At 41.1% G+C, this 576,716-nt stretch overlaps 3 protein-coding genes, 2 long non-coding RNA genes, 1 other non-coding gene and 1 pseudogene across 11 annotated transcripts; 4 read left to right on the top strand and 3 right to left on the bottom strand.

Moving 5' to 3' along the window:
• Positions 1 to 59,231: 59,231 nt before the first annotated feature.
• LOC112579058 (atherin-like) lies at positions 59,232 to 63,999 on the bottom strand. Its single transcript, XM_044928458.2, has 3 exons — positions 63,994 to 63,999; positions 62,680 to 63,956; positions 59,232 to 59,608 (listed from the first exon to the last, which is right to left on the bottom strand). The coding sequence occupies exons 1-2, from the start codon at positions 63,997 to 63,999 to the stop codon at positions 63,408 to 63,410; spliced, it is 555 nt and encodes a 184-aa protein (XP_044784393.1). The 3' UTR covers positions 59,232 to 59,608; positions 62,680 to 63,407.
• On the top strand, positions 63,852 to 322,081 carry ZNF704 (zinc finger protein 704). 3 transcript variants are annotated; one of them, XR_006544925.2, is made up of 10 exons: positions 63,852 to 64,480; positions 123,287 to 123,528; positions 263,597 to 263,700; positions 269,004 to 269,236; positions 285,752 to 285,852; positions 294,826 to 295,093; positions 297,337 to 297,441; positions 308,303 to 308,400; positions 309,370 to 309,635; positions 309,746 to 322,081. XR_006544925.2 is itself a non-coding variant. In XM_044928657.2 (9 exons), the coding sequence occupies exons 1-9, from the start codon at positions 63,998 to 64,000 to the stop codon at positions 309,479 to 309,481; spliced, it is 1,746 nt and encodes a 581-aa protein (XP_044784592.1). In that variant the 5' UTR covers positions 63,852 to 63,997; the 3' UTR covers positions 309,482 to 322,081. The 3 variants fall into 3 exon arrangements, 2 of the variants coding, with proteins under 2 accessions (XP_044784592.1, XP_044784593.2); XM_044928657.2 differs by having other exon boundaries at positions 309,370 to 322,081; XM_044928658.2 differs by lacking the exons at positions 308,303 to 308,400; positions 309,370 to 309,635; positions 309,746 to 322,081 and adding an exon at positions 308,128 to 308,240.
• A 37,248-nt stretch (positions 322,082 to 359,329) lies between these two features.
• LOC102412644 lies at positions 359,330 to 361,112 on the top strand (annotated as a pseudogene).
• A 17,893-nt stretch (positions 361,113 to 379,005) lies between these two features.
• Positions 379,006 to 384,953, bottom strand: LOC102406647. The gene is made up of 3 exons (XR_003103598.2): positions 380,751 to 384,953; positions 380,404 to 380,545; positions 379,006 to 379,175 (listed from the first exon to the last, which is right to left on the bottom strand). It is a non-coding gene; the product is annotated as an uncharacterized LOC102406647 (long non-coding RNA).
• Positions 384,954 to 404,472: 19,519 nt separating this feature from the next.
• On the top strand, positions 404,473 to 430,145 carry LOC123329467. Of its 4 annotated transcripts, none has more exons than XR_006544928.1 (5): positions 404,473 to 405,636; positions 415,514 to 415,809; positions 418,196 to 418,304; positions 427,552 to 427,702; positions 429,407 to 430,145. It is a non-coding gene; the product is annotated as an uncharacterized LOC123329467 (long non-coding RNA). The 4 variants fall into 4 exon arrangements; XR_006544926.2 differs by lacking the exon at positions 429,407 to 430,145 and adding an exon at positions 427,863 to 428,088 and having other exon boundaries at positions 404,477 to 405,636; XR_006544927.1 differs by lacking the exon at positions 429,407 to 430,145 and adding an exon at positions 428,771 to 428,830 and having other exon boundaries at positions 404,478 to 405,636.
• Positions 430,146 to 448,086: 17,941 nt separating this feature from the next.
• ZBTB10 (zinc finger and BTB domain containing 10) lies at positions 448,087 to 478,494 on the bottom strand. The gene is made up of 6 exons (XM_025265204.2): positions 477,403 to 478,494; positions 466,640 to 467,528; positions 453,981 to 454,079; positions 451,322 to 451,498; positions 450,943 to 451,115; positions 448,087 to 450,700 (listed from the first exon to the last, which is right to left on the bottom strand). The coding sequence occupies exons 1-6, from the start codon at positions 478,369 to 478,371 to the stop codon at positions 450,395 to 450,397; spliced, it is 2,613 nt and encodes an 870-aa protein (XP_025120989.2). The 5' UTR covers positions 478,372 to 478,494; the 3' UTR covers positions 448,087 to 450,394.
• Positions 478,495 to 506,986: 28,492 nt separating this feature from the next.
• On the top strand, positions 506,987 to 507,057 carry TRNAE-UUC. Its single transcript has one exon. It is a non-coding gene; the product is annotated as a tRNA-Glu (tRNA).
• Positions 507,058 to 576,716: the final 69,659 nt, after the last annotated feature.

Below are 576,716 nucleotides of genomic sequence, written 5' to 3' on the forward strand. Positions count from 1 at the left end.
CCTGCTCTCTATTGTATCCTGCTCAGCTCAGTGTTCCATTTGAAAGATTTATTGTCACATCATACACACTCATTAGCAACAAAAACACACTTTATACCTTGACCCTGATGACAGCAAAACCATATAAAAAACCGTTGACTTAAAAAAAAATGCACAAGGTGAGAGTTGTGAGTTGTTTTATTTGGGGTAAAATGAGGACTATGCCCCAGGAGACAGCATTTCAGATAGCTCTGAGAAACTGGTTCAAAGAAGTAGAGGGGAAGGTCAGTATATATGTGGTTTTGGTGAAGAGGGAGTATATGCAGTCAAACACGTATTTTTTTGCAGAAGGTTTCTGCTAGTCACAAGGAGCAAATATCACCATGAAGGATTCTGGTGCTTTTCTGATATGAGGAGATGTAAGAATTGGGCTCATAAAATCAGCTCCTGAAAATATCTAACTATCTGAAGACCTATTCTGCTAGTTTTTCCCAGAGCACAGAGTACCTCATTTCTGCTCTCGACCCCAAACTCTTTTTAGGGGGTTTTGAAAATCAGCAGCTGCAGAAGCACATCATTTAATCCTTGTAGAGGTGGATGGCAAGTGACAATTTGTAGTTGACAACCATTTTCAGTCTATAGCCCAATATTGCACTTTTCAAACTGCTATCTCCTGCAGAATGTCAATAGGTGTGATGCTAAATGGGAGAAGAGGGGTTTTACTGTTCAAATAAGTTTGAGAAATACTGTATCGAACACAATTAAACCAATGTCTATCCTGCAGAGCCTTTGATTTGCCAGTGTACATACAAATCTCCAAGGTGCAATTATCCATGTCTACCGAAGTTATTTGACCACAAAATCCTTTAATTTAAAAAAATATCTTAGGATCAATGTACTAGGGAGTACATCTTCACTCTTTCCAGTCTTTATGCTGTCATGATGCTCTGGCCTCTGATCAAATATCCCTCTTCCTTCATCTTTCTCAGCTCGTTTTCCACCTTGATGGCATTGTCTGTCTGGTATCCCATGCTCTAACCAAAATAAGCTTGCTATTCTCCCACCTATGCAAGTACATTAAAAAAAAAAGCCTCAGCTTGGATTATGTTGCACTTCCATTTCTGCCTTGGGAAGCTTCCTTGCTATCTTAGGGGAAAAAAATCAATCACTGCCTCCTCTATGCTTCTTCTGCAATAAAGTATGCATTTATAATTTTTATAATTATACTTTGTTGTAGCTATGTATTTGTGTGTATTTTTCCACGATATTTGGAACTATCTATAGGCAGATAATATACTGCCTATATATGTATTTCCAGTGCCTAGCACAATGCTAGCTGTAGCAGGAGAAAAATTCTGAATTTAATTCAATTCATTATAATGAATTCAATTGAATTGAATTCGGTTCAGATAATCATGCAAATATCCATCTGTAGAAAAAAAGAGAATCTAGAAGATAATACTATTAGTTTTCTTGATATGAGTGTGTCCAATATAATATAATGGTTGGTTTATTGACTCATTCATTCATTTGAAGATTATTTTTCAGTGAATATATGTTTTGTGCAGGCTACTCGGGAGATATGCAAAGTTTAGTCAAGCATAGTCATAATCTCAAAGCTTTGGGAAAGTCTGAAAAGTAGACATCAACCTCGAGAATGCCCTCACCTGGCTGCTTGTATCAAATCTATCATCAGAGATCATCCATCTTAAGTATTTCTCAACTCTGACACTTTTCTCCATCACCACTGCTACCTCCCTCATCCAAGGGAGCAGCATCTCTCCTGGACCACTGTAATCACCTGTTTCCTCAAAATCACTCTGCTGCTGCTGCTGCTGCTAAGTCACTTCAGTCGTGTCCTACTCTGTGCGTCCCCATAGACGGCAGCCCACCAGGCTTCCCGTCCCTGGGATTCTCCAGGCAAGAACAGAACACTGGAATGGGTTGCCATTTCCTTCTCCAATGCAAGAAAGTGAAAAGTGAAAGGGAAGTCGCTTAGTCGTGTCCGACCCTCAGCGACCCCATGAACTGCAGCCTTCCAGGCTTCTCCGTCCATGGGATTTTCCAGGCAAGAGTACTGGAGTGGGGTGCCATTGCCTTCTCCACAAAATCACTCTAATCCCATCCAATCCCTACTCCACACATCAGCAGAATGCTCTTTCCTGAAAACCCTACAATGCTTAAAACCCTTCAATGGCTTCCTAATTGCTCTTACATAAAGACCCAAATCATTAACATACCCGCAGTATCTTAGATGGTCCATCCCCTGTTAATGGTCAATTTTTTCTTGCAACATTGGCCCCTGGCTTCCCATATCCTAGACAAACTGACCTTCCTTTCATGCACCATGTTTCATTTTTATTTTACCTGGAATGATCTTTCTTCTTACTAGATGCTGACATAATTCCTCATAATTTTGAATTAAACTCTAGCAGTTCTTCCTTAGGGAAGACTCCCTAACCCCTACCTCCAATCTAGGTCAGCTTCTTTCTTAATTTGCCCTCAACAGAGCCATGTTTCTTTCTTTCTTAGCAGATAATTCAGTTTGTAATTATACATTTATATGATTGTGTAATTAATATCTGTCTCTTCCAATTAATTACAAGCTTCATGAACGCAGTTAGTTTGGAGGGGGCTTGTGCTTGTCACTGTATACTCGGCATCTAGCACAAATACTGTATGCTGCTGCTGCTGCTAAGTCGCTTCAGTCGTGTCCGACTCTGTGCGACCCCATGGACTGCAGCCCACCAGGCCTCTCTGTCCATGGGATTCTCCAGGCAAGAACACTGGAGTGGGTTGCCATTTCCTTCTCCAATGCATGAAAGTGGAAAGTGAAAGTGAAGTCGCTCAGTCGTGTCTGACTCTTCGAGACCCCATGGACTGCAGCCTACCAGGCTCCTCCATCCATGGGATTTTCCAGGCAACAGCACTGGAGTGGGGTGCCATTATATAACAACATAAATAACATAACATAGAAATAAACAGGTGCCATAAGGAAGATTCATTAAAAGGTTAACTGAACTCAGACGAGAAGAGGTAACATTTAGCTGAAAGAAACAATTAAGTTTCTATGGCAGTAAAAGTCAATGTGGCTGCACCCTGGAGTCTCGTGGGGAACTTGAAGGCATACTGATGTCGGGGCCTCAAAATATTAAAGAATTACTATATGATCCCCTAGTTCCACTTCTGAGTATACACACAAAAGGATTGAAACCAAGGACTCAAATACATATTTATATACCAAAGTTCACAGCAGCATATTCACAGGAGCCAAAGGTAGAAGCAATTCAAGTGTCCCTCAACAGATGAACAGATAAACTAAATGTGGTATATACACACAGTGCAATGTTGTTCACCCTTAAAGAGGAAATTCTAACACATGTCACAACGTGGATAAAACTTGAAGACACTATGCTAAGTGGATAAGGCAGACACAACAGGACAATTGTATGATTCCACTTACAAGAGGTGTCTAGAATAGACAAATTCCTAGAGACAGAAATTAGGATAGTGATTACCAGGGGTTGGAGAGGAAAGTGGAAGGAAGAGTTGGTGATCAATGGATACTAAGTTTCTGCTTGGAATAATAAAGTTCTAGAGAAGGATGGTTGCAAAACTCATGAGTGTAGGTAAATGAATGATTTAATGAATTCTACCCTGAAGAATGGTTAAAGTGGCAAATTTTGTCTATTTATATTTTCACCATCAAAGAAAAATGTCGGAAAAAAGAAAACAATCCTGATGACCTGGTCCATTCTCTGTGGGTTCTGATTGAATTGGTCTGGGGTGTGGTTTGGATACTGGGATTTTTCTTAAAACTCCCCAAGTGATCTATTGTGCAACCAAGGGCAGGAAACACCGTTGCCAGAGCCGAGGCAACACACTTGTGAGAAACTTAAAAATGGCGGAGCAGGCAGCGACACCAGCACGGCAGTGGACCAGGAACTACAGGCTCTGTTCTCCCGTGAAACACCAAGTAAACAACACACACACCAAGCAGTTGTGTGGGAACTGTAGACACTAGCTGGGATCTACAGCAACCAGGCCCATCGAGAAACAAGGAGAAGTCACATTCAAAATGGTAGGACATTCTGGTGTTTTTGTTCACCCCTTTCCCATCTTCACCCCACTGTGGGGAACTGAGGAAGCCATCCAATTCCCAGTTCCTTTCTCAGGACAGAAGGAAAAAAATGAAAGCTGTTTGCACTCTTCAGGCTTGTCTGGGAGTTACATGAGTGACTGTTTCAGTCTTGCCTAACACAGAGGGCTGCTAGGAACCATGGTGTAATTGGAATATCCAAGTAAAGGTGGCTGAAAGCAGTGGCCACAGGGAGAGCTGCAGGAGGACTGCAGACCATGGGTGTCTGAACCAAGAGATTACAGGCAGAGGACTGCAATAAGACATCCAAGGCCCTGAGACGCAGCAGAGGTGAGACTCTAAGGGAAATTATGGCAATCTAAAAGTAGTCATGTTCGGGACTTCCCTGGTGGTCTAGTGGTTAGGAATCCACCTGCCAATGGAGGGCACACAGGCTGAGGTCCTAGTCTGAGGAGATCCCACATGCCATGGGCCAGCTAAGCCTGTGTGCCACAATAGGTGATGCCTGTGTGTGCTAAAGCCTGCAACAAGAGAAGCCATCACAATGAGAAGCCCACACGCTGCAGTGAAGAGTAGCCCCCACTCACTGCAACTAGAGAAAGCCTACATGTAGAAACGAAGACCCAGCACAGCCAAAAAATAAAAAGTAGTCATGTGTATGAGTGAATTGGGGAGGCAGGGAGACTGACAGGACACACACAGGCGTAGAGAGAAGGCAGCAACGATTACCGTGAGAACAGACATATAGCTCAGTGGAACAGAACTGAGAGTTCAGAGGGAAAAACACCTCCATATTTGTGGTCTAGTGATTTTGGGGAAGGATACCAAGACAGTGCAACAAGTAAAGGATAGTCATTTCAACAAATGGTGCTATAACAACTGAATATCAACATACGAAAGAATGAAATTGGACCCCTGACCTATGCCATATACAAAAATAAACTGTTTCTGGTCTTACACTTAGGTCTTTAATCCATTTTGAGTTTGTCTTTGTGTATGGTGTTAGGAAGTGCTCTAATTTCACTCTCTTACACGTAGCTGTCCCGTTTTCCCAGCACCACTTATTGAAGAGGCTATCTTTGCCCCGTTGTATATTTGTGTCTCTTTTGTCAAAGATAAGGTATCCATAGGTGTGTGGATTTATCTCTGGGCTTTCTATCTTGTTCCATTGGTCGATACTTCTGGTTTTCTGCCAGTACCATGCTATCTTGATGACTGTAGCTTTGTAGAATGGCCTGAAATCCAGAAAGTTGATTCCTCCAGCTCCATTCTTGCTTAATTATAATATTCACTTTTTTTGCACTTTTCACTTTTGTTGGTCTGGAACCAAACCTAAAATAGTTCTGAGATATGCCTGTACAAGTAAACCTGGGAAATCTGAATAAGATTGGATGTAGTAATGCCAATACGCTAGTATCCTAGTTGTGATATTGTAGTATAGTTTTTATGAGATGTTACCACTGATGGAAATTGACAAAGAATACCCAAAATTTCTCTATATTGTTTCTTACAATTGTATGTGCAACTGCAATTATTTCAAAGTAAAAAGTTTAATTAAAAATACATAAAAAGAATACAATAAAATAAAAATTCTGAAAAAAAGCATTAAGCAGAAGAAAATAAAGGGGGAAAAAGACATCATACTATGCAAAAGATGAAAATTCTAATCTAGATAAAAGTTTAACTCAAGCTACAGAAGCACATTAGTCAACTTCTTTCTCATTATAGTACAATCAAATAAAAAGATCAAATCAATAAAATAGAAAGGAAATGAGATTTTTAAAAAGATGATTTCTAGATGAAGTAAACAAATTGAAAGACAAACCAGCAACATTTTAGAGCTAATAAAATTAAAAGAGAATAAAGACTGCTGAAAATTAAATTACTGACCCAGTGGATACAAATGAAAATAACAAGGCAATTATACAGAAAACAATATATGGTAGATAGACATAATCCAATATAAGAATAAGGGATACATTTGAGTTGAAAAACCTCAAAATAGAAGATAGTTTCTAAGATATAATACAAGAGAATTGTCTGAATTTTAAGATGCTACTGAAACTATAGATGAAAAGTGAATACCATGCTCCAGGAACCTTTAAATTACAATATCAATATCAAAGTTTACCCTGAGTACATCACTGAACTTGAAGAAAATCTTCAAGCATCTACCAGGTAAAATAAATTACCTTTAAAGAAAAAATTAGGACTTCCCTGGTGGTTCAGTGGTTAAGAATCCACCCTGCAATGCAGGGGACTCAGGTTCGATTCCTGATCAGGGAACTAAGATCCCATGTGCAGTGGAGCAACCAAGCCCTTGAGCACAACTACTGAGCCCACGCTCCAGAGTCCATGAGCTGCAGCTGCTGAGCCCGTGTGCTCCGGAGCCTGTGTCGCAACTAGAGAGTCCATGAGCCGCAAGGAAAGATCCCACAGGACACAACAAGGACCTGTTGCAGCCAAGCAAATAAGTAAATAAAATTTGTTTTAAAAAAGAGGAAAATCAAGTTGGTCTCAGACTTGCCTCAACATCATTGACTGCCAAAAATAATGGAGTGAAGAAACTAGATTTGCTCACTACAAAATATGGCTCTGTATACTTCTTTTCCCAGACAAGTGTTAAGTAACAGACCCAAGAATCAGAATACTGGAACCATAAATTCATGTCATCGCAACACAGGGAAGAAGCATAAGACTAATTAAATGAGCTCATGTTTGGAAGGTGGTACAAAATTAATAACAAGCTATAAGATGAGTAGTTTAGGGAGTAAAATACAGATATTATCAATCAACAATTATTTTTGTGCCCCAGAACTTTGCCACAATCTTCCAACACTCTTATAAACACAGGTTTCTCATTTTACAGAGAGAAAATTAGAGAAAATTAATGCTTAAGTAGATGAATTGCTCTGAATCATACCATTAAACCCATAATTCAAATTTTGTTCTACCTAATTCAGTCAATTCCTACCTAACAAAACAGTGTTATCTTATATCTGGATAGCGAGAACACATATGATTTTAATGTTATTCTTTTTGCTTATTTTTTTCCTAAAGTTTCAACAATGATGTGTGTTGCTTTTGCTATTAAAAAAACAGTAGGCTTTTTAAGATGCACACAAAGGTTCTTTTTCATAGAAACAATATAGAAATCTAATCCTTGAAATTTTAACTCTCTAGATGCCAGCATGGCATCTAGTTGAAATTGGTTGGTCATTTGAAAGCTCAGTGCACAAACATTGTTTTTCTCACTTTTGAACTCATTCTTACGGAGATTAAATACAAAATAAGTATGGAAATAATGATCACAAATTCAGAAATTAAATTGGCTAGATTTTGCTAGTCTAGACTAACACAGTCTGTTTCCTGGAAATCTGTCTTAGCCTTCTGTCTTTTTTTTTAAACTGTTTGGATAAAACACACACACACGTGTGTGCACATGCGTGCACACACACACACTGCCACTACTCCTGCAGTACACTATGAAACTGTATGGATTAGGATTCTAGAAAGATCCAAAATTCGCCTCAACACAGGGCCAGTGCCACCCATGATGGGCAAAGGTCTTCTCACACAGAGAACAGCCTTGAGAGCCTGGTCGGAAACACGCTTCCCTGGAAGGAGACAGAAGGTGCCCGAGTGAGATGGCAGGCTCAGCCCAGCCAGTTCACATCGCTTCACCAGACAAACAGCCTCTGTCTGTCAAGTTCCTTGAACTTTGAGTAACTGGCTAGGGCGCCAAGCTAAGAATACGGCCAAGTCCTGAGCAGAACTCTTCTCCCCAAAGAGCTAGCGAGGAATCAATGATGAGGAACCTGCCAATTTTCTGTCACTTGGAGGGCTTCCAAACCCAGGATCATGCTCAGGGAAACAAAGTCCAAGAGGCCTGTGGGTGGAAGCAAACAGGACTCTTTTTCCTCTTTCAAAATATTGCTACAAGTATGTTTAAAATGCTCTGAGGAAAGAATGTATTTTTAATTTGTCAGGTCAGCAAAAGCAGGCAGTAAGTAGAGGAAAAGTGATCTTGTGAACTGGCAAGTTTTTCTTCCTTCCTTCTCCCTCACAATCGTTTGTGTTGGGGTAAATCATTTTAAACCATTTCCTCTGACGTGTATGTCTTGAAACATAAGGGAATTCAAAGTACAGTTTCGGGTTTGGTTTGGTTTGGTTCGGTAGTTCCCCAGAGTTCACTAAGGGAGGGGACAGTGGGAGGTTGAGAGATTTAATGTCCCAGACCGATTTTAAAGCCAAGGTTTAAGAAATATTACCTCATACATAAATAGGAATTTTTAGTTATACTCAGGCAATTGTTTTATACCAAAGCCTTGCAAAGAGTCCCCGGTCTGGGGCTGTTTATGGTTCCCTCTTATACCACCCATTCTTTAAACAGGTACCCCAGGGGCATTCCCTTTGATCACACAATGGATGAAGCAACAGCTAAAAGTAATCTTCGAAGAAGAAATGAAGATTTGACCAGAATGGGGGCTCTAATGACCAGACTAGGACCTTCTGAAAGATTGAAAGCAGTAATTAGAGTTATTTTCTGAGGGGCATTCTTTATTTTCTTAAAATAGAAAATTTTAAAAACAAGAAAAAGAACTGGATACCTTAATGAGCAGAGCCCTTTGTAACTATGGTCATGATGAACAAATTACATGAAGCTCTCAGCTAGTTTATAACCCAAACTTCCATTTCCTGAAATTTAACTTGGAAAGCAAGAAGGAGGTAGTAGGTTGAATGAATGTCTCTGGAATGTAATCTTCCTAAAACAATGGATCTCAATTTCTCTGAAGAGTTCTCTCAGCTTTTGAACTTCCCAGGATATCGCCTGCTTCTGTAACTGAGGATGTCTTACAGTTCACATTCTTGATGTAGGAGGGGCAATTTCTCTGCAAGAAACATCGTTTGCAGAGATACAGCTCCATCTGATACAGCCATTGAAAACCAGTGCCCTGCAAAGACAACTTCTTTAAGCATCTCAGTCTAAATCATATAGAATAAGTTTCCAATGTCTCATAATAAGGAGAGCTGAGCTTCTCAGAGGGACTTCCCTCGTGGCCCAGACGATAAAGAATCTGCTTGCGATTCAGGAGACACAGGTTCGATCCCTGGGACAGTGGTTTGCTTCTCCACATTCTAATATCATGAGCTAATAGGAACAAGGTTTAGGGGGTCTTAGTGTGCTAATGGGCTTCCAAAGAGGCTCAGTGATTAAAGAAACTGCCTACAATGTAGGAGATGCCAGAGATATGGGTTCGATTCCTGGGTTGGGAAGATCCCCTGGAGGAGGGCATGGCAACCCACTCCAGTACTCTTGCCTGGAGAATCCCATGAACAGAGGAGGCTGGCGGGCTACAGTCCATAGGTCGCAAAGAGTCAGATACAACTGAAGTGACTGAGCACAGCTTCTCAGAGCTATTGGCTTCTCACCGATCTTTATTGCAGTCAAAGATCTCTGCATCGTTTGGGTTTCTTTCCTTTTTTTTTTTTCTCTCGGCTACACCACACAGCTTGCCAAATGTCAGTCCCCTGACCAAGGATGGAACCTGTGCCACATCAGTGAAAGCCCTGAATCCTAACCACTAGGCAACCAGGGAATTCCCTGGGTTTCTTTCTTAGAAAAAAAAGAGACAATTTATACCAGAGGGTATTTAAGTCTCCACCTTTATTGTGTAACCCAAATATAAGCAGATCTCCTGTGTCTCATCTCTATATTCAAAGGGCTAGCCCAGCTGCCAAGTAGCAATTTAAGAAGACTTGAATCTTTATTTTCATCTCTCTCAGAGGTTCTAATTGAGGGCAAGCCCCTTCTTTCACACTCACAGGTTTTGTATACTCCTTCAGCATCCCTCATTTGCAAAAAAATTCCCTCTCCAGAATAGCCCACCCTGTTTTCTCTCCTCTTTTTTTTTTGTAGCTCAGCATTGCCACACTACCTACCCTAGAGGAGGAAATGGCAACCCACTCAAGTATTCTTTCTGGGACAATCCTATGGACAGAGGAGCCTGGCAGGTTACAGTCCATGCGGTCACAAAAAGTCAGACATGATAGAGTGACTGAGATGCTAACATTGCCACACTAAGCAATTTACCCTATCCCATTCCCTTTCCACCAACTTTTCCATTTCAATCCTCACTTCTCTGGCCCCCTTTTTATCTAGCCTACCCTCTTCAATTCTCCCAAGTTTTGTTCATAAACCATCCAGGAATCCAACTGGATTCTCATGTAGTAGATGGGTAGGGAGGCACAGAAATCCATGGAAGAGAGGAGGGCCTGAGAGGGAGGAAACTGAAAACATTTGCTCATAAAACTCCACCTACCACACTTGCAAGACAGAAACACAGCTTGCAAACACAACTAATACCACCTTTCCCCAGATCCCATAGCACCCATCATGGCCTCCTGAACCCTAACCTGCTGTAAGTGAGTGGATGCTCAGTCGTGTTGGACTCTTTGCACTTCTCTGGACTGTAGCCCGCCAGGCTCCTCTGTCCATGGGATTCTCCAGGCAAGAATACTGAAGAGGAATGCCACTTCTTTTTCCAGAGTATCTTCCTGACCCAAGGATTGAACCTGCGTCTACTGCATCTTGGGCATTGACAGGTGGATTCTTCACCACTGAACCACTTGGGAAGCCCCTACCTGCTATAAGTCTGAATTCTGTTTCCACCTTTCAAGGGAGCATCTGCCAGAAAGAAGCTTCTAAGCCCCAAGGAGCAAGATAGCTGTGAGTCCCAAGGGTCTGTAGCACTTATATCTTATTCCCTCTCCCTTCTCCTTCTGTGTTTTGACACTAAAAATACAGTTGTTGTTGTTTTTTCTCATATGCAGTTTATGGAATTCACATCCACTCTAACATGGCCAGAATATTGAGGCAGTTGGGGGAAGGGGGGGTAAAGGTGGATGGAGGTGACATGGAAATCTTTTCATTAAAGGACCCTCGGAGCCAATTTGTGTTGCAGTCGCAATCACAGGCTTGGTATTCTTCTCCCCAGAGTCATATCTTCTAAAGTGTTTATTGAAAACACTGTAATCAGAGATACTGCTCCACAGAGACGGGACTAAATATTAGAGACTCATGTCCTGAAATCTGGTCAATGTGTCCATGCTCACCAAAGTGCCCTGACCATTCTTGCTTTATGGCACCCTGCTGCTGCTGCTAAGTCACTTCAGTCATGTTCAACTCTGTGCGACCCCAGAGACGACAGCCCACCAGGCTCCCCTGTCCCTGGGATTCTCCAGGCAAGAACACTGGAGTGGGTTGCCATTTCCTTCTCCATTATTGCACCCAGGAATGTTAAATTACGAGGCTCCTTGATGTGAACATTCTCTCTGAAGCTGAAACGTGGATGACTTCACAAGTCAGTGCTTGCAAAGCTATGCATTTGGCTTTGAATTCATTGACTTTCTTCTCACCACAAAGTATTAACCATGCCATTGATTTTAAGATGGCTTACTATAAACTAGCCCGTTGCTTGGAATTTAATGGAAAAATTGCTCTCCTTCTCATTTAATATACACGTGGATAATTTGTTTTATATGTAATATACATGGGTAATTTGCATCACCGGTTCCATGTTCTCCTGCATAATTCCTGTGCTCATCACTTCTGCCCTCACTACCCAAGCTTCAACCTCTCTTTTCCCTCATCCACTTTTTCAATCCTGAATTATCTGACCCCCCACCATCACCCTTTCTATCGTCTTCCATACTTTATCCCGGTCAATACCATCATTGACAACAATTATTTTGTGCTTGCTCTGTGCTCTGCACAGCTCTATTCATTTGGAGAAACACCAATCAGAGGTTTTTCAAAGAGCTGCAGTATGAAAATAAAGCTCAAAACAGGCAACCTCATGTTTATGTGTGAATAAATCCAGATGTCTCGGACCTCATTGCTAAGTTTGGGTAAAGCAAGAAACCAGGCTCTGATTCAAGTCAGCAAAACTTAAAAGGAAATTAAGACAATGGGTGCAGGTTTAGAGAGTAAACTGAAGTACTTTCTATGAAAATCTCCTGGCCAGTGACTTTACCCCAGTACTCCTCCTGAGGGATGATGACTGTTGCGTGGATCTGCTGTTTTATTTGCTTGACTGACTGATTGTTTCGATCATCATACATTTCACTCATTCAAACCAGGGTTTCTTGAGTGACACTGATTTCCCAGAGTGCAGGTGTATCACAGGGAAAAGAAAGGGACTTTAATGGGGAATTAGACATACAGAGACCTGGAGTTCATCAAGTTCCTTAAACCTTGCTGGACCTCAGTTTTATCTTTAAAATGGAGAAGTCACATTGAGTGACCCCCTCGACTCCTTGCAGAGCTGCTGATCAGTGATTCATATTGGTTAAGAACTGCGATGTTGTTTGCTGGCAGTATAACGTGCGAAGTAATGCTCTGTATTTCAATGACTCTGCAGGTAAGTAGTGAGGAGCGGGCATGAGAAAAGCAAAGACAGAAAGTCTACAGGGTTTTGGCATTTGTAGATGAAAAGCAGTATATTCAAAATCTTGCCCTCACATAGGAAAAGAATGCTACAAAAACATTTATTTACTTATAATAGCTAGATTAGCACAAATTAGGAGTCCATTAGCTGTTTAGGTTGTGACTATGGTTGCTGAGGAAAAAAGCTTTAAAATGCTTTGGGGGCATCTAATTTAAAAGAAACAAATGGCTTACATTTTCCTAATTTAGCTGTCAGTTACTGTGACTCATCCTCCTCTCTCTGCTCATGTGACCAGGATAGTAAACACGGGGTATTGACAAGAAAATCTAGCCGCCAGTCAGCAGATGCCAGCCCTCCTTAGACTGAAGCCACAGTGAAAATGTGCTTGTTTCCTGTTTTCTTTGCAAAACCAAATTGCAGGGACTGTGCCAGTGTTTATTATAGTGCCCTACGTGAAAAGGGACTGATTGCTTATTTCTGACTTATGAACGACAAATATTGTGGCAAACCCTCGCGCCTTCCACTTCCTGCTTTTAGAGAGCCCTAAGTCTAAATGAATAGAGATTAAATAGGTGCTTATCTGCCTCTGATTCCCAAGGTGATCTGCCCAAGCTCTGGAAAAATTTCCTTCTCCTTCAAAATTTTTTTCAGCAATAAGATCATGGAGACAGATAATCGCTAGTTCATAGTTCCAGTTCTGCCTCCTACAGTCTGTGAGACTTTGGGAAAGTTACTCATACTTTCATTACTTGGTTTCTTCATCTACAATAAAGATAAAAGTACATTTCTTCCATACAAATGTTTAAACTAAATGGTACTATTTTTAAAGAATTTACAAACATTATATTTTTCGAGCAAAATCAAAGAGATAGTAACCACTAAGTGTAATCGTAGCTAACATTCATTGGTATGAGTTGTAATTGAGGTAGTAATGTGAATGTATGCCCACCAGTTCAAGGGAGAGAAATACAACGACATGTGCTTCCCAGGTGGCACTAGTGGTAAAAACCCTCCTGCCAATGCTGGAGACACAGGAGATGTGGGTTCAATCCTTGGGTCAGGAAGATCCCCTGGAGGAGGGCATGGCAACCCACTCCACTATTCTTGCCTGGAGAATCCCATGGATAGAGGAGCCTGGGGGGTTACAGCCCATGGGGTCGCAAAGTTTCAGACACGACTGAAGAGACCTAGTACTCACACATGTACCCATAAGAAGAGAAACTTCCCTGTCCTGTGCAGAGTGACAAGCGGGGGTTTCTATTTCCTCCAAGAGAAACTGTGGATCCACTAACTGTGTTTCAAACCAAAGGACTCCAACGTGAATTGATATTGTTGCATTTGAGTGATGACCAATAACGCTCTACAAGTGTTAATACCAGTGAGACAGGCTGGGACCTGGGACCTGGGACTCTTTGCTCTTTGCTGCAGTGCTTGCACCGTCTCCTTGAGCAACGAAATACAAAGAAACTATAAGGGACTGAAAATAACTATGTTTGCCAGTTGGGGGAAATTATGGACAAGGTACACAAAGACAAAAAACACAACTGCCACTTCTGAAGAGCTGGAGCCAAAACAGAGTACTGAGCATGCCCTCCGCACACAACATCACCAAAGGGCAAATGACCTAAGCCACCTCTCCAGCTGGACCCCCTGGATACACCCCTTCAGTTCAGTTCAGTCGCTCAGTCGTGTCCAACTCTTTGCGACCCCATGAATCGCAGCACGCCAGGCCTCCCTGTCCATCACCAACTCCCGGAGTTCACTCAGACTCACATCCATCGAGTCAGTGATGCCATCCAACCATCTCATCCTCTGTCGTCCCCTCCTCCTCTTGCCCACAATCCCTTCCAGCATCAGAGTCTTTTCCAGTGAGTCAACTCCTTGCATGAGGTGGCCAAAGTACTGGAATTTCAGCTTTAGCATCATTCCTTCCAAAGAAATCCCAGGGCTGATCTCCTTCAGAATGGACTGGTTGGATCTCCTTGCAGTCCAAGGGACTCTCAAGAGTCTTCTCCAACACCACAGTTCAAAAGCATCAATTCTTTGGCGCTCAGCCTTCTTCACAGTCCAACTCTCACATCCATACATGACCACAGGAAAAACCATAGCCTTGACTAGACGAATCTTTGTTGGCAAAGTAATGTCTCTGCTTTTGAATATGCTATCTAGGTTGGTCATAACTTTCCTTCCAAGGAGTAAGCGTCTTTTAATTTCATGGCTGCAGTCACCATCTGCAGTGATTTTGGAGCCCAGAAAAATGAAGTCTGACATTGTTTCCCCATCTATTTCCCATGAAGTGATGGGACTGGATGCCATGATCTTCGTTTTCTAAATGTTGAGCTTTAAGCCAACTTTCTCATTCTCCATTTTCACTTCCATCAAGAGGCTTTTTAGTTCCTCTTCACTTTCTGCCATAATGGTGGTGTCATCTGCATATCTGAGGTTATTGATATTTCTGCCGGCAATCTTGATTCCAGCTTGTGTTTCTTCCAGTCCAGTGTTTCTCATGATGTACTCTGCATATAAGTTAAATAAACAGGGTGACAATCTACAGCTTGACGTACTCCTTTTCCTATTTGAAACCAGCCTGTTGTTCCATGTCCAGTTCTAACTGTTGCTTCCTGACCTGTATACAGGTTTCTCAAGAGGCAGGTCATGTGGTCTGGTATTCCCATCTCTTGAAGAATTTTCCATAGTTTATTGTGATCCACACAGTCAAAGGCTTTGGCATAGTCAATAAAGCAGAAATAGATGTTTTTCTGGAACTCTCTTGCTTTTTCCATGATCCAGCAGATGTTGGCAATTTGATCTCTGGTTCCTCTGCCTTTTCTAAAACCAGCTTGAACATCAGGAAGTTCACGGTTCACATATTGCTGAAGCCTGGCTTGGAGAATTTTGAGCACTACTTTACTAGCATCTGAGATGAGTGCAATTGTGCGGTAGTTTGAGCATTCTTTGCCATTGCCTTTCTTTGGGATTGGAATGAAAACTGACTTTTTCCAGTCCTGTGGCCACTGCTGAGTTTTCCAAATTTGCTGGCATATTGAGTGCGGCACTTTCACAGCATCATCTTTCAGGATTTGAAATAGCTCCACTGGAATTCCATCACCTCCACTAGCTTTGTTCGTAGTGATGCTTTCTAAGGCCCACTTGACTTCACATTCCAGGATGTCTGGCTCTAGGTCAGTGATCACACCATCGTGATTATCTGGGTCATGAAGATCTTTTTTGTACAGTTCTTCTGTGTATTCTTGCCATCTCTTCTTAATATCTTCTGCTTCTGTTAGGTCCACACCATTTCTGTCCTTTATCAAGCCCATCTTTGCATGAAATGTTCCCTTTGTATCTCTGATTTTCTTGAAAAGATCTCTAGTCTTTCCCATTCTGTTGTTTTCCTCTATTTCTTTGCATTGATTGCTAAAGATGGCTTTCTTATCTCTTCTTGCTATTCTTTGGAACTCTGCATTCAGATGTTTATATCTTTCCTTTTCTCCTTTGCTTTTTGCTTCTCTTCTTTTCACAGCTATTTGTAAGGCCTCCCCAGACAGCCATTTTGCTTTTTTGCATTTCTTTTCCATGGGGATGGTCTTGATCCCTGTCTCCTGTACAATGTCACGAACCTCATTCCATAGTTCATCAGGCACTCTATCAGATCTAGGCCCTTAAATCTATTTCTCACTTCCACTGTATAATCATAAGGGATTTGATTTAGGTCATACCTGAATGACCTAGTGGTTTTCCCTACTTTCTTCAATTTAAGTCTGAATTTGGCAATAAGAAGTTCATGGTTTGAGCCACAGTCAGCTCCTGGTCTTGTTTTTGCTGACTGTATAGAGCTTCTCCATCTTTGGCTGCAAAGAATATAATCAATCTGATTTCAGTGTTGACCATCTGGTGATGTCCATGTATAGAGTCTTCTCTTGTGTTGTTGGAAGAGGGTGCTTGCTATGACCAGTGCATTTTCTTGGCAAAACTCTATTAGTTTTTGCCCTGCTATTCCGTATTACAAGGCCAAATTTGCCTGTTACTCCAGGTGTTTCTTGACTTCCTACTTTTGCATTCCAGTCCCCTATAATGAAAAGTACATCTTTTTTGGGTTTTAGTTCTAAAAGGTCTTGTAGGTCTTTATAGAACCATTCAACTTCAGCTTCTTCAGTGTTACTGGTTGGGGCATAGACTTGGATTACTGTGATATTGAATGGTTTGCCTTGGAAATGAACAGAGATCATTCTGTCGTTTTTGAGATTGCATCCAAGTACTGCATTTCGGATACACCCCTACCCTTACCCATATAAGGAAGCAGCTCACTCCCTACCTCCCCACACCAGGGAAGGAACAAGGGAACCTGTTGCTTGTTCTCACTCCCTCTCTCCAACAGGAGTCCCAATAAAGCCTTGCCTGAATTTCTTGTCTGGCCTCTTAGTAATTTCTATTAATTTAGGAGGCCAAGAACTGTGGTCAGTAATACCAGGAGAGCAACTGTCTCGAGCCAAAGATGGAAGTGCGTTAGGGAGCACCTTCCTACCATGCTGGGGTGGGGGAAAGGGGGAAGGGTGGAGCTCTTGGCATTCTTGGTCTAGTAAGAGAAGGAATTGGTTGTGGAGTTGCAATTGTCAGGAAACCTGAACCAAAAAATTTGAGGTATCTTGCCTCTCTTCTTCCCTTCTCTCTCACCACCAACCAAGCAAACCAAAACTACTCCTCCTTCTAGCCTGCTATAAAGCTTTATTTCAGTATAGTGATGATGTATTTGGAACTCAAAAGTTTGACATTTTCAAAAGTCTTCTATTAAAATGAAAAAGCTAATGGAACATGTAACACTCAAATCATAGTATTGAAAGAAACTTAGAGAAAATATAATGCCCTTATTTTTCCAAACTCAATAAGTAAAACTCAAAAGTGTTCAATGATTTGTTTAACACTACACATTGGGGTGGTGGTAAAGATGGGAGGAGTTGGCTCCATCAAATACTCTTTCTATTGCCCATTCAGAACCATTATCAGCTGTGAATATTCTCAGGGAGCTGAGGGGATTCATGGGTTGGCTTATAACACTGGTTTATAAGCTTAACAGGGGCCAGAGCAGCTGCTCTTTTGTTTGGTCCACTTATTGCTCCTATAAGACTTTGTTTCAGGAATATTCTATGAGGTAAGATATATGGCTTTGGGCTTCCCTAGTGGCTCAGTGGTAAAGAATCTGCCTGCCAATGCAGGAGACACAGATTCAGTCTCTGATCTGGGAAGATTCCACATCCCATGGATCATCTAAGCCTGTGCCCCACAACTATTGAGCCTGTGTTCTAAAGCCTGGGAGCCACAACAATTGAAGCCCACATGCCCTAGAGCCTGTCCTCCACAACAAGAGAAGCCACCACAATGAGAAGCCCGTGTACTGCAATGAAGAGCAGCCGCTGCTCGCCGCAACTTGAGAAAGCCCGCACAGCAGTGAAGATCCAGCACAGCCAAAAATAAATAAATAAAATTATAAAAACAAAACAAATAAAATATATGGTTTTATGGTATCGCTTTACAACCATGAGGTCCTGTTGAACAGCAGCCCTTGCTGAAGAAAATTTCAGATATGCTGTCACGTGCGTTGTGGTAAAAAGTGGAGAAGGAAACCCAGAGCTCTGCGTTCTGGACAGGGAAGCTTAGTAAAATTAGCACCATGAGGGGATCTGAGCAGTGTTGGCTAACCTGACCCATGGGAACTTGGCAGCAGAAGAAAAGTTAAGAGAGAGGGGGATGAAAAGGAGCAGGAAAAGGACCATAAAGTTTTCTTGACATTTACGTTGTAAATTCATGTGCATTTCAGGCTCCTTAATGGTGTGCAACAGAAATACACCCTGGGTATTTTTTTTACATAAAAGGCCACTTATTGTAAAGGATAGAGCTCAGAGAATCACCTAAAGGCTTGAAAACTGCAGACATTAGGGGAGTGTGAGGGTCAGGCCTCAGGACTGGATGACTCACCTAAGGACTCCTCATCCCTATTGTCTTTGTAGCACTCTCTCAGCTTGTTTCAGAGGAGAGCACTGATTGGTCAAATGAGGCCACGTGCTTACCCCCGGACTGCAGGAGAGGAGGCTCTGGCCCCTCAGCTTCCCTAGTAGGAGACAGGTACTACCTTCCGCCCAGGCCACATAGTTTGGGAAAAGGAGTTTCCCCCCTAAAAGAATTAGGGGCTCTTGGGTCCAAGCCTACATATTAGTCAGTGAACAGGAGGATAATTCTGAACACAGAATGTTACCTGTCACGTGGTCCTGATTCGTACTCGGGTCCCCATGCAATTACAGCTGAATCAGACAGCAGACAGGCTGTAAATAAAGAGCAAAAGAGGTTTTCTTACATTTTTAGGAAAACACTAAAACAATAAGCTCTAGACATCAGGGCACCAGGGCACCAGCAGCTCTGCCTGAGTGAAGGCTAATGTGAGTCCTTCTTCCCCATTTGCCAGAGGCCACTGGACTATATGGCCCCTGGGGGAGGGGGATCCCATGGAGGCAGTAGTGCCCCCACAGAGCGGGAGCAGCTCTCAGCAAGAGCAGAAGTGTGTGAGTGGGGCTCGTGCAGGTGGGAACGCCAGCCATTTATATCCAAGTTATGACTGTCAATATGACCTCATTAGACTCTGGAGCTTAATGAGGAAAAATCCAATACGTCCTCCAAAGAAAGCTTTGAAAAGAAATAAAAGGAGTGTGAGGGCTAGTTGGAGTGCCCAGGGCCGTTCCTTCTTACTAGCTGAGTAATCCTGGGCAAGTTACAGAATGCCTTTGAGATTCAGTTTCCTTGATTGTTAAATGGAAACCATAATCCCATTGGTTATTGTGAAAATTAAATGAGGTTGCCAGCTAAAAGTTGGCACTTGCCACCTGCCTCTACAAGGATTAAGTCACTAGCCAGTGTAATTGCTGACCTTCAACACACACAAAACGAGTTCAGGGTGGAGCTCAGAACTGAGGCACACTGTGGTGTGGGAAACACTGGCAGAACAGGTTTTCAGATAGTTAGATATTTTCAGAAGAAGATTTTATAAACCCAAATTCTTGCATCCTCTCATATCTAGAAAGGCACTAAAATTGTTATTGGAGACATCTGCTCCTCATGTCTAGAAGTAACCATCAGGAGACTAGCAGCAACCTTTTGCAAAAATGTCTGCTTGATTGCACATATTCCCCTTCACAAAATCACATATGTACTGGCTTCCCCAACCCCTCTTCAGAGCAGTTCCTCAGAGTTGAGATGCTGTATCCCAGCCTATAGTCCTCATCTTGCCCCAAATAAAACTTAACTCACAACATCTGTGAATTTTATTTTTTCAGTTAACAAGATGAAAGGGTCAAACACAGCCTAATATGCAGTACTACTCAATACATGGGAGAGAAATATTTGAACAATAATCACCATAGAATGCTAACAATTCACTGCGTGCTTCCTCTGCGTAGACAGAGTGTAGTTCTAGCTCTGCTATCAGACATCCCAGGTTCCCATGCACCTGCTACTCAGTGGCTAGCTGTAGGGTCTTAGGCATGTTCCTCAACCTCTCTGAATCCTGAGGGTCCACCTCACTGGATTGTTGAGGAGATTAACCGAGATGAAACACGTACAGCAGATGAAATAATACCTGGCATATAATAAGCATTCAATAATGTGAGACATACCAATTCCCCTGGTATTATCCTCATTTTCTACAATGCTACCTACCCAACATGAATAAATGGGGCTAAACTACCCTCACCTCAGTACACTCCTCCATATATTTGGCCCAACTGGGTTAAAGAAATGATGTCTGTTTCCCAAAGATGCTGACATCATGGAGGAGAGGAGAAAATAAGGCATGAGGAGATGAAGGCAAAGAGGAATAAGAGAAGAACTTTGTGCTCTGATATCTGATTGTGGAAGAGGAGTCCCCAAGTCACAATCATGCACCTATTTCACTTCCAGCATTTTCTACCAAGCCTTGTGGTTTAGAACAATCCTTTGAATGTGACTTTTTCTAAATTTTGTATGCAGATAGGATAGGGGCTCACAGAGAAAGAGAATCAGGCATAGATTTCTTGACAAGCAGAGATCTTACTTTGCCTACAAAGGTCTTTATAGACAAAGCTACGGTTTTTCCAATAGTCATGTATGGATATGAGAGTTGGACCGTAAAGAAGGCTGAGCATTGAAGAATTGATGCTTTTGAGTTGTGATGCTGGAGAAGACTCTTGGGACTCCCTTGGACAGCAAGGAGATCAAACCAGTCACTCCTAAAGGAAATCAACCCTGAATATTCATTGGAAGGACTGATGCTGAAGCTCCAACACTTTGGCCACTGATGCAAAGAGCCGACTCATTGGAAAAGACCCTGAGCTGGGAAAGATTGAGGGCAGGAGAAGGGGATGACAGAGGATAAGATGGTTGGATGGCATCATCGACTCAATGGACATGAGTTTGAGAAGACTCCAGGAGACAGTGAAGGACAGGGAAGCCTGGTGTGCTATAGTCCATGGGGTCGCAAAGAGTCAGATACAACTTGGTGATCGAACAACAACAACAGTTTTGTGATCTAAGCCTGGCCACAATGATTGCCCTTACACAGGTCTCAGTAATTAAGGATTTTGGCAATGGCACCCCACTCCAGTACTCTTGCCTGGAAAAGCCCATGGATGGAGGAGCCTGGTAGGCTGCAGTCCATGGGGTCACTAAGAGTCGGATACGACTGAACAACTTCACTTTCACTTTCATGCATTGGAGAAGGAAATGGCAACCCACTCCAGTGTTCTTGCCTGGAGAATCCCAGGGACTGGGGAGCCTGGTGGGCTGCCGTCTATGGGGACGCACAGAGTCGGACACGACTGAAGTGACTTAGCAGCAGCAAGGGAAGTAAGGGAGTGCAGGAACAAAGGAAAAGCAGTTAAGAAACAGTAGTTCAGTGATAAACAGAGTCCTAGTTCCTCTTCCAGCGATATAAATAATAATCTGGCCCTCAACCTTTGCACTAATTCTATGCTGAATTCTCCTCTTCTGCTCAAGGCCTTTCATGAATATGCATATATCCTTAGCTTAAACTTTCCCAGTTTTACTCCTTGGAGAGACATTGCTTTGGGAAAAATCTTCAATGTTCTCCTTACTCAGTGCAAGCAATAAATCTTTCCATCTCCCAGTCTTTGGTTTAGTTGTGGTTTTTGGCTCAATATCCACCAAGGGCCAAACCCAGCTTTCGGGTAACAATATGACTGATTTTAGGAGATGAATATTTAGCTAGTACTCTCTAAGTGTGAGGACTGCTACCAGAGTATTAAATTGGGTGGACATCCAGGCAAGATTTAAGGAGGAAGAGACTTATTTGGGGGGAATGTGATTCCAGTGCAATGATAAATGAATGGACTAGAAATATATAGTGCTCAAGGAGAACATCTATTTATTAAGATGCCCCGAAGTGCCTGAGGCTTCCCAGGTTGAAAAGAATCTTTTCCCAGTGGAAAAGAATCCTCCAGCCAATGCAGGAGACCCAGGAGATGCGGGTTCGATCCCTGATTGAGAAGGTCCCCTGGAGTAGGAAATGGCAACCCACTCCAGTATTCTTACCTGGAGAATCCCATGGAGAGAGGGTTGCAAATAGTCAAACACGATTAGCATACATGCATGCAAAGTGCCTGGTATCAAGACTGCTTACAAAACATTGTAAAATCGTGAGAAATGTATGTATGAGGATAAAGGAAAACTGAAAAGAGAAAGAAGCTTAAAAATAACAAGAGTACCAAACCCAACTGCTTGCATATTTGCAGGCTTTTAAGTAATGAGTGTAGGAGACATTTAGAATCAGACAGTTGATAGAAGAGAAAAAAGTTCCAGACGATGGTAAAATTATTAAACATATAACAAATTCAAAAGGGGGAACACACAGAAAACGTGTCATTTAGGAATACACTGGTGTCTGCTGTCTTGAACATCTTTGAGCGATTCAAGGAGACAGCAGGGCTCAAAATCAACTCATCTCCAAGAGCAGACTGATATTCAAAGAGGAATGGAGCAGAAGTCTTTGTTAATCATAATAAAGAATTTGCTGTATTCAAATGAAATAACAGCAAAGTGGAAGTATGCCAGGGCAATACCAGTTTTCCAAGCAGGAATAAAGGGAATGCTAGGAAATTACAGAGCCTTCATCTCAATGTCTGTAATTTGCAAAATAATGGAAACAATAGCAGGGTAAGTTTGCCAAATGCATTTACAAATGAGTATCATTCCCTTTAATCAAGCTAGAGATAACCAACAAGGCAGGATAGAGGACTGAGGGGTTTAAATCTCTCTCTCTTTTGATTGGGCTATGACACAGTTAATAATTACATATGACTTGTTTTAGTTTAATGTCCAGATTATTTTTACATAGTAGCTGTTTCTCATGTACCCATTAGAGAAAAGAGTAAGATAAAAAGGAAAGCAAAGAAAAACAAAGTACTCTGCTGTCTCCATTGTTTGGGGTGTGCTACTATATATTCTTTTTGCTTAACATCAGACTGTGGCATAGAGCTAAAAGGGAATGTAAAAAATACAAATAAGCCATCATCCAAGGCTGGAATCAGAACCACCTGAGGTGCACTTATTTCTAAGGATCACCGAGGCAGGTTGCTCTGTGTCCTCTTGTATTCTTAGAATATCATTCTTTCTTGACATCTGGCTGCAATTTAAGCCCATTGTCTATTGTCTTGTCTTCAGTGAAGACCAAACAGCTAGACAGCATTTTCTTATCCCTGGAACACCTGCCCTTGGTCACCAGTGGCCGAGTCCACAGATTCAGTGATCTCACCATACTTCTCTGGCATTGGTTTTATATTAATTCATTAACTTGAATACTTAACTCATCGGGAAAGAACCTTGAGCTTCTAGGAATTACACAACCTGCTTAAATGTGTGTCAGACCTGAGTTATTAGCGTGAGATGAACAAGGCACTTGAACCTCTATACTGCTGACAGTGTTTCCACTAACCTATGATCTCTCCAGTGGTTTCAACACCCTGTTACTTCCACTTTGTAAGTTTTGTCAATTGAAAAATATAGTCACAACGTGAAAATGGAGAGCTCTTTTCTTTGGTGGGAATGTTTAGGACTCTGACAGCATCTCAGTAGCTCTGAGAAAACTGCTCTAAGGAGGCAGAAGGGGAAGCCAGGCTATATACAAGTTTGCAACAGAGAGAGCAGGCAGCCTGAACATCAAAGATCAGGTATCCGGTTAAGGAATTTAGCATTCTACATATGGGAAGATGCAAGCCTCTGGGCTCAGTGAATTCATTCCTTTCATGTCACCTCAGCTATCTCGGGCCAATCCTGTTTCCTTGTTCATCTTAAGGAGTGGCAGACGGTGGCTTCTCGCAGCCCCCCAACTCCTCAGCAATCACCATGGGGGGTGGCAGCATCTGCTGGATCGCAGTTTTAGGAACCCTGATTCATATTTGGAGACCAGAAATCACTGATGTCTGTGATATTTCTTGTTTATTAATATGGAAGGAGATATTTTCATTTCAGTTTCATTCCTCCAGTGTCCATAGGACACATAAAAACATTGCGTGCCCTCCAGTTCCCATTCTCTTTCTTGATTCTTCAGCCATGAAAACAGACTTCTTGAGTAATAGAGGCCATCAGGCCTGAAGTTCCTTAATTTCCCTTACACACACACACATACAACCTTTTCTCCCCCACATGCAACCTTCTTACATCCATTGCCGTTCTTACAGTTTCAGGTGAAGATTTGTTCTTTTTTTTTTTCTTGAAAATTAATGTCTCCAGCTCTGCTTCAGAATCTACCCCCTTCTGTCCCTCTAAGAGCATCTGATTCTTCAGTTTCCTTTTCAACAGGCTCTTTCCTCTCAATCAATAAATACGTTCAAGACTCTGACACATAAAACACTTCCCCAAATCCAATGCCCCCTTCTATTAATAACTATTGGCCTTTCTCCCCCCATATCTTCAAGGTCAAGTTTCTTGATGGAATAAACTCTACTAATAACTCTACTCCTTTACCCCTTCACCTGAATGTACCTGGTTTCCTAGTCCCTACAACACAGGGAAAGATATCAGCCAGAGATTTCCAGCAGTTTCCTAACGGCCAAATTCCTGTCTAGCCTTTCTTAGTTACTCTGTAGCAATGATACTTTTGTCCACTTTCTCCTCGAAATCATCTTCACTTTAAGAACTCCACTCTCTTCTATATTATGTCTTTCCCATAATCATTTTATCTACGCATCCTGTGGATGGATGAAGCACAAGCTGGAATCAAGATTTCCAGGAGAGAGAGCAATAACCTCAGATATGCAGATGACACCACCCTTATGGCAGAAAGTGAAAAGGAACTGAAAAGCCTCTTGATGAAAGTGAAGGAGGAGAGTGAAAAAGATGACTTAAAACTCAACATTCAAAAAACTAAGATCACGGCATCTGGTCCCATCACTTCATGGCAAATAGATAGGGAAACAATGGAAACAGTGAAAGACTTTGTTTTCTTGGGCTCCAAAATCACTGCAGATGGTGACTGTAGCCATGAAATTAAAATATACTTGATCCTTGGAAGAAAAGCTATGACCAACCTAGACAGCATATTAAAAAGCAGAGACATTACCTTATCGACAAAGGTCCATCTAGTCAAAGCTATGGTTTTTCCAATAGTTATGTGTGAATATGAGAGTTGGACCATAAAGAAGGCTGAGTGCTGAAGAACTGATGTTTTTGAACTGTGGTGCACTGGAGAACACTCTTGAGAGTCCTTTGGACAGCAAGGAGGTCAAACCAGTCAATCCTAAAGGAAATCAACCTTGGCTATTCATTGGAAGGACTGATGCTGAAGCTCCAATACTTTCACTGCCTGATGCAAAGAACTGACTCATTGGAAAAGACCCTGATGCTGCGAAAGATTGAAGGCAGGAGAAGAAGGGGATGACAGAGGATGAGAAGGTTGGATAGCATCATCAACTCAATGGACATGAGTCTGAGCAAGCTCCAGGAGTTGGTGATGGACAGGGAAGCCTGACATGCTACAGTCCATGGGGTCACAAAGGGTCAGACACCACTGAGCGATTGAACTGAACTGAACTGAACCCATCCTGTGAGAGACTGGATTCTGTCTTAGGTTCTCCTGTCTTCTTTGCTTAGGAGATTTCAATCTCTCCCTTGGTTCTGACATCCAAATTCCAGAAGATTTTATATTTATATTTTAGTTCTACTTTCTCCTATTCCAGACATGTAGACCCAACTTTCTTGTGACAATCTCCACTTAAACGCTCCTTAACTATCTCCAGCAGAACTGATTTCCCACTCTCTCTTCTTCCCACTGTCCCTCTTCCTTCTATGTTTTCTATTGGCTGGTAATATCCTCATTTACCCAGTTTTCCTGAGGTGGAAACCTGAGTTTAATTCTGGACATTTTTCTTCAGTGCCTCCTACTTCCTGCACATCCAGTCACAAAACCTTCAGATTCTTCCCTGAAACCTTCTCAAGTGTAGCCTCTCCACTTCATCCCCAATGCCATGGACTTGCGTTTGACCCTCATCTTCTCTTGTCTGGATTCTTGCCATAGCCTTTCAGACCATCTCTCCACCTCCAGCATGGCTCCTACCTCATCAGTTTGCCGTGATCCTACCTGGGAGCTTGCATTTTCCGTATCTCTCTACTCCCTGTGGTCTTCTGTGGCTTCTCATCATTTGTCTAACTCTTGACCAGCACCTAAAGCTCTTCACATTGCTGCCTTCCTCACCTTCTCATCCACTCACCTCCACCACCATTCACCCTCCAGCCATATCCTTCTGTGTCTTTGTGTCGCACCTCACTGCTCAGAATGCTCTCCAAAACCCAGAGTAGATAGGTATCACCTCTTCCACAAATACGTCTGCAATTACTCTGTCCCATTGGGGAAGGGGAGCTGGGAGGAAATAATCACCCCCTTCTCTTTTCTGCCAGTGAAACTTTCACATACTTACAGTGTTGATGAATCACTCTGCACTGTTAATATTTGTTGATATGTCTGTCTCCCCTCCTAAACTCTGAACTCCTTGGGGGGGTAGAGTCTAGGCATTTATCTCTGTATTCTCTCTCACAGTGCCTGTAATATGAGAGTTGAGTTACAATGAACTAAAGACAGAACCTATTTTGCAAAGTACTCAAGGATGTGAAGGCCTGTTGGTGAATTTGGCTGCCTCCCACAGAGGCTGTGAGCAGCTTGAGATCTGGGACTCTTTCTCTTGCCCCCAGTACCCCTTGTACCTAGTGCCCAGGAATGCCCTGGGTAAGTAATACATTTGCCAAACAAAGGATGGTTATTCTGTCTTAAGGTATGAATGAGGCTGCCAGTCGATATGGTTGCTTAAAATGTCTGAGTGTTTGGTCACTGCATAAGAACATGTGGAATTCAATGCACTCTGCTCTGGGAGCCATCAGCGCTCATCTAATTGGTTTGCAGTAGTCCACTGGACATTTATTTATAATAATGAGATTCTTAATTGCTCTCATGTGCTTGTTTCTTTATTTGGTGTATAAAGTCCTTAAGGAAAAGAGTGTTTATATACACACACAGCACACACACCCATGTATCAGATCAGATCAGTTGCTCAATCATGTCCGACTCTTTGCGACCCCATGAATCGCAGAACACCAGGCCTCCCTGTCCATCACCAACTCCCGGAGTTCGCCCAGACTCACGTCCATCGAGTCAGTGATGCCATCCAGCCATCTCATCCTCTGTCGTCCCCTTCTCCTCCTGCCCCCAATCCCTCCCAGCATCAGAGTCTTTTCCAATGAGTCAACTCTTCACATGAGGTGGCCAAAGTACTGGAGTTTCAGCTTTAGCATCATTCCTTCCAAAGAAATCCCAGGGCTGATCTCCTTCAGAATGGACTGGTTGGATCTCCTTGCAGTCCAAGGGACTCTCAAGAGTCTTCTCCAACACCATAGTTCAAAAGCATCAATTCTTCGGCGCTCACCCATGTATAGATACTTCTGATTCAATCAGTGCCTGGAACATGAATAAGTACATACTATGTACTGAAAATATAGTAACTGTCAAGGAAAACATTTTTAGAATAGATATGACACTGTCTTTGCTTTGGGTATGTTGATAAGCACCTAAATCTTCAGAATATATATATATATATACTCCAGTATTCTTGCCTGGAGAATTCCATGGACAGAGGAGCTTGGTGAGCTACAGATCAAGGAGTCACAAAAAGTTGGACATGAATGAATGTCTAACACTTTCCCTTTTTTTCATATAATATACATGTGTGTGTGTTTTATATATTTTTATATGCACAGGGAAATAGTTCAAAATCTTTAGTTGATTTGTAAACATATGTGAATGTATAGAATGCACAACTACGTGTACTAATAAGTACAATGAGAGATCATAAACGCTGCAGAGAGGGTTGGGAAAACTTGCAGAAGCAAAAGCTGAGTTGGGTATTGACAAACAAAGAACTCCTCAAGGAGAAGAGGAGAAGGTGAGAGAAGGTGAGAGAAGAACCGTGCAAAAGCTAAGGGGAGACATAGAAAACCTGAGGTTAGGAGAAAAGTCGGATTAAAACAGAGATGCGTTTTAGTGAGACAAAGACTAGAGTTGGGTCTGCAAAGACAGGCTGGGACCTGTTTGTAAGAAATTTGTTCTTTACCCTACAAATAAAGAGCCTTGGGAGGCTTCTTGGTAGGGATGAGAAGGGAGAGACGATGTGTTTCAGCAAGATTGTCCCTGGCAGCAGTTTGGAGGATGATTGGAGGAAGTGGTTTGTGAAACTGTAGAGCAGTTAGGTGATGTGACTGATAATAACCTGGAAGAAGCAGTGGCAGTATGAGGGTGAGAATAGAAGGGCATCTCAGAGGAGGACCAAAGACCTGTGAGTCTGGGCAGAGAGGTGTGGAGGAGTCAGCAGTGAGTTCCCTTGAAACTGCACAGCCTGCTTGGGAACAGAATTCCTACATCTTGTAGAGCTATGGGTGGCTGAGTTTCTGCACCTATTAATAAAGGGCTGGCATCCAGGTTTTGAGTGACCTGAAGTTTAATTAACTTTAAGAGCCCTCTTAGGGAAAAAAAAAATACAAAATAGGTACAAAAATGAATATTCATTGGAGGGAGAGAGGAAATTGCAACAAATCACAAATAAAAAGCTGAAAAAGAAAATGACATAACTTTATTATAACTATTTTTAAAGATTTTTTAATATGGACCATTTTTAAAGTCTTTATTGAATTTGTTACGATATTGCTTCTGTTTTATATTTTTTGGTTCTTTGGTCCTGGGGCATGTGGGATCTTAGCTTCCCGACCAGGAAGGGATTGAACTCACACCCACTCCCTGGGAATGCAAAACCTTAGCCACTGGACCACCAGGAAAGTCCCTCTTATAATTATTATCATTTAGGGGCCTGACATCCTTTCTCTGAATATTTATTTTTAAATTGAGTTTTAATTTGTTTGCAGGAGACTTCTTGGACATTTATTTATAATAATTATGTAACATAAAGTTCACTGTTTCAAAGTGTACAGTTCAGTGGTTTTTAGTATATTCACTGTCATACAACCATGAAAGTGAAAGTGAAATTCTCTCAGTCATGTCCAGCTCTTTGAGACCCCATGGACTTTACACAGTCCATGGAATTCTTCAGGCCAAAATACTGGAATGGGTAGCCTTTCCCTTCTCCAAGGGATCTTCCCAACCCAGGGATCAAACCCAGATCTCCTGCATTGCAGGCAGATTCTTTACCAGCTGAGTCACAAGGGAAGCCCAAGAATACTGGAGCCGGTAGCCTGTCCCTTCCCCAGTGGATCTCCCCAACCCAGGCATTGAACTAGGGTCTCCTGCATTGCAGGCCAATTCTTTACCAATGGAGCTATCAGGGAACCATAAACAGTATCTAATTACAAACTATTTCTATCATGCCCCTCAAATCTCTGTCACTGGCATTGGCAGTCAGTCCCAACACCCCCAACTCCCTGTCCCTTAGGAATACTAATCTATTTTCTGTTATTATAAATTTGTCTATTCTGGACTTTTCATATAAATGGTACTTGTTGTTGTTTAGTACTAAGTCATGTCGAACTCTTTGCAACCCCATAGACTTTAGCCCACCAGGCTCCTCTATCCATGGAATTTTTCAGGCAAGAATACTGGAGTGGGTAGCCATTCCCTTCTTCAGGGAAATGATGTCATACAGTATGTGATCTTTTGTGTCTGGCTTTTTTCACTTAGCATAATGTTTTTAAGGATTTTGTTTTGTTTAAGCATAATGTTGTAGAGGATTTTATATGTTTTAAAAAATGTATTGAAGTAAAATTTATATCACATGAAATTAACCACTTTAAAGTGAGCAATTCAAGTGGAATTTAGTACATTCTCAGTGTTGTACAACCATCACCTCTATCGAGTTCCAGAACAGTTTTATCAGCTCTAAAGGAAACCCCACACCCATTAACAATTTTTTCCTTTCCCCCTCCCCCAGCCACTGGCAACCACCAATCTAATCTCTGTCTCTATGGATTTACCTACTCTGGATATTTCACATGAAAGGAATTATATGGTATGTTACTGTCTGTGTCTGGTTTCTATCACTTCACTTAAGGTTTTGTAAAATATATTGGTATTTTATGGCTTAAATGGCAACACACTCCAGTATTCTTGCCTGGAGAATCCCATGGACAGAGGAGCCTGGCAGGCTACAGTTCATGGGGTCAAAAGGGTCAGATACAACTTAGAGACCAAACCATCACCACCGTGGCTAAGTAATATTACATTGTATGAATGTATCATAATTTGTTTATCCACTCTTCAGTTCAGTTTAGTCGCTCAGTTGTGTCCGACTCAGTTGTGTGGACTGCAGCACGCCATGCCTCCCTGTCTATCACCAACTTCCAGAGTTTACTCAAACTTGTGTCCATTGAGCCGGTGATGCCATGCAACCATCTCATCCTCTGCCATCCCCTTCTCCCTTCAATCTTTCCCAGCATCAGGGTCTTTTTAAATGAGTCAGCTCTTTGCATCAGGTGGCCAAAGTATTGGAGTTTCAGCTTCAACATCTGTCCTTCCAATGAACACCCAGGACTGATCTCCTTTAGGATGGACTGGTTGGATCTCCTTGCAGTCCAAAGACTCTCAAGAGTGTTCGCCAACACCACAGTTCAAAAGCATCAATTCTTCAGTGCTCAGCTTTCTTTATAGTCCAACTCTCACATCCATACATGACCACTGGAAAAACCATAGCTTTGACTAGATGGACCTTTGTTGGCAAAGTAATGTCTCTGCTTTTTAATATGCTGTCTAATTGGTCATAGCTTTTCTTCCAAGGAGCAAGTGTCTTTTAATTTCATGGCTGCAGTAACCATCTGCAGTGATTTTGGAGCCAAAATAAATAAATAAATAAATAAAGTCTGTCTCTGTTTCCACTGTTTCCCCATCTATTTGCCATGGAGAAGGGAATGGCAAACCACTTCAGTATTCTTGCCTTGAGCACCCCATGAATAGTATGATAAGTATCCACTCTTATTCTGATGGAAATATGTTTTTTTCTGCCTTTTGGCTATTGTAAGTAGTACTACTAAAATATGTGCATGTGGATTTCTTTGATTAGCCATTTACAATTATCTGGGGTATATACTGAGGAGTGGAATTGCTGAGTCATATGGTAATTTTATGTTAACTTTTTGAAGAACTGCCAAATCATTTTCCAAAGCAGCAAAGGGATTTTAGCTTCTACCTGAATGTATAAGAATTGTAATTTCTCTGCCTCCTCCTCAACACTTGTTGTTTTCTGTTGTTTATTATAATCATCCCAGTGGGTGTGTACACAAAGAACTGTACAAAAAAGAGCTTCATGACCTAGATAATCACGAAGGTATGATCATTCCCACTCACCTAGAGCCGGACATCCTGGAATGTGAAGTCAGATGGGCCTTAGGAAGCATCACTATGAACAAAGCTAGTAGAGGTGATGGAATTCCAGTGGAGCTATTCCAAATTCTAAAAGATGATGCTGTGAAAGTGCATTCAATATGTCAGCAAATTTGGAAAACTCAGCAGTGGCCACAGGACTGGAAAAGGTCAGTTTTCATTCCAATCACAAAGAAATATAATGCCAAAGAATGCTCAAACTACCGCACAATTGCACTCATCTCACACACTAGTAAAGTAATGCTCAAAATTCTCCAAGCCAGGCTTCAGCAATATGTGAACCACAAACTTCCAGATGTTCAAGCTGGTTTTAGAAAAGGCAGAGGAACCAGAGATCAAATTGCCAACATCTGCTGGATCATGGAAAAAGCAAGAGCGTTCCAGAAAAACATCTATTTCTGCTTTATTGACTATGCCAAAGCCTTTGATTGTGTGGATCACAATAAACTGGAAAATTCTTCAAGAGATGGGAATACCAGAACACCTGACCTGCCTCTTGAGAAACCTGTATACAGGTCAGGAAGCAATAGTTAGAACTGGACATGGAACAACAGGCTGGTTCCAAATAGGAAAAGGAGTACATCAAGGCTGTATATTGTCACCCTGCTTATTTAACTTCTATGCAGAGTACATCATGAGAAACACTGGGCTGGAGGAAGCACAAGCTGGAATCAAGATTGCCAGGAGAAATATCAATAACCTCAGATATACAGATGACACCACCCTTATGGCAGAAAGTGAAGAACTAAAGAGCCTCTTTATGAAAGTGAAAGAGGAGAGTGAAAAAGTTGGCTTAAAGCTCAACATTCAGAAAACTAAGATCATGGCATGCGGTCCCATCACTTCATGGGAAATAGATGGGGAAACAGTGGAAACAGTGGCTGACTTTATTTTTCTGGGCTCCAAAATCACTGAGGATGGTGACTGCAGCCATGAAATTAAAAGATGCTTCCTCCTTGGAAGGAAAGTTATGACCAACCTAGAGAGCATATTAAAAAGAAGAGACATTACTTTGCCAACAAAGGTCCATCTAGTCAAGACTATGTTTTTTCCAGTGGTCATATATGGATGTGAGAGTTGGACTATAAAGAAAGCTGAGTGCAGAAGAATTGATACTTTTGAACTGTGGTGTTGGAGAGGACTCTTGAGAGTCTTTGGACTGCAAGGAGATCCAACCAGTCCATCCTAAAGGAGATCAGTCCTGGGTGTTCATTGGAAGGACAGATGTTGAAGCTGAAACTCCAATACTTTGGACACCTGATGCGGAGAGCTGACTCAGTTGAAAAGACCCTGATCCTGGAAAAGATTGAGGGCAGGAGGAAAAGGGGACGACAGAGGATGAGATGATTGGATGGCATCACTGACACAATGGACATGGGTTTGGGTGGACTCTGGGGGTTGGTGATGGACAGGGAGGCCTGGCATACTGCAGTTCATGGGGTTGCAAAGAGTCAGACAGGACTGAGTGACTGAACTGAACTGAACTGAGTGGGTGTGAAATGGTATCTCATTATTATTTTATCTTGCATCTTCCTAATAGCTAATGATGCTGAGCATTTTCATGTTTACATTTTGACCATGTGCTTATCTTCTTTGGAGAAATATGTATTCAGATCCTTTACCCATTTTTAATTAGGGTATTTATCATTGAGTTGTAAGTATTCTTTATTGTGTTCTTTGCTACTATCAATTCTTCTATTTCCTTGCTGATCTTCTAATTGTGGCCATTATTGAAAATGGAACATGGAAGTCTCCCACAATTAACAATTGAACTGTTTATTTCTTCCTTTAATTCTGCTAGCTTTTGTTTCAATATTTCAGAGTTCCATTGTTAGGTGTATGCATGTTTATGACTGTTTTATCTTCTTGATGGAGAGAATCTTATTATTATAAAATATCCTTTGCTATAGTAACAAAGCCTATTTTGTCTATTTCTATGGCCACTTGAGCTCTTTTAGTTACCATTTATACAAAATATCTTTTTCCATCCTTTTACTTTCAAGCTGTTTTTAATCTTTGAATCTAAAATGGGTCTTTTGTAGGATGACATACAATTGGATTTTAAAAATCCATTTTACCACTTTCTATATTCTAATGGGAAAGTTTAATTCATTTACTTTTAAGGTATCTACTGATAATGAAGGAGAACTTCTGCCATCTTGCTATTTGTTTTCCATATGTCTTAGATAATTTTTGTCTCTCAATTCCTCCATTAATGCTCTCTTTTTTGTTAAATAGATATTTTCTCGGTGCCATTTTAATTCCCTTGTCATTCCTTTTACTATATATATATTTTAAGGGTATTTTCCTAGTGGTTTTGGTGGGGATTACAACAACCCTCTCAAATTATAACAATCTCATTTAGATTAACACCAACTGAATTTTAGTATTCCAAATCTTTCCTCCTGCTTGGTCACTCCAGTCGTGTCCGACTCTGTGTGACCCCATAGATGGCAGCCCACCAGGCTCCACCATCCCTGGGATTCTCCAGGCAAGAACACTGGAGTGGATTGCCATTTCCTTCTCCAATGCATGAAAGTGAAAAGTGAAAGTGAAGTCGCTCAGTCGTGCCAGACTCTTAGCGACCCCATGGACTGCAGCCTACCAGGCTCCTCAGTCCATGGGATTTTCCAGGCAAGAGTACTGGAGTGGGGTGCCATCACCTTATATAGCTCAATTTTGCCCTTTCCTGCTCAGTGTTGTTACAATTACAAATTACATTTTTATACATTATGTGCCCATTAACATAGATTGAAAAATATTGCTTTATGCAGTGGTCTTGAAATAAGATAGAAAAAAACACAGTTTCAAACTAAAAACACAGCCATATTGTCTTTTCTATTTACTCATGTAATTATCTTCATCAGAAGTCTTTATTTTTTCATATGGCTACAAATTACCACCTTGTGTCCATCCTTTCCTTTCAGCCCAAAGGACTTTCTTTAGCATTTCTTGTAGGATAAGTCTGCTAGCAACAGACTCTCTTTTTGTTTATCTGGGAATATTTTATTTTCTCTTCATTTTTAAAAGATATGTTTGCCAGATATAAAACTTTTCATTGACTTCTTTTTTTTCCTTTGAGCAATTCAAATGCCTTGTTCCATTGCTTCCTGGTTTCACTCCATGGTTTCTGATGAGAAACCAGCTGTTTACCTTATTGAGGTGCAATTGTAGGTGATGAGTCATTTTTCTCTTTGTGCACTCAAGATTCTTTGTCTTTGTCTTTTGATTTGTTTAATTATGATGTGTCTTATTGTGGGTCTCAGTATTTTGGATCACCTAATGCAAACAGCTGACTGATTGGTAAAGTCCTTGATGCTGGGAAAGTTTGAGGGCAGGAGAAGAGGGTGTCAGAGGACAAGATGACTGGATGGCATCACTGATGCAACAGACATGAACTTGGGCAAATTTCTGGAGATGGTGAAGGATGGGAAGGCCTGGCATGCTGTAGTCCATGGGTTCACTACGAGTTGGACATGACTGCGTGACTGAACAGCAACAACATTGTGAATCTCTTTGAGTTTCTCCTACTTGGAGTTTATTGAGATTCTTGGATGTATACATAATGCTTTTCATGAAATTTTAGTTTAATATTTCTTCAACAATTTTTCTGCTTCTTTCTCTTTTTTCTCTCTTTCTAGGACTCACATTATACATATGATGGTGTCCCACAGATTTCTAAAACTTTATTCATTTTTTGCTTTTGTTCCTCAGAGTGCATAACCTCAATTGACTTGTTTGAATGTTGTAGATTCTTCTACCTGATGTTGAACTCCTCTAGTAAATTTTTTTATTTCAATTACTGCACTTTTCATTTCTAGAATTTCTATTTGGTTCTTATATAAAAAATATAATTTCTTTTTATCGATCTTCTTTATTTGGTAAGACATCTTTCTGATACTTCCCTTTAGGTCTTTCGATATGGTTTGCTTTAGCTCTTTGAACATATTTCAGGTAGTTCATTTAAAGTCTTTTACTAGGACTTCCCTGGTGGTCCAGTGGTTGCGAATCTGCCTGCCAATGCAGGGGACATAGGTGTGACCCCCGATCCAGGAAGATCCCACATGCCACAGAGCAACTAAGCCCGTGTGCCACAACTGCTGAAGCCTGGGCTCTACAGCCTGAGCGCCTGAACTGCCAAGCTTGTACACCCTAGAGCCTGTGCTCCACAGCAAGAGAAACCACTGCAAAGAGAATCCCACGCACTGCAACTAGAGAGTAGCTCCCACTTGCTACAACCAAAGAAAACATGCATGAAACATCTTAGACCCAGTGAAGCCAAAAAAATAAACAAATAAAAAGAAAGGCTTTTGCTAGTAAATCCAACGTCTGGATCTTCTCAGGGACAGCTTCTATTAATTTTTGTTTTCCCTGTGTTTGTGTATTCTTTATTCTTTGCATACTTCATAATTTTTAGTTGAAACTTGGACATTTTGAACACTATAATGTGGCAACTCTAGAAAGCAGGTTCTCTCTCTTTCCAAGGTTTTTTTTTTTTTTTATTTGCTGTTTGTTTTACTTATTGTTGTTTATTTAATGATTTTTATGAACAAATCCTGAAAACTCTATATTTTTTTGTCATATGTGGCCATTGAAGTCACTGTTCTGTTAGATTGTATGTGCTCAGGTTAGTAGTCCACTGATGATTGAACAGATATTTTATTAAATTTGTTGTTGTTTAGTGTCTCAGCCGTGTCTGACTCTTTGTGACCCCATGGACTGCAGCATACCTGGCTTCTCTGTCCTTTATCGTCTCCCAGAGCTTGCTCAAACTCACATTCATTGAGTCAGTGATGCCATCTAATCCTCTGTCCTCTCATCCCTTTTTCTTTCTGCCTTCAATCTTTCACAGCATCAGGGTCTTTTCCAATGAGTTGGTTATTTCCTTAAAAAACTGATACCAAAAATATTTCAAAGTTTTGGTCAAGGGGCTCTGTTGGGGGGTGTGGCAGGTGGGCAGGCCTTTGTCATGCACCCTGACAGTTTACAACTCTGGCTTAGCCTTCATTTTCATGTGCAGAACCTTAAAGTCAGCCCAACGGCAGATCCTACAGCCTTCTCATGTTGATCCTGAGCACCCACAGTAGTCTAGATTTCCAGGAATGTGTGTGAGCTTTTCAAAGCCTGTATGGACTCCTTATTTCCTGGCCTTTTCTCCCAAGATTTGTGGTTTATGCCAACTGTTATCTATAGCCCCAGAAGCAGCAGCTAAAACATTAGCCAGTAAATGCTTTGGACAAATGCCCCACTCCCTCCCAGTATCTTTTGAACTGGGCCAGTTCCAAAACGGGGCAAATAAAGACAAGCATTTTGAGTTAGTCTTCCAAGGAGCCACCAGATAAAAGGAAAGTAATTACAATTCTTTGCAAATGATATCCATTCTGTGCCTCCAGTACTGGAAGTGCAGGCTCTGTTTTCTAGGCTACCTCTGAGCTGGAATGTGGGGCAGGTCCCAGGCTAGAATAAAGTGCTCCCAATCTCAAATGAGATTCCCCCCTTTTCCTTGAATAAGCACTCGCTGATTGCTGCAAGCCATTAGTTCATTTCCAGGGTTGCAAAAGTTGATACTGACCATTTTTGCCAGGTTTTCCTTTGTTTTTATGGAGAGATATAATATTTGTATTCTTTTCCATTTTCACTGACATCACTCCTCTCTGCATACTCTTTTATTATTTATTCATATGAAAACAGTTTTTCAATGCATTTCTATTGAAAAAGTAGAAGGAGGATTGAGTCTTTCTTTTAGCATAGTTGACTAAACTTTAAAAAAAAATAGAAAATTTTGTTGTGGTCATAAGGAGTGCCACATTTATAACTTCGTCCAGTTTTTGCTCAGGCAGGGCTTCTTACTAGAGCAAGCCCTCAGAGAACTCCAGCTCTTTCATCATACCTGGCGTGGCTCCTGCAACCAGTGCCTTAGTTAGATTTGGTCAGGTCCTTTCACCTCTCCCTCATACTCCTACCCATGTTGGGGTGGTCCTGGGGTTGAGGGAAGACACTCGGAAGTCTGGGTCATAATGTACCCTGGGCAGGACACAGTGTTCAATCTTGGTCTCGGATCTTTCTCCAGGGCTCAAAAATAAAGCCCAAATGCTCCCTGACAACTGATAGAGGCAAGTTGTCAGAAAAGGGCAGGTGGACATGAAGGTAGTGCTGACAGTCTGCCAGCCGCGCCCGGAACTCTGGGATGACCGGGAGTCTGACTCTGTGACCCCATGGACTGTACCCTGCCAGGCTCCTCTGGCCATAGGATCCTCCAGGCAGAGATACTTGAGTGGTGGTTGCCATGCCCTCTTCTGGGGGATCTTCCCAACCCAGGGATCGAACCCACATCTCTTATGTCTCCTGACTTGGCAGGAAGGTTCTTTACCACTATAACCACCTGGAAAGCCCCACGCACATACGAAATAGACACAAAAGTGATTATACAATCAACCCAAATGCCCATCAGTTGATGGCCAGATAAAGAAAATGTGGTCTATCTGTACCATGGACTATTATTTAGCAATAAAAAGAAATAAAATTCTGATACATGCTGCAACATAGGTGAACCTTGAAAACTTTGGAGAAGGCAATGGCACCCCACTCCAGTACTCTTGCCTGGAAAATCCCATGGACAGAGAAGCCTGGAAGGCTGCAGTCCATGGGGTTGTGAAGAGTCGGGCATGATTGAACGACTTCACTTTCACTTTTCACTTTCATGCATTGGAGAAGGAAATGGCAGCCCACTCCAGTGGTCTTGCCTGGAGAATCCCAGGGATGGGGGAGCCTAGTGGGCTGCCATCTATGGGGTCGCACAGAGTCAGACACGACTGAAGTGACTTAGCAGCAGCAGTAGCATCAGCAGTCACAAAAGCACATATTGTATGATTCTGTTTATATGAAATGTCCAGAATGGGGAAATCTATAGAAACAGAAAGTAGATTAGTAGTTGCCTGAGTTAAGGGTGTGGGGGTGGGAATGGGGAGAGGCTGCTAATGGGTCTGGGGTTTCTTTAGAGAGTGATGAAAGTGTACTAAAATTAGATTATGGTGATGGTTGCCCAACTTTGTGAATATATCTAAAGGACACTGAATTGTACAGTTTAAATAAGTGTGTTTTATGTCCTGTGTATAATATCTCAATAAAGTTCTTAAAATTATGTATATACAGGTGGAGCCCAGGCTAGGGCAGCTCTCCTGGCCTCAGGCACAGGCTTGAGCTTCTGCTTCTTCTGCTGCTTTCTGGAGAAGAGCACAAAACCTTGGAAGGGGCATCGGCCAGCAAGGAGCCCTGATGTTTGAGCTACATTGTTACTGCTGCTGCTGCTGCTGCTGCTAAGTCGCTTCAGTCATGTCTGACTCTGTGTGACCCCATAGACGGCAGCCCATCAGGCTCCCCCGTCCCTGGGATTCTCTAGGCAAGAACACTGGAGTGGGTTTTCATCTCCTTCTCCAATGCATGAAAGTGAAAAGTGAAGTCACTCAGTCGTGTCCGACTCTTAGCAACCCCATGGACTGCAGCCCACCAGGCTCCTCCGTCCATGGGATTTTCCAGGCAAGAGTACTGGAGTGGGGTGCCATTGCCTTCTCCATTGAGCTACATTAGCTCCTAGGAAATCTGCCTTTGGGTGAACTCCAAACATTTTCTTTCCTTTCATTCTTTTGTTTTCTCTTTCTGTTCTTTCCCTCCCTCCATTCTTTCCTCCTTTTTTTCTCTTTTGGTTGGGTGACTGCTTCAGGTTGCCAAAATTTTCTTTAAAGTCATGTTGACAGATCCACACTCAGTTAAATAAACATTCCCACCTTCACTGACTGATTTGTTGGAAACAAGTTACAGTTTGAGATGAAGGGAGGGGGGTGGAAGGCCCAGAGAGATGAAAAGAGTGATATTTTTAAAAAAGTATCAATAGATGAGTGATAGCTCCTCAATTTAAAACAATAAAAATTGAGCAACTCAGTATTTCCTTTCCTTTTTCTATAGATATTGAAAGTCCCTCCCTTGGGGCAGCAAGGAGATCAAACCAGTCAATCCTAAAGGAAATCAACCCTGAATATTCATTGGAGGGACTGATGCTAAAGCTGAAGTTCCAGTACTTTGGCCACCTGATGCAAAGAACCAGCTTATTGGAAAATACCCTGATGCTAGGAAACACTGATGGCAGGAGAAGAAGGTGGTGACAGAGGATGAGATGGTTGGATGACATCTCTGACTCAAGGGACATGAGTTTGAACAAATTCCGGGAGACAGTGAAGGACAGGGAAGCCTGGCATGCTGCCATCCACAGGGTCACAAGGAGTCAGACACGACTTAGCAACTGACCAAGAACATAGACCCTGGACTGATGGTGACATTTGAGCAGCACCAGGAAAATGCGAGTTGGCCTCAGAAGCAACGACAGACTTGAGAGTGCCTTTGGACTCACATCTGAGTGATGCCTCAGATGGTTCACAGAATTCTACCCCAGACCCCATTCTGTGGTTCCCACATCCCCTTTGAAGAAGCATAGACATCTTTTCCTGATTCTCCCACAGTCATTTCCAGAACTGTGCCCACGTCTTCCTATGAATAATTCTGATTTGGTGAACTTTGGGCTCAATCATGGACACTTATAGGAATAGAATGTTCTGATAGCTTTGGTGAGTGGCCCTCTTGTGCTGGGAAGCACAGTCAGTCCCTTTCCCATTTTTCATCACCATCATTGCTGTTTGTAAAGAGAGCCTTGCCAGTGAGACCCTGGGATTTGGCAGGATCTCCAAGTCTGACAGTTTAGTGGGACTCTTTGACTGAGGTCTAACCAGTAGAACTTGGGCAGAAATGATACGTACCATCTCCAGCTCTCTTCCTCTACCAGAACACCTCCCCCATGGTTCCACTCTGCAATTTTCACCTTCTAGTTGGTGACCTAAGCAGCCGTAAGTGAAAGATGTCAAAGTCAGAATGAAAAAGGGGTTGAGCCTCTGAATCACCATCAGAAGACTACCCAGATTGAACTGTTAAAGAATGGAACTTTTATTACATTAGACATTGATATTCACCAGTTTCTCTGGATCTAGTGAGGCTCCAACTAGTACAAATGTCTTTTAAATGGGATGGCTCAGTGGGTAAAAAAATCTGCCTGCAATGCAGTAGATGCAGAAGACTCAGGTTCAATCCCTGGGTCAAGAAGATTCCCTGGAAAGGGAAATGGCAACCCACTCCAGTATTCTTGCTGGAAAATTCCATGGACAGAGGAGCCTGGCAGGCTACAGTCCATAGGGTTGCAGAAGAGTCAGACATGACTAAGTGACTACATCGCTATATAACAAATGTCCTCAAAATGTAGTGACTTAAGACAACACATATTCATTGTCTCATATTTTCTGGGAGTCAGGAATTCAGCATGGCTTAGCTGGGTGTCTCTAGCTCCAGGACTCAGAAGGCTGCAGTCAAGGTGTTGGCTAGGCCTGCAGTCATTTCAAGGCTCTAATGGCAGAGAAGTCACTATGCCATTAGAAAAGTTACTTTAGAAGGGTCGTAGATCCTTGCTGCCTGGAAACATCAGTTCCTTGTCTGAGGGACCTCTCCACTGGGAAGCTGATGACATGGCAGCTGGCTTTCCTCAGAACAAAGCTGTAAGAGAGTCATAGAAGGTGCTCCTGACAAAGACACGGTCTCTGTATAACCCGATCTTGGAGATAGCATCCCTTCACTTTTGCTATATTCTATTTTTAGAAGCAAGTCTATAGGTACAGCCTCCTTCAAATGAAGGGGATCTCACCCAGGGGGATCTACCAGGAAGCAGGATCATTGGTTGCCATCCTAGCGGCTACCCACCACACTAACTTTATGCAGTTCTTTATTCCTGAAGATTTGTGGGCAAATTCAACTTTCAAAATGCTTTGAGACTGCACTGTTCAACATGGGAACCATTAGCCATTCCTTTCTCCAGGGGTTCTTCCCAACCCAGGGATTGAACCCAGGACTCCTGCACTGCAGGCAGATTCTTTACCATCTGAGCCACCAGGGACACTCCATTAGCCACACAGGGCTATTAAAATAAAACAAAAATTTAAATTCATTTCCTCAATCACATTAACCACATTTCAGGGTTCCATAACTACATGTGGCTAGTGGCTACTATATTGGAACAGTGTGGAAATAGAACATGCCCATTGTCACAGAAAGGTCTATTGGACAGTCCTGCAAAAACAAAAGAAAAAATCCAAAAAACCTGCTCTCTTTAAAAAGCTGACTTTTCTCAGAATTGAAAACAGCAAACATCTATGTTCTGAGGCATCCAGACTCTCTTTCTGTGCCTTCATGGCCACTCATATTTTCCTTTGTATCTTTTCAGGAACTCAGTTGCAACTAGCTTCTCCCCTTCTTGAAAACCTGTTCTCAAGCAAAGTCATTGAACTCATTCACACTGAGGTGTAAATGACTACCTTTCAACCTCATAATTTCCTCAAAAACATTTCATTCCAACAAGACTGAATCTACAGCTGAAGGAATAAATTTTTAATCATCACACTTTAAATAGCAGCACCACTAATTAAGATGGAGGGTTTGTTTTCCTTTTTTTCATTTTCCTAGATTGTGTCGTGGATGGGGTGTGGAATGTTCAAGTCTTCTAAATGCTTTTGGAACTTAAAGAATCCTTTCTGAAATGAGAATGTGTGCTAAGTCACTCAGCTGTGTCTGACTTCTTGCGATCCCCATGGACTACAGCCCACAACGCTCCTCTGTCCATGGGGATTCTCCAGGCAAGAATACTGGAGTGGGTTGCCATGCCCTTCTCCAGGGGATCTTCCCGACGCAGGGATCAAACCGGCGTCTTCTGTTGGAATTTTTCCTGGAGTAGGTAGCAACTTGGATCTGGATGTGTTCTAACTTAGCCAAAAGCAAACAAATCATATAGTAGAGATTGTCTATGCATTTATAGAGAGTACAATCTCGTGAACTGCGTTATGACATTCAATGCCTCCCTTTTCTTCCTGGAATAAATGAATCCATCATTTAACTGTCTCGGCCAGAAGGCCGGCCTTTCAGTCGCAGAGGGAAAACAGAAGTTCTTTGACAGACAAGGCAGAGAGCGCTGAAAGGGACTTCAGTTGGTTCCCACCCAGGTGGATTTCCACCTGAGCTCATAGGCCGGTTATTAGAGCACGGAGCCCATATTCACCGGGGCGGGAGGCTTGAGCCAGGTCGTGGCGGGGACGCACCGTAATTTGCCACATTGCCTCCACAATATCGTTTAGAAATAGAGCGAGCTGTTTCTAATGACAGGTCACAAACATTCACCAGGCGGTTCCTTTCTGCCTGCCTCGCCGGGCTGGGCGCTGGCAGCTCTGCCATTCAGGCGCTTGTTTTTGTTATGGAACAAAAGCCTCAGTCCCCAGCTGTGGCGCCAAAATCTAGCTCACACCGTGCTGGTAACTGACAGCTCGGCAGCCGGCGGAGGGGAGGCCGGGCAGGGCTCCTCCAATCGCGGCGCCCCTGCCTGCAGCCCCGCGTGTTTACAGGCAGCCGCGGCCGGGGAGGGAGCCCGGGGAAAACCAGGACGTGGAGTCGCTCGCTCGGAGCGGGCGGGCGCCCGGGAGAAAAGTGTCAGTGTGTGGCCCGCCGCCCTAGGAAGCCACGTGGTCACCCGGGGCCTGCAGCAAGGTGCTGTGAGCTTATTTGGTGAACTCCTACAAGAAATTTCCCTGGTAAACCCTTCTGATTCCGTGCGTACAATCTCTGTGATCATAGGGCAATAGAGAGTTCCCTGGGCTTCCCTGGAGGCTCAGTGGTAAAGCAACAGCAGCAGCAGTGGTAAAGAATCTGCCTGCAATGCAGGATACCCTGGTTTGATCCCTGCATTGGGAAGATTCCCTGGAGATGGGAATGGCTACCCGCTCCAGTATTCTTGCCTGGAGAATCCCATGGATAGAGGAGCCTGGTGAGCTACTACTGTCCATGGGGTCGCATGAGTTGGACAGCACTAAGCAACTAACACACACATACACACACACACACACACACACACACACGAGTTATCTGGTGGCTCAGGCAGTAAAGAATCTGCCTGCAATGCAGGAGACACAGGTTGGACCCCTGGCTGGGGAAGACTTCCTGGAGAGGGGAATGGCTACCCACTCCTGTATTCTTGCCTGGAGAATCCCCACGGACAGAGGAGCCTGGTGAGCTACTGTCCATGGGGTGGCAAAGAGTTTGAGGCAACTGAGCGACTAACACACAGAGTAACAGAATGTGTCCTCTTTACTTGTAAGGGGCAGGGGACTGATAGATGAACAGTTAAGCTCTGAATACCCCATCACAGGTGCTCTGCAGTGGCACAGGTGAGAGAAACTGAAGTTGCTGAGAGCTTAGAGGTTTGAGATATTGATTGCTTCCTGCAACCCTTCAAAGCAAAATGTCATTGCCATCATTATGATGCTGCTTGTTAAACATTATATCGCTCTTGCCGATGCGTGCTTAAGCCAGAAATTCTTTTTATTTATGTGGTTTGGTAACATGAGCTTTGAGCAATGAATGGAGTAACATAGCAAACAAAGTTCCCAGAATGTGCTTTGCAAAATGAATGTGCAAGATCTGTATCAGTTACACAGGAGGCAAAATAAAACAGATTCATGCCTAGTCAGTGGAGACCAGGAGAGTAAAAAGCATCTAGCTTTGGGGAAAATTAAATGATTGTGAGTCTGGAGTTTCAAGGTTGGCGGCAGCAGAGCTCAGAGACAAAACGGTAGCTCTGGAGTCTGCTCACCCGAGGGCCACCACCAGGGCTGCGTCTGTTGGTCGTGTCGTTTGGGACAAGACCTTGCCTCCATTTTCTTATCAATTAAGTGAAGATAATAATCCAGACTCTCTGTGAAGATTTAATGGAATAAATTATGTAAAGTGGCTGGCACTTAGAAAGCACATAATAAACAAATGTGGTTAATCAATGCCAATATATCATGGAGAATTTTCCAGAAATAATGGGAGGATGATAGTCACATTCTTCCTCATGAAGAGAAATGAATTTCGGCCTGTATACCTGGCGCTTATGAGCATCAAGTTCTTGTTGGTGATGCTGCTGCTGAAATCAGAGAAATCTTGGCTCTGCCAGTTATAGTTGTATGTCTTCATCTCTCTGTGCCTTAATTTTCACATCTGTAAGGTGGATATAAGAATAGTATCTCTCTTGTAGGACTGTTGAGAGCATCAAATAAGATTCTCATGGAAAGAAACCGGCACTACCTGGTGGCACTCATTAAGTGTCAGCTATTACGATTATTGCCTGCAGCATATGGTGGAATGCTGGCATTCTAGAAATGATGGCTTGGTGATAGACTATATTTTGCTGGTACTAAAATTTAAGGACAGGAGGAGAAGGAATTTTTTTCTTAGGAACATATCCTATCATGTCTGTGCCTCCCTTCTCCTTAAATATAGGTCCTCTCTTTTTCTCTGGGCCGACTGCCCTTTTGATGCCCCAACTGCCCAGGACCCTGCATTCTGATGTTGACTAACTTGTCGTCTCTGCAGCACTTCTTTTTCATGTGCTTTTTTTGACATCATTGTAGATCCACGTGCAGTTGTAAGAAATAACACAGAGAGATCCCGTGTATCCTTCATCTAGTTTCCCCCAATATTAGCATCTAGGGTGATAGTATAATACAATAACCAGGATATCAACATCAATACAATCCACCTTATTCATATTTTACCAATTTTACATGCATTCATGTGTGTGTGAATTTACTTCTATGCAATCCTGTCTTAGGTATTCAGTTCAGTTGCTCAGTCGCTCAGTCGTGCCTGACTCTTTGCAGTTCCATGAACTGCAGCACACCAGGCTTCCCTGTCCAGCACCAACTCCTGGAGCTTGCTCAAACTCATGTTCATTGAGTCAGTGATGCCATCCAACCATCTCATCCTCTGTCGTCCCCTTCTCCTCCTGTCTTCAATTTTTCCCAGCATCAGGGTCTTTTCTAGCGAGTTAGTTCTTTGCATTAGGTGGCCAAAGTATTGGAGTTTCAGCTTCAGCATCAGTCCTTCCAATGAATATTCAGGACTGATTTCCTTTAGGATGGACTGGTTGGATCTCCTTGCAGTCCAAGGGACTCTCAAGAGTCTTCTCCAACACCACAGTTCAAAAGCATCAACTCTTCGGCACTCAGCTTTCTTTATAGTCTAACTCATACATCCACACATGACTACTGGAAAAACCATAGCTTTGACTAGATGGACCTTTGTTGGCAAAGTAATGTCTCAGCTTTTTAATATACTGTCTAGGTTGGTCATAGCTTTTCTTTCAAGGAGCAAGTGTCTTTTAATTTTGCGGCTGCAGTCACCATCTGCAGTGATTTTGGATCCCCAAAAAATAAAGTCTGTCACTGTTTCCACTGTTTCTCCATCTATTTCCCATGAAATGATAGGACCGGATGCCATGATCTTAGTTTTCTGAATGTTGAGTTTTAAGCCAAATTTTTCACACTCTTCTTTCACTTTCATCAAGAAGCTCTTTAGTTCTTCTTCACTTTCTGCCATAAGGGTGGTGTCATCTGCATATCTGAGGTTACTGATATTTCTCTTGGCAATCTTGATTCCAGCTTGTGCTTCATCCAGTCCAGTATTTCTCATGATGTACTCTGCATATAAGTTAAATAAGCAGGGTGACAGCCTTTCCTTATTTGGAACCAGTCTGTTGTTCCATGTCCAGTTCTAACTGTTGCTTCCTGACCTGCATACAGATTTCTCAGGAGGCTGGTCAGGTGATCTGGTATTCCTGTCTCTTTATGAATTTTCCACAGTTTGTTGTGATCCACACAGTAAGGCTTTGGCATAGTCAATAAAGCCGAAGTAGATGTTTTTCTGGAACTCTTGCTTTTTTGGTGATCCAATGGATGTTGGCAATTTGATCTCTGGTTCCTCTGCCTTTTCTAAATCAAGCTTGAACATCTGGAAGTTCACAGTTCACGTACTGTTGAAGCCTGTAGATGCAGATTACATGTAGATTTGTGTAATCACCACAACAGTCAAGATTCAGAACAATTCTGTTACAGTTCAGTTCAGTCGCTCAGTCGTGTCCAACTCTTTGCGACCCCATGGACTGCAGCATTCCAGGCTCCTCTTTCCGGGCATGAATAACCGAGTGGATACCATTTCCTACTCCAGGGAATCTTCCTGACCTAGGGATCCAACAAACATCTCTTGGGTCTCCTGCACTGGTGGGCAGATTCTTTACCACTAACACCACCTGGGGAGCCCATGGCTAGGGTTTAGTGGATGATATGTGTTGAATGGAGCAAACACCCACAATCACTGTATTCTCAGAGAGGTTCAGTAATTTTGCTCTGAGTAGTAGGAGACTATCAAGGGAGAAAGCAGAGGAAAATGGGGCTCAGAATAATTACTGGACTTTTAATGTACATGAAGAAGGTTGGGATGGGAAAGAAACACAGAAGCCTCTTATTGACCACAAGTATGCCAGGATTAACACACACACACACACACACATCTTAGTCCATTTGGGTTTCTATTTGACATAACAAAGTGCCCTAAACTGAGTGTCTTACAAACAACAAACGTTTATTTTTCACAGTTTCACAGACTAAAAAATGCAAGATCATAGCCCCGGCAAATTCAGTGTCTGTTGAGGACCATATCGTCTCCTTACAACCTCACATAGTAGGAAGGATGAAGGAGCTGTCTCTGGTCTCTTTTATTAGGACACTAGTCCCATTCATGAGGATTCTGCCCTCATGACCTATTCACCTCCCAGAGGCCCCACCTCCTATTTAAATCCCCTTGGGGGTTAGGTTTCAACGTATGAATTTTGGGAGGACACGAACCTTCAGACCATAGCACACATTTTTAAAATGAGGTGACTTTCAGAAACCTCCCCCGCATTACCACCTCCGTCACCTATTGGAATAAATAAGAAGTCTCCCTGTTGTAGCCCAAGAACTGAACCGCTGGTCTGCTCCCTCTGAATAGCACAGGTCAGAAGTTAAACCATCAGCCAGTGCCTGGTCTTGCAATCGCCACCGCAGAGCCCTGTTCGATTGTCTGTGGCCAACCACAGACTTTAAGTGCTGGTGACCCTGACATATTCCACAGGCACAGAAAGCACTGGCTTATAGCCTGACAGGGTGTGAGAGCGAAAAGCATTCCCTTTACAAATTCTAACATAATTAGAATGCATAATGTTCCACAAGCATTTTTTTTCCCATAGACTTTTTTATTTTTCTTTCAGAGCCTGACGATTACACCAAATCCCCAGAGTGAGAAGTGGGGGTTTTGTGCTTCATATCACAAGGACACCCTTTTACCCAGGAGCAGAGCCCAGGTGCTAGTTCCTCTTCACCACTTTATGTGATGCTACAGTAAGCCCCTACACATGAGTCCAGTCCAAGAGCGCATTCTTAAGTCCAATCTGTTTGTCAGCCTGACAAAGTTAGCCTAGTGTGAAAGTCCCTCAGACGTGTCCAGCTCTTTGCAACTCCATGAACTCTACAGTCCATGGAATTCTCCAGGCCAAAATACTGCAGTGGGAAGTCTTTCCCTTCTCAGGGGATCTTCCCAACCCAGGAACTGAACCCAGGTCTCCCGCATTGCAGGCAGATTATTTACTGTCTGAGCTCTCAGGGAAGCCCAAAATTAGCCTAGGTACCCAACTAACACAATTGGCTGTATTGTACTGTATGGCAATAGGTTTCTAATACTTTTCACACAAACAATACATAAAAACAAACACAGTAAATAAAACATTTAAAATCTAACATTATAATACCTTGAAAAGTACAGTAATATGAACTATATCACTGCTGCTCTTACACTTGTTTCTGGACATTCTGGACTTGGAATAAAGATACAGCGCTGCTGTGCTCTATATGGGACTGTTAAGTGCACAAAAGCACAACCAGCTGTTGAGGATGTACACATATGCCGATGTATGTCAGATGCATGAACTAACATGTTATTGGATGTGCGAAGGCACGTTACCATCTTTGAAAGTTCTCAACTTTGAACCTTGGAAGATTCGTGTACTGGCAATTATGAACAGAGTAGTGGGCTTGGGAGAGACAAAAGAGGAGACACACCGCTGGAGGGGATGTTTGGCACAGAGGTCTCTTACGAAAGTGGGGTTCCTGGATCAGCACTATCAGCTATACCCAGTGACTTGTTCGTGATGCTCCTTTCCAGCCCCAACCTCATTTTGGAATCAGATTTTGAGGCTGTGTGCCATTAACCTGTGTGTTTTTCTTTTTTGCTATTTCTTTCTTGGGTATTAAATCACAGTTCATACTTTATATGGAGATTCCAAGAAATACAAAGTTCCAAGTATAATTAAGTACTAGTTTTACTAATCTCAACACCTCCCTTGTTGTTGTCGTGTCTGACTCTTTTTCAACCCAATCGACTGTAGCCCACCAGGCTCCTCTGTCCATGGGATTTCCCAGGCAAGAACACTGGAGTGGGTTGTCATTTCCTTCTCTAGGGATCTTCCTGACCCAGGAATTGAACCCACATCTCCTGCATTGGCAGGCAGATTCTGTACAGCTAAGCCATTGGGGAAGCCCAGTCTCAACTCTTACTTATTACTAACTCATTACATTTGCTTGAATCTGTGTTTTAATAAGCCCTCCAGGTGATTTTGAGGCACAGGGAAGTTTGAGAACCGCTGAAGCTTGCCACAAAAAAGATGCAAATTCAGTTTGTCAGCTTACTAGACTGGATAATCATTTTTGTAGCAATGTAGATGGAAGAGTTGAGTATGACTTTAAATTCAGGAAAGAAATGTTTGAGCATCTACAAATTGTAGGTGCTATTCTAGCAAAACAGATGATGTCTCAACCTCATGGAGCTTACATTCTAGCTCCTGGTAGTTAGTGCTCTAAAGGAAAAAAGCATCGGATTTGGAGTGCTGTTTTTAGCAGGGTGGTGAAGAAAGGCCTCTTTCAGGACATGAAATTTAGCAGATGCCCAAGTGAAGTGCAATCGGGCACTCTGGTGGAAGGGAGAAGAGCAACAGCCTGCTGGGAGCCTGACTCAAGAGCCAGTCCGATCTAGAAAGGCTGAGAAGGCAGGGTGGACTGTGGACAAGGGGAGGAGAGCAGGGGGTTGACAGGTGGGACAGCGCAGGGTCTTCTGAGCCTCTCAAGAGTGTTTCCATTCCTTCTGCATGTGATGGGAAATTCTTGGAGGCTCTTGGACAGGAGAGGGCTGTACTTTGTTCTCTGTACTTAAGGCCATTTGGCTGCTATGTGAAGGCTTGCCTGTAGAAAGATAAAAGTGAAAGTAATAAGTCTAGTTTGGAGTTCTAGCACAGCGGTCCACCTTAGGGATGATGAGAGCTAGATCAATATGGTAACTGTGGAGGTGGTGGGGTCGGTTAGATGTAAGATGTATTTTAAAGATAAAGCTGGGATGGAGGAGAAAAAGGTCTACAGAGGAACCATTCCTTGTCCTGGGTAAACATTAGGGTGTTGTTAATCACACTGAGTGAAGAAAGTGTGACTCATTCAGACCTGTCCAACTCTTTGCCACCCCATGGACTGTAGCTCACTGGGCTCCTCTGTTCAAGGAATTCTCCAGACAAGAATACTAGAGTGGGTTGCCATTCTCTTCTCCAGAAGTTCTTCCCAACTCAGGGATTGAACCCAGGTCTCCTGCACTGCACATGTTCTTTACCATCTGAGCCACCAGGGAAGCCACTGGTGGAGAAAAGAGATTGTCAAAGGTTTCCAATAAGTGTATTCACATTTCTCTATGGTGCTGAAATCATGTTACTGGACTGAGAAGAGGAGAGGTGTGATGATGGAGGGGTTCCTCCATGGACCACCTGACACGTCTGGATTTCCTGCTCTCTGGACGGCTGGTTCCTGTGTGAAGTGAGTGATAGACGTGCTACTGCCACTGTTGAATCCTTCCAGCAGGCAGCTGAGCCACAAGCCTGCACAAAAAGAGTTGTGCTCAGAAGGAAGACAGCATAGACGTTGGAATGGAAACGCCAAAAAGGACTGTTATTTCAGTGAGATGTGTCCTGGCATTGCCACAGATGTATTCCCACCCCCTGGGCAGAATTCCTGAATTTTTGCTGTCCCTGTGCCTCTGCTCCCCTGCTCCTCTCCCTGGAATGTTCTTCCTGCCACTTCATTATCTGGTGGATCCCTACTCACCCTGTAACACTCAACTCCGGCAAGACCTCACTCCATAAACCATCTCTGGTCTACTCTGGCCAGCCAGCCTTCACTGTTCTCCGAGATTGCCAAATTCCCTTGAAGACCATGCTTATGTGTTTGCCAGGCTTCCCTGGTGGCTCAGAGAGTAAAGAATCTGCCTGACATGCAGGAGACATGGGTTTGATCCTTAAATCAGGAAGATACCCTGGAGAAGAAAATGGCAACCCACCCCCGTATTCTTGCCTGGAGAATTCCATGAACAGAGGAGCCTGGTGGGCTACAGTCCATGGGGTCACAAAGAGTCAGACATGACTGGGTGACTATCACTATGCATTTGTCAGAGGCATTGTACTAATGTCAGCCCATGACTATGTCCCCTGTTAGACTGGGAGTTCCTGAGTGCAGGAACTGAGCATCTCAGAGTCTAGCAAAGACCTTAGTATACACAGGAAACACTCAACCATCTTTGTTAAAAGATTGGCCTTCATGGTTGCAATTGTTTGGTTTGGTTTCATATTTTCAAATCTTGCTCTCATATATAAGCCAAGGAAGGAGACAGAATGTGCGCTGTGTGGTGTCATTTGAAATGTGCATGTAAATGGTGTCAAGCAGGGTACTTAGCCTCTAAATGTGACATATCCCTTCCCATCTAAATTGAACCTGAAATTACTCCATTAAAAGTCATCCCCCAGTTTAGACTCCATTGGCTAATCTATAAATACCCCTTGAGAACATAAACTACTAAGTTCAGTGCTTCTTAGTTAAATGTGCTTATGAACCACTTGGGGATCTTGTTAAAACCCCGACTCTGATTCTGGGGGAGGGAAGGCTGAAATTCTGCATTTCAAATTAGCTGCTTGTCTGCAGATCTCACTTTGATGGCCATGATCTAGGCAGTGCTCTTCAAACCTTAAAGTGTATCTGAGTCACTTGAAGGGCCTCTTAAAGCCCACCCCCAGATTTTCTGATTCAGTAGGTATAGATTAAGACTTTGCATTTCTGCTTCTTTTTAAATTAATTTACTTTAATTGAAGGATAAATACTTTACAATATTGTGATGGTTTTTGCCATACATCAACGTGAATTGGCCACAGGTGCATTGTGTCTCCCTATCCTGAGCCCCCCTACCCTCTTCGTCCCCACCCTATCCCACAAAATAACTCTTAGTTTCTAATGTGGAATTCTCCTTCTCCAAGGAAAGAGAAGAATCTAGAGAACAGGAGGCGGAAGAAACCATAAGGGTATTGTACCCACCCTTCCGAGCGTCACAGGGCAAACCCAGAAATGGGGCTTGCTTCACGGGCTGATTGTCACCTGGGCCTCACACTTAGAAGGCTGCACAATTGGTTTAGTGCTCTGCCATCTTGAAATGTGCGATCATCTGGAGCAAGAAGCCCAAATTACGGCTGCAGATTATGCAGCCAGTACCGGCTCGTAATATCTTATAGTCCTGAGTAACACAAGCTGAATGCTCTTCTAAAAGATGGCAGTTTATATACTTAGGGTGACCTCTGATTTTAGATTCTGAAAGATAGGGAATGAGTGATGAGTTGGAAGATATTAAAAAGAATACAGAGGTCATTGAGAACAGGAAATTGAACAAGAAGTGAGAATGGGAGAGAGGTCTAAAGCTAACAAGAAAATGATATCACTAACAGTAGAATGATATAGAAACAGTAAAAAAAAAAAAACAAAAAAAACTTCAGGGGAGGGAGGAGGGAGGAGGGTTCAGGATGGGGAACACATGTATACCTGTGGCAGATTCATTTTGATATTTGGCAAAACTAATACAATTATGTAAAGTTTAAAAATAAAATTAAAAAAAAAAAAAAAGAAATCAGGCCTCTCATCTGCAAGAACAGAGGTAAAAAAAAAAACAAACTTCATCTGATAGCATGGGGGAAATGACTGGCATTGTGGCTGAAATGCCGTATTGAAAATTGAGAAGGATTTTTAAAAAATAGTAAAGACCATTATTTTTATATCCAAGATCATAACTAGTGATTTTTTTCTTTTTACTGAGAATTGAATAAGGGGAAATTAGCCCTAGTTTTCTGAAGGACACACTTAGGATAAATAGAAGAAAATCTTTTACGTGTGTATTTTTATATATAACATAGTAAATTATCAGAGATCCAAGACTGTTATATTTTTTGCTGTTCACCCTTCATGTCCCTGCCTTTTTTTTCTCCTTCCTTTTCTGTTTCCCTTTCTTCTCTTCCCTTCCCTTAACTTCTGGAAAGGAGCAAGAAATAATAGTATTTGTACCAAGTTGTATTTGAAGCTTCGGTCTAGGCCAAAGGTCCTGGACATCAGTCTTGTCTGCCATATGGAAGTAGCACATCAAGTGGCAGTCGTGGCTGTGACTAGGTAAACAGATGCATTTAGTAGGGCTGTGTGGCTAGTGGGGTTTACACATGGGAAGTGGTTTATACACTGGAGGACAAGCAGCACCACCATCGCTTTTAAAGAAATGATAGAAAAAACTTACAGATAATCTTTGCATCCCTAATGAAAGAAATTGGAGATGATCAAGGCTGCTACTCCTTACCCTCTGCCCTCCTTCACTCCAGACATGTGACCAGATGGACAGTCTTTATAGCTATACTGGTTCAGGGAAAATTCTAGATCTTAGTATTGAGGGTATAGAGCACCAAGGAATTTTCAGACAGTTTGTAAAATTCTGTCTGTCTCTCTTTCTTTCAGGCTTAATAATATCAACAAAAAGAAATTTACAACTAGCTTTTAAGAAATCCCAGGGCTATTTATATCAGCATGTGTTAATGTCTCATTATATTGTATAGCTTTCAAGACTCTTATAATAGGTTACTGGGGTTAATTCAGGTCCTTCTTTCTTTAGAATAGCTTCAGAATAAAATAACAAACATAGAAACTAAAATGGGGTAGGTAAAAATAGTTCTGGAGGCAGAGGGGAGAGATTGGGTGCTTCTGACATCTCATCACCCTCAAACCTGAAAAATAGCCCAATTGGAAGACTGATAAAGGTAATAAATGAGAATTATAAAATATAAGCTAATAATTCAAAAACATTAGGTTTCAAAAATTGGGCAGGTAGATGAGAAAATATAGTTACGGTAGCTTTGATTTTGGATTTGCAGCAAAGTATCAGGAGTGTAGTTTCTGTTTCTTTAATTAGCTCAGTCAGGTTCACCTAAAAATGGATCTGGGAAGTCAGAGATGATCCTTGGAAGGTCTGAGCCTGCACTGTCCAGTCCTACAGCCACTAGATACGTGTGGCTATTCAACTTCATGAAAGTTAAATGCTATTAAAAATTTAGTTCTTCATTTGTTCAGTTCAGTTCAGTTGCTCAGTCATGTCTGACTCTTTGCAACCCCATGGACTGCAGCACGCCAGGCTTCCCTGTCCATTACCTACTCCTGGAGCTTGCTCAAATGCATGTCCATCGAGTCGGTGATGCCATCTAACCATCTCATCCTCTGTTGTCCCCTTCTCCTGCCTTCAGTCTTTCCCAGCATCAGGGTCTTTATTTGTACTAGCCACATTTCAAGTGCTCCATAGCTACCTGTGGCTAGGGGCTACCATATTGGACAGTACAGTTATAGACCAATTCCTTTTTCACAGGATGTGCTGGCAGATGAACTATCTGCATGTTCACATTTGTATTAATATTAAATACTTTAAAAGGGCTAACTTTGGTATTTTTGAAAACATTATTTATTACAGACATTATTGTTTGGATGAGAATTATTTAAACTTAAAAATATATTTATTTTAATGAACTATTAATTGAGTTATTCAGTAAAATACAGACACGAAGGCATGTGATCAATACTAAGTAAATGAGAATCAAGTCTGAAAACTTAATTTTAAGAATAAATAATAGCATATTCTGCAGTATGAGGAAATTATGTTGGATAACATATAAATAAAATTGAAATGAAGCCTTGCAGCAAAAAATAGGTAAATAAATAAAAAGAATTGAAGGAAAATGATAAGGGATGAAGTCTAGCAGAGGTTATTAGTGCAAATCTCGGGGAAAAACAGTGATAGGAATTTGTAAATAAAATCAGCAAAGAAAGGAAAAGAAAGGTTCATAGGTAAGTCTAAAGCTTTGGGAAAGAAAACTTGAAGAAATTTAAAGAGAAATAGCAAAGCTAGGAAAGTATCTGCAAAAGCTACGACAAGAGGACTTTTAATGTGGAGAGCTCATACCAGTGAAGAGGAAAACCCAGACTCTTGTAGGCATACGGGCAAAAGATAAGAAAAGAATTTGCAGAAGGGGAAATAAAACTTGAACACATGGGGAAATACTTTTCTTCATTAATGATCAAAGAAAGAAATTAAAACAAAATGAGATTTGATGGAACATTTATCAAAGTAGCAAAGAGCGGGAAAATGATGGAAAGAATGAGATATGATATGATCAAAGCATGGAAGAGTGCAGGAAATGGGCCACTTTCTCATGCTTGTCAGAATGTCCATTGCGGTAACTCCTCCAGAAAGCCGTCTAGTAAAATGTTATCAGGAAAATGTGCACAGCCTGGGACCACTGATTCCACTTCTGGCTCTGGTCCCAAGGAAGGAATCCAGAAGATGTCCAGCACTTTCTGTACAGAAGTGGCCTTGAAAATAGCAAGACATGGTGAAATCATGGCACAATGGCAGGACAGAATATTCTATAGTAAAAATAATGCTGTGAAGAGTTTTGACTTTATTTTAAAGTGATTCATATAATGGTGGTGATTTAATCACTAAATCATGTCTCACTCTTTTACAACCCCATGGACTGTAGCCTGCCAGGCTCCTCTGTCCTTGGTATTTCCCAGCCAAGAATACTGGAGTGGGTTGTCACTTCCTTCTCCAGCAGATCTTCTTGGCCCAGGGATCAAACCCACGTCTCCTGCTTGGCAGGCAGTTTATTTACCACTGAGCCACTTAGGAAGCCTGATCCATGCAATATCTGAATACAAATTCAAGTTTTTTAAAAACTCAAAATATAGAAAGTAAGAGACCCCTTTATCTTTTCCTTCAATCCCATTAGCCTCTCCCAAGATTGCGCAGTACCTTTGGTCGGTTTCCCATTGAGCTGTCCACCTTCCCATCTGAAATCACACTATGTAGAGTGTACATTATACTCTGTGGGGTTTTGCTTTAAACGCAAATGAGATCATGAATCAACAAAATTTTACAACTTGCCTTTTCCATTTAAAACTTTGAGTCTTTTCCCTTTTGGTATACAGTGACCTCCCTCACTCTTTTTAGCTGCTTCGTGGTGGTTCCCACATTGTCAAAGGCTTCTTTTTAAACCATTCTCTTTTTGATGAGTATTTATGCTGCTTTCAACATTCTGCTATTAAAACCAGTACTGCAACAAGGACCCTCTCTGTGCTCCTTTGTGCTCATGTACCAATGTTTCTCTAGGATCCACAGCCAGAAGTCAAATCGCTGGTTTCCAATGGAAAGTGCATTTTAGAATTATGACATATATTGCATATGAGGACCTGTTTGTCCATACTGTAAGTCACACTGAATATTTTCAAAGCTTTAACATTTCTACCAGTCTGGTAGATGAGCATTGTATCTAACTGCTTTAATAATGCTGAATTATTTGTATTTGGCTGCATATTAATCAATGATTTTATGTTGAAAGCCAACAATCTTTTGCCTTTTAAAACTCTTTAATGGTACCTTTACCATAAAGTTTAAAGGGGCTTTGTGGTCAAATTTATCAGCATTTTGCTATGGCTCTGACTTGATATCCTGTTTATAATGGCTGTCATTCCCCAGAGTTTATAAAAAATATTCACGCACATTTTCTTGTAATATTTTCATGACATTTCTTTCCTTCTAGCTCATAATCCATCTACAAGTTATATTGCCACATGTGAGTGAAAGCTTAAATTGTAAAAACAGGTGCAAAAGCAATATGAAACAAAAAAAGCATGCACAGAAAACAAATTAAAATAAACACACCAAAACAATATCAGTGGTTGTCTTCGGGTAGGGAGATTAGGTGTGTTTTTCTTTTCCTTTGACCTATTTTCATTTTTCAGATTTTAAATAGTATTGGTTATATTTATAAGATAGAGTGGTCTTTTATGTTCTTTTTCTGCTCAGGACAGTAACTACCCTTTTCCCCTTTAACCATGTTGTAGAGTAAAGGCCACCAATCACAGCATTCCACCCTTGGCCACAGACACAGACTCACAACCCAGAGGGCCTTCCAGGGTGTTTTGCTAGGATTTCCTTAACAGTTGCAGATGCAGAGAGTTCCTTTGCTTCTGGTTATAAGACTGACAGGTGCATGGTCAGAGCTGCCTATGAACTGGTTCTAGCTGGTCAGATAATGAAACAAGTCACACACACACACACACACACAGAAAGACAGACAACCATATATCATATAAGCCCTGAATCTAACTTTCCCCAAACCCAGGCTCATCTGTGGTTGAGTTGTTGTCCAGTCACTCAGTCGTGTCTGACTCTCTGAGACCCCATGAACTGCAGCACACCAGGCTTTACTATCCTTCACTATCTCCTTAAGTTTGCTCAAACTCCTGTCCATTGAGTCAGTGATGCTATCTAACAGTCTCTTCCTCTGTCACCCTCTTTTCCTGTTGCCTTCAATCTTTCCCATCATCAGGGTCTTTTCCAATGAGTCGACTTTTCGCATCAGGTGGCCAAAGTACTGGAGCTTCAGATTCAGCATCAGTCCTTCCAATGAATGTTCAGGATTGACTTCCTTTAGGATTGACTGGTTTGATCTCCTTGCTGTCCAAGGGACACTCAAGAGTCTTCTCCAGTATCACAGTTCAAAAGCATCAATTCTTCAGCGCTCAGCCTTCTCTGTGGTCCAACTCTCATAGCCATATGTGACTACTGGGAAAACCATAGCTTTAACTAAATGGATCTTTGTCAGCAAAGTGATGCCTCTGCTTTTTAATGTTTTAAAATTTTAATTTTAAAATGTGGTTGAGTTACCCAAACTGATAAATCCCTTCCCTCCTTTTTCATTTTGGGTGAATGGGGATTTCAGTTACTTGTACCAGAATGATCTTGGATTTTTTAAAAAGCAAAAGGATAAGAAAGATGAGAGCAAAACTTCAGAGATATGAAAATATCATTAATAGGAAGTAAATATACATCTTGGGTGGAGGCAATTCTCACTTTGTGGGAAAAGATGTTAATACAAATAATATAAAGAAGCAACTACTTGGTTTGTAGTCATTAGGGCATCTTACCACCAAAGATATAACTAGCAAAATAAGATGGCAGCAAGTGTTTGCACAATTTCATAATTTTGCATTCCCAGCAAAGCAGGGAGGGGCTATGGAATTAAGGGTGAGAGTGATCAGAACTCAGATGGCAGTCCTAAGATACAGCACAACACACTGGCTTAGAGGAGCTGTCTATAAAAAATCCTACATACATTTGTAGGTTTACATACTAGATGTCATTTGTGGATTTGAATAATGGGCATTTGGCTTAATCTTAAACTTCAAACATACTTCAGGTCCATATCTTCCATTATAGCACTCAAAAGTTAAAAGACCCTAAAGACTACAACTCATTAATCTTACTTTGTGAACTCTGCCGAGATTAGGGGACTTAACCAGTTGGTGGCTCAGATGGTAAAGAATCCGCCTGCAATGCAGGAGACCTGGGTTTGATACCTGGGTTGGGAAGATCCCCTGGAGGAGGGTATGGCAACCCACTTCAGTATTCTTGCCTGGAGAATCCCCATGGACAAAGGAGCCTGAGTGGCTACAGTCCATGGGGTTGCAAAGAGTTGGATACGATTGAGTGACTAAGCATATTACATAACTAGTCATAGAGCAAATAATCCTCAGATCAGGATTCAAACCCATGTCTCTGGGATCCCAGTCCAGTGTTCTTTCTATTGCCTTTCAAGTGCAAATGTAAGATGACTAACATGATCAGGAAACAAACAAAACCCCTCTCTCTCCCTCCACACACACACACACCCCCTACACACCACCCCAAAACAGCAAATATGTGTCTCATAAAAAAGTAATTCTATCAGTTTTACGCTCACTAAAAATAATAATAATGAAAAATTGAAAAAAGATCCAAGTCTCTGGGAGACATTTTAAAGAACTCTGTAGAAAGTACACTGTGTTGTTGAGAGTTTGAGTTAATCGCTCATGGAAGAAACATTTATCTGGGTGGAGGTTTATGCTTGACTTATACAGGCTTTTAGCCTGAAGGGTGTAATAGATGAGTGATTCTCTTAACCTTAATCTATTTTTCATACGGTAGGATGACAGTCATCATCTGAAACCATTTTTAAGTTTCCCAGAAGTGTGGAAAAACTAACTTAATCTTACTGTTATTACTTGTTTAAAGGGCAGATTTTTACTTTTAGTTTTAAAGTAATTTTTAAAAGGAGTTGCCACGCTCAAGGAATCCATCTATTTAAGGTTCTCAAGGACAGAAATGAGTTCTTGTGGGAGGGTAGGCATTTGTTACATGTCTTTCCTGGTTATGGTTATACTTTGTGGTCTCGGTTCAGTTCAGTTCAGTCACTCAGTCGTGTCTGACTCTTCGCAGTCCTGTGGACTGCAGCACGCCAGGCTTCCCTGTCCATCACCAACTCCCGGAGCTTGCTCAAACTCATGTTCATCGAGTTGGTGGTGTCATCCAACCATCTCATCCTCTGTCATTCCCTTCTCCTCCTGCCTTTAATCTTTCCCAGCATCAGGGTTTTTTTCCAATGAGTCAGTTCTTTGTGATCTGGGGAGTGTGATTATTCTTTCTCTGAATCTAAGATTTTAAAAAATTGAACAAAATGTTAAGTTGAGCCTGATTTTCTTTGTACAATTTCTTAGTACATGTTTTTTTAATAAATGCTTTGGGTATCTTTGGGGCTCAGAATTCAATGGTTTAAGAGTCATTGAGGATCAGAAGACCAGGTACGAGGCAGCCAGCTTCTCCATGGTTGTGGGGTGGCGCTTACTCCAAAGTCCATCATCTGTCTTCCTCATCAGCCCTTCTCCGGTTGTTCAGCCAAAGCCTACAGGATGCGTAAGAGAACTGATCCTGTTTAACAGAAAAAGAGTTCACTATAATGCTTGAAAGGACTCACTGCTGCAAGTTTCATTCAACTTTTACATTATGACTGTACTGTTTCTCAGTTTGTTTTAATATATTTATTTATATTAAATATAATATGAAATATATATTTATTTGAGAAATATATAAATTTTAATGAATATAATTATAGATAATTACAATAAATAGAGAAAAACAAGTGTCACATATATGTAGAATTTAGAAAAATGATCTTATTTAGAAAGGTGGTCTTATTTTCAAAGCAGAAATTGAAATACAGACATAGAGAACAAACATGGATATCAAGGGGGAAAGGAGGTGGGGATGGGATGAACTGGGAGATTGGGATTGACATATACACACTACTATGTGTAAGATAGGTAATTAATGAGAACCTACTGTATAGCTCAGGGAACTCTATTTAATGCATTGTGGTGACTTGAATGGGAAGGAAGTCCAAAAGGGAGGGGATATATGTATGTGTATGGCTGATTCATTTTACTGTACATGTTTTGTTACTGTACCGTAGAAGCTAACACAACATTGTAAAGCAACTATATGCAAATAAAAATTACTTTTAAAATAACTAAAAATAATAATAAGAAGAAATTAAGTACATTAAATAAATTTTAAGTATAAATATCTACTTCTTTTTGTTAAACTTCCAGCATTCTCCACCTCTGGGCTTTATTTTCCTCTGTAGCACTTATGGCATCTATGAAATCACAGAGTTCACTTATTTTCTTTGATGGTTGTCTATTTCCCCTCTCCAGTGAGGGTTATTTTGTTTGCTATTGCACACCGGTGCCAAGAAGAATGCATGGCATTTAGCAGAGCTCAATAAATATATGTTGAATGAATGGTGACGTGAATAATGACATGTTAAACCGGACTCTCTGGAGACATGCCTTCTGTATCCCATGACTTAGAGGCACACCTCATGCTCAATGGCAAGTGTTCCCAGTATTACAAGTAAAAATGTCTTATGTTTAGGGAATAGAGGAGAGGGAAGCAAATGTCAGGCACCCATGTCTGACATCATGAGATATTAATAGTTCTTGACTTCTGAGCCTATGAGTACCATGAGCAGTGTGCCATGAACCCATGTTATGACATAATTCTTGATTCCTGATGAATTAGGTAATTTGATTTTACTTCTTGCCTCATATGCTCTGATTACATGAGCTTGGTCTGCAGTGGCCTGCACTTACCTGGATAATACTGCTCTTCCTGCCCATCTAGATCCTTCTCTTCCCTCAAAGCCCAGCTGAGAACAAACCTCTTCTGGAACATTAACCTCAACTTAGTAGTACCAGTACACGAAAGTTAGTCTTTTTCTCCCACTCCGAGGGGAGCGTCTCGGGCCTAGTGGGACCAGGGAATGGGTATATGTGGACTTCATTAAGGTGGCCTGAGCGAAAGAACAGTTGATTTCAAAATACATGTAGCAATTTTGAAAGAAGGTAAGTGGTGTAAATTTGTACTTCTTCCACTAAACCATGAACACCAATCAAAAACTCACTTTACTCTGTCTTTCCTCTCAGTTGTCAGGAAAACACTCTTCATTATCTATGACAGTTTCAGACATAAAAAGCTTATCTTTGGCCTGTCCACAGCCCCTTGATAAGATCTAGCTGGACTTTAAAGGCAGGTTAGTATAGTTATTGACAGTTCTGAACTTGCTAAAGGAAAGTTACCTTGTTATTCTTTGACAGTACCCCCAAAACACCTTGTTTATCCACCACCATGAATACATTTAATATAATAAGCCCTTATATAGACCTTCCTATGCCAGGTACTCTTCTAAGACGTTACACATAGTAATTCATTATCCCACAAAACAACTTAACTATTAGGGGTGTATGTGTTTGTGTGTGTGCTCAGATGTATCCTACTCTTTGTGACCCCATGGACTATAGGCCACCAGGTTCTGTCCATAGGATTTCCTCGGCAAGAATATTGGAGTGGGTTGCCATTTCCTCCTCCAGGGGATCTTCCTGGCCCAGGGATTGAACCCACAGCTTCTGCCTTGCAGGTAGTCTCCAGCATTGCAGGTGGATTCTTTATCACAGTGCCACCTGGGAAGCCCTATTGGGTAGGTACTACTATTATCCCTGTTTTAAAGATAAGGAAACTGAGGCACAGAGGTAGGGTGAGTAAAGGCATATAGCTGGTAAGTTCAGAGCTGGGATTCAGACCCAGATATTCTGGCTCCTGAGACCTCATGGTTAACCATTAGCCCACTTGTCTCACCTTTGTTTCCCTCCATCACCCTCCTTGTATCTGTCAGCCAGCCCCTTGCCTCTGATCTTTATTCTTCCTGGTCAGAGATAGACTCCGCTGTCTTTCTCTAAAATCATTCTCCAAATCAACCAAGGGAGATTTCTTGCAATTGGGATGAAATCACTTCAGTGACCCCTCATTCTTCACACTCACTAATACTGATTAGTTTACTTCTTAGCTGACCCCTCTGCTGTCTCATGCTTCGATCAAGCACATCCATCTCTTAAAATGCTCAGACCATTTTATTCTCTCTCTCTCTTAATTCTCCAATGGAATATTGACACATGAAAAGTTCCACTGGAAAATGCCTTGATCTGAATGAAGTTTGGGGAAGATGAATCTGGTGCTTATGTTTGGAGAGGGTTAGGGGAGGGTGTGTTATTGAGAAACTAGGTATAGGAAGCTTGCTAGAAACGCTAACTTTTATGGTCATAAAATTCTGTAGGAGCTTGGGAATGAGAAGGAATGAGTGGATTCCAGAGGCATTTCAGAAAGACCAGTGGAGTTGTGGGCAACTGCCTCTAGGAATAAGGTAGAGAAGGGAATGAATAAAATAACGCTATTCTGGGCCTGAATGATTCTAATGAGAATGTCATTACCGAAATAGGTCTATCAGGAAGCTAATCTGATTCAGGGAGAACAAAAAGTTCATTTTAGAATCATCGTCATCATCCCAGTGGAAATGTTCAACAGTTGGAAGATACCATAAGTGAGCATTTAATGAGCAGCCTTCGAGTGTCTAACAGGGCATGCGATGTTAAATCTACAGTCATTACCATGAAAGGGAGCTGGGCAAAGGCATCATTTGCACTGGTCTTCTGGAGGCACCTGCATAGTGTTTGGAGATCCTCCAGAGCCTTCAGCGACAAAGGTGAAGTTGGCTTATAATTTGAATGTAAACAACGCGGTTTACATACAGCCTAACCCCAAACACTAGCAAATGACTTTTCTTTGTCACACCTAAAAATCCTTAGAAAGTGACAATGTCATGTGGCAATCTGGTTCTGTGCTTGGTTTCCACACGTGATCTCACTTCATATTAATTTTTACAACAACAAACTCAAGTAATCTTGAACCCTTGCCCCCGTTTGTTTCTCCGAAGGTCCGGACGGTGCCAGCAGTCTGCACATTGAATGGTGAGAGCCAAAAGCTGTTAGAATCAGGCACTCAAGGTAAAAAAACGCAGAAATAAAAGCTGCAAGATAGCACAGCGCCAAGAGAACTCAAAAGGCAGGGCGTAGAACGGTATGTTTAAGGAGCCGGAGAGATTGGCGGGCAATGTCCAGAAACAGAGTCTCAAAAATCCAAATGAGTCAGGTTAGCAATTAACCCCAAATCTCGGGTTGGTACACCTTCCTCGAGATTTCGTACAAGCTCAAGAGTAGTCAAGCCTGGCCCGGTAAAGATCGTCAAATGACTCGTGGCAAATCTCTTCCTTCAAAAGTCTGACTTGGACCGCCAACCTTACTTCTAGAAGCCCAGTCGATCCTCCTTTCGAAGGGAATCAGCAGCCGTGGGCTAGCGCGGGCCCCCGCGGCTCGCCAGGCCGACTGGTCGGAGGGACCCGATTTTCGGAGGCTGCGGGTTGGAGAAATAAATCCAGTCCGGGTTTTGTCTGCACGGGGGAGGGGGACTGGAGGGCTGCGAGGAACGGCTCGCGAAGAGGGGGGCGGTGGTGGAAAACACACAACACAAACAGCTCGCGCCGGGGAACGGCAGCTGTAGGCCCGGAGCGCGCGGGCCCGGCCGCCGGCCGCATGGAGCGCAGCGCGGCCCGCGGCTCCCGGGCGGCGGCGGCGGCGGAGGCGGCAGCGCGCCGCTCGCTCACACCCACCCCCGCCCGCGGCCGCCGCGCCGCCCCGCCGTAGCCGCCGGCGTCCCCGCGGGCCGGTCCAGCGAAGGCGGCGCCCGCGCCTCTGCAGCCAGTGGCAGCCGGCGGCCCCGGGGAGGCGGCTCCCGCAGCCCCCCGGCAGCTCCGCGCCCCGGGCGCCTTGCGACCACAGCGGCCGCCCGGGGTGGAAGAGGAGGAGGACGAGGAGGGGGAGGTGACCAACTCTCCGGCTCGGCGCGGCGGCCGGCAGCCCGCAGGCAGGCATGCAGGCGCGGCGTCTAGCCAAGCGCTCCAGCCTGGGCAGCCGCCGGGGCAGCGCCGCGCTGCAGCCGCCCGGCCCCGCGCCCGCGCCCGCCCGGGAAGGCGCGCTGCCCGGGCTCCCGCCGCCCGCCCCGGCCCCGGCCCCGGAGAGCTGGAGGCCGCCGCTGCCGCCACCGCGCAACGCCGGGACCGACCCCCCTCGCGCCGGGGCCGCCGCCGCCGCCTCGTCTCCGGTGCTGCTGCTTCTGGGGGAGGAAGACGAGGACGAAGAGGGCGGGAGCCGGCGGCGGAGGGGGCTCGGGCGGGCGCCGGCGAAGCCCCGAGAGGGCGCGGAGGAGGAGGATGACGACGACGAGGACGAGGACGAGGAGGTGGTCGTCGAGGTGGTGGACGGCGACGACGACGACGAGGACGGCGACGAGCGCTTCGTGGCCCTCGGCCCCGGCCGCGCGCTCCCCAAGGGCCCGGCCCGGGGCTCCTTGAAGGTGCGAGCCGGCTGCCCGGGCGCGCGCGGGACCCTCGGGCGCGGGGAGGGGACTGGCCCCGGGCTCCGGCGCGGCGCCGGCTGCGGCCGGGACCCGCGACCGCAGAGGCCGGCCCGGGAGGGGTGTGTCCTGCGGCCGCGCGGGCCGAGCGAGGGGACTGATGAAGCTCAGCGCTCGGGCCCCACACCTTCCCCGGGCGGCCGCTCCCCCTTTCCTCCAGGGCCGCCTGGGCGTGCTCGTCCGGGGTGGGTTGCGGGCAAAGGACGCTTCTCCCGGGTGAGGCGGGGAACTCGGAGGCGGGACGAGGTAGGAGCCGGTCTGCGCCTGGTGGGGACGGGCGAGGTAGGTGGCCGTGAGGTAATATTCCTCCCCAGGAAGTACGAGGGTCCCCCTTCCCCTTATTCCGAGGACTAGTCTAGCTCGTGGAAACTAGCAAACCGCTTCTCTTGTCAATCTCTCAACCCCTTCTGCATCCGAGAACAATTGTGGGTGAGTTTCCATCACCAGCGCCTGTGAGGGAACCGGTAAGCCCAGGACAGCAAGAACCAAGCCCTGGGTTTCTACAAACATTTTGCTGGCAGCTTTTGGCAGTGCCTCCCACCCCCTCAAGCCCCCAACCCCGTTTAAACTCGACATTGTTTAGCATTTGGGGTTCTTTCCCCCTCTCCTCAAAATTGCAAATAAGAAAAAAATGAAAAAGGAAACCAGAGAAAGTGGGGGTCATTTGGCATTTAAAATGGATGTGAGTTTCAGCTGAGAATTCAAGCAAAGTCCCTTGTGTACTGAAGCACTGAGAGATCTTTCCGTTTGTGTATCTTCAGGAGATAAGGGGTTTATTATTACACAACTGACTGGCTGGGCTTTCAGGCATGTGATTGGACAAAGCAAACCACGTTGAGGTTCATGCACAGTGTATGTTGCTAAGAAGTTTTGAGGGCAGCAAGTGGTAAGCAATGGAGTGAGTGATTTTTCTGAAGAGTGGTGCTTAAAATCCACTGAATAACACTGTTGATGGGAATTTTCACAAGATATTGCTATTTCAGGAAGAAAAACACAGGAGCTTAATAGATAGAGACTATTTAAAAAAAAAAAAACCTTTTAAAAAAAAAGGAACCAGAAAAAAGTCTACTCCTCAAAGCATGAGATTGCAGTTCCAAAGAAATGTTAAACATTAGCATTTAAAGAGCCCCAGAGTAGACACCGGCACAACTTTCTTTCCTAGACCACCCTGGAAGTACCAGCTCTGGGAGTGAGAAATTTTCAGCAAGTGGTCATTTGGGATGATAGTTTTTGACAGTTGCTTGTTGGAATCCAGACCATGACCACCCTCATTACCATGGTCTAATAAAAAGCCTGCATTGTATGGCCACAGGATATAGCTGGGTTTGGAATTAAATCACATGGCATCAGTGACATTAAGTAACAAGAGTAGTGACTCCTTACCATTTTTGTCCAGAAATACTGAAAAGATGTCTTGTAGTTTGGACAGTCATTGCACAATTTGTGATGGAAAAATTAATTATAATTTATGTCCTGTGATCAAAGCAAACCCAATATAGAAAAATCAAATTTATAAAAACCAAAGAACTAGAATGTGATCATTCATATTATCAGAAAAAGATTTTCACATCTCCAGGCAAATTTCTGTTAAATTCTTTCAAAATGGGCCTTATTTTATAACATTTTGGGTTGCCCATAACTTTTCAGGAATTTATATATTGAATAGTTTGAGGTATAATTTTATAATCTTTGCTGCTTTAAAGTCATCTTGACACTGAATCTAAAGAGGTTTTCTAATGAATAAAATAGGATCATTTTATTCTAATGCATTTAAGAATGTCAATTTGTTGTTTAGTCTCTAAGTCATGTCCGACTCTTTGCCACCCCATGAACTGTATCCTGTCAGGCTCCTCTGTCCATGGAATTCTCCAAGCAAGAGTACTCATGGGATCTTCCCGACCCCGGGATCAAACCCACATTTCCTACTTTACAGGCAGATTCTTTATCACTGAGCCACCTGGGAAGCCCACGAATGGCAATATTATATATATATATATATTTAGGCATTCATTTGGAGAAGGCAATGACACCCTACTCCAGTACTCTTGCCTGGAAAATCCCATGGGCAGAGGAGCCTAGTAGCCTGCAGTCCATGGGGTCGCTAAGGGTCAGACACGACTGAGCGACTTCACTTTCACTTTTCACTTTCATGCATTGGAGAAGGAAATGGCAACCCACTCCAGTATTCTTGCCTGGAGAATCCCAGGGATGGGGGAGCCTGGTGGGCTGCTGTCTATGGGGTCTCACAGAGTTGAACACGACTGAAGCAACTTAGCAGCAGCAGCAGGCATTCATTTATTCACATATTTATTAAACACCTACTATGTGCCAGGTACTATTCTAGAACACAGCACCTTCCAGATGCCCACATCCTGCAAGAGAATCCAGAGCAACAACCATCCAAACAAATAAAGAAGCCTGGTGCTTGAGATTGTGATGTATCCCCTCATAAGGGAACTGATGCTATCGAGGAGGAAGAGAAGAAAGCTAGTAGAGAGAAGGCCTCCCTGAGAAGGGGACATTTGATCTGAGATTTGAGACGTGTAGTTTGGGAAGATCATTCCAGAATAAAAATTGCAAAAGTCTTGAGGTGGGAAGGAGAAAAGGCGGAGTGTGGCTGCAGCTTCGTAGGTAGGCGATATGTCAGGTAGCTAGCTTACAGGCCAGCGACATAGAGCTTGGTGGGCCTTTTAAAAGTGGAGAAAAAATATTTGCAAGGTTTTAAGCAGTAAAGGCATACAAAGTGGCTTGTATTTTTTTTATTAATTTTTTAATTCAAGGATAATTGCTTTACAGAATTTTGTTGCTTTCTGTCAAACCTCAACATGAATCAGCCATAGGTATGCATATGTCCTCTCCCTCTCGAACCTCCGTCCCATCTCCCTCCCCATCCCACCCCTCTAGGTTGATACAGGGTTTGTATTTTTAATAGGGTCATGCTGTGTGGGGTATAGAGGGCAGCTGGGAGGGGCAGGGATCCAGTTCCAAGGTGATTGTGGAAGTGCATGTGAGAGGCCAAGCAGTTTGGACCAGAGTGGAGTTAGACATGAGGGAACAGATTCAGGATCAATTGTGAAGATCCACCTGCAATAACTTGCTGATGGATTAGGTGGCAGGAATCTGGGGTGAGACCCCAATGTAAAGGTTGGTTAGATGTGCCATTTACTGATATTGGGAAAGCTGGAGAACAACAGATTTTTGTGAGGGGAACAATTAAATATTCTCCCTGGGGCATGTTAAGTCTGAGATGATGCTTAGACATAGGCATGGGAACTGCAAGTAGGCAGATGGCTGTAAGGTGTGGAACTTAGAGGCGAGATTAGGGTTGGAGAGAAAAATATGGGAGAAGCAGGTGTGACCTGCTGTGTAGCAAAGATGCGAACGTACATTCACATGTCCAAGACAATTGACAAAAAGATGGTAGATGTCAATTATTCTATAACATGAATCATTCAACCATCAGCATGACTCTAAGGACAAGATCATGGAACATGTAAAGTCTGCTCTGCCAATGGTGTCTGCAATAATATTGAAGCTGGGGACAAGAAAGGGAGTGCAGCAAGCCAGAGGACAGTCTTGGGCCAGACTCTGGGGCACAGCACTATTTAAGTTTGGGTGTGGAAGGAGAAGCCAGCAAAGACAATTGAGAAACAGCAACCAAACAAGTCAGAGGAAAACTAGAAAATAAAAAGTACAGTAAGGCAGGAGAAGATATAGTTCCAGAAGTAGGGAGTAATGAACTGTGTTGAATACCACTGGGATACTGAGTAAGACAAGGACAGAGACATGTTCATTCGGATTAGATAATGCACAATGTATTGGTATTCTTAACCAAAGAATGTAAAGTCAGTGGTGTGACCTGAGTGGCCTGAGCAGTGAGCAGAGGTGAGAACACAGTGAAAAACTCTTTCAAACTCTTTTAAAAGTCCTTTGCTAGAAAGGAAAGTAGAGAGAAGGGGGAGAATCTGGAGAACATATGGTCTAGAATTTTTTAAAGATAGGATACAGTAGTCTCTGCAGTAAGCCTGCAAGGCAGGAGTCACGGGAGACATGGGCTTAATCCCTAGGTCAGGAAGATCCCATGGAGGAGGGCATGGCAACCCACTCCAGTATTCTTGCCTGGGGAATCCCATGGACAGAGGAGCCTGGAGGGCTACAGTCCATACAGTTGCGAAGAGCTGGACACAACTGCAGTGACTTAGTATGCATGCACGCACAGTAGGCTCTAATATAGAGACTGTAGCACGGTAGGAATTACCTGTTACCTGTATGGGAAGTATATCTGTTTTCTGTTGCTGTGTAACAAAGCACAATAAGCCCCCTACATACTAACCTTCAGGTGGCAAACTTTCAAAGGCGCGAACGTACATTCATGTGTCCAAGCATGTAAGTTAGCTCATGTGTCTGGCATACTTGGTCACTAGTGTGCATCCTCTGCAAGTGGTTGTGCTTCCGTATGCTTTACTGTACAGTACAGTATAGAGTCCAGTAGTACAGTGTCTTTATTTCAAGCCCCTGATGTCCAGAAGCAAGTGTAAAAGCAGCAGTGATGTAGCTGGTACTGCCAAGAAGGGCCAAGCAATAACAATGGAAACAAAAGTGAAAATAATTGAGGGTGGAGTGAGGCAAAGAGATGGTAGATGTTAATTATTCTATAACATGAATCATTCAACCATCAGCATGACTCTAAGGACAAGATCATGGAACATGTAAAGTCTGCTCTGCCAGTGATGTCCACAATAATATTGAAGAAGCATAGAAAAGTGATGGAGATGGAGAAACTTCTCAGTGTGTGGGTGCAGGATCAGAGTCCCACTCAGCTTAATGGTGATTTGAGAAAAACCTAAAAGCCTTTATGAAGACTTGAAGAAACACAGTGAAGAATCAAAGGGCACATCTTTTAATGACAACTATAGCTTGTTTCATTGGTTCAAGGCTAGAGCCAACCTTCATGATGTAAAAGTAAGTGGTGAGGCAGCGAGTGTGAGTGCAGATACAGTAACTGCCTGGGAAGTTTCGGAGATGCTTCCAGAAGTTACTGAAGTGCCAAAGAGCGTCACGACACAGGAGATGGTGAGGAGATGTTCTTTATCTGAGGAGGGCCTGTTAGTTTTTGAGTCGCAGGACTCAAAGGTAGAGCAGGGCACGAAGGTTGCAGCAGTTGTTCAGAATGCAATCCAGTGCTGCTGTGTCATCTATGACAAAGAAAATGAGAAAAAAAGAGCCACTACCTAGACATCACTGGATTGCTTTTTCAAGAGGGTAGATAGAATGTCTACGTCAGGAATGTCCAGTGGAGGGCAAGCTGCAATGTCACTCACGCTTGATGTCATCAATGTGGTATTGCATTGATAGGAGACTATTGCTGACAGTCCTTCAGCTCTACCATCTCCCACTTCCTCTTCCTCCTCCATTCAGTAACTCTTCTTGCTTGTTCACTCGATGCCAGCCCTTTTGTGCCAGCTGCTATACTGTACTACTGTACTTTTCAAGGTGCTGTAAGATTATGTCTTTGTTATTTTTAAAATGTATTATTTGTGTGAAAAGTATTATAAACCTATTGAGTACAGCTCCCCAGGTTTCCCAGGTGGTGCTACTGGTAAAGAACCCACCTGCCAATGCAGGAAACTCAGGTTCAATCCCTGGAGTAGGAAATGGCAACCCACTCCAGTATTCTTGCCTGGAAATTTCCATGAACAGAGGGGCTGGTGGGCTGCAGTCCATAGGACTGCAGAGAGTCGAACACGACTGGGCACGCACAAACACCGAATCCAGCATAGAGCTGATTGTATTAGTTGGGTATCTAGGCTAACATTGTTGGTCTTACAAACAAATTAGACTTACAAAAGCACTCTCAGAATGGAACTCCTTCATATGTAGGGGATTTACTGTACCATAGGCTTTTTGGCTTACAAACATTCTCCCAACATCTGTGGGTTAGGAGTCAGGGCCAGGCTTAGCTGGGTCTGCTGTTGAGTCTCACAGGGCTGTAGTCAAAGTGTTGGGTAGGCTGTGTTCTCATTGGGAGGCTTGACTGGGGAAGAATTCACTTCTCAGTTCACTCTGGTTGTTAGCAGAATTCATTCCCTTTCATCTGCAGGCCTGAGGATCCAGCTTCTTGCTGCCTATTCCTATGTAGGCTCCCCTCAGTTCCTGGAGCCCCTCTCCCTCAGCCCCACCTCCACTTCTCCAGTGCTTTGTTACATGATTTCCTCAGCATGGCCTCTTACTTCATTAAGTCAGCAAGGAGAATCTAAGTCCCTGTCTGCTGGTAAGGTGGAGTCTCATATAAGGCACTGTATTCACAGAAGCAGTACTCCATCATCATTGCCATAGTCTATTGCTTAAAAGTAAAAGATGGGTCCCACCCACACTTGAGGGGAGGAAATATGCAAGGGCATGAATACCAAGAGGTGAGGATTGTTGTGAGTTGCCTTAGGGAGGAGCCAAAGATGCAGAGATAAGAGGGATACTGCAAGAGGAAGTCCTTGGAAAAGGGGACCTGGAAGCCAAGTATTGATACTGGCCTTTGATAGAAGCAAAGACCCTTCTTCCATTGAGTTAGAGAGAAGATAGGGAAAGTGGGTCCTGATGTGAGTGGTTGTGCATTGGATGGTGGTCAGATCAGGTAGTACTCATCTGATGGCTTATGTTTCCCCCTGCAGCAGGAGGGAAGGTCATCAGCTGAGACTGAAGGAGATTTGAAGAGCTGAAGCCAGGATGTAGTGCTGTGGGAGAGCAGGAGAACAGATGTACCAGAGAAATCAAATAGAGCAGCTGGATAGTATCAAGGACCCACCTGATGTTGGTGCTTCTACATGGACAGAGTAAACACTCTGTCTGGGTGTGTGATTTTCCCAGCTTCATTCCATTGGTTCAAACACAGAACAACAAAAAGAATCCGAGCTAATGTTTATGAAGTTATTTAATGACTATGCTAGTGCAAATCTGGGCTTCCCCCGTGGCTCAGCGGTCATCTTCCTGCAATGCAGCAGACACAGGAGATGTAGGTTCAATCCCTGGATTGGGAAGATCCCCTAGAGGAGGGTGTGGCAACCCACTCCAGTCTTCTTGCCTGCAGAATTTCATGGACAGAGGAGACTTACTGGATACATTCCATTGGGTTTTCAGAGTCGGATATAACTGAGCATGCACGCGCAGTGCAAGTCTAAGTGTGCGGTCTCATTGAAACGTCATTACATATCCCTGTCAGGCATTATTATATCATCCTCATTTCACAGAAGTGATAAGCCATTTACTTAAACCTACGCAAGTGTTAGGTGGAGAGCAGGGGTTTGAGCCCTGGGCAGTCCCACTCCATATCTAGTACCATTAAGCCTCTTGGAGACAAAGCAGAGAGCTGAATTTAGCCAGGCGGTTGAGCAATGGAAAGAGAGAAAATATTGTTGGTGAAGTTGATACTGCTGTGACTATAATGATGGACTATGGGCCCTAAGAAAAGTAAGGACAGGAAAGGGCCATGGGCTGGTAAAAAGTTAGGGGTCAGTGGATTGGAGAAAACAAAGGGGAACCAATAAAATCATTAAAAAATAGGAATGAAATGCAGGACAGTTTGGATTCCAAGATAATGTTAATATGAATGAATATTTTCTGAATATTTATAAGCCAGGAACTGTGCTAAATACTTTATATGAAGGAGGCTTTCCTGAGAAATTATGATTTGAGAATCAATATGCCTCAGTTGGGGGCTTCCCCATTGTTTCAGCAGTAAAAAATCCATCTGCAATGCAGGAGATGTAGGTTTAGTCCTTGGGTAGGGAAGATCCCCTGGAGGAGGGCATGGCAATCCACTCCAGTATTCTTGCCTGGAGAATCCCCATGGACAGAGGAGACTGGCAGGCTACAGTCCATAGGATCGCAAAGAGTTGGACACGACTGAAGCGACTGAGCATGCATGCACACCTGCTCCAGCTGAATATACCGATTTGGACCTGAAATAGCACACCTGAGGCTGCTGGTCACAGCAGAGCTGTGGTTCACATCCAGAGCCTGTGCTTTTAATAGTTCCCTATTTATTTTTGATGTTTATGTCTATTTACATTGAGGATTTGCTACAGCTCAGGAAATAGAGGAATAGATACTAAGTATCTGAGATGCTTGGTTACTATCATGGACACTAAGTTGGGCTTTAAATGAGACAAGAAGAGAAACTTTGTATTACACAGTTGTCAATTTTTGATCAAAGAAGCTTTCACATTTATGGGCAATGGTAAGATACACACAGCCCCTCAAACCTAAAGAAACTAACCTCCTGGGTGAGGAATGATGAATGATGAATAGCAGGTAAATATCTTCAACCAGAACTTTATTTTTTATAAAAGAAAAAAATACAAGGACACTGTCAAACGGAGGAAGGATTCTAGTATAAGTTGTTACTTAGTGAAGGCAAAGCAGTAGGGGGCTGAGATAACAAGGCCAGACTTTGCTCTGCGATGCTGTATATTAGTTTAGGGATGAGAGCCAGAGAATCTGAAGAGATTGATCATGTACTGTTATATAATAAGTTTAGGAGAAATCTGGACCTGAAAGACTGCTTGTAGTTCTATTAAGAGTTCATCTATTGGAAAATTGGGAAGAAAGGTTTGTAAGTGAGATTGTTGTTGTTTAGTCACTCAGTAATGTCTGACTCTTTGTGACCCCATGGACTGCAGCACCCCAGGCCTCCCTGTCCTTCACTATCTCCCTGACTTTGCTCAAACTCATGTCCATTGAGACAGTAATGCCATCCAACCATCTCATCCTCTGTCATCTCCTTCTCTTCCTGCCTTCAATCTTTCCCAGCATCAGGGTCTTTTACAATGAGTTGGCTCTTTGCATCAGGTGGCCAGAAGTACTGGAATTTCAGCTTCAGCATCAGTCCTTCCAATGAATATTCAGGACTGATTTCCTTTAGGATTTCCTTTAGGATGGACTGGTTTGATCTCCTTGCTGTCCAGGGGACTCTCAAGAGTTTTCTCCGGCACCATAGTACGAAAGCATCAATTCTTTGGTGCTTAAGTGAGATGATATATGTCAAAGTGTCCACTTTCAGTGCTTAATAAATGTTAATCGAGAGGAATCTGCTTTGTGTGTGCTGGCTCTGTAGGGACATCTCTCAGACTATTTCTGGGCTATCAGATGACTTTACGAAGCCCTTGGCAGGGACTGAGTGCAAGCACTGAATTTCAATTTGCTAGCAAGTATATGTGCTGCACATGGTCTGCGTTGGCTCGAGGGGAAGGCATGTACCTGTGATACCAGACAAAGTTGTCATTCACTGAACTGTCGACTGCCGGACATGGAAGTGAAATAGATTATCTGGTAACCCAACACCCTCCTTCAACTGCTCAGGACACTGGGGCTAGGAAATCAGAAATGCCTTGTCCAGTTAGGGCTGACTAGCCGGTTAGGCAGGGCCAGGATTAGCACCTGGTCTGCCAGTGCCAAGTTATCACCCTCCTTGCTGAGTAGGTCCTTTGTGCCTGGAATGATCTGTCTGTACCTAGTTTACTCCCTTGGAGTTGTAGTTAGAAAAATCAGTTTCCTGAAGTGATCCACCACTCACTGTTTATCCACTTCTATTTTGGGAACACTCTGCTTTCTAAAATGCATCAGGGAGAGATGGTCTCACTTGTGGCTGTGGGAGGTAGGCAGGACCCTCTGTGAATCCTGTTCGGATCAGCCCCCCTCCCTGTGCAATCCCCAGGGCGCTTGTGTGCTCAGAGGATGACTTCTTGTTGTTGTTTGTTGTTGTTGTTGTTCAGTCGCTAAATTGTGTCCAACTCTTTGCAACCCCATGGACTGTAGCCTGCCAGGCTTCTCTGTCTGTAGGATTTTTCAGGCAAGAATTCTGGAGCGGGTTGCTATTCCCTTCTCTAGGGGATCTTACCGATCCAGGGATTGAACCCACTTCTCCTACATTGGCAGGCGGATTCTTTACCACTGAGCTTCCAGAGGATGGTAATAAATAGTAGATGAGCCCCATTTTACTGTGAACCAAATTCCCTTAATTTCTGGTGTGGTGCGCCTGGTAAACCAGCATGGAAAGCATAGTTTATACTCAGCCCTTAAGTAGGGTCTCTCCTCCTCTACCAGATTTTACTAGTTGAGCCTGCAGTGCCCCATAGCACAAGGGTTAGGAAAGGAGGAGGAAAGGTCAAAAGTCAGCCCTGCCTGGAATCTGCTCACCTGAGCTTAGTGAGAAGGAGCAGAGAGAGATATAGGCAGGATGCCTCTGAGAGCCCCTGGACGCTGTTCATTAGTAAATCCGTCCTGGTCTCATTACCCTGTCCTGCCCGCTCAGGGGGACTCCAAGGGGAGAGGTGTGGGAGCCTGTCCCTCCACCGCAGTGTGCACTGTCAGAGCTTCTGGTCTACATGGAGCAGCCAATCTTGCACCATGGCTTGATACAATGTCTGCTAAAGCTGAGGAAACTTGACCTTTCATTGCCCTGTCCCATATCTTCTAAGGTAAATGCATGGTTTCCATTAGACTTTCTGAAATATCTGAGACTTAGAGGCCCTTGGGGCTTCCTTGGTGGGTGGCTCAGACAGTAAAATATCTGCCTGCAGTGCAGGAGGCCCAGGTTTGATCCATGAGTCAGGAAGATCCACTGGAGTAGGTAATGGCTACCCACTCCAGTATTCTTGCCTGGAGAATTCCATGGACAGAGGAGCCTGGTGGGCTATAGCCCATGGGGTCGAAAAGAGTCAGACATGAGTGAGTGAGTAACACTTTCAGAGGCACTTGTAACCAACCTACCAGCTTAGTTGAATCTCTGTTTGAAATATGATTTTCTTTGGGTTTGCTCTCTAGGTTTCTGGTCATTCCCTCAGGAGATGTTTATTATAGGTCATTGCATGCCATGTTCCTGATATACATGTAGGAAAAAAAGAGTGAATAAGACTGATTTCCACTTCTGGGGAGCCCACAGCCTGGCCGATTCCTGCCGAGTTATCGATAAAGAGGTTCAAAACCCCTTTTCCTCTTTATCCCCAAGGTCAAGATTAGATCTGTTGGGAGACCTTGCATGGCTACTACAGTTTGGAATGAAATTTTGATATGTATCCTAAAGTATTTGTAGCCAATCTATATGAAGAAGATTATATGATTTGGACAGGTGATTCCTGAGTAATTAGGCAAAGGATGAGTTTAGATCACAAATTTGACAAATAACTTCTGTTGCTCTCATTTACTGGATGAATTGGAACAGGATATAATAACTCTGAGATTTGTGTAGTGGAATTAGAGTGATTAAGTTCTCACTTTTCATTTAAGATACTATTTGGAAAATCCAGAGTTAAAGCTTATACATAGGGGAAGTAGGCTCGACTCTGGAGTTTTGAGGGGCTTCCCAGGTGGTGCAGTGGTAAAGAATCTGCCTGCCAATGCAGGCACTGCAAGAGACGTGGGTTTGATCCCTGGGTCAGGAACATCCCCTAGAGAAGGACATGGCAACCCACTCCAGTATTCTCTCCTGGAAAATTCCGTGGACAGAAGAATCTGGTGGTCTACAGTCGATGGGGTCACAAAGAGTCAGACATGACTGAGTGCACACACATCCACACACACACTAGAGTTTTGAAGGAGAGTCTGTAATTTTAGGGTAAGAACTCTGCAGTAACATACAAGAGGGGTTCATTCATCTTGCAGAAGACCATGGAGCTTTGAGATGCAAAGAATTAAAAGGATTTTGCCTGTCCACAGCTCCATGTGGACTAAGAGCATGTTTCCCAGGCTACACACCACACTTAGCAGTGACACCCTTGCTTTCCTTATGTTCTTGTCATATTGGAAGGCTGAGTGACAGTAAAGTCTCCCTGATGAAGGACTAATTGGGGATGGCTGGTCCAAATAAGTGAATGTCAAAAGTGCTTTGACATTTTAAATTAAATCCAATTTTTTAAAGGCTACATGCCTTGAAATATCATGTAGTAAAACCTGTAAGCAGGATAATTTTAGTCCATTTTTAGGATCTGTGTTGTGGGCTCTTTAGTAAGGCAAGAGGGAACATGACTGAGTCAGAGCAGATGACCCTGCCCTCTGCCCCCTCCCCACTGGTTCCTCCTCGTAAATCGGGAAATGAGGTAACACAGGCTCTGGGTTTCAATTCTGACTTTTCCACTGCTAACTGCATGGCCTCATCAAGTAACTTGATGTCCCAGTGCTTCAGTGTTATCAAATAAAATTGGGATAATATTGTTTTGCCATTGCCTATTGTTATTTTTTAAGTTTTGTTTTTTTTTTTAATTATTTTAGCTGCACTGGGTCTTCTTTGCTGTGTCTGGGCTTTCTCTAGTTGCAGCAAGCAGTGGGGGCAGGGGGCGAGGGGAGGGAAGGGCTACTCATTGTGGTGGTTTCTCTTATTGTGACACATGACCTTAGTTACTCCATGCCACGTGGAATCTTCCCCGACCAGGGCTCAAACCCATGTCCCCAGGCGGAATCTTAACAACTGGATCACCAGAGAAATTTGCCTATTGTTATTAAATATGGCCAGAGACCTCCTGTAATTAAAGATGGATGGCAATTTATTTCCTTTTTGGTTCCGGAAAAGAATCTTTTGTAGAACTTTGTTCAAGGACCCAAAATCCTACAGTCAGTTTGACTGTTAGAGCTTCCTGCTTGTTCCACACTACCAAGGTATTTCAGAGAGCTGCTTCCTGAAGTGACTTCGATCTTCTGAACTCTGAGTGTTCCATTGTATCAGTGGTGAGCTTGAATCTTCCCTTTCATCTCAGGAAGCTGAGAGTCATTTATCTACTTGAGCAAAGAGGACGAAAACATTCCTGCTCTCAAGTTCATCAGTCTGTTCAGATGTCTAGCTCTTATTTTGGAAAAAGCCTGGTATTAGCCAGGCAGGAGGGGAAAGTCTTACCACACACATTGAATTTTGTGTCGCTAAGACCTGTGATGTGGATACCAATGATGTTACCTCTCACCTCTAACTTGCTTGGGGCTGAAAACCTCTGCATTGGTGTCTATGACCTGTTGTACTTTTGTTTGGGGAAGAAGTCATTGTTCTTTGGGTAAATGGGGATGCAGAGCTCAATGTATTCTTCTAAATGCTTGTACCTGCTTGCTTCCATTTTGGAAGATATCTAGTAAGGAGGAGAAAAGGACTCTAGTTTAACAATTTAGGGGAATTCCAGTTAAAAAGAAAGATACAGATTTTTTTTTTTGCAAGTTATAAAATGTTTTAAACATAAAAGAAATTGAAAGAGAAGTATAACACCTATATACCTATGAGTACATTATTGGCCTTAGATAACAAGGGCCATTTTGAATTTCTAAGAAGGTGAATACAAATTGTGGCATTTACATATTTATTGGACCATTTACATATTTATTGGAGCCTTTTATTTATTTATTTATTTTTTCTAGAACACCTTTCCCTTCAGATGCATTTTGGGAAATTCCAGTTTAAAATTATTTTTTCTAAATGGGAAATCCATGGATAAGTGGCTTATGCTTGGGATAAATTACTAAAACATCATTATTAAAGAAATAAATTGTCACAGAGCAAGGTTAAAATATTGTTAGTGGGTCTTGCAAGCTTTGAAATATATTTCCTCATAAAGCTGCTAATTTCTTCAATATAAAAAAAATGAGTATTATATGTGGTGAATTTTCACTTGTGTATCTGTGAACACCAGTCCTCCGTGTGAAGTTTAAAACCTGGTAGAAAACCCTACTTCTCTTGGTAAATCAGGCTCTGTGATGACTCCAGTGGGGGAGACAGGAGATGTGGGAAGTGCTATCATGACAGAATTACAAGGTGCCCAGGGAGCAGAGTATCACACAGTGCTGATACCAAGGCGGGTGTATTTAATACTATGGTTTTCACAAGATTGAAAGTATCACAGTTGTTTAAATGAAAAGGAACATATACATTCCGTAGGATATGCAGATTGGCACATTTTCTGTCAATAGCAGTATGACTACTGCAAATAAAGGTTTTGAGCATTTATGAACACTCAGTACCCTGTGTTGGACTCTTTATTGGCTATTGTTCAATATTTCAGTATTACCCAGCATTTAATGCATTATAATTTATAGAGGATGCTTATCACTCTCTTGGAAGAAAACCTATGACAAAGCTAGAAAACATATTAAAAAGCAGAGACATTACTTTGCTGACGTAGGTTCGTATAGTCAAAGCTATGGTTTTTCCAGTAGTCATGTATGGATGTGAGAGTTGGACTAGAAAGAAAGCTGAGAGCCAAAGAATTGATGCTTTTGAACTGTGGTGTTGGAGAAGATTCTTGAGAGTCCCTTGGACTGCAAGGAGATCCAACCAGTCCATCCTAAAGGAAATCACTCCTGAATATTGGAAGGACTGATGCTGAAGTTGAAGCTCCAGTACTTTGGTCACCTGATGCAAAGAATTAACTCATTGGAAAAGACTCTGATACTGGGAAAGACCAAAGGCAGGAGGAGAAGGAGATGACAGAGGACAAGATGGTTGGATGGCATCACTGACTCAATGGACATGAGTTTGAGCAAGCTCCAGGAGTTGGTGAAGGACAAGGAGGCCTGGTGTGCTACAGTCCATGGGGTTGCAGAGAGTGGGACATGACTGAGCGCCTGAACAACAACTCATAGCTAACTTGGTAATCTTGGAAGGTAGATTTTATTATCTCCATTTTATAGAAGTGAAAAATGTATTGGAGAAAAATGGGGCAGTTTTTGTGGACAATATATATATCTATATATACACATACATATAGAATTTTTTTTACCAAATGACATATTTGTCAAACATTTCAGAAAACATTTGGGGCCAACAGATTTAAAAAATAATTGGAATTGTTACCTAAGCAACAATGGAAATTTAAGGAGAGAAGGACTTTATTTTGGAGTTTAAAACAACATGAAATACAGTTTCTTAAATACTTTCGCTTAGCTTGTTTATGCTTTAAAAGTCACCTACAAGTGCTTGCTGAAGAAGAAACCATTAATTTGTATCAGTTTGGGTTAGGATCCAAAGTTTAGCTTAACAATTTTTTTTTTTATGTAAGCTTTTGACAGTGTTTTCAATTAGTAAGTTCATATACTTAAAACTCAGAACTAGTTTAACAAACTTAGAAAAATAGTAGAAATGTTAGCAATAAGGATCTTTAGTTCTGTTCAATGACTGAGTTGTGTCCGACTCTTTTCGACCCCATGGACAGCAGCACGCCAGATTTCCCTGTCTTTCACCAACTCCCAGAGTTTTCCCAGACTTATGTCCGTTGAGTTGGTGATGCCATCCAACCGTCTCATCCTCTGTCGTCCCCTTTTCCTCCTGCCTTCAATCTTTCCCAGCATCAGGGTCTTTTCCAGTGGGTTGGCTCTTCACATCAGGTGGCTAAAGTATGGGAGCTTCAGCATCAGTCCTTCAAATGAATTTTCTGAATTGATTTCCTTTAGGATTGACTGGTTTGATCTTCTTGCTATTAGGACTTATGAAAATGAAAATGTGAAGAATATCTGAAGGAAAAACAATCTTTTTCATCAGATATAACTCGCAATAAAAGTTGTCTCAGTAAAAGGAGGAAAATGGACCCTTGGGCCTATGTAAGCACTGGACACTATATCATCTTAGGTGGGAAAGAGGAGGTTGATCATATGGAAGAGCCACTGGAAGGTTTGAAATGATCCAAGATAGGGTTTATGGAAAGGGAATGGTGACTGCTATTTGGATTTCCCATTACGTGAGTACTTGGTGGATGTTTAAGAGGTTCTGAAAATGCGCGCTTAGCCATCTGTTGGGTGACAGCAATATTTTTCAGCTCTTTATTCTTATTCTAAAAGAGATTTCTATTCAAATAGGTCTCTCAACTCTCTGTATTGATTTTGTCACTTGAAATTTTCTTGAAATCTAGCACAGAGGTTATTAGAGAAAATTCTTTTTACTTTAAAAACCATAATAGAAATGATGTAGTTTTCATTGTTTGTAAACTATGCCTATTTTTTATGTGTTAAAATTGAGATAGCTCAAAGATCTTGTTTAGATTCAGTGACAAGTTAATGGTTTGATTGTTTAAAGAAATTTGCAGGGTGGGGGTTACTAACTTCATTCAATCCCATGGTTATTCATTCAACAGCTATACTCTTTGTCAGCTCCAAGGACTCAGAAGAAAAAAGACTTGGGAAGGGTTTCTACTCACATTCTAGCTGGAGAGACAGACAGTAAACTTTGTGGATGGTGGTCCATTGCTGAGCTCAGAATCTGTGGAGGAAGAGAAGATTTGGTCTGGAAAGTGCGAATCAACAGTTCACCCTTAACTGTTGTTAAGGGTCTTAACTGTGTTAAGTGTGAGATGCCGGTTAGACCCCCGTGTGAAGATGTCAGGTAGGCAGGAGGCAGGTGGAGAAGACAACCAGGGATGGACATCAGAAGTCATGGGCACGTGGACAATATCTACAGTGAGGAAACTGGGTGAGAATACGTCTGGGGGAGAGTGCAGGTAGAGAAGGGGAGGTGCCTAGGAGTGAGGAGCTCTGCAGCACTTCAGTTGTAGTGCTCCTTCTGTCTGTTTCTCTCTCAATACCTTTATTATGATATAATTCACATAATATACCATATAATGCTTCCTTTTAAGCACACAAGTCAGTAATTTCTAGTATTGTCGCAGAGTTGGTCAGCCTCAACCACAATCTAATTTTGGAACATTTTGTCACCCCCCAAAAGAATACTAGAGTGGGTAGCCATTCCCTTCTCCAGGGAGTCTTCCCAACCCAGGGATCAAACCCTGGTCTCCTGCACTGCAGGTGGATTCTTTACCAGCTGAGCCACCAGGGAAACCCTAAAGAAACACTGTACCCATCCACAGTCACAACTCCGTGCTCCTTTATATGCACCTATACTCATTTGGTTTTATTTTTCAGTGTCAATAAGTCATTGTTCATTCCTTGTGCTTTTTCAGGAAGGAAAGAAGGCAGGAGGGAGACGAGGGTTAACATATATTAGAAAACAAGAAGAGGAGGAAGAGAAAAGAAAATCCAGTACAGCAAAATCACCCATTTGATGAATATACCCCAGTGAGGGGGTCACCACAGCTCAAGGGAGTCCAGTCTCCTACAGTTCAGAAAAAAAAGGGGAAAGGAATCAGAGAAAGCACACAGACTGGTCCTCATTTTCCTTCCCTGCTCTTTTCCTTGTAAATTCCAGATAAAACTTGGTTTCTAGCAGTGAGCATGGGGTTGAATTACATCCAGTCTACATCCTACTAGATAATCCTATGTCAACTTTAATATCAGATTCTTGGCATCAGCAGAAAAGTCCCTGAATGAACTGGGCAGACTTTCTTTCCTTTCTCAGTCTCCCACTCTGAGTTTCTATGTGGAAGCCCCTTTCTGGCATTGGAAATGAGGGGTAGAGAGTTCCTAGTTTGTTTAGGTTTTGTGCAGATCTTTTACTATTTAGAGTCTTATTGTTTGTTTTGGCTAAAGGTGGGACAGGAGTCAAGTTTTCAGGATAAAAGAACTTGTCCGAAATAGGAAATAAGAGATGAAGAAGAATGAGCAAATGAGTGAGGAACTCCCACTTTGTGGAAAGTGGCACCAAGCTCATAGGTCATGTCTTCTTGCCTGGTGCAGAATCTTTTCACAAAAATGCTTTGATTATTTTTCTTTCAATACAAAAAGAAATTTGTAAGCAATAAACATGCCAAAACAACATGAGAAATGCCAGCACATAATACTTATACAAACTGGATCACATAAAATATCACACAAAATAGATCATACCAAATCATAACTTGTGAAGTTCTGCAAAGCTCATATAAGTCCAGAACTGGAGGCAACTGGCATCAAGGGTGATATACCTTGTTCACTGTGTGCTGTTTCATTTGGCATCTTTTAGCACACGGTGGTCGGCACAGTAGGTCTGTGCTGATCTCCTAATTTGTCCTTTCTCCATTAGCTACCCTGGCACTGTTGTTACCACTGCAGCAGAGGACACTGGCCCTGGAATCACAAAGAAGCTCTTGTTTAGAGGATCATCTGGGAGCCATACAGAAGTACAGAGTTTTGAAAGGTTAAGGATTCTAATTTTGTTCCAGGCATACATCCCAGGCAGCATGGGAGAGTACAGAGGTTTCATTCTTAAAATTTTGCTTCCCTAACACTATGTTGAGATCTTTATACTACAACATGAGTGTGGCTATGCACACACACACATACCCTACACCCACTTTTGTGTAATGTAGACAGCCTGATCCAACAGAAGATAAGATCTCATATGGAAAGTGAGTCGGTGTCCCAGGATTAAATATTTGGTCAGGAATTCTTAAATATATATATATATACACACACACACACATAAACATACACACACGCACATACACACACAAGCCTTACTCTTTGTTTTCACTCACACCATTTTGCCAACTCTGACTTATTCTAACCTCTGTGTCACTTCCTGTTCAGGGCTGACTTCCAGTCATACATCTGAGAGGTAAGTCAGAGTTGTTCTTTAAAGTTGCTCCTGCTCTACAGACCTGGAGCTACTGACTTACTTATCCCTGAGATTCCTCCTATACCTGAGAGCACAGTGTGCACATGAGGGCCTCTCAGAATAATGTATTCAAAAATACAAAGTCAGAAGAGTTATATTAAGAAAAATAAAGAAAAAACTAAGTACACAACGAATGTCATTCCCACATTGCTAGTGCTATTAGCATCCTGAGGGAAGCCAGACCCAAGTTAGAGTTATGAGCAGATGAATTTGTAATAGAGCAGAATGAGAGGCAGAAGGCCTTGAGATACGACCCCGACCCCTCCCCTTTTATTTCTCCTGCTATCATCTCCCGTGGCTTATGATCGTTCCTAGCACCCTGTACCAACAGTGGGTCGTGGAAAAGACAAGACAGGGAAAAAGCCCTGCCCTGCCCGGAGAGAGTCCTGTCACACAAAGTGGTAGTTTCTTGAGCTTATTAACCTGGTCTTATGTTTTATCTTCTTACTTTAGCGTGGGACGTGCATGCCTTTTCAACAGGAAAACAGCTGTCTTATCCAGGCCACTTTCTAGCCCTAGAGCCTAGAAACTATGATCAGAGATAAAGAAGAATATCTTGTAATGTTAGTTCAGTTCAGTCACTCAGTCATGTCTGACTCTTTGTGACCCCACGAACTGCCGCACACCAGGCTTCCCTGTCCATCACCAACTCCCAGAGCTTGCTCAAACCCATGTCCATTGAGTCAGTAATGCCATCCAACCACTCACCCTCTGTCGTCCCCTTCTCTTCCTGCCTTCAATCTTTCCCAGAATCAGGGTCTTTTCCAAGGAGTTGGCTCTTCGCATCAGATGGCCAGAGTATTGGAGTTTCAGCATCAGTCTTTCCAATAAATATTCAGGACTGATTTTCTTTAGGATTGTCTGATTTGATCTCCTTGCAGTCCAAGGGGCTCTCAAGCGTCTTCTCCAGTACCACAGTTCAAAGGCATCAATTCTTCAGCACTTAGCTTTCATTATAGTCCAACTTTCACATCCATCCATGACTACCGGAAAAACCATAGCTTTGACTAGATGGACCTTTGTTGGAAAAGTAATGTCTCTGCTAAGAGTTGGTTTATGAAGAAGACATAAAATCCTAAATATTTATACACCTAATATAGCTTCAAAATATATGAAGCAAAAGCCTATAGAACCAAAGAGAGAGGAATAGACAAATCTACAAGTATAGCAACGGACATGGGTTTGGGTGGACTCCAGGAGTTGGTGATGGACAGGGAGGCCTGGCGTGCTGCGGTTTATGGAGTCGCAAAGAGTCGGACACAACTGAGTGACTGAACTGAACTGAACAAGTATAGCTGCATATTTTAATTACTCTCTCATTTATTGATGGTTGATAGCAAAAAAATGTAAGAATATAGACTGTTTGAACGATACTGTCAACCAACTTAACCTAATTAACATTTATAGATCCCCACACTGAATAATTGAAACATAAATACTGCTTTTAATTGTATGATAAATATTTACAAAGATACACTATATCCTGGGGGCAAAGCCAAGTCTCAGTAAATTTCAAAGGCTTGAAATCAAACAGAGTATATTCTTTGACCACAATGGAATTAAATTTGAAAATCAATTTAAAAAAGTAACTAGAAAATCCTCAAATATGTGAAAATCAATCAGTATTCTTCTAAATAATCACTTGGAAGAAAGAAGAAATCACAATGGTAATTAGAAAAGAACTTTAATTGAAAATTAAAATGAATCCTATCAAAGTTTGCAGAACTTAAAATCACTGCTTAGAGGGAAATATATTGCTTTAAATCAGTGATCTAATCTTCCATCCAAAGAAGCTAGAAAAAGAAGAAGAAACAAGATATGGTAGGAAATCAGTGAAATAAGTAGAAAACAATAGAGAAAATCTATGAAGCCAAGAGCTGATTCTATGAGCAGATCAAATTGATAAACTCCTGATTTTGTAAAGAGAGAAAGCACAACCCAGAATGAAAGACAGGGTGTCATACGGAGCTACAGACTTTAAAAGAATAATTACAACATATTACTTGATGTTAGTAGAGAACTTTATGCCAATACATTTGACAGCTTGGATGAAATGGGTAAATTCCTTGAAAAACATAAATTAACAAAACTGACCACTAAAAGTAACAGGATGCTTGAATAACCTACCATCTGTTAAAGAAATGGAATTTGTAATTGAGAGCCTTTGCACATGGAAAACGCCAGACCTGAATGCTTTACTAGTGAAATCTGTCAAATATTTAAGGAAGAGATATGTAATACTAATCTTAAAAAGGTACAATTCCCTGGTGGCTCAGATTGTAAAGAATCTGCCTACAATGTGGGAGACCCAGGTTCAGTCTCTGGGTTGGGAAGATCCTCTGGAGAAGGGAATGGCAACCCACTCCAGTATTCTTGCCTTGAGAATCTCATGGACAGAGGAGTCTGGTGGGCTACAGTCCATGGGGTCGCAAAGAGTCAGACATGACTGAGTGACTACACTTTCACTTTCAGTCTTACAAAATCCTTTACCAAAAAAGAAAAAGATTGAATATTCCCAATAAATTTTATGGGGTCAACATAACTCTAATACTAAAAACATACAATAGCATAAATAAATAACATGTTAGACTTTCTTATATACATTGACACAAAAATACTAAACAAAATGTTAGCAAATCAAATCTAGCTATATAGAAATGGAAAATAGGTTATGCCCAAAGTTTTTTTTTTTTTCTTTCAGAAATGTAATTTTGGTTAAATACTTGAAAATCAATTGGTATAATTAACTATATTAATTAGATAGAAAGTAAAAAGCCACATGATTATGTTAATAGATGCAGAGAAAACAAAGTTCAACACCTATTCATGATTTAAAAAAGAAAAACCTCTCAACAAATAAGAAGGATGGAAAGTCTCAAATTGATAAACAGCATATATAAGAACCCTGTAACATCTTAACACTTAATAGCAAAAGATAATTTCCTCCACCACTATGAGGAACAAGACAAAGACATGTGTGCTAATTCCTTTATTCAACATGGTGCTGGAGTTTTAACCAGTGTGGTAAGTCAAGAAAAGTAGGTGCAAGGCATAGAGATTAGGGAAAAAAAGAAAATAAGACTGGTTCTATGTGTTGATGATATGATCCATCTTCAGAGAAAATCCTAACAAAACTACCAGAACGAATCAGTGAACTTAGTATACGAGGTCAGTTTACAAAAATTAGTTGTGTGTACTGCACTGGAAAAATGAAATTAAAAAAAAAAAACTGTTTACAGTGGCATCAAAATCTAAAACACTTGGAAATAAAATTAATGAAACTGCAAAAATTATGTGTGAAATCTACTAGACATTGATGGGAGTAATTAAAGAAGAGCTAAATGAATGAATTGATATGCCATGTTCAATTAGAAAATTCAATATGGTTAAGATGTCAATTCTCCATATATTGATCTATAGATTCAATGCCATCCCAGTGATAGCTCAGTTGGTAAAGAATCCATCTGCAATGCAGGAGGCCCCAGTTCAATTCCTGGGTCAGGAAGATCCACTGGAGAAGGGATAGGTTAGCCACTCCAGTATTCTTGGGCTTCCTTTGTGGCTCAGCTGGTAAAGAATCCACCTGCAATGCGGGAGACCTGGGTTTGATCCCTGGGCTGGGAAGATCCTGGAGAAGGGAAAGGCTACCCACTCCAGTATGCTGGCCTGGAGAATTTCATGGACTGTATAGTCCATGGGATCGCAAAGAGTTGGACAGGACTGAGTGACTTTCATTTACTACTTCTATGTGTGAAATCTACTAGACATTGATGGGAGTAATTAAAGAAGACCTAAACGAATGAATTGATACACCATGTTCAATTAGATAATTCAATATGGTTAAAATGTCAATTCTCCACATATTGATCTATAGATTCAATGCCATCTCAATGAAATTCTCAGCAGGAATTTTTGTAGAAATTCACAAGCTAATAGAAAATGTTTATGGAAACAAAAGAAAAATAACAAAGTTGCAATACTTACTCTACTTGATTTCAGGGCTTACTATAAAGTGAGAGTTATCCAAATAGTGTGCTACTGGTGTACTATAAGATAGAAAGGTAGGCTCATGCAACAGAAGAGAGGCCAAATATAGACCCACGCAGAAATGTTTAAAAGGCACCGAAGAAATTCAGTGGAGAAGTGTTTTCATGGCCCTAGATAGAAAAGATAAAACCTCTCCGCCTACCTTACACCATACCCCAAAATTATTCCAAAATGAAACAGACATAAATATCAAAGCCAAAACTTACAAAGCTTCTTGAAGAAAATAGAAGAGAAAATCCTTGCAACCTCAAGATAGGCGACGACTTTTGAGATATAAAAGAGAAAAAATTAATTAGACTTTATCAAACTTAAATATGTATGACCATCAAAAGACAATTAAGAGACTAGATTAATAATTAAATAGATTTCCTCTGTTACTGCTCTTTTCTGGGACTATCCAAACATTGCATTCATTTTGTGTTTACTCTGTACAGTCCCTTTGCTAAATGCAGAGAATATACTATTTAACAAGAAAGGTATGGTTCTCATGAAACATTCAATTTAGTGGGAGAAAGAGACAAACAAATAAATAATTGTAATATGAAATGACAAGTGCAAGGATGGTGAAAGTGTAAAACTCATATTATGGTTTTAGTTTACAAATGTAGAAACCTGGCAGTGGTTAATAATTTGCTAAGTTGTGAAGCCAGTCTAAGCTCATATTTGCTGACACCTATTCCCCTCTTGCCCTCGACCTTTTTATTTTTTATTTTTTTCTCTTCTAAGCAAAGGGAGTGGAATTTTAAACTTAAGCTTAGTGGCCAGGATCAAGTAGCAAACGGTTTTCATGCTTCTAGTTTACTAAGAAGAGAAAGGGGATTGGAGCTATTTAAAGAAATTCCACTTCAATGTTGCCATTTTAAAGCCTTGTTTTAAAGTTAGTTTTTCAAATTATGATGTCAACATCCAAGTTAGGTAAGTTTCTCTAAGAATATTCTCTTGCTGTATAATGCCCAGTGAGTTGCGAAGGAGAGCTCTTTTTAGGCAGGCCCCTCTCATCTGTGCTTTGCTAAGCAGTGTGTCCTTTTTCCAAAGTTAGCAGAATTAACAGGAAGGTGCTGGGAAGTACAGAGAAAAATATAGGACTCAGAGCATATCACTTGGGAGAGAAGACTTTACTTTTGAAAGTAAACATTTATTGGGAATGAATACATTTGTCCTTCTTTTTACCCTTGCGTTTGTGATGGCAAAATATCTATTGTGTCTGTGTCTTCAAGTGCTTTGTACTCTAGTACATTTCACATACAGTACCTTTTGTATTTCTTGTATTTTTGACAGTCACTATCATTTCGATTTAATCACAAGGCAACCCTGGCTAGAGGTTAAATGACTATTTCAAGATGACTTCATAAATGACTTTGAGTTCTTTCTGATCCTCCCCATTTTTGTCTCATCTGCCATATATTTGTAGATTTTCATGTTGACATGTTCAACTATGACTTATTCTTGCCTTAGTCTTCTGTTTACCCATGTTGAACTAGTGATACTTATTTTGTTTCCCAGTAACTTCCAAGCCGTCACTGTCTTCCCTTCCTCCAAAACCACTCTTTGATTCTGATTTTCTCCATTATTAGTGGTACTAGACCCCACTAAAGATACTTGAGTAGGAGTGGGTGCTCAATAAATGTTTATATGCTTGGAAAATGAAAGAACAAGCATGCCATTGTACAAACATTCTCTGTTTTTCCTCTACCACCTTCCTTCTCTGTATCTTATTTATTTATTACTAGGTCATATTTATTTTTTTTCTACCGTGTTTTCTTTCTTCCCTAAAAAAATCACTCTCTTCATTCCTCTAGTATCCCTCATTGTTTCCATTCCCTTCTCATTAAATTCTGTTTTCCACAAACCTGCTAAAATAATCTTTGGTTTTATGTAAGTTTTTCACATCATAGGAGCAATTCTTATCCTGATAATTCAAAAGTCCCCATAAGACAAAGAAGGAACTAATAATCATCTAGAATTACACTGATCCTTCACTTTGCTGTGTTTATCTTTCTGGACCACAAGAATAATATCATTTATAGGGAGATCACTTATCTTGCAAATTCTGTTCTTGGCAACCTATCTTAAAAAAATTTAAGCTTAAAAAAAAATTAAGCTAACAGTGTTTGAGGAGCTGAAATAGATGTAAAAAAACAGAGCTCATACTTGTTTAATTCAAATCAGAAAACATTTGCTTAGGGCCGTGGTATAAAAACACCATGCTCAAAGGTAGCAATGATTAGTTATTTTCTAGGAATACTCAGTCCAGTAAGAAGCACGAACCTGTTGCCTTACTCAATCTTAACATCCAGTTCCAAAAAACGTGGTTTCTTGCATGTGTGTGTTCAGGCGCTTCAGTCATGCCTGACTCTTTGCGACCCCATGGACTGTAACCTACCAGGCTCCTGTGTCCATGTAGTTATCCTGGCAATAATACTGGAGTGTATTGCCATTTCCTCCTCCAGGAGATCTACCCGACGACCCTGAGTCTTCGGCAGCTCCAGCATTAGCAGGCAAATTCTTTGCCACTGAGCCACCTGGGAAGTCTGTGTGGTTTCCTGGTCCACAGCCTGTGAAAACCTGGGAATTAGAAAGACAGTACATCTCTCCATTAACAGTCAGTGTCCTAAGAGCAGCAGGTGTATAACTGACGTTGATGGAACATATGGAATCCATATTTAAAACACTGTGCAAGTGAGCATATGAAATAGCTTTAAAACTCTGGAGTCATTTAACATGGTCGCAAGGAGTTCCTGAGGGCATATGACTCCATGTTACAGTTTTTTATAGTCTTTCTATGACATTGTACCATCAAGGGAAGTTTGTTCAGTAGAAAAGCAAGAAAGTAACTAATGCATTTCCAAGAAATGTACAACAAAAATTGTTAAAGTTTATTGGCCAAAGCAGTAGAAACTTCCTATATTAAAAATTGATTTATGTGGCATAGTTGCACTATCATCGTTAGACTTACTGTTTTTCCATGTGTACACCAGCATGGAAGTGCACCCCCAAATGACTTTACTCATCCTCAACAGTTGTCTAAGGGTTCTTGTCCGCAAAGCTCCATGTCGTTTTCCTGCCCTTCCTTCCCAGGGGCAGATCTTAAAGATCGAAGAGATGATATTCTAACCTTAGTGTCCAGAGTACACTGGACTTATAACAGAGTGTGTTTTCAAGACCAGGGACACTGGATTCTTTCCTTAGATATTGCTTTCCAACTTGTATTGCCCTCTAGATTCACCTACCAGAAAAACAAGTCCTACCCTCACAGGGCTACTAACATACAGGATTCTGAACAAACATGGATTTTCTGTCTCAGCTCTTCTAAATGGGAGTCCTGAGAGATCGCTGCCCGGGTCAGCTGAAAAAATAAAAAGTCCCAGCCTGTGTACTTGGCTCATGCCTTTTCCCTAGATCATGAGAATAAACTTGCCCCTGTTTTCCAAAAATGAAACAATAGCTCAGACCAGCAGGCCGAGGGCTGGGGCCAGTCAGGAAGCTGGCCTGCTCAGTTTGTCACCTGTTCTGTGTCAGGCGCATTCCCATGGTCCCCACCTGAGGTGTTCCTGTCAAATGGGGGAAACAGACACGTTTGTGATATTCACAGCCCAGCCTTTTGGGTTCTGCAGTAACGAGCTCCGATGTGTTCCAGGAACACAGAAAGGGGGAAGTTAACTACTCAGGGAAGCTCATAACGGCTTTGGGGTAAATGATGTTAGAACTAAGTCTAAAGCCTGAGAAAGAGATTGTAAAGTAGAGAAGGAGGAGAATGACACCCCTAGACAAAAAGCAAAACAAAACAACAGTGAGACACACAGAGCAAATGCAGAGACCAGGGGACAGGAAGGAGCCTGGTGCAAGGACAGGGTTGTGGTGGCCAGCCTTAGTGCCAGCCCCCATCAGCTTTGCTGACTTTGCTGGTGACATGCCATCCTGTGAGAAGCATTTCAGTTTTATAAGGACATGTTTCTTGTTTTTAAATTTTGGAGAGAGAGCGGTGCTTAAGTACTTTTATCCCATATGCGTATAATTATTTCGTATAAATACAGAAATATTATTTTGTATATGTACAGAAATAATAAGCTGTGGAAAGATTGTGATGGCCTATCAATTCTGAAAAAAAAAAGTGCGAACAGTGAGGTTTCTATTTTAGAGAATGCAAACAACCAGAAGAGACAACTTTCTGGTGAGTTTAAGTCCATGCCATGCATGTGATATAAAACAAATAATGGGGCTATAATTTAAAAGCAAGCCATAACAATAGTCAGTCTCTAAGAATGAATTTTTATCTATTACATGACTGAAAAGCAAATATAAAGGTACAAAATCAGCAACATTACAAAAAAATTTGAGAGAAGCCCTAGTTACCATTCAATATGAATGCAAAAATTTTTTTCAAAAAAGTATTTCAGGAAAAACTGATGTGAAACATAGTAGAACAAACGGAATGGAATCCTGGTGTGACACTCATGGTACAATAAAAGCATATCTTATTTCAGTGAACATGTAAGATACATAACAAGCTCTCAAAATGGTAACAAAAGTATCATAAAAGTTTTCATCTTCATCCTGAGAACTTGAAAGTTATCACCTTCAGAGCCAGGTAAATAGAGACTGAAAATCCACATCATTCAGTTTAGTTCAGTTCAGTCGCTCAGGCGTGTCTGACTCTTTGTGATCCCATGAATCGCAGCACGCCAGGCCTCCCTGTCCATCACCAACTCCCGGAGTTCACTCAGACTCATGTCCATCGAGTCAGTGATGCCATCCAGCCATCTCATCCTCTGTCGTCCCCCTCTCCTCCTGCCCCCAATCCCTCCCAGCATCAGAGTCTTTTCCAATGAGTCAACTCTTCGCATGAGGTGGCCAAAGTACTGGAATTTCAGCTTTAGCATCATTCCTTCCAAAGAAATCCCAGGGCTGATCTCCTTCAGAATGGACTGGTTGGATCTCCTTGCAGTCCAAGGGACTCTCAAGAGTCTTCTCCAACACCACAGTTCAAAAGCATCAATTCTTTGGTGCTCAGCCTTCTTCACAGTCCAACTCTCACATCTATACGTGACCACTGGAAAAACCATAGCCTTGACTAGACGGACCTTTGTTGGCAAAGTAATGTCTCTGCTTTTCAATATGCTATCCAGGTTGGTCATAACTTTTCTTCCAAGGAGTAAGCGTGTTTTAATTTCATGGTTGCAGTCACCATCTGCAGTGATTTTGGAGCCCCAAAAAATAAAGTCTGACACTGTTTCCTCTGTTTCCCCATCTATTTCCCATGAAGTGATGGGACCAGATGCCATGATCTTCGTTTTCTGAATGTTGAGTTTTAAGCCAACTTTTTCACTCTCTTCTTTCACCTTCATCAAGAGGCTTTTTAGTTCCTCTTCCCTTTCTGCCATAAGGGTGGTGTCATCTGCATATCTGAGGTTATTGCTATTTCTCCCGGCAGTCTTGATTCCAGCTTGTGCTTCTTCCAGCCCATAATCTAAATCATTACTGGGGGAACTTCCCTGGTGGTCCGATGGCGGACTCCACACTTCTAATGCAGGCGGCTGGGTTTGATCCCTGGCTCCGCCCCCCACCCCCCACCATGGGGCGGGGAGGGGGCTCAGCGGTAAAAACTCCACCTCCCAATGCAGGAGACACTGGAGAGGAGGGTTTGATCCCTGGGTCAGGAAGATCCCCTGGAGAAGGGCATGGCAACCCATTCCAGTATTCTTGCCCGAAAAATCCCATGGAGGGCAGGCTACAGTCCATGCGTTGCAAGAGTCAAGACACAACTTAGCGACTGAACACATAAGCAAACGAGATCCCAGGTGCCTCAACTAAGAGTTCGCATACTGCAACTAATATCCTGCACGTTGCAGCTAAAAGGCTATGAGTGCTGCAAATAAGACCCGACACAGCCAAATATATAAATAAAAATTAAAAAATATATATATCAGTTTTAAAAAGTCGTTATTGGAACTCACTGCAGAAGGAAATGGCAACCCACTGCAGTGTTCTTGCCTGGAGAATCCAGGGACGGGGGAGCCTGATGGGCTGCCGTCTATGGGGTCGCACAGAATCCGACACGACTGATGCGACTTAGCAGCAGCAGCAGCAGCACAAATTTAGTCCGCGCCCTGTGCAGGGGTACCACGCCTCAGTTCTTCATAGTGTTTTGTTGCAGGGTAACGCCTTTGTCTTCATCTCTGGGCCACAGATTGTTATAGTAATACATTTAAATCTTGACTTTGAGAGAAGTAATGAATTCTGCTTCAGATGGGCTGGATTCATTTGTTGCATGTGGATTATTTCTGTGACCAAAAGAGCGTGTTTCTTTTCTGGGATGTTTTGTGTTGCTGGACTTGCCACTGAGGAGGGTGGGGGCAGGGTAGCACAGGGGTATCTGGTAACCAGTAGCCTGTGGTTAACATCTGTGGTGGTCCACCTTCTGCCCACAACACGGTAGTCTAAGCGTAGAACATGCTGCTGCTGCTAAGTCGTTTCACTCTTGTCCGACTCTGTGCGACCCCATAGACGGCAGCCCACCAGGCTCCCCTGTCCCTGGGATTCTCCAGGCAAGAACGCTGGAGTGGGTTGCCATTTCCTTCTCCGATGAATCAAAGTGAAAAGTGAAAGTGAAGTCGCTCAGTCGTGTCCGACTCTTAGCGACCCCATGGACTACAGCCTACCAAGGTCCTCTGTCCATGGGATTCTCCAGGCAAGAGTACTGGAGTGGGGTGCCATTGCCTTCTCCGAAGCGTAGAACATAGCTGGAGGTAAATCTGAATAAGAAGCGTCTTGCCTGTGTGTTATTCTATATAAATGAGGTTACTTGCCTTGGATTTGTTCAGATTTGCAGTAAAATTGTGTGACAAATGTAAGTCTGTACCTTCTCTGAGTTCTTATTATATATATTCTTATTATGCTTAAATTAGAGCCGTATAATACTTAAATGTAGTAGTCACTTATTCCCTTAATATTATTCTGTATATCCTGAACTACATTTTTAGCTGCTTGAAAATACCTTTATTATTTTAATCCCCCAGTAGGGGTTGGACAGTAGTGATGGCTTATTTTATTGTTTGTGTTAAGATTTGTGGCTTAGTGGAAATTCAGAGGCCTAAGTCTTATTTTTGACCTACCTCCTAACTAAAAGACTACAGTGTCATATTGAGTACATTTCTTAACTGCTTGTTCCTTCGTTCATCTCTAAAATGGGAGTAGGCTACATATTTTTCTTTTTTACGTTTCTTTATCTTCCAGAAAAAGCTTAAGAAGATCGTAAATTCACCATAGGTCTAAGAAATAATATTAATACAGAGAGATGCTGTGTGTATTTCACGCAGTTGCCTCCAGTGAGAACATCTTGCATAATTCCAGTACACTGTCACAACCAGGAAGTTGACATTGATACAGTTCACTGACCTTATTCACATTTTACTGGTTTTACATGCACTTGTGTGTGTTCAGTACTGTCACCTGTGTGCATTCATGTGACCAGTGTCACACTGAAGGTACGGAGCAGTCCCAGCACAAGGGTCTCCCATGTCGCCCTCGTGTAGCCACACCTACCTCTTTCCTACCTCTGCATCCCTGGAAACCACTCCTGTTTTCCATGTCTATAATTTTTTCACTAAAGAATCTATATAAATATATAAATCTATATAAATAGATAAAAAAAGATTCTATATAAACAAAATGGTATAGTCTGTAACCTTTTGAGATTGTCTTCTTTCTTTTTTAAAATTTATTTATTTATTTGACCATGTCAGGTCTTGGTTGTAGCACATAAGATCTTTCATTGCAGTGTGTGGACTCTCAAGTTGGACTGTGTGAGCTTATTTGCTGCGTGGCATGTGGGATTTGAGTTCCACCACCAGGGATCAAACCTGTGTCCCCCTGCATTGCGAGGCAGATTCTTAACCACTGGAGCACCAGTGAAGTCACCTGAAATTGGCTTTTTTCATGCAACATAATTCCCTTGAGATCCACTAAAGTGTTGGAGGAGGTTATCAAGAAGATGTGACCCAAGGGTTGGACCTGGGCGACGGGAAGCTCCTCAACCCCTCCCCTGTCCTTGGAGTGTACATTCTGCCCACTGTTTGCACAGTAGGAGCTGTTTCTAAGCAGCCTTAGAAGAGTAAGGTGTTGCTGAAACCATCAAGATTAGATCGTGACTGAACTTGGTTATGGCCTCTGTACAACCCTGAATATTCATCGGAAGGACTGATGCTGAAGCTGAAGCTCCAATACTTTGGCCACCTGATGTGAGGTCAACAGAGGATGAGATGATTGGATGGCATCACTGACTCAATGGACATGAGTTTGAGCTAACTCCAGGAAATGGTCAAGGACAGGGAAGCCTGATGTGCTGCCGTCTATGGGATCATAGTCAGACATGACTTGGCGACTGAACAACAACAAGAAGAAGCTGTTAAGATTCTGGTGGGTGTGCAGAGATTTAGCCATCTGGTAGCCGCCCAAGGCAAGCCTCCTATGTAAATTCCCTTGCTTATTGAAATTACCACCCACCACTTGGAGTGGCTGCCTCTTTCTTCGGTTTCTCTCTGCTCTCTGTGTATGGAGACCAGTTCCAAATTTCACCCAGGAAGCTTCTGAGGTTTTGAACAAACCCCAAGTTGTTGCATGTATCGGTAATTTGTTCCTTTTAATTACCAAGTGGTATTCCATGGTATGGATGTATCACAATTTGTTTAACTAATTGAAGAATATTTGGTTTGTTTCCTGTTCTGGACTATTATAAATAAAGCTACTGTGAACATTCATATACACATTTTGTACATGAATATACACTTTTATAAAGTTTTGTTTCTCTAGGCTTAATGTCCGAAAGTAGAGTTGCTGGTTCAGTTATGGGAAGAACATGTATGTTTAGTCTTGTAAGAAACTGCCATAGTTTTACCTATAGTGACTATGTCATTTTACATTCACACCAGCAATGTGTTTTGAGTTAAATTTGTGAGGTGTAGGTTGAGGGATTCATGTTTTTGCTTATGGATGTGCAATACTTCAGCACCATTTGTTAAAAAGCTATCTTTCCTCCTTTAAATTGAATTTTCACCTTTGCAGAAATCAGCTGGACGTGTTTGTATGGGTCTTGTTTGGGCTCTGTGTTGTGTTCTCTTGATTTCTGTGTCTCTCCATCTGCAAATGTCACACTGTTTTGAGTATAGTAGTTATAGAATAAATCTTTATACATCGTGGAGTGACTACTCTCACTTTATTCTTTTTTATCAAAGTTGTTTCAGTTATTTTAGGCTCTCTGTCTTTCCATATACATTTTAGAATTAGCATGTCCATATATAGAGATTATCATGTTAGGTGAAGTAAGCCAGAGAAACACAAATATTAATATCATATATCACTTATATGTGGAATCTTAAAAAATGAATGATATAAATGAACTTACACATTTAGAGGTATAAATGAACTTATATACAAAGTAGAAATAGATCCACAGACATAGAAAATAACCTATGCTTACCAAGGGGGTTCAGTAGAGTTCAGTTCAGTTGCTCAGTCATGTCCAACTCTTTGCGACCCCATGAATCGCAGCACGCCAGGTCTCCCTGTCCATCACCAACTCCCAGAGTCCACCCAAACCCATGTCCATCGAGTCAGTGATGCCATCCAACCATCTCATCCTCTGTCGTCCCCTTCTCCTCCTGCCCCCAATCTTTCCCAGCATCAGGGGCTTTTCCAATGAGTCAGCTCTTCGCATCAGGTGTCCAAAGTATTGGAGTTTCAGCTTCAACATCAGTCCTTCCAATGAACACCCAGGACTGATCTCCTTTAGGATGGACTGGTTGGATCTCCTTGTAGTCCAAGGGACTCTCAAGAGTCTTCTCCAGCACCACAGTTCAAAAGCATCAATTCTTCTGCACTCAGCTTTCTTTATAGTCCAACTCTTACATCCATACATGACCACTGGAAAAACCATAGCCTTGACTAGACGGACCTTTGTTGGCAAAGTAATGTCTCTGCTTTTTAATATGCTCTCTAGGTTGGTCATAACTTTCCTTCCAAGGAGAAAGTGTCTTTTAATTTCATGGCTGCAATCACCACCCTTAGTGATTTTGGAGCCCAGAAAAGTAAAGTCAGCCACTGTTTCCGCTGCTTCCCCATCTATTTCCCATGAAGTGATAGGACCACATGCCATGATCTTAGTTTTCTGAATGTTGAGCTTTAAGCCAACTTTTTCACTCTTCTCTTTCACTTTCATCAGGAGGCTCTTTAGTTCTTCTTTGCTTTCTGCCATAAAGGTGTGTCATCTGCATATCTGAGGTTATTGATATTTCTCCCAGAAATCTTGATTCCAGCTTGTGCTTCCTCCAGCCCAACGTTTCTCATGATGTACTCTGCATAGAAGTTAAATAAACAGGGTGACAATATACAGCCTTGACGTACTCCTTTTCCTATTTGGAATCAGTCTGCTGTTCCATGTCCAATTCTAACTGTTGCTTCCTGACCTGCATACAGATTTTTCAAGAGGCAGGTCAGGTGGTCTGGTATTCCCATCTCTTTCAGAATTTTCCATAGTTTATTGTGATCCACACAGTCAAAGGCTTTGGCATCGTCAATAAAGCAGAAATAGATGTTTTTCTGGAACCCTCTTGCTTTTTCGATCATCCAGCGGATGTTGGCAATTTGATCTCTTTTCCTCTGCCTTTTCTAAAACCAGCTTGAACATCTGGAAGTTCATTGTTCATGTATTGCTGAAGCCTGGCTTGGAGAATTTTGAGCATTACTTTACTAGCGTGTGAGATGAGTGCAGTTGTGCGGTAGTTTGAGTATTCTTTGGCATTGCCTTTCTTTGGGATTGGAATGAAAACTGACCTTTTTCAGCCCTGTGGCCACTGCTGAGTTTTCCCCAGGTCGGTAGGTGCCCAATATGCTATTGGAGGTCAGTGGAAAAATAACTCCAGAAAGAATGAAGGGATGGAGCCAAAGCAAAAACAACACCCAGTTATGGATGTGACTGGTGATAGAAACAAGGTTTGATGCTGTAAAGAACAATATTGCAGAGGAACCTGGAATGTCAGATCCATGAATCAAGGCAAATTGGAAGTGGTCAAACAAGAGATGGCAAGAGTGAACGTCGACATTCTAGGAATCAGCAAACTAAGATGGACTGGAATGGGTGAATTTACCTCAGATGACCATTATATCTACTACTGTGGGCAGGAATCCCTTAGAAGAAATGGAGTAGCCATCATAGTCAACAAAAGAGTCTGAAATGCAGTACTTGGTTGCAGTCTCAAAAATGACAGAATGATTTCTGTTCGTTTCCAAGGCAAACCATTCAATATCATGGTAATCCAAATCTATGCCCAACCAGTAACGCTGAAGAAGCTGAAGTGGAACAGTTCTATGAAGACCTACAAGACCTAGAACTAACACCCCCCAAAAATGTCCTTTTCATTATAGGGGACTGGAATGCAAAAGTAGGAAGTCAAGAAACACCTGGAGTAACAGGCAAATTTGGCCTTGGAGTACAGAATGAAGCAGGGCAAAGGCTAATAGTTCTGTCAAGAGAATGCACTGGTTATAGCAAAAACCCTCTTCCAACAACACAAGAGAAGGCTCTACACATGGACATCACTAGATGGTCAACACCAAAATCAGATTGATTATATTGTGCAGCCAAAGATGGAGAAGCTCTATACAGTCAGCAAAACAAACAAACAAACAAAAAAACCAAAGGGGTTCAAGGGAGGGCTGAATTAGGAGTTTGCACACACATTGCTATGTATAAAATAGATAACCAACAAGGACCTACTGTATAGCACAAGGAACTGTACTCAATATTTTTGTCATAACCTATAAGGGAAAGGATTTGAAAAAGAATATTTTAATATATAAATATATATTTATTAAATATATATAACTGAATCACTTTGCTGTACACCTAAAACTAACATACCATTGTAAATAAACTATACTTTTAAAAGTCTTTTGCATTTTCAGGAAATAGATTATTCTGTGTGTGTTTTTGCTAGGTTTATACCTGTGTTTAATTTTATTTTGAGTGATTGTAAGTGTAACTGTGTTTTACATTTCAGTTTCCACGTGTTTGTTATAAGTATTGCAATATATAGAAATGTGATCGTCTCTTGCATTGTTAATCTTGTATCCTGTGACCTTGTTGAGCTACATTTGGAATCTTTTTAGCTCTGGAAAATCTAAAAGGACATCGAATAATTATTCTTTATCTTCAGTGAAGATGGAATGAGTGGAAACGAAGTTAAGTTTTCTGGAGTAGAAGCCAGGTTGTGTGTGTTAGTTGCTCAGTTGTGTCCGACTCTTTGTGACCCAATGGACTATAACCCGCCAGTCTTCTCTGTCTGTGGAATTCTCCAGGAAAAAATAGTGGAGTGGGTTGCCATTCCCTTCTCCAGGGGATAGTACCAACCCAGAGGATTGAACCCAGGCTGCCTGCATTGTTGGCAGATTCTTTACCATCTGAGCCATGAGGGAAGCCCAAGTTCAACCAAAAGAACTTACTAATCCAAAATGGGACCACTTTAGTAGACTTGCCTAGAAAACGCCTCCTTCTTTGAGAGTTCTGACAGTGCCATAGTTAGCTTTTCCTGGAAGACATACTGCTTGGATTTAGATAATCTACTTAGTTCCCTAGTAAACCCCCAAGATCTCTTGATTCCTTTAAAAATGTACTGGTAACAATATTCTCAAAGTAGAAGAATTAAGACTATTTAAGTGTGTGTGTGTGCGTATGTGTGTATTAAGTCTCTTTACTTTAAGAGCTGAGTTACTCAGTATGTCTGGAATGTCTTTTAGTTTGTACCCTCCAAGATAAATATCTATTATATTTTAAAGTTCCTGCTTAGGAAATGAACAGTTGCTGCTAGAAACTACATGTACATTTCCCTCATGAACACCTGGTAAAAAAACATCAGTGAAGAGTATGTAAGTCATTGTCAATGAATTGAGTCCATCAGTGAGATCAGTATGACCCCGGATATCCTAGAGAGGGATGCAAATCTCTCTAAAACCAAAAGCCTGATTTAGTTATGCATGATTCACAAACAACATTTCCTGGTAACAACCCAAGATAGCATCAACCTGCCCTTCAAAATCTTGAACATTCATTGCATAAACTGAGCAATATAGAAACCAACAGGAGCTTCTTTATTTCATTAATTTAGTATTACTATAAATGAAGTGCAACATAACTTCTGGTGTTGCAGAGGTTGAGGACTTAGCCATTTTACTTGAGCAATTTTTATTAAAATCTTCTAAAATTAAAGCACATAGTTCCCTCCCCACTGAGGATGAACACAGCAATTTAAGAACATCAGATACTGGGGTTTTAATGTGGAAACTCTTATGTCACTCAGAGTTATTAACATCTGAATGAATGGCTCCCAGTTGCTATAATTTTGCAGATTTTTGGTGTTCTTCCTGTGTTTAAAGATACTTGGGTGTGCCTCTTCTGCTTCAAAATCTTACTTTGAAACCAAGTCTAAATTCATGGTTCTGAGGATAGTGTCTTATCACTTTACTACAGCAAAGCCCACAGTCTTTAAGACTGATAGTTCCTTTCTCAACACTGAGAGGTCTACCAAATTCTCTATAATATTTGTAGGAGTTTGTGTCTAAGATACGTGGAGTGCTCATACCTTTAAAAGAGGAATGCAGAAAAATGAAGTATACCAGTTGTTTTCTGTTCTGATGTAAGCTAGGCAGTTAGTGTGAGCGAGGGCAACTGTACAAGTCACATCAGCACCACTTTTAATCATCAAGTGCATGGACTTCCTAAGTATAGCCAAGACTCTTCTTATCAGCAAGGTCAGCTTCCGGCGTGAGGAAATTGAAGTGCAAGTGCAGGAAATGACCTGCAATAGATCTGGCATGGAGAAGGCCCTGATGATTGTGTTTGCATTGAGCTCCGTGGGATCCGAATCACTACAAAAGTGAGGAAGGGTGTGGCGTGGGTGCTGTAGGGCTATATATTGCAAAGCAATATGCGTTCCTCTCTGTGTATTAGGTTTCAGTGGCCTTAAGAGGCTGAAAGTGTATTGAGGAGAGCATAAATATGTAGTAAGCAAATAGAAGAGAATAGGTCCTCTAGGTCCATTTGTGAATCTTTATGGTAAGCACCTCAGGGGCTCCAGGCTTTCTTGAAATCAAAGTCAAGAAATATTTCACATTCAGAAATACTTTTTAAACTAAAGGTTTTGATTGTACCCACATAAAATATTAATAGCATATTAGACTTAAAATTTAAACTCCAAGATGAAGTCTTGGGTTGGCCAAAAAGTTCATTCAAGATTTTCTATGAGACAGAAAAACCAGAACTACCTTTTTTTTTTTTTTTGCTAACCTAATAAATCAGGAAAACAGATTTTGTTTCCTGCCTTCAAATCATTAAATGCCTTGTCAGATTTATGACTCCCAAAGTGGAATGGTAGAGCCACTGCTCTGCCCGGATTTGAAGGTTGTGGTAGGAAGAATGCAAGTGCTTCTCACTGGCTCCCTCCCCTTCCCTCTCCCCCAAACCAAATCCAGCATCCACTCTTTGATTTTACTTCCTGTTTCTCAAGTCAGCCTCCTCACCATCACTATCCAAGCATCTCTCCATTAGACTGCTGCTTGCAGACCCCTGGCTCATCTCCCTGTGCATTAGGGTTCTGTTGCCCCTGTAAGAGTTTACTGTACCATGAATCTGGTTTACAACACAGGGGTATTCTGTTACTGATTTGGCGGTCAGAGATCCACAGGTTCTCACTGGGCTACAGTCAAGGTGTTGGCAGGGGTGGTTTCTTCTGGAGACTCTAGGGGCAAATCCATTTCCTTGCCTTCTCTGGCTTCTGATGGCCCCCTCTATGTTTCTTGTTTTGTAGTCTCTTCCTCCATTTTCAAAGCATATTATTCCATTGTCTGCTTCCATTGTTACATACCCCTCTCCTTATATCCCTCTGCCTCCCTCTTATGAGGACTCTTGTGATTACATTTAGGGTTCATCTGGATAATTCAAGATAATCTCTCTATCACAGGATCCTTAACCTAGTCACATCTGCAGAGTCACTTTGCTATTTAGGATCAGGTTTCTGGGATTAGGACATGGATGTCTTTGGGGGCCATTATTCACCCTACTGAATAATGCTGGAGAAGTCTCTTGAGAGCCCCTTAGGCAGCAAGGAGATCAAATCAGTCAATCCTAAAGGAAATCAACACTGAATATTCATTGGAAGGACTGATGCTGAAGCTCCAATACTTTGACCACCTGATGCAAAGAGCTGACTCCTTGGAAAAGATCCTGATGCTAGGAAAAATTGAGGGCAAAGGGAGAAGGGGACAACAGAGGATGAGATGGTTGGATGACATCACTGACTCATGAGTTTGAGCAAACTCAGGGATATAATGATGGACAGAGAATCCAGGCACGCTGCAGTTCATGGGGTCACAAAGAGTCAGACACGACTTAGTAACTGAACAACAACAACAGCATTCTGCCTACTGTTTCTTACATCCACTCAGCCTCTTTCAGTTCACCTTGACACCCCAGAGAGACAAATGGCACGCCAGATCTCTAACCCTTTCTCTTCCCAGTTAAAGCCCCATCTGTGAATTCTATGATCTCAGGATTAAGACCTTAGTTTTTACTGTTCCTTGTATAACCTTAGTTTGCTAAGGCTGTCATACTTTGCTATAAGTCCTATGGACTCTGTTGCTTATGCAACAGAAATTTATATTCTCACACTTCTGAAGGTTCAAAATCCATGATCAAGGTCCTGGCCAAGTGTGGTATCTTCAGAGTTCTCTCTCTCTTTGAGTTGAAGATAGCCACCTTCTCTCTGTGGTCATCCCTTGGTCTGTGTGTTCTTTCTGTCCTAATCTCTTTTCTTATGAGGACACCAGTCATACTGGATTAGAGCCCACCTCTAAAACCTCATTTTTGTGTTAATTACCTCTTTAAAGGCCTATCTCCAAATACAGTTACATTTTGAGGTACTAGGAATGAGAGTTTCAACACATGAATTTAGGAGGGTAGGGAGATACAATTCAGCTCATAACACATGATCTAGCCTCCTCTATCTCTTTGACCTCATCTCATGCCCTGTACCAGACTTTACTCTGGTTTCTAGCCTCACTGGCTTTCTTTTAAGCTCTTGAACTTGCTGTGGTTTCCTTCCCTAACTACTCTTCACCAAGATAGCTCCATCTCTCATCAGACCTCACTCCAAACATCACTTCCTGCTATGGACTGAGTGTTTGTGTCCCCTGGCCCCAGCTGCAAATTCATATGTGGAAGTCTAAACCCCAGTGTGATGGTGTTGCAGATGGGACCTTTGGAAGGTAATTGGATTTGGTTGAGGTCTTTGGTGGGTAGAGCCCCACTGATGTCTTCATGCAGTCCAGCACTCTCTCTCTGCCACAGGGAACACAGCTGTGTATGAGCCAGGAAGCCAGCCCTCACCAGGCACCAAACCTGCCAGTGAGTTGAACTTGGACTTAACCTCCAGAACTGTGAGGAATAAATGTTGTTTAAGCCATCCAGTAGATGGTATTTTTTTTTTTTAAACTTTACATATTTTGATATAGCAGCACAAACTGACAAAGATACTTTCTCGGAATTTCCTTCTCAGACCTCTCTGACTTTCCCCCTTTCATGTGCTCAGAGTTTCTCTGTATACTTCTCAAATTGGAGTATTTGTTGCAGTTGTTATATTATTTATGTTTGTGAGGAAGTATAGAAGTGGATACTTCCCTAAGAGCTTCCTGATAGCTCCGTCGGTAAAGAATCCACCTGTAATGCAAGAGACCCTGGTTCGATTCCTGGGTCTGGAAGATCTGCTGGAGGAGGGATAGGTACCCACTCTAGTATTCTTGGACTTCCCTTGTGGCTCAGCTGGTAAGGAATCCGCCTGCAATGCAGGAGACCTGGGTTCAAACCCTGGGTTGGGAAAATCCCCTGGAGAAGGGAACGGCTACTCATTCCAGTATTCCCGACTGAGAATTCCATGGACTGTATATAGTCCATGGGGCTGCAGAGTTGGACACAGCTGTGTGACTTTCACTTTCACTTTCATAGACATGAAAGTTAACACTTTCACTCAGTCACTCTCTTTGTGGCCCCATAGACTGTAGCCTTCCAGGCGCCTCTGTCCATGGAATTCTTCAGGCAAGAATACTGGAGTGGGTTGCCATTCCTGACCTAGGGATCAAATCCAGATCTGCTGTGTTACAGGCAGATTCTTCACCATCTGAGCCACCAGTTTGTGTAGCTCACTTATTTATGCCCCTCCTTCCCACTGATCTCAAGCAGCAGTATAGGGACTTTTGTACATTTTTAGTATCTATATATTTATCACTTTTAACCCTTATGCCTACAAAACCTAGTAAAAATATTTGTTAAATGAATGCCTACTTTTCAAGCCAACACTCTTTTCAAAGGTCTACTAAAATACCTTTCTTATTATCACTGGTTAAACAAAAGACATTGGTTTATGTGTGGGTTGGAATAAATATTCAAGCTTTAGAATTTTTATCTCCCTTGAAATCTTTTTCTGCAACCTCTTTTATAAAGAGTTCCAGGAAAATGATCTTTAAATAAAAAAATTAAAGAGATGTTTTAGTTGGAAATTAATGTATTAACATATACTTTAAAATTGTGTGTTACACAGAGATGCAGAAGGTGTTTATATAGTGTCTATCACTTGTCTGCTGTTTTCCTGGAAGACTGTACATGCTTCTGGCTGTAAACAACTTATTTGCCTTTTGAAGCTAGAGAATAAATTGTGGTTTATTCATATTTTACCTTCTTTTTATAGAATGTCCTTTAAATAGCTAACATGTGAACAAAAGACTTCAACTTTTAAAAAACTGAATGTGTGCCCGTTGACATTCATAAACACATATGAGTCATTTGGTCTGTGTAGAGTCCTGTGATAAGTGCTATTTGGCTGCCAGCCAAGTTTCATTTCTTATCCTGGGGATGTCAGGGCCACATAGTTGTGTTTATAAGAAGAATTTCAATATACATAACCTGTTAAATGAATTGCAGAATCCCAGCCTCCTAACTATTCTGTCTTTGAAAGCAGTATATTAGATGCCACCATTCTAGAATATACAAACTAATACAAAATTCCTACTAAATTAGTAAAGTTTATATCAGAACAGAGTTCCTGTTTTCAAAAAATCAAAAATTAAAGGTAACCCAGAGGTTAAATATATTTTTAAAAAATTGGTGGAACGTAGTTTCTTCTGCACAATTTGCAGTAGTAAACTGCTACCAGTGCATTTTAGCAACAGCCAAAGCAGGGTTGTCTGTTGGCTCATTTCTTGAGTTGAAGACGAAAGCAGATGTCAGTGGGTGAGAAGGTTCACCTCTGTTTGGCATGTTTCCTAGGCTGCAGCCTGCCTTCTGTCTCTGGTTTGGAGACTCATGCAGGACCCCATTGATGTGAAGAAGATTGTTACTGTTGTTGAATAAGCTTTGGGATATAGAGCAAAACAAGGAATGATGTGCTATCACTAAACACTTCCTGCTTCCTGCCCATCTTGCACTTCGGATTCTATTTCCTATGTTTTCTTGAGTGAGGTTAGAGTTCAGGAAGCGGGATGATTTGGACCATGGTCAGAGATGTTGATGACACCCATTGGGCTCACTCCAGGCAGAAGCTTTTAAGAAAGAGATGAGTTTCGTTATTTATCCCTTCCTGGTTTTATTGCTATTTTTATTTTTCTTATGCTCACTCAAGGTCCCCATAAGCCTTATCTACCTCTAGCTGCCCCTGGTGACCCATCTGTTCTGTCTGAGCACAGCCCCATCCTTTCTCAGCAGAGCCTCCTTTCTGTATGTCTGTGGTCCCTTTGATGCCTGTGTCGGATTGCTACAGCTCTTTGTCTTTCCTTTACCAGCAAACTGGATATGAACTACTCTCACAAACTAATTCTCAGTAAGTACTGCCAGAAAGAAAGGGTTATAGTTCATTGCCTATCCACCATGCATCAGTTACTTCACTGATATTGCCCTTTGATCCCTCCTACCAACCTGTCATCCTATTTTATAGATGAGGACAAGACCTTGAAATGCAGAGAGGTTAATAAACTTTCCCCTGATCAACCACCTAGCAAGTGGCAGGGCTGGAATTTATTCCAGTCATTTATTATTTCACAGCAAACATAGACTCCTTTTCTTGGGATATTTACAGGTTAACCAAGGATTCTGGGTTAACAATGCAAATATGATTTAACCCTATTGATAAAATTTCTGGCATCATTCTTAGCTATTGGAATGTAATCTCAACAAGGGATCTTTATGGCACTATCCCTGGTGGCTCAGATGGTAAAGAACTTTCCTGCCAATGCAGGAGACATGGGTTCAATCCCTGGGTGGGAAAGATGCCCTGGAGAAGGAAATGGCAACCCACTCCAGTATTCTTGCCTGGAGAATCCCATGAAGAAGCCTGGTGGGCTATATAGTCCATGGGGTCACAAAGAGTTAGACCTGACTGAATGACTAACACTTACTTTCACTTTCAAGTTGAATCATGTAGATAGTTGCCTACTTAAATGATTTTTTTTTAAGTTTAATGGTTATAACTAAAAACACTACTTTATTAGCATGAATTTGTATATGGTATGTTAAAGTTATGAAACCTTCTTTCTTATTTGATTCTCCCAATAACATTCTGAGGCGTTAGGGATAGAAATGGGTAGATTAGGCCTGAACTTATTGTCGTAGTCCAAAGAAATTGATGGTGGCAATAGAAATAAAATACATAGATTAAAAATATGTGTTGAGGGTAGCAGACAGAGGAGGCTGCAAGGAAAAAATTAAAAAGTCCAAGGTTGGACACATTGGGAGAATAGCACTGAAACATATGCTTTACCATATGTAGAATGGATAGCCAGTGGGACTTTGCTGTATGACTCAGGGAGCTCAAACCCAGTGCTCAGTGATGACCTAGAAGGGTGAGATGGGTGGGAAGTGGGATGGAGGTTCAGGAAGGAGGGGACATGTGTATACCTGTGGTTGGTTCATGTGGATGTATGGCAGAAACCAGCACAATATTGTAAAGCAATTATCCTCTAATTGAAAAATTAAGAAAATAAAAAAGTCCAGAAACAGGTGGTGGCATGGCGAATATTGTATATTGGCTCATTTAATACCTCTGCATCCCCTTCCTATATTATATTTCTGTGCTTCTGTGGCTGGAACTTCCCAGAATACCTTGCAGCTAGAATTCTGTGTGACTTAGGTTCTGTCAAAGCAGTGTACTCACGTGAGGCATGTGACAAGGCACAAGTAAGGCAGCGAGGGGTTGCTGTGTGCAAAATTGATCTTCTGGCAAAACGCAGTGTCACGGTTTCCTGGAGTTGCCGGGGCATCTAGCTCTCTGTGCCTGTTGTCACGGGATCTGAGCGGTGGGGGGCAGTGCTATGCTGCCTGTGCTACTGCAGGCTCGTGCATTTGGACCTTCCTTCCGGCTCTGTGCGGTGGTCTTGTTCAGCAGCCCAGCCTGATCCCCCAGGCTTCTTAGAGAATCTGTTGTCTTGCTCTGCAAATAAGAACTGCAACTGGTCCTGCTTCCCTGGTGGCTCAGAGGGTAAAACATCTGCCTACAATGCTGGAGACCCGGGTTCGATCCCTGGGTCAGGAAGATCCGCTGGAGAAGGAAATGGCAACCCACTCCAGTACTCTTGCCTAGAAAGTCCCATGGACTGAGAAGCCTGGTAGGCCCCAGTCCATGGGGTCGCAAAGAGTCGGACACGACTGAGTGAGTCCACTTCACTTCCCTGCTATCATAAAGCCAAAAGAAGATAAAGAGAGAAGAGGCTCGTTAGCTTCAAGGAGGCTAATTATGTTTAGTACTAACAGAATGGAAATTAAATTAAGAATGGAAATTTTAAAGTATATATTTATTAAATTTAGTTTATATATATATAGTTCACTGTGACTCGAGCAAAAGCATGGGTTTTTGTTGTTGTTGTTGTTTCTTTGTTTGAGAGTAAGCAGAAATCAGTAAGTAGAAATTAGGAGTAAACAGTAAGCAGGGAATAAAGGCAGCTCATGCACATGTCTCTATTGATAACTTGACTGTAACAGGGAATATAGTAGAGGTGCTGTAGTTGAGCAGGATCAGAGGTCAAAAAGTTTTGTTTTGTTTTTTTAAGGATAAGGGATAGTGGAGCATGTTTGATTGCTGATGGGATGTATGAAGAAGAGAGGAGAGAGATGAGGGGAAATACCTGTGAGACCTCAGTCAATTACATAATTTCTCTGTGCTTTAGGGCTTCCCTGGTGGCTTTGTTGGTAAAAAATCTGCCTGCAGTGCAGGAGACCTGGGTTCGCTCCCTGGGTTGGGAAGATGACCTGGAGAAGAAAATGGTAACCCACTCCAGTATTCTTGCCTGGAGCATTCCATGGACAGAGGAGCCTGGTGGGCTACAGTTCATGGGGTCTCAAAGTCAGACACTACTGAGTGACTTTTACTCACTCACTCTGTGCCTTAGTTTCCTGAACAAATTTAGATAATAAGATCCTCCTCTTAGAGGTTTTTTTGGGGGGTTGGAATGCAATAATGTACATGAAGAAATTTTAATACAATGTCTAGTACTTAATAAGGGCTTAATACCATACTCAGTCACTCAGTTGTGTCCCACTCTCTGTGACCCCATGGACTTTAGCCCACCAGGCTTGTCTGTCCATGGAACTTTCCAGGCAAGAATACTAAAGTGGGTTGCCATTTCCTACTCTAGGGAAAGGTTTCATAAGCATAGCCATTAGTATTACTGCTCAGTTCAGTTCAGTTCAGTCGCTCAGTCGTGTCCGACTCTTTGCGACCCCATAAATCACAGCACGCCAGGCCTCCCTGTCCATCACCAACTCCCGGAGTTCACTCAAACTCACGTCCATCGAGTCAGTGATGCTATCCAGCCATCTCATCCTCTCTCGTCTCCTTTTCCTCCTGCCCCCAATCCCTCCCAGCATCAGAGTCTTTTCCAATGAGACAACTCTTCGCATGAGGTGGCCCAAGTACTGGAGTTTCAGCTTTAGCATCATTCCTTCCAAAGAAATCCCAGGACTGATCTTCTTTAGAATGGACTGATTACTGCTACTACTACTATTTTTATTGTTACTGTCTTCTGTATACCTTAGAATATTGTGAATATGTAATCATTTTGTCTCCTGAATTTACAAGTCTTCCTTTCAGCTCTTACAAGCTGGCCTCATTGCCATCTTATCATCACTAATTACATTAATGAAGTAAACATTTACCAAGCACCTGTATGTGCCAAGTATGCATACATTAGGTGTCTGGGACACAAAACTGAGCAGAACTTGTTCTCCGCCTCTAACTAGCATCTGGAACACTAGAGGAGAGGACTGCGGGAGCATGACTACTTTATACCAAGTTTTATATTGTATCAATCAGAGTGCTAGCAGGAGTAGAACCACTAATAGATGTGTGTGTGTGTGTGTGTGTGTGTGTGTGTGTTGTATTTATTCATTCCTACATACATGCATGGATACATACATGCGCACAGATATTTGCATATTTATTATAGCTGGCTAAGCAAGCCTAAAGTCCACAGGCAGCAAGGCAGGAAGGAAGGATCGTGACCAGACTGAAACCCCACATGCACACTTTTCTATCTTAAGATCCTCCTGCACTCATTATCCTGGGTCAGCCCAGTTCTGTTGAGCCATCTACCTTCTCGTGAAGGACTGTGTTGAAGATATTTCTCTCTCATATTCCCATCCACTCTCCCAAATACCTGTTGGACCTTTATTCTAAAGAATTAAATTTATGATAAGCAGATATACAGATTTATTCTAATATGTACTGTTTACTTTCTTGAATACACTCTAGCTGCATTTATTAGCAGATTTTATTTAGTCATCTGTGCAGCTAGTAGAAGTAATTGGCTGTCTGTGAGTTAAGAGCACAACTCAAGCTAAAATGTGAATTCATTAGCTTTCAACTTCAGTTTTTAATTTCACCTGCTGTTTACTGCTCAAAGGAAGGACAAACTGTATTTCAATAAAATGTTTATTTCAGGAGGAAACCTTAGCAACCGGCATTCTTTTTTACTTAAAAATGGCTTCTTAATCTGCCGTGAAAAATTGAAGAAGTTGTGTTAGCCTGTGACAACCACTGATGAATTGGAGAAGCTGAATTTATAGTTTATTGCCAAAGGAATTCAAGGCATTGGGTTAGTTAGTCCAACTCTTTTTGTTGCAAGACATTGAAACAAAAAGAAACAAAAAATAAAATAAAATAAGGTTTTGCAAAAAAGAAAGGTAGGGTGAGGTGGGTGGTGTGGGGATGCTGGTCATGAGAAGGGAGACACAGGTGAACAGGCGCAGAGACAACCTGCAACCAGTGTGCTTAGCCGTGGATGCTGATGGGTGGGGAGGCGCCTGGGGGCTCTCAGATGCCTCGTCTGTCTGAGGGCCCCCGTCCCACATTTCTATTTCTCTCCAAAGTTGGCCGCACCCCATTCCTCCTCCCTCTATCCTGGTGTCCTCTACTTTCTCACATGCCCTTAACAGCCTGCTCACACTGTCACTCCAAGCCACCAAGGCTAATGGACATCCGTTTGTGGTCCCTCAGACTAGGCTACTGAAAGAAAGGATTTTCCTGGTCCTCTTTGTGCCCAGAGAAATTGTGCATTGTCTTTTTTGAAAACTGATTTACCCTTTGTGAAAGTGATAGTCGCTCAGTCCTGTCTGACTCTTTGCTGTAGCCCGCCAGGCTCCTCCGGATTCTCCAGGCAAGACTACTGGAGTGGTTGCCATTCCCCTCTCCAGGGGATCTTCCTGACCCAGGGTTCAAACCCTGGTCTTCTACATTGCAGGCAGATTCTTTTTTTTTTTTTTTTTTTCCCTTTGCAAATATTGTAGTTTATTAACAATACGGTGAGCTTAGAGAAACAAAAAATTTTCCGAATTATTAGCAAACTTCTTATTGTTATGGTTATTGTATGCCAGGTACTGGTATAAATGCTTATAACATATTTATTTATTTATTTATTTTATGTTTATCTTTATTTATTTTTTTTTTTTAATTTTTATTTTATTTTTAAACTTTACGTAACTGTATTAGTTTTGCCAAATATCAAAATGAATCCGCCACAGGTATACATGTGTTCCCCATCCTGAACCCTCCTCCCTCCTCCCTCCCCATTCCATCCCTCTGGGTCGTCCCAGTGCACCAGCCCCAAGCATCCAGTATCGTGCATCGAACCTGGACTGGCAACTCGTTTCATACATGATATTTTACATGTTTCAATGCCATTCTCCCAAATCTTCCCACCCTCTCCCTCTCTCACAGAGTCCATAAGACTGTTCTATACATCATTGTCTCTTTTGCTGTCTCGTACACAGGGTTATTGTTACCATCTTTCTAAATTCCATATATATGCGTTAGTATACTGTATTGGTGTTTTTCTTTCTGGCTTACTTCACTCTGTATAATAGGCTCCAGTTTCATCCACCTCATTAGAACTGATTCAAATGTATTCTTTTTAATGGCTGAGTAATACTCCATTGTGTATATGTACCACAGCTTTCTTATCCATTCATCTGCTGATGGACATCTAGGTTGCTTCCATGTCCTGGCTATTATAAACAGTGCTGCGATGAACATTGGGGTACATGTGTCTCTTTCCCTTCTGGTTTCCTCAGTGTGTATGCCCAGCAGTGGGATTGCTGGATCATAAGGCAGTTCTATTTCCAGTTTTTTAAGGAATCTCCACACTGTTCTCCATAGTGGTTGTACTAGTTTTGCAGGCAGATTCTTTACTGTCTGAGCTGCTAGGGTTAATTTATACGTATCAGAACTACATTTTCCAAAATAACAAAAAGTTCTTTTCTAACCACTTTGGGGAAATGCGTGGTTTGGGCAGAAAAATCACATTTTAGAGTGTGGTTTGACTCCCAGGTCAATGGCAAAAAACCATGTAAGCCCTGAAGAAAATGGACTCTAACACACTCCTTGAATTGCCAAGAATCTCTTCTTGTTTGCTGTGTGTGTTTGTGCCTAGGATTCAGGCCAGGTGGAGAAAGGGCTGCTCAGAGACACTCAATAGCTGTGAAGAGAGGAATTCTGGGAGATGGGGGGTGGGCTCCAGTAGGGACTTGGAAAAGGCTCTGTGAACTATTAGTTTCCGGAGTAGCCTCTCTGTATGAGGGGCTGAGGAAGGTTCCAGTGAATGGAGACTGAGATTCCCCTGGAGCAAAGTTGCAGTGAGGAGAGGTCAGAGACCGTGAAGCTTGTGTTTGGGGATCCAGCTCCTCCCAGCAGGGGCTGCAGGCAGTTTCAGTTCTGGGCTCTACATAGCAGTCACAGCAGCTGGAGTGGACAAGTCTTCTATAGGTCAGCAGCCCCTCAGCAACACAGCTGCCTGTTCTCCTTCAGAAAGAAACTTCTAAGAAAATACTTCCGGAGGGGCCCAAATCCCATCGGCAAAAATAGTCTCTGTGAACCAAATGTGGAAGAAATTAAAGATGACAGTGATTATCAGCATTGTTGTTCTTGACTGTGGATGTTCGAATTCACAGAGAGAGTATGTGGGCTGGTTGTGCTGTGAGCCTCAGACCGGAGGGGGAAGCATTCCTGGGCCTCCCTGGGGACCAGGCTGCTCCAGTCCTGCCCCTTATAGGAATCTCCGCTGCCAAGGAGTTTGAAAAGTAGAGAACTTTAACTGTGACTTGGTTCTGGAATTCTGCCTTATCTCTCAACAGGTTTGCCCTGATATAGCTGGGTGATATGTATAGAAAGAAGGTTCAGAGTCCCTTAATTTAAAAGCAAAACCAACCCTATTTTCTCTATGGTGGTTGAGTCGCTCAGTCATGTCTGACTCTTTGCAACCCCATGAACTGTAGCCCGCCAGGCTCTCCTGTCCATGCAATTCTCCAGGCAAGAATCCTGGAGTGGGTTGCCATTCCTACTCCAAGGGATCTTTCCAACCCAGGGATCAAACCTGGATTTCCTGCACCACAGGCAGATTCTTTACCAACTGAGCTTTGTAGATTGTATTATAAAATAAGGACTGTATGCCTGGAGAGAAAATCCTCCATGAAATGAAACTGAACACGTGGTAAAGAAAGGATTAATATGGTAGTCCTCCTGTAATTATTTTCCACCTATTCTCCAAATTATAGCACAATTCACTGTTTCTTACCTGGTAGCTTAGGAAATTTCTCTTGACTATGACTCTACTCTTTGCAGCTCCAGGAAGTTGGCATCAAGCCTCCTTAGACTTTTGTTAGTAGTTGCTACCATATAGCACATATAATCACCTGAAAATTCATTTATTTATTTATTCCCCAAATGCTTATTCAGGGCCCGCTCTTTCAGATACTCTTCTCTGTACTGGAAGTATCAATACATAAAAACAAAGCCACCCTCACACAGAGCAAGATTCTGGCAGTGCAGCCTGGACAAAAGACGTAGGAAATAGTAGATTATATCTTTTGTTATAAGTGCTGTAGAACAACGGTAGAATAGACTGTGGGACAGGAGGAGTAGGTAAGGAGCACTGAAAGTTAAATAGGAGGGGTCAGAGTTGGCTGCACTGAGAAAGAGACTTTTGAATGGAGACTGAAAGGGTGAGGAAACCAGCAGTGGGAGGTATGAAGGAAGAACATTCCTGGAAGATGGGGCAGCCACTGAGAATGCCTGAGGCAGGGGTGTGCCTGGCCTGATCGAGGCCCGAGGCCCGTGAGGGTGAGAGGGAGAGGTAAGGGTGAAGGAAAGAAGTAGGAGAGGGAGAAAATAAGGATATGGGAGGAGGGGCAGGGAAAACCAAACTGGGTCTGGGAGGCCATTGCAAGGACTTTCGATTTTATTCTGGATGAAATGGGGAGTCACTGGAAGGTTCTCAGCTGAAGAAGGGTATGATCTGACTCTGGTTTGTGTGGGATAAGGTGACTCTGGTTTGTGTGGGATAAGGTGGCTACTACTACTGAGAAGGAACTGGGGCGTGGGAAAGGCAGGGCAAGAATGGAGATGGGGATCCAAGGAAGAGACTATTGTAGAAATCCAGGCAAGAGATGAGAGTGGCTTGACCAAGATGGTAACCATGGAGGTGGTAATAAATGACTGGATTCTGGGTATATTCTGAAGATAAAGGCCACAGGCTTTTCATTTGGAGTGGGTGTGATTGGCGGAATTAAACTTTGACTTATATAAAATAAATGGAATATCTAATTACTGTGTGAAGTTCAAAATTCTCTAAAGTTAAATCCAGTGAGGTCAACCCATGTTGATATTTCCTTTCTCTCCTTACATTTGTTTGGAAAAATATACAAGTGACTTTAGCCAAGCCTGACCTTAATATTGGACTTCATAGAGATGGTTATTTCTATTCGGAATTTTTCAGAAAGCGTTTTTGAAATACTTACATACTTTGTTCTCACTTGCATGATGTTACTATTAATAGAAGGTTTGAAACTTCAGCCAAATTGTCTTCCACCAAATTTTTTGCAATGAATTTCTTAAATGTGTGGCTGATCTGTTATTAGGCATGCCAAGTCATGCTTTGTTGAACATTAAATTGTCAAGATATTAGAGGTGAAAGCTCCTGTAGGAATCCCAGCAGTAACAACATCGGTGGCTACAGTAGGGCAGCCCTGTGGTTGCCGTCACAGTGAGGGTCTCAACTCTGTTTTAGTTTTCGTCCATCATCACACTGCCAAACCAGGCTGATTTTCACCAGCCAGTTAGTCTGTGTTGGTACAGAGAAATTATAAACTTGAGGTTAAAGCAGTTAAAAAACACTTCATGCTTTTCAGGGAGCTTAAGGAATAATATAATCAAAGGGCTAGCAATTGGAAGCAGTTATTTTTAAAATGTTTCTACTACAGCTAATCTCTGGGACTGGATAGATTTGCTGTCCAGCTTATTTTCTTGTGTATCTAGCATGAAATCTGAAGAATTTAATCTGAAGTGATGAGCAGAGTTGTGTTGACTACTTTTGGAAACAGTCTTTATCACTTGACTCAAGAGTCTGGGCTTTCTTTAAGCGTGACCTTTAGTTGCAATATTTTAAATTAATTTAAAAATCAGTTGTTCCTATTATTAATATAACTTTTGCTTCTTTCGTAGCATATTTTAAAATGTGGGAGTCTGATTACATGCTCTACACTGTGGTTGATGTGTCCTTGTCATCAGTCACTAAACATACATATTTATGTATTCTAAAGCAAGTTTAAAAAATAAATTCTAAGGTGTGGAAGCACAATCTGAAATAGGGAAAATTCTCTTATAATTTGTCAAATGTGACTGTGTGCTTGCATGGTGAATGGAAGAGTCAGTTGAAAAAAGTCACTTGGTCAAGTGGTCTATTCCCTTGCCTCCCATGGCTTGCTCCCCAAGAGTGGATTTTGCTGTGGCCTGAATTTGATTCTCTTTTTCAAAATATCTCTACTACTTTCTTACTGTTCAGAAAGTTCCAGAAGGCAAATGGGTTGACTTTCTCTAGATTATTCCTGGAAATCCAATTAATCTCCAGAGCTAATTCCTCAAATTTTATTGGGTTGGGATGAGTAAATGAGGACAGTTTGCAAAAGTGAATGTTGACACATGCACTTTGGCACCTTATTATCGTATATTCATGGGGAGGGTACTGGGTTTAAGGTAGCCTGGAATGCACTTGAGTGTGGACAGAAGGAAGGATTGATCGAGTAAGTGGGCTGATGCTAGAAGCCATTCTCTTTCCTGTTGTGCTGCTAGAATCCTCCTATGGAAAGCAGATGTTTTTGTATTGAAGAAAGCCAATGAGCTTCAGTCCAGTTTACAAAGGACACCATTTAGAGAAATTCAAGATTGAAATACATACTGTTAGAGTCTTGTTTAAAAAATTGCAATTTTCCCAAGTATATCATATTTATAGATTTACCATTTATCTTTGTCTAGGAAAACAAAAGCTGTTCATCAAAATAGAAATTTTGAATTTTATTTGTTAGTTAACTTGGTAATTGGTAGTATTCTCATATAATTGAACACTGAAGCTTTGTTCTCTTGCAAGAAATTACACTGAATAAAGCGTGTGTCTGCGATGTGCTGCTGAAGGGCTCTGTGTTGGGTAGGAAGAAGGAATTCATTGTAGTACGATATAACTTCAAGTACGATATAAATTCAAGGTAATCATTGTAGTACGATATAACTGAGAGATACTGGTAATCAAGGGAAGTAATAGTGCAACTGGATGGATAATTTGTAATTAATTTTCCCCTTTAGTATAGGCAAATATGGGCTTCCCAGGTGACTCAGTGGTAAAGAATCTGCTTGCCAATGGAGGAGCCCCAGGAGACACAAGTTCAATTCCCTGGGTTGGGAAAATCCTCTGGAGGAGGAAATGTCAACCCATTCCAGTATTCTTGCCTGAAAAATTCCATGGACAGAAGCAGCTTGGCAGTCTACAGCCCATGGCGTTGCAAGGAGTTGGACATGACTGAGTGACTGAGCACACACACGTGCATATACATGTATACTAATAACTGAAAGCTGGTAGAAGAAAAAAAATTATGTAAATGCTGTATTCTTGAGAAACTTAATTATGTAAAAATAATGTGTATTTTTTTTTTAGAATAACTTTATATGTTTTAAAATACCAAACTATACATGAACATTGTAAAGATTGCAAACAGGGTAAAAGCAAAATTGGACTGTAAATCTGCTTCCAAGGAAAACCATTCTTAACAGAATTGTTTCTCTCTCTCTCTCTCTATATATATATATGTGTGTGTGTATATATATATATATATATATATATCCCTCCTCCCCAAGATTATATTACATAAGACTCATTTGGATTTCCTTTTTTCAAATAGTATATTAAATGTCTTTCCATTTCATAAACACAGAAATATGTCTGTTTTTAACTATACATTTTATTTGTTCATATTTAATTCCCAATTTATTGATGACTGTTTAGGAATTTGCATTTTTTAATATTATAAGGAATTCTGTGCTGAACATTCTTGTGTGCTTTTCTAGATACTTTTTTCCCCATAGACATAGAACTGCTAAATCAAAGGGATGTACCATTAAATTCATTGCCTTTTGCATGCTGGCCTCCTCCAAAATCTATGTTCCCACCAACAGCGACTGAGAGTGCCATTTCCCTCATATGTTGACCAGCAAAGAGCATTATTCCTGACAATTTTTGTGAGTCTCTATAAAATTGTCTCTTTGTTTAAATTTTTAAAATTTGAAAACCTTAAAAAAAGCTCAAAAATTCCCCATAATCTCACCACTTTATCTTGTTTGTGGGTCTGTATGTGTGTATGCAGTATCTAATTATATAAGGAAAGAAGTAGAACCTTCTTGGCCCATAGGTGTGTAACTTTTTAACAAACTACTTTGCTTTCAAAGAGCAGTGAAATCCTGCCTCATATATTAGTCTGCAGCTTGCCTGTTTCTGTTGGTAAATCACGAGCGAATGCGTTCCTGGTAACACATCATGGATTTATTCTGATGGTCTTTTTTAGTGACCCTGTGGTATGTCCACTGTATGGAGTTAGTAAATCACGAGCGAATGCATTCCTGGTAACACATCATGGATTTATTCTGATGGTCTTTTTTAGTGACCCTGTGGTATGTCCACTGTGTGGATATCTCACAGTTTGTCCCTCCATAAAGAAAAATTTTGGTTGGTTGACTCAGCAATTCTAACTTCCAGGAATTTTTCATACAAAAATGACTTGCACAAGTGTATAAAGGTACATGTATACATATAGCAATGGTATTTATTGTGGCATTATGTTTAATGATGAAAAATTGAAAAGTACCTCAATGTCTGGGAGGAAAGGAAGGGCTAAACAATATGATCTTGCGAAATGTTACCGTATTCAAAACTTAAATGTAGTACATTTACTACTAACATGAAAAGATGCCTGTGATTTATTGTGAAGTGAAAAAATAAGTTGCAGAATAATACATGCAGTACATTGGTGTTTAGACACCCCAAACAGACATATACGCAGTTAGGAATTTAATGCATTTTAAATAAGTGGAGGCTTTGCAGTAAATTGTTAAAAGCTGTTCTTTCTAGGGGTTGGACCTGACTGGGCAGGGTTGGGAGGAGAGTGGGGAGGAATATAAAGCTGTCCCCATATTGTCTTACACACATTTTTATGGAAATTTTAATAAGCATATATTTTGTAATAAATGAATGTTTGAAAAAAATGAAAAGTACATTCTGGCTCCACAGGAACAATGAAAAAGAAAACGTTGAAGTGAGACTAGAGTCTCTAAGATAATGCCTGCTTCACAGATTATGAGTTCATGAAATCACAGTCAGGTGAAAACTAGTCGGTCTTCTTTATAGGTACAGAGTGTTTCATTCACAATGTGGTGGAAGAGTGAGAAAGAACAGGAAGAGAGAGCAAACCGTATGGTCAAAATGGAGTCAGTTGGAAGCAGAAGTGGGCGCCATTGACCCTCGTTCCAAAGAAACAAGGAACTCAAATTTCTCTTCTTCAAGAGGGCTCTGCACATATTTAAGAGTAGCTATGTGGGCCTGCCCTGGTGGCTCAGATGGTAAAAAATCCACATGCAATGCAGGAGACCAGGTTCCACTCCTGAGTTGGGAAGATCCCCTAGAGAAGGGAATGGCAACCCACTCCAGTATTCTTGCCTGGAGAATCCCATGGACAGAGGAGCCTGGCGGGCTACAGTCCATGAAGTCATAAAGAGCTGGACATGACTGAGTGACTATTCCTACTGCTACATGTGAACCTTAAACTTTCTGTTTTCTAGATGAAATATTCCCAGTTCCTCCCAATAGGATCCTTTGTCATCCTGATCACACTGTTTTGTTTGTTCTGGTTTGTCAATGTCCATCTTGAAATTAGATGACCAGAATCAAATACTACTGCCTTCCAACTTACAGTCTCGTCACTGTGGGATACAATCAGATTAACCCTTCCTCGTGCAAGAGATGCATTTTTAAAAATCTAGACTAAGATTATTCCTAAACCTCTGCCTTGTGTTTTCTTCTTGAAATTCCTAATTAAGAGTTTTGCTTTTTTTTTTTTCTTCATTATTTGGCACCCAGGACTTCTAGATTTGGGGAGTGTGTTTATTTTCTCTGAGTATCTTCTATTGTTGAAACCTTTGCCTCCGTGTGAGCTGTGATACGAAAGATTTCTCAGATTTCCTCAGCTTTCTATTATTAAAAATATCAGCTCATATGAGTCACATCATTAATTGATACCAGCTTCAAGGAAGGAAGCTAACTTGGCCCAGGCCTTCCACACCTCCAGAAGGGTTTCCTTTTGTCACCAGGGCATTGTGCAAATTGGGAACAAAAACAAGTAAGAGTGCCCTCTTTGGGCAAATAAAGGATAAAAAGTTCTTCTCCAGATGAATGAATTAGAAAAATGTCCCTCTTCCATGGGTGAAGAGGCCTGGGGACCTGGCTTGAGGAGGGACTGGATTTCAGCCAGCCTTACTTGTGAACAGGATATATTAGCACAGCTACTCGCAGCAGCCTTCGTTGTCATAGCACTCGGTGTCTGCCTCTTGCAGCATAGGTTCCCAGTTTCTGGTCTAGGGGGTTCTTGGGAAATATACTTTCTACACCACTTATTCCTGGTCTGGTTCTTTCTTCTTTTCCTTTTTTTTTTTAAATCAACAATACTATTATGGTACAATTTGTATATCATAATGTTCATCCCATTGTAAGAATACTGTTTGGGTTTTTTTTTTTTAATAAATTTATAGCATGGTACAAATCAGTACAGTCTAGTTCTAGCACATTTCCATCACAGCACAAAGTTCTTTGGTGTCCATTTACAATCAGTTTCTCTTATCAACCCCAGTCCCAGGTAATCCACCGATCTGCTTTCTGTCTTTATAGCTTTGCCTTTTCTGGAAATCTCATGTAAGTGGGATCCTGTCTTCCTTTAGCTGCTCTCCTCTGCTAATCTAATAGGGGTTCAATTTGAATTGAGGTTATCTCTTCCTTTTGCTGCTTTCTTCTGCTGATCTGCTGGTGGTGCGATGGCTGGATGTTGGCCCTGCCCCGTTCTACTACTCCTGCAAACCCTCACTCATCCCTTTCTTTCCATCCTGCCTCAGCATTCAGACACACGCTCTGTTACCTCCTGTCTTAGAACCTTCTCCCTGGTTCAGCATCCTCTCCAGCCACCACTGTGTTTCTCTGGGCCATTTCTGAGCCCATGTCTCAAGATTTGACTTCATGTTCTCTCTCTACTCTCTTCTCTCTTGTGACTATTCCTTTTAAAATTTGAAAAAATGTAACATCTGATATGAGTGGAAGAACATTAAAAAGAGCATGTTTTTTATATATATATATATGTAAACTTTAAAGCATGAAGATATAATGAACATCTACATCTGTCACCCACTCCTTCCACCAGCCTTACAAACAGTGGAACACATGACTCAAAGTATCAAAAATCTCTTGCTCATCTCTGCATTTTTTTTTGTCCTCTTTGATCTTAGCTAACTCATTTTAACTCCACTTTTATAAAAGGAGTCTGGGCTGAATAGTCTTTGAATTTCATTACATTGCTAAACTTTCTTGATTACCATTTAAAGATTAATTTTATGTTTAGAATGTATTATGGAAGATTTATAGCTTACATTGTTGAATATTACCATAGCTTACTTTATTATGAAGTCTTGGCTAAGAGCATGATATACGATTATACTATCATTTCTGCAGGAAATTTATTCTACATTGTATTAGTTTGCTTCAAATGCTGTTTTTTCCCCTAAATTTTTGAAGCTAAAAGCTAACCTTCCTGTAATGTTCTCCCTCAACCCCACCTCTCTTTGGATTGAATTCTTTTAATCAGATGAATTGGTCCCTGGGGAGGTATGGATGTCAATTATTGCTACAACTTAATACTAATGACTACTTAAATATTTAATTAATGTAATACTTGACACTTAGGGAGAAACTATTTTTAATCATCAAAGCCAGGCCTTTGTTTTCATCTTTTGTGGCTGGTGTTTGGTGTATTCCATTTGTAACATAGCTGGGAATGAGCTGCTATAGAAGCGAAAAAAACGCCTCCCACTCCCTTCCACCTCCAGGCAGAAAAAGTTGCACTGAAAGTGATTAGTGATGGATATTTAAAACATTTATATTAGTTTTCCAGACTACATTTTTATTGAAAATGTATTGAATTTTAGAAGTATGAAATAGTTTCTTATTCCTCTCTATTGAGTATTGATGTCATTGAAACAGCTCTTAAAAGCACTCATTTTTCTTGGACTCTTACTTTTGTTCATTCATTAATGCATTTTAAGAAATATGGTAACTTTTTAATGAGTTGCAAATGTACCAAAGTGACTGACATTGTCCTGTGGAGCATGGGCTCAGTGTGGCAGGAACACCATGGAAGATAGTCTCTTCTGCCTGACAAGTGCAGGCCAATGAGAGCAGGGAGCTCCATTTAGGGCTCTGGGTTCATATGAAAGATACATTCCAGCCACGGTGATCCTGAGGCACACAAGTCACCCCTGGGCTCAAGGAGAACACATATGAGAGCTGGTTCTGTGGCTCCAACAAACATATAGCTTCAAGTTTTTCCTTAGTCTGAGAATTCCTAGCCATTCACACCATATTTTGCCAGTCTCTGCTTCACTGAACACACACACTTTCATTTCATTCTGAAAAATCCCCTGTATTTGTGGCTTTAGCTCTATAAATTCTAAATCTACTTGATCAAATTCTTTGTGCTTTTCCTCCTACCTAAAATCAAAAAGAGACAAACGAGCATACTTTCTATTTAAGTGGGTGAGTGAAGGTTTACTGACTCTACACATGGACTTCATGAGAGAGTGACTCTGACTTGTGAAATATCTCATAGACACGCATATTTTGAAACATTCTCCACTGATTAGTGAGGCTCCGGGTTGACAGTCCAGCTCTTCTTTGTACACTTAGGACTTTAACAAAGTAAAAAGTGAAAGTTGCTCAGTTGTGTCTGACTTTCTATACAGTCCATGGAATTCTCAAGGCCAGAATACTGGAGTGGGTAGCCATTCCCTTCTCCAGGGGATCTTCCCAACCCAGGGATTGAACCCAGGTCTCCCGAATTGCAGGCAGATTCTTTACCAGCTGAGCCATCTGGGAAGCCCAGGGCTTAACAAGGTCACTGCAAACTTCACAAACAGTGCCAGTCATCTTACAAGATACAAAATCCCTTTTTTTAACTTTAGTCTCCTTTTTCATCCATCACAATTCTAAACTCTGAAATCACCAGATATAATTCCTTTGACATTTAAATGTCCATTTGTCTTAAACATTGCATTTAGTTAAAAATGATAAAGATTATTATGACTTGCGGGGTGTGGGCACACCAGTTGTGGTACATGGGCCCCAGAGCTTGTGGGCTCCATAGGTGCAGAGTGTAGGTGCTCATTTGCCCTTCGACATGTGGGATCCTAGTTCCCCAACCAGGCATCGAACCCACGTCTCCTGCATTGGAAGATGGCTTCTTAACCACTGGGCCTCCAGGGAAGTTCCAGTGTTATGACTTTTTAATTGTCATACTAATGAAGGGATTTCCTTAAGATCAAAACTGCTATAGATAAAGAATAAAAAAAAAACAAACATTTTTCATGAGGTAAAGAGTGGGGTTAAGATCATTATTCATTGTCTAAGATTTAAGACTTGATTTTTTTATGTGTATAGCACTCTTCTGCTAAGCACGTGCTGTGCTTAGTCACTCAGTGGTGTCGACTCTGCAGCGCTATGGACTGTGGCCCACCAGGCTCCTCTGTCCATGGGACTCTGCAGGCAAGAATACTGGAGTGGGTTGCCATGCCCTCCTCCAGGGGATCTTCCCAACCCAGAGATTGAACCTCTGTTAAGCATAATCAGCATGAAATATTTAAGAATTTATTTATTTGAGTTTTCTCAGTTGTAGAAGAGAAAACAATGATGTTTTATTCTCATTTTTTTTAGAAGCCTCATGCTTTCAAGTCTTCAAAATCTTTGCCCATCCGAAAGGCTTCTCTTGTGCTCATGATGCTTCTTGCTTGCATTATGACAGGCAGCACGTCAATTGTACCTTTGTAAAGTCAGTTATTTTATTTCCACGTTAGATTTCCCCCATTTAAATTAAAAAATCTTCAAGATGAACAGGGACAGCAGTGTCTGTGGTCTGTCCTCTGGCCATCTGCACATAGTCATGTAAAGCTGATATTTTGGGTGAGTGAGAATTTTTGTGTTTTGTTTCACAGGTGGGAAGCATTAAGCGGGAAATGACCTTCACATTTCAAACAGAGGACTTAAAACGTGACTCTAGTAAAAAAATGTCCCATCAACACTTGTTTCCTTTGGCCATGGAGGAAGATGTGAAAACAGCAGACACCAAAAAAGCTAACCGAGCACTTGACCATGAAAAAGAAAACACTCGTTCCATCTGTCTCCTTGAGCAAAAACGAAAAGTTGTTTCTTCCAATATTGATGTTCCTCCAGCAAGGTAAGGGACCATTAGACCTTGTATGTGTCTGCCCGAGGAAGTCAGTGGAGAGCAGGTACTGTCTCTGCTGTATTCTCTGAAGTACACAGACGTAGAAGGTTTTTCTGCTGAGAACATCTTTCTGTTGCTTGTGTGAAATGGAGCAGGTGGTTCTGCTCTTCAGAGCTGACTTTGAGGCTGTAGCAGTCGAACTACTGTAGCTCTAGAAAAGAATGTTTTATTAGATTTTGGCAAATAAACAATAAACAGCAAGAGAAGAAATATAAAAAAAAATTAAAAGAAATACAAAGTGTAGGACTGAGTATAGGCACTTACAAGCAAGATATTCAGATCTTTTGGTCAGGAGTTGGAGAGCTGTGGCTGCAGGTTAGATTTGGCCCCTGGCCTGATTTTGTTTGGCCTGTCAGGTAAGAGGGCTGCCCTGGAGGCTCAGCTGGTAAAGAATCCACCTGCAATGCAGGAGACCTGGGTTTGATCCCTGGGTTGGGAAGATCCCCTGGAGAAGGGAATGGCTACCCACTCCAGTATTCTTGCCTGGAGAATTCCATGCCAGATAAGAATAAATTTACATTTTTAAAGGGTTAAAAAATGAAGAATATGGAGTATAGATCGTAGGTGGCCTGCGGAGCCTAAAATATTTATATGTGACTCATTACAGGAAAAGTTTGGTGATCCCTGGTTTATATCATGGTAATCCTTTTAAGACAGATCTAGCTTAGAATTGGGCCAAGAGGGCTTATCTGCAATATCAAGAGGCTTTTATCACATTGTAATTCTACTTAAACTGCATCCAACAGCACTGAATCAGAGGATAATATTGTGGCAGCATTACAGTGGAACAGTAGTGGAAGATACATGCTAGAACTTAACTTATTTTCTGGCCTCTCATGTATCTCAGCTAGAAAGTAAGTTCCATGTCGGCCGTGATTTTAGTCCATCTTGTTTATGCTGCATTCCTGCACTAGGACCATGTTTAATTATATATTAAGGGCTCAGTAAATATTTGTTGAGTGGAGAAAAGAAAGGAAATGCTGTAGCATGAAAGCTTGCTAATTTTTAATACATGAAATATATTTTGTTACCAAAAACCATCTATAATGAAACTTCATAAGCAGTTGTTGGAGAAGGTCTGCATTTGTGCAAGTGGTTTCTAACAGCTAACTAGGAAAATAGTATCTTTGGAAAAGGAATAAATATTCCTTTTCTACCTATTCACTGCCTGTAATTAGAATTTAATATATTTTTACATGAAATCAAAAGTATCTTCTCTTAAAAAACAACGTATTTTTCTATTCTGATACCAAATTTGTCAGACTTTGTAAAATTATAGGCCCCTTTCTTTCTCTTAACTTTTAATTGAAACTTTTCATATGTTCATTACCTCTGCTTAACTACTTGGAATTATTTGCTTGTCTAATTTTTTCATATAAAGTACATGCTAAATTGTTTAGGATTAATTCCTTTAACTGGGAGTTCACTATGAAATGTCTTATCATAATCTGAACCTGATAAGCCCTTCAATTCGTATCTGTTATTTGGTTGACTCACAGGTAAAATGAATGGCATGTAATTTGAATGTGAAGAGTTATGGTTTTGTTTTTTTCCTAAGCTTTTAGGACAAGAATTAGACTTCCCACTGTCACATAGTTTGGTGCCAACTTGCAATTCTATAGAACTTACTCTATGGAAAATTTTCATTAGACCATTTTATATGTTAAGAGACCTGGAATTCATAATTTATGCTAAAAATCTGTTAAGGATTCATTTATTTCCACTCATTGACCTATCATTCTATTTTCTTGGATCTTGTCGTGTGGTTCTGATATCAATTTAATGATGGCCTCATAAAATGGTTTAGGAAGTGTTCCCTCCTCTTTGTTTTCTGAATTTGATTTGTGGTATTTTTTTCCTTAAAAGGTAGGTCTACTGGTAAGGCTAAATGGACCTGGAGTTTTCTTTATGGAAGTGTTTTTTTAATTACAGATTCAATTTATAAGATTTGTATACAGTTCACCCTTGAACAACACAGGTTTGAGCTGCACAAGTTCACTTAAATGCAGATCTTTTTCAGTGGTAGATGCTATAGCACTGCATGGTCCTCGGCTGAATCTGCAGATGTGGAGGGATCATGGATGCCGAGGGCCGACTAGAAGTTATGTGCCGATTAACCCTCACATTGTTCCAGGGTCAACTGTAGTGCTATTCAGGTTTCACATTTGTTTTTGAGTCAATTTTGGTAATTTGTGTCTTTCAAAGAATTTATCCATGACATGTAAAATTGTTAAACGGCATGTAGCTGTTCATAATATTGCCTTTTAAAAAAATGTTGAGAATCTACAGTAATGTTCCCTCTCTCATTTCTGATGTTGGTCAGTGTGTTATCTATTTTTTAACCAGTCTGACTAGCAGTTTACCACTTTGGCTATTCTCAAAGAGCCAGCTTTTGCATATATTGACTTTGTTGTTAGTCCATTCTCTATTTCACTGATTTATTTTTTATTATTTCTTTCTTTCTGCTTATTTTGAGTTTAAATTCCTCCTCTTTTTCTAGTTTCTTAGGATAGAGTTCTAGATTGTTAACTATAGACTTTTCTTCTTTACAACTGTAAGTTATATGCTATGACTCCTTTGAAGCACTTCTTTATATTGTTGTTATTTAGTCTCTAAATTGTGTCCAATTCTTGTGACCCCATGGACTATAGCTCGGCAGCCTCCTCTGTCCATAGGATTTCCCTGGCAAGAATACTGGAGTGGGTTGCCATTTCCTTCTCTAGGAGATCTTTCTGACCCAGGGACTGAACTGACATCTCGCATCAGCAGGTGAATTCTTTACCTCTGAGCCACCTGGGAAATCACTTCTTTATATGCACTTCCCAAATTTTGTTCGGTTGTTTCTTTTTTAAAATTGGATTATTATAATTAGGTTTATTTTTAAAAAGTAAAGAGATATATTTTTCATCTTATTATTTGTAGTTGGGAAAACAATCCAGAACACAGAAATATAGAGCATATTCTTAAAATAGGATATTTAACTCATTACATTCATTATAATGACTGATATCTGATTCATTGTAATTACTGATAATTTTGCATCTTAATTTTTTTAAACCATGCTTTACTATGTTTTCTTTTTCCTATCTTTTGTTTAATTCATTTAGCTTGATTATAAAGTTATGTATTCTCTTTCATTTTTTTGGGGGGGGGATTTGCTCAATACCTTATTTTTAAAAGCTTTTATTCTTTTTCAGAGCTGTTCTAGGTTCACAAGATTGAAAGAAAGTTACAGAGATTTCTCACATACCCTGTGTCCCCACACACATCACACCCTTCCATCTGTCATTATTTTTGTCCTAAATTTTACTTCTATGCATGTTTGTGTTGTGCATTAAATGTATAAGGACATGTTTAGTATCATACAGAGTATTTATTTTTTTGTTGCCTAAAATATACTCCATACTCTGCTTATTGATGCCTTCCCTTCCCTGAACTCCTGGAAACCAGTCATCTTTTTACTGTGTCCATAGTTATGTCTTTTTCAGAATGTCTGTAGTTGGAATAATGTACTATGCAGCCTTTTCAGACCAGCTTCTTTCATTGAGTAATATGCATTTCTTTAATTTATTCAACATATTTATTAGTTACGTGGATTTTTATGTACCAGATACTGAAATACAAGGTAGAGTACATTAGATATATTTCCTGCTCTCATAGTATTGAGGAGAGAGATATTCTAAACAATACAAATATAAATATATAATTATAAATTATATAATTTATAATGTCCAGGACATTCAATCTATTAAACGTACAGGACATTATGAGGTTCATAAGTAAGAAGACTTATATTGAAGCATAAGGAAAGCTCTCTTTAAGGAAACTACGTTTTAGCTGACACCTAAAGAATGAGGAAGAGTTAGATTGACTAGGGAGGAAGGTGTTCTAGGGAGGGGAGAATATGCATGAAAACCCTAAGGTAAGAGGGAAGGCCTGTGTGGCTAAAGCACAGAGAATTGGGGAGAGCGGCGGAGATGAGGTTGGAGAGGCAGGCAGGAGCCAAATCATGTTGAGCTATATTGATTGTGGTAATGATTTTTAAAGTATATATTTAGGTTGATAAGAATTTTATGGAGAAGAATGGTTAATGCTACTTTTGTATTTAGGTGTTGGATCATTAGATCACATTACATATAGATTAGGTTCCCAGGTGGGCTAGTAATTAAGAACCCGCCTGCCAATGCAGGAGACATAAGACACGCGGGTTCGATCCCTGGATTGGGAAGATCCCCTGGAGGAGGACATGGCAACCCACTCTAGTATCCTTGCCTGGAGAATCCCATGGACAGAGGAGCCTGGTGGGCTATACAGTCCATGGGGTCACAGAGTCGGACACAACTGAAGTAACTTAGCATGCATAGATTGGGTTGGAGAGGGACAAGAATGGATTCAGCGAGACTAGTCAGGAAGCTACTGCTTTAGTACAGAAGAGATGTCATGGGACTTTGGACTAGAGTAGTAACAGCTGACATGAAGTGGGAAGACTCATGTGTATTTTTGAAGTAGATTCGAAGTTTCTTGGTTGTAAGCAATAGCAAAGGGCTCGCTGATTGAACAAAGGATGAAATTTCCTGAAAGAGTTATGAAGTTTCTGGGAAGGCTGAAGAATCAACTTAAAAAGTGGATAGGAGAGTGGGCAGCTAGAAACATAGTTGTGTTCATTCATTCTATAGAATTGGGGCCTACAACTGAGCTTCTTGGCTTTTGAAGCAAGAGATGTGTGTGTGTTTGGAAATTCTCCAGGCACTAGAAGTAAATTCAGCCGCTGGAACATAAATTTAACAAATGACAGACCGAAGGCGGCTAGGTTTCTGACCCCATGTGAATTTTTGTTTCTTACTATCATCATTAGTGTTTATCAGAGAACATTAACTTATTTCCAGTTATAACTGTGATGCCTTAAAATACATTGATTTCTAATGTCACTTGCTGTTGAGCCTCTTAAAAAAGAAAACAACACTAAACCATTAGGCAAACATTATTAGATAACCTGGACCCATTAGAGCATGGCATTTGTTGTTCTCTCTTTGCCAGACATTGTTTTTTTGGAAGTACTGATGCTTAAGTTGGTTGGATTTCACCCAAATAACAATTACAATGTGATTATGCAAAGTAGTAACTGTCTTCTAATTATAACTCTAAAGCTAAAGAAATCTATTAGCAAACTAGTTATAAAGAGGGAAAAAAAGAAAATTTTGGCCCCAAATATTCCTAGACCTAACAGCAGTTTATTAGAATACTCCGGATTGTTAGTTTGCTGTTGGAAAAAAAATTGAGCCATACGGCCCTGTTTGTTTTGCAGGGTTTTAAAATATAGTGATGTCAGATATATCACTTGCTGGGTAAAATGAAGTCATCTTCTCCTTATAGAATGCCTCTCTGGGAATTGTATCATTTAAAAAGAACTTCAGAAGCTTGTTAACCTTTAAGTTCAAAGTTAGGAAAGGACCTGAGCTACAAGCAATATCTTATGTGTACATGGAAAATTGTGAACTAAAATGGACCATCATTCTCAGTGGTGTTCCCCACATTTTCTTCTTTGTCTTTCATGCCCTGTGTATGACTGATAGAAAAGTATTTTATGTCTAACCTGGAATGAAGTGAGAGATAAGGCAAGATTGCTATCATTATTTCTGAATCACCAGACGCCTAGCAGTTTCTGGAGCAAATGTTTAATGTTTAAATATATTAAAAACATTTCCGGTCACAAGCTCTGTAACCAGTATGAAACTACTGAAAAGAAGGAAACTGTTAAAGGTCTCGAAGAATCTCACTGAACATTGAATATGTCCAATTTTAACAACATATCTTGGGAGGGCAATATAAATGTACCTACCTATGTTGGAGAAAGACTAATGCTATATAATTGTTAAGAACCAAAGCAATCTCTACAAAGTAGCTTTTAAGACCAGCTTTTCCAGGAAACCTTTATCCACTTGCATCCCTTCCTATCCTTTCGGTAATTCAGGTCAGCAAATAACTGTTGTTCCTATTTTCTTGCTGCAGTCTGTCTGTTTCTTACACAACAGCCAAAATGATCTTCCCAAAGCACAAATTCAGTAATGTGGATAGAGGACAGAGACAGGAAGTTGCTAGGAACCCACGTAATTGACATCAGGACTTAAAGAAACACATTGTGCCATCAGGACACCATCAAGTCACATCTTGCCGGGGATTTAAAGTCAACAAATAAATCAAGATTAAGTAGAAACAAAGTTATTATTTACAATGTCTTTGATCACCTGTGAGACCAGCACCCTCTGTTAAAGACGAGATCAGAAACTGATTGAAAAAAAGACAATTATTCTCTCCCTTCCTACACAAAATTTCATTGAACCGAATGGTGGGACTTCTGTGTGTTGTGTTATTTTTTTAGGTTCTCTCTTCCTGCCAATTGCTTATAGTTGAATTTCTGTGATCTAAATGCACATATGCTACAACTCTACTCTCATAATAGCCTATGAGATGATGAGAGTTGTTAATAAGGTGAGTCAGGAACCAGTAGTTCTAAAGCAGTGGTTCTCTTTCCTGTACTAACTGATAACATTGACTGGCAATATTTTCTTAGTGATAACTTAGAAAAGTTTGTCTTTTGTGGTATAAGTTTGGCTCAGATTGTGTATGTGTAAGAGACAACTTTACACACTTTTTGTGTTGATTTTAAATATGGCGTTTGTTGTTGCTCAGTTGCTAAGTCATATCCGACACTTTGCAACCCCATGGACTGCAGCATGCCAGGTTTCCCTATCCTCCAGTTTCTCCCAGAGTTTGTTCAAACTCATGTCCATTGAGTCAGTGATGCCATTCAATCATCTCATCCTCTATTGTCCCCCTCCCTTCTTGCCCTGGTCTTTCCCAACATCAGGGTCTTAACTCATTTACAATCATTTTGTTTTATATCTCTTTATTATAAGTACCACATTAGTGCCAAATTAGAATGTGCCACCTGTTTATAACTTCATTGTGAATTTTGAATTTTGCATATTAATGTGGATTTTTAAAATAATAAGTAATTTAAGTCACTTTGCTATTAATGAAGGATATGCTCTTTGTATCAGTTGGGCAGTGCTGAGTAAAATACTGGAAGAGTAACCCAGAGAGTATTTTGCTTATGGAAATAAGTCAGACAGAGAAAGACACAATTATATGATATCATTTATATGTAGAATCTAAAAAATGATACAAATGAATCTATACAAATAAGGAATGGATTCACAGACATAGGAAATAAATGTATGGTTATCAAAGGGGAGAGTGGAGAGGAAGGAAAAATTAGGGGTATGGGATTAACAGATAAAAACTACTATATATAAAAGAGATACACAACAAGGATTTACTGTATGGCTCAGGGAATTATACCCAAGATTATAAGATTAATTATAAGATTATTGTATTTCTTAATAACCTATCATGCAAAGAAAAAAAAAAAAAAAAAAGGAATCACTGTGCTGAACACGTGAAAGTAAAACAGTATTGTAAATCAACTATACTTCATTTTTTAAGAAGTGTGACATTCAAGCGTCTGCAGGCATCACCTCCAGGAAGTTCTTAGGTAATTAATAAATGCTCTTTGTGTAAATCATTTCTAGCAGCAAAATGGAGAAAATTTAACACCCAAAGCTTGTGGTGGACTGGTAGCTTTGTTGTACTAAGTGGATCACTGACTTTGTTGCACAGGTTGGGTATATGGGAATATTCCAGAATGCTTAAGAGTGCCATTATTCTGCTTTTCTGATGCCACTGGTTGCCTCTGAAGAATCGGTTTATGTTTAGATTTTACACATCTTTTTTTTGTCCCTCCCTACTTCTGTTCAAAATTTAAACAATGAGGGAGTAGAAACAGTTGGATTCCCACTACCTCCCACTCCCTACTTCCTCCTGCCAATATAAATTCTGTATTCTGTTCTAATTACAGAAAGGCAAATAATAATTAAACAAGATGTTGGTCATTTATTTAAAACGAATTGTGTCTGAGCAGCATTGTATAATAGAGTTTTCATATGAGTTACATATGTAAAATTTGAGCATATGTAAAATATGAGCTACATATTTAAAATTTCTAATAGTTACATTCAAAGCAGGATAAAGAAATAGGTGAAAATAATTTCAATACTACATATTATTTAACTCAACATATCCCAAATATCATTATTTCCCTTTAATCAATATAAAGTGTTACTTGCCTGGTGGCTCAGCAATAAAGAATCTGCCTGCCAGTGCAGGAGACACAAGTTCAATCCCTGGTCAGGAAGATCCCCTGGAGAAACAAATATTTTATTTCCCACTCCAGTATTCTTGGCTGGAAAATTCCATGAACAAAAGTACAGTCCATGGAGTTGCAAATAGTTGGACATGACTTAGCAACTAAACAACAGTGAGATATTTTACATTCTTTTTTGCATATTAAGTCTAAAAAATTCATTGTATATTTTACTGTTACACTACCTCTCAGTTTGGACTGGGCACATTTCAAACGGTCAGTAGCTACGGAGGTTGCAGTGGCTATTGGACAGTGCATGTTCAGAGTAAAACGCTGGGTATTATACCTTTCAGTCCAGCTTATCATTTATCCCCAAGACGGGGGTTTCTCTTTTTTTCTTGCTCCAACACACATGAAGAAAATGCCTCACTCACAGAGATGCAATGGAGCAGTAGCCTTCTACCGCAGTGTTTCTTAAGGGTTAGTTAGGGACAAAGGAATAGCCCATGTAAGGAGAGAGACATTTCAGCGTCTGTGAATCAGGGAGTATTTAGTTAGAAAAACAATCTGCAGCACAGATCCAAGTATGTCTCTTCCTTTCCAGCTGTGAACAACTAATGTTTTTGTACAATTATAATTGCTATGAGAATATTTAAATTCTATCCAAATAAAAGAAAGGTTAAGTTGATATAGCCACAGTTCTGGCTTTTTTTAAAATATGAAAGCAGCTTCATTTCCAGTTTGAAAATGGCTCTTTAGTTGTTACCAGATACTCTGACATTCCCTGCAGTAGCAGCTGTTACCAGTTCTAACAGACCAAGTCAAGACTTTAGGCTTGGACCTGGGTTGTCACACTTACTGCATTTCTTATGATTTTTTAAATATAGTAACAAAATAGTTAATGAAAACATACTACTGGTAAAGTAGAAAATACAACAAATGTATCATTTTTTAGAAAGACTCCAAAGAACAAATGGTTTACTTTGTTTCTAGCTTAAAGCTATTATCGATTCTTCTTTTAAATATTGACCTATGTTTTTTCCCCTCCTATATATAGATTTCTGGGTGGAAGAGGGCTAAGGGGTTAGGCTGGAGAGTTAGCCTTGACTTGAAAGACTTTCAGAATTTGATTTTTATCTGTTAAGTTATTCAAGTAATGGGTTGACATTTCAGAAAAGTCACCAGGTAACTGTGGAGATGAGAAGGTAGGGAGGACATCTGTGTAAGCTCTGACACTGAAGGCAGAAAGAATAAGAGGCAGATGTAGAAATCTGAAAGAGATCATTGTGAAACCTTTAACTAGGACAGAAGCATCACAGCAGAGGGCTATGTTCAAGAGTGTGAAGTGCAGACTCTACAGAACTTGGGGGAATAAAGCAGATGGGAAGCTTAAGTAAGTACTCGGGATGGTTCCAGAAACTGTGTTGTGCATATCTGGATGGATAAAGTGGTTGGTGATGCTGTTTAAAAAAAAAAAGTAATTCAGAAGTAATACAAGAGAAAATAGATTGGATGGAGGGAAGGGGTTTGGTTTTAAACATGTTAAATCCAAATTACCTTTAACAATAAAACTATAGTAACAAAGGCCTGCACTCTTTGAGCAAAAGTTATATGAATAATAAATGTATTTATGAAGAATAGTATATAGACCAACTGAAGCAGTCAAAGCACAATCATAATGTAAACACATTACTAGACGTGCTTGCTAGTTTATTTTATTTTAACATAACTATCATTTCTCCACATCTTGATATTCACATATTGGCTTTTCTTGGGGCAAGAGCTGCTCATAGAGTTTAATCTCTAAATGATGAAAAGATTTTGATGACTCTCCCCAGTTCAGGGTTTGTTTTGACCAGATTTGACAAACATTTGCTTCTTTAATGGAGTGCGTGCACTCCCCTTTCCTAAATCATCACTTTCAGCCACTTTCCTAAATAAGTTTCAGTCACTTGATAGATTTGCCTAATTTCTCTGCCCCTTTCTAAGAATAGCATATCATAAGGTTATCTGCTATTTTGTATATCCAATTTGTGACCATGTACTAGAAAATAAATAAAATGTGGCTTTCATCTTCAGAATATGAGATTTCATCAAATCACATTGTTGTTCAGTTGCTAAGTCATGTCCAGCCCTTTGTAAACCTATGGACTGCTGCACGTCAGGCTTCCCTGTCCTTCACCATCTCCCAGAGTTTGCTCAGATTCATAACCTTTGAATAAGTGATGCCATCCAACCATCTCATCCTCTGTTGCCCCCTTCTCCTCCTGCTCTCAGTCTTTCCCAGCATCAAGGTCTTTTACAATGAGTCAGATTTTCACATCAGGTGGCCAAAGTCTTGGAGCTTCAAACTTGGCATTTTTGTTCCCTGGGATTGATTTCATCAGGATAACTCTAATCTTTGAGGTTACTTGAATGTGACCACTGTACCAAGTTGTGCAAAAGCCACTGAATAAAACACAACTTTGAATCTTAAATATTGGTAATTGTGAAATGTTTTTGGAAAAACCATGCTCTCTAACCACTAATTGGTAAATATATTAACCATGTGTGTTTCAAAATATCACCTCAATTCTTTGCACATACAATGTAATTTCACAAATACTAAGCAGGTAGTGTTAATGATCACACAGAGCTATCACTGGCAAAAGTGCCAGACAGCTGCACCACATTTATAAGGAGGCTTAGAGGCATGGGGAGCATGGCATTTAGCCTGTATTGTGCTTTGTAATCTTCACAGAAAGCAGAAAGCTGTTCCCCCCCTGAAAAGGTTGGGGAAAGCTGTATTTAAGAATACAGTTCCCCCACATGTTTATTTTTCAGAGCTGAAACAAGCTTTATTTGTCCGTTTTGATTCATCCCTAACGAGTAAACTATGCAGTCATATTTTGCACATATCTACAGATAATGACACAGAGTGAAAATTAACATTTGCATTTGCAGAGAAACTGCTACAAACTTGAGAAGTAATGAATTTTTGTGATTTTCCACCAACATGTCTCAAATTTATCTTCACATTCAATTAATAACTGTCCCTTTCTCTGTAGTCAATTTAAACAAAATAAAGTAAAAATCAAATCTGCTGTCACTTTCAGATCACTTTGGGAAAAAATATAATTTTAAGGAATAAGAAAGTTCTTGAGCATATTTCTATATTAAAGTATTTTTGAAAATAGAACTGGTGGTTAGGAGGGAGGAATTTGGGGTTCTGCTACTTTGTGATCTTTAGAAAGTCCTTTGACCTTCTCCCATGTGTCCAGGGCCAGGCACTGTCCGTGCTTCTTCCCCTTGGAAGGTTTACCTTCTGGCTGTGTCTCAGCTTCTCTCGAGCTAGCCAGGGCGTTTCTCTTCTCTGAAAACGGTCCAAATCTTGTGAAATAGGCTGTGCTTCCCATAGATACAATCAGACTGGATAATAGAAACCAAGAAGGTTTGGGTCTTTATTATCTCCTGCAAAGCTAGAAGACTCAGCAATCTCCTAAGGTTAAAAAGAAGTAAAAACCCATTTCAAAAATATGAATATATTCAACTCAAGATTTCAAAGTGTTAGTTTGCTAAGCTAAATCGTCAATAGTTTTTTGTAACTAAGTGATGAATATGCAAAAAGGTCATTGTGCTCCTCGGTATATCAGTGGTATATTATATATGTCTTTACACTTTTTATGCTTCAACATTTCTCTATAAAAACAAAAAGACCATTAAGCACAGCTGATACATTTATAAGCTAAGGAAGCATATTCTGTTGCTCACACTTTCTACTCTGAAAACATTGGTTCATTGCCTATTGGAGAACTTTTATTAAAATCAATTACAGTTAACCTTAAACAACATAGCATGGGTTTGAAGTGCATGGGTACACTTATACACGGATTTTTTTTTTTTTCACTAAATCTGTACTAAAGTACTACACAATCGGTGGTTGGTTGAATCCATAAATGTGGAACCGCACATATTGATGGCTGACTATAATGTTATACATGAATTTTCAACTGCACAGAGGTTGGTGCCCCAAACCTGCATTGTTCAAGAGTCAACTGTTTGTATAACCACTTAGAAGTTTATTGAGTGTCCTCTTAAAGTGTAGTATGCTGTTCCAGGGTCTATCCTGTATAGAATTAAGTAAGCTTTCTTTCTCATTATTTGAAAAACACACTTTTTTTTCCCTAGGATAGACCACAAAAACAAGTCTCAGTAAATCTGAGAACTTTGACACCGTATTAAGCATCTCTTTCAACCATAGCAGCATGAGACTAGAAATCAACTGCAAGGAAAAAACTGCAAAAACACAAACACATGAAAGCTTTTTTACATGTTTACAGTGTGCTACTAAACAACCAATGGGCCATAGAAGAAATCAAGGAGGATTTGAAAGTGTAATGAAAATGGATACATAACAATCTATAATCTGTGGGAGGCAGCAAAAGGAGTTCTAAGGGAAATTTATAGTGATACAAACCGACCTGTGGAAAATCTCAAAGAAACACTCTAATCTTACACCTATAGGAACTAGAAAAATATAAACAAAACCCAAAGTTAGTAGAAGGAAAGAAATCATAAAGATTGAAGTAGAAATGGATGAAATAGAGGCTGAAAAATAAGCAGGAAAGGTCAATGAAACTAAGAGCTGATTCTTTGACAAGTTAAAGAAAATTGATAAACCTTTGGTCAGACTCATCAAGAAAAAAATGAGAAAGGGCCCACATAATGAAAAAGAAGTTACAGTGTCACTACAGAAATCCAAAGGATCATAAGAGATTACTGTGACCAAAATGGATGAACTAGAAGATGTGGATAAATTCCTAAAAACTTAGTTTCCCAGGATTGAATCAGTAGGAAATATAAAATATGAGCAGAATGATTACCAGTAATTAAATTGAGTCAGTGATTTTAAAAATCCCAGCAAATGAAAGTCCAGAACCAAGTGGTTTCATAGGTGAACTCTACCAAATATTTAAAGAGTTAGCATCTATCCTTCTTAAACTATTCTTTAAAAAATTGAGGAGAAGAAATGCTTCAGAACTCATTCTACAAAGTCTGCGTCACCCTTATACGAAACCAGACAAGGACACCACAAGAAAATAGGCCAATGTTCCTGATTTATTCAAAATACATGAATAGTTCAGTTCAGTTCAGTCGCTCAGTAGGGTCTGACTATTTGTGACCCGGTGGACTGCAGCACGCCAGGCTTACCTGTCCGGCACCAACTCCCGGAGCTTGCTCAAATTCATATCCATCGAGTCGGTGATGCCATCCAACCATCTCATCCTCTGTTGTCCCCTTCTCCTGCCTTCAATCTTTCCCAGCATCAGGGTCTTTTCCAATAAGTTAGTTCTTCACATCAGGTAGCCAAAGTATTGGAGTTTCAGCTTCAGCATCCATCCTTCCAATGAATATTCAGGACTGATTTCCTTTAGGATGGACTGGTTGGATCTCCTTGCAGTCCAAGGAACTCTCAAGAGTCTTCTCCAACACCACAGTTCAAAAGCATCAATTCTTCAAGCTCAGCTTTCTTTACAGTCCAACTCTCACATCCATACATGACCACTGGAAAAACCATAACTTTGGCTACAGGGACATTTGTAGGCAAAGTAATGTCTCTGCTTTTTAATATGCTATCTAGGTTGGTCATAACTTTCCTTCCAAGGAGTAAGCGTCTTTTAATTTCATGGCTGCAGTCACCATCTGCAGTGATTTTGGAGCCCAAGAAAATAAAGTCTGTCACTGTTTCCATTGTTTCCCCCATCTATTTGCCATGAATTGATGGGACCAGATGCCATGATCTTAGTTTTCTGAGTGTTGAGTTTTAAGCCAACTTTTTCACTCTCCTCTTTCATTTTCATCAAGAGGCTCTTTAGTTCTTCGCTTTCTGCCATAAGGATGGTGTCATCTGCATATCTGAGGTTATTGCTGTTTCTCCCTGAAATCTTGATTCCAGCTTGTGCTTTATCAAGCCTGGCATTTCGCATGATGTACTCTGCATATAAGTTAAATAAGCAGGGTGACAATATACAGCATTGACATACTCCTTTCCCTATTTGGAACCAGTCTGTTTTTCCATGTCCAGTTCTAACTGTTGCTTCTTGACCTGCATACAGATTTCTCAGGAGGCAGGTCAGGTGGTCTGGTATTCCCAACTGTTTGAGAATTTTTCACAGTTTGTTGTGATCCACACAGTCAAAGACTTCGGCATAGTCAATAAAGCAGAATTAGATGTTTTTCTAGAACTCTCTTGCCTTTTCTATGATGCAATGGATGTTGGCAATTTGATCTCTGGTTCCTCTGCCTTTTCTAAATCAAGCTTGAACATCTGGAAGTTATTGGTTCATATACTGTTGAGGTCTGGCTTGAGAATTTTGAGCATTAGTTTGCTAGCGTGTTGCTGCTGCTGCTGCCAAGTCGTGTCAGTCGTGTCTGACTCTGTGAGACCCCATAGACGGCAGCCCAACAGGCTCCTCTGTCCCTGGGATTCTCCAGGCAAGAATACTGGAGTGGGTTGCCATTTCCTTTTCCAATGCATGAAAGTGAAAAGTGAAAGTGAACTCGCGTGCAATTGTGCAGTAGTTTGAACATTCTTTGGTCTTGCCTTTCTTTGGGATTGGAATGAAAACTGACCTTTTCCAGTCTTGTGGCCACTGCTGAGTTTTCCAAATTTGCTGGCATATTGAGTGCAGCCCTTTCATAACATCATCTTTTAGGATATGATATAGCTCAACTGGAATCCCATCACCTCCATTAGCTTTGTTCGTAGTGATGCTTCCTAAGGCCCACTTGACTTCACATTCTAGGATGTCTGGCTCTAGGTGGTTATCTGGGTCATGAAGATCTTTTTTGGATAGTTCTTCTGTGTCTTTTTGCCACCTCTTCATAAAATCTTCTGCTTCTGTTAGGTCCATACCATTTCTGTCCTTTTCATGCTCATCTTTGCATGAAATGTTCCCTTGGTATCTCTAATTGTCTTGAAGAGATCTCTAGTCTTTCCCTTCTATTGTTTTCCTCTATTTCTTTGCATTGATCACTGAGGAAGGCTTAAGTCCTCAACATATTAGCAAACCAAATTCAAGACTACATTCCCTGGTGACTCAGACAGTAAAGAATCTGCCTGCAATGTAGGAGACCCGCCTTCTATCCCTGGGTCAGGAAGATCATCTGGAGAAGGGAATGGCTACACCCTCCAGTATTCTTGCCTGAAAAAATTCCAGGAACCTGGCTACTCCTGGCTAGTCCATGGGATTGTAAAGACTTGGACATGATTGAGAGACTAACACTTTCACTTTTACAGGCTTATGATGAAGTGGGATTTATCCTAGGTATGCAAGAATGATTCAGTATCCACAGTCAATCAATGTGACACACCACATTAACAAATTGAATAATAAAAGTCATTCATAGATACATAAAAAGATTTTGACAGAGTTCAATACTCATTTATGATCAAAAACTCTCAACAAACTGGGTATTAGGAAACATACCTCAACATAATAAAGTCCATATATGACAAATGACTCAATGGACATGAGTTTGAGCAAACTCTGGGAGATGGCGAAGGACAGATAAGCCTGGCATGCTGCAGTCCATGGGGTCGCAAAGAGTCAGACACAACTGAGCGACTGAACAACAACAGCATGACAAGCCTGCAACCAACATCATATTTGGTGGTGAGACGCTGAAAGAATCTCCTTTAAGATCAGGAACAAGACAAGAATGTCCACTCTGAACCACTTTTATTCACCATTGTATTGGAAATCCTAGCCATAGTAATCAGAGAAGAAAAAGAAGGGAGGAATTTGAATTGTAAAAGAAGTAAAACTGTCACTGTTTGCAGGTGACATAATACTATATATAGAAAAACTTAATGACAACACCAAAAAAAAAAAAAAAAAAACACCTATTAGAACTAATATATGAATTCAAGAATAAAGTTTCAGAAATCTATTCTGTTTCTATACACTAACAATGACCTGTCAAAAGAGAAATGAAAAAAATCCCATGTATAATTGCATCAAGAGGAATAAAATATGTAGGAATAAATCTAACCAAGGAGGTGAAAGACTTGTACTTGGAAAACTAAAAGATATTGAGGAAAGACATTGAAGAAGACACAAGCATTGGAAAGTTATACTTTACTCATGAATTGAAAGAATTAATATTGCTAAAATGACCATACTTTCCAAGACAATCTACAGATTCAATACAATCCCTATGAAAATACTAATGACATTTTTCAGAGAATTAGAACAAATAAAAAACTTGTATGGAAACACAAAAGACCCTTAATACCAAAATGATCTTGAGAACGAAGAAAGCTGATGGATCATGAACCTGATATCAAATTATACTACAAAGCTACAGTAATCAAAACAGTATGGTAACATGGCCAATTGCCACAGGAAAAGATGCTTAACATCAGGAATTATCAGAGAAATACAGATCAAAACTGAAATGCAGTGTCATCTTATACCAGTCAGAATGGCCATCATCAAAAAGCCTACAAATAATAAATTGCTGGAGAGAATGCAGGGAAAAGGAAACCCTCCTACACTATTGGTGGGAATGTGATTGATACAGCCACTATGGAGAGCAGTATGGAGTTTCCTTCAAAAACTAAAAATAGAGCTCTATTTTATGATCCTACAATCCCAGTCCTGGTCATATATCCTGAGAAAACCTTAATTTGAAAAGATACATATGCTGCAATGTTCATACCAGCACTTTTTAGAATAGCCAAGATATGAAGACAACCTAAATGTGCGTTGGCAGATGAATGGATAAAGAAGATGTGGTGTATATATACAATGGAATACTACTCAACCATAAAAAAGAATGAAATAATGCTATTTGCAGCTACATGGATGGACCTAGAGATTATCATATATGTGAAGTCAGAGAAACACAAATATGATATCATTTATATGTGGAATCTAAAAAAATGATATACATAAAATTATTTGCAAAATAGAAACAGACTCACAGATACAGAAAACAAACTTTTGGTTACCCAAGGGAAAGGTGGGGAAAGGGATAAACTAAGATTTGGGGAATAACATATACACACTGTTGCTGCTGCTGCTGCTGCTAAGTCACTTCAATCATGTCCGACTCTGTGCGACCCCATAGAAGGCAGCCCACCAGGCTCCTCCGTCCCTGGGATTCTCCAGGCAAGAACACTGGAATGGGTTGCCATTTCCTTCTCCAAAGTGTGAAAGTGAAGTTGTTCAGTAAGTGTCCAACTCTTCGTGACCCCATGGACTGCAGCCCACCAGGCTCCTCCATCCATGGGATTCTCCAGGCAAGGGTACTGGAGTGGGGTGCCATTGCCCTCTCCCATATACACACTACTAAATGTAAAATAGGTTAACAACAAGGCTACTGTATAGCACAGGGACTTACACTCAATATTTTATAAGAACCTTATGGGAAAAGAATCTGAAAAAGAATATATATAGCCAAATCACTTTACTGTACCCCTGAAATTAACACAACATTGTAAATCAACTATACTTCACGTTTTCTCAGACCTGTCAGAGAAAAACAAATACCATATATTAATACATATATGTGGAATCTGAAAAAATAAGTATAGATGATCTTATTTACAAAGCAGAAATAGAGACATAGACATAGAGAACAAATGTATGGATACCAAGGGGGAAAGGTGGGGTGGGATGAATTGGGAGATTGGAATTGACATATACATGGTATTGATACTATGTATAAAATAGATAACTAATAAGAACCTTAGAAAAAAACTATACTTCAATAAAAAAAATGAGTTTTTTTAAATACCAAAAAAAAAAAAAAAAAAAAAAGACCCAGTATAGTACTCACACAAAAATAGATACATAGTTCAATGGAATGGAACAGAGAACCCAGAAAATAACTCTGGGTTGTCCATGCTCTATGGATAATTTATCTGTGACGAAGGCAGTAAGGATCTACACTGGGGAAAAGACAGCCTTTTCAATAATGGTACTGGGAAAACTGGACGGCTACATGCAAATTGATGCTTTTGAACTGTGGTGCTGAAGAAGACTCTTAAGAGTCCCTTGGACTGCAAGGAGATCCAACCAGTCCATCCTAAAGGAGATCAGTCCTGGGTGTTCATTGGAAGGACTGATGCTGAAGCTGAAACTCCAATACTTTGGCCACTTCATGCGAAGAGTTGACTCATTGGAAAAGACTCTGATGCTGGGAGGGATTGGAGGCAGGAGGAGAAGGGGACAACAAAGGATGAGATGGATGGATGGCATCACTGACTCGATGCACATGAGTTTGAGTGAACTCTGGGTGTTGGTGATGGACAGGGAGGCCTGGCGTGCTGTGATTCACGGGGTCGCAAAGAGTCGGACATGACTGAGTGACTGAACTGAACTGAACATGCAAAAGAATCAAACTGAACTACTTTCTCACACTATGTAGAAAAAATAACATGGATTAAAGACTTTAAGACCGAAAATCATAAAACTTCTAGAAAAAAACACAGGCAGTATGCTCTTGAACATCAGTGGTAATAATATTTCTTTTGGATCTGTGTCCTCAGGCAAGTGAAACAAAAGCAAATGTGATTACATAAAGCTGAAGAAGTTTTGGATAGCAAAGGAAACTCTCAACAAAACAAAAAGTCCACCTACTGAATGGGAGATGTTTGCAAACAATATAACTGATAAGGAGTTAATATCTAAAATATACAAAGAGCTCATACAACTCAATATCAACACAGAAACCCAAACAACCTAGTTAAAAAACGGGCAGAGGATGTGCAGATGACCAACGGCACATGAAGATACACAACATCATTAATCACTGCTGCTGCTGCTGCTGCTAAGTCGCTTCAGTCGTGTCCCACTCTGTGCGACCCCATAGACTGCAGCCCACCAGGCTCCCCCGTCCCTGGGATTCTCCAGGCAATAACACTGGAATGGGTTGCCATTTCCTTCTTCAATGCATGAAAGTGAAAAGTGAACGTGAATTCGTTCAGTCGTGTCTGACTCTTAGCGACCCCATGGACTGTAGCCCACCAGGCTCCTTGGTCCATGGGATTTTCTAGGCAAGAGTACTGGAGTGGGGTGCCATTGCCTTTTCTGCATTAATCACTAGAGAAATGCAAATTGAAACCACAATGAGATACCACCTCACACCTGTCAGAATAACTGTCATCAAAAAGACAAGAAATAACAAGTATTGGTGAGAATGTGGAGAAAGGGGGACCCATGTGCACTGTTGGTGGGAATGTAAGTTGGTGCAGCTACTATGGAAAATAGCATGGAGATGCCTCAAAAAATTAAAAATAGAACTACCATATGGTCTAGCAATCCCACTTATGGGTATTTACCCAAAGGAAAGAAAGCACTCTTTGAAAAGATAATATGCATTCCAATACTGCAGCATTGTTTCTGATACCCAAACATTTGAAAGCAACCTAAGTGTTCATTGGTGGATGAATGGATAAAGAAGATGTGGCATATATACACAATGGAATTTCATTAGCCATTAAAAAAAAATGAAGTTTTGTCTTTTGTAACAATATGGATGGATCTAGACATTATTACACTAAGTGAAATGTAAAGGCACATCTCACATATATGTGTATCAAAACAAACAAAACAAAATATAAACTCATAGATACAGAGAACAAATCTCTGGTTGCCAGAAGGGAGGGTTGGGAGAATAAGGAAAACAGGTGAAGGGGATTAAGAAGCACAAACCTCCAGTTATAAAATAAATAAGCTTCAGGGATGTACTGTACGGCATAAGAACTATGGTCAGTAATACTATTCAATATCATAACATTGTATAGGGACAGATAGTTACTAGACTTACTATGGTGATCATTTCATAATATATGCAAATGTCAAATCATTAAAGAGTACACCTAAAACTAACATACATCAACTAATATGTTTCAATTAAAAAAAAGAAAACCACACACTTTTCTCCAGTGAGTTGGTGTTCTGTAGGAATCTGATTAAATGCGCTCTTATCCGTTGTTCTTGGCCGTGAGGATTCCCTGCTTCATTCATCACGTCATGACAAGCTCCACGTAGCGGTGACAGGGCAGCCGCCTTTGGTGCCACCTGAATGTGTCACCCAGAGACAAGGTTATGGGTACCCTCTGGACAAGCAGGAGGCCAGGGCAACACATCCAGTAAGGAACAGGTTTCCACAGCTTTTCATTCATGTGTTTGATGTTTCCAGACTTAGAATTTTCTATATGTACTGAATCAGTCCTTCGGCTACCACCCTTGTAAATAGAGGGAGACATTATTATGTTGGAATTATAAAGCTGCTTACACTTCTTTCGAAATCATGCCCAGCTGAGCTGACTGAGTCTGATGTTGGCTTCCTTTGATCTCAAATGTGAATCCACCAGTTTGCAAGTTTGCTCCAGCATCTGTGGCAAAAAAAAGAAGTAACTTCTGCTTCAGCCATTGCTTCATTGTATGTGATGAAACTGTGTGCAAAAATGAAAAACGATTTCTTTGTGTGTCTGTGGCATCAGTCTGATGTCAGCACGACCCAGGATAGCAGTTGTCAGATCTAGAACTTTCCCAGTGCTGAGGAGTTTGCCATGAAGGACATCTCTCTGCTTGGTGTCAGTCTTCATTAGCCCCAGTCAAAACTGGGCAGAATTCCCTGCATTTATGAAGTTCTGTCAGGAGCAGAGGGACAGTTCCCACTCATGGTTATGGTGTTTTGTCTTCACGTTATTGAAACTCCATGTGTCCTATTTGGCTGCAGAAGAACCAGCCTTAATAGAGGGAAAAAAACTCATTTCTAGTCTAAGAATAGAAATGGAAAAAAAAAAAAAAAAAAAACAAGTTTTTCAGAGCCTATAGCTGAAACTTCAAAATCCAAATATGATTGCTGCTTTCTTTTTGTTTCCCAGACTGTGAGTAATTTAATTATATAAATTCTAATTATCCAAATAAAGCGAAAACACAAGCCTTTTCTTCTGCCTTCCTGGGATAGCAATGAAACAGGCTATTTCGTCCGGATGATACCTCTAAGACGCATCAGGCATCTGCTCTGTATGTGCCAGAGTAGTGCTGGGTGTGATGGTCATTGTATGAAGCCAATGTCAGGGTTTTCTATCTCACAGAGCAGGAAGAAGTATGAACATCTTGAAAATCTTTCCACATTATTTGAAAGATGAGAAGATTGGTTTAAAAGTTCAGAGTTTGGGATTGGAAAATGGACTGAAGCAGTCTCTAAAAGCTGACTTTTCAGATTTTGCCACATTTTCATTTGTGAGGCAGCACTTAAAATTCATCGAGCAGGACTTTATTTGCTGATGTGCTAATAGTCTCCCTTCTTGTTTGAAAAGAAGAGACACTACTTTCTGCTCCATCCTCTGAAACACACCACCTGCTTTACCAAGCTGGAATGTGGTATTTTTCCGCTGAGGAGGGCACTTGTTTTTGCAGTGAGAACACAGCAGTGCTGTTTGAAGACTCCACTGATGATGGCAAAGGATCAAAGGTGGGAGGTGATAGCAGGTGGCGGCTTAGGGGGTGGTCAGTGTGATGCATTGCTGCGTGGAGATGTGCGGGAGCCCAGCGAGAATCCTAGAGTAGAGGCAGAAAGCTGAAAGTCAAAGGCAGGCAACAATTTCAGGTAAATTTGACCATTCTAGGAAATATGAAAAAGCCCACTGTTACTCTAGTCAGAATTATGATCATATGGGAAAATGGATGTTTAATTCGATGGATAGAACACTTTATCTTTGCTCTCTTTTTCCTTTACCTTTGGATATGAGAAACAAATGAAGAAAAATTTTCAAACTTAGTGAGAAAGAAACAAAAATTAGTAATCCTATAGGGAGAAAGATAGAATAGCTAGTTGTTTTTTTTTTTTTTTTTTTAATTGAAGTATAGTTGACTTACAGTGTTATTGTTTTAGTTTAAGGTGTGCAGCAGAGTGATTCAATTATACATACACATCATACCTATTCTCTTTCAGATTCCTTTTTCTTACCATGTGTGTGTGCTCAGTCCTGTCCAACTCTGTGACCCTATGGACTGTAGCCCATCAGACTCCTCTGTCCATGGGATTCTTCAGGCAAGAATACTGGAGTGGGTTGCCATTTCCTGTTCCAGGGGATCTTCCCAACCCAGGGGATGAACTGTGTCTCCTGTGTCTCCTTGCATTGGCAGGCAGAGTCTTTACCACTGAGCCACCTGAAAAGCCCTCTTTTTTCTTGTAGGTTGTTACAAAATATTGAGTATGGTTCACTGTGCTATACAGCAGGTTCTTGTTTGGTTATCTATTTTATATCCAGTAGTGTGTTAATGTTGAGGAGGGCATGGCAATCCACTCCAGTGTTTTTGCCTGGAGAATCCCATGGACAGGGGAGCCTGGTGGGCTACAGTCCATAGGGTTGTGGGGAGCCAGAAATGACTGGTGACTTAACATGCATGCAGTGTGTTTATGTTAATCCCAAACTCTAGTTTTAAGGTTCATCCCTTGGCTCTTGGGGGCTTTCTTTCCCTGAGTTGACTGAAATTGCTCCCAAGAAACCTTTTCTGTGTTATTTAAGAGGGCATGTTAGGTCAAGGCTGGGTCCCCCCGTGATTTCATTAAAGACCCTGCCGTTGAGTTAGTGTTGGTCTCAGGTTGTGGACTCAGGAACACAGAGCAGTGTCTTCTCAGAGAGCAGGGAATTTGCATTTCCTCTTTGTTCTTCATGTTCACCAGAACTGCAGCACCAAAAGCCAGGAATGCCGAGGAAAAGCATGGGTTGACTGCTCAAAGGCCAATCATGATCGTTTCGTTAAATGACAAGGTGGATCCCCAAGCTTGAAACTTCCACAGCAGGCAACTAGTCTGTTGAGGAAGAATGAGGTTTTATATACCCAGGCTTTACGTATTTCCTGGGAGTTGGTGATGGACAGGGAGGCCTGGCGTGCTGCAGTCCATGGGGTCGCAGAGTCAGACACGACTAAGAGACTGAACTGAACTTAGCTATTTCAGTGGTGAACTATTTAATGTTCACAGTTTAATCACACTACTGATAGTTACATCCCTGTAGCTTTTTTTTTTCCCCCCACTTAACTACTTTCTTTATTTTCCTTAGCCTGAATGCACTTTTTTCTGGTTAGTGGTAGAGTCTTTCTAAAATCATAACTCCCCATGGCCCTCCTATGAGTCAGACTAGTCTTGCTGTAAGATCTTTCTTTAATGCCATGTATGACTGAATATGATGCTGTTCCTTCTACTCATAGGCTAGGTGAATTCAAACCATGACTTAAATCTTATCAGAACTAACCTTCAACTGGCATAGGCAGAGTTACAGGGGTGTTGATTTCTTTTCTCCTTTTTGGTATCATAGTTTGAAAATCATATTTCTATTCAAAAATTCTTTCTTAATAGAATAGAGTTATGCAGATTGTAATGAATATCAGTGTTTTCCCCCAGTAGCATTTTTAAAGGCCCTAATAAACCTACTAGTCACTGACTGAATGCCTGCAACAGGGATCACAAATAAGAAATTGGTAAAATAGTCAAGCAGTATATTGGAGCCTCCACACCCTGGGCCAGGATGAAGTTTTCAGTCTAATGCGCTGTCCTTTGTGTAGTTCTACATTTTTTGGTGTTAGAGTGGCTTTTCTTTCATGACATCATGGTCACAGATGAGAGGTTGTTTTTCATATTTAAACTGTGGGCAATTTAAAACATTAGTGACCTCTTGTTGTCGTTGTTCAGCCACAAAGTCATGTCTGACTCCTTGTGACCCCATGGACTGCTGCACACCAGGCTTCCCTGTCCTTCACTATCACCCAGAATTTGCTCAAACTCATATTCATTGAGTCAGTGATGCTATCTAACCATCTCATCCTTTGCTGCTCTCTTTTCTATTTGCCTTCAATCTTTCCCTGGATCAGGGTCTTTTCCAGTGACTTGGCTCTTGGCATCAGGTGGCCAAAGTACTGGAGCTTTAGCTTCAGCATCAGTCCTTTCAATGAATATTCTGGATTGATTTCCTTTAGGATGGACTGGTTTGATCTTGCAGTCCAAGGGATTCTCAAGAGTTCTCCAGCACCACAATTCGAAAGCATCTATTCTTCAGTCCTCAGCCTTCTTTATGGTCCAACTCTTACATCCATACATGACTACTGGAAAAACCATAGCTTTGACTGTATGGACTTTGTCAGCAAAGTGATGTCTCTGCTTTTTAATATGCTGTCTAGGATTGTCATAGTTTTCTTTCCAAGGAGCAAATGTCTTTTAATTTCATGGCTTCGTGGCTGTCAGCAGTGATTTTGGAGCCCCCAAAAGGAGAATCTGTTACTGTTTCCACCTCTCCTCCTTCTGTTTGCCATGAGGTGATGGGACCAGATGCCATGATGTTAGTTTTTTGAATGTTGAGTTTTAAGCCAGCTTTTTCACTTTCCTCTTTCACCCTTGTTAAGAGGCTCTTTAAGTCCTCTTCATTTTTCTGCCATTAGAGTGGTATCATCTGTACATCTGAGGTTGTTGATATTTCTTCCAGCAATCTTAATTCCAGCATGTGATTCATCCAGCCCAGCATTTCACATGATATACTCTGCATATAAGTGACAATATACAGCCTTCTCAGTTCATGTATAATTGAAGCCTAGCTTGAAGGATTTTGAGCATAATTTTGCTAGCATGTGAAATGAGCACAATTGTGTGGTAGTTTGAACATTCTTTGGCATTGCCCTTCTTTGGGATTGAAATTAAAACTGACGTTTTCCAGTCCTGTGGCCACTGCTGAGTTTTCCAAATTTGCTGGCATATTGAGTGCAGCACTTTAACAGCATCATCTTTAAGTATTTGAGATAGCTCAACTGGAGTTCCATCACCTTCACTAGCTTTGTTCTTAGTGATGCTTCCTAAGGCCCACTTGACTTCACACTCAGGATGTCTGGCTCTATGTGAGTGACCATACCATTGTGGTGATCTGGGTTATTAGACTTTTTTATAATTTTTCTGTGTATTCTTGCCACCTCTCCTTAATATCGTCTGCTTCTGTTAGATCCTTACAATTTCTGTCCTTTATCATGCCCATCCTTGCATGAAATGTTCCCTTGTTATCTCCAATTTTCTTGAAGAGGTCTCTAGTCTTTCCCATTTTATTGTTTTCCTCTATTTCTTTGCATTGTTCACTTAGGAAGGCTTTCTCATCTCCTTGCTATTCTTTGGAACTCTGCATTCAGATGGATGTATCTTTCCTTTCCTCCGTTGCCTTTCTCTTCTTGTCTTAGCTCTTTGTAAGGCCTCCTTAGATAACCATTTTGCCTTTTTGCATTTCTTTTTCTTTGTGTTGGTTTTGATCACCGCCTGCTGTACAGTGTTATAAACCTCTGTTCATAGTTCTTCAGGCACTCTGTGTATCACATCTAATCCCTTGAATCTATTTGTCACTTCTACTGTATAATCATAAGGGATTTGATTTTAGGTCATACCTGAGTGGCCTAATGGTTTTCCCTACTTTCTTCAATTTAAGTCTGAATTTGGCAATAAGGAGCTCATGATCTGAGCCACAGTCAGCTCCCGGTCTTGTTTTTGCTGACTGTATAGAGCTTCTCCATCTTGAGCTGCAAAGAATAGAATCAGTCTGATTTTTGTATGGACCATCTGGTGATGTCCATGTGTAGAGTCATCTCTTGTGTTGTTGGAAAAGGATGTTTTCTATGACCAGTGTGTTCTCTTGACAAAACTCTGTTAGCCTTTGCCCTGCTTCACTTTGGAAATGTCTCAGAGGCAGTTTTAGTTGTGCAAAATAGTCCACCACAATGAGGAATTCTCCTGCCCCAAATATCAGCCCACCCTCATTGAGAAGCATTGGTTGCTTTTATGTTTATGACAAAATTGTAGAATAACAGCTGAATACAATTTGATTATGAGATTAACTGCACAAAATACTGCATATAAAGGGCGGTTTATCCTCAAGTGAGCCTTGCTGTGAATCAGAACACTGTTCAGATGCAGTCTTCTGAGACATTTTATTTTTTAGCTTAACATAATGTAAAACTGTGTTTTCCATGTTTCAGCCAGTCCTGGATATATTTGGCTGATAGTTTGAAGAAATAAAATCTTCCTGCAGCCTTCAGTTATTAAAATAGAACCAACCACCCACTCATTTTATTACATTCTGTGGAATGTTTTTGAATGACAGTCTAAGTATTTTAATTGGTCTCCTGCTGATTTATAACCCCTTGTTTTCTGTTTCACATTTTATATCTTGAAATTACAAGTTACAGTGCCATTTTTATACTGTGCCATTTAAACAGAATGCACAACATTTTTTAGAAAGAAAAAGTTCCATTCAGAAACCCAAGGGTCATTCATTTGAATTGTCTACATTTTGGGGTGCTGGCGTTTCTTGGCTGTCCCAGCTGATTATCTCTGCTGCTATTCATGTAGATTCTGTGTGTGTGTTGAGGTTGGGGGAGAGACAGCTGGATCCTCTCTGCATCTAGGAAGTAAGATGTCATTCATTTTCTGGTTTTGAATGCAGGCTTTCTCAGTTCTGTGTTCACCCTTGGCGGTTCTATCCCCACGCAGTGCTCCATGTGTGTGGGTGTGTGCGAGCTCAGTCACTTCAGTCGTGTCTGACTCTGTGACCCTGTGGACTGTAGCCCACCAGGCTCCTCTATGCATGGGATTTTCAGGGCAAGAATACTGGAATGCATTGCCATTCCCTCCTCCAGGGGATCTTCCAGACCAAAGGATTGAGCCCACGTCTCTTACCTCTCCTGCAGTGGCAGGCAGGATCTTTACCACTAGCACCACCTGGGGCCTCATGTACCATACATTTATGCTGTGGCTCCTCAAAGGTGTTTTCATAAACTTGCATGAAAAAAGTCCCTTAGAATTCTACTCATTGAACCATAGAGACCAGGCAGGGAAAATCATCCGAACTCAGAGCCTCCAAGTTTAGTTGCAGTTTCGTCATTTCATACATTTACCACCAGTGGTTCACTTATTCAGAGCTTTTTAACATCCATTTGTCGGTTTGTACCCAGACACAGCTTTGTGTGTGTCCAAACAAAAGCAGAATTTGTAAGGAACTCTGCACATGTCTGCAAAGACCTTGGTAGTTTTACTGTTTGAGTTCCTTAGTCTAGGAGCTGTTGCTTCATGGTCATAGCTTTCTCCCTGGGGATAAGGGAGACATGTTGGAAAATTAAAATAAATTTTTATACTTAGCTATTAAAAAAGAATGAGATAGTGCCATTTGCAGCAGCATGGCTTGACCTAGAGATTATCATACAAGTGAAGTAAGCCAGACAGAGAGAGACAAATATTGTATCACTTATATGTGAAATCTAAAAAAAAAAAAGATACAAATGAACTTATTTACAAAATAGAAATAGACTTACTGACATAGAGAACAAACGTATGGTTACCAAAGGGGAAATAGGTGAAGGTATAAATTAGGAGTTTGGGATTATTGAATACACAGTACTGTATATAAAATAGATAAAAAGGACCTACTGTGTAGCACAGGGAACTATATTCAATATCTTATAATAAGCTATATGGGAAAATAATCTGAAAAAAAATATATATACCAATGTATATATATGTATGTATAACTTAGTCACTTTGCTGTATACCTGAAACATTGTAAATCAACTATACTTCAATATTTTTAATGCAAAAAAAAACCTTTTTAGCTTTTTTCAGCATATCTTGCTTCTCTAGATAGTTAATTTGTCTTCTAAAGAATATTTTTATATTGGGTAGTCTTTTTGAAATATAGAGCAACAAAATGAACAATAGTTTCCTTTGTTAGTTAACTTGATCTAATATTTTTCTTACATAATTATCATTAGAATCAAACTGAATGATTACTGTATGGGTATGTTTCTTCATAAGACCAATAGAATCAAAGAAACTCAAGTTTCTGCTCTAAAATGATCTGTATACTAAAGAAAAAGATCAGCCAGGCCCAAAAAAAAAAAAAAACACCAATATTAAGATTTCCTTACCATCTTCCATAGTGGCTGTATCAATTTACATTCCCACCAACAGTGTAAGAGTGTTCCGTTTTCTCCACGCCCTTTCCAGCATCTATTGTTTGTAGACTTTTTGATGAGGGCCATTCTGACTCGTATGAGGTAATATCACATTGTAGTTTTGATTTACATTTCTCTAATAATGAGTGATGTTGAGCATCTTTTCATGTGTTTGTTAGCCACCTGTATGTCTTCTTTGGAGAAATGTCTGTTTAGGTCGTTTTCCCACTTTTTGATTGGGTTGTTTGTTTTTTTGGTATTGAGTTATATGAGCTGCTTGTATATTTTGGAAATTAATCCTTTGTCAGTTGTTTCATTTGCTATTATTTTCTCCCATTCTGAGGGTTGTCTTTTCACCTTGCTTATCATTTCCTTTGCTGTGTAAAAGTTTTTAAGTTTAATCAGATCCCACTTGCTTACTTTTGTTTTTATTTCCGTTACTCTAGGAGGTGGGTCATAGAGGATCTTGTCTTGATTTATGTCATCGAGTGTTCTGCCTATGTTTTCCTCTAAGAATTTTATAGTCTCTGGTCTTACATTTAGGTCTTTAACCCATTTTGGGTTTCTCTTTGTGCATGGTGTTAGGAAGTGTTCCAATTTCACTCTTTTACACGTAGCTGCCCAGTTTCCCCAGCACCTTTGTTCACTGCAGCACTATTTACAATAGCTAGAACATGGGAGCAACCTAGATGTCCATCGACAGATGGGTGGATAAAGAAGGTGTGGTATAGATACACAATGGAATATTACTCAGCCATGAAAGGGAACATATTTGAGTCAGTTCTAATGAGGTGGGTGAACCTAGAACCTATTATACAGAGTGAAGTGAGTCAGAAGGAGAAAGATAAATACCATATTCTAACACATATATATGGAATCTAGAAAAATGGTACTGAAGAATTTATTTACAGGGCAGCTGCACTGGAGAAGGAAATGGCAACCCACTCCATTGTTCTTGCCTGGAGAATCCCAGGGACGGGGGAGCCTGGTGGGCTGCTGTCTACGGGGTCACACAGAGTCGGACACGACTGAAGTGACTTAGCAGTAGCAGTAGCAATGGAGAAACAGACATGGAGAATAGACTTATGGATATAGGGAGAGGGGAGGAGGGGGTGAGATGTATAGAAAGAGTAACATGGAAACTTACATTACCATGTAAAATAGATAGCCAACAGGAATTTGCTGTATGGCTCAGGAAACTCAAACAGGAGCTCTGTAGCAACCTAGAGGGGTGGGATGGGGAGGGAGATGGGAGGGAGGTTCAAAAGGGTGGGGATATATGTATGCCTGCAGCTAATTTATGTTGAGGTCTGACAGAAAACAGCAAAATTCTGTAAAGCAATTATCCTTCAATAAAAAAGAAAAAGATTTCCTTAGCAGTAATACCTTTCTCTTCCTCTGTCCTGTGTATACATCTTATCTATTTGTGTTTACTCTTCTCAGTCCCTCTTATTTTTGTAATTTTTTACCTCTATTTTGTCCAGTTGATTTCAATTCTCTTATTTTTGTATCATGTATCAATTTCAGATGTTGGCTATCAATCCTATCCATTTGTAACAGTTATGATGTCTTTGTAACAGTCTTTGAAATTCTTTCCTTTCTTTATTTATGTTGTATACTATTAGCCAGTCCATTCTGAAGGAGATCAGCCCTGGGATTTCTTTGGAAGGAATGATGTTAAAGCTTAAGCTCCAGTACTTTGGCCACCTCATGCGAAGAGTTGACTCATTGGAAAAGACTCTGATGCTGGGAGGGATTGGGGGCAGGAGGAGAAGGGGATGACAGAGCATGAGATGGCTGGATGGCATCACTGACTCAATGGACGTGAGTCTGAGTGAACTCCGGGAGTTGGTGAGGGGCAGGGAGGCCTGGCGTGCTGCGATTCATGGGGTTGCAAAGAGTCAGACACGACTGAGTGACTGATCTGATCTGATACTATTAGGTGCGTTTAGCCAGTCAGAACTAATCCCTTACCCTTCTTCCACTGATGAAGAGGCGATGCCACGTGGTCTTAGTTAACCAGTTGTTCCTTTCCTGCATGGTGCTCCTCTGGTGGCTCAGGTGGTGAAGAATCTTCCTGCAATGCAGGAGACCTGGGTTTGATCCCTGGGTCAGGAAGATCCCCTGGAGAAGGGAATGGCAACCCACTCCAGTATTCTTGCCTGGAGAATCCTGTGGACAAAGAAGCCTGGTGGGCTACAGTCCATGGGCTCACAAAGAGTCTGACATGACTGAGTGACAGACACTTTCATTTCCACTTTATTTCCTGTCAAGTTAAATCAAATAACTCTTCTCAGTTTTCATCCCGGCACATAGAAGGCAAATGATAAAAAAATGAATGAGACCTCCTTAATTTATTGTGGTATTCTATGTTGTTGATGTTGTTGTTCTTTTTCTCTTACTCATGCATTTAATTGTGCTTTTTTATTATCATGTAGTACACAGTCATTTTAAAGAATTTGTGAGTATAGATCAGCAGAAGAAATAAAACCAAAAAACCCAAAACACACTTAACGCAATGATTTGGTGATAACTACTGTTAGCACCTTTCTATGTAGAATTAATTCTACTCACTCTTTTATATTTGCGTATAAAAAGACATTTATTCCAAATAATGCTTTTATAGCACAGAGTATTTTAAACTTTAAAATATGTATTGTAATGAATACACTGCATATTCCACAAATATTTATCTATATTTGTCTATAGCATAATTTTAATGGGTGAATTATATCATGTCTGTATACTTTTTACTTCAATCATTACCTGGTCATTTTAGTTTGTTTCCATTTATTTCTTATTAGAAATAGCACTGTAGTTAACTCAGTTGAATATTGTTGTATAAAAAATTACCTGCAAACACAATTTCTGTGGGTCAAAAATCTGGGCATGGCTTAGCTAATAAGTCCTCTACTTCAGGCAGACTTACACATGTACAGCTACGGTGTTAGCTGGAACTGGATTTCATCTGAAGACTCAGCCAAGGACACATGCCCTTCTAGGCTCATATGTTGCACAGTTCCCTTCTTCCAAGGTTGCTGAAGTGAGGGGCTCAGTTCACAGCTGGCTATGGACTGGTGGTGGCTCTCCATTCCTTACCATATGCATCTCCTCAGCATGCCCATTTGCTTCAGGAAAGCCAGCAAGAGGAATCCTTTTTCACACTGGACATGTCAAAATGATAGCATGTGCTTACTATACCGAGGAGAGAACGGCAAGACAAAAGGCACAATCTTATGCCACCTAGTCATAACTCAAACAAGTGCCTTCTGTTTGTTAGAAGCAAGTCACTGGCACAGACTACACTCAATTGGAAGGTATTTTACAAGGGTGTGACTGACTACCAGGAGGCAGGGATCACTGGGATTCATCTTAGAGCATTCCAGCCATATTAACTATCTTACAGCTAAGCCTCATGCATATTCATTCATATTTCCAACTGATAAGCACAAGGGAAAAAAATTCTGATTAAAAGCTATGCGTACTTTGGGGAGGTTTTGATGTCTATTGCCAAATTGCTTTGCAGAAGTTATTCAAGCTTGCATTCCCCAGCAGCAACTGAACTCTCCAAAACACTGAGCAGCTCTCTGTTTCCAGTCTTTATCAGTCTAATAAGTGAAAAAAATGGGACTCCTTTGAATCTCTCCCCTTGACTTTTGTGGTGTTGAACTCTCTAGTATTCTTGCCCATTGACCATCTCCTTTTTATCTCTTTTCTTTACTCTTCTTTCTACTCCCCTTACCCCCATAAGATGTGTCCCAGTCTTCTCAGTCTGAAGACCCGTTTTCCCTTCTCCAGTCTTTCAGCTGATGTTTGAGGGCTGACAGTGTGCTGTGCCTGTAGGAAGCTCCACCCACTCATGGGACAGGCACACCCCATTGTGAGTGAATTTCCAAGCAGAAGTCCAGCCGGGCCGTCTCCTGGGTTCTGCTCCCATAGTGCAGCCACCTTCAGCCGTGCCTACCTGGATGTCCTGGACATGCCTCAGACTTAACCTCTCCAACCAAATGCATCTTGGTCCTCTCTCGGTCCTCTCGGTCCTGGCGACAGCTGCTTCCCTTCTGGCTGCCCCCTATGCTCTTGCTGACAGTATTGCCAGCCCAGGTCACTTACTGCACACAGAAAAGCCTCAGCAGTGACAGCCTCAGCTGATTCTCCCTGCACAGGGTCACGAAGGATTTTGGAGGTGTATGTAGGAGTCGCTTTCAGTGTAGGGGAGTTCAGTGAGCTATGTACGCCTACAAGTCGGTCTGCTATTGAGAGCCATAAGCCATGGGCTCCCATGGCTGAGATTCAGTGGTCACCTCCCCACTAAGAATGCCCCTGGGTGAGCCACCAAACCCCCCAGCCCCACCACCCAGCTCATTTCCTGCAGTTGTGATGGGCCTCGCCTCTGATCATTTGTAACTCCGGGTCCTGAACTTAAAACCTGCTCTGACTAGAGACGGAAATCTCTTTACTGTTTTCTGGGAAGATTCTGCAGTTTTTTTTTAAAAAAAATTATTTTTCTGCTTCAGGATCCCTAGGGACAAGGACTGCATTAGCTAGTGACACGCCATCATCCCACTTCACCCCTGTACACACTCCTCTCTCACCAGCGCAGAGCAAGAACAGGAGGTCCTTGTTAATTACCCCCTTACCCCAAAGTGCAAGTAAGTTTGCACAGGGAAAATAAATTCTTTTACATTCTGTATTCTCACCTTAATTTCATTTCACCTGAATACATTGAGCAGAGCAATTGTTTTTCACTCTCCTTGAACTGATACATTTAGCAAACCAGCCCCACGTCAACCTGTAATTCTTGGCCAGAGTTTCCCTCCCCCAAGCTCATGATGGGTTTCCCAGGTGACTCAGTGGTAAAGAATTACCTGCCAATGCAGGAGACACAGGTTTGACCCCTGGGTTTGGAAGACCCCCTAGAGTAGTAGGAAATGGCAACCCACTCCAGTATTCTTGCCTGGGGAATCCCATAGACAGAGGAGCCTAGCAGGCTCCCCTGTGTCCATGGGGTCACAAAGAGTTGGACATGAATTAGTATTCTTGCCTGGAGAATCCCATGGACGGAGGAGCCTGGCAGGCTACAGTCTACAGGGTCGCAGAGAGTCGGACACGACTGAGCGACTTCACCTCACCTATCAATTAAACTATGCTAAGCTTATACTGCATCTTTGAATACTGTGGGGGCTCTATTTCTTCATTCACCCTCTCTCCCCTCTGAGATAGAATTCTTGCTGTGTAGTTTCTTTTCTCCCTTTCACAAGGCTCTCTCAGCTTGGATTTTTGGTTACTTCTTTCTTAGTTGTCTGTAGCTCCCTCAGTGTCACCTCTTGGCATTTTGTTGCTCGCCCTTTTCCTTGATGTCCCCAGTATCCTCCGATATCCTCTTGGTTCCATGCCCCCAGAGCGTCTTTTCCCCCAGGCTGTCACTCTGCCTAGGTTAGCCCTCTCAGGTCTGTGCCTCTCATTCCACCTGGGCCTTCTGCATCTGCCTTTAGCTGCTTTTCCTGCTCCTGTTTCTTGGCATTGGCCCTAATCCATTATGCTCCTTGACCTACTATTCTCATTACCTGGTCATTTCCTTGTCCAGAATTTCCCACTTCCTACCACTGTTTTCAAAAATGTCTGTGAACTGGTCCATCATACGTATATATGCCTCATATGTATGTGTTTTTTATTTTCCAGAACTTTCTAACACACTGTCTCCACTATTCATCACTGTCTTTTGTTCTTGGTCATTCCTTCCTCCATCCCTTTTCTATTTCCTACGATAGGAAATAGATACTAGGATCTATTAGATTCTATTAGAGTACTCTAAGATACTCATCTTCCTTCTCCCCACTGATCTATTGTGCTGTCCACCCTCAAGGTCCAACTCAAGACCCATCCCCTATTATTCCAGTCCAGGAATTTCAACCCTGACTGACAGCAACATCACCTGAGGTGTTTCTCAAATAATATTTTATCTGGACTGGGTCCTGGAACAATTGAAACCTGAACTCTTGGATGGGATTCAGGCTATGTTTTTGTTCTGCATTCCTGCCGAGATAAGCACTCAGGAGTGAGAATGACAACTTCTGGCTGATACAACATGCCAGCAATGTTACCACATTTTTAACCAGCTCCACACAGCCCCACACGGAATTTTTTCCCACTTTGTTTAGCTTTGTTCTCTGACCGGATGCTGAAGTGCACACTTATTACTAAATGTCTGTTGATTGACACGTTGACTTTAACATACAGATAACACATTTGAGATGATCTACGTCTAGTCAAGGCTATGGTTTTTCCAGTGGTCACGTATGGATTTGAGAGTTGGACTGTGAAGAAAGCTGAGCGCCGAAGAATTGATGCTTTTGAACTGTGGTGTTGGAGAAGACTCTTGAGAGTCCCTTGGACTGCAAGGAGATCCAACCAGACCATTCTGACGGAGATCAGCCCTGGGATTTCTTTGGAAGGAATGATGCTAAAGCTGAAACTCCAGTACTTTGGCCACCTCATGCGAAGAGTTGACTCATTGGAAAAGACCCCGATGTTGGGAGGGATTGAGGGCAGGAGGAGAGGAGGACGACAGAGAATGAGATGGCTGGATGGCATCACTGACTCAATGGACGTGAGTCTGAGTGGACTCCGGGAGTTGGTGATGAACAGGGAGGCCCGGCGTGCTGCGATTCATGGGGTTGCGAAGAGTCAGACACAATTGAGTGACTGAACTGAACTGACCCTTCCTCTAACTATTTCTTCTTGACAACCTTTGTTGAGTCTAATAATCTTTATCCCCATCAAACAGAAGCACAACCTAGGGAGAATGGCAGAAGCTTTGGGGACACCTTTATTTTATTCATCCGTATTAATTGTTGAACCTGAACCACAGTGCTTTGTTTTGATTATTATTTATGATCCTTGGACTATTCTTGATGTTCTCCAACTTTAGCAATCAATTTAATTTAGCCCATGACAAGACTTAATCTACAATATATATTCTGTTTGTTGATATACCAATCTAAGTGGGATAACTCAAATTAGTAATGAGAATCAAGAGCTAGTTCCCGTCCCACCAGAGCCTTTCACAGTTACGCTGAGACCCTCTCAGAAGCACATGCTGAGGTACCTGCTGCGTAACTCCCCACAAATTTAGGCCAGTTTTTAGTCATCTCTTCACTTTAAAACTCTCATCAAAAATGCTGTGAGAAGCAGGATCCTCTATGACCCACCTCCCAGAATATTGGAAATAAAAGCAAAAATAAATAAATGGGACCTAATTAAAATTAAAAGCTTCTGCACAACAAAGGAAACTATAAGCAAGGTGAAAAGACAGCCTTCAGAATGGGAGAAAATAATAGCAAATGAAGCAACTGACAAACAACTAATCTCAAAAATATACAAGCAACTCCTGCAGCTCAATTCCAAAAAAATAAACGACCCAATCAAAAAATGGGCCAAAGAACTAAACAGACATTTCTCCAAAGAAGACATGCTGCTGCTAAGTCGCTTCAGTCGTGTCCGACTCTGTGCAACCCCATAGACAGCAGCCCACCAGGCTCCCCCGTCCCTGGGATTCTCCAGGCAAGAACACTGGAGTGGGTTGCTATTTCCTCCTCCAATGCATGAAAGTGAAAAGTGAAAGTGAAGGCGCTCAGTCGTGTCGGACTCTTAGCAACCCCATGGACCATGGCCCACCAGGCTCCTCCATCCATGGGATTTTCCAGGCAAGATACAGATCGCTAACAAACACATGAAAAGATGCTCAACATCACTCATTATCAGAGAAATGCAAATCAAAACCACTATGAGGTACCATTTCACACCAGTCAGAATGGCTGTGATCCAAAAGTCTACAAGCAATAAATGCTGGAGAGGGTGTGGAGAAAAGGCAACACTCATACTGTTGGTGGGAATGCAAACTAGTACAGCCACTATGGAGAACAGTGTGGAGATTCTTAAAAAACTGGAAATAGAACTGCCTTATGACCCAGCAATCCCACTGCTGGGCATACACACTGAGGAAACCAGAATTGAAAGAGACACATGTACCCCAATGTTCATTGCAGCGCTGTTTATAATAGCCAGGACATGGAAGCAACCTAGATGTCCATCAGCAGATAAATGGATAAGAAAGCTGTGGTACATATACACAATGGAGTATTACTCAGCCATTAAAAAGAATACATTTGAATCAGTTCTAATGAGGTGGATGAAACTGGAGCCTATTATACAGAGTGAAGTAAGCCAGAAGGAAAAACACCAATAAAGTATACTAACGCATATATATGGAATTTAGAAAGATGGTAACAATAACCCTGTATGCGAGACAGCAAAAGAGACACAGATGTATAGAACAGTCTTTTGGACTCTGTGGGAGAGGGAAAGGGTGGGATGATTTGGGAGAATGGCATTGAAACATGTGTAATATCATATAAGAAATGAATTGCCAGTCCAGGTTCAATGCAGAATACAGATTGCTTGGGGCTGGTGCACTGGGATGACCCAGAGGGATGGGATGGGGAGGGAGAAGGGAGGGGGGTTCAGGATGGGGAACACGTATACACCCGTGGCGGATTCATGTTAATGTATGGCCAAACAAATACAATATTGTAAAGTAATTAGCCTCCAATTAAAATAAATAAATTTAAATTTTTTTAAAGAATGCTGTGAGAGACAGCATTTTCTTTCACCAAATCATTCTGGTTTCTTCCTAATGAGTGTTTTTGGAGTATGTTTACTGATGTTTTCCCTTGGGCTTAGCATTGTGCCATTGTGTATAGGAAAGCTCAATAGCTGAAACCAATTACTATACACATAACAGTATTTCATTTTACTTGAACAATTTGGCATACATTATCCCTCAAACAATGATGATATTAATTTTAAAGTATTCTTACTGAAAACAGTACATTACTTGCTGGAGCACATATTTATTCCGGCTCAGTCATATTTCAGAGTAGAGGTCCTCAGATCTGCTGTGAGAACAGTTGGGTAGTGGTTTAGTCTATTAGCTATTTTCAAGTGGGTGTTTTTAAATTACTTAAGGGTGCTCGACATTATTTTTATAGTTAAAATTGGTTTGGCAACACGTTGTAGAAACCTCACTAAGAGTGGCTTAAACAAGTTAGCTTTTTTCCTCCTTCATGTAATAAAATATCTTTTAAGAACCACTGCATAGTTTATGGAGTAACTCAGGATGTCACAGGAAGCCCATGCTTCTTGACTTCATTCTCTGCCTTCCTTCATGCATGACTGTCATCCACATAGACTCAAGATCCCTTCTTTAGCTTCCAATGCTGAACTTTTTTTCCAAGCAGAGGTAGGAGGAAGGGTAAAGAGTAAATGGTAAAAAGTTGAGTTTGCCCTTTTGAAGAGCTTTCCCTGAATTTACCTTCCCTGAAGCCTATCCTGTGCCTTCCAGTTACATGTCACTGGACAGAATTGTCACTTGGCCACTTCTACAATTTGGGAAATGTCATTTTTTAGCTGGGAACATTGCCATCTCAAGTAAACCAAACATCCTGGTAGTAAGAAAGAAAGGGAGATTGGTTGTAGAATTGGCAACGGGCAGTGTCTCCCATTCTAGTTATCGTTTTACTTTTCCTATCATAATTTGTTGCTAAAATTTATGAATTTTATCATCTTAAAAGAGTTACTAACTCATAAAGCAATTATCCCCTAATTAAAAATCAATTTTTTAAAAAGGAAAACAAATGAAAATATCAACAAAAAAAGAGTTGTTAACTCAAAACTGGCATTTGCTAGATTTTTATAAATTATAAATGTCTTGGGTTCAACTGAGTGGAGTTTTACTGTACTGATTTTCCTTTTTTCTATGTTTATATAGGTATTCAAGTACTTAATTGTCCCAACCCTTTTTAAAAATCATGTTACTGTATTTGTACAAAATTCTGATTATTGTCATGCATGGAATTTTGTTAATAAAAATAAAATGTGTCATAATTTCATGCTGCCTGGTGTTTTCATTTTGAGATTTGCAAATATTCTTGAAATCCCGTTAATATGGGAAAATAGGAACCTGCTTAATCACTATGGCTACAATATGGCAAAGAAACTGTTTCTCCCCTTTCAGCACAGTGGGCATTTTTTAGATGGAAAATATTTTGTAGTTAAGATTTTATGAAAGATCGTTTTTTAAAGAAATACATTTCTTTATGATTTTTTCTTCTCTCTACAACATACTGGTGTCACCTATGGGTCATTTTCAGTCAAAGCTCCATTTGGGGAGATGAGAGTAGTACTGAGTTGTAATTGTTGTTGCCAGAAAATATACTGGGAAGGGATGAACGCAAGGCAATAAAAATTTTGCCTTGCTGTTCAAGATTTCTTTTTAACTGAGGAAAATTAGATGAATCAGCCATTCTCATTGACTCAGTTGAAGTACTTCTTTTTTCATTTAAATTTCTAATGACTTCATCCTGCATAGTTTATAAGAACATAGCTAGCTGCCTGTGTAAATACAATTACCCTCTACATGATGCCATGGCTGTGGTTATTGAAAGCTTCACTTAGGAAGCTCTTTCATCTCCTGACTATTGTAGGGCTTGTGTTATTCTTTTCCTGAGTATGAACATCTGGGTTTCTGGTGATGTGTTGGTGACATGAGTGGATCTTTATCACTTATTTAAGGAGAGTGAAAGTGTATGTGTGTGCCTGCACCTACCTGTGCTCCCATATGCATAATTTTTGAGGAAAAGGAAAGTTAAGAGAAAAAAAAAAATCTGGCAGCTTTTCTGAAAAAGGTGTTCAGAATTGCCTGATTTCCTTGGATGTTATCCCAGAAACATCTCATCAGATGAACTAGCACACAGCTCACAGCAGATGTAAAATAGCACTTGAAATCTTTTCTCTGCATGAGGTTATTGCAATGGTTCAAATATTTGCTGTAATCTTAGCAATTAAAGTGTATACTATCCATTCTACTTCACTCATACTTATTCAATAAAAATAAACCTCTCTGTTCTTTAGTATATTTTACTTCCATATTTAACAACTAAAAGAGACTTATTAAAATATAGGTTTTTTATATAATAATAATCAGGAGTCATATTTGTTCATTCATTGATAATGAATCTCAATCTTGGGGGGTTAGATTATGGTCTTTGAATTTAAGACCATTTTTGTAAAAGCAGCTCTTGTTTTAAGACTCATGGTTCTCAATGAGTCCAGTTTACGCCCAGTACAAGGGTATCCATCATAACCTCCAGGACAAGCTGATGGTGATCCAATCTCAGAGCACATCTATTTATACAGTGTTGATGACTTTTCAAAACCAGTTCGTTCCTTTTTAAAATAACATTCTTATTTTTACATATTTTTTCCCTTAATGTTAACTTCAAATTGTCTTCCATAAAACTTAATGGTTGGTTCTGGTTCTTCCCTATGGAGCAACCCCAAATTATCTCTCTTTTATGAAACACTCATATATTTGAATACAACTATTAAAACATTTCTAAATATTTTCTTCTCCAGACTAAAAATCCCTGTGAGTGTTTGAGGCAAGGGAGAAGTAGTGTGGGACATTGTAGCAGGGCTTTTTTTTTTTTCAAGTAAAGGCCAGTAGGCTTCAGTTCAGCCGCTCAGTCATGTCCGACTCTTTGCCACACCATAAACCACAGCACACCAGGCCTCCCTGTCCATCACCAACTCCCAGAGTCCACTCAAACCCATGTCCATTGAGTCAGTGATGCCATCCAACCATCTCATCCTCTGTCGTCCCCTTTTCCTCCTGCCCTCAATCTTTCCCACCATCAGGGTTTTTTCCAATGAGTCTGCTCTTTGCATGAGGTGGCCAAAGTACTGGACTTTCAGCTTCAACATCATTCCCTCCAATGAACACCCAGGACTGATCTCCTTTAGGATGGACTGGTTGGATCTCCTTGCAGTCCAAGGGACTCTCAAAAGTCTTCTCCAGCAACACAGTTCAAGAGCATCAATTGTTTGGTACTCAGCCTTCTTTATAGTCCAACTCTCACATCCATACATGACCACTGGAAAAACCATAGCCTTGACTAGACAGACCTTTGCTGACAATGTCTCTGCTTTTTAATATGCTGTCTAGGTTAGTCATAACTTTCCTTCCAAGGAGCAAGTGTCTTTTAATTTCATGGCTGCAGTCACCATCTACAGTGATTTTGGAGCCCAGAAAAATAAAGTCAGCCACTGTTTCCACTGTTTCCCATCTATTTGCCATGAAGTGATGGGACCGGATGTCAGTTTTCTGAATGTTGAGCTTTAAGCCAACTTTTCACTCTCCTCTTTCACTTTCATCAAGAGGCTTTTTAGTTCTTCTTCACTTTCTGCCATAAGGGTGGTGTCATCTGCATATCTGAGGTTATTGATATTTCTCCCAGCAATCTTGATTCCAGCTTGTGCTTCCTCCAGCCCAGCGTTTCTCATGATGTACTCTGCATAAAAGTTAAATAAGCCGAGTAGGCTTCAGGCAGACACCAAAGTGGAATCTCTTCAAAGCTGGCCAGATAATTATGTGCAACTCAGCAGCTGGGCAGCTCATATGAGAAGAGGGTTTAAATGCAGATGCAGAATTTATAAACATGTCTGTTTATGTGGGTGAATAGACACACATATATCTCCTGTCAGCTGACATGCTCAAGAGGCAGCAACAAGCACACCTCACGCTCGGATCTTGCTTTTCGGAACCGAGGGTCAGAGAAATGACTGATGCCAGGACTTTGGCAGTAAATATACAGAATGAGCCTGGAGAATCTCATCATGCCAGAAAGTAAGGAAGAACAAAGCAGAAGTCAAACAAACAAAAAAAACTACATTGCTGGGTGCACATCAGTGAGCCCAGATTTGACAGAAAGCTCTTCCAATGTCCAAAGCAGAAACAATGTAAACAACAAAATAAAACAGAATTGGATGATAACTCAAAGTATAGGATAAATATCCATGAGTCCATATATATGTGTGTGTGTGTGTGTGTGTGTGTGTGTGTATGTATGTATAAAATTGATGAACTACAGGGAAGAAATTAAATAAATTTCTTGGCAGAAGAATTCGAAAGAATTTATACAAATATTCCCACCTCAAGGACATAGCGCATAATATAATCCTCTGCTCTGTCAGTATAAGCTGCTCAGAAGGTGACCTCCTTCTAAAGAGTATGGTATAGAAAGGAGGAAAAAATGATAACTGATGGAGAAGACTAACAAATATAGTTCATCTAGGTTATCAGCTGTGGTAAGTCCTATTATTAGTATGTACCCTTGATATGATATGATGAAAAGGCCAGTTTGCTTCTGTGGTCTTCCTCCCTAAACCAAAGATTTCAGTATAATCATGCAAAAAGCATCATCCAAATCCCAAATGAGGATGTTTTTATGACACTTGACCTGTAGTCCTTTAAACTGTAAGTTATCAAAAGCAAGGAAAGTCTGAGAAACTGTCATATCCAAGAGGAGCCTAAGGAGATATATTGCCTGTATTTAGTGTTGGTATCCTGGATCAATCCATAACAAAGAAAGGACATTAGACAGATTGAGGAAATCCTAATAAAAATTATGGACTTCAGTAAATAATAATGTATCAATACCATATGGGCTTCCCTGGTGGCTCAGTGATAAAGAATCTGCCTGCAATGCAGGAGATCTGGGTTCGATCTCTGGTTTGGAAAGTCCCCTGGAGGAGGACATGGCAACCTACTCCAGTACTCTTGCCTGGAGAATCCAATGGGCAGAAGAGCCTGGTGGGCTACAGTCTATAGAGTAGCACAGAGTTGGACACGACTGAAGTGACTAAGCAGCAGCAGCAGCAGCAATAGTAGTTTATTAATTGTTTCAAAAGTATCATACTAATGTAAGGAGTTTGTAATCGGGGAAACTCGATCAGGGGGTTTAGAGGAATGCTATACTGTCTTTTCAGTTTTTCTGTAAATCTCAAACTGTTCTAAAAAGTAAAATTTATTAAAAAAAAATAGTGAAAGATTCCCAGGAGAAAACCTGGAAGACCTTAGGGGTATGATGCATTTTTAGATACAACACTAAAGTCACAATACATAAAAGAAATCATTGATAAGCTGGGCTTCATTAAAATGGAAAAGTTCTGTTCTGTGAAAGACAATGAGAAAAGAATGAGAAGACAAGTCACGGACTGGGAGAAAATATTTGCCAAAGACACATCTGATAAAGGACTTCTATCCAAAATAGATGAAGAACCCTTAAAACTCAATGATAAGAAAACAAACAACCTAATTTAAAAACAAGCAGAAGACCTTCGCTGACATCTCACTAAAGATACATAGATGGAAAATAAGCACATGAAAAGATGTTTGGCATCATATATCATTGCAAAGTTGCAAATTAATTTTGTAATAAACTATGAGCTACCACCACACACCTATTAGAATGGCCCAAATCCGGGACACTGGGGACACGAAGTGCTGGCAGGGATGTGGAGCAACAGGAACTCGCATTCACTGCTGGGAATGCAAAATGATACAGCCGCTTTAGAAGACAGCTTGGCAGCTTCTCACAGAACTAAACATACTCTTACCATGTGAACCAGCAAACACACTCCTTGGTATTTACCCAAAGAAGTTTAAAACTTGTGTTCACACAAAAACATGCACACATGTTTATAGCAGCTTTATTCAGAATTTCCAAAACTTGGAAAGAGCCAAAATGTCACCCAGCAGGTGAATAGATAAAGAAACTGGGATTCATCCAGACAATGGAATATTATTCAGCACTAAAAAGAAATGAGGTCTCAAGCCATGATAACATGGTTATCATGTTATAGACATGGGGAAACGGAAATGCATTTTACTAAGTGAAAGAAACCAATCTGAAAAGGCTATATTCTGTATGATTCCAACTATAGGACATTTTGAAAAAGGCAACTCTGTGGAGAAAGTAAGAAGATCAGTGGTTTCCAGGGATAAGGGAGGGATGAATAGGTGACCCACAGAGGATTTTCAGAGTGAACCTGTACTCTGTGGTACTACAAGGATGGATACAGGTAGCCATGCAGTTGTGAAAAGCCATGGAATGTACAAGGCCAAGAGTGAACCCTAAAATAAACTATGGACTTTGGGTAATAAAGACGTGTCAGTGTTGGTTCACTGATTGGAGCAAATGGTCTGCTGTAGTGGAGGATGCCTGAGGTGCATGAGGTTGTCCATGTGAGGGAACACTCTGATTTTCCACTCACTTTTACTATGAACCTAAAACCATTCGAAAAAAATAAAGTGTATTGCCTTTTAAAATAATTTAAATTACATCCTCTCCTGGTAGGCAAGCTGAATAGAGGTCAAATTATCCCAGGGTTAACCAGGTTGATAGAACATGGAGTAAGAACAAGAAGAGACTTAAGTTGTATGACTTGTGCCCTGGAGAAGGAAATGGCAGCCCACCCCAGTATTCTTGCCTGGAGAATCCCCATGGACAGAGGAGCCTGGTGGGCTACAGTCCATAGGGTCACAGAGAGTTGGACACGACTGAGCATACATGTGCAAAATTAAGTACATTCTATTAAAAACATAGATAGTTAATTGTGAAATGACTTCAAACCCCAGTAATAGAGTGTGCGCATCTTTCTGGGATGGACAGGCCTTCTCTCCCTGTGCAGTGGAGGATGGGCAAGACGAGTATCTGCTTCCGTGACTCACTTTTGTTGCTGCCTCCTGATAGACATCCATACCTCTGCCAAAACACACATTTTGTTCTGTCCGGTACTTTCAGCTCTGCTTTCCAGGAATCCAAGCGTCTAGACTTTATACCTTTATGGCTTTGACCCTTTATGCTTAGATTGTATAGTTTACCTTTCAAAATGTGACATTTCTTTCATTGCCAAATATTTCCAAGTACTTCCTCAAAAGCACCATGACAGCTCCAACCCTTTCGAATATTCTCAATGTAATGTATTTTTCAGTCTCTCTCTTATTCTTTCCTTCCTCCTCTGTTTACATTCCTATTACTAAATACCTTTCCTAGTATTTTATTGTAATGTCCCTCTTAAAACCTAATGCCCAGAATTGCCAAAGACTCTACGTGTCATCTGATTATTTCAGAGCACAGTGGACTCTTGTGTTCATCTGGACATTGTCATCACTTTAATGCAGCCAAAAATTGCATTAAGGACTTTAGCAGCCCTATCTCACTAGCTCTTGTTGAGACTGTAGTTAAAAACATCCCTGAGGCCTTTATCCTGTGAACTGGTACATCACACAGCTGCTCAGAAAGTCTCTCCTGCAACTTGTGCTTTTATAATTGAATCTCTTTAAATGTAAATGCAGACAATTACATTTGTCCTAGTTAAATTTCATCTTATTATTTTCCAGCCTGTTGAGATCTTATTGAATCTTGGTTCAGTCGTGGATTTCTGTTATGTGTACTTGCTTATGTCTATGGCCCAGATAGAGGAAGCTTGCAAATAAATCTATCCCATCTGGGCTAACTCAAGGCCGGGAAACAACGAGGAGACAGCAGTGAGGACTGCCCAGGAATGGAGAAGCAACCTGTCTTCTCTAACAAAGTAGAAATTCTGTACTGTTCTGTGTGTGTGTGTGTGTGTGTGTGTGTGTGTGTGAGGTCACAATTTGACCTGCCACTGTGAAGTATACATGCTGCTAAGTTGCTTCAGCTGTGTCCAACTCTTTGTGACCCCATGGACTCTAGCCTGCCAGGCTCCTCTGTCCATAGGGTTCTTCAGGCAAGAATACTGGAATGGGTTGCCATTTCCTCCTCCAGGAGATCTTCCCAATCCAGAGATACATCTACTACATCTCCTGTGTTGGCAGGTGGTTTCTTTACCACTGGCACCACCTGGGAAGCCCCCAGATAAAGTATACTGAAAGTCATCCATTGCTAATTGCATTTAACAAATTGAAATTTTTCAAAGACTTAAAAACTGGAGTGAATTTGAGAGCATCTTTATCATTCCTCCCACTCCCTTTCATTCTCTGAGATACTCTTCAGTAGGAAAGAAAGAACTGGAATGAAACCAGTGGAAACCAAGTTTTCTCATATCGGCTCCAGCCTATACACCAGGTTTGCCCATCACTGCTCCAGCACAATGGCCCTCCTTCTATTTTGAAGTCCACGGTATGCCTGGGGGATCATGTTCCCATGCGTGGTGCCCTTTCACAGGGTGGGTGCATGTCACGGCTGCTGCGTTAGCAGAGGCTGCCAGCAGGCTGAGGCTGATCCTGGTGCATCAGATGTTCACCCCTCCTCTCTCTCCTGCTGCTTCATGGCATGCCGCTGGCTAGAAAAATCTCAGCTCTAACATTTAAAGCTGCAGTTTGCCAACTGCAGCATGTTAAAGCTTGGATTGGCAAACCATGGCCCGTGGACCAAATCTGGCTCACCACCTGTTTTTGTAGATTGTTAAATGGTTGAGGGTAAAAAAATTTTTTTAAGAATAATACTGTATGACACATGAAAATTTTGTGAAATTCAAATTTCAGTATGCAAAATAAAAATTTATTGGAATGCAGTCCCTTTCATTTGTTATATATTGTCATTGACTTCTTTTGTGACATAAGAGCAGATTCGGGTACTTGCAAGAGACTTTACAACCCATGAATCCTAAAATATTTATTATCTAGTCCTTCATAGAAAAAGTTTGGTGGTGCTAGTGGTAAGGAACCCTCCTGCCAATGCAGAAGACATAAGAGAGGCAGGTTTGATCCCTGCATCAGGAAGATCTCCTGGAGGAGGAAATGGCAATGCGCTCAAGTATTCTTGCCTAGAAAATTCCATGGACAGGGCAGCCTGGTGGGCTGTAGTCCGTGGGGGTCACAAAGATTTAGACATGAAAACACACACGTGTTAAAGGATCACTTGCATCAGACTCACTGGGATGTTTTTGAAACTGTTTTCCTGAGCCCACCCCTCACCAAAGGGATCAGAACCTGGAGATGGGGCCCAAGCTCATAGTGCACACCTAGACAAACACTAAGACAAAACTAAAGATAATGAGCCAGATTCATGGAAGGATGAGATGCTACCCTTCTTTTTCTGCCCATCTTACTCCCTTACCCTATGGGCCATAATTTTTCTACAAACTGCATAAGTTATATCAATCGGTTTCTAAGCACTTCTCAAAACCAGCTCTCATCCAGACTTGTCTATCTTTTAGTAAGAATGTTCGTATTCATTTCCTAAGGCTGCCATAACAAATCATGGCAAATTGGTTAAAATGACAGAAAGGTATTCTCCCACAGTGCTAGAAGCCAGAAATCCCAAATCCAGGAAAGCTGTGTTCTCTCTGGGAGGCCTGGGGTAGGAGTTCCTTCTTTGCCTCTTGCAGTGTCTGGTAGCTGTTGGCATTCTTTAACTTGAGACCTCATCACTCTAATCTCTGCCTTCATGGCCACATTGCCTCCTCTTCTTCTCTATGGCTTTCCTCTCTTCCTCCAATCTTCTTCTCTCTTTCTCTTGTAAGGCTGCTTATCGTCGGAAAGAGGGTCCACAGATAATCCAGGATGATCTCATCTCAAGATCCTCAACTTGATTTTATCTAGGAAGACCTTTTTTCCAAATAAGGTCAGAGATTAGGACATGGATGGACCTCTTGGAATGCCACCATTCAACCCAGTACAGTGCCATTGTCCATTCAGTTTCTGAGTCTTGAAGATTCCATCGCTCCCTCTCCAGTATCATTATGATTCCATTCTGTCAACAGGAATTCCTGACACAGAGATTTATGATGGTGTCCTGCATGTGTGCCAAGTCACTTCAGTCGTGTCCAACTCTTTGCGACCCTATGGACTGCAGCCTACCAGGCTCCTCTGTCCATTGGGTTCTCCAAGCAAGAATACTGTAGTGGATTGCCATTCCCTCCAGAGGAGGATCTTCCCAACCCACGGGATTGAACCCATGTCTCTATGTCTCCTGCATGGGCAGGTGGGTTCTTTATCATTAGTGCCACCTGGTCTTTACAAATTCTGGCTACATTTCTGAGCCTGGAATTAGTAGTTTCCGCAATCATGTTGCCAGTGGCATGTTCTATTTCATTCTCGCTCTTCTTCCTCATGTGTCCCTTACCTTCTAGCCACACTGTGCTATTTGCTGTCACCCTCTCCACTTCTGTCCTCTTCCTGAACTCATCCACACTGTTCCTTCCTCCTGGAAGACCAGGGGACTGGCTCTTCCTCCATCATCATCACCACTCTTGCATCACTTAGGACCTAAGCATCTTTCAAAGCCCATTTGAGGTTCCATTTCCCCTTGAGAGCTTCACCACATCTTCCCACTGGATATGAGTCTCAGAACCATCTGCACCTTTTATGGTATTTACCTTACCTTACCTCATGTCATAATGTCTGTACTTGCATTATCATGGCTTTAGATGTAAACTTCCTCTAGATTAAGCTCCTCAGGTCAGGGACTGTGAGAAACAGCATTGCTCAGGGGGTGAGAACTAGGGTTCTGAGTCAGACTGCCTAGTAGACCTCCAGTCACTTACACCATGTATCCTTCAGCAGATTATTTAATGTCTCCTTGCTATAATTTTTTCATTATAAATAGGGGCAATAATAATAATAACTCCTCTCTTGGATTTTAAGGATTAAATGAGAAAATGCATGTAAAGTATCTAGAATATAGTAAGCATGTAAAGTTTAGCTGTCATTATTGTCTTATCTCTATTTCCTGACGCCAACACAAGGACTGCCTTAGGTAGGTCCTGAATACATGCTTACAGAATTTAACTGATCAAATTCAAACCTGAAACAAGAAACAGTGACCTGAGTTTTTCTGTTTGGACCCCTTCTCTAGGTATGACATGTTTTTAGCAAAAACCAATAAAAGTAAACCAAATTTCTGTCTTTTGCTGGATATGAGAATTCTTAGAAATTCTGTTACAATGTTTTTGACTCTGTTTCTTTTCATCAAATGGATAGCGAAAGTGAAAATGTCTCAGCAGTGTCTGACTCCCTGCAACCTCATGGACTGTAGCCCACCAGGTTCCTCTGTCCATGGGATTCTCCAGACAAGAATACTGGAGTGGGCTGCCATGTGCTCCTCTGGGAGATCTTCCTGACCCAGGGACTGAACCCAGATCTCCTATATTGCAGGCAGATTCTTTACCATCTGAGTCACCAGGGAAGCCCATCAAATGGATAATTGGTGGTTAAATATGATTTTCATTTTTTGGTGATTTCTATCTTACAACCTAGTTTGTAGCCAAACACCAAATAGCCTGAAGTAACCACAGAGTCGGAGAAGGCAATGGCACCCCACTCCAGTACTCTTGCCTGGAAAATCCCATGGACGGAGGAACCTTGGGGGCTGCAGTCCATGGGATCACTAAGAGTCGGACACGATTGAGCGACTTCACTTTCACTTTTCACTTTAATGCACTGGAGAAGGAAGTGGCAACCCACTCCAGTGTTCTTGCCTAGAGAATCCCAGGGACAGGGGAGCCTGGTGGGCTGCCGTCTATGGGGTTGCACAGAGTCGGACACGACTGAAGCAACTTAGCAGCAGCAGCAGCAACCACAGAGTAGGGACTTTCATGAAGTCCTTTGATGGGAACAAGTACCTAGGAAAAGGAAAGGAGCCATGGGCCTATGATACTTGCTAGTCACTGGTAATTTATAGATTTCTTTTCAGACTATAGGGACACTCCTAAGGAAGAGTGCCCTCTTAGCAACTCCCACTAAATATGGCCCCAGAAGACTGCACTTCCTTCATGACCTAACAAGCTCTTCTGTAGGACGTGGGTTCCGGGCAGAGGACATTCATGGTGGCCTCAGGGGGTGCCTTGAGGACAGACTTCAGAGGCTGGATGAGTTTAGAAGGTGGCTGGTTTTAAGGCTTTTAGGCTTGTTGATGAACATGGTTCTACAGAGGATTGAAGGTGTGTTCTTCAAAATATCAGTTCTGGGTATCTTGATCAGAAGTAGTAAAGGAATATGGGCAGAGCTCTGGGTTAAAACCAGATTTTGAACACATTTTGGAGGAGTTGCTATAATTATAGAACTTGGCGATACAGTTGGATTGCCACACTTAGTCTGCCCCTGTACAGAGACTGCAGTTTGTACAGCAGGGACCTGATTAACCTGACGTTGGGTTCTTATGTCAGGCTTTCTGGTCCCACAGGATTTTGCTCTTTGGAAGTTCTCTGGGATTTTACTGAGCAATCCTATTGCAGGCCCTTTTAGATATTAATAAACTTCTTCCAGACATGCATAACTTCACCAACAAATGGATTTTCCTTCTTTATGAGTCATTTATTGTGGAATTTAATGTATATATTCCTCATGGAAGCAAAGTTATTAAATTCACATCTAATGATAAATAAAAAAAGAAACAAAAACAACAAAGCCACTTTAACCCATTAATGTAACCAAAATATAATACATTGACAATAAAATGTATCCTTAAAAGCATACTACTTGTCCCTCTTTGCCCACCCTACCTATCCACAGGGAGCATGTTGCCATCTGGCAAGAATCTCATCCTCAGAAACCAGGGCAGAATAGCCAAGTAGGTAATTTTCATCTTTCTCTCCAACTCTCTCTTTGTTCTGGGATTTGGGAAGTCTTTTGGCTGAAAACCAAAGCTGTCTAGATTTTAGGGACCCTCAGATGGTAGTTTCCTTTGCATCGTTTACATCCAGGTCTGACATGTGGGGTTTCTCATTCAATCTGGAAACTCTGTACCTGAAGAATAATTATTAAATGTACCTATAACACTTACTATATTCCAGATATGGTTCCAAACACTTTTTTGGATGTTGATTCATTTAGTCTTTACAGCTCTATAAGATTTGTTATCACCGTTTTCTGGATAAGGGAAACCAAAGCACTAGAGAAGTTAAGAAAGATGCTGAGATCAAACAGATAACAAAATGAGATCCAGGATTCCAACCCAGGCCATCTATCCCTAGCATCTAAGCTCCAGATCCCAGCCTCCCCTCATTCCTCCCTGTGCAACTTTATAGATGCATTTTTCTAGTTACAACTGTACTCCCTATATAATACTCTTATTTTGACCTCAAGGGGGGCTTCCCTGACAGCTCAGCTGGTAAAGAATCCTCCTGCAATGCAGGAGACCCCAGTTCGATTCCTGGGTCAGGAAGATCTGCTGGAGAAGGGATAGGCTACCCACTCCAGTATTCTTGGGCTTCCCTGGTGGCTCAGCTGGTAAAGAATCTGCCTACAATGCGGGAGACCTGGGTTTGATCCCTGGGTTGGGAAGATCTCCTGGAGAAGGGAAAGGCTATATGCACTCCAGTATTCTGGCCTGGAGAATTCCATGAACTGTATAGCCCATGGGGTTGCAAAGAGTCGGACACAACTGAGCAACTTTCACTTAAGACCTCCAGGCAATTATCTGTACCCACGTCCTGCTCCCAGGGATGCTCTACTGCCTCCACTGTATTACCTGCAGCTGCCATTGGTCTTTGCATTGCCCTGGCTCTCACTTGGACTTGACTGGTGATGTTGACCCTTCCCCAGAGCTGCTGCTTTTGTTATGGACTTTCCAGAACCCCAACTTCTCCTATTTGTCCCTCATCCATCTCCACATCTGTTCCCCTCTGCCCTGACTGCACCATGCAGGTGATGGTGTGGTGTCCCCAAGCCCTACTGATAACTGAACCTGAGCCAACTCAATGCCATTCGTTCAAACAAAGCAAGATAACACAAAAAGTCAACAAGATGAGCTTTCTTACTCTTGATGCTGATAAAGAAAAGTGAAAAAGTGAAGTCGCTCAGTCGTGTCTGACTCTTAGCGACCCCATGGACTGCAGCCCACCTGGCTCCTCCATCCATGGGATTTTTCCAGGCAAGAGTACTGGAGTGGGGTGCCATTGCCTTCTCCGTTAACAGCAGCTAGGCATATTATATTTACTTGGAGCTGGTATACTTGGTGAAAGAAAAGCAAGCTTAATTAGAGGAATACATAGAGTGAGAATATAGGTGGAGATTTGTGAGGGTCTACAGGCAGGTTCAAAGAACTCAAGTTGTATTAAGTCTCATTTCACTTTATTTCTTAGTGAAGTCTTCTTGGTACTTGTCCTAGTGAAGTAAGGGGTGATTTTCATGAGACACGTAGGAATGAGAGTCAGCCTGGGGAAGCTGAGCGTGGGTAAAGACTCTCATGCCCTGAGTAACAGTCTCTTGTGATGACTTTGATGTTCTGTGAGTGTTGGAAAGGGAAAACGTGGCTTGTACATGATCTTTCTAAGGGAGAAAAAATGGTGATGGAAGGAGGAGAGGTGAGATGGCTTGTGTGGGATTCGGGAGAAGCAATGTTGATGGGTGAATAGGGCTGGAATGAAGCAGGGGTGGAAGTAGAGATGGCCACTGCTAACTAATGTTTGTTTTATAAGCAACTTGACTGCACCCTGGGTTTTGTCTGTAAGTACATCCATCTGATTATAGACACAAAGTAACAGGAAATACTTTCTATTTTCTTGGTTAATGCATTACTTTTATTTTAAAAGTTCTTTGAAAAAGATAATATGCTGGATTTGGGCTAAAATAGATGTATGAAGAGCATCCAAAACTAACCTTTAAACAACAAAAATACAAAAATGTATTCCATCAAACAAGTTATAAATTAAAATACTTATATGGTTATTCAGTAATTATAGTTCCTGGTTTTCACTAAGCCTGTTTTTGTTAAAAATATTTTTGGAATTCTTTTAGAAGCACCTTTTTCAGTGTTTTTAAGAGAAGAATGGTCACTATCATCTTCATATTTAATACTGTTTTAGAACATTTTGGTCACATTAGTAGGATAATATGTATAAATGCTGAGAAAGAAGACATAAAATTATTACTATATACAGGTACTTTGATCACATACTAGAAAAATTTAAATATTAAGATATTAGTAGAAGTAATTCAAGAGTTTAGTAAACTGCCTACAAACAAGACCAATTTAAAAAAGTAATCACCCTCTAGTTGGAAATGCAACTTTAAAAAATTCTCAAAAAAGTTCTTCAATTGCAAAATAGTTTAACTGTTAGAAAATAATGTTTTTAAGTACATGTTCTATAAGAAGAATTTTTTTAAATTTTGAGTTAGAAGATGACTTAAAGAAATACACACTCTTTTAAATAATATAAAAATGTCCATTCTTAATAAATTTGTTGTAAGATCCAGTATAATTTTCTCTGGATTACTTAAACAATTTTATTTATATTATTGTAGTACTGATCAAAATTCCAATAGGATTTTGATGGTAGAATTACATGTGAAGAGAGAAACATGAGACTGAAGCTTAAAAGAATTCAAAATGTATTTGAAATAATACACAAGTAAGGAAACTGTCAGAGATATACAAATTTTAAAATATTCTGTGAAACAGCTGGGCCTGGACCTTTGAAAATGTCATGCCATGAACGTGAAAAAGAGAGGAAGAAACAGGGAGAGATGGGGACAAGGAGTGAGAGTGAGAGAGAGAAAGAACAAGAAGGTTGCTGAGGAGGGGAAGAAAGAGGGAGGGAGGAGAGGAGGGGAGGGGCAGAGAGTGAGACAGAGAAAGAGAAGGTGGTCAGATGGCCGGTAATGAGATCAGAGATATAACATCAGCTAAATGTGATGAATGGCTCTTGGTCAGATCTTTTTTGTTTGTTTTAAGCTATAAAGTTAATTTATATATACATATATATGTATAAATTAATATATAATATATATATATAAATTATTATATATAAAAATTTATATATATAATATAATTTTTATATATCTATATAAAGGTGGCTTAAAACTCAACATTCAAAAAACAGATCATGGCATCCAGTCCCATCACTTCATGGCAAATAGATGGGGAAACAATGGAAACAGTGACAGACTTTATTTTCTTGGGCTCCAAAATCATTGCAGATGGTGACTGCAGCCATGAAATTAAAAGACAGTTGCTTCTTGGAAGAAAAGCTATGACAAGCCTAGACAGCATATTAAAAAGCAGAGACATTACTTTGCCAACAAACGTCTATCTAGTCAAAGCTTTGGTTTTTCCCAGTAGTTATATATGGATGTGAGAGTTGGACCATAAAGAAAGCTGAGCCCTGAAGAATTGATGCTTTTGAACTGTGGTGTTGGAGAAGACTCTTGAGTCCCTTGGACTGCAAAGAGATCAAACCAGTCAATCCTAAAGGAAGTCAGTCCTGAATATTCATTGGAAAAACTGATGCTGAAGCTGAAACTCCAATAGTTTGGCCATCTGATTTGAAGAACTGACTTATTAGAAAAGAACCTGATTGGGTCTTTTCTATTGGGAAAGATTGAGGCAGGGAAAGATTGAGGGCAGGAAGAGAAGGGGATGACAGAGGATGAGATGGTTTGATAACATCACCGACAGTATGGACATGAGTTTGAGCAAGCTCCGGGAGTTAGTGATGGACAGGGAAGCCTCGCGTGCTGCAATCCATGGGGTCACAAAGAGCAGGACATGACTGAGCAACTGAACTGAACTGATAAAGTTAATTGTGGGAGAATTGGGGAAATTTAAACTGGATAATAATAATGGCTATGATAATGTATTGTGGTTATAAAGGAGAATGGCTGTGTTCATAAGAGATGTACACTGAAATATCTAGATATGAGATATCATGATGTCTTCAGGTCATTTTCAAAGAGTTCAAAAAAATAAAAAGTTTGTATGTCTGTGCTGTTGTATACAAATGTGTATAAGCTAAGCTAAGTCACTTCAGTCGTGTCCGACTCTGTGCGACCCCATAAACGCCAGCCCACCAGGCTCCCCCGTCCCTGGGATTCTCCAGGCAAGAACACTGGAGTGGGTTGCCATTTTCTTCTCCAATGCATGAAAGTGAAAAGTGAAAGTGAAGTTGCTCAGTCGTGTCCGACCCTCAGCGACCCCATGGACTGCAGCCCTCCAGGCTCCTCCGTCCATGGGATTTTCCAGGCAAGAGTACTGGAGTGGAGAAAATAAAATGTTAGTAATTGAATCAAGGCGAAGAGTATATAGGTATTCATTGTAGCCCTCTTTCAGCTTCTTTGTCGATTTTAAATGGGTTAAAGTAAAATATTGTGGGGGCAGAGAGTAACACACATGAGAGACAATGTTAAGGAAAATTCTAGAAAATTAGTAATGAGGGTTAGTAGCCCTGCCAGATTCTGTATTCACTGAACAAGTAGTCATTGACTGCGTGCTATGTTCTGTATTCCTGCAGTGGTTAAAACAGTAATGGCACAAGGTTAAATAAGGGTCAGTGAGCTGAAATAGACAGTCAAAGGACTTGGCATAACTAAAAATTTCTCACATGATAAATCAACAGTGAAGGGTAGGATTATTCATGAAATCATAGTGAGATAAATTCTTAGCAGTTTTCAAAAAAATATCAACTTTGCCCTATCTGCTCAAAACAAACACTGAGCTAGATTATATTAGATTAAAAGTTTAAAATATACATAAGTTTAAAAAGGAAAAGAAAAGCAGAATTATAGTGAATGACATTCTAAGCCTAGAATAAACTGAACAAATCACAAAGAATCAGAAATTTTAACTCTATAGCAATGAAAACCTTATGACATTAAAAATATGAAAATAATTTGCAGGTTAATATTTTGATTACTATAAGGAATTCATGCAAATTGATTTAAAATAATCCCCAAATCTGAGGCGCTGAATGGCAAAGGTCAACCACAGATATTTCATAAAAGAAATAAAACTAGTAAACAACTGCTAACTCAATCATTAAAATTAAGCAATTCGTCTTTCAACCTTAAAGTAACTTTCTTTTCTTCTGTAACAGTGACTTGCTGGAGAGGATGCTAAGCTCCTCTTCTCTTATGTTGTTGATGTCATTATAAAACCATACAAGTCATTTGGGAAATAATTTAGTGGTTCCTGTTATGAGTCATAAGAATCATCATACTGTCGATTCAGTAATTCTGTTTCACAGGCTCTAGCTTAAAAAAATAATCCAAAATAGTAGGGAGGGTGAAAACTATGTACAAAAACATGTCACTCATTATTTATACAAGTGAAGTGTTACAGGTGAATTAACTGTTTAGCAATAATGGACTATTTAATGAATTATGATATAATGACCAAAGGAATATTGTGTCCCTATTAAAATAATGATTATAGCAATTGCATGAAAAATATTCCTTTGAAATGTGAAGTTTTAAAATGTTGAAAAATTACATGCATAATACAAACGATATAGTTAAAGCCAAGTTTATGAGAAGCTCTTTATCATTAAGATAAAAATCTACTCATCTTACCAAAGTTTATCCCATTTAGTATATCTTTTTTCCTCCATCAAGGGAGAAAAATAATTCAATGAAGTCTCCTATGAAAGGCAGCATTTATCTGTGTCTTAGAGCAAAATTTCATCACTTGCCATTTCTCTCCAGAATTGTCCAGAAAGATAAGTATTTAAATAACTGTATTTTATTGTTGTACTTGCTATATAATTTTCTCATTTTTCTACCCTATCATTTTTACCACACTGTGAGTAAATCAACAAGCAGACTGAGGGAAGATATTCCCAGAGAATGATATATTTGGGATATTCCACTAACTAAAGGTTACTATTCTAAAAATTTGCCTACCGTAGATTTGGTCCCAACTGTGTACAGACCTCACAGGTCTACCCATAAAATTGAGTATATCTACTCTATAAACACTGAAAAATAACTTGTTGAAAGCAACTTTATAATTATTTTACCTTCAAGCACTTTCCATGGCCTCTCAGGTGCCATTTATTACAAATTTAGAAACAGACTTAGAGGACAGCTATGCTTATTATCCTACTGTAGATAGAAAAGTTGATATTCTAATTTAAAAACCATTCTATGTCAGTAGACAGGGAATGAAACAAAGATCACAAAATGCATAATCTTCTCTACGCATTAGCAGTAAATTCCTTGCAGTTAATCTAAGCAAGATATATGATGTTTTATAATTATGGCAAAAATATCAACTGATTTGTTGGGATTCACTGATTTTTTTTTTTTTTTAATCTCTCAGATGACAAGGTAGTTAAAAAATAGCTAAGTGGGAGACAAGTTTTCCAGAAGATGGGGTAAATATACTCTTCTGTATTTCCTTCCCCTAAGAACAACTAAAAATTCTGGACATTTTATATGAAACAAACATAAACATGAAAAATGGAGAGAAGGTAGACTGGCTAGAGACCTCAGGATAAGAGGAACAGCATGGGGCTGCGTTTTCTGGGTTTTCTTTTTGCTTCATATATTCCAGACTTGTTGTTGAAGAAACTGGGAGTCAGGAAATACCAATGGCACAGACAAAACAAAGCTCTAACAACAGAAAAGCCCGCTGTCTCCTAGTCCAAAGACAGGAAAGGGCAACCTCAGAAGACAGAAAACTTTTAGACAATAACCATTCTACTTCAACCAAACACCACAGAAAGAACCGTGGGCTCAGCCCCATCCACAGCACCGTGGAGGGCCTAGATCTCCACCCCTGTGAAGCTATGAGTGGGGTGAAAAAAAAAAGTTACCCACTGGGGTGTTCCAGAAAAGGCCAAGTAGGAAGCCTAGATTTTCATCCCTACCAGGCAGTAATGAAGCCCCCTCAGTGGAGACCATGCGGAGAACTGGAACTCCCCCCACCAACCCAGCAGGAGCCCCCTACCTCGGATGTCAATAGACCCAGGTAGGGTACCTGGACACCTTCTTCCACTATGCAATAGTCAGACAGGACCTCCCCACCTGCCCTGCCAGAGACATGTCAAGGAAAGTCAGTTAAAACAGGAGGCTTAAATGGCATCCAGAGTCTACTTTGCATACATAGTACACAAATGTCCAGGTTTCAATTGAAAATCAGTCATAACACAGGAAAGACTCTGGGGCTGGGAAAGATTGAAGGCAGGAGGAGAAGGGGACGTTGTCTTTGCCCTGGTTGTCTTTGTACCCTGAAATTTTATCACAAGGTCTAGCTTGCACATATTAGATTTCAATAAAAATTCGTTGGATGGATGGATGAATGGTTTTGTTGGTAAATGTTTAGTAATTAAATCTCCAGAAGAAAAAAAAAAGAGCTAATTCACATCATTTGCTGATTTCTCTGGTGTAAATACTTCTACTTGGTCATTTTCAATCAGTTCACAGTGTCTAACTAAACAGAGTCCAGAAGTGGTGTTAATGATCACCCTTCATGAGCCAGTATGAGCTGGACAAAACAGAGTTGGACAGTGTGTGTTACTATATACTCTTATTTTCTGATATCAACCTTTCGTCATCCAGTTAAAATTAAAAAGAGAACTGAGCATCCGGTTGTTGCCTAGTCTCTTCAACAAGGTTATTATATTGGTTTAAGAGATCCAATGAGAATTAGTAAATACTTGGCTCAGAATAAACCCAAGATCTCCATCTAGCAAACAGAAATAAAAAAGAACATGGCTTATTGCTGGTAAATACAGATTCTTTTTCATGATGGATATGACATCTGCATGGAGAGCTAAGAAAAGTGTGAATTACAGTGGTTTACACTAAGTCCAGTTCACAGTGGAAGCAGCAGAAGTTTTCGTGATTAGCCTTTTTATTTATTCTGGGGGGTGATGACTTATGGGTGATACACTTAAAAGGACATAAATAGAAAACTTTCTGTTTTTAAGGAATCCAAAAAGGAGAAGTCTGTTGGCTTCGTACTATGGGCTTGTTTCTCAGCATTAAAGACTTAACTTCTAATCACCCTTACCCTCTGCTTGTTTTCAGTCTTGTTGAATGTTTCTGAAAAGTGTTTCAAAGACAATATTTTCTCTTCACTCTGCCTTGCAGCTGCTACATAATCTACACGCAAAGCTTGTGTTGCAACACACATGCCCTTTGGCCACAGTCTCTGCTTGCTTTGGCATGGTGTATCTATTCCAAAGATATCTGTATATTTGGGTTGTTATAGAGACTTCAAGTGAGCTAAATGGTCCGAGAAAACCTCAGAGAAGCCACTTTAGTATTTTCTAAAGCTCAAGGTGTTTAGTAGACCTGGATTCTTAAAATTTGTGCTGCAAGCAAAGGAACCTATAGGAACTGTGATTTAATGACACAGGAGGGCAATTTTGAAAGCAGCAAAAAAGCTGAGTAGAGGGAAGTGGGAGAATTTCTTTCTAAACATGGTTATGAGAGAACACCCAGGGTATTGATTAACATATTAACATCTGTTTCTTTGGAACATTAGATTTTAACTACTCCGTATTAAAAAGTTTATTAAAAGCTAGCCTAAGAATTACATAATTCAAGGTCATTGCTTATATCAACTTCAGACATGTCATAAGTCATTGTTTTCTTTCTGCCTTTTCATATTTCCTTCAATATGTATTATTTTGTAATTGAAAAATCATACATAATTAGAAAATGAAAGAGCATTATTGATTATTAAATAAGTTTATTCTTATTTATGTAGCAAATACTACTCAGTCCAGAAGTGAAATGCTTGAAGTAAACCAGAATATGGATTAGTAAACACAGAGTTCCTTATATTTAAATCATTTGAAAACTGGTGACCATTTGTCTCTCATGTGGTTAGAATCAGGAATAAGTACTTTTATGGGTGAAGTCTAATAAACTGTTCTTAATTTTTATGTTACTTATTAATTAGTCAAGTTAATTGAAAGTCTTTGAGAGATGACAGATTTTTGAAGGAGCTTTATAACAAAAGTCAAACTCTTTAAGTTAAGCCTCTATAAATTCTTCAAAATAAAGCTGTATGATAGACAGAACTCACTGGAATGGGTACAAAAGGTCAAGTTTTAGGAAATTGTGGCACAAACTCACTTTTATCTTGAAAAGAAAGTGGCTTCACTTCCCTAGGTTCAGTTTCCTCTTTTTTGACTGACAGTCAGACCATATAACCCCTAGTGTCTCTCCCACTTTAACATTCTGTGGCACAGTAATCAGCTGGGTGTGGTGTAATTCAGTAATAGAACAGTTATTTTTAAACAAACATGAGGGGCCCAGATATTTCAAAACATCAGTAACATAGATCAGGAAAGGACAGTCTAAAACAGTGAAAAATCTTCATCCATGTGTTAACCTGAGTCTTTTTCAATGGAGGTGACTGAATTTTGATGGATGCTGGCTGGGATCTCAGAGTAAGTTTACAGTTAGGTTTCTGTGACCTGGAGAAAGGGCAGGGGCTCAGCTGGACTTTGGGGACTCCATCAGCAAGGACTGGAAGGAACCAGGCTCTTCCTGTCTGTCTCTGCTTCTGAGTATCAGGCTGTTCTCTCCTCCTGCAGAGTGTCTTCCTGCAAATGGCAGGGAACATGGCCATTGAGAATTCAATGCTGGGCTCTCACAGCTGTAAGACTCAGGAAAGACTCTCCATCACTCCTTTTGGTCCCACATGAAAACAGAATCTTAGAAAAAGATGCTTGTTAGCCCAGCCTTGTGTGATGAGATGCCCAAGCTTGGATCAGTCACTGAGCGGTGAGTGGGTTAGATAAGAAGAACATGACTGGAATTAGAGGAAGAAGCATTTTCTAGAAGGAAAGATTACATTTACCAAAAGAAGGGGAATAGGCAATAAAATGATAAAGTTCACTAACACTTTTTTTAAAATTGTGAAATGAAGAGAATATTTAATATTTCTTATGTATACAGTTAAATACTTCACTAATGAGCTGTTGCTTGGTAATTGTGGCCCTTCATTCACTAATACCATGCCAGAACTTACTTGGCACTCAGAGAATGCTCAATATGTGGTAGCTGATATATATATTTTTTTTAATGTAACCAAGAGATTGAAATCACAATTGGAATTTTTTGGTATCAACTATTTGAGAACATCATAAAGGTCCATGACAAACTTCCCTCCACTATCTCCCAGAGTTTGCCAAACTCATGTGCATTGAGTCTATGATGCCATCCAACCATCTCACCTTCCATTGCCCTGTTCTCCTCCTGTCCTCAATCTTTCTCAGCATCAAGCTCTTTTCCAATGAGTTGGGTCTTTGCCTCAGGTGGCCAAAGTATTGGAGCTTCACCTTTAGCATCAGTCCTTCCAATGACTATTCAGGGTTAATTTCCTTTAGGATTGACAGGTTTGATCTCCTTGCTGTCCAAGGGACTCTCAAGGGTCTTCTGAAGCACCACAGTTCGAATCAATTCTTTAGCACTCAGCTATTACTGCATAACAAATTATGGCTGATTTGGCAGTGCAAAATAACACATTTTTTATTTCATAGTTTCTATGGGTTGGGAATCTGGGCACAGCTTAGCTCCAAGTCTGTTTCATCAGTCTCTCTGCATTTAAGTTGTCAGCCAGGGCTGAGGTCTCATCTAGAGGCTTAGTTGGGGAGGGAATCTTCTCTCAAGCTCATCTGTGTGGGTGTCTGCAGGATTCACTTCCTTGAAGATTGCTGGGTTGTGGGTCTCAGTTCCTAGCTGACTGTTGTCTAGAGAGAGCTCTCAACTTCTTGCCATGTGGGTCTCCGCAACACAGCAACTTGCAAAGTTGCTAAGATGGAGTAAGGCATCTTACCAAAGGCAGTAAGATGGAGAGTCTGCTAGTGAGATAGAATTCACAGGCATGTAGCCTAATCACAAAAGTGACAGCCCATCACTTTTGCCATATTCTGTTGCCACAGAACTATTCAAGATCCTAAAGGATGATGTCATCAAGGTGTTGTATTCAATGTGTCAGCAAATCTGGAAGGCTCAGTAGTGGCCATAGGACTGGAAAAGTTCAATCCTTATCCCAATTCCCAAGAAGGGTAGTACTAAAGAATGTGCTAGCCATCAGACAACTGCACTCATTTCCCATGCTAGTAAGGTCATGCTTAAAATCTTGCATGCTAGGCTTCAGCATTGTGTGGACCAAGAACTTCTAGATGTCCAAGCTGGGTTTAGAAAAGGAAGAGGAACCAGAGATCAAATTGCCAACATTCACTGGATCATGGAGAAAGCTGGGAAATTCCAGAAAAACATCTACTTCTGTTTCATCAATTATGCTAAGGCCTTTGACTGTGTGGATCATAATAAACTGGGAAGAACTCTTAATGAGATGGGAATAGCAGACCATATCTTACCTGTTTCCTAAGAAACCTGTATGCGGGTCGAGAAGCAACAGTCAGAATCCTGTATGAAACAACTGATTGGTTCAAGATTGGGAAGGAATATGACAGGGCTGTCTGCTGTCACCCTATTTGTCTAAACTGAATGCTGAGCACATCATGAGAAATGCCAGGCTGGATGAGTTACAAGCTGGAATCAATAGAGGCAGGAGAACCATCAACTATCTCAGCTGTGTGGATGATAACCACTCTAATGGCAGAAAGTGAAGAGGAACTAAAGAGCCTCTTGAGGAGGGTGAAGGAGGAGAGTGGAAGAGCTGGCTTAAAACTGAATATTAAAAAAAACTAAGATCATGGCATCTGACCCTATTATTTCATGGCAAATAGAAGGTGAAAAGGTGGAAGTAGTGACAGAGTTCCTCTTCTTGGGCTCTAAAATCACTGTGGATGGTGAGTGCAGCCATGAAAGCTGAAGATGTTTGCTTCTTGGCAGGAAAGCTATGACAAACCTAGACAGTGTGTTGAAAAGCAGAAACATTACTCTGCCAATAAAAGTCTGTATACTCAAGGCTATGGTCTTCCCAGTGGTCACGTATGGTTGTGAGAGCTGGACTGTAAAGAAGGTGGGGCAATGAACAATTGATGGCTTCAAACTATGGTGCTGGAGAAGACTCCTGAGAGTCTCTTAGACAGCAAGATCAAACCAGTCAATCTTAAGGGAAATCAACCCTGACTACTTGTTGGAAGGACTAACGCTGATGCTCAAAAGCCAGTATTTTGGTCATCTGATGTATACTGCTGACTCATTGGGAAAGTCCCTGATGCTGGGAAAGATTGAGGGCAGAAGGAGAAGAGGGTGTCAGAGGATGAGATGGCTGGATGGCATCACCGATGCAATAGACATGAACTTGGGCAGACTTCAGGAGATGGTGAGGGACAGAGAGGCCTAGCGTGCTGCAAAGATCATTCTAGATCTTTGGGATCGCAAAGAATCGGACTTGACTGGGCAACCGAACAATGACAATCGGTCACAAGTAAGTCACAGGTCCTGGCCACACTCATGGGGAGGATATTACACAGGGTGTGAATAGTAGCAGGGAAATACCACTGACAGTCAACTCAGCCTCTGTCTATCATACTAAAATGTTGATTTACACAGTATTCACCCAGTGTACGGAGAAGGCAATGGCACCCCACTCCAGTACTCTTGCCTGGAAAATCCCATGGATGGAGGAGCCTAGTAGGCTGCAGTCCATGGGGTCGCTAAGAGTCAGACATGACTGAGAGACTTTCACTTTTCACTTCCACGTATTGGAGGAGGAAATGGCAACCCACTCCAGTGTTCTTGCCTGGAGAATCCCAGGGATGGGGGAGCCTGGTGGGCTGCCGTCCATGGGGTCGCACAGAGTCAGACACGACTGAAGCGACTTAGCAGCAGCAGCAGCAGCACCCAGTGTAAGGCTAGAAGTAAGGTATTTAGCTAATGAAAAAGCAGCTCCAGGTGTTAACGCTGGAGTCCATCAAAAGTGTATGAAGCTTAACATTCTAATCCATTGTTCAGATACCCACAGTCCTTAAATAGTGCTATGAAGAGGTGTCTTACCCTGTACCCGCAGCATTCCCAACTTGGTGACAAACTCATATCAGATGCTAGGAGCTTAATGAATGAATGTTTATTAAAGGCTGTATCTCCATGTGGTGGGAAGCAGTACAGTGTACCAGTCCAGAGCACTAACTTTGGAGCTAGAAAAACCTGGGATCACATCCTTGTTCTGCCATTTATTTTCTGTGTGACGTTGGGCCAGATACTCAAAATTTTCAGAGCCTCAGTTTCTTCATCTGTGAAATGGAGCTAATAACGCCATAATCTTTTTCATCTGAGGCACCCTGGATTTTAAAATACACCATTATTTGATACGTAATTCACAGAGAACAATGGCTACCAATTAAACTAGCTATCACTTTTTTAAATTAAAGTATTGTAGATTTATAATGTGTTCATTTCTGCTGTACAGCAAAGTGACTCAGTTATAGACAGAGAGGTAGATACATTCCTTTTTATATTCTTTTCCATTATGGTTTAATCCTAGGATATTGAATGTAGCTCCCTGTGCTATACAGTAGGATCGTGGTGTTTATCCATTCTATATATAATAGTTTGCATCTGTTAACCCCAAGTCCCAATACATCTGTCTCCTACTCTCCTCCTCCTTGGCATCCACAAGTCTCTTCTCTATCTGTGAGTCTTACACTGTGATATAACTTGATTTCTTCCAAGATGTACCTTATTTACTAACATAGAATGTGAGGAAAATGTGTGCTTTAGAATTTATGTATTGTCCTAGTGCTGATCTGATATGGTTTTTATAAAGTTTAAATTGAGATGGCATGCATAAAACACCTAGCAAATGGTACTTTTTAAATAGTAAGAGCCTAATAAATATTAGCTATTTCATTGTCATTAGCAGTTATGGTCATCTTGGAAATTCTGAAAGCAAATCATTGTACATTGTTTTCTTTTTTAATGTCTGAAATTGAGTTGCAGAACAGATCTACAAAGCCGGTGTTGATTTTTGCAGATAAGGAGTGGAATATTGGCAAAATGTCTGTCTCAGAGCTATGACTCTGTCCAAAAAGCTTAATAAGTGTAACAGTTGACAAAGGGCTTTTGGTGGGAAGCGAGCTTCCCACATGTCTTGTCTTAAACGAAGGTAGAATAAAGGCCCAAATTACGCTTAGTAACCCAGCAGGTTGAAAGCCAGCTTTTAATGCAGCTCCACTCGGTTGCCTGCTCCTGTGATAACTGATAACTTAGTGACTGGCTGAGCAATTGCTTCACAGTAAACCAAAGGAAGAAGGCCTTTATGCACGAAGCCGGCAATGCTTCCAATGACAGTGAAGAGCTATTTGAAGCAACGTGGTATGGATACCAGTTGCTTTAAAGGCAGAGCTATGACACAGCACCGGAGAAGCACCAAGCCTGGACCCAGAGGGTATGTGTTAAATTGGCTGCGTGTATAGGAAGCAAAGCCCAGTGCACTTCAAATGTTTGGAAGGACAGCTGGCCATTCTTTGTCTCCGTGTGTGTGAGTGTGTGTGTGTGTGTGTGTGTTACTCAGTCGTGTCCAACTCTTTGCGACTCCATGGACTATAGCCCGCCAGGCTCCTCTGTCCATGGAATTCTCTAGGCAAGAGTACTGGAGTGGGTTGCCATTTCCTTCTCCAGGGGGTCTTCCTGACCCAGGTATCGAACCTGGGTCTCCTGCATTGCAGGCAGATGCTTTACCACCTGAGCTACTAGGGAAGCCATGGACACCTTGAAAGACTTCATAATACTTGTCCCTTCGTACCCCTTAGCACAATTTTCTTGCTATTTAATTGTCTGTGTGTCTAGCCAGACTATAAGCTCTGAGGGGGTGGTGATTGTGTCTTTCCTGCTCCCCTTATATATACAGTAAGAAACACTCAGAAGGTTCTAAAATCTTCATGGATGGTTGAGTAAATGATGTTTGCCCTTAAGCAGGGGAGTGAATTATATATACTGATGCCACACTTTATCAAAATTTCAATTTAAAATAAATACATTTGAACAGAAATAATTATTCAGGGATGTCTTTGTCAAAATTCTGCATATGGGTCTACCATGAGGGCATGCTGTTTCAATTATACCAAGTTCCTGCTGCTGCTGCTAAGTCGCTTCAGTCGTGTCCGACTCGGTGCGACCCCATAGACGGAAGCCCACCAGGCTCCCCCGTCCCTGGGATTCTCCAGGCAAGAATACTGGAGTAGGTTGCCATTTCCTTCTCCAATGCATGAAAGTGAAAAGTGAAAGTGAAGTCGCTCAGTCATGTCCGACTCTTAGGGACCCCATGGACTGCAGCCTACCAGGCTCCTCTGTCCATGGAATTTTCCAGGCAAGAGTACTAGAGTGGGTTGCCATTGCCTTCTCCACCAAGTTCCTAGGAAATAGGTATTGTGACAATGGGAAGAGCAATAGAGAATTGTTGTAAGCCGCCTGTCTCTCAGCTTTCCTCCACATCATGGGGCTGATTGTGAACCCCTGTGTTCTCTTTACTCCTCAGTGATGTTCATGGCCATGTGATGGTGGGCAGGTCACTTAAACTTGTAGTCTCAATTGCCTAGTCTCTAAAATGGAAATGAGAATAATACCTCCTCATGGGGAGGCTCTGGATGTTCTTAGGGGGAAGAGAAATGATACAGTTTTCTTGAATAGTCTCTCCTGGTCTCCAGAAGACTTAGTTTTCTGTTGTAGCTAAATGTGTTCTTTGAGGGGCTCTGATGATACTCCAGGTCCTCAGCTACACTTTCTCTGCTGACATATCCCATGCATCTGTAGTGTCCCTTAGCCCAGCTGACTTCTTGCCCTGATCTTGAATCCATACTGAACTTGTGTTCAGAGTTGTATAGGACAGCTGACTCCCTGGCTGTTGAACGTCACATACTACGGTGTTAGTATTAGAGCTACTGCCTCTTTAGACCTACTATTAGAGCTAACCCAAGGATGGATGCTAAGAGTACAAAATGACCCACTAACCATGGATTGAGAACATGTTCTACTGCTGGACCAGGGGAAAACTGACAATCTCAGTAGTTGAAAACGCTCATTTCTTGTAACATGAACATGCCAGTTAAGGGCACTGTTGTTGGGGCATTTTTTTTTTCCTATAATATTTAATGTCTCAGGACTGAGTTTTGGAAAATAACAGAGCCCAGCTATGTGAAGCCATGGTTCTTAAGCTGGGCTGCATGCTGAAACCACAGAGGGAGACTGAGAAGCAGTACAGATGCCTGGATTCTAACTGAAACCAAGTGAAGCTATTGAATCTTTGGGGCCTGGCCTGCATAGGATTGAGAGCATTCGATTTAGAGATTCTGGGAATCACTTCGTTTCTCTCCAGTCATGTCTGTTTTCTTAGCTGGACCCTTTCTGTTTTGTTTTTTTCTTGAACATTTTATCTGCTTTGGGTTTCAATAGAGCTGCTAAGAGATATCTTAGAAGTTCAGTTCAGTCTCTCAGTCATGTTCGACTCTTTGCGACCCCATAGACTGCAGCACACCAGGCTTCCCTCTCCATCACCAGCTCCTGGAGCTTACTCAAGCTCATGTTCATTGAGTTGGTGATGCCATCCAACCATCTCATCCTTTGTATTCCCCTTCTCCTTCCACCTTCAATCATTCCCAGCATCAGGGTCTTTTCAAATGAGTCAGTTCTTTGCATCAGGTGGCCAAAGTATTGGAGTTTCAGCTTCAGCATCAGTCCTTCCAATGAATATTTAAGATTGATTTCCTTTAGGATGGACTGGCTGGATCTCTTTGCTGTCCAAGGGACTCCCAAGAGTCTTCTCCAATACCACAGTTCTTAGAAATTGACTGGCTACAAATACTAAGCTGTGGTGGGAAGGGGGGCCCCTGGAAGGATTGACTTGGGTGCCTTTTCAGTACAAGGACCTGTGACACAATTATCTTCTGCTAATTATTATTCATTCTTTACTAATGTACTGTATTGATCAGTTAGGCCTGGTTTGCTATGGTAACAAGCAACCCCCATATCTCATCGGATTCAAACAGCAAAGGTTTATTTCCGGCTTATGCTTCATATCCATCTAGGACTCAGGTGCATCTGGCCCAGAAGAGAGCAGAGATGTGAACACCAGTATTAGAAAGGCAACACCAGTCACCTCTACTCACATTCCTCTCACTCACGCAAATTGTGTGGCTGTGCCCAACTTCAGGGGAGCAGCCCTTGAATTCCACCTGGGCCTAGAAGAAGGAGGCCTTGTGAATGGTCCCAAAGTCCCAAAAACACTGAGAGTGTTTTTTTGTTTGACAGCTAGTCAGCTTCCTTTGCACTTGTCCATTTACTGGTGGTGGTATTTAGTTGCTAAATTGTGTCTGACTCTTTTGCAACCCCCGTGGACTGTAGCTGACCAGGCTCCTCCGTCCCTGGGATTTCTCAGGCAAGAATACTAGAGTGGGTTGCCATTTTCTTCACCAGATGATCTTCCTTACCTAGAGATTGAACCCACGTCTTCTGCATTGCAGGCGGATTCTCTGTGACTGAGCCACCGGCATTTAGAGGTTTTATATAGAGCTGTAACTTTCAGAAGTGTTCATACTTCACGTCCAGTGACTCTATTGTGCATTCATATCATTTACTGTTTTCAAGAAATTTTGTGGAGGGCTTTTTTATGTTTTACTTTTTTGTCATGTTATTAGTTTTAGGATGGGGGAATGACTGCAGAACTCTTGATATTTTTATTCTTTCCTTTAATATAGTTATTAAAGTCATTAGAGCTGATGACATGTGCTGATGAGGAGGAAATACCCAAACCACTGAATGGCTGTGCTGCTCGACGCTATGTTTATGGATGAAAGGGCTGTCCCACTACTATATCTCTAGGCAGTGAGTGCTATGGCAGGATACTGAGCAAAAAGACTTACTGAAATTAACTCAGTGAATATGACTGTAAGAAAAAAACACACTGGGAGAGAAAAGTTGGGAAGGGCCCTTAGGGTAAAGAGAGCTATTTGCCTTGCTCATTTTTCATATGGCCAGGCCCTCCATGGTTTGGAACTGGTGTTTGTAAGACTTGTAGCTACTGGCTCAGGGTGGGTGTATATCAAGGTCTCTTCCTGTGTCACTTCTCTTCCTGGTGAAGAACTCAGATGTTCCCAAATGCCAGATGTTCTTGTGGCCAAACGGCAGAATGATCGGGAGTGTTTCTTGTTGGGTCTTCACTAAAGGCTTAGAGAGGCCAAGCAATTTAGCATTGCGTGTTCTTTTTACATCCACTTTGGAGCTAGCTTTGGGAAGTAACTTTTGGTGGCTCATATGGTAAAGAATCTGCCTGCAGTGTGGGAGACCCAGGTTCAATCCCTGGGTCGGGAAGATCCCCTGGAGAAGGGATTGGCAACCCACTCCAGTATTCTTGCCTGGAGAACTCCATGGACGGAGGAGCCTGGTAGGCTGCAGTTCCATGGGGTCACAAAGAGTCAGACATGACTGGGTGATCAACACTTTTTTACTTTTGTTCAGGGGCTAACACATCTTTGGGGAAGTTGACAACCCCAGCCTGGATGATACTACATTAAAAAGTTCAACATCATCTGTCCTTTCCATAGAAATTTGCTTCACTGCTTCCTTTAGAGTAGTACACATTTTCCTCATTAGGGTCATGAAAAAAAAGCATTCTTCAGAGCCACATCCAGTGCGCATTGCTTTTGAAGAAGGAGTGATGTTTGACACGGACATAGAGCCACAGGGAAGGCCATGTTTCAACGTTTACTGTTTGGGTTCAGCATTGGAACCAAACCAGTTTTTCTGGTCCTTTTTTCCCCCCCGTCTGAGTGGCAGAAAGCCCAGAAATATAAGTTTGCATGCCAAGAGATGGCTCTAAATATAGTGCTGGGTGGGCAGGAAGATGGTTTCCTCATGAACGCAACTGGTGTGTGCTGCATACTCCCTACCACCCTTCACGGGGACAGGGGCAGCTTTGGCTGACTTGCCCTCTGCCCGGGGGCTCCCCGTCTGACTGCAGAGCACAGGGCAGGTCGGCTTGACACTCACATCTCCAGCCAAGAGGTGTAAATCAAACAGTCCCTACCTAGCTGGCTTCTTTACTCTTCAGGATTCAGATGTGTGATTAAACACGTAACAACGGCCAGCTTTTAGAGACCGGGGAGAAGGCATTGTGGATGCCTTGTTTCAACACAGATTGTTTACAGAGGTAGGAAAAAATGTGGCTTTGCCTGTGTTTGCTTGGAAATATGAGAGGGTATTGCTAGCTACTGTCTACCAGGCAGCTTTGAAACTTGACTATTTTGCTCTTGTTTGCAAGGGTGACTTTTCATCTTTCCTACCTGTTTCCTCTTGATGCAATTGAAAGGAAATAGAGCACGTAAAATAAGTAGACCAGCTTGGAAATGCTAACTTTAGAAGATCACTTTTCAGTTTTCCCCAAAAGCAGATCAGGTCAGTACAATAAACAGCTTAGCTCAAAACTGCCTACCAAGCTCTTGCTCTCAGCAGTTAAATAAAATATACTTTGGAACCTCAGTTTATATGAATCAGATTGCCCGAAGGGGATAGAGAGAACTGGGTGGACAACTGTTTGGGCCCACTTCCTTGATACGGTTTACTTTTATCTCACTCTGTTTTTTTCTTCTTCTTTTTTTTCTTCGCAGTGGACATAAAATGACAGCTTTGCAGATTAACGTTGATTTAGTTTTTACTGGTAAAAGCTTATTATGCCTAAGGAAATACTGCAAAGTAGCTGGTACGTGTTATGTAATGCAATCGTCTATGTTGAATGTATTAGTATTGAGCAATTAACCTCAGCACACAGTTGGTTCTGAACCCAGGTTTTCTTAATCAGAGACATGAACTCAGTTACAGAGAAGCAGTGGGAGGTTCCCATCTCAGGAGAACCCTGGCTGACAATGAGTTGGACCACTTGAACGAGAGCCAAACTGTGAACTAGTGCCGACCCACTTGGTAAAGAGTGATTTGTGATGCCGAAGGCCATACTTTAGAACCAGGCGGCTTCATGAATACTTACATGTACTGTTGCTGCTGCTGCTGCTAAGTCACTTCAGTCGTGTCCAACTCTGTGTGACCCCATAGACGGCAGCCCACCAGGCTCCTCCGTCCCTGGGATTCTCCAGGCAAGAACACTGGAGTGGGTTGCCATTTCCTTCTCCAATGCAGGAAAGTGAGAAGTAAAAGTGAAGTCGCTTAGTCGTGTCTGACTCTTAGCGACCCCATGGACTGCAGCCTACCAGGCTCCTCCATCCATGGGATTTTCCAGACAAGAGTACTGGAGTGGGGTGCCATTGCCTTCTCCCACATGTACTGTTAGGTTCCGTTAATTGTGGGAAATGCAAGAGAGATATCAATAATTACTAGTAATTCACTAATACTTTTACGTGGGTTTTTATCTTATCATTATAATATCTTCCATCTATATTTGGGAAATAGTACAGATACATGGGAGACAACATGCAACCCCCAAAACCGTGTTCACCTCATAATTAGTAGTCAATAAATGATGCTCAAGCTTAAACTTCAGTACTTTGGCCACCTCATGCAAAGAGTTGACTCATTGGAAAAGACTCTGATGCTGGGAGGGATTGGGGGCAGCAGGAGAAGGGGACAACAGAGGATGAGATGGCTGGATGGCATCACCGACTCGATGGACATGAGTCTCAGTGAACTCCGGGAGTTGGTGATGGACAGGGAGGCCTGGCGTGCTGCAGTTCATGGGGTTGCAAAGAGTCAGACACGACTGAGTGACTGAACTGAACTGAACTAATTTTTACTGAAAATTAAACATTATTCAGTACACAAGTGCTCAGTCGTGTCCAACTGTTTGTGACCCCATGGACTGTAGCCTGCCAGGCTTCTCTGTCCATGGGGTTTTCCAAGCAAGAATACTAGAGTGGGTTGCCATTTCCTCCTCCAGGGGATCTTCCTGACTAAGGGATCAAACCTGTATCTCTTATGTCTCCTGCATTGGCAGGCAGATTCTTTACCACTGCACCACCTTGGAAGCAAACATTATTCATCTGAGGGACAGTTAGTGTCCAGGCAGACTACAGAAACATCAGGGCCCACATGTTGGAAACCAAGATGCAGTCTATTTCTGTGCTGCTTCATAGGGCTCTTGTCTTGCCACTATAAACAAAGACCCAGGAAGAAGCAGGGGACAGACCCATGGAATCATTCTTTGGTCAGGGCAGAATGCCCCCAGCGGTGAGAAGCTGGCCAAAAGTCTAAAAACTTCCTCAGCTTTGCCACGTAATTTCTCCAGTGTGTCCAGATATTCAGATTTTTGTGGCTGATAAGGAGCAAAAGTTTCACAATAACATTCTTTGGCTAAAATAAATTAGTAGTCAATGTTGCAAAAATAAACCTTTTCCCACACAAAATTTATTAGAGCTATTATTTTGTAAACATTTTGTTGTTATTCAATTGCTCAGTCATGTCTGACTCTCTGCTTCCTCATGGACTGCAACATGATAGGCTTCTTGTATTTCACTATCTCCCAGAGTTTGCTCAAACTCATGTCCACTTAGTCAATATTGCCATCCAACCATCTCATCTTCTGTCACCCTTCTCCTGCCTTCAATCTTTTCCAAGCATCAGGTCTTTTCTAATGAATCAGCTCTTTGCATCAGGTGGCCAAAGTATCAGACTGAGCTTTAGCATCAGTCCTTCCAATGAATATTCAGGGTTGATTTCCTTTAGGATTAACTCATTTAATCTCCTTGCAGTCCAAGGGGTTTTCAAGAGTCTTCTCCAGCACCACAATTCAAAGCATCAATTCTTCAGTGCTCAGCCTTCTTTATGGTCCAGCTCTCACATCCGTACATGACTACCGGAAAAACCATAGCTCTGACTATAAGGACCTTTGTCGGCAAAGTAATGTCTCTACTTTTTAATATGTTGTCTAGCTTTTCTTCCAAGGAGCAAGTGTCTTTTAATTTCATGGCTGCAATCACCATCCACAGTGATTTTGGAGCCCAAGAAAATAAAGTCTGTCACTGTTTCCACTTTATTCTAAACATTTTATTTTTCCTAAATTGACATTTATGTGAAAAGATTTGTCTTCAAACAAGATGCCCTGAGAGAGTTCACAGAACTCCTTTGAGCTGTGTTCTCCACTCTAGTGGCATGGGCCTTTGTGGGTGTTGAGTTTTAAGAGATAGTTATGTGCTCTAAGTTTAAAATACACAGTGGGTTCTGAAGACTTTGTAAGGAAAAAAAGGACGAAAAATATCTCAGTAACTTTTATGTTGATTACATGTTGACAATGTAATCACAATTGTCATTGCAATGTAATCGTAATGACAATATTTTACATATGTTATGCTAAATAAGATGCATGATTAAAGTTAATTCCTCCTTTCCTTTTTTTAATGTGGCTACTAGAAGATTTAAAATGACATAAGCAGCTTACATTGTCTTTCTATTGGACAGATGTTTACTGAATGGTGCCTGAGAACAGGAGGAGACCCCCGCTGACCACCCCAGTCAGTGAGAGTGAGGAATGATAGCTGGCCCCTAATTCTACCACTTGGTGATCATTGCCTCTTCTAAGTGTAAACTGGGTGGATCTGAGTGACCCCAAGGGATGACTTCCTGCACCAACCCTGAGCAGTGTTGCAGCTGCCTGAGAAGCGGGTGTGTTGGGGAGGACTAAGGGCATAGTGGGAAAGCATCATCTGAACTCCTGGCCTCAGCTTACTTGCCCACCCAGGAAGAATTCTTGATCCACTTGAAGGATATTGAGTAGAGGCTTGCTGGGCACTAAGTTCAGGCCAAAGCTTAAAGAAGTTTTGTAAGTACCTACACCTAGAAGAAGTTGGCACAGCCCTGGTAAGAGAAGATCTGCACACCTCACAAAACCCAAATGGACCAAATCCAGCTTGGACAGTCACGTCAGGAAGGAAGGAGGGATGGAGGCCAGGTCCATCCCTTGATGGTGACTGACACCCTGGGGCAGGGTCCCAGGGGCTCGCTTCTTGCTCCTCTCTTCAGGGACCGTTTCCCTCAGACGATATTTGCTGAGCGGTAACTGCACATGTGTTAAGGGATCTAGGCTCTACGTTTCTTTCTGTGCTTTAAATATAAAATAAGAAGAGATATGGTCTTCAAGTCAAAGGGATTATAATCTACTAGGAGGGTAAAGCCTGTTGGTCATTTGAAGATGGTTAAAATGGCACAGACCTTAAGAATTAGAAGGTGGAACTCTTTGCTGGGTGGAGGGACTGAAAGTGTTACCGAAAGGTATGTGTAGGGGGTCAATAAACAGACCAGGTTGGTGGAAAGGAAAGTTGGCTTTATTTCAGATGCTAGGGGTAGTGGGGAGGGTAGTGGACATCTGTCCAAAGGCTGACTGTCCCCCACCTGACAAGCAGTGGGTGAGAGCTTTTATAGACAGTGTGGTAGGGGCTGCATGATCTCTAACAGTCATCTTTGAATTGGTCATTAGTGGTCTGACCAGCACCATCTGCATTGTTTTAGTTACAGTCAGTCTTCAGTTCTAGGGTCCATTTGTTCCCATTTTTTGCAGTCAGTTCTTAAAATCGTGGCAGCTCATGTCCTGGGTATAGTCTGGTCATCTGTTAATGTAGTTAACTTCTCCGCCTGGTGTTTCAGTATCTTTAAGACAGCTCACAGGATATGGCTCAGAATATTATCTATAGCCCTTGAGAAAGAACTAAAGGTCCTTGACTATGCTTAATGACTGCATTATTATTATTTAGTCTCCTTAGACTGTTTTCTTTCTCAATTCTCTGATTAAACTTATTCTTTGACTAAAGTTTTCCATAGGCAAAAGGCAGGTGGAGGACATGGGCGGGGGGTGGGGGGCAGCAAGGACCATAGCGTCCTGCTTCATTTCAAAAACACCCCCACTCATTGGAAGAGGAACCTGGATATCAAGCTGCTTTGGACCTGCCCAGGGAACCTAAGTTACATGAGAACAAGGAGTTTTGTTTCTGCTGGTTCATTGCTGAATCCCCAGCACCAAAAACAATGATTAGACAGTTAAGTGCTGAATATGCATTTGTTAAATAAGCAATGGTTGAGGTGAAATTCTATACTCCTCACTGTTCTCCAGGCCTGACACGGCTCCTGGAGGCTTAGAACTTGAAGACATCTTCAAACTCGCTAACTTCCTCTTCTTTTCTTTGCTTCCAAAATGTGCTTTCTTTTCTGATTCTAAGCCAAGTCTCCCTTGTTCCAGTCAGTCTTCTTTCCAGAAATTTCTCCTACTCGTTCCTCTTCCCACCCAAAAGCAAGTTGCTTTTTCTCCTGCTATTTCCCACCATCATTGCCCATTCCTCTTCCATTTCCACTCATCTAAGATGTTTATTTTTACATGCTATTGTTCAGTAGCTAAGTTGTGTCTGACTCTTAGCGATCCCATGGACTGCAGCAACCTGTCCTTCACTATTTCTATATAGTGGTTCAAAAAAGAAGATGTTGCTAAACCATTGGTTTGGGTCATCAGACTATGAGCGAAGCCTGTTAGATTCTTCCAGAGCAGAGTGAGAACTCTGAAGTCAGAAGTCTGATTGATGGGTATAAGGCATTGATGCCAGGGCTGGCAGGACTGGCTGATGGACTTGACTCAGATGCCTTGGGCACCTTTTATGGTTGGTTTCATCTTGTCCTTCCCCCCAAATAAAAAAATTGTCTTTCATCTTGCATCATAATACTTTCCCTATTCACATGAGAGGGCTCAAGTATACCCCAGTTGAGGAAAGGGTTCTATTAAACTTTGCATAGGGCCCACTTTTGTTGGATATACCACAGATTTGGTTTCTGAGTATCTACTTGCCATTATTTGATGGAGGGGCATCTTTTATCATAATTCATTTTTTTTTTCTGAAAATCCAGAAAACATCTCTAACATTGAGTTATAATATCACATAAACCCTTGTCATTAAAAGAATTATTGCTTTATTAACTATCACAACCTCCCGAGAGGAAAATAAAGTGTTTTAAATATTTTTTAAGTTACGGAAATGGTTTAAGTTTCGTGTAGTTGGAGTGACTTCCATCCTAATTGCTAATGCAATCATGAAGGACTTCAATCAGCCTAAGCTCACACCATGGACTGAGGATGTACTGAACGTAGTCTACATTTCTCTAATGACATCCTTTTCCAAGTTCATTTTAATTCCTCAATAGTTGGAAGCAGGAATTTTCTCCACAAGTGTCTCCAGTCCCACTTCCTACTTCCCTTTTTTCCCAGAGGTATGTGTAGCATATAAAACAAAGCATCAAGTACAGATCAAAGGTTTTCCAGCAGAGTTGGTGCTTTTTGCATGGCTTTAAGGTTCTGATTATTTATGGTATAAACTGTATTTGAGTCCCATAAACAGAGCCTTTCAATTAAATTGAAAAAAAAATTATTAAGTACTCAATGGGTTCCAGAAGAGCAAGAATCTTGGTTTGTTGCAAAAGCCTGTTTCATGGCTAGAGGCCGGTGTGGCCAACCACAGAGCTACACCACAGACTGTAAATTTAGCAAATCCAGAAACTTGACTGGAAGTCAAAATTGGCCCCGTATGATTACAATTTATTCAGTGACCCACTCCCTTCAAGCAGAAAGCTTGAAGTGTTGGGATCCCAGGAGGCAGATGTGGGAAGCCCAGATTAAGCACATATGTTAGGAAGAAAACATACTGTCAGAGAGAGTAAGAACTGGATTCAAGACTCCCCACCAATTTTCCATCTTAATGCTATTGCTCTTTAAATTATAAAGGACTTCATGGACTGATTAGTGCCTTTACAACTATATTCTCATTTTATCTTTCTGATAATATGGTGAATTTGTGAGTAGGTTTTGCCTGGTTTACTCTACAGATTTCACTTCAATGCTCTTCCTCCAGGAAGCCTTTTCTGGTTCACTTCTGTAACCAGTCTCCTTGACAGCAAGCAGAGTTCAGAGCCCATCCCCCACAGCACTGAGTCCTTACTCCTCTCACAGCACCTACTGCCAAAATTCGCCATTGAATTTGCTTCCATTGTCTGTTGCCTCCACTGTTTGTAAAATACTTGAAAGCACAGATTGTATTTAGTTGATTCTTATGTCCTCCAGAATTACGGAGGTGGAAAGGGAAGTGAAGAAAACTTAATCATCCTGTCCAGGGCACTAGAATGTAAACCCCATGAGAGTAAAGACTGGAGCTATCATATTCAATATGGTATCCACAACATCTAGAAGCGTGCTTGGCACAGAGTTGTACTCAAAAAAGGTTGGATGAATGGATATGACAGGTGAATAGCAGAACCAGGATATAAATGAAAGTCTGCACTGTTGAAATCCTATATGCTATTACATCCAAATACATGAAAGGAGATTGAAAATATTATTTCATAAGTTCCTACCACGTGCATGACTCTGTGTGCACTTCCACACACATGATCTCATTTAATCTTTCCAACAGCCTTGAGAACAGTCCTGTGTGAGGTTACATTTCTCTTGGGTAAACACCTAGAAGTATAAAGTAGATATTTGTTTAATTTTATAAGAAACTGTCACACCGTTCTGCAGAATGATTGCACCATTTTGCAATCCTCACAAGAGTCCTGAGAAAGTCTGAGTTGTACTAGGAAATTAAATCTACTTTCCCTTGGCAGAAATATATTTAATCAGCTAAGAGCACTTGAGACAATTTTGATGTTTTCCTTATCTTTCCAAAGGGCCTGCTTGTTCCTGTTTCATACACCCTGTCTGTCTTTCGAATCTGCTTAGTTAGTTCCAAGCTTGTATTCCACTTCATTTTGAAGTATAGTGTTTTTTCAGCTGTAATCTGATCTGTGGAATTTGGCCAGGCCCAGAAAGAGGACTGGCAAAGTTTGCAAAGTACATTTTTTTAAAAAAATGGAAACACTTAAATATATAGGAATCCTTCCTGTTGTGATATACATGCTTTCTAGCAAAATTGCATATAAATTTTTGAAAGTATTCTATTTAGTATAAGTTTAGGGTATCTCCCCTATTCAAATAAACTTTGGCTGAAGTGGGTAGCCAATACATTAAGATACCAGACATTATTAACACAGAGCGTTACTTCTCCTGGAAGCTGTTATGCCCATCTGTAGTTAGATTTCTCTAGAACATTTTTCTGGTGCTAGAACTGAGCTGCATAATTGCCACCTCCTTATCAACCGTAACTAAGGAATTTCCCTCTGTGCTCAAGGGATTCCTTGAATTGAATTTTTTTTTTATCTTGATTATCTTTAAAGTTTAATATAATAGATAATAACATTGAAGAAGTAAAGGGTGCCATCAAAAATATAATGTAACACTGCTTAACTCCACAGGGGCTCAAAAGAAGTAAAATTATTTAGTTCCTTAATTATGAATTTGGGAATTTAACATTTTTTATATTAAATATGTTGAGAGGATGATACCTATACTTAAAGTATCTTTTAGGAAAATGTTACATGATGTGATAGGAGTGGAAGAGATGGTTCTCCTCTTAAAAACACACACACAATTTTCATTCTAAATTTACTTATACATTTTAAAAATTGACCATCTCAATTGTAAATGTTTTTCTTAAATGATTGACTGTAGATTTCTTTAAAAGAGAGTTCATCAGTGCATACAGGGGTAGTTTCTTTCTGTTTGTTTCTTTTATATTGTTTTGATTCCTTTTTGTAGCAATTTACTACCCACAAGGGGTAAGTTAAAAGTTTAGGAACTAGTGCTGAGTTTTGAGGATCCATAAAAAATGGAGATGCACCTGTTTATCCTCTGGTTCATGTAAACCATGTAATTAACTATGTGAAGATTTAGTATTGGTTTAGTTCATGTGTGTCTGCCCATTACCTCTGACCTCCCCAACAGTTAAAGGGACAGTTCATTAGTTAAGCACATTATTTTAAGCAAAGATAACCCTTTCCCTGGCTCTGTGCATAAATAAGTGTATTTGTGCTAGTTGAGTGCATTTGTGGATTGCGATAAAAATGCCATGCATTAAATTGCAGCCAGATTAGATCAAGACAAATGTAGCAGGGATGACAAGAACATTTCTTGAATGGCTATTTGAAATTTTCTGTAATTTGAAAGTCTCTAAGCTCTTTGCTCTCGTAAGTGATTACACAATGCAATAGGGGAAACTATATTTAATGATGTGATTAGCAGTTTGTGACATATTTGGCTTCATGCTCCATTGTAACTGGGTAACTTTCAAGCAGTATCTTGGGGAGATGCATTAACTCTTTCATGGCCTAGGGTGTAATTCAATGGAGTATTTCTCTCAGTGCTACTTCAGTGTTCTAGAATGACACAGTGCAAAAAAATAATATTATGTTGCAAGACACACGTCATTTTAAGTTTTCTCATAGTCACATTTTAAAAAATGAAAAGGAGCAAGTGAAATTACTAAGTTATATTTTATCTAACCCAACATGTCTGAAACATTATCATTTCAACATGTAATCAATATTTTTAAATTATTAATGATTTTAGATTTTTTTTTTCAAAATAAGTCATCAAATTCTGGCATTTGTTTTACACTCACAACACACCTCATTTCAAGTCTAGAAAGATCTCCCTGATTTTGTTCATGATTTTGTCATGAAAATGTCTAACTTTTCCCCTTAATTTAGAGCCACCTTTCACTTCACATATCCTGAAGTCTTAAGATCATTAGGAACAGACATTTCAATAATTATAAAAGCCATCACAGACTGAACCATCCACTGTGCTAATAAGCATGTTACACTAATTAGTTAACTCATTTACTCTCACGTGACCTTATGCAATTAGGCACTGATACCTCTCGAGTATTCAGTGAGTCAGAGATTCAGAGTGATTGATTTACCTGGTAAAGATCACGTAGGTAGTAGGTGGCAGGGTCAAGATTAGAGAGATTGTTTCACCAGGGAAGGTTGCGTGGGTTGTAGGTGGCAGAGTTACTTGCTGACAGTGATGAGCTGGAGAGAGGGTTCTGGGCTGGAGAGGGGACTCCAGGCTGACTGAGTTCCCAGGAGCCCTCAGAGATCAGGTGGGAATGGAGAAGGCGCACAATGGCGTCTCACAGCTGGAATAGTAGTTAGGTTAGCTCTGAAAATTACCTGCTTCTCTGAACATCCCCACGCCCATATTTTTCTCTTTCCAGAACACATTTATATTTTAGTTCATATTTACTTACTGAGACACGTAAGGATATATACCCACTACCATCATAGAGACACAGCCTTAAGCATGTTTATAAATTTTGCTGAGTCTTTATGCCTAGCATTGGTTGGTGGGGAGGCTTTTTCTTTTTCCCTGGAGTCTGTGAGTAAGGATCTAGATTTGAGAGTCTCTCAACTCTAGAGGTAGGTGAGGAAACAACCTCCTTCTTTTCTGCTGCTCCAGGAGACAGTGCTTTGAATGGAGAGAGAGAAGCCAGACATGGTTTCTGAACATACCTTCTTGCTAAAAGGCTGAAGGAGAAGGAAAATGTTTTGCAATGTAACTGACCTGATGCACTATTATCTTCCAATGGAGAACTTTGCTACCCCTCCCTAAGTTGGTTAGCATGTTGACAAACACGCTTATCCAGAGCTAGCCCCTTCCCTTGGACTGCTTCTGTTTGTCCATCTACACAGCAAACAGGACAAGGTCAGGAAGGATGGGGAGGGAAGATTGGAACTTTGCTGCCTTCCTCTCCAGAGGAAAGGTTTGCTTCTGTATCCCAGGGAGACAGAGTGATTCAACTAAATCTAAGTGTGGGCTTCCCAGGCACTAGTGGTAAAGAATACTCCTGCCTATGCAGGAGACATAAGAGACATGGGTTTAATCCCTGGGTTGGGAAGATCCCCTAGAGGAGGGCATGACACACACTTCAGTATTCCTACCTGGAGAATCCTGTGGACAGAGGAGCCTGTTGGGCTATGGCCTATAAGGTCACAGAGAGTTGGACATGACTGAAGCGACTTAGCAGGCACACACTTGGGACACTCATCTGAGCCACATGGATACCTGCCATGGAAGAAAGGTTGACAGAAAGACTAATGGTTTTCCTGGAATCAAGACTCCCAAATAACCCAAGATCTAGAGACAATGACTTGTTAGGTATGACCCACAAATATGACTCCTAATCTTTGGTGGGAGGAAAACAATGCACTACTTTAGAAATCCAAAAACTGTACTCGTAGCCTGATGGATCTCTGGGCTGAGCATTTGTAAAATAATCCAAATTAGTAAATGTTCTCATCAGATACTTAATTACACATTAGAGTAGAAAGAGGGAAAATCTCAACATTCTTTGCTTTTCCTGAAGTTCTAGCCTGACCCCCAGGTTCTATTCAGTCATTCTGATGTGAACCTGTCATATCTTAGGGCTTAGCCCTGGGTCTGAGCAGGAAGGGATCAACCACTGTAGTCCCCTGGTAGATGCTCAAGACAGTATGGGAAACTATGAGGAAAGGCGTCACTTTCTTTTCAGGCAAAAAGTATTTTCTGAGTACCTGTGTATTAGGTGTTCAGAGGAGGCAGAGTGTATAAAACTTGTCCCTGCTTTCAAAGTCTGATTGGGAAAGCCAGACATACATCAGGGAAACAATACGCAACCAGATATAAGCAAGCAAGCCCTGAATTGGGCTTCCCAGGTGGCTCAGGGGTAAAGAATCTGCCTGCCAATGCAGGAGACACAGGTTTGATCCCTGGGTCACAAAGATCCACTGGAAGAGGAAATGGCAACCCACTCCAGTATTCCTGCCTGGAAAAGTCCATGGACAAAGGAGCCTGGCAGGCTATAGTCCAAGGGATTGCAAAGAGTCAGACTTGACTGAGCAACTGAGTACAAACCCTGTATTGCCTTCTCTAACAAGTTCTTGAGAATTTTGTAGAATATTAAAAATATATTTGAATAGTACCAACAATAATAGGTTCTTAATAGTACAAAGGTCAAGGGGCTCAGTAAAAGAATATAGACTCTGGTATCAAACCAACCTCACGTTAAAAGCCAGGCTTCACTGGCTGTGTCACCTCTGGCATATCACTTGACTTTTTTGAGGTATAGATTTCTCATCTATAAAATAGGAATAGCAATGGTCCTCTGGGGTCGTTGTAAAAACCGAATGATAGAATATATGTGTGCAGCTCTAAAATAACATGTCCACTCAAATGTTCCCTACAGAAAATCCTTTATAATTTAGGTAGATACCCCTCCTCTTGGAGGTAGATATTAACTCCCTTCATTGTCAGTATCAACCAGACTTAGTGATTCACTTCTAAAGAAAAGAGTGTGGAAAAGGAAAAATATTAAATTTATAGTGGAGAAGCCTGGTAGATATCCCTAAAGAGTAAAAGGTCAAGGTGAATATGATTATAGAAATATCATGTTGATAAGATCTCCTTTCTGCAGCAGTGTAATGAGAGAAGCACTTTACCTCTGTTGGTAATCCCTCCCTAAACACATGACCACAGTCTAATCATGAGAAAATACATCAGACAAACCAAAATTGAGGGACATTTTACAAAATAAATGACCAGCATTCCTTAAAACCAACTGAAGTCTTAAAAAACTTGGAAAAATTGAGAAATCATCAAACATTAGAGGAAATATGGCAACTAAATGCAATGTAGTATCCTAGATGGATCTTGGAAGAGAAAAAAAGAATAGTAATGAAATGGAGTTTAGTTAATAGTAATGTTCTAGTTTGGGCTTCTTAACTTTGACAAACATATTGGAGTAATGTGAGATAACATTAGGGGAAAGTGAAGTTAGGGGTATACAGGAAATCTCTGTATTTTTTTTTGATACTTGTCATTTTTTGGCTGTGCTGAGTCTTAATTGTGGCACTCAGCATCTTTAATTGAGGCATGTGGGATTTAGTTCCCTGACCAGGAATTGAACCTGAACCCCCTGCAGTGAAAGTATGGAGTCTTAACCACTGGACCATCAGGGAAGTCCCCTTCTGTATTGTTTTATACAGCTCTTCAATAAATCTATTTGAAAAATTATCCCAAATAAATAGTTAATTAAAAAAAATATGTCCATTTATTTTATGCAAATATGTAGATAGACTTCATAACATAGATGGTGATCATTTATAATAATAGTCACCTAGAGGGAAGGAAATTAAATGTGATGGTGAAGTAAAATCAATTTTATCATAGTATTTGCATATTTTACAATGAGAATACATTTTTTTGTTCATTTTTAGTTGTGTAACACAACTTAGAAATATTTTGGCATGTTTAGATTCAAATGGAATGGATTTCAGAAGGTGTCTATACCCAGCAGCTTAGACAGTGTGGTAAAATAATGGTCCCCCCAAAATGTCCATGTGTTAATCCTTGAAACCTGTGCAATATGTTACCTTACATTGAAAAAGGGACTTTAATGATGTGTTAATTTAAGAATATTGAGTTCTCAGGCAATTCTGAAATATCTGGGTGGGATATTCAGTTTCAACTTCAATGTAGTCATAAAGATCCTTATAAGAGGGAGGGGAAGGGTCAATCAAAAGCCAGCGTGACAATAGCAGTAGAGAGAGACTGGAAGATGCTTCACTGGCTGCTGACTTTGAAGATGGAGGGAGGGGCCGTAAGCCAAGGAGTGCAGGCTCCCTCCAGAAGCTGGAAAAGGAAAAGAACCAGTTTCTCCCCTATCATCTCTAGGAGGAATGCAGTCCTGATGATCTGCTTTGAACGTCTGACTGCCAGAATTGTAATCTAATACATTTGTCTTTATTTAAATATGTGTGTGTGTGTGTGTGTGTGTGTGTATGGCCACAAATTCTTGGATACTCCTACCACCAAAAGATGGAGCTTGACTGCCTTTCCCTAGAGTGGACTATATTTAGTGATTCACTTCTAGTGAATAAGATGTGGCACAATTGATGATATATAATTTCCAAGACTAGGTCGTAAAAGGCAGATGACTTCCTCCTTGCTCTCTCTGGGATCGCTTGCTCTGGGGGAAGCCAGCTGCCATGTTGTGAAGTCACTCTAGCAGCTCCGTGAAGAGGCCCACACGGTAAAGAACTGAGCAGCCCTGCAGCAGTCAGCAAAGAACTACTTTTTCCTGCCACCCCCTTGCCATTGACCCTTTCTATGAAAGGTCTGTCTAGCCTCAGGCAAGCCTTCACATGATTGCCATCCTGGCTGGTATCTTGCCTACAAACTCAAGGGAAACCTTGAACCAGAACACCAAGCTAAGTGACTCCCAAATTTCTGATCACAGAAACCATGAGACTATGCTTGTTGTTTAAGCCATTAAGCTTTAGGATCATTTGTTATGCAGCAATAGATAACTGATGCAATATGAAACATGCTTAGCATGCTATCTGGTATACATATATAAGTACTGAATAAATTATAGTTTTTATTTTTATTGTTATTGTTGTTTAGTTGCTAAGTCATGTCCAACTCTTTTGGGACCCCATGGACAGTGGACTGCCAGACTCTGTCCATGGGATTCTCTAAGCAAGAATACTGGAGTGGGTAGCCATTTCCTTCTCCAGAGGATCTTCCCAACCCAGGGTTCGAACCTGCATCTCCTACACTGGCAGGCAGCTTCTTTACCACTGACCCACCAAGGAAACCCCTACTTTTTTTTTTTTTTTAATTGTTTCAAAACTTATTTCTCTTACCCAGTTATTCTGGTCCTCCCATTTGCTCTCCACTTGGAATAGTGATTCTTAACCATTACTGCACATTAAATTAAAAAAAAAAACAAAAACCAGAGCAACAGAAAAACTGCAAACACAAAAGCCTTAAGGCCTATAGCCTTAGGCCAGATTAATTAAATAAAGAATTCTGGGGTGGGCTCAAACATCAATATGTTTTAAAAAACTCCCATAGTAATTTTCATGGACAGACAGGGTAAAGGACCACTGCTATAGAAACAATAATATTTAAATAAGGGCTACTAAAATTCTAAGACCTCTGACTTTAGGAGCATAAAGTTATATTTCTTGCTAATTCATCAAAATAGGCTTTATACATTAAGGAAAATGTATTGCAAACAAAGAGAAAATTTAAAGTTGTCCACTGAAATAGCATATAACCTTATACCAGCCTCCTTTGAAAGGAATGAAGCAATCTTTAACTAAGAGTTTATCAGCTAGGCAGAGAGACCACAGGATAATTCTGTTGACCTTGCAGCAGTGAAACAGGCTATTTGTGGACTGTATTCTGAAGGACAGTTAATGTTTTCCTTGGTTAATATGCTGAACTGGAATTCCTTCTTTCCTGTTTATATTTTATTTCTCTCTGTCAAGCATAAGTATCAAAGAAACATTCGCTGAACATGAATCTAAGAGAATGATTTGCTTAAGGCATCTAGAAAAAAATTAATTGTAAACTTGTTTAAATATCCTTTAGTTGACAAAAAAAATAGGTCTGCATATTTCATACTGAAAATATGGAGTCATGAAATAGGAAATCTATAATTAACATAGCAGAGTCTGTCATTTCGTCCCCTTGCATAACCCAAGGAAGGAAATAATCCACCAGGCATTAGGTCTCTATCAGAATGAGTTTTGACCTTTTTATTTTGTCATCTGGGTAACTTATTGGCAAAGGAGTGAATCAAATGATGATTCTGGGCTAAGCAGTCTCATTATGGGCCAATGAAAGACTGTTACTTAGATTTGGACACTAAGTTGAATGTATTTAAAGGCATTTGTTGAATGAAGATTTTGTGAGTGGCACTTTAGAAGACTATGAAGATTCTGCCTCTGACTCAGCAGGTTTGCAATACCATTAATAAAATGAAGGTTGGTATATAATGTTCTTCAAGTTTTTTGCAGTAATCTCAATGAAAAGAATTACAAGCATGGATCAGATTTGATAGAAAAAGTATGTAGGAAAAGTAGTGTTTGAGTCTAATAAATAAGAGTGCTAGGCCCTTGGTATTTGATGACCCAATCTTGAATACGGTTTGAATAAATAAAGAGAAAGGAGAGCATCTAAGCTGGAAGAGAAACACAAAAGCAAAAATAAGCATCATGTGAGGAGTAGTGAAATGACTGACATATAAAGTAGAGGTTTATCTGAAAAAGAATAAGGAGACTGATAGCAGATAATGTTGACGCCTTGAAGATCTGGGTAAGTACCCAGAAATCATTGAAGATTCTTGAACAGATTGAAATGGCCGGGGGGTGTATAGAAGAAAGGGTAGGAGGAGCAAGCAATTTGCAGGATGATTTAGAAAGAGTAGAGAATTAGAGAAATCTCAGACATGGTAGAGATGAATAAAGAAACTTGATGATTATTTATTAATAGAGCATAGTCTCCCTGTAGTGGCTGTGTCTCAGTCTGAGGGCCAGCTTCATGTGGCCGATTGCCATCAACAGATAGTGATGGAGATAAAAACACTGGGCTTTCTGTCAACAAATAACCTACTTTGTACCACATCTTCATCCATTCCTCTGCCAATGGACGTCTAGGTTGCTTCCATGTCTTGGCTATTGTAAACCGGGCTGCAATGAACATTGGGGTGCATGTATCCTTTCAGACCATGTTTTTCTCCAGATATATACCCAGGAATGGGATTGCAGGATCATAGTGTAGTTCTATTTTTAGTGTTTTATTATAGTTCTATTTTAAGGAGTCTCCATACTCTTCTCCATAGTGGCTGTACTAATTGACATTCCCACCAACAGTGCGGGAGGGTTGCCTTTTCTCCACACCCTCTCCAGCATTAATTATTTGTAGAGTTTTTGATAATAGCCTTTCTGACTGGTGTGAGGTGATACCTCATTGTAGTTTTGATTTGCGTTTCTCTAATAATTAGTGATGTTGAGCATCTTTTCATGTACCTCTTGGCCATCTGTATGTCTTCTTTGGAGAAGTATCTATTTAAGTGTTCCACCCATTTTTTGATTGGGTTGTTCATTTTTTTGATTCTGAACTGCATCCACTGTTTGTATATTTTGGAGATTCATCTCTTGTTAGTTGCTTCGTTTGCAAAATATTTTCTCCCATTCTAAGAATTGTCTTTTTGTTTTATTTATGGTTTCCTTTGCTGTGCAAAATATTTTGAGTTTAATTAAGTCCCATTTGTTTATTTTTGTTTTTATTTTCATTACTCTGGGAGATAGATTAAAAAAAAAAGATATTGCTGTCATTTATGTCAGAGAATGGTCTGCCTATGTTTTCCTCTAAGAGTTTTATAGTATCCAATCTCAAATTTAAGTCTTTAATCCATTTTGAGTTTATTTTTGTGTACGGTGTTAAAGAATGTTCTAATTTCATTTTTTTACCTGTAACTGTTCAGTTTTCCCAGCATCGTTTATTCAAAAAACTGTCTTTTCTCTATTGTATATTCTTGCCTCCTTTGCTGTAGATTAATTGATCATAGGTACATGAGTTCATTTCTGGGCTTTCTATCCCATTCCATTTATTTGTACTTCTATTTTATTACTTAGCCATTAAAAAGAATGAAATAATACCATTTGCAGCAACGTGGATGGACCTAGAGATTGTCATACTGAGTGAAGTAAGTCAGACAGAGTAAAATAAATATCACAGGATAGCCCTTATATACAGCATCTTTAAAAAATGATACAAATGAACTTATTTACAAAACAGAAACAGGCTCACAGATTTAAAGAAAGAACTTACGATTGGGAGGGGGCAGGAACGAGAGGGAAAGGATAGTTAGAGAGTTTGGGATGGTCATGTACACACTGTTATATTTAAAAATAGAAAACCAAGAAGCTACTATATAGCACAGGGAACTCTGCTCAATATTATGTAACAACCTAAATGGAAAAAGGATTTGAAAAAGATAGGTCCATGTGTATATATAACTGAATCACTTTGCTGTACACCTGAATCTAACATAACATTGTAAATCGATTTTACTCCAGTATAAAATAAAAAGTTTTTTTAAAAAACCTACTTTGAACATTTGAGTCCCAAATCAATAAATCAAGAGTGTGATTCTGTAGTCCTGTAGTACTTATAAAATCCTGTAATTCAATTGGGATACATGGTAAAACTTGCAAAACATCTTCATTAAATGTTCAGCTTTCTATTTTAGATAAACTATATTTCAGCAGTAAAAAGGTTTTGTCTATAATACAGACTTAAAATATTCCTTTTAAAATGAACTTGTTACATGTGGGAATTTGTTTCCTCCATTCCTAATCAAAAATGTTTTAAGTTCTAGTTTATCTTGTTTGATCTAATAGTCTAAGTAGGAGAGCTGGTCTAAATTTTGACCCTTACAGGAAGTGTAATTGTTATTAATAGTCATATTACTATAAAAATAAGATTTCTTTACATGTTTGAAATATTTCTTTCTTTTGTTTGCTCTGTAACTAACTTTTATGCTTTCTGGTGTAATGACAGTATCAAACAATCCAGAAATGGTGGGGAATGTTCTCAGCGGCCTGAAGGCCTCTCCACAGTGCTGAGTCTCACAGCATGACTGCTGGGTTCCCCACAGAGCTAGACCAGGGCCGTGTTCTGAAGGCTAAATGTGAGGAGCAACAGCCTACCTGTCTAGGGATTTGGCCTTGGAGGAATTGGCTTGACATTCTCTAGAAAGAGTTTATTTCTATCAATAGGAGTTTTTTTATACTCTTCTGATGGGCTGACTTGTAGTAAATGTTTACAACTTTATTTAAAGAGTACTAATTCCTATACTATGTAAAGTGGTTTGGAAAAGTGATACCATTAGGCTCTTAGCAAAAAAAAAAAAAAAAAAAGAAAGTACATATTTTGTTTTTGTTGTCTGAAGTGTTCTAGATTAGCTAATAAAACAATGTAAAGACTTCCACTTCTTGTAACGGTCAAAATTTAGGCCAATCCTCCTACTGAGAGCAATAAAACCTGGATGAAATATACTCACTTGGAATTGCTTGGAGACATCAGAGATCTAACCAGGCAGAATTATGGGGGAAATGTGAGAAATAAGAAAATCTAGAGTGAGCCTGCCATGAGGGGCCACTTTTTCTCTCAAATGTCTGCTGACCCCAGAAAACATAACTGAAATGCTGAGTAACTGAAAGGCTGAGAAACTGAACAGGACTCCTACAGCCCCATGGACTAGATGAATAAAACTGGACTCTAGAACCCGCCAAAGCTGAGGTGCAGCTGGTAAATATACCAGACTTTGTACTGAGACACTAAATATCTACCCACCAGAAGTTAACACAAACTGTAAATAGACTATCCTCTCAGAGCTGGAAACACAACTTTAAGTCATTTTTAATCCTTGAAATTGAAACAAGATGATCTCAGATTTCTGGCTTCTAAACCTGTTGATAGCAAAGCAAAGTAAAATCTCTCTCAAGGAAGAGAATGTTATCAAGATCTCATACTGTTTCTACAAACTTTCATATACTGTGTCTACTATTCTAATAATAGGCTCATGAGGAAAGCAAACAGTATGGATTAAAAAAAAAAAAAAAAAAAACAAGAAAAACAACAGGTAATGGAAACATGGGCTCCACATAATTTTTCACAGACTTCCAAAAAATATTCTTAATATGTTCTGTGAGATTTTTTAAGGCTGGAAATTTTAGACAAGAACGAGAAACTCTCAAAATGAGCCACCTGAAAAATCCAAGATCTGAATTTTAAAACTTGATTGATGGGTGGATTAGCTAATTATTGCCATGTAACAAATCATCCCAAGACTTAGTAACTTAATGCAGCAATAATCACATAATCTTTCTCATAGTTTCTGTGAGTCAGAAATTCAGGAATGGCTAATTTGGCTGATTCTTGCCCAAACTCTCTCATGAGGTTGCCATCAGATAATTGGCTGGGGGACAGTCATCTAAAAACTTAACTGGGGTTGGAGCCATCTAAAGGGGGTTCACTCATATAGATGGGAAGTTGGTTCCTTTCCATGTGGGTTTCTCTATGGAGCTGCTTGAGTGTCCTGATAACAGGGTGGCTGGTTTTCCTCAGGGCTGGAAATCCAAGAGCACGAGGCAGAAGGTGCAATGCTTTTGATGACCTAGCCTCAGAAGTCTCCCACCACCACTTCTGTCGACCCTATGATATTCTGGTCATACAAACCATACCTATCTGGTCATACAAATCAACCCTGATCTAATGTAAAAGGAAGCTACTCATGGTGTAAAAACTAGATGGTAAGGATTATTGAGGTCAGGGAGCTCACTTGATAATGGCTGCCATGAGTAGACACAGTAGAAAGAGAAAGTGAGGTCGCTCAGTCGTGTCCGACTCTTTGCGACCCGTGGACTGTAGCCCACCAGGCTCCTCTGTCCATGGGATTCTCCAGGCAAGAATACTGGAGTGGGTTGCCATTTCCTTCTCCAGGGGATCTTCCCGACCCAGGGATCGAACCCAGGTCTCCCACATTGCAGGCAGACGCTTTAACCTCTGAGCCACCAGGGAAGCCCTTAGACACAGTAGAGGAATTAGTAAACAGGGAAAGGGAATCGCACAACAGCACAAAGAAACAGAAGGATAGAAAATCCAGAAGTGGGGGTGTGGATATAATATGTAATTGGATTTTCAGAGGCAAGAGATTAAGGCAGAAGCAGTGTTTGAAGAGACAACTGTGATTCTGCGAAAGCTGTTGAAAGATTTCAAGGTACAAATTCAAGAAGTCCTATGAGTTCCAAGCAGGATAAAATTACAAAATCATTGTCTGTCCTGCATTATGTGTACATAATAATCGGTCTTTGCTTACTTAATATTTTTAGCCTCTGTTTGAAAACATTGTTGCTGGTTTGAATGGGGTTGTTCATTTTTGGAAAAGTCCTTCCTTAATGTGATGTGCAATTTTTATATTGTTTGTGTTTCATTCTTAATTGTTCCTAGTCCTTAGTAACTAGGTTTTGGATCAGCCCAAAGTATTATATAAAGGGAAAATGTACAGTGTAACAAAGAATAAAACTGTCTTTAACTTGATATTATCTAGATGTCTAGTATTCAGTCATTACTAACTGGTACTTTCACATATGTAGAAAGCAGTGACATTTGAAATTTGTAGAAATGACTTTGAAGTATTGAAATATCACCAGAATATTTCTTTTAACATTGTTGTTGTTAAGTCATGTCCGGCTCTTTGCAACATCATGGACTGCAGCACACCAGGCTCCTCTGTTGTCCACTATCTCCTGGTGTTTGCTAAAATTCATATCCATTGAGTTGGTGATGCTAGCTAACCATTTCTTTCTCTGTCGCCCCCTTCTCCTTTTGCCTTCAATCTTTCCCAGCATTTGAGTCTTTTCCAATGAGTCTTTTCAGGGTCTTTTTGGCTCTTCACCTCAGGCAGGCAAAGTACTGGAACTTCAGTCCTTCCAATGAATATTCAGGGCTGATTTCCTTTAGGATTGACTGGTTTGATCTCCTTGCAGTCCAAGGGACTCTCAAGAGTCTTCTCCAGCACCACAATTCAAAAGCATCAATTCTTTGGTGCTCAGTCTTCTTTATGATCCAGCTCTCACATCTGTACATGACTACTGGAAAAACTATAGCTTTGACTATGTGGACTTTTGTAGGCAAAGTGATTTATCTGCTTTTTAAAACACTGTCTAGGTTTGTCATAGTTTTTCTTCCAAGCAGCAAGCGTCTTTTGATTTCATGGCTGTAGTCACCATTCACAGTGATGTGGGAGCCCAAGAAAAGAAAATCAGTCACTGCTTCCACTTCCCCCTTCTATTTGCCATGAAGGGATGGGACCAGATACCATGATCTTAATTTTTTGAATGTTGAGTTTCAAGCCAGCTTTTTCACTCTTCTCTTTCACCCTTATCAAGAGGCTCTTTACCTCTACACTTTCTGTCATTAAAGTGGTATCATCTGCATATTTGAGGTTGATATTTTCCCCAGCAGTCTTGATTCCAGCTTGTCATTCATCCAGCCCAGCATTTCACATGATGTACTCTGCATAGAAGTTAAATAAGCAGAGTGACAATATACAGCCCTGTGATACTCCTTTCCCAATTTTGAACCAGTCTGTTGTTCCATGTCTGGTTCTAATTGTTGCTTCTTGACTAGCATACAGGTTTCTCAGAAGGCAGGTAAGGTGGTCTGGTTTTCCCATCTCTTCAAGAATTTTCCACAGTTCGTTGTGATCCACACAGTCAAAGGCTTTAGTATAGTCAATGAAGCAGAAGTAGATGTTTTTTTTGGAACTCCCTTGCTTTCTCTACAATCCAAGGAATGTTGGCAATTTGATCTTCCTACAGGGGGTGGGAGGGAGGCTTATCTTCTGGCCTCGTATCTTTTTGCTTTTTTGTACTGTCCATGGGATTCTCCAGGCAACAGTACTGGAGTGGGTTGCCATTTCCTTCTCCAGTGGATCACATTTTGTCAGAACTCTTCACTATGACCTGTCTATCTTAGGTAGCCCTGCACAGCATGGCTCATAGTTTCATTGAGTTACACAAGCCCCTTCGGCATGACAAAGCTGTGATCCATGAAGAGGTCTTTTAACATTATGATGTATTTGTTATATGTGGGGGTTCAATACATCATCATTTAATCCAATTCATTAGAAATGACCATGTAGCACTGGGAACTGAGTGTATGGATAACCACAGACACCATTCCTTGACCGTGCTATATCAATGAGACTTAACTTGATATATACTTGACTCTTTTGTGTAAAGAAAAACTGCCAATTTTGCTTCTACTAGTTGTTTTTAAGTGACAGATATTTAAAGTAATGACAATAATTACTTTGAATAGCATAAAGCTCCCAAAATGTTGGTATGGATTGTCCATTTAGAGGATGCTGTCCATGTTGAGATAGAATCTGGTTCTTGTTCATCACAGGTAGGGACAGATGGCCATTCAGCTGCAACTAATGACTTGGTGGCTGTCATAAGGAGCAACTTTAAACAGATAGTATTTAACCCATTATGTCTTAGACTGGCCTCTCTTTCATTCAAAAAATTTCCCAGATGAACTTCAGTTCAGTTCAGTTCAGTTCAGTCGCTCAGTCGTGTCCAACTCTTTGCGACCCCATGAATCGCAATACGCCAGGCCTCCCTGTCAACCACCAACTCCTGGAGTTCACTCAAACTCATGTCCATCGAGTCAGTGATGCCATCCAGCCATCTCATCCTCTGTCGTCCCCTTTCCTCCTGCCCCCAATCCCTCCCAGCATCAGAGTCTTTTCCAATGAGTCAACTCTTCCGAACTTATTTTTATCCAAATATGAGAGTACTTAAAGTAAATATCTTAAGAAAGTCTCATTTATCAAACTATATGTTTCTATGTTTAATAAAACATATGTTTCTAAAGTTTAATAAAAACTTGGGCACATGAGGCATCCTTATCACACCTTTCATTTCCCAGTTTGTAATAAATTCAACTCATGTTGTTTGAGGGTTTTCTGTTTCATTACAAAGAGTAACTTCCCCCTAGTATAAACCACCAGCTTCACTGTACAATAGCAAAGGTCAGAATTCATGTTTGCAAGCATCCAGTTTAAAATAGTGGGGAAGGAGATGCTCCCACAGTTGGAGAAAAGAAATCTAACCTTTTCGATTCAGTTCAGTCTCTCAGTCGTGCCAAACTCTTTGCAACTCCATGGACTGCAGCACGCCAGGTTTCCCTGTCCATCAGCAACTCCCAGAGCTTGCTCAAACTCATGTCCATTGAGTCGGTGATGCCATCCAACCATCTCATCCTCTGTCATTCCCTTCTCCTCCTGCCTGCAATCTTTCCCAGCATTAGGATCTTTTTCAGTGAGTCAGTTCTTCACATCAGGTGGCCAAAGTATTGGAGTTTCAGCTTCAACATCAGTCCTTCCAGTGAATATACAGGACTGATTTCCTTCAGGACTGACTAGTTTGATTTCCTTGCAGTCCAAGGGACTCTCAAGAGTCTTCTCTAACACCACAGTTCAAAACCATCAATTCTTCAGCGCTCAACTTTATTTATTGTCCAACTTTCGCATCCATACATGACTACTGGAAAAACCATAGCTTTGACTAGACGGACCTTTGTTGGCAAGGTAATGTCTGTTCTTTAATATGCTGTCTAGGTTGGTCATAGCTTTTCTTCCAAGAAGCAAGTGTCTTTTAATTTATGGTTGTGCTCACCATCTGCAGTGATTTTGGAGCCCAAAAAAATGAAGTCTGTCACTGTTTCCATTGTTTCCCCATCTGTTTCCCATGAAGTGATGGAACCAAATGCCATGGTCTTAGTTTTCTGAATGTTGAGTTTTAAGCCAACTTTTTCACTCTCCTCTTTCACTTTCATCAAGAGGCTGTTTAGTTCCTCTTCACTTTCTGCCATAACAATGGTATCATCTGTGTATCTGAGGTTATTGATATTTCTCCTGGCAATCTTGATTCCAGTTTGTGCTTCATCCAGCCGGGCATTTCTTTTAATTAGAAATTAAAATATATTTTTTACTGTTGGTAAGTGTAATGCTTTATCATCTGGAACCACAGTTAGCTAAATCCATAACTATCATGAAAGATTGCTAAACCAATAAAGCCTGATTTCAGATATAGTCATGAAGTGTACAAACAATATTTTCTGGAAGTATGTGTACTTCTCCTTTTAACCATAAGACAAAAATTGTTTTCATAGGAATTACATTTTTTTATTCTACTTCCTTGCCATGTGACTGAAGCTTAAAGTTCCTCTCTTAGTGCATCTCCCTAGGAGTGTTCTGTTTCTGGCATCTTAAGGCATAGATTTTGATGTTATTAAAATCACACTGCCTTATTAGCTTAATAGGTGTTAGAACTGGGCATGTAATTTTACAGACAGATATATTAGGCACAGATAAGAAGTTGCCATTCAGGTGATTCTCTGTAATAGAGCTAATCAAAAATTTGATCCTGGCTCTGGGGGTTTCTAGTAGTAATCAAAATCTCTTCTCCACAGGTGAGATTTCATTATACCTAATAAGCCCAGATTTAATGAAATCTCACACACAGAGAACAGATTCTCTGTCCAATTGGAATCCCCCAGGGCCATGATTGCATTTCTGATCATGATCAGCGCTACAGTTGAGGAGAAGTGCTCAGTTACCTGCCCACGGGGTGGCGCTTCCCCACTGCAACCCCTGTTAGAAACCAAATGCTTAAAAGACAGTGGCTGGGAGTGAAAGGGTTTCTGGTGTGAAAATCTTTCCCCAGAATTCACAGAAAAGTGATCAGTCCTCACTTAATCCAGTGAAACATGGTTACTGTCTGTGAGCCAAGAGGACACAAGATTTCAGTTACCACAAACGTAATCTTCACAATGACACCATGAGGAGTGTATTATTACCCACATTTTCCAGATGAGAAAACTGAGACTCAAAGCTGTTGAGTCTATTGCACAAGGCTACCCAGAGTTTGTAGTAGAGCTTGTACCCAAAGTTAAATCCCCCAGACTCCAGAACCCCACACACAACCATCATGCCACATCGCATTTCCTCCCCTTTTGGTAGCTTTCATCGCACCTTCTCTCTCTACTGTTTCTTCTCCTCCACCTGCATCTGAAATGGAGCAAGGAGTCTAGCCCTACAAGACTGCCCCCTACTGCCAACACCAATCACAAGTCTAGGTTTTACCTATGCGTGCGTGCTAAGTCCCTTCAGTTATGTCTGACTCTTTGGCAACCCCATGGACCGTAGCCTGCAAGGCTGCTCTGTCCATGGGATTTTCCAGGACAGAATACTACTGGAGTGGGTTGCCATGCCCTCCTCCAGGGGAATCTTCCTGACCCAGGGATCAAACACATGTCTCCTGCATTGCAGGTATATTCTTTACCACTGAGCCCCTAGGGAATCCCATATTCTGGCCAGTTAGCTACACATCAGAGGTTCCTACAGCCCCTTCCTCTGGCTCAACTTATTTGCTAGAGTAGTTCACAGCATCAGGGAAAACAGTTACCTACTCTTTGCTGGTTTATAATAAAAGGATCAGGGGAGACATGAGGGAGGGATGAAGTGGAAGGCTGGAGCTAGCAGACGTAGGCTTTTATATATGGGATGGATAAGCAGCAAGGTCCTACTGCATGGCACAGAGAACTATGTTCAATATCCTGTGATAAACCATAGTGGAAAAGAATATTTTAAAAAGAATGTATATAAAAATAAACAGATAAAGGATACAGATGGAAGAAATGCGGAGGACAAACTATGTGGGAAGGTGGTGGTGGTTTAGTCAATAAGATGTGTCCAACTGTTTACAAACCCATGGACTGTAGCCTGCCAGTCTCCTTTCCCCATAGGATTCTCCAGGCAAGAACACTGGAGTGGGTAGCCATTCCCTTCTCCAGGGAATCTTCCTGACCCAGGGATCAAACCAACATCTCCTGCATTGGTAGGTGGGTTCTTTACCACTGAGCCACCAGGGAAACTCCACTTAGGTTCTTAATAAACGGTACTCTACCCTCCTTTCCCCTTTACCAGATGGGGTTTGTAATGAGATGAGAAATGCCAAGCATGGCAGGTATGGCATGCCAAGCATGCCAAGCTTTGGCCTGTGAGTTCTTGGTGGAAACAATTCTCTCTTCTATATTTTGTTGAGTTGTTATTACACATCACCATGCACAGGCCTGTCCCAGGGCCTACAGAGCAGTGCAGCATAGTGATTAACGATGCCGGCTTTGGACTCGAATACCTGGGCTTTGCCAATTGCTGCTTTCTGACCTTGGGAAATTACCTACCTCTCCTGGTTTGTCATTTTTAAAGTGTGTGTAGGGGGATGGGGGGTTATGCCTACTTAGGAAGTTTGTAATAGGGTTTCCCTGGTGGCCCAGAAACTAAAGAATCTGCCTGCAATGCAGGAGACCTGGGTTTGATCCCTGGGTCAAGAAAGATCCCCTGGAGAAGGGAATGGCTACCCACTCCAGTATTTTTGCCTGGAGAAACTCATGGATAGAGAAGCCTAGCGGGCTACAGTCCACGGGAGTGCAGAGTTGGAGACGACTGAGCAACACACACAGGGTTAAATTAGATAACATATGTGAAACATTTAACATAGTTCCTAGCATACAGCAAGAGCTAAATAAATGGTAATGATTGTTACTATTACTTAATATTTTTGCTATGGTGTTTTGTGTGTGTGTGTGTGTGTGTGTGTGTGTGTGTGTGTTTAATACTCTTTGGCTAAAATAACTTTGAAGAAACCGGAAGGCAACCTCTTGCCATTTTAATCGGAGACTATTTTTGAAGAATGCCACTTACCTTCCTAGTCTGATAAGGCCCGTAATCAGTGACTTATTTATACTGATAAGCTCTGTTTTCCTTTGCCACAGAAGCTGATCCTAACGCAGGCAGGGTGTTCAGTTTCCCACGACACCTCTGAATAAAATGCCATTTCCTCAGGAACAGCTAGAAATACCGATGCTAATTTTTCCTGTGCTCGGGAAAAGCAAGAGCGCTCCCACTGCGGTGGGCTGCAGGAGCTTTCCAGAAGCATTATGTCATCCTAATTTGCACTGCCAGGGGATGAGCTCATGGGGCGGGGTCTCGCAGGGCTGCAGCTGTGCGGGCCCCTTACTTGTAGGATGTGCGTCCCCCTGCCGCCTCTCCCCGCGGCCCCCTCCACCCACCTCCTGCCGCCGGCGCTCCGAAGAGAGGCACTGCGAGACGAATGCTTTAAAACGGAGGTGAAGTCCTGCAAAATATAACCAGGCATCAGAGGGCACACAATAAAGGCAAACCGTGCATTTTTGTTATTTTGTATTAAAACAACAAACAAACGGTTGCAGAACTGTGGTCAATGAGAAGAGACTTGTATTGGTTGTCTTTGCTTCACCTCTTTGTCTGCAGCAGCCTTCCCCCTTTTCTGCTTCAAACAACAGCTTGATCTATGACTGAGCCCAGACTGAATCTGTGTTGTGTGCGTGTTAGTCGCCCAGTTGGGTCCGACTCTTTGCAACCCGGTGGACTATATCCCCTCAGGGTCCTCTGTCCATGGGATTTCCCAGGTAAGAATACTGGAGTGGGTTGTTGTTTCCTTCTCCAGGGGATCCTCCCCCACGGATCGAACCCAGGTCTCCTGCTTGATCTCAGAGGATCACGAATCTGGTCCTGAGCCATGGCTGGGGCAAGAGAGAAATAGGGGAGCCATTTCCCACATTCTTTTCCTTATTACATGTATTGTGAGTGTATTTACATTCCTGCTAATCTACCTGGCTGTATAAAGAGGGATTAAACATACAGACTTTAGCTTCAGAAATCCTGAGCCGGGATCTCAACACAGACACATGTGCTATTTTTAAGATGGTGAGAATTGTCACCTCTCCAAGCCTCAATTTCTCCACCTGTAAAATGGGGATAATAGTCAAGCCTAGATCATAAGCGTGCTGCAGATATTAAATGACTATTGCATGATAATCACTAAGCACAGTGCCTGGTCCATGGAATGTGCTCAATCCACGTGAGTGATCATTAATAAAATATATACACTCTACTGCTTTATTAACCATTCGCTGCAATAGAAACCTTTCATTTATATTTCAAGTATACACTAAAATAGAATCATATACTGAACCCCCCACATACCTATCACCTCTCTTCAACAATTATCAACATTTTGGCAGCTTTGTTTCACTTATTCTCCACCCTTTCTTTTCAAGGAGTATTTTAAGGGTAAATCCCAAGTATTAAATCATTGTACCTGTAGTACTTGAGTGTGTGTGTGTGTAAGCAAAGCCCCAGTGGCTTGGTGGTAAAGAATCTGCCTACAGTGCAGGAGACGCAGGAGACTCAGGTTCAATCCCTGGTTCAGGAAGATCCCCTGGAGGAGGAAATGGCAATCCACTCCAGTATTCTTGCCTGGGAAATCCTATGGACAGAGGAGCTTGGCAGCCACAGTTCATGGGGTTGCAAAGAGTCGGAGGTGACTGAACACACATACACACCTGTAATACTTGAGTATGTAATACTTTAACCGAAAAGGATTTTATTTTTAATTTAACCCTACAACGTTAAAATAGTTCCTTATTATCATCTAATGTCCAGTCTTTATTCAAATTTCCCCAATTGTTCAAAAATGTCTTTTTATACCTTAAAAAAAATTGCAAAAAATATGCTTAGACTTTTTAAGGGGTTTCTAAATATGTGGATTCTTGGCTTTTTCAGAGCTAAATTTCAAACATTAGTAAACACAAATATTGATATTTATGCAGTAGGACCAAAAGAGATTACTAATTTGTTTTGTCAATTGTTAATCTGAATTATTTGTCTTAAAGTAAGAGATTCTATACTGATTAGAATGACAAATAATAAATGTTTGTTAATTTTTTAGTCATTAGTTTTATATTTGTGATTCGGATGGCCAATATTTTGATGTGCTCATTATCTAAACATGACTTTAAAATCTTACTTAAACTGGCACTTAGTGTATAAATAAGATCATAATTTATTCTTTTTGCTGCATATTTTCATTAGCTTGTTTCCTCTTAATTTAATGTCTGTAAATCACTGTACAGTAGAAATTTACTTAGAAAAATTTTTAGCATTCAGTTTGCCAATAGCTGTTCTTGGTTAAATGCAAACATTTAAATTTCAGAAAATACATCTTTTCCCATTCAAGGGAAAGCCCTGTGTGGATCCTCATGTATTTAAATTCATATAATCAGTGTTACAGTAAGTCTCCAGGGAGGCATGAATTATGTCCACAAAAAATTTATGTACACTCTTTTTTTTGTGAAGGATATAGTCTCTCACTTCTGAGCATAGTTCCCATCATGACATCATATCCTTCTTTGACAAGTCAAGGTCACTCCAAGGCTCTCTGGTCTGGCCTCATTCCTTCCCCAGCGGTATCCCCATAACTTTTTCATTCCCTCATCCCCCATATACTGAGACTCCAGCTGTGTCGGACAACTGGCCATTCTCTGCTTTTCCACCCCTGCACTTCTCTCAAGCTATTCCACATATCTGAGGTGGAGTTGCTGAATTTAGTATGTAAAAATACAGAAGGCCCAGTTAATTTTGAATCTCAGGTACACAATGAATACATTTTTAGTATAAGCATATCCCTGACATTCCATGCGACATACTGTACTAAAACAAAAATGTTATTCACTGTTTATATGAAATTCAAATTTAACAAGAGTTCTGGGTTTTATCTGATGGTGCTAACCTAAGGCAACTTTTCAAGGGCTGGCTTTTCCTCCCAGAAGCCTTCCTGAATTCCTTCCCTACACGCTGCTACCACAGCATTTTGCTGGAACCTCTAATTACATACAAAAACACTCTAGTATTTTTTTAACTGGCCATATGTATGTGTGTCTCTTTACCGCTTCATAACACAAACACTGTGTCTTATGCCTAGAGTTCTAGGATTTAGCATTTACACCTCACTCTGTCTTTCCACTCCAGGGGTTGGATAACATTAACCCCTCATAGTATTTTTCTCACTGCTTTTGGTTTGGTTTTGTTTTCTCCATGTAAACTTGTATGGCCTATATTCACCGTTATTCATTCCTAACCATGTACCACTCACTGTGATAAGCAGTGGAGGTAAAGAGTGAATTAGATAAGTTTCTGATCATTAGGAGCTCACATGTTGTCAGAGTAGAAACACATAACTCATGGTGTCAAAGTAGAAACATGTAACTAGGTAGGTGTTTTGGTAGGTCTGATGTATTTGATAAATAGTTATTAAAAGCTCAATACAGGCCAGGCAGTGTTCTAGGCACTGAGCGTGCAACTGTGTACAAGGAAAGCCTATGTTTCCCTGGAGTTCCTTTCCTGAAGAAGGACTATCCAATGGGTAGATGTGAATGAGAGTTTCCAGGAAGCCATCCAAGGTTTTCCATGAATAGACTGAGTCCTAGAGTAAAGTATGAGCTTGCTAGACAGGTGAGGGGTGGAAAATGAGCACTCCAGGAAGAAAGGTGGACAAGTACAAAAGAATGAACTAAAAAAGCCCAGAACGTGGTCTTTGTAAGGACAGGAACTTGGTCTTCTCTGCACTGATATGACCCCATGCTTGACTTGAGATGGGCGCAGAGGGAGCACTTCATAAACAGTTGCATGAGTGAACGAAGGCAACCTGGTGTACTCAGGGAAAAGCAAGAGGATTGGAATGACCAGAGCTGAGAGCTGAGCAGTGTCATTCTAAAAGCAGACAGTGGACAGAAGATGAAGGGCTTCATAAAGCACCCTTAGAAATGTGAATTCAAATGAAAAACATTGGAAAGACATCAGAAATTTTCAGGTCTGGAATGGTGCAATTTCATTTAACTTGCTGAAGAGGTTGCTTGAATGGGGGTGTGGACAATGGGTTAAGTGGAGTGGAGACCAGGGTGACCAGTTAAGTGGCTATTGTTTTAGAAGGATGGACAAGGGCCGGTATTAAGCAGTGGTGGTGAAACATCAAAATGAGAGAAAGATTTTAGGGTTATTTCTAAAGTAAAACCAGTAAAAATTTGGATCCATTGGGTATAAGAGTTCAAGAATGGGGGTGAGGGGGTAGGGAACAAGGCCTGGAGAGCTCCCAGGTTTATGGCTTCTACAACCGTCTGGACGAGATTCCATTAGGCAAGGGGTCCCCAACCTCTGGGATCTGGTGCCTGATGATCTGAGGTGGAGCTGATGTAATAAGGACAGAAGTAAAGTGGACAATAAATACAATGCTCATGAATCATCCTGAAACCATCCCTCCCACCCAGGTCGGTGGAAAAATTGTCTTTCACAAAATGGATCCATGATGCCAAAAAGGTTGGGGACCGCTGCATTGGAGCACAGGAGGAGGACAGTTTTAGAAGGTCTGGACAGGAAGACATGTGGGAGAATCATCAGTGACCATTGAGGGTTAAAGCCATGATAATGGATGAAGCTAGCAAAGAGTGAGAGTATAAAATTAAATCAGAAGGGGGCCTGGAAAATGCCATTTTGCAGATACGTATTTGTCATGTTTATATATCTGCAGATGGTTCAGTTCAGTTCAGTCGCTCAGTCATGTCTGACTCTGTAACCCCATGGACTGCAGCACGCCCTGTCCATCACCAACTCTAGGAGCTTACTCATACTCATGTCCATCGCATCGGTGATGCCATCCAGTCATCTCATCCTCTGTCATCCCCTTCTCCTCCTGCATTCAATCTTTCCCAGCATCAGGGTCTTTTCAAATAAGTCAGTTCTTCGCATCAGGTGGCGAAAGTATTGGAGTTTCAGCTTCAACATCAGTCCTTCCAATGAATATTCAGGACTGATTTCCTTTAGGATTGACTGGTTGGATCTCCTTGCAGTCCAAGGGACTCTCAAGAGTCTTCTCCAACACCACAGTTCAAAAGCATCAATTCTTCAGTGCTCAGCTTTCTTTATAGTCCAACTCTCACATCCATACATGTAGTGTAGTGTAGTGTAGTGAAGTCGCTCAGTCGTGTCCGACTCTTTGTGACCCCATGGACTGTAGCCCACCAGGCTCCGTGGTCCATGGGATTTTCCAGGCATGAATACTGGAGTGGGTTGCCATTTCCTTCTCCAGGGGATCTTCCCGACCCAGGGATTGAACCCAGGTCTCCTGCATTGTAGGCAGACACTTTACCATCTGAGCTACCAGGGAAGCCCCAGTCCATACATGACTACTGGAAAAACCATAGCTTTGACTAAACAGACCTTTGTTGGCAAAGTAATGCCTGCTTTTTCATACCACTGTCTAGGTTGGTCAGAGCTTTTCTTCCAAGGAGCAAGCGTCTTTTACTTTCATGGCTGCAGTCACCACCTGCAGTGATTTTGGAGGCCAAGAAAATAAAGTCTGTCACTGTTTCCATTGTTTCCCCATCTATTTGCCATGAAGTGATGGGACCAGATGCCATGATCTTAGTTTTTTGAATGTTGAGTTTTAAGCCAGCTTTTTCACTCTCTTCTTTCACTTTCATCAAGAGGCTCTTTAGTTCTTCTTCGAGTTCACCCTCACCATGAGGGTGGTGTCATCTGCATATCTGAGGTTATTGATATTTCTCCCAGCAATGATTGAGTGAGCCCAAACCTAGGATCAGCTTGGAAAGAGAATAACGAGTCATTAATATGGCCTTGCTGTTCTATATCCAGAATGTTTTTATAAAAAGGGAGAGTCATTGGTTTTATTTGATTTACTGTTGACACTATCTCTGACTTCCTAAAGAAAGCTCGCTTAACCCCTTTCTGACCACCTCCTACCTATTTCATCAAGTTTGTTAAAGATCATTTGAATATAGTCTACAAAGTAATTTGCATTGATGGAAGAGAAAAAGAATGAAATTCCAAAATCACAGTTGTTAATGATGATAAAATATTATTTAAAAGCAATCCCTTTTAAGAATCTTCAAAGCAGTTCTATTTTTATGTACGTGCATAAAGATAATATGTTTCTACCTAAAGGTTTGTAATAACTTTGGAATTGTAGAAGCTGATAAGAGTCAGGGTGTGAGTCACCACCAAATAGCATTTCCCTCATTAATAACTAAGCTGTGATAAAGGTTTTTGAAACCTTAGAACAATAGAATGTCTGTTAACTAACTTCCTGGAGGCGCTAGTGGTAAAGAACCTGCCTGCCAGTGCCTACTACAGGAGACATAAGAGACACGGGTTCGATCCCTGGGTTGGTAAGATGCCCTGGAGAAGGAAATGGCAACACACTCTAGCATTCTTGCCTAGAGAATTCCATGGACAGAGGAGCGGGCTACAGCCCATGGGGTCACAAAGAGTCGTACATGACTGAAGTGACTTATCACAACACTCGAATAACCAGTGTTTTTCATTTGAGGCTTAAACTCAAAACTGCCAGGCTACTCTCTAGATGAGAGTATTGGAGACTTTTTGTTCATAATTTCTGAGCAAAATTCAGAGAATTTTGAAAACCATGCACTCCCTCACACATTTTAAAGTTGACATCTTAAATTTTACATTATAGATTTAAATAGTAATTTAATAGTAATTTAAATAATAATATTGTTATTTTGATCAAAAAAAGCTGTAGCATCACTTCTAAAGTATCCAATGGCATCTAAATGCCATAGAGATTTAATACCTACCATCATCCATTTTTTATAATACACAAACTTTTTAACTGGCATAAATTCTAGTTGTTCCTTTTCCTTTAGTTCAGTGTCCATTCCACTTAGTGCACAGAAGTTTATCCTAATATATTTATGCTTTAAAGATTTTTATTGATCATCCCACCATACTTCTCTGTAAGAAAAATATATTTATAAATTTAAATTAAAATATTTTGCATTCCTGTGACCATGATTCTGAGTACTTAACATTTTTTCTGGTGTAAGCTATATTTAAAATGATTAGTAGTACTCATTTGACCAATACAACACACTAAAATTTTGATAAACAAGTGAATATAAAGTACAGTTTTGTTAAAACTACATCTCTAATGAGATATAGGATTTTTAAGTTAATTATCTGTCTGTGGAAAATATTATATATTATGAGAATGAGACACTATTCAGCAGCATTTTTATTCCCATTTTTCATTTTTAATGTGAGCACTGAAAAAAAAACTTGTACACATAGATAGGTAAATAGGAAGAGAAAGAGTTTCATTATATCATGCAAGTGTGCTCAGTCACAGTCATGTCCAATTCTTTGTAACCCCATGGACTGTAGCCCACTAGGCTCCTCTGTCCGTGGGATTTTCCAGGCAAGAATACTGGAGTCGGTTGCCATGCCCTCCTCCAGGAGATCTGCCTGACCCAGGAATCAAACCTGTGTCTCCTGCATTGGCAGATGGATTCTTTACCACTGAGCCACCTGGGAAGCCCATTATATCAGAGTCACTCAGTTAATGAAATTGCTTTCAAGAGAGATAAATGCCAGATATCACAGTACTGAATCATCAAAAACTTTTTAATGATCTAACTTGATTAGATTCTCCTTCAGTTCTCTTGAAACCAAAGAATTGGAAACCACTTAAATTGCAAAAGAACTTTTTAAATCCAATACTCAGAGTCATTCACTTTTTCTGACACCAACACTAATTTTTCTAATTGACTCCAGTTACCACCCTGGAGTGGAGAAGGCAATGGCACCCCACTCCAGTACTCTTGCCTGGAAAATCCCATGGATGGAAGAGCTTGGTAGGCTGCAGTCCATGGGGTCGCTTAGAGTCGGACATGACTGAGCGACTTCACTTTCACTTTTCTCTTTCATGCATTGGAAAAGGAAATGGCAACCCACTCCAGTGTTCTTGCCTGGAGAATCCCAGGGACCGGGGAGCCTGGTGGGCTGCCGTCTATGGGGTTGCACAGAGTCGGACACTACTGAAGTGACTTAGCAGCAGCAACCACCCTGGAGATCTTACTACACTAGAATAATTTATGTGCTCTGCTGTGCTTAGTCACTCAGTCGTGTCCAACTCTTTGCAACCCTATGGACTGTAGCCCGCCAGGCTCCTCTGCCAATGGGGATTCTCCAAGCAAGAATATGGGAGTGTGTTGCCTATTGCTTCTCCAGGGAAACTTTCCAACCCAAGAATCAAACCAGGGTCCCCTGCATTGTAGGTGGATTCTTTACCAGTTGAGCTACCGGGGAAGAATAAATTTATAGATAGATGAAAAGTTGCCTTTTTTAATAAAGTGGGACAAGGTGCTTTGGGATACAGACAGAAAGAACTCCCCCTTTCTGATAGCAAATATATTCTCAGATCAGTTGTTAGAAGATGTATGTACAAGTGATGGAGTGTAGTAACAGGTCATTTCTATTAAAAACTAAGTTAATTTCTTTGAAAAAGGCAAGTTGCTTTAACAATTAATCACCTGCTAGATGCTACAAAACATTATAACAGACTGGGAAAATCTTTGAGTTAGGCACTTATCTTGCTTGGTAAATGTCTTTAAATTCTTGTTTCACTTTCAATGACAACTAAATATTTTATACAATGCATGATTTATGCAATAATAATTAACACTTATTAGAGGTTAATTAACACAGTTCCATGTGCCAGGAATGGTCCTACCTAACTAATTTGTTTGTATTGATTAGTTAATCCCCACAACAACCCCATGAGGTAGATAGTTTTTCATTCCCAGTTTACAGATGAGGAAACAGAGATGGAGAGACAGTAACTGCTAGAGTTCACACATCTGATAATGACACCACCAAGCACTCTCGCTCCAGAGTCTATATTCTTAATAAGTAAACCTCTACTCAAAGATCATGACTTTGAATTAAGAATAGAATTTATAAGGCCCATATATAGCATGTTTGGAGAAGGGAATGGCAATCCACTCCAGTATTCTTGCCTGGAGAATTCCATGAACAGAGGAGCCTGGGAGGCTACAGTCCATGGGGTCACAAAGGGTTGGACATGACTGAGCGACCAACACTACACTTCTATAGTGTTTTTATTATTTTCTTCTTTAATAAGTTTCTTTGATTAACTGAGCAGGCAAGCATGTTAAGAGGTTTTCTGCAGGACTGAAAATGTTAAATAATAAGCTATGGTTATTATTTTAGAAAGTGCAAGTGAGGTATGATGCAATGCACCTCTTAGTGTTCAAAAGCTGCTTAGCCAGTTTGGTTACAAAAACTTAATAAATCATTGTATACCTGGTGAAAATGAATATTAAAGTGTTTTCTGCAACTCTGAACAAGTTCTCCTAATTTTTGCCAGAAATGACATGTATTAAAAATTCTCAGAATCCCTTTAGGTGCATCACAGAGAATTGTGAACACTGTAAATATCAATATATTTTAATTTAACAGAAAAACCCCAGTGCAACTTCTAATACAAAGTATCTGTGAGCAGTTCTATCCTCTGCTATTGAACCTTCCATTCTTCCCTAACTCCCCACTTTTATTTAGCCCATCTAAGATACTCAGACTATAACATTTGCATATTTCCTTCCTTTTTATATTAAGGAACCTCAAGTTTCTTCCTCTTTCTATTTCCTTAAAGTTACATCATTCCAAAGTAAATTTAGTTTTCTCAAAATTTAACACTTAATTTGCATATCTCTGTTCAAGCAATACCTACAGGCTAAACTCTGTGTTCAGTTCAGTTCAGTTCAGTTCATTCCAGTCACTTAGTCGTGTCTGACACTGTGCAACCCCATGGACTGCAGCATGCCAGGCCTCCCTGTCCATCACCAACTCCCAGAGCTTACTCAAACTCATGTCCATCGTGTCGGTGATGTCCTCCAACCATCTCATCCTCTGTCATCCCCTTCTCCTCCTGCCTTCAATCTTTCCCAGCATCAGGGTTCTTCGCATCAAGTAGCCAAAGTATTGGAGTTTCAGCTTCAGCATCAGTCCTTCCAATGAATATTCAGGACTGATTTCCTTTAGGATTGACTGGTTGGATCTCCTTGCAGTCCAAGGGACTCTCAAGAGTCTTCTCCAACACCACAGTTCAAAAGCATCAATTCTTCAGTGCTCAGCTTTCTTTATAGTCCAACTCTCACATCCATACATGACTACTAGAAAAACCATAGCTTTGACTAGATGGACCTTTGTTGGCAAAGTAATGTCTCTGCTTTTTAATATGCTGTCTAGGTTGGTCATAGCTTTTCTTCCAAGAAGCAAGCATTTTTTAATTTCATGGCTGCAGTCACCATCTGCAGTGATTTTGGAGGCCAAGAAAATAAAGTCTGTCACTGTTTCCACTGTTTCCCCATCTATTTGCCATGAAGTGATGGGACCAGATGCCATGATCTTAGTTTTTTGAATGTTGAGTTTTAAGCCAGCTTTTTCACTCTCCTCTTTCACTTTCATCAAGAGGCTCCTTAGTTCTTCTTCGAGTTCACCCTCACCATGAGGGTGGTGTCATCTGCATATCTGAGGTTATTGATATTTCTCCTCGCAATATTGATTCCAGCTTGTGCTTCATCCAGCCCAGCATTTTGCATGATGTACTCTGTATATAAGTTAAATAAGCAGGGTGACAATATACAGCCTTGATATACTCCTTTCCTGATTTGAAACCAGTCTATTGTTCCGAGCAAAAAACAAAATGCTTTGTCCCTCACAGGGCTTATAGTTGAGAAGAAGGTGTGAGCAACTGAATCCAAAATCAAATATGAAAAGTGATACAAGTGGGACAGCGAATGTACTTTGTGAAAGGTGCGCTGGCAGAGCCTAGAAGATGAGGTGGCATCTAACATCAGCCTTTGTGTTGTAACTGCCTGACCTCTCTGCCTGGCCCAGGAGCTTTTGATTGCCTGGTTGGTGGACTGATGACTTCACTAACTACCTTGATGGTGAGCTGGTTGACTGAGATCGATGAGATTCACCAAAGGGCAATAGCTGGTTAACCTCTGAATGGCTAATTGCAGGGATTTCTTACCAGCTTTTAAGTTTTCCCTTCTGGATGAGGAAGTGGGGCTGATGGAAACCGTCCTTTTCTTTCCTACATTATCACTGAGGGAAATGAGACGAGCTTTCTGCTGGGTTCCTGCCTCCCTTACGGCTTTGGCAGCTGGTGGCTCAGACAGTAAAAAAATCTACCTGCAGTGCAGGAAACCTGGGTTCAATCCCTGGGTTGGGAAGATCTCCTGGAGAAGGGAATGGCAACCCACTCCAGTATTCTTGCCTGGAGAATTCCATGGACAGAGGAGCCTGGCAGGCTTCGGTCCATTGGGTCACAAAGAGTTGGACACAACTGAGCGATTAACTGCCGCTGCTAGGTATGGTTGAAAGGAAAAGACCACAGGCAGCAGGAGAACGACTCCTTTCCTTCCCAGATACTTAGTCTTCTCCATGCTGAGTTACTAACATTGAACATTGTGGAATAATACAGGAGGAAATTTATATAGGAAGTTCTTGTGGCCACAACAGAAACTACTCTATTAACTAGTCTTGAAAATTCACTTCATACTTTAGCACTTCCTGATAGCTCAGTTGGTAAAGAATCTGCCTGCAGTGCAGGAGATCTCGGTTCCATTCCTGGGTCCGGAAGTTCCACTGGAGAAGGGATAGGCTACCCACTGTAGTATTCTTGCGCTTCCATTGTGGCTCAGCTTGTAAAGAATCCAACTGCAGTGCAAGAGACCTGGGTTCGATCCCTGGGTTGGGAAGGCCCCCCGGAAAAGGGAAAGGATACCCACTCCAGTATTCTGGCATGGAGAATTCCATAGACTGTACAGTTTAGGGGGTTGCAAAGAGTCAGACACAACTGAGCAGCTTTCACTTTCACTTTTCGCTTTCATGTACAAACATGTATAAAAAGAAAGTTCAGGAGTTCTCTCATAACCTGCATGACCTTGACTGAAACTTTGAGAGAAGGAAGGAAAAAGGACAGAAATTAGAAGTGGCTTGGCGGCTGGGGCTGAAAGCCTTAGGACTGACTTCCAGTGGATGTGGGACATAGAAATATACATCTCCTTGAAGGGGGCTTGACAACCCCAGATGCAACCTGGGCTGAGGCTGATACCCAAGGAAGTCATGTCTGGTGATGGAAGAAGGCACCAGGGATCACTAACAGAGTATGTCCTAGGAAGAGCTTGAGTTTGAGAGGCAGACAGACAGACTTGAAAGTAAACCTGAGTGTTACCAGTTAATACCCATGCAGTCTTGGATAAATGAGCGTCTTTAAAGCTCTTCCCTTTTCTCATGGTATTACTGTGAGGATGAAATGAGACAGCGTGTATAGAATATGAGACCAATGACTGCATCCCATCAGTAATGGTTTCTTCCATGTCAAGTAAGCTAAGAGATTTCCTAAAACAATCTGTTCTATGGAAGCCACTCTAGGCCAGAAGGTAGACCCAGTTCTCCAACTGGAGTTGGCTCATTGCTCATGGACTCAGTAACCTATCAATACTTCTGTCAGTGACCTGCTTTCTCCCAGCCCTCAGCTCCTAGCATAGTTCCTAAAAACAAAGTGGTAAGCAAACCTCTTTGGAGTTAAACAGCCATGAACTAGCCAAAATGCTTGGTGAAAAAAAACCCTCAAAGATTTGTGGAAGCTGGAAACATCTTTAAGCACATGTCAAAGACCCCCAAATCTGCTATTTACTAGACAAGTCATGGTTCCTTTGTCCCATCTCCTTAAAGCTTTGTGATAATTGACCTATGTCACATGTGAAAAGAGTAACCCTGCCATTATTGGCCTAGCAACTAAGAGTTATTTGTGTACTAATCAGTAGTTATTGTTACTTTGATCTTTCCTGGAAGCATTCCATGGAAGCTTGTCAAATTGTTTTGGTACCGCCATGCAGAGCGCACTAGGTAGTCTTTGATAATAATCAAGACATCACTAACCAAGAGCTCCCTCTGTTGATTTTAAACCTTAAAAAAATCTTTTATTATCTAATTGAAACCAATGGCAATGTATAGAATGCCCACTCAGGGCAAGAAACTAAGTTGCTAAAGAATACAAAGGTGAAGAGTGTGGCTCTCGCCTACTGGAAGGAACAGACCTGTGTATATGAAAAGCTAAAATGCAATACTGTACAAAAATTATATGCATTAGCTTTTGGCACAAAAATATGAAAGAGCAAACCAACCCACAGTTATATATCCTCAGTCACTCATATAGGCTGGTTGGGGGTCAATTGATCTAGACTGGGTTTGGTAGGACTGGGTGTCAAACTGCAGGTTGGGTTCAGGTTTGATCCATATGACTCTCCTCCTCTTTGGACCAGCAAGCTAGCCAGAGCATGTTCTTCTCACAGTGATGGCGAAATGGCCACAGGGGAGAACAGAAAGCTGCAATGCCCCCCCTTGAAGCCTAAGGTCAGAACTGGCACACCCAAAACAGTGGGCTGAGAAAGAATGCTCAGCCTCTAGAGCAGGAGTCCCCGTGCTCCAGGAATGAATGCCTGATGATCTGATGAGGAGCTGATGTAGTAATAATAGAAATAAAGTGCACAATAAATATAATGCTCTTGAATCATCCCCGAATCATCCCCAAACCATCCCCACCCCCTTGGTCCATGGAAAAATGGTCTTCCACAAAACCTGTCTCTGGTGCCAAAAAGGTTGGGGACCGCTGCTGTAGAGAATAGAAAAGTGTCAGTTCAAAAAGGGCATGGATTCAGGGGAAAGTGAGGGCCTGGGAAGAATGATGTCAACTACCACAAGAATATAATAGAATTTCAAAGCGTTGGGGGACATAATATAGCGGGTAATTGATGTTAGCTGGGGAAATCAGTTTTCACTTTCTGGAAAACATGGAATTTGAAGAACTTAAAGAGCAGGTAGGATATGGATTAGCCAAGCTGAGGGGTTGTATACTCCAGGTAGAGTGAACTCCGTTGAGAACGTTATAGACAACACTGACTTTAATAAGTGAATGAAAAATCTCTAGAAGATGGCAACTTTGTGAATGCTCCGAAGTGTTATCCTAGAAAAATTCACCTGTGCGCACTTCAACATTAATGTGCAAGGTTAGCCCTGTTCTTGTCTTCCCTGGTGGCTCAGACAGTAGAGAATCTGCCGGCAATGCAGAAGATCCAGGTTCGACTCCTGGGTCGGGAAGACCCCCTGGAGGAGGGCATGTCAATCCACTCTCGTATTCTTGCCTGGAGAGCTCCATGGACAGGCTACAGTCTGTGAAGTCTCAAAGAGTTGGACATGATTGAGCAACAAACACTGTTACTTTTCACTTTAAGGTGAGAATTGGACTGTAGTTGGACTTAAAATATTTCAGATATATGTTTTCTACTTAAACTTTTCCCTACCAAGGGGGCTTTTACATTACCTCAAAGTATTCAGAGAAGCTTTAACTACTAGAGCTATTTAAAGAGTATGGAATGTCTTTGCAACTTACAAATGAAAGTGTGATAAAGTTTAAGCAGTGTTTTAATTGGCTTTTCTTAGTTTTCCCTGAGGCAGATAAACCAAACTAGCAGAAGAAGCTGACAGTGAATAGCAGCAAGTAACAAATCTTGCTGATCTGGCTCTTAGATATTGTTCTTGACAGCACATGCCTACCATGTAGAATTTAATATAAAGCTCCCTCAGTAGATAAAGCTGATGAATATTGTAATCCCACTTTGAATAGACTCTTGAGTTCTTGTTTCCAGATTTTAGGAATAAATGTGCAATCTTAAGGATACAGAACAGAGACCAGTGCCCAAAATGTAACTCGTTTGCTTGAAATTGTTAAGTTATGAACAAAAACAGAGCTTCCTTAGTGGCTCAGACAGTAAAGAATCTGCCTCCAATGTGGGAGACCCAGGTTCGATCCCTGGGTTGGGAAGATCCCCTGGAGAAGGAAATGGCAACCCACTCCAGTATTATTGCCTGGAAAATCCCATGGACAGAGGACCCTGGTGGGCCACATTCCATGGGGTCGCAGAGAGTTGAACATGACTGAGCGACTAACACACATGAACAAAAAGAGAGTAAATGACTCAAAATGGATGAGTTGAAGTTTTCTGGATGTGCATTTAAGTGTCTATTCCAAAACTCCTGTGGATCAGGTCCTGATGTAGCTAGTTTCCTCTGAGTGATCAGTATCAGAGGCAGTATTTAAGGATGCTCAATGTCTTCTTGATTACTCTGGCTCCAGAGCTGGAAGGCTAAGATGTCTTTGAGTGAGCCAAGGATAGAGGGTCTCAGATGCACTAAGATGTTTTCTATAAGTCACTGACTTCTTTTTAAATGATCTGATTTCCTTTGACCCTGTCAAGGGAAAGAAGTATTTTAGAAAGCAGAATGGGCAGAAGGAGATGGACCCTGTTAAGTGTTGGAGACAATCCTAAGGTTTTCTGACCTACGAGCACCAAGTCCTTTGGAGTTCATGCATGCATGCCAAGTCACTTCAGTTGTGTCCGACTCTTTGCGACTCTATGGACCGTAGCCCACCAGGCTCCTCTGTCCATGGGATTCTCCAGGCAAGAATCCTGGAGTGGGTTGCCATGCCCTCCTCTAGGGGATCTTCCCAACTCAGGGATCAAACCTGTCTCTCAGTCTTCTGCATTGGCAGTTGGTTTCTTTACCACGAGCACCACCTGGGAAGCCTTAAACTCCCATTAATTCTAATATGTATGAAACTTAGTTTAATGCTCTATTCCTGGTGTATGTAATTAAAGAGGAAAGAAATTAAGTGATATCAAGAAAGTCCCTTTGAAAGAAGCTGGTAGAAGTCCCCAGCCCCTTGTTACAAGGGATTCCTCACCAGTTAACCTCAGAATCCGACTCAGCAGATCTTAACATAGGCCATTCATTAAAGTCTCCTAGGAAGTTTTAAAACTATCAGTGCCCCAGGCCCACCCTAGAGATTCTGATTTAATTAGTGTGGGTTGGAGCTGGACATATGGACAAAGAGTTCTAATGTGTGTAAGGGTAAGGGGGATACAGGATTAGACCGATTTTTTTTTTCTTATTTATTTTTAAAATTAATTAATTTATTTTAATTGGAGGCTAATTACTTTACAATATTGTGGTGGTTTTGCCATACTTTGACATGAGTCAGCCATGGGTGTACATGTGTCCCCCATCCTGAACCCCCCCACCACCTCCTCCCCACCTCATCCTTCCGAGTTGTCCCAGAGCACCGGTTTTGAGTGCCCTGCTTCATGCATCAAGCTTGCACTTGTCATCTATTTTACATATGGTAATATACATATTTCAGTGCTATTCTCTCAAATCATCCCTCCCTTGCCTTCTCCCACAGAGTTCAAAAGTCTGTTCTTTACATCTGTGTCTCTTTTGCTGTCTCTTGTATAGGGTCATCATTACCATCTTTCTAAATTCCATATATATGCATTAATATACTGTATTAGTGTTTCTCTTTCTGACTTATTTCACTCTGTATAATAGGCTCCAGTTTCATCCACCTCATTATAGCTGACTCAAATGTGTTCTTTTTTTATAGCTGAGTAGTATTCCATTGTGTATATGTATCACAACTTCCTTATCCACTTGTCTGCCAATGGACATCTAGGTTGCTTCTATGCCCTGGCTATTATAAACAGTGCTGCGATGAACATTGGGGTACACATGTCTCTTTCAATTCTGGTTTCCTTGGTGTGTATGCCCAGCAGTGGGATTGCTGGGTCATAAGGCAGTTCTACTTCCAGTTTTTTGAGGAATCTCCACACTGTTCTCCATAGTGGCTGTACTAGTTTGCATTCCCACCAACAGTGTAAGAGGGTTCCCTTTTCTCCACACCCTCTCCAGCATTTATTGCTTGTTGATTTTTGGATAGCAGCCATTCTGACTGGCGTGAGATGATACCTCATTGTGGTTTTGATTTACATTTCTCTGATAGGAGTGATGTTGAGCGTCTTTTCATGTGTTTGTTAGCCATCTGTATGTCTTCTTTGGAGAAATGTCTGTTTAGTTCTTTGGCCCAGTTTTTAATTGGGTTGTTTATTTTTCTGGTATTGAGCTGCATGAGCTGCTTGTGTATTTTGGAGATTAATTCTTTGTCAGTTGCTTCATTTGCTATTATTTTCTCCCATTCTGAAGGCTGCCTTTTCACCTTGCTTTTAGTTTCCTTTGTTGTGCAAGTGCTTTTAAGTTTAATTAGGTCCCATTTGTTTATTTTTGTTTTTATTTCCACTACTATGGGAGGTGGGTCATAGAGGATCTAACTGTAATTTATGTCAGAGAGTGTTCTGCCTACGTTTTCCTCTAAGAGTTTTATAATTTCTGCAGACCAACTTTATAAGGTGGGAGTCTTCTGCCACTGGAAAGTGGGGAACCTCTCTGGAAGGTGGAACCTCTCTGGAACCTCTGCCCTTACCCCTCCCTGGGCCTCATACTCCCCTGTCACCCTGCATCCCCCAAAACAGAAGCCTGAAGCCGCTATAGAGGGCCAAGGAGCGCACCACTCTAATTCAAACACCAAAGTTACCACCCTGAATGAGTTACTGCCTGGGGATATTGTCCCCAAATGCTGTGCCCTCAGGAACCCATTCTGAAGCCCCAGTGGGGTCTCAGTGCCCCTTTCATGAGAAAAATAATAAAATGTCCACTTTGAGGAGTGTAAAAATAGGCACTTTAGACATTATTGAAAACAAAGGACAGGGGCAATTTAATTCACATCTTATGTGGCCTTCATAAATTAATAGTGATCCCAGAAATGCGTGCTGCACTTCTGCCCAAGAGAGCAGGGGAGTGAATTATTCTTTCATGATATTATCTCATTCTCTGTTTTAGCTGATACACAAGAGTACCTGGATGCAGGGTATACTTTTTTGGCCTGTATTTTAATGAGTAATTTAATTTGATGAGTCAGAATTTGGGGCTTTGCAGCCAAGAAAAATGATCAGCATGCATCTGTAATTCTTTTTCATCTTACAAATCACTATTGTTTCCATGGAGTCTGTTGAATTGATGAATATTAAATCTGACTGCTTCTTGTGTGCATGGAGGCAAAATGGCAGAAAAGAAAGATCAGTGGCTATTAATAGAGAGGTTTCGTGCTAAAATTCATACTTACTGAAATATCAGAGACCCGGCCCTCTCAGCCTCCTGTCACCATCCCCTTTATGTGACCTCAAATGGGAACTGTCTGTTATTCACAATTGTGCTTTATGAGGCAACATCCATCAAATGGAAACCAGTGGTTGATAAGAGAAACACAGTTCTAGAGCCCTTGTTTCTTGCAGAAAACTGCTGATGTAAATACGTGAAGCCAGGAAGAAAAAGATCAAAGGTACCCAGAGGAGGCCAGAGGAGATCATTAACAGCATCCAATAATCTCATGGAAAGAGATTGTCTAAAGATACCAAGAGCTCCCAGACAATCACTAATACCCTCTTAGCCCCTTGGGAGTAGTCAATGGTCCATTAATCAAGAAGGAATTTAAAAACAAAATTGAAAAAAAAAAAAAGCATGATATTCAGTGAACTTTAAAACAGTCTCATGGGAACCCTCCTACTGTTGGTAGGAATTGGTACAGTCGCTATGGAAAACAGTGTGGAAGTTCCTTAAAAAACTAAACATAGAGATACCATATGATCCAGTAATCTCATTTCCGGGCATATACCCAGAGAAAACCATAATTTAAAAAGATATATGCACCCCAGTGTTCATTGCAGCACTATTCACAATAGCCAGGACATGGAAGCAATCTAAATGCCCATCAGCAGAGGAATGGATAAAGATGTGGTGCCTATACACAATGGAACATTACTCAGCCATAAAAAAGAACAAAATAATGCTATTTGCAGCTACATAGATGGACCTAAAGATTGTTATATTGAGTGAAGTAAGTCAGACAGAGAAAGACAAATATCATATGGTATCACTTACATGGGGAATCTTAAAAAATGATGCAAATGAACTTATTTACAAAGTAGAAATAGAGTCACAGATATAGAAACCAAGGGGGAAAGGGTGAGGGAAGGATAAACTGGGAGATTGGGATTGACATACACACACCATTATATATATATAATAGATAATTAATAAGAACCTACTGAGGAGAGTTTCGGAGAAGGCAATGGCACCCCACTCCAGTACTCTTGCCTGGAAAATCCCATGGATGGAGGAGCCTGGTGGGCCGCAGTCCATGGGGTCGCTAAGAGTCGGACAAGACTCAGCGACTTCACTTTCACTTTTCACTTTCCTGCTTTGGAGAAGGCAATGGCAACCCACTCCAGTGTTCTTGCCTGGAGAATCCCAGGGAAGGCGGAGCCTCGTGGGCTTCTGTCTATGGGGTTGCACAGAGTCGGACACGACTGAAGCGACTTAGCAGCAGCAGCAGAGGAGAGTTTGAGGGGAGAATGGATTTATGTATATGTATAGCGGAATCCCTTCGCTATTCACCTGAAACTGTCAAAACGTTAACTGGCTATGGAAAGTCATTCAGTTGTGTCCGACTCTTTGCGACCCCATAAACTGTAGCCTACCAGGCTCCTCTGTCCATGGGATTTTCCAGGCAATAGTATTGGAGTGGATTGCCATTTCCTTCTCCAGGGATCTTCCCAACCCAGGGCTCGAACCCGCGTCTCCCGCATTGTAGACAGACACTTTACCGTCTGAGCCACCAGGGAAGTTCTAACTGGCTATACCCCAATACAAAATAAAGTTTTTTAAAAAAAAACCTACTATATAGCACAGGGAACTCTACTCAATACTCTGTAATGACCTATATGGGAAATATATGCTTGCATGCTAAGTCGCTTCAATCACGCCCCACTCTTTTCAACCCTAGGCTGTAGCCCAGCAGGCTTCTCTGTCCATGGGATTCTCCAGGCAGGAATAATGGAGTGGGTTACCCTGCCCTCCTCCAAGGGATCTTCCCAACTCAGGGATGGAACCCATGTCTTTTATGTCTCCTGCATTGGCAGGTGGGGTCTTTACCACTAGCACAACCTATATGTATATACATATATATCTGCACTTTTTTAGATTCTTTATATATAGATAGATAGATTTTATATATATGTAAATGTATGCATAACTGATTCACCTTACTGTACAGACAGTACAACATTGTAAATCAACTACACTCCAATAAAAATTAATTTTTAAAGATATCCCTGAACAAGAAGCTACAGAAGAGGCCAAACTTTTGAACTGTACAGAAACGTTCCTTGATTCCCACCTTTGTTCAACCCTCATTTGCTGGATGCTTCAGGCATTGTTTTCAGCTCTAGCAACAAAGTTGCTTTCCTTCAGGGTTGATAGACCTTCATCTCAGAAGGGATAGAGGTTTAGGAAAAGGTCTTCCCCCTGGTGCCTCTCACTTGCATCAGCTGCAGTAGGACTCCAAAGTTCAACATCCTTCTCTATTGACTCCACAGACTTCCCACAAAGTGACTTTTTTGACAGAGAGGAAGAACATGCATGTGCTGTTGTGGCTGCCAGTGAAACAATTTGGACCAAAACTCCAGACAGGAGCTATTTATCCAGGAAAAAGTGGCAGCAGAGTTATCAGGCCCTCTCTAATAATAACAAGTTGCAGGAGTCATTTTAGGATTGCGGTGTATTCTTCTAGAATCTGCAGCAGGATTCTGTTGTATGAGGCTCGTGGCCCAGCCATCCCTACCATGTGCCCCTCTGAGTGGCACCAGAGAGGGCGTGTTCTCCTTCATGTCTGCCTCAGGTACAAGGAAGGCCCTTCTCAAAGTGTGCTACTCTCTGAAATGAACCTTGAGCAATGACATTTAGACATAACTGGTTTCTAAGATGATAGTGGAAACATAATTGTGACTCAAAGCAGTTGTAAATTAAAGAGATTTCCCTAAATGATCCAGGCTTCCCAGGTGGTGACATTGGTTAAGAATCCACCTGCCAATGCAGGAGACACAGATTTGACCCTTGGGTCAGGAAGATCCCCTGAAGTAGGAAATGGCAACCCACTCCAGGATTCTTGCTTGGAGAACCCCATGGAGAGAGGAGCCTGGAGTTGGACACGACTGAGCACTCATGCATGCATCCTCCCTGAATGATCCATGACTGAAGAAGCCCACTATTTGAAATTATCTTGTTTGTTAGCTTACTTCTGTATTATCTGCCTTCTCTGTGCCTCTTCCATGAGTGGGTTCTTGTCTTCTTCACCAACATAGACCGGTAGCCTGATAAGAACTTTATTAAATATTCCATGACTGAGCTGAATGACTGATGATATAGAAGACATAAACCTGGGAGGGACATCAGGCTCCGTATCCCAAAGCTCTCAGCTTTGTGGAATGACCAGCTGAACTGACAAGGTGACATTTAAGAGCGATGAAGATGAAGTCTCTCATCAGGGCCCCCATTTCCATCTGCACAAGAGAAGGCTGGGTGAAGCCTGGCTTAAGAGCAACACCTGTGAAACACTTACAGGAGTTTGTGGACAATAAACTCAGTATGGGTCAACAGTATGAAGAGAAAATGGCCAGTATCATTACTAGAAATGAGTCCCCCATTATGGTTGATTATTTTGCCACAAGGGAGCCAAGATAATTCAAGGATTGTGTTTTCCACAAATCATCCTAAGACAAAGTGTCTACATGTAGAAAAATGAAGTTAGAGCCATACCTCAATCATATTAAAAAATTTAAACTCAGAATGGCTAAAATCAAATGTAAGAGGTAAAACTAAGAAACTTAGAAGAAAACACAGAGGTAAAGTCCATAACCTTGAGTTAGGCAATGGTTTCTTAAGTATGACAACAAAAACACAAGTGACAAAAGAAAATTAGATACATTTAGTTCAGTTCAGTTCAGTCGCTCAGTCGTGTTCGACTCTTTTCGACCCCATGAATTGCAGCATGCCAGGCCTCCCTGTCCCTCACCAACCCCCAGAGTTCACTCAGACTCACATCCATCGACTCAGTGATGCCATCCAGCCATCTCATCTTCTGTCGTCCCCTTCTCCTCCTGCTACCAATCCCTCCCAGCATCAGAGTCTTTTCTCAATGAGTCAACTCTTCGCATGAGGTGGCCAAAGTACTGGAGTTTCAGCTTTAGCATCATTCCTTCCAAAGAACACCCAGGACTGATCTCCTTTAGGATGGACTGGTTGGATCTCCTTACAGTCCAAGGGACTCTCAAGAGTCTTCTCCAACACCACACTTCAAAAGCATCAATTCTTTGGCGCTCAGCTTTCTTCACAGTCCAACTCTCACATCCATACATAACCACTGGAAAAACCATAGCCTTGACTAGACGGATCTTTGTTGGCAAAGTAATGTCTCTGCTTTTGAATATGCTATCTAGGTTGGTCATGACTTTCCTTCCAAGGAGTAAGCATCTTTTAATTTCACGGCTGCAATCACCATCTGCAGTGATTTTGGAGCCCAAAAAAATAGCCTGACACTGTTTCCCCATCTACTTCCCATGAAGTGATGGGACCAGATGCCATGATCTTAGTTTTGGCCTTCATCAAAGTTAAACACTAAGTCCACAGAATGGGAGAAAATATTTTCAAATCTTATACCTGATATTGGTCTAATATCCAGAATTTAGAAAAGCTCTAACAACTCAATTATAAAAAGACAACTCAATTAAAAAAAAAACTTAAATAGACACTTTTTAAGAAAGATATGCAAATGGAAAATGAGCACATGTAAAGATATTCAACATCAGTAGTCACTGCTGCTGCTAAGTCACTTCAGTCGTGTCTGACTCTGTGCGACCCCATAGACAGCAGCCCACCAGGCTCCCCTGTCCCTGGGATTCTCCAGGCAAGAACACTGGAGTGGGTTGCCATTTCCTTCTCCAGTAGTCACTAGGGCGAGGCAAATCAAAGTGATTTTGTGCCCGCTATGATGGTTGTTATCAAAGAGATAGATAACAACAAGTGTTGGAAAGGATGTGGAGGAATTGGAACCTTCATATGTTACTGGTAGAATTATAAAATGGTGCAGCCACTGTGGAAAACATTTTGTCAGCTCCGCAGAAGGTTAACCATGGAATTACCGTATGACCCAGCAATTCCACTAAGTATTCACCAAAGAGAATTAAAACACATGCACAAACACTTGTATGTCTTTTATTTTTATATTCATGAAAACATTATTCATTATATCCCCAAGTTAAAAAGAACACAAAAGTCCATCAACTGATGAATGGATAAAGAAAATGTGATTGATTGATTGTATCCATACAATGAAATATTATTCACCAATAGAAAGCAATGAAGTACTGATACAGGTTACAACATGGATGAAGCTTGAAGATATAAGTGTGAAAATAAAACACTAAGTGAAAGAAGCCAGTCACAAAATGTCACATCTTGTTCAACATCGTTAATCACTGCTGCTGCTGCTAAGTCGCTTCAGTCATGTCCAACTCTGTGCGACCCCATAGAGGGCAGCTCACCAGGCTCCCCCGTCCCTGGGATTCTCCAGGCAAGAACACTGGAGTGGGTTGTCATTTCCTTCTCCAATGCATGAAAGTGAAAAGTGAAAAGTGAAATTGAAGTCGCTCAGTCGTGTCTGACTCTTTGCGACCCCATGGACTGCAGCCTACCAGGCTCCTCCGTCCATGGGATTTTCCAGGCAAGAGTACTGGAGTGGGGTGCCATTGCCTTGTCCACGTTAGTCATTAGGGTAGGGCAAATCAAAGTGATCTCACACCCATCAGCCCATTTATGTGAAATGTCCAGAAGAGACAAGTATATACAGGAAACAGATTAGTGGTTGCCAGAAGGTAGAAAATAAGCAGAGACTGCTAATAGGTATGAGGTTTCTTTGGGGGATGATGCAAATGTTCTGGAAGTGGGAGAAGACTCTTAAAAGAGTCCCTTGGACTGCAAGGAGATCAAGGAGTCAATCCTAAAGGAAATCAACCCTGAATATTCATTGGAAGGACTGATGCTGAAGCTGAAACTCGAACACTTTGGCCACCTGATGCGAAGAACTGATTCATTGGAAAAGACTCTGACATGGGAAAGGTTGAAGGCAGGAAGAGAAGGGGGCAACAGAGGATGAGATGGTTGGATGGCATCACTGACTCAATGGACATGAGTTTGACCAAACTCGGGGATAGTGAAGGACAGGGAAGCCTGGCATGCTGCAGTTCATGGGATCTCAAAGAATCAGATATGACTTAGCGACTGAACAATAACGACTGCATAACTCTGTAGACATAATAAAAACCACCAAAAAAATACTGAACTTTACACTTTAAAAGCATAAATCTTGTGATATATAAATTATACCTTAATAAAGGTGTTACTGGGCTTCCCAGGTGGCGCTAGCAGTAAAAAAAAAAAAAAAAAAAAAAACCCTTTTGCCGATGTAAGAGACTCAGGTTTGATTCTTGGGTCGGGAGGATCCCCTGGAGGAGTACATGGCATTCCACTTCAGTATTCTTGCCTGGAGAATCCCATGAACAGAGGAGCCTGGGGGCTACAGTCCATAGGGTCGCAAAGAGTGGGACATGACTAAAGTGACTTAGCAAGCACGCACACATGCAAAGCTATGATTAAAAAAATGAGGGGGGAGGTGAGGAGGGTTTCCCCAGAACAAGGTCCTTTCATAGAGCACTTGTCACTTCCTGCCTGAAATACTGACTTCAGTCCTGGGCACGTGGGACAGGAGCAAAGTAAAACTGTGTCACCAGTGGGAAGCAGTTTCAATAGTTAGGACACTTAGACTTGTTCTGAGCAAAACAATGAGGACCTATCAGATGCTTAACTTGATTTAAAAAAAAACAAACAAAACAAAACTGAGGACACAGTTCTTCAAATTTGTGTGATGTTTATGTGGGAGAGGAATCAGAACCGTGCTCTGATAGCCTGGTACACTGAGTTGCCTAAGGAAGCGGCTGGTGTTGCCTCAACACGAAGGAGAACTTTCTTTCTGCCATGTCCGAATGAAGACAGAGTTTTCTCTGAGCATGAGGAGTTCCTCACTGTGAGAGCAAGGAGTCAGAGTTCATGTGGTCAGGATGCTACGGAAGGCCAGGGACGGCTTCAGATGACAGGTTGGACTGGCTGACCCTGAGATAGTTTTCCTATGAGTGGATTCTATCATCTAATCCCGGGAAACTCTTGCGGGTTGTAACTGATCTCTCAGCTCTCATATGCCTGGAAATCTGTGATACTTTTTTTTCCCCCCAAGTGCATTTATTACTTGCAGTTTCTCACAATCACATGTACCAATGTTTTTGTCTATTTGACATGAGTTTAACATATCTTCTGAAATCTATCCTTATCCACCAAAAGTCAGGATCATCAGCAAATCCAGACATTTTTCTGTGCCCTCGTCCAGATCATTTATAAAATGATCCAAGCAGCATCTTGGCAGGGTCGTGGTTGTTAACATGTCTCCGTGCATAGAGGTACCCATTCATTTCCACCTTGTTTCCTGTTTCTAAACTGGTCCTCCGTTCATGACAAGGCTCCCTCAATCCTCTGGTAACTCCACTTTTTAAAAATAGTCTATAAGGTGGAATTGTATTAAAAGCATTTTTAAAGACTAAAGCTTTTTTATTAAAAAAAAAAAAAAAGACTAAAGGGGCTGCCTTCAATGTATTTCCCATTGCAGTTTGAAGTGGTTTGGAAGCTGTGTGTGGTCTAACCCACTATCGCTAAACATCAGTAGGGAAGATGGAGAGCAGTGCGCTATTACCTAACTGCCTCCCCTCTATCTACGTGCATATTTCTCTCCTCAAGAATTTATCAATATAATGGGTGCTGCTGCTGCTGCTAAGTCACTTCAGTCGTGTCCAACCCTGTGCGACCCCATAGTCGGCAGCCCACCAGGCTCCCCGGTCCCTGGGATTCTCCAGGCAAGAACACTGGAGTGGGTTGCCATTTCCTTCTCCAATGCATGAAAGTGAAAAGTGAAAGTGAAGTTTCTCAGTCGTGTCTGACTCTTTGCAACCCCATGGACTGCAGCCTACCAGGCTCCTCCACCCATGGATTTTCCAGGCAAGAGTACTGGAGTGGGGTGCCATTGCCTTCTCCTATAATGGGTGAATCGGGCATAAATTGCTTTTGCAGAAGTTATATCATTTGCTCAGTGTCTATGGCCCCACGCTTTTACTTTCACCAACATAAAAGATAAAAAATCTGAGCCTCAGTAGTTGTAGGTTTCCACAATCCCCTGGGACTCCTTATAAAATTAGTTATATTCTGCCCTTTAGCACAGGGCTATTTAAAGACAGATTATATGTTTTGAGCTCAGTAGGTTCTCTCTTAAGTGTCTTTAAAACAGTTTTTAACCTGCTGGAGGCTATGGATCAATTTCAAGCTATCTATCAATTCACTGAAATAATATACAAAATCTTGTGCTCATGTGTATATTCGTTCTTCTTTCCTGATTCAAACTTTACACCTGCCTGCCAATCACAGTGGGTTTCTCTGTTCTTCTTTGTATGCGACCAAAGCATCTTTAGTCCCACCACCGTGAGATTGTTGCTATTTGCTACTATTCACTTCTGTTGCCACGGCTGCTGCTATCCAAACTGTCGCTGTCTTCAGTACTGTTGTCAGTTTCTATCTTCCCAGTTGCTTATAGTCTCTGACATCTGTCACTAGAAAGCTGGAACATACACAGCTCGTGAAGTAATTCGGATTGTGGCCAAAAGTACACTAGGAACCAGCACTGGAGGTACCAGGAAGAGTGGTGTTCCTCCTGGCCTAAGATTCCGGGCGTTGCCTGGCAATGCTGCTGTGTACCCCAAGTTCCCCAGGGTGGGCCCTTTCCCTCCCTGCCACCAAGCTGGCTCAGCTTGTACAGTGAGCGTGTCACTGGTCTCCAGCTTGTGGCCAACTACACTCACATGTCTGCCACCCTGTCCACTTGAGGTCTTATGCACCTCTTTCCCTAGCATACTGTGTAGAAACACTGTCTTAGCTCAGGCTGTGGAATATCATATTTATAAGCAATATAGAGACCCAGGTTAGATCCCTGGGTCAGGAAGATCCCCTGGAGAAGGGAACGGCTACCCACTCCAGTATTCTTGAATGGAGAATTCCACCATTATAACCTCATCTAAACCTAAGTACTTCCAAAGGCTGTACCTCCTAATACCATCACACTGATTTTGGGGAGGACACAGACACTCAATCAGAAACACATATGGTGGTGTCCCCCTGCCTGGATGGGAATCCAGTGCCCACTTACTTACTTTCCATTACCTCTCTGTGCCTCAGTTTCCTCATCCCTAAAATTGGAGGTAATGATAATATTGGCCTCACAGACTTATTTTGAGGATTAACTGAGTTCATGAAAGTAAAGGTTGGAGCAGTAGCTGGCATATAGCAAATGCTGCATAAATGTTAATTATTGTCATTTATTTAAGGAGGTAGGCTATACCCTGGATTTGACCCAGTAGGACCACAATCCAAAGGAGTTATAATAAAGGAAAGTGAAAGTCACTCAGTTGTGTCCAACTCTTTGTATCCCGTGGACTGTATAGTCCATGGAATTCTCTAGGCAGAATACTGGAATGGGTAGCCTTTCCCTTCTCCAGGGGATCTTCCCAACCCAGGGATCAAACCAGGGTCTCCTGCATTGCAGGCGGATTCTTTACCAGCTGTGTTGTCAGGGAAGCCCCTAATAAAGGAAACGCTTGGGCAAATGTCAGAGTGATCTTCGGACAGTTCTGGAGACAGGAAATCCTTCCAGATGCTTTATTTAACTTGACTGTCTTTTTCCTCTGTACCATGTTTTGCTGTTGTTCAGTTGCCTACTCAAGTCTGACTCTTTGCAACCCCATGCACTGCGGCATGCCAGGATCCCGTCCTTAACCATCTCCCAGAGTTTGCTTAGATTCATGTCAATTGAGTTGGTGATGCCATTCAACCATCTTATCCTCTGTCACCCCCTTTCTCTTTTTGCCTTCAAACTTTCCCAACATCAAGGTCTTTTCCAAGGAGTCAGCTGTTTGCATCAGGTGGCCAAAAACTTGGAGCTTCAGTTTCAGCATCGGTCCTTCCAACGAGTATTCAGGGTTGATTTCCTTTAGGATTGACTCGTTTGATCTCCTGGCAGTCCAAGGGACTCTTGTTTGATCTCCTGGCAGTCCAAGGGACTCTCAAGAGTTTTATTCAGGCCCACAGTTTGAAAAGCATGAGTTCTTCAGTGCTCAGCCTTCTGAACCATGACAGCAAGTATAACCCGCACCTCAACAGGAAAACACAGGCACCCAGCTGGTCCTCCAGGAATGTATCCCAAGAAAGCTGAGGAAGGTGTCCAACCAGCGGATTTTTTAGTTTTGTCTGAAAGAAACAAGATCCCTGTGTTAAGTTGCATAGTCACCAAAAAGAAACAGTACTTGTGGAGGGCACGGAAGTACACCACTCAGATCTCCTTTCAAAAGAAGCTGTACCTGCAGGGAACACAGTTGCCAGCCAGCCTCTTGAGGCCACTCTTTTGAATCCACTGCAGCTGGTAAGACCATGCTTCCCCTGGGCTGCCCTCCTCCAAGGACCTGGCACAACAGGGCTCCTAGAGGTGGGCCATTCTGCCTGACCTGGGCCTCCTCTAAAGGGCAACCTTTGTTCAGGACCCCATCAGCTTGAGCTGAGACTTTCTTTGAATTGATCCCAAGTATTTCCTACCCAATCCTCAGGCTTTCCAGGTGGTTCTAGTGATAAAGAACATGCCTGCCAATACAGGAGATGTAAAAGACGTGGGTTCGATCCCTGGGTCTGGAAGATCCCCTGAAGGAGGAAATGGAAACCCATTCCAGTATTCTTGCTAGAGAATCCCAGGGACAGAGGAGCCTGGTGGCAGGGGTGGGGGGTGGGGGTGGGGCTATAGTCCATGGGGCTTCAAAGAGTCAGACATGACTGAAGTGACTTAGCACCCAATCTTCTGTCCTTACTCCTTCCTCACAGGTATCAGACCTGGCTCGGGGATGGGGGCAGGCTCCGCCACCTTCCCGTGCTCCCAGCCCATCTCCTTTCATAGCATCTTCCCAGGGAGTCTTCTATAAGTGAACTTACAGAGCTGCTCTTGTCTTGGTGACTGCTTCTGGAAGCACTCAGACTGACACAGAGCTATTACTCCCTCTCTGAACTTCTAGAAGTTTTACCTGCCTACGAATGAAAGCAGAGGCTTATTTCTGTCTGTGCTGGATGAACCTTCATAGATATGACATACCAAGCGAGAAAAGAAATGTTCACAGAGTCAGTGATGTGTCATAGTCAAAGGGTTCTTTTCCTCCATATTTTTATACTCATTTTAATTGGCTCATTTTCTCATCAGATTTCAAATAAATCCAGATTCTTTGTATGTGTGTTAATTCCTTTTCATAAGATTATTGGCTCAAGTATGCAGAAAAGTAAATGTATAAGCCTTCGTAATGATTCAAAAAAAAGGAAAGAAGACAGGTAGCTGCTGAACTGTTGACTAATAGAGGTCTATCTGCATTTGAAATATTTAGAACTTCATAATAGTACAGAATGGAAAGATATATTGAATGGGTAATTCCACCATAGTTTAATCAATGTGCCATTAGAGTTAAGTGCACCTATAAACTGCTGCTACGGTAGTGTGACAACCTAAATGAGTAAAAAATTACCAGCAGAGGTGGAAATTATTATTTATACCTGATAGCTACACAATTGTTTTCAGTAATGCTTTTTACATTAAATATTAATTCCAGCATCCTAGTCTTATAAGCCATTTATATTGTTTTCAGGAGAAACGTGAAATAGTAGCTACAATGCTTTACTTCTCTGGCACTGCGGACCTCTCTTGGCTTCAGCCTAAGCCCTCTATGGCATTCCTAGCCTGTATTCATCCACCTCTTATTACAGGAAACTGGATATGCCCTGGCCAGTAGCCATCCAGCCATGTCCCTGATCTGCTATGTCCAGCAGTAACCTTGGCATTGTGTTCCTAACTATATCAGTTTCTCCTGCTTATTCCTTTGGGGAAGTCATGTTCCCTCATACACAAAGTATACAAAGTAAAATGTGCAATTGTTCAGACTTTGGGTGTTCAATAAATAGGTTTGATTTCATAGTGCTCAGATTGTACTGTTATGAACACATTTAAGAATGATAGAATTACCATTTTCAAGGGAGAAGATTCATAACTGACAGTTTGAATTGATCTGTCACCAAATAATAGGTATATGAAGTGACAGAAACATATATCGTTAACATGATTAAAATATAAAGAAGAGAATTCAGCCAACAGAGCCAGTGATGTTGTGTGTGTGAGAATCCTCTAGAGGGCGATGTAGATGCTCCCACTCCTTTCCCAGAATCTGGACTTTCCAAGTGTCTCATGTAGAACATTGAGGTGTGGGGCAAGGAGTTCTGCCTAAAGAAGTATTTTTCACATAGTAGATATTGAACTGAAGCTTGCTTGAATTATATTAATAGGAGATTATCTTTAATAAAAGACAAGTCCAGAAATAAAATTACCCACAGTACACGCTTCAGGAAAGAACCACTGTCTGGCTTATTGATCTCAAACAATCGATTTAAATTGAGGATAAACTGGTCCACTTCTAGCCTTTGAAACTAAAAATAAATGTTTGATAAGAGCAGATATCAGACTGAACCTTATGAAACTGCCACTTTGGTATATTAGAAAAGAGTGAATATCGGCAATTTCATATGGTTCAACTTAACAGTATATAACAGGTACTTGTGTAGAGGTTAGAATTTGGGTGGATGAGTTGAATTGAAATTTAATCATTCAAAATATTTTAAGATTGTTATAAGAATTCTATTTAAAGAAAATCCATAGAGAATCTTTTTGAAAGCCAAACCCCTTTAAAAATGAATAAGCCTAAAATTTAATCTATTTTTGTCTACTTGAACTTTTGTATTCTCATTAATGTGGAATCACCCGTATATATAAAGAAAACCTTTTCATTATAAGATAATTTGAAGTGTGATATAGGAAAAAAATGTGTAATCTAAAACAGATCATGCTAACCTCACCAATATATTGCACTTACAGAAGGTGACAAGCATGTCTCAAATTTCAAACGAGCTTACAGAGCGGATCATGAAAATGGCATTCGTGTGTGGTGTGATGCTCCCATTGGACCAATGGAATAAGGCAGGGCCAGCAGACTGGCCAAGTGCCCTTAGGAAATTACCACAGTCTCCACATTTGTAAATGGGGCAGTAATATCTATAAAGTGACCATTTCAAATAATGTATATAGCATTTGGCATTGGAAATGCTCAATAAATATTATCTATTATTAGAAAAAAGATGTTTTTGAAAAAAAGATTACATTTTTTTTCTTTTTTTAAGTCAAATCTGAAATGAGCAGTTTAAAAAGGAGTTAATTCATTTACATACATGAGCCAGTGCACACATCAGTCCTGCCATGTAGCCAGAAGTGACCGAAGTCTGCAAGCAGGCCCCAGACAAGCTAAAGATGAAATACACCAAAATTTGTAAATAGAACAACAAGCTCCATATCCACACCCCATGCCCCTACTCCCCACCCCCGCTCCAGCCTAGAGCAGGGGAGTGAGTTAGCCCATTGACCTGCTAACAGCTTTCATCTGTCCAGCTCGAGTGGCCACTCCTGGGAGGCAGGGCAGGTACCCTGGTGCCTGTAGTACGTGGGCAGCAATGTGTACAAAGCTGCTTTCTCCAACAGAGAGGGGGCTTCCTCGTGTTCCCGAGAAGCCTTTTGGGGCGGCTTGCTTGGAAACAATAGCAGCCTCTCTCTTTGGAAAAAGTCAGGTGAGACAGCTACAACGGCCACTCCTCACCCACACTTAGACCTGTTGCCAGCATAATAATGATACCCACTCAGGAAAGAGAAGTAACAGAAATAAGAAATGGTATTTTTAAACCTCACTTTAACAAATAAATATCTAGAGAAAAAAATCACTTTTCCCCTAAATTGGCAAACCAGAAAACACGCGATTGGTTTTTTCCCAACTGCCCTCATGAAATAACTGTTAATCCCATCAGTGTAGCTGGAAATTATTTTATATATATATATATATATATATATAATTGAAATATAGTTGACTTACAGTGTTTCAGGTACACAGCAAAGTGGTTCAGTTATACATATACATGTTATTATTTTTCAGATTATTTTCTATTATAGGTTATTACAAGATATTGACTATAGTTTCCTGTGCTATAGAGTAAACCTTCATTTCTTGTTGCATATCTATCATTGAGGCCTAAATGGATTTCAGGCCTTGGAGCAACAATGTAATTAACCCCACCAGAAAGTCTGGAGTGACCCGACTTGGATGTGAAAGTAAGAGTGAAAGATGCCATTGTGATCACACTTTTCTTCTTGAGGACAACTGTGACATGTGATCTGCAGCCTGTTAACCTGCAGCTGGCCTGAATGACCCGAGCTTCAGCTCCCTTAGCCTGGGACCCACCGCCTCTGCACACATGGCAGGCCCTGCCCAACCAGGTGCTCCCTAGAACTCAGGGACCAACTGGCAGACAGCCCAGACAGACAGCATGCATGCGTGCTAAGTCACTTCAGTTGTGTCCAACTCTCTGTGACTCCATGGACTGTAGCCCACCAGGCTCCTCTATCCATGGGGATTCTCTACGCAAGAATACCAGAGTCGACTGTCATGCCCTTCTCTGGGAGATCTTCTCGACTTTAGGGATTGAACAGACATCTCTTATGTCTCCTGCATTGGCAGGTGGGTTCTTGACTACTAGCACCACCTGGGAAGACAGACAGCAGCCCAGGCAAAAACCCGCTAAAACATCCGTGGGCCCTTTCCAGATAGTCTGACTACCTTGCCTGGCCATTGCTGAGAGGCAGGCAGATGCTTCTGGAATAGAGAGAGTCAGCAAGAATCTGGCCATCCAGAGGCCAGGAAGAAAGAGGCCACTGTTCTAGGCAGGAGACGGAGTCTGGGACCATAGTCACCTGCAGCTCTTTCCATCCCCTTCTCTGTGGACAGAGCACACATGTAGACAGTCACACACAGACCCACACAGGACGCCAGCCCACACAGACGTGAAGATACACTCACAGGACACACACTCACACATTCACATACACACAGAGAGACACACACAGACCCACAAAGGACATCAACCTAGAGAGACACAGTCACGCAGTTACATACACACACACAAGACACACACTCACACATTCACAGCTACACAGAAAGGCGTTCACACACAGACCCACACAGGACATCAACCCACACAGACTCAGACATGAAGATACGCAGGACATGTACACACTCATACACTCACAGGCACACAGAGAGACACACACAGACATACATACACAGGACATCAACCCACTCAGACGCAGGACACACACACACAAATTCACAGCTACACAGAAAGGCTTTCACACACAGACCCACACAGGACATCAACCCAGAAAGACACAGGCATGGTACACACACACACACACACAGATTGTCACAAGAGAGGATTTGACATGTCCTCTCTGGTCTTCTATCATCTGCTGCCTAAAAGGCCATCCCAGAAGGGCACCTCCACGTTTATAGAAGGCTTTGTGTGCAGAGAAAACTGTGTGGATTTCAGCCCAGCCTCATGGCTTCGGGAGAACATACTGACTGCGATCAAAAGCGCAAACCTACACAGCAAAATGGCCATCGGGGGTGTTCTCGATGCTTCCCAGAGCTACACCCGGCAGCCTGCTCACATGCAGAAGTCCAGCTCATCACACAGAATTGTTTTCAGGGGATTTGGAACTTATTATTTAATAATGTTATTGCTGCCATCCCAGAGTTCGCTGATGGGTCTGTGGGCCTTGGTGAGTACAGAGCAGGAGCCTAGACACCAGACCCACGTCAATTCTGCAGAGATAGGCCAGCACTCTTTGGAGCCAGTGAAAAAAATATTCATGTGAATGATTTATTTAATAGCTGAATTTTTGAGAAATTGTTTTCCACTTGAGGAACTGAATGAATTACCGGGTCTAATGAGCGGAAGAAAACTGCGCAAGATCTTCAGCTGGGCTTGCTGTGTTGCTCTTTGCCACCCGTCAGCCACTGCCCACCGCCTCTACTTGACACTGATTCCTCTCAAAACTCTTCAGAAGAGTTGACCTTAAGCCTGGTTGTGCTCCATGTTGGCAATAGATGTCAGACAGTCATGATGTCCAGGGGCGAGGGGGAGCAAGCACCTGACCATGCAGCTCAGGCGCTGGGGCAGCCAGCTGGCTGGGCGAGGGTCCGCAGGCCTCCAGGGAGTGAGACTGAGCTGACGATGCAAGGGTGAGACAGGCGCGGGGGGGGGAACCCAGAGGAAGCTTGCTCCCAAAGCAGAGGGCTTAACTTGTGCACAGGAATGGAGAGGAGGGTGTGATTACCACTGGGGAGCTGCCCTGTGGAAAATGAACATGAAAGTCATTCAGTTGTGTCCGACTCTTTGTGACCCCGTGGACTATACAGTCCCTGGAATTCTCTAGGCCAGAATACTGGAGCGGGTAGCCTTTCCCTTCTCCAGGGGATCTTCCCAACCCATAAACTAAACCAGGGTCTCCCACATTGCAGGCAGATTCTTTACCAGCTGAGCCACAAGGGAAGCCCTGTGGAGCACCTGCGCTGAAATGGGGGTAAGATGCAGCGACCCCGCTAGAGAGGACCATGTGTCTCCTGCCTGTGCTTCGTGCACAGGGTGTGAATCTCATCCCAAAGGCGGTGGGGAACCTCGCAGGAAGGAATGTCTCCCAGTCCCCACGGCTGTTAACAAGCTGTCAGCTCCTCCACTCCCGCATAAACCTCCTGCTGCTTGAGGCCCCTCCACCTCTCCCCTGGCTTGACTCTCCTGACGTCCTGGTCACTCATCCTTTACTAAAGGCTTGCATCACCTGCTCGCAGCTTTCCTCTCCTGGGTGACACGAGCCACCATTATATAGGCAGCCTCACCATCATGATGCAGTGACTTCATCCCTCCCCCGCCTCTGCGCTCTTCTCCTGCGGCCATGCCCTGGCCCTGCTGTCTCCCACGATTCCTCTCTCTCTCTCTAGAATCTCCATCTCCAGTACTCATGCCTGCTCATGACCTCCAGTTCTTTCAGCCCTTCCTCTCTCTTGCTCCCACCGCGCTTGTATTTAAATCTCATTAAGATCTCTGGTTTCTCTCCATTTGCTCCCCCATCTTTCAGCCCCTCAGCCTTCACTCATTTCCTAAACCAAGATCGGCCCTCTCTGCACACCTCTTCATCTAACCCCCGCCCCCCAGGAAAATCCAGCAGCTGCCCCCTACCCTCTTGCTGCAGCTCTCAAAGTGCCCACCCCGCCTTTCAGTGGAGCTGTTCTTGATGGCTGTCTCGTGGGGTCCTGTTCAGTTTTCTCTCTCCTTATTCATAACTGCGATGTCAAACCTTCAGCCCTCCAGGGCCCCCTCCCCTACTTCCCACGGAGAAACATGTCTGCTTCTGAGGAAAGAATTAAAGCAAAAAACCTCCATAAAGACACATCATCAAGTCCCCGAGCCCACACCACACATGTGCCTGCGCCCGGGCCACCAGTGTCCTGCTTGCTCATTATAGGGACAACGCTCCTGCCCTTGTATAAAGTGAATTCCACTTGAGCTGGGGACCCCACACTATGCAGCCTTAGTAAAGACCTTGTCCATTTATTATCCCTTCTCTCCTGGATCTCCAACCTCTCCATGCTACTGACCCTTTCTTGTCAGCATTTAAATGCACTAGACTCCCATTTGGGCTTCCCAGGTGGCTCAGTGGGTAAAAATCCACCTGTAATGCAGGAGACACAGGCAGACAAGAGTTGGATCCCCCGGTCAGGAAGATCCCTTGGAGGATGGCATGGCAACCCACTCCAGGATTCTTGCCTGGAGAATCCCATGGACAGAGGAGCCTGGCGGGCTACAGTCTATAGGGTCACAAAGAGTCGGACACAACTGAAGCGACTGAGCACAGAGCCCATCCATCTGAAGACAGACAAATACCTTCTAACTTCCTCCAGGAACAGCAGCCTTCTTCCCTTCACGGCCAAGCTTCTTTCCAAAGTCGTTTATGATCCCTACCTTGAATTTCTCACCTCCTAGTAACCATTCACTCCTCAACCCACAGCAATCCCGCTTCCATTCCTATTACAGTTTCTTCTGTTTCCTGTCTGCTAGTTCCGTTGGTCCTGATGGGCTTGGTCTCCACTGCCTTTGACGCTATAAGCCTGTCCCTCCTTGAGAGTTTCTTGTCCCTTGGGATCTCCAACCCCTGTCCTCATTCCTATTCTACCCCATTCATTCCTGCCTCATGACCCTGAGTGCAGGTGGGAAGAAACCCTTAAGCATGTTATTGGACGAAGAAAGAAGCTAGTGGACACAGAAGAAGGAGCAGGCTCTTGGAGACAGAAAAGAGGATTAACCTCAGAGGAGAGCCCAGATACAGTAGAGGAGAGAGGGTAAGGGATTACTGATGATGGAACATGGGCCCCAAGGTGCAGAGTGACAAGGGTGGTGGGAGGACCCAAGGAGAGCAAAGCAGCAAGTGGGGGAAAGAGGGAGGGGACTGGATGTTGATTTTCAGGCAAAGTGAAATGGACGTCAGAGCAATTGCCCAGTGCCACGTACTCAGTGGGCACTGCATGGACCAGTGCTAGTCTGCAGCCTGTCATCAGCCCACAGTGATCTGGGTACAGAAACTGAGAGGAAGCAGAGTTTAGAAATTTGCATAGCAGTTTGACATGACCACATCTTCCACTGGCACTAGTAGTAAAGAACCCGTCTGCCAATGCAGGAGACATAAGAGACACAGGTTCGACTCCTGGGTCGGGAAGATCCCCTGGAGGGTGAGCGCACCGCAGCCCACTCCAGTATTCTTGCCTGGAAAATCCCCATGGACAGAGGAGCCAGGCAGCCTACAGTCCATGCAGTCGACAGAAGTCAAACACGACTGAAGTGACTGAGCATGCATATCTTCCACGGGTCATTTTCCCCCTTGTATTTGACAGAAGTATTGATCCATGACTGATTAGAAATTTCTTAAAAATTATCTTTCCCCACAGGTAGTTTCAGAAGTACTGACCTGTGTTGCCTCAAGTATTATGATGTGTTTGCTCTCATTTTCCCATCTTGTTTGATCAAGGCCACTGGACACCTTAATAAAATAGGCAGCTTCTCTCATCTTCCTTGTGGTCTCGAAGGAAACAACAGCTAAAATGAAACTGGAGGGAAAAGGACCACTTTGCTATAAGATCCCTTTAGAAAGAAAATGAAGTTTTTATGCTTTTTAATCACATTTAACAGTGACTGAGTCCAGTTTTCCAAACTCTCAGGGAAAGCTCTCGCAGAATTCCAGGATTGGAGATGTCACTGTGCCCGTTCTAGTGGGAGAGAGTTAATTTTCAGACTTTATTCCTGGTCTGAAGATTACCACAAGTTTTAAAAGTAATTGAACTCGGTCTAGACAGCAGATTTCAGTGGTTGCTAAGGAACTAGATTAGTTCTAATCTAAGGGATGTAGTATTCATTTTTATTTCTGTTTTCTTACTACAGCATTTTAATTGCAGATAAATGTCTTTTATGGCTCTCTGGGGTATGAAACACTTTTCTGTTAGCTGGTGGGTTAGCCAGGGGAGACCGTGTTTGTACACACCCTCCGAGCAGATGGCATTCAGGCATGACGTGTTTCAAAAGAAGAAAAACACTTCTTGAGGCATGAACAATAGCCGGGCTTGTTGGCACAGGCCAGGGCCAAGCACTCAGGCCGGCTGGCCGCACCCACCCGTGCAGGAGACCCTGGGCCTGGGGCGGCGCCCGCCGATGCTGCACACACCCCCTGACTGCCTCTTCCTGTCACAGGTGCCGTATCCCGCAACCTGCTGCCACTGTCATTGGGCAATCAATTCCTCAGATAAAAGATCAGTTGTCAAACCCCAGAAACTCATTTTCCACATGGCAGCCAAGGTGAGCTTTTTGAAAAGTAAATCTGATAGCATCACCTCAACTTGACCTGACCTCTCCCCACCCAACCCTGCTGGAAACACCGCAGTGCTTCCCAGGCCTTTAAGAGCCTTAGAGAGCTCCGCAGGCCCAACCCAGCTGGCCCTCCCCACGGCCCTCAGCCTTGCTTCTGAAGGCAGCCTGGCCTGTGTTCCCGAACTGCCTGGCCCTGGGCTCGTCTACACCCTCAGAGAGGCTACGGCCAGTGCCCTCTTCCAGTCCTGAGCTGGGAGCTCTCCCCTTAGCCAGGAGCCCCCAGTCCAGACACTCCTACCTGGCATTTGTCACATCTGTGGGCGGTGGTTTAGTCACTGAGTCGTGTCTGATTCTTGTGACCCCATGGACTGTAGCCCACCAGGCTCCTCTGTCCATGGGATTTTCCAGGCAAAAACACTGGAGTGGGTTACCATTTCCTTCTCCAGGGGATCTTCCCCATCCAGGGATTGAACTCACGTCTCCTGAAATGGCAGGCATCTTCTTTACCCCTGAGCCACCTGGGAAGCTAAATTTATGTTTATCCATGTGTCTGATGAAGGTCTGGTTCTTCAACAGAGCACAGCTCAGGAGGGCAGAGTCTCTGCTGAGTTTTCTTGCAACTGTATTTCCAGGAACTAAAAGAGCCCTTTGGCCACCTGATGTGAAGAACTGACTCATTTGAAAAGACTCTGATGTTGGGAAAGATTGAAGGCAGGAGGAGAAAGGGATGACAGAGGCTGAGATGGTTGGATGGCATCACTGACTCGATGGACATGAGGTTTGGGCTCATGGACTCCAGGAGTTGGTGATGGACAGGGAGGCCTGGCATGCCGCAGTCCATGGGGTCGCAAAGAGTCAGACACAACTGAGCGACTGAACTGAACTGAACTGAACTGAAAAGAGCCCTGAGCACATAGCTAGTAGTGCAGGAATGAGGGCTGAGAGCAGAAATAAAATCCAAAGGGTCACTGGAGGCTTTGGCTGCTTGTGGGGGGACCTCAAGAGTCATGATGTCATGAGCCACATCCTTGCCAAGGCGCCAGCGTGTGGCACTAGTGAGGAGCCCAGCAGCTGCTCCTCGCTACACAGTTGCCGCCTCCTTCAGAGCACCTCTTGTGAAGTTACAACTGTGTCTTTATGAAAAATAATACCATCACCACCACACACACACACACACACACACGCCCCAAAAGAAAAGCAACAACTGCTAATGCTGGCGCTGAATAAGAAAAGCAAGTGAAGAAACCTAACGCTTTCCTCTTGCATGGGGGTTATGTGCTATGGGCGTGTTCATGAACTTGAAGGTTAATAATGGCTAACACCCATGGAACCCTGACTCTAGTGAGGCTGTATGTTGCTACTCGTGTACATTTTCTCATTTAATCTTCTCAACAGATCTATTTTTTTAAACTTTATTTATTTTTGGCCGTGCTGAGTCTTCGTTGCTGTGTGCAGGCTTTTCTCTAGTTGCGGTGAGCAGGCTACTCTCGGTTGCAGTGCAGGGGCTTCTCCTTGCGGTGGCCTCTCTTGCTGCAGAGCGCAGGGTCTAGGCGCATGGACTTAGTAGCTGTGGCTCCCAGGCTCTAGAGCGCAGGCTCAGTAGTGGTGGTACACAGGCTTAGTTGATCCGTGGCATGTGGGATCTTCCCAGATCAGGGATCTAACCTGTGCCTCCTGCGTTGGCGGGCAGATTCTTTACCACTGGATCAGCAAGGAAGCCCCTCAACAGATCTATTTATTGTCTTCCTTTTTCTAATAAAGAAACAGAGACTCCCAGATGTTAGTAATTTACCCAAGGTCACACAGCTAGTAATGGCAGAGTGGATTTGAAGCCACATGATCTGATTCGTTCCAGAGCCTGTGCTCTTAACCATTACCTTTACTGCTTCTCCCAGAGAGGCCCAGGACACCTCCTTAGCAGATACACAGGGAGTCTGTACTCAAAGACTAAATACTATCTGTTTATTGAGGAATAGTTGTCTCTTAATCTATTACTTGGGGTTTGAATTTTGGCTTCACTAAAAGTAGCTAAACAACCTACTTTTAGCTTCTTCCCTTTCCATTACATGTTCCATTTTGACCTGTTTCTAAAATACAGGTTGATCATCTATCTCTCCCCCAGGTTCAAGAGGGTTCAATGACTTCCCTCTGCTTACAAGGATATGACAAACCACTCAGCCTGGCACGTGAGGCCCCGTGAACTGGCCCAGGCTCTCTGTCCTCATCTCCCATCCTTCTAATAGGACTCCTAAGCAGATTACAAGGCAGGGACTTGCCTAATTCCTTGCCTGAAATGTGATTCTCCCCTCTTGAAATCCTGTTCAGTCATCAAAGCCAGGTCAACCTGAAGGACAAATCACATAGAGCAGGGGTCCCAACCCCCAGGGCCATGGTATTGATCCATGGCCTACTAGGAGCTGGGCCACACAACAGGAGGTGAGTGGTGAGCGAGTGATCAAACTTCATCTGTATTTACAGCCACTCCCCTTCGCTTGCTTTACTGCCTGAGCGCCACCTCCTGTCAAATCAGTGGCAGCATTAGATTCTCAGAGTCCCTCGGACAGCTAGGAGATCGAACCAGTCCATCCTAAAGGAAATCAGTCTGAATATTCATTGGAAGGACTGATGTTGAAGCTGAAACTCCAATACTTTGCCTGAGGCAAAGCATTGACTCATTTGAAAAGACCCTGATGCTGGGAAAGATTGAAGGTGGGAGGAGAAGGGGATGGCAGAGGATGAGATGGTTGGATGGCATCACCGACTCAATGGACATGAGTTTGAGTAAGCTCTGGGAGTTGGTAATGAACAGGGAGGCCTGGCATGTTGCAGTCCACGGGGTTGCAAAGAGTTGGACATTACTGAGCGACTGAAGTGAACTGAACTGAAGAAGCTCGAACCCTACTGTGAACCACACATGCAAGGGATCTAGATTGCTCACTCCTTGTGAGAATCATCCTGAAATATCCCCCACATCCCTAGGCTATGGAAAAATTGTCTTCCACGAAACTGGTCCCCGGTTAAACTGGCCCCAAAAGGTTCAAGAGCACTGACATATAGAGTAACGATGAATATTACTATTTTTAAAGAATAATTCTAAGTATTATTAAGTCTTCTAATACTCAACTAAGTTTGAGAGAAAAGAAAAATTGAAAAGCCTTTTGTAAACATATGATTAGTAAGGTTTTCTACAGTAGACTCAAATTCAGTTACAAACAGGAGAGAATATTTAGTATTACTGATAACGTTTTTTCCCCCTGCCTCAACAACTCTAAATCTACCAGAGGGCCTTTGTAGCAATTTTCTCAAAGTGTTCCAAATTCTACTTTGTATATCATCTCTTTGTGTTTAATTATAAGGATTTGAATTTACAGCACCAATTAATCAGTAATTAGATAGTACTGTACCAAAAGAAATTAAACAAAGATAAAAACAAAAACACAACTCAGCACAAGGCCATATCATCTGGTAATGTTTCCTGTAGCATGATAACAATAGTTCCTGAGAAATATAGGTTAACTGAATCATTAGCTATGTATTCTTTTGATTTTTTTTTATCGTTGTTTTTAGTAACTTCCAGTACCAATGGGAAACTTAAAGGTAATCCAAATACAGAAACACCCTGATTATACTAATATTTATTCCTCTTTTTACTCATCAGAAATCTGCTTTATGATACTCAATAATTATTTTGAAATGTCAGCTTTTGGCAATGCAAAATAAATGCATATTTTATAATGATACATGCTCTATTGATCTTCATACTTAACACACAAATCAGCTTTTGTGTTAATTATCAATGAGACCTATAAAACATAAATGTGTATGTTAGATGTGAAAAATCAAAAAAGCCACAGAGCAGATTGAGGAAGGAAAAACGAAGTTCCCTGAAACCAAGAGAGAGAAGAGCGAAGAACCATGACTGTGTAACAGGTCCCTTTAGGGATGGGGGTAAGTGGCAAGGGGATCTTCTCCCTACGAAGTCATGCCATTTCCCTGTGCCAGGCTCATAGAACTCTCTTCCGTGTTCTTAAACCTTTTGTTAACAAAAGAAAAAGAGAAGACTGGTAGATGGAAAGAGAAATAAGCAGCTCCCATAATTCAGTCTTGGACGAGATGGCAGCATGGCCTGCTCAGGTGCGCCCCCTGCTGGCATGGAGTGATCCTGACAGCTGAGCTCAGGCTGTGGAAGGAGCCCCACCATTTGCTTATACATAACAGTCTCTATAGCAAGCTTTTCTCCTTCACTGCCCCCAAGTAACCCCTTCCCTCTGTGGCCATGACTTCATGGGAAGACTGAGACATAAAACACTCAAAATTACTTTAAGATGCTTTACATTCTTTCCCTGGTGCTGTTTCAGGAGGTCTCATTTCTGGGGAAAAAAAATTAGGATCACCTTTACTCCCAAGTGTGAGGATCTTATAAACTGTAGATACTGTAAAATCTCTTAATGGTATGCGAAATGAGTGAGTAGTTTCTTCCCTAAGCGTATGAAACTGTCTTGAAAGTTTCTGTGCAGTGAATTTCATTGTGTGCTCTCAAGCTTGCTTTCTAGAAGTACTTTGCTCTGAACCGAGTAATTTGTCTTTTGATGGATCAATTTGCCAAGAGAGAGCATAAGGTACTTTGAGAAGAACTACAGAAGAAAATGTCAAACATTCCCATCTTTTGGTACCTTAGATTGAAAGAGTAAACTTTTCTCAGTAATTCAGCACTATGGTGAACATCAGAGAGCCAAACTGTAATAATTTTGAATATTTCATGGTGAAATTGATTGAGCAGTTCCCCAACCTGCCTTACCTGGGAACTATTTGATTTTTCTCCAAGTCAGGAATCTTTTTTCCCTTTCTTGTTTTGAAGCAATGCTATAAAGTTTCTCTCTCAAGAGTTCATTACTTTTACAAACTATACAGCACAGCTGTGGATGAAAACCGCCTTTGTCAAAGTGTCAATTCCTCTATCGATATGACTTATTAATCCTCTCCTGTGCTCCTTCAACTGTTCCCTCATTTGAAATAAAATATTCATCTCTGAGGAGGCAGTACAATTTATCTGATGTCAGGGTACTATTAATGCATACATTTTTGCCTCTCAATGCTAACTTCATTACTGAAATGAATTTTAAAAAGCCGGCTTCAGTTCACAATGATCATTATCTGATGAACCTTTATTCAGGGTTAGCTGACCAAAATTAATGAACCAGAGTAACCTCTTCGTCTCAGTGGCTCTTCACGTTAACAGCATAGCAACTACCCTCTGCCCTAGCCTTCTTCTCATAGAATGTGGAAAAGCCAGCACTGGAGTTTAAACACCCCTCACTGCATTTTCTCCCACCCTCTCCATCGCAGTAAATGGGTCCAGTTAATGCTCAAGCCAGACAGTGGAGATGTTCCCTTCTTCCCCCCACACACACCCAGTGCAGCGGCAAGTCCTCCGAGGCACCTGCTGCTGCCCCCGCCCTAGTCCACGAGACTCTTTCCCACGTCTACATTCCTAGAAATTATGTCCTAACTAGCCTCCCTGCATCTATGCTACCTTTCCTAGAACTCATTCTCCATATAGCAGCTCAGGTCATGATTTTTAAAATATCAATCATTTTACATCATTAGACCTGCTTCAAGCCTTCTAGTCACTTCCTGTTCCACCTGGAATAAAATCAAAGCACCTCCCACAGCTAAAAGACCCCACATGACCAGCTCAGCACCACTCTCCCCTTCTCACACCAGCGGGTCACTCTCCAAATATCCAGCGCTGATTTCTGATGCCTCGCCTTCGCACAGCTGTCTTGGCTGCTGGGGGTCAATTTCTCCTCCTCCTCCTTCACAATTCAGCTCAAAGGTCACCTCCTCAGAGAGCCTTCCCTGCCCCCGTTGAGTGCAGCTGTCCACGGTCCTTGTCATGTCACACTGTCTGGGCCTGACATAGCACGTGTCACTACCGGAAATTAGTCTCTCCCTTTTTGGTTGTTTGCTGATCCTGTGTTTCTCCTCACCAGCCGCGTGTGTTGTTTACCACGTATCACCCACGCCTAGAAGAGTCTAGCCCCATGCTTCACTCTGAATAAACACCTGTTAGATGAATGACCAGTGGATGGACCTGACACTTCCTAATATTATATAAAATTTTTTGACACATTGTGCAGCTTGTGGGATCTTAGTTCCCTGAACAAGGATTGAACCTGTTTTGCAGTGGAAGCTCGGAGTCTTAACCGCTGGACCATCAGTAGTATATGGTTTTGACTGAATCACTTAACCTCTGGACTTTGACTTCATCTGTACAATAAAACTAACAAAACATTGCATTTTCATGGGGACAGTCTAGAGGGGTAAACGTGCGTGGTAACATGGCACGGAGATGCAGAATGAACAGTGAACCATGTCCCCCCCTGTTTTCCAGGAAATCTTCGGAGGAGCTGGACATGGACAAGGTGACAGCAGCCATGGTACTAACCAGCTTGTCCACCAGCCCTTTGGTTCGGAGCCCTCCTGTGCGGCAGAACGGTAAGCCTGGGGCACGGCACAGGGAAGGGTCCTCTCACGTCAGCAGCAGAGCTTCTCTCTGAGGAAGCTCTTTTCTTTTTCTCTTTTCTCTTCCCCCTTTTTCCTTTTTTTCCAGTTGTTTTTTAATTACACAACACATGAACACACCCGTACTTTAAAATTCAGCCATGTGGTGCACAAACCCGCCCAGTGCCAGTCCCTCCCCAAAGGCAGTCGCTCTCAGCAGTTTGGAACACATCCGTCCAGACTCTGGTCTTTGCACTTACATGCAGACTCATTCCTAACACACACAATGGACCCTCATCCACTAGTGGAAAGGAAGGGAAAATGTGGAAGAAACGGATCCCAGAGCTACCAGCCTCCTTCCTCCTCATCGTCCCAAAGACCCTACTGCATCTCATTCCTACATCCACCCATTGAGTGCACATTTACTGACCTCCACCACCTTTCCAACTTATCTTTAAGAACTTGTGTTCCGTATTGCCCCAGGTAGATGGAGATTGGTCTCATGAAGCTACTTCCCCAGCCTTTTTTTTTTCTTTTCCTGTTTGGTTGGAGGGACAGTTGGACCAAAGAACTCTGAAGATTAAATATTTTGAAAAAGCATTATCCCAGGCTCCTTAATCCATTATTTTATTCAGTATATATTTATTAGGTACCATAACAGATGCAGCCTGGTTTGCTGCAGTTCATGGGATCACAAAAAGTCAGACATGACTTAGCAACTGAACAACAACCATAATAGATGGTTTGAATATATCATTGAAACAGTGTCCATACTCCTAGGTAATGTACAGTCTTTTGGGGGGAAAACTATCACAGCTGTATTAATAGCTAGCATTTATTGAGTACTTAGTATGTGCCATATACTAGGTTTACTTATCTCGTGTAATTCTCACAGTTCTATGAGATGTTATCACTATTTTACAGATGAGTAAACTGAGGCACCTGAGGATTAGCTGAGTTTAAACAGAGCTGAACTTCTTTCCATATCATTCTGATTCCAGATCTCCTGTCTCAGTCATGATATAATATTGACTCATAGAATTCAATATGATAAATCAGTAGGGCAGTAGGAGATGAAGCTGGAGAGCCTGGCAGGAAATCAAGGAGTCATCTGTCTGGTTATGAGTTTGGACATTCTTCTGAGGCTATAGGAGAGCTATTAGATGATTGAAACATTGGAAAGTTATAATTGGGTATACAAGACAAAAACAAAAAATAAACAGAAAAAAACCATGTGTGTGTCCTGAATCTTGGTGGTCACAGTGGGGATGCATATAGGGCATAATTGAGAAATATGAAGAAGGAAGAATCAACAAGACTTGGTGATAGACAGAGAAGATAAAGGAGAAGGAGTGACAAGGGTGACTTCTGGGAAGTCCATTCCCTGTGGTGATGAGCAAAGGCAGAGGAGGAGATCTCTTGGTGAATGTTAGGAGCAAGAGGTGGGGTAGCCGAAGATGAGAGATCTAGCTTGAAACACGTTTAGTAGGGAGAACCTGGGATCATCCAAAGAACAGGATCTGATGGGTCCTGGGTCAGCCTAGGAGAGAGATCTGGACTGATGAAGAATTGGAAGGCAACATTTTGAAGCCATGAATGTAGATGAGCTAACCCTGGGAGAGCTGTGGAAAAGTAGGGGATAATGAGAAGGTGGCTAAGTGAAAAGTGGTGAGCCTCCTCATTATGTAAGGGAAAGAACCCAGGAAGGGAGAGGGGTAACTGGAGAAGCAGAGGAAAGCAGGAAAGTGTGATTTCATAGAAGTCAAGGGAAAAGCTTGTTTCAAGGAGCGACATCTGATGCTTCAGAAGGTTGAGGTGAAAAGGACTCAATTCTGCATCAAGAAGAATGTCATGGCTTTGAAAAGAGCATTTACAGTGGACGACCCATGGAGCGGAAGCCACATTGCAGATCAGTGAAATGTAGTATTCTGAGGCTGCCGGGTGGAACTTACCAGCCAGGGAAAACCTCCTCTCAAAAGACAGCCTAGTCACTGATGAGCTAGGGTTCCCCCATAATCTGGATATAAGCAGGAGGTGTTAAAATAAATTTGTGGAACATCCATCAAGTCCTCACCCAAACTTAATGCAATCTATTTGGAAGTGGGAAGAATGATCAAGATGCTGGGAATGTAGATCAGTACCAGAAATCAGCAGTGCCTACTGTCTTGATTCCCCACAAGCTGGGGTGATGTCACTTCACGTAGAGTAGCTACCGTGCCCTTGAGATGAGCCTGATCTTTCCTGATATCCTTCTCAGCTCGGCAAAGCTGCAAAAGAAAGATGATAAGAAAAGCAAGGCTGAAGTCATCCCCAAAACCTATTCTAGGAAAAAAGAATTGCAGAATTTCATGGAATCCTCAGGGGAAAACAATAATTTTGATGTACTCATTCTTTTTACTATTGGAATTTTAAAATTGAGAACATTTTTATATTCCTTTGTATTGAAATGTTAGGATCAAAATTAACCTTTTGCATCTTCAATACAAACTTTTCTTAGCATAGTTATAAGGAGTGTTCATTATGACTTAAAAAAATAACTACCCAGATAATAATCCCAAATTTCTGATGTGTCTCATTTATTCTGCAAAAGGAAGCAAATTCTTAAAAAGGGAAAGGAATTTATGATTATGAAAGCTATTTTTCAGAAATAAAGATTATCTCCAGATTTATTGCATATCAGTGAATTTTTGGAAACTGTTGTGATCCTCTACTGTGCTAGGAAAGGATCATTTTGTTAGGGTGTGGGTCCAAAACGAGGGAGATTCCAGCAAAATGCCTGTCTGAATGTTTAGCAAAAGCTTGTTTAAGATAAGAAGACACTGCTCTCTGAAAAGCACTAGGAACTGGTTCTGACTTTTTTTCTGAAAGATTTATTTCTATATTCCATTGTCCATTGTCTATATTCCATTAAATAGTGTTTCTAAAGGAAATGCCATTCACAGGGAAACAAATAAATTAACTTTTGGCACTGCCAGGAAACAGTGTTAACCACACTGTAACAATAGTTGGCTTCAAAATTATTTCAGTTCCTCATCGGTTCAGTTCAGTTGATCAGTCATGTCTGACTCTTTGCGACCCCATGGACTGGGAGCCCCCCAAGCCTGGCAGCATGCCAGGCTTTCCTGTCCATCACCAACTTCCGGAGCTTGCTCAAACTCATGTCCATTGAGTCAGTGATGCCATCCAACCATCTCATCTTCTGTTGTCCCCTTCTTCTCCTGCCAGTTCCTCCTACTTACCATGATTACAGATCTTGCACCACGAACTTGTTTCATTATACAAGTGTATGCTTTAATATATTTATAAGCCTCCTGGGCCTGCCAAGAGAATTTGTCCACCAGGTAATATTACCTAAGGCTTTATGCTGCTGCTGCTGCTGCTAAGTTGCTTGTCGTGTCTGACTCTGTGCGACCCCATAGACGGCAGCCCACCAGGCTCCGCCATCCCTGGGATTCTCCAGGCAAACTTAGCCTGAAGTCATGTATTGAAAGAGCTTTCTTATTTAGTAGAGGCAACTCCAGTTCAGGGAGTATCTTAGTCTCTATGTAGACCACGGGGAGTGAGATGCTGGTTTGGTTTTGTTAATGCTATCAAGGTGTGAGCTTGCATAACAGACCATGTAATTCTGTTAGAGCTAGGCTTAAATGAGATGGTTAACTTACTTCTGCTATTCAACTTAAAACTTCATTCATCTAACTGAACTTTTTGCTTGACAAAGTTGAGGAATATGCTGGAAACCTATAATTAGGTGAAAATAGTCAAGAAATTTTTTGATGAATGCTAGTACGTTGTTTGTCTTCAGTTCATTACTAATTACACAGATGTTAATAGCATTTCTTTAATGAGGCATTTTGGGATTTTTTTTCCTTCTTGTAGTTAGGATATAGTTTTAATATATTCAAAATGCACATTAATATGGAGGAGAAATTATCCAAGAGAAAGTCAAATTTATACAAATGCTAATTAAGATTGGGCATTTTGAAAAATAAAGCAAATCTTCAGTGATTAAGAGAGCCCCTGAAGACATTCCAACTGGGCAAAAATCTCTCTATATTAGCAAGCATTTCATCATGTTTTCTCCCACAAGTGGAAAAGTAAAATTCAACACCAGTCTTATCAGTAATTATTACCAATAAGTTATTTTCTGATCTCAGCTTTGCCTGAAAAAAAAGCTCATACCTGGGGTCTGCAAGTACTGAAGGAGAAGGAGGGCCAACTGGGAGACCAGCATTTGTGACCCTGGCCCATCCTTGTTATGTACTAATCATGGCAAGTCAGTTAATTTCCTGGTGCCTCAGGGACCTCATCTGTAAAATGGGCATAATAATCCTTACTCTGAAAGACAGATATTATGAGAATGCATCAGATTGTGTGAATAAGCTTTGTAAGATGTAAGTGAAATCAAAGTGAAAGTTGCTCAGTTGTGTCCGACTCTTTTCGATCACACGGACTGTAGCCCACCAGGCTCCTCTGCCCATGGAATTCTCCAGGTCAGAATACTGGAGTGGGTAGCCGATCCCTTCTCTAGGGGATCTTCCCAACCCTGGAATCGAACTGGGGTCACCTGCATTGCAGGCGGATTCTTCACCAGCTGAACTACCAGGAAGCCCTTGTAAGATGTAAAACATACACCAAATATAAGGCACAATTATTTGTTATAATAAGCTGGATGACAAATGGCGTTAGGTAACTAATCAGAAATTCTCTCTTAGGTTCTTAAATCTTAGATCAACTCTGTAAATGTATTCCAAAGATCACAGCCCTGTAAGAAATTCCTTTTAAAATGTTAAAATGTGGAGATGGAGTTTGTAGAAATTCCGCAAATCTTAACTCCCTTAGTAACACAGTCCGTAAACACCTAAACTTCCGAAACTTTTTTCCTCCTTGTTGTCATATATTCTCCACTATCATCCTAAAGAACTAGTTTTGCGTAAAGCAACATCCGTCAGAAAACTCTTAGAAAAGGCCTGTCCTGAGGAGGGCATAGCAACCCACTTCAGTACTCTTGCCAGGAAAATCCCATGGACAGAGGAGCATGGTGGGCTACAGTCCACAGGACAGAAGCGACTTAGCGCGCACGCATATATGGCTAAAACAGATGTTTATAAACAAACTATCATGCAACTTTTTTGAAAGTATAGAGTACAACGTACATACTGAGCTGTTGCAAATTACCAAGTGGGCTGCGGGTGCTTTCACCAGCAGGGAATCTAGGCCCCCACTGCCCCTCTGACCCGGCCTGGATGCCCCTGGAGCCCGGGACTGGGCGCTGACGCTGTGCTTGTGTGCTCCGACAGAGGGCCTGAGCGGATCCTGGAAGGAGGGGGGCGGCGTGCCTTCCAGCACCAGCAGCAGCGGCTACTGGAGCTGGAGCGCCCCTAGCGACCAGTCCAACCCGTCCACGCCGTCGCCGCCGCTGTCCGCCGACAGCTTCAAGCCCTTCCGCAGCCCCGCGCCCCCTGACGACGGCATCGACGAGGCGGAGGCCGGCAACTTGCTCTTTGATGAGCCCATCCCAAGGAAACGAAAGGTTGGTTTCAGGTTTCATTTGGGGGGAACCGGCTTCCTAGGGTGGTGATTTGGACACTTCTCCAACCAACGACCCTTCTGATTGACAGAAACAGCCCGTGTTCGCCTCTAATATCCTTTGAAGTCTTCAAATAAATTAAGGGTCATGATTAAAGACAAATAGAAATGATTAAAGTATTACTATATTTCTTCCAAGTACGCATCCTCACCCCACTCCCAATCTCATCCCGTCCTCTCCCCTGGTTGTAAATTGCTGCACTGGTAACATCAGGTAACCTAGGAAAGAATCTGCCTGCAATGCAAGAGACTGGGGTTTGATCCCTGGGTGGGGAAGATCCCCTGGAGAAGGAAATGCAACCCACTCCAGTATTCTTGGAGAAGGAAATGGCAACCCACTCCAGTACTCTTGCCTGGAGAATCCCATGGACAGAGGCGACTGGCCGGCTGGAATAGGACTGAGCAACTAACACTTTCACAACACTTCACCTGGGACTTTACCAGTATTTGGAAGTCAAAAAATTGGACTTCAGGCTTGGTTTGGTAATTAACTCACTCTCTTCGTGGGAATTAACTTTTTCATCTGTAAAATAAAATTATGTTTTTCTCTTTTCTGCTTCACAGACTCTTAAAGGACTGTAGGAAAGATTTTCTGACTTATGTTTATAAAACTAGATGTGAAATATACATGAAAGCTAACTTGTAAACATACGTAGTATTTACATGCCCCAAATTATGTATTTATTAAAATTAGAAGTGAAAAAATAGATCTAGCTGATTTAATAAATTAATTTGACTGCACTTGTATTTAATCCTCACAGCAATCCTGTATGGTATTGTTTTCCCATCTTGATAGGAGATTGAGGACCAGGGAAGTTATACATTTAACCCCTGTCATGCAGGTTAGAGGGTTTCCCGGTGGCACTAGTGGTAAAGAACCCACCAATGCAAGAGACCTAAGAGAAGTGGGTTTGATCCCTGGGTCCCGAAGATCCCTTGGAGAAGGAAATGGCAATACACTCCAGTATTCTCGCCTGGAGAATGCCGTGGACAAAGGAGCCTGGCCAGCTACAATCCACAGGGTTGCACAGAGTCGAGAACGACTGAAGCAGCTTAACACACACACATGCAGGTTAGAAAGGGCCAGCGCTGCCATTCAAACCCAGGTCTGCCTAAACCGAAAGCTCATATTCTTTTCATTCTCTTCAGATACATTTAAATGATTATGTTCACTCACAATTTTAAAAAGCATTTCTGTTTCATAGAATAAAGAAATACTACTGCAATATCTGGAAAACGTTGTAACATTATTTTAAAATCTCCATGTAAATAGACATTTAAAATATATTTTAGTTTTTTAGTTTGCAATTGGTAGCTTCATTATTAATGACTATTCACAAACAAAAATCCAAAGAAAACCCTGTGGACTGCAGTGCAACCTATTTTCCCAGTTCATTTCAAAGAGAAAAACAAAGAGATGGCACTGATCCAACACCGTCCGTCCCTGCGTCTCTCTCAGCATCGGGCAGCATGTGTAATTGCTGGTGGTACACGCATTCTGTCTGCCCAGAGAACAAACAGGGCATTGATGTCATCTCTGGTCCTTCCCAAAGGCTGGGGCATGAAGAGTTGCTGTTTCACATACCAGTCCATCGGGCAGGGTCCTGGAGCTGTCCAGGCATCCCGTGGGTCCCCAGAGACCCTGGTCTTGACTACCTGGGGAGGGAGGCCGCACTTGCATCTGTGGGAACCCATAGGCAGACAGCTGTGTGGACCTGGAGTCTGTCCTGTTGCTTCCGGCTGCACAGACTTTCTCTCTGGGGCCTTCAGAGTGTGTGGTCCTGGCTCTCATTAAGCACAGCCAAGCCTGTGGCAAAGACTCACAGCACAGGGAGCTCCCTAGTGCTTGTAAGGTGCCCTGCTGGAAGGCTTATCACAGCTTTTCCTTTCCGACATAGCCACGAGACAAAATTCATACTCTTGCATTGCAGTTCAGTTGCCTTGGTCAGACTTGTATGTAAAGTCTTTAGGCTTCAACTCAATTAGGAGATAGTCAAGTTACCAAATGAAAAGAAAAAAAAAAATCATTACAAACTGGCATTTATTTGAATGGCACAGACCCACTCTTCAGGAGTCTGGGAACCATGTCCCTCCCTCTTTCTTTGTGACTTCTCCCTCCATTCAGACTCTGGATTTCCCCAGGATGATATCAAAAGGATGAAGCTTGTAGTCTCTAATTTTTTTTTTTTTTTTTTTTTTGGTGTAGGATCGTAGTTCCTTGACCAGGAATTGAACCTGCACCCCCTACATTGGGAGCACAAAGTCTTAACCACTGGACCGACACCCAGAGAAGTCCCAAGTAGTCCCTAGTTTTTAATGCATGGACCAAACATAGACCAAGTCATTGTCTTTTGAACTTAGAGTTATTTTGAACAGTGGGAATAACAAGAAAGTAGGATGGTTGCAATTCACGATTCATTTTTTTTAGTGTATCAAGTGAACCGATATTTATTGAGCACCCAACAGGCACAATCTCAATGCCCTGAGATTAAAGTGCAGCCCCTTCCTTCAAGGTCAAAAGCTAGGCAGGTGGACACTGATGTATAAAAAGGCAATAATAATTATGAGCAATAGATGCTGTGCTCAAATGTGGTTCCCAGGTGGCGTTAGTGGTAAAGAACCCGCCTGCCAATGCAGATAGACATTAAGAGTTGCAGGTTCGATCTCTGGGTCCGGAAGATCCCAGGAGGAGGAAATGGTAACCCACTCCAGTATTCTTGCTTGGAGAATCCCATGGACAGAGGACCCTGGCAGGCTATAGTCCATGGGGTCTCAAAGAGTTGGGCAGAACTGAAGCAACTTACCATACACATTATGTGGTAGAAACACAGTAGCTGAAATGCTGCTATTTTGGTTTTTAAAATCATATTTCAAACGATTTCTAAGAGTTAACTGCCTAATCCATAGACAATATGTTCTAGTTGGGGGACACTTTATGAACTCATTTTATTTTCCTCTTCATTCCCTGAGGTTCATAATATCTATTTGAGGCCATGGACTTGTATTGGGCATATGTCCTGTGGGGATTGTTTGAGAACCTTCTAGATTGATATTTTCCAAACTGCATGTCTCAATCCACCGGTGGCTTGTGAATCTTTCTAATGACTGTGAACAGCACATCTTTAGGGAACAGGACAGAATAGGGTGCAATGGACGTAATCAGGCTGAGTGCTGTTCCTTGATGCTTTGCTTTCAGTTGCACACCTATGTGCCGACTGTACAAACTGTGTCTCTTTCTGTGGCTGATGGTCAAAAAAGTTTGGAAGCCCCTGTTCCTTAGGATAAAGAGAGAACATGATAAGTGATAAGTGAAGGTGTCCTGATGAGAAATCGAAAGATCCGCATTCTAGACAACTTTGCTAGCCTGAGAACTTCAGGAAAACACTTCATCTCTCTGATCATCAACTTCTTTGTCCGTTAAACAGGCAAACAGATATTATCAAACCTGTCTCAGGACGATCATGAAGACGAAGTGTGACCAACCATAATTATACAAACGGCTTATAAGCCCTAAAACTGGAATATAGCAACTTTGTAATAGACCGATTTTAGGACCCTGAAACAAAGCGGGAAGAGGCATACCCTATACTATAATCGTGAAGCAATGACCCTGGTCTTCCTCCTTATGGAAACTTATTTGGAAGTTATCTTAACACTTTTCCTCACTCTCACCTCTTACATGATCCCTGTTCCACTTATGTAAAGAGGAAGAGAGATTCATTGCCTAGATAAGGCATTATCACTGCCTACTCTCAGTGGTGAGCAAGACACAATTGCTGATATTATCAAGTTTATACATACATATATAAATAAATGTATTTGCATACTTTGTTACAGTTTACAAAATGCTTTTAAATGCAGCATGTCATTTAATCATCACGAACATCTTTGGCCTAGTCATATCCCCATTGTGCAGAAGAGGCTCACTGAGGCTATGTGAATTGCCAAAAATCCTGTAGTTTATAATTTTAGAGATAAGATCAGCTTAGTCCGTGGGGTCGCATGGAGTCGGACACGACTGAAGCGACTTAGCAGCAGCAGCAGCTAAAAGAGCAAAGATAAAACTCGAGCTTATTTCAAAGAATCCACATTTCCCTCTGCACCCAGAAGAAAATAACGTGGAAAGAAAACAGTCAGACCCAGCTACAGCCAGCACAACGTGGCAGAGTGGGAGTGGGGTGCAGACGGTTACAAAGAACTCAAAGACAGAGAGAGGAATTCCAGGCTGTCTCCTGAGGCCCGGGTCCCCAGCCTCCAGGATCTAATGCCTGATGATCTGAGCTGGTGCTGATGTAATAATAATAGAAATAAAGTACACGATAAACCATCCCCCCTCCGCGAAACCGGTGCCTCATGCCAAAAAGATTGTGGACCACTGTGCTGGGGTGGAGTGGGGGCGGGAGGGCAGGGGCAGCTTCCGGCAGGAAGGGCACATGGCCCTTTAGCCAAGGTAGGTGGGAACGCGAGGAGGGGAAATGAAAGGCTTCTTTCTCCTGGCTCGGGAAATCAGCCAGCCAACTGCCTCAAGCCCTGTTCTAGCAGAATTTTTCCTCTGGAATTTCAGACTGACTGTACTCAGATGTTGAGAAAAGCCTAGTAGTATGAGCAGGGACTCGGGGAGTACCGGGAAGGTGCAGTTCCTATCCTGACCACAAGGTGATGCAATGGCCCTACATACAGCCGCTCCGGGCGTCTGGGAGAAAACAGTTCTGTGGAAGGCCAGGAGTTAACATTCAATTCCTGAAGACCTCTAGAAAATCAAGAAGGGCTCATAACTAATTAATACTGTGCTTTTTTTTCACGTCAGATTCCTAGTTCAGTCAAATTTGGGATTTGTCCTTTCCCAAACAGGATAAAACCGTTCGGGCTCTGGAATTAGCACCCCAGCTGTAATACTCATCAAAGTGTAAAAGTGCTAGTCGCTCAGTCATGTCCGAGTCTTTGCACCCCCGTAGATGCATAGGAATTCAGGCTCCTCTATCCATGGAATTCTCCAGACAAGAATACTGCAGTGGGTAGCCATTCCCTTCTCCAGGGGATCTTCCCTACCCAGGGATCGAACCCAGGTCTCCTGCATTGCAGACAGATTCTTTACCATCTGAGCCATCAGGGAAGCCCACAGTACTCATGTGAGCGTAGCAAATAACTTGACCTCTCTAAGGCTCAGTTTCCTCATCTGTAAAATATGAAAAATGATGGCACCGTAATGGTCAAGTTGTTGTGAGGGGCTGGCTGCTAGTATTTTGCTTTCCTTTTTACCCACTTGACAACGGACTGAATGGCATTTGAGAAGCGTTGAGTGTGGACAGGGAAGGCTGCCTGCCTCCATCCTCTGTCCTGGACCCTTAGGACCAGGTGGCCCCTCGGCCACCTCAGTCACCTTGGGCTTATTTAGGGTTAGTGGGAGAGGCCAGCCTGTGTGAGATTAGGGGTGAAGGAAGCAATGACATTGGCAGAAATCGGGGCCTCCAAGGAAACCTGACTCAGGACTCTGCATTTCAAAACATCAGCACGACTCAAAAGCAATTGCAAAATTCCAGTCTTCATCACTTTCATTTATCCCACAGGCGTCTTGACCATGAACCACTTTACCTATAGACTGGGGAGAATCTCAAGTCAGAGGGAAAAAAATAGCTCTGGTCACATAATGTACTTCGCTCATCATTGTACAGTAGTAAACAGTGAATTAATCATTTGCTCCACTCTGTATGTTCGATCTTTTGGAATCAGAGAGCAGTGAATCACTTTTAAGTTGTGAATGACTGCTCCAGAAAGCAAACAGACCCTCACGGCCCTCACTGTTATGCCTGTTGCCAGTCTCCAGGCTGACTTAATTCCTAACCCACTAATTTTGAGCAGAGAAGTGCCTTCTGTAAGAAGAACTGCTGCTCCAGAAATAGACCCATCTGTTAGAAGTGCTGGGGAGGGCAGTGCTAAGAAAAGCCGCTCGGGGTCACACCGTGTGGATCTCAGGGTGATGCCACAGCATCGCCCGCCAGAGTCAGAGAGCTGATTGACCTCGGGGAGGATCCGGGTAAAGACGGGAGATCTAGGCAATTTAATGACAGCATCTTAGAATAGTCTGCCAGGCAGTGTGTGGTCCAGGAGCACGAAGGACTTCAAAAATCATCAAGCCCAAGCTCAACCTTTCCAAGTTACAGGACTGCTTGGATCATGTCTGGAAATGTACAGATGTCCCCAAAGATGAGATGCACTTTTAGAATTCACTGATGGAGAAAATTTAATGATTAGGGATTTCTATTAATTAAGGAATACTTTAGTTTGTGGTTTTAGACATCATTTAAAATTGACTCCGTAGTTAGGTATCATGTCCACACAATCAAACGAACCCACTTTAAACATATCATTCAGTGAGTTTTAACTAATGTTTCCACATGAGTAATCACCACTCTGATCCAGGCCAGCAGTTCTTGTGTCCTCTGGAGTCAAATGCTGCCCCCCAACTCAGACAGGCAGCCCTGATTCTGTCACCAGAGATTAATTTTGCCTGTTGTAAATGGAATCAGACAGTGTGCACTTTTTGGAGTACAAAGTACCAAGTGTGGGCAACAGCAACTCTCATTCATTTCTCTTAGGACTGTAAAATGGTACAACCCCTTTGTAAAGCAGTTTGGCAGTTTCTTATAAAGTTAAGGATATACTCACCATATGACCCAGTAATTCCACTCTCAGATATTTACCTAAGAGATAAGAAAGCATGTCCACAAGAACACTTGTAGACAAGTTTCATAGACGTTGTATTCATTGTCCCCCCAGACTAGAGACCTGTTTCCATAAACAGGGAAGTGGATAAATAATTTCTGGTACATATACACAACGGAATTCTGTACCGCAGTAAAAGGGAACTAATGACTGAAGTATGAAATGGGGTGAAGCTCAAAAAAAAATATGCTCAAACATAGACACCAGATACATGAGAATATGTTCTGTATTATTCCATTTACAGAAATCTTTTTGTTGTTTTTAAATTTTATGTATTCACACAGCATCCATAAATGGCACATAGGTGGGAAATGTTTAATCCCTGCTTAATACATATTTGAATTTACCTATACAACTCATGGATCCGAAGTTACTAATCTTGTTCAGTGTTCTCATTTTACAAATAAAGAAAGAAAGCCCCAAACTAGTGAGACGACATGTACAAGGCTGCTGTCCCAGTAAAGAACTGGAATGCCTACAACTTCTAACAGTTATTGATTGTTTTAAAGACATTATTTGTCAGTCTTTTGGAACCTGCTGAGGGTCTGAGTGGACTTCTCGATCCTGAAAGAGTGACTGGAGCCTCTGCCAAAGCTTTGGGTTCCCGGGAGACAGGCTGAGGAAACCTGTGTGATGCCACACGCTCACCTGTGCAGAATAACTGGACTGTCTTCTCTCTGGGAAGTTTGGATGCATGAATATCAATCCATCCTTTATCCCAACAATCACACACACACCAATTGCCAAATAAAGGCACTTGGCATTAACCCCAGGCTGCTATCTGGTAAACCAGTCATGTGATGCTTAAAGTCCTACATATGTACCTTCTGGAATATAGCTGGAATTGAACTTATCCCTGGCATTTTGTATAGGTCACAATCCAGCCATGTGTGCACACTTGTAACTGAAGGTGTGCCACAGCAGTGGCCACAGGACTGGAAAAGGTCAGTTTTTATTCCAGTCCCAAAGAAAGGCAATGCCAAAGAATGTTCAAACCACCGCACAATTGGACTCATCTTACACGCTAGCAAAGTAATGCTCGAAATTCTCCAAGCCAGGCTTCAACAGTACGTGAACTGTGAACTTCCAGATATTCAAGCTGGTTTTAGAAAAGGCACAGGAACCATAGATAAAATTGCCAACATCTACTGAATCATCAAAAAAGCAAGAGAGTTCCAGAAAAACATCTGTTTCTGCTTTATTGACCATGTCAAAGCTTTTGACTGTATGGGTCACAACAAACTGGAAAATTCTGAAAGAGATGGGAATACCAGACCACCTGACCTGCCTCCTGAGAAATCTGTATGCAGGTCAGGAAGCAACAGTTAGAACTGGACATGGAACAACAGACTGGTTCCAAATAGGAAAAGGAGTATGTCAAGGCTGTATATTGTCACTCTGTTTATTTAACTTATATGCAGAGTACATCATGAGAAACGCTGGACTGGAAGAAACACAAGCTGGAATCAAGATTGCCAGGAGAAATATCAATAACCTCAGATATGCAGATGACACCACCCTTATGGCAGAAAGTGAAGAGGAACTAAAGAGCCTCTTGATGAAATTGAAAGAGGAGAGTGAAAAAGTTGGCTTAAAGCTCAACGTTCAGAAAACTAAAATCATGGCATCTGGTCCCATCACTTCATGGGAAATAGATGGGGAAACAGTGAAAACAGTGTCAGACTTTATTTTTGGGGGCTCCAAAATCACTGCAGATGGTGATTGCAGCCATGAAATTAAAAGATGCTTACTCCTTGGAAAGAAAATTATGACCAACCTAGACAGCATATTAAAAAGCAGAGACATTACTTTGTCAACAAAGGTCCGTCTAGTGAAGACTATGGTTTTTCCAGTGGTCATGTATGGATGTGAGTGTTGGACTATAAAGAAAGCTGAGTGCTGAAGAATTGATGTTTTTGAACTGTGTTGTTGGAGAAGACTTTTGAAAGCCCCTTGGACTGCAAGGAGATCCAACCAGTCCATTCTAAAGGAGACCAGTCCTGAATATTCACTGGAACGACTGGTGTTGAATCTGAAACTCCAGTACTTTGGCCACCTGATGGGAAGAACTCATTGGAAATGACCCTGATGCTGGGAAAGATTGAAGGAGGGAGGAGAAGGGGGCGACAGAGGATGAGATGGTTGGATGGCATCACCGACTCTATGGACATGAGTTTGGGTAAACTCTGGGAGTTGGTAATGGACAGGGAGGCCTGGTGTGCTGCAGTCCATGGGGTCTCAAAGAGTCGGACATGACTGAGTGACTGAACTGAACTGAACTGAAGGTGACTTCAGAAGTCATCTTATCAGTCCTGTGTACCAGTCTGGGTTCAATCAGGAAAATAGAAGCCACTCCATGTATCCTAAGTATGAAATAAGTCAAAACCAGCATGAAGCTTGCCATGGAGAGGGAAGCAGAGAAAAGATGAAGGAAGACTTGGCCAAAGATCTCAGCCTATTGCTCCAGAGCAGTTGATATCAGAGACATTCTGGGAGCTGCCACAAAGGTGATGAATCTCCAGGAAGTTCTCTCCAACCATCGTAGCCCACAAGGCCAAAGCTGAGTGATTCAAAGAAGCAGTTCCTAGAAGCTGCTGCGAATGTTGCACTGAGCATGTGTGAGATTCCTTGAGTCTGCTTATAACTGCCAGGCTGTTGTTTAGTCACTAAGTCATGTTCAACTCTTTTGCAACCCCATGAACTATAGGCTGCCAACTCCTGTGTCCATGGGATTTCCCAGGCAAGAAACTGAAATGGGTTGCCATTTCCTTCTCTCCAGGGTGTGGAACCTGCGGCTCCTCCATTGGCAGGCAGGTTCTTTACTGCTGAGCATCCTGGGAAGCCCAACTGCCAGGAGCTTCAGCTAAACCAGGGAGATGCGTGGAGGACCATAGCTCGTTGAGGTTCCCAGCCAACAGTGGCCTCTCCCTACCTCGGACAACCCAGCTTGGTGAACATCTGCTGAAGCTGGGAAGAGAAGCCAGGGCTGAGGCACAGATGGTCATGTTCAGACTTGGCAGCTGCGACTCCGCCTGCCGCTTTGCTTAGTTTGGCTTCTTTGGGCGGCGAGCTTGGACCCATGCAGCAATCTGGGTGCTGTTTATTTAGCTATGTTTTCCTGTTCTCCTCCTCCCATGGCTGGCTTTCCTTTAGCGTAACAGGGAGTAGTTCTGTAGACAAAGGATTTCTTTCACTGGAAGTAATCAGGGTACTCTGAAAAGTACTTAACCACTATTTAAGGCAAGAGCCCCCAACCTCATAATCTAATTCCTAATGATCTGAATTGGAGCTGTGGTACTAATAATACAAATAAAGTCCACAATAAGTGTAATGCACTTCATTCATTCCAAAACAACCCCCCAACCCCAGTCCATGAAAAAATTGTCTTCCACGAAACTGGTCTTTGGTACCAAAAAAGGTTGCTTGAGTGCTTAATCACTCAGTCATGTCTGGCTCTTTTAGACCCTATGGACTGTAGCCTGCCAGGCTCCTCTGTCCATGGGATTTTCCCTCCATGAGTACAGGAGTGGGTTGCCATGCCCTCCTCCAAGGGATCTTCCCAATCCAGGGGTCAAACTGCATCTTCTGCATTGTAGGTAGATTTTTTTCACCACTGAGCCACTGAGAAAGCCCACCAGAAAGGTTGGGGACCACTGATTTAAGAGACCTTATGGTCTGACATACCTTCACCTAGGTAGAAAGAAGTCACTTGATTGCATTAAAGTTGAGGTGCTTGTGCTAGTCTAATTGTATTCTCTAAAAATTAATCAAGCAAGTATTAATATTATAGGTTGACTTCTATTTTAATTTCAAGTAGGGTAATTTTTATATTTTGCATCGACAACTCAATGGATGTGACTTTGAGCAAGCTCTGGGAGATAGTGAAGGCCAGAGGAGCCTGGCATGCTGCAGTCCATGGGGTTGCAAAGAGTCAGACACGATGGAGCAACTGAACAACAACGCAATTTCTATGTTTGGAAATTAATGTAAAAATAAGATACCCCTCCCCAATATTTCCACCATGCAATAATACATTTTTATTTGTTTTACATACCCCCCAAAATATATAATGTTGTTTATGTTCTTTTATAACCTACTTTTTCCCCATTTCAATCCAGGTCCTCAGGGAAGTTGATGGTGTTCTCAGATGGGGTAACTGAGAAGAGTTTAATAAAGAGGCTCTTTATAAAGGAGTAAATAGGGCTAGAAGAAATCAGAAGGGATGATGCAGTATCCCATGGGCAAAAGAGAAGCAAGAAGGAATAAAATTGATCATTTTTCTTCATATCCATTACCTAATTTTCTTTGGGCAACAGATTTCTTTAGAGCCCTTAGTATGAGCCCAGAAAATTATGAATATAAGTAAAGAATCCACCTGCAATGCAGGAGACCCTGGTTCAATTCCTAGGTCAGGAAGATCCCCTGGAAAAGGGATAGGCTACCCACTCCAGTATTCTTGGGCTTCCTTGGTGACTCAGTTGGTAAAGAATCCACCGGCAGTGCAGGAGACCTGGGTTCAATCCCTGGTTTGGGAAGATCCCCTGGAAACCCACTCCATTATTCTTGCCTGGAGAATCCGCATGGACGGAGGAGCCTGGTGGGCAATAGTCCATGGGGTGGCAAAGAGTCAGATGTGACTGACCGACTAAGTACACAGCACAAGCACTTGTAATTGGTAGTTCTCCAAAATCCAAGGGATTTAGAGAGGATATTGGTCAGCTTCATTGTATGTGGAGGGTTTGACACCTCTGAATCAGCTAGTTCCTTCTAAGGAAAGGAGTTATACCAATGACATTTATTTTTCTATCATCAGTCCCAGGCTTTATTAATCAATTCAAGAAGCAAATGCTTGACATGTTATTGCAAGAACCAGGAACGGGAGTTTTATCAATAATACTTGTTATGGGACAGAAATGCCAGTGTGATTGTCATTTCCCTAAACAGTTGGCAATTTGACCCTTTAAGAAATTCCTAAGATGTAGGAGGAATTTGGCTCTGCATGTTGTATAATACTATTATATTAATTTCAAAAGACTATTAATAACTGACTAATTGTTGCACATGCATGCATGTGAAGTCCATTCAGTTGTGTCCAACTCTTTGCAACTCTATGGGCTGTAGCCTGTCAGGCTCCTACATCCATGGGATTCTCCAGGCAAGAATACTGGAGTGGGTTGCCATGCCTTCCTCCAGGGGATCTTCCAGACCCAGGGATCAAACCTACATTTCTCACGTCTCCTGAATTGGCAGGCAGGTCCCCACTGGCACCACCTGGGAACATCAAGTGATACTAAGTCACATATTCCTTCTTAAGCCACTTTCTGCTATTTGTGCTGGTAATACCGCCCTATCTTGATTACCACTACTGCCCACACCCTTTCTCTCTGTCTTTTCCTTCTCAGTCTCCTACATGAAATACTGGATCTGCAGTATGCTGGGCCTTCTAATTGTCTCTAGCTGTATTTCCCCCTAGATGGTCTCATCTAGATCTGTTTTAAGAATTCCTTCAGGTTCTGACTCCAAATGTATATCTCTAGACCTGACTTCTTCTCAGTTTCAGGCTCATAGATCCATTGTCCTACTTGCCAGTAGGTATCTCAAAATGAATGTATCCCAAAGAGAACCACAACTCCCCTCGCTACAGAACTCATCTTTAATGCCATCCCTTTTAACATTCCTCATGCTCAACCCAACAACAGGTTCTGTTGGATCTCCCTCCCAAATGGACCCTGACTGTGCCTACTTATCTCTGTTCTCACGGCCCAAGCCTTCTTCAAGCCGCCATCTTTTCTAACCTGCAGTAGCACCACACTGGTGACCTTATTTTTCCTCCCAGAACAGAACAGAGTGAGCTTGTCTTTTCTTTTTGGCCATACCACACAGCTTGTTGGATCTTAGTTCCCCAGCCAGGGATCTGACTCACACCCCCTGCACTGGAACCATGGAGTCTTAACCACACTGGACCACTAGGGAAGTCCAAGAGTAAAGTTTTCTTAAAATCTAAATCATATAATATCACTCCCCAACTTCAACCCCTTCAGCAGCTTCTTTATTTTGGAATAAAGTCCAGATTCCTTACCCTTACCTACAAGACCCTGCATAATCCTCCTTGCCTCCATGGCCCTCCTTGCCTCTTCACATGATCTCAAACAGATCACACCATCTCTCCTTTCCCTCCAAACTAACTGTTCCTTTCTGGCCCTACAGTATGTCAAGTTCTTCTGCATCTTCACAGCTCTCATTAACTCTTCCTTCTACCTGGAAAACCCTAGCTCATAGCATGGTTGGCTCCTTTTCCAGCCTTCAGGTCCCAGCTCACAAGTCACCTTCTAGAGGCTTCGTCTGACCTAGTGTTTCCCATCCCCATTTCCAGAAACATTACCATACCTGAAACAGTCATCATTTGTGATCATTTCTGTCTCTCCCCCATTAGAATGTAAGTTCCTGAACAACAGCTTCTTTTCTTTCCATCATAGCCACTGGAATATTCCTTGCTAAGTAGCTATTTAGTTTAATGAATAAAGGAATACCATCAGCAAGAAGGCTTGGAATGAATGAAAAAGTGCTTTCATCTATCTTGACTTCATTTCCAGATGGATATTTGGACTCTCAGATACCTGTAATTTTGGTTTGAGTCATTAATTCCCTTAAGTGGAAGATATTTTTTAATAGAACAACTTCATTGTTTGAAAAATGAGCAGAAAGCACTCATAGGGTGAGGATTTATTCATTAATATTGTCATTATCTGTTCTGAATTAAAAAAAAAAAATCAAGCCAAATTCTTTTTTGTGAACCTTGGGGCTGGAGTAGGGGGGAGGGAAGGTTTTAAATTCTCCCCCTTTGGTTCATCTTCCATCTCATGCATTTGGATCAGTGGCTCAAGAAGATCAGGGAGCCTGAAATTTGTGAATGGTCTCCTTAGAATAAACACCAGCTCTTCATGATAGTGTACTTTAAAGTGTCCTAATTCTGTCTCTGCTTCTCAGCTCCCCTCACATCCCTCTCTCTGTTTCTGCTCCAGCTCTTTGCTGCTGCAGCTCCTAGAGCTCAGTACTGCTCATTGCAGCAGGAAGCATGGGCAAGCTGTCCACAGTGCCTGGGAGCTGCAGTAGGAATGGCTAGGTTGCAGTGTCAGGAAGGCCAGCCACCTGGGACCTCTGGGAACCCCAGGCCCCTGGGCTCACGAAGCTCACAGGAGGCGTGGGCTCCTTCTTGCTGTCACTAATCTATCCATTGCAACGGACTGTAGCCATGTGCCACTGTGCTGTGTCTTCAACTTGCCACCCCGAAAGTGATCATTCCCAGCACACAGGATACTCCTCACTTCTGCAAGTTTCTAGGTATTTTGTTTCAATTGAGAAAGATTTAGGTGGGGGTGACTGGCTGAATCAGGATACTAATTCCATCATAATAGCCAGTGAGTCATCCTCTAAATGTGTAAATGATGGCTTTCTAGAACAGGGCTTGAGAGCAGAAATCCTACTAGACTTGTAAACAAACCTACAGCAATTCCGTCAGTTCAGGGAAGGTGTCATTGTTTATTGGTCAGGGGAGGCTTACGGTTGAAACAACCCATTTCCAAACTTCAGTGGCTTAACTCCATAAAGGATTTCTCATGTCACAATCCAATCAGGTCAGCAGGAGTGATGAAGGGGTGTTTCTACTCTACACATTCTCCAGGGACCCAGGCCCCTTCCTCCCAGTGCAGAGATTCTTAACTTGGAGTCCACAAGTCCCATAAAGGGAGTGGAAAGAATTCAGGGAGTCTATGAAATTAGATGGGAGAAAAAGTATATCTTTATTTTCATTAATGTTTTAACTATAATTTAGCATTTCCTACAATTATGATTGGAGACATCAAACCACAATAGTATTAGTGCCTCCTGTGACTTTTCTACCAATACGAAACACGGATGTTTTCATATCACCTTACAATCTTAGCAGATATCATGAAATGTCATTTATGTACAATGCTACTTTGAAATTATGGTAGTTACTAAATTCACTTAAAGATCTTATTAGTTTATGTGTTAAAGGGTATATATATTACCACTTCACAAAATTTTTTAATATTTTTATAAGTATTTCAGCACACTCACAGTGTTTTTAATCCTGTGTATTTTATTTTGAACATTATTAATAAAAACATTACTTTAAGAAGGGGTTCATAGAATTTAGCAGACTGCCAAAAGAATTCATAGCCAACAAAAGATTAAAAATCCCTAAAGTACAAGTTCTGACTGTATAGCAGAGGGAACTATATTCAATATCCTATGATAAACCATAATGGAAAAGAATATAGAAAAGAATGTATAGCTGAATCATTTTGCTGTACAGCAGCATTAACACAACATTGTAAATCAACTATACTTCCATTTTAAAAATATTTTTTTAAAAATTCCTGAGGCACTACTGTCCCCTAAGTCCTTGGGTATCCCCTACCTCTAATCAGCGAAACAGGCTGGAGTGACATTGACAAGTAGTTTAGGGACAAGGCTTAGAAGGAATGTATGGCACTTCTGCCCTTATTCCATTGGCCGTAGTTCAGTCACATGACTTCACCTAACTTCAAAGGGGGCTGGGAAATGAAGTCTAGCTGTGTTCCCAGGAGGAATCAAGGATGGGGCTTGGTGAGCACATGGGAGAAAACTCACTCCCTGTCAAATTCACTCCAGGAAGTATATCATAATAAGATCATAATGGCTGCCATTGGTTGAATAATTACTCCTGTCAGTATTGTGCTAAACGATTTTGCTTTCGTGACCCTATTTAATCATCATAATAACCCTATGAGACAGGTACTATTGTTCTTACTTGATAAATAAGAAAACTAGAACTTGAGAGAGTAAGTCCAAAATCAGTGCTCTCAATCACTTTGCTGGACTGTTTTGGAAAACTTCTAAGATCCTTATAGGAGAAGATAGATTTGTGTCCTGGTGGAGAGAGTAGTTCCAGGAGCCAGACTTCCAAAATTCACATTCTGGTTTTGCTCGAAGCTGGCTCCATTGACTAGGCATGTTTTACTGAAGCTTTCCATGAATCTGTAAAATGGTGATGATAATAGTATTCATCTTTTAGGATTAAATGAGATAAACTCTTAGACTAGCACTTGGCACATAGTAAGTGCTCAATGAATATTCTAAAATTCACTGTCATTAATGCCGGGTTTCCCTCGTGGCTCAGATGATAAAGAACCCACCTGGAATGCAGGAGACCTGAGTTCCATCCCTGGGTTGGGAAGATTCCCTGGGGAAGGGCATGGCAGCCCATTCTAGTATTCTTGCCTGGAGAATCTCCATGGACAGGGGAGCCTGGTGGGCTACAGTCCATGGGATCGTGAAGAGTTGGACATGACTGAGCGACTAAGCACAGCACAATGCCTGAAAGACACTGTAACCACCTTAAAAAAAAGTGAACTAATGGGGTGGGAGGGAGGTTCAAGAGGGAGCAGATATATATATACCTGTGGCTGATTCATGTTGATGTATGGCAGACACCAATGCAATATTGTAAATCAATTATCCCTCGATTAAAAATAACTTTTTTAAAAAGTAAACTAAATGTTCCAGCAGGGCTCGGTATTTAAGAAGGAAGCAAGAAAATCTCTGAGGTCACTAAGATCCTCACCTGGGGGGTTTCCTAGAATGGTGTGCTGAGTTATAGTCAAGAGACTGGGAAGCTGTTATGTTGATGGGTTAGTTTTCATTTTAATGTAACCTTGTCTTCCCTTTCTAGAACTCCATGAAGGTGATGTTCAAATGCCTCTGGAAGAACTGTGGGAAGGTTCTGAGTACTGCAGTGGGTATCCAGAAGCACATCCGGACCATTCATCTCGGGTAAGGAGCCCTCTCTTTGGAGCTGGGTGTATCTCCATCAAGTTCAGTCCAGGACCACCTACACTCAGAATTACACTTCTCATTGTGCCTTAAAAATTCTGAACACAGAAACAGAGACTGGGCCTGCGTGGTCTTCCTAATCACTCTGGAGATGGCCACTGCAGATAATACAGGCCAGTGTGGCAAGTGGAAAGAACATGGACTTAGAGCTGTGAAGCCTCCCTAATACACTCACCAAGTGATATTAAGCAAGCTGCTGCTTGAAGCCTCAGTTCCCTCTGAAAAAGAAACTCAGAATATCCGCCCTGCAGGGTCATGTGTGATGGTCAAAAATAAAATGTATGTAAGAGTGATTTGTAAAAGATGGAGCACCAGGGTAGGGTAGGGTAAGGAGTCCTTAGACCCCCTGAAAATGTTTGTAAAATTATATGTGCAATTTTTTTCCCCAGTGGAGTGTTAATGACTTTGTGCCTCAAAGGCAGACATAGCCTGAAAAGGGTTTAAGAACCACAGTGACAATCAGTCTTGCTATTCTTATGAAGCCTGATGACCTGCTCTATCCTTTTCTGTTGCCCAAATAAGTCCTTTATTTGTACAACAGACACATTTCCCTGTGTTATACAAAACCTTTCTAAGGAAAGATAAAACGAAGTTTTGCGCAGCAGGGATTAGGGGCCACTCTAGAAGGGCTGTGGTGGTACAGCCTCTTGTTCTTTAGTCTGTGGGTCTTTCTTGTCCAGGGATGTGGAACTAAGAAGGGATCTCGAAAAGCTGTAAGTGATAAACAGTGTGCACAAGGCAAAGCCAGACACATGACTGAGCCCCCAAATGCTTGGACACAGAGGGGTCCTTTCAAAAAGATGTTGTTGGTGTTCATTCGCTAAGTCATGTCTCTTTGCAGCCTCATGGACTGCAGAATACCAGGCTTCCCTTCTTCCTGAGTTGACTCAAACTCATGTCCATTGAGTTGGTGATACCACCCAACCATCTCGTCCTCTGTCACCCCCTTCTCCTCTTGCCTTTGATATTTTGCAGCATCAGGGTTGTCTTCAATGAATCAGCTCTTCGCATCAGGTGGCCAAAGAATTGTAGCCTCAACTTCAATGTCAGTCCTTCCAATGAATATTCAGGGTTGATTTCCTTCAGGATTGACTTCTTGGATCTCCTTTCTGTGACTGCTGAGAAATAAGCACTACAGGCACTTGGCCCAGCCAAGGATAAATTTAGGCAAGGCATCATCCATAAAAAGTGATAGAAAAAGAAAACAAGAACGGGTTCCAAGGTGATTTTGCTGATTCCTGTGGGTGGGCTCCTGCCATGGCTGGAGAGAAGCAGGAATCCAGCTCCCTCACCCATAGGCTGGGGATACTGGGGACATAGCCAGACCTTTCCAGGGCATGGCATGTGAAAAATCACCAAGCACCATGGTCATGGCCCAGCAAAGCAGGGCTTCCGCTCCACTAGCCAGAGGGTCCACTCCACCCTCCAAGAAACCCCACACAGAATCCACTCCTTCAGGGAAGGACACCCCACGGTGTCTTCCCTCAACTCTCACCATCAGGACAGCTCACAGTGTAAATACCTCAGTTAATTTGAACGTTTAGAAAGAGCTTTCTGAAGCTAGATTCAGGAGCTGCGGGTCTTTGTTTTAAAGTCCATCTCCCCCAAAAGTCAAATAATATTCAGCACCACACAGAAACACATACCCTATCTGTGTGTTTATAGACTGAGTGGCATCACATGATTTTCTTTAGCGCTTCCAGGGTGCTCTCCTGGTGGGTGAAATTCAAGTACAGCAGGCGCTGTATTTGCTCCCCTGGGATTCCCTTTTTACTCTGCATGCTTCACATGGCCTTGATGAGTTAGAATCCCCATCTCTGCCAGCCACTACCCAGGAATGTGCCTGGGAGCCTATAGGAGGATGGGGCAGTTTTTAATGAGTGTTGATTGGCTTGTGAAGAAGGGAGCTTAGCCCAAGCCCCAAAATACGTATCTTGCGTCTGATACAGCTGCAGTGCACACCACACCAGCATAAGAAGTGCTCCGTTTTTCTCGTAATTCTCACTCCGTTCTTACACACCAGGGGCTGATCCTGATTTATCCCCGTGTAGGACACACGATGTTCCCCAGGCCTGCGTGTCTATTAGTAGCACTCGGCAGCCGGTAGCGACTCGGCTCGCCCTTTCCTGGAGAGGAAGTGGGGACAGGAATAGAACAGATGCACATTCTTCGGCCCACTCTCTGGGGTCTTTGATGCTTTGCTTGTAGGAGAGCCAAGCCCTGCCTGACCTGATACGGAGCAGACACCTCCCTAGACGCCTCAGGCAGAGAGCTCAGGGGAAACAGAGCCAGGCTGGGAGAAGCCGCTGATCTGGCTGAACAGCAAGGCCCAGGAGAAAGGGAGATTTGTATTTTAGGTTCTGTGCAGGGATTGTCAGTGGGAAAAAAGTTTATTCTGAGTCAGTGCCCTGCTCCTGCCAGATATGGTCATGAAACTTGGAGATGCCCCAGGAAAGCAACATTTACAGATCCCATCCCATAAAACCAGCTGCAAGAATGTGCATCATTTCCCTAGAAATCCTCAAATCCAACAAATATTAGTTATTTGACAGGCTTCCCAGGAGGTCCAGTGGTAAAGAATCTGCCTACCAATGCAGGAGATGCAAGAGACGCTGCTTCGATCCCTGGGTCGGGAAGATCCCCTGGAGAAGGGCATGGCAACCCACTCCCGTATTCCTGCCTGGAAAATCCCATGGACAAAGGAGCCTGGTAGGCTACAGTTCATGGGATTGCAAAGAGTTGGACACGACTGAGCCCCCCCCCCCCCCCCACACACACACACCCTTGACAGTTATTTTCTTTTCCATAAAACTTACTGTGGAAAAACACAATTTTCTGTGTCTCAGAAGAACCTGTGGAAGCACCAGAAGATACTTTTCCTGATGATAGTAAACACTGAGTCTTTCTAGCATCAGCCTTATTTTTATTTAATAAACATTTAGTGCTTATTGATGCTTTTGAACTGTGGTGTTGGAGAAAACTCTTGAGAGTCCCTTGGACTGCAAGGAGATCCAACCAGTCCATTCTGAAGGAGATCAGCCCTGGGATTTCTTTGGAAGGAATGATGCTAAAGCTGAAACTCCAGTACTTTGGCCACCTCATGCAAAGAGTTGACTCATTGGAAAAGACTCTGATGCTGGGAGGGATTGGGGGCAGGAGGAGAAGGGGATGACAGAGGATGAGATGGCTGGATGGCATCACTGACTCGATGGACGTGAGTCTGGGTGAACTCCGGGAGTTGGTGATGGACAGGGAGGCCTGGCATGCTGTGATTCATGGGGTCGCAAAGAGTTGGACACCACTGAGCGACTGAACTGAACTGACACGTGAGTGCTCTACACCTCTAAATACTGTGTTTAGTAGGCTCCCGGTGGACACGGAAGGCCAGCTGTGCTATGCTGCTCTATTATAAGGGCACAGGCTGCTAAAATTACACAGGCAGCTGGGAGGTGTCAGGATTCGAACCCCGGCAATGTAACTCCAGAATTCATGTTGGTAATCACTGTGCTATAGCATCGGCTTCTTTCTTTCATTCATTCAGCATTTAACAGGCACCTACTGTGTGCCAGATGCACTGAAACATGTGGTATCTATTAAACAAAAATGAACAAGACACAGCCCTAAAGAATCTGTCTTAGGGAGGCGACAGAGGTTTAAAACAATTACAGAAATACACCAAATCATTAAATAAATAAAGTGAATTGAAATGAACACACTTCAAAGTAATTCCCTGGTGGCTCAGTTGGTAAAGAATCTGCCTACAATGCAGGAGACCTGGGTTCGATCCCTGGGTTCGATCCCTGGGTGGGAAAGGTCCCCTGGAGAAGGGAATGGCAACCCACTCCAGCATTCTTGGGCTTCCCTGGTGGCTCAGCTGGTAAAGAATCTGCCTACAATGTGGGAGACCTGGGTTCGATCCCTGGTTGGGGAGATCCCCTGGAGAAGGGAATGGCAACCCACTCCAGCATTCTTGAGCTTCCCTGGTGGCTCAGCTTGGGCTTCCCTGGTGGCTCAGGTGGTAAAGAATCTGCCTGCAATGTGGGAGACCTGAGTTTGATCCCCAGGTTGGGGAGATCCCCTGGAGAAGGGTACGTCTACCCACTCCAGTGCGACCGCCTGGAGAATTCCAGGGGATCGCAAAGAATCGGACACGCTGAGCGTCTTTCACTTCCACTTCTTCAAAGGGAGCTCAGAGGATTTAACTGTTTGAAGCTAAATCCTGATGCCTGTCCCTCAAAAGAAGTCCCCAGTGAGAGCTCAGGTCACTTGCGCCCCTACCCCTCGCCTGGCCACTGTCAACTGCTCCACAGCCTGCTCACTGACTCCTGTTCCTCTTGCCCTCCCATCCTCTGTTCTTTCTCCAGACAGTGGCCAGGGTGAGCCTTTTAAAAGTAATTTATGTCTGTGAGTCGGTTTCTGTTTTGTAGATAAGTTCTTTGGTATCATTATTTTTAGATTCCATATAAAAGTGATAGAATATGATCTTTGTCTTTCTCTATCTTACTCCACTTAATGTGATAATATCTAGGTCCAGTCATGTTGCAAATGGCATTAGATGGCATTAGAGAACAAATTTATGGTTCTCAAAGAGCATAGAAGAGGAAGGGGTGGAGTGGGGAGAGATAAATTAGGAGCTTGGGATTAACAAATACACACTACTATGTATAAAACAGATAAACCACAAGGACTTACTGTATAGTGCAGGGAACTATACTCAATATCCTGTGGTAACCTATAATGGTGGAGAAGGCAATGGCACCCCACTCCAGTACTCTTGCCTGGAAAATCCCATGGACGGAGGAGCCTGGTAGGCTGCAGTCCGTGGTGTCGCTGAGAGTCGGACACAGCTGAACGACTTCACTTTCACTTTTCACTTTCATGCATTGGAGAAGGAAATGGCAACCCACTCCAGTGTTCTTGCCCGGAGAATCCCAGGGACGGGGGAGCCTGGTGGGCTGCCGTCTATGGAGTTGCACAGAGTCGGACACGACTGAAGTGACTTAGCAGCAACTTAGCCGCAGCAGCAACCTATAATGGAAACAAACCTGAAAAAGAATACACACACACACATGCACACACACACATATGGCACTTTGCTGTACACCTGAAACTAACACAACATTGTAAATTAACTGTACTTACTATACATCAATTTTAAAAAATAAAAATAATAAGTAACCTAGATACTTCAAAATCCCCAGAGGCTTCCATCATATTTGGAACAAAATACCAAATTTTCCCCAGGGCTACAAAGCCCTGTGCCATTGCGTCTCTGCCTTCCTTCCCATTCTTCTCCCATCACTCTTTGCCTGGTGCCCTGAGCACCAGCCACCTACCTCTCTGTCCTTCTCAGAAAGCAACAAGCCAGCCCACCCCAGGGTTCTGTGCATTCTTCTCCCATGGTTCCCACAAGGGTTTTTCCCTCACCTCATTGAGACCTCTGCTCAACTGTCATCTCCTCAGAGTCTTCCTATGAATACTCTATTTAAAATAATGTCCCCCATCGCTTGCCCTGATTAAGGATGGTCTTAATGCTGCTTAATTTTTCTTTCTGGGATTTATCACTACCTAATGTATTAAATGGAGAAGGCAATGGCACCCCACTCCAATACTCTTGCCTGGAAAATCTCATGGACGGAGGAGCCTGGAGGACTACAGTCCATGGGTCGCTAAGAGTCGGACACGACTGAGCAACTTCACTTTCACTTTTCACTTTCATGCATTGGAGAAGGAAATGGCAATCCACTCCAGTGTTCTTGCCTGGAGAATCCCAGGGACAGGGGAGCCTGGTGGGCTGCTGTCTATGGGGTACACGACTGAAGCGACTTAGCAGCAGCAATGTATTAAATGGACTTCCCTGGTGGCTCAGATGGTAAAGCGTCTACCTACAGTGTGGGAGACCTAAATATCTGTTTCTTTATGGGTTTACTTTTTTAAAATTGACTTATGGTTAATGAATAATATTATATAAGTTGCACACGTACTGTATGGTAATTCACAATTTTTATGATTATAGTTCATTTATATTTACTGTAAAATATTGGCTATATGCCCTGTGTTTTACAGTAATACAGTCTTGTAGCTTAGCTGGTAAAGAATCCACCTACAGTGCAGGAGACTGCAGTTCAATTCCTGGGTTGGGAAGATCCACTGGAGAAGGGATAGGCTACCCACTCCAGTGTTCTTGGGCTTCCCTGGTGGTTCCGACAGTAAAGAATTCACCTGCAATGGGAGACCTGGGTTTGATCCCCGGGTTGAGAAGATCTGCTAGAGAAGGGAATGGCTACCCACTCGAGTATTCTTGCCTGGAGAATACCATGGACAGAGGAGCCTGGCAGGCTATAGTCCATGAGGTCACAAAGAGTTGGACACAGCTGAGCAACTTTCACATACATACATACATACATCCTTGTAGTTTATTTTATCCATAATAGTTTATACCTCTTAATCCTCTACCCCTATACTTCCCCTCCCCCTCCTTAACTACTGGTTTGTTCTCTATATCTGTTTCTTTTTTGTCATATTCACTAGTTTGTTGTATTTTTTAGATTCCACATACAAGTAATATAGTATTTGTCTTTCTCTGTCTGACTTATCTCACTTGGCATAATACCCTCTAAGTCCATTCATGTTGTTACAATGGCAAAATTTCATTCTTTATGCATGAGTAGTATGAGTGTGTGTGTATGTGTGTGTGTGTGTGTGTGAGAGAGTAGCTCAATAGTGTCAGACTGTTTACAACACCATGGACTGTAGCCCGCCAGGCTCCTCTGTCCATGGAACTCTCCAGGCAAGAATACTGGAGTGGGTTGCTATTTCCTTCTACAAGGGATCTTCCCAACCCAGGAATCAAATTCGGGTCTTCTGCATTGCTGGCGAATTCTTTACCATCTGAGCCACCAGTGTGTGTGTGAGTGTGTGTGTGAGTGTGTGTGTGTGTAGCATCTTCTTTATCTAATTGTATGTTGATGGACATTTAGGTTGCTTCCATATCTTGGCAATTATAAATAATGCTGCTATGAACATCAGGGTGCATGTATCTTTTCAAATTGATGTTTCTGGTTTTTTTTTCAGATATATACCCAGGAGTGGAATTGCTAGGTCATATGATAGTTCTATTTTTAGATTTTTAAGAAACCTCCATACTATTTTCCACAGTGACTGCACCAGTTTACCTTCCCACCAACAGTGTATGAGAGCTGCCTTTTCTCCACGTTCTCACCAACATTTGTTGTGTTCTTTTTGATGATAGCCATTCTGACAGGTGTAAGGTAACATTTCATTGTTGGTATTATTGGTTTGATTTCCATTTCCCTAATAATTAGCATCTTTTCATCTCTTTTGGCCACCTGCATGTCCTCTTTGGGAAAAAGTCTATTTAGTTCTTCTGCTCATTTTTTAAATAGAATTGTTTGTTTTTTTAATGTTGAGTTAATGAGCTATTTATATATTTTGAATATTAACCCCTTATCGGTCATGTCCTCTGAAAATATTTACTCCCAATCATTAGTTTGTCTTTTCACTTTTTTGATAGTTTCCTTTGCTGTGCAAATGTTTTTAAGTTTAATTAGGTCCCATTTCCTTATTTTTGCTTCTATTTCCTTTGCTTTAGGAGACAGACTTGGAAAAAAAAATATTGCTACAATAGATGTCAAAGAGTGCCGTGCCTATGTTTTCTTTTAGCAGTTTTGTGGTGTAATGTCTTACGTTTAGGTCTTTAATCCATTTTGAGTTTATTTTTGTATATGGTGTTAAAGAATGTTCTAATTTCATTCATTTACATATGGCTGTCCAGTTTTCCCAGCAACATGTGTGGAAGAGACTACCGTTTTTCCATTGTATATTCTAGCCTCCTTTGTCATAGATTAATGGACCATAAGCGTGTAAGTCTATTTCTGGGCTCTCTATTCTGTTCCATCGATCTATAAATATGTTCTTATGCCAGTGCATGCATGCTCAGTTACTTCAGTCGTGTCTAACTCTTTGAGACCCTACGGACTGTAGCCTGCCATGCTCCTCTGTCCATGGGATTCTCCAATCTAAAATGCTGGAGTGGATTGCTATGCCCTCATCCAGGGGATCTTCCTGACACAGGAATCAAACCTGTGGCTGCTGTATCTCCTTCATTGCAGGTGGATTCTTTACCCACTGAGTCACCTGGGAATCCCCTTTATACCAGTACCATACTGTTTTGTTTACTGTAATTTTACAGTATAGTCAGAAGTCAGGGAGCATGATTCTTCCAGCTCTGTTCTTTCTCAAGATTGTTTTAGCTATTTGGAGTCTTTTGTGTTTTCAGACAACTTTTTAAATTATTTGTTCTAGTTCAATGAAAAATGTCATTGGTATTTTAATAGGAATTGCATTGACTCTGTAGATTGCCTTGGAGAGTGTGGTCATTTTAACAATATTAATTCTTCCTATCCAATAACATGGTGTATTTTTCCATCTGTTTGTGTTGTCTTCAATTTCTTTCATCAGTGTCAGATAGTTTTCCAAATGCAGGTCTTTTACCTCCTTAGGCAGGTTTGTTCCTAGGGATATTATTATTTATTTTTGATGCGTTCTGTTACAAGTTTCTTGTCTGCCTCTTCCACTAGACTGTACGTTCTATCAGGGCAGAATCTGTTTTGTTCACTCTAATATTGGGTTCCTAAAAAAGTGCCTGGACATAGTAGACTCTCAATAAATTTTTTTTGAATAATTGATTGATTGGTTGATTAGTTGAGTCAATTGCTTTAGGACATCAAGGAAGGCTTCCCCCGGAAGTGGACAGTTGCAGGATAAGTAGAAGTTTGCCAAGCAGACAGGACAGAGGAAAAGCATTCCAGACAGAAGGAACAGCATGTACAAGATCTCAAGGCAAGAAAGCAGTGTGGGTGAGTAGGATTGCTTTGCTCTCTTTTGCATTAGGCGTGCTGGGGAGTCTGACTACAGTGATGGAGAAGAAGACTTTTACTACACTGAGATCAAGCTCAACACAGACTCCGTGGCAGACGGTCTGAGCAGCCTGGCCCCAGTTTCACCCTCCCAATCCCTGGCTTCGCCTCCTACTTTTCCCATCCCAGATTCCAGCCGAACAGAAACTCCTTGTGCCAAAACCGAGACAAAACTGATGACACCCTTGAGCCGCTCTGCTCCCACCACCCTCTACCTCGTGCATACTGACCACGCTTACCAGGTGACTGGCCAGGGATCATGAGAGCAATCACTTTACTCCTAACCAAAAGCAGTAGCATTCTGACCTGTGAGTTAAGGATTGTTACTGTTGTGTCTGACTCTTTGTAATCCCATGGACTGTAGCTCATCAGGCTCGTCTATCCATGGGATTCCCCAGGCAAGAATACTGGAGTGAGTTGCCATTTCCTATTCCAGGGTGAGTAAAGGATAGCTCAGTGGAAAAACAGCATCCAGGAGAGCCCAATAGCAGAGTTTGCCTTTTTTCTCCTTTTAAAGCCAGGATCTCATGCAGATTGGACCCTAGGGTGTTCTTGAACTTCCCAGTACTGACTGAAGATCTGATCCCTGAGAAGTTGTTATGAGGATTAAAATCCTTAATATTGTAACACTCTCAGAAGGGTGCCTGGCACATGATGTGAGTACTTGTTAGATAAAAAAATGATATAAATGAAAAGATGAACTTTGAAAAGCATTGGCACAATGACAGCCTCATCCTGTACTGCAGATGCAGGACTTTGTGCCCTGACCCTCTGAATTGGTAACTAACTCTCTGGAGTTAGTTAGGCTGGAGCCATGGTTGTCAGTGTTCAGCAGATCAACAGTGTCAGCGTCACCTGGGAACTTGTTAGAAATTCACATTCCCAGACCTGCAGACCAGGAGCGAGGGGTGAGGCCGAGCAGTCTGTGTTTAACAAACTCTCCAGGTGATTCTGCCTCACTCTAAAGTCTGTTAAGGCCTTAGAGACAAATCCTGAAAATACAGGACACAGCTAAAACTCCTTCCTCCCCCAGCAATTCTGAACTCTTTTAAGTGTCAATTTAATAAAATTTCAATATGCTCAAATTAAAAAAAAAAAAAGTTTTCCCATAATTTTCAACTACTTTATGTAACTTTTTAAAAGAAAACTCCCCTGTACATATTTGTAATTTGTGTTGTTCCACTCCTGTTTATAAACACTCTCTATAGAACTGAATATATGACTGAATTCAATTAAATCAAAACATCAAGTTGTTTCTTTCTCTTATGTTAGGTATCTACTTTTTAATTATCATCAATAAGGCTAGTGAGGACACTTCCGTGCCAGTAGTTGTTTTCTTCCCCCACTGAATTTCCAGAAGAGTAATTACTGAGTCTTAGGATACAGCATGAACAGCTATGTATTGCCAAAATATTTTCCAATGGTGCCAGTTACAAAACCACTGCCACTAGCAACTATATTTATAAAAGTAGTAAAACTAACCCTGTAGAGAAGTCATTCAGCCATTTATTAAGTAGACTTCAACTCAAGAGCAATGGAATAGCGCTAATTATTAAATTAGTTGATGCAGCAACTTTCATTCCTGACTCTTCTATTCAAAAAGGATAATTCATCCCTTAGTTCTTGTTTGTCAATATTGCATTTAGGTCCAAAATCATGGGCTTGAACCAACTTAGATTATTTTTCTTATGTATTTAATGAGAATTGGAACATACACTAAGGGATCTAGAAGTTCCTTCCCAAACTATAGATTCACAGCATTGGGATTTTTCTGTTTATAGTTATAAGTGTTCAACATAAAGATCTTAAAAACGTGAGCAAAGAAAGAAAATCCATCCCAAGTCCCAACAACAAGGAAGCCCCTTGGTTCATATTTTTGGTGGTCCTTCAGGACTGTTATACGTGTGCATTTTAAAAATGGAGTCTATCACATACTGTTTTCGCTGTGCTTTGTTGTCTCCACTTGATATCTCAGAACATTTTCCCATGCCAATGAGTGTTCTTCAGCATCATTTTCCCTATATGTTTCCAGTTTTTTTAAAAAAAATATAATACATAGTTCTGCAATGAACATCCTTGTGTCCATTTCTTTCTAGAAGTGGAATAGCTAGTGTACAGAACACTAAGAATTTTGACATGTATTGCCAAATTACCTTCCCAAAATGTAATTGACAACCTACCATCTCTCCCAACTTGATAACAAGGAATTGTATCTCACAGATGTCCTAAGATAGGTATGTGTATGTATAATCAAATTTCTATTCAGAAATCAGCAGCCAAAAACCTTCTCCTCCTATACCTTAGATTGGTTTAGATGTATAAAAAGTTTAGCTACTTTCTTTAACCATGCTTAATCTCCTCCTATTATAATTTTGTCATTAATAAAGCTGAGATTATTTCTGAAGCCTTATTTTGGTAATGACAGCTTAAGACTCCAAGGAGAAATATTCTTTCAAAACAACTTTCTCTGTTTTCTATTTGATAGGCCACACCCCCCGTGACCATTCCAGGAGCAGCCAAGTTCACCCCCAACGGCAGCAGCTTCAGCATTTCTTGGCAGTCTCCTCCAGTTACCTTCACAGGCATTCCAGTAAGTAGAAAAGCAAAAAGCCAGAAATCTGGTCAAAGCCAAGCATACATTTAGACAACAAATTGTAGAAACATGCAAAATAAAAGACAAAAATTGGAATGCCAGAATAATTTTTTTTAAGTGATATTTGTAAGCTCACCAAGCTATCTCGTGGTCCAGACTAGCCCAACTTCTCTGTGAAAAGGTGTTTTGACAGGAATTTTAGAAAGTAAAAGACAGTTTCATCTGTTGATAAACAACTTGTTGGAAATATATTGATTTTTTTGTATGGGTGGTGTATTTGTATGTTTCCTAAAGCCTTTATAAAATTAATAGTTGAATTCAGACCCCAAAGATAAAAGAAAAAGACTCTACAGGTAAATGGCATGTATCATTATGAGCTCTCTGGTGGCTCAGATGGTAAAGAATCTGCCTACAATCTGCCTGGGTTCGATCTCTTGGTCAGAAAGATCCCCTGGAGAAGAGAATGGCTACTCATTCCAGTATTCTTGCCTGGAGAATTCCATGGACAGAGGAGCCTGGTGAACTACAGTCCATGGGGTCACAAAGAGTCGGACACAACTGAGTGACTAACACTTTCACTTTTTCTTTCAACTATATACAATTTGACTTTGAAATTATTGTTTGTGGGTATGTCATTTTGAAAGTTCAGATAGTAGAAATTGAAATCAACTTTTTTCTTCTGAAGCCTAAATAATCCATGCTGATGGGTAATTTGCAAATAAATGAGTATTGAAATATGCCGTCGGATTTAAGGATTATTTTAGAATTGATTTGACATATTAAATAATTACTGTCTGAAAACTCACCATGAATTTACTTGATTCTTAACTATTCATTTAGAAGATATTGAGTCTTTTACAGCTTATCACAGAATATCCATAGCCCTCCACACTGCTCATGCTCAGGGGTTTACAACTCCTGATAAGGTTCAGAAAGTGGCTTATGATAATAGATATTAACCTTATTTTCTCCTCTCCACCCCCTCCCCAAGGACCTCACAAAAGCTTCTTATTGCAACCGCTGGCAACTCCCAGAGGTTTCCAGCAAATGCTAAGGCCTCCTGTGGAGCTGATAAAAATGAAAGTGGCTCAGTCATTTATGCTGTGCTCTGTCAAAGGATAGTTATTAAATTCCTTAGAGGAATGGCCAGCAATAAAAAAGCATCCTGCTGGTAGCAATTTGAAAATCGTGTGGCTTCCAGAAAATACCCCTAGAATTGGATTTTTAAGCAGTATGGTGGATCTGGAGTAATTATGAAAGGTGCCTGCTTCATGAAGAGTAGGAACTGCTGGTTGTTCTCAAAGAACAAGAATACGATGGATGACCTTGTTACAAACATTTAAAAAGAAGAGATTAGATGTGGAGGTATTAGTTTTGCTTCTGGCAAGAGCAATAATTCCCCTGAGGTGGGTGTCAGCCTTTTTGGCAACTTTTTTTTTTTTTTTTTTTTTTGGATAGACATAAAAAGACCAGAGTGGCTCTCAATATGACATTTGAGACTACCCTTCTAACTCAGAGAGGCAGCTCCAAACATAGAATTACAGAGACCTACTCTTCTGAATTCTGTTCAGTCCTGTCTTTGATTAGAGCTGAATTTTCAGAAACGTACCCCACATTGCTCATCTGGTGAAAAAATGAGTACAACATGTAGACAGAACATCGCAGTTCAGATTTCCTTTCAAGTTACCTCTTTTATCAGCCCAAATGGAATATTTTCCCCTTTGTTCTATTAATTAAATCATTTCCTTTTGAAATAAAGTGACATCACTGTGAGTGGTTTTCACTAGTTTTAAGTCCCCTGAATCTCCTAAGCGGCTGACACGGCAGGACACCAGTGAGGCTCCCTCCTCTTGTTGATTTCTCAACAAGCAAAGTTTAAGACTTTTCTCTCTATGGATACTATGGATATCTCGGCCCTCCTCTCAAGGTCCTAGATTTTTCAGAGTTCCTCACTTCACTCTCGATTGGTTACCAGCGACATCCTGGACTAGAGCTTTGACGGAAAGTATGTAGAATAACTGTGTTAAGTAGATTCCCACTAAAATCCTATGTGAGCTACTAATTTATTCTTTCACCAGAGAATTCCCAATCTATCTGATTTTAGATGGCTTTAGCAGTCAAGCTTGCCATTACTATTTAAAAATAAAGGTAAGGGAGTAGGGAAAGCTGCCCTTTACCAAGGCTTTTGTTTTATTCTAGAAGGATGACAAGGTTTACTACTCAAAGTGTTCTTCATGTTGTCCTCCTCTCAAGCATGTCTTTTTTTAAAAGAGTAAAAAAGTAGCTGTTTGCTGTCTGCCCACTTACACTGGGGGCTGGATCTCCCAACTCCACACCTCCTAGCCTAGGACTGTCCATGTCCACTGACTGGGTGCCAGCAACCGTCCCTGAATTCTCCACAGGTGCTAGTCCCACCCTTAGAAGATGGGGAGCCAGGCTGACTGAGAACACGTGAATCCCCACCTCCTACATTTGTGTAATAGGGTTTTCAGACAAAAGCTCTAAAAGTTTCAAATGATAAGGCACTAGTATTAGGGGTGGCTTCCACTTTATCCAAACTGACGAACAGAGCAGTTGCTATTTTATTGAAAGTGTTAGTTACTCAGTCGTGTCCGACTCTTTGTGACCCCCATGGACTGTAGCCCTCTGTCCATGGAATTCTCCAGGCAAGAATACTGGAGTGGGTAGCCAATCCTCTTTAATGAACGCATTTCTTGTTTTACTCAAAAGCAAGTACCCTGAGGTTGTCAACCCCATTTAAGATTTCCTTTTCTCCCCTGTCTTTGAGACCTAGTATTGAAGAGGAGATGCTTTCATATGCTTCCTAGAAAGTAGAAATAATCTCCTTCTGTGAAATCCCAAGGTTTGCAGAATTTTATTTATTCATTTGCCTACTCTGGACTTCCTGAATTGGGGGCTTTAATAAGTTCCCTGGGTAAGACTTCTTCCCAGAGGTGTATAGCTGAGAAAGTCGATCTGCATATTCACAAACATAACTATAGGTTCAGTCTTTTCTAGCCCAAGGCTATGGGCATAGGGTAGGGAGAAGACCATGGTTAATTACAGCTTTCTTGACCTGTTTTTCCCCAGTGACTCCTCTTTTCTTCTAATTATTTCCCTTTCTTTCCCTGTCTTCTCAGGACAGAAAACTGAGAGCTCTCGGCCCCTGTGTTAGTCTGCCGTAATAGCAGACTGGGTGGTTTAAACAACCCACATTTATTTTCTCCCAGTTCTGGAGGCCAGAAATCTCAGACCAATGTGCTAGCTGACCCAGTTCCCAGTGAGGGCCCTCCTGCTGACCTGTCAGGGGCCACCTTCTCAATATGTCCCCACATGGCCTTTTCTTTTGGAGGCAGGGAGATGGAGAGAGAGCCATTGGGTCCCACTCTTTTGAATTCATTTGGTGGCATTAGTGGTAAAGAACTCGCCTGCCAACATAGGAGACCTAAGAGATGCAGGTTCCATCCCTGGGCCAAGAAGATCCCCTGGAGGAGGGCATGGCAACCCAGTCAGCATCTTGCCTGGAAAATCCCTTGGACAGAGGAGCCTGGTTGGCTACAGTTCATATGGTCACAAAGAGTTGGACATGACTGAAGCAGCTTAGCACACAGGCAGCACATACCTTTAATTACTCCCTTAAAGGCTCCATCTCCAAATACAGCCACAGTGAGAATTGGGGCTTCGATATGTGAAGGTTGGACTGCACAAAATCTGGTCCATAATAGGCCCCATGTAAGTAAGTAGAAGCTAATCAATCTGCTATCCAGGGGCCATGCCATGAGGCTTCAGGCCAGAGAAATCATCTCCAGACCTGAAATAGTGCTTATTAGCTCTTTAGCTGTTTGTTTGTTTGTTTGTTTGTTTCCAAACACTTGGATGGAGGAGTCAAAATTGTTTGTTAGAAGAAATTAAAACCAAGACAGGAGGCTTTTTTCCATTTGAGAGATATAAAATCACAAGAAAAGAAATTTCTCCAACGTATTTGCTACTGCTACTGCTAAGTCGCTTCAGTTGTGTCCGACTCTATGCGACCCCATAGACGGCAGCCCACTAGGCTCCCCCGTCCCTGGGATTCACCAGGCAAGAATACTGGAATGGGTTGCCATTTCCTGCTCCAATGCATGAAAGTGAAAAGTGAAAGGGAAGTAGCTCAGTCGTGCCCAACTCTTAGCTACCCCATGGACTGGAGCCTACCAGGCTCCTCCGTCCATGGGATTTTCCAGGCAAGAGTACTGGAGTGGGGTGCCATTGCCTTCTCCGTCCAACATATTTACAGAAGGACATATCTGCATTACTGCTTTTGTTTTTGTTTAGTTGCCCAGTCATGTCCGACTCTTTTGCAACCCCATGGATTGGGATTTTCCAGGCAAGAATACTGGAGAGAGTTGCCATCTCCTTTCTCCAGAGGATCTTTCTGACCCAGGGTTCAAATCCACATCTCCTGCCAGCATCTCCTGCATTACAGGCAAATTCTTTATCACTGAGCCACTGGGGAAGCCCATTACTGAACTGATTTGAGGCAAATACTAACTCTGGCATTTACAAGCTGTGACCTCTAGCCAGTCAGTCACAGAACCTCTCTTACACAATGCCTTCAACTTAGCTGTACAACCACTGCCTTGTATTGCTGCATTTTCAAGCACAATGCTTGGCACTGGTTGACGTTGAGAACTTACTAGTGTTATCTGTGATGTATCTCATTGCTATTAAACAGAGGGCAGAGAAAGTGGATTCTCCTTATTGGGACTGACTCATATAACACAGATATACTCAACATATGGGAGAAATCAGCCATAATTTTTGCAGACTGTAATTTAGAGTTCTTTATTGGAAGGACTGATGCTGAAGCTGAAACTCCAATACTTTGGCCACCTCATGTGAAGAGTTGATTCATTGGAAAAGACCCTGATGCTGGGAGGGATTGGGGCAGGAGGAGAAGGGGATGACAGAGGATGAAATGGCTGGATGCCATCACCGACTCAATGCACATGAGTCTGGGTGAACTCTGGGAGATGGTGATGGACAGGGAGGCCTGGCGTGCTGCGATTCATGGGGTAGCAAAGAGTTGGACACAACTGAGCGACTGAACTGAACTGAACTGAAACTCTCCTGAAATCACACCTAATCAGGAGACAGATTATAGGCATGTAGCCCATTTTGTTAATTTAGAAGTAATACCACATAGTACTCTCTCCAAGTATGCTATATACTTTATAAAACAAGTCGCCAAATAGAACTTTAAAAGTTAAGATATAAAACAAATAAATACAGAATATGGAAGCCATTGGGAAAGAGAGCTGAAATCATGTTTTCCAGGGCACACATTATTGTCATCATTGATGAGGCAGGTTGGAAGACACCAGAAAACAGGGCATTAGCACCATTCAGAACCAAATACCAAGATCCCTGAGTGTCAGACAGCCAGTGCTCCACTGTTTACTAACTGCGTGGCCTCAGCCACTTCCTTACCCTCTCCATCTCCTTGTCTATAAAGTGGAAGTGATAGCATTGCTTATCCAGGGTCATTATGAAGATTCAATTAGATAACATGGGGGAAGGTACTTAGCTTAACAAGTTCTTAGAAAATTACTGCTGCTGCTTTTAACTCTGAGATCCATGTAAGCCAAGTCCCTGCTCCAAGCCTAAATTATTTTACCTACAAAATGCAGATAGTGCTTATTTTTCAGGCTTTTTGCTGAAGATTAAACGAGATTATAAATAACCCAGTGGCCCATCTTTCACATTTGCAAGCACTGAATAAATGCTGGCAGACTCCCTCTGCCAGTCTCTCCCTTTGACTTTCCCACCCTCAGCTCCGGTTAACATAAGACACCAAAACATGATCGTCTTGATGTTAAAGGTCTCCAGGAAAGCTCACGAGTTAGGTTGTATTCATCCTCCCATAGAACTGAGCCACACGCTGGTATGTGAAGTGAGACCTGGCTTCTGCTACACTGAAGGCTGTAGAAACCCCAGGTCTGTTGTGAAACGGGAGGGGCTGCCATCAGACAGGACTAAACACAAAACAGGTGTGCCCTCAACTCCAGAGTTAAAAAAGCCAATAGCAGAAATAAAAACGATAGAGAAGCGTTCTTCCTGGAGTACGTCCAAATCTGGTCCTCATCCTCCCGGAAGCCCAGCAGGTCACCAGTTTTTTAATTTCAGTAAATGGCACCCATATCCCTTCATCCTCTCAGGCCAGAACCTAGGATGTATCCTTGACTCCTCTTGATTCATCCCTGACTCATCTAAAGATTTGTCTTCATATTTCCTGTCCTGTAGCCCATCTGTCATCAGGGCCCAGACTCTGCCCTGATTCATACACAGGATATGAATCCAACCACTTCTCCCCACCACGGTCACACCGCCATCAAAATCACCAGTGCATTTTCCTCCTAAATTAGTACAAAAGCCTCTTAAGTAGTCTCTAGCCCTGTCCAGGGCTATCTCCAATTCATTCTCCAAGGAGCCAGAGTGATCTTTCTAAAGCATTAATCAGATGTCTCACTTTATTAAAATGCTCCACTGGCTTCCCTTGTACTTAGAATGGCACTGAAATTCCTCATCACAGCTTCAAGGGCTGACCTGAATCCACCACCTCCCATCCTCCTACCTGCCGCCTCCCCCAGCCCCACTTCCAGCCCCACTGGCCTCTGCCCCTGGGACGTCTAGGCCCTCGCCTTCCCCTTTCCCCAGAGTGCCCTGTAGATCAAAGGTAGCCAGTGCAAGAGGCCTTCCCTCACCACCCTAAACAAATATGCTTTCCATCACCCTTGGTCTGGTAGCCTGTTCTAGTTTCTTCATGCACTTATCACTAAAATGCCCTTACTTCTTTTGTGCTTATTGTCTCTCTCCCCATTAGAAGGTACCTCTATGGGGACAGAGATTTTATCTTGTTCAGCGCTGTATTCCCACAATCTACAACAGTGCCTGGGGCATGCATGCGTGAGTGCTTAATCACTTCAATCTTTGCAACCCATGGACGGTAGCCTGCCAGACTCCTCTGTTCATGGGATTCTCCAGGCAAGAATACTGGAGTGGGTTGTCGTGCCCTCCTCTGGGGGACCTTCCCAACCTGGGGATCGAACCCGAGTCTCCTATGTCTCCAGCACTGGCAGACAGGTTCTTTACCACTAGAGCCACCTGGGCATGGTGAGAACCTAATAAATATATGTGAATGAAGAGCATTTTACCATCTCATACCAGCCCACACCAAAAGGGTATGGCCATTTTGCAAAATTTAGAACCTTCCACATTATCCCCAGCTGATGGAAATAGTGTCCCTGGCATGTCACCTAAACATTTCCAGTTCTTTGACTGAATAAGGAGGTATTCTTGGGATTCTACAAGTTCTACAATAATTAAAAAAAATTTTTTTTTCATTGTCCTGAGCACTTAATTCATATCAGCACATTCTAGATTATCTACTGCTGCTACTGCTGCTGATAAGTTGCTTCAGTTGTGTCCGACTCTGTACGACCCCATAGACGGCAGCCCACCAGGCTGCCCTATCCCTGGGATTCTCCAGGCAAGAACACTGGAGTGGGTTGCCATTTCCTTCTCCAATGCATGAAAGTGAAAAGTGAAAGAAGTCGCTCAGTCGTGTCTGACTCTTAGCGACCCCGTGGACTGCAGCGGAGTGGAGTAAGATTATCTACAGTGGGGATAAACTCTGAAGCCTTCACTCCCTCTGGTTTGCTAATATGCATCCTGATCCACTAGTGGTAAAGAACCCACCTTCAATGCAGGAGACATAACAGGTGGGAGTTCGATCCCTAGGTTGGGAAGATCCCCTGGAGGAGGGAATGACAACCCACTTCAGTGTTCTTGCCTGGAGAATCCCATGGACAGAGGAGCCTGGAGGGCTACAGTCCATAGGGTCGCTAAGAGCCTAACACAACTGAAGCGACTGAGCACACAGGCATGCATCCTGATCCCGATGGGTTGGGGGATGTGTGGGGATTCTGCTTCTGGAAAAACATGCCCATCCACATCAAATGCATACACTGAACTCCAAAGGTTTCATTTTATGAAAAAAAGTATGTATGTTACTCACCTCTGTTGGCCCTCAATCCCCCTAGCTTTAGCAAAAAGTAAAGAGTCAGTTAATTAATCCTTTAATGGAAAATTAATTCTCATTCTGATATGAAAAAGAAAAAGAAAATGATATTCTGGTATTTCAAGGACAAGACAGAACCAGATATACTGGCCACTAGTCATTCCCTGAAGACACCATTGCTGTAGACTTTGAACTCTGAAATGCCCTTTCATCTTCGCTCTTCCCTATTTAACATATTCATTTATTCCTCCAGTAATTATTTGCACTGTATCAGATAAATTTGGAGTTTTTAATGATCTCAACAAGCAGAGTATTTCTCATGGTGTTAATTAGTAGTTCTCAAAAGTAAATAAGCATGAGAATTTGGCTTCCGTGGTGGCTCCAATGGTAAAAATTTGCCTGCAATGCAGGAGACCAGGGTTCGATCCCTGGGACAGGAAGATCCCCTGGAGGAGGGAATGGCAATGCACTCCAGTATTCTTGCCTGGAAAATCCCATGGACAGAGGAATCTGGCAGGCTACAGGTCCATGGGGTTGCAAAGAGTCAGACACGACTTTCACTTTCATGAGAATTTGGGGAAAGACTTTAAATGTAAATTCCTGAAACCCATCCCAAGACATTTTCTCAGTACATCTGGACTGGTACTTAGGAATCTAAATGCTTAAAAAGCAACCTAGTGTATTCCATACAGTAAAATAATATTCAAGACTTGAGAGAGAAGAAAATTCTAAAACACATGCTGATGTGGATAAACCCCAGGGACATTATGCTGATGTGGATAAACCCCAGGGACATTATGCTAAGTGAAATGAATCAGTCACCAAAAGGCAAATATTGTATGATATTGTGTGATTTCATTTACAGTATATCTAAAATAGTCAGATTCATAAAATCAAAAAGTAGAATGGTAGTTGCTAGGGATTAGGAAAGTGAAAAAGTGTTAGTTGCTCAGTTGTGTCCAACTCTTTGTCACCCCATGGACTATAGCCTACCAGACTCCTGTGTCCATGGGATTCTCCGGGCAAGAAGAATGGGGCTTCCCTGATAGCTCAGTTGGTAAAGAATCTGCCTGCAATGCAGGAGACCCTGGTTTGATTTCAGGGTCAGGAAGATCCCCTGGAGAAGGGATAGGCTACCCACTGGAGTAGGTATTCTGGCCTAGAGAATTGCATGGACTGTATAGTTCATGGGGTCGCAAAGAGTCAGACATGACTGAGCGACTTTCACTTTCAGGCAAGAACACTGGAGTGGGTTACCATTCCCTTCTCCGGGGATCAAAACTGCATCTCCAGCATTTCCGGCAGATACTTTATGGTTTGAGCCACCAGGGAAGCCCACAGGGGCTAGGGGGAGGGGATAAATGAGAATTACTAATCAATGGACATGAAGTTTCCATTAAGCAAGATGAATAAGCTTTAGAGATCCGCTGTGCATTATATCTAGAGTCAACAGTGTTGTATTGTGCACATAAAAAATTGTTAAGAGTGTAGACCTCATGTTAGGTATTCTTACTACAATAAAATAAAGTTTTTTTAAAAAGAAAAAAAGTGAAGACCAATGGTACAGAATAAATCAGACTTATAGCAACAATGGTTTAAAATATTAGTTTTTTTTCTTATGTGTTTATTTTTTTTTAATTTATAACTGGGAAAATAGCACTTATATGTCCATTCTTTTACATTCATTTTTTAATTGAAAAAAAAAAAGTCCAGGTCGCTATACTAGAGAAAGTCAGTTCTCTAAGTGTGCTTAGGGATGTTCCCATGACTGTTGATCAGTACTGGTATTCTTGTGGTCATACTGGCTTCTCAGTGATTATGTTTTTAAGTTTATTAAATGTTTGCTCTTTTGTGTATGGCAATCTTGTATATTTGCACAACACATCATTTATCTTTTGTTAGTTTTTTTGGAGCTTCTGAGAATCCCATTTGCTGGGAGATATTTAATGTTATGTGAGCAGGTGATGCAAAGAGAATAAGTGAGAAATGCAAGAGGACTGGAGAGCAAAGGGGACTCTCCCATCATCGCAGCTGAGAGACAAGAGCATGAGGAGGTTAAACACATGGTCTGGCATCAGGGAGAGCTCGACTCTGGCCATTACAGGTTCCACAACCCTGGGCAAGTTATTTAACGCCCCTGTGCTTGGCTTCCTCATCTGTCAAATGGGAGCGATGCATACGTATCACATGGGGTAGTTGTGAAAGTAGAGCTGTTGTCAGGGACCCTGGCACAAAGTGGGTGCTCAGAAGTTCTACAAGGTTGACATTCGTTCTTGCTTTGCTCAGGCTCTTTGCTGCTTGCCTCTGTTCCTGTTCGGACCCAGAATCTGCCATGTGGCCATCTAATGCAAGAAGCCATTTATTTATCGACTGTGAATAACCTAATTGAATAAACAGAAGGTCAAGGTCCGCACTGTGTGTTGCCACTGAGTAGCTGTATAATTTTAGAAAACTTTCTTAACCTCTTTTCTTCTTTAAAAGAGAGATGATTGAGGCTTGGAAGAAGAATATCCTTTAAGGTTTAAAATATTATTCAAGTGAAAATAAGCCATTTGGAGTGCAGAGATGTGAAGTCATGAAGATTTCTGAAGTATTCATTGTTGCCGGGTCTTTTCTGTTGGCAGATGCATTTAAATTCCACCGGGAGCATCACCCCATCCATTTTAACCTGTGGTCTCTGTGAACGAAGCCCTGCCTCTCTGTGTCTAGTGGTCAGATAACACTGCCCACGTGGCAAAGGCTCAGGAAATGCATGGTGAGGAGAGCTGCCTGTCAACTTTGTTTCCCATGTGTTTACAGGTGTCACCAACCCACAGCCACCCAGTGGGCACAGGCGAACAGAGATCACACACTCACACCGTCCTGTCCTCCCCCCCAAGAGGGGCGGTCAGCCTAAGGTATGAGTGCTTGAAACCCCACATGCCTCCTCTCTACAGAATTAGCCAAAAAATAGAACCACGAGGAAGAGAGAAACTAGAGATACAGTCTCCCATAAAATTCCCCTGACATGGACGAAACGCCCATTCTTTTGTTCCCATGGTTCCCCCCATCCATTAATAAACATTTTTCATTTTTCCGGGGTAACAGTTCATGGTTAGTTCTCTTGCAAAATAGGTAATGCTGATTATTGGGTCTCTTTAAAGGCATGTTGTATTAACCTCGGTATGATATGAATTTTAGTTTTTAACCCAGATCAAGGAGGACCTCCCCAGGATTCCCTTGACCAGAACGCTAGACATTTGAGAAGCAAGAGACCACTTGAAAGTACATATTTAAAATAATAATAAATGATAAATGGTTAAAAAATAAAAAAAAATAAAGTAAATCAACCTGAATATTCAAAAAAAAAAAAAAACTTGAAAGAGTAGTGCTCACTGCTGTTATTTCTTGTATTTGCTCATGTAATTCAGTGTAATGCAGATGTCCCAATGGACATGTCTCTAAATGGACATGTAGAAGCTAAGAAGGCTATAAGTACTCTTAAAAGTAGCGAATTTTAACAGTTCAGTGAAGGACTTCCCACCTGGCTCAGTGGTAAAGAATAGGCCTGCCAATGCAGGTTCCATCCCTGGGTCAGGAAGATTCCCTGGAGTAGAAAATGGCAACCCCCTCCAGTATTCTTGCTGGAGAATTCCATGGACAGCCTGATCGGCTGTAGCCCAAGGGGTCGCAAAGAATTGGACAAGACTGAGCGCAGGTGAGTGATGAAGTGTGGTGAAAACATCCCACACAGGTTAACCTCTGTACCTAGAGAGACCTCCTCCTGTGTGTCCTAACTTTTCTAGAGCTTTCCAGGGATTTTGAGGTCTGCAAAGAATGCCCATAGAATCACTCGCCTGAACGCCGTTTCCTGGCCTGTCTTACAGGAAGCCCCGGGGAGAGGGCAAGAAGTGCCGGAAGGTGTACGGCATGGAGAATCGCGACATGTGGTGCACAGCCTGCCGCTGGAAGAAGGCCTGCCAGCGTTTCACCGACTGACGTGCGCGCCCCTATCTCGCCCCAGACACTCCTGCCCTCCCTTTCCTCCGAAGGTGTTGGAAAGTGCTTTTCCTTCCGTACCAAACCCACTTGAAGCCCGGGGAAAGCACTTCTAGGAACCTTGGTGAAATCACAGCAAAAAAAAACAAAAAAGGTCACCACCTTCTGTGTTCTTGCTGAGAACCCAGCTGAGAGCAGCTGTAACTATTCTTTTCCTTAAAAAGAAAAGTCAACTTTTTTTTTTTTTTTTTTTTTTTGCTGTAGGTTTAGGTCTGAAAACTGTGGACTTCTGTAGCAATCGAACCAACCAAGCCCATTTTTCCTAGAAAGGAGGCCTATTTTGATAAACTTTCTCGATAATACCATTTCTGAGATTTTTTTTTTTTTTGACACTTAAGAAGCTACAAGTTATTCCATAGCATTTGTATAAAGAACAATACGTGTTTTCATTGTGAAGTCTTTTCCCTGTTCTCCATCGGACTTCTGGGAGCAGTTCACATCATGATGTGTTGCCAGGAAGTGGCAGCACTCTGGGTATCTTTTCTATGTCTTTTTTGTTGGTTTTGTTTTGTTTTGAAGAATGGCCCCAAACTGAACCATGGTAGAGCTGTTAGCTTGAAGGGCCCTGGAGGGCATAAGCCCGAAAAGAGATTGATAGTGGACATCACCAGCAGATTTCAGCCCCAGCTGAGTTCAGGACATCCCGCGTCACTGTTGGAAAACATCTGGGAGTCTTTCTCAGAAGCCCCACCCTGAGAGTTGGCCCCACCCACTCTCTCCTGGCTACAGTGCACTCAAGACCTGATGTGTCGCCATCTAGGTAAGCCTCGAAGCTTCCTTCAGTGATGCGATGCCAACCCCGGCTCAGATCTGTTCATCACCGCTCATCTGACGGTTGTTGCCGGGTCAGTGGCACATCAGGCCTTCCTTCCCTCAAGACGCCACAGCAGACTGGTTTCAGAAAAGGTAGAGAACTCAGACCATCCCAGCAGGTTGCTTCAGACCACACAGAGCACAGCTTCCATGTGTTCAGAAAGTCATGTGAGGTCAACATCCATTCTGAGTGCACTTTTATAGGTTTTAGGCTTTAGCACGTCTGGGAGATGGGTTCATGAACACTATAAAGATTATATGAGGAAAGGGAAGGTCCAAACCTTTATTTTTCTTATCAGAATATTGGAGCTATTCATTAAGAACTCGCTCAGAAGGGAATGTACGAAACACCAAAAGGAAATTGCGTGTTGGTATAGGAATCTCAATTCAATAGGACCAGGGCTTGCACTGTGTTCCATTTATTAGACTTTCTAGCCCGGTGTGTGTTTGTCCGTCCGTCTTGCTAGTAGTGGTGCCAGGACAGGGGTAGTTCTCAAGCCCTATAAAGAAGCTCGTTCTCTGTCTACCCTCCTCTTGATCGCCCTGCTCGAGTTACTCGTCCTGTACCTATGCAAAGACGCAAGAGCACCTTATAGGATGCACTGTGTTGGAACGGGGGCCTAGGATCAGCCATAGGAATGTTGAATGAAATTGCACAGAGCAAAGTTTAATATATTTAGAGGTTGTACATACACTTTTTTTTAAAGAGTAGAAAGAAATCATCTAGTCGTAACAGATATCCTTGTTTCTTTTAATACACAAGGGGAAAAAGGAGATTCTACAGTGTAACAATCTGTGCATTCATATATTTTGGCAATTTTATTTTTTAAACTCTCATATGACATTTGAAGCATTATTCCTTGAAAGAGATCCTGTTTTCCTCATTCATTTTTCTTTAAAAACGCTTAAGAGAGCAGAGAAAGAGCTTCGTTTAATATCACATTGTGATTACCAATCAGTACAGAACCAGCTATAATGTACATTTTAGCACTGACAAGGTCAGCCAGGAAAGGGTTAAGTACAGAAATGTATTTGCACCCTCTATCCCAGCCTGTCTTTTCTTCTCCCTGGTATCCTGCTGCTTCACCCACTGGCATCTCAGCTAGGAGGTGATGCTCTGGCCTGAACCAGGAAGCCCTGCACTGTGACTGGACTGCCCAGCAGCCACAGTGCCCACTGGTGAGTCCCAGATTGGTCAGCCATTTGAGCAGGCTCACTGTGGACTTCAGTGCTATTGGGTGTAACCCTGGAGGAGAGGGTTTTCTCTTCAGCAAGGTTCCATGGCCCTTGATCCTTGGATTAAATCACTAATCAAAAGAGATTAAAAAGGCAAGGGGTTAAATCCATTCCCCGACTCCCAGAACTTTGGAAGAGATGATGGCTATGGACAGTCCTGGAGTGAGGCTCTGTGATTCTGCCCCAGAAGGACAGCCCATGACTAGTTCTGGGCTCTGGCCTGGCTGAGGCAAGCTCAGTCCTTACCTGATTATTAGCTGATGCACGGGTGTAAGCAAAAGCGTAGACCTGAACGCAGCTTCCCTAGGATTTCTTCTCCTTTCTGAAACCTTCTTCACACACACTCTCCCATGCGGGGCTCCTTTCTTCAGGCCAGCCCGGGGCGCTGCTCCAACTCCAAGGTGGGCACAGACCCTCAGTACTTCCTGCACACAGACACCTATTCTCTGCACCAAGGCATGTAATGACTGGGGAACTACCAAGCTTCACCTGGCTGGCCTTGAAGAAAAGGGATAAAATTTCTTTCAAGCCACCCAGAAAGCTACAAATTGTAATATACAGCACTGATTGTAAATGCTAAAACTTAAAAAAAAATATAGAGCTATTTTGTTATATTATGGAACTAAATGATGTGCCAAATTAAGCCCAGGATTTATTTTATGGCTTCTCTGTGGTACCGTGTTCTTTTCTGTCTTCATTTGTCAGGGGGAGGAGGGAGACGGGTGAGAAGGAAGTCCCAGGGCACGTGGCTGCTTAATGGGAGTGCCCTCCACCATGGGCAGCTCAGAGAACGTGCAAAAGGAACGGCAAAGGCAATGCGTTCTGGTCTCAAAGTCTTTCTAAAGAAGGCATGTGGTAGCCTTTGACTTTTCTCTGCCCAATGCCCCTTCCTGCAGAACAGATTTCTCATCTCTCTCCAAAGAAGGCACTTCCTGGTGATGGACAGGCTTCTCCAGATAGCTGCACAACAGAGAGCAGTCATTTTAAGCCTCAGTTCTTCTCAGAGGATGTGCAACCAATGAGTGGAAGGCAGTGTGACCACCTGGAGGAAACATCCGGGAGCAAGTGGGTGGGAAGCCAGAGAGGGGATACAGGGGGGCTATGGACACCTGACTGGGGTTCACCATCCTAGTGATGATCAGCTGGTGGTGACTGTCCCTGGGCATCTCCGAGGGAGCTGCCGTGTTCCCATTCGAGGAGCCGCTGCTTAAAGCCGAGAGACAGCTCCTTCATGGGAAGCACACAGGGCAGGGATGCAGCATGCCCTGTGCACATCCCCGGTGGCCACATACTACTCTCCTCCTCACTTGCTAAAAAGTCCCCTCCATTGTTTGGCGAAAGCCATTGTCAAGAAGAGGGCAGTGGGTTTCTGAGCAGGAATGTGCATGCCTGTCAGCAGCTCCATGCACCAACAGAGTGGGTGCCCTTTGTGAGAGGAGTCTTTGTCCAGTCATAACCTTGTTGCAGATGAAAACTTTTCAATAGAGAAAGAGGCACGTTACAGTTCTTGGACTTTGCAACAAAGTTTTTTTTACAAAGTTACATGTATGTTGTAAAGTGTCTGAAATTAACATGCCCTCTATCAAATTTCAAGATCACTTGAAGTCCGGTGTTGCTGGTGTCACACTAAGCCACACTCAAAAGCAGTTCTGAATTAGCCAGCACTGCTCAACCCATGTCCGCCTCCATCTGACTTCATTGGAAAAGGAAAACGCAGCACTCATTTGGGAAAATTTAGGGGAAAGTGGCACAAACTGTACATATGGGAGAGAATACCTTGAGAATAGTAGCAAAATACTGTAAAAAAAAAAAAAATTCATTTCCTCAGGGAAAACTAAAGGGTATGTGAAAAGTAGATCTGGAGAATTTTTAAGACTAGAAAAGTTTTTTATTATCTCCAGCATCTTTTCTGGTCAGAATAATTTCTGTTTGTTTTTTAATGAACATACCATTTCATGACCAATTTCCATGAACTGGACAGTACTAACTTTTTGAGGTGTGGAGGAATACTCTATGAAACAGAGCAGTTTCTTTGTTTCTTAGACCTGCATTCTAAGGCTGACGTCTGAACCACAGCGCAGTCCCTGGTGGGTTTTCACAGACTCATATGAGGCTGTTTCTGAATGTAATTACGAATATGACGCCTTGGTGTTCCTTTTTATAATCAGCTGGTTGGAGAACTGATTATTAGCTGTACGCAAGAATTCTGTAGGGGAGGGATGTGAAAGTTGTGCATTTTGCTTTAATGACAGGTTAAGGAGCAAACATCCATGGACTTTTGTGGACAAGGTGCTGCTTTTTCTCATGACCCTGTAGAATTTCTATTGACCACATCAACTGTAGCTCTGATCTATATGAACGCAGGGGAGAATTTGTGCATACAAATGAGTGGAAACAAGAGCAGGAGTCATGAATATGGATGAGGATGCGGATCATTTTGGAGAAAGTGCTGGGCACACGGGTCAACTGGAATTTTCGTTTCTCTAAGAAAATAACCCAGCCAGCAGCACACACTGCTCTCCCTGTTCCCCATACCTGTGGGGCTTCCTCCAGAGCAGAACTGTTTCCTTCTTTCACATTGTAACTAGTCAAACCGGAAATCGGTAAATGAAATGAGCTTATAAGCACTTTTAGGTACCAATTGTATCACTAAGTAATGCATACCAGTAGAGCAAGAAAGTATAAAATGTATTTAAGACCGACTGGTTTGCTTACCATGACTAACTGTAAAAGCCCAGATCCAATGACATATGTGCTTTAAAACGTGTATCTATCATAGGACTAGAAATCAAAAGGGGAATTTTACTTCTGGTCCTGTTTTGTAAATAGTTTCTTTTTTTTTAATTGAAGACAATCTCATGTTTTATAACTTTTCTTGTGAGTCTGAGAATCACAATGGTAATGTGTTGTGTCAAAATGTGATCTTAAATACAATAATAATTATAACTTAATTTTCCAAATAAGGCAAGAAAAACACTGCGTAGGCTTCTACAATTTCTGAAAGATGTGACATTTTTATAATAAGCATTAGTACTTAACTTCTCAAGTTAACAGAACTGGAAATATTTTACAAGATGCAGCGTTTTGTAATCATAAAGAACATGAACATTTTGTGGGAAATGACCTTCGTTTTATACATTGTAGCTTATTTTTTAAAATACAGTATTTTACCAAACAGGAAGTGTTAATATTATAAGCAATTCCTGCTCTCCAAACAAAGGGCTATGCCTCTTTTAAGCAAGCATTTTGATGCATATCTTTTCAATCAACCCTCTGCAGCAAGAGTAGAAATGCAGATCAGATGGAAAGATTATTACAACAGCTACTCCTATTATCTTTACCGGTGTTTTTTCAAAGTATTTGAGGAAAAGAAAACATTTTAAGAATCGTATATCTGAAATCTTTAAAATATTAATAGATATGCTTATAGGCAATGAGAGAAATAAACTTGTAAATTCTGTCATGTACTGTGATAGATTTCTGTCACAAGGACAAGCTTAGTGCTCAGCCTACCAGAACCACAAAGCTGCATTTTACTAGCAAGTGTCATTTGATGGTAATTTCTAAAATCATAGTGTATAAGCCCAAAGATACAATTCTTAGCTGATTGGTGTTGTTTAAAATAATTTTGTGCTCACCACTAACTAAACAACTTTCATTTCCTTATCAGAACAAGTGCTTGATTTTTCACATGAGAAGTTCACAGACAGGCAAGTTTGAGATCAGAAAGTCACTATATTCCCAAGAGTCAGGGAACAAGGAAGGCTACCATGGAGAGTTGATTAACCACACAAATAATTCTGAGCTTTGCCAAAACCATTTCATAATGCATTAGTTTTTTCTAGCCCACTCACTGTTAAGCAAGAAAGCATCTTTTCTTTCTAAGATTTTAGTAATTCAAAAGCTAGACTAATTAGTCAAGTATGCAGATAACATCAAAAGAAAAGCTAGGACAGAGCAGTCTTACCCATTAGGCAACCCCTGTGAGGTGGTCAAAGGGTCACTCAGATCTGCTTTCAAACAGGCTTCAGAATCTGCACACATGAGGACTAGAAATGCACAGGCTTAGGGGAAGACATGTACAGCTTCATCTCTGAGATGAGGCAGTCCAATGCCTCTCTTCATTCTCTTGGAAAATCTCTAATGTTGGCATTACAGTTTCCCAAGAAGTGTTCATTGCTGCATGGTTTTTGATCAAATGAGTTTTGCTTCATATTTAAATAGAAGCCTCCTAATGGTACATAGCAGATGCCTTAGAAAGAACAGGCAAATTGTGTAAACGAATGATTCGGATCAGGCAAAAGAAGGACACTAGAGAATGACAGAGATTACAGTGAACCAGAGGACATGTGTCCCCATTGAAGGGGGACCTCAGCTGTAGACAATCAGAACCATGCAGAAATCAGGCCTGCGGCGCTAGACCTTCTGACTTGGAAATATGATGTTACCTGACACTTAATCAAAACTCAAATTCTTGGCCAGCAGTGTGCAGACCAAAGAGAACCTGTATATGGACAGACACAGCCTTTGGGCACTGGTTTCAACTGTTGGGAAAAAGCAGATTTCACCTTCCATAGCCATCAAGTCAAGTTCTTCCAGCAGCGCCCCCAACTCACAAATTGGCACTATCTGGGCAACTAAAATTAAAGGGAGAGAAGTCAGTTCTCCCCAAAAATCACTCTCATGGAAGATTTGAGTATAAAAATACAACATCCTTAAACTAGCCTTGCCTCTGATCAAAATATACCGAAGTATTATTCAGCTCTCACTCTGCCTCCTGGCATGCCCAGGCCGGGCCCCAAAGCATTGAATGACTGTAATCCTAACTTCCTTACTGTTTTCACTGCCGTGACCACTGTGATGAGGGGCTGGCAAAGAGCAGCCTTGTGCCTTCAGCGAAGGCAGCCAGGAGCCCCTGCAGGTTCAGATAGCACACGTTGCCGCCTCGTGCCAAAGCCCTTTGCCAACCCCTCCACATCCCTTCCCACTCCATCCTGCCTTGTGAGTTTTCATCCCAGGATAAAAGCTCTGTTGTTCCACCTCTGACATGGCAAAATCCTTGCTTCATAACTGGTAGGTACTTAGGTATTTTAGAGTGTCCACTAACCTCAAAATGGAGTTTTTCCATGTAGAAAACCTTAACATCTTTCCCTGAGGGCAAAGACAAAATAGGAATAAATGTGTCATGGAAAAAATTAGAAGTTGCTTCCTTCATTTGGATAAACTAGGTAATTTTAGAGTGTGTCTTACCCCAGAGTCCTGATGGTATTGGGATAATCACTAACCCTTTCAGATATATAAGAAAGTATGTCTCTTTCAGATACATGACTTCCTTTGACCCTCCTAGTACTTAGCATAAAATGAGAATATTTAAAATTACTACCACCACCTCCAAAGCCAAACCTGGTGCAAGTGGTCTTGAACCTGAGTCAGCCTCATTACTATGTCCAGGGAGGAGGGAAAGAGCAAGTGAAAGAGCTGGCTTAGACCTCAATCTTCCAGAATGACTCTAGACCTGAGAAGACCCCAGGGACCCATGTTCTTTACCCATACTTACAATCCAAGTATTTCAGCATAAAAGTAAAGAACCCTCATCACAGTGTCAAATGCAGATTCACTCTGAAATTTATCCCTTTAGCCTACCTCCCAGGCCCCCATCCTCTAAATTCCAGCCATTTAAGTGGTTAATTATAGGAGATGACTAGCTAGTGCAATATTCTGAGTTAAACTTTTGACTCCTTTGAAAAAAGTTATTTTGCTGCTAACATTCAGCTTTTGTTATCCATGTAAACTTGTATTGATGCCCCCAAATTTGAAAATAAGCTCAAATTCAGTTTGTAAGGATGAAATTGAAAAATACTGTCATCTCAAAGTTGGAAATAGCTGGTAATATGGTTATGTCACATGGTAAATATGAATGCAACTTAAACAACTTTGACAATGCCTGATATTTCTGTCATCATATGATTGACAGGTTGACCAGTCCATGAATGGATTGTCCTCTTCTCTCATCAGCTCACAGGTTTCACTTTTGAGTAAAGCCACTCACAAGTTTAGTCATGGAGCTAGATGGGCCTAAACCATTTTGGCCCATAACCTGCTTTTTGATAAATTATACTTTTATTATGTTTCTCAAGCAATATAGTACTGGAGGAGTAAATTGTGAGCTTTCCTATTCTGGTGGAAAAGAAGCCCATTTTGCAATGGTTAACCCCAATGCCAAAACAGTGGCAGGTCTTAAAAGGACCCAAGTTCTAGGGAACAAGAGAAAAGCTACCATTCAAAAGATAAACAACTGCAGATTTTGAAAGAAGGTGGAGATTATGACTTCAACACTTAAGCCATAAACCTTTTTTCTTCAAAATATTCTTTTCCTATTGAGCACCATCCACATAACTATTAACTGCCAGCTTTCAAAGGAAAGCTCCCCGCTATTTATATTATGAAAGTGTTAAAAATTAATTCTCAAGTCTGATTAACTGTTATATTTACATAGTTACTAGGGGCAGTTCTCTAAATTTTTAATTCAGAAAATTAGTCAGGGGAGCGAGCAGCAATTCCTGAAAAAGGCAAGAGCACTGTCATTAAAGAACAAAATTTTCTTAAAAAAAAAAACAAAAAAAAAAAGTTTCTCATCTATTTCCTTCTGAATGCTCTTTACATCTCTGACTGAAGAGGAAAAACCAGCAGCTGGAGAAGAAGTTGAACTTTAAGGGAGAGAAAGAACAGTCCGCATTCTAGTCAGGAGTCTCTTTTTCCCTTTTGGCAACCATCTTGAATTCACTAGCAAAATGTTACTCTCCCCTCTGCCTTAATCTGCCTGAGCCAGCGGCCATGCTGTTTTTAATGTATGTTTGCTTCCCAAAGCCCTGGATTAAACATTTTCGCTTCTGTGCTCTTGCTTTCTCACTCTTCAATTATGGTTCATGGGGATAAATATTACCAGGACTTGCATGTTAGGCTGAGTCGATGAGGCTCCTCTCTTCCTTCAACGAAACGTTTCCATTTGTCTCAACAGTTTGGGATGACCATTCAGAGAGCAGGTTGATCAGCAGACAACCTGCCATATTCATCACAAAAGATCCAGTCAGACTCACTGACAAAGAATAACAAGGCAGATACCTAGTCCTTCCACTTTTACTCAAAGCCTGTCTCGCAAGTCCTCTACCCCCACGAGTCCCCCTCCGGAGCAAAGCCGATGGAGTGATCAGGGCAGAGGAAGAGAGCTTCACTTTGGCTCATTGGTCTGAGCCCTGACCTCTGCCTAGGGCTACAGAGCATGAAAATGGAACTGACCTTTATTATGTGAAAAGGAAGTGGCTCCTGCGGGGTATACTTGTTTTAAGATTTTATTTATGCAAAGAGAAAGCTCTTCCAGCCTGCTCATGTTGTGAAGCACGTGTCTCTCACCCCAGTGGAGCTTCCTTCCCATGTTTTGGGCACAGATGATCAAGACAAGAAAGAGGCAGAGCTCGGGGGCCAGTGGAATTACCCCTCAGGGATCTATGGTGTAGCAATCACAAACTACCCCACCCAAGGGAAATTTTAAAAAGATGAGTCACAGTGGGGACCTCCCTGGTGGTCCAGCGGTTAAGACTCTTGCTTCCAATGCAGGGGACACAGGTACCATCCCTTAGTTGGGGAACAGATCCCACATGCTGTGCAGTGCAGCCAAAAAGAGAGAGGGAGAGAAAGATGCATCACTGCAGACTGTAAACCCTCGCTTTGCTTTTTACGCCTTTTCCCTTACACTCTGCTAATTGGAAAGCAATGACTGTGATTTGACCAAGCCCTGTGATGATAGCAAAGCTTCTTCTTCCAAAGTGTCCCAGCTGTTCGGGGAACCTCTGTGATCACTGGTAGAAAGCTTTAGAATAGATTTAGATTTTTAGGGAAGAACTCAATACCCCCCAAATATACTTGTTCCATGACTTCAATAACTGAAAATATCCTGGGTGTAAAATAACCCAGGCAGGCAGATCATATATGTTTTTAAAGAAATGCCATTAATCAATATTTTCCTACAACATGACCTTAAATTCCTATTTTTATAATTAATGGTTGGATGATAGTCAGCCATTGAAACATAAGCTCTCTGGAATAACCAGACATTAGTGTAGTTTCCAAAGTGTTTCATGTATCAAAATCTATATACTTAGAGGAAGAACTCAGGATAAGAAAAAATCGCTAGGTCCCAAAGGGTTCGTGACTATCATCAGATACAACTGCCGAGTGGCCTGTGGTCATCTTTTTCAAATGAGGGAGCCGGGGAGTGAGAAAACCACAGTCATAACAAAACCTCTGTTGCCCTTCATCCATGATAAGATTTAAAGCATTCTACTTTTAAGAATTAAGCCATCTTTCAAGTTGTTTTCTACACCAAATCTATCCTATTCAAATAAAATGATAAAATAGCTAAAAATGGGGTATTTGGGGGAAATGCTGTCAGTAGAAAGCATTGCTTTTTAGTGCCTGCTAACAAAAAAAATATAAGAAAGAAAGAAAGAAGACTCAGTCCTTCCTGTGAGATGCAAGTGTTGACATGACAGTGTTAACTTGGAATCAGGCACTAGTTCAAAAACAATGAGGCAGTGCTCTCAAATTTTTAGAAATCTTTCAAAATACAATCTTACCACTACTTAGAGGTAAGTACTTGTGTATAAAAGTCTTTAATATTAGTGAATGAATGTAAAAGTGACAAGCTATGCATTTTCAAAGGGTAATGTTATTTTGTATCCAATCCAAGTCAATTTTTTTTTCATAGAGACTTACCACAACTGCAAATTATTCAAAACAGACTTGAATGCATATCATTATGGGGATATAGGACTTCCAGCTATACACTTCTGGCTGATACTTTTAAAGACAGTGCATTGGAACTTAAGGCTCTAAACAAATTTCAGCCGCAAAGATGATTAAAGGAGAAATGGTTTATATTTTACTTCTTCAGCAGAAATGGGAAATGTGGGCGTTACAAAATGAGCCCAGTTTTTTTAGAGGTAAATGTTCTAGTAACACTGGATTAGCAAGCAAACAAAACTGCATGAAATTAATGAATATTGCCTTGGATCAATATAGCATAGGTTGTGTCTATTGTGTTTAATTCGCAATCTAAGGGGGAAAAAAACTCTTCTCCAAAGGGTTTGGATTATATAGTTTTAAAGAATATAAAAACAGAATATAGAAAATAATATAAAAATATTGTCCTGCGAAGAAAAATCATTGGCCTTTTTTTTTTTTTTTTTTCAAAATTAAACAGAGATCATCACCTATATTTTTTTGGAAAGTCCATATGAAATAAACACACATGTCTTCAGCACTCTTGGGGATTTTGTATTCCCATGAAACCTTTTCCCCTAATAATTTATTCTTGCTCCTTAATCAGTACTTTCCTATGTTACTCGGCATGAAAAATACAATTCTTTCCTTCATCTGACAATGTTGACATAAAGAACTCCATTTCTCTGCCACTTAGGATCTCTTCTGTGTCCATTGGGAAAGTTTCTCAGCTGTTTGTATGTAAAATATGGAAAAATATACTTCTAAACCTGGTACTTGTGGTTATACTATGTTTGCTACCTATTTAGAAGTTATTGGGGGCCGGGATGTGTCTTTTTATATGATTTTTAGCCAAATCCAGATGTTCTGATACTACATTTCTGAATACCTATCTGACTGTAAATACAGCCTGAGGAGGTTCAGGTTAATAAACCTTTTACGTGACTGTTCCTCAGCCATGCTCCTTGCCAGCTTTGGGCACCTTGTACATAGATTTGTTGAATGTTTAAATGATGTTGTTTTTCTAAATGCTGTTCTCTAAAACAACTTTTTGAATGTTTTTTGCTTTCCATTGTTTGGGACTTTGTGTGTTGGTTTAAAAAAAAAAAATGTTTCCTAAATATGTAACACCAGGAAAACTATTTCAAATAAACTGGTGCTAATTGAAATAGAAGGCAGATTTTCAGATGGAAGATTTACAGTATCAAATGTTGACACCAGTTAAATGGAACTGCACTTTCCAAAGGGGACAGCTGGCATCTACCTGCCATGGGCATCAGAAGGACCCCTGATTGTTTACAGTTTCTGTGGCCCATTTAAGCGTAAAATAGAGAAATGGTGCTGTCCCCCCAGAGTTGAGGATTTGCTACATGGGTCCTATGGAAGCATTTAAGTAGAAGTAAGGGTCTATAGTAAGAATCATTTTAGTAATAGTCTTCTGGTCTTTGGACTTTCACGTTCTGTAATGCTTAGCTGTAACAATGAATATGGTGTTGCCAATCTAGTCTGACGTCATCGTCGCCCTGTATTTCCTGTGTGTATGGTTCTACCTTGGGTTGCACTGGCACGTGCCGAGCCAGAACACTGGACTTTCAGGAAGACCATTCTGACTTCTACGGTGTCCACACACATGCATTTAAATGCACTTGTAACTGGTTAATTACCATGAAGTCTAACTTCCACTTAATAAAAGTTTTTGTGTATCTGCTTCTATTTGGGAGCTGTTGATTTGAGTAAAGGATAACTAACTGGTACCCAAAGGCTCTCGAGGGTTAGAGGATTTGAGGTTTTATCTACAGTTGTTTAAAAAAAAAAAAAAACACACTTTTTTTTAAAACAAAGGGATCTCTTTCCCATAGCAAACCGCTCGCCATCAAGACTATTTTTAGAAACATGTTGTAGGTACATCTCATGTCTAGAGTTCAGCCCGGATAATTTCAACTCAAACCCATTCCCTTGGCAATGACTGCCCGGATATCTCAACTTCTCACCCAATGCTGCTGATCCTGTTGCCCAGGTCATGTGAACACAAGCTGGCAGAAAGAGGAAAGTCAATGTCTAGTCTAGTGCCAAGCCACTCTGGAGACCCTCCTTGAAGCCAAGGCCAGGTCCACTAGAACTTGACATTCACCTCCAAAGACCAAGTATATGTATTTGTGCAGCAAGGCAGCAGGCTTTGGAGTTCAACAGATTTGGACAGAAATCCGAGTTTTGCCTCTTGCGAGATAGATAACTGGACATGAGATTTAACCTTTGTAAGTCTTGTTCTTACATTAGGAATGATAATAGAAGAGAGAAAACTAATTAGCCTGGCTTAGGCAATATCTTGATCTACTCCTAGTCCAGGCCTCCATAGCTGGGGTGGGGAGGGCTATGACTCATGGTCTGCTGCCTGCTTCCAAGAAGCTCCTACCTCATGGAGCTGTTGTCAGAATTACCTGGAATAACAGGTCATCACACACAGAGAACTGTTTCCCAAATGGAGGCCACAATACTCTAATACTGGAATCCTCAAATATCTGGATTAAGTGCCTTGAAATTCATGAGTGCCTGCAGAATTTCTTCGTTTCGATTTAAGAAGTTTCTTTCTAAAATAAAAATGTCCAGCCTTAGTAAATAGCTTATGTGCCACATCTGAATGTTTTCTTGGTTACTCCTGGCCATCATTATTTCATCCATTAATAGCCTGAGCAGTAGAGACAGCTTTAAAGCTCAGCCTATTTGATAACTAGAAGCTCGTGCAGTTGGACACGCATTGCTTTCTTCCACCAGCCCTACCCCCAGCCCAGCTCCTTGTCATTGAACCTATATGATTCCCTTGTGTTTGGCACAGGGACCCTGAGCCCTTTGACCTTTCCTGTGAAGCAGGAGGATGGGAGACCAGACTCAGTTTGCTCCTACTCTGTACCAAGCAAGTGCTGGAGGCTTCCAGGTGGACTGACTGTCACAACAGCTGTGTGTGGGAACCACCACCCCATTTTATCCAGAATGAAAGACCTTCATAAAGGTCACCTAACTGTCCTGAGGTCACAGAGCTTACATAGACGTGGATGTCCCCTATGTCTGACACTACCCAGTGGCTGTTCTGCAGTTTCAGGGGCTTTCAGTCTACAGATCTGCTGTGAGCAATCAAAGACAGTGTTCCTTTCTCTTCTCTCTGCTTCGTGGTTTCCTCCTCCTTTGAACCAGGTATGGGCTGCTCTTCACCCTATGCTGCCTTCTCTCCCCACTCTGTCCTCCTCTTTACACTGCCCATTCCCATCACTTCTTTTGCCAGTTTCTCCCCATAATCCAATATTACAGTAGGGAAACAGATATACACTACAATACATAAAATAGAAAAACAGGGGACTTCCCTGATGGTCCAGTGGTTAAGAATCTGCCTAGTGATGCACGAGACTTGGCTTTGACCCCTGCCTGGGGAACAAAGATCCTACAGACGTGGGCCACTAAGCCCGAGAGCCACAACTACAGAGTCTTATCTGCAAGGATCCCATATGAGCAAAGACCCTGCATGCCACAATGAAGACCTGACACAGCCAAAAATAGGTCAATCTTTTTAAAATAAATAAATAAAAGAGAAAAATAAGGAGCTACTCTATAGCACAGGGAACTATATTCAGTATCTTGTAATGACCTATAATGGAAAAGAATCTGAGAAAGAAAATGCACACACACACACACAAATGAATCACTTTGCTGTGCACTTGAGACTGGGCTTCCCTGGTAACTCAGCTGGTAAAGAATCTGCCTGCAAAAAAAAAAAAAAAAAAGAATCTACCTGCAATGCAGAAGACTCCGTTTCAATTCCTGGGTCCATAAGATCCCCTGGAGAAGGGATAGGCTACCCACTCTGGTATTCTTGAGCTTCCCTGGTGGCTCAGATGGTAAAGAATCTGCCTGCAATGCAGAAGACCTGGGTTTGATCCCTGGGTTAGAAAGATCCCTGGAGGAGGGCACGGCAGCCCACTTCAGTATTCTTGCCTGGAGAATCCTCATAGGCAGAGGAGACTGGTGAGCTACGTCTGTGGCATCGCAAAGAACTTGAAACTAATACAACATAGCAAATTAACTATATTTCATTAAAAAAAAAAAACAACAACACTGCAGGGAAAGCTTGACCCTGTATTCACATCCGTCAGTTAGAGTTCTTTCTCCCCATGCTTCCCACAGCATGTCTGCCAAGCCTGCAGCCACATCAGATGTCACATACTTCCCCACAAAGCACTGTCTTCCTCAGTCCTCAAGTCTCTCGAAGATGATAGCTAAACAGTTCACTTTTAATGCCCACATTCTTGCCAAGAAGAAGGATAGAGGTACCAACCTCTATGAATGGTGTTTGAACCGCACATTCTTGCTTCTTCCAGGCCCTCTGGCCAAGGTCCCAGGAAACTCTGCTCCCTCGAGAGTTGCCAGGAAGCTGCATGGCCCTCAGGTGGGGACAGGAGAAAATATTGAGAAACTGGACTGGAGATGTTGTCCTACAAAGTTATGTGTCAATCATATATTTGCAAAACAAGTTTTGACCAAATGCCTACTATCCTTAAGGGAAGCTGCAGCAAACATCTAACAAGGTAACGGACTCTTTTTGGCCATTCCACGTAGCATGCAGGATCATAGTTCCCCAACCAGAGACTGAACCTTTGCCCCCTGCAGTGGAAGCGTGGGGTCTTAACCATTGGACCACCATGGAAGTCCCAGTGATGAATTATTTTAGTATAAAAAAAAAAAAAATGAAAGCAACCTTCCCTGAAAAAAATACCCTCCAAGACCTTACACTTAATACTCTGGCATGTACTAGGTGCTCAATAAATGTTTAAGTGAATGAATGAAAAACTGTTTGAATGGAGCATTTCTTCAGGCTGTAGATATGCTCTCTGCTTTCCATCTACTGTGGCCCAAACAAAGCAAAGAGGGAAGAAGGAAGTGAACATTTTGAAGCCTAGCATAGCCATTTATTGGCTTCCCAGGTGGTGCTAGTGGTAAAAAACCCACCTGGATCCCTGGGTCAGGAAGATCCCCTGGAGGAGGACACAGAAACCCACTTCCGTGTTCTTGCCTGGAGAATCCCAAGGGCAGAGGAGCCTGGCAGGCTGCAGTCCATAGGGTTGTGCAGAGTCTGACACAACTGAAGCAACTTAGCACGCACACACATAGACATTTATTTGGTCTAAGTAGCATTTTTAAAGTTTCTTTAGAAGACATGTATTCTCAAAATCACCAACTCCAAATGACTGTTGATTACCTAATAATTATTTAATATAGAACAAAGTGTACGGTAACATCCACTGGTTTAATGTAGAAATTCCTTGCACATAGCAAGAATTCAGTAAAGGTGTAAGTGAAAAAAATGAATGCTTCGAAATGAAATCTATTGCAGCATAGGTCTGTACTATTAAAAGCATGCAGAGTAAATGGAAGAAGGTGAATAGGATTTGAGTCAATAACAGAGGAGAGAGAACCTAGGTTGGCACTAAAAAATAAACAGTATTTTACGATGAGGATCTGGATATGATAGTAATTGCTCACATCCAGGTAATATATGTACACAGTAAAAAAAAAAAATCAGGGCAGTAAAATGCTTATAATGATAGGAAGCCCTGCTGCTCATCCCCTTTCCGCCCTTCATCACAATTTGAGAAGCAGCCAGTTCTGTTTAACTTGATTACATTTTTTCTAAATTATATGCAATTGTTGGAATTCCAGCTGAGCCATTTAAAATCCTAAAAGATGATGCTGTTAAAGCGCTTTACTCACTATACCAGCAAATTTGGAAAACTCAGCAGTGGCCACAGGACTAGAAAAGGTCAGTTTTCATTTCAATCCCAAAGAAGGGCAATGCCAAAGAATATTCAAATTACTGTACAATTGCACTCATTTCACATACTAGCAAGATTATGGTCAAATTCCTTCAAGCTAGGTTTCAACAGTATGTGAACCAAGAACTTCCAGATGTACAATCTGGGTTTAGAAAAAAGGCAGAAGAACCAGAGATCAAATTGCCAACATGTGCTGCATCACAGAAAAAGCAAAAGAATTCCAAAAAAATTTACTTTTACTTCATTGACTATGCTATAGCCCTTGACTGTGTGGATAATGACAAACTGTGGAAAATTCTTTTTTTTTCAATGTAAATGTTTTAGTAGCAATTGCATTTGTACCATACACTCAGCCATTGAGACTGCATGTGATAAAGCAACCAGGTATGGCTCTATATTAACCCTCCATAAGTACAGATTTCACTGTGGGAAGTAATACCAACTTTGGTGGGTTTTCTGGGTTTTGTTTTGTTTTTTTTTTTACTGTGCTAGGTCTTCGCTGCTTTGCACATGCTTTCTCCAGTTGCAGCGAGTGGGGGCTACCCGCTAGTTGCGGTGCGAGGGCTTCTCATTGTGCTGACTTCTGTTGTTGTGGAGCGCGGCTTTAGGCACACGGGCTTCAATAGTTCCGACTCACACACTCTAGAGCACAGGCTCAGTGGTTGTGGAGCACAAGCTAAGTTGCACTGCAGTGGAAAATTCTTAAAGAGATGGGAATACCAGACCACCTTAACAGTCTCCTGAGAAACCTGTATGCAGGTCAAGAAGCAACAGTTAGAACCAGACATGGAACAACAGGTTCACAATTGGGAAAGGAGTACGTCAAGGCTGTATATTGTCACCCTGCTTATTTAACTTATATGCAAAGTACATCATGTGAAAAGCCAAACTGGAAGACTCACAAGCTGGAATCAAGATTGCCGGGAGAAATATCAGCAACCTCAGATATGCAGATGATACCACTCTAACAGCAGAAAATGAAGAGAGACTAAAGAACCTCTTGATAAGAGTTCAAGAGGAGAGTAAAACAGCTGGCTTAAAACTTAACATTCAAAAAAGTAAGATCATGGCATCTAGACCCATCATGTCATGCCAAATAGGTGGGGAAAAAGTAGAATATTTTCTTTTCTTGGGCTCCAAAATCACTGCAGATGGTGACTGCAGACATGAAATTAAAAGACGCTTGTTCTTTGGAAGAAAAGCAATGACAAACCTAGACAGCATATTAAAAAGCAGGCATCCCTTTACCAACAAAGGTCCATAGAGTCAAAGCTATGGTTTTTCCAGTAGTCATGTATGGATGTGAGAATTATAAAGAAGGCTGAGTGCCAAAGAACTGTTGTAGTGAGTGGGGGTGGAGAAGACAATGGCACCCCACTCCAGTACTCTTGCCTGGAAAATCCCATGGACGGAGGAGCCTGGTAGGCTGCAGTCCATGGGGTCGCAAAGAGTCAGACACGACTGAGTGACTTCACTTTCACTTTTCACTTTCATGCATTGGAGAAGGAAATGGCAACCCACTCCAGTGTTCTTGCCTGGAGAATCCCAGGGACGGGGGAGCCTGGTGGGCTGCCGTATATGGGGTCGCAGAGTCGGACACGACTGAAGCGACTTAGCAGCAGCAGCGGCGGCAGTGAGCAGGGGTTACTCTTTGTTGCAGTGCTCAGACCTCTCACTACAGTTGCTTCTGTTGTTGCAGAGCACAGGCTCTAGGTGCTCAGGCTTCAGTAGTTATAGCACCCAGCCTCAGTAGTTGTGGCCCACAGGCTTGGTTGCTCCATGGCATGTGGGATCTCCCAGGACCAGGGATCAAATCCATGTCCCCTGCACTGGCAGGTGGATTCCTATCCACTGTGCCACTGCGGAAGTACCCCACACCATCTTCACTGTCACTCCGGTTCTTAGTGTGTCCCTTACTGTAACTGATTTCATGATAAAGCCCAGATTGTTGCAGAAAAACATCCCAAGTCAGATTTTGCAAAAAGGCTCAGTACAAAATTTGGTCACTGTTCAGTTTGGCTACCCACACCAGACATGCCAGGGACCAGCTGCACCCATGTGTCTCACATGGCTGAAAGTGAGTAATAAACCACTCAAGTAGATCAAGCAAACACAAGTGGGGGGTTATTGAGAGGACACAGGGTCTCTCATAGGATCCAAGGTCATACAGAGTTGCCAGACGTCATGGAGTCCTAGAACCAAGATTGAGAAAGCCATTAGGAAGCAAGAAAACCACACTCCCCACCTTCCCAATCCTGTCCCCTCACCTCCATGAGGTGCCAGAATCAGGACTCATCTCTGTAGTTTTCTTTTCTTCTCTCTCTACATAGCTGCCATCTTTGCTTCTCTAGCACAAGATGAAAAATTGGCAGAAGATGAAAAATGGCCACAAGAGACCAACGTTGAATTCACTGCACATGTGGTCAAAAGTGTGCTAGAATTTTGCATCACCAATCCTAAACTCAGAAATCATTGGCCAGGCTTGGGCGAAATATCTTTCCTTGCTCCAATCAGATGGGCTCAGTGGTATCAGGGTTCACATGGGAGGCTCTCTACTTAAAAAGTGTGAGGTTGGCAAGACTGTGATGGGGAGGGAGAAAATAGCTGTCATGCCTAGTATAGTAAATGAAAGTCCATTTTTATTGCTAATAAATATAATTATAGAATTTACATCTGAGGGATATTAAAGATCATCTAGTTTAACTCTCTTATTTCATAGATAAGATTCATGACCCAAGAATGTCCTTTTATATTTATTAATGTTGTTTGGATGTGAGAGTTGGACCTTAAAGAACGCTGAGCGCCAAAGAATTGATGCTTTCGAAATGTGGTACTGGAGGAGATTCTTGAGAGTCCCTTGGACTGCAAGGAGATCCAACCAGTCAATCCTAAAAGAAATCAACTCTGAATATTCATTGGAAAGACTGATCCTGAAGCTGAAGCTCCAATCCTCTGGCCACCTGATGAGAAGAGCCGACCTGATGCTGGGAAAGACTGAGGGCAGGAGGAGAAGGGGGCGGCAGAGGATGAGATGGTTGGAGGGCATCATCAACTCAATGGACATGAGTTTGAGCAAACTCTGGGATATAGTGAAGGACAGGGAAGTCTCGCGTGCTTCAGTCCATGGGGTCACAAAGAATCAGACCCAACGGTTGAGTGACTGAACAACACCAACGTTATCTGATGCTAACTTGTTTTCATAAGCCTTTATTGTTGGCTAGCTTTCTGAAAGACAAGGTTATCTATTCTCTTGGAGTTCAGAGGGTAGGACCACTGAAGTGACACTACCTGAGTTCAAACTTCAGCTCCACCATTTACTAGCAATGTGACCTTCGGAAGATTAGTTAACCTCTCTGTGCTTCAATTTCCTGCTCCATAAAATGTGGTATTAATATGACCTACCTCATATGAGTAATGTGAGTTCTAAATAAGTTAATAAGTGAAAATTATTTTAAATTTTTCCTGACATAGATTGAGGGCCATAAAAGTTTATGAGTCATCAATAGCGTCAACACTTAAATACCCTGAGACAAAATCATCTGGAAACTATTAGAACAAGGAGCCATTAGTTAAGTTACGTAAAAGCTAGGAGTATATATTTACCTCTAACAAAGATTATTTTCTAATTTTTTCCAATTTAGAATTCTTCCACACAATACAAGTGCAGAAAAGTAGAAAGAAAATAAAATCACTGATAACTACAACACTCAAAAATAAGCATGGGTACATTGCTGCGTTTTTTCAAACTATTTCTGTGCATTTTTATTTGCATAGTTGTGATCACACTGTTTATATAATTCAGTACATTGCTCTTAACCACTTAATGTTATAGCATATGCATTTTTCTCATGTCATTAAATATTTAAAAATGCCTCTATCTATCTTAATGGCTGGGTAATAGTACAGTATGCAGATATATACTGATTTCTTAAAATAGTCCCCTATTTGGAAAACATAGGTTATTTCCAATTTTAAACTCTTTAAAACCCTTAATCCAGATTGCCAAATTACTCTCCAAATGATCTGGCTCAATTTTCTCTCCCATCAGCAAAATGGATGTTTTCCTGTATGTTCAACTGAGATGAGTGTTATCATTTTTAAAATCATTCCTAAGTTGATATATATTAACAGGCACATCATTCTTCTTTTAAATTATATTTCTTCCCCCATCAGGACTTCCCTGATGGTCCAGTTGTTAAGACTCCATGATTCACTACAGGAGCAGAGGTTCCATCCCAGGTTGGGGAACTACGATTCTGCATGCCACACAGGATGGCCAAAAAAAATTTTTTTAATTGAAAAAATAAAATTTAAAGAAATAAATTCTATTTCTTGAATATTAACTGATGGTATTAAACATTTTTCTAGGTCAACCATTTATAATTTCTATTGACAACATGTCAATCATGTCCTTTGCCTATTTATCATTTGAAACCTTACCCTTATGTATTAGTAGATATTCTTTAGATTGTTAGGCTTTAAATTTCTGCCTTATTTGCTATAAGAGTTATCTCAATTTATGTGCATTTTCTGATTGAGCTATAGTTGATTTACAATATTGTGTTAATTTCAAACATACAGCATAGAGATTCAGTAATTTTGAAGATTATATTCCGTTATAGGTTGTTATAAGATAATGGATACAATTCCCTGTGATATAGAGTACATCCTTTTTGCTTATCTGTTTTTTTTTTAATTTAAATTTATTTATTTTAATTGGAGGTTAATTACTTTACAATACTGTATTGGTTCTGCCACACATCAACATGAATCCGCCACGGGCATACACGTGTTCCCCATCCTGAACCCCCCGCCCACCTCCCTCCCCTTACCATCCCTCCGGGTCATCCCAGTGCACCACTCCCAAGCATCCTGTATCGAACCTGGACTGGCGATTCGTTTCTTATATGATATTTTACATGTTTCAATGCCATTCTCCCAAACCATCCCACCCTCTCCCTCTCCCACAGAGTCCATAAGACTGTTCTATACATCAGTGTCTCTTTTGCTGTCTCGCAAACAGGGTAATCATTACCATCTTTCTAAATTCCATATATGTGTGTTAGCATACCATATTGGTGTTTTTCTTTCTGGCTTACTTCACTTTGTATAATAGACTCCAGTTTCATCCACCTCATTAGAACTAATTCAAATGTATTCTTTTTAATGGCCGAGTAATACTCCATTGCGTATATGTACCACAGGTTTCTTATCCATTCATCTGCTGATGGACATCTAGGTTGCTTCCATGTCCTGGCTATTATAAACAGTGCTGCGATGAACATTGGGGTACACATGTCTCTTTCAATTCTGGCTTCCTTGGTGTGTATGCCCAGCAGTGGGATTGCTGGGTCATAAGGCAGTTCTATTTCCAGTTTTTTAAGGAATCTCCACACTGTTCTCCATAGTGGCTGTACTAGTTTGCATTCCCACCAACAGTGTAAGAGGGTTCCCTTTTCTCCACACCCTCTCCAGCATTTATTGCTTGTAGACTTTTGGATCGCAGCCATTCTGACTGGCATGAAATGGTATCTCATTGTGGTTTTGATTTGCATTTCTCTGATAATGAATGATGTTGAGCATCTTTTCATATGTTTGTTAGCCATCTGTATGTCTTCTTTGGATAAATGTCTGTTTAGTTCTTTGGCCCATTTTTTGATTAGGTCGTTTATTTTTCTGGAATTGAGCTGCAGGAGTTGCTTGTATATTTTTGGGAAAACTAGTCAACCACTTGTAAAAGAATGAAACTAGAACACTTTCTAACACCATACACAAAAATAAACTCAAAATGGATTAAAGATCTAAACGTAAGACCAGAAACTATAAAACTCCTAGAGGAGAACATAGGCAAAACACTCTCTGACATAAATCACAGCAGGATCCTCTATGACCCACCTCCCAGAATATTGGAAATAAAAGCAAAAATAAACAAATGGGACCTAATTAAAATTAAAAGCTTCTGCAAAACAAAGGAAACTATAAACAAGGTGAAAAGACAGCCTTCAGAATGGGAGAAAATAATAGCAAACAAAGCAACTGACAAAGAACTAATCTCATCTGTTTTCTATATGGGCTTCCCTGGTGGCTCAGATGGTAAAGAGCTCTCCAGCAAAGTTAATCCCATACACCTAATTTTGTCCCTCCCTACTTCCTTCTTCCCTTTGATAACCACAAATTTATTTTCTGATTCTGCATATATGTTTCTGTTTTGCATATGCATTCATTTGTATTACTTTTTAGATTCCACATATAAGTAATTATAGTATCTGTCTTTCTCTGACTTATTTCACTAAGCTTAATGTTCTCTAGGCTCATCCGCATTGCTAAAAATGGCAATATTTCATTTTTTATGACTAAGTAGTACCCAATTTATGTACATTTTAAATGCAGTCATCAGACATTTTTGCATGCAAATTTTAAAATCTTTTTATCATTGTCTGCCAATTGTTTTTTTAATTTCACATCTTACTTATAGCTTAGATGAGCCCCTAACATTTAAGTATCAGGAAATACTCCCTTATATTTTCTTTCAGGTTTTACTTATGGCTCTTTTTTTTTTTTTTTTCCTATCTAGAATATTTTGATATAGGTAAAGTTTAAAATGTATTTTTTCTTCCCAAATAGCTAGCTAATTGTCTCAATCTCATTTACAATTAACTCAGCCATTTTCCAGAATTGATTACCATTAGTTACTGAATTGTTATAAAATTATGGATCGTCTCAAGGCTCTTTTTTTCCTGATTAAACTCAGTTAACCCAAGTTATCCCTGCCTCCTTTTTCTCTGGGCATTTGCACCTGATCAAGCATGGAACTAGGGCTTCCCATGTGGCTCAGTGGTAAAGAATCCAGCTGCCAATGCAGGGGGCGCAGGTTCTATCCCCGGGTCAGGAAGATCCCCGGGAGGAGAAAATGGCAATCCACTGCAGTCTTCTTGCTGGGATAATCCCAAGGATAGAGAAGCCTGGAGGGCTACAGTCCATGGGGTCTCAAAAGAATAAGACAGGACAGAGCGACTGAGCATGCAAGCGGGCATGGAGATGGTAACATGGAATAGTCTTTGGTCCCAGAAAGTCATGTGTTTCCATCAAAGGTGAACTTAATTCCACCTGGTGTTTGGATTCCTGTCTCTACCATCCCATCATCCATTCTTTTTTTAATACAGATATTCTTTTTCATTTAGTTAGTTATAAGATATTGAATATAGTTTCCTGTGCTATACAGGAGGACCTTGTTGTTTATCCACCCTATATTTAATAGTTTGCCTCTTCTAATCCCAAACTCCCAGTCCTTCCCACCCCATCCCACTAGCCCTTGGCAACCACAGTCTGTTCTATGTTCTATGTCCGTGAGTCTATTTTTGTTTTATAGATATGTTGATTTGTGTTGTATTTTAGACTCCATGTATAAGTGATATCATATGATATTTGTCTTTCTCTTTCTGACTTACTTTGCTGAGTATGATCATCTCTAGCTCCATCCATGTAGCTTCCAAATGGCATTATTTCATTCTTTTTGACCATCATCCACTCTTGACTCATCATCCATCGTGACTCTGCTGTGGTCTCTAGCTGGCACAGTCCATGGTTAACTTCTGATAATGTCCCATGTTACTCCCTCTAGGACTCTTTCAGCCTCCTGGTCTGTCTCAACCCTTCGCCCTCCCTCCTGGAGTCCTGGGAGACTGGAGGGCTGCCACACCACCTCCCTTGCATGGGCTCTCTGGTGCCAAGATGGCCACTGTCTGCAGCATCCTCTGGAGATCAGGACACAGGCCCACTTGACTGTATACAGGCCCACCCTAAATGTACTGGCACTGCTCACACCTCCTGCTCCTGCGGGACCTCTGGTGAGACCAGGCCCGAGTTTTGCTCCTCACTGTCCTTTCTGCCTCTTTGGAATTCCTCCTTCCTTTCCCCAGTTAATTTTTACCTTATAGCATCCTATACTTCTCCCAGCCCAGTGTCATCTTTGACCCCATCTTCTCCTTTTCTTCTCGTCGCAAATCTATTGGATTTTACCAAGTCCATTGAATTTTACCTCCTATATATCTCATGCGTGCGTGCTAAGTCGCTTCAGTTGTGTTCAACTCTTTGTGACTCCATCAGCTGTATCCTGCCAGGCTCCTCTGTCCATGGGATTCTCCAGGCAAGAATACTGGGGTGGGTAGCCATGCCCTCCTCAAATAGCTCTTAAAGGTGGAAGCCCTCATCATCTATGACCTGTACTTCCTCAGATCTCCCTTGGCCACTGTTGCATCCTTTCAAAGCACTCTCCTCACAGAAGCCACTGAGATCTTAAAAACAGAAATCTGATTGTGTAACTCCTATTTTGTGTACTTTGGCAAATTTCCTTTGCTCTCAGGATACAACTCCAGATCCTACCCGTGCGTGTATGCTAAGTCCCTTCAGTTGTGACTGACTCTTTGCAACCCTATGCAACTCTTTGCAACTGACTATAGCCTTCCAGGCCCCTCTGTCCATGGGATTCTCCAGGCAAGAATACTGGAGTGGGTTGCCTTGCTCTCCTGCAGGGGATCTTCCCAACCCAGGGATCGATCCTTAGTCTCTTATATCTTCTGCATTGGCAGATGGGTTCTTTACCACTAGTGCCACCTGGATCTGGCCCAGGCTGGCATATATGAGTCCCTGCCCACTTCAGCTATGTTCAAAGGCACCCTCCCCATGACACCTGCTGACCCTCCAGCCCCTTACACACACATCCTGTCTCCCTTCCCGCGTTAGTCCTTGTTTTCCCTTCTGCCTAGAGAGCTCTCCCTGCATTTTACTGTCCTTTTCCCTGCCCTCACGTCCACCCCCACCCCCTCATCTGGCTAATTCCTCACCACCTCCTCAGAGAAGCCTTCCGCCCCTGCCAGAGGTGAGGTTTCTCTTAGTCACAGCCTGAGAGCTCTGTAAAGGCAGGGAGTATGCTGATCTTACTTGCTTCCTCTCTAGTACATAGCATACAATGGATCATGAATGAATGAATACAAAGGAAGGAGATCTAAGTAGGAAAGAGGAACTAAATCTTAGGTACCCAAAGTGTTTGGCTGTACAGTAAAACCCCTACCTACAAACAAGATCTCTTCCAACCAAGCGTTCATAAGCCCAATTTGTCAAATCCAACAAAGTTAGTCTAGGTACCCAGCTAACACAATCAGTTATATGCGGATGCTGTTTCAGTTGTGTTCGACTCTTTGAGACCTCATGGACTGTAGCCTGCCAGGCTCCTCTGTCCATGGGGATTCTCCAGGCAAGAATACTGGAGTGGGTTGTCATGCCCTCCTCCAGGGATCTTCCCTACCTAGGGATCAAACCCAGGTCTCCTGTGGCTCCTGCATTGCAGGTGGATTCTTTACTGCTGAGCCACCAGGGAAGCCAAATCAGTTATATAGTACTATATAATACTTTTCACACAAATAATACATAAAAAACAAGCACAAGATATAAAGAAAAGATTTCTAATCTTGCAGAACAGTACCTTGGAATGTACAGTAGTCCAGAACGGCAGCTGGCCCTTCTTAGCACTGCTGGCTACATCACCACTGTTTTTGCACTTGCTTCTGGACTTCCTGGGAGAAGGCGATGGCACCCCACTCCAGCACTCTTGCCTGGAAAATCCCACGGATGGAGGAGCCTGGTGGCTGTAGTCCATGGGGTGGCTAAGGGTCGGACGCGACTGAGCGACTTCGCTTTCACTTCACTTTCACTGGACATCCTGGGCTTGAAATAAAGACCCTGGACTACTGTACTCTATACAGTACCATACCATAAAGTGCACAAAAGCACAACCACTTGTAGAGGATGCATGGGTGTGACCATGTGTGCCAGAACAGTGAATTTACCTATGTGATTGGACATGAGAACACACGTTCACATCTTTGAAAGTTCACATCTTTGCAACTTCAAGGTTTGTGTGTAGGAGATTTACTGTACTCAATATTGATCATCTTTTCTTATATATTATTTTCCCAACTCATACACCTTAGTTTATCACATACAGCTGGTGGTTGATCCAAATTTCCAGTTGTGAATTGGGCACATCCCTTTCCTTGTACGTAATGTCATAGCCTCTGTCTATCTAGCCTACCAAAGGCAGAAATGGAAGCCTAAATTCCAAACAAACTTGGGAGGAAGAGCCATCAAAATGCACTTGAAAGTTTATTAAATGAATAAACAGAATAAAACTGCAAGGCTACTTCAGTCACATGGAGTCAGATCTTCTCTCAAAACAAAGAGTTACAAAAAAAAAAAAAAATGAAGAGCAGCATCTCCGTTTATTTTTTATAAATTTATTTATTTTAATTTTTTTTATAAATTTATTTATTTTAATTGGACGTTAATTACTTTAAAATATTGTATTGGTTGCCATACAGCAACATGAATCCGCCACGGGTGTACACGTGTTCCCCATCCTGAACCCCCCTCCCACCTCCCTCCCTGTACCATCCCTCTGGGTCATCCCAGTGCACCAGCCCCAAGATCCTGTATCCTGCATCGAACCTGGACTGGCGATTCGTTTCATATATGATATTATACATGTTTCATTGCCATTCTCCCAAATCATCCCACTCTCGCCCTCTCCCACAGAGTCCAAAAGACTGTTCTATTTTAAGTTTTTTGAGGGGATAGCAATGAAAGGAAGGTGGTTTTCTGAGAAGACACAAGCAACAAATGTTTCTGAACAGAAGCTTAAACCCTAAAAGTTTAACAATCTGATAATCATTTGGAAAAACTAGATTATAAGCATGCACCCTTGGAATTGGGCATATGTTTGCCATTTTGTGCAATATAGCTATTTTCTAGCATGTCTCACAACCCCAAATTGTTATGTGAACCACAAAACCTTAACATGAAATTATTTACTTTTAATAATAGAAAACTCTTGAGAGTCCCTTGGACAGCAAGGAGATCCAACCAGTCAATCTTAAAGAAAATCAATCCAGAATATTCATCGGAAGAACTGATGCTGAAGGTGAAGCTCCAATACTTTGGCTACCTGATGCAAAGAGCTGACTCACTGGAAAGACCCTAAGGCTGAGAAAAATTCAGGGCAGGAGGAGAAGGAAATGACAGAGGATGAGACGGTTGGATGGCATCACCAACACAATGGACATGGTTTAAGCAAGCTCCAGGAGATGTTGAAGGACAGGGAGGCTGGAGTGTTGCAGTCCATAGGGTCGCAAAGACTTGGACATGACTTGTGACTGAACAGCAATAATAGAAAAGTTATTTTTGACTGCAATGAAACTGTAAATCTGGTCTGTTTTGCTTCACTTCATTTGTTTGGACGGCCATCTGGCAAGATTATTTAACACAGTGCAGACTTTTCCCCAGTACAAGTCAAATATCTTCTATTTAAAAGTTGACGCTGTGCCGAAGGCTGAGCTGTAATTCTTTTTCATTTTCTTCTCTTTACTTTTTATAGCCAAATAAACAAAGTATTTGATTTAGAACTTCTTCTACTTCTTTCTTCATCATACAATGATAAAGTAATAAAAATGCTTCCAAATGTCACGTTCAAAAATCAGAACGTGATTTAGAGAAACCAGAACCAACTGTAGATATTTCTGCCTTCTGGCAGAGAGGGATCATTCATCTCTAGCTAGAGGGATCTTTAGTTTTGAGGAAAACACCTTGGGGAACATTGATAGTTCTTTTTAGTAGGAAGAAAAGAGACCCTTTGGGCAAGACTGAGTAGCCAATTTGCCTACATAACGTGCATGCTAAGTTGTTTCGATTGTGTCTGACTCTTTGTGACCCTATGGAGTGTAGCCCGCCAGGCTCTTCTGTCCATGGAATTTCCCAGACAAGAATACTGGAGTGGGTTGCTCTGCCCTCCTCTCCAGGGAATCTCCCTGACCTAGGGATCAAACCCGAGTCTCTTATGCAGGCACCTATCCTGCATTGGCAGACAGGTTCTTTACCACTAGCACCATCTGGGAAGGCCACATAATAAACAAATGTTATCTGCACAGTTGAACTTGTGTGTGTGTGTGTGTGTGTGTGTGTGTGTGTGTGTATGGAAGAAGGAAATAATAAAGGATCCGGGACTAGAAATGGAAGTGGGGAGATTAGAGGAAAAAATAGTGCTGTCCAACAGGACTTTCTGAGATAATGAAAATGCTCTACATCTATGCCAGCCAACATGATAGCCACTAGCCACCTTAGCCTGTGAATTCTTGAAAGGTGGTGATATTACCAGGGAACTGAATATTTTTATTTAGTTAGTTTAAATTTAAATTTCCAAATGTGACCAATGGCTACCCTAATGGACATTGCAGGAAACAGGACCCTTCACATCTATCCCTCCTCCTACCCAAACCTGAGCCATGAACAACAGGGTGCAGTCTGAGGAAACCAGGAAGCTCCTAGAGTAGGGCCACTGAGGAGCTTTCCAGAAGACCATGAGTGAGTGATAGTCGAGCTCAAGCTGTTACTTGCCCTGTGTTTCTCTCCTGTTGTCCACAAAACTTCAGGAAATGCCTCCAGTACTAAAGTGACCGTTCATCTCAGCTTGCCTGGAACTGCCACTTTGTGTCTGTATGACGTCCTGGTATAACGGCTAACAGCATCTGCTTCACTCTCCAAAGTGTCCCACTTGGACTCCTTTTGGGTGTTAGTTCAAAAAGGTCTTGTAGGTCTTCATAGAACCGTTCAACTTCAGCTTCTTCAGGGTTATTAGTTGGGGCATAGGCTTGGATTACTGTGATATTGAATGGTTTGCCTTGGAAACGAACAGAGATCATTCTGTTGTTTTTGAGATTGCATCCAAGTACTACATTTCAGACTCTGTTGTTGACCATGATGGCTACTCCATTTCTTCTAAGGGATCCCTGCCCACAGTAGTAGATATAATGGTCATCTGAGTTAAATTCACCCATTCCAGTCCATTTTAGTTCGCTGATTCCTAGCATGTCGACGTTCACTCTTGCCATCTCTTGTTTGACCACTTCCAATTTGCCTTGATTCATGAACCTGACATTCCAGGTTCTTATTTAATATTGCTCTTTACAGCATCAGACCTTGCTTCTATGACCAGTCACATCCACAACTGGGTAATGTTTTTGCTTTGGCTCATCTCTTCATTCTTTCTGGAGTTATTTCTCCACTGATCTCCAGGAGCATATTGGGCACTACCGACCTGGGGAGTTCATCTTTCAGTATCCTATCATTTTGCCTTTTCACACTGTTCATGGGGTTCTAAAAGCAAGAATACTGAAGTGGTTTGCCACTCCCTTCTCCAGTGGACCACATTCTGTCAGACCTCTCCACCATGACCCTCCCGTCTTGGGTGGCCCCACACGGCATGGCTTAGTTTCATTGAGTTAGACAAGGCTGTGGTCCATGTGATCAGATTGGCTAGTTTTCTGTGATTATGGTTTCAGTGTGTCTGCCCTCTGATGCCCTCTTGCAACACCTACCATCTTACTTGGATTATAGGGGACTGGAATGCAAAAGTAAGAAGTCAAGAAACACCTGGAGTAACAGGCAAATTTGGCCTTGGAGTACGGAATGAAGCAGGGCAAAGGCTAATAGAGTTTTCCAAGAGAACGCACTGGTCATAGCAAACACTCTCTTCCAATAACACAAGAGAAGACTCTAGACATGGACGTCACCAGATGGTCAATACCAAAATCAGATCGATTATATTCTTTGCAGCCAAAGATGGAGAAACTCTATACAGTCAGCAAAAACAAGACCAGGAGCTGACTGGCTCAGATCATGAACTCCTTATAGCCAGATTCAGATTTAAATTGAAGAAAGTGGGGAAAACCACTAGACCATTCAGGTATGACCTAAATCAAATCCCTTATGATTATACAGTAGAAGTGAGAAATAGATTTAAGGGACTAGATCTGATAGACAGAGTGCCTGATGAACTACGGAATGAGGTTCGTGACATTGTACAGGAGACAGAGATCAAGACCACCCCCATGGGAAAAAAATGCAAAAAAACCCAAAATGGCTGTCTGAGGAGGCCTTACAAATAGTTGTGAAAAGAAGAGAAGTGAAAAGCAAAGGAGAAAAGGAAAGATATAAGCATCTGAATGCAGAGTTCCAAAGAATAGCAAGGAGAGAAAGAAAGCCTTCCTCAATGATCAATGCAAAGAAATAGAGGAAAACGTCAGAATGGGAAAGACTAAAGATCTTTTCAAGAAAATTAGAGATACCAAGGGAACATTTCATGCAAAGATGGGCTAGATAAAGGACAGAAATGGTATGGACCTAACAGAAGCAGAAGATACTAAGAAGAGGTGGCAAGAATATACAGAAGAACTGTACAAAAAAAGAGCTTCACGACCCAGATAATCATGATGGTGTGATCACTCACCTAAAGCCAGAAATCCTGGAATGTGAAGTCAAGTGGGCCTTAGAAAGCATCACTACGAACAAAGCTAGTGGAGGTGATGGAATTCCAGTGGAGCGATTTCAAATCCTGAAAGATGATGGTGTGAAAGTGCTGCACTCAATATGCCAGCAAATTTGGAAAACTCAGCAGTGGCCACAGGACTGGAAAAGGTCAGTTTTCATTCTAACCCCAAAGAAAGGCAATGCCAAAGAATGTTCAGACTACTGCACAATTGCACTCATCTCACACGCTAGCAAAGTAATGCTCAAAAATTCTCCAAGCCAGGCTTCAGCAATACGTGAACCATGAACTTCCAGATGTTCAAGCTGGAAGGCAAAAGGCAGAGGAACCAGAGATCAAATTGCCAACATCCGCTGGATCATTGAAAAAGAAAGAGAGTTCCAGAAAAACATCTATTTTTGCTTTATTGACTATGCCAAAGCCTTTGACTGTGTGGATCACAGTAAACTGTGGAAAATCCTAAAAGAGATGGGAATACCAGACCACCTGACTTGTCTCTTGAGAAACCTGTATGCAGGTCAGGAAGCAACAGTTAGAACTGGACACGGAACAACAGACTGGTTCCAAATAGGAAAAGGAGTATGTCAAGGCTGTATATTGTCACCCTGCTTATTTAACTTATATGCAGAGTACATCATGAGAAACACTGGGCTGGAAGAAGCACAAGCTGGAATCAAGATTGCTGGGAGAAATAGCAATAACTTCAAATAAGCAGATGACACCGCTCTAATGGCAGAAAGTGAAAAGTAACTAAAAAGCCTCTTGAAAGTGAAAGAGGAGAGTGAAAAAGTTGGCTTAAAGCTCAACGTTCAGAAAACGAAGATCATGGCATCTGGTCCCATCCCTTCATGGGAAATAGATGGGGAAACAGTGGAAACAGTGTCAGACTTTATTTCTCTGGGCTCCAAAATCACTACAGATGGTGACTGCAGCCATGAAATTAAAAGACGCTTACTCCTTTGAAGGAAAGTCATGACCAACCTAGATAGCATATTCAAAAGCAGAGATATTACTTTGCCAACAAAGGTCCATCTAGTGAAGGCTATGGTTTTTCCTATGGTCATGTATGGATGTGAGAGTTGGACTGTGAAGAAAGCTGAGCGCCAAAGAATTGATGATTTTGAACTGTGGTGTTGGAGAAGACTCTTGAGAATCCCTTGGACTGCAAGGCAATCCAACCAGTCCATCCTAAAAGAGATCAGTCCTGGGTGTTCATTGGAAGGACTGATGCTGAAGCTGAAACTCCAATACTTTGGCCACCTCATGTGAAGTGTTGACTCATTGGAAAAGACTCTGATGCTGGGAGGGATTGGGGGCAGGAGGAGAAGGGGACGACAGAGGATGAGATGGCTGGATGGCATCACCGACTCGATGGACATGAGTTTGGGTGAACTCCGGGAGTTGGTGATGGACAGGGAGGCCTGGACTGCTGCAATTCATGTGTTTGCAAAGAGTCAGACACGACTGAGCCACTGAGCTAAACTGAACTGGACTCCTTACCTAAGCACACAGCCTTGTATTCACAGTGTCATAGTGATTTGGGGACAGGAATGTACTTGGACTTTCTGTCACCTCTCCCCAGAAGTCTCTACAAGAGCTGGGGGAGGGAAAGGCAGACCCAGGAGCTGAGGAGCCAAACAATACAGTGGGGCCTTCACACAGGCCTGGCTGGGCCAGGATTGAGACCACACCGTCTTTCCCAAGTAAACTAGAGGAGGACGGGAGAGGGGAGACAGAAGAAAGCAAGGAGAGCCTGTCAGGGAAACAAGGAAAGAGAAATAGGGTCTCTCCAGCATTTTCAAGCATTACCAATAAAAATTAGACAGATTAAAGTCTTTCCAGTTCCCTGTGCTTGAAAAAATTCAGTATTAGTATGTAGAACACTCTACAGCACTTAAGCCCATAACAACACTTGAAAAATTCTTCAAGGCATAATTAAAGTTTAAAATAAAATTATCTGAGGTTTCCACCAGTATAAAATAAAATAAGTCAGCATGTGGAAGGTAAAACCAAAAAGTCCTATTTCCTGAGCCTTATGTAAAGGATATGCATGCATGTGTGCTAAGTCGCTTCAGTCGTGTCTGACTCTTTGTGACCCCATGGACTATAGCCTGCCGGGCTCCTCTGTCCATGGGATTCTCCAGGCAAGAATACTGGGGTAGGTTGCCAAGCCCTCCTTTAGGGGATCTTCCTGACCCAGGGATCAAACCCGGGTCTCTTATATCTCCTGCATTGGCAGGAGGGTTCTTTACCACCTACGCCACCTGGGAAGCCCTATCTAAAATATATTAGGCATAAATTTCTAACTTTGAATTCAACATTTCCTTTGTTCGTGTGTGTTTTTGCCTTATGTGTGTGGCGTGTGTGTGTGTGTGGTGAGAAGACAAGATCTGCTCTTCTAGAAAATTTCTCTTTCTTCTTCTTTTTTAGATTCCACATGTAAGTGAAATCACACAGTATTTATCTTTGTCTGGCTTATCTCACGTTAGTGTAATGCCCACCAGCCTCATCCATGTTGTCACAAATGGCAGAATTTCCTTCTTTCCTGTGGCTAAATAATGTCCCCCTGTATATACCTACCACGCCTTTACCCATTCATCCATCCATGGGGTAATAATATCCCCCTGCATATACCTGCCATACCTTTATCCATTCATCCATCCATGGGGCAATAATATCCCCCTGCAATACCTGCCACGCCTTTATCCATTCGTCCATCCATGGGGCCTCAGGCTATTTCTGTGTGTTGGCTGTCATGAAGAAAGCTGCGATGAACTTGGGATTGCAGATGTCTCTCCAGAATACTGATTTTATTTACTTCATATACATTTTCAGATGTGGGACTACTGAATCATATGGTAGTCCTAGTTTTCATTTTTTGAGATGTGAGGTGCTATCTCATTATGGTTTTGACTTACATTTCCCTGATGATTAGTGGTATTTATACCTTTTCATATACCTGTTAGCCATTTGTCTATCTTCATTTGAAAAATGTTTCTTCAGGTCCTTTGCCCATTTTAAAATTGGATTGTTTGGTTTTTGGCCTCATGTGTATTTTTAAAGCCTTACACACAATTTTAAATGATTTCCCACTTAGCAATTTTGTAAATGAGAACTAGACTTTTTATGACATCAGTCCTAAATCCACTGTACATATGAAACAGTCAAAGAATAATTGGCTTTGCTTTCTTTCTAGACATACACAAGATGTAGTTTTGTCCTTCTTATGACCCAAGCAGATAAATGCCTAAAATATGTTACCTAAGTATTACTGAAGTGATGGCAGCAAGAAGCAGAATGGTGGAGTAATTAAGAAGGTGGGATCTACCATAAAAAGAATGAAATAATGCCATTTGCAGAAACATGGATGGACCTAGAGATTATCATGCTAAGTGAAATAAATTAGAGAAAGAGAGATATATATCACTTTATGTGAAATACAAAAATGATACAAATGAACTTATTTACAAAGCAGAAACAGACTGAGAGGCACAGAAAACAAACTTCTGGTTACCAAAGAGGGGAGGGGAAACATGAATTAGGAGGATGGGATTACCAGTTACATACCGCTGCTGCTAAGTCACTTCAGTCGTATCTGACTCTGTGTGACCCCATAGACGGCAGCCCACCAGGCTCCCGTTCTTGGGATTCTCCAGGCAAGAACACAGGAGTGGGTTGCCATTTCCTTCTCCAGTTACATACTGCTGCTGCTGCTGCTAAGTCGCTTCAGTCGTGTCCGACTCTATGAGACCCCATAGACGGCAGCCCACCAGGCTCCGCCATCCATGGGTTTTTCCAGGCAAGAGTACTGGAGTGGGGTGCCATTGCCTTCTCCGCCAGTTACATACTAGTATATATAAAATAGATAACCAACAAGGACTTACTGCATAGCACAGGGAACTATACTCAATATCTTGTAACAATCTATAGTGGAAAAGAATCTGAAAAAGAATATATATATGTATCTGAATTACCTTACTGTATGCCAGAGAGTAACACAACACTGGAAATCAAGTAGACTTCAACTTTTTAAGAAATGGAAAAATAAAAAACAAAGTGGACTCTAGAGTCACACTTTGGGGTTTGAATCCTGGTTCCACAAACTTAGTTTTCTCATCTGTAAAATGGGGAAACATAGAAATTACCTCATAGGGCTGTTATGAGGATTTAGCTAGATAATCTGTACAAAGCCCCAAGCATAGTTTCTGGCAGAGATGTGCTCAGTAAGTGCAAACTATGATGATGAGGGGGAGGATAATTAGTGAGTAACTGGTAGAGGGAAAGATAGAAAAATGTGAGAGTTTAAATATAACCTTCCATCTAGTAGAATGTGAAGTTCTTGAGAGAAGGGCTATATTGACATGTATTTGTGTCCCAGCAACTAACAGAGTACTTGAAATATGAAAGGTAATATTTACTTATTAATACTAGTTATACAACAATTATTGACTAAGTGTCTGCCATGAGACTACGCCTGCCTGTGCTAGATGCTAAGGACATATACCTGAATCATTGTTGGGATTCAGTGGAGGAAAATGTGAAATGGCTTTCACACAAAGCCAGAATATTCTTACAGGGGCAGAAAGAAGAAATTAAGGGTTTTTGCCAGTCACATATAAATACATCCAATATTTACTCCTGCAATCGCCATTCTTTGTAGTTTTGGCTCAGCTAAGGGAACTTACAGGACCCAAGAAGCCTCTCCTGGTGGTGGTTGTACTAGGGGTCCCGGGCAGGAAGCAGTACACCAGTAGAGATGCTCCCAGTTGACCAGGGGCTAATTGTAAGGGCGTATGTCACAGGTCAGAGACGAGAGCCTGGAAACATGCAGGTGGGGGAGAAGCCCCATACATCAGTCCTTGAGCCACAGCCTCCTGGTCCCAGTGAGGAGAAGCCCAAAGCTGTGCCTTCTCACCAGGCAGTTATATTCATTTACAGACATCCTAGTCCACATGCAGCTTACCAACCATGGGTCATTCTTACCAGAAGCAGTGTTGCCTGGTAACACAGCTAACATCCATTTCTGTCAGAATGCCATGCAAGCAGAGCTAAAAAGGTAACCTAAAGCCATTTTTTTTTTCTCATAAAGAAGAGCATACTTTGTTAATCTTTTACTCACTCATTGCCATCCCTGGCCCGCTTGAACTCCCCCAAATCTTTTCAGAAACTATCAATGAAAAGTCTCTGGTGTGCCCTAAACTCAGTATGTATAAGACCCTGCCCACATAATTCTATCCTCTCTCCCTCCCTGGACACCTATGTTCCCTGGTTTGCTTGGGTTTGGGGGTTTGTGTTTGCGTGTTTGCTTTGGTGGTGTCTAGTGGCTTGCATGCAGGATATTAGTTCCCTGACCAGTGATGGAGCCCAGGTCCATGGCAGTGGAAGTGCCAGGTCCTAACTATTAGGGAATTCCCTATGTTACCTGTATTGATTAACACAATCATCATCCATCCAATCATCCACTGCATGGCATTTTTCCAGGGTTTCCATCCCAAATTCTGGAGCATGACAATTAAAGCTCTTCTGAATGTAGACATATCTGCCTCCAGCCTCTTCCACTCACCTGATCCTCCAGACACAGACTGTTTGTAATTTTCGACTGTGTCATCATTAGAAAGTGTCTACAAATCTAGAAGATCTTTCCACTAACTGTGATTGGTCAACCAAGATCTTCAAACCCTTGAAAAACCAACTCAAACACACCTCTTCTAAACCACAATGTCATCCCCCGTGTGAACTCATCACTTCTTTTTGTCTCTTCCTGAAGCACATTTGCAGCCTCCCTTGAAGTACTGTCCATACAGCTGTGGTCCCCATCACCCTCAGATCTGCTCAGGAAAGAAACTGAGCTTTATCTATATTGTCTTCCCCAGAGCCAGGCATCCATAACGCATCTCTGCACACAGAGGTCCCTCAATGTCTGCTGGCTTGAATGCAAATTATAGAACCAAAGTCGTGCCATCAACCCATATAGATAAAAAATTAAAGAAATAGAAAAAATATTTTTCCTTGTTATGACAGCTTTTAGGATTTTCTCTCTTGACAGCTTCCACTTATAATACAGCAGTGTTAATTGTATTTATCATGTTGTACATTACATCCCTAGTATTTACTTATCTAACACTGGAAGTTTGTACCTTTTGACTGCCTTCATCCATCCAATTCCCTTTCTCCCCATCCCCACCTCTGGTAACCACAAATTCAATCTCTTTTTCTAGGAGTTTGTTTATCAAGTATGATTGACCCAAAACACTATATTAGTTCCTATTAGTCAATATAGTGATTTAACATTTCTGTACATTTCAAAATGATCACCACAAGTCTAATTACAATCTGTCACCCTACAGAGATACTACACAGTTTTTGACTGTCTTCCCCATACTGTACATTTCATACCCATGGCTCATTCATTTTACAACTGGAATCCGGTACCTCTAAACCTCCCTCACCTGTGTCTTTCCTCCCTCACTCATCTCCCCTTTGGCAACCACCTGTTTGTCCTCTGTGTCTATAACACCACTTTTGTTTTGTTACACTTGTTCCTCTGTTTTGTATTTCAGATTCCACCTACAAGTGAAATCATATAGTCTCTTTCTCTGTCTGACATGTCAGTTAGCATAACACCCTCTAGTTCCTTATGCAAGGACTTGGAAAAAAATTGAGAGGTTACACAACAATCAAGTCTCTAGATATGATTATTTCTAAATGAAGAAATTCACAGATCTTTTGGGAGTGAAAAGTTTCCTCAAATCAAGGCTATAAAAGCTAAACAAAGGATAAAATATAAAAAGTGCTAAGATTTTGGCATACGATTTCAGCTCTCCTAACACACAATCTTTAAGATGAAGGACCACCACCAGTGCTCTATAGCATGAATATTAGACCCACATGAACGCCATCTTTGGCATCTGAGGATCCCTTTATACCCTGTTAGCACAGGGCATCCAGTCGTAATAATGAGATTATGAACACCTGCCAATTCAAAGGCACAGCTCACTCTTGAGTGGCAAATGAAAAGAGCTGGGGCAACCCGCAGACCAAAATAATGCAAGGCTTTTGCAGTCAATTTCAAGTGTAAGAAGCTGAGAAAAGTACTAGACAAGACGACCCAATGTACCCTTTGCAGTTCTTGTTTTTTGGAAATGAACAAAACAAATTCCTTAATATGATTATAAACCTTCCTCCTTCTTTCTCACCAGGAGCAGACTAACACTCCAGCCAAACAATCTCAGAACAGTTATTTTTGGGTTTGTTTTTTAAATTTTTTATTGAAATATAGTTGATTTACAATGTTTCAGGTATGCAGCAAAGTGATTCAGAAAATATATATTAATAAGAGAAAATAGGTCCCATTTGTTTGTTTTTTTTTGCTTTTATTTCCAATATTCTGGGAGGTGGGTCATAGAGGATCCTGCTGTGATTTATGTTGGAGAGTGTTTTGCCTATGTTTTCCTCTAGGAGTTTTGTAGTTACTGGTCTTACGTTTAGATCTTTAATCCATTTTGAGTTTATAGCTTTTGCACAACAAAGGAAACTATAAGCAAGGTGAAAAGACAGCCTTCAGAATGGGAGAAAATAATAGCAAACGAAGCAACTGACAAAGAATTAATCTCAAAAATATACAAGCAACCTCTGCAGCTCAATTCCAGAAAAATAAACGACCCAATCAAAAAATGGGCCAACGAACTAAACAGACATTTCTCCAAAAAAGACATACAGATGGCTAACAAACACATGAAAAGATGCTCAACATCACTCATTATTAGAGAAATGCAAATCAAAACCATAATGAAGTACCATCTCACGCCAGTCAGAATGGCTGCTATCCAAAAATCTACAAGCAATAAATGCTGGAGAGGGTGTGGAGAAAAGGGAACCCTCTTACACTGTTGGTGGGAATGCAAACTAGTACAGCCACTATGGAGAACAGTGTGGAGATTCCTTCAGTTCAGTTCAGTCGCTCAGTCATGTCCGACTCTTTGCGACCCCATGAATCGCAGCATGCCAGGCCTCCCTGTCCATCACCAACTCCCGGAGTTCACTCAGACTCATGTCCATCGAGTCAGTGATGCCATCCAGCCTTCTCATCCTCTGTCGTCCCCTTCTCCTCCTGCTCCCAATCCCTCCCAGCATCAGAGTCTTTTCCAATGAGTCAACTCTTTGCATGAGGTGGCCAAAGTACTGGAGTTTCAGCTTTAGCATCATTCCTTCCAAAGAAATCCCAGGGCTGATCTCCTTCAGAATGGACTGGTTGGATCTCCTTGCAGTCCAAGGGACTCTCAAGAGTCTTCTCCAACACCACAGTTCAAAAAAACTGGAAATAGAACTGCCGTATGACTCAGCAACCCCACTGCTGGGCATACACACCGAGGAAACCAGAATTGAAAGAGACATGTGTGCCCCGATGTTCATTGCAGCACTGTTTATAATAGCCAGGACATGGAAGCAACCCAGATGTCCATCAGAAGATGAATGGATAAGAAAGCTGTGGCACATATACACAATGGAATATTACTAAGCCATTAAAAAGAATATATTCAAATCAGTTCTAATGAGATGGATGAAACTGGAGCCTATTATACAGAGTGAAGTAAACTAGAAATTAAAACACCAATACAGTATGCTGACACATATATATGGAATTTAGAAAGATGGTAACGATTACCCTGTATGTGAGACAGCAAAAGAGACACAGATGTATAGAACAGTCTTTTGGACTCAGTGGGAGAGGGCAAGGGTGGGATGATTTGGGAGAATGGCATTGAAACATGTTTATTATCATATAAGAAACGAATCACCAGTCCAGGTTTGATGCATGATACAGGGTGCTCAGGGCTGGTTCACTGGGATGACCCAGAGGGATGGGATGGGGATGGAGGTGGGAGGGGGGTTCAGGATGGGGAACACATGTACACCCTTGGCAGAGTCATGTCAATGTATGGCAAAACCAATACGATATTGTAAAGTAAAATAAATAAATAAATAAAAATTTTTTAAGAAAGAGAAAATATATAAACATTGCTTTTCAGATTCTTTTCTACTACAGGTTATTATGGGATATTGAATAGAGTTCTGTGTGCTATACAGTAGGTTTTTGTTGTTTGTCTATTTTATATATTATAGTCTCTATCTTTTGATCCCGTTCTCTTAATTTGTCCCTCCTCTTCCCCTTCTCCCTTTGGTAATCCTAAGTTTGTTTTCTATGTTTGTGAGTCTATTTCTGTCTTGTAAATAAGTTCATTTGCATCATTTTTTGAGATTCCACGTAAAAGTGGTATCACATGATATCTGTCTTTCTCTGACTTACTTCACCTAATATGATCGTCTCTAGCTCCCTTCATGTTGCAACAAATGTCATTATTTCACTCTTTTATGGCTGAGTAATAGTATTCCATTGTATGCACACACACACACACACACACACACACACACATAGGCTTCCCAGGTGATGCTAGCAGTAAAGAACCTGCCTGCCAATACAGGAGATGTAAGAGATACGGGTTCGATTCCTGGGTGGGTAAGATCCCTTGGAGGAAGCAGGGCCACCCACTCCAGTATTCTTACCTGGAGAATCCTATGGAGAGAGGAACCTGGCAGGCTACAGTCCGTAGGGTCGCAAAAAGTCAGACAAAACTGAAGCAACTTAGCATGCATGCGCGTGCACACACACACACACATATATGTGTACATGACATCTTCTTTATCCTCAAAATGGTTGTTAAACACCTAGAATGATGACAGTAGTCCCCCTGAGATTCTGAGGCAAAAAAAGGAAAAGGGGAAAAAATGAAGTTTCTGCCATTGAGAAGTATGTCTCACTAGGGAAATAAAATTGAAAAGCTAAGCATAAGATATGGAAGCCGTCCAAGATGCATTGTGGAACAGAAAAAAAACAAAGTACAGACTAATGTCTATATAATTTGCACCTATTTGTATAACATATACATATAATGATATAAGCATCTTTCTGCAGGAACATTTTCTTCATGATATGCCAACAAATCATTGCTGGTGGTTACCTCTGGACAGTGGGTCTGGTTTGGGAGGTCAGAAAGGCAGTTTCAATCATGTTCCATCTTACATTGTTTGTTTATCATGTGCATGAGTTTCTTTAATTTTTAAAATTGTAATAAGGTAAGCAGCACCACAAGACAGGATACAATTGCACAGCAAGTGTGTAAAAGAAAAACCAATATTTATTGACTAACATCTATGAGCCAGGCACACCTATCTGCCACTTCCCAATCACTACCGCCCCGCCCCACGGGTGCGGCTAGGACATTTCTGGCCCCTGGGAAGCAGCCTGCAACCTCTCCTTGGGCTATTCTGCCACCTCAGTCAAACCCACAGTTGGCTCCAGCTCCGAGCTTTTTCTAGCATATGGAATGCAGCCAAATTTGGATGGTTTCCCAGGGAGGGTAAATAGTGTGTTGGAGATTGAGTTAAAACAACCAAACTCCTTTTTAGCAAGCCAATGGGATCAATCCAGCCCTTGTAAAGTACCACCTAAATTGTTTTTAGTTCCTTTGATTGCTTTTTCATCTTGAAAACTACAAAACAAACACACCCTCTTCAACTCAGGATACGCTGCTTTAAGGACTATTTACCCCACGTTGAAACCAAGCACAGCACAGCTTCTTTACTGAAAGCAGGATACGTATTTTCTACTACTATCATTGTTTAAAAAACAAATTAAACTTCTATGATAGCTATACACCGCGAATCCATATATCAAACCCTTATCAAATGCTGCCCTCTAGTGGAACATTAGTAAAACCTTCTGCTAAAAATAGGTGTTTAATTAAGGCTCAGATGTGTTTTAAAGGAGAGAACAGAGTTGATGTATGTCTTTTGAATTTAAACAGTCGCCATCCAACAATGACCTCTATCCGCTATTGTCATCATTTCCTTAAATATTTTAAATATTTGACTTGCTGAGAATTTTTTACCTTAACACACAAATATAGTTTTACTTTCTAAAGCAGACCTGAGTTGACTTCACAAACACTCGAAAAAAATTTAAATGCATACTGTTTCATAACAAGGTACTTCCAGAACTGTGTTGCTGCTGTTCAGTTGCTCAGTCGTGTCCAACTTTGCGACCCCACGGACTGCAGCTTGCCAGGCTTCCCTGTCCTTCACTGTCTCCTAGAGTTTGCTCAGACTTATGTCCACTGAATCAATGATGGCATGTGTATGCACAATATTTTTAAAATCACATATCAGCAACCCTGTTCTGAGTCTGAATATTGTTAAAACAGAAAAAAAAAGAGCAACTTTTACAATGTAAGGGCATTTTAGCAAAAAAGCAGCTGGGGAACCTGGATCTGGTGTCCTTGCTCTAGACATATTGGCAACCACTTGGAAACTTCTCTCTAGCTTCTCTGCCTCATTGCCTGGAAGTCATTCATCACTTAGTTTAATAAAACTCAAGACCCAAACACACACATGCTGCCAAGTTTTCTAAGCTTTAAAAATTATTCTTTTCCAGCCAGGTCAGACTTTGTATTTACAGCATACTTTTCCCTCCCTAAGAAGCCCAGAATGGTTTGTCCAGATCTCCACAGAGTGATTCTTAATCCAATTACGTCCAAGCAAAGGTCGGGGGGTAGAGAGACGACAGGAACCAGGGCATCCTTTCAGCGCCTGGGGACAGAATCTCTGCATCTGATGACAACTCCCTTTCCTGGGCCTCATCTATCACACGGCTTTTACATCTATCCATCCAAAGATAGGAAGAAAAATATATTTTAAATCTCCAAGAGCCTGCGTTTTTCACAGCAGGCCTTACTCCACCTACCTTTCTAAGCTGCGGTGCCTGGTTCCCTGCTGCCCGGAACAGCTCCGAGCAATGACAGCCAACGTGACTGTCACTTGGCGGCCTGGCCAGGGGAGAATGAGGTCCCCTCACACCCCATCCCTGGGGACGAGGATGGTGAGCCCGCCCTCTGGGTCCCGTTCCGAGACGCGGTCAGGGTTAGAACACAGCGGAGCTCAGCCAGTTCCTGAAGGTCACCTTTGCAGCCTGACACCCAGCTCAGCCACTGGCTTCACACTCTAAATTCAGCCTTCCTTTCTCTCAGCTAACCATCTCCTGTCCTCCTTACGGACCATGTTTAAAAACATAAGTCCATACCTCAGTGAAATATCTTTTTGTTGGAAAAAGCTTGATTCTAACACCCAAGAGGAGAAATAGACATAACTTGGAAAGAACGAAAATTTCCACAGAAGAGGTAAGTCCAGGGACCATCCTCGGGCCACCACCCACCCTTCTCAATTTTAACTCTCCCTCAGGTTCACAGATAAATGCCTGTTATTATCACCTCTATTATGAAACTCTGTCTCCACTTACAATTATCACCCCCTTTCATCTTCCCTGAGGTTTCTTGCTTTGATCCAGAGTTGTGTGTGGCTTCTCCCGCTGTGGAGACTCCCAGCCAGTATTTCTGCCACACTTTCTTCAGTTTTTCTAAACACTTTCCTTCTTCCTTCCCCGGCTCTCTTTTTCTTACTGGCAGAAACACATCCAGGGTGGAAAGGCTGCATTTGAACCAAGTTTAATTTTTTAGACACTAACATTTGTGATAAGACAGCACGGCCTTTTAAAAAGATTAATGGATAAAGAAATACCTTGTATAGGTTTGGCTTAACCAAAAGGAGAAAAAGCAGAGTGGGAAAGAGGCCGAGCGGGGAGAGAAATCCATCTTCATCTCTCATCAGGAAAGACACAAAGAAATAAAAACAGAAGGCCCAGCTCCCTTCCTACATAATTTGCAGAATGGCTACACAATTTTCAGGACCTAGTACAAAATAAAAATGAGGAACACTTCCTTCAAATGTTATTAAGACTTTCAAGTGACAATACCAAAGTGTTAAACGGTGAGTCCCCTATATACCAACAAGTTCCGTTCTGAGAGTGTGTTCATGGGTCCAATTTGTTCGTATGTCCAACAAAGTTAATCTGGATATCCGGCTCACACAATCAGCTATCTAGTACTGTTTATAATTTATAGTACAGTTTACAATTCTTCTTATAATTCTGTTTATAGTATGGTTTATAATTCTTTTCACACAAATTATGCATAAAAACAAACATAAAACACACACAAAAAATAAGGATAGCATTTTAAATCTTGCATCACAGTACCTTGAAAAGTTCAGTAGCTCAGTACTGCAGCTGGCATACAGGGCTGCCATCGAGTGAACAGGCAAGACGAGTTCCTGGCTGGAGGAGAGAGTAGAAGTGAGAGATGGTAGGACTGCAGGGTTGTCAGCAAAATGAGATGGAGGGCAAGCTGCAATTTCACTCACACCTGACTTCAGTGGAACACACATTCCCATCTTTGAAAGTAGGCAACTTGAAGGTTGGTATGTAGGGGACTTAGTATACCAAGCATGGGCCCATCTGAGGGTGGGGCTCTGTGTGACTAAACTACACCAGTCACACACTCCTGAAGCGAAATAAGCTACCATACATCAAAACAGCAGTCTTGAGTACCAGCTATATTGGGGAATTTTCCCCAAAATGGTCAGCCCCTGCTAGGGTGATCAGTTTGGCCTGGTTTGTCCTAGACTATCAGAGGTTTAGCACTGAAAACCCCACATCCCAGGCATTTCCCGAAACCCAGGCAAATTGGGACAGTGGGTCACCCCCTCTTCTCTGAGGACCCAGTCTAGTGACAGAGCTGTCCTCTGGATTTCTACTGGTCTTAATTTCTTGCTCTCAGAACGAGTGGCAATCTGAAGCCAGTCTCCATCTCTGTGGAGGTGTGTGAAGCTATTCCAAATGTCCCTAGATTTATTGCCTGACTTCTTGTGTCCCCAGAGAGAAGCCTAGTGAATTATGATTCTAACTGCTCATGTGTGTCAGAAGTAAGCTAGAATGTGCTTCCATGCGGCAGAACCTGTTGGAATTTCTTGTAACTCTAGAAAGAAAACTGCATTTCAGGATTTGGCAGTTGTACACTTGTAGTCTTTCTTTCTTTTTTTTTTTAAAGGTGTGAGACTCCAACAATGTGCAAAGTATTATTTCTATCAAGACAATCACACATTATATAATGCCTGGCCATGAAACAGAATATTCATTAAAAGTAACAAAAAATATATCCATGTAAAAACTAATGAGGACCTCCTTGGTGGTGCAGTGGGTAAGAATTTGCCAAATGCAGGGGACCAGGTTTAATCCCTGGTCCAGGGAGATCCCATATACCACGTAGCAATGAAGCCTCTGGGCCCAAACCACTGAACCCATGCTGTAGAGCCCACGGCTGCAACTACTCAAGCCTGCATGCCCAGAGCCTGTGCTCCTCAACAAGAGTAGCCACTGCAAATGAGAAGCCCACGCACCTCCCCAAGGAGTAACCCTTGCTCACCACAACTACAGAAAGCAACGTCAGTGCAGCCTAAATAATTAATTGAAAAACTACTGAACTGTCATTTGTGTCATTTTTCCCCAAGGGTATGATCTTCACTACAAATTGAATTTCACCTGTTTGTTTACTGTTAAACCTGAACTGAACATTCACTAAGCACTTTTCTGGGTCTGGAGATATCTTGGTGAATTTAGTACCATATCTTCCATGGAACTGCTTAAGGTTTAACATTTAGATGTTCTCAGTAATATGCTAAGACAAAAAACTAGTTAATGAGCTCGGTAAACAGATATCAACCCTGCTTGTGTCTTCCTATCATTTCCTGGTACATATTACACTCCCCTGGCATATTGGATATGCCAAAAGTATTTCAAAATTTCTTACTCAGCTCATGTCCCTCACCTCAGTTTATGCCCTTGTATATTCTTCACTGAGAAATTAAAAGACAGTAGACAGAAGCTCCTACAGCCTCCTCAGAGCAAATGGACCAGTCTGCCTTTACCTGCTCCCTGTCTTGCTGGTCTTCTTGGAAGCCACAAGATAGTGCTCTGGTCCTATCAGAGTCCAGCCTTCCATGATATTCTGCAGCCCACCCCTTTTGTCCCCTCAAAGACTTGCTTCCCATCCCCAAACAACTTTTAAATATTCTTTCTCTTTCATAAATCACCTTCCAACTGAAAGAGATACGTTAGGATGATGGTTCTCAAAGTATGGTCCCTGGAACATCAGTATCAGCATCACCTGGGATTTGTTAGAAACACAAATACTTGGGGGGGCGGGGCATGGTGAGAGAGCTGGACTGGTTGTCTGGGATTAGCAGATGCAAACTATTACATATAAAGTGGGTAAACAACAAGGTCCTACAGTATAGCACAGGGAACTATTTTCAATTGTTGTTGTTCAGTCACTAAGTCATCTCCAGCTCTTTGTGACCCCATGGACTGCAGCACACCAAGGTTCCCTGTCCTTCACTGTCTCCTGGAGTTTGCTCAAACTCACGTCCATTGAGTCAGTGATGCCATCCAATCATCTCATCCTCTGTCACCCACTTCTCCTCCTGCCCTCAATCTTCCCAGCATCAGGGTCTTTCCCAATGAATCAGCTCTTCAATATCCTGTAATAAATCATAGTGGAAAAGAATATGAAAAAGAATATGTGTGTGTATTATACATATATATATGACTCACTTTGCTGTACAGCAGAAATTAATACAACATTGTAAATCAGCTATACTTCAACAAAATAGATTTAAAAAATAATACTTGGGTCATATTCCAGACATCCTGAATCAGAAACTCTGGGGCTGAAGCCTGGTAATTTGTGCTTTAACAAGCCCTCCAGGTGGTCCTGCTACACACTAAATCTTGAGACCCACTGATCTGTGGATGACACCCCTCAGCTTCCCCCCGAACCACCTCACACCTGTGTCCAAAGAGAAGGTGGCTAGATCACCAGGACAGAGAGAGCTCTCCAGAGTAGACTGGAGACTGCTGTCCTTGACCCTCTCCTGATCCTATTTTTATTAATGATGGTGGAAGCGCAGAAGGCACACCCATCTCATTAACCGATGATAGAGAGCTGGATGGCATAGAGATGTTGAATGATGACATTAGTACCCAAAGACACAAAGTGATGGTCCAAATATCTCAAGGTGAAACTTAATAGGGTATATTAGTTAGGATTAGATTCAGCTTTGAGTGACAGAAAACCCAAAATAGCATTGGCTTAATAAGAGAGAAATTTGATATTTCTCATTCACACAAATGAACTCTGGAAGTGTCAGGCCAGAGTCAATGGGGTGGCTCCACTCCCTGGAATTCCCTGTCTGTCCCATTCGTAAGATACAGCCTCATCGTCAGGTCAAAGATGGAAACATTTATGTTTCAGATAGCAAAATGGAGAAAGGATGGAGAAAACAGTCGTTCTTGCTATCTTTTAAGAATTCTGGATAGAATCACGTTATCCTGCTGCATCCTACTGGCCAAAACTTAGTATGGCCATAGCTACAGTGGAGGCTAAGAATTGTAGTCTTTATTTCTCTGGGAAGTTCAGCTAGAAAGCTATGCTATGGAAGAAAGGGAGAGGACATATTAGGACACAATGAGTAGTCTCTACTGACCAAAGCAAAAACAAAGACCTTTACAGAAGGTCTAAATGCAAATGTGGGACTTCCCTGGTAGTCCAGCGGTTAAGAAGCCACCTGTCAATGCAGGAAACATGGGTTTGATCCCTGGTCCGGAAAGATCTCACATTCCACAGAGCAACTAAGCCCAGGAGCTTCAACTACTGAAGCCCAAGCACCTAGAGCCCAGAGTTCTACAACAAGAGAAGTCACCACAATGAGAAGCCCAAGCACCAAAAGTCAAGAATAGCCCTCTCACCACAGGTAGAGAAAGCCTACAAGCTCAGCAACAAAGACCCATCACAGCCAAAAAATAAAATGTGAATGTACCTTGAAGATTGTTGGCAGAGGAAGGGGAGGTAGGGAGTAACAGTCTCTCTATGAGCTGTGCGTAGTTGTTCAGTCATGTCTGACTCTTTGCGTCCCCATGGACTGTAACCCATCAGGCTCCTCTGTCCGTGGGGATTTGGGCTTAAGTAAACAGAGAAAGTGGTGGTGGTGGTGGTTTTGTCGCTAAGTTACATCCAACACTTGCCACCCTATGGACTGAAATACATCAGGCTCCTCTGTCCATGGGATTCCCCAGGCAAGAGTACTGAAGTGGGTGACCATTTCCTTCTCCAGGCGATTTTCCCGACCCAGGGATCTAACCTGCATCTCCTTCATTGGCAGGCAGGTTCTTTACCAACTGAGCCACCAGGGAAGCATGAGAAATAAAACTGAAATTCGCAGACGCACTGTTAACTTCAGGGATGTCATCAAGATGTGGCCCTTCTCCGTATTTTGGCTGTCTAGTCCTCCATGGTAGGTTAATTCCTATGCTTCATATGGTGGCAAGATGTTTGCCCACAGACCCAGGCCCCTCTCCTCTGAACCTGCTGGTGGGCCAGGAGAAGTGTACATTTACTCTCCTCCATCACATCTCCACCTGTTTCTCAAGTCAACCTCCTCTAGCAAAGTGGTTCTCAACTCTGACAACTTACTTAAATCCCCTCAGGAGCTTTTTAAAATCCCTGATACCCAGGCCTATCTTCCTAAATCTGACTTTATTGGTCAGGGTGGGACTCTGGCATTTTAGCAATTTTCCCAGGTGATTCTGTTGTTTATCCAGAGTGAAGAACCCTTGATCTAGCATACCATGGAAAAGTGGAAGCTTTGCCTCTTGAATGTCTCTGGACTCAGGTCCCCAGACTCTGTGTGTGGGTGTCATGTGTCTCCTCCATCGGGTCCTTACTGAACAGCTGGGGACCACTTCACATCTGAGTTCCCTTCATAGGATTCCATGTGTCTCTGTGGGGCTAGATGGAGGGATCCCTAGACTGCCCTGCCTTTCTATCTCCCCAAGGTCTCTGCATATGGCTGTCAAGGTTGATTTTCTTTTACTAAAGGACTGAGGTGATTTTAAAAGGAAAACACCAACAGGAAGGAAAAAAAAAATTAAAGGTTTGGAGAGCCATCTGCTCATAGACTATAATTGAAATCTAAGACCAAGACCCGAAGAATGTCAACAATTAAAAGCTCCATAGCAAGGATTAGTTGATCAAAGAAGGTGGGAAGGATTATCCAGAGCAGGTCACAGGAAATCCACAAGAGCATGGACTCTGGAAGCCAAGAGAACAAAGGCTGAAAGCACCAGCAACGAGCTCACCCACTTTAGTCTTTTGTCTGCTGACCTCACCTGGTGTCATCTATGCTGGTGACTTCTTTCAGTGAAATGTGAATATTCAGAGCGATGGCAACAATGCTCCACATTTCACTGGAAGCTCAAGTTACTCCCCTTGGATACGTTGTCCATAGATACTCAGATTTCTCTACAAAAGAAAAAAATAACCCTATATAGTACGGGGAACTCTGCTCAATATTTTGTAATAAACTGAAAGGGGAGAGAACTTGAAAAAGAATAAACACATGTATCTGTGTAACTGAATCACTTTGCTGTACACCTAAAACTAACACTTTTCATTGTTAATCAACTATCCTCCAATGTAAAATGAAAACTTTTTAAAATAAATAAGATGAAATGTAAGGACTTGCCTGGTGGTCCAGTGCTTAAGATGCTGTACTCCCAAAGCGGAGGACCCCGGTTTGATCCTTGGTTTCAAACTCTTTCAGTTCACATGACCAACTAAAGATCCTGCATGCTGCAATGGAAGATCCCACATTTGCAACTAAAACCTGGAGCAGCCAAATAAATAAATAAATATTTTTAAAAATTAAGAAATAAGGCACAAGCCCCGGCCAGCCACTGGTGACCGCTGCCTGAGAAACAGTGTGATGACCACCAAGGAGATGAAGGCGGCCAAGAGCAGGGAGCAGTTGGCACTGCAGCCCCTTGAGGGAGTGGACCTCAGCCCCAAGCAGGATGAGGGCGTGCTTAAGTTTATCAAGCAAGAAGGCCCTGGCATGGAGATGCCGATGATTGGGGACCAAGTCTCTGTCCACTACAGGGGCTGGCTGCTTGATGGCACCAAGTTCCACTCCAGCCTGGACCGCAAGGACAGGGTCTCCTTTGACCTGGGGAGAGGGAAGGCCATCAAGGCTTGGGATGTTGCTGTAGCAACCATGAAGGCAGGCGAAGTGTGTCACATCACCTGCAAGCCAGAGCATGCCTAGGGCTCAGCGGGCAGCCCTCCCAGGATCTCTCCCAACACGCTTGTGTTTGAGGTGGAGTTGTTGGAGTTCAAGGAAGAGGACCTGACAGACGAAGAAGACAGGGGATCATCAGGAGAATACGGAGATGATGGGGAGGGCTATGCCAAGTCCAGTGACAGCGCCACCCTGGAAGTTGCACTGGAAGGATACTTTGAGGACCAGATCTTTGACCCACGAGAGCTCAGCCTTGAAGTTGGTGAGGGAGAGAGCATGCATCTTGCCCTGTGGGCTGGAGAAAGCCATTCAGTGTGTGGATAAAAGAGAACATTCCATTGTGTATCTTAATACCTGTATGCTTTCAGCAATGCTGGGAAGGAGAAGTTCCAGATCCCACCAAATGCTGAGCTGATGTACGAAATATAGCACAAGAATTTTTGAGAGGGCCAACAAGTCCGGGGCAATGAGTTCTGAGACGCTGGAGCAGAGGACCGTAGTGAAGGAGCAAGGCACTGTGTACTTCAAGGAAGGCAAGTACAAGCAAGCTGTGCTGCAGTGCAAGAAGACTGTGTCCTGGGGCTTCCCTGGTGGTTGTGGTTGAGAACCTGCCTTGCAACGCAGGGGATACTGGTTCAATCCCTGGTCCAGGAAGATCCCATATACCACGGGGCAGCTGAGCCCGTGCACCCCAACTGCCAAAGCCTGAGCACCCTAGAGCCTGTGCTCTGCCACAAGGAGAGGCCACTGCAGTGAGAAGCCTGTGCCCCGCAACTAGAGAGTGGCCCCCATTCCCTGCAACTAGAGAAAGCCTGCACACAGCAGGGAAAACCCAGCACAGCCATAATAAATAACTAATTTTTTTTTTTTTTTTTAAAGAAGAAGATTGTGTCCTGGCTGGAATAAAAGTGGAGCTTCTCTGATGAGGACGCACAGGAAGGTACGGGCCCTTCAGCCGGCCTCCCACGTCAACCTGGCTGAGTGTCATCTGAAGCTGCAAGTCTTCTCAGCTGCCACTGAAAACAGTAACAAGGCCCAGGAAGTGGACAGCAACAATGAGAAGGGCCTTGTCCATCAGGGAGAGGCCCACCTGGCGGCGAACGCACGGGCTGACTTGCAGAAGGGCCTGCAGCTCTACCCAGCAACAAGTCGGCCAAGGTTCAGCTGGCCATGTGCCCGCAGCAGATCCACAGGCAGCTGGAGGGGAGACGAAGCTCTATGCCAGCGTGTCTGAGAGGCTGGCCGAGGAGGAGAGTAAAAGGCCCAGGCCGCAGTGGCTGCAGGAAAACAGCCGGCTGACATGGAGATGAGAGAGCAGAAGAATGACTGGGGGCCGTAAGGGGTGGGAGTTGGGCCTCCTCAGCCTCGCCCCAACCCTGTCCCCACAACTGCCTGTCCCCCAGACCCCCAGCCCCAACCCTACTCCACCCTGGTGTGTGTGTGTGTATGTGTGTGCGTGTGTGTGTGTTAGTCTCTCAGTTGTGTCTGACTCTTTTCAACCCCACGAACTGTAGCTCACCAGGCTCCTTTGTCCATGGAATTCTCCAAGCAAGATTATGGAGTGGGTAGCTGTTCCCTTCTCAGGGGATCTTCCCAACTCAGGGATCGAACTGGGGTCTCCTGCATTGCAGGCAGATTCTTTACCATCTGAGCCACCACAAACTGAAGAATTTTGAGTGAATTAGAGCTTTAAAAAAATTACTTAAATAAATAAAATATAGACTCCTCAAAACAAGCTCATGCAGAGCTAGGAACTTCCCAAAAGATCTTCTCCAAATATGCTACTGCTAAGTCACTTCAGTCATGTCCGACTCTGTGCAACCCCATAGACAGCAGCCCACTAGACTCCTCTGCCCCTGGGATTCTCCAGGCAAAAATACTGGAGTGGGTTGCCATTTTCTTCTCCAAATATAGTACTCCTCAAATCCTTCCACCTATAAAGTCAGAGATCTAGAATTCCCAAACTGTTTGCGCTGAGGAACCCAGGGTCACCACAGTGAATCAGATGAATCCTACAGGACATTTTAAACTTTTGAGGAAAACACAAGAACACTTGTAGGGTGCCATACAAGGTAAAGAATCTGCTTGCAAGGCAGGAGACCCGGATTCGATCCCTGGGTCGGGAAGATCCCCTGGAGAAGGAGACGGCAACCCACTCCAGTACTCTTGCCTGGAGAATCCCATGGACAGAGGAGCCCAGCGGGCTATAGTCTGTGGGGTCACAAAGAGTCGGACACGACTGAGCGACTAACACATACAAATTACAGTCAGTAAATTATTTTGGATCTACCTACTTAGTAATCTAAAACCTTATACATTTTTGGCCTAAGAATAAATAACTGAGCTGACTATAACCATGAGCCTAGAAAGTTGGGGAAAATCTGAAACAAATACTTGACTCCAGCACTCTCTCTTCCTCAAATTCACCATCACTGCATCTGTCAGCCTAAAAATAAGATCCCCCCCATCAAGAGCACAAATATGTGTTTCTTACTCCAGCTCTAAGGGAATTAATTGTTCCCATTTAGAAACTATAAACAACTATGGGTTAGGTGAAATTCAAATTTACAATAGAAACAATCTAGATAGCATACTAAACTGAAATATTTCATTTCAAGCTCAGCAAATATCTGAGGAAATCTAATTTGTATTCAGAACATTTTCAGGGTTTATATCTTTTGCTTTTAGGCCAGGAGTGCAGGATGAGTATTCTAATAACAAAAAAGAAAATAAAACCATTAGGTAAAAACCATAGGCCTAAATCCTAGTTTATTTCAATTAAATTTGTTCAATTCCATGGCCAAAGAACAAATTTCTAGCTCTGGCTTTATATATGTGTTAGTCAGGATAATCTTGGTTAATGTTACAGTAAGTCCTAAAAAGAAAAACTCTAAAAATCAGTGGCTTAACACCCCCCTCACCCCCTCTCCACAAAGCTTTATTTCTCACTTACCTAGGCAACAAACAAGATACCAGATAAATAAGCAAGGAGGTAATCACAGACTGTGGCATGAATCTTATTAATTAATTAATGAACTAATGTGGGGTTTCTTCATTAATTTATTCAACAAATTTGGGTTGAGTAGTAGATTTTGTACCAGATATAGTTCTAGTGCCAGCAATATGATGATAAATAAAACAAAGCTTATATTATTCTGGGAGGAGAGACAACCCATAAATGACACATAGAAAAAAATAAGCAGAGATAAGAGCTCTTAAGAACAACAAGGCAAGATATGTGGTGGCCTTGGCTATAGTGACGTTTGTGTACTTTGGGGTTCCATGTGGATGCTAATGAACCATCAGTAAAAAAGAGGTAAGTAGTGTTATGATGTATGAAGAGAGAATATAACCACTCTTCTGGGATAAATCAGAGAGGCTTTTCTACCTCTAAATTTGTGCTGCCCCAAATCATCAATCCTGGGATGATTTTGTCCAAGCCATTTCCCTGATGAGGATACAATCCAGAGGAAGACCTAGAAAGGCTGGAACTCAGCCGGATCCCTGAGGTTCCAAGAAAATGGGAAAACCTCATTTGCTTTCACCCAAACAACAAGCATGAGAAGTACAAGATGAGGTCAGGGTCAGCAGTAAGGGAATGCATGTGGGACAATGACAAGGCTGCCTGGAGATTCTGGCCTTTAGATCATAACTACTGTCATTCAACAGCATGGCCATCCTGATGATGCAGGTATGGGATCTTAACAGAATGCCAGGAAATGTGCTGTTTTCATGACCTCATTCAATATATTGTGTGCAAATTAATTATACTTGTGTTACATACTTTATGGACTTCTCTGGTGGCTCATATCGTAAAGCATCTGCCTACAACGCAGGAGACCCGGGTTCAGTCCCTGGGTTGGGAAGATCTGCTGGAGACGGAAATGGCAACCCACTCCAGTATTCTTGCCTGGAAAATCGCATGAAAGGAGGAGCCTGTTAGGCTACAGTCCATGGGGTCACAAAGAGTCAGGCACGACTGAGCGACTTCACTTTTATATACTTTGTATATTTTATATACTTTATATATTTTAATATCTGGACATATCTTATACTAGAGTACTCACAAACAAGGTCATGTTAGGGAGAAGAACACTTCAAGGCTCAGGTGAGTAACAATTTCCAGGTGCAAAGAAGAATCCTTGGAGGCATGGGTAGGGAGCTTGTGTGATGGGGGATGCTGAAGTTGTATTAATAACACAGATAGAAAGTGATTTACTATTTCTGGATGGGAAAAAGTTCTGGATGGGAAAGAATTCTTCTTCTCACTTGGGAGTTTTCCACTGAACTCTAAACGAAGACTCAAGAAGTAGAATCATAAAAGAAGGCAAGTGGGGAAAGATCAAGACGTGGCAAGTTACCCTCGCTCTTTTTTGCTCATCCTATTAGGCACTTGTTCCATTCCCATCCTATCGTAGGACACAACTCTGGGATAATGGAAACATCTGTTGTATGCCAAAATTAAGGGTCAGGAAGAGAAAACTTTAAGAAGTATCCAGAATGACTATTTCCTAAGTCCTGGGCACTAGAATGTATGTGAAAGGAGAACCAAAAAGCTGCCTGTAATCAGCAGACACAGAAAAGAAGCTTATGGCTACCAAAAGGGAAAGACAGGGAAGGGATAAGTTAGGAGTTTGGGATTAACATGTACACAGCACTGTATAGAATAGGCAACCGAAAAGGACTTACTGTACAGCACAGAGAGCTATACTCAATATTTTGTAATGACCTATCAGAGAAAAGAATCTGAAAAACAATATACAGATGTATAACTGAATCACTTTGCTATCCACCTGAAACTAACACAAATTATAAATCAAGTATGCTGCAATAAAAAAATTTTTTTTAATTCTGCGGCGGAAAAAATTACCATACTAAATGGAAAATTTTTTTTTTTAAAATAAGACTTCCCTGGTAGTCCAGTGGCTAAGACTCTGCGCTCCCAGTGCAAGGGGCTCAGGTTCAATCCCTGGTCAGGCAACTAGATAGATCCCACATGCTGCAGCTAAGACCCAGCACAGCCAAATGGATAATAAGTAAAGTTTAAAAAAAAAAAACTTTAGGTCAGTTCAGAGTTGATTCTGTGATTTTTACATACCATCCACATCTAAAGTTTTCTAATTCTTTGTAGTCCTGGCTCTTATGTGGTCTCTGTGGCTGCACGGTTAGGCTAGCACACCCCTTCAGCTGTTCCAAATCACCTGTGTGCTTTGCTCTTTCTATGAAAACTGAAAACAAAATTTTAACCTTAGTTTTCAGAACTTGAGAACTTCAGAGTTTAAATTTAATTTAAGGAATTGTAACAGAGAGCGCTAATTTTTTTTATTATTGTACTCTTTCAGTATACCATTTTTAAACAAAGTTTGTAAAACTAAAGAACAGGTGCAACTGTCGTTTCTGGCTGTGTCTGATAGCCACATCATCTAATTGTCTTTTATGTAGGTTCTAAACCAACAGGCTATAGTCCTTTAAATCTCTCCCCTTTGTTTTCTAGACAACATCCCATTCATCTGTCTTTCCCCACTGTTTCACCCTGAAATGACCTGAGTCTGGAGTATGCAGACACTTAGCCTGAGCCTGCCTTTGCCTGCTTCTTGGTCCTCACTTCTATTAGGATCTGTGTTTATAGTTACCCCCTACTCTTTGTTTCTGAACTACAACAGAGTGTTTTATGGATTTTGGGGGGACAAAATATGTATCAAAAAGTGAACTTTCTCTGTGAACACTGATTTTTTTTTTCAAACTTTAAACTTTTTATTTTGTATTGGGGTATAGCTGATTAACAATGTTGTGGTAGTTGCAGGTGAACAGCAAAAAGACTCAGCCATACATATACAGGTATCCACTCTCCCCCAAACCTGCCTCCCATCCAAGCCGGCATATAACATTGAGCAGAGTTCCACATGCTATACAACAGGTCCTTGTTTATCCATTTTGAATATAGCAGTGTATATATGACCTTCCCAAGCTCCCTAACTATCTCATCCCCCGGCAGCCATAAATTCTTTCTCTAAGTCTGTGAGTTTCTTACTGCTTTATAAGTTCATTTGTATCATTTATTTTTAGATTTGTGGACACTGATTTCTATCTTGTGCTTATATCAATCTGCCTCTGGATTAAAGAGGTCCATCGGGCTTCCCTGGTAGTCCAGTGGTTAAGAATCTGCCTTGCAATGCAGGGGACACCGGTTCCATCCCTGATCCAAGAATATCCCACATGCCAAGGGGCAACAGCCCTTGCTCTAGTGCCTGCGTGCTGCAACTACTGAAACCCGAATGTCTAGAGCCTGTACTCTGCAACAAGAGAAGCCACCACAATGAGAAACCCATGCACCACAACCAGAGAGTGGCCCCTGCTTACATGTAGCAACAAAGACACAGCACAGCTAAAATTATAAATAAATAAATAATTTTAAAAAATAAATAAACATTTTTTTAAGTTATAAAGAGCTTCATTTTTTTGCCTGCAGCATCTTGCCTTCAGATCAGATTGGATCAGATCAGTTGCTCAGTCGTGTCCAACTCTTTGCGACCCCATGAACTGCAGCACACCAGGCCTCCCTGTCCATCACCAACTCCTATGTCCCATCAATAGCCACATTCTAAATCTAAGATTTCCCTTGAAATGTTTCTGTCCCATTCTTGCCCCCTTACCATCAATAATATTTTTCCTTCCAACTATTTGATTTAATTATTCTTTTACTTATCACAGAGATTCTCAAATTCTGCAAAAACACATCCATGGAGCACAACCTTCTGTCTGAAGTTGTAACGACTAGTGTACTTATCAGAGTATTCAAGAGAAATAGAATCAGTGGGAGATTATATTTTTTATTTATTATGAGATATTGGCTTATAATATTACAGAGGCTAAGAAGTCCCACACCGTCTTCCTGGAGACCCAAGAAAGCTGACGGTGTAGTTGGAAAGCCTTACAGCCAGAACCAGTGGTGTAGATTCCAGTCCAGGTCTGAAGGCCTGAGAACCAGGAGCTCCCAGATCAATGTCCCAGCTCAGCAGTCAGGCAGAGAGACAATTCAAACTTCCCCTGCCTTTTCATTCTCTTCAGGCCCCCAGAAGATTAGATGATGCCCCCACACAATGGGGAGAGCCATCTGCTTTACTTAGTCCACCAACTCATGTATTTCTCTTGGAAATACCCTCACGTGCATGCATGCTAGGTCGCTTCAGTTATGTCCAACTCTTTGTAACCCTATGGACTATAGCTCACTAGGCTCCTGTGTCCACGGGATTCTCCAAGCAAACATACTGGTGTGGGTTTCCATGCCCTCTTCCAGGGGATCTTCCCAACCCAGAGACTGAACCCATGTCTCTTTTGTCTCCTGCATTGGCAGGCCGGTTCTTTACCACTACCACCACCTGGGAAGCCTAAACATTCTCATAGGCACCAAGAATAATATTTAATCAGTTATCTGGACATCCCAAGGCCAAGTCAAATTGACACATAAAATTACCCATCACAACCAGGCACATCTAAATAAAAACACTGGCCTTGGAGATCAGAAACCAGGCTGTTAGGCCTACCTGCACCTCCTCCCACCTCTATGAGCTTGGAAAGTCTGAGGCCATCTGGGATCTGCCATGGGGAGACTTGTCCAGGGCTTCCTCAATGCCTTCTCATGCTCAGCTACAGAACCATCCCATAAACAAGTTTCCTACTGTATAGCACAGAGAACTATATTTAATATCCTATGATAAACCATAATGGAAAAGAATATTTTTAAAAGAAGAATATATATATATGTATGTATAACTGAATCACTTTGCTATACAGCATAAATTAACACAATATTGTAAATAAACTATACTTCGCTAAAAAATATATATATATATATATATATATATATATAACCATCTCTGAATCTGTCTACCCAAGGCACATGGGCATTGACAGAAGGGGTCCCATCAGCAATTTTTCATTAGGGCTCAAGGGCAAGAAAGGCCCAAATTGCCAATTGAAACAATTTTAGGCATAGAATAGGAAGTAAGGGAATGTCTTTCTGGGAGAGTGATCTGTGCTTTTACAGGCAAAATCAAAGGAGAAGTGAGGCACAAGTACCCTGCTCAGGGTTTGTTTTTCCTCGACTGTTGTTTTTGCCTGGACAACATCCATGCCCCTTCCTTCTGGTACCAACACTTTGAGTTTGCTTTAAGAAATACCCTCCCACCACTGTGCCGAGACTCGGTGTGACTTTCCAAGAATCTTTGGACCAAACCCAGGTAAGCCAGTAACTGAAGTTAATTTATCCTTGAGTCTAGCCCAGAAGACTTCATGGGTTCCTGCTCCCTAGGTCTCTGGAGCTGCTCTTTTTTTTGTTTTTCTTCTTCTTCAATTTAATGGTTATTGTTTTAAACAGATTCAATTATAGAGTAAAACCACTGAATACATATTTTTATTTCAAAGAGATCATGTGTTCTTTTTCTTACATATAGTAAGGTTATTTTTCTTTTTAAAACTGTCATATTTATAATATCTTGTACTATCTTCACTATCTTGAAAAGGTAGAATCTTTCCACCTATAGCTATCAAATACATTATCACTCTTGTATAAAAGTATTTGATTGCATTCACAGTTTTAAGACATAAACTAAGTTATTGTACATTTCTCCTTGGTTCCATGCTTTTTCTCTTTAAGTGTACAGTTTTTTCACATATGTGTATGTGCTCAGTCGTTCAGTCGTATCCAACTCTTTGCAACCCCATGGACTGTAGTCCACCAGGCTCCTTGGTCCATAGGATTTCCCAGGCAAGAATATTGAAGTGGGTTGTCATTTCCTTCTCCAGGGGAAATGACACTACTTTGCACATTACTGTATACAAACTTGGTAACCAACGAGAACCTACCGTATAGCACAGGGTAGAGCTGCTCTCATTAAGTGCCCTCTCTGAGTCTAGTTCATGAATTTATTTTTAAATCCTGTGACTTATCCATACCTCTCCAATGCTTAAGTTATCCATAGTTGATTTCTATTGTTTATAACTTATATAACCCTTACTATCCCTCCAGATTTTTCCATGGATAAGTTTTCAGGACCCTCTTTTTTCTATGTTCTCCCCACTTCTTTATCTTTTTAGACATTTTCCCCTTTTTAGGAAGGAAGGGGTAAAGGGATGTTAGGGAGTTTGGGATCAACATTTACACCTTTGCTATACTTAAAATGGATAGCCATCAAGTACCCACTTTATAGCACAGAGAACTCTGCTCAATGTTATGTGGCAAGCTGGATGAGAAGGGAGTTGGGGGAAGAATGGATACGTGCATATATGTGGCTGAGTACATTTGCTGTCCACCTGAAACTATCACAAAACTGTTAATCAGCTGTACTCCAATATAAAATAAAAAGCTAAAAAAATTTTTTTTAATTTCCTTTTTTTCCCCTCATCATACTTGCTCCTTCTTGCATTTTCCACAAAGTCCTTAGTTTCTCCAACCTGAGGGGTTGCAGGAGGTTCTCATCATGCTTCTTGGGAGAAGTTATGGACTTTAATATTCTTTAGAGCAGAACATCTACTGGAAAAACAAATCTTTTTCTTCCTCACATTGACCACCTCCCCTAGCAAAATTCTGAAGTATTATTCAACAGAATCTCTCTCTACTCTGTCTGCAAAATATCTTCTCTCACAAAAGATGATGAGAGAAAGGAAAGATGGGTTTGAAGGTGAAAGATAACTCCATCCTGCCACATTTATAAGAGGAAAAAGTAAAAATAATTTAGGTGTCCAACAGGGTTGGTTAAGTAAAGTACAAGGGTATCTACTTACAAAACTGTTAAAATAACTATTATATCACATATCAGATAGATGCAATACCATCACCAAATAGAACCTCAATGTATACAAAATAAAACATCTTGTTATCATAGCAAGAGTTCCCCAAGGAAAATAAATAAATATGAGATGGAACATGAAAACCCTCCATGGGAGAAAATGGCTACCTTGGTAAGCACACAACAAAGTGCGGAAAACCCCTTTACAGACGAGCAGGAGATCTTTCTCACAGAAGGGGCTTCCAGCAGAGCTATTAAAATCCATGAATAAGAAAATTAATTCTTGGTTAACCCCAATAGCTTTTGTTTCTATCTGCCCAGCCCACTTTGTCTCCACTTTCCCTAGAAACAAACCCGAACCCCCTTCCTCAAGAATGTGCACACGTGACCCCAGCTTGAGCGCCACAGGACCCTCTTCCTGTCTTAGTGACTGGTCCAGGGATGGGCGTGGAACACAACCGGGACCAAGTGAAGTCCTCGACAGAGATTTTTCTGCTGAGGCAGGTGAGAAAGCCTGCTCCCTCTTTGATCATGAGTGACACTCACCTGACCTCAGCTCAGTCAGCATCAGGCCCCACTTACCTTACAGCAAAGCCTGAGAAGATGACAAGGGATAACCCAGCCCTGAGTGCCTGAAGCTGCTCTCAGCCTCATACATGCTGTGTGCCAAGCTGCTTTAGTCGTGTCCGACTCTTTGTGACTCCATGGACTGTAGCCTGCCGGGCTTCTCTGTCCATGGGATTCTCCAGGTAAGAATACTGGAGTGGGTTGCTATGCCCTCCTCCAGGGCATCTTTCTAACCCAGTGTCTCTTCAGTCTCCTGCACTGGCAGGTGAATTCTTTACCACTAGTGCCACCTGGGAAGCCCCCTCAGCCTCATAGACGGTCTTCAATTCTGTACTATCTTCCAACAAAGCCTCCTAGGTTCCTTTATCAGATGAGTTTCTGCCATAGCATCCCAACTAGAACCATCATTCACCTTAAAGTGAAATTGCTCAGTTGTGTCCGACTCTTTGCAACCCTGTGGACTGTAGCATACCAGGCTACTCCATCCATAGGATTCTCCAGGCAAGAATACTGGAGTGGGTTGCCATTTCCTTCTCCAGGGGATCTTTCTGACTCAGGGATCAAACCCGGGTCTCCAGCATTGCAGGCAGACGCTTTACCCTCTGAGCCACCAGGGAAGTCATTCACCTTAAACGGTGGCCAAAGGCATCTGTGGACTCGCTGTCATTTGCACAGTTTTGCTTGATTTTGGTACCAGTCATCCCTACCTCCATTGTCCTCTAGATTGACTCTCCTGCATAGCAGTTCAGACAAGCCAAAATCCAAATCCAGGGAGCTGCCCGGGACCACACACAGACATTCTCTTCTCTCTTTCTTTAGGCCATGCAGAACCACAGTATCTTCAGAGTCTTTGTTATACAAAATCACCTCCTAGCGTTCATACAGAAATCACTTATCTCATCAAAGAAATAACATGCTAAGGGAAAAGATCTCAAAATTAATAGATGACAATCACCAAGAGGGCTATCTCATTGCCTTTGTCTGGTCCAAATTTATCTTTCTGCACAGCTGGGGCCATAACTAAACACCTGGACACAGAAGTGGAGGCAAATGGAGAAGTGAGGCAATTAGACTGGCAATTCAAAATAAGAGTAAGAAGGACTTTTTACTTGAAAAGTGGGTTCAGGCTAAGTTGACTTAAACCCCTAAAGAGAGCAATGTGGACAATAAATGACTATCCACAGGCTGTTTTCAGTTACAACTGTCTCTGAAAAAGAATATATATATATATATATATACACACACACACACACAACACACATATATATGACTAATCACTGTGCTATACACTTGAAACTAACACAACTTTGTAAATCAACTAGACTTCATTTTTTAAAAATTTACAACTGTCATAAATTATTTATTTAAATCAAATTTGTTATTAACAAAGTATGAGCCATTGTAACAGCAAAGAGGTTGCACTAAGAGTTTATATTGTCTGAACAGACGTTTAATGCAAAGTTGGGGTGAGGGGGGCAGAAGAAAAACTCAAAGAGCTCAATTACAATTAAAATGAGTGACAAAAGCTAGTGAATTATCACTAGCTCTAATTCTAGCCATATTTTATGACTTTCTAGAACTTTCAAAGATAGGTTTTATGAATATAAATGGTTAATTTTATGTGTCTATAGCTTCAACTGTGGTACCCAGTAGTTTGGTCAAACACCAATCTGGATGCTTCTGTGCAGATATTTTTTATGTTATTAACATTTACATGAGTAAACTTTGAGTAAAATAGATTACTCTCTACAATGTGGAGATTAATTAATTAATTAATTAATATAGATTATTCTCTCTATATTACTCTCTCATCCAATCAGTTTAAGGCCTTAAGGGAAAAAGAATAACATCCTCCAAAAAGGAAGAAATTCTGTCTCCAGACTGGAGACAAGACTTCAGTGTCAATTCTTGCTGAAATTTCTAGGCTGCCAGTCTTCCCTACAGATTTTGAACTGTAGAAGAACCCTAACTAATACATTAATACATGTGTATGAGTGTATGTATATATACACACAGCACAAATTTATATTCCAAAGGAATAGAGTCAGACTCTGGAGTAAAACAACTTGATAGCCCCTGTATTGAATTAGGAAACACTACGGAAAGGAATAATACAGGATAGGAGTTAGGATATTTTTACATTTAATCTTACTTGAATTCTTTAACCCAATTAATAACACAAAACTGGAATTTATTTATTATTATTAATACAGCTCTAAATGATCTGCCTCCTAATTTCTCTTTAAAGTCACTTCTGTTCTTAAAGGGAGGCATATTACATACAAAAATTATTTTGATTCTGCTTCTCATTAAAGGAGCTTACATTTTTCTATTTCCACAGCAAAATGATATTTATCTGGCGCAGACGGTAAAGCATCTGCCTACAATGCGGGAGACCTGGGTTCAATCCTTGGGTCAGGAAGATTTCCTGGAGAAGGAAATGGCAACCCACTCCAGTATTCTTGCCTGGAAAATCCCATGGACGGAGGAACCTGGTGGGTTACAGTCGCTGGGGTTACAAAGAGTTGGACACGACTGAGCAACTTCACTTTCTCAAACTTTAATGTGCATAGGAGTCACCGGGGATCTTTTGAAAATGTAGATTATGACTCATTTGGTCTGGGGCGGGGACATCGAGATACTTCATTTTTAACAAGTTCCCAGGCAATACTAATGCCTTTGTCTGGGTCCCACACTTAGAGAAACAGGAACTAGAGCAGCAGTTCTCGAGTTTTAGAAGTGCTGGAATCCCCTGCAGGGCTTGTGAGATAACAGAGAGGTGGATCCCACCACAGGGTTTCTTTCTTTATTTTTTTAAAATATTTGTTTATTTTTGGCTATGAGTGGGCTTTCTCTAGTTGCAGGAAGTGAAGGGGCTACTCTAGTTACTGTGCACGGCTTCCTCCTTACAGTGGCTTCTCTTGTAGCGGAGCACAGGCTCTGGGGTTCAAAGGTTTCAGAAGTTGCAGCTCCAGGGCTCAGTAGCGGTGGAGCTCACGCTTAGTTGCCCCGAGGCATATGTGATCTTCCAGAATCAGGGATTGAAAACTGTTACATTGCAAGGCTAATTCTCAATGACTGAACCACCGGGGAAGCCTTTCCTCCCAGGGTTTCTGATTTGGGGGATCTAAAGTGGAGCCCCAGAACCTGTATTTCTAACAAATTCCCACGTGGTACTGATGCTGCTGGTCTGGGAGCCACACTTTGAGAAACACAAAACGAGTGATGTTTCCCTAGTTATGGGAATCACCTGGAGCACCTTTAAAGATAGCAAGACCCATGCCCCTCTGTTAGAGTCAAGACAGTAGGTGCTGGAGGACCCAGAATCTGTGTTCCCAACAAGCACCTCAGACTGTTCTTAGAACAGTGAAACCATCAGCCAAGGAGTTCTCTCAGCCCTTGATGTTTTTCCAAACCCTGTGTCAATATAGAAGTGTGAGCCCAGTAGACCTCCTGAATCCCACATCTGGAAGTGGGGCCAAGCAGCTACACATTTTGAACATTCACCAGTGATTATAACACCCAGAGAGCTCAAAACCACTGGACTGGAACTATGGCCCAACTCTGGCTACACATTAGAGACTTTCTGAAGTTTTCATTCCCTTTGGTATCACCATCCCAGCTTCTGACTTAATTAGTCTGGAGTAGAAATCTGTATTTTAAGAAAAATATTCCTAGTAGCTTCTTTTTTTTTTTTTTTCCTAGTAGCTTCTGAAGTTCGGTAAAAATAGATAATTCCAAATGGGAGTTTCAGCCCTAGGTTGGCTTTAGGATAAACTTAAAACCACAAGTATCTCCTTTTCTAAGCTCTTGAACAGGGTGCGCAAAGCAGCCCTTTCCACACCTCCGTTCCCCCTCCTACACATGTGGGACACACTTGTCTCCAAAGGGTGAGACTCTATCCTTGCAAGAGGCACCTCTTCCTCCTGCCTGAGTGCAGCATCCTCCAAGATAGTGAAAAAAGTGGCCTCCTCCGCTTTACTTTTGATGCTTTTGAGCTTTTTACTTTGATGCTTTTGAATGTTGGAGAAGACTCTTGAGAATCCCTTGGACTGCAAGGAGATCAAACCAGTCAATCCTAAAGGAAATCAGTCCTGAATATTCATTGGAAGGACTGATGCTGAAACAATCTCCAATACTTTGGCCACCTGATGTGAAGAGCTGACTCAGTGGAAAAGACCCTGATGCTGGGAAAGATTGAGGCCAGGAGGAGAAGGGGACGACAGAGGATCAGATGGTGGGATGGCATCACCAACCTGATGGACATGAGTTTGAGTAAACTCCGGGAGTTGGTATGGACAGGGAAGCCTGGTGTGCTGCAGTCCATGGGGTCACAAAGAGTCAGATACAACCGAGCGACTGAACTGAACTGAACTCCATTTTACAGTCAGATCTAAACTCATTCATTCATTCAAAATATTTATTATGTTCCTGTTATGAGCCAGCACTAAACTAGAAGTTGAGAATATAATTAAACAAGTTGTGTCCCTGCTTTTAAGGAGCTCATGATCTAGTAATAGATCCAAGCAAATATGGCCAACAGGCACATGAAAAGATGGTCAACAACACTAATTACTTCACATCTATCAGAACAACTATTATTAAAAAGACAACAAAAAAAAGTTGGCAAGGATGTGGAGAAAAGGGAGAAGGCAGGACGAGAAGTGAGTGACAGAGGATAAGATAGTTGGAGGACATCACCAACTCAGTGGACACGAGTTTAAGCAAATTCTGGGAGATAGTGAAGGACAGGGAAGCCTACCATGCTGCAGTCCATGGGGTCTCTAAGAGTTAGACATGGCTGAACGACTTAACAACAACATGCTCTATTGGTGGGAATGTAAACTGGCAGAGCCACTATGGAAAATGGTATGGAGATTCCTCCAAAAGTTAAAAATACAATGATCATGCAATTCAATTCCTTGGAATTTAGCTGAATAAAATTAAAACACTAATTTGAAAAGATATATGCAACCCTATGTTCATTGCAGCATTATCTACAATAGCCAAGATATGGAAGCAACCTAAGTGACCATCGATAGATGAATAAAGAAGATGGGATATATGTATATACATATATATATATATATATATATATATATATACTGGAATATTACTTAGCCACAAAAAAGAATGAAATCTTGCCATTTGCAATAACATGGATGGACCTAGAGGATAAGTGAAATAAGTCAGAGAAAGGCAAATACTGTATGATTTCATTTATATGGAATCTAAAAAACAAAACAAAAACAGACTCATAGATACAGAGAATGAACAGGTGTTGCCAGAGGGGGAGGAGGGTTGGGAGAGAAAAGAAATAGGTGGGGAAGGTTGAGGTACAAGCTTCCAGTTCCTAAATATATGAGTCCTGGGTATGACAAGTACCGTGTGGGGAATACAGTCAGTAACTATGCAGTATCTTTTTATGGTGACAGATTATATCTATACTTATTCTGGCAATCATTTTGAAATATTGAATTACTATGTTGTATAACAGAACTAACATAATATTGTAGGTTAATTATGCTTCAAAAACAAACAAGCAAACTCATAAGAAAAGAGATCAGATTTATGGTTACCAGAGGCCAGAGACCTGGTGAAAGGAGAGGGCTGGGTGAAGGCAGTCAAAAGGTGCAAACTTCCAGTTATAAATAAGTTCTAGGATGTAATGTACAACAGGATAAATATAATTAACACTGCTGTATGTTATACATGAATATTGTTAAGAGAGTAGATCTGAGTGTTCCCATTAGAAGGAAAATATTTTTTTCTTCCTTAATTTCGCAGCCATGAGATGAGATGAGATGGTAGATGTTCACTAAACTTACTGTGATAATCATTTCATGATGTCTGTAAGTCAAATCAAGCTTCCCAGGTGGCACTAGTGGTACAGAACCTGCCTGCCAACGCAGGAGACATAAAAGACGCAGGTTTGATCCCTGGGTTGGGAAGATCCTCTGGAGGAGGGCACAGTAATCCACTCCAGTATCCAAGCCTGGAGAATCCCATGGACAGAGGAGCCTGGTGGGCTAGAGTCCATAAGGTCGCAAAGAGTCAGACATGACTGAAGAGACTTAACATGTGCACATACACACACACACACACGTAAGTCAAGTCGCTATGCTGTACACCTTAAACATATACAGTGCTGAATGTCAATTCAGTAAAAGTAGAAGGAAAATTCAATTAATTAATTTTTAAAAATTCTTCAATATTCAAAGAAATAAATGGTACCTTGATTCACGTCGACACTCCCATTCCCTGGGATTTAGATGACAGAAGGAGGAACTCTAAACTACCCTCTCAGAGTTAAATGAAACACAAGATGAGTGACCTACACCATCTTCTTCCAGGAGCAGAACTCCACCTGCCACCCTGGGCGGGAGCTGCATCATTTAGCAGCTCCAGTAATCCAATGTGCCCTTTGAATGAAGGTGTTAGTCTCTCAGTCATGTCCAATCTTTGCAGCCCCATGGACTGTAGCCCTCTAGGCTCCTCTGTCCATGGGATTCTCCAGGCAAGAATACTGGAGTGGGTTGCCATTTCCTTTCTCCAGAGGATCTTCCCGACTCAAAGATCGAATCTAGGTATCCCACATTGCAGGTAGATTCTTTACCATCTGAGCCACCCAGGAAGTTTTTGAGAGCTCTCTCAAAAAAACAGTAAAACAGGGACTTCCCTGGTGGTCCAGTATCTAAGACTCCGTGGTCCCCATGCAGAAAGCTCAGATTCAATCCCTGAGGGGAGAACTAGATACTACATGCCACAAGTAAGACCCAGCACAGCTAAATAAACAAATATTTAAAATAATAAAAGAGAAGTGGAAGCATATTTTGTTTGACATGGACAGTTCTGTTTTCTACCATGTTCCATAAACTGAAATGCCCACAGGAGAAGTTGTTGCTGTTTCCCAGAGTATAGATGATCCCGGTGAAGTCCAGAAAAGAACACAATTCACCCAAAGAACTGATGCTCCCTGAGCCAACTGCTCCTCCTCACAGCCACTCTCGAAACCATCTTTTCATCCTGTGTGTAAGTCAGGCAACAACCACAGCATGGCGCTGGAGCAGAATGACCGCAGCTGAGCAATTTCCTCTCATGAAGACAACATCTCGCGGTCTCCTTGTGGATTCCTGATATGAGAAGCCATCAGTCAGTCAGCTGTCTTCCTCATTTGGGGTTAAAAGTAAATAAAATGTTTCTCAGTGTTTCTTGTCTTCCTCTTATTAGAATGTTATGAAAGATTTTCACCAATTACCCACAGTCCTGTTAACCAGGCCACAGTCTGCTGTTCACATCTGGAGGGGAGGATATTGGTGAGAAGAGTTTTAATTTAGTTAAGAGTTTTCTTTAATGAATCTCATTTTGGCAGGAGGAAGTCATGACAGGCATTATAATGCCATCTAATCTGCCACAACCATTTTCAAGTTGCTGTTTTTCCCTTTCTTCAGTCAATTCCATTATTCCTTTCCTTTCAACATCCCCAAAGGGTCAAGCCCCCATAGCTAGAAAAAAATAATATATTGAGCTCTTAGCTTTTCTTTAAATGAAAAATGTTTCATGTTGCTTCATCTTAATTTACTGTTTTTTCCCTCTAAATTATACAATTTGTGCCTGGCTAAATGTAGACTAGGTCTAGCTTAATTGCAATATTTAATATACATAGTCCTAAGGCTTTGCTGCAAAGCAAATTAATTTTCCAAGGAAATTGACAAGATTAGTAAGTCTCCATTGAAGCCAGGTTCCAATAAGTGAAGCTGAAATGGGTTACATAGGTCTCTTGGTTTCTTCAACTCATTTCTGTGTTGGCTAAATTTGTTTATGTGTGTGTGGAAAAATTTCTTTTTCCAGAAATGAGGTTTCCTCAGTTAGAAGAGTAAAAAGCAATGGTATTTTTTAAACACCACTCAGCTGCTTTCTTGCTTGCTGTAAAACTTGGACAAGTTGCACAAGCTCTATAAGCCTCAGTTCCTCACTAGTAAAATGGGGCTAAAATAGTACCTACGTCATGGGGTTATCGTGAGCATTAAATGACAGCAGATCAGTGTCAGGCTGAGTGCCACACACAACCTCAGAATAGTCATTCAGTAAGGTTACTGCTGATAGTCTATTATTACCATTCTCTTTAAAACTAATAAGGGAGGGTTTGGATTAATTAAAGGCAACTATTTACTTTTCTCTCAATATTCTTTATCCTAAATTGTCAGATCTTAGCTTTCTGCTTTATTTAGGCTCTTCAGCAACTAGATTTTTGGATGAATTTGTAAGGTGGTTTATAGAGACACAGACTTGCTTTGCCAGTTTAAGAAAGAGAGCTATTATTCAGGGAAATAGAGCAATTCATGCACTGGTAGCATACCATTGTACTGTACATCAAAAGAGAAATTTTTTTTCTGTAATCCTTTCTATAAAAGCAAAATAACAGTGTTGAAGCATTAAAAGTATTATAGAAAACATCAGCCCTTTAATCATTTACCAATGTCCCCAAACTATGGGAGGAGGGGGACAATCAAGGAGCACAAAGTCCTGAGTCTGAATTCCATTTCTGCTTCTAATTGGTGACCTTGAGAAAGATTTAGGACTTCACCATTTAGGGGTGAGAAATTGTATTAATGTATTTGAAAGAAGGCTATAAATTTTAAGCTATAATATCTGAAAGAAATGTGACTTTATTAACAAGTATGATAATTTGCCACTGCTTATAAAGAGAATAGGGCTTCCCAGGTAGTGCAGTGGTAAAGAATCCGCCTACCATTGCAGAAGACACAAGAGATGCTGGTTCAATCCCTGGGTCGAAAAGACCCCTAGAGTAGGAAATGGCAACCCACTCCAGTATCCTTGCTTGGAGAATTCCACATATAGACTGGCAGGCTACAGTCCATGCAGTTGTAAAGAGTTGGGCACGACAGAGTGCACACACACACACACACACACGCACACACGCACACACACACACGCACACACACACACACACACACACACATAGAATAAAACTATTTTCCATGTTGATGTTGTCCCAGATTTTTGCACTATATTTCAAGAGGAAGATGGCTTTGCTGTGCACAAGATCGTGATGCCCAGGGTTGCCTGAGCCATCGATCTAAGCAGATGGAGAAGAATGAATGGATTCTCAAAGCCGGCTTCACCACTGCAGGTGTCATCAGGAAATTTGCTGCTGCCTAAAGACAGGGACAAAGATAATAAAACCAAGAGAGAGAGAGGAACAGTCAATCCTCTTAGGTCACCTCCTGGGGGCAGATAACCCCCTGTGTTATCTGGGTATGAGCAATCTGTTAATAACATTCCCTAGGTGGTAGGACTGAAATTGTGGATTTGTAAAGAGTGTTAAAATGGAACTTCCCCCAACCCAGTTTAAGTTTAATTATAATAAAATAATCTCTAATTTTTTGCATCATTCAGACTCACACAGATATCTGTGTTTCTATAGCAGTTTCTCTATTTCTTCCTTTAAAACACTCTTCACTCATTAGCAAATCTCCCTTAGGAGCATATGTTGGCTTCCTAAAGGTATTTCTTTGACAAGGAAATTTCAGTTTAGTTTAGCAAACTGCTTCCCAAACTCTTGCCTAAAAAGAAATTTTTTTTTTTTATAAAAAAGAAAATTAAAGGAAAATTAGTCCTGTAACAAAGTCTAGAAATTACAGTGGTATTTAAAATAATATCAGACAGTTTGGTTTTCTTCATCAAGGAATGAATATTTCATGCATCAGTTTGACTCTGAAGAAAATACACACGGATCCATAAGGCCAGATCAAAGTAGTCTATGTGTACCTTAACTTATATAATATTGTACATCAACTATACTTCAGTTTTTGGTGGATTTTTACAAAGTAGCTTACGTGGGAAAATGACAGAATGAAAAGCTGGCGAGCGGTCAGAAAGGTCAGTGGGTGTGTATTGTAACCAGCGGGTAGCCAGACCTCAGGGCCAGCTGAACCAAAGCAGCCAACTCACTGTCCTCACACCTCCCAAGCCTGAATATCCATTTGAGGTCCTACTAATATTAATTTCAAATGACTGTGGCTCTTGGCATCCCCGGTGTGATGCCAGGATGCTACTGCTCCTCCCAAATCTTCCCCGGTTATTTCTGGGAGCCTTCAGAGTAATGCCTCAGGCACGTCCATTCAAATCTACCCACATTTCCCTGCTCCTGCTATTGCTTCAGGATGTCATACCTGCCTTTGCTGCTCCCCAGTGTGGGACAAAGAAAGGCCATGTCAAGACCTTCCCAGAACCACAGTGCATGAGATGTCATGTCACTGCTGGGTCCTGGGTTGGGGAGGGGCGGGGGAAGGGCAAGCATGGCCCCTTGCTGATTTCAGGGCACCTCGCTGTCACTCAGGCCTGAAAACTTATGGCAAGATTCTCTGAATCTCTGAAAATCACCTAAAGAAGGGTTCTTTCAGCTTCCAGCTCAACTTCTTTCTCCAGTGGGGCCTTCCAACTAGGTCAAGGGCCTAGATGGAGAATAGATACACATCAAGGTTATCTCTTTCCACCGTCCTTGTTTTTATCCCTCCTTTTCTCTCTGTAAAAGAAGAAAGAGAAACAAACAAAAACTCTCTCTCCTAAGAAAAAAAAAAGGCTCTACAATATCAACTCTATCAGTAAGGATAGGCCATGTTATGCAGCAGTAACAAACCAAAATCAACAGTGGAGTAGCAGCAAAAGTATTGTATTCCTTGAGCCTCCTGTGTGTTCAGTGCAGGCAGTCAGGGGGTGCCTCTGCTTACCTGGGCTACCCAGGAAACCAAGCTGATGGATCATCTTAACATGCTCCCCTGGCTTCTGTGGCCCAGCAGCTGCTCCATGTGACACAAATCACCTCTAAATGCATTTCATCAGCCAAAGTGTCACGGGTGTGCCCGAACTTAAGGCAACAGGAAAGTACAATCTTACCATCTGCTTGGAAGGAAGAGAAGCAGAATAGCTGTGAACAGCCTGCCATCAAATAAAGCCATTCAAATAGCTGTTGACTCCCTGTCGGGGGCACACACAGCCAAACTCTGAACCCAGGTTGGGGCTCAGCCAGAACCCTTGCCGTAGTGAGGAGACTGGGGAAGTCACTTACTTTGGGAATTCCAGATGTCACCCTGACTGAGTAGGTGCCTGTTTTGTAGGCCTTGTGTAACCTGTGGGACCAGGAGGCCCCCATGAAACTGGGAAGAGAAACGCTGCCATATTCAAAAGCTTATTGTCAAAGCCTCCCCAAAGTACAGATGTTTTATTTAAAAATAGAATTTTATCCAGAAAAAGCGATGTGTTTTTTTACTTCCTAGAGCATGTGGTGAAGCCATCACACTGACACTCGTGAGTTATCACTCTGTCGTCTAGCATCTATCAAAGTCCAGGCACTGTGGTCATCTTTAATTACACTGCCTCTTATCTTCTCGACTACCCTTTAAGGAAGATAGCCCATTTTGTGGTTGAGAATTAAGAAAATTAATAATTTGTTCATGGAGAATTCCCTGGTTGCCTGGTGGTTAGGATTCCACGCTTTCACTGCCACAGCTTGGGGTTCAATCACTGCTCAGGAAACTGAGATCCTGCAAGCCTAATAATGATAATAATAAATTTGTTCATGTTCATCATCTCGTGTCTTGCTTCAGTTTGCTCTCACTGGTACATTTTGTCCTTCAACAAACCCTATTTTGTTCTTCTTTTCTTTCTCCCTTGGTCTCCCCATTTTATTTGTTACTGCTGTTTGCTTGCTTGTTGTCCAAAGGACAAATAACCCCGCCAATCCCAAGCTTTCCTCCTGATTGATTGGCATTTTCCTCCTGGGCCTCCTGTTTGACTCCACCCACTTCATCCTGATAGTGCAGGTGAAAGACACCTTCTCGCCATCAGCTGCCACGGAGCAGGTCCGCCCCAGGTCCACCAGGCTCCCTTGTGTGTCGGTGGGATATCTAAGGTACAAACACTTGAGGTGAGCAGGCCAGCCAGGGATTGAAATGGCTCACCGAGCTGTCAGTGGTGAGGACTTGGGAGTAGGAAGGAGGGGAGGAGGTCTGGTGAGCCCACAGTGAACCCAGAGAAGGCAAGACTGATGGTGACATAATAGGAAATCTGGGCTAAGTTGCCAGATCTGACTTTCATGAAAAGTCATAAACCCAGACTTTTATATATGAAATTCCTCAATCACTAAATATCAGCTTAAACTTAAAAATATTTACACATGTCATTTTGGAATGTATACTATTGTTCTGGGTAATTTATTCAAAATAAAACAATATTTTAAAATATATCTGTTAGAGAATGAACTTACAGTTGCCAAGGGGAAGAATGGGGGGAGGAGATAGCTGAGGAGTTAGTTGAGGAGATAGTTGAGGATGGACACGTATACACTACTATTTTTAAAATGGAGAGCCAACAGGGACCTACTGTATAGCATATGGAACTCTGCTCAGTGTTATGTGACAACCTGGATGGGAGGGAAGTTTGAGGGACAATGGATATGCGTATATGTATGACCGAATTCCCTTACTGTCCATCTGAAACCATCACAACATTGTTGATAGGCTATACTCCAATATAAAATAAAAAAGTTTTTAAAAATATGTCTGCAAGTAAATGTTTGACTCTCCAACTTTCAGGGTGCAGCTTCACTTTTGAGCAATGAACAAATTATGGAGTACACACACGCAGGCACACACCCACACATACTTGAAAACATCTAGAGCAAGAAGTCACTTAGGACATTTAATAACAGAACAGAGTTTTAAACATTACCCATTAGAAAAGGAAGTAAAATAAAAGTTAAGAGGTATTAGGAAAGCCATTTCACAGAGAGGCATAGGAGATCAGAAACTCAGGACCAGAAGCGTGAATGCTGACCCTGCCAGGACACTATGGGGCCCCAGAGAAGTGACAGGGTGCTACTTCCTCAATGTCTTCATCTTGAAACAGGTATTTTTTTTTTTTTTAAATTAAGACCAACTTGCCACAAAGGGTTTTGCGAAACACGAATAAAAACTTAACAGGACTTTCACATCAAACTTCCTCAGATTGCCTACAAAACCAACAGTTCTTGGAATTTTAAACAGTTAGGGGTGCAAAAGACCCTCATTGGAAAAGACCCTGATGCTAGGAAAGATTGAGGGCAGGAGGCCAAGGGGGCAATAGAGGATGAGATGATTGGATGGCATCATCGACTCAATGGACTTGAGTTTGAGCAAGCTCCATGAGATGGCGAAGGACAAGGAAGCCTGGCGTGCTGCAGTCCACAGGGTCTCAAAGAGGTGGATAGGACGCTGCAACTGAAAAGTAACCACAAAGGGACACAAGGTCTCAGGAGTCATCCTGAACATGTACTCATTTTACACCTGAGGGATGCAAGGCCTGGACCAGACCACACTTCTGGAAACCATGCAAGCCTGGCAGAGAGAGGGGGCAGGAATAGAACCAAGATGGAAAGAGCCTGGAAAAAGAGCCTCAGGGGATGAAAGTGTGAAGGCTGGCTCACCCCTGACAAAGAGTATAGCTCTCGCTGTCTCCTCCTCTGAACATCATGGGGATAATACCCTGTCCCAGCCTGCAGGTAGGAAAACTGCCAGGTCGAGAGGAGATGACTGCAAGAGAACTTCCGCAAATCGGAAGACATTGTTCAGTTACCAGTGTTGGCTTGCTTCCTTTGTCTCCATTGAGCTCCCACCCCAAGTCTTGCTCAACCACAGCCTTTATCCCCCTGTGCTGAAAATGCCCATCAACCTGCACATCTTCCCCAAGTTTCTGAGCTCTCTCAGGGCCAAGGGCTTCATCTAATTGTGTTTAGTGCAGCCAGGAGTCCTTCGATGAATGTTTGCTGAATGTGCTATGCTGTGCTAAGTCACTTCAGCTATGTCTGACTCTGCGACCCTATGGACTGTAGTTCACCAGGTTCCTGTTTGCTGAATGTAGAAACCTCTAAATCTCCAAATTTGCAACCCAAAAGACCAAAGTTAAACTAAAAAAGGGTGTGTTTTTACAGTCTCACTATTAATAAGGTGATTCTTTGCGTTCCCATGGGCTGCACCCCTTCAGATTCCACTGTCCATGGGATTTCCCAGGCAAGAATACTGGAGTGGGTGGCCATTTCCTTCTCTAGGGGATCTTCCTGACCCAGGGATTGAACCTGCATCTCCTGACTCTCCTGTATTGGCAGGCAGATTCTTTATCACTATTAGCGCCACCTGGGAAGCCCCTAATCATAAATTTGTAAGTAAAACCTTTCTGAGAAATATTCACAACTTATAGATCTATAACACAATAGTCATTCTGTGGGGACTCTATTGAGTGATGTGGAGGGGATAAGCGGCGGAGACAAGAGGGGGTTGGGAGGGAGACAGTGAAAGAAATGACTATAATTCAGGATGTCTCAAAGCCCCTAACTTTCCAGGTTCCTGTCTTTTCGAAAATTATAGATCCACCTAGAATCGAGCTTTCAGGTCTAACTAACACCTGTATGTCTGTGGAGTTAGTCACCTGACATGATGACAATTCAGACACTCACTCCAGTGTCCAAGACCTGGGTTTCTGATGGGAGTCCCAAATTAACCTGCTGCTAAGTATGGACATTTGCAAAGCTCCCTTTCATACAACTAAGCCTTAACGCCTACTTTATCTCCTACCACATCATCTGCCACAGTCAAAGAGTGGCAGCATAAATTCAAATTTCAAGGAAATTAAAAAATATATTGCACAGGAATTACCCTTTAATGCATGACCTTAAGAAAATTCCTTTGCCCTATGTCTTCTGGACAGGGTAAACAGGGGTAGAGAGGAGAAAGAAATGATTGAATTTCTATGGCCCCAAAAGGCCAACAAAGATAATCTGGGTAGGTACTATCCTGTACCTACTTTGGCCACCTGATGCGAACAGCTGACTCATTGGAAAAGCCCCTGATGTTGGGTAAGATTGAAGGCAGAAGGAGAAGAGGGCAACAGAGGGTGAGATGGTTGGATGGCATGACTGATGCAACAGACATGAACTTGGGCAGACTCCAGGAGATGGTGAGGGACAGGGAAGCCTGGCGTGCTGCAGTCCATGGGGTCACAAAGAATTGGACACGACTTGGTGACTGAACAATGACAACAACTATCCTGTACCCTACACATTTTGGAGCACTTTGAATTTAAAGATCTTGGTAATTTTTCAGATTCAAATTCTGAAAGTTTGACATTTTTATTAGTATTATTCTCACATTGGAAGGAGCAATGTTTTCTTTGCCCAAATATATGTAAAATCCTCCCTCTCCTGCAAATTTTCTGCCCATCTAATAATCAACTTTTACATAGTACCTATTTATATGTTCTAGACAAATGTTAAACTACTTTGAAATCTGGAAATTTTTAAAAAACTTAAATAATGTTTATTCCAAACAGACAGCAGTTTCCACTGTGAGCAAATGCAAACCATGATCTTTAAATCAGAAGATGAAGGAAAAACTAATAAAATTACATTCTGTCCCAGGGAATTTGGGCTTCATATATAAGCCAAATAATTAATATAAACCTCCTTAAAGATTCATCCAAGGCTTATTAAGCATCTACAATGTGCCACTGTTTTGGATATTGAGGATTAGCAACAAACAATGCAGACAATTCCTGCCCTTATGGAGCTCACATTTCAGCAGGAACAGAAACAAACTTCTAAGTAAACTTATAAGTAAAATGGATACTATAGCAGATGTTAACAAGAGCTGTGTTTGACTGCATTCATGGCCCTAATTCTTTACCCTACCTCTATCCATTCCCTCTCTCCTGTTTTCTGCAGTGAGGTAGGCTTCCTTCTTTCATTGTGACTTGATTTGGTCAAGTCTGGCCATGTGACCTGATATGGCCAGTAGAATAAGGTAGAAGTAACAGGGTGCCAGCTCCTGACTCTAGTAAAACATAGACCACCAGAGCCCATGATTCCCACGCCCTTCTTGTTCCTCTGTCATCGCCATGGGAAGAAGGTGCCTGAGACAGTCCACCAGTCTCAGAAGGATAAAAGACATGGAGCAAAGCTGTTTCAGCTAAACTTCCTCAGCCAAACTTAGTCTAAAGCAGAGCTCCAGGAGACTCTGAGATGCATGCTTAAGCTGAGCCAGCATTAGCAGGGCCACCAACATCCCCAACCTAGAGGAGCTGACCATCTATGACCCACGGGTGCATGAGCTATTCTAATAAACAACTGTTTTTTGGTGTTTTGGGGGGTTGTTTGTTACACTTCAATAACTAACCAATACAAGTACTAAAGGGTAGTCAAAACAGTAAAGACAGAAAAGAGAGTATGTATGTGGTACTAATGGGGGAGTCCATTTCAAATGATTTTCTTGAATATAGTTATTTTTAAAATATAACATATTATTCTAAAAACACTCCCTTTCTAAGAATCGAGAGGTTCTTATATTCATTACCTAATATCCTCATCACATATTTGGCACTCTCATCTTAGTACCACTTGGGTCCAAGCAAATAGGAGGCAGAAAAAAAACATTGCTGCTTTGTTTGGTAGGAGAAGCAGAGCAGAAATTAACACCCATTTCCAGTTCCAACCCAGCTGCACGTTCTTGGTATTTCTCATTTGAAGTACAGTGTGTGAACTCATGTTCTTTTATGTGGCATTCTACAACTCTTCTAAAATCTTACCCAGAAACACTCTTTCCTAATTTTTCCCAGTCACTTCAGGTTTAAAGGCAGAAGTTCTTTCCAACATAAGTCTACCAGCAAGTTTAGCAGATAAAACTCTTCCAACACAATCCTTGAAGTAAGAAGACCATGTTTCAAAAGTTCTTTTCAACGGTTTTTTGGAGCATGTAGGGTCTTACTTTCCCAACCAGGGATCAAATCCACACCCCTTGCACTGGGAGTATAAAGTCTTAACTGCAAAGCCTTTCCAAATTAGCTATCCAACCTTCTAGCAAGGTGAACACCGGTTCCACTGATCACTTTGGCCTTCTTCCTGAAAAGGAGACCAGAGGGTTCCTGCCCAGCTTTGATTTCCCATTTCATACAAATTCTAACCAGTCCCTTTCCATTTCATCACAAAATGAACACTCTGATGGAAATTAAGTCACAAGTTTCAGTTCAGGGTTCAGGAAAACTCTAGTGGCTAAAATTGGCTCCAAAGCCCTGTGACTTTCCTGGTGGCTCATTGGTAAAGAATCTGCGTGCCAGTGCAGGAGACACTGGTCTGATTCCTGGGTCAGGAAGGTACCCTGGAGAAGGAAATGGCAACTCACTATGGTATTCTTGCCTGGGAAATCCCATGGACAGACATGCTAGTCTATGGGGTCGAAAAAGGTTGCACACGACTTAGCAACTAAACAAGAACAACAAACTTGAGCTGAAGTTGATGAATGCAGGCAGAGGGGAAAAAAAATTCCTCTCCATTCCTTGTCTTCTAGGGAGTTACCTGTTGGTGGCTCCAGCAGACTGGTGGAAAGGTTTGAGAACGTCTTGATTAAGGTATTTTCAAGGGCTCCTAAATCTACTATCTTAAAGTTTCCTTTTCCTTCATTGAGATCATATTTCAAGAGTTGCTATGATCTTGGGAAAATCACTTAACCTCTCTGAGATTCAAATTCCTTAATGGTAAAATAAGAATTGAAGGTCCTGTCTGTTCTTAACAGTCTATCATTTACCTATACATGTTTAAACTACTGATTTCAAACTAGTGACAACTTTCAGTCTGCTAGCAGCTGGCTGAGTTATTTTAATAAATCTTTCATGGATCATTTTGAAGTCCTAGCTGTCCTCCTCACCTCTTTTTTTATGTTCAACTTTACAGCTTTGATAAGGAACAACCAAAATGAACAGTAAGGATTTCAAAATTCCCTTCAGGTCCAACTATTGGGCTTTTTAGATTTCCCAACAAAGTGATAAACTATGAGTTCTCTAAGAAAGCATCCTAAGTCTTCAGCAGGACACTTCCATTCTACCATCTTACTGTTGGGCCCAGGCTGATAAAAATTTCCTCTGTGAACTGAGTTTCTCCAAGCCTGACCTAATAGCTACCGGTTCTCAATCAATTGCTATTCACACGCAAACATCTGCACACATCAAGTCAACTTAAACATCACGCTGTGGGGTCCTGACACGATGACACAACCACCAGCTGTCGGGGCACCGCCCCGAATTGGGGACACAAACCCCATTTTCCTATGTAAATTGGCCTGGGCGCTGCTTCGGCCCCCCAACAAAAGGGAACGATCCTTTTAAATGGGGCCATCTGGCCGTCCCCCGGCCTCAGAGACACCTCCGGGATGGGGGATAGGGGTGGGGGGAGCGGGAGTGATCTTCGGGGGGCCACAAGGTAGCTCGGTAGCACGCAGCTGTCACCCCAACCTCTTGGACCAGCAGATTCGCCCTCCGGGTCCGGGGCGCCTGAAGGTCTCGCAGCGCACTTCCGAGATGGGGGAGGTCGCGCTTTGTTCCCGGGCCCCAAGGGCGCGAGGCGCCACGGCCTCGGGCAGAGTCACCGCTCCGTCCCCGGGCCCCAGGGCAGCTCCCGGCGGGCGGCTAGCAGCCGCGGGCGCCTCCATAGCAACCGCGTGGGAGCTGCGCGAACCGGGAAAGAGGAGCCGCGGAGGAAGGCGGGGAGCAGAGGAGAGGGATAAGGCGGGAGGAGCGGAGAGGGGAGGGGTTCCAGGGAGGAACCGAGGAGGAAAGAGTGGGGGGGAGCCCGAAGAAGGCGAGCGCGGGGGGAGCAGAGGAGGAAGAGGGAGGGATGGGGAATGGGCGAGGATAAATCTGGAGGAAGAGAGGAGGGGAGCGGGGAGGAGAGGGGAGCAGGAAGAAGGGCCCAGGCGAGAAAACAAGGAAGGGAGAGGGAGCGTGGGTGGGGGGCAGGGAGGAGTGCGGGGAGGAGGGGAACGGGAGGAGTCCGGAGCCGCCGGGATGGGGAGGGGAGAGCGCTGGGAGAGGGAGGCTGGGAGGAGGGGAGCTTGGTGGGGAAAGGAGCCCGGGAGGAGGGCGCGGCCCAGCCCTCCGGGGCACGGTGCCCCCGGGGAGCTCGGCGGCCGAATTCCTGCCCCTGCGCCTCTGGGCGGGAGGAGGGGCGGGAGCCGGCGGCCGAGCGCTGGCGCGGGCGGGGACAGCGGCTGGCGGGCGGGAGGCCGCGCGGGGAGGAGCTCCGGGGGCCGGGGGTCCGCCCACCCCAGCCCGCGGGGAGCGCCCCGGGAGCGAACGAGGACTCTCCCCTTCCCCTGAGGCTAGCGGGCCCCTCTCCAGCTGCGCTGACCTTCCCAGTCCCCGGGAGCCGCCCGCAGCTCCCCGGCCCCAGAGCCGCCCGCAGTTTTCCAGGGATGAGCAAACCCTCTTCCCCAAGGGCTGTAAACCTGAAGCGCTCTCCCGAAAGCAAAGTTCTTAGCTAAGACTCGCTCTCACCCAGGGTTCTCACCAGAGAATAGTGTGTTACAAAACTATTAGAAAGTTGATGCGGAGCTTAGAGTCCTTTTCTCCCTGCCCCACCCCCACCCTCACCCCCAGAAGGAGGGGCCTCTTGGAAAGGATGTCTTGCCAATATTAAGCTTGAGAAATTGACAATCTGGATGGAATGCTGACATCCAGCTGAAAAGTTTGGGGAAAAGCCAAGTCACAAACACATCAGCTTTCTTAAGTATTCTGCTGAGCACCAGCTTGTATGAGACATTTCACAAAGTTGGCAGAGTGGACTTGATCCTTGCTCTCGAAGAGCTGACCACAAAAATGGACTACCATTACACTCTGAGAAGCATTTTTGAATAGTGAAAAGCATTTTGAATAATACGTCTCATGATGAAGCATTAAATGTGCAAAAAAGAAAAAAAATTTAGACAGTATTTCAAAAAAATCAATAGATAAAGTGCTGTATATTTTAATTTTAAAAACCATTATACAAAGTAAAGGAAAGGAAAATAAACTTTGAGACATTCTCAGCTAACTTGGCCTATGGGAAAATGAAAATAAACCTAATTGAAAAAACAGTGCTCACCATAAATAGGTTTAGCTTTGCAGGCAGGGAACATGGTTTAAGAAGGGGAAAAAAAAAAAAAAAGCCAGCAGAAAATTCACCAATCAAATGTAAGATTGTTCATGTTTCATAAAACAAAGGTCAAAGAATGCTGTCAAGCCCTAAAGAACACTTTCTATGTAGATAGCCAGGGTTTTGGTTTTGTTGTTTGTTCTGAAAACCCTAATCTGTAACTCTTGTTTTCAGGTATTACTCAGAGGAATATTCTTTGGTTTCTTTTACCCACATATTCCCAAATTAGGTATCAAATTAAAAGAAACAGGAAAACTTGTAGGTTTGTAATTGTACAATATCCCATCTGGTTTCAACTCCTTGACTAAAAAGAAAAGATGAAAACGTAGGCAAACTTCCAATTATGTCTATTCTAAATGCTAACTTATTTTGACATAAAACGAATGATTTCTAGTCTTTACTTCCCAACTAGTTGGTATGTAATAGTTTTTGAGAGTTCACTGCATTCCAGACATTATTCTCAGCAATTTATAGACATTAGCATTTTATTTAATCTTCTTAAACATAGAAAGTAAATATTAATATTATCCCATTTTATGGATGAAGAAACTGAGGCTTAGGGCATAAAACATGTGCAGATCCTGACAACTGTAGTCAGAAAGGTTGGGATGAAGACCCACCAAGCCAGCTGTCACTGAGCAGTTTGTTCCCTGACCATACATTCCTCACGGGTGGGATTTCTTATTCATCTAGAATAATACTGAATATAACTATGGATCAATATGTGTATGGGTTAACTGAATTTCTCAATTTCATCTAGTTTTTCTGGCACTAGATAGGTAAATTCACAAGTTATTATTTTCTTTATTTCTTACGTGTTCCTCTAAAAAATCTTGGTACTATATTGTAAACTTCAGAAATATAAAAAGCAGCAACCTACCAGGCCCAAACCTACTAAGTACAAATTGTTAATGTAGTTTCACATGAGCACTTAAAATTGTGGCAATATGTGAAAGCATATGTTCTGAGTTCAATGATAAACCAAACATTTCTAGTTGTTTATACCCTGTTGCTTATACTTTTTTTTTTCAGTAAAGAGTTTGATGTCCTTTATTCAAGAGAAAACAATCCATGAATCAGGGAGTACTATGCCTCATAAGCAGAGGAGTACTGCTCTCTAGAGATTTGAGACAAGAGGGAGTTTTATAGAGAGTTAGAAAGAGGTGATATAGAAACACAGCATGATTAACTAGGAGATCAGGGATTTCCTTAGAAAGCCTGAAAGTCCTGTTTTCCACGGTAAGTTAAGCTAGCTAAATCTGGGTTGGAGGATTATGATAGATATATGTTAGGTTTCATTGACAGGGGATTCCTGTAAGTGCAGGCTGACTTAAGTTTAGATTTGTGACATGGGCTGGGCCACTGAGTTAGCCTCCATTTTATGGGTGCCAATATTCAAATTAACTTTATTGATTCCCCCTTTTGATCAGTTTTCTCAGTTGTAGTCAAAGTTTAAGGTATTAGTGCCACACTGAGCTACCACTTGTTGATGTTGGAGTCAGGTCGAATCTCCAACTGGAAAAAAAAACAAAAGGTTGGAATATCAAAGTCTTGTTCTCTTAGTTGACTTTCTTCATTCCATTTTTGGCATTCTAGGCAAAGGGAGATCATTTGGTCATCAGCAACTGCATGCATGCATGTAGAGCTTTTGAGAGAATACATGCAGAATACCCAATGATTGGAGGGCACTCTCAAGGCATGGTCCCTATGACCCAAAACAACTTAAATCAAGCAGATGAGAGAAAAAGTCTGCTGAAGGAGTCACTTTTTTAAACCAAGTGGCTTGCTTAGTGACTTTATGTAGCTTGGTCTCAACTTCTGCAGAAACGAACTAGCTGTTGATCACAGCACAGATGGTTACCTCTGTGCTCAGCTAACAGATAATCAAGGGCTATCCTATCATCAAGAACAACTTTAGCCAGACAGTCTAGGGATTTTTATTTGCTTTAGCAGCAAATTCTTCAATATCTTCGAGAGTTAAGGAAAGATTGCTGATTATAGCCTCATTCCACTTAATTTTCTATTCAGTGGTGTAGGCATCTGACAGAGGAAGTGAATTTTGAATCAGGAATGCCCCTGGTATTTCCACTTTGAGCCTGTGGCTGGGGGCTGGAAAGATGACAGCCATTCTTGTTGTTATATCATGCTCAGTTGTGTCTGACTCTTGGCGACCCTATGGACTGAAGCCCGCCAAGCTCCTCATGGAATTTTCTCCAGGCAAGAATACTAGAGTGGGCTGCCATTTCCTACTGCAGGGACAGCCATAGAAGCCAGTAAAACTTAAGGGACTACAGACCACACAGGTGGTTTCTTTTGATTACCCTTGCCTTAAGTTTCAGAGAAGGCAATGGCACCCCACTCCAGTACTCTTGCCTGGAAAATCCCATGGACGGAGGAGCCTTGTGGAACACGACTGAGCGACTTCACTTTCACTATTCACTTTCATGCATTTGGAGAAGGAAATGGCAACCCACTCCAGTGTTCTTGCCTGGAGAATCCCAGGGACGGGGGAGCCTTGTGGGCTGCCGTCTATGGGGTCTCACAGAGTTGGACACGACTGAAGCAACTTAGCAGCAGCAGCAGCAGCCTTAAGTTTCTTTCTTTATCCAGAACCTGGATGGATGCAAGTTTCCCCACATTTGGGTTGTCCTATTACTTATACTGACTTGTTTATTTTTTTATCTAAGGTTTGACAACAACTGTAAATTCTTAGTCATCTGCAAATTAGGAGAAATGGATAAGCATCACCTGCACACTCCAAGACATTCAGAGTTTTCTGCTGAATTTAGCCTCTGTCAGTAGATAATGAGACTTTGCCGCTGCTGCTGCTAAGTCGCTTCAGTCGTGTCCAACTCTGTGCGACCCCATAGATGGCAGCCCACCAGGCTCCCCCATCCCTGGGATTCTCCAGGCAAGAACACTGGAGTGGGTTGCCATTTCCTTCTCCAATGCATGAAAGTGAAAAGTGAAAGGGAATCGCTCACTCATGTCCGACTCTTAGCGACCCCATGGACTATAGCCTACCAGGCTCCTCCATCCATGGGATTTTCCAGGCAAGAGTACTGGAGTGGGGTGCCATTGCCTTCTCCGTAATGAGACTATACCCACCCTTAAAATGTTTTGCCTCTGAAATCTTTTCTCTTCTTCTGTCTGAATCAGTCCTCCAGTCTTCACTTGACCCATCTAGGGAAACAAAGGAAGAAAAGAAAAGGAAAGGAATATAGAAGAAACAAAAGTGGAACATTTGCCACAGAAGTAAGCAAAGACCTGACTTTTTCATTTGCTGGTTCAGCAATGCTGGACTCTAAAAGTGGGCAAGACTCAGGATGGAGGAGGGATGGGGAATGAGGTGAGAACTAGTAAGAAGGCTAAGGTCCAATGTTTAGGCTAACTAGAAGCAAGAGCTTCTTTTTGGGCTTGGCTTAGAAGTCAAGCTTGAATTTCAGTTGACTCACCAGAGGTGAGATAAGATGTCTGCCCAAAAGGCCAGGCCCCCAGGAAGTTCAGAGGGTGGGGCTTACTCTCTTTTTCTTTAAGATTTATTTATGTTTATTTCTTTGACTGCACTGGGTCTTAGTTGTATGCAGGATCTCTGATTGCAGCATGTGGGAACTTGAGTTCCAACTTATGGGATCGAATTTCTTGACCAGTGATCAAATCCAGGCTCCCTGCACTGGGAACACAAAATCTTAGCCCTCTGGACCATCAAGGAAGTCCTAGGATTTACTCTTCCTTATTTCTCCTGCTAGACACAATAAACTGTGGAAAATTCTGAAAGAGATGGGAATACCAGACCAATTGACCTGCCTCTTGAGAAATCTGTATGCAGGTCAGGAAGCAACAGTTAGAACTGGACATGGAACAATAGACTGGTTCCAAATAGGAAAACGTGTACATTAAGGCTGTATATTGTCACCCTGCTTATTTAACTTATATGCAGAGTCCATCATGAGAAACGTTGGGCTGGAGGAAGCACAACTTGGAATCAAGATTGCTGGGAGAAATATCAATAACCTCAGATATGCAGATGATACCTCCCTTATGGCAGAAAGTGAAGAAGAACTAAAGAGCTTCTTGATGAAAATGAAAGTGGAGAGTGAAAAAGTTGGCTTAAAGCTCAACATTCAGAAAACTAAGAACATGGCATCCGGTCCCATCACTTCATGGCAAATAGATGGGGAAACCATGGAAACAGTGTCAGACTTTATTTTTTTGGGCTCCAAAATCACTGCAGATGGTGACTGCAGCCATGAAATTAAAAGACGCTTACTCCTTGGAAGGAAAGTTATGACCAACCTAGACAGCATATTCAAAAGCAGAGACATTACTTTGTCAACAAAGGTCTGTCTAGTCAAGGCTATGGTTTTTCCAGTGGTCATGTATGGATGTGAGTGTTGGACTATAAAGAAAGCTGAGTGCTGAAGAATTGATGCTTTTGAACTGTGGTGTTGGAGAAGACTCTTGAGAGTCCCTTGGACTGCAAGAAGATCCAACCAGTCCATCCTAAAGGAGATCAGTCCTGGGTGTTCATTGGAAGGACTGATGTTGAAGCTGAAACTCCAGTACTTTGGCCACCTGATGCGAAGAGCTGACCCATTTGAAAAGACCCTGATGCTGGGAAAGATTGAGGCCAAGAGGAGAAGGGGACGACAGAGAATGAGATGGTTGCATGGCATCACCGACTCTATAGACATGAGTTTGGGTGGACTCCGGGAGTTTGTGATGGACCAGGAGGCCTAGCGTGCTGCAGTTCATGGGGTTGCAAAGGGTCGGACGTGACTGAGCAACTGAACTGAACTGAACTGAATTGAGAAACTGAAGGGGAAAAAAGGATGTTTGGTCGTGGCCAGAGCCATTTTCCCTGATGACCTGTCCCAAGAAAGAGGGAAGGGAGGAAGGAAAGAAGGGGCTGATGAGCTCTAACTGAGCAGATGCTATGGGCCAGTTCTGTCCTTCTGCTGAGTGGCTGCAATTTCAAATCTTTGTGCTTCTTTTACTTCTAAAAAGATTTTCCTCTTAGGAAAATACTTTTTCATTAACTTTAGTCCAGGGGGTAGTCTTTTTTTTTCTTTTACAGAATTTAGCGGTGAGGGAGAATGCCCTGTGACTCTTTTTAACATGTGTGAGAGAGGTTATTATCTCTTTGCTTAAAAATTCTGATATTCCCACCACTGGCAGATGACATTTCTCAAAACCAAAAGTGAAATTTCCCAATGGAGTTTCAAGTCAGAATAGCATTTATTAGAAAATAAGATTGAAGGGATGGGGGAGGAGAGAAAGATGCTACGAATTTTTCACAGGATTCTAGTTTTTGTCTCAACAAAATTCATTTTCATTGAATTTATAAACGACATTTCGCCATAATGTTATTGCATGCCTTGCTTTTTGTTTTATACTCACAGCTGAGGTCAAACAAAAAGACGACTATTTAATCAATATAGAGTTTGGGTTAACCAATTCAAATTAACTAGATGAAAGTCTAGAATTAAAGCATTAAACATCCACTGAACAGAATACCTAATTAGTATTGATCACCAAATAATTCTAAGCACATGTGCTATTTACATAGAAAGGAAGCAATATATTTTCTTAGAAAAATAAAAGCAACAACACTATATCTGGACCTCATTATCATGAGGAAGAGAGGAAAAACTTATAAAATGGGACTTGGGACACTGTCACACTAGAAAACAAGTTTATTGGGCAAAACACATTATTTAGCGGAAGCTGTAATAGTGTCCAGAGACAGAAGATAAGATTCAGGATGAGGGCTACGCTAGGAGAGAAGTCTGAATGGACAAGAGTGATAGACTGGGGTCCAGATGGGCTTCTCTGCTTGGATAAAAAGAAGAATAGCTGACATTTTTTGTGTGTGTGCAAGATGCTGGGCAATAAATTTACATATATTATCTGCCATCCTTATATTGACCTATAAGACTCTCTTACCCACTGTATTATTACTACTACACAATGGTATAGGCTTCCCTGGTGACTCAGACAGTAAAGAATCTGCCCACAATGGGGAGATCACGGTTCGAACCCTGAGTTGGGAAGTTCCCCTGGAGAAGGGAATGGCTACCCACTCCAGTATTCTTGCCTGGAAAATCCCATGGACAGAGGAGCTTGGCAGGCTACAGTCCATGGGGTCCCAAAGAGTTGGACATGACTGAAGGACTAACACTGACCCATTGTACAGGTGAGGAGTCTGAGGATGGCATAGGCTGAATCGCTGACCCCAGCACACCCAGGACACAGGTGGCAAAGGTGGAATTCCCTCTCCTTTTTCCCTCTTCATCCTTCCATCCCAGTGATTAGTGTGTTTGTGTGGAGGGTGGGGTGGGGAGGTGGATGGAGACCCCTATGGAAAAGAACACATGGACAAGCACTTTTCAGCTATTTAGAGCTCTTAGTCTTGTACTTTGTGTTACTCGTATCACTGGGGGAGGCATCAGAGCTGGGGGTATTGCTAGCTTTCCTTATGGAGAGAAGTTTTTAGATAACATCATCTCTTTTACCTAGAATTGGGTGGAAAGCAGAGGTTATCTCTTGAGCATCCAAGAGATGTTTAGAAAAATCCAGAAGACTGACTAGTTTTCAGTATTGAACCAAAAGTTTTGACCTAATAGAACTGAGAGGTGATGACTGCTTAGGAGTGAGTTGAAGAATGGGAGAGAAACATTCGTAGCTAATCTACTAGCTGAAACTTGAAATAAGGATGGAGGATAATGTTAATAAGTTTATTATTAAATCTAATTAAACGATCCTCATTTTGTGGAATGTGCTTATTTGGAAACCATTAGTGTATTTCCTTATGGTCTGAGGGAAAATCAGGGATAGAAGCACTGGGACGGAGGAGGAAACATCTCCCTGAGGTGCTGACTTTATTTAGCAGCACCTCCACCTGCCTTTAATGAGCTTCCCCTGTGGCTCAGATGGTAAAGAATCCACCTGCAATGCAGGAGACCTAGGTTTGATCCCTGGGTCAGGAAGATCCCCTGGAGAAGGAAATGGCAACCCACTCCAGTATTCTTGCCTGGAGAATCCTATGAACAGAGGAGCCCGGCGGGTTACAGTCCATAGGGCCGCACAGAGTTGGATAGAACTGAGGGACTAACACTTTCACTGGTTAAGAAGGCGCCAACCTTAAGGACAGCTGGGAAGGAAGAGAGATGGGGATATGGGGGGTGGGGCTGGTTTGAGGCAGCTTGTGAAAAGACCTTGTGAAACTGACAGCTTCAATTTTTCTGGGATTCCACCCTTTCCTCTGCTGTCTAACAACCAAACTTCCAGAACAAGGACATGTTTTATCTTTACTGATCTTCCCCATTAGCCTAAACTAGACAAGAATGTTCCCGCCCCCTTTTATATGATGCCTTAACAATGTTTACCCAGGGAGTTTACTATCGGGATTCAGGGCCATAAGCATATTTCATGGCACCCAAGGGCAGGTGCACCCAGGCCCAGAAAGGACTTGGTTCCAAATTCAAAGTTCATCAGGAGTGAGACAAAATGCCTTCCCCATTTCTGCCTTTTGTTTCTATTTTTCTTCAGGAGCCCTTACCTTTTCACCTCTGAAGACCTGTTCTGCTGCTCCTCTGAACATGTGATCAGTGAAGTCAGAGAAGAGTTTAATTTACATCACCTTAGTTCCAGGAACACTACACAGTGAATCTCATAGACAAATGTGAGGGCAAATATGAGACTCATCAACACAGTCACGTGTCCACCCCTGAGCCAGTCACCCAGAGTTGAGGATGATGATTTCATATAGGGAGGAAGGTCCCTCTCTGAGAAAGGGCTTTGAGATGAGCTAAAAAAGCAGTCTCCTACACAATCCCCACATCATGTTTTAAATCCTCATATCTTGACTTTCATCTTCTCAAAAGTATGCTTTTTCCCCCTTTTTCTATGTTTATTGCTATTCATTCTCATTATTTTAAAAATAATAATAATTGTGTTCTCTACTTTCCATAGCCCCAAATTCACAACACTTTCATCCTTCCACGAGATAGACCACAATCTTCCATGAATACCCCCTCCATTCTGTTTCTGGCTTAAGGGGCAGAAGGATAAGAGGGCGTCAGAGGATGAGATGGCTGGATGGCATCACTAATGCAATGGACATGAACTTGGGTAAGCTTTGAGAGCTGGTGAAGGACAGAGAGGCCTGGTGTACTGTAGTCCATGGGGCCGCAAAGAGTTGGACACGGCTGGGGGACCGAACAACATAAGGGGCAGCAAGGAAGACTGAATTATGGCATGGCAACCAAGTACAGCTCAGTTCAGTCACTCAGTCGTGTCTGACTCTTTGTGACCCCCATGGACCACAGCATGCCAGGCTTCCCTGTCTATCACCAACTGCCAGAGCTTGCTCAAACTCATGTCCATCGAGTCACTGATACCATCCAACCATCTCATCCTCTGTTGTCCCCTTCTCCTCCTGCCTTCAGTCTTTCCAAACACTGGGGTCTTTTCTAATAAGTCAGTTCTTCTCATCATGTGGCCAAAATATTAGAGCTTCAGCTTCAGCATCAGTCCTTCCAATGAATATTTAGGGTTAATTTCCTTTAGGATTGACTGGTTTTTCAAGAGTCTTCTCCAAACACCACAGCTCAAAAGCATCTCAGTTCTTTGGTGCTCAGCTTTCTTTATGGTCCAACTCTCACATCCATACATGACTACTGGAAAAACCATAGCTTTGACTAGACAGACTTTTGTGGGCAAAGTAATGTCTCTGCTTTTTAAAATGCTGTCTAGGTTTGTCATAGCTTTTCTTCCAAGGAGCGAGTGTCTTATAATTTCATGCCTGCAGTCACCAACTGCAATTATTTTGGAGCCCAAGAAAAGCCTTCCTCAGTGATCAATGCAAAGAAATAGAGGGAAATAATAGAAGGGGAGAGACTAGAGATCTCTTCAAGAAAATTAGAGATACCAAGGGAACATTTCATGCAAAGATGGGAACAATAAAGGACATAAATAGTATGGACCTAACAGAAACAGAAGATATTAAGAAGAGGTGGCAAGAATACAAAGAAGAACTACACAAAAAGGATCTTAATGACCCAGATAACCACAATGATGTGATCACTCACCTAGAGCCAGACATCCTCTAATGTGAGGTCAAGTGGGCCTTAGGAAGCATCACTACAAACAAAGCTAGTGGAGGTGATAGAATTCCAGTTGAGCTATTTCAAATCCTAAACGATGATGCTGTGAAAGGGCTGCACTCAATATGCCAGCAAATTTGGAAAATTCAGCAGTGGCCACAGGACTGGAAAAGGTCAGTTTTCATTCCAATCCCAAAGAAAGGTAGTGCCAAAGAATGTTCAAAGTACCGCACAATTGCACTCATCTCATAATCTAGCAAAGTAATGTTCAAAATTCTCCAAGGGAAGCTCCAACAGTACATGAACTGAGAACTTCCAGATGTTCAAGCTGGTTTTAGAAAAGGCAGAAGAACCAGAGGTCAAATTGCCAACATCCACTGGCTCATAGAAACAGCAAGAGAGTTCCAGAAAAACATCTACTTTTGCTTTATTGACTATGCCAAAGCCTTTAACTGTGTGGATCACAATAAATTGTGGAAAATTCTTCAAGAGATGGGAATACCAGACCACCTGACCTGCCTCCTGAGAAATCTGTGTGCAGGTCAAGAAGCAACATTTAGAACCAGATATGGGAAAATGGACTGGTTCCAAATCAGGAAAGGAGTATGTCGAGGCTGTATATTGTCACCTGTCTATTTAACTTATATACAGGGTACATCACACAAAATGGCAGGCTGAATGAAGCATAAGCTGGAATCAAGATTGAAGGGAGAAATATCAATAACCTCAGGTATGCAGGGCTTCCCTGGTGGCTCAGAGGTTAAAGCATCCGCCTGGAATTCAGGAGACCCGGGTTTGATCCCTGGGTCGGGAAGATCCCCTGGAGAAGGAAATGGCAACCCACTCTAGTACTCTTGCCTGGAGAATCCCATGGAGGGAGGAGCCTGGTAGGCTACAGTCCATGGGGTCGCAAAGAGTCAGACACGACTGAGCGACTTCACTTTTCACTTTCAGGTATGCAGATGACACCACCCTTATGGCAGAAAGCGAAGAGGAACTAAAGAGCCTCTTGATGAAAGTGAAAGAGGAGAGTGAAAAAGCTGGCTTAAAACTCAACATTCAAAAAGCTAAGATCATGGCATCCGGTCCCATCACTTCATGGCAAATAAATGGGGATACAATGGAAACAGTGACAGATGATCCCTGGGTCATGAAGATCTCCTGGAGAAGGAAATGGCAACCCACTCTGATATTCCTGCCTGGAAAATCCCATGAACAGAGGAGCCTGGCAGGCTACAGTCCAATGTCACAAAGGGTCAGACACAGCTAAGCACACACACACACACAAGCTTCTGTTGTTTTTTTTCTCATTTTAGAGATCATCTAATCCAGTCTATTAAGAACTAAAGGTGTTCAGTGCCTTGCCTGGGGTCACACATCTCATATGTGGCAGAACTTTCTGTACAGAGGTTTTTAGTTGTAACATGCTGCTTTTCACCCAAGTGTATCAGGGACCAAAACACAGGGCAAAAAAAGGAAGAGCAGGAACCTCACCACCAGTGTATGTCTCAGCTCAGGGTGGGCAACCTTTAATGATGGGCTCACTCTGCCACAGTGATCATGCCATGGCGCCACGGTGCCATGCAATCGTACAGATGTTTCCAAGGGCAGGACTTGGGATGATCAGGTCTCAGCATGTGGTGTTCTTCTAAATCTTCTGCATTCTGGAGAAGGTTTGCTCCAGGAAAGGTCAGTGATGGTGTCTGGGCTGTGGTTCACTTCTAGGGCACAATGTTCCCTCTGCTAAAAGAGCTGCTGCATCATAGAAATGAGATATCTTGGAGAAATCACATGCAAAAATGACTCTCTCTGGGTCACCATTACCAAATGAAATGGTTGGATAAGAACTAAGGGACTGCCATGACCCCTCACAGTTCTAAAATCCCACCGTTCCATGATAAACATATTAAAAGAATAGGAGAAATTCATCATATAATAAAATCCAAAAGGGGTAGATAGTACTCAGACTAAATGCAATTTTTAAAAATCCAGGATATTTTAAAACCAAAGCCTAAATAATGAACTGCTTAAGAATTGTAAGAAAATGCTCTTGTAACCACTGTCTAAAGGAAAAAACAGTCTTAACAATAAATAATTATTAACAATAAATAATTTAATAATAACTTAACAGTAAATAATTTTTAAATTATGAAATGAAACACTCTATGTTAAATCTTTAAGACATAACCAAGTTATACTCTTCTATAGTTTACGGAGCTCTTTAAACATGGATTATCCTACGGCAGTGATCCTGTTCTGAAGCAGATAAACAGATAAATACCCTTATTACATGTAAAGACAGTGTGAGTCAAAGAATTATTTAATATGTCTCAGGCAAAATTACATGCTGATGTGTCCATAATCCAAGGTTTCAAGAGATGGGCAAAATTGAAATTTTATTAAAACAAGAAAAACTGTTTTCTCCAATGAGCCTACTTTCATTTTGATTCTTCAAAAAAGGCTAGCCATGAAATCTCAACTTTATAGTTAAATGTTAAGGCAGTTATGCAAATCAAGGATATATATGATTTTTAAAATTATATAGTTTTATGCTGACATATTTGAAAAACATGGATAAACTTATTTCCCTCAAAATTGCTATTAAATTGACTAATATTAGGAAATTTTGTAAGTATAAAAATTGATAAATTTTCTTCCTGTTTGCCAATTTGAAAAACATCCATTTTAAGAATGTATGTTTGGGAACATGTGTGTGCCTTTGTTTGTGTGTGTTGTTTCTGAGTATGTGAATGTGTCTGTGTAACCATGTTGATGGGGCTAAGTGTGACTGCTACATGGAGCAATGAAGAAAGATCTGGGTTTCATTATGTAAGAAAACATATCTCAGTCTTTTAAAAAATGAGAAAATCCCAATGTATTTACTTTCTCATGAAGAAATTCTTCAGAAGGAGTCATGAGGTATAAAAGGGTGTTATTTCTAGACAGCATTTCCAAAAGTGTAGTGAGGTAGATAATTTAAGATAGCATATAGATAAAGTTTTTACTGAGGTGCATCATTAATTTTCAATGTTGTATTATTTTCAACTGTACATCAAAGTGATTCAGATATATATACATTCTTATTATATATATATTCTAATTCAGATTTTTTTCACAAGGTGTTGAATATAGTTCCTTGTGCTATACACTAGGTCCTTGTTGTATACCTAGTTTATATATAGTAGTGTGTATATATTAATTTCAAACACCTAATTTATCTCTCCACTGCCCCTGAATAAACTTTTTATGTGAATAATCATGCATAGATTTTTATCATTCACCCCTCCACCCACCCACCTCTTATACTCTTCCTTGGTCATTGGTTTTATTTACAGCATTTATTTGGTTCCTCATGTCTACCACCAGAATCCCAAGCCCAGAAGGTCACTTCTTGCCCCCTACTCCCTACTGAACTCTCTGCACCATCTTTTCTGAGCCCATCTCCATACCCTCCCTAACTAAGTGAACACTTGCCCAAGTCCTTTGCAACTCACAATACTGTATCAGCCAGAAATCCATCTAGCTGTCTTTTCTATAAGGAAGGCCACTCCCTATGAACCAAGAGTTATAGGTGACTGTGAATTGCTTGCTTGCTTCCTATTTTGGTTACTTCATGCTACAGAACAAATTACCCCAAACTTAGTGACTTAAAACGGCAACCACTTTGTTTGCTTTCTAGATATTGTGGGTTGACAGTTCAACTGGCAGTTCTGCTGGTCTCTTTTGGAGTCATCCAAAGATGGCTGGAACTGGAGGCATGGGGAAACACCCCCCTCACCCCAGGAGGCAGGCAGGCAGGCTGAGGCTCTTCTCCCCATGCAGGGGATATGGTCTCTCTATGTGGTAGTTGGGGCTCCCCAAAGGAAATACAAAATGGAAATCACCAGGCCTTCCTAAGGCCTAGGCCTAGACCAGGCACATCCTCTCTGTGCATCTTGTATCAATTAAGTAGTCCCAGAATTAGCCCATGGGCTTTCCCAGAGACTCAACAGTAAAGAATCCACCTGCAATGCAGGAGATGAAGGAGACTTGGGTTCAATAGCTGGGTCAGGAAGGTCCCCTGAAAGAGGGCAATGGCAACTCACTCCAGTATTCTTGCCTGGACAATCCCATGGACAGAGGAGCCTGGTGGGCTACAGTCCATAGGGTCACAAAGAGTCAGACATGACTGAAGAGACAGAGCTCACACACATATGCACAGTCCATCCGTAGTCAAAGTAAGGGGAAATAAATTCCACCTTTGAGGGAAGGGAGGTGATGACAGAATTTACGGTCATCTTTAATCTACCACAATTTCCCAAACAAAAGAGCTCTTTCAGTTTTTATGCAGAACAAATACTTTGAGAGTTTCAAAACCTATTTACTATTTTTTTGGAATAAACTTTAGTTTCTTGGGTATCAAAATCACGATGTTTCCCCAAAGCAGTGTAAAACTGAGGTTAAGAGCTGGTTCAGACAGATGGTAAGTGATTATAGAGTAATGTACACATGAGTACATGAGTAATGTACACATGAGTACATGCCTTTCAAACAACACTGAAATCCAAGTTTACCACCACGAACCTCACTTTGTAGATATTCTCAAATTCTCCAACTTCCTAGAAATTCAAATTAATTTAAAATTTTCTGATCAACTGCTTCTCAGCCTTTTGGCTAAGATCAAGTGTAAAATTTTCTGATCCATGAAAACATGTTGCTGTCCACACTTCTAAAAGTTAGAAAACAGATAATAAAAGAAGTATTAATAAACTGGTTATATATAAATAGGGGAATTCTTTTTTCCACCTCAGAGTATCAGGATACTTTCAAGATAGATACCTCTATTTCTGTTCATTTCACAACCTACCTCTTCCATCCTTTTAAAAAATTAATTAATTTTTGGTCTTCTTTGCTGCACATAGGCTTTCTCTAGTGATTAGCAGGAGCTACTCGCTAGTTGCGGTGCTCAGGCTTCTCATTATGATGCCCTCTTTTCAAGGCTCTAGGGACTGAGGCTTCAGTAATTGCATCTCCTGAGCTCAGTAGTGGTGGTACATGGGTTTAGTTGTCCCAGGGCATGTGGAATCTTCCCAGACTAGGGATCAAACCCACGTCCCCCGCATTGGCAGGTGGATTCTTAACCATTGGATCACCAGGAAAGTCCTCCTTTCTTCTTTTTATTTAAGCAAAATGCATACACTTATTTAAGGTAATGAAAGAGAATCTATGAGAAAGAACAGCAGTGAGAACAATTCAAACATCACTCATATTCAATTTGGTAAATATATTGTACTTATGTTTTCAATAGCTGGCTGTATGAGGGTGGTTTCCAAGTCCATTCTTTTAGCTGTGTGGCAGAAAACTGCCAACTTTGCTTAAATTCTCCTGAACGGTCACTCCCTGCAATTCTACTCAGGGTAGAAGTAGATGCTGGAGAGAGTGGCCTTCCCTCTGGCCTCTTCTGTGACTTATCTGGTTCTGGGGTCAATAAATGTTTGGGTTCAAAGGGCTTTTCTCTTCCCAAAGTAAATAGAAGGAATGGAGATGTGAAGAGTGCAAGTCACTAAATGGGAATATATTGTCAGCTTACTGTAATTTACCCGTTTGCTGGTCACTTTTTACTCATGTCATCATTCATTGTACTTGTTATTGCAGGTGTTAGGTGCAGCACTGAAGTAAACAGACAGGAAAACAGCCTACTAGTCACTTACAGTGATGTGGGAGTTTTGCCAGCCCAAACATGGATCCCTAACAACATGGTAGCTCTTTACAGCAGAGCTTTATAAAGACAACAAAACGAGTAACTGACAGTGGTAATGATTGAACCGACACTGCAGAATAAGAACTACAACATTTTACACTATCTGGTTGATATATGACTACAAATAGATTCATTTCCAATCCCTCTTTACTCTCGTAAAAATCTTAGCCAGGTGTGCAACAGAATATCCCCATAATTGAGTGAATTCTTCCCAAATTATTCAAGTTCTCCTGGTCCCTACACGGGAGCCGGCTCCAGGGTGCTCCTTGAGAGGTATCTCTTTGGTCCCACTGAAGGTAGCTTACTTTGGGGAGGAAAATCTCCTATACATTGATACTCTTGGGAATTGGCGGCGAATTCCTGCCCCTCATTTCCAGCGCCTGGGGAATGACTTCCTGCTCGCACCAGGCTCTGATCTCGCTCCTACCCCCTCTCATTCTGAACTGTCCAGGGGAGCACATGGGAGGGAGTTTTATTTCCTCCTGGAGCAGAAATGGGGGCCAGGCTAAAACGAGATTTCCCCCGTGGGCAGAAACACGGATGCCCCACGACGGTGTGAAATCCTAACTCTCTCCCTCCCTGCTCCACCCACACACACCCGCGGGACTCATAGGTCACTGTTCAACCATCTCGCCGGCCCGAGCATCTGGGCCGTGACGTCATCAACACCCGCCCACCGCGCGCCCGAGGTTGACAAGGTCACGGAGGGCAGACCTGTAAAAGCTGTTCAACTTGGTACCGTCCACGCTGAGCGCCTCTCCCTCGACGGCAGGGTCTCGTAGGTAAGCCTAACATAACCTAAAAGAGGAGAAAGAACGAGAACACACACAGGCCAAAAACAGATAAATACAAAATCTGTAAGTGGCACTTTAGAGGGAAGGAGCTCGGATATTTCCAAGTATGCTTGGGGGGAAAAAAGTCTAAAATGCGGAGCAAGCATCGGGCGTGGTTTCAGTAACAAATGAAAAAAATAAAATACAAGTAAATTGTCCTGAATTAGCTAAGTATAAAATCCAATCTGAAAAAGGTTTGAGATTTAAACTAAAATGAACTTTTAAGTTACTTTAAAGGTGTAGGGAGACTAGAAATGGATAACGGCTGTTAAGGCTCAAAACTAGATAGAATACAAACCCTGACAGAGAGGGAGGCAAGGCTTTTACATTTCTGAATCCTGACCTAAATATGCCTACAGTTTTACAAGAAGATGTATTTTTCTGCTATAAATTTTGTTTGGCATAATAGAATATCCAAAAGAAAAATATTATTATGTATTTGGAAACTTAGGTATGCAATGATTTCTTTTATACAAGGCGAGATAATGCCATCTTAAATCTTCAGAAAACAAAATGAGGCTTTTAAAAAGAAAGGTAAATCACTAACAGAAAGAGGCCTGGTGAGAGAAATCAACATATTGGTTAGGGTACTGAATGCACCTCAGCCTATGTTGGTAGAACGCCTACCCGTTGGGTTTATACGGTCGTTTTACGTGGGTTTCTAGAACCTCAGGCATTCACTGGAGTAGTTTGCCTGTCAGTCCTTCAGTGACATCCACCAGGTTTTGTGGTTAGAGCATTGACAGAGCGCCTTGGGTCTGCTTTTCTACATTTCTGATGACACATTCTCCCCATGAAAGTGTTTTGTTCATTTTTTCCCCCTCATTGTTGACTTTTATGTGTATTTTTCTTGTTCTGCAGATAAATACAGGATGATAAAGACACTAATTTTAATTCCACTTTTTAATTTTTGTACTTGTGTGTGTGTGTTTGAATAATACAATGCTAAAGTGATAGTATTGTCATTCTAACAAGGTCATTTAAGCAGTTATCCAACATTGTGCCTTATAGTTGATTAAATAAAAGCGTTAGGACAAAATCTACTAGTTTTAAAAAAGAAAAAAGTACATTTCCAACAGATATGTGTCTATAGGTGTGTGTGTATATATATGATAAAGTATATGTAAATAGATCTCCTTTACTATGACAACTTATTACTGATATTTACTCCTGTCAGATGTCATGATCAGGTAAGCTGCATTGCCCTAAATATGTAAAACACAATTGCAAAATTCTCCCTACTTCCAAAGTTTCATCCATTATGCCTATGAGAAAACTCATTTTGTTTCTATGTGTAAAATATGAATCTAATTCAATACCAGATATTTCCAACAGCCTTTACATACATGTCTGCATAGTGAGTTGTCTTAATTATTTACTGTAGAAATACAATATGTATTTCTAGCATATTACTAGAAATTATGTCTTTGGTTTTGCAGCCTCCGGCTCCCAGCCTCTAAAAACAAGCAACAAGGTTAGTTGCAAGTAAAAGTTAGAGCCCTGAGCACTTTAGAGAAGCATTCCCTTAAGTCTGTGCTGTGGACAGCAGTGAGAACTGATGTGAAAGCCTGTGTTTGAAAAAGGGGGGAGGGGAGGAGGTAGAATTTCTTGTTAAAAACATTTTGGGAAACATTCTGTATCCTCCCTGTTGGAGATTCACAACATACATTAACATATTAAAGACTCTTACATTTATGCTCAATTGCTTTTCAACAAAGGTGTCAAGGGAATTCAATAGGAAAAGGGTAGTCTTTTCAACAAATGGTACTGGGACAATTGGATATCCAAGTGCAAAAAGATATATTCAAATGAAGTATCCCACCCTATTCAAACTCCATCTAAATGTTAGAGCTAAATAACAAAACTTTTTAAAAAGAAAACATAGGAGTAGATCTTCATGACTTTCTTAGAAAAAAAAAAATCACAAGCAGTAAAAGAAAAAAGTTGATAAGCTGAACTCCAGCAAAATTTAAAATATGTGTGCTTAAAAAGACACCAAAAAAAAAATAAAAATAAAAAGACACCAAAAGAAATGAAAAGAGGGAAAAAATATTTGCAAATCATAGAATACTAAGGAACTCTTGCGGTGCAAGAAAACGACCCAATTTTAAAATAGGCAAAAAATTTGAATAGAACAAAGATACATATGAATGATCAATAAACACATAAAAGGATGCTCAACATTATTAGCCATCAGGGAATGCAAATCAAAACCACCGTTAAATAAAAGTACACAGCCATTAGGATGACTAGCTGGTGAGGGTGTAGGGAAATTAAAACTCTCATACACTGCTGATGGAAATGCAAAATAGTGCAGCCATTTTGGAAAAACAGTATAGAAGTTTCTTTAAAAGTTAAATATAAATTCATTGTATGATTTACAACTTCAATCTGAAATATATACCCAAGAGAAATAACAAAAAGTTGTTCAAACATAGACTCCTACATGAATGTTCCATAGCATTATTCACAATATCCCCAAACTGCAAACAATCCAAATTTCCATACACTCATGAATGGATTAAAAAAATATGGTATATCTATTTGGAATACTGTTTGTCAGTAAAAAGAAATGAAGTCCTGATACATGCTACAAAATAAATCAGCCTCAAAGCCATGCTTAGTGAAAGAAGCTAGACACAAAAACCAAATATTGTATGGTTCCATTTATATAAAACTTCCAGAAGAGGCAAATCTATAGACAGAAGGTAGATTAGTGGCTGCCTAGAGCTGGAGGTGGGAATTCAGAGTAATGGCAAATGTGAGAAGAAGGGATGTTTTTGAGGTGGTGAAAATGTTTGAAACTTAGATTTTAGTGATGGTGGTACAACTCTGTACAGTCGCTAAAAATCATTTAGTTGTACACTGAAACAAGTGACTTCATGGCATGTAAATTATACTTCAGTGAAGTTGTTTAAAGGAGAGGGTGTTCTCTGTTTAAAACAGTTTGAGAAACACTTTACTTCTCACATCTTGGAGATTCACAACATATATTAACATATTAAAGACTAAGGAACGATATAGTAAAGAAACTTATTTAATTTTTTAATCCAGCATAAACCAAATTTATGTGACCACAGAAACTTTTAAAAATTACATCAATTAAACCCTTTCAAAATGAATGTTGAGGGAAACATAATTAGGAATTGCTGAAAGTATTTCCCTTTATTCTCTATCCCTTGACTTCTCTAAGCCCTTATGTCCAAATAAATGGCATACGCTTGATTAGTTCCTGAGATTTTTTTTTTTTTAGCAAAAATAAATATAGTTTATATAATTAGTCCCTACAAACCACCAGCTGGAAAGGCCTCGCCCCTCCACCGTGACTGCCACTGTGTGTACTGGCTTTCGGCTGGGGTGTCAGGCTGAGATTAAACAGTAATTATAATTGAAGCTAATGCAATTAATTACATAATTTTGAGTTGTTCCAAGTTAATTCCACTACTAAAATTACATCATAAAATTAGAGCATTAAGAAGGATTACTGTCAAAAGTAAGTGTGAGTCAAGTACCTGACTCATGTGTGATTTATCTCCAGAATACTTGGCTCATATTTGAAACATGTGTAACAGTTGAATGATAAACATGCACTCAATAGATTCTCTGTAGTCCTTAGTTAAATAATTGGTGTAGATTGTACATCTCTGGGCTTCCCAGGTGGTGCTAGTGGTAAAGAACCCTCCTGCCAATGCAAGAGACTTAAGACATGCAGGTTCGATCCCTGGGTCGGGAAGATCCTCCGGAGGAGAGTATGGCAACCCACTCCAGTATTCTTGCCTGGAGAATCCCATGGACAGAGGAGCCTGGTGGGCTACAGTCCATGGGGTAGCAGAGTCAGACACAACTAAAGCAACTAGCATGCACACATGTACATATAGAGTCCTGAGCCTGGAACTACCATTGGGGAAAAACTGGAAGCTCTGGTTGAACACGTCTGCTGTTTATGAAGGGGAAAGAATGACTGTTGCATAGAAGGTGAGGAAAATTTGATTAGAACTGTTTACTTAAGGAAGGAGAAGAGGAATTTTTAAAAAAGCATTAACAAGGTGTATTCTGCAAACAACTATTGCATCCTTTTTTGTCAGAGAGAAATGACTGTGGGATGAGAAATGGATAAACACTTTGTTATACCCAGTTGATATTAACAAAGAACTAGTACAGCCACATATCAGGACTATGAAATGGATTTGCTAAGAACAAAATATTTTTTAATGATACTTTTCAGGAAAAAAATGGCTTCAAGCAAGGCACAGATAGTGTGATTTGTTCTTTGTTTTTATAGTAAATATATGCCAAAAATAATGATATTGATGAGTTTAAATGATGTCAGCCAGAATTTCAGGAATACTGGTTTTCATATTTGAATATGATTTTGATGGAATTATTTTGAATTCAATGCAGGGTAGGAGGCAAAATGAACATTTTAAAACAACACTGTATATAAATTTTGCATTAACCTATTATTAGTTACTTGTAACTTTTTCAACAAGTATATACTGAACCAGAAAACCATAATTATCCAAGATTAAATTTACTTAAGTAAGGAGAGAAAGAACTTCTTTTTGATAATCTTTAAAATCTGAATTTGTATTCCAGGTACACGTATAAATTATAGTTTCATAACATGCTTATGAGAGAAGTTCAGTTCAGTCATGTCTGACTCTTTGCGACCCCATGGACTGCAGCACGCCAGACTTCCCCATCCATCATCAACTCCCAGAGCTTGCTCAAACTCATGTCCATCGAGTCGGTGATGCCATCCAACCATCTCATCCTCTGTCATCTCCTTCTCCTCCTGCCTTCAGTCTTTCCCAGCATCAGGGTCTTTTCCAGTGAGTCAGTTCTTTGCATCAGGTGCCCAAAGTATTGGAGCTTCGGCTTCAGCATCAGTCGTTCCAATGAATATTCAGGACTGATTTCCTTTAGGATTGACTGGTTTGATCTAGTTGCAGTCCAAGAGACTCTCAAGAGTCTTCTCCAACACCACAGTTCAAAAGCATCAATTCTTTGGCGCTCAGCTTTCTTTATGGTCCAACTCTCACATCCATACACGATTACTGGAAAAACCATAGCTTTGGCTAGACGGACCTTTGTCAGCACAGTGATGTCTCTGCTTTTTAATATACTACCTAGGTTGGTCATAGCTTTTCTTCCAAGGAGCAAACGTCTTTTAATTTCATAGCTGTAGTCACCATCTGCGGTGATTTTGGAGCTCAAGAAAATAAAGTTTGTCGCTGTTTCCATTGTTTTCCCATCTGTTTGCCATGAAGTGATGGGACCAGATGCCATGATCTTTGTTTTTTGAATGCTGAGTTTTAAGCCAGCTTCTCTCCTCTTTCACTTTCATTAAGAGACTCTAGTTCCTCTTCGCTTTCTGCCATAAGGGTGGTGTCATCTGCATATCTGGGTTTTTGACATTTCTCCCTGCAATCTTTTTTTCCTTAATTAATTAATTTATTTTAATTGGAGGCTGATTACAGTATTGTAGTGTTTTTTGCCATACATTGACATGAATCAGCCATGGGTGTACATGTTTTCCCCATCCTGAACCCCCCTCCCACCTCCCTCCCCATCCCATCCCTCAGGGTCATCCCAGTGCTCCAGCCCTGAGCACCTTGTCTCATGCATCAAACTTGGACTGGTGATCTATTTCACATATGGTAATGTACATGTTTCAATGCTATTCTCTCAAATCATCTCACCCTCGCCTTCTCCCATAGAGTCCAAAAGTCTATTCTTTACATCTGTGTCTCTTTTGCTGTCTCGCATACAGGGTCATCATTACATCTTTCTAAATTCCATGCTGCTGCTGCTGCTAAGTCGCTTCAGTCGTGTCGGACTCTGTGCGACCCCATAGACGGCAGCCCACCAGGCTTCTCCGTCCCTGGAATTCTCCAGGCAAGAACACTGGAGTGGGTTGCCATTTCCGTCTCCAGTTCATGAAAGTGAAAAGTGAAAGTGAAGTCGCTCAGTCGTGTCTGACTCTTAGCGACCCTTAGGAGCCAGCCCTCCATCCATGGGATTTTCTAGGCAAGAGTACTGGAGTGGGGTGCCATCACCTTCTCCGTCTAAATTCCATATATATGCATTAATATACTGTATTGGTGTTTTTCTTTCTAACTTACTTCACTCTGTATAATAGGTTCCAGTTTCATCCTCCTCATTAGAACTGATTCAAATGCATTATTTTTAATAGCTGAGTAATATTCCATTGTGTATATGTACCACAGCTTTCTTATCCATTTGTCTGCTGATGGACATCTAGGTTGCTTCCATGTCCTAGCTATTGTAAACAGTGCTGCGATGAACATTGGGGTACACGTGTCTCTTTCTGGTTTCCTCTGTGTGTATGCCCAGCAGTGGGGTTGCTGGGTCATATGGCTGTTCTGTTTCCAGTTTTTTAAGGACTCTCCACACTGTTCTCCATAGTGGCTGTACTAGTCCCTGCAATCTTGATTCCAGCTTGTGCTTCATCCAGCCCAGCATTTCGCATGATGTATTCTGCATGCAAGTTAAATGAGCAGGGTGACAATATACAGCCTTGACATACTCCTTTCCCAATTTGGGAAAGTATTCCACATTCCATTGTTCCATGTCCAATTCTAACTGTTGCTTCTTGACCTACATACAGATTTCTCAGGAGTCAGGTAAGGTGGTCTGGTATTCCCATCTCTTTAAGAATTTTCCAGTTTGTTGTGAGAGAAGAGCAGGCCAGAAAGGCTGCAGATACCTAGCCCCAGACCACTTGGGAAACCTAGAATACCCCTTTCTCCCAACCACTTCAGGTTAATTTGATTTTTGTTCTAAGCCTAACTTTTGTTTGTATCAACATTTGTCTCTAAAGTTTGTGGTTCAATTACATCTATTTTGCAAATTCCACTTCTACCACTTATTGGCTTTCCTACGCTAGTTTTAGTTTTTTTTTCTCTCAAAACCAAGCTTAGCTCTGACAGTATCACATCTGCATTTGTTCTTCATTGCTCTTCATGTAGACTGATTCTCATTTCCTCAAAAATAGCCTTGCAATTCCTGCATTTGCTCTTTTCTAAATGAAAAAGTAAGATATCATTCATGCCTCCTTATAAACAGAGTGCCTTTTTAAAACTCCACTTTGTGTGAAGGGTTGAAAATGTGGAGGGATTAGCTAGAGAAGTCAGGCAAAGACTCTTTTTGAGGAAAATTAGGATTGGGAGTAGTTTATCTGTAAGGGGACTGTGTCCACTCTTAACAATGGAAGTCGTCTCTGTGTGTGTGTGCCTGTTGAATCTGAGTGATGCGACATGGGAAGGACCTCTGTCAAGACTTTCTCCATCCTTATGTGTCACTTAATTTTAGGTGTAGCTCAAAACAATCTCTATTCTCTCCTGCTGGATTTAAGCATTAAGTACTTACCAATTGGTTTTTCCCCCCTTCCTTTTCTTCCAATTTTATTAACAGGTATGGTTAACTTAGCAATTACATTATATATATATAAAAACATAAAATATAATATATATAAAATCAATCACCTTTACAGAATGTAGAGGAAAATAACAAAAAATTATTATATGTATTATAATATTTAATAATAAAATAAATAATAAATTATTGGTGTATTATTTTGTTATTATATATTTATTATTTAATATATTATAAATATAATACAATATAATATATAATATAAATATAATACAATACAATATATAATAATATTACATATTATGTATAATAATATTATTTAAAATGTTATATATTATATAATATATAATTATATACAATTGTTTATTATTAAATATCTATTTATTGTTTTATTAATAAAATTAAAATAATAATTATTATACATTATATATAATATATATATGTAAAATCATCTTTACAGACTGTAGAGAAAAATAAAAAATTATTATACTATCATAATGCAATCATTGTTAGCATTTTTAAATGTTTCTTTCTTTTTCCTATCAACTTCTCTGCATAGTTGTAATCACAATTACTGTTCTATATAATAATAACTCCCTAGTTGCTAAATGTTCTTTATAATCATAATATGTAAGTGGAGTGAAAGTGAAGTTGCTCAGTCCTGTCCGACTCTTTGCGACCCCATGGACTGTGGCCTACCAGGCTCCTCCATCCATGGGATTTTTCCAGGCAAGAACACTGGAGTGGGTTGCCATTTCCTTCTCCAGGAGATCTTCCCGACCTAGGGTCAAGCTCTGCATAATACAATATTCTTGACATTCTTTAAAAAAATGTGATTAGGATTCAGATTTGTAGTTTGTTTAAATTAGCTTGCACTTAGAGTTGAAGACAGGAAAGAGGAAGGAAACATTAGAGGGAGGAGCAGAGGGTCTCAGTGTCCAATTCTTCCAACTTTATCAGGGCGGATGTCCCACTTCCAGAGAGTAAGTAGAAAGGCTCATGTTTGTTCAATTGGATAACTAAAGAAGTACACCCCTGTTGGCCAAAGTCAGACTACTTGTGAGCTTGACAGCTGCCATTTTCAAAGTCAAAAATAGGTAGTTTGATTTAAATGGGAATAAAAGGAAAATTAGGATCTAATTTAGGCCTTTTGTTCTTAATAAAAAAAAAATAGCTTACATTTTATCTTCACTGAAATGCCAAAGCAGTTCCACCCAAGGTTAAATGCTGCGGTATTTTCATAGATTGAAATGGTTGATAAGACCCAAGTTGGTTTCTTCAATCTCATTTTTCAGTGCTTCCTCCCAAATAATGTATTTCATTGTTAATATAAAAGTGCACTGTTGTACTCTCGAAAGAACTTGGCAGTTCATAAATAAAGAATAGAAAAAAAATATGCAAATCTCTGCCAGCCTCCAAGTCCCTTAAGGTTAATTTAACTGTCACACGTAATTTCTCAGGAGAGAAAGCAGCCTATGTCCGTGAACCAGCCAGTTAACTCATCCATGCTTGTGTCGCACATTTCACTCCAGTGTAATTTTTTCAGCACAATATGATTTACTGTGTCAAAGGCATTGATGAGGTCAGTAACCATATTCTGTCCACACTGATTATTCAGTTAGTTTAGGCAAATCATCCCTCAGCAAGTTAACAGGTCCTTCATTACAAGATCACAAAATACCAGCATCAGATAATTAAACTTCCCATACCTATAACATGTTTCTTAACATATTAATAGGACATTAGAAGAGGTTGTCACAATCATTTGGTAATCACTGAAAATTGCTTTCTGCCTCCTCCCTTAGGAAAAAAAGAAAAAAATCCAGGCATCACAGATGCATTTTGAGTGTTTCTGTTTGAAATTTAATGGGCTCTAATTAATTTTCCAGGGACTGTTTGTCCTAGTTTGGGCTCATCCTGCTGTTTCTAATCCTACTTCCATTTCCATGATGTGCCTCCGTACACCTGGGTTAAGAACAGGAAATAGAAGAGGAGGGGGAGGGTTCTGAAGGCCCTGAGCCTTCCCTCCATTTCCATTGGTGTGTGAACTAGTCGTATCTGTTCTGCTTATTTATTGCTGCACAGCAAACTACCTATTAGTATAGGGAAGTACAGGATGTGGTGCACGTTCAGTGGTGTCCAATTCTTTGCGACCCCATGGACGGTAGCCTGCCAGGCTCCTCTGTTCATGGGATTCTCCAGGCAAGAATACAGGAGTGGGTTGCCATTTATTTCTCCAGGGCATCTTCCTGACCCAAGGATTGAACCCGCATCTCTTGTGTCTCCTGCTTTGGCAGGTGAATTCTTTACCACTGCACCACCTGGGAAGCGCATAGGTATGTAAAGGAGGCTTAAAACAATTATTTTGCTCCTGAATCTACAACTTGGATAGGGCACAGGGAAGACACGTTTTTCCTTCTCCTCGCAGCATCAGCTGATGATAACAGCTCGGGACCAGGAGCGTCATCCAGAGATTCACTCCCACGTCTAGCAGTTGATGCTGGCTGATACTGGGACTTCAGCTCAGGCTGTTGGCTGGAACACCTACATGTGGCCTCTCCGTGAGCCAGCTTGGCTTCCTTGCACAATGGCCGGCTTCCAAGAGCAAGTGTCCCAAGAGGACAAGGCAGAAGTCCAAGGCATTTTCTGACCTACCTTTGGAGATCATATGGCACCACTTTCCACTATATTGAGGCCATCACAGAGGTTGACCAGGTTTGAGAGGTGGGGACACTGGCCACACTATTTGATGGGAGGAGTGTCACCTTCTCACCAAACGAGTGTAAGGGATGGAATATATCATGGTGGTCGTCTTTGGAAAAGAAAATCTTCCACAGTTGCTAAGTAAATCATTCAGATGGAAATATCCATCTAAAAAAAGGACCTGCTTTTGAAAATATTTAGGTACTACTATTGGTATCTAAGTAGCATTATGTAAATATTGGCTCAGGTATAGTGCTGAGCAGTATCCTAGAAGCTAGGGAGTATGGCATTATCCTTACGTTTAAAGAGTGTGTAATCTATTGGAAGAGACCTGAAGTAAATAATTACAATTATATGTGTAAATGCAATAATACAGGTAAATAGTAATACGTATGTGAAAAGAAAATTTCATCTCATTCTTGACCTTCCCCTTGTCTCCTCCCCCTTCTTCACTCCCTTCTTGTCACTGGTAACCAGGTTAACTTCTCATATAATATATTTGAATAAGTCATACTTGGCTTAGTGACACTTCAATGACAAAAGAGAATGACATGCTGAAAATTACGAATTAGTGCCTAATATATTTTATATGTAATATCTAAATACCTAATGTTTCCACAAGACATTTGAGTGTTGGCTTCCAAAGCATTATTTACCAGTAAATATGCATTGAATAAATGAAAAATAAGCCTTTGTCATTGTTCTCAAATAGCATTGTCTCTCAAAGTATTAAAGTGTTCTTAATTACTCTGAAGAAAAAAAAACCATTTAAATCGTGTCTATGTGAGATCAAAGAGGGTTGTTTTGGATTAAAAAATAAATGTCCAAATTTTTTTTCATCTATGCATTTTTAACATGAGTGAAATAGTTTTATGCAAATAGTTCTGAGACTTTTTTCACTTACAAATTGATGGACATTGAAATGTTACTGCTTATGGACAGTAAGATGTTTCCTGTATTTCACTGTTATAAACAGTGGTCTCTCTGGGTAGTAACTGTGGATTGTTTTGACTTTTCTGTAGTTTTTAGAATTTCATTTTGGAAGTAATATGAAAATATATCCTGGGCTTTAGAAAAAGATGCCAAAGTGCAGATGTATACAATAGCCAGAGACAGGTTACTTGTTATAGAAAAGGTGGTTCACATTTGGTTTCCATTCTATCTCCCATTTCATTTCAAAATGTTTGTTTCTAAGGGGAGTCTTCCAGGAAAAAGCCTTCTGATTGGTCTACTCTTCACTTTTACTCCAACTAGGCAAACAATATAGGAGTGAGGGAAACATTTGAATAAACAACTAAGAACAGATTGGAAATAGTGTCCCTGTTTGGACAACTTTTAAAGAAATACCTTCGTGCACATGGATTTATTTATCTGTTAGAGAGCTTAGATTATTTTCTTGTCTAAACGTGTACCCCGTGGGACTTAACCGGCAGTCTAGTGGTTAAGATTCTGTCTTCCAATGCAGGGGGTTGCAGGTTGGATCCCTGGTCGGGGAGCTAAAAAAGACCAAAACATAAACAACAGAAGGAGTATTGTAACAAATTCAGTAAAGACTTTTCCAAAAAGTGTACCCCTTGTTGGAAGTCAGGGTAGTCGTTACCCTTGGACGGAGAGAGAATAACTGGTAGGGGTCTGGAGATGTCAATTTTCTGGGGTGCTGGTGATGCTGTTTCTTAAAAGGGCTACATGCTGCACACAGATGTACTCATTTTGTGAACAATTCATCAAGCTGTACACTTTTGTTTCCTGTACGTTTCTATGTATATATTATTCTTCAAGTACAAGTTTAAAAATAAAGGGCCACGCGTGAAAGATGATGTCGTTTTGGCAGGCCCAAAGGAAAAAAAAATCAGTGAAATAAAGGGATGAGGCAGGAGGACTTATAACTGAAGAAGTAAGTTCAGGACAGCTTGCTATCTCTATGTCATTCTAGAAAAAGAGAAAAGGTAGCTAATGAAAAAATGCCCACCATATCATATAATATTTTTTTACTCTTTGTAATAAATTTAATAATATTGCAGACTTTGACTGTTATGCTTTGTTTTATCCATAAAATGGTCAGCAGGCTAGTTACTCTTTCCCAGATGAAATCTTTCACTTCCTCACCCCATCCCCAAATCCACCAACACCTTACTACATCAATTAGTCATAACCTGTCTTGACCTCTCCACTGGTTCCTTTCCCTCAACCTGATAAAAATACTCAAATCTCTTCCTATTCTGGAAGAATATTTGCCCACAGCCAGGCTCCTTCCCCAGTGTTTGCCCTCGTCTTCTGCCATTTCCTCCTCCTTACAGTCTTCATTGCCTCTGTATTTAACTATCCCTTAACCCTCTACGACTCAAAATGGTTATGTGAGTCTGTTGCACTATTGTAATCATTTGTATTCCCCACCCGACATTTTCAGGTTAGCAGCAGTGAAGAAATTGTGTTCATTCCTCATCTATCAGCAGAACCAAATACAGCGGCTTCCTTTCTGAAACTTGCATTCATTGTTACCACCAAGAAACTGTTGAGTAAGTGATTCCCCCAGTGCAGTGATGTAAGGGCACATTTGACCTCCTTCCTCACGCCACCACTGCACCTCCCTTGGGGTTTAGATCTCCTCTGACTTGAGTTTCCTTAGAATTGGTTAGTTCTGTGAGCTCTGGAATCTAGCCTGCCCATCACTGTTTTCCTAATAATGGACTCAAGTGCCCAACTCATGCTAAGGACTTCATAGCTATTCCTCTAATAAGTGAAATGAGGGAATAAGTGAATGAATGAAAAAGAAGTATGGAAATAATCTGAAATAGATTGGCAAAGTTCTTGAGCCGGGTCCAGAGAGAAAACCTTTCTTGTTTTCATCCTTTGCTGCACCATAGACTTGGAGAAGGCAATGGCACCCCACTCCAGTACTCTTGCCTGGAAAATCCCATGGACGGAGGAGCCTGGTAGGCTGCAGTCCATGGGGTCGCTAAGAGTCAGGCACGACTGAGTGACTTCACTTTCACTTTTCACTTTCATGCATTGGAGAAGGAAACGGCAACCCACTCCAGTGTTCTTGCCTGGAGAATCCCAGGGACGGTGGAGCCTGGTGGGCTGCCGTCTATGGGGTCGCACAGAGTCGGACACGCCTGAAGTGACTTAGTAGCAGCAGCAGACTAGGGCAGTATTTTTCAAACTATTCATTAAGATCAACTAGTAAGTTGTGAAATCAACTTTGTGAGTCAAAAATGACATTAAAAAGTAATTTTTATTTATTTATATTTTTGGCTGTGCTGGGTGTTCCTTGCTGCACAGGGCCTTTCTCTGTTGTGGTTAACAGGAGCTGCTCTCTACTTGTGATGCTTGGGCTTCTCAGTGTGGTGGCTTCTCTGGTGGAGCACCGGCTTTCAGGCACTCAGACTGCAGTAGTTTCAGCACATGTGGGATCTTTCTGGATCAGGGATTGAACCTGTGTTTCCTGCATTGGCAGGCAGATTCTTATTCACTGAGCCACCAAGGAAGCCCTCAAAATGACATTTTAAAGTGAAATAGGATAGAACAAAACAAGTAGAGGGAATAGAATAGGATGAAGTAGAAGGGAATGGAATAGAAAATATTAGTGACTTGCAAATAGTAAAGGAAAGCAATATTTCATAACACTTTTTCTCTGTTATATGTATACATGTAAATGTCTATTCTAAACTTCCATATAAAGTATTTTGTATGTGAGTCAGGGTCAAAAAACTGGAAAGCTACTTCCCTAGTAGCCTGTGCAGGATAGAGTTAATGGAGCTTCAAAAGTAGATAGCCATGAGAGAGATCAGGTTATTGTAAAGATCAGCAAAGTTGGAGCTATTTATTTATTTTATTTATTTTTTTTGGTTATCGTTTGGTATTTTTGGCAGCACAAAGTCTTCTAAACAAGTTAATCTTCAACTCAGAGGCACCGTTCACTTTGAAATGTCCACAAATGCTTTTTGAAATAGGCAATGGATACATCGACTGTCTGTATAGAAGGTATTACTGTAACAACATTGCAAAAAAAAAAAAAGACAAAACACACACACGGGGCTCAATATGGGCTCAATATGGAAATAGCATGTTACATTCTTGAGTGAAAAAATAAAGTAATACATTTCAGATATACATATATATGACATCTGTTTGATTCTTAGTTCTTTATAAATGTTTTCTGGGTTTAGGTCTACCTTTATATTTTCTTTATCCATTAGTAGTTTCTTAGTAAAATATCACTTTATTTTTATACTACTTAGTATACCTAATTTCCCAGCTATCCTTCCAATCAGATTGAGCCAGTGACCTTCATTGCAACCTGTTCACTTTGATTCTCTTTGACCATGATCCTGTATTTAAAATTTACATTCTGGCACCTATTATTGGGTCTTGCTCTGGACACCCATGTCTCGCAAGAGGCAGTTCCCAAAGTGTTAGCCAAGGATGAGGGGTAATGCGGTGGCTTCCGTTAGTACCATGGTGGGGATGACATCCTTGCCTGTAAAGGCAGCTGTGGGGCAACTTTGCCTGAATCCTATGGACTAAGAATGGGAGCAAAGATGACATTGAAGATTTTGAGAAGACAAGAAACCAAACCAGGACTTCCCTGGTGGTTCAGTGGTTGAGAATTCACCTGCCAGTGCTGGGGACACAGGTTCGATCCCTGGTCTGGGAAGATTCCACATGCTGCAGAGCAACTAGCCAGTGTACCACAACTACTGAGCCGCACTCTAAAGCCCACAAGCTGCAACTGCTGAAGCCCAAGAGCCCTAGAGCTGGTGCTCAGCAACATGAGAAGCCCCTGCAATGAGAAGCCTGAGCAAGCACTGCAACTGGAGAATAAGCCCTCTCTTGCCTCAACTAGAGAAAGCCTGCATGCAGCAATGAAGACCCAGTGCAGCCAAAAATTAAATAAATAAGATAATAAATTAAAAAAACCCAAGCCAAACAAAGAAAGGTATCCCACTGGTAGGTCTCCCAGCTTTTAGGTTCTATTCCGCATCAAAGCTGTTACTTGGATTGCTGTCTGTCGAATGCATGAATAAACCCTACTGATAGGGAAAGCTCAGTTGTCACATATTAATATTCTGCTCATTGGAAATATTTTCTTTTACTATTTCTTAAATTCAGTACTTCCTGATTGCATCTAGGAGAAAAGAAAGCAAGCCTGAAGCAGTTAAGACACAGAATCAGACCAGACAGGTAATTCCAAATACTTTGAGGCACGTGGGAGAGCAGTTTGTGACATTTTCTCAGAATCTATAGCAACCGTAAAGGAAAGGCAAGGAAGGAACACTGGCCTCAGGTGTGAGATTTCTGCCATTGGAACTATTTAAGTGCAAGCCACGTGCTATTGTTTGCAGTGTGAGGGCGAGAATGCCAGCACCGGGAGGCGGTGGATGAGCCCACAGCTGCAAGGCCCTTTTGTCTCCTAGAACCTGTTTCTAGGTGTTCTTCTAAAACTCACAAACAGGCAAAAGACTTTTCAACTTCCTGGCATAACTAAAGGCAGAGTTATCTGTTAAAGACCTGAAGGCACTCAGGGGGCTCTCCGACAGCCATTGATTTTTACAGATGAGTAAGATAACTCACAGAGAAACATAGAAGTGTTTTTGCCTTCACTATTTTCTCCTTGGGCTTTTAGAGACCTGTACAAGAAAAAAGGGTCAAACTCTATAAACTTTGTATCTGAAAGCCCTGTAAGAATATTCCAGGGAGGGAGGTTGAGGGGAGTTGCTTAATGGGTACAAGAGTTTCAGATTTGCAAGATGATAAAGTCCGGGAGATCTATTTCACTACCTTTTCTCAACCCTACTGAACTGAATACTTTCAGATGGTTTAGATGGTAAATTTTATGGGTTTTTTTTTTAACCACAGGAAAACAATATCTTGCTGTGTGTTTTTAAAAATACTATTTAAGTAGGAAAACTTTTAGATTTAAAATTTCATCATTACACTTCAGTAGTTCCCAGATTAAACAGGGATTAGATTAGAAATCAAATTGAAGTCTTGAAGTCCTGTGCCATGTGGTTGTCATCTTAACAATAACAAAAGTTACAAGAACCCAGGCATCCAGGACCTTTAACAGTCTTGTTCAAGTTGCTGCCTGGGCGCAGAATACTATTAGTCACCTCACTTGATAAACAGGGAGAGTTGGGTCAAATCCATTAGGGTGCAGTTTTCATGAGTGCCTACTCCATGCTAGATAATGAAGATCTGAGAGCCAGAAAAGGAATTTGGTAAACTTTATAATCTATAAAGGGATATGGCATAATTAGTGATAATATGATGGCCCCTTTTGCCATTCAAAATAAAATTAGATGAATGTAAATTAGGCATTTTCCCCCATTAAGCTAAAGTGCATCATGACACTTCACAAATTAATTTTCACAACGTAGGATTTAACAAGAACACCCAGCCCAGAGCCAGACACAGAGCACAGGGTTTTGTCTCTTCTATTTCATAGTGTACCTGGAACAGTGCTTGGCATGTAGTAGACACTCAATACATATTTCTTAAATAAATGAGTAGTATGAACTTAATAAATGCTAGCTAACCTCTGACGGTAAAGAATCTGCCTGCAATGCAGGAGACCCAGGTTTGATCCCTGAGTGGGGAAGATACCCTGAAGAAGGGAATGGCAACCCACTCTAGTATTCTTGCCTGAGAATTCCATGGACAGAGGAGCCTGGTGAGCTACAGTCCATGGGATTGCAAAGAGTTGGAGACATTGAACGACTAAACACTTTCACTTCACTTTCACGTTCAACAATGTCTTAGATTTCCAACATGAAAAAAAAAAATAGCTCTCTGTGAAAGATGTGATCAAGATGACAAGAATGGAACTAATTGCAGCTCAAGATAGTGTGCATAAGGGAACTGTTGCTAAAAATTCAGATGCAGTAAGAATATAGTGAAATCTATGAAAGATGATGTAGGAGAAGCAGCTTTTGGAAACCTGAGACCATGACTAGGTGGTCGTGCACTGTGTGGATGGATAGTCTTCTCCCACTAACACCTGCGGGTTTCAGACTTTCTCTTGTCTATTATAAGTGGAGTGTTAGTTGCTTGGTCATGTCTGACTTTATGCAACCCCACAGACTAGCCCACCAGGCTCCTCCATCCATGGAATTTCCCAGGCAAGAATACTGAGGTGGGTAGCCATTCCCTTCTCCAGGGGATCTTCCCAACCCAGGGATCGAACCCAGGTCTCCCACATTGCAGGCAGGTTCTTTACTGTCTGAGCCACCAGGAGAGCCCTTTTCTTAATGCCTTAATTTATTCAATATTCATTTAACACACATTTAGTAAGTGCCAGGTGCTGTGTTTGCCCTAGAAATATGGACACCTAAAAACCTAGGTTCTGTTATTTAAGGAGTTCACAATGGCGTGGGCGGGAGGATGCAGACTCACAACTAAATATCATAACGTAATACAACAACACAGTGGAGCCACATAGAAGGGTGTGATTAAAGTTGTCCGGCAGTGTGAGGAATGGAAGGGGTAGAAGCTTAGAGCAATGGTTCTAACCTGAGGGAATCAGAATCCGCTGCAGGGTCTGTTACCAATGGCACCCCACTCCAGTACTCTTGCCTGGAAAATCCCATGGACAGGGGAGCCTGGTAGGCTGCAGTCTATGGCGTCATTCAGAGTTGGACACGACTGAGCAACTTCACTTTCACTTTTCACTTTCGTGCATTGTAGAAGGAAATGGCAACCCACTCCAGTGTTCTTGCCTGGAGAATCCCAGGGACGGAGGAGCCTAGTGGGCTGCCGTCTCAGGGGTTGCACAGAGTCGGACACGACTGAAGCGACTTAGCAGTAGCAACCCTCCTGTACTCACTCCCCCCAGAGGACCCAGTGGGTTCTGAGTAGGGCCCAAGAATCTGCATATCTAACAAGTTTCAGGGGATCTTGCCATCTTCGAAAATCACTGGCTTAGGGTAATTAAATTTAGCTGGCATTTAAATCAGGGCAGGGAAAATAAGACATTTGGCATTTTCAGTTACAACAGCTGATTCAGGTATTGAGAAACCCAGAAATCCAACTTAGAGATGACAGTTCTGCCTGTGTGTTCTTGACTGTGAGAAGCACCTTAGCCATTGTCTTTCCTTGTCAGAGTGTTTGGCAAAGGAACTAGAGGCTTTTAGAAGTACTGCTTCTGCAGTGAGAAAATACTGTTGTTAATAAAACAGAAAAGAGGGACAGGGCAGGCTGGCAGGGGCTCTTGGTTCCTAGGGCAGGGGAGTGATAATCGCAATCTAAAAGCAGTAAATGTTCTGAGGTGTGCCATCTTGATGACACAGTGCTGGGTTAGGGTGTCTTCTGCCAGCCTGCCAGCACTGGGACTCAGCCACTGCATGGTCTGAGGAGACAGAGATTCCCTCTGCATCTCACACCGGTGCAGAATGGGACTCAACCCAATGTGATAGAGGGTGTCAAAGGTCATGTTTTGTTGTTTAGCAGCTTTATTCCACTCTGCATCCCTCCCACACCCACCCCAAGAAATCTTACTTGGATCCCAGAGCACTGAGGCTGGGCCACAGGAGAGACAGGAAACCACTATCTAATCCTGAGCTCAGAAAAAATAAAAAATGCCAGGATCAGAGAGACACCTCAAGAAAGTTTCAGGGAAACCACAAGCTTGAGGGACTTAAGAGTGGGGAGCTGGAGGCAGACAGACCTGCGTTTGAGTTCAGCCCTGCACTTTATTTCCTGTGAGTTTGAAAGTGTTGTTTAAATACTTTCTTAGCCTGAGTTTTCTTTATTTGTGATTGTTGGACATTGAGGTGGTTTTTATTTTTCACAACTGTGTACATTACTGTGATCTCTATCTGTACATACATCCTTGAATTAATCTATGATAATTTAGAAGCGATTCCTAGAAGCTGCATCAATTGGTCAAAGGTATGAATTCAATGCACGTGGTCAAATTTTTTTCCTGACAGTTTCCAGCATTTTACTTATATTAACAGTATATAGGAGTGCTCATTTCCCAGCATCCTAGATATCATAATATGTTAGTAGCTCAGTTGTGTCTGACTCTTTGGACCCCATGGACTGTAGCCTGCCAGGGTCCTCTGTCCATGGGATTCTCCAGGCAAGAATACTGGAGTGGGCTGCCATTTCCTTCTCCAGGAGATCTTCCCAACCCAAGGATCAAATCTGGGTTTCCTGCATTGCAGGCAAATTCTGTACCATCTGAGCCATGAGGGATGGCCCCCTACATATCATGTATAGTTAGTTAATAAAAAAAAAAAACTTGATTTCATTGATGTTACATGAAAAATGCATCCTGCTGTGTTATGTGGCAATGCTGCAACCACTAGTGAAGCTGAATATATTCCACACATTTATCGGTCATTTATATTTTTCGTCTTTTGTTGTGAATTGCCAGTTTATGGCCTCTACCTATTTTCTGTTTGTTATTTTCCTTATGGTTTTAAAAGAATTATTTACACACAAACAAGAGTAAATTTTTATGTTATAAATTTGCAATCATTGTCTTTTTATTTTTATGATGACCTTTTATATTTAGAAGTTTTAAGTTTTATGTGAATGGAATAATTTCTGATGCTCTTTGAAATTGCTTACAGCATGCATTCCTAATGATTGAGGGGGGGCATTTACATTACACACAGTCACTTTGGACCCTTATCCATGGAGGGTTCACGTACAGATATTATAAAAGTATAGTGTATAGAAAAACCAGAAATGAAGGAAGTCACTCATATAATTGGTTATAGGATTCAGTGTTTAATGTAGAGGCCGATATATAAATCAGTCAAATTCTTGTTTTTTAAGTAATTTCAAATTATTAATATGCTTTTATATACACGTATCAGCTATTCTGGTGTTTAAATATGTAAATAAACCAGTTCTTCTTCACAGAGATGATGTAATGTTTTTTCCCGGGAACTAGCAAATACACAATATATCAACAAATATTGCATGATTTATTCAAGGTACCACAAGGGAAATATGAATGAAGATTAAGAAATGTATGAAAAATTTTTTCCAATATCAGATAGGGTGCTTATGTGTAGAGGAAATAATATTAAATGCAATTGAGATAACTAAAATTAGATACATGTAGCACTGTGTCTATTATTTTCTTTTCTTATTCTCCTTTAAGCCCTCTGGCTCCTAGCAATCAGAACTGAGTAAATAATGTGTTTTGATATATATATATATATTTATCAGTAAACATATATAAAAAATTAATTGGAATATAATTGCTTTACAGTTTTGTGTTGGTTGATACATATATTGTTAAATGGATCATATAAAGAGGATCCAGAAAAACACAAAAGAGCAACATGGACAGATTAGTTCATTTCCAGGCCTGAAGGTAGTGCCACAGCTGAATGGTCCTGACCAGTGGGCTCCTTGCATAAATCATTCCCAGGATGACCGTCAACACATTGTGAAGAGGATTAAAAGGTTAGAAATGAGAGCTTCAGAAAAGGTTAAAGCCTGGGTTGGAGGGACTAAGGCTTCAGAATTGGCTCAGACCTATTATTTAATTTCATTCTGCCTAAGGCAAATGATCCTACAAACACAGATGACATATAGCTAATAGTGTTTGTTATTTGAGTGCTTGATATTGGAGGAGTAGAAAAAATTTTTTCTTTTTTCAGTCTTGCCCTTTTTTTGCATTGTATAGGTCCAAGATTCCTGTGTCACATGGATCCCATAAAGTAAAAGGTATCGTGGAGGACCTTTTCCCTTTTTCTCAGGTTAAATAACCTAATGTTTTAACCAAGAAAAAACGCTGATAATGTGAGGATATGAAAAGCTTTCCTTTCCATCCCACAGAGGACTGAGAAAAGGAGGGATTGAGAAAGTGAGGAATAACATTCTGACTCAGACTGGTTAAATTTGTACATAGATCAATCCTTAAAAAACAATAAATTTTAAAAATCTAGGGAAATATTAAAATATACCAACCCTATCTCCATATTTTAAAACAATCCCCTAACTTGCAGACAGCGGCCTAGGAAGGGCACCCGTGGCCCTGCGTGAAACGCGTCTCCACCAGTCACTGAGCCCAGGAGATGGGCTGTGGTGACTGGCGAGGCCCAGAGCTGGGGTATGGAGGAAACGTTCTGGGGAACCGAGCGCAGGGTCACTGTAATGCACCTCAGAAAGAGAGAAGCAGAGCTGTGGCGAATTTTTTTTTTTTAAGTAGAAAAATTTTAATTGAATTGTAACACATATGGGAAAGCACACAAATTTTAATACCAATATAGAGTTCGATGGATGTTTACCAAGTGGAAACACCCATGTAACTATCACCAAGGTCAAGAAATGAAACATAAGGTTTGAATTTTGTATTCGTTCACTTAGGTCTTCATTCACTTAGGTCTTGATTGGCTTTGTTGAGCCCCTTTTAGGGCCTCTTTCTATATATGTATACATGCGTGCTAAGTCACTTCAGTCGTGTCTGACTCTGTGCGACGCCATGGACTGTAGGCTGCCAGGTTGCTGTCCATGGGATTCTCGAGGCAAGAATACTGGAGAGGGTTGCCATGCCCTTCTCCGGGGGATCTTGCCAACCCAGGGACTGAACCCATGTCTCTAATGCCTCTTTCACTGGCAGACACGTTCTTTACCGCTAGTGCCACCTGGGAAGCCATTTCTACATATCCTTACTCAATAAATGTTTCCTCAAAATGGATAAATCATAATCATCAATGCTTGTAATTAAAGAGTTCATTTAATCTTCTAAATAATAAAGGCAGAAATCTTTTGCTTTTCATGTTTTTTCTCTCATTCTAGGAAATACTTCAAAAAAAAAAAGAAAAAGGATATGAAGTGACCCTCAAAACCTTTATGTCTTCCCACCATTTGTCCATCAGCTGCCTGCTTTCAGTTCCCATGTTTTGGAGTTTTCTTTGTGTCCTTATTTTCTACAGTGCTATAGAACAAGGTCAGTGGCTTAGTGATTATTTATATTTTGCTGTATTTTTTTACATTTATGTGTTTAGTCAGAAGTAAAGTTTTCAGAATTATACCACAAAATATCTATGCCAGTGTGTTTAAGTAAAAGGTAATAGATCTGTGTTGGTTTTTTCCCCCCCCAAATACAGGCATATCTTGGAAATACTGCCAGTTCAGTTCCAGACCATGCAATAAACAAATATGAATATCGAAACAAAGTGGGTGGCATTTAAATTTTGTGGTTTCCCAGTTCATATTTAACTTATATTTACACTTTTCTGTAGTCTATTAAGTGTGTAATAGCATTATGTCTTAAAAAACAGTGTGTGTGTGTGTGTGTGTGTATGTATGCTCAGTTGTGTCCGACTCTGTGACCTCGTGGACTGTAGCCCACCTGGCTCCTCTGTACATGGGATTTCCCAAGCAAGAATACTAGAGTGGTTTTCCATTTCCTACTCCATGAGATCTTCCTGACCCAGGAATGAAACCCCAGTCTCCTGCGCCTCCTGAATTGGCAGACAGATTCTTCACCGCACTACCTGGAAAGTCCAGAAAGCAGGGTACTACATTCCTTAATTTGAAACTACTTTATTGCTAAAAAATGCTAACCATCACCCAAACTTTCAGTAAGTAATAGTAATAACATCAAAGACCACCATCCCAGATCACTTTAAGAAATACAGTAATAATGGAAAAGTTTAAATTCTTTCAAGAATTACCCAAATTCGACATAGAGACTCAAAGTGACCAAATGCCATTGGAAGAATGGTGCTGACAGACTCAGGGTTGCTACAAACCTTCAATTTGTAAAAAATGCAGCACCTATGAAGTGCAATAAAATGATTACAAGTAGCCCTGTAATTATTTTCTAATGCAATAAATGTTCATGTTAAAAGTTTGAAAACCACAAAAGTAAGTATAAAGAAATTGATAAACATTAATCCCACCACATAGGAATAACTTCACTTCAAATTTATGATCTTTCCAGTATTTTTTTCTATTTATATATATCAGTTCAATTTAGTCCAGTCGCTAACTTGTGTCTGATTCTTTGCAGCCCCATGGACTGTAGCATGCCAGGCTTCCCTGTCCTTCACCATCTCCCGGAGCTTGCCCAAACCCATGTCCATTGAGTTGGTCATGCCATCCAACCATCTCACCCTCTGTCGTCCTGCACTCCTGCCTTCAATCTTGCCCAGAATCAGGGTCTTTTCCAATGAGTTGACTCTTCACATCAGGTGGCCGAAATAGCAGAGCGTCAGCTTCAGCATCAGCCCTTCCAGTGAATGTTTTGGGTTGATTTCCTTTAGGATTGACTGGTTTGAGCTCCTTGAAGTCCAAGGGACTCTCAAGAATCTTCTCCAGCACCATGATTTGAAAACATCCAAGTCTTTGGCACTCAGCTTTCTTTATGATCCAACTCGCACATCTGTACATGACTACTGGAAAAACCATAGCTTTAACTATACAGACCTTTGTTGGTAAAGTGATGTCTCTGCTTTTTAATACACTGTCTAGGTTTGTCATAACTATATATATATTATATATGTATACTTTTTTCCACAAAATCCATAAACTCTATCAGTTATATATACTGCTTTTTTCTCACTTTAAAATCTTATGGTTTTGCACTTCTAGTCATAAAAACACATGAGAAATATAAGTAAAATTAAATGTATGCATTATTCAATAGTATTCCACCTTGAGGAGACAAGGAAGGCTGTGGAATCAGAGGAACTCTGCAATCAAGAAATATTTAAAGAAGAAAAAAAAAAAAGATACTATGAAGTCCTAATGGCCAGCTCCTAGCTGCAAACCAAGAAAGCTCACTTGGTGATTATAAATTTCAATCACAGTAATACCTAAAGAACTAATTTTAGCCAGTTCCTTCACAGCATATGGATCATCCATTGTCAGAGAAGTGATACAATTTCTGAATTAAGTTTAGTCTCTTAAGGGGAATTAATAAGAATATTTAAGAAATCATTTAAGATATGAGCTAAGAATTTAGACAGTAATCTAAGCTTAATCTCTAAGAAAAGGAGCTCTCTTTCACAATTCATGGGTTTCTCTGCAACTGATAAGCATGAAACATAGTTTCAAGGGTAACTGAATCTGATCAAAAGTGAAGTTAAATTTGAGCATAATAAATTCAGGTATCACGACGTGTAATGGGGAAAAGACTGTCATTGTAAAATTATCTAAATTATTGGGACTGAGGCAAAAGCATACTAAATTTGATCCTCTGACATAGATTTCTTTTAAATAAGTCTCTAAGCAATCTTATAAACAGCTTGGAGATTGGTGTACTTTATGAAAAATATTGAAAATAGGAGACTTTTTTTTATATATTTTTTTCTTTTTAATATTTTTTTTCTTTTAGCCGTGCTTCAGGGCAATTCAGGATCCTAGTTCCCTGACCAGGGATCGAACCTATGCACCCGGCATTGGAAATGTGGCATCTTAACCACTGGATCACCAGGGAAGTCCCAGGAGACTATTTTAATAAATTTGAATTGGGGAAGGTAGAAACCATAAAAAATATATATACATGTATCCATTCTCCCCTAAACTCCCCTCCCATCCTAGCTGCCATATCACATTGAGCAGAGTTCCCCTTGCTGGTTATCCATTTTAAATATAGCAATGTGTACATGTTCATCCCAAATCCTAACTATCCCTCCTCCCCTTCCTTCCCCTATAGTAACCATGAGTTCTTTCTTTGAGTCTTCCAGTCAGTTTCTGTTTTGCAAATAAGTTCATTTGTATCAATTTTTTTTTTTTAGATTTCAGAATGTAAGCCATGTCATAGGATATTTCTTTCCCTGACTTCCTTCATTCAGGATGACAATTTCTAGGTCCATCCATGTTGCTGCAAATGGCTTTATTTCATTCTTTTTAATAGCTGAGTAATATTCCATTGTATATATGCACCACATCTTTATCCATTCCTCTGCCAATGGACCTTTAGGTTGCTTCCATGTTTTGGCTATTTTAAATAGTGCTGCAATGAACATTGGGGTGCATGTATCCTTTCAAACAAGGGTTTTTGGGTTTTTTTTGCAGATATATGCCCAGGAGTGGGATTGCAGGTATTTCTGTTTTTAGTTTTTTAAGGACTCTCCATACTGTTCTCTATAGTAGCTGTACCAATTTATTAATACATTCCCACCAATAGTGTAGGAGGGTTCCCTTCTCTCCACACCTCTCCAACATTTATTGAGGATTTTTTTGATGATAGCCATTTTGACTGGTACGAGGTGATATCTCATTATAGTTTTTTTTTGTTATAATTTTGATTTGCATTTCTCTAATAATTAGTAATGTTGAGTATCTTTTCATGTGCCTCTTAGCCATCTGTGTGTCTTCTTTGGAGAAATGAGTGACATATATTTTTTAAATCTGAAATGAGATAAACACCTACTACACAAAGGTTTTGATGGTGATTAAATGAGATAATGTTTGTATTAGGTCCTTGAGAGAGTACATGGCAAACAAAACATTTCTAAATACGTGGTCACTACTAATAGGCAATATTTATTTGTGGCAGTCAATTAAAAAACAAATTATAAAATAGAAGCATATACAATGGAGTATGGCTTCCACAGGACAACACACACATAAGATCTTCACTATCAAGTCAATTTTGTCTCAGCAAATCTATAAAGCAATGGGAGATTTTTACAAGGAAAGAGAATTTATAAAATATATTAGTACATTCAGTGAACAGTTTCTGGAGAAAGTGAAATAGTTGTTCTTCTAAAATAGAAATGAAGGTGTTCATCTTTAGCTCAGAATTTTATGATTTTAGAATTTGGACAGAAGTGCAAGTCACGCAGTCATATCCAACTCTTTGCGACCCCATGGACTATACAGTCCATGGAATTCTCCAGGCCAGAATACTGAAGTGGATAGCCATTCCCTTCTCCAGGGGATCTTCCCTACCCAGGGATCAAACCCAGGTCTCCTGCATTACAGGTGGATTCTTGACCATCTGAGACACCAGGGAAGCCCTTTGGACAGAAACAGGAAGCTAAGTCAGAGGTATGGTGGTTTTGTTTTATTCCTTAGGGATTCTCAGTACCATCAAGAGAACACTTTCAAAGAAGGCTAGTATCTAACTGAAAGAAATCTTGGTGTGACACTGATATACTTCATGGCAGGAGACGAAACCTGGGAAGGAAAGCACCTGTAGCCCAAAGCTGATGTGCCGCCTGCTTCTGTAGAACTGGCAAACCAAGAGGCAGAATGGTTTTACATTTCTAAATGGTTGAAAACTATTTGGGGGAGGGGACATATAAAAATTATGTGAATTATGTGAAATCAGATTGCAGCGTGCATAAATAAAATTTCAGTGGAACATAGCTATACTCATTAGTTTTAAGTATTGTCAACGTGTTCTTTCCCACTACTGTGACAGAGTTGAGTAGTTGTGGTAGAGACCTTCTGTATGGCTCACAAAACCAAAAATATTTATGACCCTTTATAGAAAAAGTTTGCGACTACTGCGCTTGAGATAGGCTTAACCAGAAAGCAATGTAGATGGATAGTTTAATATTTTTGAAGTGGAGGTTTTTTTAAGCACACAATCAAAAACAATTCGGTTGTTAAAATGATGTAGACCCACATGTTTATTAACATAAAAAGATGTTTATTGTTGTTGTTTAGTCACAAAGTTGTGTCTGACTCTTTTGCAACCCCATGGACTGTTGCTCACAAGGCTCTTCTGTCCATAGGATTCTCCAGGCAAGAATATTGGAGAGGGTTGCCATTTCCTTCTCTAGGAGATCTTCCCGACCGAGGGTTCAAACCTGGGTCTGTCTCCTGGATTGGCAGGTGGATTCTTTACCACTGAGTCACTATATTGTTAAATAAAAAAAGGGCAGATTGTAAAACAGAACACATAATATGACCACACATTTAAATATATAGAAATAGATCAATAGATTAATGGATTGATAAAGATTAGAAAAGGGTGATAGTCTATATATTTTGCCACCTGTAGGTATAAACACAGAACCACCAAAACACCATTTGTAAATTACTGATATGGTTATTTATCAGCATATATCACTGAAAACCTGGAGAAGGAAATGGCAACCCAATCCATTATTCTTGCCTCGTCAGTTTATAGCTCATGGTACTTGCCACTGATACATGTTTGTAAATTAACATTCAAAAGGATTTTTAATCTCTGTAGAATATTTTTCATACAGTTAGTATGTCGTAGCATCAGGTAACTGCAGTGGCATGTTTGTTCACTTTAAAAAAAATTTTAAACTTTTAATGTTTAGGCTTAGATGTTTTAATACACAATGACTTAGAAATATGAAGGGGAAGTTTTTCAAAGAAATACACGTAACTAAACCTTTCTCACCAAACCTTAACTGCTTCTAATCACCATTTAATATAACCCTGGTATCATCTCTAGTCTTAATTATAATGTTCCTTTCTGGTAATCTTAATCTTAGCATCACACAATTCTTAGGTCAGGTTTCCTGTCTCCACTTCATGTGGGCTACTAATCCTAAGTAAAACTCTTTCGCATAATTCAATCAATGGCTTTGGTTGTCTTTTTTTTTTTTTTTTTTTTAAGCAAGTCCTGGTCACCTAGGAATAAAGTGAAGTGAATTCGCTCAGTTATGTCCGACTCTTTGCGACCCCATGGACTGTAGCCCACCAGGCTCCTCCATCCATGGAATTTTCTAGGCAAGAGTACTGGAGTGGGTTGTCACTTCCTTCTCCTGAGAAGGGGATCTTCCCTTCTCCTTCTCCTGGGTTGGGGATCTTCCCAACCCAGGGATCGAACTTGGTCTCCCGCATTGTGGGCAGACACTTTACTGTCTTACAATTGACTGCTTTATTCTCTCCTTTAACAAAAGTAAAAGCCAGGAGAAAAGAGGTACATGGAGCTCACCATACACTAACATCCTCATCAGCAGGAGGTTGGTTTTTTAAACTCCAGATAACGTCCTAGTTAGTAGCCATAGGGCTTCCCTGGTGACTCAGACATAAGTCTGCTTGCAATGCAGGAGACCCTGGTTCGATTTCTGGGTTGGAAAGATCCTCTGGAGGAGGAAATGTCAATCCACTCCAGTATTCTTGCTTGGAAAGTTCCATGGACAGGGGACCTGGTGGGCTACAGTCCATGGGGTAGCAAAGAGCTGGACTCAACTGAGTGACTAACACTTTCACTTCATCCAAGTGTCAAATCAAAACCGGTCACTGTGATTTACTCTTTATCACTGCCTAGCAATTTATAATTTTACAAATAGAGATGCATCAAAAATAGCTTTTAGGAAGAAACTTTATTCAAATAGAGAACATTTTTAAGACATATTCAAACATTCTTATGAACAAGGAGTTAATGGGTTCCATGATAATGGGTCACATGAAGGTCATTCCAGTACACTAATGTGTATGCTAAACAAATGTTATATAATTTCACTGAAGGGATGTCCATCCATTTAAGGAAATCTGGATTTTGATACCAGTTAACAACAAAAAGTGACAAGTTATTTTTGTGTATTGAAAATTATAAATTACTTGCTACTGACTATATATATATACTGTATTGGAAAAATTGGTTGCAACTGACAGGTAATTTCATAGCAAGTTCCTAAATATAGTCTTGGATCTCTTTCAACGTGTCTTGAGCAGAAACTACTATGAGTCATTTTAAAAGTCTTGGACCTAAAAGGAAAAAGTTAGATTGCACCTAGCTTTCTCTGGTAAGAATGGGCATAGCACAGGAACTACTGGTTACCTCCTGGCAAGAACAACTGAAAAATCAGCTGGGGGTTGGGCGTGGGTGTTCCTTTTATAAATGTTTGGGCATTCACCCAATCCTGTGGCTCTGCCATTCCTGGGCAGGGCATGCTGGTAGTGGAAATAGTGAAAGTTACTCAAACCACTGAATTCTCCATTCTACAATATGGAAACTGACAGACTTAACTCAATCCTAAGTTCTCCACCCTCTCCCTCACCACCTCCATCTCACATCTAAAATATTAGGTTAAGAATATAAATTGCTTTAGGTCTTTGTTCCCATAGGCAGGCAAAGAGGAGCTTAAAAAAACCTTAACTATCCTGATTTTGAGGGTTATATAGTGTTTATAACTAACTTAGGAATTTATACAAGATACAAATACAAACAGCCTCTATTAGAAGTTAGCAAGAATGAGGATGGTACCATTACAGATTTTTGTTCATCAAATAGTTTCATCTAGGATCAAAGGTAATTTGGTGTTTTTCTATAACCAATACCTTAAAGTAGGGTAAGAAGATGGGTCTCCTCTTGAAGGCCAACACCAATGGGTTAGGAGTGACTGCCCATAGTACCTTGTGGAGAAGGATTCTAAGGCTGTGTTGGTGATCAGTAAGAAACACTGTTTTCAGCTATTAGCTCTGTCTGCCTCAGGTGTGGGAGCACAGGGTGGGAGCACACTTACCTAGTATTTGCCACTCTTGACACTCTTGACTTAAACTGTTAACTGGCACACCCAGATTTGAGTCAGAGTCTGTCACTTAGTAGCTGTGGTTCCTTGGGAAAGTTATTTGATACCCTTAAATCTCAGTTTCCTCTTTTTAAAATAGGAATAGCAAAAATGCTTAATCTTATAGGGTTGTTTTAAGGATTAATAGATTGTTAGAAAATACTTGGAGAGTCTGGCACATGACAAACCTCTATAAACAAAAGGTACTGTTACTATCGTTAATTACTAATAATATGAATTATTCATGAATGTTTTAAAATTAAGTTGCTGGTTTAAAAAAGTTTTTTTCTTTGTTTTGTTTTTTTTTAAATTACTGGGCCCTGAAAACATAGCAGGATAAAGTGAAGCTGAGGTTTGGCAGAAGGCCCAAGGGTCTCACCTACTCTAACCCCACTCCCAGGAAGGCATCTTCAAAGACTCTTAGGATCCCAGAGCATAGCTTGCAAATCCCTGAAGAAGGTTATTTAGAAGTGAAAACAATGGTCCTCTTTTGAGATTTGTTTTGCATTTGTTAGCCAGTTAGGCTGAAATAAGAAAGGTCATAGTCAGGGCAAAATAGCCAAATTTAAGGCAGAGAAAAATTCACTAAGAAACAGTTCCTGGAGGTGAAGTACTCAGAATCAAGCAGTAAATTTACATGGTTTCCATTAGAATAAAAAATTTTAAAAATTGGGATTATTTTGGCAAAAAAAAAAAAATAGGATTCAAATTCACTTTCGGTGAATTTGAATAGTTTTGTATTTATATATAAAACATAGCTAGATTTACTTAAAAGAATTTAGCTAGAGAAAAATAACTCCTAAGAGTCAGACGAAGATCAGATGAAGGTAAGCAAGGGCTTAAAGCAGGAACTGGAAAAAGTGAGTGGAGACTGTAGAGTAAAATGCAAACAGGGAAAAGAAATGTGCAAACAAAATACTCACTTTTAAAATTTGCATTGTAAATAAGTTAAATAGATATATAGAAAATGAATACTGTTACTAGCAATTATCTTATAAAGTGTTATTTTCTTTTCAAGGATGGATTTTAAAATAGAAATGCCTTGGTGTATTTGAATAGCTTATGCTAACTAATCACTGTAGAATACAGCAGCATATATGATAATTTAGATCACTGTTTACCAAAGAAAGAACAAAGGGTCTCTAATAGAACTAAAGAAACAGACATGAACTGAATGATAATAATTATCTAATATACCAAGTAGACTGGATTCATTAAAGGAAAACACTCTTTAGTTTCCAAATTTACCTGCTCAAACAAGTGAAGTTCCTATGAAATCCTATAGTTTATTCTGAAACCTTTTTACATCATGTCTACAGATCATGAAAACTTTTGTTAAGGAATACTCTTTTCAATACATTTTGCTTCATAAGACTTATATAAAAGTCTCTTCTATAATGTCCATAAGACAGCCACATAAATGTTATACCTTTACTTTTCAGAAGCTTTGGAAAGATTTCAACTCTGAAACTAAACTATAAAAGGTCTTCAATATATACCATATTCTAATTATTAATCCTACAATGAAAATACTTTGTACTTAAATTATGATGGGGCTCAATTACATAGTACAATTTCAAGTGCTTACAATTTTTTTTAACGGCATAAGTTTTGCTTTCTGCGTGGTGTGTGTTAAGTCGCTCAGTTGTGTCCGACTCTTTGTGACCCCCACGGACTATACCCTGTCAGGCTCCTCTGTCCATGGGGATTCTCCAGGCAAGAATACTGGAGTGGGTTGCCATGCCCTCCTCCAGGGGGATCTTCCCAGCCCAGGGATCAAACCCAGGTCTCCCCCATTGCAGGCAGATTCTTTACCATCTGAGCCACTAGGGAAGCCCGACAGTCCTTCTAAGAAAATACAAAATACCAGATTTTGCCTTTGCAGTTACATTATTCATCTCCAACAATTATACTAATATATTAATAAAGGTGGAAATATAAGATGGTTGATGACTTATCCTGATGGCTCAGTGGTAAAGAATCTTCTGCCAATGCAGAAGACATGGGTTCAATCCCAGATCCAGGAAGACACCACATGCCACAGTGCAACTAAACCAGTGTGCCACAACTATTGAGCCTGTGGCTCTAGAGCCTGGGAGCTGCAACTACTGAAGCCCTGACTCCCCGGAATCTGTGCTCCCACGAGAAGCCACCACAGTGCAACCAAGAGTAGCTCCTCTTTGCCGAAGCTAGAGAAAGCACATGTGCAGCAGTGAAGACCCAGCACAGCCAAAAATGAATGAATGAATGAATAAAAATATTTAAAAAAGATTCTATTTAAAAAGCAGGACATTAATGGCAATGTATGTTGGAAACTTTCTCAAATCTGATTTTTCAAGTCTCTTCACATGCAGAAAATGGACTTTTACAGTGGCATACTATACAATGCAAATGTATTCATTTTTACCTGCAAATTACATCTGCATCATTTAAGCTTAGTTTCCAAAAAAAGTGAAAAACCCCTGCCATTCTGAGGTCTACGATACTATAAAGAAACTGCTCACATTAAACATAAGTTTATAACAAACTGTCACGATGTCAGTGAGTGAGAAATACTTAAAAGGTGAAAACATGCCCTTATCTTGCTCATATCCATAAATGATGAAAAATTGCAATGAAATTCATCACCTACACAGGCAAAATGTCCTCAGATCCTCAGCTCATATTTCTGCATTTTGTGCTGAAACAAAGATACATTGGTAACTTTCAAACAGCATGCAGTAAACCTTACAAAATGCATTCTGGGTAACTATTTTTATGGATATTTCCACTCATGTATTTTTAGAGTTCAAACACTGAGAAGAAATATGCCAATGAGCATTCAATAATTTTGGGACTTAAACTGGCTACCTAATAAAGACAATATTCCCAGTCTTCATCTTGGTGACAAAAATGCACCAGGACTGTACTTGTAATCTTTTTCAAACTAAGTATAAAAATTACAAATTAGCCATAATTGTAAATCTATCCTGCTGCTAGGGAGAGGGATAGCTTGGGCATGAAGTTTTATAAGAATTTAATAAAAATATTTCTCACTGCTTTTAGAATATGATCTGAAATGCAATTAAAGGAAAAAAATAACTCATCTCCCTTGTAATACATTTTCTAAAGGGAGTTCAATCATTAAATTTATACAATAAAATTGTACTGCATTAAGAAATCAATTAATTATGAATTCTTGAAAGCTAGGATTAAGTAACATTTAAATTTTTATATCAAGCTGCAAACTTAGTCTTATCTTGGAGAAGCAAGTTTAATCTTAAGTGTTATATACCGGTGCCAGCAAATTAATATTCTACTTTACAAGAAATATTTCTGGGCACTTTAAAGTCTTTTTTTGGGCATCAGTTTTTCATACTAAATATTTGATTCTTAGCTCTAAAAATGAAGAATGAAACATTAAACTGGAAAAGAATGAACAGTATGGATTTTTGACTTTATACTTACAGGACAGAAAACATACTGTTTTCTAGGAGAAAAAATTTAAGGCCCTAAGTAGTACTAAAATATAATGTACCTTGCTTTTCAGTTTCCACAGTTACATGAGGCATTATGTGGATTTCATGTGGTATTGGGAGAGGGAATAAGCAAATTTCAACTCAACTCAGTTTAGAGAACAGAAGGATCTCAACCTAACACAGATGCTCTATGAGCTGGAGATGAACATTGATGGCATCAGTTCAAGCCGAGACTGAATAACAAATGTGTATGTTTTTCTCAGGTGCCTTCAGTTTGAAGGTTTTATTAGTCTGCATAGTTAACAGAGATACATACATATTGATATGACATGATCAAGTCAGCTAGACATCACCTCATCAAATTGTGTTTACATGGCTAGCATACATTGAATAGCTTCAAAAAAATCAAGGCTGTAATTTTTCTAAAATTAACTTTGCTATGATCATGATGAGACTCCATACACCAAAATGTCAATCTAAAGACCCTTGCGGTCATTCACGAGAAACTGAAGAACAGCGATCCAAATTAGAATGTGATTGAAAATCTTTTGTGGATCAAACAATGCACAGTGTCATTTCAACAAATACCTGTAAACTCTGGACAGAGGTCAACCAAGGTTTAAATCACTGTGATCATTTGTAATTAACAACACCATGGGCAGAGAAGCGTGGCAGGCTCCAGTCCATGGGGCTTTTGCAAAGAGTTGAACACGCTTGAGCAATTGAGCACACACACACACACACACACCGCCCCCCATGGGAAAGAACACTGATAGAGTGCCCTGCAAAGAAAAGAATATTGATGCATACAGGGTCAAGTAAGAGGACAGGTGTGTGAAGGAAATTAGTCACTAACAGTGTGAAATGATGCTGAGGTGGGGCTCTGGCAACTTCATTAGTGGCCTTTAAGAAAGTAGTTTTAAATACTGAATTAGCATTCTAAGGTGCAGTGGGTTGAGGAGTGAATGGGATGCCCAGATAAGAACCCTGCTGTCATCTCAAGTGTTCTTCTGAGAGTTCCATCACTGTGTCCTTTCTAGATATATCTGACATACTTGATGGGACAGTACCACATTAACAGAGCAACAGAACTTTTTCCAAATCTCTTAAAATCGGACCATCTGTTGTGATTAATTTTAACCTTGAGGAAAGACTCTTGGAACTATTTTAGACCGATGCTGAAAATGTGTTTGAAGAGAGATTGTGACTAATAATTGTGCTCAGTTATTTGTTCATTTGCCATGTACTTGAGTCTACTACAAGAGGCCGAGCAACACAAAGAGAAGTGTCCTCAGTGGAGCTCGTAATGGGGAATTAAATGTGTTTGAAACAATGACACAGGCTTCTGGTTCAGTATGAGAGTCTTAGTTTGGGAAATTTTCTTTAGCTTGATAGAATGTTTTTCAGGTCACATATCTTGGCTCAGTTACTCACAAGCTTAGTATTTTCAAACTGTGTCCAGGATGACTCACAAGTCTAACTGACTTAAGTACACCTTTTTTAAGTGTAGACTCCTAGCTTACATTCTAAAGGCTATAGAAACTCAATGCCATGCTGCTATGCTAAGTCGCTTCAGTCGTGTCCGACTCTGTGCGACCCCATAGACGGCAGCCCACCAGGCTCCCCCGTCCCTGGGATTCTCCAGGCAAGAACACTGGAGTGGGCTGCCATTTCCTTCTCCAATGCATGCAAGTGAAAAGTGAAAGTGAAGTCACTCACTCGTGTCCGACTCTTAGCAACTCCATGGATTGTAGCCTAACAGGCTCCTCCGTCCATGGGATTTTCCAAGCAAGAGTACTGGAGTGGGGTGCCATTGCACTCAATGCCATATATATATATATATATATATATATATATATATATATATATATATAAAAGAATCTTATAACATAGGGTAAAGATAGGATTAAGTGGCAATAAAAGTCTAATTTAGAAGTATACATACTTTTATCAGCAAGTTAAAATCTCCTCTTCTTAAAGCTCTGAATATATTTCTGAATTTGACATATTCTCTCTTATTTGGGCTTCCCTGGTGGCTCAGCTGGTAATGAATCCGCCTGCAATGTGGGAGACCTGGGTTCAATCCCTGGGTTGGGAAGATCCCCTGGCGAAGGGAATGGCTACCTACTCCAGTATTCTGGCCTGGACTGTACTGTCCATTGGGTCGCAAATAGTTGGACACAACTGAGTGACTTTCGCTTTTCTCTCATTTAGCAACTAGGGAATGAGAGGGGACACTCTGTATACTGGGATATATTTATCTGATTTCCTGTTAAAATCTTTGTTTCATCACAGCCAAGATGGTATCTAAAACTGTGCCATAGGAGGACTTTACTGGCAGTCCAGCGGTTAAGACTCAGTCTTATCATGCAAGGAGGGTGGGTTCAGTGCTTAGTTGAGTAGTTGAGATCCCACATGCCTAGTGGCCAAAGAAAACAAAAATGTGAAAACATAAGCAATATTTTAACAAATTTAATTAAGACTTTAAAAATGGTCCACATTGTGACTTCCCTGGTGGCCTAGTGGGTAAGAATCATCTGCCAATGCAGGGAATGCAGATTAGATTCCGGGTCTGGGAAGATTCCAACTACCAAGCTTCTGTGCTCTAGGGCCATGAGCCACAACTACTGAGCCTGTGTGCCCACTAATGAAGCTAGCATGCCTAGACCCCATGCTCTGTAACGAGAAGCCACCACAAGAAGCCATGCACTGCAATGAAGAGTAGCCCCTGCTTGCTGCAACCACAGAAAGCCTGTGCAAAGCAACCAAGACCCAATACAGCCAAAAACAAAAGAATAGAAAATAAAACACAGTAAACAAAAATTTTTTAAAGGTTTACATCAAAAAGACCTGTACAATAAAATGGTGCCATTGAAGTGTTACATCCCGTTACCCCAGATTTGTAATCCTGGTAAGTTGCTTCAGTTGTGTCCAACTCTGTGCGACCCCATAGACGGAAGCCCACCAGGCTCCCCCATCCCTGGGATTCTCCAGGCAAGAGTACTGGAGTGGGGTGCCATTGCCTTCTCCGTTTGTAATCCTAGAAAGGAAATAATTCATTGATGTTAAGAAGGCACATCCTTCCTCAGTATATATACTGATGGATTTACTGTTTGGCCCTATACAGAAAAGATTTGCTGACTCCTAGTAAAGATTATCAGAATCCTGACTGAAAAGCAAACTGTAAAATATACAACACACAGACATGGAATATGAATTAGATGATTGGAATTTTGAATGAGGTGAGATTAATTTTAGTGATGCATAAATATGCCAGACTTTCCTGGTGGCTCAGACGGTAAAGCATCTGCCTATAATGCGGGAGACCCAGATTCAATCCCTGGGTTGGGAAGATCCACTGGAGAAGGAAATGGCAACCCACTCCAGTACTCTTGCCTGGAAAATCCCATGGACAGAGGAGCCTGGTAGGCTACAGTCCACAGGGTTGCAGAGAGTCAGACACAACTGACCGACTTCATTTAAATATGCCCTGTTTAGAAAAGTACATCAAAACTAAGTAGAAATCTTAAGCTATTTAAGAATAACTTGGGGTGGGGGCATGGAGGAATACAGAAGCTTGTGATTTCACCCTTTGAGGAAAGGTGATGTTCTTTCCCTATTCAAAAAATGTGGAATGAACATCAGCCCAAGTTCCTGCAATTGAGTGAACAACTTTTATTGGATAAGAAGGCTCTAGGTAGAGTCATTTCATCATCTAGTTCCCCCTAACAGTACAGAGACTCTACACTAAGGTGTCTGTTTCCCTGAGTACAGTCAGGTCTTCTGAAAAAAAGAAGAGCCTGTCTAATACTACAGACTTGTCCGGTATAGCTGACAGAGAACTGGGAGGCATGTAGAAAGCAGTAAATTTTCAAGGTTAAAGTATCTCCTTTTTATTACATTGAAGAGGAAGAAGGCAAAGTGCTGTGTATGCATTACTAACTTAATCTGCACCATTTTATATTTTCAGCCATTCGACCCTTCCACTAAATCACTCCTTTTAAAAATCACTGAAATTAAAGGCCTCTTTGATAAAGCTCCCTGATTGTCTTTGCATCTTTTCTCATCCCAAATAGTTGAGAGTAAAATAGTGAATGCAGTGTGACCCCATTATCCATCATGGGTAATCATTTTCTCACAAACTGGTATTCAATATATCTGCTAAACACATGTATAACCAAAGAATAGAGTCCATTGGCTGAAATGGGAACTTACATTTTGAGTGTGGTATAGGTCACTAGTAGTAACAAAGAAGGCCAGCAAACAGACTAGGGTACCCCAAAGTCAGCGACCTTCAGAAGGGAGGAACACAGCAAAAGTTTAGGATGATTAATGGCTCAAAAAAACTGCCTTAAGTCTAAGGCAGGACTCCAAGGTAAATGCCCCAAAACCTATGAAATAATAAAATCTTATAAGGAAGCAAACTTAAGACTACCAACTGAAGAAAAATTGTACCTACATATATAAAATTCTAGTTGTTTACCTACAACTAAAGTAATTCTTAGGCTTCCCTGATGGCTCAGACAGTAAAGAGTCTGCCTGCAACGCAGGAGACCTGGGTTCAGTCCCTGGGTTGGGAAGATCCCCAGGAAAAGGAAATGGCAATCCACTCCAGTATTCTTGCCTGGAAAATCCCAAGGATGGAGGAGCATGGCAGGCTACAGTCCATAGGGTCACAGTCAGACATGACTGAGCAACTCACACACAAAGTAATTCTTATATTAAGTTCTTCACACTTTATTTGTCATAGATGTCCAAGCCCTTGGGTTAGAACTCTTGGAGGCTGATCCAATTCCCATAATTGCCATTCTTTGGAATGAGCTAATTAATGATTTAAGTGGCAATTATTTGAAAATTTAGTATGGTAAAACCTGCTTTGGGGAATCACTTATGTCTCTATGTAAATACTACCATCTCTGTTTAGAAATCCAGGAGCTACCAAAATTCAAGTAGATGACTAAGAATAAGGGACAGATAAACACATTTGTCTTTCCCACTGTAAAATACAAATGCTAACACCCAACATGCCTCTTCACAAATACAAAAAATTCTATCAGTAAATAAAACATCAGGTCCACACATCTTCATCTATACCACTGTTGCAGCCTACATTACATGAAGGAATAAACTCTAATAGGGTTTTCTTTCTAGTTTCTTCACATCTTCCTTATATACACTATTAAGATATTTAGTGGCAGCTATGCCAGTTATTAAAATTTTGCAGCAAGTGTCTAGTCTTGTCACTTAGGTTATGGAGATGGTGTAGCTTAAAAAAAAAAAAAAAATCACTATTTGTATCGAGATCTCTATGGTAGTATTTGCCAAAGGTTGGGTTTGATTATGTCTTTGCTTATAGACACCTATGGTGGTACTGAAGCGTCCCTAGGACCCAGTGTGACCTCATGTATCCTACACACGGCACAACACAAACTAAAGAAAACTGACTTGAAAGCTGTATGCCATGAGATACTAGCAGGCAAAAGCCTTAAAAATGTTTATGTCTTTAATCATTCACTTAGGAAATAATTTTGAGCTCTATGTGCCAGGACTGTTATTTGAATATAATTTGCAATCTTTAATTTCAAAAGTTTTCCCAAATGTTAAATATTTATTGAATGAATTTGTTACAGGTAAGATACTGAAAGTTGAGGAGCCCTGATCTAAAACTGACTGTAAAGTCATTGTAGTGACCTCCCTGGGAATCGATTCTGTATTGGTTAACTCTTAAATCTTTATCAAGTGTCTTTACTTCTAAGAATTTTTTTTTAATAACTAATGAGACCATTTTATATACTGTCTTCTCAACAACTGTTGGGGATATGTTTCAAGAGGACTGTCTTTTGGGTATCTTTCACTAAGACTAAAACATACCTAATTATTCTTGGAAGAGTAGTACTTTATTGCCAAACTGACTGTTGGTGGGGGGCGGGGTGGGGATTCAAAAGGTAGTATTAATAGCATGTAAGGCACCATGCAACTATAGAACCTATTTTTTATTCACTTTAACTTTCCTGTATTCCATTTTTAAATTTCCTTTAGTTCAGTTATTAAAATTCAAAAGAGCTTTAATTTTCTTATCTAATTACAGATCCAATCATTGAATTTCCTACACCATCTTCCAAACATCGGTCTGGATTTTTCGTGAAAAAGGAAAAAGTTCAAGTAACAATTTTTTCCATAAAGCTAAACATGATTTTCTAAGTTTTAGCTATGTCCATTTTGGTGTCAAAATGTGCTTCATGAGATATTTATACATAATTTTTAACAATGTTCTAAGCAAAACAAAAAGTTGATAATTACAATGGTTCAGAAAAATCACAGCCAAAAAAATTCATTTTGAAATTGAAATTTTGGGTGAAGGGGTTGTTTTTTCCCCTCAAGTAATCCCCACTTCATCTTTTGTCCCAATCTTAACCCCTTGGAACCACAGAGAATATTATCTACACAAACCATTAGAATATATCTACTGCCACATGAGAGTTCTTTTAGTACTTTAAAGACACTAGGAATTGTATGCAATATGGGCATATGGGCATCCCCTCTTCATTTTCCAAACTAAATAAAAACTCTCATTTAATAATTAAAAGTCTGGGTATCCAGTCCTTTGTTCTATTACTTTAACACCATCACCACAAAAAAATGTTCTTTTCTGTATTATTAAAGTTTCAAAGACTTGAAAGTTGTTAACCCATTAATCTGCTATATACGCAATAAATATAGGTGAAGTAGTTTACCTTTGCTTTTCAACCCATTTCCAAAAGTATGTACTTTCAGGGAAAATATTTCAATGTTTTCTACAATCTGTAGAGAATTCCAAAAGTAATACAGATGAAAGACAAAAGATATGCTGATTATAAATGACTGCTTTCTATTAATTAAAGCAGCTCTCCAAGAATTACTACTAGGAGGTAGTTTGAGCCTTTTATGCACTTCACATAAAAAGAGATAAACCTTAATATTCTACAATACAAAGGTATCTGAATTATACATGAGTCAAAGTTTACAAAGGAGTTCCCATACCCAGTTAGTCTAAATTATTGTTAAAAGCAATCTGGATTAAATATCAGAGTCAACAAAATTCACAAAGCCAGAAGCAGTTCAGTGCTCACAAGTTTATATTTTTAGGTTTGATAAAGATTCGTGTGTATTTTCTAAATACACAGACCAAAAAAACAAAAAAACAAAAAAAAACAAAAAAACATTGTGGAAGTTTACATACATGTCTTAGGACACTTATACTAGGTAGGTAAATTACATCAAAAATTGGTCTTCGTAAAAGATCTTCCCAAAGAGCTTTTACAAACAGCAGGCAGAAAGTGTTCTTTTGTTTACAGTGTTTTTAAAATGCTGATTCTCCCATCTCATAATGGCCTCAACCAACCCTCTCCTTAATCCAATTTTGTTCTCAATAAGCAGCATACTCTAAATTTTAAGTACCCAATGTCATAAAATTCAGGGCTACAAAACACCTTTTAAAATGTGCTTATCCCTAAAACATTTTAAACTAAGTATCTTGAATGGCTCAACTTCACTTGAAAGTAGGGATACAGCAGGGAAAAAAAACCTTTCCATTTAAAATCCTAAAGTGACTAAGAAAAAATATGTTAGTTCTAAGCATGTATATTATGTACCATAGTTAAGTTTAAGGATCTGGGTGACTGAACGGCACAAAAACGGGTTCATATCTAATTCTTCAGTTAAAAATCATCCTTTTAAAATGAAAATGCTACAGCCAATTAATAGCATGTGCTACACTGAAGGGTATCTTGTTTATAGTCATGTGGTGTAACAATTGCTGTATTAGGAGGCAAGAGTAGTTAGTTAAGGACATTTGGGGGAGGAAGGATTAGACAGACACTCAAATTCCTAACATAGCTGTTTTATATGGAAAATATGTCTCCATAGACAGACCACTTTAAAGAGCTAAAATCCTACAAAAGTTGGAGCAACAGAGCCCCCTAAACAGAGCATGGGCTTCAGAATCAGACCTGGTCAAAACCCAGCTCTACCTTGTAGTGACTGTTACATTAGTTCCATTAGGCAATTTCATGGAGCCTTTCCTTGTCTATAAAATGGAGACAATAGCACCTACTTACAGGGGATTTGATAAGGTAAAGCGCAATGGCATGTGCAGGCACTAAAAACAAGCTAGCTTTTGGAATTATTCAGAAAAATAACTTTTTCATCCTATGCTGACAATATCCTAAAAATGTAATAAAGCTTATTGGTTTTAAATTTTATGGTTTTTAAGACCCTTCTTCCATCACACTATCCCCGATATTAGTCATCATCAGGCCTTTTATAACACAATGTATTAATACAAATTTCTAAGTCCCAATTTTTTCATTCCCCGTTCTCTATTCTTCCTCTCCTTTCCCCCTTGGTTCTCATATATTATTAAACAACTAAGATGTGTCATGTCACTATTATGCACCAGGCAGTGTTCTAAGTGCTTTACATACATGAATAAACTTCATCTCACCCTTCCTCAGCAGGATGGTGCTACCAAAAAACCAGCTCATGCTTTCCCCCCAGATTTCAAAGCTATTCATTATTGTTCCATTTTCCCTTATAATGTTTCTTTTCTTTTTTAGCTCTTAATTGCTAGGATGCTGAAATTTAGCAAAGTATCTAGTGAATGTGAAAAATAAGGGTCAATAACAATGAAAAAGCAGGGGCTGTATGGAAGTAACTGCCTCTGAGACTCCTAAGAAATAATACATGATATCTTGATTTATATGAGAGGGTCTGTTACTACAAAATGAATAGGAAATAAACAGTTTATACTCTCCCCCTTCATTAAATAAAAGATCTAAAATATTTTTCATTTAAAATATAAGTTACAAGAGAAAAATTCAGCAAATGTGTAACACATAATTCCGCCAGGGCGCCACAGACAAAATTACGAGTATTCCACTGTTACCTCTCTGAGACCAATCATGAGTTCTTAGAATCTATCAACTTCCTGAAACTGTACTGTAAGTCAGAAAAAGAATATACTTAAAAAAATAGAAACATCCAGTAGTATACCTTAGTACTAAACTATTTTTTTAAAAAAGACCTAGAAGGGAAAAAGCAGTCCCTTCAACATCACGAAACAAAATAAGTTAGGCAGTCAGCAAGTAGAAAAATCTGTCAATTCTGTTTCTGGTAAAATGTTTACTTTAAAAGAAGAAATTTTTATATAGGCTGAGGCTAATATATTCAAGAGTATAAACATTTTTCCTTTGGATTACCTTTCTAAAAACAAATTCTTAAAGTATCATTATTTCAGTTGACTAAAAATATAGCCAAATCTGTCACAACACAACACAGAAGGTAATGGACAATAATTATAGAATATTTTAAATTAACAGTAACAAGCCATCTACATCAAACCTTGTTTCCAACTAAAACCAAAACAAAAGCACAACAATCCGTAGTGTACCAAGTGTGTATTTTCAATTTACTGTATGCAATCTAACAAAAATTTGGTCATAATTTACCAGATATACATAAACAATTTAAGTAGTAAAGAAAATTCAGTTTAAAGAGAGTAAGTTCATATCTTAAGGAAAAGTAAAAGTACATTAAGAATGTAAAGCCAAGTCCAGTTTCTATGCAATAAGTGAACTGTAGTCTAATAAAGCAGATTTAGGTGATTTTCAGATATATATCTTTTCTCTTTAATATATATTTATATATAGACAGATCTACCAATTGTAAACTATGGTTTATTTTAAAGGAGAGGGATAAATGGGATGAAAGAAATCTTTATACTATACTTACATATTCACAAAGCAGAACATTTTACGTTTAAAATACTTTTCCATTCATAGTATCTTTGCCCAACTAATGTCTACTTTGGACCCCACCAGAATTACATTTTACTCATTTGTCTAGAACACTGAGAAAAAGATGTACTCTTCAGTCTTAAACAAAAACCAAACCAAAACTGTTCATGTCAGTTTTTCAGTTTTATAGAAAGTATGATAAAGTTTAGGTGACAAATGATGCATCTCACCATGTAACTGTACCCTATCTTTGATATATCCAAGCAGAAGCATCAATGTCTAATGTTAAACCATCTTTCTACTGAAATCAGAGACAGTAAGAAAGCCTGTCTCTTAAAAAACCCAGTCTTTTCAACTTTGATCAGATGGAGCACCAAAAGGATTATGTCTGTCAAAGTGTACTTTGCAATTTTTTCCACATGACTAGCATAATTTAGTTACCTGATATAAAATAGGAAAATATACTCAATTTCTATTTAAAAGAAAGCTGAAAATATGATATCCCTCAATCTTATATAATATACAGTATGTTCCTGATAAACATTGTGCATATTAATATCAATTATGTGAAATGCTGCTGTGAGTCAGTTAATTCATCTGTCAGACTAAATAAATCTGGCAATTTCAACTTAATACATCATCCCTTGTATCCTGAAGAATTTAGTGAACAGAATAATAAATTGTAAGCCTCGCAATATTTTATTTGTAAGACTTTTGCAGATTGTTGAATCATGGTGACTACTAAAAAGACTATATATCAAGATGTAGTGATTTCAAGGAATTGAAAAATAAATTATCTATCATAATTTCAAACCCTGAATACCCCGTAAGTATGAAACAAAAGAGAATGCGCTTTTTGTGTTAATTTTAATGATAAAAGGGCACAGGAGTAAAAACCTGATATTTCACTTATATTGCATAACAAGCTAACCAAACTGGACATGGAGGATAAATTATAAAACAAATCATTTTACTTATTATTTCTATGACTTTTCTTTCAATTAGACTTCTGTCTTTTCAAATAGGACTGAGGTATAGTACACTGGCAAAAATAAAAAGAAGCAAACAAGAGTAGTGCCAAAGTAACAGATACCCAAAACCAAATGCCTTGTCAGAAAACGTCATATAGTAACCATTTATCAGATTAGAGCAGCAGGAGAAAGTTACTTTTAAATCATAATCATTTTAGTGGTATTTGTCAACCTCACCACGGTACTTTGCAACATCATTCTTCATTTATAAAGTAGTAAAATTCATGTCAGAAAGGAAAGGGGGAATGGAGGAAGTCAGTTAGTTCATTCCAATAAATTACCTCTCCAGTTCTTATAAACATGCCCATCAGCACAAAATTGAGAAATAATACCTAAGACTAGAAGAGACTTGGTTTAAGTTATGAAGCAAAATAAAGTGAAAAATACAGAAAAGTAGAACCAATGGGGTTAAAAAGGCCCCTCACTGAAAATCTGTATTAAAAAAAATAAAATTAATAAAAATAAAAATAGAAACAAAACTCTACTAGTACAAACTAGCCTGAGTGGTTTGATGGACAGAGTAATTAGGTCAGCTGTCACTGTACTCTTAATAAACGAATTTTCTTCATTCATGTTAAAGTGGCACATGAATGTAAGCTTTTTAAGAACAGGTATTATATTTTCAGAGGATCCAAATACTTACTGTATATCCTATAAATAAAAAATATTTTTACTTTGATAACTGACTGAAGATGTGTGAACTCCATGTAATTCAACCACAAGGTTGTTTGCTGTACAGTCCTGTGCAAATATAAAAAAAAATTCTTTTTTTTTTGCTATAAGGCTTTGACCCTACAGTTTTCACAGCAATGTAACTACCATCCAGCATGTACCATATTTTGCAAGCCTTCAAGTTCAACAATCCAAATTGTTGATTCATATTATGTCCAAATGCAGCATCCTTGAGGAGTATAGTAGGTCAGTTAGTCATCAAGAGACATACAAACATCTCCTGATTCATCCCATCGAGATGCATCATTCTGATCTTCTCCATCATCAACCAGCTCTTCATCAGCTTCTCCTCCACCATTCCCCTCATATTCTTCATCCCGAGGGAAATCTGTATCCTGTCCCTGATCTACACCTTCTTGTCCTCCTGGTTGTGATTTATCTGCACAGTCTACACAAACACCATAGCGCCGAGATCCATGTCTTATTCCAACACTGGCCGCTAACATGAAGATCTTCTTACACACCATACATTTGTACTTTTTATCCTTTTTATGCACCTAATTGAAGAAGTAAAAGAAAAAACCAATGTTAGGACAGTACAGACAATATAATACATTTGAACCACTCAAATTAAACCTCCCATTTAACAAAGCGTAAATATACCATTATCTTTCTGTATGAAGTTCAGTACTGGTTTTACAAATAACATTCATTGTTTAAAGCAAAAATTTGCAGTTAATAGTGTTAAAATACCTTAAACAAACACAGTTTATCTCAACGATCAGTTAAAGTTACTTACCAGGGAATGTCTTTTTACATGTTCTCTTCGAGTAAACAGTTTTCCACAAATATCACAGCTAAATGATCTGACTCCCGTATGAATGAGCAAATGCCTTTTTAGTGTTCGTCTGTATTTGGCTACATAGCTACAATGAGGGCATTTTAACTTGTTCATGATTAGAGATGATTCACCTTTTGAGAATTAAAAACAACAACAAAAAAGCACTTATTATTATACATTAAACAGAAAACTTGTCAAAAGCTTGCCTATTCCTGAGAATAGGGATTATTGTATGGCTACTACCATCTGAGTTTTTTAAAACCCAGAATGTGGAAGCTTTTAATTAATTGATAAAAATGGTATTAAGAGCTCTGTAGATGTTTTGACTAATACTTGCCATTTTCCCAAGTTTCTTGTTTTGGCCAAGATTCAGGCAATAATCCATACTTGAAATCGTTAGAAGCACCTGGTATCAATCCATACTTGTAATCGTTTGAAGTACCTGGTATCAATCCATACTTGAAATCGCTAGAAGGGCCAGGCATCAGGCCATACTTGAAATCATGTGAAGGACCTAATACAATTAAAAAGTGATTTTGATATAATGATGGTAATTAAGATGACTCTTACTGGAATTAAAAAGATGGATATAAAACTTTTATCAGCATCATGATAGAACAGCCTAATATAAAAGTAAACATATCCAGACTCCCCCATAACTACTGCCACCCTATCCCAACTAATCAGCAACTGTTGCCTCTGGATTATTTTCAATAGCCATCAGTTTGTCTCCAAGCTCACACCGTGGTGCCTTCCTAGACCTCATTCTCAACACAGCAATCAGATTTTTAAAAAACTTTAAATCAGAACCAGATACTACTCCACTAAAAAGTCTGCTAGGACTAACGATCTTACAGTGCAAGCCAAAGACTACCAGGACACTACAAAGCCTTAACTGATCTAGCCCTTGCTTCCACACCACTCCCTTAGTTATTCTATTCCAACCACACTGGCCTCTGTGCTATTCTACGTTGGTAAAATGGCTACTACTTCAAAGCCTTTGCACTTTGCACTTACGCTGTCCTCTGCCTGAACACTCCTTTCTAGGATATATACATAGAGCACACTTGTGCAGGAACTTAGCAATTTTTCTCCCATACACACAATTTTATAAACGAATGCCTGCCAAATGGGTTTTCTAAGAATTCAATTTTCTGTATCTATTTGCCAAATACATTGCCTCTTATAAAAATAAAAAGAACTTAAGATTTCCCTCTTAAGGAAAAAGTGAAACTATTAATATCCACAATACAAAAAAATCTCTAAGGTATTTAAAAATTGTGATTCATTACTACTACTGTAAATTGTTTTGTACTGGGAATACTTTCACTTACTGTTTTTTAATGTTAGGAAAGTCCTCTGGATCCATAATTACATATTTTAATTGTAATGCAATACCGCTTTGTGGTAAAGTGAGACACCACATTTGTGTGTGTGAGGAGGAGGAAGGTTGGGAGTAGTAGCCTGTGAAGGTTAATCAATTTTCAGTTTCACACTTCTAAATAAAGTTTTGAGTTTTATGACTCATAGCTCTTGTCCAAATCAGAGCAAAACAAAGTAAACTCTAACAGCAAGGACTGTGCTTGTTTATTCATCTCTGTATTTCTTAATGTCCAAAACATACATCATTCAGTGACTTCCCTAGTGGTTCAACTGGTTAAGAATCTGCCTGCCAATGCAGGGGACACAGGTTTGATCCCTCATTCGAGAAGACCCCACATGCCTCGGGGCAGCTAAGCCCCTGCACCACAGCATGCATCCAGAACCTCTGCTCTGTAACAAGAGAAGCCACGAAAATGAGAAGCCCCCAATCTCAGCAGCTACAGGAAGCCCATGCACAGGAAAGAAGGCCCAAGCAGCCAATTAAAAAAAAAAAACAAAAACAAAACTTTTTTTTCTCCCCAACAGTTAGGAGAAACCACCTTAAGGCAGTTTCTTCAGAATTATAGCTTAATTTTGGTCTGTGCACACCGTATATTCAAAAGCCCCTGAGAGCTTTCTGTAAGGAGTACCACTGTTGTCCCAACTGCTTAAAAGATTTCTAAAGCTATAGAAATTGTATCACTTTCTTCAGCAAATGTTAGTTTTGCTACGTGCTTTCTCTCTATGGATGCACATGTACACCTTTTATGTACTACTTGAAAACAACTTGCATGCTTCATCACTTTAACCCTCAACACAGTATCTTTTAGAACTTTCTCTTACATAAACTATAGTGCCTTTATCACATCCAAGAATTTTTATATTGTTAGGAATATCATTTAAACCATACTACATATTCACTTTTCCAACTATCCCCAAGCAAATGCCTCTTTTTTATTTGGATCAATGATATAATCAAGACTGATGATTACAACAAACTTTCACCCAGGCATCATGGGATGAACCTATCAATAGTGGCTTACTATCTAATGATGATTTTGAACTACTTCCCCTGGAGGTTCCAAAAATATGTATTTTATCATTCTTCTACACTTATTAGCATGACATTCTATAAAGAAAGCTTTCTCCCTTCTTAATTTACCTATATCATTCTTTGGAATACTCATGGATTCTTTGTCTTCTTGTGCATGACACTTCCCACAAAGCAGTTATAAATATCACTATTTAGAATTAGTGTTTTCTATAGTCATCAACAAACAAATTATTAATTTACATCAAAGTTAGTTAAAATACACTAGTCAACCATTCTGATAATTACCATTTTCATCCCATCTATACACTAGCTAGAAGCCACAATCTATTAACTTAATTGCTTTTGATAGTTAAGAGCTTTAACATGTCTCCTTCAAAGAAAAAGAAACACCTATTCATGTATTTACCAGTCTTCTAAATTCTATAATCAACATTAGCTGCCAGATTGAAAGTGCTTATATTAATACCTAACACTTTCCTTTAATGAAAAGAAACTGCTGTAGCTCCTTGATAAACACATACACATTCCAAAACTTCAAATCCTCTTAAAGGTACTCCTGCTAAAATTCTACTGTACCTACCAGCATCACCTCCTTCTTGACCAGAGCTGGCTTCAGTCAATAAATTTGCACTGACATTCCTATCACAATCTGGCCCTGAGAGTAGAGCACCATCCAGATCTGAAAAGGAGATACAGAAGTATGTTATTTACAACCACACCATAGCCATCACCCAAAACACCACTCTCTTCTTGGAAACGTTTCTTATGCAGACTAAATAGAGGATATTTGCAAGTACTAAATAACTACTATGTGCTTAACACTACAAGGAATAAAAGCATACATAAGACATGTTTTTCAGCCACAGGAATAACAGCACACTGGATTAGAGTGGGCCTTAGAGCCAAGGTGAACTAGGTACCCTAGCTCCATCTGTATGACCACATGCCTCGATATCCTCATATGCACCCACCTGTATCATAGATCTGATACAGAAATTTAATCAGTTAACGCAAGCCAAGTATGGTGTCTGATATCCAAAAGATAGCTGCAGCTGCTAGTACTAAGTGCTAGATGTATAAAATATTAGTGTTTCTGCACTGGTTCAGAATTGGAAAGATCAATTAATACTAGGTTTGTAAAGGAAGATGTAATTCCTACATTTGTAAAAGGAAGACGTAATTATTTCCCTTGAATCTGTTGCATTGCTTCTTTTTTCTACCACTGCCTTAATTCAGAACTCATCATTACTCTCCTGGATTACTCAAACAGTTTCTTGGTCTCCTTGCTCCAAAATACAATACTTTCTTCATTTCCCACAACACTGCCAAAAAGATCTTCCTAAAACACTAAGCTTTATGTTGCTCCTTTACTTAAAAATCTTCAATGTTTCACCAGTTTTTAGTATAATCTTCAAAATTCTTTAATTTACAATACAAGTTTCCTAATATTCAGGTTCCGATTTTGCCAGTGTAGGAGATTCAGATTTGATCCCTGGGTTGGAAAGATTCCCTGGAGAAGGAAATGGCAACCCACTCCTTCTTGCCTGGAAAATCCCATAGAGAGAGAAGTCTGGCAGGCTACAGTTTATGGGACAGCAAAAGAGTCAGTCACTCACGACTTGGCGACTAAACAATTTACGAATCTAGCATCAAGGACTTCCCTGGTGGCTCAAACGGTAAAGCATCTGCCTACAATGAGGGAGACCTGGGTTCAATCCCTGGGTTGGGAAGATCTCCTGGAGAAGGAAATGGCAACCCACTCCAATAGATATTCTCGCCTGGAAAATCCCATAGACGGAAGAGCCTGGTAGGCTACAGTCCACGGGGTCGCAAAGAGTCGGACACGACTGAGCGATTTCACTTCACTTAGCATCTTCCCACTGCTACGGTCTACTCTTGTGTTATGAATAGAAGATGAATTAGAGACACAAGACACACAATGAAAAATCTGGCTGTAAAGGGATAGAGTGAGATACAGGTTAAGTGTTTGGGTTTTTTAAGGCAAAAATTAAAACATGTTTAAATGCTGAAAGGAAGAAGTCATTAAGAAAAAGAGAGGACACTGCAAAGAGAAATACTGCAAAGAGAAGGAATTATCAAATTTGTAAGAGTCTTAACAAGTCTGGGATCCAGAAGCATTAGACAATCAGTATACATAGAGAGGTTTGAAGACAGGCACTTAGAGACTACATCTCTACTGGCTTTTATTTCCTCTGTAACATTAAATGTAGAATGGGAAGTTACTCCCTAGAGTAAAAGGGTTGGAAGTCAGGAGAATAAACAAGTAGTTCACATGTAAAGAAGGAAGAGTAAACAGACACTGATCCTCTCCTGTTCCTTGAGAGCAGGGATACTATCTAGATTTTATTTTCCCAGTATTTATCGTAATGCATGACTTTAAGAGGCTTTTACAACAGGTGCTGTTAATTGTTGGCTTGAATAGTCTGCCCTTTGCAACCTGTTATTAAGTTTTAACTTAACATATCTCAGGAGTTCCCTGGCAGACCAGTGGATAGAACTCAGCCCTTTCACTGCCATGGCCTGGGTTCAATCCCTGGTCACAGAACTAATATTCTGCAAGCTGCGTGGTACAGCAAAAATATAAGGAGAAGAAAAGAATAATTTTGTAAGTTTTCTGGTATATAAACATCCATAAACCATAAATTAATGGAAATCTAATGACTCTGCTTTTTCCTTAGATAAGTTAAATGTATTTCAACCATCAATGAGAAATCCACACACATGAAAGAACAGCCCCAGCTCACTGTAACTAGACAAAGCCTGCATGCAGCAAGGAAGACCCAGCATAGCCAAAAATAAATATTAAAAAAACTCCAAAAAAAAATTAAAATCATTCAAACGATGTTACTCTTCCCAATATCTTTCAAAAAAAAGTCACTCTAAAGTGTGTACAGGGCATTTCTTAAAATTCTGCTAAGTAGGTTTGTAAATATAGGGTGTTTCTATTTATATAACATTCTATACTTATTTGTTGAAGGCTTTCCTCAGCTAGTTCTTAATGGACACTTCATGTCTCCTGTCCTATCTGTGAAGTATTAGGATTTAGTCTGTGATCTTTAATCCTACATGGACACTAGTACAGAATGTTCACCTCAATCTAAAATATTAATAGATGGCAAATAAATTCTTTGAGGTCTTTTCAATACCTATGGATGAATGTGAGAGTTGGACCATAAAGAAGGCTGAACACTGAAGAATTGATGCTTTCGAATTGTGGTACTTTCAAGACTCTTCAGATCAGATCAGATCAATCACTCAGTCGTGTCCGACTCTTTGCGACCCCATGAATCGCAGCACGCCAGGCCTCCCTGTCCATCACCAACTCCCGGAGTTCACTCAGACTCACGTCCTTCGAGTCAGTGATGCCATCCAGCCATCTCATCCTCTGTTGTCCCCTTCTCCTCTTGCCCCCAATCCCTCCCAGCATCAGAGTCTTTCCCAATGAGTCAACTCTTTGCATGAGGTGGCCAAAGTACTGGAGTTTCAGCTTTAGCATCATTCCTTCAAAAGAACACCCAGGACTGATCTCCATCACAATGGACTGGTTGGATCTCCTTGCAGTCCAAGGGACTCTCAAGAGTCTTCTCCAACACCACAGTTCAAAAGCATCCATTCTTCGGCGCTCAGACTTCTTCACAGTCCAATTCTCACATCCATACTTGACCACAGGAAAAACCATAGCCTTGACTAGACGGACCTTTGTTGGCAAAGTAATGTCTTTGCTTTTGAATATGCTATCTAGGTTGGTCATAACTTTCCTTCCAAGGAGTAAGCGTCTTTTAATTTCATGGCTGCAGTCACCATCTGTAGTGATTTTGGAGCCCAGAAAAATAAAGTCTGACACTGTTTCCCCATCTATTTCCCATGAAGTGGTGGGACCGGATGCCATGATCTTCGTTTTCTGAATGTTGAGCTTTAAGCCCACTTTTTCACTCTCCACTTTCACTTTCATCAAGAGGCTTTTGAGTTCCTATTCACTTTCTGCCATAATATCAAGACTCTTGGGGGTCCCCTGAACAGCAAGGAAATCAAACCAGTTAATCCTAAAGGAAATCAACCCTGAATATTCATTGGAAGGACTGATGCTGAAGTTGAAGCTCCAGTCCTCTGGCCACCTGATGTGAAGAGCCAACTCACTGGAAAAGATCCTGACTGCTAAAGATTGAGGACAAGAGGAGAAGTGGGCAGCAGAGGGTGAGATGATTAGATAGCATCACTGACTCAAATGGACTTAAGTTTAAGCAAACTCCAGGAGATGGTGAGGGACAGGGAGGCCTGGCGTGCTGCAGTCCAAGGGGTCACAAAGAGTTAGGCACAACTTAGCGACTGAACAACCAACTGTTTCTGTGTACAAAAACAAGTCATATCCATACTACAGATATTAAAAACCTTCTGAAAGGCATAAACTACTTGGTTCTTGATATCAAAAATAAATCTCAAAACAAGTGAGCTCCTCCAGGTTGACAATAGCTTTCATAAAAGCACACCTAACTTAGTAATCAGTACATGCTATCACTGCTGTATCTTATTTCAAACCATCTGGAAACTTATTTGTAATCAGCTGCTGCTGCTGCTAAGTCGCTTCAGTCGTGTCCGACTGTGCGACCCCAGCCCACCAGGTTCCCCCGTCCCTGGGATTCTCCAGGGAAGAACACTGGAGTGGGCTGCCATTTCTGTGTCCAATGCTTGAAAGTGAAAAGTGAAAGTGAAGTTGCTCAGTCATGTCCGATTCTTAGCGACCTCATGGACTGCAGCCTACCAGGATCCTTCGTCCATGGGACTTTCCAGGCAAGAGTACTGGAGTGGGGTGCCATTGCTTTCTCCGTAATCAGCTGAGTTGATGTGAATAAGATAGAAACCAGGCAACCAACTATTCATTTGATATAAGAATCATATTCTGCTTCACCAGGAACTCTTTGTATTCATTTTCTCGAAAAAGCATAGGATTAAAAAATAAACTCTAGGACTTCCTGGTGGCTCAGTGGTAAAGAATTCACCTGCCAATGCAGGAGACATGAGTTTGATCTCTAGTTCAGGAAGATCCCACATGTCACCGAGCAACTAAGCCTGTGCTCTAAAGCCAGCGCTCTGCAACAAGAAGCCCTCGTATTGCAATGAGGAGTAGCCCCTGCTCCCTGCAATGCAACAAAGACCCAGCACAGCCACAAATAAGTAAGTACATTAAAAAAAAATAAACCCTGATAAACGACATTCATGACCTTCCTATGGAAATCCTTCTCAAATGCATTTGCCAGTGAATAGGTGATCCTCCCCCTAAACGAAAGAAACAAAAAATACACCCCTGATTTTATGCATAAAGTCCTTTTGTATATGCAATCAACATATACACAACATATTAAATTTCACTGCACATTTATGCAGTAAGAATATTCTTATTCCCAACCTTAAGAGGAAACTAAAGCTACTGCAGAGTGCGGCACTGCTCTTTCACAGTATTACACTGCTTCCTGACAACGTGAGCACCAAACCTGGCACTAAAGCAGGTAATTAAAAAAAGGTACAACTGCAACGCTGGAAATGAGAGTGCAGAAGTATACCCATCTTAACTTATACTCACTCACTCTCCTCGTGATACTTGATACCATTCAGTGATACTGCTAAATCAAAAAAAATAAACCTATCTATGAGGACTAGACTTCCTCGGTGGTTCGTGTTCTTCCTTGGTGGTTCTTCCTGGTGGAGACTGTGTTTCCAATCCAAGGGAAGAAGGGAAACAGGTTCGATTCTGGTCAGGGAACAAAGATCCCATATGCCATGTAGCACGTCCAAAAAAATTTTTGTAATTTAAAAAATAAACAAAAAATTAACAAAAATATATCAGCATTCTGTGGCAAATCAGCCTTCACTTTATTAATCTCTTTATTTAATAAAAACATCTCTGGGTATTTCCCTGCTGGTCCAAAGGCTAAGACTCCACACTCCCAGTGCAGGGGGCCTGGGTTCAATCCCTGCTCACAATCACACATGCCAACTAAGATCCAACGCAACAACAACAAAAAAAAACCCCACTCCAAAATTTTGAGTGTACCTAGTTATAAGCTGTCATTGTCCTTTACATACATTTTTGTCTATCTTTGAAGCAACTTCCACCTCTGAATTAATTTTTTATTCTTCTCTGACATCTCATTCATGGGTTTTTAAAAACCTGATTACCAACCAATGTAAAGGATGACATAGTAAAAATCTTGGCCTTTACCTTCTCTTAAAATTTTAACAATCGTAACTTTATTTTCTCCACGAGGAAATGAATAGCAATATTTACCTACTTCACAAGGTTGCTATGAAAAGTAACTTCAGTAAATAAAAGTAATGTACAAATTATAAAGTGGAACATAAATCATGACGTCATTAAGTGAGGTTAATCTTGGGGCATGTGGTTATAGGTTTCTCTTGGACCACAGAGGGCACAAGCGTCACTTCCAAAGCATCTAGTGCTTTGTACAGCACTTGCCTCTAAGTGCTCAACAAAACTATGTTGGGAAGGAGGTCTTCCTGACCATTTGTTTTTGGTTCTCAAAATTCCACACATGAGGCAAGCACAGACTAATCCAGATTTTCTTAAAACACAAATATTCTTGAAAAGAAGGACATACGAGAGCACATCAGAAATCGAGATTATAGAAACAATGACAGCTCTGTCCTACAAAAACTCAGTAATATCTATTCAATTTTTGTTTTCATGTAAATATATACTGGCAAACAATTTTCTCTGAAGACAGTTTCTGAGGAGTAAGGCTAATTTTATTTCATAAACTGTTATAGACTTTTTTTCATTCATTCATTGCAGTCAAGGTTTTTTCCTTTTTCAGTGATGAGAAAATTCAGTTGCAAATATATTATATAAAGCACCCTTGACAGTTCTATGACAGCCGAGAGACTCAAGAAATTGTAGTTTCCCTTTACCCCCAAACTCAGTGATGATTCAAGTGACAGACTAGACTAGGCTCCACTGTTTCTTCTTTGCTTCTATTCAAACAAGGTTGTTATTTCTTTCATGACTGGGCCTTTACAGGTCTCTTCAGGACTTTCTCCACTCCAATCCATGAATAATACCTTCCAAATGCTTTTACGTTAAAGGCAAATAAACAAACAAGATTGCATCTCTAATTGAGAACCTCTCACTGCTCACAGTCTGTGAAACAGAATTCACAATTTATTACCATGTCAGAGAATTACAACCTGGCCCTAACCTATTAACCCCACCTCACTATCCCTACTACACTCCCCTTTCTATTCACTTACTCCCTTCAATTCTTGCCACTTTGCACCCTCTCCTGGCAAACTCCTACACAAAAGAAGATTCAACTCTCTGAAGCTTTCTTCAACTTTTAATGAGAAATCAGGAACCTCCCCCACTGCACTCTGCCATACTTCTGACCTTAACATTTATCACATTGCACTGATACGTTTCTACCTCACAGCCATCCTATTGTGAACAAGTTCTCAATCTTATGACAGCAATATCATCTAGCCTGTTCGCTCAGTTTCATGTGGACTTCAAAATTTTACTACCAAATTTCCTCTTATGAAGTGGAAAGTCATTTTGGGGTCCCAGACAAGTAGTATTTGGTTATAATACGACACTTCTGGTCACCCCAGAATATTAAGGCTATATCAGAAATAAAAAATTCAGTCTTAAAAAATTCTTAGGGGCTGACATTAACAGGGTTTAGAAAACTTAACACCCTCAGCAGGTAGAAAGCATTAAAACACCCACAAAAGGCTTCTTCAACATGCAGTTTCAGTCTGACCAAACAAATTCTGTTTCCTTAACGCTTATAACTTGAAAAGAATAATCATTAATGTAGCCACCCCTTGGATCAAGTATGGCAGAGGAGGATGGAAAAGAACACTAACTAGGCAGAGGAAAATAAAGAAGGAAAAAAAGATGGCAGAATATTCCTACTACCATACAGTTACTCAATATCATCCTTTTAAGATTAAATATTGAAGTGTTACATTTTAGTATAACTTACAGTCCATTAGGTAATGGTGGACATTTATTTTTTTAAATGAGCATCAGCCCTTCAAACTACCACTGACTATGCAACTGTAACAGTATCTAAAGAAGAGACTTTAAATCACTTGTAGCTCATTCTTCATAATATACTCAAAAGGATGCCTGAAAGGTAGGGCAGTACATCTAGAATCCCTTAAGAAAGAACTAATCCAGGCCCATAAACCTGCTATGTGGAACGTTTGGGTTAAGATGTAGGATACATACATTTTTAGATTTTAGGCAAGTAATAACTGTGATACCCCCAGAGAGGCCCAGGGTGACACGCTGTAATCAAAATGTATTTCTGCAACAAAACATACAGATGTTCACATTTAAGGAAAGAAGTAAAAAATACAAATTGGTTTTGCTGCCAACTGAATATCAGGTTTTGTTGCCAAAATGATTTTTTAAAAGCTTTGGTTAATTTTTATAGCCTTCAAGATTTCATAATTATAAATTTTTTTTTCCTTCTAATTGTAAGACATTCTGTATGTTAAACTTAAGGCAAGTTAAGTGGCGGAACCAAGTCCAAAATCCAAATCTTTACTAAGTCTAGGTTCCATGGTTTTTAAACATTTTAAGTAGCTCATACAGTAACTTTATATGACATGGCCAAAATATGGAAAAGTCTCAAATGAGATGGCCAATGTTCAAAGCTGTAAAAATATTTTAAATTAAAACAAACAACCCCACTCGCCCAATTATTTAAGAAAGCATTTCAAGGAACTTCCCTGGTGTTCCAGTGAAGTGTCTGTCTTGCAATCCAGGGGACACCAGGTTGATCCCTGGTTGGGGAACTAAGATCCCAATGCTACAGGGCTACTAACCCTGTTCTGGAGCCCTCATGCCTAGTCAGATCCCACGCAACTAAGATCCGACTCAGCTAAATTAAGTAAAATAAAGAAAGAAAGCATTTCAAAATTCTGGAACCTGTGAAGTGATCCCCTGTATCAACTGTCACCCAAAATATGTAGGGGCCTAAGTACTGGTTGGTAGACAACTTTAGTAGAAGTAATAATTCACTACTTCAAATGTGACTCATTAGGGTATCTTAAAGACATATAGTTTGAGCATTCTTCTCTCAAAATTGTTTTCTATACACTTGAATTACATGCTTTTCAACCAGAAGACAATTACACAAATTGAAGATGTTACAGCTTAAACTCTGCTTGTAAGGATCAATAAAAATTCACAAATGCCACAAAACAAAACAAAAAAAAGTATAGATGAGAGAAAGGAGCTTTTAGAGTTTACAAACTCTAAATTATATCCTTTGATCAAATAAAACCACCGTGCATCTGAGTATTTGTACATCATTATGAAAAATTCAATCATCTATATGAAATTTTACGAGCTTTTATTAAAGACAATTGTATAACCTACTGCTGTGTTTACTAGAAAATGCTTTTCAGAAAACTGTCTTGTTGTCAATTATATAAAACCCCACTGGAGAAATTCGTTTCAGAATTCAGTACCAGAAAGTTTGTCATCTGTAGAACTTCTGTTTCCTCATTCTGAAGGGCTGCTTATTCTCTTAGAGCCAATAAAAAGCTTAATTAGGCTAACCATATTAATACTCTTGACTAGCACAGTTTTATTGCTAAAAATTTTATTTTTGTTTGTCAGAAATTTCAAAATCTTACTGAATGCATATACATACAAATGTATTACATGAAGAGTACAGTTATTTACAATGGCTACAACGTTCTAGGTGTGACTGGCACAAACAATACAAAAATATGGATTCAGAAAGCCCATGTTCCATGAGTCCAGAGTAGATAAAAAAATGGGATTAACACCTGACTTGTTCTAACAGTATAAATGAAAACACTGTGTAACTAACAATTAAGGCACTGGTTACTTTTGCCCCTATACAATTTAATTTCTAATCTTAGATTTACATGTACAAATCAAAAATGATTTAAAGGGAATCCCAGCAGAGTCAGATAACAGGTATACTAGCCTAAGATTTTTAAAGAAATACCATTATGAATATAACCTCTGATAAAATCTCAGTATCTTACATTTCTTTATGAAGCACCCAAATACCACTTTCCACAGTATATGGCAATAAGACAACATTATTTATAGCCTACAGACAGTAGGCTTAAGAATCTGGGAAATCACTGTTCCTACAAGAGACCCACAAACCCAAACATGTCAAGCACTGCTTGTAGACTAAATGCATAATTCACCATGACTTTTCCGATGATGAGGTGAAGAATTTTAAATACATTTAAAAGCATTATTTCACTGAAAGTTTTCACTATTTTTTCAATAAATAAAAATGAAAGTATAACCAGTAATGTGGACCTCTAGAAGTTTTAAATGAGCCTCAATTTTTTAGAAGACTGGGTCACTAGTTTATAAATTGCCAAGGTTTTAATGTTGGGCAGTCCTAAAGATGGAACCTGCCTCTACTTTTAGTAACTGAAAGACCTTGGTAAATACAGACCCACTATGTTCTTTCTTTATTGCTCAGAATTTGCCTGGAGATTTCTAGTCTAAAATTCTGTGCACCAACATTTCATCAGGGTGAAACAAACTGCCTATGACTGTGAAGAAAGATGTAAAAAGGGGTTGGAATTCACAAGGCAGGAGATACAGCACTTAGCCTAAAAGAAGGGGACTTCAGGGGAAATTTTTAAATGTTAATACCTGAAGGGTTATCAGGTTGATTTAAGAGATTAGAGGTTAGGCTTAGATTATACTACTAAAAATGGCAGAATTAGGAAGTTAAAGAGAAGCAAATTCTAGCTCAATATAAAGTAACTTCCTTATAATCATACTCATCCTACATTGAAACAAAAGGTCAAGCTGAGGCTATCAGACCACCTATCAAGAATCTGGTACAAAGTACACTGCACTAGAAAACTGATTTAAAAAAAATCTTAATCTTTAAGGGGGACTAAGATGACTGCGACAGCTGTATTTTTATGTTTTGTCATTTTTCAAAATAACCCTATAAAAGTAGCATAGTCTAAGAAGGAGGAAACTGAGGGCAAGTGTTTAACTTAATTTGGTTATGGTAACAGAGTAAGTAGCAGAACTCATTTACAAAACCTGATTCAATTTGGGCTCTTTCCTCTATCAGTGACTCATAGCACCATCACCTGTAGAACTGAAAAAAATTTCAACTACCAGGCCACATCCCAGACCAATAAACCAAAATCCCTGGCAGGGACAGTCAGGCATCATGATGGCTAAAGTTCCCAAGCAATGCCAACATGCAGCCATGATTAAGACCCACTGCTCTACACCAAGGGTTGGCAATAAAGCTTTACCTGAACACACTTCTGTTCATTTGTTTACACACTTTCTATGACTGCTTTCACGCTACACTGACAGTTAAGTAACTGACTTCAACCAGCAAACCCCAAAATATTTACTGCTTGGCCCTTTACAGTAAAAATTTTCTAGCTCTGTATCATATCATGTTCTAGCTCTTATGGGATTTTCTGCCACTGAATGAAGGTGGATTCAGAGGCACCAAAAAGTTGTTAAAAATTTTAACAGCGGGAATGTAGCATGTCACTGATATAATCAAATTTCAGTTAAGGTTCATCAGATATTAAGGTGGCATCAATGACAACAGAATTATCTTTTATAAGCTATCAAAGATAAAAGCATATCAGACTACCAAAAATTATGATAGACCTAGTACACTGATACAACCTCAGCTAGGAGTTGCTTGCTAAGATGATAATCACCAGTAATGTTATTTTTGAAAGTATGCACTGTGGTTCTAATTAATACTGCTTTTCTTCTCTTTGAATCACTCCAATTATGTGTGGCATTAGTTTTAAGAATGAGGTTAGCTTTGTTAGTTGTCAGTCAACTACTATGCCAAAAAATCTTACTCCTTATATTCTGTGTACCTATATATACTAAAAAAAAATACACTATAGGCCTCCCATCATACTGTTAACTGAGTAATTCATGCAGTAGGAAAAAAAAATGCAGTTCTAACTCTGAGAACTGATTCAAGATTTTTTACATTAAAAATTAAGCCAAAACAAAGTGCTGCTAAGTCTATCATTAATACTTTTAAGAAACAACCTCTGGGATTTTATTGCTAAAGACTTGACAAGTTGGAGGGGAAAGCTCAGCAAACAGTATTCATTATACATGTATACTGATTTCCACATGATTTCTACCAATGAAAACTAAACCCAAACCTAAACAGTCAGGGAAACCATTTCACAGAATTATGGCTTTTTGCCCTTTGGGAACTAAAAACAATGATTCTTTTAAACGGAAAGCACTCCATCCCCAGGTGATCACCATCACATAAATCAGACACCGAACAGTTACAGATCTCTGAGGCAACACAAGCACTAAATGATATATGGCAGTGGTGGACATGGTCAAGTCTGGGATCCACAAAGGAAAACCTCAAACCCACTGGACTACTTCAAATAAAAGTAAGTTACACACACACAATTAAGTTAAAGTTTCAAATCTATTTCACTCTTCAACAATGGTCCGCCTCACTTCATTTCTCAAAAAAAAAAAAAAAAAAAAAACACCCCACACTACAAGATGTGATATGCAAAGATTCTTATAGTCAAGAGAAAGGTCTCAGAGGCCTCTCTTAACTAATGCAAATGAGAATGAAAATGAGGAAACAGTGGGACAAACTTAAAATATTCCAGTTTCTGTAAGATTTATGGGGAGAACAGAACAGTGAGTGCTTCTAAACAAAGTAGAATCCCATTAACTTTTGCAAAATTCTGTAAAACAAATATTTAACTACAAAAAATTGAGAGTAAAGAATGCTAACTAAATCTCAAAAATGTTCTGAAATGACAAACGAATCACATATCACAACCAAAGATTTTATCTTTTCCAGCACTGAGTACAAAAAGTGAGCAGAGGCTACAGACCGGGAAAATCAAAGAACTATACATAGAGTCCACATGCCATAAAATGTGGGCAAATTCCTGATTATTTAACACAACCTTTGAGAAACCCACATATACATGTGTAGAGAAAAAACTAAGATATACCAAATCTTACATTTGATACAAGATTATATAAGATATGTGATTGTTCGAGTCATTTTTTCCCTTCTATTACAAAGACTCAAATTTACTATTTCTTATGTATATTACTTTAATAATACACACAAGATTATATCCAAGCAGAATGAGAATAAAAACTGAGACACCTCTGTATATATTCAATACAGTATTTACCTGGTTCTTCCTTGATGAATGACAAATCTTCCTCTTGATAGGCAACAGGTGGCTGCATCACCGAGCAATCTTCTAGATTTGTTTCATTATTAGGTGGTATATTATAAACAAATCTCTTTGTAGCTTGGGTTTTTCTCCTTGTTTTGCCAGTCTCTTGAATCCCCTGGGAGCCCATATTATTCCAAATAAACACTTTTGTTTGACCTTGAGACTCATTTTCTGTCAATTCAGGTGAACCATCCTGGACCCAACTACTGTCATTCATTTGGTAGTTTTCTATTTGGCCCTCGTCGACATTACAACCATCATTTTCAATTTTTACGTTGCTTGCCAAATTGGTAAGATTTCGTGTTGCCCAAAAACTGGCAATTTTTTGATCCCGTGATGAAGACAGGCCATCTCTGTTAACTGGTTTTCTATTATTATAGTCCACAACTACAGACTCTGGAGCTTCTGATTTAATGCTTATATTTAAGGCATCTTTAATGAAATTTCGGCAAGTTTGAACAACTTCACTCATTTGAAGATAGCTGGCCACTGTCATTACTTCAATGGCATTTTGGCTTGTGAGCACCAGGTTACCAGAATATAAGAAGTCCAAGATGACTGAAAAACCTTGAACTGCAGCAATATCTAAATGGGTAGTATTGTTTTGGTTAGGGCTTTCTTTGTTTGAAAAGCAATATAAAGTCTTAAAGAAACGGCTGCCTGCAACCAGGATGTTCTTATGAGCTTTAAAGATTTTTCCGCTCACCACAATGCTGACATCACAAAGAATACCTTTCTTCCTCTGTTCATTTAGTTGTCGAAGAAGTTGATAGCAATACGAGTTCTCATTTGGCCTACTATTAAAGTCACAGTACCCCTCCTCTGATGGTATTTCTGACTCCTGCAATAGATGGAAAACATTAAATTTTATTTACTTTTTAAAGCCTCCACACCAAAGACAACAAATCATTTTCAATGTAACTTTTTAAAACCACTATCAAATACACTAATCTGTTACTAATCATTACATATTTTGAGACTGAGGTGTTCACAATCTAATTAAGAGAAAGGGTGTAAACAGCTTTGCTGCAATCCACTGCTATTGGTAAAAAAAAAAAAAAGAAAGAAAGAAACATCCTGAAGATCAGAATTTCATTTGAAGAATACTGTGTATCACATATCATGCTATCTTTCCAAATATAGCTGAAGACATGGATTGAGAATTATTTAAAATTAAAACAGGGAATTCCCTGGTGGTCCAGTGGCTAGGACACCACCGCCATTGCCAGAGTTCAATCCCTGGTCGGGGAACTGAGATCCAACAAGTGATATGGCCAAAAAAAGGAAAAGAAATGAAATGAAAATAAAAAGTGATTGTTTTCTCACGTAAAGAAACATTCATAAGAATCAAATTAATCTGCCTTATCTCTGTAACTGCTAAGAACACAGTCGTTTTTCTGGTTGAACTTAAAATAATCAGATTAAAACATGCTCAGCATCTCATTCTATTTAACATTATTAAAAAAGGGAATTTTAAAAGTCTTGGCAAATACTGAGTCAGACAATTTAGGTCAACAAAGTTAATCATATCTAACTATGGAGTCCATGGGGTCGCAAAGAGACATGACTGAGCGACTGAACTGAAAGAGAAAGTAACAGAGGACCCTAATTTAAAAAAATGTGCTTAAACTACAGGAATACCCAGTTATATAAATCCCAAATCAATTTTCAAGATGACTTCTCTCTTTAGGATCATAAACACTACCCATCAGTTAAAATTCCTTAACTCCAAATACTTAATGTTTATAATCTTCCCTGTGATCAATCTTTTAATTATTCATTACAGTTCAGTTTAGCATCACTATTAAGTTACTGTAGTTTCCTATAAAATAACATGATACTGACAGCAAGAATAAAGGAATGTGATCTAGATTTTGGAATGCTGCCTACACTAGTTATTAACTGTGTGTCCTTTCTTAAACTAATAAAGCAGTAAGTACCAGGAGTGTTTCTAAATAAGAACTTCAGGCCCTACTCACAGAGTCACTAGGTGGGTGGTGGTGTTGCTAAGTTGTGTCTGACTCTTGTAACCCCACTGGCTGTAGGCTGCCAGGCTCCTCTGTCCATGGGATTCTCCAGGCAAAGATACTGGAGTGGGCTGCCATTTCCTTCTCCAGGCACTAGGTGGGTAAGCTCTCTAAATCAGGCAGGTGTCTATTCTTAAGTGTTAAAGATTCATTATTTTCTTTGGCACAAAATATTAAATACTTATTATTTTATTAATTATAAAATAATAAAACACATATATACAGGTCTATGAGTAGACAGAATCTGGGGAAAAACCCAGAAAAGATACATACTGGATTGTTGGATGCTGGGAGGACTGATATGCTTGGAGAGAAATAGAGAATGGGGGGCAGAGGGAAGGGTGTAGGGAACAAAGTTGTTAGGACTGCAAAAAAATTCTCATAGAATATTGTAAATGGACCCCACTCCAGTACTCTTGCCTGGAAAATCCCATGGACGGAGGAGCCTGGTAGGCTGCAGTCCATGGGGCCGCTAAGAGTCGGACACGACTGAGCGACTTCCCTTTCACTTTTCTGCATTGGAGAAGGAAATGGCAACCCACTCCAGTGTTCTTGCCTGGAGAATCCCAGGGACGGGGGAGCCTGGTGGGCTGCCGTCTATGGGGTCACACAGAGTCGGACACGACTGAAGCGACTTAGCAGCAGCACTGTAAATGGTGGTGAGATTCCAAGCAATCCCACATCTCCATTTAACCCCATAATGTGTGCTGTTCTGTGCTCAGTTTCTTCAGCTGTGTCAACTCTTTTCACATCCGACTCTCTTCTACCTTATGGACTGTGTAGCCCACCTGGCTCCCTTGTCTATGGGATTCTCCAGGCAAGATTACTGGAGTGGGTTGCCATGCCCTCCTCCAGGAGATCTTCCTGACCCACGGATTGAACCTGGATCTCCTGCACTGCAGGCAGATTCTCTACCACTAGCATCACCTGGGAAGCAACTTCTTCATGGGTATAGTTTAATCACACAAACATTAGGTTCCATTCTGAATTCTGAATACAGCAGGTCACACATATAATAATCCTGAAACTAAGCCAGATCACATGATCCATCTAAGAATTTTTGTGTTGTTTCCATGTATGAGACGTCAACTGAAACAGAATAAAAATGCCAGAATTCCAGGACACATCAGTATTTCACAGCAATAATGGAACACTACAGATAATCCTGCAAATCTGGAGTATACGATTACTACAGAATGAAGCACAGGAAGCAGAGAATTCCCTTTGCACTTCCAACTGACCCTTGGCAGCATCCCATCACTTCCCAGGGCCTCGAGTGCATCATTAATTACACTTACACTCTAACCCCACCCCCCCCCACTCTTGCTCTATCATACCAAAATGTCCCATATTCGAAATCAGTTATTTTCTCCTAGTAAGACACCCAATCGTAAGCAAAAACTGCTAACAGCTACAGATGGAGTAAAGTAATCAAGTAATTCACGATTAAGTCCCAAATTTTTGCTTCTGGGGGCTGGAAGAAAGGAAGTGAGGCAAAAAGATATTTTATCTTGTATATCTTGTATATAAAACCAGTATGCTGGGATGTTTCCAACTACTTAGCAAAGGGATGGGAAATGTTTAGGACTCTATATAGAAAACTAAATGAATACTAAAAATGTCTAAAGTTGTTACTGCTATAATTTTCTATAGACCCATCATACTGTTTATGAGGCTATCTAAATAAGATGCTTTATTAATTTGCCTATGCTCTCTACTCACTACAGAAAATTTCCAAACTACATTGCTCTATGATGCAGGCTTAAAAGTAAGCTTTGCTGTGCATGCCATATCTGCCCAGCAAAGCTCATTTGGTTCAAAGTTCCAACAGATATTGTAGTAACAGTAAGAGCAAAAAGTTTGGCAGTACATGGTAAAGTGTCTGTGGAAGCAGTGAATGAGCCTTTACAAGTCAAGAAGTGCTTCAAGTTTATGCATTAAGCAGTTCAAAACCCTTTAAGAAGGAGGTGGCTATGTCATAGCAGTCAGTTTAGGCCATGGTCACCGTGTTCTGAAATTTCTGGGCCAGTCCCAATTTCTGTCATTCTCTGCCATTATCATACCAAATGTCCTAATTTTTAAAAATAATTTAAAGACAAAAAAAGCCTATCCACCAAAATATTTGTCCATTCCACTTTTGACACAAGCTATACAAGCCAAACACACTATTCAACAACTATTTTTCTTCATTACTACTGAATAACAGAATAGAATAGTAATGTTACATGCTACAAACAGCCCTAGCAATTTCTCCTTCAGTACTGATCAGAGCACTATGCCATGTTTCTGTAGCACATATTATATATACTCTTCACAATGAAGAGTTTACCAGTCAAGAGTACATGTACTCTACAAGGGGAGTATTATTTGAGGATATGGGTAAAATAAAGCAAGATAAGCACTAAATTAAACTGCCAATATTACTTGCTAAACTAAATAAATTCCTAGTTACTAAAGACAAAAATAACAGTTGGTCCCTAAGAACTCAAGTCATCTCTGTCTCTCCGGTTCCCTCTTTAACATTCTATGTCCATTCTTAGTATATTGATAAACATGAGATACCACTGATAAAAATACACTGATAAAAAGGTTTAAGTATTTCCAGAACTGATTTTTTTTAAAGACTAGTTGGAAAAGTTTCTATTCCCTTTCCCAAAAAGGAAAACGCAACTTAGCCAAGCATTAAACTAGATAAACAAGGAGACTAAGGAAACAGACATTCAGATTTAAAAAAAATAAAAAAAAGTGTTACCCCGAAGATTCTATAAATATGAAAAGTCTCCTGTTATTTTTATCTGTGGAGATGCCCATAAGTAAAATTATTTTTAGAGACCTTAATTAACTCTTCCAAAATTAAGAAAATATAGAAGCATACATTTGGTTAAAATCCTCGTTTATGATCTTCAAATTTATTTCCAGAGAGGCCAAAAGTAAATATTTTAATCAGAGAAAAAGCTGCTAAAAGCTTGAAAAATCTTGACTTTACTCACTTATTTAATAAGCATTAAGTGAATGACTGTATCAGACAGGTTCTACACTGGGAACCCAAAATGATTTAGTTCCCTGCCTGAAGTGTAATACTGAGCAAGATTCTTAAGATACTGAAGAGCTTTAAGAAAGCAGAGAGGTGGTGCACCTAATCGAGTTTTTTTGGGGGGTTGGGTGAGATCTTTTTTTGAAACAAATATCTGAGCAGAGCCTTGAAGGATGCAAGAGTGGAAGGAGAGGCTGAGAGTCTAAGCAAATGAGACAGAGAAAAAGAACCAAGGATGTATACATCCTCACAATTCGAGATTTATGAACAACTTCAAGGTGACCCAAAAAAGCCCAAGAAATGTAAATATGCTCTTAATGTTTTGGGAGCTAAGTGTCTATAACTTGCACCAGATTATCTAGAGACCTGAATCCTGCACAAGATTAAGGACCACTGGTATAGGTACCTACAGAGCTTTAGAATCATCTGACTGAATTAACTGATAAAGAGATGACTGTGGTAGCAAAGTGGAGGGTAATTACCAGGGGATGACACTGGAAATGTGTGACCAGGGCAAGCCACTGTTAGGTGTGCAGCACACCTACAGCAAACAAGGACATTCACTACTTAAGACAGCTAACAGTGATGGGGGGAGGGGAAGTGAGGCAGAGCCCAGAAATTTTCTAAAGTAAAATCCAAACTTGAGTGATTAATTAGATTTCGAGGCAGAGGTGTGGAGGGAAATCATAGGGTGTTCACAGCATTCCAGCTGGGAGAACTGGATAACACCAGCTACTGTAGAAAACCCAAGATCACACTACCCAGTCTCCCCACTCTTCTGAGAGGGACAGGGGGAGAGAGAAATTCAGCTGCAGTTAGCTATCTGTAGTCAATCCACAAATGATTAGAAACTGTTACTGGTTTAAAAAAAAAACAAGTACTTAAAAGTATTTAAGTCCCTACCCAGAATTGATAAATGGTTTAGTAGGAAAAAAAGATATTTCAAACACAAAGTGTAAAATGAAAGCATTAAAAACATAAAAATCTTTTGTTGCAGCAACCCATTGGAATGGTATACTGAAAGAATAAAAAGATCAATGTCCATTTACAAACCCAAATTCTAAAACTCAAACTCCGTTTCTAGTATGAAGACAAACAAGGCCACAGTGAGCATGCCAAATAAATGTATGCTAGTAGTACTGACAAATTGAAATCAGTATCTCTTCTCTGATCTCCTTGAGTGATGACATTTTCTCTTGCAATTTAGGTATTAATACTATCCACAGAAATTGTAAATCTATAGGTCTGGGGTAGATGTCTTCAGGTGATTACAACTTCCAGCCAATTTTATGTGCCAAAAATATGCTTTATTACCAGCTCTCCTCAAAAACCACATACATACCAACAGGTGCTTCTACACATCAACTTACACATATTTCATCGTGGTTCTCCTCTGCTTAAAACTGCTAAATGGTTTGCCCAACAGAAAAAATACAATCATTTCAACATGAAAGGATCATCCGTAACCTGCAGTCTACCCACTCAAACTTGATTTTTCATCCTGCTGAATTAAATCATCTACTTCTCAGACACATCAAGGCATCAATTTCCATTATGCTCAAGCTGTTACCAACTGCAATGCCTAGAATGCCCTCCCCTCTTCAACACTTATCATTTAACACAAGTTAGGATCCAATTCTACAAGCTTCTCCCAACCTTCACAAATAGGATGACAACTTCCTTTAGTTATCTTAACTGTAACTTGAATATATTGCTAACATGGTAGGTATCATTTTACTGCAATGTCTCTCTCTCCTTACTCGAGTACAAGTTTCTAGAGGTCAGAAAAATGTCTTATTTACATAGGCTTATCTTCAGTGCCTTGCAATCTACCTAATAGGTATATTTTAAGAGGGAGAAAGAAGTCCCTAGACACATTATAAAGTATAATCAAAAACACAAGGGAAAAGGAATCTGCTTTTAAAAACACAATAAATGACTGCTAGAACCTATATAAATATTATACAAATTGGTTACTTAATGGATTGTAGGCTCTGTGGTTGTTTGTAATATCCATTTCTCCTTCCCAGTGAAAGGCTTTCAGTCTTTCTTCCAAAATCCTCAAAAAAAAAAAATTAATTTTTGCCAATTGCAAAGAAGGCTGGTAGCTCTGTCTCACCTTTGCTTTTGCTGCTCACCAACATATTCCAATTAGAAGATCACTGATCTAAATTAAGTACTTTCTGGAAAGGTTAACTAGGTTTATAACAATAACACACTTGAACACATGTTTTAGGCTTACTAAACTGGAAAGAGTTGACAGAATGTGTGATTTAGGTGATGAAAATTTCCCAACTGGGTAGAAAGTGATCTGAACCAAGATACAGTGGTAATCAGTGTTATTAAAGCAATTTTAAAGTCCTCTGGGCCAAATGGTTAAACCTTATATAAGCTAATCACCGAACCAGACCCTCAAGATATATATAGTCAGTTGTTACTCAAAATAGAAAATTATATGCTGTCCCTTACATCCTTATAAAATACAAGGATCTTTCAGAAATAGAACGCTGCAGAACAGATTCTGAAAGCATCTGCAGACTTCTTGCATGAGCAATCCTTAACAATCAACATCAAAATAATAGACTATCAAAGGTTTTAAGAATGGGCCACTGGGAATTCCCTGGCAGTCCAGTGGTTACTTCCATTGCAGGAGACACAGGTTCCATTCCTAGTCAGGGATTCCGCCCACAAGTAGCAAGGCAGGGCTCCCCGCACCCCCCCCCCAAAAAAAAGAATATGCCAGTCTCTTGGCCACCACCATGATTTTTCCCCTTACAGAATTCATAAGAAAAAGTCACCCTTATTCACATACTAAGATTTGGCTAAACTCCTCACAAAAAACAGATTCCTTAAAATTAAAGAAAAAAAGTGGGGAGGGGGGATAAAGGGAGTGAACTGAGTCCCAATTTCAAACTTGTCTGAGGAACTACAAAACTATTTCAGTAATTTTAAGGCAGGAGAAAGCTCATGCAAAATATTCTTCATGAAGATGAGAAAAACTGCATGTGCGATGAGAATGTTCAAAGAACCTGAATGGCCAAAGTCTCTAAAAGCATGAAAAAAAAAACTGGTTTGTTCTCTAGAATCAAGAGTGATTCCATGAGATTAAGTGGCTTGCAAACTGAGAAAACTGGTACCACTGAGACATGAAGTACCAGTTCCCCCCACCCCACAGAATTATAGTTATTTCCAAAGAAAATAAGTAATGGTGATAATAAATAATGGTTATCATTTACTAAGTGACTAGGTGCTGGCATATACACTTTGCATACATGAAGAAACTGGAAGTTAACTCATTTGCCTGTCAAGAAAGAGGGTTAGGACTCAGGTCCCCCTACTTTTAAGCTCAAGAATGCTCTTACAGACTGTGTTATACTGCCTCCTGCAGGTAATCAAAAGCTGCAGGGCAATGAAAAAAAAAAAGTTAACTTTGTGCATAAGAAGAAATAAGTCAGTTCTTGAACCTGTCACTCATGTATTAACTAGACAAAAAGATCCTATAGGTGGTACCTGGGGTCAATTACAAGGTAATACCCCCAAACTAAGCTTAGAATGAAAATAGAAATGATTAGGATCAGTTCAGAGTGGAAACATCCAAAATCCAATCAAGGGAACCAATAAATAGCCTTAGACAAACAGGAATGACTTACTAAATTGTATTATTCTCAGTCTAATGATATAATGTCCTAAGAGAAAGAAGTTGGTCTGCAGATTATATTGTAAAAAGGGAGTTTCAAGGGGGCAAAGGGTAAGGGAGGGATAATTCAGGGATTAAGTTTAGAAAAGGTTTTACCTAGGGATGAATTCCCTAATCCAGATATATGCCTAGGGGAGAGGAATACACCATGCTAAGTCTATCATAAGGTTATCCAACTAATTCCCTGTTCCTCTGATTTCAGGTTCACTAAGCAGCTAATTGTAATAATTTGCACTCCCATTCAGATCTACCTACACAGACTACACTGAAGAAGAGTAACTGATCCACTGAATTAAAAAAATTCAGTTTGATTGTCCTTTTAGATTTTTCTAAATAACCAACTCATCACTTAGAAAAGCATACTTTCATTTTCACAAGCCCTCCACTTCATCACACTACTTAACTTCAGGAATATATAACGCGTTGAAGCCTCTAGACTCCTCTTCTGTAAAATGGGAACAGAATAATTACTTGCCAAAATAACATCAAACACATCTGTGTTTGGCATACAGAAGACAAGTCTGGCACTCCAATGCCCAAGCTCACAAAGCTAGTAACTGCAGAAAGCTGAGATGTGAACCTAGATTTACTCCAAAACCTTTTTTTTCCTTCCTCCATTGCAACATTCCTTATAAAGGCTAGTCTCATTTTTAACCAAGAACTGTAAGACTTGGGACAATTTACTTAACCTTTCCGGGCCTTACATCTTTAAATGACCTTCCTTGTAGGGCTTAGGCAACTAAAAGTTGTGAAAAAACTGTTGCCATTGCCCCCCTCAGAAAAACAACCCTATGCCTTAACGTTAAAGTCTAAACTTCTGAGAAATTTCTGGGCTACGGGGTTATTAGACAGTGCCTAATTAACTCCACTAAAAGTGTTCTAAACAGCAAGATCACTCCAACACACAAAGAGACTAGTATCTGAAAGGTGACTTTCTGAAATCAATGCCTGGCTACCGATACAAAAGAATGAATTCCATCCACAACCACAGGTTGTCTTAGGAGGACTGATTAACATCTGCTTGGCTTGGAAAGAGATTATCAAAATGATAAGAATATTATCTTTGTCCAGAAATACTAAGACAAGATTTAAGAAGTACCATTTACCTGTTTTATAACTAAGAACTTATGGTTTTGGTAAATACATTCTCTACCAGTTCGAATCAACTAGTTGGTAGAAGTAACTTTACAGTCAACATTTCAAATATCCTAAGTTTAAAGTAAACTACATTTATATGAAAATTTTTTGAAAAAGGGGATTACAGAAAATCTCAGCACAGAAATCTGGAGAGAAGGAAGCAGTAAAAACTACCACAATTTACCAAAAGCATACCTTTGGAAAGAGAAGTTCAACAAAAACTTTAAGGAGATGAATTTAGTATAATCATTCACGAAGTCTTATCCAAATAGCTTCCTCTACATTTACATACTACTCTCATATTTCACATTACCCTGACATGATAAAAAGAATTTTCTCGGTTGGATGTTCTCCTAAAAGGAGTAGCGTCAAAGGTTAAGGAAAGAGTTTAATTCATTCTTCAAAAAGTTACCAGATTTGACTTCCAACAGCACGCTAAAAGACTACCAACATTAAAGCAGCTTTTCTAAAATCACAGCTAATAACATTGTAACCACAAAGCCAACCTTACAGGGTTAAAACCTTCAACCTCGCTTATTAAACTTTCCTTCTGATTCAATCTGACGGGCAAAGAAATCTGAGTCATGAAAAAAATTAAATGAAATTCAGCGCTACGATTAGAAAATTGTCATTCCTCCCCCTCCCCCCAACTCCCCCGGTTAACTTTTGAAAACTTATTCCCAGGCTTTCGAATCCCCCACGCCTAAGTTCCCGACACCTCTCTCCCAACAGGAACGATCTCTTCACCCAGGAGAGTGAGTTTTAGCTGATAAACCTTTCCCCCAAAGATCTGAAAAAGCAGGAGCAACATATATCGTACCTGGGCGTTGGCTTCGTGGAGTTTGTGCTCGGTAGAGACGTGGTGCCTCAGGAGGAGGGTTTTCTTGTAGTTGCGGGTCCCTCGCGAAAGCTCGTCGTGCCCCACTGCGGGCAGATCCCCGCTTCCTCCGTCCTCGGGGGGCTTTTGGCACCAGCCGCAAGACATAAGGCCAGTATCCTTGGAATAGCGCAGCCAGGGAAAATCTTTGAGCCAGGAGGTTTGGAAGGAGCAGTGGAGCTTCTGCATTAGGGACTTGGGCCGCGCGAGCGGGAAGTGCTGGACAGTCTCTCCTTCTCCAGCTCCCACACCGCTGCCCTCCGCTTCGTCCCCGCCATCGCCGCCCGACCGCCTGCTGCTGCTGCAGCTGCCTCCTTCCGCCCCGCTGCCGTCGCCCAGGCTCGCCCCCTCCTCTTCGTCCTCGGTGCTGTCGCTCAGGGACGCGCCGTCCGGCATCAACTCCTTCCCCTCCAGCGCGTCCAGCTCCAGTTCCACGGCCGCCGGCCCTCGCCCATTGAAATGCCTCAGGGGCCACGCCGAGGTCTCGGGGCGGCCGCGGCTACTGCCATTGTTGCCGAGCCCCCCGCCGCCGCCGCCGCCTCGAAAGGCCAGAGTCCGACGGTTCCTTTCCGCTAGCAGGGGGCCCCCGGCGCCACCGCCGCCCAGCGAGGTGGGGCCGCCCGCGTCTTGGGGGAGCAGCAACTCCTTGGTTTCCTCGGCGGCGGCGGCAGCCCCGGAGGAGGCCTCCAGGTCTTGGGGCTCCAGGCCCTCCAATTCCACTTCCTCGTCGGCCCCCCGCCCATTGAGCGGCTGCGGCGCTGGCGGCGGGGGCTGTCTTGGCTGGGGCTGCTGGGGCCAAGCCGAGGCCTCCCCGCCAACGTTATTGTTCGTGGAGCCGCCGCCGCTGCTGGCGGTGACCAACCCGCCTCCTCGGAACGCCAGCGTCCTGCGGTTCATTTCACTGAACGACATGGCGCGCGCCGCCGCCGCCGCCCGGTGCCCCGGCTCGCGCCCGGCCTCGGGCCGCGTCCCGCGCGCTCCCCGCCGCTCCCCCTCCGCTTCGCTCCCGCCCCCACCGCGGGCGTTCCGGTCTCGCGGGGCTCGGCCTCGCCCTCCCGCCCGGCCGCCCGGCTCGCGCTCGCTCCCCGGGGCTGCCTCACGCGTCCGCCGCCGCCGCCGCCGCCGCCCGCCGGGCCGCCGCCTCCGGCCGCCTCCTCGTCCTCCACCCCCGCCCCGCGGCGCTCCGGGCAGCGTCCCGCGCGGAGAAGGGGGGGGCGGGCGGCGGAGAGGTGAGCAGCGAGCCGGCGCGCGTGGGGCCTTCGAAGTTGAGAGGCGGAGTGCGGGGAGACCCTCCGCTGCCCCCTCTTTAAAGCCGCGCGCACACACCGACCCTCCAAACAAGATATCCTTCCTCCGGCGCGCCGAGGAGTCCCGACGCGGCTGCCGGCTTGCGAAGCGCTGAGGGTGGGAGGCACGTTAAACTGCCGGGCTCCGCCACATAACGAACCGACAATAAAGCCGGCGGAGCGTTTCCGTCCGACCAGGCCCTGGCGGAGGTCGAATGGCAAATGAACAACGGACCGTGCGCCCACAATGCACCGGGGTAGCAGTAACCGCTGGAGGGGGAAAGGGTGGGGGCCGGGCGGGGGGAGGGGGCTGGGCTTGGGGCTGGGCTGGGGTGGGGTGGGGGCGCCTGGGGACCGGGAAAGGGGCCGGGCCGCGCCTCCGGCCTGGGGGCGGGGGTGCGGCCGCGGGGGAAGGAAGTCGGCCGAGGGGCGGGGGACAAAAGGCCGGGCGGCGGGCTGGGGGGTCTCGGGGAGGGGGCGGGCGTGTGCGGCCGGGGCCGGGCTCCGCGGAGGACAAACAGCTGGCGAGTGTCAGGTCTGGCCGCCTCCCCGCTGCCCGCACGCACCTACCCGCGCCCGGGACGAACATTTTCCTTCCCTCGCCACGAGTTCACCTGGGACTTTGAGAAATAACTGTAATGGTGGGAGCTGCTCTCCAGTCTTGTCATTTGCTGAGGTGGGGTGGGTGGGGGGTGGGGGGTAACGGTGCCCGAGGAAGTGAACTTATTTTTGTTCCTTCACAAAGACTGGACCAGGCTGTACCTTTCGCGCGAGGAGGTTACAACCGCGGGCACCTCCTCGTCTGCTGCATTGTGTATTCGATGCAGCACCTCTGGGCGATAATCATTTCACAGAAAATGCACCGCCCCGAGTGTCTTATTGCTGTGATGAAATGGAAATTTAAATAAAAGGTCGAACACGTGCGTTCAGTGGGAAGTATTGACATGGGTGTTACATCACCAGCAGCCAATCAGATAGCTCCAGTCGTGTTTATACTTCTACAACCACCTTGTGAGTATTACAGTATGTCATAACGTTATAAATATTAGGCAGGGTTTTCCCCAAGAGTGGGGAGGAGTCGGCTCACACAGACGCTGCGTGCGACTCCGAAGAGCGTGTGTGTTAAGACAAGAATTGATTTTTAAGACTTTGGGTTTTTTTTTTTTTAACTGTTTACCCTGCACATGGAATTTAGAGTGATTAGAAGAACAGATGGAGCTGGAAATGAAACTCTTACAATAATAATCGTAGTCAACTTGTTCAGAAAAAGATTTTCCAATTTGGAGCCCTTATACTCGTATTTTAAAATATTTTTTAATGTGCTAAATTTAGCAAATTCTAAAGTGTTGAGATTCATTTTACTTTGAAACGTGAAATAAACTTTTAAAAACAAAAAAGTTAAAAGTAATGTGAAACAAATCTTAAGTCATTTTTATTCAAATTTATTTCAGATTGAAAAAATATTCTCAAACTATGGAGGAGCTTTTTACTCTTTTAATAAATATGTTAAGAGGACTAAATGAAACAGTATATGTACCGTAAAAATAAAACAAATAACTCAGTAAATTACAGAAATTAAAACTGTATATTAAAAGGTTAATCACAAACATTCAAAATACGTTCAAGATAATTATTGAGTAGGGAAAAAAAGGACATGTTACTTTTTACATTAATGTATGTCAGGATGTGCATGGGGAAAAATGAGAAAAACACACAACTCTATGTTTGTAGATTATCATGTGTTAAGAGGCTTTAATCTTTTACCTTATATATTAATGGAACGTTATATGTATTTAATAAAGAGTATGTGTTACAACATGTGTTACAATATTTAGGCTGTCTAGTTTTATGATTCTGTTCTCTTCAGTAATTTCTATTTTTAAAATAAACAGTATTTAAAACTTTGAATATATCATGTGGAATATGGAATATGGTATTTTTTCAAGATTAACCTTAAAGAAACAGATTATCCCAGGCATATTATAAAATACAATTTGCCTTAAGATTTTTGAATGGACTAAACACATGCACAGCCATACCCATATATTGTGTAGATTGTATATTGTATAGATTTATTCATATCAACTTTTACTTAATTCACTGTAATTTTAGTATCTGTAATAAATGAACAGTGTTGTATGTCAAACAAAAATTGTTAGTTCTACCTTATAGATGAAATGTAATTTTAATGTAAAGAATGATAGTACTAACCTGCCACAAAGAGATTTTGGCTTTTAGTTATTTTGTTAGTAATGATCAGATTGCTACATATCCATGTTGTCACCTGGCCACCAATGATAAACAGCCTGAAACTGCAATGTAAGTCCTTAGATTGGTACAGTTTGTGGATTTAAAAAAAAATTTGTCCTGCTTTGTTTTAGTTGTTGGAAAACTTAGGACAGTGGAATCTCTGATGACCTAATTTGTATGTTGGAGAAATGAGAGGATTCTGCCCTGTTGGCTGTATGTATTATGTACTATATGGAAGAATGTTATAATAATGCTGTGCTTTGTCCTTAATGCATTTTTTTAAAATTCCAGGCACTTTGCAAATAAATACAGTATTTATTCAGTTTTAACTCTCACTCCCTTCTCCAGAAAAAGAGGGAAGAGTTACTAAAGTTAACTGCTTATCCAGGGTTAAGGTGATGGGAAGTAAATGTTCTTAAGAATTTTTTATTTCGGCTTTAAAGATTTTTTCCATGCCCAAACTGTTAAACTCATATCTTTGTTGTTGTTGTTTTTTCATCTTATTTGCCTAGTACATAACAGGCAATATATATTTGTGCTAGTATGCTAGTTTTTTTTTTTTTTTTTCCTTTGGCTGATTCTGGTAGCATCAGAATTGCCAAAAATGCTTTACTCCATTAAGTTTTTAGTTGTGTCCAAACTGTATTTTTCTCAGACATGTAGCTTACCTTCTGTTTTGGAAAATTCACATCATCTTCTGTCTGGAGATTTGGTTAAACGTGCACTGATTAGGGCTGAACAACACTTGATTCAAATAAATGACTTAAATGCTAGGGCCACTGACCTTCTCACAGCCAAACAGTGTGAGTGTATGATGTATGAGTGTGTGTATATTTTTATCATTATATATGTATAAATATATTTTCAGTTGTCTTCTTCTTAACCCTGAAGGAAGATCGAATCAGAAACAAAGTTCAAGAGGATAGTAATCCACAAATGTCTCAGAATACCCTGAACAAGGGAACTTTAAGTAACAGAAGGGGATCTCCTGTTCTGTAAATGGAGTTTTTAAGAATTCCCCCACCCCTTCCAGTCTCCTCCTAGCAGGCAGGGATCTGTTCTCTCCTCTAGCTCCTATATATGCTGCTGGGGTTCTACCATATTTAAGGGGATTCCCCCTTATGCTCACCAGGGGAACCCCTCCAGAATGGGGCACCCCCAGCCAGTTTGTCCCCTAATTTCACTTTAGGCTGTGTAGAACCGCTGCAGGTTACCTTGATAACTCTTCCCCTGTGACTCCTTGATGAGGCTAAACTCCTCTCCCTGGTTCAGCTGATCTCTGATGACCAAACTTGACTATTGTTTCATTGCCTTCGAGAGGCATTTTTGCTTCCACAGCCCTTTGCCTCTTTAGGTTCTAGGGACAATATGCTGATTCTGTATGTGGCACTGACATGTATCATCCACCAGAATAAAGTCCCTGAGAATAGAGATTATGTATTATTCACTCTTACTCTCTTCTACCCCAACCCCAGCCCAGCTCGAAGTAGGCGATTAGTAAATATTTATTGGATGATTCTCTTCCCCCACAATCTGTTTTAGTAGGCCACTTTTCCTTTTGTTTATTCTTCTTTCCCTTAGATAACTAAAAAATATTCTTTTTGAAGATATTGACCTACTGTTTCCATTGCATTTACATTAAAAGCAACAATCATATGACACACAATGGAATATTATTCAGCCCTTAAAAAGAAGGAAGTCCAGCCATTTGCAACAACATAGTTGGACCTTGAGGACATTATGTTAAGTGAAATAAGCCAGACACAAAGGGAAAAATACAATGAAATCCAGAATGAGGAATCTAGTGAAACTCACAGAAGCAGAAGGTGGAATGGTGCCACAGGCCAGAAGGAGAGGGAAATGAGAGACATTAGTCAAAGGTTACAATTTCAGTTATACAAGATGAATAGTTACTGTAGTGGCTATAGTTAACTGTATTGTACACTCAAAAGAGGATAGATTTTAAGTGTCCTTATCACAAAAATGAACTTGGGCAAGCTCTGGGAGATGGTGAGGGACAGGAGGGTCTGGCGTGCTGCAGTCCATGGGGTCACAAAGAGTCAGACACAACTGGGCAACTGAACAAACAAATCACAACAAAAACAATAAATAGAATGGGCAGTAGGAAACCTTGGGAGATGATGAAAATGTTTATGGCACAGATAGTGGTAATGGTTTCACAAGTATATGCTTATCTCCAGACTCATGAAGTGTATACATTAAATATGTACTGCTTTTCATGTATCAATCATACCTTAATAAACTTGAGCAAAAGCAATAATAATAATAGTTCAATATAAATAACATTAGCACTATTTTCTATGTTGCTTACAGTGAATTTACACAACTTCCCTATGAGTTAAATCAGGGTAGGTATTATTATTCAACAGATAAGGAAACAAAAAGCTTAATTGACTTGCTTAAAGTTATTGGCTGAGGCATACCTAAGTTGAATATAAGGGTAATACCCTCTAGTCTAAAGCGCCTTTAGCTACTAAAATACAAACTGTACACTTAACAATGTATCTGCATAATTGGAAACTGTACTAAAATTTAAATATGTTTGTTGTTCAAATACTGTCATAGAAGAAAAGAAAAAGGTTATTGTTTAAACACAGTCTTCCTTTTTTTGTGCATAGCCAAAAGAAAATTTTGGTGTTTATGAGTTGGGCTTAACCTCTTTTCTTGCTTTTAGTTTTTACTATGTTTTAATATGATTAATTTTTTTTTAATGGGATAGCTATACCATAATTGATATAACCAGTCTTCCATTGTTGAACATTTCATTGTTTACAGTTTTCGGGTTTTTTGCAATTATAAACAACTCTTTAGTGAATATCCTTGAAACTAAAGCTTTGCATCTTATTCCTCTAGGATAAATTCTAAAAGAATTTCTGGCAAAGGGAACCAACCTTTTATAAAGTCCTGTACTAGCTACCTGATTGCCCTCCAGAAATGCTCTCAAAACTACAAAATAAAGTTCCAAAAGAAAATGTTATTAGGGAGGTATTTCTGTAATATTGGGGAATGAAAGACTTAATTCTAAGCAGAATACAAAGGCCAGAAACCTTAAAGGAAAAGATTGTCAGAACTGACTATATAAATTGTAAAAACTTTGTTTTCCAAAAAAATAATAAAGATTTTTTTTTAAAGCAAACTAGGAAAAAGAGATCAGGCTATATATGACAGACAAAGGCTTAATATCACTATCTCCAAAGGACTGTCATAAGTCAACAAGATAAACATACCTAGTAGAAGATTAAAAGACTGTGCAAAGGACATTTACTCGAAAATCATATAAGAAGAAATACAAGTGACTAGTAAACTTATGAGAAGATGTGCAGAATTGGCCAGGTATTAGAGAAAAGTGCATAAAAAACTCCAGGAGGTGTGATTTTTTTCAACCCACCAGAGGTATAAGAAAATGAATATAATTGGGAATGGAGGTAGGAATAACTTTCTGGTAGGGATCTGTATGCAGGTCAGGAAGCAACAGTTAGAACTGGACGTGGAACAACAGACTGGTTCCAAATAGGAAAAGGAGTACGTCAAGGCTGTATATTGTCACCCTGCTTATTTAATTTCTATGCAGAGTACATCATGAGAAACGCTGGGCTGGAAGAAGCACAAGCTGGAATCAAGATTGCTGGGAGAAATATCAATAACCTCAGATATGCAGATGACACCACTCTTATGGCAGAAAGTGAAGAGGAACTAAAAAGCCTCTTGAAAGTGAAAGTGGAGAGTGAAAAAGTTGGCTTAAAGCTCAACATTCAGAAAACGAAGATCATGGCATCCGGTCCCATCACTTCATGGGAAATAGATGGGGAAACCATGGAAACAGTGTCAGACTATTTTTTTGGACTCCAAAATCACTGCAGATGGTGACTGCAGCCATGAAATTAAAAGACACTTACTCCTTGGAAGGAAAGTTATGACCAACCTAGATAGCATATTCAACAGCAGAGACATTACTTTGCCAACAAAGGTCCGTCTAGTGAAGGCTATGGTTTTTCCAGGGGTCATGTATGGATGTGAGAGTTGGACTGTGGCTGAGCGCCGAAGAATTGATGCTTTTGAACTGTGGTGTTGGAGAAGACTCTTGAGAGTCCCTTGGACTGCAAGGAGATCCAACCAGTCCATTCTGAAGGAGATCAGCCCTGGGATTTCTTTGGAAGGAATGATGCTAAAGCTGAAATTCCAGTACTTTGGCCACCTCATGCGAAGAGTTGACTCATTGGAAAAGACTGTGATGCTGGGAGGGATTGGGGGCAGGAGGAGAAGGGGACGACAGAGGATGAGATGGCTGGATGGCATCACTGACTCGATGGACGTGAGTCTGGGTGAACTCCGGGAGTTGGTGATGGACAGGAAGGCCTGGCGTGCTGCGATTCATGGGGTCACAAAGAGTCGGACACGACTGAGCTACTGAACTGAACTGAACTGAGGCTCTTTGGCTGTATATATCAAAACATAAAATGTGTATATATCTTTTTACCCATAAACTTCAGTTCTAGGGACTTATCCTTGGGAAGTATTAGAATGTCTGTGCAAGGATGTTCATTGAATCACAAGGATTATAAACCTAAAAAACTTGAGCTTCCATCAGTGTGGGGTTTTTTACATATATTATTACACATGCCTATAATGAATTATTGACCAGCCATTAAAAGTTGATGTGGTATTATATAACCCAAGTCTTATTATTGAGTGAAAAAGCAATAAGTATATAATAGGAGTGATTAATTAGTACGATTAATAGCTACAGAACACCTACCTAGTGTTTATTAAGCCATGCTCCTGAGTACATGTAAGTTTGTATGTGACTATAAGTATGAAAAGTGATTAAGAGGATGAACTCTCCATATGGTCTTACATACTGAAATTATAATTTATATTGAGTATATAATAAGAAAAATAAAGCTAACACAGTTACCTCTGATGATATGTTTCCCCCCAGGACTTGTGGAAAATATTGTTCTTTCTTCTTTCTCTTCATTTATCTGTGAACCAATTTTACCCTGCCTCCAAAAAATAAACACAAAGAGTTAAAAGATAAAAAACCAGTGACTCTTTCCTTCAAAAATTCCAAATCCCTTTAGAACATGATTTATTTTTGAAAAGCTTGTGTTTACATGCATATACATTCAGTGAAGCTTCTATCTCACCAAACTTTCTAGCCCTGCCCTCTAATCCCTTCTTACTTGAAGTCAGTAATCTTTTTAAAATGCCAATCTAATTTTATCACTCCACCAACATTAAAACCCTACAAAGGCTTTAATTATTTTCTGTTGGTCTACATATCAAAACACGTGAGAGGCCTGCAGAGCCCAGCAAGGTCTGGCTGCCTTCCACCTCTCCAGCCTCACCTTCTTCCTCTAACTCTCTCTTCCAAAAGCTGGACTCCTCCTGTCCTTCAGGTTCGCTTTGATCCCTGTCTGGCCTTTGCACTGTTGCCTGTCTATAAACACTCTTCCTTCCCTTCTCTTCATCAACCCACATTCATTCTTCCATCACTTCCTCAGGGCAGCTTTCCCTGACCAGCCACACTTCCCAGCACTCAGATATCCTGTTGCAGGTCCTCCCAGCCCTTTTTCATCTCTTTCACAGCATTTGTCACAACTGCAGTTTTTAAAGTGTTAGTCGCTCAGTTGTGTCTGACTCTTTGTGACCCCATGGACTGTAGCCCACCAGGCTCTTTCCTCTGTCCATGGAATTTTCCAGGCAAAAATACTAGAGTGAGTTGCCATTTCCTCCTGCAGGGGATCTTCCCAACCCAGGGATCGAACCTCGGTCTCCTGCATTGCAAGCAGATTCTTTACTGTCTGAGTCACCTGGGAAGCACTATGTTGTTAAAATCACAGCCTTTAAATGTGTATAATTATTTGATTATCACACACCCCTCCAGTAAACCGATAGCTCCATGTGAGCAAGGACCATTTCTGGGTTTGCTCAATATTGTATGTTCAGCATCAAAAAGCAGTGACTCTGACATAGCAGACAATCAGGAAGGATTTGTCAAATGAATCAACAATATATCAATGTGCAGATTGGCAGGCACTAGGTACTTATAACCTTGAATTTTCAACAAAAGACTAAAACAGATTTTTTATTGAATAAGCTGGTAGAACAGAAATATGGTAGGTTTTAAGTGTTGGTAATATTTGTATGTTACACAATGTAAGACATTTCCATAAAATCTGCAGTTGTAGAAAGGTTGTTTGGAAATTAAAAAAAATGAAAACTAGTGAGTAATAATTTCAATTTAAGCTACAAGATCATTAAAACATATGCAAAACTACTTTATCTGTGAAGTTATGCTTTTAATTTAAATTCTAAATTTAATGATGGTGGTTGGTGGTGCTCAGTTGTGTCTGACCCTTTGTGACCCCATGGACTGTAGCTACTAAGCTCCTCTCTCAAAGGAATTTTCCAGACAAGAATACTGGCATGGGTTGCTATTTTCTTCTCCAGAGGATCCAGACCCAGGAACGGAACTCAAGTCTCTTGAGTCTCCTGCATTGGCTTGTAGATTCTATATCACTGTGCCAACTGGGAAGCCCAGATTTAATGGTAGCTAACTCTTTTGTGGTTGCAGTGTCTTTATTCTAGTTAATCACAGATAGGAGTTAGTTCACTCTAATCTCAGAGAGATGAAGTAAAAAGTAAAATGCCTCTTTTGTGTATGTGAGTTATAAAAAAAATAGGCTCTTTTTACAATATGAATTTTTAGGCTGCAAAGGATGAGAACAATGGGGTGGGAGGTTGGCATTTATTTTTATTGAAAACTGAATTATAAAACCACATATGGTTTACTGATTTTGTAGAAGATCCATCCCAAATATTTAGTTTACAGATACTGTTTGGTTCACAGACCTTCTAGGCTGATTAAATAACTAGGCTCTGTTCGGTAGCCATACATTCCACACTAATCCACCTCTTTCATAAATTTATAAATGCAAACCAGTTACCTTCAGAAGGGTCAGGTGAGGAAATACGGAAGGCAGAAAGATGCCAAGGCCATAAAATACAATGCCATAAACAAATACCCTAAAGCGGGACTTTCTACCACTGCAGGCGGCAACTCTTAGGAGTCTGACATTCCAAATAAGATAACTCCCTCTCCCAGAATCTGGAGGTAATGTCAAGGTCAGAAAATACCACACTTTGAAACTACAGCAGAGAGAATCAATATCAATCATGAGATCTGTTTTTACAAAAGAAACATACCATCCCAAAGCTGTGATTAGGGTATCTTCAAGATTGAGGGTACATCCCAGGATTGGAATGTAACTACTTCAAAGAAAACACTAATGCTTTCAGGTCTAGCCCAGTGACCTTCAAACTGGGGTGTGCTTAGCCCTAGAGGTATACACTGAATTTCCAAGGGATATGTAAGCACATAGGGCTTCCCTGGTTGCTCAGTCGGTAAAGAACCCACCTCCAATGCGGGACACCTGAGCTCGATCCCTGAGTTGGGAAGATCCCCTGGAGGAGGGCATGGCAACCCACTCCAGTATTCTTGCCTGGAGAATCGCCATGGACAGAGGAGCCTGGTGGGCTGCAGTCCATGGGGTCGAAAAGAGCTGGACTCACCTGAGCTACTAAGCTCAGCACATGTAAGCACTTAAGGCAGGCTTTCAACTTCCACACACATTTGTTTTCCAAAACTGAGCTGCTGGAGATCTTTCCTCTCAAGCTGGTTTTCCTTTGCCACCTCCCTTTGCCCAGTCACCCTTCTTTCACTTCACCGAAAGAGGCAAATTGCACTCTTCCCTGATCTTCCTGTATTATTTTACCTTGCTTATGATGGAAAAGGAGCACCAGAGACAAGCTGAAAAAGTGAATGTCCCTAATTATTTGGTAGCCACGCTTTTGTAGTGCTAATAGTTTCCAGCTTTTGCTTTCAACAGAACTGAAGAAGGCCCTAATTGAAGTGTCAGTTGATCATTAAAAATAATTTCCTATGATCGATCACAAGATTTTTTTTTTTTGCATGTATCTTGTCATTCAGTTGCTCAGTCGTGTCTACTCTTTGTGACCGCATGGACTGCAGCACGCCAGGCCTCCCTGTCCCTCACTATCTTCTGGAGTTTGCCCAAGTTCATATTCATTGAACTGGTGACGCCATCCAACCATCTCATCCTCGGTCACCCCCTTCTCCTCCTGCCCTCAGTCTTTCCCAGCATGAGGGTCTTTTGCACTGAGTCAGATCTTTGAATCACATGGCCAAAGTATTAGAGCTTCAGCTTCAGCATCAGTCCTTCCAGTGAATATTCAAGATTGATTTCCTTTAGCATTTTTTTTTTCTTTTTAATTTTTGTTTATTTGGTTGTGCCTGATCTTAGCTGTGGTATGCGAGACTTTTTTTAGTTGCGGTATGTGGGCTCTTTGGTTGCTGCATGTGAACTCTTAGTGTGGCATGTGGGCTCTAGGTTCCTTGACCAGAGATTGAATGTGGGGCCCCTGCATTGGGAGCATGGAATCTTAGCCACTGGACCACAACTGGCTTGGTCTCCTTGCAGGACTCTCAAGAGTCTTCTCCAGCATCACAGTTGAAGAGTTTAAAGAACGTTGTGATGTAGTTAAAATTCTTTCTATTCCCATCATCCAAAATTTTTTTTGTGAATAAAATGTTCTCAACACATATTCAAAAGAAGGAAAAAAGGAATAAAATTTATGACAAACCCTTTTTCACTCCATGTTCAGCCACTCAGTTGTGTCTGACTCTTTGCAACCTCATGGACTGTAGCCCACCAGGCTCCTCTGTCCATGGAATTTTCCAGGCAAGAATATTGGAGTAGGTTGCCATTTCCTTTTCCAGGGGATCTTCCCAACCCAGGGATCGAACGTATGTCTCCTGCATTGGCAGGCAGTTTCTTTACCACTTTACTACCTGGGAAGCTAGGAAACAAATTATTGGTACATTAATTTATTGAAAAAATTTGGTTAATTAAGAAATGTATTTCCAAAAGTAAAAAAAAAAAAAAGAAATGCACTCCGAATAATGTTTATATTATATTTAATATCAATATGTTTATGTTCCTTTGACCAAATGTGCACACTAATAATTATAATGGTACCTCATTTCAGGATATTTTATAACATTTAAGGATCATATATATTAAGTTATATTTAAAAGAACCTGCCTCCCAATGCAGGACACGTAAGAGACATGGGTTCTATCTCTGGGTCAGGAAGATCCCCTGGAGAACGGAATGGCAACCCACTCCAGTATTCTTGCCTGGAGAATCCCATGAACAGAGGAGCCCAACTGACTACAGTCCATAGGGTCACAAAGAGTCAAACGTGACGGAAGCAACTTAGCACGAATAGGCTTCTAAGTGTAAATCTTATATTATAAAACTGTAGGGAAGTAGAATGGAAATAAAGGAATAATGTAGATTTTCTAGCTGTTTGTACACATATTTTTAAATTACCTTTCTTTTTTCACTTCACTAGTTTCTTTTTTAAATAGAAGTATAGTTGATTTACAGTACTGTATGTTTCAAGTGTACAACATAGTGATTCACAGTTTTTAAATATTATACTCTACTTATAGTATTATAAAATAATTGGCTATATGACTCTGTACGGGGACATCACCAGATGGTCAGTACCAAAATCTGATTGATTACATTCTTTGCAGCCCAAGATGGAAAAGCTGTATACAGTCAGCAAAAACAAGACCGGGAGCTGACTGTGATTCAGATCATGAACTCCTTATTGCAAAATTCAGACTTGAAGAAAGTAGGGAAAACCATTAGATCACTCAGGTATTACCTAAATCAAAACCCTTACAATTATACAGTGGAAGTGACAGATAGGTTCATGGGATTAGATCTGATAGATAAAGTGCTTGAAGAACTATGAATGGAGGTTTATAACATTATACAGGAGGAAGAGATCAAAACCATCACCAAGAAGAAGACATGCAAAAAGGCAAAATGGTTGTCTGAGGAGGGCTTACAAATAGCTGAGGAAAGAAGAGAAGCTAAAGGCAAAGGAGAAAAGGAAAGATATACCCATTTGAATGCAGAGTTCCAAAGAATAGCAAGGAGAGATATGGAAATGAAAGTCGCTCTGTTGTGTCCAACTCTTTGCAACTCCATGGACTATACGGTCCATGGACTTCTCCAGGCCAGAATACCTGAGTGGGTAGCCTTTCCCTTCTCCAGGGGATCTTCCCAACCCAGGGAGTGAACCCAGGTCTCCCACATTGCAGGCAGATTTGTACCAGCTGAGCCACAAGGGAACATAAGTGATCAGCGCAAAGAAATGGATGAAAACAATAGAAGGGGAAAGACTAGAGATCTCTTCAAGAAAATTCAAGATACCAAGGGAACATTTCAAGCAAAGATGGGCACAATAAAGGACAGAAATGGTATGGACCTAACAGAAGCAGAAGATGCTAAGAAGAGATGGCAAGAATACACAGAACTATGCAAAAAAGATATTAAGGAACCAGATAACCATGATGGTGTGATCACTCACTTAAAGCCAGACATCCTGGAGTGCAAAGTCAAGTGAACCTTAGGAAGCATCACTACAAACAAAGCTAGTGGAGGTGATGAAATTCCAGTTGAGCTATTTCAAATCCTAAACGATGATGCTGTGAAAATGCTGCGCTCAACATGCCAGTAAATTTGGAAAACTCAGCAGTGGCCACAGGACTGGAAAAGTTCAGTTTTCATTCCATTCCCAAAGAAAGGCAATGCCAAAGAGAGTTCAAACTACCTCACAATTGCACTCATCTCACGTGCTAGCAAAGTAATGCTCAAAATTCTCTAAGTAAGGCTCTAACAGTACATGAACAGAGAACTTCCAGGTATTCAAGCTGGATTTAGAAAAGGCAGAGGAAGCAGAGATCAAATTGTCAACATGCATTGGATCATAGAGCAAGAGAATTCCAGAAACACATCTGCTTCATTGACTATGTTAAAGCCTTTGACTGTGTGGATCACAACAAACTGGAGAACTCTTAAAGAGATGGGAATACCAGACCACCTTACTTGCCTCCTGTGAAACCTGTATGCAGGTCAGGAAGCAACAGTTAGAACTGGACGTGGAACAACAGACTGGTTCCAAATTGGTAAAGGAATACGTCAAGGCTGTATATTATCACCCTGCTTACTTAACTTACATGCAGAGTACATCATGCGAAATGCCAAGCTGGATGAAGCACAAGCCGGAATCAAGATTGCCAGGAGAAATATCAATAACCTCAGATATGCAGATGTACCACCTTTATGGCAGAAAGTGAAGAACTAAAGAGCCTCTTGATGAAAGTGAAAGAGGAGAGTGGAAAAGCTGGCTTAAAACTCAACATTCAGAAAACTTAAGATAATGGCATCTGGTCCCATCACTTCATGGCAAATAGATGGGGAAACAATGGAAGCAGTGAAGACTTTATTTTCTTGGTCTCCAGAATCACTGCAGATCGTGACTGCAGCCATGAAATTAAAAGATGCTTGCTCCTTGGAAGAAAAGATTTAACCAACCTAGACAACATATTAAAAAGCAAGACGTTACTTTGCTGACAAAGGTCCGTCTAGTCAAAACTAGGGTTTTTCCAGTAGTCATGTATGGATGTGAGCGTTGGACTGTGAAGAAAGCTGAGCGCCAAAGAATTGATGCTTTAAAACTATGGTGTTGGAGAAGACTCTTGAGAGTCCCTTTGACAGCAAGAAGATCAAACCAGTCAGTCCTAAAGGAAATCAGTCCTGAATATTCAATGAAAGGACTGATGCTGAAACTGAAGCTCCAATACTTTGGCCACCTGATGGGAAGAACTGACTCATTTGAAAAGACCCTGATGCTGGGCAAGATTAAAGGTGGGAGAAGAAGGAGATGACAGAGGATGAGATGGTTGGATGGCATCACTGACTCTATGGGCATGAGTTTGAGCAAGCTCCTGGAGTTGGGTGATGGACAGGAAATCCTAGCGTGCTCAGTCCATGGGGTTGCAAAGAATCAGACATGACTGAGGGACTGAACTGAACTGAACTGAGGGAATATAGATCCTTGAGCAGGGTTTTGAGATATAGATATGAATGTAGTCAAAAGAAAATATATCTTACTAGTAAGGAAATTTTAAATAGCTCAATGTGTATGTGTACTACAAAAATGCCTGAATTGAGATTTGGAAAGAAAGGAGTAGGAAAAATTGAAAAAGAGTTTGTACTTTATCCTGAAAGCAATGGGGGAAATGAAAGATTTTTCAGAAAAGGAATGACTGAATCAGATATTTCTTCAGTTCAGTTCAGTCGCTCAGTCGTGTCCGACTCTTTGTGACCCCAGGAATCGCAGCATGCCAGGCCTCCCTGTCCATCACCAACTCCCGGAGTTCACCCAGACTCTCGTCCATCGAGTCAGTGATGCCATCCAGTCATCTCATCCTCTGTCGTCCCCTTCTCCTCCTGCCCCCAATCCCTCCCAGCATCACAGTCTTTTCCAATGAGTCAACTCTTTGCATGAGGTGGCCAAAGTACTGGAGTTTCAGCTTTAGCATCATTCCTTCCAAAGAAATCCCAGGGCTGATCTCCTTCAGAATGGACTGGTTGGATCTCCTTGCAGTCCAAGGGACTCTCAAGAGTCTTCCCCAACACCACAGTTAAAAGCATCAATTCTTCAGTGCTCAGCTTTCTTCACAGTCCAACTCTCACATCCATACATGACCACAGGAAAAACCATAGCCTTGACTAGACGAACCTTTGTTGGCAAAGTAATGTCTTTGCTTTTGAATATGCTATCTAGGTTGGTCATAACTTTCCTTCCAAGGAGTAAGCGTCTTTTAATCTAATTCCTAATGTTGACTCATCCAACAATCTGATTTTTTACTGGGTCTCCTATGTAGTCACCCAGTAGGAAGATATTTCCTTATTAAAGAGGTAGGTTATCCTGCCAGATAAATGTTCTGTTGAAAATGATGAATTGTCAGTCTCTTCTAAATTTGATTGGTTTGAAGTAGTGTCCAAAGTCTAATAGATTTTTGAAAGATATTTCTGTTTATTTATTTGGCCATGCCAAGTCTTAGTTGCAGCATGTGGGCTCTTTCTCAGTTGTGGCATGGCAACTCTTAGTTGCAGTGTGTGGGATCTTAGCTCCTCAGCCAGGAATCGAGCTCACTCCCCTTGCATTGGGGATGTGGAGTCTTAATCACTGGACCATCATTGAAATCCCCCTAATAGATTTTAAATATAGCAGTCAAATCCAGTTTAGGGATCCCCATACTGGAGTTGGAGATCTGAGGTGGTATTGTTGAGATCTAGTTATTGCTCCCTCTTGAAGTCCTGCCTAATAAGACTTCCAACAACCCTCTGTATAGTACCCTGAAGACTACACACCCATCAGCCTCCTACCTCTCAGGTATACTGAGAATTCCACAATCACAATGGCAATAATTTCATAAAAGATGATGTCATACTTTAAAAATCCTTAACACAACTTCCGGAAATGAAGAGGAAACTCTTCTAAATGTTTGTGATCAACTAACCTAAAATTTGCCTTGAAGTTTGAGTTATAACTCTTGAAACAAGAACCATTAAGAATAACTGTAAAAAAAAAATGTAAAAAAAAAAAAAAAAGAATAACTGTGCAGTTGTATCTGTGTTCTCAGAACGTTTGGGCTAGACAGTGTGGGTGGGGAAGTAAAAATTCCTAAGTACCTTTGGATAGACTGCTCAAAGCAGTCACACTGTAGGGGCTCAGTAGTGTTCTAGGCATGTACATAGCGTAAACGAGGGAAGTTTTTTTCCTGTTGGTTCAATGACAATCAAGTTATTAAAATTGTGGCTTAATAATATTTTTTTCGCCCTTTGAGTTGTGTTTCCCCAGGCCAGTCATAGTCAGTGTTGTGCTCTGCTAAGTTATTATGCCTCACTGGTTAGTGAAACAATCAGGCTCACTGAACAAGTACAATTCAGGTACCGCCCACTTTTTTCTCCTGTTTTTTAAGTACCCTGATCTAACAGCTGTGGGATTCTGTTGATGACGCTTAAATGTTTCAGGATTTTCAGGTTTGCTCAAGAGACACATAAATGATCTATTCGTGATTCAGAGATTTCTTTCTTCTCACCTGCTGCTCAGTAACGGCACTTTAGTTAACATGTTTACATCTACAAAGACATCTACCAATGATGGGCAGCAGTCGCACATGTAGTTTTACTGCAGAGGACTTCAGTGTTCATACTGTGAAATTTGGGAAAATCACCGATTATCTCCCGATCCTGTTATTTACTCATTTGTAAAATGGAGCTAATCATAGAATGGTAGTAACCTCATAAATCTGCTTCAAAAACGTAATAAGATGATATATGTAAAGCACTTAACTCAGTGTGGGGCAAATATCAACCAACAAATTAATTTTACTCAACTGTTCAAATTCTTACTGCATGCCAGGTGCTGCACTCAGTACTGGAGATAAAATGACAAGCCAAGGCAGACACAGTTCTTGCTCTCATGAAGCTTACAATCTAAGGCAGGAGGTTGGCAATTAATTAATCCAAAAAAACAAAAGGAAAGAGAAGAGTGGATCAAGAAGGTGGACAACATGCCGCTTTTGGAACTTATAATAGAACAATTTGACTTGACTCTCAAGGGTAATTGAGCAAATTTCTCTGGGAAGGTGTCTCTTGAGTGGCCAACAGCAGGACAATGAAGAGTTAACTCAGTGAGATGGAAAAGATGGCTTTCCAGCCTGCATGGAGGTTTGCAGAGGGGTGGGCCATCACAGATTCGAAGGTTGGAAAGCAAGCCAGAGTGAGGGGAGCAGGATGGGAGATAAGGTGGGCTGGAGATGAAGTGGGTGGGCTCCATTGTGTAGCAGTTGTCAGTTTGTCTTTTTGATAAGAACAGTGAGAAGCTGCTGACGGGCTTTTGAATGAGATGGGAGGGAAGGGTAGCATGAAAGTACCAGGAGCAGATTTGGATGTTGAGATCATCTTGGCCGTAGAAAACGTATAGGAGTAGGGCTAGAGGAAATAGAAGCTATTAGAAGAGATGATGAGGGAATTTCCTGGCGTTCCATTGGTTAGGACTCCTCACTTCCACTGGGGTGGGTTCAATCCCTGGTTGAGGAACTAAGATCCTGCAAGCCATGAGACATGGCAAAAAAAAAAAAGATGATGAAAGTTTGGGCTATGTTGATCATGGTAAATGTGGAGAAAACTGGACATATTTGAGAGAGATTTAGGAGGAATAATTCATGGGAGTTGGTGATGGATTGAATATAAGGATTAAAAAAGAACAAAGTATGGTATCCCTGGTGATCAAGTGGCTAAGACTTCATGCTCTCCAATGCAGGGGGTCCAAGTTGGATCCCTGGTCAGGGAACTAGATCTCACATGCCTCAACTAAGAGTTCAAATGCCACAATTAAAGATCCCATGTGCTGCAACAAAGATCGAAAATCCCGTGTGCCACAACTAAGATCCAAAGTTGCAGCTAAATAAATTAAAAAAAAAAAAGTTTTGAGGATCACTTGTAGGCTTCTGACACCATTCCCCAAGATGGTTAGTCAGAAGAACAAAGTTTAGGGGTAAAATTATGAATTCATCTTTTTGGATATTTGATTTAGAGGGTTTTTTTTTTTTAGATGTTCATGGCTAGAGCACATGGGATATATATGTATCATAAACAAGGGTATATGTAAACGCACACACACTTGCATTACACGTCATCTGCATCATATAGGTGGTGACTTTTTCACTTGTGAAATGGGCGTACTAAACCTGCTTCAGAGGAATCTTGTATGATGAACATCAAGTACCTAAGTATATGTGAATGACTGTGCTAAGCTACAAGAGAGTAAAGAAATGGTCTTGGGTTCAGTACCAGAAGAGTAATAGGGAAATGCCTGAGAGGATCCTACAAGCAGTAGTAGAGGAGCAGCATCCTATATCCCGTGTGATGTGAATAGTCTGGTGTATATACCACATCTGAAGGTCACAAGATCTGTTAGTGAGCTGCTTAACTGAGATGTTTTCTAAATAATCAGTTATTGAATCTGAAGCCTGGAAGGCTTTTTTTTTTAAATTTTACTTATTTGGTTTCACCAGTTTTTAGCTGCAGCACTCTGATCTTCAAACTTGCTTTCGGCATGTGGAATTTTTAGTTGCAGCATGTGGAATCTAGTTCCCTCTGTTGTGCTGTACTAAGTTGCTTCAGTCTTGTCTGACGCTTTGTGACCCCATGGACTGTAGCACACCAGGCTCCTCTGTCCATTGGGGATTCTCCAGGCAAGAATATTGGAGTGGATCGCCATGCCCTCCTCCAGGGAATCTTCCCGACCCAGGGATCAAACCCACGTCTCCTGTGTTGGCAGGCGGGTACTTTACCACTCACGCCACCTGGGAAGCCCAGGGAAGTCCCTGGAAGCCCCTTATTCATAATAATTTCAGCATTAAAGTATTCAAAGAAAGTTTCATGGAACTTCATGAATGTTTATTGAGGGTCACAAGTCCAACATGGTAAGGTCAGAGAAAAATTCCTGGAACCGAAGTGTAGAAGTTGACCACAAAAAGAAGTGGGAAGATGTGTTCTAGAAGGAGTGAAGAGTACAGGAACTTTAAAAAGCACAAGTACATAAAAGCACAGTGGGATGAAGGAAGTGAAATTATCTTGGGGTTAATCACATTTGGGACAGGAGATGATACTGGCAAGGTAAAGGGACCAAATAATGGAAAGCAAGTGAGTAATGGAACCCGTTAGAAGCCTGTAGACAAAGAAATGACACAGTAGGCTTGCTTTTAGATAGAAATGGTCGACCATCATATAGACCAGAGAATGAAACTGGAGATATAGAGGTTATCAGTTATGAACAAGTAAAAGAAGTCTGATGTTCAGGAGACGTTTAGAAAGTAGTCTAGATTGGAAATATTTAGAGATGAATAATTATCAGCTTATAATGAATGGGCAATTAAAGCCAGAATAAATGAAATAAACTGAGGAGAACATGTGAAGTGAGAAGAGATAGAAAATTAAAGAAGAACCCAGTGAAACACATCATTTAAGGGAAAAGTGCAAGATCTCGAGAATGTCTCTCATCCAGTAATCATCATTCTCAAAAAGTTCTTCTTTATATCTAACTTAGATCTGTCATGCTGTAATCAAAGTCTGTTTCTTCTGTCCACTCTCCAGTTGAGATAGAAAGCAGCTGTTCATCATCTTGTATATAACAACCTTTCCTTTGCTTGAATACTGTTATTAAGAAACCTGGTAGTCTTCTCTAACTTAGGCTAAATAATTTCTAGCTCCTATTTTTCCAACCCTTTAATCATCTCTGTGACTCTCTGTTGAATCTCTTCCACTTTTTCCACAAACCTCTTTAACTTTGGAGTCCTTGGCTGGACCTTGTACTTTCAAGACTCACTTTGACAATTATGGAAGAACCTTCTTAAATTTCTTATATGGTAGCTTTATATATCCCAATGCTATGCTTGGATCTACTCCATGTTAAATACAGGATTTCTAGTAAACCATCTTATTTTGGCTATTTATGTCTATCTAGCTAAGTTTTTGTATTATTAATGCTCAGTCCATTTTGACTGTATTGTTTCAAAGAGATAATCCTCAATACCGTTCTATGACCAAATGATATAGCTTATCTGTCCTTGGTCTCAAGGACATCAGTTTAGGCAGGAAGTAAAAGCTTTGTATGCCATGCACTTGCATAGGATGACATAGATTAAGAGCATGTTCTTTTTCATATCCCCTTTCTTGTTTAAATGATGAAATCAGATTAAACTCTAATGTGAAGGAACCTCGCTTACTTCTCTTATCCCATGTGTGTCTCCCTCTCTCCACTGTGAGCTCCTTGAAGGAGGAGCCCAATTCTGGTTGTCTTCATATTCTCAGCCCACTTTTAAATGTCAAGGAAAATCACATTTGGTGCCTACCTTAAATCCAGTGTAGAAAGGAAGCTTAGACTTCCCTAGTGGTCCAGTGCTTAAAGAATCTGCCTGTGAATGTAGGGGACATGGGTTCGATCCCTGGTCTGGGAAGATGTCACATGCCACAAGGCAACTAAACCCATGCTCCATAACTAGTGAAGCCCACATGCTGTAGAACCCATGCTCTATGACAATAGAAGGCACTGCAAAGAGAAGCCCAAGCACCACAACTAGAGAGTGGCCCACATTTGCCACAACTAGAGAAAGATTGCACGCACCAAAGAAGACCCAGTACAGTGATTAATTAACTTTTTAAAAAAGAAAAGGAAGGTCTTGACCAGCAATGGATCTTGACTTCCATCTTGCTTGTCATCTCAAATTGATAAGTAATTTACTTATTCCTGAGCCTTGTGATTAGAAGGACCCTGAAGCAGTGTCATGGACCATGAAAAACTGCTGTGGCCAACTGGAACTGTTGGGACTTAGAATTGTGAATTGCTCTAGCAAACTGTTTACCATGGACACAGGGCATAGGAGAAGAGGTGAGGGTAGCCCATATTTGCCGCTAAAAGCAATGACAAGACTATGCCTTCCTTCCTAGACAATGCCTTGGTCCCACACTACTCACAGACTCTTGCTAGAAGAAAGAAAACAGCACTTTCTTCCGTTTAATGGATCAGAGCAAAAACAACAGAAAGTCTTGGAGGTCATGGTCGTACTTTAAAAAAAAACTTTTCGCCCACTCATTTTGTCCAATTGCACAAGACCTCTTTTTAGTAACTCTTGGAAATTGTGTCAGTGCTAATCTGCATGGTTGCCACACATGGCTCTGAAATGTCATTACAAGAGTTTTGTTCACGATTCTTTCCTGGAAGTTGTTCAGAAAATAGTTTTGATTTAACTTAAAAGTCAATGAAAATAATAGAGATTGAGTGAGTTTTTTGTTAAGTTAATCAAAGAATTCAGCTGCCACTTAAAAATTTCCACAAATAATCTTACGGTGTTATTGCTAATTATTACCCTGAGAGCATATTGTCAAAAGATGTCATACTAGACAACAAACTCAATCACTGGAACTTTAGTGACATCTTTGTCAAATGGATAAAGTTTGGTAAAAAAGCTGACCTAAGAGGTGGAGCAAACTGAAGAATTAGTATGTTGTGGGTATTGTCCAGTCCCTGGAATGTAAGAAATGGCCCTGGAGAACTGTCAGTACATTCCATGTTAGGTGCTTTTGTTCATCTGCTTCTCTGCTTTGTTGTTGTTTTGGGCTTCTTCACTTAACATGAGCCTCAATGTCTAGACTTTGGAAAATAACCCCAAAGATAGTTAAAGTAATGATAAATCAAGTTGGTTGATCCACTCGTGATAGGTACTGCATCTAAAGTCTACAGTTAATAGTGAGATAAATGCTCTAAAAGTGTAACTTCAGGGGCTTCCCTGGTGATCCAGTGGTTAAGACTTCTCTTTCCAATGCAGATGGTGGAGGTTTGATCCCTGCTTGTGGAGCTAAGATCCACACGCCTTGCAGCCAAAAAACCAAAACAATTTAAAAAAAAGAAGAAATATTGTAAGAAATTTAATAAAGACTTTAAAAATGGCCCACATCGACCTTTATTAAAAAATAAATAAATAAAAGTGCAACTGCACAGTGAGTTGAGAAACATTCCACAAACTCTACGTTCTTTCTGAGTTACTTGAACCGTTGACATGATTCTGAATATCACTTGGTAATGACACCAAGTCTGCAGCTACACCCCAGGACTTTCTCCAGAGCTGCTGACTGTTTGCTACAAGAACACTCCTGGTACACCTCAGATTCAACAAGTCTCAAATTATTGAAGTCATCACTTCCCGTCAAACCCCCTTCTTCTCCTGTAATCGCTATTGTGTTTGGTATTGATGCTACGCTCCACAATTGTCTCTAACTCTTCTATTTTCTGTATTTCCCACATTCAACTCACCAGAGTCTTTCTAATTACCTTCCTACTTAGTTCTTGAATGCTTTTCCTGTTCTCTACCTCTGCTATCACTGGCCTAGTTCTCTCTCATCCTGAACAGTGCAACAGCCTCGTAAATAATCTTGAAGTCTCAGTTCCAGCTCTGTCCATATCTTATCATTTTGAATTTTGTGACCTGGCCCCCATCTAACCTTCTACTTTATCCCTCATCATCTCTTTATGTATCTTGTCTTTCACTTTCCTCTCTAGCAATCGTGCTGTTTCTTCTCTTTCTCTATGTGGAACACCTTCCCCATTTCAACCTTCTTCCTCAGCATTTGCTTAATTCCTAATTGTTCTTTAATAAAACCAACCTCAGTTATCACCTCTTGCTAGAAAGTCCTTTTCTACTACCTACCTACCTACCTTCCTACACACACACACACACACACACACACACACATACACTCCTATTTTTGTGCCTTTATAATACCTAGAATTAATGTCTACCATTGCCCTTAGCACATTTTATTAACATGCCTGTGTATGGATTTGTCTGTACCACTGTGCTATGAACTCTCTAAAAAGACATCATGTCACATTTTCCTTTGATTGATCCGTAGCACACTAGCATAGTGCTTCTCACTGGTAATCTTTCCATAGATGTTGACTGAAAAAATGACAGTATCATTATCAGTGCATGCAACAGAACACAAGTAGAGGCAATGATATCATCACCTTGAATTTGCAACAGATTAACTGAAATGGATAATACAGAATACAGTGACTAAGCAAGGACAATAACTCTCGATGTACTTTCAAATTCCCTAGAAATCACTGAAGCCTATAATGATGAAATGAATATAGAAAACATGAATACGTATAATTGCTTAACTTTAGTGCCAAACTCTCATAAATGACTAAGTAGTGTATTTAAACATTGCTAGCCAATCAGATTGTTAAGTAACACACTTCTAAATGAAAGTATTTAGACTAAAAGAATATATATATATATATTTGAAGAATATATATATGAAGAATATATATATATATATGAGAAATGCAAGCCCCTCTTAGAAGGAAAATCCACAAAAATTACTTTTTTTTCCACTGTTATTGAAAGCACAGGACTACTAGAATCATCAGTGTTATAAGAATAGAAAGAATGACTAGTTATGCCCCATTCTTTCCTTCAACAAAATAGATCACTTAAGTGCTAAAACCATACATTTTTTTCTTCCCATAGTATACTATTTCCATTTTGTATGAAAAAAATTCAAATATAGTCCATAACATTTTCATTTTTCTAAATTATCTCTTAAGCCTCCTCTTACCCCCCTACTCAAAAAATTGATAACCAAGATTCTAATATAAAATGCACAGGATAACAATTTCTCATTTGTGGGCCTCGGAATCTCTGCCTTTCTTTGCCTAGTAACTTTCCTTGTTTATTCTCTCACGTCCATTACTTTTTTCCCCCACTAACATGTTTTATAGTTGTTTTTGTGTATTCAACTATCTACATATGTACTTGTGCAAGGATTATACTGAAAAACCTTAAATATGACAAGACAACTACAACACTAAGCATCAGGTTTGATACCTTTCTTGATATTTTTGTCTTTAAAAAGAAAATCATGGAAATACGTCTTTGCTTGTTTTGGAATACCTGATGAATTTTAACAATGCATTCTTTGAATATTTCGGTTGTTGTGCATTCTCTTTTTACTAGAAAACAAGTTCTTCATATTTTTTCTCCCTGAAAATTATGCAAACATATGAACATGACTTACATACCTATCTGCCAGTCTGGTTGATTAGTAGGATTTTTCAATCATTGTTAGCGCCCTTGGGACTTCAGTGAGAAGACACTAAGTCAGAGAGATCATAGTTGCTTGGTTAGAACTCTTTCTTTTTCCATTTAATTTTATCACAGATGAATTTAAGATGAGATTGTTTAAGGTGAAACTTACTTTTCATAGCTAAAGTATAGTTTGATTAAAAGGTATGTCTTCCTTGAACTCACATGAAGCAAAAAGAGGCTCTGTCTTCTTAAATATGTGCAACTGTGCCTTCTGCTCTACTTTCTAAAGGATGTAAAGTTTTTTAAGCACTCACTCTCTTTCAGTTTGATAAAGTCAAAAATCTTCAGGGATTCAAGAATTTCACACAGGTTCATGTTTCTTTGAACTAACTTTTATAGTCAGAACAACAGTTCTATGAGTATCATACCTCCTTAACAGGTATGTAAACAAAATAACCAATCAATGACATGAGAAGGACCATGTGCTTTAAAGTTTTCTTTGTAATAGTTTATGTTATCTTTGGATATCTATTGTTTTGTCTACCAAGTGCTCATTCTTCTGGTTCAGGCCCTTCCTCAATTTCTAACAGAGCCTCCAAGTTCCCACATATAGCTGCTAGTCACAGAGGTGAACACTTGAAAGAATCTGGGCCAATGAATCCCAGATTTTTGGAACCTCTGATCTAGAAAATAAGGTCAAACACTTCCTAATCATTGTGGTTGTAAACTGTAAAATTTGGATCATGCCAGTGGTAGCACAATGGTCTAAATGTGGTCTCTCAGCTTGAAGAGGCTTCTACTGTCCAACGATGGACAATTTAAAATCAATGAAAACAACAAATGTGATGGATTGAAGCAGTTTAGTGTTACAATCCATGAGTTCATAATGACACCAAAAAATATTAATTGGTTACTTTTGCTGGAGAACTGACATTGTTTTGAATACTAACTTATTGTTGTTCAGTTGCTAAGTCATGTCTGACTCTTTGCGACCCCACGGACTGTAGCACGCAGGGCTCCCCTGTCTTTTACCATCTCCCAGAGCTTGCTCAAACTCATGTTCATTGAGTCAGTGATGCCATCCAACCATCTCATCCTCTGTTATCCCCTTTTCCTCTTACCCTTTCTTTCCCAGCCTTTCCCAGCCTCAGGGTCTGTTCCAATGAGTCGACTCTTCGCATCAGGTGGCTGAAGTATTGGAGCTTCAGTTTCAACATCAGTCTTTCCAATAAATATTCAGGGTTGATTTCCTTTAGGATTGACTTGTTTGATATTCTTGCAGCCCAAGGGACTCTCAAGAGTTCTCCAGCACCACAATTCGAGAACATCAATTCTTCAGTGCTCAGCCTTCTTTATGGTCTAACTCTCACACCCATACATGACTACTGGAAAAACCATAGTTTTGACTACACAGACCTTTGTCAGTGACGTGATGTCTCTGCTTTTGAATATGCTGTCTAGGTTTGTTATAGCTTTTCTTAAAGGAGCAAGCATTTTAATTTTGTGGCTGCAGTCACCATCTGCAGTGATTTTGGAGCCCAAGAAAATAAAGTCTAACACTGTTTCCACTTTTTCCCCATCTGTTTCCCATGAAGTGATGGGACTGAATGCCATGATAATCGTTTTTTTTTTTTTTTTTTTTTGAATGTTGAGTTTTAAACCGACTTTTTCATTCTTCCTCTTTCACTCTCTTCAAGAGGCTCTTTAGTTCCTCTTCGCTTGAACACTAGCTAATAAAAAGAGTCAAAGATTTATCTCGCCTTCCTTGAATTTACTGTACATTAGGATAGCTATGTCTTCCCTGGTGGTGCCTGCCAATGCAGGAAACTTAAGAGACTTGGGTTCGATCCCTAGGTTGGGAAGATCCCCTGGAGGAGGGCACAGCAACCGACTCCAGTATTCTTGTCCTGGGGAAACCCACGGACAGACGAGCCTGGCAGGTTACAGTCCATGGGGTCGAAAAGAGTCGGACATGACAGAAGAGACTAGGCACACACGCAGGGCAGCTAAATTCAGTGAAGAAAAATTTGTAGAGCTGTTCCAGCTAATAAAAAGAAGGAATGGCAGACTAAGTTGCACGCATTTGCAAACCCTTACTGGGTTATACAATACAATATCTACTAGCCATACATGGTTATTAGGCACTTGAAATGTGTCTGGTCTAAAATGAGATGTGATGTAAGCCACAGTGTGCTGATAAATGTTTAATAACTAGCTCTCTGAGGTGGAAAAAAATCCCACTTTTGGTGTTTGTTGTAAGGTGAATACTACCACCATCAGATGAGATCAAATCAGATCAGTCGCTCAGTCGTGTCCGACTCTTTGCGACCCCATGAATCACAGCATGCCAGGCCTCCCTGTCCATTACCAACTCTCGGAGTTCACTCAGACTCACATCCATCGGGTCAGTGATGCCATCCAGCCATCTCATCCTCTGTCGTCCCCTTCTCCTCCTGCCCCCAATCCCTCCCAGCATCACAGTCTTTTCCAATGAGTCAACTCTTCGCATGAGGTGGCCAAAGTACTGGAGTTTCAGCTTTAGCATCATTCCTTCCAAAGAAATCCCAGGGCTGATCTCCTTCACAATGGACTGGTTGGATCTCCTTGCAGTCCAAGGGACTCTCAAGAGTCTTCTCCAACACCACAGTTCAAAAGCATCAATTCTTTGGTGCTCAGCCTTCTTCACAGTCCAGCTCTCACATCCATACATGACCACAGGAAAAACCATAGCCTTGGCTAGACGAATCTTTGTTGGCAAAGTAATGTCTATGCTTTTGAATATGCTATCTAGGTTGGTCATGACTTTCCTTCCAAGGAGTAAGCATCTTTTAATTTCATGGCTGCAGTCACCATCTGTAGTGATTTTGGAGCTCAGAAAAATAAAGTCTGACACTGTTTCCACTGTTTCCCCATCTATTTCCTATGAAGTGATGGGACCTGATGCCATGATCTTCGTTTTCTGAATGTTGAGCTTTAAGCCAACTTTTTCACTCTCCACTTTCACTTTCATCAAGAGGCTTTTTAGTTCCTCTTCACTTTCTGCCATAAGAGTGGTGTCATCTGCATATCTGAGGTTATTGATATTTCTCCCAGCAATCTTGATTCCAGCTTGTGTTTCCTCCAGTCCAGTGTTTCTCATGATGTACTCTGCATATAAGTTAAATAAACAGGGTGACAATATACAGCCTTGACGTACTCCTTTTCCTATTTGGAACCAGTCTGTTGTTCCATGTCCAGTTCTAACTGTTGCTTCCTGACCTGCATACAAATTTCTCAAGAGGCAGATCAGGTGGTCTGGTATTCCCATCTCTTTCAGAATTTTCCACAGTTTGTTGTGATCCACACAATCAAAGGCTTTGGCATAGTCAATAAAGCAGAAATAGATGTTTTTCTGGAACTCTCTTGCTTTTTCCATGATCCAGCAGATGTTAGCAATTTGATCTCTGGTTCCTCTGCCTTTTCTAAAACCAGCTTGAACATCAGGAAGTTCGCGGTTCACATATTGCTGAAGCCTGGCTTGGAGAATTTTGAGCATTACTTTACTAGCGTGTGAGATGAGTGCAATTGAGTGGTAGTTTGAGCATTCTTTGGCATTGCCTTTCTTTGGGATTGGAATGAAAACTGACCTTTTCCAGTCCTGTGGCCACTGCTGAGTTTTCCAAATTTGCTGGGATATTGAGTGCAACACTTTCACAGCATCATCTTCCAGGATTTGGAATAGCTCAACTGGAATTCCATCACCTCCACTAGCTTTGTTCTTAGTGATGCTTTCTAAGGCCCACTTGACTTCACATTCCAGGATATCTGGCTCTAGGTCAGTGATCACACCATCGTGATTATCGGGGTTGTGAAGATCTTTTTTGTACAGTTCTTCTGTGTATTCTTGCCATCTCTTCTTAATATCTTCTGTTTCTGTTAGGTCCATACCATTTCTGTCCTTTATCGAGCCCATCTTTGCATGAAATGTTCCTTTGGTATCTCTGATTTTCTTGAAGAGATCCCTAGTCTTTCCCATTCTGTTGTTTTCCTCTATTTCTTTGCGTTGATCGCTGAAGAAGGCTTTCTTATCTCTTCTTGCTATTCTTTGGAACTCTGCACTACCACCATAGCCAGTTCCAAGCCACCAAAGGGATGTCATGAATGGAGTTGGAAGGAGATGCCTACAGTTGGCTCTCACAGGCTTGTGTGAGCAGGCTCCAGCATGCACTGGCTGTGAGTGGAAAAAATACACAGGACTTGAAGACTTAGTGTGAAAATAAGAATATAAAAGATTTCATTACACACTTAAATGTTGAAATGGTAGTATTTTTGATATATTGAATTAAATTGTTTTAAAAATTATTTTTATTTCAGAAATTCCCTGGTGGTCCAATGGTTAGGACTCAGTGTTTTCACTGCTAGGCCTGGGTTCAATTCCCAGTTGGGGAACAAAGAACCCACAAGTCGAGTGGAGTGTCAAAAAAAAAAATCTTTTTTTAAAGTGGGGGCACTAGAGCACTTAAAATTATGTGTATGGTTCATATTATATTTCTCTTGGACAGTGCTGATGTAGACAGTGATCCTCACTAACTGTCAACATATCAGGTAGCTAGACAACCAGATATGCGACTTCTGATGGAAGAACATGTTACCATCTATGAAGTAACCTTCTCTTCACTGGCCACACCGTGCAGTTTGTGGGATCTTAGTTCCCTGACCAGGGACTGAATGCAGGTTTGGCAGTGAAACCGCCAAGTCCTAATGACTGAACCACCAGAAGAATTCCAGGGGTGGTCTTTTAAAGACCCAAACCTGTACAAGGTCAATCCCTTAGGATAAATTACTAGGTTAACAGGAAATAATGAAGACAGAGAAACATGTTAAATGACATCATGGGGCTGCAGCCAGCAAAATCTAGGATGTGGAATATATTATGGGACCCAGTTTCTTCAACAAATACATTGCAGAGAGGGAAGAAGAGAAATGGAGGGAGGACAAATACCATGTGATATCACTTATATGTGGAATCTAAAATATGACACAAATGAACTTATCTACAAAGCAGAAACAGACTCACAGACACAGAAAACAGAACTGTGGTTGCCAATGGGGCAGGGAGAGGGGGAGGGATGGAATGGGAGTTTGGGGTTAGTAAATGCAAATTATTACACATAGAATATATGGACAAGGTCCTACTGCATAGCACAAGGAATTATATTCACTGTCCCAGGATAAATTAAACCGTAATGGAAAAGAACATATATATACATATATGTGTGTGTGTGTGTGTGTGTGTGTAGCTGAATCGCTTTGCAGTACAGAAGAAATTAACATTTTAAATCAAGTATTTAATCAAGTATACTTCAGTTTAAAAACAAAGAGGAGAGAAATGGAGGGAGAACCTATACAGTAAAAGAGGCCTAAGAAACTATCAACCAAGTATAATTTGTAGATCTTACTAAGATCTTCATTCAAACAAACATACTGTATGAAAGAAGCTCCTTTATGAAACTTATGGTACAACTAGAAATTTGAATACTAACTGGGTATTTGATGATACTAAGGGATCATTGCTAATAGTTTAGATGTGATAATGGCATTTTTGTTATTTTTTTAATCCTTGTGTTTTAGAGATATAAGCCAAAATGTTTATAGATACGATGATATGATGTCTGGGATTTGCTTCAAAATAATACAGGAGAGAATAACAGAGTGGGGTTATATATGAAATAAGATTAGTCATGATTATTGTTGAAGCTTATCCAGGGTATTATGTCTACTTTTGTATTTAAAATTACCATAATAAAGTCTTTAGGAATCTGTAAACTAGTTAGGAATTAATGTATCTTTATCTGTTGTGTCTATTTGTGCACTGGATTTCCTAGATACAGGAAAATATTTGAGTGCTTAGAAGTAGAAGAAATCTATCCTCTTACAAGGAGTGTAATATATATCATGTTCATTACGTATATCATGTAATATATATATCAACTTCTCCAGTGTTCTGTTTTGTTTCAGAACAAAAATGTTATTTTTAGAGATTGTCACCAAAAGTTATATTTGAATTCCTATTTTATTCTAGTTTACTATGGCTTTGCTACCTATCAGTTTCTACTTCAAATTTAACTGTTCTGCTCTTATCTATCCTCATAAAGAATGGGCTCTTAAGAAAAGAGAAAGGCAACAGTTATGGCAATGAAATGTAATATTTGAATACCATTTGTATTCTGATGTAAATAATCTCCTGTAAGACTAGATTTGTCTAGTCAAAGCTATGGTTTTTCCAGTATGTACAGATGTGAGAGTTGGACTGCAAAGAAAGCTGAGTGCTGAAGAATTGATGCTTTTGAACTGTGGTGTTGGTGAAGACTCTTGAGAGTCCCTTGGCCTGCAAGGAGATCCAACCAGTCCATTCTGAAGGAGATCAGCCCTGGGATTTCTTTGGAGGGAACGATGCTGAAGCTCAAACTCCAATACTTTGGCCACCTGATTCGAAGAACTGACTCATTTGAAAAGACCCTGATGCTGGGAAAGATTGAAGGTGGGAGGAGAAGGGGACAACAGAGGATGAGATGGTTGGATGGCATCACCAACGCAATGGACATGAGTCTGAGTAAACTCTGGGAGTTGGTGATGGACAGGGAGGCCTGGCGTGCTGCAGTCCATGGGGTCGCAAAGAGTAGGACATGTCTGAGTGACTGAACTGAAGGGAAAAAAAGTTATGAAACAAGAAATTTTAACGTCAACTGGGTATTTGATGATATTAAGAAGCTGTTAATTGTTGAGTTAGAGAGTGAAAGTCACTCAGTTGTGTCTGGCTCTTTGTGACCCCCTGGATTATACAGTCCATGGAATTTCCCAAACAGCAATACTGGAGTGGGCTGCTGTTTCCTACTCCAGCCCCTTTTTGCTTGTGAAAGAAAGTGAAGTCTCTCAGTCGTGTCTGACTCTTTGTGACCCCATGGACTGTAGCCTACCAGGCTTCTCTGTCCATGGGATTTTCCAAGCAAGAGTACTGGAGTGGGTTGCCATTTCCTTCTCCAAAGGATCTTTCCAACCCAGGGATCAAACCCAGGTCTCCCGCATTGCAGGCAGACGCTGTATCATCTGAGCCACTAGTGAAGGACCCGATTCAAAACTAAAACAGCTCCAACTAATAGATAAACATACTTTTAATCTAACATCCTATGAGATCTGAAGTTTTGTATGTATACTAGGAGCAGCCAGGCTTTAGGTCTTTTTCTGAAATTGCCACTTGGCTCCCAGATGGCCTGCCTCTCAGTTTAGGTAAGGAATTTGATGTTTAGCTTAGAATTGAGGAACCTTCCTTTGTATTACTGTTCGTTCAATGACTGATTGATTGTTAACTTTAAAAACTTTAACTTGACTGCTTTACGAGTTCATCTAAATTAAAAGATTCAAAGGTGGCTTTGGTACTTTTAGGATGTGTCTGTCTGAAATAAAGGTATTTTGTTTTTCAAAAGTCTCTAGACCCGTTACCTCTGAAGTTTCATGATCTATTGGGTTACAAGAAGATACTGATATAATTTTTATTTCTATTTATTTATGTGAAAAAAGAAAGTGAAAGTCACTCAGTCATGTCTGACTCTTTGTGATCCTATGAACTGTTGCCTGCCAGGCTCCTCTGTCCATGGAATTCTCCAGGCAAGGATACTGGAGTGAGTAGCCATTCCCTTCTCCAGAGGTTCTTCCTGACCTAGGGCTCGAACCCCGGGTCTCCCGCATTGCAGGCAGATTCTTTACTGTCTGAGCCTTCCTTTACTGTAAAGGAAAGCTTTCAGATCAGATCAGATCAGTCGCTCAGTCGTATCCGACTCTTTGCGACCCCATGAATCCCAGCACGCCAGGCCTCCCTGTCCATCACCAACTCCCGGAGTTCACTCAGACTCATGTCCATCGAGTCAGTGGTGCCATCCAGCCATCTCCTCCTCTGTCGTCCCCTTCTCCTCCTGCCCCCAATCCCTCCCAGCATCACAGTCTTTTCCAATGAGTCAACTCTTCGCATGAGGTGCCCAAAGTACTGAGTTTCAGCTTTAGCATCATTCCTTCCAAAGAAATCCCAGGGCTGATCTCCTTCAGAATGGACTGGTTGGATCTCCTTGCAGTCCAAGGAACTCTCAAGAGTCTTCTCCAACACCACAGTTCACAAACATCAATTCTTCAGCGCTCAGCCTTCTTCACAGTCCAAATCTCACATCCATACATGACCAGAGGAAAAACCATAGCCTTGACTAGACGAACCTTTGTTGGCAAAGTAATGTCTCTGCTTTTGAGTATGCTATCTAGGTTGGTCATAACTTTCCTTTTACAGTAAAATAATTACTAATATGTAATGTAGATATTGACAATATTTTATGATTTATAAACAAATACAATTTATGGTGTTGTTTGCCAAAAACAATTTTTTTTACCCATAAAGGAGCAGTCTAGCCCCCACCCTACTCTCCACAGGAGGGGAAGGAACTCTGCCATAGTTCCAGGGTCCCTTCTCCTAAAAAAGACAAAAAAAAAAAAGTTTAGGGATCATTGGTCTAAGACAATGAGCTTCAAACCTTGCTTTCTCACAACTGCCTGTTACAGCCCAGCCCAGCCCCATTTTTCTAACTGCTTACCTCTTCAGATTGAACTTGATGATATTCACCCTGCATTCTCTTCCCATTTCACTTGGGGTCCCAGTGTCATTAATTAACACCACCTTCTTACATACATATATGGCCAATCATTCCAGAAACATTCCCATGCCTCATGTGCGTGCTTAGTAGCTTCAGTTGTGTCTGACTCTTTGCAATTCCATGGACTGTAGCCCCACAGGCTTCTCTATTCAAGAGATTCTCCAGACAAGAATACTGGAATGGGTTGCCATGCCCTCCTCCAGAGGATCTTCCTGACCCAGGGACCAAATTTGCTTTGCAGGTGGATTCTTTACTGTTGAACCACCAGAGAAGACCATGCCTCATACTCTAATGTAATCAATCACCAAATCCTATCTATTCTACCTCTTGAATCCATCTAGTTCTCTCCACCCAATGAGAGTATTGTCAAGTCTCACTTATATTCTTATGATAACCCTTCCTAAGCAGGTTTTCTGCATTCAAGTTGATTTCCCTCCAATTTTTCTATCAAGCATACATAGTTATCTTTTAAAAACACAAATCTGGTCTTGTCTCTCTCTGGTTTAAAATCCTTTACTGTCTCAAAATAAAGCCCCAAATCTTTAAATCCATACATGATCCCTTTCATTCCACCTTCCCCGCCCCCACTCTATTTACCATGCTCCACCCAAAGTGGTTCCTTTCCAATTTTCAAATACCATACTGCTTTCTTCCTTGAGATGAAATGGTGTGATGTTGCATGAAATGCTCGCTCTGACTTGAATGCTCATACCTACTTACTTGCCTGACAAACTCCTCTCTACCTTTTAGGTTCCAACCCAAGACTCAGCTGCTAAGGATGCTCTAGAGTAGCTCAGGGTCTCCAACTGTCAAAGTAGCCTATGTTTTTCTTTCAAAGTACATATGCATTAATATCTTCCTGCCCCACTACCCTATAAAGTCCTTGAGAGCAGGAACAATATCCTCAATATGGCATAACATCTACCATCAAGTACAAATGTCTATTTGTTGCATTCATGAATGGACAGTTATCTTTGTGATTAATTCGTTCCTCTGCTCATTTTCCTAAATGACTATTTTAGGTATGTATGTGTGCATGCTAAGTTGCTTCAGTTGTGTCTGATTCCATGGACTATAGCCCACCAGGCTCCTGTATCCATGGAATTCTCCAGGCAATAATACTGAAGTGGGTAGCCATGCCCTCCTCTGGGGGATCTTCCTGACTCAAGGATACTTTAGGTATAAATATTCCTAATTGCTCTCATTTGTTTATTCATTTATTCTACAAATAATTGTTCTAGGTACCACTCTCCCTCAAATGATTTATAGTTCTTGTTTGTTTCTCAGAATATCATTTATAACAAAACAGTTTATAAAATGTAAGGTTTCTCCCTGAATGTGAGTTCTAGTCACTACACCATTTGTGTGTGTTCAGTTACTTCAGTCGTGTCCAACTCTTTGCGACCCTATGGACTGTAGACTTCCAGACTCTTCTGTCCACAGGATTCTCCAGGCTAGAATACTGGAATGGGTTCCATTTCCTCCTCCAAGGAACCTTTCTGACCCAGGGATTGAACCCACGTCTCCTGCATCTCCTGCATTGCAAGCGGCTTCTTTACCACTGAGCTACCAGGGAAGGCCAGTCACTACACTACCACTTACTAATTGTGCAAATTTGAGGCAAGGTAATTAATTATCTCTATTGTAGAGGGCTATTATGAGGTTTCAGTGAGAGAAGGTGAATAAGCCCTCAGTACAGTTCATACCACCTAGGTGGAGCTTCATGAATGTCCTTTTCTGTCTGGCCTCAGTGGTTAAAGAAAAGGACTCCATCCTCACTCCAGGGTGTGATTCTAAATTATATCTTCTCCCTCAGCACTAATCAGAAAGGTCTCTGAGCTGAAATTCAAAGAGATCTCTTGAATTTTAATTCTTTATTCACTTAATGAGTAACTAAGTTTTCTGTTTGGTGAGTAAAAAATTGGATCTGGGTTCTGTTCATTTAAGCTACTATAAATGTGTGTGCTTAACAAAGGAGAAAATTACAATTTTCCATGGGTTTTCTCCTCTCTTTCCCACAACCATCAAATAGGAGATCAGTTTAGTGCAGGATATGCAGTTGATTCTAGAGTCAGGAAGCCCATCCATTAAGCTGTTAGACCAAGACAGGTACAAGGGCTAAAGACAAGGACTAAAGATGAGGGGAGACAAAAAAGAGACATCCAAAAGGGAAGCCTTTTCTTTTTTTTCTAAGCTTTTTATTTTGTATTGGAGTATAGCTGATTAACAATATTGTGATAGATTCAGTGACAGCAAAGGGACTCAGCCATACATATACATGTATCTCTTCTTTTTCAAACTCCCCTCCCATACAGGCTGCACATAACACTGAGCAGATTTCCATGTGCTATACAGTAGGTCCTAAAGGGAGGCCTTTCCTGGTAATCAACCTGAAGTAGCTACTCTCTACCTATCATTTTGTTCTAATTCTCCATGAAGCACTAACCATTATCTGACATTTTTCTTCTTTGCTTATTGACTGTCTCCCTCCACTAGAATCTAAGCTCAAAAAGGATAAGGACGCTTGTCTGTTGTATTTACTGTTACTATATACCTAGCACCCGAACAGTACCTGGTAAAAAGTAACACTTGATATTTACTTGTGGAATGTATAAATTGTTATTGTAAATGGGAACCAACCAGAGAGAATCAAAATAATTTCAAACTTTAAAGCTTGGTTTCAAAGAGTTTCTATTGCACATTTACTACCCACCAAGCTCTGCCTTGCGACTTCCCTAGTGGCTCAGACGGTAAAGCGTGTACCTACAGTGCGGGAGACCCGGGTTCGATCCCTGGGTCAGGAAGAGCCTCTGGAGAAGGAAATGGCAACCCACTCCAGTAGTCTTGCCTGGAAAATCCCGTGGACGGAGGAGCGTGGTAGGCTACAGTCCATGGGATCGCAAAGAGTCGGACATGACTAAGCGACTTCACTCACTAAGCTCTGCCTTAGGTACCAGGTATTCACCAGAACAAGATGACCACAGTCTCTGTACTCATGGATTCAAGAGGGAAAAGATCAAGTAAAACCGGAACAAAGCAGTTACAAATTGCAACAAACTATGAAGAAAACAAAAGAACAAAAAGAAAAACTTCCAAGAAGGTTGAGTATGATACTAGTTTAGCCAAAAAATGAGAAGGAACTACCATAGCTAAGGGTAAAGAGTGAGGTTTTTTAAAGTAGAACAGCAGGTTCAGAGACCCTAAGACATGAAAGGCTTTCTCATGATGGAGGAACTGAAAGAAGACTTGCCAGGAGTGAAGTGAATGAGAGAGGAAAATGGCATGAGATTATGTTGGAGGTAGTAGTAGCAGTGAAAGTTGCTCAGTCCTGTCCAACTCTTTGTGACCCCGTGGACTGTAACCCCCCAGGCAACTCTGTCCATGGGATTCTCCAGGCAAGAATACTGAAGTGGGTTGCCATGCCCTTCTCCAGGGGATCTTCCCAACCCAGGGATCAAACCCTGGTCTCCTGTATTGCAGGCAGATTCTTTACCATCTCAGCCACTAGGGAAGAATGTTGGAGATAGGCAAGCACTAGCTCTGAGGACCTTAAAGGCTATAATATTATTCTAAGGATTAAGGGTTTTAAACAAGGAAGGTTTTAAACTAGGGAGTGGCATAATCTAATTTATTGTTCTATCAGTTGCTTGGAGAATGGAAAGTAAAAGTCATCAATTGTAACCCAAGACAGCAATGGTGAAGGTCTGGACTAAGGAATGGCAGTGTAGGCAGAGAAAGAAATAAACATACTTAAGACATATTTTGGTTTTTTGTTTGTTTGTATGGCTTTCAGGAATCTTAGTTCACTGACCAGGAGTCTAACCCATGCCCCCTGCAATGGAAGCATGGAGTTCTAACTATTAGATGGTCAGGGGTATTCCCACTTAAGACATATCTTGGAGGTGGAGATTATAAAGACCTTATAAAATAATAAATTGAACAAACTTAGTCAAGTACAAAATATTGGGTATGCTTTGAGTTTTACTATCATCCCTCTGAGCCTTGTTGAAAGGGTAGCGTTTAGTTACTCTGCTACAGGTGGGGCTTCATCGTATATGCTTTTTATATCTGTACGTGCATCACCAGTCTTTCTTGTTGTTGTTCAGTCACTAAGTTATGTCTCACTCTTTGCAACCTCATGGACTGCAGCACGCCAGGCTTCCCTGTCCTTCACTATCTCCCAAAGATTGGTCAAGCTCACGTCCATTGAGTCAGTGATGCCATCCAAACATCTCATCCTCTGTCACCCCCTTCGCCTGCCCTCAATATTTTCCAGCATCAGGGCCAACTAAATCTACTCCTTTAAAAAGTTTACCCCTTTCAGACTTCCTGGTGGTACAGTGGATGAGAATCTGTCTGCCAATGGAGGGAACACAGGTTCAATCCCTGGTCAGGGAAGATTCCACCTGCCATGGAGCAACTAAGCCCAGGCACCACAACTCTGAGCCCAAACTCTAGAGCCCATTAGCTGCAACTACTCAGCCTGTGTACCACAACTACTGAAGCCCACGCTCCCTTGAGTCTGTGCTCTGCAACAAGAGAAGCCACCACAATAAGAAGCCTGCGAACTGCAAAGAAGAGTAGCCCCCCTCGCTGAAACTAGAGAAAGCCCAAGCACAACAATGAAGACCCAATGCAGCCATAAATAAAAATAATAAATAATTTTAAATAAAGTTTCAGTTCAGTTCAGTCGCTCAGTCGTGTCCGACTCTTTGCAACCCCATGAATCGTAGCACGCCAGGCCTCCCTGTTCATCACCAACTCCCGGAGTTCACTCAGACTCACATCCATCGAGTCAGTGATGCCATCCAGCCATCTCATCCTCTGTCCCCTTCTCCTCCTGCCCCCAATCCCTCCCAGAATCGGAGTCTTTTCCAATGAGTCAACTCTTCGCATGAGGTGGCCAAAGTACTGGAGTTTCAGCTGTAGCATCATTCCTTCCAAAGAAATCCCAGGGCTGATCTCCTTCAGAATGGACTGATTGGATCTCCTTGCCTTTACCCTGTCCTTAAATTCTCAATTTAAAACTCATTTATTCAATAAATAAATCTATATAGGTAGCCGAGTTGAATATAAATTGATTCAAAGCATAGTTTATATTTTCTTTTCATTCAAAGATCCAGTCATGCCTCAGGATCTTCGGGATTGGCTTTAGGACAGTTTCCACCACCACCTATACCAAAATCCAAGTCTCATATAAAATGCATAATATTTGCATCATATACCCCACTTACATCCTCCTAAATACTTTAAATCATCTCTAGATTGCTATGATACCTAATACAACATTGGTGCTATGTAGAAGTTGCTGGTACATGACCAAATTCAAGTTTTGCTTTTTGGAATTTTCTGGAATTATTTTTCTCCTGCATACTTTCAACCCCTGCAGAACCCGAAAATATGGAAGGATGACCATATACTTGCTCTGTAAATGACTCTTTAAATACAGTAGAAGCTCCTTTATGAAACCATGAGAATTATGTGCTAGCATAAGCAAAGCATGTTGATGGAAAATAACAGAACAGAATTATAATTTACACTGGAATTTAAGTTTCTTGTGTAGTTGCTGAGTTCTGTCTGATTCTTTTGTGACCCCATGGACTGTAGCCCACAAAGCTCCTTTGTCCATAGGATTTCCCAAGCAAGAAGACTGGAGTGGGTTGTCATTTCCTTCTCCAGGGCATCTTCCCAACCAAGGGATCCAACCTGAGTCTCCTATATTGGCAGGCAGATTCTTTACCATTGAGCCACCAGGGAAGCCCAATTTAAGATTATGTCTAAATGTTCTTGTTCAGTCACTAAGGTTGTGTCTGACTGACTGCAACCCCATGGACTGCAGTGCACCAGGCCTCCCAGTCTCTCACCATCTCTTGGAGTTTGCCCAAGTTCATGTCCACTGACAGTGATGCCATCCAACCATCTCATCCTCTGTTACCCTCTTCTCCTTCTGCCAATAAATAATGACAAATTAGCTGAGTTAAGAATATTAAGAATAACCATTGCATAGAAATGTCTTTGATTTTAGAATTTGCCTTTTATTAGTAAAATACAGTACAGTAAATTAATCTTAGTGAATTTTCCTATACTTTAATAAACACAAACAGGAAGTCCCCATATCAGCCAAAACAAAATGAAAAAATGCTTCTTTTGCTCCAATTTAACCCTAACATTCTTTGAGGAGTTTCTGAATTTCAAACAAATCCAATCACTCCCGAATAATGACAAACTCTAGCCTATCTGTCTACTTCAAGTCCTGGCCTTTGTTTAAAGTAAATGGATTAACATTTTCATTGTTGGGATTTTCTCCAATCTAGGTTTGATAGGTTATCAGCAATTAAAAACACACACACACACACACCAAAGCAGCCCTCTTCGGCATTTTGTTCTCACTCCTCCCCGTACCCCCAAAATCCCTTTCCTACAAAAATTCATATGACTCATTTTTCTTCAAATGCAGGCAATAATATAGTACTTTATTATTTTTTTAAATGGATAGTGCATTCTTTTTTATCACACAGTTGCAAAGGTTTTCCTTGAGAAACTTTCTTTTTTAAATTTTTTATTTTATACTGGAGTACAGCCAATCAATAATGTTTTGATAGTTTCAGGTGGACAGCAAAGGGACTCAGCCATACACATACATGTATCCATTCTCCCCCAAACTCCCCTCCCATCCAGGCTGCCACATAACATTGAGAAGAGTTCCCTGTACTATACAGTAGTAGCTTGCTGGTTATGCATTTTAAATATAGCAGCGTATACTTCCTTGAGTAACTTTTGATTAATGTTTGTTTAATATTATTTTTAAGTACAGGGATCTCTTTAAATGTTTTCATATGAAAAGAATAAATGATTTGATTCTTCTCTTTCCCTATTGCATTTTCAGGGCACTCCTAGTACTAGGCAGACCAAGCAAGATTTTCAAGTATTCTCAATACTAAGCACCCCAAGGGGTAAGTGCCTCATTGGTCCCCTTGGTGCTTTATTCCCAAAGCTCCTACCAAGAGTTCTGAAAATCTGTTTTCCTGTGTAATCTTTGTCACTGCTGGTTAGGTGGATTGGCCCCAAAAGAGAAAGTTCTTAACAGATGCATGCATGACATTTAGGAACAAGAAGAGAGCTTCTCTGTCAGAATCAGAGTTTGCCATCAAGGCATTTTGCTTCTTCCAAATATGCAGACTTTTTTTTTTTATTTGAGCAGGCATCATTTTAATTCTGATTATAATTATAAATATTATGACCTCTTGAGTTGTACCTCCTTTTTCCTTTTTATTTCTTTTACTGTTTGGGCAAGTATATGTACTCTATCTCTGAATGTTTCCTAAACAGTGACATTTATAGGCTACATAATTTGTCTCATTGATAATGGAAAATTGAAAAACAATATGGTAGATAGTTGCTTTCAAACTGTGGTGCTGGAGAAGAGTCTTGAGAGTCCCTTGGACTGCAAGGAGATCAAACCAGTCAATCCTTAAGAAAATAAACTCTGGGCTTAGAAGGGCTTCCCTGGTGGCTCAGATGGTAAAGAATCTGCCTGCAATGCGGGAGACCTGGGTTCGATCCCTGGGTTGGGAAGATCCCCTGGAGGAGGTCATGGCAACCTATTCCAGTATTGTTGCCTAGAGAAACCCCATAGACAGAGGAGCCTGGCAGGCTATAGTCCACGGAGTCAAAAAGAGTCGGGCACAACTGAGGGACTAAGCACATTCATTGAAAGGACTGGTGCTGAAGCTTAGGCTCCCATATTTTGAACACCTGATGTGAAGAGCCAACTCATTAGAAAAGTACCTGATTCTGGGAAAGATAAAGAGCAGGAGGAGAAGGGGGCAACAGAGGATGAGATGGTAGGATGCCATCACTTGTAACAGGAGGGAAAGGGGCAGGGCACAACTTTTGAAAGAATGGCATAGCCCAAGGACACAACCAAAGATGGAGAAGCTCTATACAGTCAGCAAAAACAAGACTGGAAGCCGACTGTGGCTCAGATCATGAACTCCTTATTGCAAAATTCAGACTTAAATTGAAGAAAGTAGGGAAAACCACTAAACCATTCAAGTATGACCTAAATCAAATCCCTTGTGATTATACAGTAGAAGTGAGAAATAGATTCAAGGGATTAGAACTGATTGAGTGCCTGAAGAACTATGGACAGAGGTTAATGACATTGTACAGGAGACAGAGATCAAGACCATCCCCAAGAAAAAGAAATGCAAAAAAGAAAAATGGTTGTCTGAGGAGGCCTTACAAATAGTTGTGAAAAGAAGAGAAGCTAAAGGCAAAGGAGGAAAGGAAAGAGATACCAGTTTGAATACAGAGTTCCAAAGAATAGCCAAGGAGAGATAACAAAGCCTTCCTCAGTAATCAGTGCAAAGAAATAGAGGAAAACAATAGAATGGGAAAGACTAGAGATCTCTTCAAGAAAATTCAAGATACCAAGGGAATATTTCATGCAAAGATGGGCACAATAAAGGACACAAATGGTATGGACCTAACAGAAGCAGAAGATATTAAGAAAAGGTGGCAAGAATATACAGAAGAACTGTACAAAAAAGATCTTCATGACCCAGATAATCACAATGGTGTGATCACTCACCTAGAACCAGACATCCTGGAATGTGAAGTCAAGTGGGCCTTAGGAAGCATCACTATGAACAAAGCTAGTGAAGGTGATGGAGTTACAGTTGAGCTATTTCAAATCCTAAACGATGATGCTGTGAAAGTGCTGCACTCAACATGTCAGTAAATTTGAAAAACTCAGCAGTGGCCACAGGACTGGAAAAGGTCAGTTTTCATTCCAATCCCAAAGAAAGGCAATGCCAAAGAATGCTCAAACTACCGCACAATTGCACTCATCTCACACACTAGTAAAGTAATGCTCAAAATTCTCCAAGCGAGGCTTCAATAGTATGTGAACTGAGAATACCCAGATGTTCAAGCTAGATTTAGAAAAGGCAGGGGAACCAGAGATCAAGTTGCCAACATTGGTTGAATCATCAAAAAAGTGAGAGAGTTCCAGAAAAACATCTACTTCTGCTTTATTAACTATGCAAAAGCCTTTGACTGTGTGGATCACAATAAACTGTGGAAAATTCTGAAAGAGATGGGAATGCCAGAATACCTTACCTGCCTCTTGAGAAATCTGTATGCAGGTCAAGAAGCAACAGTTAGAACTGGACACGGAACAACAGACTGGTTCCAAATAGGGAAAGGAGTACATCAAGGCTGTATATTGTCACCCTGCTTATTTAGTTTATATGCAGAATACATCACAAGAAACGCTGGGCTGGATCAAGCACAAGCTGGAATCAAGATTTCTGGGAGAAATATCAATAATCTCAGATATGCAGATGACACCACCCTTGTGGCAGAAAGTGAAGAACTAAAGAGCCTCTTGATGAAAGTGAAAGAGGAGAGTGAAAAAGCTGGCTTAAAGCACAACATTCAGAAAACCTAGACCAACCTAGGCAGCATATTAAAAAGCAGAGATGTTACTTTGCTGACACAGGCCCATGTAGTCACAGCTATGGTTTTTCCAGTAGTCATGTATGGATCTGAGAGTTGGACTATAAAGAAAGCTGAGTGCTGAAGAATTGGTGCTTTTGAACTGTGGTGTTGGAGAAGACTCTTGAGAGTCCCCTTGGATAGCAAAGAGATCCAACCAGTCCATCCTAAATGAAATCAGTCCTGAATATTCATTGGAAGGACTGATGCTGAAGCTGAAAGTCCAATGCTTTGGCCAAATGAAGTTCAAATGAAGAACTGACTCATTTGAAAAGACCCTGATGCTGGGAAAGAGTAAAGGTGGGAGGAGAAGGGGACGACAGAGGATGAGATAGTTGGATGGCATCACTGACTCAATGGCTATGAGTTTGAGTAACGTCCAGGAGTTGGTGATGGACAGGGAGGCCTGGCGTGCTGCAGTCCATGAGGTTGCAGTGTCGGACACGACTGAGGGACTGAACTGAAATGAACTGAAGGACACAACATAAACCAATTAGAATCAAATGGGACCAAGATGGTAGACAAGACTAGACCTTGATCCTCAATCAGCAAGTGAAATGACATACCCAGAGGGGCCATGACACTTCTGAGGTGCTGTCAAAAGATGGAGGAGTGGGTGGTGGCCCAATCCTGGAAATCTCTGCCCCTTCTAAAAAATGACTTCCCTGGTGGCTCAGTCAGTAAAGAGTCTGCCTGCAACGCAGGAGACCTGGGTTCGATCCCTGGGTTGGGAAGATTCCCTGGAGAAGGAATGGCAACCCTCTCCAGTATTGACTGGAGAATCCCATGGACAAGCCTGGTGGGCAACAGTCCATGGGGTCACAAAGAATCAGACATGACTAACTTTCTTTTCTTTTTCAAAAAAATAGTTGGAATAATCCTCCCACTCATTACCGTATGAAATTACCCAGCCTATAAAAACTAACCACACCACATTTCATAGATGCACTCACGCTGTGCGATCGCCCACTCTATGGAGGGTGCTTCTCTCTGAATCTGAATAAATCCACTTCTTACCTATCACTTTGTCTCTCACTGAATTCTTTTTGCGATAAGGCATCAATAACCTGAGTTTCTTTTGGTCCTGAAACCAGGTACTGCAGGTTTTGGCTGGGTTCGAGTCCCAGCCACGTGGGTTTAAACCCCAAGCAGGGTTTTGGCTGAGTTTGAGTCCCAGCTATGTGGGTTTGAGTCCCAGCCATGTGGGTTAGAGTCCCAAACTGGGTTTTGGCTTGGTTCAAGTCCCAGAACATGGGTTCAAGTCCCAATCTGTGGTAAATGGTTTCACACCAACTCACACCAACCAACCAATGGACATGAGTTTGAGCAAACTCAGGGAGATGGACAGGGAAGGACAACTTAGGCGAAGGACAGGGAAGCCTGGCATGCTGCAGTTCATGGGGTTGCAAAGAGTTGGAAGAAATTTCACAACTGAATAATGGTGGATATTGATCTGTGTCCTCTGATATGCAATGTAAAGTCATTATTATACATACACATATATACATACATATATCTATATAGTGTGTAAATATGCCCCCCGAGTATGCAAAGCTTCCATTTATTCCTGACTCCCTTCCTCCATCTCTTCTTACCAGATCTCAAGTTTACATTAGCTATTGGCAGATGTAAATGTAACCATTCCTTATAAGAGAATACACATCTAAATGGCTTTCTAGAAATGGCAGTCCTGAACTAAATTCCTGCTTTTCCATGCCCTTCTCCTCTCCCATGGTGCCAGGGTCTTCACTGTCAGTGTGGAGATATTGGACAGTTTGGGAACTAGAGAGGCAGCCAAATATAGCAGAACTCACCTGGAAGCTGAGTCTCAGGAGCTGGATTCTTTCCAATCTGAGCTGGAAATCCTGAGCAAGATTTAGCTTTTCTGAGCCTCAGCTTCTCTTTCTGTTAAATAGGAATAATACCTTACAAGTTCAAGTGTATGTCAAAGTTTATGATAAGGTGATATATAAGTGCTAATTGTTGCTACATTTAAAAGTAAAGGCAGAAACTTGTAAATAAATAAAAGTAGGAATTGATGGGAATTCTTTGGCAGTCCAGTGGGTAGGACTCTACACTTTCACTGCTGAGGGCCCAGTTCAATCCCTGGTCAGGCCAATTAAGATATGGTAAGCTGCATGGTATAGCCAAATATATATATAAGAACAAGGTAAATAAAGAAAAGTGAGAACTTAAAGCATCAAATTTTGGAAAACTTGGTCCAAAAATACCTTGTCTTAATTTTAAGCATTTAATACTAGGTAATGATCTTCTTGGTTTCTGAGTTTATTGTAGTCTTTACATTTACAGCCAGGTTCTCTTAGACACTGATTTGTTGTGTTTGGAAAATCAGTGAGCACATGTTAATACCTAAAAGATATCTATTACTATGGTAATGCATAGAGAATGTATATGGAAAATTGACCTCAGCTGATTTGTTTTGGACAGCCTAGAAATAGAGAGAGGCACTTTTAATTTTCAGCAATCAAGTGATTCTAAGGGACAAAAGCCGGAGAAGATCCCCCTGCTCCGCATCTCTATCACTACACTGTGCGTGTTAGTCACTCAGAAGCGTCTTACTCCGCGACCTCAAGGACTGTAGCCCACCAGGCTCCTCTGTCCATGGAATTTCCCAGGCAATAATACTGGAGTGAGTTGCCAATTCCTTCTCCAAAGGATCTTCCTGACCCAGGGATCAAATCCGGGTCTCCTGCATTGCAGGTAGATTCTTTACCAGCTGAGCCACCAAGGAAGACCATCACTCTACTGGGAGTGAATATGTATGTTATTTTGATTTCACTGTGGAGTTTTGCTTCCGCTAAGCACATCTACCAGAAGTTTTCGTGTACACCTGATGCTGAAACTAATTCTATATAAATAAAATCTTTGTGCATTAAAAATAAACCTTGTCTTAACATGAATTTTCCCTATTAAACTGCATTACATTTTTCCTCTCCAAAATATACATATTTGAAGTAATATGTATTCCATGCCTTTTTTTTAAAAAAGAGCTCCGCAAATATTCAGAATCCATTAGTCATTCACATATGGTGTTCCATTAGAATGTTTTAATAGAAAGTTAAGATAACTCCACTGAGAGCCTGCGAGTTTGATTTGGGAAAAAAAGAAGCAGTCATTAGGAAAAAAGACATTTTTAAAGAGTTGAAACAGGCCCAAATAGAGGGAAGCAGTGAAGACTGGGACAAGCGTGGAGATACTGGGAAGTTTGGGAACTGGAGGAACACCAGCAGGAGAGAGCAGAGAGAAGAAAGACAGAGATAACAAGACAGACTTCACATTTTCTAGAATTTTCTTCTTTATGGAGAAAATGGAGGTGGAGGGGGAGGAAGCTCTCTTCATTCCAGTCTCCTCAGTAATACTTCTGGGACCCAGAATTCAAGCCAGGGATATACAGCCAAGGTTGACCAGGTTTTTGTGCACTTGCCTGGGAACTCAACCATCACAGTGTTTCTGAAAGAAAAATGTATTCCAACTCTCAAAGAGCCAACCCTCAAACGCATTTTTGGAATGCAATCTGTTTGAAAGTGAAATAGCCGGGTGGCCTGTATAAAGTTATCTTTCAAAAAACAGTTGCCGTTAGAAACATATCAACTTCCTTGAAAAACTGGTTTTTGATGGGGGCTGAATCTTTTGGAGCTATCTTACATACTTTTTGGAAGGAGATGGGCTATAAATATATGTGAGATATATATATTAAAATTTTAGGTAGATATTGAAATTTTTAAAGTCAGAGCTCTAGAATAGTTTCACCATGTTCAGGCATCCCAAATATCTTCTTTTATCATAGCCCTGAAATCAACTGTTCACTTAAGCTATAATGGGGCATCCTAGCCTAAAAATAATTTCATCTACCATAAATCACATCTATGTGAACAGAAGACTGTGCACAACATTTATAATGCAGTAGCCATATCCCTGGTTTATTAAAGCCCTTTGGAAAACTTAGACTCACTTGTATTCACACTATTTATTGATTGATTTTGGCTGTGTGGCATATGGGATCTCAGTTCCTGGACTACTGATAGAACCCTCGCTCCCTGTAGTGGAAACATGCAGTCCTAACCACTGGAGCACCAAGGAATTCCTTTATATTCACAATTTTTAAAATAAAATGGCAAGTTGAGGTGAAATGACTAAGTTCATCAAGTGTTTGAAATGTTTCAATCAGGATAGATACAACTTAGAATTTCTCCTACAGTAATTTTATTCAGATAAATGATATGAACAATGAAAATGATTCTTTATGAAGTTATTCCAGTCAACTCATCCCTTGTGCCCACTTAGTTTATGACTGCAACCCCAGTAAAATGTGTGTTCAAGGAAAGAACTCACTTATTTTTCCTTCTAAGGGCTGTTACCCATAAGTAGGGTGACTGTAATTTATGGTCCAAACAAGGATTCTCTTCTTTAGAAAAAATAAAATGCTAAATCAAATGAGACATCAGGAAAATATGTATAAAACAGGACTATCTTGGGAAATCAAAACTATAGTACCTAATCCATAGCTGCATTTTGGTTGCCCAAATTTCTCTCCCAACTCAGTGTGATCTTCAACAGATAGTATGGCTTCCTTCAAACAACACTGAACTGAATGACTTGGGTTTCCTCCTATAGAAAAGACACATCATCCACTAGCTCTTTAAACCATAAAACTAGGGAAACAAAGGCTTCCTTTTCTCCCCCTCTATCTCTTTCTTCCAACCAGTTATCAAGTCTCATGGTTTTCGCTTCCTAATCCATCCACGTCCACCCAGTTCACTATCACTACTTTAGTTCAGGTCACCATCATCATCTGCATCATAGCAACAGCTTTCTATTGGTTTCCAGATTTACCTCCTGACCCCTCCAATGCACAAGGGTGCCCAACTGCTCTTTCTCAATTACTCATTCTCCTCCTTAAAATCTGTATTGAGTCCCTGTTGTCCTCAGATCAATCCTTAGCTTGTCCTGTAATGTGCTTCATAACTGTATACATAGCTCCAGCCTCTCTTTAATTACCCCCTGCCCCCTCCTTCTTTGCACACTATGCTTCAGCACATTGAATTAAGTTCAGTTCTGGAATGCACCTCCCATTTAACTATATTTTGGGAAAAAAAAAAAAAGGACTTTCTCCTCTGTGCTCCACATTCTAGTCTACCCCATCCCATTTCTGGGCCTGAAATTCCCTTCTTATTATCTAGATCTCAGTTTAGAAAGGACTTTCTCCAGGAAGTCTACCTCCCATCAGGCAAACATCTCTTACATGTTCCTAGTAATCTCTTCTTCCCTCATTGGAGTACTTAACCCAACTATGGGTCACTTCTTTGAAATCTACTGGAGTATGATCTCAGAAAGGACCTGCACTTCAAACTTTCCTGTTTTGCACAACAAATCAAAAAAATCTACATGCTCTCATGAATGCCAGCCTGACTGTGCCCTTTCCTAATCCCCAGCCTTCTGTCCTAATTTTTATATCTTTTTGCAGATTATAGCAAGTAGCTAATCATACCGTCCTGTCTCATTCACTCCCCCCACCCCTATGCTCTAAGTCATCTCCTTCAGTGGAAATGAATCCCATGTACCTTCTGAGTGCCCGAGGGCAAGCAACATATGGAAAGGAAAATTGGCTTATTGCCATAAAAAACCAGACTCAGCAGATTTTTTCTTTCCTCCTAAATTTAACATGATGGAGAAAAGTGCTTACATCACCAAAGCTCCAGAGACCCCAGGGAAGTCACTGACAGCTGATTTCTCAATCTCCTAAGAGTACTATAGAGAGCAAACACCTCCAGTTATGGAATCCAGGCAGTCACAAATGGGTGAAACTGTTTAAAAATCATAAAATAATATGTAGGTATCCATTAAGGTATGTTTATGATATACTTATTTTGAGACTGTGCTTCAAACACAAAAGGATGTAGAAACATATCCTCCTCCTCATTTGGAAAAATAATTTAGGGGCACAAAAATTCAGCTTATGTGAGAATAAACAATGAGAATTAATTTAGAACAAGTGGTATAGTAAGCCTCTGAAATTCAAGTATAAAGACAGTATCCATCCCGGCTAAACACATCCGCTTCCGCCATGAGCTCTATCTCAAGTCACACTCCTTTAGAAATTTCATGGCCAAGACAAGAAGCAATTGGACAATATGTTGCCTTTTGGAATCAGTGTGCCCAGAGTTGAAGAAGAAAAAAAAAATTGTCCTTTGGATTCTAAGCTCAATAGCTCTTTTTTTCTCTGTGGATATCTGTTTAAGGTTGTTTGAGAAGGGTATTGTGCCAGTCCAAGCTTCCATCAATACACACTTGATTAGATCTGTTAGAATAAATTATTCACATTTTGGGAAAATGTTTGACATTCCAGTGTTCTTTCTGTATTCTGAAAGATAAATACTTTCACAAATAATACTTGGATGTCTGGGAAACACAGTTAAGTGCTTATTTATACTCAGCACAAGTTAACCCTTCCCTGGTGGCTCTGATGTTAAAGAATCTGCCTGCAGTGTAGGAGACCTGGGTTTGATCCCTGGGTTGGGAAGATCCCCTGGAGAAGGGAATGGCTATCCACTCCAGTATCCTTTCCTGGAGAATCCTATGGACAGAGGAACCTGGCAGGTTACAGTCCATGGGGTCACAAAGAGTCAGACACGACAGCTACTGAACACATACACACATACACAAGTAATTTAGATAGACAGTGGATCGCCTACGACTTTGCTTTTTTCCTACTGTGATTTAGAAGGATATCCAAAACTTATGATGCCCTATACGAAATGAGCTGGTCTTGCCTACTTACTTCTCCAACTCCACCTTGCTCTTTGCCCACTATGCTATATACATTGGCCTGATTTCAGTTCCTCAAAACCTTTGAAGTTCTTTCTTGACTGGGCCTTTGCATATGCTGATCCCTCCACCCAAAATGCTGTTCCTTCACTTCTTTCCTTGCTGGCTGCTTCTTAGTCTTTAGATTTCAATCTAAAAGTCACTTTCCTAGATTTTCCTTGTGGTTAAGAATCCACCTATCAATGCAGGCGACAAAGTTGTAATCCCTTGTCTGGGAAGATTCCCACATACCGAGAGGCAACAAAGCATAGATCCACAACTCCCGAAGCCTGCACCCTAGAACCCGTGTTCTGCCACAGGAGAAGCCACCAAGATGAGAAGTCCTAGCACAGCAATGAACACCCAGTGCAAGCAGAAATAAATAATTTTTTTAATAAAAGCCACTTTTCTAGAAAAGCCTTCTTTGAATATCTATTTTCTTCTCTAATTTTCTAACATAGCTGCCAGTTTTTCCTCTCATAGGGTTCATTCAATGTGTTATCACTTGTTTATTTATTGTTTCTTTCTGACTAGACTGTAAACACCTGAGGGCAAGAGCCACTTCTGACTTGTTCCCTATTGAATTCCCAGGACCTGTATGGAGCCTGGCACACACAAGGCTCTCAGTATATATCTATGAAATGAATGTCTGAATACAAGGATTGAGAAAATATATAATGACATTGGTTTTGTGAATTAAGTATTGCTTTAAATGGTTTATATCTTATTAATCTCAAATATCAATATACATTTAAAATATTCATATAGCGTCATTCCCTAGAGAAGGAAATGCAACCCACTCCAGTATTCTTGCCTGGGAAATCCCATGGACAGAGGAGCCTTGCAAGTTACAGTCCATGGGGTCGCAAAGAGGTGGACACAACTTAGCAACTAAACAACAAACAACAGCTTAGCATCATTATAATATATATACATAGATACTCAGACTATAGTAGTAGATTAAAGGTCATTTTAAATTATTTTGAGGAACCCAGTTCTCCAAGGATTTGTGGCCGCTGAAATAGACATAGAAGGTTGAGAAGTTTATGCTAAATCTTACTTATGCTATGAGTACCCTATAAATTGTCTTTTCATTTTCTTATTCATTTTTAAATTAATTTTTATTGGAGTACAGTTGCTTTACAGCATAATCTTTCGTTCATTTTTAAGAGATACTTTGTAAAACAACACTTCTTTCCTAAGATTTTTTTAAGCATCAGTAGTGTAAATTTTCTCTCTTTAAAAATGCCAGGAAATCCAAGCAGTTAGTTGGTTCTAATTAATTGAGGTTTGCTGGCACCTAGCAATCACTGACGAAGAAGGCAATGGCACCCCACTCCAATACTCTTGCCTGGAAAATCCCATGGGCAGAGGAGCCTGGTAGGCTGCTTCCACTTTTCACTTTCACTTTCATGCATTGGAGAAGGAAATGGCAACCCACTCCAGTGTTCTTGCCTGGAGAATCCCAGGGACGGGGGAGCCTGGTGGGCTGCCGTCTATGGGGTCGCACAGAGTCGGAAATGACTGAAGTGACTTAGCAGCAGCAGCAGCAGCAGCAGCAATCACTGACGTCTAATCTTTGCTTTTCTGTAATTTACTTTTTCTATGCAAATGCCTTATTTATTCATTTATCTTTTATTTAACTCCTACTAGATGGCGTGGAGACAAAGATGAGCCCCCTTTAGTAGCCCAGGGCCCAACGGGAAACGTTCATAAAGTTAGTTACAATTCAGTGTCATCCAATGGGGGAATTGTGCTCCCAAGAACTCCCTCACCCAAACTGAAGGCATCAGAGATGGTTTCCTACAGGAAGTGGCACATGAACCAGAACTTAAAGGTACATAGAACTGAGCTGGGAGACGTGGAGAGAAAGGGCACAGGATGGACAAAGACATTGAAATGAGTAGGTTCCCGCTGTGTTCCAGGAATTACAAGCTGTTCAGTGTCCCTGGAGCATAAACTTTGAGGAGTGTGTGGGTGTGTTTGGTGGGGGAGATTATTGAAGCTTGAGAGGGAGTTAGGGCCAGATGTAGGAAAAGGAGTTTATACCTTATTAGGCTCTTGGACTTTATATACCAGGTTGTGGGGATCCACTAAAGAGTTCTGAGGAAACTGTTAATAGTTAAACTCAAAAAAAGAAGAAAAAAAAAAGAAAGAGAAAGAAAATGTTCATCTCCAAGAAAATGTGAATTGAAAAATTTTATGTAAATTACTTTCCATCTTTACACTACTAGCAGTTGGATGAGACATATAATAAACAAAAACTTCAAAGGATTTACAATCTGGCACTCTTTTAATTGTGTTTATTCCAAACACTTTCCACATCGAAATGGATGTTTAAAATGAATAAATTTGATATTGTGAAGTAGTCCATCTTTAGTCCTGATGTTTATTAAATAGAAAGATTCAAAAATCATCCAATTATTCTTGGAAAATGTGCATGAATGTGTGGTATTTGGAACTCTATTTTAGAACCCAAATGTCATAGACATCTGGACACAAAAATTATGCAAGAGAGACCTTTAGAAATGTGTTACTAATTATTGACTCTTCCCTGCAACAGCACAACTGAGCCTTTGTTATATGCACTGTGTGCGGTACTGCTGTAGACTGGGGCTTTTTTCACATGTTACGGTTTATTTTCATAAGATATTCTTCATAACTAGCATCACAAAGTACTTCATAGACTTAATACTAAAGCTAGCAAACCTCAGAAATAAATGAATTGTGTGAGCAGCGACTAATGGAGAAAACAATAGCTTAGAAGAAAGTGTACAAAGAAGGAAGAGGAGAAATGTGATCAAGCTAGCTCAAGAATTAAGGAAAATTCAAGGCAACTAACTAGAATGGAGAAGCTGCATGAAGCTGTGGAGCTGGGAAAACTGGATTCTAGTACTGGTTTCATAACTTACCAAATATGCTTTTTAATTTCTCTATGCTTTAATTTTTATTATATTACCATGAAAAGGTTACACTTTAAAGTCTCCTTCTCTTCTGAAATATAGGTTATAAGAGTTCAAAATATCATCAGTTTACCTGCCATATGCACCAGAAGACTTCTCAGAGACAATGTTTAAGAACAAGGCAAGATCCCTGCTCCCATAGAGATAAATTCTAGTGGGAAGGAAAGACAGAGAGATACTCATAAATAAAATAATTGTACTGAGCAGCAAGGCCTATGAAGGAAATAAGACAGCATCATATTTTAAAGGGAACTAGGTGGTCTGAGGGCCATATTACAGAGGTGAGCAGGGAATAAATGAGATCGGAAGAAACAGCAGAATCCATTTTTGTGAAATCCAGGAAGTCAGGCATCTGATGGAAGTTATAATGCAAAGCCCTGGGTAAGCGCAGGCTAAACCTTTGGAAAACATGGAGAAAGCAGTGGGGTCAGAGTTTATAAATGAATGGAAGAAGGACAAGGAAAGGGGAAAACTGGGTCATGTGGACCCTCATAGGTCATGGTAAGAAATTTGGATCTTATTTTAAGTGCAATAGACAGCACTTGAAAGGATTCAAGCTGAAAAGTGATGTGATCTAATTTTTTAAAAAGTATCATTGGCCATTGTATTGAGACTTGATTGCAGATGGCGGAGTAAAGGCAAAGAAACCAGTTTCACAGACTGTTGTAAAATACCAGTTAAGGGATAATGGTAACTCGGACTAAGATGCAGAGGAAGAGGTCTGAACCAGGTGATTGGTGATGCACTGGCCTAAATCTTTGCATTCAAATGTCTTCAATGTTAATGTGATACTTTAGAATTTGACTCAGATTAACTCAAAATTTGGTAAAGTTGTTTTCAATTCAATGAAAAATGAAGGAGATCAACGAGGATAAGGGTAATGCCAAATAAATGTCATTTGCTTTGAAATGTTTTGTACTGAATATGGTGCCATGCATATTTGGGAGTTTGCAGTTAGGGTTACAAAGAAGTTAGGGAGAAATGGTTTATTTAGGAAAAGAAATCAAGTATCTTTAGGGCAGCTTGATGACTAGCAAAGAGTTCCAGTAGATATTGCTGTCCAATTCTATTAAAAAATACATAAATTTATTCAACATTCTGTGTTGTGAAGCACTAGGTATTTTCAGAGGGCAGTCTCCTTATTTTGAACAATTCCTCTAAACCAATTTGCTGCAATTAAACAACCAAAACTATCCTTGAAAAACTCAAAATGTATCAGTTTCCACTGCTTTTTCATTACATCTTAAAAAAGTAATATAGAAAAATATACTGGCCTATAATGGTAGAAGTTATGTAGTATATTTTGAGACAGCTAAGGAGTAAAGGCTGTTATAGCTGCCTGTTTCTTGTTTAAAGTCATCAACATGCTATTATCTATATGTATAATATAAACATGGGCATTTCCTAAGTTAAAAAAATGTCATTTTTTAGTCTGCTTGGTTAAACTAAGGGATCATTTTCCTATAGAAACACTATAACTTCCCAGGCCAGCCCTCAAATATCTGTTTAGCCATTATGTTGTCAAATAAAACTGCTGCTGCTGCTACTAAGTTACGTCAGTCGTGTCCGACTCTGTGCAACCCCATAGACGGCAACCCAACAGGCTCCTCTGTCCCTGGGATTCTCCAGGCAAGAACACTGGAGAGGGTTGCCATTTCCTTCTCCAATGCATGAAAGTGAAAAGTGAAAGTGAAGTCACTCAGTCGTGTCCAACTCTTACTGACCCCATGGACTATAGCCTACCAGGCTCCTCCGTCCATGGGATTCTCCAGGTAAGAGTACTGGAGTGGGTTGCCATTGCTTTCTCCCAAATAAAACTAGACAGCCTATTAAAAAGCAGTGACATCACTTTGCTGATAAAGGTCCATATAGTCAAACCTTTGGCTTTTCCAGTAGTCCTATATGGATGTGAGAGTTGGACCATAAAGAAGGTTGAGCACCCAAGAACTGATGCTTTAGAATTGCGGTGCTGGTGAAGACTCTTGAGACTCCCCTGGACTGCAAGGAGATCAAACTAGTCAATCCTAGAGGAAATCAATCCTGAATATTCACTGGAAGGACTGATGCTGAAGCTGAACCTCCAATACTTTGGCCACCTGATATGAACAACTGAGTCACTGGAAAAGACCCTGATGCTGGGAAAGATTGAAGGCAAAAGGAGAAGAGGATGGCAGATGAGAAAATTAAATAGCGTCACCGACTCAACGGACACTAATTTGAACAAACTCTGTGGAGGACAGAGGAGACAGTGGAGGACAGAGGAGACAGTGGAGGACAGAGGAGACTGGCATGCTGTACAGTCCATGGGATCATGGGATAGTCAGACATGATTTAGGGACTGAAGAACAAGTCAAGTAACAGTGACTGGTATCTTAAGTTAAAATTACAAGATGCATCAGGGCCCACTTATGCAAGAGGAATGTGAGGAAGAAAAATACTTTTATACTTTCCCTGGATATAAGCATAACTCTAGAGAATTATTTTGCCATACAATAAGCTTGGGACTATATCATTTCCTTCTCTGCAACTCTCTGCCCTGAGAGTCCTCTGTTCTCAGATTACTTGGGCACCCACTTGTTGATTGATCCCAATATTACATACTCTTCAAATTACTCTCTGTCCTCAAATTGCCTGCCTCCCCTCCTTGCTAAAATTCTTCTGTTTTCTTCAGTGTCATTTAAAAGATCGGAAGGACTTCCCTGGTGGTCCAGTGGTGAAGAATCCACTTGCCAATGCAGGGGATGCAGGTTTGATCCCCAGTCTGGGAGGATTCCACATGCCAAGAGGCAGCTAAGCCTGTGTACCACAACTACTGAAGCCCATGAACCTTAGAGCCCGTGCTCTGCAACAATAAGAAGCCAGCATACTGCAGCTACAAAGTAGCCCTGCTGGCTGCAACTAAAGAAAGCCCAGGCGAAGCAACAAAGAAGCAGCACAGCTGCAAGTAAATAAACATGAAAGTTAGGAAAACAAGTCAATTAAACAATATGCTAATCTATGAATGACTGGTAAACAAGTAAACTTCAGAACCATGTGTACCTTAGAAATGATTCCCTATGACAGCATTAACCAAAGTGAATCCCTAGTTAACGTAAATTCAGCCAGTCCATTATAACAAAGTAAAATCAATTTTCCATGATGTGAGGTAGGATATATTGAAGGGAAAAAGAATGGAGGGACAAAAGTTTTCCTGTATTTTTTTTAATTATTTATTTTTTTCTTTTTATTTTTGGTTGGGCCAGCACTTTGTTGCTTCATGCAGGCTTTCTCTAGTTGTGGTGAGCAGGGGCTTCTCATCGCAGTGGCTTCTCTTGTTGCAGACCATGGGCTCTAAGCCTTTAGGTTCCAGTAGTTGCAGCAAGTGAGCTCAATAATTGTGGCTCATGGGCTTAGTTGCTCTGAGACATGTGGAATCTTCCTGGACTGGGGATTAAATCTGTGTCCCCCCTGCACTGGCACTCACATTCCTATACATTGTACCCCCAGGGAAGTCCCCCTATTTTGTTTATTTCCACAGCCTCAGCTTCTGTAACAAGCTCCATATACAAATTCCCCAAGTTAATCTTTATTCTAAGGGGGTAATATCCTCAGTTTACAGAAGAAATTGCTATATTGCTGCTATTCTAAGGCACGTTTGATTAAAATTTATTAGGAAAACAGTATGGAGTTTCCTTAAAAAACCAAGAATAGAGTTGCTATATGATCCAGCAATCCCACTTCTGGGCATATATCTGGAGAAAACTCTAATTTGAAAAGATGAAGGCAGTACAGTGTTCATCGCAGCATTATTTAACACAATAAACAAAACATGGAAGTAAACTGATTGTCCATTGACAGATAAATGGATAAAGAAGATGTGATATACATACACACATGCATGCACAATAGAATACTACTCAGCCATAAAAAGAATGAAATAATGCTATATGCAGCAACATGGATGGAACTAGAGATTATCATACTAAGTGAACTAAGTCAGAAAGAGAAAGATAAACACATGATACCATTTATATGTGAAATCTAAAACATGATACAAATTAACTTCTTTACAAAACAGGAACAGACTCATAGACTAGAAAACAAACTAACCAAAGGGGAAAGGGAGTTGGGGAGGGATAAATTAGGAGTTTGGGATTAACAGAAACAAACTGCTGCTGCTGCTGCTGCTGCTGCTAAGTCACTTCAGTCGTGTCCGACTCTGTGCGACCCCAGAGACGGCAGCCCACCAGGCTCCCCCGTCCCTGGGATTCTCCAGGCAAGAACACTGCAGTGGGTTGCCATTTCCTTCTCCAATGAATGAAAGTGAAAAGTGAAAGTGAAGTTGCTCAGTCGTGTCCGACTCTTCGCGACCCCGTGGACTGCAGGCTACCAGGCTGCTCCGTCCGTGGGATTTTCCAGGCAAGAGTACTGGAGTGGGGTGCCATTGCCTTCTCCGAATAGAAACAAACTACTATGTATAAAATAGATAAACAACAAAGACCTACTGTATAGCACAAGGAACTATATTCAATAACCTGTAATAAACCATACAGAAAAGAATATGAAAAAGAATACACACACACACACATATATATATATATAAATTTTTTTAAATTTAAATTACTTTAGGATTAAGATTCAGCCCCTTAGAATACACCTCTGGTCAATTTTTCCCTAAGAACCGATTCCTCACCTCATCTAAAAGTTATGTTTTTCTCACCATTCAGAGAGTCCTTGAAATTTTTCATGTTTTCTATAACATTTTTTAAGTCTGGTCAGAGAACAGTAGTTGTTTAATACATGATATCACTCTGTCTACACCTGAGAACGCCTTATGGCTGGGCCTTCTGTTTGGTGAGATGGAGTGAAAAGAGCTCTAAATCAGTGTCTGCAATGACTCTGCCACCGACTTGAGCAGGTCATTTCCATTTTCTGTGTCCCTGTTTCCTCATCTAGTTGGAAGGTGATGTGTGTGTAGCAGGTTGCTGCTACTGCTGCTAAGTCGCTTCAGTCGTGTCCGACTGTGCAACCCCATAGAAGGCAGCCCACCAGGCTCTCCCGTCCCTGGGATTCTCCAGGCAAGAACACTGGAGTGGGTTGCCATTTCCTTCTCCAATGCATGAAAGTGAAAAGTGAAAGTGAAGTCGCTCAGTCATGTCTGACTCTTCGCGACCCCATGGACTGCAGCCCACCAGGCTCCTCCGTCCATGGGATTCTCCAGGCAAGAGTACTGGAGTGGGGTGCCATTGCCTTCTCTGGTGCAGCAGGTTGTGAGGGAGTATATCTCATCTTCTTTACCAAATTGGCGTCCAGATCAAATGAGATCATTGACTCGATGGACATGAGTTTGAGCAAACTCCAGGAGTTGGTGACAAACAGGGAAGCCTGTCGTGCTGCAGTCCATGGGGTCACAAACAGTCAGACAGGACTGAGTGACTGAACTGAACTGATCAAATGAGATGATGTAATTAAAAACTCTTTGAATAAATGCAAGCTATTGTGGTTCTAAAACACAACTGTTTATTGAGCTTTCACTATGTTCAGACACTGTGCTAAGTGCTTTTATGGTTTATACTATTTAAGAAACAAACAAGGTTTGTTAATGATATTAACCCCATTTTACAGAAGAGGAAATGAAGGTTTATGATTAGCTAAATGCCAAAGGTCCACAGGATGCTGTCCTAGAACTAGTCACAATGCCAATAGGTGGTGGAGCTGGATTCTGAGCTCAGGCTTATCTGTCTAAAATACCCAGTTCAGTTCAGTCGCTCAGTCCTGTCTGACTCTTTGCGACCCCATGGACTGCAGCACGTCAGACTTCCCCATCCATCACCAACTCCCGGAGTTTACTGAAACTCATGTCCATCGAGTTGGTGATACCATCCAACCACCTCATCCTCTGTAGTCCCCTTCTCCTCCCACCTTCAAACTTTCCCAGCATCAGGGTCTTTTCCAATGAGTCAGTTCTTCTTATCAGGTGGCCAAAGTATTGGAGCTTCAGCATCAGTCCTTCCAATGAATATTCAGGACTGATATCCTTTAGAATTGACTGGTCTGATCTCCTTGCAGTCCAAGGGACTCTTAAGAGTCTTCTCCAACACCACAATTTGAAAACATCAATTCTTCAGCACTCAGCTTTCTTTATGGTCTGACTCTCACATCCATACATGACTACTGGAAAAACCATAGCTTTGACTAGATGGACCTTTGTTGGTAAAGTAATGTCTCTGCTTTTTAATATGCTGTCTAGGTTGGTCATAACTTTTCTTCCAAGGAGTAAGCATCTTTTAATTTCATGGCTGCAGTCATCATCTGCAGTGATTTTGGAGCCCAAGAAAATAAAGTCTCTCACTGTTTCCATTGTTTCCCCATCTATTTGCCATGAAGTGATGGGACCGGATGCCACAATCTTCGTTTTTTGAATATTGAGTTTAAAGCCAGGTTTTTCACTCTTCTCTTTCACTTTCATCAAGAGGCTCTTTAGTTCCTCTTGGCTTTCTGCCATAAGGGTGGTGTCATCTGCATATCTGAGGTTATTGATATTTCTCCAGCAATCTTGATTCCGGCTGTGCTTCATCCAGCCTGGCATTTTTCATGATGTGCTCTGCATATAAGTTAAATAAGCAGGGTGACAATATACAGTCTTGACGTACTCCTTTCCCAATTTATAATGACTTACTTTTCTTAGTTTGCTCTTCTTAGTTTGCTTGTTACATATTAGTGTAGTCTGTAAAATTGTAAACTTCTAAAAGGAAAAGCCCATTTCCTTTAGCATTCTGTGTATGAGTCCTAGCAGAGATGTGTTAGTATTTTATGACGAGGAAGAGGAAGAATCAGAAATCTAGGTTGGGTAGAGAGGTAGTAAATCTATTGAAAAGGGCTCATGGAACAAATGATCCTCACAAGAACAACTGAGAGTTTTATTTAATATTTCTAGATGGTCAGTTTGGTGTCTACAGGTAAACATCAAAATATGCTCATGCTGTGTAAAGGTAATTTCAAAAGTTGCATGTGGACTAAAAGAAGTTGTGAGTCATGTACTGCAAGAGGCTTAAAATTTCTTGTGTATGTGTATTATATGAAAAAGTAGAATCACATTTCAGAAATTTGCCCCAAATTCAGCAACCAGAAGAAAAATCTTAAGAAAAAAAAAGAATACAGTGAATAATTTATTTCTTCTTGGGAGCTGACCTTGGTTTATACCTGTATAGTAGATCAAGACCAAGTATTTTGATTCCTATTGTACAGATGTGAACGATAATGTTCAAGTTACGTCCTTCAAGGCCATGAATAATTGTGGCCAACCTTGGGCAAGGAGTCAGGCATCACAAGAGTGAAATTTTTAAAAAAAGAGAAAATGAAGTCAGCTCCCAAGCCACACAAGAATACCTACACACACTCTCTTTTCCGAGCCTTTGCAACCACAGAAAAACACTGGGGGAGGCGAGGTGAACAGAGAGCCTCTCTTTCTAGCCTCTGGCAGTGAGTAATTCTTCTACCCAATATAACTTTATGAAGGTCACCTCCCATCTTCTGTTTTTAAGTGGGAGCAGAAAGAAAAATGTTTTGAAGGGTCATTATGAAAAAAGATTCAGTTCTTCATGTTTAATTTTACCTCTTTCTTTTAAAAAAACATCTTGGGGCAGTAGGTGTCAAGACCATCATGTGTCAAGTATAGTCAGTATCTAGGGAACTACTGTTAGGTACTTCCAGAATGTTATTCTTTAAGGATAAAATACGGAGGATGAGCCCTGTCTTCTATAGAGAAGACAGGTCATAATTGGATGTCTGAGAAAACTGTGCCCGTTGAAATCTTATCAAGGTGACTCCTTATTCTTATTCCCTGGCCTACCTGTAAGGTGATCAAAAGAAAGTAAAAATCATAACTAGAATAACAAGGACAGATCAGGACAAAGGGCCAAGTAGAAAGAGTGATTGAGAAAGCCAAGATGGAGAAGGGGTGAGTTCTGAGGTCCCTGTTTACTACATCTTATGTAAACAGAACAAAATTGTTAGCAGAAGGCAAGAATTTATGCAATGAAATTGACCAAATCCATTCCCCAAACAGAAAATTGGTCGCGTTTCTCCTACATTGTCCAGGAGAAAATCATTTACTCTGCCAGACACAGTATGTCCAGTCCTGGAGGATAAGTGTATTTTGTTACAGTGAAGGCAGAGATAGTTCATCTGGCTTTTTTTCTGGCCTGCAAGAAGTATCTCATGAGACTGGCAGTTTCCTCTTGTTCCAAGTTCACACTTGAAAAATAACCCTGTGATTTCTAATTTTACCTCCTGTTTAAGGCAGGAGTGGATAGAAATAGAGAGGTCTTTGAACATGTCTGTGTCTTGTATTGTTAATTAATACATTTGCATTTTGTCTTATATGTCAAACGTTCATAATATGTCTGTTGAGGTTAATATGTCTGCCCAATAATCTAAGCAGTTCAAGCTCATTTTGAAAATCAGATTTCTTGGACACACCTATACTTAGCTGAACTGGACAACTACAACATGGAATGAGAGCAGAATAAGGCAGTAAGTTGGTTAGCTAGCTTTTCTCTGATTCCTTTACACCCTATTGACATAACTCCAACAATAGGGAAATTTTTGTGGTAGATGAAACAATGTACCTACTTACTCCATGAATCAAGACAAAAAGTGAGCAAATCCTATAGGAGACAGAAATGATCAAATATTTCAACCCCAAGCGCCTGGCATTTGAAAAAATTTTATGAGAGATAAAATTTTCAAGTTTTATCCATGCCTAATATCATTTATCATAGCTACAGACTATCTTATCATGCTGGTGAATGCAATCATTCCTTAAGTGTGCCTATTTTATATCAGGCATTGTGTGCAATGTCTAGAAATCTAAACTGAACAAGGCATACAAATAGCTAAAGTAATCAGAGATGAATTGTGAGGTCACATATAAGGCTGTAATGGTAACAGAGAAATCCTTGAGTGTGGGACTAGAAAAATTCTCTTTGAACCAAAATTCTCTTTGAATTCAAAAATTCTCTTTTGAGAGAAATATTAATACAACAGATTGCCCTCCTGGTCTAGGAGGAAAAGGAATTCCAGGCAGAGGAAATGGCTGGGAAGCAAAACCTAGAAAGTATGAAGCAAATTGGCTTGTACAGCAAACTGCTGGAATATTGTTCGAACAATGGGAAGAGATAAGAGGTAAGCCTGCTGAGGACTTAATCAGGAGTCGGGGGACAGGGGAGGCTGGTGGTGGTAATTAGAATAGAGAAACACTATATTAAGAAAAGTGTAGTCTGGACTTCGCTGGTGGTCCAGTGGTTAAGAATCCCTCCACCAATCCAGTGGACCTGGGTTCTACCTTTGGTTTGGTATGATTCCACATGACTCCGGGCAACTAAGCCTGTGGGGTCGCAACTGCTGAGCCCGTGCTCCTAGAGCCCGCATGGCAATGAAGAATAGCCCCTACTTGCTGCAACTAGAGAAAAGCCCACATGCAGCAACAAAAATAAATAAACATTAAAAAAAAAAAAAGACAAGCAGTATGAAATTTTCCTAACAACTGGCTGTCCAGTGGTTAGAACTCCGAGCTTCCACTGCGGAGCAGGGGGTGGGTTCGATGCCTGGTCAGAGAACTAAGATCTACAGACACATGACCCAGCCAGTTAAAAGAGAAAAAGGGAAAAAAAGAAAGGTATAGTTGGCATGAAAGTGAGGCAAAAGTGAGCAGGGGAAAGGAAGACCAACTGAGTCAAGGTCCTAAATTAAAGCAGTTGTAATGAGACTGGTAAGGAAAGAGAATAGTTTGGCATCTAGAATCAGTAGGGCTTGGTGACAGATTGTCTTTGGGGGCGAGAGAGGGAGGAACTAGCATAACTCCCAAATTACTGGCTTTGGAACATAGGGATGTTTTATTATATCTTTCTCTAAACCATTATACATTATTCATTGTGAGATGAAAAGATGTGCCTGCATTGTGAAACATCATTAGTTTCCGACTAAGGGAATCCCTAGTTTAGAAAGCCCCAGCCACCCTCATGCCTGCTTTTCCTGTCCATTTGGTGCTTTTCTCTGGGAAGCTGTGGCTCCAGGCAAAAATACATATATGTGATAAAACAGATCTATTGTCCTAGAGAAAGAACTATGAAAGCCAGAATATACAATTAAACATTTGGAATGCTTAGAACTAGGTGTCCGTGGCTTTATCACAAACCGTAGCTGTACTCGGTGTGTGCAGCTCTGCCTGCTTCTCATTAAGCAAAGAACTGGCTTTAAGAACAAAAACATGAAAACTTACTTAGTTACAGGATAATCAGAAACTCGTGCTTGAACATTTAGATATGCATTAGCAAAATGATGTCTTGAGTTTTTCTACTGGGTAAAATAATGAAACAAATCCATATTATTCCAAATAAATACTAAATTTCTCATATTAAACATGTGTGAAGGTTAAAAAGTTTCTGTGAATATTATTCCTCAAGTTTTTCTCAGGGTTTCATTGCTTTTGTGTCTCCTCTCTGTGTGCCCATTGGGCTTTGCAGGTGGCTCAGTGAATAAAGAATCCACTTACAACGCAGGAGACACAAGAGACTTGGGTTCAATCCCCGGGTCAGGAAGATCTCGTGGATGACAACATGGCAATCCATCTCAGTATTCTTGCCTGGAGAATCCTATGGACAGGGGAGTCTGGGGGTTACAGTCCATGGGGTCACAAAGAGTCAGACTCAACTGCAGTGATGAGCACGCATGAACGTACTGTCTGGCCATTAGGGAGAAATTCTAGCATCCTGGTTAGGGAGGTATGCGCTGGAGTTAGATTAGCCAAGTTTCAAACACAATCTCTGTCACTGATGTCTTTGGTCACTCCATCAGTGGCCCCTGTTATCTTGTCACTGATCTACACATGAAATTAATTATATCGGCATGATCTTTGAGTAGATCCCAATCCCAATGCAGAAATACTAGCTAGAACTTGGCTTCAAGAAATGTAAAATCTCACTCAGTTTTTTTTAATCAAACTTTATTGTGTGTTGGAATCACCTGGAGGGCTTGTTAAGACACAGACTGCTGGGTCCACCCATAGAAATCTGGGGTGGGGATCAAAGATTTGCATTTCTGACAAATTTCAGGAGATGGTCCATTGCTCATACTTTGAGAAATGCTGATCTCAGTGGAAAGGGAATTGTTTAGAAAAAAGAGAAGAGAGATCGAACAGTACTTAGAAAACACACAGACACAGTTTGTCATGATTTTGTTTAGGAAGCTAAACTATATACACTGGGAAATCAGTGGCTGATGAGCCATTTGTTTCAGTGAGAATCACTCATTTTGTTTTATTACTAAGATGACCTAATGGTTTCTACCATTCTAGGAACGTATCCCCATAATTAGAGTGTGCATTAGTCCCACTCAGAAAAACCAGTTTATGCCAACTCACCTTTTCCAGTATTTTAGGGTTTTATGCTTGAACCTGAACCAAACCAAACATGAACCATTTAACTGGGATATACCAAGTGAATTTGTTGAACTCCTAAACCAAGTCAAATCCCAAATAACCTTTCCCTGAAGTGTGAACCAAATGAATGAGGGTTTTTTGTTTGTTTTCTTTGTTTAAAAAAAAAAATATAGTGAACTAGTTCATATTAGAAACAACCCTTTTGGATTTTTTTTTTTTTTTTAATGGCTGAAAGGCAAGATCCTATTTCCTCACATACCAATTCTTTCAAAACAAGACAAAACTCTGTTTCAGATATCCTTCCACTAAGTAACAAATAGTTGGCTTAATAGTAAATCCTTGTAAGAGTCTGGATCCCAGCAAGAAAGAGCATTCTACTCATAGGGTTTGAGTCAAGGCATTGTAATGAAGCAACTTCCCACAGAGCTGTGGGAAGGGAGGTAAGTAGATAAGAGAGGGATGTTGGGGTACAGAAGATTCCACACAGCAGGAGGTCAGTACCACCCAGGATCTGAAGAGGTTAAAGAAGGAGAGAATAGTCAGTGAGCCCAAGGAGAAGAGAAAGATGAAAACGAGGCTGTCAGGCAGGTGATTTAGTCTTGGGGAACACCCTCCTCCCAAATATACAAATGAGAATAGGGTTGCTAAACCAAGGAGGAAGTGGGGAGGAAATACCCCAGTCTCTCTCTCCTGCTACCCTCTCATCTTTGGCTGCTGCTTCCCCTTGTCTGAACCTAACCGAAAGTCAGGTGTCAGGGGCCCCAGGGATTCATCTGCTGGGGTCAGCGCTCTAGCAGAACAGGGCAAATGGAAACTGATCAGCATGTCCCCCTTTCACTAAATTAATGCTAGACATTAGACATATTGATAACTGAGTTCATGTGTGCAAAAATATTAGAAAAGTCTCTGGCATATTGGAGGCATTACACTCTAAACCTTAGCTATTATTATTGACACAGGCTTAACCCTGTTTTACAAGACCAGGAAGCTAAAGCTCCTGAACTTTATGCAGCTCCTCCTTGGTTAACATTAGTAACAGAGCCCACACTCAGATCCAGGTTTTTTATTCCAATTTTGTACACTTTCTGCTTTGAGAGTTGTCTATAGCACCATTATAAGTGTAAAGTAATGTGTTGCGTGCATAATTAATTTTATAATTTATCGCAGGGAAAAAAAAGCATCTTTACTTTCTAGACCTGACTAGGAAATCCGTAACCAAATCAACACCTTACAAGCATATATAAAATAAAATAAAAAGCTTATTTCAAAGGCAATTCTATGTATTCAATAATAATGGTAATGGTAAGGGTGATGTTTGTGATTGTGAAAACTTTTTGAATGTTTATTATATGTTCAGCATTGAGTTATTTTTATACAATTGTACTAATATAGCCACTAATTCATGTCACCCATTTTAAATTTCCTGTTCATTCTTTCAGGTTTGAGGAGGGAGATTATTTTGCTTTGTTTTTAACTTGGAAATTATCTACTTGAAGGATTTTGTAATTAGTGAGTTAAACAGAATTTCCCTGACTTTGCTGGCTCTTGTCTGACCACTTAAGATTTTTATAAAATCATTTAAAATATGATGTATGTTTCTCTTTAAAAACTCCCAGATAACAATATTCCCCCCACTATAACTGTTGGAGAACTTAATCATCTCATTATCCTGCTGTGATACAAAATTAGCCCTGAGGTCAGAGGCATGAATTGGCCATGCATTCAAAATTTGATTACATGAAATAAGACATCGTGAAAATAAACAGAGTTAGCTTCTTATTTGTGTCAGGTCAGCTTTTTTGGCAACAGATTTTAAACAATGAGATAGCCATTTACCCTTAGGTCTTTGCATTTTAGGGTTGTAGTTTCATTTCAAAGAGGGTACAATCAGTAAGCTGAAATATCACATACACATTTCTAGTCAGCTAAAGAAACAAGAAATGTTTTTCCTGGGGGGCAGATTTCCATGCTGTCACACTGTCTGCTCCTCTCTGGTGATGGGAGAGATGATCAGACCAGGGCCCTCTAACCAAAGGCTCATCCAGAAATTTAGGCTGTTTCTTAGCAGTCAAGTTTCAGAGCTGTCATTAAGAGTCTGTGTAGCAACAGTATTAGAGAGATGAGTCTACTCTGAAAACTAACCAAATGAAAGAAAAAAGTCTTATACATACACCCTTTGTTTTGCTGTCAACTTTGTTGTCTAGAGAAAGCATAGATTGGTCCATAAGAAACCGCCTAATTACAGTACAAGCTGAACTAAGTGAAATTGCCAGTATGTGGCCAATAATTGATGGTCAGATACCATTTTGACATGAGACAGCAATTTCTTCTGTTTCATCCTACCAATTCTGATACTGATTGAAGCAGCTCACAGGCCTGCAGTATTTCATTTTCAGCTTCTTTTAAAATTCACCCCATTGGTAAACATATTACTTTTGCACATTCTGCACATCTTCATGTCACTTCTGATTTTTCTTTTCCCCTCTTGTTGAGGTTTTCAGGTAAATATGAACATCCAAGAAATCTGTGAAATTGAGATTCTAAAGTGTTTATAAAGAATGTGTATGTGTAAAGATCCTAACCAAATTCTGGGTACATAGTAGGTGACCAGAATTTAGTGATCAGGTCTCAGCACAAAAGTCACTTGGGTGTATCTTATTACAGCAGCATATTGTTATATGGTTTCTACTGGTTACATATTCTTTTGTGTGTGTGTGCTTTTAAAATTTTTTATTGTCATTATGCCTTTTTTCTTTGTTAATGGTTTATTGAAGTAATTCACATACCATGCATTTCATTCATCTAAAATAAAATTCAATGGCTTTAATATGTTTATACATTATTTCAATTTGTTTAGAGTCAAACTACCTAAAAATCCATTTCCAACACATTCAACTGATATGTCAAGAAATATATTAATAGCAAGTACTTAAAGGGTGGGAACTTCCCTGGTGGCTCAGACGGTAAAGTGTCTACCCGCAATGCAGGAGACCTAGGTTCAATCCCTGGGTCAGGAAGATCCCTTGGAGAAGGAAATGGCAACCTACTCCAGTACTCTTGGCTGGAAAATCCCATGGATGGAGGAACCTGGTGGACTACAGTCCATGGGGTCGCAAAGGGTCGGACACAACTGAGTGACTTCATCGACTTAAAGGGTATCATTGCATTATTATATAAACACTCTCTTAACAGTTAACAGAAAAGTTGAAAATGAAGAAAAGGAAAGGACTTTCCATGCATTCGTATAAACTGGAAATTAGAAAACGTCACAGTTGTGATTATTTTTTACAGTAAAATCAGAAAATGGTTTCTTACACACAGATGTCTATCTTGTAGTGAACTGGAGGAACTGATTTATGTAACTGACAAGGAAACATTAGTTTATATAAACATGGGGAGTTTTGAAGAATGAGATCCTAATTTTATAATAGTGGTGTTGTACTCAAATTCTCACCTATTGTCTCTGCCTAAACTCTTACAATTTGATAAGTTCATTAAAAACCCGTGTAAATCGTCTTCTCTCTGATGTTACAATCACCGCTCTTACTCACAGAGAAAAATATGTGATGCGGCTGATGGAAGCGCATGTGAGTCAGCCGCCCTGACAGCTGTGCACGTGGTCCACAGGTGTTCGTTTGGCTTTGGTGTACTTTAGACGCAGAGGTTTTGAAAGGGTCCCACTCAACTTTACACATCTATCTTTTCTGCAGCTCCTTTGCAATAGTCACAGAACAGGCACTAAATCCCACAAGTTTTAACCTCCAGAGTAGAGGATATCTGGTGAATTCCACAGCAGTTTGGAGCCAAGTCAGAGTCCAGGTGAAGGTTTATGATGCAGCTTGGATTCAGCAGGTCTGCAGCTCAAAGCACTGCATTTTAAAGTGTTTCCTAGGTGATCCCAATGCTGTTGCTCCGTAGACCGCACTTGACTCTGGGTAGCAAAGGATTAGGCAGCTTCATTTTTTTTTGACCTACTGGTACATCAGCAATGGTGAAATCAGGCTCAGAGTTAACCATCTTTCTCCCCAAACCAGACAGTCTTCCCCTTGAATTCTTAATGATTTTTGCCACTGTGAATTCACCACCCAACCGCAGAGTGATATGAGTTTCCTTCTTAACCTTCAGAGTACCACATCATTTGTGGATGTCTACTGTTGTCCCTCATACCATTTCTCTCTCTTTTTAATTAATTAATTTTTTGGGTTGCACTGGATCTTTGTTGCTGCATGAGTGCTTTTCTTTTCTTGCTGAGAGCAGGGACTACTCCCTAGTCGTGTGTGGGCTTCTCAATGCAGTGGTGGGGAAGCCACAGTTCTCTTGTTGCAGAGCACAGATCAGTAGTTGCAGCAGGAAGCTGGGTAGTTGTGACACGTGGTTTTAGCTGCTCTGCAGCATATGTAATCTCCCTGGACCAGGGGTCAAACCCATGTCCCCTGCATTGACAGGAGGATTCCTAGTCACTGAGCCACCAGGGAAGTCTTCTCTCTCTCTCTTTTAATAATTGTCACTTTGCTTTAACCCTGATAACTCAGTTGGTAGAGTCCACCTGCAATGCAAGCGACCCCAGTTTGATTCCTGGGTTGGGAAGATCCGCTGGAGAAGGGATAGGCTACCCACTCCAGTATTCTTGGGCTTCCCTTGTGGCTCAGCTGGTAAAGAATCTGCATGCAATGCAGGAGACCTGGGTTCGATCCCTAGGTTGGGAAAATCCCCTGGAGAAGGGAAAGGCTACCCACTCCAGTATTCTGGCCTGGAAAATTCAGTCCGTGGGGTCACAAATAGTCGTACTGGGTGACTTTCACTTCACTTTAACAATTTAAATACCACACTGATATATATGTTATCTGCCTCACAAGGGCTTATTTTGTTTATTTATATCTTTGGCTGTGCTGGGTCTTTGTTGTGGCACCTGGGTTCTAGGGCTCTAGAGCTCACAGGCCCCTGGGACTCCCATTCCTCACTACCCTTCCAGCTCTGCACGTGTCCACACCACCAAACCCAATGCCAGGCACAACCGTCATGCTAAAGCAGTGCTTATTTACACTGATGCTTTGCAGAGAAAGCATCTGGAGTACAGTCTAGAGTTCCCAATCTGGAGCTCCAGGCTTACGTTCCTGCCTCTTGTCCTTTGTTATCTCCTAATGTTCTCATGTGTGACTGTTGGGGATTACTTGCCATGACCCGAATACCTTTGATGTTTTCAGTTCTCCTGGCCAGTCCCATGTTCCTATGTTACTTTAAGTGTCATGTGAGTGCTACCAAATGTCATAAGCATCCAAAAGAGCCTGGAGTGAATTCCTTCATGACATAAGTGGCATTTCATTGACCCTGGAGCATAATAAAGATTTCCGTAGAGGTTATTAACTGTTTGTTCCTACATTTCTCTATCGTCGGATTTATTTCATGGGCACTCATCATTTAGTAAAAGAAAGCCAGTCAGGTAAAAATTTTTAGTGAATAGACTAATAATGACAATAGAAAGCAACCCTTGGGCCTCTGTTCTTATTGCACAATCCACAACCAGACAGGTGTCCCATGGTAATTGGTTTTCTTGTCTCACATTTATACCAAGCTGCTTCTCAGGAAACACTGTCTTGTTTGTATCTCCAACAATGAGTGTAGTGTGTGATACAAGGTGGATGTTCCTTGGAGGATCCAGGAGGATCCAGGGTTTAGGGCCTGAACTTTATACCATATATAGTCCCCTTTTAAGAAATAGAATTTCTCTCTTCCTCTAAGTTTTCAAAAGTATATGACCTTGAGGATACATTGCTAGGGGCCCTCATAGGATCTTGGAAGGGGGCCATTCGAATATAGGGGCTTGGGGGGTTGATCTGGAAACTTTAGCCACATGGTCTAACCACCTCTGAAACAAAGTGTAAGTGGTAGTCGCTCAGTTGTGGCCAACTCTGCTCCAATGAATTGTAACCCACCAGGCCTCTCTATCTATGGGGATTCTTTAGGCGAGAATACTCAGGTGGGTAGCCAAGCCCTTTTCCAGGGGATCTTCCTGACCCAGGGATTGAACCTCGGTCTCCCACTTTGCAGGTGGATTCTTTACCATCTGAACCACCAGGGAAGCCCCATAACCATCTCTACTGTCAATCTTTGTTTTTTTTTTTTCTTTTTCTGTTTTTGTTGTTATGGTCTGTATTATTTTAATGAAAAAAGAATGTGACCTTTTTTGTAACTGTGACCTTCCATGCTGTACTCTCTGAGCATGGGCTCCCAGCGTTGTACACCTGAAGGAGTTCTTTCAGGAAGTCATGTCCCATCAGGATACATGCTGTAGAGGCACAGGAGTTTCCTGGAGTTTGTAGGAATTTCAGATACCCCTGGGATGTTTCTCAGACTGCACAACCATCACTAAAAATCTAGTGAAGGCAGCAGTTTCCAAACTCCGTGTTTGTATTTTTAAATGAAAGCATTGCATATAACATCACCATCCTCGAAGCCTTTCAAAATGTGTTTCAAATAGTTCCTTTCTAATTGAAAACTTCCCTATGAAATCATAGACTTTGAATTCAGTTTATATTCTTTTTGATACTTTTCAGGGCATATTTCTTATAACTAGTTTTATAAGAGGAAACACCCTTTGTAAAAGTATGAGACATTTTTGTTGTTTCATGTAGTTTGAAGTATATTTAGAAGTACACATGTGTGTGTATATATACATATGTATATAGAAAAAGTTACTGAAACTCATTAGCGTTTGCTATTTATGTGAGTGGATATGTCCAGTCACTCAGTTTTGTCTGACTTTTTATGACCCTATGGATTGTAACCCACCAGGGTCCTCTGGCCATGGGATTATCCCAGCAAGAATACTGGAGTGGGTTGCCATTTCCTTCTCCAATGTGAGTGAATAGGTGTGGCTACAAAGTACATGTGTGACCAACATCTCCCCATCTAAAGTTCGTTCCCTGAGCAGTTATTCTATTACCACCCTGTTTATTGCATTCATAGCACTTATCCCATACTGTTACTACTATACCTTGCTTTACTATCTTTGTTTACTGTTTCTCTAGGTACCTCCCAGATGATGGGTAGAGAGTCATTGATGTAGACTCTTCAATGACACTACAGGTTGCTAAGACTGTTTACCAACAGGTCTTTAAGATTCCAGGTCTGCAAAACCCTATAAGAGAAGAGGACTACTCCCAGGTTGATGCTTGCATGCTTAATCAGCTCAGCTCCAACAGACTACAGCATTTACAGGAATCCCTCAGCCCCTCCTACTCTCTGCTGATAGTCCACCCCTTTCCTTTTCTTTCCTCTGCCTCCTTGTTTCCACTTGACGTCTTCCGTCTGGCTAAATCACCCTGATCATCCTCGGGTGTCTTTTTTCACTTCATTCCCTCTAGATGCTTTTCTCCAAACCCTTGCCAACACCTGTGGAGCGATGAATTGAACCATAACTCTTCTTCTTACTAGCGGTGTGATCTTGGCTAGATCTGTTAGATACTCAATTTCTAGATACTGTGAGCACCGCCCTGGGGGTATCTCTCAGCCAGCCTTCAATAAATGGCAGCCACTGTCATCATATGGGCTTCCCTGATAGCTCAGCAGGTAAAGCATCCACTTGCAATGTCGGAGATGCAAGAGATGTGGGTTCAATCCCTGGGTGAGGAAGATCCCCTGGAGGAGGAAATAGCAACCCACTCCAGTATGCTTGCCTGGAAAATTCCATGGGCAGAGGAGTCTGGTGGGCTATATAGTTCATAGGGTTACAAAGAGTCGGACACGACTGAATGACTAAGCACAAGCACCGTCATCGTTGTTTTCATTATTTTATTTCAGGCTTCACCTCTTTGGTTTCTCTCCAATAATCATCTATAATTATTTGTGATTTTAAAACAACTTCAAAGTCATGTTTCATTTGTGAATTTTTCTTCTTGAGTTAGATCTGAGCTCTGGAAGGCAAGTTACTTCTACTGTTACTGCTTTATGTATGCTTCTCTCTGTGCCTTGTTATCTGAAGCAGTGGTTGTCTGCAATAACATTAATTCCTATTGTTTGAAGTTGTGCTTAAATAAAATGCAAATTATTCCTTCTGCTTGTGCTTGTAGAATATAACTGAACTCCCTTAAGACTTTCTAGAAACTGTCCCAGTAAAAGTAATAAATGGAGGAGCTTTTTATGTGTCTACGTTCTATAAGATTTGTTTTAATTCTTAAATTAAAGTTGCAAGACTTAATGTCATGCTGCCTCTGACTATACAAGTCAATGGGTGGGGACAATAGAGAAGTGATTCCCTCATCTGGAAACAAGATGACCTTCAGAAAACCAACCTGGGAATAGGAAATCTTTAGAGTGGGGGATAGAATTAACCCTCCCTAAAAGATAACCTGTACATTTACAGTTGAGGGGATTAAGGAACAATCGGATTTTATCAAGTGGCAACCAGGGTGGAGGAGTCTTGAAAGCTGTTACCTAATCAACCATATTACACCCTAAGAAAAAAGAATATGTTAAAACTTGTAGAAGGTGATATATATGGAATCCCATTTTTAAAAAGCCAGTAAATAAGATCTGGGGCAAAATTAACCAACTATTATCTTGGAAAGAAATAATCATATGTACTGAACTGGCTACAAAGGAATTATAGACACACTCTGTAGGTGGGTGAGAATAGCTTTGAAATTTACATGATGTGCACAAGCTAAAACCCAAGATCACCCATCATTCTTCACACTCTAAGCAACCTGATCTATTTTCTGAAGACAAATTCAGTTTTCTTGTTGTTCAGTGGCTAAGTCATGTCCAACTCTTTGTGACCCCATGGACTGCAGCATGCCAGGCTTCCCTGTCCTTCACTCTCTCCCAGAGTTTGCTCAAACTCATGTCCACTGAGTCAGTGATACCATCCAACCATCTCATCTTCTGTTGCCCCCTTCTCCTCCTGTCCTTAATCTTTCCCAGCATCAGTATCTTTTTCAATGCATCTGCTCTTTGAACCAGATGGCCAAAGTATTGGAGTTTTAACTTCAGCATCAGTCCTTGGTTTTTCCAGTAGTCATGTATGGATGTGAGAGTTGGACTGTGAAGAAAGCTGAGCACGGAAGAATTGATGCTTTTGAACTGTGGTGTTGGAGAAGACTCTTAAGAGTCCCTTTGACTGCAAGGAGGTCCAACCAGTCCATACTAAAGGAAATCAGTCCTGAATGTTCATCGGAAGGACTGATGTTGAAGCTGACACTCCAATACTTTGGCCACCTGATTCGAAGAGCTGACTCATTTGAAAAGACCCTTTCTGGGAAAGATTGAAGGCAGGAGAAGGGGACAACAGAGGTTGAGATGGCATCACCAACTCAATGGACATGAATTTGAGTAAACTCTGGGAGTTGGTGATGGACAGGGAGGCCTGGTGTGCTGCAGTCCATGGGGTCACAAAGAGTCGGACACGGCTGAGTGACTGAACTGAACTGAACTGAACTGATCAGTCCTGCCAATGAATATTCAAGGCTGATTTCCTTTAGGATTGACTGGTTTCATCTCCTTGCTGTCCAAGAGACTTCCAAGAGTCTCCAGCTCCATGGTTCGAAAGCATCAATTCTTTGGTGCTCAGACTTCTTTATGGTCCAACTCTCACATCCGTACATAGCTACTGGAAAAGCTAAAGCTTTGACTGTATGGACCAAACAACTCTATCTACTGGTAAACTGAGTGCTCTAGAATATGACCTCCCTTCATTGGGAATTAGCATTCTGATTTAGCCATTAGTCTCTTGCAGGAACAGATCTAGAATTTATGAGACCTGAATATGTTTTTTCATTAGCGAAGGCTCTCTTTGACAAAAAAGGATACAAAATGGAAAATATGAAATTACTTCCAGGACATTGGAAGGGATAAGTGCAAGTGAATAAGCCTAAAGCTTTACCTTTGTCAGCATCATGACAAAGTCATTGAAGTCGCATATGGTGCAGGTTCTGAGAGTTCATCAGCTAGGGGGGCACAGCCCTGTCTTGAAAAGCTGAGGGGCAGACTCCGCCTTACCAGTGACCTTCTCACTCTCTCACAGGGCACTGTAATCTTAACAAGGCAAATACAACAAGGCAGTCAAATTCCACACTGTTTCTTAAAAGGATTTGGGCACTTTAACTTTATCAGTCAGTCAGTCAGTTCAGTCGCTCAGTCGTGTCTGACTCTTTGCAACCCCATGAATCGGAGAACACCAGGCCTCACTGTCCATCACCAACTCCTGGAGTTCACTCAGACCCCCAATCCCTCCCAGCATCAGAGTCTTTTCCAATGAGTCAACACTTCGTATGAGGTGGCCAAAGTACTGGAGTTTCAGCTTTAGCATCATTCCTTCCAAAGAAATCCCAGGGCTGGTCTCCTTCAGAATGAACTGGTTGGATCTCCTTGCAGTCCAAGGGACTCTCAAGAGTCTTCTCCAACACCACAGTTCAAAAGCATCAATTCTTCGGCGCTCAGCTTTCTTCACAGTCCAACTCTCACATCCATACATGACCACTGGAAAAACCATAGCCTTGACTAGATGGACCTTTGTTGGCAAAGTAATGTCTCTGCTTTTCAATATGCTATCTAGCTTGGTCATAACTTTCCTTCCAAGGAGTAAGCGTCTTTTAATTTCATGGCTGCAGTCACCATCTGCAGTGATTTGGGAGCCCAGAAAAATAAAGTCTGACACTGTTTCCACTGTTTCCCCCATCTATTTCCCATGAAGTGATGAGACCAGATGCCATGATCTTCGTTTTCTGAATGTTGACTTTTAAGCCAACTTTTTCACTCTCCGCTTTCACTTTCATCAAGACGCTTTTTAGTTCTTCACTTTCTGCCATAAGGGTGGTGTCATCTGCATATCTGAGGTTATTGATATTTCTCCCGGCAATCTTGATTCCAGCTTGTGCTTCTTCCAGCCCAGCATTTCTCATGATGTACTCTGCATAGAAGTTAAATAAGCAGTGTGACAGTATACAGCCTTGATGTACTCCTTTTCCTATTTGGAACCAGTCTGTTGTTCCATGTCCAGTTCTAACTGTTGCTTCCTGACCTGCATACAGATTTCTCAAGAGGCAGGTCAGGTGGTCTGGTATTCCCATCTCTTTCAGAATTTTCCACAGTTTATTGTGACCCACACAGTCAAAGGCTTTGGCATAGTCAATAAAGCAGAAATAGATGTTTTTCTGGAACTCTCTTGCTTTTTCCATGATCCAGCGGATGTTGGCAATTTGATCTCTGGTTCCTCTGCCTTTTCTAAAACCAGCTTAAACATCTGGAAGTTCACATAGTGCTGAAGCCTGGCTTGGAGAATTTTGAGCATTACTTTACTAGCGTGTGAGATGAGTGCAATTGAGCAGTAGTTTGAGCATTCTTTGGCATTGCCTTTCTTTGGGATTGGAATGAAAACTGACCTTTTCCAGTCCTGTGGCCACTGCTGAGCTTTCCAAATTTGCTGGCATATTGAGTGCAGCACTTTCACAGCATCATCTTCCAGGATTTGAAATAGCTCAACTGGAATTCCATCACCTCCACTAGCTTTGTTCGTAGTGATGCTTTCTAAGGCCCACTTGACTTCACATTCCAAGATGTCTGGCTCTAGGTCAGTGATCACACCATCGTGATTATCTTGGTTGTGAAGCTCTTTTTTGTACAGTTCTTCTGTGTATTCTTGCCACCTCGTCTTCATATCTTCTGCTTCTGTTAGATCCATACCATTTCTGTCCTTTATTGAGCCCATCTTTGCATGAAATATTCCCTTGGTATCTTGAATTTTCTTGAAGAGATCCCTAGTCTTTCCCATTCTGTTGTTTTCCTCTATTTCTTTGCATTGGTCGCTGAGGAATTAACTCTATGATCCTTTCTATATTATCATCCTGTCCAAAGATCCAAAAACTCTTTCCCATTTATTAACTCTTCCCATATTCTGTCTAGTTTTCTGTATTCTATTTACATATAGCAATGTTAGGTAAAACAGAAAAAGAGAAAACTATAAAGATATGATTGTACCGCAATAAGAGTTCAGTGTCTATGGGCCAGAAAGAAGAGAAAACTGAGAGCAGTGGGCATGATGGAGCTGTGGCCTGACACGCTCTGGGTCTGCAATGAAGCAGTCAGTCCAGCAATGTGATTCTTATGGGGTAAGAGCCTCATTTGAGGCAGCAGAAGAGCGCGAGATCCACAGCCTAAAGTCCTGGGCTGGAATGGGGCTCCATTGTTCCTGAGAAGAGGCTGATGAAAGCTGCAGCCTTTGTGGACGTGGGGCAGTAGGGGAGAGGAAAGGAGAGTGTGGGATGAACGGAGAGAGCAGCACAGAAGCATATACACCAACGTATGTAAAATAGCCAATGGGAATTTGCTGTATGACTCAGGAAACTCAAACCAGGGCTCTGTAACAACCTAGAGGGGTGGGATGGGGTGGGAGCTGAGAAGGAGGTTCAAGAGGGAGGGGACATATGTATCCCTATGGCTGATTCATGCTGATGTATGGCAGAAACCATCACAATATTGTAAAGTAATTATCTTCCAATTAAAAATAAATAAAACTTTTAAAAAGTGGTAGCCAGGAGCCATAGTTTATATTAAGATGCATATCTAGAAAGCAGGAGGTCATAGACACAATGCAGAGATTGAGGCATCAAGTTATGCTCAGCTTAGTTCAAGAGTTAGTGGGTGGGATTGAGCAAGACTCTACATAATGTGGCTACAGTATTAGAATCTCACGTATGTAGGTGGGGTGTCAAAGCCTAAGCAAAGTGAGAAGGGTATTATTCTGAAGGGGCTGCCTAGCATGGGGGTGTCAAAGAGGGCGACCGCACTGGATGAAAGTGGTTGTGTCAGCTATAGAATTCTTAACTGCAGAAGGATTGATCAAGTGAGAAAATATTAAGAATAATGGTATTAAGCTAGAATTGGAGATATGGTTGTGAACTCACAGTTTTCAGTAGACAGGTGTGCATGTATGTGTGTGTGTGAGACACAGAGAGACACATGAAAGAGAGAGAGAGACTTGAATACATATATTCCTAGTTTTGTCCACTGAAAGCGTCTGGAAGCAGTGATATCCCAAAAGCATTGGGTACATGTAGCATTCTGATCTTGCTTACCAAGTACCACTCTTCAGAGGTCCTTGGAGATGTGGTTAACTATGGTATTGGGTTAGAGAGAGCACAAGATGAGCCTGGAAGCTACTGTTGAGGCTGAAATAAAGAAGCACTCAAAGAATGATGGAGATACAGAGGTTATCTTGTAGGGGCTCCCACTGGAAAAGTCCTGGGCAATTCAAACAGCAAAATAAATAATGATAGTGGCAGAATGTAATGCACTGAGTAACAGAAGAAGCTGTGAGTTCATACAGATTCAGAAATTAGTGAATAAACTGTTTGATGAGAATGATATTTAAATAATCTCAAAACCTCTTACAAAATATTTATTAATTACAATGGGGAAAAAATAACTTCCCAGTTTAGAAGCCAAGCAGATGGGAACTTATGCAATCAAAGTTAACATTACCAGTAATGGTACAACATAAGTCATGTGTCACTTAAATAGGATAAAGTGAGAACACAGGGTCAGTTCTGTGATATTCCCACCCATGATGTGTAACAGGCACTTAACCATAAAGAAGCATCAGATAAACCCAAACTGAAGAACGTTCTACCAAATAAATGGCCTGGAAACATCAAAAGGTTGTGACAGCCTAAGAAAGGTTGAGAACTGCTCCATAGGGGAGGAAATTGAGGAGACATGATAACTACATTTGGTGTCTGCTTTGCAAGATCTGGATTTAGGACTGTACCTTTTTATTACCAACTATTTTGGACTGTGGTGTTGGAGAAGACTCTTAAGAGTCCTTTGGACTGCAAGGAGATCCAGCCAGTCCATTCTGAAGGAGATCAGCCCTGGGATTTCTTTGGAAGGAATGATGCTAAAGCTGAAACTCCAGTACTTTGGCCACCTCATGCGAAGAGTTGACTCATTGGAAAAGACTCTGATGCTGGGAGGGATTGGGGGCAGGAGGAGAAGGGGACGACAGAGGATGAGATGGCTGGATGGCATCACTGACTTGATGGACGTGAGTCTGAGTGAACTCAGGGAGTTGGTGATGGACAGGGAGGCCTGGCGTGCTGCGATTCATGGGGTCGCAAAGAGTCGGACACGACTGAGCTACTGAACTGAATTGAACTGAACTGAACATGACTGGAACCATTGGAGGAACTTGAATGAAGCCTGAGAATTTTATTAAAGTAGCAGTATTAATTTTCTGATTTTACTGTTATATTGTTGTTATGTAGGAGAAATGTTTTCATTTGTGGGAAAAACACACTAAAGTATGGGAGAGTAATGGGACATAATATCAGCCATTTACTCTCAAATGGGTAAGGAAAGAAAGTTTATTAAGCTGTACTTGCAAATTTTCATAAGTTTGAGATTGCTTACATGTGTATTTGGGCTTCCCTGGTAGCTCAACTGGTAAAAAATCTGCCTGCAATGAGGAAGACTTGGGTTTGATCCCTGGGTTGAGAAGATCCCCTGGAGAAGGGAACAGCTACTCGCTCCAGTATTTTGACCTGGAGAATTCCATGGACTGTATAGTCCATATACTATACCCCACTGTATAGTCCATGGGGTAGCGAAGAGTCAGACACCATTGAGTGATTTTCACTTTCACTTTTCATATATATATTTAGAGCTTCCTTGGTGGCTCAGACAGTAAAGAATCTGCCTGCAATGCAGGAGACCCTGGGTTAATTCCTGGGTCTGAAAGATCCCCTGTAGAAGGGAATGGCTTCCCACTCCAATATCCTTGCCTGGAGAATTCCGTGGACAGAGGAGCCTGAAGGGCTACAGTCCATGAGATCCCAAACAGTTGGACATGACCAAGCAACTAACACACACACACACATAGGTGTATATATATATATATATATATATATATATATATATTATAGCTTTTGTGTGTTTCATGTTTTGAATATCCATGTCCAGTCAAGTTCCCCAAAGCAGATTTTGGTGGGACCTAAGAGCTTACAGAGGAGAAGGCACTGACAACCCACTCCAGTACTCTTGCCTGGAAAATCCCATGGATACAGGAGCCTGGTAGGCTGCAGTCCCTGGGGTCGCTAAAAGTCGGACAAGACTGAGCAACTTCACTTTCACTTTTCACTTTCATGCATGGGAGAAGGAAATGGCAACCCACTCCAGTGTTCTTGCCTGGAAAATCCCAGGGACGGGGAAGACTGGTGGGCTGCCGTCTATGCGGTCGAGCAGAGTCGGACACGACTGAAGCGACTTAGCAGCAGCAGCAGCAGCGCTTCCCTGGTGGCTCAGATGGTAAAGAATCTCCTGCCATGCAGATAGCTGTGGCTCCTGGGCCCTAAAGCAAGGCTCAGTAGTGTGCTCAGTTGCTCTGTGGCGTGTAGTATCTTGCCGAACCAGGGATAGAACCCATGTCTCCTGTTTTGGCAGGTGGATTCTTTACCACTGAGCCAACAGGAAAGCCCTGTTTTTCTTCCTAATGACAAGGTACAAACTGCTTAGGAAATTTGATGGGGTGGATATGGTTGTTAGGTCTTTATCCCCTAGTCACACAGAGGCTCATCACTGGAAAGTCATTCTTCAGAGGAGAATTTTTCTAGAAGAGAATTTTTCTAGGAGAATTATTTTCTAGAAGCTGGCATGCAAGTGATAAAATGATAAATGAGAACAATAATGCCTTCTTCTTCTACAGCTTTATTACAGGCTTTGCAAACCATGTGACCAGAGAGCTAGTGATTTTAACCATTTCATATCCATCCTACTGGGGTTTCCCTGGTGTCTCAGACTGTAAAGAACCTGCCTTCAAATTCAGGAAACCTGGATTTGATCCTTGGGTCAGGAAGATTTTCCTTGGGTTGGGCAGAGGAGCCTGGCATGGCTACAGTCCATGGGGTCTCAAAGAGTTGGACACAACTGAATGACTCAAACACATCCATCCTACTGGGTACTTTTCTAGCTTCTCTTTTATCCAACAGACTTTTATTGAGCCCTACTATGTTACAGGTCCTGGACTTAACCTTAGAAATAGTGGGAGGTAGAAAAGGCCCTCACAGCTCCCACTATGAACAAGAGAAAGGGTCAGGTGAGGAAGCTAATATTTACTGTCTTATGAAGTGGGGTACTGAAGGAAAGACCCCGTCTCTCAGGAAGAGTTCACAAAGAAAGGGAGTGTCCTTTTGGAGCTAAAGGATAAGGCTACTTAAATTTTTACCAAATGTTCAAAAATTTAAGTGATACAGAAAAGCCTTTTTTTTTTTTTTTAATATGGACAAAAAGACAGAAGAGGAAGGGGAATAAACAGCTGCTTTTTTTTTTTTTTTCTTTTAATATACTCTGGCCAAGCCACACAGCCTGTAGAACCTCAGTCCCCAGACCAGGGCTCAAACCCAGGCCACAGCAGGGATAGCACTGAATCCTTACCATTAGGCCACAGGGAACACTGGAAAGTAGCTTTAAGTAAAATATCTAAGCAGTGAAAAAACTGTGTCCATATCTTCATCTACATTATGCTCCAAAGCCAATCTTTTTCAAAGTACATTTTTCAAGAATAAAGTAGGCATTCACACATGCTCAGTCCTGTCCAACTTTTTGTGACCTCATGGACTCTAGCCCGACAGGTTCTTCTGTCCATTGGATTCTCCAGGCAAGAATACTGGAGTGGGCTGCCATTTCCTCTTCCAGGGGATCTTCCTGACCCAGGGATCGAACCCACGTCACATGTGTCTCCTGCATTGATAGGCAGATTCTTTACCACTGAGCCACCTGGGAAGCCCAAAGAAGTAGATGAATAGTGAATTACTATGAAACAAATAGATGTACATGTTTTTAGCTTTACGTGTGTTTTCAATACTTAATACGATTTTGTGCTTTTTTTTCTTTTTTTTTAAGCTCAAATCATTTTCCCTCAGGATTCTTATTCTTAGCGGTTCCATCACATCCCACTCCATCTCAAATGTGATACATTTCTTCCCACTCTGGGTACTTGACTCACTTCTAAACCTTCTTTTCAGCTTCAAATCTCCCAGAATTGTAAGTCAGCTGTCAGTCTACATATATTGAATTTTTGGCTCCTGTCAAAATTTTGCCAATGAGTCCTAAGGCCTTAGCTCCCCTCAAGCTGATGTCCTCTGGGCCCGACTTGGGGATGCAGTGGAGGAGGGGGCATTTCGACCTCCAGGAGTTGAACTGTCTCAGTCTCACCAGGAACTTTCTGGACCACATCTCCTCCATCCTTTCTTCTGGTCTGAGTTGAAAGCCACAGTGGAAGCTACCAAGGGCCAGATGTCTAGAGCGACCCTAAATATTCAAGTCACTGTGAGCTAATAATGAGAGAACAGTCACAATCTGTAATATTTCACAACTACATCTCTTGGTACCCCTCATTTTTAGTGTTTTTGATATCATAAATGTAGATAAATACCATATCTTCCTTATTTATCATTTATCTTTTGTTTTTTTTTTTAAACATGTGCTTTAGAATTGTATTTCACTTCCTTTAAATTATCTCCAACTAGAACCTTGCTTAAATCTTAAATTATTCTGCATGGCTCTGAACGCCTTTCTGTAGAAAAGATATTTTATCTCATCATGGGAAAACAGTAGATGAATAGGCCTTTGGTATCCAGAAATATACTGTTTCTTGTGAAAGTGCCTCAGAAATCTCGGGTAGAAATTGCATCATTTTGAAAGTATGGTATTTAATCTCAGGTACCAGGACCAGGTGGGAAGAAGACACAAGGAATGAGAAGAGGGTGTTCAGTGTGCATGTGGTGATGTGATTCTGGGGAATCTGGGAAATGGAAAGCAAGCCCCACCCTGCTATATTCCTTATCCCCTTGTCATCTACAGTGAAGATGGAGAGGGGCGGGGTCTTGAGCAGCAGTGACTGGGTTTGAAGCTGATTGCATTGGTGAGGGTGGGCTCAGCAGGGATGGCATCAGAGCCCATTTACAAAGAGATGGGGGTGTAGGGAGGTGAGATTCCACAAGGGTACCCACAGCCCAGTCTCTGCTCATCATTTGGCTTTGTTCTTGTTTTTGTATCATTCTGACCCAAGAGTAAGTGATATCAATGAATTTTTAAGAATACATAATTGATACTGACATTGTTATTTCCTGATACATAATTGATACTGACATTGTCTTCCTTGATAGCTCAGTTGGTAAAGAATCTGCCTGCAATGCGGGAGACCTGGGTTCGATCCCTGGGTTGGGAAGATCCCCTGGAGAAGGAAAAGGCTATCCATTCCAGTATTCTGGCCTGGAGAATTCCATGGATGAGTCCATGGGGTCTCAAAGAATCAGACATGACTGAGTGACTTTCACTTCATTATTAGGTTATGGTTCTTGAAAATTTGGCATTTGAGAAGGAAAATTACATTTGAATGTGATAGACTCTAGAGTCCACCGCAAATCCAGTTCTCTTCCTCTCCACCACCACTTCCCCACCAGCCCACAAGCTCTAAGTCATCACCTCTACTGCCTCCTAACCCGTCTCTTGGCTGCCACTGTAACTGCCCCTGCCCTCAACTCTGGTTCCAATCCATTCTCTTCAGAGATTTCCTTGCTGCCCCCACACGGCCTGTGGCAGTGAAAGCACCTGAGTCCTAACCACTGGACTACTAGGGAATTCCCGAGATTTTTTCTTTTTAAAGTTTTTGTGTTGGAGTATAGCTGATTAGGACTTCCCTGGTGGCTCAGACAGTAAAGTGTCTGCCTATAATGCAGGAGACCCGGGTTCAGTCCCTAAGTCGGGAAGATCTCCTGGAGAAGGAAATGGCAACGCACTCCAGTATTCTTGCCTGGAAAATCCCATGGACAGAGGAGCCTGGTAGGCTACAGCCCATGGGGTCAGAAAGAGCTGGACATGACAGAGTGACTTCACTTCACTTCACTTCACTTCATAGCTGATTAGTAGTGTTGTGGTAGTTTCAGATGGATAGCAAAGGAACTCAGCCATATATATATGTGTATCCATTCTTCCCCAAACTCTCCTCCCATCCAGGCTGCCACATAACATTAAGCAGAGTTACCTACGCTATATAGTAAGTCTGAGGCTTTTTTTCATTGACATTTTTACTGAGATAATTAATTGTATGTTCACATGTAGTTTGTAAGAAATAAAACAGAGAGATGCTGTGTACCCTTTACTCTGTTTTACCCAATGATAACATCTTACAAAATTATAGTATACTCAAAATTATAGTACTCTATAGTATATAGTATACACAACCAGGATATTGACATTGATATGCTCTACCAGCTTTATTCAGATTTCCTTGGTTTAACTTGTACTCATTTGTGTGCATGTGTCTCTGTGTGTTTCTTTTTTTTTAAGTTTTAAAATTTATTTTTTGGAGCACATTGCTGAGGCACATGTGATATCTTAATTCTCTGACCAGAGATGCAACCCACATCCTCTGCATTGAAAGTGTGGAGTCTTAGCCGATGGACCACCAAGGAAGTTCCTGTGTGTATTTCATTCTATACGATTTTATGTTATGTGTATCTACCACCAGAGTCCATCACAGGGATCCCTCTGGTTGCTTTTTCATAACGTACCCACCTCCATCCCTCCTTCTAATCTCCTTCCTTAACTTTGGGCAGTCAGTCATCTACTCTTTATTCTTAATGTTTTTTTTCATTTCAAGAATGCTAAACAGATATGATAAACAGAATCATACAGTATGTAAACTTTTAGCTTTTTTCTTTTACTCAGCATAATTCCTTAGAGATTCATTGAAGTCTTTGTGTGAAGTTTATTCCCCTCACTGTTGAGTAGTAGCCATGGTATGTATGTCCTCTGGTTTGTTTAACCATTCACCCATTGAAAGCTATCTGGGCTGTTTCTAGTTTGCGGTGATTACAGATAAAGCTTCTATTAGTCTATAGATTGTTGTGTGAGTATAAGTTTTCATTTTTCTGGGATAAATGACCAAGGGTAAAATTGTTGTCATATGATCGCTGCGGGTTTAGGTTTTTAAGAAACTGTGAAACTGTTTTCCAGCATGGGCTGCACCATTTTACAGACCCATCAGAAATGTATGAGATCCAGTTACGCCACATTCTTGTCAGCATTTGGTGTTGTCGCTATGTTTCATCTTAGCCATTCTGATAGATTTGTAGCAATACTTCATTGTGGTTTTAATCTGTGTTTCCCTGATGGTTAATGATTTCCAACATCTTTTCAAAATGTGCTTATCTGCCATCTGTATATGTTCTTCAACAAAGTGTCTGTTTGTGTCTTTTGCTTATTTTCTAATTGGCTTGTTTGGGTTTTTTACTGTTGAATTTTGAGAATTCTTTATATATTCTGGATACCAATCCTTTGATATGCGATTTGCAAATATTTTCTCACTGCCTGCTGCTTGTCTTTGCATTTTCTCCACAGGGATTTTTCAGAATGAAAGTTTTTAATTTATAAAGTCCAACTTACCAGTTTTGCCTACTATGGATTATGCTTTTGGTGTCACATTTAAGAACTCTTCACCTAGCCCTAGACCCCGAAGATTTTCTCCTATTCTTCACACATCTTTAAAAATACAAATTTGACCATGTTGGTTACTGAAGAAAACTTAGCTCGCTTCTCATTTCATTTTGAATTGAATCCTAACGTCTCATACAAGGTGGTCAGCCTCTGAGCACTGTCCTGACCCCAGCCCCCCAACCCCCATACCTCTACCCACACTTTCTAGGTGACAACCACCTTTCTATTTCTGCAAGTTTCTTCTACCTCTGACCACATGCATGCCCTTTGCTCTACCAGGAATACTCTTCGTGTGACTGAGTTCTTCTAACACATCAGGACTCAGTTTACATGTCACTATGTCTGTGAGGCCATCTCAGGCCTTATTACCTACACAGATAGCTTCTATAGCAATGTCCACCCTTTGTCAATTATCTGGCACTTCATATTTTAGCATTTGTCATTGTTTTTGCTTGTTTAGTGTCTGGTCTCTCACCAGACTCTGAATTGCATGAGGACAAAGACTTGGTTTCACCTCTCACCCTGGCACCCAGTGCTTATTTCAGGGCTCAGCAAACAGTGTGCTCTCAGTAAATATTTGCAAAGGAAACGAAATTAATGAGGGCATTTTAAGAAAACTTTCCCTCAGTGCGCAGTATTTTCTGAGGAATTTCAAGAAGATTAAAGTTTTATTGGGGATTATAACTGCTTTGGGCAGAATTCGTTTTAGAGGAAGTCTTACTGTCCAGACTATCTTTGGTTTATATATTTTGTCTCATGAATTTAAAGAGGAAAAGAGATTTCAATAAAATGTTGTGCCATTAAAAAAAAAAAAAAAGAATTCCTACAGCATTGCCATCAAAGTTATCATTCCTGCACTCGAGAACATTCCAGCCCAGTGAGGGCAGATGCGTGTGGAAAAATGACTAATGCACAATCGTAAAACTCTGTGATAAGGACCTGAGATGCTTTTGGAGCACCTCACAGAGTGAGGGTAAAGGGAGGAGATGTGGCCATGCAGAAGATTCTTTAAAAGAGGCAACACTTGGGCCGAGCCTTGAAAGATACAGTGACATTGACCAGGAGGAGACAAGAAGGAGAGGGGGAGGGGAGCAGTGGGCAGCAGGTTGGCAGGCTCTGGACTGTGTGGTACTGGGGTACCAAGTCTCAGAGGGAGTTTTGAAGGGTCAGAGAGCCACATGACCAGATCTCTCTCTCTCTCTCTCTCTCTCTCTCTCTATATATATATATATATATATATAGATAAATAGATAGATAGATTTGGCCCCGCTATGCAACATAGGAGATCTTAGTTCCCCAACTAGGGGCTGAACCCCTGCCCCCTGCATTGGAAACGCACAGTCTCAATCACTGAACTGCCAATGAGATCCCCAGATTTATATTTTTGATTGAGGAGAACTATGAACCTGGAATAAGTGACTTAAGCCATAGTTTCACTGGGCAGATTCCATGTGAAAAGTGGCCACCACAGAACAGCTGCCTTTGGCATTCAGAAGAAAGTGGACTGACCCGAGGATTCCCGGAAGCTTCAAGCACCATGGCAAGCCTGCAGCTCACTAGGAACTTGCAGCTGCTCCGGGCATGGAGGTGTGAGGAATGAGACTGTTCTTTTTGGCAAAGAATACACTGTATCTTGCAATGTCCCTGAGGCCAGGATGTAAGCAGCAACTGGGCTTTCCAACAGTTCCATGCAACTGGGAAGTCCAGTAAACACGGAATCTGAAACAATCTCTGTAGGCTGGATGATCAGCAGTGCTTAAAAGGTAAGAATTGAATAAGGATAAATAATAAAGGGCACAATAAGAATAACAATAGTAAAACAAACAGAAACTCCACAAGGACAGATGAGAAAGCTGTGGTCGACTAGAAGCATGTATAGAAACGATTTTGGAGTTTTGAGTGAGTCAGTGTAGTCAGCCATGTATGATGAGGCTGCTGAGGAAGTTAATATGAATTTAAACCACCTTGATAGCATTCTGGTATTCAAGCTTAGGGAGGTGACAAACACTGTTCAACAAGGAAAAGAAAAGAATATTTGAAGTAATTGAAGTCACAGAGAAGAGGAATGAGGTCATACAAATTAGCCAGGAGGCCAGTATAGAACCAGCCAGTTAAAAGAGCAGGGAAGCGCAAACAATAAGTGCTAGAGAGGGTGTGGAGAAAGGGGAGCCCTCCTACACTGCTGGGGGGAACATAAACTCATACAGTTGCTATGGATACCAGTATGGAGGGTCCTCAAAAAACTAAAGATAGAATTACCATACGATCCAGCAATCCTACTCCTGGGCATATATCTGGAGAAAACCATAATTTGAGAAGATACATTTACTCTAATGTTCATTGCAGCACAATTTAAATAGCCAGGATATGTAATATGGAAGCAACCTAAATGTCCATCAACAGATGAATGGATAAAACAGATGTGGTATTGGAATATTACCCAGTAATGGAATATTACTCAGCCATAAGAAAACAAAATAATCCCATTTGCAGCAAGATGGATAGACCTAGAGATTGTCATACTGAGTGAAGTAAGGCAGACAGAGAAAGACAAATATGTGATATCACTTATATGTGGAAACTAAAAAAATGGTACAAATGAACTTATTTACAAAACAGAAAAAGAGTCACAGATGTAGAAAACAAACTTACGGTTACCAAGGGACAAAGGCGGGGAGGATAAACTGGGAGACTGGAATGACATATACACATAACTATATATAAAATAAATAGCTATTAAGAACCTACTGTATAACACAGCAAACTACTCAGTGCTCTGCCATGACCTATATTGGAAAAGAACCTGAACGAGTGGAGACATATATATATAGGCTTCCTTGGAGGATCAGAGAGTAAAGAATCCTCCTTCAATGCAGGATTCAATCCCTGGGTTGGGAAGATCCCCTGGAGGAGGGCATGGCAACCACTTCAGTATTCTTGCCTGGGGAACTCCATGGACAGAGGAGCCTGGTGGGCTACATAGTCCATGGGGTTGCAAAGAGTTGGATATGACTGAGCAACTAACACTTTCACTTTTTTAAATAAGAAAATGTAGTGATGGCAAAGAAAATGTAGAACAACAACAACAAAAACAATAGCTTCAGAAAAAAGCAGGAAGTTAAAAGCATCTTAGGTTTATAACATCTAAACGAAGACCCTGTATATCCATTGTTGCTTTGATAAAAAATATAATAGATTTATTTTATGACACTGGAAAATAGTTTCTTAAAAGGAAAGCTAAACAAGCAACTTCCACCAGCTTCTTTTAAAAAGATTTAGCAAAGTTTCATCTAATAACATATTAGGATAACATACAGTATCACACAGTTTCTACAACTGGCCTTTGGTTCTCTTTACCTTACTAATCTCGGGGCAAACAGAAACCTCACGACCAGCAGTAATATTTCCACTTCTCAGTAAACCTTCTTGAAAGAACAGATATTGATAAGAGTGGTAATTAACCATTTTATTGCCCATTATAAATTAATGATTAAAAGCCAGAATTATTCATTGTTAGGTTGGCAAGCATTCTCTTTTTGGTAGTATTTTTTTTCTTATTCTAGAAGTCTGGTGTATTCTGACTATCAATGTAAAGTGATAATAAAATTAATCAGTCTTGAGAACTCTTTTCTGTTCTCAATGCCCCACCCTCCAGGAAGCAGCCAGAGATATTTGTTTAAATGACAGAAGATTTTCATTTCTCTTAGGATAAAATCCAAACTTTATCCCAAAAAGCAGGGTTGTGAATCTCATTTCATGCTACTTTTCCTCTGTTCATCTTGTCCCAGCCACATGGACCTTTTTCATATCCTTAGTCATGCCTTTCTTTCCCCCAAGTGAGGGCCTTTAAATTGTTCTTTACTCAGTTTACCTTTATCCGTACAGCCAAAGCTATGATTTTTCCAGTAGTCACGTATGGATGTGAGAGTTGGACCTTAAATAAGGCTGAGTGCCCAAGAATTGATGCTTTTGAACTGTGGTGTTGGAGAAGATTCTTGAAAGTCCACTGGACTGCAAGGAGATAAAACCAGTCAATCCTAAAGGAAATCAACCCTGAATTTTCATTGGAAGGACTGATGCTGAAGCTGAAACTCCAATACTTTGGCCACCTGTTGTGAAGAACTGACTCGTTGGAAAAGACCCTGATGCTGGGAAAGATTGAAGGCAGGTAAAGGGAATGACAGAGGATGAGATGGTTGGATGGCATCACCAACTCAATGGACATGAGTTTGAACAAGCTCCGGGAGACAGAGAAGCCTGGCATGCTGCAGTCCATGGGGTTGCAAACAGTCAGACACGACTGAGCAACTGAACAACAACAGTTTACCTTTATTTAAAGGAACCCCTAAGGCCACAGCCCACAACTACTGTTTCTATCAGTTCTTTGTTTATTTCCTTCACACCATTTAGGGCTTCTTATAAACCCCTGTATTTGTTTCTTGGCTTGTTGCTCATTTTCATGCTTTTCCTACTAGAGAGGCAAGCAGGACCCCAACCACGTGAAGATCATAAGGAAAAGGGACTTGACCCCAAGAGAAATGCAGAACCAGTGAAAAGTTTTAAGAAAGGGAGAGAAAAGACTGGAATTATACTTGCAATAGCTCTGTGGCAGAACAAATGAAGAGTGAAGAACAGTCTGGAAAGTGGCAAGAGGGGGAGTCCCATCAGGAGACTTTTGGGGAGGCCTAAGCTAAGACTGCTGGAGAAGGCGATGGCACCCCACTCCAGTACTCTTGCCTAGAAAATCTCATAGACGGAGGAGCCTGGTAGGCTGCAGTCCATGGGGTCATGAAGAGTCGGACACGACTGAGCGACTTCACTTTCACTTTTCACTTTTCACTTTTCACTTTCATGCATTGGAGAAGGAAATGGCAACCCACTCCAGTGTTCTTGCCTGGAGAATCCCAGGGATGGGGGAGTCTGGTGGGCTGCCGTCTGTGGGGTCGCACAGAGTCAGACACAACTGAAGAGACTTAGCAGCAGCAGCAGCAAGCTAAGAGTGATGATGGGGTGAACAAGGCATTGAATTAAAGCATTGAGGGGTAGAAAGAGGTAAATGGATTTAGGAGACATTTAGGAAATTGCACCAACAGACCTAGTGATTTTATGTGGGGAGAGAGGGAGGAAAAGAGATCTAGATGATACAAGGCTTCTGGCTTGGGCAACGGAGTGGCTGGATGATGTTGCCTTTGCTGCCATGGCCAGATGGGATGAAGACCATCCTTGAGGGTCAGTACAGAGTCTCTTTGGGATCTGTTGAGTTTGAGGGTCGTGGGAGTGGAGATGACCTGTTGAGAGTCAGAATCCCCCAAAATGCATTGGGCTTAGAGAGGCAGATGCTTGCTCCATACATATCTTTAAAAGAATATAAACCAATAATATTTTTATTAATTGTAGTACCAGCAAATGGTAGACAAGAGTGGCATCACATGTGCCAAGGATATGATTACTTCAATTATCTAGGTTAATTAGGGATGCTGAAAGGCCAGTGACTAAGAGAGGTGCTCTGTTGTCAAAATCACTGAGAGTCCCAGCTCTGTACTGCTTAACTGTACACCCTGTGACAAGCTGCTTGGCTTTCTTGGAGTATCAATTTCCTTATCTGTGAAATGAGACATTTTCCCCTTCTTGTAGTGTTGTGCAGAGTTAATGCAATACTTCATGCAGGGTGCTTAGCATCTGCAAAGTGTAGGAGAAAGAAACCGCTAGTCCACCCCTTATTTAAGGGATTATTCATGGCCTTTAAGGGCTTCCTTGGTGGCTCAGATGGTAAAGAATTCACCTGCAGTACAGGAGACCTGGGTTTGATCCCTGGGTTGGGAAGATCCCCTGGCGAAGGGACAGAGGAGCCTGGCAGGCTACAGTCCAAGGGGTTGCAAAGAGTTGGACACAACTGACTTTAACTTTCATTGCCTTTAAAGCTGATTCCAGCTCAGAGATATAAGATTATGTCAGATAGGACTAGTATAATTCAATTATATGTTTTTCCAATAATAAATATTATTGATTAATTTATTTCTTTTTGGCTGCCCTGGGTCTTTCTGCGCTCGAGCTTTCCCTTGTTGCGGTGAGCAAGGGCTACTCTCTGGTTGCAATGCATGGGCTTTTCACTGCAGTGGCTTCTCTTGTTGCAGGGCACAGGCTCTAGGCACATGGGCTCGGTAGTTGGGCTTAGTTGCCCTGCGGCATGTGGAATCTTCCCAGGCTAGGGATTGAACCCATGTCCCCTGCGTTGGCAAGTGCATTCTTAACCACTGGACCATCAAGGAAGTCCTCTGATAGTATTTTTTGATAAAACTTTGAGATTAGATCTATTGGCATTCTGACTACATTTACACAGATGGCCACAAAAGGCTAATACACAAGCCAAAAAGCCACAAAAATAATTTCACAAGCCAAAATCATTCCCCAAGTAAAGGGGCTATTTGGAGGAGCTGATGTCCCCAGCTTTAAGTAGGCAAACTTCAGTAACAGCTGAGGCACAATCAAGAGCAAAAAATGTAGTGTTAGAAAGATTAGACACCTGTTGACTGCAACAGTGTTCAAAGGCTCCTTTCTAATGGATATACGGTATACAGGAACGGGGATGATGATATGGAGCAGTGACTCCTAGAGCCTACCCAACTGGAATATTGTACACAAAGCACATAAACCGTACAGACATTTGTGGAGGCAACAGATGCCACTTATTCTGAGAAAAGTGTTTCGTTTTGTAGCTTTATGCTTTGGAACATTCTGAGTTATAATTAACTACTCAGGTTCTTCTTACTCTCTTCATTCTGTGTGTGATATTCTAACCCATCCCCTTTTTTTAATCCCCAGAAATTCTGGTTTTTTGTTTGTTTGTTCTTTGTTTGTTTTCTTGTTGTTTTTTGCCCATGCAGCATGGCTTGCAGGATCTTAGTTCTCAGACCAGGGATTGAACCTGAGTCCTCAGCATTGAAAGTACCAAGTCCTAAGTGCTCCACTGCCAAGGAATTCCCAAGAAATTCTGTTTGAGATATAAACTATAGTTTCCTTTTTCTGGGCAGGAAATAAAAATAACATAAATAGCAGGAAGGAGTATATGTTTTATGAGGAAATATATTACAGATTAGGGAAGTAATTTTTTTTTATCAATTTGTCCCTAAAATGTTTCTGACCTTTAGAGACATTTGAAGGTTCAGGTATATGACTGCCAGGAAGTAGTTAAAACTTCTTCTCTGTTTGTTTAGGCAAGAAGATTGGTTATCCAGTAAGTGGCAGCAAACAGCTTATAGATTCATCTTTTCTGATTTCCTAACTCTCAGATTCTTATGAATGAAGCAGAATCATTGATTGAGCAAATGGAAATGAACTTGAAAGTAGACCGTGCACATTATGACTCTCCGAAGAAGCAAATATGAATTTGTCACTTCCTTTTCTCTGAGAAGTTTTTAAGGGCAATAGGGTGTACTGATGTGTGAGCATTCAGAAGATACCATAGGCATTTTCTGCATGACTTAACTCTTTTTCAGACACAAAGAACAGATTCTGATGATTTACAATCATCAGTGTTAACTGCACTGCCAGCTAGGGACTGCAGACTACTTGCTTAAAGGATAATGAAAAGTGAGAAAATTGTATAGGATTGTCATGGTCACCATATAGCTAAAATTTCCTGGGACAGTCCCAATTTCAAAGATTCTATGTTGTTATTCCTTTCATTATACTCCTTATCAGACCATGCATTTAGGTTTGAAAAATATGTTCTTAAAGATCCACAGTTGTTCTTAGATATATGTTAAGTAATATTTTCCAGAATCAAAGAAACTATCTTTAAAAATAATTTTTGAGTTTTTAAAAATTATCTTAGGAAAAGTGACTTCCTTTCTTACAAATTATGGGAAAGCCACCTGAACAGCCTTGGCATAGACTGATGATGACTTGATCAGTTTTCATAGTATTGCAATGCTATAAACACGAGGGGATTTTACCATTGCCAGTTTCATGAGCACAACATATAGACACACTGAAATATTTCTGAAAGAAGTAGCATTTTAGTTTAATTCTGTTTCTGTGGCTATTTCCTAGAGTCTGAAAGAAACTGTTAAAGAATGTGCCTGAAACAAAGTTGCTAATCAGGAAAAACATGATATTTAGACTACACTTGATACTAATGGCCAACAAATGACCTGGAAAAAATTACCTTTAAAGGCCAGTCAACTTTTTTATGACAAATTCTTAAAAAAAAAGATTCTTCTATTGAAATTCTTATATTGCTGAAAATTGATTTGGATTAAAAGTGAAACTGCAGATCACTTTTCTGGGGGTAGAAGCCATAGAAAACTTGAAAAATTCCAAAAAAATTTTTATACTAATTTTGAAAAGAAGCAGTTCAGCATACAAAAATTCTCCTTCCTTATTTATATGGAACTTGCTAAAGAACTAAGAGCTTATTAGAGGTACATTCTGCCTACAGTCAATATTTTACTGTATGTTTTGCAAATAAAGTTGTTTTTTGACATCATTTTGAGGATATCCATGGTGCTTTTCAATTACTGTCCAACACTAATATTTGCTTGTCATTAAGTAATTTACATCATCATTTGTCTAGCACCTGGCAACTTAACTCACTTTCTTATTTATTTTCTGTAAACTGACTTGCACAAAATTTTTCCATTCTCTTTATCCTTTTCATTCCCTGAAGGGCTGAGGCTTATTATTCTGACTTGGTTTGTACATTGAAGAGGTCAAAGGTGTCAGCTGAAGGACTGGAATGTTTTCCCCCTACAAGAACCTTTCCTTTCCTCCAAGGTAGGGGCAAGATCCAGAGATATTTGGTTGGATTATCCTAAGTGTCATCCTTATTCAGCCCAACAGAAATACAGTGTTTACCACAGGAAAATAAAGACTTGTGTTTTTGTTTCGTTTTGTTCTGTTGGCCGCAGTAGGTCTTCGTTGCTGCACGGGCTTTTCTCTACTTGTGGCAAGCGGGGGCTACTCGCTAGCTGTGTTGCACGGGTTTCTCATCGCTGTGGCTTCTCTTGTTGTGGAGCATGGGCTCTGGGGCACATGGACTTCAGGAGCTGTGGCTTGAGGGCTCAGTAGTTGAGGTTCGGGGATCTAGAGCACAGGCTCAATAGATGTGGCTTGAAGGCTTAGTTGCTCCGCAACCTGAGGGATATTTCCAGACCACGGATCGAATCTGTGTCTCCTGTATTGGCAGACGGATTCTTTACTAGGGAGCCTAAGGGAAGCTCAAAATCAGTGTTTTTATAGTCACACAAATCAGAGTTTGAATTTCTATTCTGTTGCTTATTGCTTACAAACTATATTCCAAGTCACTCTCTCAGTTTTGACACCCATGATATAAGAAGGTCTGACAACTTTTTGAAGTTTAAGATATCTAGAATACTTAACTTTAGATCCTGGATTATAGTAGGATTCTAATAAATCTTAGCTAATTTGTTCAAACAATGAATAATTTTCGGTATAAAAAATACAACACAATAGAGACATTAGAGGTAAATAAACAAGACATCTTTTGTGCCTAGGTGGTATGATACAATGGGAAAAGTGTAGGATTGAGTAACCTATCTATCTTCATCATGCTTCTCAATTAATTGAGCATTGTATTGCCTCCCAGAACTGTTATGATAGAGTTAGGCTTATACAGTGAAACATTCTCTGCCCATCCCTTTCTGGACAGAAACTGACTTATAATTTAATATCATAATACTTGAAACATAAGAGAGAAGAAACCAAATTTGAAGTGATCTAGGTTCTAGCTTATTTTTCTGATGGGATAAATATGTTGATTATAACCTGTGGGTCTAAGTTCTTAGGCAGATAAACTAAGGGCTTTAAAGTGAATGAGTTAAAGACACCCACACCAGCTCAGTAAAAAATTGAGCCATTCTTATTTGCTGATTGCAGATCATTCATTTAACTTAGATTTATTAACTGCTTGCCAAGTACAGGCACTGTACTAGGTGCTAATCATGCAACTACAAATAGAACAGTCCTTGCCAAGAGAGACACCTTAAACAGATTATTACTACAATTTATTTATTTAAGAAGTATTTATAGAGTGCCTCTTGGGTGCTAGGCCTGGTGCTAGTGTCTTGGGTACAACAGGAAAGAAGAAAGACTTGGCCCATGATCCCATCATATATATAGTATAGTGGAGAAGGCAGAAGTTTTAACAATAAACAGTTGTGACAAGGGAAGTATGGAGAACTATGAAAGTGTTAGTGCTTAGTCATGTCCAACTCTTTGCAACCCCATGAACTGTTGCCTGCCAGGCTCCACTGTTCATGGAATTCTCCAAGCAAGAATATTGAAGTGACTAGCCATTTCCTTCTCCAGAGGATCCTCCCAATCGAGGGACTGAACCTGGGTCTCCCACATTGCAGGCAGATTCTTTACCATCAGAGCCACCATGGAAGCTCTATGAGTGATCTTTAAAAAGAAAAGGGACTTAATCAAGTGTATGGCAAATAGATGGGGAAAAAGTGGAAACAGTGACAGATTTTTTTTCCCTTGGGCTCTAAAATCACTGCAGATGGTGACTGCAGCCATGAAATTAAAAGATACTTGCTCCTTGGAAGAAAATCTATGACAAACCTAGATAGTGTATTAAAAAGCAAAGACATCACTTTGCCAACAAAGGTCCATATAGTCAAATTTACGGTCTTTCCAGTAGTCATAAAGAAGGCTGACTGCCTAAGAATTGATGCTTTCGAACTGTACTGCTGGAGAAAACTCTTGAGAGTCCCTTGGACAGCAAGAAGATCAACCCAGTCAATCCTAAAGGAAATCAACCCTGAATATTCATTGGAAGCATGGAAGCTGAAGCCCCAGTACTTGGGCCACCTGATGCAAAGAGCTGACTCATTGGAAAAGATCCTGATGCTGGGAAAGATTGAAGGCAGGAGGAGAAGGGGACAACAGAAGATGAGATGGTTGGATGGCATCACTGACTCAATGGACATGAATTTGAGCAAACTCCAGGAGATAATAAAGGACAGGGAAGCCTGGCATGCTGCAGACCATGGGGTTGCAAAGAGTCAGACACAATTTAGCAACTAAACAGTAGCAACAATCAGTGTATGATCAAGAAGGCCTCCTAAAGGAAATGATGTTTAGGCTGAAAACTGAAAGACAGATAGAGAAAGAGACATGTGGGAGAGAAAGTTCTGGTAGAGGTAAAAGCATGTTGGAGGGCCTAGGAGTAATACAGAGTTTGCCACATATGAGGAAATGACAAAAGTCTGACATCACTGGACAGAGAATATGAAAAGGGGATTAGATAGAGGTGTTAGGGGAGCACAGAGGAAGATGTGCTTAACAGTGTTCATGTTAGAGAAGGATGCCCAGAAGGGAGAAAACTAGAACTGAAGGATGCGCATGTGTTCATCAGCAGAACAAAGGGAGGGGAGAGCATTTCCACCAAGGGAAGGCATGTGTAACTGCTCAAAGATGACAAAGAGGCCAACACATTCTAACTGTGGATCACATTTATGGTGATGGATGTGAACATAATTGTGTATCTGGCAATGTAATGAGGATGGAGTGCAGGACAGACCAGACTGGATGCAAGAAGACCAGTTGGGAGATGAGTGCCATGATTCAGGTAGGATATGATGATGGTGTCAGGAGATGAGGAAATGGGTGCCTGGGGGACATCTTCAAGAACATTGATGTAAAATTGGCAGGTCTTGAGAACTGATTAGGTGAAGAGATGAGGAGCAGAAGGGATCAGAACCACTCTGATCATGACCCCACTGGAGAGATAACTATGGAGGAAGGAATAGATATTCGAGAAAAGATAAAGACGACAGTTAAAGAAATTCAACTAAGGTGTCTGTGGACATCCAAATGTGAACAGTCTGTAGTCAAGGGGGTATGCTAGGATGGACTCAGAAGAGAAGTCTGGGCTAAAGATGAAGATCTGGAAGTCAACAATAGTAGGCGATGATTAATTAGTGAGCTCATAATTACTTACTGTTGTTGACTTCCAGAAGTGAAAAAGAAAGGTCAATTAGAGTTAGGGTAGGGAGAAGATGAAAGTCATTTTTGAGTACTTATACTCTCTGATTTTTAAATTTTTTCTATAAAGAGTATGTAATAGGCTGTGCTTAGTCACTCAGTCGTGTCTGACTCTTTGCAACCCTGTAGACTTGTAGCCCTCCAGGCTCCTCTGTCCATGGGACAAGAATACTGAATTCTTGTCCAGGCAAGAATACTGGAGTGGGTTGCCATGCCCTCCTCCAGGGGATCTTCCCAACCCAGGGATCAAACCCAGTTCTCCTGCATTGCTGGCAGATTCTTTACCATCTGAGCCACCAGGGAAGCCCTGATTGTGTAATACTACTAGGTAAAAATTTAAAGAATTTTTAAATTTAAGTGTTATTTACAGAGTTTTTACATACTAGGAGGAAAACCTCTTGTTCTGAGAACAAGGGATCAAATACTGCATCTGCATGTGTGTTTGTAGGCAAGAAGAGGAAATGTAGACAAAAAGTTATTTTTTTAATGTTCATACATTTGTTTTTCTTCATCATACTGGTCCAAGGAGAGCACAGATGAAGGAAGCAGCAAAAATGTGGAACAGCCCACACAAAGGGAAGCAGAAGAGGGAGTTATCTAAAGGTAAGTTTAACAGGACTGAAATATATATATATTTACTTATTTATATATATATATTTTAATGGTGCTAAACAAGCAGACAATGCTCTTAGTGAGACAAAGTAATTGAAATCTGGGCTTTGTATGATTTTTCTGGACAACATAATTGGACATGAATTGGGATGTGCAGTATTATTTACAAAAGTACCATGCAACACATTCCACAAATTAATAGTTGTTATACTGCCAGGGAGGATGCAGTGTTTGTGGAGCCATGAATAGACAATAATTACATAAACTCTACATTTGCCGAGATGCACTTGTTCTCTAGAAGACTCTTGAGTTTTCAAATTTAATAACATTAGACCCCTCCAGAGAATCATCACGCAGAAACTTATAAGGACAACGTGTATTTTCAAATTAATTTTGATGCCAGAGGGAAAGATAATAGGTGTAGCCCAATGTGTTGATGGGGCAAGAATTCACTGTTTCTGTTTTGAGGACATCATCTTACCCATTTTGTGGCTCCTTCAATACTTTAAAAAAAATATTTATTTATTTGGCTGTGATGGGTCTTAGTTGCAGCCCATAGGACCTTTGTTGTATCATAGGGGATCTTTTGTTGTGGCATGCAGGCTCAGTTGCTCCACAGCAGGTGGGATCTTCCTTTCCTGGCCAGGGTTTGAACCCATGTTCCCTGCACTGCAAAGCAGATTCTTAACCACTGGACCACGAAGCAAGTCCCTCCTTCAATAATTAACTCTATTCCTGGAAAATATTGAATATCGCAGTATGAATGGCTCCTTCTAGCCTAGAGAATTTCGTTTACTTAGTGAGAGGATTTATTGGATTTAAAAATGTTTTCCTTTTGTGATTTTTCTGACCCAGAAATATGCTTTTTATTTCAGTGACTCTCTCAAAACAGCTGAATAAATGACAGATTTTAAACAATCACCCTTAACTGCAAATCAAAATGTTATGTTTCCTCAGTTATGGTAAGATTCTTCAGTTTATTTTTCTTCTATCATCAATAAAGAATAACCCACCACGAGAATGTTGATTAAAGGCATTCTACCAAAAATATTTACTCCATTCTGTGGCAAACACTTGTCATCTCTAACTTAAGTTGAACAGCCCATGCTTAAGTGTCACTGTGCTGCTACATGGAATAGAGGCATCTGGAATTTATTCTCTTATTCTCTTTCTAATTATAGCTTAATTTATCAACTGCACATTTTTAAGATGGTTATTCCTAGTAGGCTTGCCCATTAGAAAACCATGCTAGAAGTATTCTTTTCAAAATAACGTTGATTTTCCTCTTTTCGGGGGCAAATATCATACTTGTTTCCATATAATTTTTTATGTATACTCAATTGCATAATTACTAAAGTTAACAAAATTATCTCCCTACCCCAATATTTCCCCAACCTCAATCAAAAAAGTCTCATCCTCCTGGGGAATTCCCTGGCAGTCCAGTGGTTAGCACTCCATGCTTTCACTGCTTAGGGCATGGGCTCAGTCTCTGGTCAGGAACTAAAATCTCTGCAAGTCTCGTGGCATGGCCAAAAGAAAACAAATAAATCTTATCCTCTCAATGACACTCTCTCTGCCACACAGTGGACACTGGCC

This window comes from Bubalus bubalis, chromosome 15 (genome assembly GCF_019923935.1).
Source record: "Bubalus bubalis isolate 160015118507 breed Murrah chromosome 15, NDDB_SH_1, whole genome shotgun sequence".
Classification (NCBI taxonomy): Eukaryota; Metazoa; Chordata; class Mammalia; order Artiodactyla; family Bovidae; genus Bubalus; species Bubalus bubalis.

What these genes read in the sequence shown, in the direction of transcription:
- ZNF704 (XM_044928657.2), top strand. Translation starts at nt 63,998, where the DNA reads ATGCAGGCGCGGCGTCTAGCCAAGCGCTCCAGCCTGGGCAGCCGCCGG. An exon ending in ATTGATGTTCCTCCAGCAAG is followed by an intron (nt 123,529 to 263,596) that starts GTAAGGGACCAT and finishes CCTGTTTTCCAG; the next exon opens with GAAATCTTCGGAGGAGCTGG. An exon ending in TTACCTTCACAGGCATTCCA is followed by an intron (nt 297,442 to 308,302) that starts GTAAGTAGAAAA and finishes ATGTGTTTACAG; the next exon opens with GTGTCACCAACCCACAGCCA.
- ZBTB10 (XM_025265204.2), bottom strand. Translation starts at nt 478,371, where the DNA reads ATGTCGTTCAGTGAAATGAACCGCAGGACGCTGGCGTTCCGAGGAGGC. An exon ending in TCCACGAAGCCAACGCCCAG is followed by an intron (nt 467,529 to 477,402) that starts GTACGATATATG and finishes CATCTATTGCAG; the next exon opens with GAGTCAGAAATACCATCAGA. An exon ending in ACAAGAAACTTGGGAAAATG is followed by an intron (nt 451,116 to 451,321) that starts GCAAGTATTAGT and finishes AATTCTCAAAAG; the next exon opens with GTGAATCATCTCTAATCATG.